Below are 495,989 nucleotides of genomic sequence, written 5' to 3'. Positions count from 1 at the left end.
ATCACCCAGGGTATCTGACTGTCTTCCCACTGATAGTTGTCACCAGAGGCCTGGTTGCCAAGGTAACAGCCCTCTGTCACCTCCTGTTCTCATCCGCTTGCTGCAGCTCTCCACTCTCTGACATGCTCCTTGTCTTTTTCTCTTTCAAAGGGCAAGTGCTCGCCAACTTCTGGAGCATGCGTGTATCTCCATGTCTAAGTCTGTGTGTGTGTGTGTGTGTGTGTGTGTGTGTGTGTGTGTGCATGTTTGTGTTATCGGTCACGCAGAGTGGCCACTGTCTCCCCTAGTGATGGACCGTGATGCCAATCTGTGGCACCAGCTCACTACAGTACTGTACTCTGTCAGTACTGAGCTGGAAACAGACACACGGAGAGAAAGAGTTGTTCATAATTCACCGTTCCTTTTCTCCATCTTCCTCACCCTTGCTGTCGTTCCTCATTTTTCGTACACATCCTTTTTTCTTCATTTACCCATTCCTCGAGACTCTCCATATCTCTCCAGTGCCTTAATTATTTTGCTTGTCTGACGCTCTCTTCTCTCCACTAACCTTGTCATCCCTCCATGTGTTTGTCCATACGTTTTGTTCCTGCTTTCTTCATCCTTGGCTTCCTGTTTGATGTGGTTTCCTTTCTTGCTTCAATGAGTCCAACATGGCTTTATGTCCTTATTCTTCCATATTTCTCATGTCTACAGTTTTTTCTTCATTTTTCTCTCACTCACTTTTCTTTTCAGAAAATTGATGTAGGGAGTAGCAGGAGTATAAAATGAATGAACAAAAATTGTATATAAAAATTGAAATACGACTGAGGCGTACCATAGCTGGAGAAAGAACGAATGATAATTGAATAACAGTATCCATGCAGTGGAAAAGAGTAAGATGGCTGAAAGGAAATGGGGTTTTAAGCTATTTTGGAAAAAAGGAAGACACTAACCATGATCGGCGTGGGAGTTAGAGGCTGCAGTTGTTGTTTCTTTTTGTTTACTTATAGCAACATGTTCTAATCATTGTACCTTAAAATCAATAAGTGCTGCAGCGCAAATGAAAACAAAGATATGTGAACCATGGGCAGACAGATATCGGACCCGTATATCTGCAAATGAGAATGAGATTGCCTTTGGGAGAGTGAGACGGGCTTTGATGAATTTCTACCTCACAAGAGATGGAGAATAGAGATACAGAAAGAGTCATGGTTTCTGGTCAGAATCACACATTTTTCTGAAGCTCCGGGACATTAAGTGATTGTCCCTGAGCTTCAGAGACAACCCCCTCCATCTGTGTGCGCCTGACTGCCAGATGGATGCTGAGCTTTGCCTGGCCCGTATCAGAGCAAGACGGACCTCAAGTCGCATCTGCCCACCTGGAACTGTGGACCTCGCAAACATGTTTTCCTTCCCTCTGTTTTTTTTTAAATTGTCATTCTTGCATTCTCACTTTATTTCTTTCGATTATTACCAAATACTTGGAATGCTTGCAATATGTGCAAATGTGATTAGAAACGAGAATAAAGGAAAAGTGATTTTGAATTTGAGTTGTGAAGTACAGTATTTGCCCTATTTACAGTACTTAGCCACGGGGACACCGAATGCCTGCCAATGTGTTTGCCTTTCATTGCCACCCTGTATTGTTCTCCTGTTCTCGATGTCCATGTGCTGGTTCTCGTCTCAGCAGAATGGTAAGAGTTTATGGAGGACAGGCAGGACGAACAGTCCTCTGTCTGAGTCTCATTAAACACAGCCTTCTCCTTCTACGCATCCCTCCTTCTTCTTCTCCTCCCTCTCACGTCCCTGTGATGCACACTGGGCTTATTAATTACTCTGGGGTTTCCAGATCAGCATGCTCTGTCTCAATGTCATCCTGTATGAGGACAAGCACGCATGTAACTGTAAAGCACTGACGCTCTGTTTGCATTATTAGTAATGAAAGGCTACGGACTGGGCTGTTTTTAATAATGGAGCCAGGTGGTTCTCTCTTGCATTTTCCCACATGAGCATGACTGTGTGCTTTTGATGTGAACTGTGCATCACAAAGGTGCAGTCACTATTGTCTGTTCTCTGAAATCCAGAAGTAAGTCGTCGTCGTTAGACGATAGCCGGTTGGTCAATATTTGGCCTTTTTTGCCCTCAGCATGGACTGTTTAACAACAATTTAAAAAAGCAGAACACCTCCGATACCAAAATCTTGTACCATTGCCTGTTTATAGAGAACATTATCTCCAAGACAGTAAGAGGGAGATAAAAAAAAGAAAAAGATTCACTAGAAAATCTTGAAGGCTGAGTGATAGTTTCAGATGTTGCACAGAAATACAAACCAAAAACGTGAGGAAATCCTTACTGGAAACAGGTAAAATAACCTCTGAATTTAGTGAAACTTTATCAAGACAAAGTCCACCAATAGGGTAGACAACAATAACTTCAACATAGTTCAACTAGTTAACACCATTTCACATTGTATTCAGAGTGGATTCGGGCTACCCAGGACAGACCAGGTGCGTGTTTCAGTGAAGTCTCACAGTCCCTACAATATGTTGCTTGTTTAACGTTATGTCTGCAGTCTGTAGATGATGATGAATAAAATCCATTACACCAGCTCGTGGAGCTCATACCACACAACAACCATTTGTAGTCAGCAGTTACCAACTAAGTATCTAATTCCAGAGCAAAACTGCCAGCCAGCCAAACACAAAATAACAGCTGACTGAAACGTGATGGTCCCAAATGTTATATGTGTGTCTGATATTGTAATCCAAGATTCTTCCAGGCATGTAAATAGGGAATACATTGATATATTAACTGCATCAGACACACTCTGCAAGTTGTTTCACATTCAAAAGATGCAACCAATGTCAAGCCTCTTAAAAGGGTGGTACTACAATTTGCTTGAATGAACTTCCTGTGAGGGTTTCTGCTCTTTGGTTATAATCATACAGCATGGGGTGTGACAGCTTACATGAAAGATATATTATGATTCCGATATCTGCTTAGAATTTATACAATCGTTGAACAAATCTCCCAATGAGACATCACCACTGAAGAGAAACTGAAATTGATATTAATGCTTCAAAAACAAAGCAGATGGTTATAGCACGTGCAAAGAAAAAAAAAGAAAAAAGGAAGGCTCGTGGGGAGTTTAAATGTCGGGATTGAGCGGGGGACTTCTCCGAGGACATTTGTTTTCTTCTTTTGCCGGAGGTAAAGTTATCGCAAAAGTCCTGCTGAGCCGAGGTGGTAATATCAGAGCCCAGGGTTGTTTTCACATTATATTTTAGACTCCTCCTGCACCTTTTCAGTGATAAAAACAATCACACTGCCACTTTAGCATGGCAGTCATTATTTAGTTTTGGGTAATATGAGAATTAAAACTGAAATAGTTACTCTTAACTTGCCAAAATATAGAAAAAGTCAAGAGATTAGCAGCACCAGCACAGCATATGTAATTAATGACTATAACAACCTAACCAACATACTGTACATGCTTTGAAAATGGCAATGTAGCAAATCAATTTATGCACTGGCCACTAGACATGGAAGGGGGATAAAGAAAAGTTGAAAGCATGTGTCAAAGTAAGTCCCCAGAAATGGAAAGGTGAGGGAGAGAGAAAGACAAACGTGTCTGAGTGCCTGAGGGAGAGGTAGAGGGGAGAGAGGGATCAGAGAATGACATGGAGGGGATCAAAACCATGGATAAGGCAGGTGATGGAGAGGAACTGTGGGCAAAATACAGATGTTTTTTCGGAGAAAATGTGTGTCCTGGCTGTTGTGGTTGAGTCAAGTTTAACCAAGTAGAGGGAGAGAGATTGTGTGTGTGTGTGTGTGTGTGTGTGTGTGTGTGTGTGTGTGTGTGTGTGTGTGTGTGTGTGGATACAGTATATGCGTGTTTGTGTGATGTGTAGGATAAGCAATTATCCTTGGAGCAGACGGTTGTCCTCAGATTGGTCACACGTTTTGATGGCATTTGTGATCACATTTCAGGAGCAGGAAATCAAATCTGTGCTCGCAATGCACCTCGATTGCAGGTGCCAATTAATAAAATAATACCACCAGGCAACCACAAAATGAGAATAGTTTAAGGCTACGATCTGGAGCCATGAGAGCAGGTGGTGGCGGGCCCGGTGGTGATATGAAAAGAAAGCTGTTTTTAGCCAGCAGTTACAGTCAGACAGTGAAAGACAGAAGCGACAGAGAATGAACACTACATTTCTAGAGTAGTTCAAGGAAAGTCCAGTAAAAGCAGACATACACTGCAAACACAGAGTATGGATTACATGTTTTCTAGAAAATCGTTAAAAATGATGTTTGAGGTTCTGCTCACGGGACCAGTGAGCTCTGCAGAGCCGGGTGTGGCCGCCGAGAGCAGCCTGATCTCGACAGGGCTTTTTAAATGCTCCGCTCTGATGTCTCCGGTTAAACATGAGATATAATAATTGGGTTTTGGAGGAACTAACGAGCACTACGAGTTTATTATTTATTCACAGGTAACGTTAAATCAGTTTGACTGAGGGATAAGATTCATAACTTAATATTTTAATTAAACTTTAACGTTGAACTATAGCTGTCTTTTTACTTTTTACCGAATTGTTTTCAATTTCATGTGTAATATAACTATATATATTTATATATATATATATACAAATATGTATGTATATATATAACATATATTTATTACACATATTTATATATACAGGACTGTCTCAGAAAATTAGAACATTGTGATGAAGTTCTTTATTTTCTGTAATGCAATTAAAAAAACAAAAATGTCATGCATTCTGGATTCATTACAAATCAACTGAAATATTGCAAGCCTTTTATTCTTTTAATATTGCTGATTATGGCTTACAGCTTAAGAAAACTCTAAAATCCTATCTCATAAAATTTTAATATTTCCTCAGACCAAGTAAAAAAAAAGATTTATAACAGCTGAGTGTTTGTCAAGGCTCAGGAAACCCTTGCAGGTGTTTCGAGTTAATTAGACAATTCAAGTGATTTGTTTAATACCCTACTAGTATACTTTTTCATGATATTCTAATATTTAGAGATAGGATATTTGAGTTTTCTTAAGCTGTAAGCCATAATCAGCAATATTAAAAGAATAAAAGGCTTGCAATATTTCAGTTGATTTGTAATGAATCCAGAATGCATGACATTTTTGTTTTTTTAATTGCATTGCAGAAAATAAAGAACTTCATCACAATATTCTAATTTTCTGAGACAGTCCTGTATATACAGTATATATTCAGTATATCTACCCACAGACACAATTCAAAATAAAATAATTATATTTAAAGGATAATGACAGAAGCAGGGTTGTCCTATTTAGTTTGACTGTAAAAATACGTTACAGTGAATAATTAGAGTAAACTCATGAGAAAGAACAGCTGATGTGGTGACATCATCAAGTCAGCTGCTGTTCCAATCGCAGAAAGACCGTCCTTCGTCCTCCTGTCCTTTGGAGTCTGGACTCCCAAGACCAAACTCCAAAGTCCAAACTCCCAAAGAATACAAGTCTGTACTCAGCGTACTTGGAATTGATAAACGGCTGTTCGTATTTTAGATTACTGGGAGAGTGAAGATAAATTGGTGACAAGTGAAAGGTGTGAAATGGATTTGATACACTCTTCAAGCATAGAATCCTATATTATGGTAAATCCCAAAACATTGTCTTGCTAACATCAGGAATGTAACTTCACAGCTGAATACATTGGTTAATGGTGAACAGTTAGACATGGTAATAAAAGGAAGAGTAACATTCGGCTTTTAGCTGGTGATTTTAGGTGGGGATGATGAGGGAAACGTAGATATCAAAAGTAAAATAAGTTTTTCTCTTGGTGATTTTATTTTTTAAACAAATGCAAGAATGCACAATGCTAGTTAATAGCTGTAATGTGTCTGGATTTCAGTTGTATTTCAGTTTTATAACACTACATTGTGTGGAATAATTACCAGTGAGTCCTGTTTTGTTTTTTAAATTCACTTTAGGTATTGTGATGAAAGAATGAAGCCAATTTCAGTCAAGCATTAGGGATATCTGTGTAAGCTCAAGCAATTATAATAATGCTATTAAGTGTTTTTTAATTAATGCATTTTCTTGTTTGTCATGCAAAATGCATTTTATGTCCTGCTTTACACAAAACAATGTGCTCCTTTTTCGAGAGACTGGATAAATAGCTAAAAAGTGGCTGAATACCAGCATAATGTAATCAATAACTATTTAACCTGTGAACAGCAAAGCCCTGCCTTTGGATGCAAATAGTGTATCTGGAACATGCACAAAGGAATAATAAGTCAATGGGAAACAATTAAATGTATTTTGATTAGGTTTCATGCATCCCCAGGTTTCAAAATGAGCTCTAATTAATCAATGTATACCTTTTTAATTACAATCAAACATTGAAACATTGAACCTGTTAAACCCTTTAAAGAGATTCATTGACCAGTATTACCATCCTCACAAAAGCTTTCATCTTTCATTATTAGGAATACTCAGGATAAGCGAGGGGAAATTATCAGCATCTGTAGCAGCCGTGCTGCAGCGCACATCAGTAGAGCCGCCGGAGAGCGGCTGCGACAGTGGGAGGAGATGGAGACAGATTGCATCTTTCCATCTCCCAGCTCCTTATCACAACAGGCACACTTATCTACTCCCAGTTGAATGATGTTATTAGAAGACCGAGTGAGCAGCAGGGAGAGAGACAAACGACGGAAAAAAGCAGAGCAGGAAAATACGAGAGCTGGGTGAAAGTTGAAAGCCAACGTCATGAATCAGGAATTAAGTGCTGATGGTGGGAGAATATACAGTAAACCAGTGTGAGTTTAATGAAGCAGGTGCTCTGTATTTATTGTTAAATAGGTCAACCATAGAGACAAAAATGAGATCCCATCAGCATTACTACTGTCATAGAAATAACCTTTGCTAAGCTCCGCCCCCTGCTGCTCCTCCATCAAGCAGTCAGGGCTGCGATGGAGCCCACACTGTCACTACCTGCACTCCCTGACTAGAGTTAAATGAACGCATGAATTGATTACAGAGAGAAGCAGACAGACGGCTCTGCAGAATGCATTAAAATGATATATCCAGGATGTCAAAATGATTCATCAGTGAAAACCGGTTAAAAAGAAACTGAGCCTACGGATCACAGTTTTTAAGTGAACCACCAAACATCTCTTTATTCCTGCTGATGCAGAAGGCTCGTCAGTTCTAAGTCAACGGTACACAACGAAGAAGTACGTTTGTGTTTCTATCTGACAATGGAGGTCTCATCAATCCAACAAAGGCAACACCCCCTTTACAATATCTAATTCATGCACACAAAACACGGCCACACAAAGGACACAATTCAGTGTCCTGAGGGGATTGTTTGTCTTTCTATTCCTGTAGAGGTCAAGAGCTGCATATACTCACAGCTGTTCACAATACACTCAATTGCTTTTGTTGTCCCTTGAAGCCATAGACGAGAATTAGTTAAATTGATACTGGTGTGTGTGTGTGTGTGTCTGTGTGTGTGTGTGTGTGTTGCTACGTGACGGTGAAAATGGTTGTCATAATTTATCATGAGGTCTTCATAGGATCCGATCGCTGTTCAATCAGCTCTGACTTACATCCCAAGAGGAGTTTATGAGCTCTTGAATATGATGATGACTGCGTGTTTGCCGATGTGCATGCATACGCTCATACTGCAGTGTTTCCCCGTGTGAAAAGCAAGTGGTGCTCAGAGGAGCTCGCCTGCTCCGGGTTCAAGTGCAGAAACGAGCCAAAGTGCTGAAGAGAATTGGTCACGGTTGATGGAAGAAAAGACATCCAAATACACATCAGGGCAAACAGACGTATCCAAGGCCACTCCACTTGAGGACAGGTCGACACTGGTTGAGGGCAAGAGATTATTAATCTTGCCTCTAATAGTTAGAATCTTTTCGTTGAAGAAGTTCATGTAGTCATTACTTCTGAGGTCTATAGGAATACACGGCTCCACAGAGCTGTGACTGTCAGCCTGGCTACAGTGCTAAAGAGAAACCTGGGGTTGTTGTTATTTTTCTCTTATAAGAGTCCTCCGTCACATTGAGACGTGGTATTGAATCAAATGCAGAAGGAATCGCTTCTTTCAATTTAGCTACAGCACTGTCAGTTAGACATCTGGCGTAGAAACTTTTGACTCTCCGGTAGTATAAACTCAAAAGTTATGAAGTTGTGGTCTGACAGAAGAGGATTCTGTGGGAAGACCTTCAAATGCTCAATGTCAACGCCATATGAAAGAACAAGATCAAGCGTGTGGCCAAAGCTGTGAGTGGGTTTCTGTACTCTCTGACAGAAGCCAATCGAGTCCAACAATGAGATTAATGCAGCACTAAGGCAATCATTATCAACATCCACATGAATATTAAAATCTCCTACAATAATAACTTTATCAGTTTTAAGGACTAAACTTGATAGAAACTCTGAAAATTCAGATTCGAACTCTGAATATGGACCTGGTGGCCGGTACAGAATCACAAATATAATTGGCTGTAGTGTTTTCCAGGTTGGATGTGAAAGACTAAGAACAAGGCTTTCAAATGAGGTGTAGTGTAATTTAGGTTTAGGATTTATTAATAGGCTCGAGTTAAAGATGGCTGCTACTCCACCTCCTCGACCGGTGCCTCGAGGAATGTGAGTATTAATATGACTTGGAGGAGTCGATTCATTTAGGCAGACATATTCTTCATGGCTCAGCCAGGTTTCAGTTAGACAACATAAATCAATGTGATTATCTGATATTAAATCATGTACGAACACAGCTTTAGATGACAGAGATCTAATATTTAGGAGTCCACATTTAATTCTGCTGTTTTGCTAACCATATTAACTGGTGACTCAGCAGAATGTGTTGTAGTGGCGTCAGCTGTTGAAAACACCAACCGAATGTCTGGGTCTCCTCGTAAACGTCTACAATTTGACTTTAATCAATTTTAAATATACATACGTATATCTCTGTGTATTGTGTATTATCTACGCTAACCTTTTACTTCAAGCAACCAGACACATTTTCCAGTTTACATTAGCAGATGCTGAGTCACTCTGACTTGCCACCGCATTGGCGGCGGCGGCGCTAAATAACAGAACACACAAAGTGGTCGACAAGTTGTCTGAATGAATGCCTTTTGTTCTCGCACTTCCTTAACCATTCTTGGTTTTGTGTGTTAATCTATTATTTTTACCCCGAATAAATGTAAAGCAATATTTTTGTCGCAATTAAGAAAACTCACGGTTATGCACAAACTACTCCAGCGACACATTGCCAGCAACTGCCAACTCACCTGTGGGAATTATAAACAAAATAAAGATCAACAAATATTTTTGAGGACAAAAGATAAACAAAGAAAGACGGGGAGAAGGCAGGTGACATTGCATCATCATCATAATCTCCATATCTGCCGCTCTCCTTGAAGGCCAGAACCAGATAAATTAAGTTTGCAGGTAAATAAGCACACGTGCAAACATATAAATATATTTTTAATTATTAAGAATAAGCACTTGCAATTACTTAGTCATTGAAAATAAAGTTTAGTAAAGTTTAATGACCGACTACGAGCCTGGACAAACGCAGGCTGTACATTCATCTTCATTAGAGCTGTGCCTGGTCAAAGAGACCTGATGTCTTTCACTCTCTTTAAATCTATGTGTAGGCCGGTGAAATTTGATCATAAACCAGACGCAACACTAGAGTTTGGGATCTTTATTTCTCGAGTTCTCTTTATGTTTAAGAGAAGTGTTAAAGTAATTTGTAATCAATTTAGGTGTCTGAACTCAATTCTATCTATCTAATACATAAATAAACCGCAGTGGTAACTCTTCTGCTAACACAGAAACAAAAGACAACAAATCACACATACAGTTACCTCTGAAATCCACAACATTAAACATTTGGTCCATCAATATACAAATGACGCAAGACATTACAACATACTCACACACTCACAGCTCGTATCACGGTGCTAGCTCAAATGCTTTTGGTGTTCACAGACACCCACATCATAGAGCACTAAAGTAACAAATACAAACATCATCTCTGTAACAATGGACAGACAACAAATGATATAAAACATGGATCACAACGGAACGTATCCCGACAGGACGGTTATTAAAGCGACACGCATTAGTAACTCCGCAATCGTCTCACAACGCGCAGCGCATGGTGACAAAATCAGTCAACATCATACCTCCTGACATCACCATCGGCACATTTAACGACATACAATACATTTATAAACTTCTATGTGCTCATATTATTGAACATCTTTTGGTAGGTTGACATAGAAACACATTTATAACATATTTACTACACATTTACTTACACGAGATAAATCACCAACGCCACCAGTCAGCCACGTGACGCACTCGTTCGGTCCGACTGACTTTCCCCAAAATAGAGCGCCCTCTCGTGGCTTTACTGTGTACCACCTCTTTCCCACTGGGTTACATACTCCCCTGCTAAAAAGTCCACGTCCTCGGGGACTTAACTCATAGTTCTAACTTCTTTCACTGCTTCCCTGAAGAATGCCGCACCCATGCTGGTCAGCAACTGGGACAACACATCAGGGCTGAGTGAAATGGTATTACATGTTGATTTTGGGACATGGTGCGGATTTGAGTGTACTCCTGCATTTGCTCTCAGCGTCTTCCGAGGTGCTGGAACAGGAGCAGCCGTCCCTACATCCCTGCTCGAACAGCTTCCGGTAGTGCAAACAGGTGTTTGTACCTCAGTTTCACTATCAGAAGATTTCACGTTCACTGGTTCAATGCCAGTTCCAGACTCTGTGTTCCCTTGATCATCATCACCAGGGACATCAACGCTCGCTACCCCTGAACCCAGGTTTGGACAAGGAACTTCCTCCAGCACTACATACTCAGGATCTACGTAAGCTGGGTCAGACTCAAAAGGGGCATGAACAGGTGTCAAGGTAGGGGCACTTGCTCTCTCTCTCCTGGGAGCAGGAACAGGGCCTACACAAGGTCTAAGATTTGTTCTATGGACCCTTTTTACTGGACCACCCTCCACCGGCTCTACAGCATGAGTGGTACCTTCTACCTCTACAACCCTATGAACAGTAGGCCCCCACGCATCTTGGATCTTATTTCTGCCCTGAGGCCGGTGGCGAAGATACACCAACTGACCCACATCCACTGGTGGACAGTAAACTTTGCGTTTGTCAAACTCAACTCTTTCCGCTGCTTTCTGCTCAGCATATTCTTTAGCTCTAGCATGGGCTTCCTTAAGACGCTCCTGATGCACTATCAGCCAATCATGTTTCTTGTCTTGCACTTGCTCCTGCCCCAGCAGAGCATCCACAGGGAGGTGTGGGTGCACCCCGAAAAGTAGGTAGTACGGTGTGTAACCAGTAGTAGCATGAGGTGTCACATTGTAGGCATGGACTAGCTCTGCTAAGTGTTCAGGCCAACGCCGCTTCTTCTCAGGTGGAAGGGTACGCAAGAGATCATGGAGTGTCCTATTGAATCTCTCACATTGTGCATTTCCCTGGGGATGATGAGGCGTAGTTCGGGTTTTCTTAACACCATATAGTTTGCATAACTCTGCAACTATTTCGCTTTCAAAGTTTCGGCCCTGGTCTGAATGTAGCCTCTCAGGCACACCATACTTCATAAACCACTCCTGGAGGAGAATCTTTGCAGTAGTGTTCGCTTTTTGATCCCGGGTCGGGAAAGCTTGTGTGAACTTTGTAAACACATCTGTTACAACCAAAACACTCTCTCTGCCATCTGAAGCAGGCTCTAAAATGGTAAAGTCGACTGCAACCACCTCCAGTGGTCGTGTGGCCAAAAATGCCTTCATCGGAGCATGTATCTTGGGCTGGGGCATTTTGGTTAAGACACATCTCTGACATTTTTTAACCCATTGTTCGACGTCATCATACATGCCCACCCAGAAACACCTCTGTTTCAGAAGGTTTTGCGTTCTTTCAATCCCCTGATGCCCCATCTGATCATGCACACTCTCTAGGACTGGTTCTCTCAAACAGGTGGGTAACAGAAGTTGGTGACATTCACCCACATGAACATCATCAAACACACGATAGAGTAAATCATCTATCTCCTTGATTCGGCCCCACTGCCTAAATAAGGAGATCACCGGCTTGGCTAACTTTGTCCTCTCCTTAAAGGTGGGTTTTTGTTTCTTTTCCCAAAACTGCCTGAATGCACTGAGTATGGGGTCTGTGTTTTGAAATGTGCGAAGCTCTTCCTTAGAGTAACCCGGCAAGGTGGGGGTGTTACCCTGCCAGTCACTCTCGTCAGTACCCTGCACGGCCTCTGAGGCCCGTACCTGTCTCACTCTACAGCACTTGATCCCTGCCGATCCTAGTTCTGGCCCTAAAGCTGTTCCCTTCCTCGCATTGCAGATGGCTATACATCCATCAAAATCGAGGTCATCTGGGTACGGTTGGGGCTCCCCTGCTAACGGCTGTCTAGAGAGGGCGTCTGCCGCAGTGTTACAGCGACCTGGCCTATACTTGATCTCAAAGTCAAACACTGCCAGCTGAGCTACCCAGCACTGTTCGATGGCGCCCAACCTGGCTGTATTAAGGTGGCACAAAGGGTTGTTATCAGTGATGGCAGTGAATTTAGAGCCTAGGAGGTAAGCTCTAAATTTCTCTGAAACCGCCCACTTAAGGGCCAGCAGTTCAAGTTTCATACTGCTGTAGTTACGATCATTTCTCTCTGCATTACGCAGCCTCCGACTGGCATAAGCAATCACTCTTTTCCTCTTACCCTGCTGCTGATACAGGATAGCACCTAATCCCAAACTACTGGCATCTGTCTCAACAGTGAAGGGAAGAGAGAAATCAGCATAACCTAACAAAGGAACACTTGTGAGTTTCTCCTTCAACAGCTCAAAAGCTTCCTGACACTCTGCAGTCCATAAACTTCCAAACAGCTGTTTAGACCTGGATGGACTGTTGTTTTGGATGCACGTATTAACCACATCATGTAGCGAGCTTGCCAGCTGAGAGAACCCCTCTATGAACTTCCTGTAATAGCTACAGAAACCTAAAAATGATCTTAAGTCCTTGACAGTACTTGGGGTTTTCCACTCCTGCACTGCAGCTATCTTATCCGGGTCGGTCCCAATGCCTTCAGCTGATATCTGGTGGCCAAGGAAACGTACCTCTGACTGCAGAAAATGACACTTTTCTATCTTGACTTTGAGGCCTGTCTCCTTCAGCCTCTGCAGAACCTTCTCTAGCCTCACTAGGTGATCTTCAAAAGACTGTGAGTACACCAAAATATCATCCAGATATACAAGCATGATTTGCAACACCAAGTCACTCATTGTTGCCTGCATCAGTCGCTGAAAAGTTGCTGGTCCATTACACACTCCGAAAGGTAACCGAGAATACTCGTACAACCCAAATGGTGTTGTAAAGGCCGTTTTCTGCCTGTCATCCTCATGGACTGCAACCTGATGGTACCCGCTAGCAAGGTCAATGATCGAAAAGAACTTTGCACCATGCAGGGCGTCAAAACACTCATCAATGCGAGGCAAAGGAAAAGCGTCTCGTCTGGTTTTTGAGTTTAATTTCCTGTAGTCTCGACAGCCGTAAACTACCGTCTGATTTTCTGACTAGGACCACCGGTGAAGCATATGCGCTCGTGCTTTCATGGATAACACCCTTCTTTAGAAGCTGAGTGATGTGCTCCCTGACTTCGCTATACTGTGTGGGGGGTATGCGGCGGTAGGGCTGAGCAACGGTATGTCATCCACCAGATGGATCTCATGTTTAACCCGGTCTGTGTAACCTAGGTCTTCATCCTGAGAAGCAAACACATCTGCATACTGAGATAGAAGCACAGCGAGCTTAGCTTGCTCCTCCTCCGTACCACCTATGTGCAGCCGGTCCAGTATCAACTGAAAATCATTGTCTGCTTTTGGTTTCTCTTTCTGCTCAACAGTCACCTCTTCCTGTTCAGCGGAGATACGCTGGAAGCGCACCTCTGTCTGGTCATTTTCAACACACTCTGCCCGAGACACTGTGCCCAACCTGGTCCTGGGCTGCAACCATATATCCTCCTGTGAGAAATTCACTACCTGGACTGGGAACACCCGCCTAGTAGCCTCTACCAAAGTGGGCACTACCACAAGACCACCTGGCAATGGTGCCTTTGCTGGTTCCAACACCATGTAGGTGTTATCATCACATTCTGTTTGCAGTCCTTTTGCATAGACCGTGGCAACCGAACAGGCTGGTATGCGTACTGAATCTCTGCCTGCTATCCTAGCTGCAGATAATTTTTCTGTTACCTCACACGTCTGTACGCGCTGAAATACTTCTCTCCAGTCTGGATCCAGCTCTCCCTTAAGGGTCGTGTCAAACTCTGCCGTAACCAACTGCTTGCATCTCTTAATTATGTTCATACCAATGAGACCTGGCACTGAATCCTGAAAACTGTTCTTCTGTGGTTGTTTCAACTCTTTGTCCTCAGTAACTGACTCTTCTGAGACTGGATCTTTGACAACTAGAAAACCACACTCTGGTATGTTTAACCCCATAGCTCTCACATCCAGTTCAACATAACCCATGTAAGGAATCGGCAAAGAGTTTGCTGCAGTTAACCTGAGCCACTTTGCGGCAGGGAACACGTCTTCTTCTTTCCCTAGTAAGTGCTGCCTGAAGAACGACTCAGAAATAGTGCTGACCTGACTCCCTGTATCCAACAGGCACTTCACTGGAACACCACTAATCTGAACTGCAACTTCCCGACACTCACCAACCGCACGCTCAAGGAATTGTTCACGGCTAAGAGTCTTGGAGCCTTTAGTCTTACCTCGGATCGCCTGGCTCTTGGCTTCCGAGGTCGCTAGTTTTCCGGAATAGAAGCATTGTTGGTCGCTGGATGGTTTTCTGGTCTGCGTCGCGTACACTCCCTTGCGATGTGTCCCTCCCCTTTACATTTGAAGCCAATGGGCTTCCCATCTTCTGTAAACTGGGGCCTTAGCCTGGGCTTCCCACCCTGATCTTTGTTATAATTCTCCTTGAAAGCAAGACCCTCTTTTAATGCAATTATCAGCTCTCCTACAGCCCTGCTCTGTTCTGAGACCACCTTAACAATGTCCTCTAGAGTTGTATTCTTCTCTTGCGAATTACCAAAGCCCTGACCCTCTCCCCTGATACTGTCACACACTACCTGTCTGCTCTTAGCAACCTTGGTGTCACAGGATTTGTCTTCAAATGACCAGGCAATGGCCTCTTCACGTACCTCGAACAGAGATGACCGGGGCTTTCCTCTAACCATTTTACGTAGCTCTCTTCTAAGAGAGGGATCTCGCACACCTTCAATGAATTGGTCTCTGACAGCTATCTTAGCATCGGACACAGCATCTGGTCTCTGTTTCAGGGCTAACCGTAAAATTTGGGAGAGTGCATGTGAGTACTCCTGAAAATCTTCACCCTCCTTTTGTTGGCGACCAAAAAAGGTGTGTAACAGCTGGGCTACACTACGTTTCTCTGAGTAAGCCTCCCGTAGCAAAGTGAACAACTCACGGGGCCCTTTTGTTTCCCCCTCTGTGCAAAGTCTGACCTCCTCTAATGCAGAGCCTCTTAAAAGAGATAGAATGAAATCAACCCCGTCTTCAGGACTCTGACCTCTGGCCTTGATTATACGATCTACCTCCTCAATAAACTCATCAATAGAGCGACCATCTTTGACTGCATCGCCACTAAAGGGCTGGATCTGGCGCTCTCTTGGAACATATGACCTATTTGCACCCTTATTCAATGCATCGATAGCTTCCATTGCTTTGTCATGTCTCTCGCTCAGTTCGACAAACTGTGCCTGTAATTGTTCCAAAGCATCAGTCCCTTCTTCGAAGTTCTGCTCTTCCTCAAGGTCTCTCTCCGACATGGTGACTGTCTCTGTGCCAACTTAGCTCCACTCCAGTCACTTGAAAGCCTGCAGGTTGAGGTAGAACTGATGAATGCTTCTTCTTCTCCGGGAGCGACCTTCTCCCTCTCCGTCCTCGGTGAACTTCGGATCTCAGCCACCTGGTCACTGGTCCTCAACAGCAACTCCAGGCAGGACTCCTCGTCGCGTTGCACCGGGACTGCACGTTACCACTACGGTTATTTATGTACTTTACACCTAGTTAACTCTCCAAATTTGAGACCCCACTCCTGGTACCAAAATGTGTAGGCCGGTGAAATTGAATAATAAACCAGACGCAACACTAGAGTTCGGGATCTTTATTTCTCGAGTTCTCTTTATGTTTAAGAGAAGTGTTAAAGTAATTTGTAATCAATTTAGGTGTCTGAACTCAATTCTATCTTTCTAATACATAAATAAACCGCAGTGGTAACTCTTCTGCTAACACAGAAACAAAAGACAACAAATCACACATACAGTTACCTCTGAAATCCACAACATTAAACATTTGGTCCATCAATATACAAATGACGCAAGACATTACAACATACTCACACACTCACAGCTCGTATCACGGTGCTAGCTCAAATGCTTTTGGTGTTCACAGACACCCACACCATAGAGCACTAAAGTAACAAAAACAAACATCATCTCTGTAACAATGGACAGACAACAAATGATATAAAACATGGATCACAACGGAACGTATCCCGACCGGACGGTTATTAAAGCGACGCGCATTAGTAACTCCGCAATCGTCTCACAACGCGCAGCGCATGGTGACAAAATCAGTCAACATCATACCTCCTGACATCACCATCGGCACATTTAACGACATACAATACATTTATAAACTTCTATGTGCTCATATTATTGAACATCTTTTGGTAGGTTGACATAGAAACACATTTATAACATATTTACTACACATTTACTTACACGAGATAAATCACCAACGCCACCAGTCAGCCACGTGACGCACTCGTTCGGTCCGACTGACTTTCCCCAAAATAGAGCGCCCTCTCGTGGCTTTACTGTGTACCACCTCTTTCCCACTGGGTTACATATAGAACTATATTCCTTGTGTCTCATATCTAAGTAATAGTTAAATAACATTAAACTCAGCTGCACTTAGACCAGACAGCTCTGAGCTAATATATTTTCTATATCTTGCTTTATGTTTTTTTCCTGGTTTTGATATCTTGCAGACAGATAAAGATGATGTCCCTTAAGGCGAATGTTACTGGATTAGTCGAGGTCTATGATGCATTGGTACCATTTTGGACTGATTACTGTGGGCAACATCACATAAGCAGCCTTTCTGCAGCATGAGCTGACAAAACACAGAATTCAATATCTGAGAGTGTAGTTCTAATCATGGTTTGGTTATTCTCGTTTCTCTCAATGGATGCCGGGGGCCTCAGAGGAAATACATGTTTGACTCGCATGGTACCCATGGAGATCTGGGCAGCATATTTATTTTGATGCAGACATGTGTTTTCATGATCTGGCAAGCATGTTTATCCCCCCATATAAACACACACACACACAAATGCATAAACACAAAGAAACACAGAGTAACTATGACCACCAGTTTTATTGTTTTTTTAATTAATCCCTCTCTTTCTCTCGGGCTGCCTTGCCATCTATAAACATATTTTCAATATAAGCAAACTGTGGCTTTGTTTGTACAACGCTTCCCAATTTCCCATTCATATTTGATCTCTCTTCATGTTAGAATGATAAAAGGTCATTGTGGCTGCCAGCCATCTTTGGCTCTGGCTCAGCAGCACAACTGGAGTTGCCTGCATTAAACTCTCCTCTACCAGTCAGGAATATGATATAAACACACATTCTACTATTGGGGCTGTAGCAGCTTTGCTGTGGGGATTGCACTATCATATTATTTTTTATTGAAACTTAAATGTTTAGGGTATAATACCAGAACATGTATTTCATACACGTTCACCTCTCTTACGGTTGTAGTTCAGGGCCAGCGGAGCTGTAGGTTCCTCTATGCTGCTAACTGGTTTTAAAAAGAGCAGCATGCCATGAGGATGTTACCATCGCCATATATTTACCAACATTCATGTACCCATATGCTAAATGTGTATGTGGTTGGACAGGGCAGAGTACATCATTAATTGGTGCACTGATACATCCTACTTTTGACATTAGTCAATGCATTTTATTATTGTATTATATATGATGAATGAACTTTATGTTTGATTTGAAATGTTTTTTTTCTTCAAATACAGTCCCACATTCTAAAAAACTGAAGCTTATTGATAATCATTTAGTCAAATATGTTATGTAATATCCACCAGTTGCAAGTACGCCTCAACTCAGTCAGTTTAGTGAAGAGGTACCAAGATGTTCAAATATTGATGCATGTTTTTCTAACACCGTTTCACTTTGATGGACTACATTAAAAAAAAAGGAGATCAAGGATAGTCCCCATAAAATGTAATTTTCTCATTACAAGTTGAGAAATTGTCTTTAGGAAACTGAAGCAAATAATCAGTCAATACTCCAAATATCTGTTTGATCCAAGTCTTACTCTAATTGGCTCGGTGCTTTTCAAAATCAATATTTCCTAGAACTTTGTGGTTAGATCATATACTTTCTGATGCTTTACTCTGTGCTTCATTTTGAACCCCTTCCCTTCATTTAGCTCATCGATATAAGGGCCACCACAACGTTTCTCCAGGAGCCCAGAACAGACCCACCACACACTGGCTCTAGAGAGAGTCTTTCCTGTTTCGACGTTACCCGAAGGCCAACCTATTTCTTTGACTTTGCTTGTGAAACCGCAATAACGTGAACAGTAGAGACGTTTTGATCCCATAGTTTTGTGCGGTTTCAATGTATTTGCTATTAAATACACAATTTGTGGCAGCAGGGGACCAAGAGTGGTCGTTTAATTCCAGAAGTGTCCGAAATAGAAACATGGGATGGTTTTCAACGAGAAGGTGCCCGAGCGTTATCACTCTGTTATTGCACTGGTTAGAGTTGCCATGTATCCCAGTGGAAGGCTGTGATTGGGTTCTATGTCTCCTGTCTCACCATTTACAGCCATGATGCTTTCCAGGATAAACTTTTCTCTTGTCCATTGTCATGTTTTATGTTCTTGAACACAAGCTATAAACTGGCACGTCTCTTTCTAAAGGTGTTTACTGTCCAATAGGAGCATTGTACTTGTTTTTACTTGTTCATTTAATTCAGCTGGAGTTTGTAAAAGGAGAGATGGAAGAAGAGTGCCGGGTATGTGTGATTGGTGATGATGAGACAAAGGAGTGCATTTGAGTTGAAAGGGAAAAGGAAACTGTGAGCTGCTGTGAATCACAAGTCTGTGATGAGTGCTTATGAGAAATAATTCCAGACCAGACACTGCAAGCGACCGTCATATCCTCTGCCTCCTTTGTCATTCCTCCCTCGTTCTCCTCTCGTCGTCTCTCTTCCTCCCAATATTATGAAGTCTCCTCCATGTCTGCGGCTTTCTTGGAAGGCCAGAACCAGATTACGGGAAATGTAGCGGCAAGCAAGAAATGAGGGTTTCCTAAAACCCCTAAATGTGCCATTATATTTAATGGATCATTTAATTAGCTGTGAGGAAAGAACCCTTTTCACTCATTAGAATAACTACCTAGAACAGATTTTTTTTCTCTTTGCAAAGAGCAGCAACGCTCCACATTCTCCTATGAAGTAGTTTTAAATCATCTCTGTGCCTCTCAATGGAATATCCACATTGTTGCATGTGGGAATAAGTATTCACTCTGAACGAGAAAGTACTATATACCATTTTCTTTTCCACTTTAAGTGCAAGAATGGAGGGGTGGGATGGTGTTTAGTGGTAAGGGACTTTGTTATCTCCACATTAAAATGACGGAACGTATTTAGTAGTCACTTGTATGTTTTTGGGCGTGGTTTGGTTATGATTCCCTAAGTCATGTGACGTAAGATTTGAATTGCCTCACATCTTTAAAAGTGTATTGAACATTTGTCTTGTTGTAACGGACGACCTATACATACGTTATCACAAGAGCATACTTCCAAAATGTGGCCACATGATGACAAAGCCTGCAGATGAAGGGAAAAGCTAGAGTGGACCGTCAAAATGTAGGCCAAACAGATTTGTTTAAATTTGTCTACAATAAGCTGTATTTTTGTCCTTGCACATTCCTGCTGAGCATTGCCACTTTCATTTCACTGCACACCCTGTGTGTGTATGTGACAAATAAAACATCTTGAATCTTGAATCTTTTGCAAAAGGGAACTTGTTTGCCTTTTTCCCCTGAGAATACAATCACAAGAAAACATGATAACGTTTTAATTATAATCAAGAATCAAATAATACTTTTTGCAATATTAGTAAAGTTAATCAGCCACTGATTAAACACTTTTAAAACATACAATCCCTGCACAACATTTCAAACACGAGCTGACGCATGTCCCTGTCCTGCTTTATTGCAGGAGAGGTCGGGTTGTTAAGTGTTCAAGTAAATAGACATAAGAGATGATTCATCATTTTGAATGTACACTTATTCTTGTTCACCCGGTGCTCTCATTTACATCGTGCGTCCAATTGAGAACAGAACCAATAAGTGAAGAGTACTTTCCACTCTTCCGTCTAACCCTAAGTCATAAAGATAATGGATATCTTTTAGTCCTTCTGCCAGGGCTCTTTATAAGTCCCATGGCTTTTTATGTAACGCTAAAACACAGTTAATTAATTTTATTCACTATTGTATTCACTCGTTGTCTCGTCCCTCTGTTGGACACGGCTGGAACACTGAGCAATATAACATATGAACTTGACGAAGAAGATAAACGAGGAAGTGGTAAAGAGTTTAATTTCCAGCTCGGCAGGAGGAGCCCAAGTTAATTAAACTTTGCGTCTTGTTTAACACAGTTTAAATAATTCATTAAGCCTATTAGAGAAAGAGGAGGAGGGGTGGCAGAAAGACAGTCCTGTCCTTTTATCTCCCTGGGAGTCATTCGTTTTATTGTGCATGCCGACAATCAAGAGCAAAACCTGACATGTAACGAGGAACAAGTGAGTGATCCTCTGAACTCACAGCCAGTTTCATATCTTGCTTTAGGGTGGCGTGGATCAATCTGTGTGGCTCTTTGGAGGTGAACAGATATTAGCAAATCCACTCGTATAGTTTGAGGCTTTGTACGGTATTTCATATGCAAACATACAGTACCTTTGTCTGGATACCAAGTGAGGTGTTACACGGATTTCAATATCTAAATGAAAAGTAATTGGTCTCAATTATTTTTTGCATAATTTGAGCAACTTTGAATGTTGACATCACATTTGTATGAACGGTTTTCTGATTTGTTTATGGATGCAATGTGTTCCTGATAAACAGTGTAGTTCAGATGATTACATGATCTCTCAGAACAGACAGCCTGCACGCCTAAATGTTCTTTCATCAGAGGACTAAGCTTTTCTCACCCTAGAGCTCCAACCTCGAGTCATGATTACTTGGCGACTGCCTTCTCTTTCAATAAATGCAACCTTTTGAAAATGTGACAACGTGTGCATCTGAGTGGTTGTCAGGAAATATTTGCATATTTAGATGCCAAATTCATGTCGCCCTCCTTAAGTCCTCTCACCTCTTGTCTCCCTCTGACAGGGTGCTGACTGTCTAATGAGAGGTCAAACATTTAATGTGTGTGTGTGTGTGTGTGTGTGTGTGTGTAGGCCTATGACAACTCCAGGTTTAATGTCACTGTGCCAATGATTAGTTTTAGCAATAACTGTTTAAAGTCGTGCATCCTCCCATACATAGATGCAGCTATACACAGCAAACTCGTTTCTTCCTTCCAGTTCAATTTGCAGATGAAGTGACGTGTCGATGAAAGATAAGAGTCCGTATGACGCATAAAGTAGAAGACACTGTGGCGATAAGTGACTGCTTTGCACCATGGTAGATAAGCCAGGCAATGTTCAAGAGATTCAAGAAGATTCAAGATGTTTTATTTGTCACATACACACACAGGGTGTGCAGTGAAATGAAAGTGGCAATGCTCAGCAGGAATGTGCAAGGGCAACAAGTACACACTATTTACAATAAAAAACAACACAATATTTACAGTAAGTGTGTGTGTGTGTGTGTGTGTGTGTGCCTAAAAGGGGCAGTTGTGTGGGTCTATGTGGGGGTCCTGGTGAGGTCGGAGTTCACAGTCCTGATGGCCTGAGGAAAGAAACTCCGTCTCAGTCTCTCTGTTCTTGCAGCGTGACTACGGAGGCGCCTGCCTGACCGCAGCAGCTGAAACAGTCTGTTGTTGGGGTGGTGAGGATCCTTCATGATCCTGCCGGCTCTGGTTCTGCACCTCCTGGTGTACAAGTCCTGCAGGGTGGGAGTGTAGTTCCAATAGTGCGCTCAGCCGAACGCACTACTCTCTGCAGAGCCTTCCTGTCCTGAGCGGAGCAGTTGCCAAACCAGGCTGTGATGCTTCCTGTCAGGACGCTCTCTACAGCTCCAGAGTAGAAGGACTGAAGGATCCTCTGGGAAACTTTAAATTTCCTCAGCTGCCTGAGGTGGTAGCCGCGCTGCCTTGCCTTTCTCACCAGAGTGTCTGTGTTCGTTGACCATGTCAGATCCTCGGTGATGTGGACTCCCAGGTATTTATACCCGCTCACCCTCTCCACAGTAGTCCCGTTAATCCCCAGTGGTGAGTACGTCCTCTGTTGTTGTACCCTCCTAAAGTCCACAATCAGCTCCTTAGTTTTGGTGACATTCATGAGGAGGCTGTTGTCCTGGCACCAGAGTGACAGATCAGCAACTTCCTCCAGGTAGGCCTTCTCGTCGTTGTCGGAGATCAGGCCCACCACCACTGTGTCATCCGCAAACTTGATGATGGTGTTGGAGCTGAACCTGGCCACACAGTCATGTGTGTACAGGGAGTACAGTAGGGGCTGAGGACGCAACCCTGGGGGGATCCTGTGTTCAGGGTGAGGGTGCTGGAGGTGTGTCTGCCCACCCTGACCACCTGTGGCCTGGCGGTCAGGAAGTCCAGGATCCAAGCACACAGGGGGGTGTTCAGTCCCAGCTCAATCAGCTTGCCGGCCAGTCTGGAGGGACTATGGTGTTGAAAGCTGAATTATAATCAATGAACAGCAGTCTCACATAGCCCCCCCTCTGGCTGTCCAGATGAGAGAGTGTGGTGTGCAGTACCTGGGAGACAGCATCATCCGTGGATCTGTTTGGGCGATAAGCAAACTGCAGCGGGTCCATGGAGGAAGGGAGGAAGGCGCAGATGTAGTCCTTTATCAGCCTCTCAAAGCATTTCATGACCACCGAGGTGAGGGCCACCGGTCGGTAGTCATTCATACATGCTGGAGAAGCATTCTTGGGCACAGGGACAATAGTGGATCTCTTGAAGCAGGTGGGGACCACGGACTCAGCCAGGGAGAGGTTGAATATTGTGGTGAACACTGGAGCTAGCTGGTTAGCACAGGTCTTCAGTACTCGCCCAGATATGCCATCTGGACCTGCAGCTTTCCTGGTGTTCACCCTCAACAGAGCCCTCCTCACACTGTGCTCGGTCACAGAGTGTGTGTTCATCCCCAGCGGTAGAACCCAACTCGGCTACCCTATCGGTGTTGTTGTTAGCCGGCGAGCTAGCGCTGTTGTTGCTAGCCTCAAACCGTGCATAAAATGAGTTCAGGTCGTCCGCTAGGGATGCGTCGGCACTCACCATTGCGGGGTCTGCTCCGGTAGTCTGTGATAGTCCGTAGCCCCTGCCATAGGCGCCTGGTGTCGCGCTGCTCCATCTGTGATTCCACTCTGTCTCGGTACCTCCTCTTGGCCTCCTTCACCGCCCTCCTCAGTCCATAGACCGCTGCCTTGTACTCGTCCATGTTGCGGATACAAGACCGGAGTTATAGGCAGCAATGCAGGCGTTCACAGCTTCACGGATGGATCTATCAACCCACGGCTTTTGGTTAGGAAAGACCCTACCTTTTACCGTGGGGACGATGGTGTCCGCTAACGTTGCTATGAGGCTCATTGCTACTTCCGCAAACTCGCTGACGTCACTGGAACTGGATTGGATCATGTCCCAGTCGACGACACGCAGAGCGTCCTGTAGCTCAGCCTCTGATTGGTCAGACCACCGCTTCGTCCTCGTCACTACCGCTTCCCGCGCGATCTTTTGTCGGTATTCGGTAGCAGGAAAATGGCGGCATGGTCTGATTTGCGAACGGAGGAGAGAGACAGCCTTGTAGCCTCACTTGAATGGCGTAGCAGTGGTCCAACGTTCTTTCCGCTCTGGTAGCACACGTAATGTGCTGGTGAAAGTTCGGCATGACTTTTTAGGTTTGCCCTATTAAAGTCCCCAGCCACCACCACAGCGCGGCGGGATACTTGTTCCGATGCCGACATAACACATCATGTAGGTCCGATAGTGCTACGTCGCTGTCCGCTTGTGGTGGTATGTAGCGGCTGTGGTGATGACCGAGCTGAACTCCGGGAAGGTAGAATGGACGGCATGAGATCTTCAGATGTTCCAGGTTCGTTGAGCAGGAACGAGAAAGAGTCTTAATGTTCTTGGGGTTGCACCACTTGTTGTTAGTCATGAAGCAAACCCCTCCACCCTTAGATTTACCAGACTCTTCCGTTCTGTCTGCACGGAAAACAGAGAAGGACTCGGTTGGGCATATGACTCGATCCGGCACCAGCGGGGTCAGCCATGTTTCCGTCAGACAAAAGATGTTACAGTCCCTCATGTCCCGTTGGAATCTGATCCTTGCCCTAACATCATCCATCTTATTTTCCAGAGACTGGACGTTAGCAAGAAGGATGCTGGGCAGAGGTGGACGGTGGGCTTGAACTCTCAGTCTGTTCGAATTCGCTCCGTTTCCCTCGATGTTTTCGTCGTCTCCCGTAGTAGCGGCTCCACTGTTGTTGTTGTGGTTCGCTCGTACGATCTCTGCCGGCCACGCTGGATCGATGGAAAAAGTGGACAAAAACCCTTGTTTTGCGCAAAAGTTTATGTCCAAAAGTGTGCTGCGGTCGTATGCTGTTAGTGCCGATGTGTTTGTGGCAAAGAAAATATTAAAAATAAACACAAAAACTAAAAGAGCGCACAATCTCCGCGGAGCTACCTCGACGGCGTCTGGACACAGCCGCGCCAAGCAGCTCCTCATATCTCCTCTTATCCTTGATTGTGAGGACACAATCTTCTTTTAAAATCCTCAAATTCGGCACAGATGTCCAGTTGTACTCGAGACAAAACTGATACGATTTCGGTGGTCAAAGGTCACTGTAATCTGACAAATGAGGTTTTACAGAACATAGTTCAGAAAGGGAGACCACGCCCCTCACTCAGCCAATCATTCGAGCCATCGGTACTTAAACACGTCGCACCTATTCACGCCCTCTTCGTCTCAGCGGCGACATCCCTCCCTCCCGACCCCGTTCTTGTCTTCCCATTTCTCTACTACAGGACTACGGGAACAACGGGGGACTCTGCACCGCCAGAGCTTCAGAAGAGACAACCCCCACCCACGAGTCTCCACCCCCGCCGTTCCCTCTAACCGCCAGACGCCAGCAGTCTCCAATCGCACCCCTCCAACCCGCTCTTCACCACCCTTCTCGTTCCAGACATAATCATCCCTTCATTCATTTATTTCACAATAAACCAACTGTAAACCTGCATCACTGCTGGCGTGGTTTTCATTAGTGAAAACATGTTTAATTCAACAGTCGATTGCAACTGCGACTGAATGCGGAGGCATACAACCACGAGGCGGTTTTAGTTTTCTTTCTTCCCGTACTACTGCTCTCTCAGCTGAGACTCCTGCAGATCACAGAATGTGTTGTTTCATATTTTAAGGTTGTTATTTTCTCCCTCCCAGCCTGCCTCCTCTCTTGGGTCAGAGCACATCTAACCCTTCACATCTCATCCATATTTTACACAACACCCTGCTTTTGTCCACCACTGTCTTTTTTTACTCTCCAAACTCTCCCCTTTCTGTCTGGGGGCGCATTGAGGAGAAGGAGAGGAGAAAGGACAGCCTTGTGAATGATGGCCAGAGGAGGCTTAAGGGGAAGCACAATGGAAGCTGAGAAAGATGCAGCAGGATTGAGAAACTGGGCAAAACCAGCAGAGTTGACAAGCATAGAAAAAAAATCCAAAGTCTGTGTGTTTGTGTACATTTGTCTTCACTTTGTGTGTGCTTGTGAGTGGGAAAAAAGTCCTGCACTATGGATGAACACCACCAGCCCAATTGTGTGCACAAGCCACCATTTCCTGTCTGCCTGTGGTGGGAAACACACATACACCTCTTTTTCTTTCTGAGTCAAAAGAGTAGCTTAAGAATCACCATATCATAAAAACCGTGGTCACTTAATTTTTCCCACATTTGAACAAATGTTTCTTCAACTTTATTAATCTTTAGTCTGAACTGATCCAAATAGGTTCTCTCTTAATTCCTCGACTGTAGAATAACATGAATAGAGAATCACTAGAATACATTTGGTGTCGGATAACGTGAGGGGAGGAAATTCTGTGGCACTAAAAACAAAGTCTTGGCACTAAAAATGAAGTCTGCAGCTCCTGTGACTGAATTAATGCCACTGATGATGAGTTTAGTAATACATTTGACAAATAATCTTTACTTAATATGGATCAGTCAATACCTGATGCGCTCAATAAGGTTGCTTTCCATAAGTCACATGATCCTTTAATAATAAGCACTTTTTTTAAGTTTTAAGAAACTAAGTTACAGGGTTTTTATCTGACTGACACTTTTTTAGTTGACATCAGTGCCTATATTTTGCTTGATTGGTAGACCTACAGTGCAGAAACACACACACACACACACAGACACAAACAAAACACAATGTGTCCTGTTTAACGAGCAAGACCCTCGACCGAGCAGACAGTTGGCAGGATAAACAATGCTTCCTGTGAGTCATGTCATAAAATAAGACAGAACGAGCTGGTATTCACATCTCCAGGTCTACCCTGTTTCTCCTCGTCTTTTGTCACTCACATCGTAGATGCCTTTCAAATCCATTGCAGTCGTACATCGCAGCCGCCCTCCAAACTAAACTGTCTACAGTCAGAGGAATGCAGCGGTTTCTTCCGTATATTCTTCCTAAATCCTTCCATCCAGATATGTTTCAACATCATTCTATTTATCATGCTGTGGCAGCGGGGGCTGTTTAGGCTAGGCTGCAGAGTGGGTGGAGCGGGGGTGTGGTTCAGGGAACGGTATCTGATTGTCATCAGCTGGACTGATTGGTAATCAGATTGGTAATCAGTCCAGCTGATGACGATCTGTGTTTGTGTATCTGAGTCTGTCTCCATAAAGGAGCTGGGCAGAAGGAAGATCGGGAGCTATGAGCAGAGACACAGTCGGCGGTCAGAGCGCTCAAATAAAGCTGTTTACCAAAGTTCCCTCTGGTTGCGCATTCCTTGGTGCTTAGGGGGGGGAAACCTACTGGTGACGGCCACAATCCTGTCACACATGCATCTAACAGTATCTATATTTTAACATAAGGTACTTGGTATACGTCTAGGTACTTGGTATACAGGTAGAGCCCTAGTGGTGCTCAAGCACCTGCCCTTTTGCCCTGGATGAGAAAAGTGCCCTTTCTGTATTCATGTCAAATACACATTATTGTGGTCGTCATGCTCCGTTTATTTTTTTATTTTTTAGATGTGAGTTAGCTTCATGCTGTTAGCTAGATAACTGCGTCAAGATTCGTGCTTTACACTTGTCTGCAGCTCTTTAGATCCCTCACCCCGTTGTAGTCCAGAGAGTTTCAGTCCCAGGACTTTGGAACAACAGACAGGGGAAACTAAACAGCGCATTACTCACTGAGCCTCCAGCTAACAGCTCCGTTAGCAACCTGCTCTGTAGCTCCGTGGAGCTCTCTGGGCTGAGGGAACGATACCGGTCTCTGATTTGCCGAATAGTCCAGTCACGTGAAATAAGAAACAATGTCATTGGCCAGGGCGCACATGTTTGCGCCCCACGATTAACGTTTCATCCGGCAATGAGAAGCCGTCCTTGCCGAAACGACCGTGAAATGTTTGCTCGCTGCCGCACACACACGTTGGGCCGGCGCCCCGAAAATGGGGAGGGGCTTCTCTCCGTGAGGATGAGTGGCGATATATTATTTATGTCACATTTAACTTAAGTGGTTGTTGACAGGGGCTTACGGTCTCCCACACACATTTAGCGCATCAACACGGTATATTTGCTATTTAAATGATTTGGTATATAATGTTTTTTGACAGGATTTTTTTTTTTCATCTCAACATTTTAAGAGGGGCGGCGCCCTAGCGCCCTCTATGGACGCACCGCCACTGCTCACGACACAATGTGTTTCAGGTGTTTCGTAACAACCAATTACTTGCTCACTTCAAGTTAGTGATCAATAGAAAAATCATTTTGCCAATGGGTGCCCTTTTTTTTGGTTTGAGCACCTGCCCCCCGAAATGTCTGTGCACGTGCCTGTTGGTATACATCTATGACATCTCATAGGGTCTGATGGATCCTATGAGACGTCATAGATCCTATCTGCCTGATGAGTCATCGAGGTCTGGATCGTGGAATACTACCTACCAACTATGCCATGGCCCTGCTGAGACTCCGCCCACTCCTCCTCACTACCTCCATCTGCCTGATGGATCATCGAGGTCTGGATTGTGGAATATGCCTAATACCAACTATTCATACACTCTGTCATATTCATTGAATGTGTTGTTACGGTGTTTTAATTTGTGTATAATGATTCCTTCTTTACACATGGCATCTATTGCTTCTGTCCATCCTGGAGAGGGATCCTCCTCTGTTGCTCTCCTGAAGGTGTCTTCCCTTTTTTCCCCGTGAAGGGTTGTTTGGGAGTTTTTCCTGATGCGATGTGAGGTTTTGGGACAGGGATGTCTATGTGTACAGATTGTAAAGCACTCTGAGACAAATTTGAAATTTGTGAAAATGGGCTATACAAATAAACTAAATTGAATTGAATTAATATAGTTTTAGAACATATAACTCCAACACTGGAGTTGCAAAACATAACTACTTGACATAGTGTAGCTGCAGTACTGCTCTGCCCTGTAAATAAGGAGCATTGCATTGAGGCAGAGCTGTGAAGTCCCGCTTGCATCAGCTGATTCTCATCAGCTGTCTCCATGTGCTTCACCTTCAGTGACTCTTACATACATCAGCATGTATTCATCAGATTGGTTTGAGAGCACATTCAAAGAGCAGCAGCCTTTTCTGTCAATTCTAATTTAATGAAAACATATTGAGTTTCTATCTTTGCACTGTTCATTTGGTTCTCGGTGTTGCTGCTGTGACATCAGGATTTCCCCCAGAGATAAATAAAGCATCCATCCATCCTACAGATAGTTGCTTCTAAAAGCACCATGTTTTTGACTGACAGCAACTTGTTTAGTATACTATACTAAACAAGTTGCTTAAAATATGAATGAAATCATAAATTATAGCATCAAAAGAACATTAAAACTGGACATACAGTTTAATTCATACAGTCATGTACAGATGATTAGTTATGAGGCGAGTCTGATCTTAAGAAAAGCTCCCTCAAGAATCTAAGAAGCCTATTCTTCTGGGAGCGCTCCCCATCGTATTTGCCTATAGTTACCATTTAAATCCATGAAATACAGGATTCAGAGATATTCATGCTATGATTAGACAAGCCAGACAAGTGCACACGTGTTTGAACGTAATACCAGGAGAGGAGTTTGACGATGGATAGAGCTGCAGCTGTCACACTGCTGTTTGCAGAAAGATGAGAGGATGTAAGCAACAGCCACACCAGAATAGTTCAAGTGAACCTTTGAGACCTGCAGCTTCTGTACATACTGTGGATTTGAATGCTTTTGGATGTTCACGATCAGCTATGCCAGATGCTGACGTGTCACACGAGCGATAACAGTACGCTGAAGAGCTGTCAGCTAACGCAGAATGTCAGAGTATTGCTTGTTATGCTGTAAAAGGTGTTCGGGGTGTTAAGTGCTTAAACATTGAATCGGGTCAAATTGACCCGAAGGCAACACAAGGGTTAAATGGCAGTTGTGAATGAAATGGAGGGAGAAGCACTAACCCCCTCTTCTTCTCCCCAGAGTCCCCTGTGGGGATTTCAAAATGTCTCCCTGTTGTGCATGGGATGTCTTGTTTATTCTGGATCATGTGAGCAAGACATGAAGAGTTAAAGCTAAACCTGCAGCACACATATCGTAATATATGCTGACCACATGGTCTCAGTGATTGCATTTTCCATTTCATTTTCAAGCCTAGCGCTCCACTCTCTTTCCTTTAAATGCCTCAGGCTACATGATCATGAGCTGACACTGTCAGACAATAGTTTCACTCCTGGGAAAAACAACTCATTTGAATCTCAGCAGTCACTGAAAGTGAGTTTCTCGCTCTGCCAGCTGGGCAGTGGAGCGCAGGCTGACGCAGCCACTAGATGTGTATATGTGAAACTGGGATTGAAGTTTGGCATAAATAATGGAGCCTTCACCTGGGAATGTTGGCCGAGCAGAGTAATGCATTAAATATGTAATCTGATTAAATGTGTATCTATATGAATTTTGTGTTCAAGCCTCTTTTAAGAATGAAAACGTTTTGGTTGATTTGATTGTGTGTGAATTTCCGGTCGATGCCTTGAGCGGCTGAGAATTAGTGATAGGATGGATCTGCTTTATATGTTTCAACATATTAGGATTAAAGGTGAATGCAGAGGAAGCATTCTAAGATACATGTTTATTGAAGTTTGACATACAGAATTAACATATAGCATATACACATATAGTAAACCATACAGCATTAGAGTTGAGGATGGAAAAAACGTTTTAGTTAGTACAAATATTTCTACTGATTTAATCAAGCCAGTTTCAAGATCAACGTTTTTGATTTTAAATGGAACCTATCTAATTGTGTTGACAGATAGCTTCTCATAAAATCCCATTTTGCTGATGATATTATTCCACTCAACTAGCGAGGGAGCTAAAAACTATTAGAAATGAATCTTGGGAGCAGTTTCCTAAACTATGTGCAGTCTGGTGAAGCCCTTTCAGGGGCCGACTAGAATATGTACATAAATATCAACGAGCAGAGAGCAGTTACTTGAGGCTTGAGATTGATTTTCCTCTTGGTGTCAAGAACCAGCAACTACCTTTCTGTGTGTTTTATTTATTTTTTATTTCAGAGCAAGTCAAGCTGTCATTTTTTGTGATAAAAATAAAACTAAAACATTTCTGCAAAAAATGCTGTTAAGATGCATAACATGTACATCTGAACATTTATCAAACATTATCACTCCTTGTCTTCGCCCAGTTTGAATACATACCCACACATATTTTAACCTCACATGACCACGCTTACTAAGCTTAAAGCTTAAAAAAACAAATTTACGCGAGGCTCATTGAGAGGCAGGGAGCAGGACATAGCACTCCGTTGTTGAACGCCATGCGCTAAAATGACTATAATCAATCAAGTGTTGTCACTTGATTAATTTTTATATGGCTGAAAAAGATCCTCAGGAGCCACAGAAAGCATTACATATACAACGGTTTTCACTGAGTGGTACTAACCATGACTAGTAAACTGCTATTAATGTGTCAAATCAACCAGTCTTCTTTTAAAAGATAATGCTGGCATTATTTTATTGTTTTTTAATCTATAAACTAGCTATTTTTACTTGACAACACCATTATCATTATATTATTATACACTTTGAGATCCTTCGTTGGATGTAAAGTGCGTTATAAATTAAATTTATTATTATTATTATTATCTGTCATGGGAAAGCAATCACTCCTCTAGCCTTGTGTCACTTTCACTTTTTTCTTTAGTGCAGTCAAATTGTCAATTTAACACTTAAAGAGAACATTTTAACACTCATCCAGTGAACATATGGTCCCTTATCTTTAGAGTGTTAAAGTAAAACTAAACATAGTATTAACATTTCAGAGCTAACGCAACTCTGGTAAGAGTTATTATTTTACTCTACACTACACTGAGAAGTGTTCATTTTGATTAACACTAGTCCGAGTGTCACATATAAATAACACTTGTTATTCTACACTTCTCAGAGTAGAATAATAACTCTTACCAGATTTGTGTTAATTCTGAGATCTTATTAATATGTTCACTGTTATTTTTTATTACATTTCACTGACACTTTAATCCAAAGCAATTTACAATCATGTTACAATCATGCACACACACAGCGACAGGGAGCAATTCAGGGTGAAGTGCCTTGCTTAAGGGTCGGCTCGGGTAGGGATTGAACCACCAACCCCCTGACAAACCTACTGACCCACAGTGGCTCTCTGACACCCTGTACATAGGGATCATATGTTTACTGGCTTCGTGTTGATGTACTCTTTAATTTGACTGTGTAGCTTTTGTCACTTAGCCATCTGCAATTCAATATTTCAAGAGACAAAAACAGCTCGAGTGTAAGTTGAACTCAGGATAGAGTTATTTTTAAATGTTGCTTCTGCTGAAATATCAACATTTGATATAAAAAAGGGATTTCGAGAAATTCTTTCTAGAATTAAAACACGCATGATGAAACTCAATTTGAAAGGAGAAGGAGGAGGCGGAATTTACTAATTTTACTGTGTGTGAAAAGGGAAATCCTTGTCAGCCCCTTAATTCTCTCAGGAAGGTTTTCCATTTACAGCTTGGATTTCCCATGACCTTCAAGGCTGGGTGAGACTGAGATGACGGGTTTAAACTAGTAGTGTAACAAGACGGTTGCACGGCTTGTGTGAGTTCACCACGAGAGCCAGATGTTTCTTGGAGTGATTATATATTGTGGGGAGACCCGAACTGTAATGTCGTCTGTTAAAGATACTCCACCTTAAATACATCCTGCAAGGATCAATATCTTCTGTAACTACGGTTTGGAAGGTGGCTGTACAAATTTGAATGCTATTATGGTGATAATTCAGAGAAAGGGTTGCTTCACATAACACTATTAATATGCCATGCCAGCACTGAAACAATCTTAGATTTAAGTGATGGAAAAAACAGTGTCTCATTTGATTCATTGCATCAATAACACACCATTAGCTCATGATTCAGCACAAAGGGTATGCTAGTTATAATGACAATCATAGTGTTTGCTTTGATACTAGACACCACCTAGTGTTCCGCCTACTGAAATGTGTGAGTGGCACTTAACCCTCCTGTTACCTTTCGGGTCAATTTGACCCCATTCAATGTTTAACGTCGGTGTTCTTTGGGGTCAATTTGACCCCAGTCTGTTTTTCACTGTGTCAAACATATAAGAAATATCAACTTTTTTATATATTTAAAGGGCTATTTAGGTAGTCAACAAACAAACATAAAGTACCTCACACTTAAACTTGGGAAGCAATATTAATTCTACTAATTTTCTGGAGGTTTTAATTGCTGGGGTCAAATTGACCCCGAGGGTAAAATATGTTAGTAAATGTGAAGGTAACAGGAGGGTTAATGGTGATTGTGCTAATTGATATACCAATGTGAAAAGAAGAAGCTTGTGTTGTTGGGAAAGTCCTTCAATGATTTTCCCACAGACGTTTAGTCTTGCTGTGCAATCAATGATAGTTTGTAAATTAGATTTTCATTTAACTTCACCCCATGGCACTTTGTTTACTTTGTAACCCGATGTCTCTGGGACTTTAATGTGTCTTTTCGCCCATATACATCAGAGCTCCAGCTGTTTAGCTGAGGGAGCAGCCTCAGTGCCCAGGCTCATCCTCTCCGCATAAGCCACTCGAGAGGATAATTGATGGCAGGTTTACTCCAATGATCTGCCCTGCACGGAGTGAAACCCCATTTCCCCCTTCACACAGACTACTACTCTCACCGCCAGAGCACAAAACTCAGCTGCACTCTTTAATTAAAATGAATAAAAGTGATATGCCAATGTGAATTTACTGAAGAAAAACTGATTGTTTCAAACTCAGTCTCTCAACTGTCAACATTACATCTTGCAGAGCACATCTGAGCACATTTTGATTTATTTAGTTTAATCAGGTAGTCAGGCAATCAGACATAATACAAGTTTTAAACACCAGTAGCTCTTTCGTCACTCTGCACCAATAAAATATGCATAGAGTGTGTACTGACTCAAATATCTGCCCACTATTTCAGTCAGAGCTGTAAAGGATCTAATTGTTTGGAGAAGGCTATAATGAGGTAAACATACAGGTTAATCTAAAGAACAAATATCTAGGGAAACATCCCCGTCATCTGCTGTCCTCAGGGGACCAAAGATCAAGTTACCTAAAGAATTATCATGAGGTCGATGGAAGGTCTGAGTGATTGGCTTTTGTGCCCTTCCTCCCCGTACACACATCACCACTGTCCAAGTCAATAGGACAGGAAGCCAGGTTGCTCTGTGACCATGGTTCCCCGTCCGTGACAGACCACTGCATCACTGAGGTCTGATAAGACTGCACAAATCAATTTCCCCCCCCAAAAATTCTCATGAATCATCAAACAGCTAAATATTTGTCTAACATTTCGGTTAAGATGTTGAAGCCAACATTGATGGACCAGCTGACTGGATGATATGTGTGTTGGGTCCGTGACAGGACATAAAAATGTCTTGTATTATTTTATTCCAGAATAAGTGATGTCTAAATCACTGGATTGGCATTTTCTGGCTTTAGATAATCCTAAATGAAAACCCTCTATTATGTGATGTTTTTAATGTTATACTTATACCGTGATACCTTATGGAATAGTGATAAAAGCTGTAGAGACAGAATGAGGAGTTGCATAACATTTGACAGCAAATACATTAATATAGGACAGGGTGTGACACATAGTGAGACAGATGCAGTAATGAAAACAATGACAAGACACTTAAATTAAATGATTGATTTTTTCAAAAATGTTCTACCATCTGTCATTTTCTCTCTGCCATGTGAACTCTGTGACCCTGTCTCTTAACCATTTTTTTCTCCAATGTACATGATAGCTGGCATCACCACACGAGCACATCTGCTGGAAACCTTCCAATGGCGTGTCCAACAGACTAGACTGACTTAGCTGCTGCTGGGATTTACCAGAGGTGCGGATTTTTCTACCAGAAGCTACACGATGTCCTCCCCCATCTGTGATGCCTCACAGCGAGTCCCCTCTACGGATGGAAACAGCAGGGCTTGTAAAGAGGAAGACAGTTTGCTGTCACACCATTTATAAGCCATGGCCCATTTGAATGGGTAGAGGATGTGTGCAATGTATAATCAGATGTTACGGTCTAGAGATTTTTCGGTTTGTCCTCTCGTCTGGTCCGCAGGGAGAAGTCACAGCCAATCAGAGATGGTATCTGATCTCTGTGCACAGGGAGGAAATAGTACTTTAATGTTTGGGTTTGGGCTGCTAGAACGGATTGAAATGGTGTTTTAAAATGATCCTATACCTGATGTTTGTTCTGGTGAACTGTAATATCAATTTCACATTGTATCACACAGGACAGCGGTGTGCTGCTGCACTGCTCTCTTTTGATTGAAACTTTAAAGAATCTACTTTTTATTTATAGCTCAATCAGGGATTTCCCAACAGGGGATCTGCCTGCGACAGATTTTTAGAAAACTCCAGCTGTGACACGTGTGACTTGGGTCAGAGCAGACAATTTCAACCCATAGAGAATAATTATTCAATACATTATTCAATACAAATTTGCCCTTTGTGTGATTTGTTCTGCAATCTGCCGTGGCTTATGAGTCTGAAGCAGCAAGACAAAGTGTGCCTTGGATGACTAGAGTTCTACGTAATTGTTACACTTACTCTTACCCCAGGACATAGAATGTCTTGAATATTAATTCTTACAATGGCACATTTAATCTTACCATGTGGGGAAGCGCTGTGCCAAGCGCATTTTATTGTCTTTTCCTCTCTTTTCTTTTTCTTTTCTTTCACGTTTGTCTGGACACTGGACCATAACTACTTTTTCGATACTTCTACTGTGGCTTTTGTTCACTTTGTCGTGAGTATCGGTGAGCCGCAGCAAAACAATGACTGGGACCGTCGTGCTCGCGTGCTCAGCTGATCGCTGTGCAGGCCAAGCTTCTGCCTGGAGACAGACCTGTGATCCCGCTGGAGCTACGGAGAAGGGCTCGCGGTTGCAGATCGGGTGTCCGGATGAGCTCGGCGCTGGTAATGACCGAGAGGTCTTCCGTGAGAGCAGTCTCTTGTGTTTCACTGAGACGGCTGCACGCGGACTATCATCGCTGTTTATGTGAATGAACGGTGGTGCCATCCGGACCATGTGTGCGTGAAGGCGCGCTAGCCCGAACATTGAACTGTTGGCCATTGTGGTTGTCGTACGTGCCGCCATCAGCTGACGCTGAGGAAGCTGTGGACACCATCCACTCCACTGTGTCTGCTCTGCTGAATCATCAGCCTGGAGCATTCATGGCTATCACTGGTGACTTTAACCACACCACATTGGAAAAACCTTCCATCAATACATAGACTGCCCAACAAGGAACAATAAAACTCTGGACTTGCTGTATGCTAATACTAAGGCGCATATACGCCACGCCCCCCCCCCTCGGCAGGTCTGATCATGACCTGGTCCGCTGACACCCAGGTATGTTCCTCTGGTGAAGAGGCTGCGGTGACCACCAGGACTGTGAGGAGGTGGTCTCCTACAGGACTGCTCGGACTGGGATGTGTTGTGTGGACCGCACGGGGAGGACATCAACAGTATGACCGACTGCATCACGGAATACATCAAGTTCTGTGAACACACCACCATCCCATCACGGACTGTGCGCTGCTTCCCCAACAACAAGCCCTGGATCACCAGGGACCTGAAGAAAGCTGCTTTCAGGTCTGGAGACAGGGAGGAGCTGAGGAGAGCCCAGCGCAACCTGAAGGTGAAGCTCAGGGAGGCAAGGACTCCTACAGGAGGAAGCTGGAGGCCAAACTCCAGCTGAACAACACAAGGGAGGTGTGGTCTGGCATGAAGCAGATAACTGGCTTCAAGGTGGGGGAGAGACCAGGGGGGGCCTGGAGAGGGCCAACGAGCTGAACTGTTTTTCAATAGGTTCAGTTCACAGCCCTCCCCGTCTCCTCCACATCACACCTCCCAAACACCTCCTCCCCTCTGTCCCCCTGCTGAGCTGCACATCCACCCAGGTGAGAAGACAGCTGGAGAAAGCTGAAGGTCCTGATGGCATCAGCCCCAGGGTCCGCCACCCAGCTGTCTGGTGTCCTGCAGCGCCTCTTCAACCTCAGCCTGAGGCTGGGCCTGGTCCCTGTCCCAAAGAAGTCAGCACCATCTGGCCTCAACGACCTCGCCCTGGTCGCCCTCACCTCCCATGTGATGAAGGTGCTGGAGAGGCTGGTCTTGGCCCACCTCCGGCCGCAGGTGAAATCATCGCTGGACCCTCTGCAATTTGCTTACCAGCCATCATCTACCTGCTGCGAGCTCAGTCGCACCTGGATGGAACCGATGTCTCTGTGAGAGTCACTTTGACTTCTCCAGTGCATTTAACACCATCCAGCCACTGCTGCTGAGTGAGAAGCTGCGGGTGTGTGTGACGCGTCCACCATCTCCTGGATCACTGACTACCTCACAGGCAGACCACAGTTTGTCAGAATGGGCGTGTGCTGTCTGGAACGGTGGTCAGTGATGTTGAGCCCCACAGGGATCTGTTCTGTCACTCTGCCTCTTCACCCTGTACACCAGTGACTATGGACAGGAGGAGGAGTACAGGGCAGTGGTGATGAGAACCACCTGGCTGAACGTGGCCAAGACCAGAGAGATGGTGGTGGACTACACCTCTGAGTGTCCTGGACATGGTGGAGGTACAGTACCTGGGCGTCTCCGCCATTGTCTGCTGGGAGCAGCATCGAGCCGGTGACACCAGCCGTCTTAACAAACTGTTGAAGAAACTGGTGTCCATATTGGACAACACCACCTCGGAGAGATACAGGAGAACATTCCTGCCGACGGCTATGAGGCTCTACAACAGTTCACCTCTTGCCAGATCACCCTAACCCTTCTTATATTTTGTGTTTTGTTTTTTTTATTCTTGTGTGTTGCTGCTACTGACTCGACAAATTTCCCCTTGGGGATTAATAAAGTATATATCTATCTATCTATCTAATGCAGCATATGCTTGGCATGCTGTCAAAACAAATCTTTTTTTTAAGTATCTTATTGCAGCTTTGAAACCGCACACCGACACTTGCAACAACCCTTTTGTACTTCAGAAGCCCAAAGCAATATAACGAGAGTACAATGGCAGACACACACGCACAGACACACACACACACAGGGAGTTAAAAGCCACCTGTGTGTTGTGACTTTCACTCAGGACGTTGTGTAAAGCGTAGACAGTTTGTCTCAATTTCCCCTAATCTCTGTGTTACGGTGAAGTCAGACTTCAGATGGATTCAGGAGCAACTTCAGAAACAATAGAACTCTGCAACCTTCGATGTTCTTCCGCACGCTTATACCAGTTCTATAATTAAAGAGTAACTATACGTCAAAGTCCACCCACCGCAGAATTTAGAAAAAAATGCAAAACCATGCCCGCTTACGTTATGACAAAAGTCTCGACGCAGTGTCAACAAATACAGCTGACAGCAAATAGCGATATAGGGCTCTGCATTGGATGTCCCTGTTGCTGGGAGCCTATACTTCTCCAGGAGGAGAGCAGGCGCCAGCTTTGGAGAAGGACCGCCGCAGCTCGAATTCAACCAGCACAAAAATACCGGCCAGAACGGGCATCTGCTCTCGCCCAGATATTAACACCAGCATTGATGCATTTCAAACAATCAGTCATATAATTTAGTCTATAGCTTAAAGAACGTGTGCTGTTACATTTTCGTACAGGTAATTATTCCTGTATGACTGGTTTTACTATTTTTAAATCACTCAAAGGATAGGAAGACTTGAACATCTGACATTTAAATGTCATATTTTAAATAAAATATGTTATATCTAAAATATTAATTGAATATTTAATTTAATTCTTTGGTTTCCTTATTCCCTAGGAAAAAATCTGAAAACATTTATAAGACTTTGTCATGATTTTGAGCTAAAATTAAGTGGAGAAACCCTGAAGCTTATACAGATATTATAACACCTTCGTGTTGTATTGCACCTGCAGTTATCTGAGATAATCTACAATACGGACCTCACTCTAGACAGATTTGGGGACTATTTTCTACCCAAATGCAAACAGTAAAAACAGTTTGGCATGTGTGGTGTGTTAATTAGATTTGATCAGATCTCTGTTTATGTGCACGAACACAAGGTTAGATCAAAGCACTATAGGACTGGTTATTGTCCATGTGGGCTTGCAGGAAGTCTCTGCCTTTAATTACAGGACTACACACGCACACACACTCACACTATTACACACACACACGCACACTATTACATACACACACACGCACACAATTATTTTTTTTCTTCATATATGTTCAGGTTTGTCTCAACCTATAAAATCAAGCAAGCATCCAAATATAAACCTACAACTGAGGTTAGATGTGGGCTACTTTAAGTATTAATTACTTGTTCTCTGAAGCAATAACAAGATTATGTCTGTACAAGTAATTGGCATACAACAGGTGGCCATGTTAACCCCTTCCATCCCCCCAACCAACCATCAACTCTTTTAATGGATCCTCTCTCCCTCCTTTCCATATTTGAAACATAAGTTCAAAACATTGGGTTGTGTCACACTGCACGCTCTCTTGCAAAGTGAGGGTATATTGTTGCATCAGAATAAGGTGTCTTGCTATGCTCATCATGTTTGTAGAGTGCCTGTATTCACAACGCTCTTGGTGTGAACGCATATATTAGAACACATATGTCTAAAAAATATTTTCATGAATTAAAAAAAATCAGCCATGTTTTCATATTTGTAGTGATGCACTTCCAGCTGATTGAAGTTCAATTTGAAATCACTTCATTTAGAGATTATACAATGTTCACTGGACAGTAAGGGTACAAAGTAGCCTGTACTTCAGTACATATATTAAGTTAAACTCAACCATTGGTCGTCAATAACAATAACACTGAGGTGGCCTCATGTTTTCATTAGCTCGCTAGAACAGCGCAGTAAAACCTGGGTTTAAAAGATACAACGGCTTTCGAGTTATTCAGGCTGACCATGTCTCCTCTCGGTAGTAACTCCAAGGACCGGGTAGTATGTTTCTGTAGTAGACCAATGCAATGTGTAATAGGCTGGCTCGCTGCGCGCGCACTCTCGGTGCGCTCTAATTAGTTCGCGCACTCTCGTGGAAAAGGTGGAGACTCCGCTCGTCGCTGCTGCGCCGCTCAGAATAAACTTGAGCTTTTGAAACTTTGACGAACATCGTTCGATGTCTGCCACATAACCAGACACATTCAGAGTGTCTGCTGCTCAAGAACTCTCGCAATGTTTGACGAAGGAGACGAAGCCGACAGCGGCGAGAGAGCCCACGAGTCTCCCTCACCGCCTGCGCCTGTCCGTCCATCCTCGCCGCGGCCCCTGGACCTCTTCTCCTCCGCCTCTCCGCTGTTGGGGGACACAGAGCCGCCTTACCTCGCCGCCCCGGAGTGTCTTTACCCGTCTCCAGAAAACCAGGAGCCCGGGGACTCCCCACACTTCACACCGCCAAAGTTATGCCAGAGCATCGGGGACCGCGGCTCTCCGTTTCCTTCGCGGCAGGATGCGCGGACGGACGCGCTGTTCGACCGTTGCGATGACTTGTTCCCCAAGTGGAGGGGACGCGGCGCGGCGAACAATGACGGCGTTAAGCACCGCGGTCAGAGACTCCACCGGACACTGGAGCGCTCGGACCACGGGAACCACTCTGTTGAGCACGGGGACGCCGACAGCAGGCCAGCGTGAGTCAGCGTCTTAAAATCACCCACAACTTGTGTTCATCCACCCGAAGGCACCAGTGTCGAGGCCTTGTGTGGAGTCCTTGAGCTTATTGATGAACTCTGCAATGTGCAGTTATGCCAAGCAGCTGATCGATAGTTTAGAAAGGGCAAAGCTGTTCTGGGTTTAGATCATTTAATCAATAGTGACTAATCCACCTGGGATGTCAACAATAGAGGTCAGTGTGAGAGAGGAGAGTGTAGCAGGTGATTTCCCCTGAGCCATGCTGCATTCACTTGTCTGTGCAGCTTTGTTTTAAAGGTCCTTTATTCAATAAATCAATCGTGCTGGACTTTGATATACAAGTGATCAGTCTTACTCGAGGGTCATCACATACGTTTCTGTCATTCACTTTGAAATGCAAACTGATGTTCCTTCTTAAATGGAACATTTGCAGAAGATGTGTTACACTGTGTTCATTAAGTCTGAAGCGAAACTAACTTTACTGTTAATTTAGCTGAGCTGTTGTTTTTGAAGGGTGTTTGAGTTTGTTTTCCACTATATTTCGTCCTTGTGTTTAGAGAGAGAGCATCTTCAATGGATCCGGTGCATAAATACAGAAGAATTAGTCAAGTGTGTGTGTGTGTGTGTGTGTGTCTGAGTGATCGAGAGACAACAGGCATGAGACACTGAGCAGAGTACACACATATGCTTGCACAGTACACCCCCCTCAAAGTCACACACACAAGAATTTGCACAGAAACACTCATAAAACCCTGATTGGGAACTTCTGTCATTTTGAAAGTTGCTACTGTGTCTTATATACAGTTAATTATCTAGTTCTCCTCATTATGTTTAAAGCAACATTATTAAATAAATAGTATTTCTGTGATTTAGTACCCCTCATGGACAGTTGTACACTTACATTTGTTTACAAGCCAGCGAATATTACTTACTGGTCAGGCAGCACTCCAAACTAACTTTTACTTACTGATTGATGCAACTTTCTATTAAACTACATTTGAGAAGGAAATGTTGTAGCTTTTATTTACTACATTTATGTATAATAAGTACATTAGAGCCATGGCATTGTTGTACAGTAGGGGGGGCTGGGGGGGGATTTGTTCTTGCTGTGTGAAATGAGAAGTCAACATTGATTTCCCTACGTATTTTCCCCACGTAAATGCAAATTTGTGATTTTGGGCTTCACAAAATGAATTTAATTGAATACAAATCAATGATGATAAGTACACACATATCTCCACTCTGGTAGGAGCACCAAGGATCGTAATCATTAGGCACTGGCATGAATGTGACCATGTGAAATGTGTAGTCACACAGACAAAAAATGCCCACATATGCGACCACTTTGATCGCAGACTGGAGAATTGCAACAGTGAGAAAGTCAGCTTCGGCCCCTGACTTTTTTAAAGCTCTCGCCAACGGCTAAATGTATAATCTTCCGTGTCTTCGCCTCTGCCATCATGTCCGTATACTGAGAATACCGAGCTAGCTCCATCTCATATATGTAGTGTGACGTTGTGCCGTAAAGCTGCACACAATTTTCCGGGAGATCGTACCCACTCATCGGAAATACATAGTAAAAAACAGACGAATGAAAGAGAGCCATTCTCCTATATGACAAGTCAGTGTGCCTTCAGAATTACATTGAATCTAAGCTATTTATACTTTAAATACTTCACTGTAGTGCATTGCATCCATGCAGGAACAATCCACAGGCACAGCTGGGACATTAATGGTGACTCCTAATGGTTATTCAAGTAGCACAGCCAGCTTAGTTATCCCTATATTGAAAATGGCAGGCCTCAGAGTTGGCTCTTTGATCTTTCCTGGGCTTCTCCTTTGATACTGTGTTTAACTTAAAAGACCTCGCATGGAAAAGAAGCATGCACGCTCTCCTGGATGTCTGACTTGGCTAAATGTTGGACGCCTTTGTGTCTGTGTGAAAGAGAAGATGAACATGCCTGTTTCTCATTACCAGTGAAATATGGTGAACAACTCGCCTTTGATCTTACAAATTGACAATGTACTGAGAGAGAGAGAGATATTCTGCTCATGTCTGCACTGATAACGTAGGAACTCATTAGTACGTTCTGTAAATATTCCTGCTGAGTCTAAACTTCTTTTTCACTCATTATCCTCAAAATGTCATATCAAACCTGATTTGTGTTCTGATCTTCCTTTCTTTTTCTCCAGTTCACCGGTAAATGACCGAACATATTTGATGGCTTGAACTGAACATGATTAACTTGGTGTCCCAACATTAGAGTTTAGCTCCAGTCAAAAGGTTTTACAGAGTTCAGGACAGAAGAGTTCCTAGTTTGTGACATATATTTGGGGATATGTGTCACTGGATGCACTGTATGCAACGCCCCGTTCCGTTTCTCCTCTGTGTCTCCTCCGTCTTGATTGGTTAATTCCCTTCACCTGCCCTCAGCCACTCTCGCCTCGTTACTGTCTTATGCCGTACACCTGTTCCCCCCCTATATATTGTGCCAGTCTTTCCCTTGTCTCCTGCTGTATTGTTGTCTTTAGTTCTGTCTTCCTTGTCCCCTATGTATTCCTGACCTGCCTGTTCTGACCCTTTTTGGACTTTGTTGCTTATTGGAACCTTTTGCCTCAGTAAAGAGTGTTTTTTGTTATTCACATTGAGTCCAGTCCTGTTTCTCTGCACCTGAGCCTCACCCAGTGACAAACCCGTGACACTAAGTGTTTTGTTAACATTTCCCTTACATTTTTTTCTCTCATCCCCAAAATTTATTTAAAAGCACTTTCTACATGCTCAAATCCATTAGTTTGAATAAAACTGTCTAAAATAACATATGATTTTGCATTTTAAAACCCCTTTTTACACATACTGTACATCACTCACAGACAACCATGTTTTTCTAGATGGGTTGATTTGATTTCTGCAATGCTGAGTTGGAATATAGTGAGAATCCCCAGTTGCAGTGGTACGAGATAGTTTCTCTCTTTTCTGACCGTTTTGTGGTTCATAGGAGAGGGTCTCTGACTGACCTGCAGCACGGAGATCGGAGTCGTGTTTACGCGACACGTAGAGACAGAATGACACGCTGCTGGTTAGAGACGACCAACAACAGACGGATTGGAAGCTCATTCTGCGCATGCGTTAAATGCGTTAAAAAACCAAAACTAATTAATCCTGTAATTTAATTAACTGAGTTAACGCGTTATTTTTCACAGCACTAGAAGAAACCTTCAGGAGAGCAACATAGGAGGATCCCTCTCCAGGATGGACAGAAGCAATAAATGTCATGTGTACAGAAGGAATCAGTACAGAGTTACAACACATTCAATACATATGACAGTGTATGAATAGTTGGTGGTAGTCATTAACATGAACCTTATTTTCTTAAGTGGTTTTGAACCAAACAGGCCTTTTGCTCAGCAGGCAGAAAGAAAGACGTCTAGTAGTACGGGTTGGCATACAATAGAGGCGTAGTTTGTATTAGACGGTGTATCGTGTATCCCTGTAGCCTGACATTATGTTCGTCTATAGAGGGAATAGCGTCCGGTTGTTTTGGTTGCATCAATGCTAATGTGTCAAGTCCTTTGGTCTAAAACACAATATGATGTACAAATACAATCACAATAGGCAAATGGATCAGGAAGAAAGATGACCTGAATGAACGAGGGATTGTATACTTATGTCTGCTTTACCCCCCCTCCACACACACACACACACCACACACACACACGTTATATCCATTCATATCCATCACGTCGACCTCCTCCTGTCTTTGTGACTGTAATTCTGCACAAAATTGATGCAACTAAATTCTATTTTAGATCAGAATCAAAAACAGTCAGAGATTGATGGAGAGGGGATAGAGAGGGATGGAAAATGGCTATTCATGACCTGACTACAAGGTTATCTCAATGGGCCGGCAGCCAGACTGTCCCCTCGTGTCTAAGAAATGTTCCCAATGCATACAAATATATCTGTTGAGGTGTGTGTGGTTGGGCATATATTGGGTACAACCTACAGCATTGTAATAAATCAACACAAACAATGGCCTTAACAAACAAAAACCTTTCAAACATGTAAAGCTGCATAAAGGCAGTATTCACTGCATGCTTTTTGGATTAGTTTGAATCACAATTTACAGATGATGCATATTGTGTCCACTTATTGTATGAATTCTGATGGTGTCACACACATGTGTTTGACCATGGATGCCCCTTATGTGTATTTATGTGTGATAGTCTACAAATGTGTGTGTTTGCGAGTGAAAAAGAGAGGGTGGGAGCCTGGGGCATTAACGGCTGATTGCGTAAATCGAAAATCAAGACCGTATATATATATATATATATATATATATCTGGCCTGGGTGAGCGCTCTTCATCTTCTCAGCTCCACATCCTTTAACGCCAACCGTGGAATGTTTCCACCTTTTTCTTCAATGTCCAGCCTTCTGTGACACACAAAAAGTGAGGGGCACTACACTACATTACACTGTGTTATACTACACTCGTATTCCCATTCCAACTTTTCATTTCGAAGCTCACCCATATCCAGTATCTCCTCCTCCGCTCCCTCACTGTCTCTCACTCTTTCTCTTTCTTATTTCTCCAGCTTTGTGATACATCAAGGATTTTTTTCTCCACTATTTGTGTGAGAGTGCCGGGCCATGCAGCAGATGTCATTGTGGCATATCGGTGTCTCTAAAATACATACGGAGGAGTACAGTAGTCCAAGTGAAATGTGTTTCTCAGTTCAAAGCGTGATACCAGTGGTTCTGTCTGTGCAAGGTACATCTATTCCCTTTTGATAAAGAAGAGTATACGTGTTCATGCATGTGGGCAACATAATGACAGGCTCTCCACTGGCCAAAGAATCTCTTTGGACAATCACTCACTCATTGATTGTCGAGTGAGTTTGTCGTGCCAGAGTCAATTTATGGTTTCATCTCTCTTGCCAATAAGAGCCGTTGCCCTGAGATGGCCCCGCAGGAAGCTTTGACCCTGGAAGCGGTTCATTGATTTGATCGGAGACAGATATATTACGGATGGATTGGTTGACTTTCTCTGGGGTCAGGGGAGAAGTCTGTGTTAAGCACTGCTGATCGTGCTTGACCAGTTCCTGTCCACGGACGATATCCACATGGGGAGACAGTAATGAGTTTGTTTGCCTTGTTTCACCATGGCCACTTTGATGAGACTAAAGTAATGAGCCTGTCGTTCCTCTTGCCTCCGTTATTTTCTCTCTTGCTCTCCACTTTTCTTCGCTTTGTCATCACGTCATCACTCTTTGTCTCCTAACTCAATTTTCACCATTGTCATCCTTGTTCTTTCGCTTCTCCTCACCGTTTGCTCTCCTCTCAATTGTCCCCACCAGGGTGGACGCCATGCATCGGCGGCACACCACGCTGAGAGAGAAGGGGCGCCGCCAGGCAGTGCGGGGCCCAGCCTACATGTTCAACGAACGTGGCTCGGCCCTCACTGCGGAGGAGGAGCAGTTTCTGGACGCGGCTGAATACGGAAACATTCCTGTGGTCCGCAAAATGCTGGAAGAGTCCAGAACCCTTAACTTCAACTCTGTGGACTACATGGGCCAGAATGCTTTGCAGCTGGCAGTGGGCAACGAGCACCTCGAAGTGACAGAGCTGCTTCTAAAAAAGGACGGTTTGGCGAGGATCGGCGATGGCCTGCTTTTGGCTATCTCCAAAGGTTACGTCCGAATCGTCGAAGCCATTCTCGCCCACCCTGCCTTTGGGGGAGGTCTCCGACTTGCTTTGAGCCCTCTGGAGCAGGAGATGCATGACGATGACTTTTACGCGTACGACGAGGACGGAACACGTTTTTCACATGATGTCACGCCCGTCATCCTGGCCGCTCACTGCCTGGAGTATGAGATCGTCCACATCCTGTTGACGAAGGGGGCGCGCATTGAAAGGCCACATGACTACTTCTGTAATTGTCCAGAATGTGTGGAGAAACAGAAGCAAGACGCGTTCAGTCACTCCCGGTCCCGGATGAATGCGTACCAAGGCCTGGCCAGTGCGGCCTACCTGTCACTCAGCAGCGAAGACCCCGTGCTGACCGCCCTCGAGCTCAGCAATGAACTGGAAAGACTGGCCAACATCGAGACGGAGTTCAAGGTGAGGTGGTTTCTGATTTCTTAACATCTTTGCCTATCTTTTTTGTTTTTGTTTGCCAGTATTTTACTTGATCTATCCCCGCGCTTTTTTAAATGCCCACAACCTCACCAACATAAAAAGCTCACGAGTTATCAACACTGTGCAATTCTAACTTAACAGTCACCTGAGCTGGGATAACCTCACTAAATTCTCCAATATGTGTCTAGTTTTTAAAGTTCTTAATGATATGGCTCTTCCCACTTGGTGAATTTATCAAACAAAACATGCAGAGTAGCAGACAAACTAAATCTGTGGAGAGAGGTGACTACCATCCCATTTAGGAAGAGTTCCTTCAGTCAGTCTGCATTCTCAGTGAAAGCAGGACACCTGGAATGCCTCTTCATAAACGCACTAGCAGAACATATCACTCTGTTAAACACGGCCTGAAGAACTGGCTTATTACTAATCAGTGACTCGTGACACCCTCCTCAGTGATTGTGTATACGTTTATTGCTTTTTATGATGTCTTTTTAGGATTTTATGATGAGGCCTATATTTGATCGTAACCTGTATGTTTATTGCTTTTTATGATGTTTTTGTGATAACCATTTTCTCCATTAGTGAAGGCTTGTAATTAGGGCTGCAACTAACGATTATTTTGATAATCGATTAATCGGTTGATTATTTTATCGATTAATCGATTAATCGGATACAAAAAAAAACAACTTACATTTTAAACCCTTTATTCAAAACAGGGTCCGTACGGTCATGGAAAACCTGGAAAAGTCATGGAATTTTTAAATGGCTTTTAGCAGGCCTAGAAAAGTAATTGAAAAAAATAAAATCCCAAAATATTTGGAAAAGTAATGAAAATTTGTTTTATTCAAATGTTAATTTACACGGAATATATACAGTATGCTTTGGAATTCTCATTGTTAGTTTAAATACTACATCTTCTCACTTTGTCACGTATAGACAGAGTTTTCACAAAATGTTTAATCATGGAAATTTGGTTTAAAGTCATGGAAAGGTCCTGGAGATCCACTGGTCACCATGGTGATGAACCTGTTCACTGGTCAGCATGTGGATGACAGCTTTCCTCTCCTGAGCAGTGGTCCCCATGTGGACCGGCCCCCTAAACAATATCAGAGACGCGTTCCCATTTATTATTTTTTTTTAACGATGTGATTTAGCATATTTTTAGGATCGATACTTCATTAAAAGAGCGATCAGAGCTCACTAAATGTTGTCTGCCGCCCTAGTAGCGTGGCTTGTGGAAAAATATTTTCCGCTATCCGCCATGGAATAAATAACCACGTTTTCTATGTTAAACTCTTGTGGAAATGCCACACACGTCGTGACATGTAGCGCCCTGGTGTCTGGGTTCATAACGTCAGCTCCGTGAATGTCTCCGACTACGTGAAGGACTTCCGCATCCAGCGCCACGTGAGCAGCAGCAGCCAATTAGATTCATCAACAGAGGAGCAGCTCAGCACTGATTGGCTCTCACAACGCAGCGTTCCGTCTCTCCCTCCACTCTGGTTTCTCCTGCGCCGCTCTGCGCTCAAATCAACTTTGTTTATACTCCGTGACTTATTGAGCACAACGAATCGATAATGAAATTCGTTGCCAACTATTTTAATAATCGATTTTTATCGATTTTATCGATTCGTTGTTGCAGCCCTACTTGTAATATCTGGCCACAGGGACTGCGGTTGATATTTAACCTTAACTAAGACTGACACATTTACCCCTGGGTTGATTGATTTGCACGGTCCCTGTTCAAATAAATAAATACATGAAATAATGAAATGAAATACTGTTTCATATGGGGGCCGAGAGTTGACCAAAGATTTGGCAGAGTGGCGTCGGAGAGGAAGGTGAAAAGGAGATTTCTTCTTTTGGAGACACACACACACACACATCACACAATACATCGAGTGCTTTGCTCAAACAAGATTAAGGAGCTCGGCTGCTCGTGTCAGACAATTATATTTGAAAGTCAAGCTATAGCGACAGTAGGAACCTTTTTATTTTTTTTAAAGAACACTCAGACCATATTTCATGGGGCTGCACGGTGGTGTAGTGCACTGTCGCCTCACAGCAAGAGGGCCACGGGTTCAATTCCCGGTCGGGGCGGTCCTTCTGTGTGGAGTTTGCACGTTCTCCCCGTGGCAGCGTGGGTTCCCTCCGGGTTCTCCGGCTTCCTCCCACAGTCCAAAGACAGGCAGTCAGGTTAATTGAACTCTAAATTGCCCGTCGGTGTGAATGTGAGCATGAATGGTTGTATGTCTCTATGTGTGCCCTGGATGGACTGGTGACCTGTCCAGGGTGTCCCCTGCCTTCGCCCAATGTCAGCTGGGATCGGCTCCAGCGCCGGTGACCCTAATGAGGATAAGTGGTTTGGATAATGTACTCAGACCATATTTTATGATTATAATTTCCTACAACATCAATGGAACATACATTTGGTGTCCAATAGCAAAAGCAAGCTTATAAAAATAGTTACACAGTTTACACAGAAGCCCCAGAGGCGGCTGGTGGAGCTGTATATGACGCAACGCAGGAGGAAAGCAACAGTTATAGTTTGGGGCCCTTTACATCCTTAGTTTGAAGAATTTGAGAAGATGATACAGGTAACCACAGCAATGAAAACCCCTTTTTTAGGGATCTTTTATTCTATCCTCTGATGTCTAGCAAATTAACATATATATATATTTACATATTGTGGTCCAACAACTCAGTGACAATATTAAAGGATTTTGTGATCTCTCCCTCTTGTTGCTCAAAATCAATTTAAATCAAATTGTGTTTTAAGGAATGTTATTGTTACCACTACCAGCAACTAGACATTCTCGTTCTTTGTATATAGTTCCTTAACACTTATTATAAAACATAGTGGCTGATGAGGGGTTGTCTATATACATCATATTAAAGGTCATTTTGCGGTGTAAAGCTAGTCGTGATGGCACTTCATTTCCATTTCAGTTGTCAAATCAATTTGTTTGCATTACATCTCTCACGTATACGAGCAGCTCACTACCCCTAAATACATTTCAGTCAACATTGTAAAGGAAGCTAGCGTTGACGATTTAGTCAACCATGTCTCTGAAAGACACCGGAACAGCCCTGGACTGTGTCTATTGTTGTCTATGTGAGTCTAGTGATGCCTGAATGAGGTTTTGGTGGCAAATGAGTTTCCCCACTGTAAGTTAATAACATTTTATAATCTAGGAAATCCAAAATTTAAGTCAAACTGTTTTTTATGTTGTTAAATTTTGGATTTTATGCTTTGAATGTCCAAGGTTTTGTCCCGGAGCAATCGAACCTCCCTGTGGACCAATCTTATCTTGATTGGAAAGTGTCTCAGCTGGAAGCTGTGGACCGAGTGCAGAGACGGGCCCCGGGAAGAAGGAGGGTTGTCAACGGCTACGCGAGCAGCCTTTAATCGGCAGTAGATTAAAAGAACAGATTGTCCTCATATGTTGGCCAATGTTTGGCTGGTGCTACCGATGAGATCATGGCTTTTCTTAGCCCATCTCGAGGATGGGGATGAAGGCAAGGATGAAATATGCTTCAGTGTGTCTGCTCCTTAAGGGCCACCAGCCGCTGTGGAGACAAACACAGCTTTTCAAATGTTACATTACTTGTCAGCCTCCTGTCATTTTGGTTGTGGCTCTACTGAATCTTAAGCTTGGTGTTCTTTATTACTGTTTTGTAAAAAGGATGTACCGGGAACAATTATGTGTTATCTAGTTAACCCTTTATTTATACATGCCATAAAAGCTCAAATTGTCAAGTTCTAGTGACGGGGTGAGGCTCAGGCGCAGAGAGACAGGCTGGACGCAATATGAATAACAAAAAAAGCACTCTTTAATGAGGCAAAACAGTTTACAAAAAAACAAGGTCCAAAAGGGGCAGGCAGAGAATCCAGGTTCAGGGCAGGCAGAACCAGGAACACGGACAGGAACACGGACAGGACGACGGGAAAAGGACACGGAACCAGAGACGACAATCCAACAGGAGACAAGGGAAAGACTGACACAATATATAGGGGGGGAACAGGTGTACGACATCAGACAGTAACGAGACAAGAGTGGCTGAGGGCAGGTGCAGGGAATTAAACAATTAAGACAGAGAGGAGACACGGAACACAGGAGAAACAGAACCGGGTGTTACACAAATATAATGAAATAATCTATCGGATTTATGAAACATGCTTCACAAGGAACAAAATGAAATAGAAATTGGAAATCTATTCCTATTGTATGTTATTAATTACAAGCTGAAAATCTTCTTCTTTGTTTATCAAACTTCACTAAACAAAACATAGGCCGACAGTCAAAAGACATTGTTGAGATATTTAACAAAAAGAGTTAAGTAAGCAGGAAAAACCAACGTGAAAGATTGTTGTCAGACATCTTTGCTAGCGACAGTCTCATGTGATCTCAAGTTTCTACTTCACCAGCTCCAGGCCACATGTGTACTGATAAGTTAGTCATGTGTGGTTTGTTGCCTGAAGCTTCTGCTGTGTTTTCTTTCTTTGTAATTTTGTTGTGACATAAACTGTACAGTGCACAGTGTATAGACTCCATATGACTCCATGGAACAGAACATTAAGGAGTGTTTCCCTTTGGAGTGGCGGACTTTGCTCCCATTGATTACATACTGAATTATATTTATTATCAAGATCATTAATGATCATTAGTGATCATGTATCATCTAATTGAACCGATCAGATAACAGTGGCATAATGATCCCACCCCCCCTTTCTGCTCGTCATTCTGTTCCCTGTCTCCAGACAAACTAATGAAGGGCTCACCTGAGGGACCAGAGGTGTGTGTGTGCTCATCTGTCTCATTAACATCTCATTATCACCCTGTCTTCTCTCTTTGTCTCCCTGCTCTTCTTCACATCTTCTTCTCGTAATGTAACAACATCAGTTATTAAAGAGAGTGTAACAATAGTCTGAGATCATCCTGTTACACAAGAAGGAATCAAACACGCTAGGACATAGAGCATCAGACCCAGAAAACAAAACACAATTGTTGTCATAATTGAGAACATGTGATCTGACTGTATAGATTGTGAATGACACATTATCTCCTCACATTCAGAGGCTCTCAACACATAATTCGGAGCATATCTATTACCTTCACACGGCTCTCAATGGGAAGCAGGCTGGAAGCTATAACAGTGAGAGATCTAACGGTGTTTACCGGAGTGAGCGCTACGTTTCTGCAATGACGCCGCTGGTCGGGCGATGTCATCAGCTGTTACTGCCGTATGAGAGGTAGCCACGAGCCAGCGAATGGGGCTCACACACAGGCACAGGCGGCCGGCCATTACAACTCACACAGCGGAGGATTGACTTCATTCTCCGTTCAGGGACGCGTTACTTATTATACATCGACATCGGAATGTGTTGTTTGCTTCTATTTTGATGCTCCAAATCCAGAATATGTTAGAAGTTCAAAGGTTTTACAAGCACATGAATGCATGATACAAGGTCAGCCACACATACCATATGGTCTTTTGTTTTTATTGATTTAAAGTTTTTTTCTGTGGGTTTTGCCTCCAGATATAAGAATCAGAGGAGAATATGAAGTACTTACCCCAGGCCCGGCTCTAAGAATCACACTGGTCAATACTTTGGACAGATTGCCATTATATTTGGTCCATAATTCACTGCCCCTTCAAATAATCAATAACCTCTGCCTCCACTGTATTTTGAGATTAATACAATAACGCATGCTAACATCGTAAAGGTTGTATGCTTATTTTTACAATGTGACATTCTAAATGTATGTAAGGCATCAGGATGCCGTATGGGACAGAGCTTTTGTTTCCACTTTGAGAGAAATACATGTTTACTCTCAGTCGAGTGCACGCAAACACTCACATGACCTTCTCACGCACCAGAGACGAGTCGTACTGGTGCTGATGTGGGGACTGCTGAAGGCTTATCAGGACCTCCCTAAAATGTATCTTCAAACAACCTAGTTTTCGAGACAGCCCATCAATTTCTCATGAGAGCCTGTGGACACACACACACACACACACATACAGACACCCTTGGGAGAAAAGGAGAGAGGCAGAGTAGGGTGTCATTTCATTTTTTTAATGACTCACTCTGTACTTGCGTCGTACCAATTTTAGTTTAAACTACAACAGACGGCCACAGTGAAAGTGAACAGCAGCTAAACTGGTTGTGAATGTCCTCTGATGTGCAGTAATACTAACGATGTATATCACACTCTCCTCATCCCTCCATCTTACCCCCCTCTCTCTCTCGCTCCATGTTTGTGTCACTCATCTGTAACCACTCACTCTGCTTCACACTGTTCAGGCTCCATTTTCAATCTCACAATCATGCCCCCTCCTTTATCTCAGCCCCCCGCGGCACAAAGCACACACCCTGAATCCTGATTGTATTTTTACATAATGCTGCATGGTTGTAGCGTCGGTGCGTGTGTGTGTGTGTGTGTTCTTGATGTGTGTCTTATGATTAAGAACACATTCTTGTTCATGCACTACCCTGAAGCTCTCCTTTCCCTGAAAGTAAACAGTCATGTGATTGTTATTGATATATTTCACTTGTCAGTCTAAAGGTGACATACACGCCTCCTTCTCCTTCATGTCCCCAAAAGGGCTAATTGAGGCCTGCCCCGAATTAACTTTTTAAGTTGCAGATAGTGATGATCCTTTTCACCAACCTTATCTAACATGCAGGTTTTGATAAAGCAAAGCCTGAAGGGCCAGACTTTAAAATGTTTGACACGTATTGCAGCCGTTTGGTATTTAAGATTACAAACACACTGTTGACTTCACTAAACCGAGTACACCATAAATACAACACAGATACTGTAATACAGATAAAGTCATACAAGAATAAAACTCCTAATATAAAAACACAGAAGGAATGCACATGATGCCCAAGGTCAATAAGTGCACTGACATGCAGTACATATTCTGTTACTGTCTAAAATGAAATCTAAATGATTGTAATATGTTACAATATTCTTATAGAACTATATAATATTAGTTATAAGCACTCTTAAATATCCATGCACACTTAGAATAACACAGTATTATAATGCATTATACAATTATGTATTACAACTATGTTAATTATAATACACTATGATCCTTGCAACAACAAAAAAGAAATGTTACTAAGTGACCATTGAAGATTTATTATACTTGATAAGTACTCATTAGGTAGGTAACATATGTAGTTTCTCTCTTTCATGATAGGCAGATAAAGGAAACACTGACATCACAGAAAGTGTTGCCCATAATTTGCGTACATACTGTATCACACCTCCTCACAGCAAAAGTATGCCCAAAAAGAAAGTGAGAGGAGAACTGGTCATTTCCTCCCTTGTTTAATTGATTGCTGAGTTGATGACTGATGGACTTTATAGAAGCTCCAATCTGCTGCCTGCTTATCTACTCAGACAAATACTGAAGAACAGAACAAGCTAGGAGGCGAGGGGAGGTAGTGTAAGAAAGAAGGATGAGAAGTGAAGACTGAGGAGCAAAGGGTTGAAGCTGGAACAATTTGTGAGGGATTAGAAGGAGAGAGAAGAAGGAAAGGCCTGAATCGTGAATTGTAGTAAAGTGGACAGTGTAAATCGGCACTTGGAGCAATTCCCTAAATTTGGATGAAGAAGTATACAAAGTCACGAAAGATAATATTCTGTCTCTGATGCCATCACGTTATTATCTTGTGTGCACAAGGGGGGCTTCAAACGATTGAGGTGCTTCATCACTTGTGACGTAGGCCATCAGTATTCACTCCAGTCCACCAAAAAGTCAACAAAAATCGAAAATAGTAATGTTTCCATTCAACTGATAAAAAACACAAACCTAATTGCTGATTTGCAAGCATTGCAAGCATTTATTTATTAGCCCAGGACCCAGCATCCCACATAAAGGAGAATGGAAACACACACTCTTGTAACTCTCATACATTTGTTTTCAGCATTATCAAGGGTCCAGTTTTTAATATCATTGTGAGAATGTTGGCAAAATGAAATGCAAATCATTGTTTCTGTTGACGACTATTATGTAGTATACTTCAGACCACACAGCTCTTCTGGTGCTCTGCTAAACCCGCGGCTACTTTGCTGCTTCCTTCCCATGAAGACAATTATGTTCATTAAGTGAATGAACGACTATGTGGTCACACTCTTTTCCTTCTTCCTCTAATCTTTGTGTTTTATTTTCAGGTGGAGTGGTTACCTTGCATTATTTATAATTATAATTAAAATTGATCCATTTCCATTCCTTCTTTATATGCTAATTCAAACTGTGCATAGAATCCGGTGGATGGCAAAGCATTTGAAGAGAGCATGTCCAATGATCAGACGTGGATCCCTTATTCAGCGTTTGTGAGGTTCAAGTGCATTCTGTCGAACATATGACTTGTTTTTCCTGATATTGTATGAAATGTGATGATGAGATTTCTGTGAAATGTTTACATTTTTTGTCAAGCTAACATTGAAGTCGTTGGCGAAGATAAATCTAGTCAAGTCGACTCGTCGCCTCCATCTCTGCTTTAGACATTCGGTCAAATAAACCAAACTAATTAACATGAAACAAATCGCATTATCAGCCGTTCTGTGTTTTTTTTTACAATCAAGCCATATTATAATTGCAAATGAGAATGAATATCTCTATGAGGTTGGCCTATCTCAAGTCACTTACCAAAATAAAGGTGTCCAAGCTCCTGGGTGAGGACTCCCGGACAGCTCGACCAGCTGGAGTAATGGTTTGAAGCCTGAAGAGGCAATGCTCCAGAGATTTCTACATTTGAAGACAGCTGTGTTGTCTGTGACTTTTCGTTGAAATGATTCACCTGTTTAAATTCTGTTTTAAGGCAAGCTTCTCTTCCCTCCTGTCCTTTATTCCATCTTTCCTCTGTCCCTGTCAGAATGAATACCGTAAGCTGTCCATGCAGTGTAAGGACTTTGTGGTGGGTGTGTTGGACCTATGTCGGAACACAGAGGAAGTGGAGGCCATACTGAATGGCGACGTGGACCAGTGCCCTCCCAGCGCCTACAACCGGCCCTGCCTCAGCCGTGTCATACTGGCCATTAAGTACGAGGTCAAGAAGGTAAGATGACCACCGATCACCGGACGGATCAACCGAACCAAACTAGTGGTCATTTAAGTTGCAGTTCACATTTGTTCACGTCATCAAACTGCACAACATGCAAGGCCTGAAATCTGCTTCCTCGAATTTATGAACACACACGCCCCCCCCCCCCCCCCAATAAAATTTAAACTAAAATAGCAAACAAGCAAAGTCCAATCAAAGCATACAAAGTGACAGGATGATGGACATATACAAACTGCAGTGATGGTTGTTCAAAGCATCCAAGAATAATGTAAATGATTCAATATTTACGATAGTTAAAGACGTTCTACATTGTGGTAAAGAACATACGGCTGAACAAGATGAACCGACACAATCTAAATACAAGTATATGAGTACTGCACACAAATGTTATATAGAAATGACACTTAAATGAATGACTTGAGGGGCTTTCTAATTGATTATGAAGCTGAATTCCACAGATGTGCTGGGACAGCCGGCTGAAAGCAGTTTTGCAGAGTGGGCGAGTGCGGTCCTCCCTGGCTGCACCTCTAGTAGCTCTGCTAGATTTGAATTTGATGAAATCAGACAGAGGAGGAGGAGCTAAATTATGCATGATCTGATAAACTAGGCCGACATTTTTGTTTGTGATGAGGTTGTACCAGCTAAGGAGATTATATGTGTTTATACTCCTGTCTTCAAGCTCAGGCAAGCTAAGATAACCCGGATGACATCACTATGATATAATGGGTTATTTTTTTAGACTGGCAACCTCCTCCAAGGCCACAAACGCACCATGCAACTCTTTTCACAAGTACTGCTCATGACAATGAAAGTTGATGTGTACATTCTTCTGATCTGCATTTTCTCATGGGTTTGGAAATGCATTGACAAACTAACTATTTTGTTGATTTGATATGAGGACTAGAGGGCAGAACTACATATGCAACCAGCCAAGAGTCCTTGAGCAAGGCACTGTATCCATTGCAGCGACAGTAGCTGACTGTTCTGATAAAGACGAACCAACGACCTCATACCGACCTGTCGGTGGACGAAAGAAGAATCACATCAATCTTTATTTTAAAGATTATCGGGTATGTTTTGTGTGTTTCATTTCACATGTAAGCTGTGTGTGTTGTGTGTTTTACTGCCATGTTCAGCTAGTGTCTGAGCCTTTTTATGCACAAACAGCAAGTGTGTGTCTTTCTGAACTTGTAGCCTCAGAGGGCCTCAAGTAAACAACAAACTGGCCTCTAATTCAAGGAGATAATCCCTGCTGAGCAGAGGTAGTTTTATTTAATTGTCAAACCAAAGGCCTTTTCCCCATTCTCCCAACCATACTTGCTCTCTCTTTCTCACACACAGCCTGTTTGCCCTTCATGTGCTGCATGTTTTCTCTAATCAGGTAAATCCCTATTTTACACTGTGTTACAGTGCATGGATGTGACAATAATACTGAGAGCTCAAAGCCCTCAAGTAGACGGTTTAAAGACTCATTAAACACAATTCACTATTTAGGAAGCTTGGATTCACCTCAGTTACAAAAGTTATATTTCTAATGTTTTACAATGAAAACAAGACTGTCATAAGTCACGGATGTCGCAGAGAGAGGACGCAAATGCCGACATATTCTGCAAAAAACAATATTTAATCTCAAACTACTAACAGGCCGACAAACACGCGGACCAAACAGTTCGAAGCCACACCGGGAATGAGACGAACAGGGTTTACATACACAGGCAGGCGGAGGTGATTGGACAACGGGGAACGAGACACAGGTGAACACAATGAGGGCGGGGCCAGCAATCACACAGAAGGAAACAATCAGGACCAAGGCAGACAATCACAGGGAGACAGATGACACAAAGACTTCAAAACAAGACACAAAATGAGACACAAACTCCAGATCATGACAAAGACTCCAAACACTGCTACTGCACACTGTCTTCCACTTCTGTCAATCCATCCAATAGTTGACGAGATATTTCACTCTGGACCGAAGTGCTGGACAGACAGACAACATGACTAATATAACTAGAAATATACGAAGTTCTGACTTAAAGCACTTTATAATCAGCATTTGATTGTATGGCTTTGAGGCCCTTTACTAAATTGTCTGAATACTCCATCAAGTACATTATAATCTGTGATGTGACACACACACACCTACACACACACACACACACACACACATACACAAACAAGCATGAACACACACAGGCTATGAGCTGAAATCTGCTCATTAACCTGGATAATCCTTTATCTCGTTGTGTGTGCGTGTGTGTGTGTGTGTGTGTGGCATTACACAGCCTGTTCAAGCTGTGTTTTTCATCCCGTACGGGAGAGCGTGACCAATACTCAGGGAGCTAATTACGCGGAGATAGGTAGGGATAGATTGCCATGGCAACCAGGTGAAGCCCAACTGTGTGTAGTGCATGTAGCTAAACGCAGGGAGGGTTCATGTCATGGGTCATTGGATCGACGGAGAGGTCACTGGAAACCAGTGGGAAAATATGTTAACTACGATTTAGTGTACAGCGGGAGTTTAATGTGTGTGTGTTCCCTCTGAATGAAGAAGTGATTGAACACATCGTGTGTGTGTGTGTGCGTATCCATCGTCGGATGGGAGCCAGTCGTCAGCTCAGATAAATGTTCCCTGAATGGGATGGCCGAGTCTGATTGTTGAAGAAGTGGGAAGGATTGATGGAGGGAGAAAACAAGAGAGGCTAATGACAATCAAGGGAGAGCAGGTGTGACCGGACGCCGTCCATTACTCAGGTCTGACACAGTCCACACGAGTGTTTGATTGTTACACCAGTCAACCTCCCACTGATCATCGATTGCTCTGTTGTCCACATCCTTGCTCCAGCTGGAACAAAAACATCCATCCCCTCCTTCCTCAATAGACCAGTGGAGGCTTTCATTATTTCCTTCTTTCTTGCAGTTAAGTCGGCAACAGAGGCTGAAATGTCTTATCTAATAAAGCAAACACGCTTCAGTAATCAGAATAAACATTCAGCGCCTCTTATTTGCTGCCTGCTTTCCTTTTGCATCGTGTATAGTCAATTCATTATTACACAACCTGCTTGTTGACATTTCCATGTTAAATGAAGCCAAGTGGCACCCGTGAATACACACATGTAGTGAGTCATATATTTGGATGGTCATGGATACACAATGTGCCCCTAAGTGAAAAGCAGCACGCATGCTCAGCTAATTGAAATTACTTGACCACCAGAAGCCCTCCTCATGAATAAACTATATTTTTCAACCTTATTCATTTAGTAACGCCTGCCAATTAAACTACATTCATCCTTTTTGTGACTATTGGGCCATATCAGTGGAGCGTAGGACTAGCATGGTGCTTGCTCAGCGTGCTGGCCCTGACCCCTGAAGTGATCCGTTAAACAATCTGTAAAAGATTCCAAATGTTTTATGAGATGAGAAAAGCAAATAAGTAATGCTTCTTTTAAAATGGATGTTCACTAATTGCTCTCCTGTATCTCTCTTTACTCCCCGCTGATTTAAATGTCTTGTCTCCGTCTCCTCCGTCAGTTCGTCGCCCATCCCAACTGTCAGCAGCAGCTGCTGACGATCTGGTACGAGAACCTGCCCGGCCTGAGGCAGCAGTCCATGGGGGTGAAGTGCTGGACAGTGCTGGGCGTCGCCGCGGGTCTGCCCTTCCTGGCGGTTGCCTACTGGGTAATGCCGTGTAGCAAGGTACGAACACGGTTGATCTTGAGCAGAGCAGACACACCAAAAGTATATTTGTGACATTTTATAATTTTTTGACAAGCACCTATTTTACACTCTGTGTTACAGTGCATGGATGTGACAATAATACTGAGAGCTCAAAGCCCTCAAGCAGACGGTTTAAAGACTCATTAAACACAATTCACAATTTAGGAAGCTTGGATTCACCTCAGTTACTAAAGTTATATTTCCAATGTTTTACAATGAAAAGATGCAAGACTCCAAACACTGCTACTGCACACTGTCTTTTACTTCTGTCAATCCATCCAATAGTTGACGAGATATTTCACTCTGGACCGAAGTGACTCATATAACTAGAAATATACGGAGTTCTGACTTAAAAAGCACTTTATAATCAGCATTTGATTGTATGGCTTTGAGGCCCTTTACTTAATTGTGTTAATACTCCATCAAGTACATTATAATCTGTGATGTGACACACATACACCAACACACATACACAAACAAGCACGAACACACACAGGCTATGAGCTGAAATCTGCTCATTAACCTGGATAATCCTTTATCTCGTCAAGTGTGTGTGTGTGTGTGTGTGTGTGTGTGTGTGGTAGATGTTGAGAACCTTTTGAATGTTTCTTGTGGAGTAAGATTCATGAATTAGTCATTTTGAGCTCATGTCGAGCGTGAAGGAGGATGGAGAGCGAGACATGGATCCATCCTGAGACACTAGCTGCTCCCAATCACTGTGTCACCAAAACACCCGTCTGTGTTATTGTGTGAGTACATTTGATTTTGTGATGCAGCACAGAGGGCAGGAAGAAGGTGAATGCGTTGCTCAAATAACAAATAAATATATGGTGCATTCACCTTGTAACTTTATAGGACTGTTATTATTTGTGGTAGAAGTAATAGTTTAAATACATTATTTCAAAGTCCAGCTAAATGTTGAGAAACGGATATCTGATAATTATCGACGGTGCGGTAATAGAAAAACAATTAAATTAAATGAATAACTGAGATCATAATGTGACAGGCTAGCAGCTAAACAGAGATACACAGATATATGAAATGATTGTGATCATGACGGGTTGCAGAAAGAAGGCTTTGATGTGTTTTGGTATATTATGTGTAGCGTGCCCTCACTCATGTCATTTTGCTCTGCTCCTCGCAGCAAGTGATGATGTCTTGCAGCTCCACATGTTCTCTATTTGTACGGCATCACAACACCATTAGCCCAAACCATATTACATTTCATAATATCAGTGGGGAGAGATGAAGAAGATATTCATATGTTTGTTGTTCATAAATCTCAATCGTCAATCGTCATTGTCTTAATCATCTAAGTTAGACACAGAAGACACAAATGAAATTGCTTTACAAATCTCGTTTGAAGAGAAGCATATGAGATATGCTTTGGAGGTGATGGAAAACAGATTCGTATTTCGATACTGAATGTTTCTTTTTGATTGAAAAATGGTGGAAAATGGGGAAAGCATGCCGAGCATGATGGGACAGGTATTAAAAGATGCCCACGAGAACACTTCAGCCCCTGGTGAGTGACAGAAAAGAGATGAAACTGAATAAGTTTGAAAACAAGCGGCGGCTGTCAGACTTCCTCCTCCTCGAACAAGCGTCATGCGTTTGTCAGTTTTCTCCATTTCAAGATTCAAGATTCAAGATTCAAGATGTTTTATTTGTCACATACACACACAGGGTGTGCAGTGAAATGAAAGTGGCAATGCTCAGCAGGAATGTGCAAGGGCAACAAGTACACACTATTTACAAATAAAAAACAACACAATATTTACAGTAAGTGTGTGTGTGTGTGTGTGTGTGTGTGTGTGTGTGTGTGTGTGTGTGTGTGTAAGAGGGGCAGTTGTGTGGGTCTATGTGGGGTCCTGGTGAGGTCGGAGTTCACAATCCTGATGGCCTGAGGAAAGAAACTCCGTCTCAGTCTCTCTGTTCTTGCAGCGTGACTACGGAGGCGCCTGCCTGACCGCAGCAGCTGAAACAGTCTGTTGTTGGGGTGGTGAGGATCCTTCATGATCCTGCCGGCTCTGGTTCTGCACCTCCTGGTGTACAAGTCCTGCAGGGTGGGAGTGTAGTTCCAATAGTGCGCTCAGCCGAACGCACTACTCTCTGCAGAGCCTTCCTGTCCTGAGCGGAGCAGTTGCCAAACCAGGCTGTGATGCTTCCTGTCAGGACGCCTCTACAGCTCCAGAGTAGAAGGACTGAAGGATCCTCTGGGAAACTTTAAATTTCCTCAGCTGCCTGAGGTGGTAGAGGCGCTGCCTTGCCTTTCTCACCAGAGTGTCTGTGTTTGTTGACCATGTCAGATCCTCGGTGATGTGGACTCCCAGGCTCACCCTCTCCACAGTAGTCCCGTTAATCCCCAGTGGTGAGTACGTCCTCTGTTGTTGTACCCTCCTAAAGTCCACAATCAGCTCCTTAGTTTTGGTGACATTCATGATGAGGCTGTTGTCCTGGCACCAGAGTGACAGATCAGCAACTTCCTCCAGGTAGGCCTTCACATCAGGCCCACCACCACTGTGTCATCCGCAAACTTGATGATGGTGTTGAGCTGAACCTGGCCACACAGTCATGTGTACAGGGAGTACAGTAGGGGCTGAGGACGCAACCCTTGGGGGATCCTGTGTTCAGGGTGAGGGATTTGGAGGTGTGTCTGCCCACCCTGACCACCTGTGGCCTGGCGGTCAGGAAGTCCAGGATCCAAGCACACACGGGGGTGTTCAGTCCCAGCTCAATCAGCTTGCCGGCCAGTCTGGAGGGACTATGGTGTTGAAAGCTGAACTATAATCAATGAACAGCAGTCTCACATAGCCCCCTCTGGCTGTCCAGATGAGAGAGTGTGGTGTGCAGTACCTGGGAGACAGCATCATCCGTGGATCTGTTTGGGCGATAAGCAAACTGCAGCGGGTCCATGGAGGAAGGGAGGAAGGCGCAGATGTAGTCCTTTATCAGCCTCTCAACGCATTTCATGACCACCGAGGAGAGGGCCACGGTCGGTAGTCATTCATACATGCTGGAGAAGCATTCTTGGGCACAGGGACAATAGTGGATCTCTTGAAGCAGGCGGGACCACGGACTCAGCCAGGAGAGGTTGAATATTGTGGTGAACACTGGAGCTAGCTGGTTAGCACAGGTCTTCAGTACAGATATGCCATCTGGACCTGCAGCTTTCCTGGTGTTCACCCTCAACAGAGCCCTCCTCACACTGTGCTCGGTCACAGAGAGTGTGTGTTCATCCCTGTTGTTGCTAGCCTCAAACCGTGCATAAAATGAGTTCAGGTCGTCCGCTAGGGATGGCACTCACCATTGCGCGGGTCTGCTCTGGTAGTTTGTGATAGTCCGTGCTCCATCTGTGATTCCACTCTGTCTCGGTACCTTCTTTTGGCGTCCTTCACCGCCCTCCTCAGTCCACTGCTTCCCCTGAAGAGTCCACTTGTATCATTGTTTTATTGATAAGTCAATGCTGGTAATGTACTATATAATGTATTTACCTAAATACTGTAGTGCAAGTTTGAGATACTTTGCTGATGAAATGCCCTGTCCACCCACACAGGTATTGTTGATGACTCTGGCTGAGTCGACCTCTGGTCTGGTCGAAACTGGGTGAAGCTGTGAAATAGGTGATCAGAATCAGAATCAGAATCAGAATCAGAATCAGAATCAGAAACAGTTTTATTGCCAGGAATGTTTTCACAAACAAACGAGGAATTTTTTTTGGTGGAAGGTGCAACATTTGGACATGACAAAACAAACAACAATCAACACGACAGAAAGACAACAAATAATGTGAAGTGTTTGGGTGTGTGCTTCAAGTGGTGTGTTTTAGTTAAAGTGCATGTTAAAGTGACGTGTGTGGAGGAGGGAAGAAGAAGGAGGAGGGAGGAGGAGTGAGGAGGAGGAAGAGGAAGGAGCGGGAAGAAGGAGGAAGAAGAGGTGGTAGTCCTGGGGGTGACAGTCAGTCAGTCCGGGTTCCATTGATGAGCCCGACTGCCGACGGGAAAAAACTTTGGTGTGGCGGGTGGTCTTTGTCCTGATGGATCCCGAGGAGGGACTCGAACAGGAGTGTCCAGGGTGGGAGGGTCAGCGACAATCTTTCTGGCCCCAGTGACCTGGAAGTGAACAGGACCTGGAGGAAGGCAGATTGCAACCGATAACCCTCTCGGCCGAGCGGATGATGCTCTGCAGCCTGCGCTTGTCTTTGGCTGTGGCTGCAGGGTGCCAGACGGTGATGGAGGAGCAGATGATGGACTCAACGATGGCCGTAGAATTGTACCATCATTCTCCTGGCAGGTTGAATTTCCTCAGCTGCCTCAGGAAGAACATCCTCTGCTGGGCCTTCTTGGTGATGGAGCGGATGTTCAGCTCCCACTTGAGGTCCTGGGAGATGATGGAGCCCAGGAAGCGGTAGGACTCGGGAGTCACACAGGATGAGAGGCTGCATTCCTCCTGAAATCCACAACCATCTCCACTGTCTTTAGAGCGTTGAGCTCCAGGTTGTTCTGGCTGCACCAGGTCACCAGGTGGTCAGTCTCCCACCTGTAGGCGGTCTCGTCCCCACCAGAGATGAGTCCAATGAGGGTGGTGTTTCAAGATTCAAGATTCAAGATTCAAGATGTTTTATTTGTCACATACACACACAGGGTGTGCAGTGAAATGAAAGTGGCAATGCTCAGCAGGAATGTGCAAGGGCAACAAGTACACACTATTTACAAATAAAAAACAACACAATATTTACAGTAAGTGTGTGTGTGTGTGTGTGTGTGTGTGTGTGCCTAAGAGCGCGAGTTGTGTGGGTCTATGTGGCGGTCCTGGTGAGGTCGGAGTTCACAATCCTGATGGCCTGAGGAAAGAAACTCCGTCTCAGTCTCTCTGTTCTTGCAGCGTGACTACGGAGGCGCCTGCCTGACCGCAGCAGCTGAAACAGTCTGTTGTTGGGGTGGTGAGGATCCTTCATGATCCTGCCGGCTCTGGTTCTGCACCTCCTGGTGTACAAGTCCTGCAGGGTGGGAGACTACTCTCTGCAGAGCCTTCCTGTCCTGAGCGGAGCAGTTGCCAAACCAGGCTGTGATGCTTCCTGTCGGAACCAAATCTACAGCTCCAGAGTAGAAGGACTGAAGGATCCTCTGGGAAACTTTAAATTTCCTCAGCTGCCTGAGGTGGTAGAGGCGCTGCCTTGCCTTTCTCACCAGAGTGTCTGTGTTTGTTGACCATGTCAGATCCTCGGTGATGTGGACTCCCAGCACCCTCTCCACAGTAGTCCCGTTAATCCCCAGTGGTGAGTACGTCCTCTGTTGTTGTACCTTCCTAAAGTCCACAATCAGCTCCTTAGTTTTGGTGACATTCATGATGAGGCTGTTGTCCTGGCACCAGAGTGACAGATCAGCAACTTCCTCCAGGTAGGCCTTTTCGGAGATCAGGCCCACCACCACTGTGTCATCCGCAAACTTGATGATGGTGTTGAGCTGAACCTGGCCACACAGTCATGTGTGTACAGGGAGTACAGTAGGGGCTGAGGACGCAACCCTGGGGGATCCTGTGTTCAGGGTGAGGGATTTGAGGTGTGTCTGCCCACCCTGACCACCTGTGGCCTGGCGGTCAGGAAGTCCAGGATCCAAGCACATGTTCAGTCCCAGCTCAATCAGCTTGCCGGCCAGTCTGGAGGGACTATGGTGTTGAAAGCTGAACTATAATCAATGAACAGTAGTCTCACATAGCCCCCTCTGGCTGTCCAGATGAGAGCAGTACCTGGGAGACAGCATCATCCGTGGATCTGTTTGGGCGATAAGCAAACTGCAGCGGGTCCATGGAGGAAGGGAGGAAGGCGCAGATGTAGTCCTTTATCAGCCTCTCAAAGCATTTCATGACCACCGAGGTGAGGCCACCGGTCGGTAGTCATTCATACATGCTGGAGAAGCATTCTTGGGCACAGGGACAATAGTGGATCTCTTGAAGCAGGCGGGGACCACGGACTCAGCCAGAGAGGTTGAATATTGTGGTGAACACTGGAGCTAGCTGGTTAGCACAGGTCTTTAGTACTCGCCCAGATATGCCATCTGGACCTGCAGCTTTCCTGGTGTTCACCCTCAACAGAGCCCTCCTCACACTGTGCTCGGTCACAGAGAGTGTGTGTTCATCTGTTGTTGTTGTTGTTGCTAGCCTCAAACCGTGCATAAAATGAGTTCAGGTCGTCCGCTAGGGATGCGCCGGCACTCACCATTTCTGCTCTGGTAGTTTGTGATAGTCCGTAGCCCTGCCATAGGCGCCTGGTGTCGCGCTGCTCCATCTGTGATTCCACTCTGTCTCGCACCGCCCTCCTCAGTCCATAGACCGCTGCCTTGTACTCGTCCATGTTGCCGGATACAAGACCGGAGTTATAGGCAGCAGTACGGGCGTTCACAGCTTCACGGATGGATCTATCAACCCACGGCTTTTGATTAGGAAAGACCCTAACTTTTACCGTGGGACGATGGTGTCCTCACTGGAACTGGATTGGATCATGTCCCAGTCAACGATACTCAGAGCGTCCTGTAGCTCAGCCTCTGATTGGTCAGACCACGTCACTACCGCTTATCCTTTGTTTATACTCCGGAAGCAGAAAAATGGCGGCATGGTCTGATTTCTAACGGAGGAGAGAGACAGCCTTGTAGCCTCTCTTGAATGGCGATAGCAGTGGTCCAACGTTCTTTCCTCTGGTAAATGTGCTGGTGAAAGTTCGGCATGACTTTTTAGGTTTGCCTTGTTAAAGTCCCCAGCCACCACCACAGCTGATGCCGACATAACACATCATGTAGGTCCTGTCCGCTTGTGGTGGAATGCGGCTGTGGTGATGACCGAGCTGAACTCCCGGGAAGGTAGAATGGACGGCATGAGATCGTCAGATGTTCCAGGTTCGGAGCAGGAACGAGAAAGAGTCTTAATGTTCTTGGGGTCGCACCACATGTTGTTTGTCATGAAGCAGACCTCCACCCTTAGATTTACCAGACTCTTCCGTTCTGTCTGCACGGAAAACAGAGAAGGACTCGGTTGGACATATGACTCGATCCGCACCAGCGGGTCAGCCAAGTTTCCGCCAGACAAAAGATGTTACAATCCCGCATGTCCCGTTGGAATCTGATCTAAAATCATCCATCTTATTTTCCAGAGACTGGACGTTAGCAAGAAGGATGCTGGGCAAAGGTGGACGGTGGGCTTGAACTCTCAGTCTGTTCTCGATGTTTGTAGTAGCGGCTCCACTGCTGTTGTTGTGGTTATCTCTGCCGCCACGCTGGATCGATGGAAAAGTGGACAAAACCCTTGTTTGTTTATGTCCAAAAGATGTTGTTAGTGCCGATGTGTTTGTGGCAAAGAAAATATTAAAATAAACACAAAAACTAAAACGGCGACTGGACACGGCCGCGCCATCTCATCCGCGAACTTTAGGAGCTTGACGGACTGGTGACTGGAGGTGCAGCTGTTGGTGTACAGGGAGAACAGCAGAGGGGAGAGAACACACCAACAGTAATCAAGTATGACAAGAATGATGATTAGAAAGTTGCTCTGCCCTAACAGGTCAATGTCTCCTCATCCAAAAGGTTCTGTTGATGATTACAGTTCATTCGTTTTGGTCAGTGAAGTTACGACATGAGAACAGCCTGAACAGAGGAGTGACGGAGAGGGCAACCAGCACAGCACTGATCAGGCAACATAACAGAAGAAGAAGAAACTGTGTGGTTGTGTGGGTTTACTTACAAGTCATGAAACCTATGTTATTATTTAGAATACCTAACACTTTGCGATTGATTATCTGCTCCATCTTTTCCAGCTGCAACATTATAACGCTAGCAGTAACAAACAATAACATATCATAAAATAACACTTACAGACGAGACTGGGCTTGATGAGTACTTTTAGTTTTGATAGCACATGTTTCCAATATTAAGTAAAAAATTGTGGGAGATTCTTTTGAACCTTAACATAATCTATATATATATATTCTTCTACCACGGGATTCAGTATTTAATTAATCCACAGACCCACATTCATCATTTGTAAACTGGGGGATCCTTCGAGGCGATAGCGGTGTCCATAAGTGATGCACATGGTCTGAAAGCTGGCAAGATTAGGTTAAGGGGTGCAGTAAAGCAGTACATCAAGTTGTTTACATGAATCTGAAATCAAAAGTGATTAAGTAATTGATATAAATTGTAAAAATGCTTTGAACATTTTTGGGGAAATATATGATAATCATTCCAATGCTCATGTATGTCTTATAAGATGTTGCAGCAATTTTGGGGTTGATAGCATTTTTTATTTAGATTTGGTCCTAAACTAAAAACAAATGTAACATTCGAGAATTGATAACATTTATAAAAATACCACATTGGGACACAAAGACCTTGAAAGACTGTAGAAAAGGCATGTTGTGATTCAGTATCAAAAACCTTTGACATTTGGAGATTTCTGTAAGAATTGCATTTTTCAGCGATTGAATGGCGAGCGCCGCTATTATGAAAACTGCGCTGAAATATTTTCATTTTAATACATCAAGGAAATCCATACATCCTCTGAAAGCCCACGGTATTTAGTTTGTGGTTGTTTCAGTGAAATGCAATTAACAGGTCATTTCATGCAGTGACGTCAAGTCTTTTCCAGTCTGACATATACAACGGCTGCTATGGCGACACGCATCATCACACATTACTACAGTTGGGCTCATCGGATCCACTCAGCTTTTCAGTCATGCCCATCCATCCATCCATCCATTATCCATAATCTAATCACTTATCCTTTTCAGGGTTTTAAGGGGCTGGAGCCGAGCCCAGCTGACATTAGGCAAAGACTGTTTCGGTACCACAGTTTGCAGAAATTTTCAAAACCACTATTTTTAGAATAGGTAAAAATGACATACTCTTCGAAAAAACCTCATAGTTTATGCAACAATTTTTATTGTGATAATCATGAAGTGGGAATGTCTGTAAAGGGCTATCCACAGATCCATTTTTATTCGCATATTTTGAGATTAGAAGTCAGGGGATTTCTTCGAAAAACTGCATCCAAGTATTCCCTCACTAAAATGTGGCCTTCCTTCAGAGCGTTACTTAGCCCCCTTGGACAAGGTTGGTACCAATGAGTTCATTGGGTTGTCTAGTTTTATATATCAGTATCTTTACTAACTTTAATACTGAGCCGGCAAAGCTTCTCAAAAAAAAGTAATTTCTTAGAGATTGAACTCACTGATGACGTTAAACATCCGAGACCACCTGTACGTTACTGAATATTGTAGTTCTCATAACAGCTATCGTACTTCCATTATTTCACGATTGAACATGTGAGGTTAAGGTCAAAAGCATCCATGTGTGATTCACATCATTCTAGCTGTTTATTCTTCTATACAGATACAGAATGAGATATTGCAGGCAACTTTTCTAAAGACTAAACATGTACGTTAATGCATAAATCATAGGGAATGTTCTAATTTCAAGACACACCAGTCAGTTATGATAATTACACCAGCCATTGTAATCAATTTAACAATGATATGCTGTCATTTAAGAATGATATAAATTGCTCTGACAATACAATATTAGGGAATCATTAAAACATTTTCTAACTTTTTTATTATGTCCACACTGCAAGAACTAGAAACCATCGAGGTTCAAGGGACTTTTTACATCAGTTTTTGCCCAATGTCAGACTTTTTTGTTTTTCCCATAACAGAGTAAAAGTACTTTCCCAGCACAAGAGGAACCATGAGATACAAAAGTGTATGATTGGTGATATGTACAGTAGGACAGAAAGTCCTTGCTCCTGTTCAGAGTGGATGCCTCTCTGACATTCTTTTAGGCTGTGTGCGCCTGCTGCTAGTGGCCACCATTTCTTTGGAAGAGGGAAGATCAGCTCTCATCATCATCACAAAAAAGAAACCCAGGAGGTTTGCAGTCCTCACAGAGCAGTCGGGAGGCGTGGAGGAGCTTTGGCCGGGTTAAGATTCACCAGACCACCTCACATGGTTTAATAGTGTGTGTGTGCCACAGGGATCAAATGTGATATGTCACTGGTCACTGTGCATGCAGAGCATAGCGACAGCCTGTGGGTAGCTAATATTGAACACAGCAGGTTAAGAGAGTGGCAAATGTTGCCATCTCAATGTGTGTGTGTGTGTTTGTTTCTTCACAGTCTCTGCTGATTGTTTGGCTGTTACACTGGTATTATATTCCACACTCATGAATCACAACAGCTGCCGTTTGCTGCTGATATGGAAGTTTAATGCTGTTCAGATCTTGATCTCTGGGGTCCAAAATCTGAGTAACTCGATTTTCATGAAGCATGAACACTGATTATCTCAGTAAATCAAAACAGATGTTTTGTTTGGCTGCTGCAATTTTACACTTTTTTAACTGTTACAAAGTGTACAAAAACAAATTTAGCAAGTTGTTGTATTGGCAAACACAAATGTTATATATACAGTATATATATATTTATATATATATATATATAAATACACAAACATGACGAGTGAAAACAGTAATATGTTGTCGTTGTACTTTGCAGTGACATGAAAGGGCTTTGACATCACCTTAAATATACTATGTGTAGTTCTCCTTGTCGTGCTTTGCAGTTTAATTTTTATTTTGATAAGTGGCTCCCCGTGCATTCCAACGGTTCCACATTGTTCCACTGATCTACAGGAGGAGGTGTTAATGCCCAGGACGAACAGCCATGAGGTAGCAATGGCAAGAGAGAACAACACGAGCCAGGAAGACATGGATGTTATGTTTACGAGGGTGGATACAATTTTTTTTGTTTACAATTGGTCTATGAAAGAAGTAATGCATTCAACACATTTGATAGAGTTCAATTATTCACACAATGTGATAAAAAAAACTTGTGTGTCCAGAAAACAGACCGACAAAGTGAGTAATTACCCGGTTGCCATGGTGGAGTTTTGTATTAGGAGTTGGCTGAGACCAAAAGCTGGTTTCTAATTGGTGTTGAAACAAACATCACTAATCTCTAACCTTCATTCATCATTTGGTCCTTCGTAGTATTTAGAAACTACAGATGCACAATGAAATCTATTTCTCTTAACATTATCAATCTTCTCCCTCCCAGCTTGGTCAGGTCCTGCGAAGCCCCTTCATGAAGTTCGTGGCTCACGCCGTCTCCTTCACCATCTTCTTGGGTCTGCTGGTTGTCAACGGCTCTGACCGCTTTGATGGCGTCAAGAACCTGCCCAATGAGACCATCACAGACCACCCGCGGCAGGTGTTCAGGGTCAAGACCACACAGTTCTCCTGGACTGAGATGCTGATCATGAAATGGGTGTTGGGTGAGTCTTCTTCTCACACTCTAATTAAGTACACACTATGGAAGTGTTTGAAAATCTGCAGTATATTTTCAAAAAGATAAGTCCCTGTCGAGGCAGATTCTCCATCTTGATAAGAAATATGATGCAGCCGATAAAAGGGTCAAGGCAAAATGTTTCTGGATGTATTTCCCGAGAATATATAGCATTCATTGAGATGGATGTAATGTCTCAAATGACAATGGAACAATTCATTCTCTCTTTTATATTCCAAAGATCAAATAGAGGTTTCCTGGTTGAATGTGCCACAGACTTGTTAAAGCTGTGGCCATGTTGAGTCCCAACGACATGCTTAAGGGGAATTTGGAGGTTGACCTGAGAGGCGGTGCTGAGGAAATAGTAGCTGGAGGGATGGAGACCAAAACAAAGAAAAATGATGGGAACATGGGGGCATGAAGAATAAGATGGACAGCTGTGAGACAAAGACATACGCAACAGATAAATAGCCCATGGCCATATCTGTCAGGCCTCAGCTGCTTCCCATCTGCTCGTGTGCTTCCTTTAATCTATAAACACACACATTTAATAACATTATGCAAGTGGTCTGTATATCGGCGCACATATGCTCCTGTTTTTGTTTGTTTACGTGTAGTGGCACCAATCTTTGCCCATCTGCTGTCATTTTTGGCAGCAGGTGCGTGTGTGTGTGCGTGTGTGTGTGTGCGTGTGTGTGTGCGTGTGTGTGTGTGCCATAGTGTGCATATGTTTGTGTGTGTGCAATGTGTGGTGGCTTAGGAAGAGCAGCGTATTTCTAATTCCAGCAGCATGCTTTGAAGGCCCGGTAATTGTTACAGAGATGAAACTGATCAGGGCGCTTTTTCAGTAGGCAATTTTCTCCTTGTTGCTTTGTGTGCGTGTGTGTGTGTGTGTGTGTGTGTGTGTGTGTGTGTGTGTGTGTATGTATGTGTGTACGCGCACAAGTGTGTGCATTTACGCACTTGAGCTATAAGTGGGGGTGTCTGAATGGTTGAGTATAAATAATACGCTTTTTTTTCGACATCTGTGTGTGAATGTTTCTCTTTGAGCGTGACATTTGTACGAGTGCCTGTGAGAGACTCCTTGTTTATTTGTATCTTTGCACGATGTATCCGTGCACAGCAAAAACTGAAATTTAAGTAAGATGGAATGTCTCAAATCAAGGCAGATTATGCGGGGGGGGGGGGGGGTTAAGGGAGCAGATTTTATATTAGAGCATTTCACTTCTTTACCCTTTAATATCTTAATACACTATTTTAACTCATTATGGAGATTTCATTAATAGTTCTGAGTATAAATACCAGAGTTATAAAACTGTTTGATCAACCTTGACGATCTTCTTATCGTACACATCTTATATTTTTCATTTCCTAACATATTGAGATTCAATTTTGACCACATTTTATTTTATTGTTATCTTTCCCCACAGAGCAGCAATCATGTATTAATAGAGATAAACTATAGTAGAGAACAAAGACAGTACACTTTTGATTCCCGTGGCTCTGACTATGAGCCATGTGAGCTGGACGATGCCGTCCCATCATCCGTCACATGGACTGCAACCCGCCATCGACACAAAACCCACAGAGATCTTAAAATTAGTTAAAAAGTGAAGATTTTAAAAACAATTGCTCAATATGTAAAACAATTTTTAAGATTTAACAGATGCTAGAACCATCATCTTGAAGTAAGGCTTTATGTTTAGGAATTACATCTTAAAAACAGTACAGCGAAGCAGGGTATCGTGACAAAAAAAGATCAAACACATTTTCAAACATTTTGAGAATAGTTTTAAGGATATATTTGTTTTGTATGTAGCTGTACTGTTTAACCCGTAGGTTCTTTGAGACGAGATCCGTTTTATGTATCAGTATCAGCTTTTACAAAATCGTGGCTCATAAAATGGTCCTGTTCTATCGGCAGATCATTTTCCTTATTTAAAAAAATGATGTGCCTTTTATTCCTGTTTTTTGAGAGCTGACATTTTGCAGTATGATCCATGTGTATGTCCTCTTTCTTCAGGTATGATTTGGTCCGAATGTAAGGAGATCTGGACCGACGGGCCCAGAGAGTACATCATGCACCTGTGGAACATTCTGGACTTTGGCATGTTGTCCATCTTCGTGGCGTCCTTCACGGCCCGCTTCATGGCGTTCCTCAAGGCGTCCAAAGCCCAGCAGTATGTGGACATGCACGTACCAGACGCAGACATCAGCAACGCCTTGCTGCCCGCCGAAGTCGCCTACTTCACTTACGGTACAAAGTCACTGCAAACATATGATGAAAGGCTTGGAGGATGTCGAGGAGTATGATTTCTCTGGTGTGTTTAAGAGTCAGCGTTCCTGTGTGTGCCGCTCTTTTCTTAGTTTTCTTTGCCATTGTGACAACCACTATTCATGAGAGCGAAACATCTCCATTCATGTATAATCCCCCAAAATATGTATACTGTATATATTTTGCTTCGGATCCACAAAATGTCAAACTGCTTCGCTTCTTATCTATCAAAAATATTTTTGGAAAAGGAAAAGCCATTTATTGACACAATAAGATCCCATGTAAAAGCTTTCATGAGGGGCTATGATGGGCAAATCAGATACATATGTGTATAATAATGTCGTGAATAACTAAAAACATGTTCTGGGACACGATAAAATGAGGGTGTTTTTGTCATTTAGATTAAAAAATTCTTATTCTATACTTAACATATGCGTGCTCATTTTCTTCTGTCCTCTCCTTGGCTCGACTGCAGCGCACCACATTTAATTAGAGAAATGGATGTAAGTGCAGATATATAAAACACGCAGGCTGACAGGAGCTCTGCAGACGAGCCGCACAGTGAACAGTCCCCAGATAATTATTAATTACTACCATTTTTATTCTGTCTTAATTTGATATATACACCTGCACTTTGGTCTAAATATCCGCCTGATAGATTTCAGAGTATAAAACTAATCAGAACAACTTCAAGTTAATTTCCAGAACCAAAACCGGCTGCAGGCTGCTGGGCTGTCCACTCTTTAGTGGGCTGCTGAGGTAACCTTCATCAGTGCTGTCCCCTGGTGGTCTGACTCTGTCATGACATATCCGTAAATAGATGGAAATGGAAATGACTGGTATGTCAGTTATTGTCATGAGCCGTTCTCCATATGTCAAATAAGTGCACACATGGTGTTGGTTGTATTCACTTCTTGTTTTACAGAAACATTGTTTTCCTCTCTTTTACTTTTTTGTGTTGTTGTCTTCACTTAACTCATCTCTTTTGTATCTTTCCATCTAGCCACATGTCTGACTGTGCCTGCACCTCCCTGTTGTTCTCTCTCTCTCTCTCTCTTTCTACGTACTTCTCCTTGGACACACTATCCCTTCTCTTTGCTGCCTCATGCTCCTTTCCTCCCCCCCTCCATCCTCCCTATCCATCATCACTGAATACAGTTTCTTACTGTATCTTTGTCATAATTATATTCTTTATGAACGTCTCTTCCAAACCAATTGAGTGCAGCTGCAATCTTTTTAAAGCCAAAGGAATGCAGGATTTTCACAATAGGATGTAATGCACAGTAGAAAATAAATACTGTGATAGTAAACCACACTCACACCCATTGTTTCAATTGGATGTCAGAAATTGTTTGACATTTTAAATCCACAAATGCAGCTGTGGATGATTATTAAAAATTAGATTTCAACATTAGTTTTGGAGCTATACTTAAATGCCTAATACATCAGGATTTATGTAGAGTGTTAAAATTGGTCAAGTCTGAAGTAGGGTCCTATTTTATTGTTCAAATTGGGAAACCAGTTTCTCTCGAAGTCAGACCATTACAGAATGATCTCTGGTTGGACTGCCGAAGCTCAATCAGATATTAATAGCTTACCCAGCTGCTCGTCTTTTTCTTTCTTCTCCTCCAGCCAGGAACAAGTGGCGCCCCTCAGACCCCCAGATCATTTCGGAAGGCCTGTACGCCATCGCTGTGGTGCTGAGCTTCTCCCGCATCGCCTACATCCTGCCAGCAAACGAGAGCTTCGGCCCGTTGCAGATCTCACTGGGGCGCACGATCAAAGATATCTTCAAGTTCATGGTCATATTCATCATGGTTTTTGTGGCCTTCATGATTGGCATGTTCAACCTGTACTCGTACTATCTGGGGGCCAAGTACAATCCTGCCTTCACCACGTGAGTAATGCATGGCGGAGATAGCGACTGTGATGCGATGGTGGTTCTGTTTACATATAATCATTTACATATGATTCACACATCAGCTGATGCTTTCACAACACAGTGTAGCGATATGGAAGCCCGACTATGATTGTCATCTATCAGAATTAATAGAAAATAAATCTAATCTGCTGTAACTCTCACAGAAACACATCCATTCTTGACTGGAAGAATTAAAGTAAAATTGAGATGGCAAGCATTAGTGAGGTGTGTCAATTGCATATTCTGTCTGATCTGTGGGAAAATGATGATAACAAATGTCATATTTATGCGTCATTATGTCAATGATGAGGCAAAGCACTGTGGCCTATTGCGTTGTTTAGGTCAATATGGATATGATAGTAAAAAAGAGAGCAAGAGGAGCTGTTGGGCAGTGTCTCAAAAGTGTTTGATTCCAGTCCAAATTATTTGGAGAAGTTTCTTTGAGGCACAATCACTTTTTCCCATTGTTCAATAACAAGCCAGGGTTCGGGCAGTGCATTTTATAGACCAACTCTGATCTGTGAGGCAGGATTTACCACAGCACCAAAGTGGTTGACAGTGATATGATGGAGCCCGTTGCACCACATGACAACAGTCTGTGGCTCACTCGGGACTTTTGGAACATTGGCGCTTGCCACGGCGAACATTAAGCTCTGTGTAAACATGCCTCAGGCTCGGGCGCACGTCATTTAAAGAAGTCCTGTGTGGGGAAGTGCTAAAATGCATTCTATAAAGCATCATCAGCATATTATTCACATGCAGACTTCATTCAGCATTTACATGAACCATTCAACAATAGTTTAGCATTTCGTCCAAGTCTATCTTTATACAATAACCACTTTCCATATTTATATATATATATATATATATATATATATTATGTGTACACAAAAGTAGCACTTTAGTAGCACTTCAATGGCACTTACTTCTAGCTCTTTGTAGTTTGGCTTTCTTGAAGATATTATACCATCTTGATTCTTGTTGTACTCTCATGGTTGAATGCACAGATTTTAAGTCACTTTGGATAAAAGTGTTTAGCTCAATTAAATGTGATTTAATGTTGATTATCTTCCTCTCCTTGATGGTTGTGAAGTAATCTCTTCAGCACAACTACTCTATTACGGCGGGGGCAGAGTCTGAAGTTCTTGTTCTGCCTTCAGCAGTCTGAGTTCGTTGAATGGGACATAGCATTATTGTATTTGATGATAGAAAATCCTCCAACCAAGGTAGGAATGATAACCGTTAGTACTCTAAGGGCGCTTAACCTGCTAAAGTGCTGCATTTAACTTCGTTATAAGGGAGCATCCATTCAAATAGCCAACTGCACACTTTAACCGAGGAGTCAATTTACACTTAAAAGGCTGAATTGCATAACACCAGCCTTACATGGCCTTGAATCTGTTCTTTCACATTAACATCAGCAACAATAAATTAAAAGTTTATTCTATCTACTTTACTGTGGAATTTCTACTGACAAGTTATATATCAACCTGCTTGTAAAACAACTAACGGGTCCCATACGTCCCGCAACACATCAATCTGAATATCAATGCTTCTGCCACCTTCCTTCTCTTGAGCATATCTGCTGGTCTGCATGCTCCTTCTTTCACATCAGCTGCAAGACTGATATTGTCTTATATTTGTAGAAAGCTATCCAGAAAGTCTGTTTATCATCATTAATCTCCAAATGAAAACACTCTCTGTAATTACATTGTAATTGACCGTTCTCTTCTTTGCAGCGGTTATGACCATCGTATAAAAGAAATCCAATGGGTTGATAATCAATTAATGAGTCTCAATATCTCCGAATTATGATCCGAGTCCATGAATCTTTCGTTCGAGCTTTGAGAGAATTTGAAAAAGACTTGGCACTCAATGTGTAATTCATTTCTGATCAAATCAAAGGAAGTAATAAATGGATTAACACATGAAGAAGGATACCAATGAATGAATACACTTAGGTTCAAATTGCAAATGGTAATGATTTGGGAGAGTGAAGGAAGGATGTGATTTCCAATAAGATACCAAACTAAACTCTAAATGTTAATATGAATCATTCAGAGTGCTATCCGACACCAACTCCTGATCATATAAGAAGATGTAAGTTTCCTACTTTGTGCCCCGTAGTCTCAGGCGGTTGGCTCTGCTCCCGTTGGAGTCGACTAGGAGTCAGAAAACTGGTCCTCAGCTGGCCTCAGATGCCCTCACAGTGGGACTGGCACATATCTTTGAAGTTGAGACACTGCTGTTGCAAAGTGGTTATGGGAAGAGGGCACGTGATCTTGCTTAACTTCAGGTTCTTGATCCTTGGCAGATGATTCAATGAGCCGGGGGTTAGATACCGTTCTAAATACTAAGACTACTCGTTGAGATAGACACTACTCACGAGGTTCACGGACGGACGAACTGAAACAAATAAGGCTTAGAAGGGATTCAAATATGATACTTAAGGCGCGTAAGAAGTTAGAAACTCGAAGAGTATCTGGAAAGTTTGAATCAGGAAAAACGGGAGCGTGCATGAAGCTTCGGAAAAGAAACCGGACGTACAACTAACACGAAAAGAAGAGCGAGGTTGAAGAAAGTGGAAGAGTTCTAGCTACTATCTTAAAGAGGCACTATCTTATGACCAATGAGTTATAAAACTCTCAGCTATGAAATAAATGTACTTACGTCACATACTTCCCCCGCTGTGGACCATGATCAAGACCTTTAGAATATGGAGACTTTGACCCCGATGGTCGCAAGATGGCAACGTGGTCGCTCCGTGAGCCTGGCCTCACTGAGGTTTACACAGGTTGTCTATGTGTCATCTCACAGACTAAGGAAACAGATCCACTCCTTTGGAATCATCTGTTGGGAAACTTTATTGGGGTTACTGAATAATTTGAAAACTTGTACGGTGTAATTCAGTCCTACTGAAAATAATTGTACACCTCCTGTTTTACGTTTTATTATTTGATCTGGTAAGGGTCTTCTTGACATTTGTTGAAACGAGAAAGAGGGGGAAAGAGAGAGAGGTGATGTGTGTGTGTGTGTGTTGGAAAGAAAGACCTCAGTTAATCATTAGGTGTCTTCACATCCTGTTGTTAACTTTGTTATCTTGTGTTGAGATCTTTCTCTGAGGGCTGTGGACCGTCAAAATTGTCACCTTTACTGACTGAAGTGACGGAGCGCCATCTGGTCTCTGAGAAGGTTGATTCACAATCAAGGTTCAAGGTTCAAGGTTTTTTATTTGCCATCTGTGCCTAGACCAGCAGTCCAGACACATCGGAATTATTTTTGCAGGGTTCTCCGAGTCAACAGAGGTACAAAACAAACACACTATAATAATAATAATAATAATAGTAACCGTAATAATAATAGAAATATGAAACATATTTTAAAAAACACTGTACAAAAAACACACTGTAAAGTGTGTGGTAAAGTGTATGCAATATTTACAGTTTTAACAGTAATAAGTAGGTAAGTAGGCTAGTGCTGTACCTAGCTTGTAAAAGGAAAGAAAGAGGGGGAGGGGACAGTGATATGGGGATATTGCACATGTTCAGATGTTGGGGGAAGGTTGTGTGGGGCTATTGCACTGATTGTAGTGTTGCACATTTTTCACAGTTTCAGGAGTGCCTCTTTCTCAGTAGCTGTGTTGTGCCATCAGTCTGACTGTGGCAGGGAAGAAGCTGTTGAAGAAGCGTGTCCTGTGGGTGACGATGCTGTCCGCTCTGCTGTGTCTCAGGTTGTATGTGCAGTGTTTGTGTCGGAGCAGAGAGTGAGCTGGATGAAGTGAGTCTCCAATGATTCCCTCTGCTCGTCTCCGACAGCGCTGCACATACATAGAGTCCATGGACGGAAGTTGTGTCCCTGTGATCCTCTCCGCGGTCCTTATGACTCTTTGCAAAGCCTTCCTCTCTGCCTGGGTGGTGTTTCCATACCACACAGTGATGCCTGCGGTGAGGATGCTCTCGATCAGTCCTCTATAGGCCTGGGTGAGAGGGCGACGGTTCAGACCAGCTTTCCTGAGCATCCTGATGAAATAAAGCCTTTTCTGGGCCTTTTTCACTGTGGCTGTGGTGTGAAGAGTCCAGCTCAGGTCAGATGTCACCTGCATTCCCAGGAATATGTACCCGTCAGCCCTCTCCACCTCAGTCCCTTTGATGATGAGAGGCTGTAGAGGGGGAGGGTTCTTCCTGAAGTCCAGGATTATTTCCTTGGTCTTGTTTGTGTTGAGGATGAGGTGGTTCTCCTCTCCGTAGACCAGGATGTTGTTCACCAGGGTCCTGTAGCCCGACTCATCCCCGCTCCCCTTGATGAGCCCCAGGATGTTGGTGTCATCGGCGTATTTGATGAGGATGGTGTTGTCCTGGGTGGAGGTGCAGTCATGGGTGTACAGGGTGAATAGTTTGGGGCTAAGGCAGCAGCCCTGTGGGGAGGGGGGGGGGGGGTGCTAGTGAGAGTCGCGCGCGAGCGGAGAAGGATTGTTGACGGGGGAGGGGGGGGGGTGCTAGTGAGAGTCGCACGCGAGCCGAGAAGGATTGTTGACGGGGGAGGGGGGGGGGGGAGTGAAACTCGATGGCTCTGGGTTAGATGTCTCAATGTATAAAAGAGGCGTGTCCGTCAGTTTTATTTTTTCTTACCAAGCTATAGTGATTTGCAGGCAGTCTTGCGGGCCAGAGTTAAACTCAAACGGGCCGCATGCGGCCCGCGGGCCACTAGTTGAATAGGCCTGCTGTAGAGCTATTGCTACCGCGTCATCCACTGATCGGTTGGGGCGGTAGGCAAACTGGAGGGGGTCGACATTGTCCGGGACCGTGTGGTTGATGTGGGTGAGGACCAGTTTTTCTAGGCATCTCCCCTTTGAGGGCTGAGAGGCGGGTTAAAGGGTTTTGTAAAGTAGTTTTGAAACTGGGCACTTCGCAAATGATGGAAAACAGGCTTCCGGACGCGCGTGAATTAAGTTATCAACATTTAATGGCAGGAAGTGTAAAACAAACATTCAAGGCCTCACGAACGTGCTCTTCATCGGCTCCTCCGCCCTCCTTCCGGCATCGAGAATACCTGTGGAAGAGACCCGATTTCTCTAATCCACGGAGTTTTATACTCAATGTCCCTGGCCCCGGTCAAAACGTCAATTCCGGTCAAGTCGCTAAACAAGTATTTTCACAATAAGAGTCCCGTCTTCTTATTGTCCGCATTAAAGTCACTTTCACAATAAAAGTCCCTTGTTATTGTAAGTCACTTCACGGAATTCAACCGGCCTCGTCAATCTATAATACTAACATAGTCACTCTCATGCAATATACATTAATTCCTGCCATATACATTTGCATAGAGTAAACATTACCCCTATGCTTCATAATACATTAATAACAGAACCAATATTCTCCCTAATATTTTCTATTATAATATCTTTCTATATGTATTAATTTAAAACATAAGACCTCTGCAGATGTTATCAAAATAAACTATTACAACCTAAAAGTTATATCCAGCCAGCTTGGTCCAATTTGACCAATCAGAGTGGAAGACTCTTTGTCATTGCAGTTGATCATCTGGTATGTTAAGGTTCACACTTCCACTTTGCAACAAAGCTCGGACTCAAGAAGTCACACATAGCTTCGTCTTTGTGCAAGCTGGGTAAGGAGTCATCCTCCCAGGTTAGAGAAACAGACGGGTTCAAAAGCGATCTGTTCATTCAGTAGAGCATGGTGCTTATGCTGTTCTGCCTAATTTACCCTTTTCATATCAGTGAAGAATACATGGTGCGACTTGAATTCTTGCCCACGGTTAATGTTTCACTAACAGGCTTTCCAACCATGACAGACTGCTTCCAGGTGTCAACATCTGTCTCCTCATTGATCGTAAACCTTGTGCTGTTTGCTTGTTTGTTGTTGCTGGTTTGGAGTACTTCCAGTAGTTTGATGCACCATCGTTTGCTCGCATGAGGACAGAAACCTGCCTTTCCTGATTTGTGGGTCCAGTTATTTTGTCTTAGATCCAAGTTCTCCTCCCACAATAGAACCAGGATAAAGTAAGATCAAGTCAAAGTGACCTGGGTGCATTGCCACCACTTAGTTGATGGTGATTCAGTGTTTTTGGCACAATTCACCATAAAGACGGCTTGCCTATCCGTCTGTCTGTTCCTCTTATCTGGTTATACACCTGTCTGTCCACCTGCATGTGCTCGTGTGTGCACTTGTGTCATTTATCTATGTGTGTAACTAACCTTTGTATACACACTGAACATTTACACACATTTGATTTGCATCATCAGGTCAGCAAGCTTAGCAATTGACAACCAGACAGTGTCGTACAGTTCACACCTACAGCTCATATGCAACATAAAAGTAGTTGGAGTCGGATACCTGGTGCAATAATACCACCCACCCTTCTCTCTCCTCTCTGCTGAGCATGTACAGTACAGCTCCGGCTCAGCCGGCGCACAGAGTTCTGCTTGACTGCCCACATGGAGCCAAAGAACCAGGCAACGGGATCGACAGACAGAACGGAAAAGATAGAGAGACGGGTAGAAACGGAGACTAATGGAGTCAAATGGACAGTTAAAAAGATTTAGGTCACTGCCTGGGAGTCAGACATAATGAAGACTTCTCAAAAAGCAACAATTACAGAAAAGACCCCGCGCCCTGCAGATAGAAGTCTCTCATCACCATTACACATTTCCATCAGGAAAAATCTGCATTAATACACCTGTGGTGCTAATAATAGAAATAACTTCTCCTCATCTTAAAACTTCTGCCTACATTTCTTGTCAGATGAGGCTTTTTTGGCAAGAAAATGTCCCCGCCCTTTCAGTTTCCTACTCTGTCAACGGGAGGAGTATTGAGATAGCGTGACAGAAACCCCTTAAGTTATGCTGTTGTTGTTGTTTTTGTTGTTGTTGTTTTTGTCAGTCTTGCCACTAGGGGTCAGTCAAGGTTCAACCAGCCTGGACTGAAATGTGCAAAGTGTTTGTTGCTTGAATCTAAGCATCCCTTTTCAACAATGCTTTGTCTCCACGTGTTTTAAAGAACTTGCAGTCCCTGCACTGAGATACATATTTGCGTCTGTTGTATCTGAGCAGGTTTTTATTTCTGTCCTACTCGATTCAATAACAAAGTATGACATATGCAATATGTTTGGTATGATAATAATAGTCTTGTCCGCAAATTGAGAATTCACAGAAGAAACAAGGTCCCGTCTCTTTTCTCTGAGGACATGAGCCAGGGTGGATGTGTGTGCTCGTGCTCAGCTCTGTGTGTGTTGGAGCACTGAGACTTCAGCTGTCTGACTGGGCCTGTTTGATGGAGGGCAGAAGAAAGGGCTGGTCTGAGACAGGAAGAAGAGGAGGGAGCCAGGTGTAGGTAGCAATGATACCCCGGGAGGGGCCACTCATGCTGTGGGACAGAGGGAGGGATGTGAGGCGAAGGAGGGGGGAGGATATCACTCTCTCTCACACACATAGACTCACTCACACACATACACAGATACATGCACAGTTGGATAGGGCTTAAAGTAGACTGAGCAGTAACGGCCACACACATACCCAATCCCTGTGGGCGTGAATTTAAAACACAAAAATAAAAACACAAATGCCTTTTGTTGCCCATTAATGTGCAAATATACTCTATCAGTGATACCCTATAGAGGGGCACGCTCAGACACACACATCCACAGTGTTTGTTTTTGCATATGCTAGAACAGATGCTGAGGTAGGAATACACAAATATATGCAGAGATCAAATCACACGCGCACTTATCAGGATTCTGATTTGGACAGCAGCGGTGGAGCAGTGGACCTGTTTCTGTGTTCTAGTCAAGCATCACAACACTGCACACACTCAAAAAAACGATTCAAGCCCTTCTTAGAGGTGACACATTTAAATATTGTTTGATACATTTAAATAAATCAATTACAAAACGAAGATATTTATTTTGAATGGGTGTAACACAAAGTGTATGAATACTTTCATGTATTAGATTTATTTAGGTTACACTCACAAAAACGATTCAAGCCCTTCTTCGAGGTGACACATTTAAATATTGTTTGATACATTTAAATAAATCAATTACAAAAATAGATATTCATATTTAATGGGTGGAACACAAAATGTATGAATTCTTTCATTTATTAGATTTATTTAGGTTAGATGGTGTGCATATCAACTCAAAATAAATGTGTTTCATTGAGGACTACCCTTTGCGCATGCGCCAGCTGAACATCAGTTGTTTACAAGGTGAAGACACTTTCAGGGCTGTACGGTGGTGTAGTGGCTAGCACCGTCGCCTCAAAGCCAAAGGTCTGTGGGTTCAATTCCCAGTCGGGGCGTTCCTTCTGTGTGGAGTTTGCATATTTAGTTAGTTAGTTTATATTTTGAGTTGGACAAACACAAATTAATTTAATTTAATGAATATCGTTATTTTATTTGAGATGTATTTGATACAAATGAGTTGGACTAACTTAATTACATTTTATTGCATTGATGTGCTAAATTTGAGTTGGAGTTGCATATAATTATTGGATGGAAAACCTGCCAACAATTTAATTGAGTTCATCCAATGAGTCATTTCTTTGAGTGCAGGCAGAGACCGAGAGAGGACAGGGGGGGTGCAGGGGTGAAGGGGAGATGAGTGAAATAGGTGAAGGCAGTCCAGAGAATTAGAACAGACATAACGGGGTGTAAAGGTCAATGAAAACATTCTGAATACTGATTATATTGATGCTGTGGACATCATATAGAATACATGCAGTACAATGTAAGCTAAAGCTAACAGTACTGGAACACAGTATAATGATAAAGTCTTTAAGGGATGAAAAGAGAACCATAAGTATATATATATATATATATATTATATTATATTATATATATATATATATGCAGAGGATGGTGATTTGAGCTTGGCTGTTTGTTCAGGCGTAATGTGGGAGAGCAGCCAGGACGCATGGACAAAAGAGGAACATGAGGCAGAGGATGAGAGAAGGTCAGAGAGACAAAAGCTCAGCCACACAGGCTCATGCTACCAGTGACCCTTTGAATCGGTGGGATGAAATATTAGAATAACTCGTATCGTATGTACATGTGTACATTTTTTAAGTTTCTGTTTTTTTCCCCAGCAATTAAATATTACTACTTTTCACATTCCTGCACTTTTTTTTATATTGGTTATGTTTTTCTGACAACACAAGCCTTCATTTTTATTTTTATTTTTATACTGGCAAGACAGGAGGCACATCTTACAGCCGAGAACAAAACAAACGCAATGCAATGTAAATGCAGAGGGACAGGGAGAGAGGGAAGATGGTGAGAATGTATGAATGTATTGGCTCTGACGGCGAGGCGGAGGTGCCGTGTTCAGCCTTTCCAGTCGAGCACATCTGAATGTCAAAATGAGGAGAGGAGACACGTTTACCATTAAGGCGAGACACTTAAACAATACATGTAGTGTGACCCATATGGGCTCTTAAATGTCATCGCTCAAACCAGTAGCTCTAAAGTTTGTGACCACATTTATATTTTTCAACACATTTTTCCACTAATATGACAAATGATTTCATACATTCAATTCCCCTCTTATATTAGAGGGACATAATCCCTCTGAAATAGCACTGAGACCATCATTGAGTTGAATTGAATTCCTTTAGTTGAGAGCAGGGCATCTTCAATAATGATCATCAGATGATTACATGAAGATGTAATGGACGATAAAGACACTGGTGACTCATAGTCACTCAAACAGCTTTCTAACTGACTGGTAACCAATTTTAACTTCACAAGAGTTTATTTGTAAAACCTGTCCCTGGCTAAATCTTCAATGTGTCCTATTAACTCCTCATAAAATGAGTCTTAAATGTTCACGTACATGATTATATAAAATAATTAATGTCCAAGACAAAAAGTCAGCCTTCTCACCAGCCGAGAAACCATGTAAAATACATGAAAATAAAGTATTAATTACAATTGATGTGTTTCAGTGTTGAGGGTAAATGTCCCAGCATTATGGAAACAATTTAGGATTAGATTATTCATTTCTAAATTAACGATAGACATATGTAAAATGTATACATCATCAGTAACAGGTGTGGCTGTGCTTGCTGTTATGTAAACGTCCCCAAAAATCATTTTCTTCTTGGTTTTGTCAAGGCTAATAAAGACGCCACGGTACAAAGGAGGGCTGTTAACCTCAGTATTAATATTTTAATGATCTTTTCCTCTTTTTTAAGGCGGTGCTTTGTGCCCTGCAGTTGTATTCTATGCCTTGCCCCGTGTTATCTTTCCCTGGATGTGCCTCTCGTAAAGACTCCCAGAGTATCGCCTTACTGTAGCACACTGCTTCGGACAAAGTTGATGTGGATAAGCTATAACTCGACGTTCACTGTTCTATAGAGGGATGATGTCACATGTAATCGTCGCCGAAATCCAGATTAGCCCACACAATGGTTTGTGCTGCTTTTTCTCTTTCACACATTAATGGAGACAGAAAAACAGACCGCAAGGGAGCAAGCAAATTTAAAAAAAGTTGATGTTGTGTTTGATACCGTATCAAAAGACTCTCTAATAGCTCTTCTGGTGACGTTGTCCTCTCCGCTTAATAACAATTATCGCACAAGTTGCCTAAAGACAGACACTAAAACAGCATCCTTTTATTACTTCTCATTTTGTATCACACTACTTGTCATAAAAATATGCATACACTCATAAACAGACAAACTCAAAACACGCATGCAAGCTTACCAGCATCTCTCGGGGGCAACATTCATTCATTCATTCATTACAACATTCAATGAAGTGGGCAAGCCCCTGCTGTCGCCATGGTGACAGCCATATTGTTGCGACAGAAAGAAAGTTAAACTCAATTTAATATTTAAAGATGTGTTTCCCTCTAGTTGTCTGTCTGACTGACATAGTGTCTGTCTGCAGGAGAGAAGTAGAGAAAGAAAGTAAGAAATTGTGAAGGAGAACATTAATATCTTGCTTTATCAATTATGAAAACAAAAGTACAAACCATACAAATAGGTTGAGTAACAGAAATGACTAAAAGCTGTTGGGATGAAAGATGGAAAGGGAGGGGTGGGGGGTGGGGGGTGAAGCTTCGCAAGATATATAAAAACAATGATAAAGAGAATCTAATGACAACATGGGTGAGAGATTGAGAAAACAAATGAAGGGCAGCGATGATCGCGAGAGAGAGAATAACTTAGACTAACTTGAGGCGTAAAGCAAGAGAGCCGGTCGCTGGAGGGAAGATGTGGGCCCGTCTGTGATTGGGTTTGGACGGCTCCTGCAGAGCCGAGGTGACTCACCATCCCCGTGAGTGTGAGTGTGTGCGTGGTAGAGAGAGAATGGGTGGAGTAAGTTCTTTACTCTGTGTCCTGGGGAGTGTGTGTGTGTGTGTGTGTGCATATTAAGCCGTCATGCTGTTTGGGACCTGTCACTCTTAATAACAGATAATAGCTCTCTGTCCATCTCTGTCCCAGATGCCCACGGCTCCTGCTGATTCTCGGCCTGTTGGACAATCATCTTGTAACGCACTCAAGTTTGAAATCAAATAATCCAGTCCTCTATTCATTGAGAGAAAAAAACTCCCTTTAGTCTCATATATCTCAGTCACAGGTTGCATAATACACACATGACCAGTGTCAAGACACGCTTTCATGTATCAATGATGTGGATCTCCAAAAATACATCTGAGATTTTTTCATAATTTCTTTTCCTCTCGGAGAGTCATGGCCGATTTCAGTAAATCAAATAAGGAGAAAACGAACAAACCAAAATGACTTGACGGCTGCATGTGCGTCGGCTTTATCCAGCAGGGAAGCCCCTCCTCCCTCATTTATACATGATTCATTTGTATAAAACATACCTCGTTTTTTATTTTATTTCCCTAAATGAGAAGGTGTGATGGAGTCATGCATACGGTGTTATAGACGGGGGACTTGTATGCTGCTGTAAGGGTTCTCTCCCAGTTACACAGAAGAGACCAGACAGAGTTTAAGGACTTTAAATGTCGCCACCAGTGTGCGAACAGATGAACAGTGTCTATAAATAGCAACTTTAGTGGGTGTGTGCGTTTGGTCCAGTGTGTGGTTTAATGGCACATTCATGTTCTCTGGAACAAAGCCCGTCATCATTATCGACACTCACAATTTTTGGGGGGAATATAAAAATGTAAATCCAGTGAGCTTTCCACACGAGTGGGAAGGAGAGCTGGGAAGCAAAACAATTTGATTAAAAAGATAATTTGGATATAACGTGACAGAGACCCGATAATTGTCCCTTTTTCAAAGCCACAGTAAAACGCACGTTATCTTGTAATAGAGTCTCCAGATAAGTGAGACATTAATTAAAGAAAGAAGGCTCAAAAAAACAAGCAAGGTGACCCAAATCGCCTTCCTCAGCCCTCCTGATGGACACGATATGCCGGTGGACGTATGTGATGTGAATAGTAAGCGAGAAGATGGTATTGCTGAAATCATCCTATTCGGTCGCTGACCGTCTCGCAGCACTGGTCAGTCTAATGTCGTCCATCACAGCATCACAGAGGAGGTGTGTGTGAGTGTGTGAAGCCTACCTGAGCAATTTTAATTGCGCATCAGCCGCCATCCCCTCTACGCCGTGTCAACCTGAGCTCAAAGAGCAGCTGCGCGGTCACCGTCCCTTTATTGCTAGAGCGCTGTGCTGGATGTCTTCAACAACACAACGCTGGTTTCATTGTTCATCGTAGCTCCTTCATTTATTAGCCTTAGTGGAAGTATATTCTAGGAGCGAGAGCTGGTAGGTGTAGCGTTATCAGATATCAACTTTCAAAGTAAAACACTGAGTGAGAAAATATTCTGGCAAAGCCTTTGAGTCTATGAGGGTTGAGTCTGTTGTGGCTTTGAAGTATAGTAACTCATTGATTTATGGTTTCAAGTATGTTTTTGCATGTCCAATGTTCAACATCTCACAAATTATCGAAAGACAGCTCAGCAGTGCTTATAGGCATGATCTCATTAAGACGTGTTCGGAATCAGAATGTCAATTTACGTAAACGTGGAGAAATCAATGAAAATTAAATTATATTGTTCATCAAAAGAAATCATGCTATAATTAAAGGATGAAAGGCTATATACATTTGTAACAGCCATTAATCATGCCATTCTGCATTCAATAGTGGCCGTACGCAGACACTTCATAGCCATTCTGGTCCAGGGAGTCATGACGGGAAGTGTTTTTAATGAGCAGCAACAACAACACGGTTGGAATTGGTGTCAATTGCCTATTTCTACCTGGTGGAAGCATCATTGTGTTCATAATATATACATAAAGGCACATTACAATATTATATGATTTACAGCTGAGTTAGAGTGAGATAACACACACCGATCAGGTCTTGAAGGTTGAAGTGTGTTTTTGCTTTCGGCTTATAAGCTGAAGTGTGTGTGTGTGTGTGTGTGTGTGTGTGTCACGTACACACAAATGGGGATGAATACGCTCTGCTTCGATGTCACATCACCTCTCTATCTGTGTCTCTCTGTGCCTTTACTTATCTTGCTTACCAATAAAAATGAAGCTCCCCCCCCCTCCTCCTCTTTCATCTCAGTCCCATTCTTACCACCCATGGAATATTTAACGACAGACATGAAGCTGAATGTCAATGGGAATAGGATTTGTAGCTCTATGTTGTTTTAGCAGAGATATGGCCGTGGACCCTTTAGGCAATGTAACAAGTGTCAAAAAAACACATTAAATCACCATGAAAAATGTCTTATGAACGAATTTAATAAATGTAATTCAATCTTTTTTAACTTATCTTTTCAACCACAGTCTTGAAAATACAGACCATATCCACATATAAGTATAACCTTTATTGTTTCCCCATTAACTGCAATGATATTTCAGTATCTCTTTTCAGTAAAGGTCAACACAAGACACGGCTACAGGATGAATGATTTCTATAAACCAAATGATAGCTCAAATGCCCAATTCCCTTTTCCCATTTCCTGCTTTTTGGGTTTTGCTGAAGTCAGACATGTTTGTATGTATCTGCAGTGTATGTCTGTGTGTGTGTGTGTGTGTGTGTGTGTGTGAGTAGGATAATGGGATAATGTGTTCAAATTGGATATGACTCATCAGTTATTTCATCTGTGCCACCTCATAAACCCCCACGGTATCAAAACACATTGTGTGTTTGTCTGTGCGTGTTTGAGTGAGGCAGCCATGAGCTGCTAACACGGTGCACTTCATGTGTGCGCTCGCTGTCATGTACTTTTCTCTGCCTGCCACCTCTTCTCTCTCTGCCCTCACAGGGTGGAGGAGAGTTTTAAGACTCTTTTCTGGTCGATCTTCGGGCTGTCTGAAGTGATCTCCGTGGTGCTGAAGTACGACCATAAGTTCATCGAGAACATCGGCTACGTGCTGTACGGAGTCTATAACGTCACCATGGTGGTCGTCCTTCTCAACATGCTCATTGCTATGATCAACAGCTCGTACCAGGAGATAGAGGTAGATAAATAAGATGGACAGTCAATATTGAAGCCAAGGTTATAGTACTGTCAATAATTCAATAGGGATCATTGTCTGAGCACATCTGAGTCTGCAGGAGAGCTCGACGTGAGTTGAAAATACCATAAGACGTAAAAATCTATAGAATGGAAGAAAGGTTCACTGAGCAGATCTCCGCCAGTTGTGTCTGCGATGGCCACTTCTGTAATGTTTGATAGAGTAAACGCAACACAAAATTATAGCTCGCACCTGAGGTCCACTCGCACGCAACAGACACGTTCTCATTTGAATCTATGCAGCTGTCTGGACTCGGTTCATGTGAGTCGTTAAAGGTTTTGAAGTATGCGAGTGCTGCCAGGAGATTATATATCCGTGGACAGACGGGCACGTATGCACAGACGCACACACTCAAGCAAACCACGGATACACAATTTCCTAGTGGAGATATCAGAAATACACACAGAAGTATGTAAAGAAGTCACTAGTTTTCTTTCAACCCTCCGTCTCCGTCTCCGCAGGAGGACGCCGACGTAGAGTGGAAGTTTGCCCGAGCCAAGTTGTGGATCTCCTACTTTGACGAGGGCCGCACGCTGCCCGCCCCCTTCAACATGGTTCCCAGCCCAAAGTCCTTCTACTACCTGGTCCTCCACATCAAGTCCTGTCTGATACGCCTCTGCAAAGCCAACAGCCATCGCCATAACAACGAGCTGGAGCTGGGCATGCTCAACTCGCAGGCCACGGTCAGGAGCCCTTTGGTCACTTAGCTCGACACGAACAAAATACTATGTTGTTGTTTTACTCTCTGAGAGGGAACAACAAAAGGGCTGACATTATTTTTGAGTCGATTATTTTTTTAATTTTCAAAACCAAGTTGCACTAAATATTAGACGTTTTCTCTTTATCTCAGTATTATTATCCTTTCTAAGTGCTTTATTCAACTATTCGCACAGTTTACAGACACTGGTGGGAACCTATAATTACAAGTTAATTGCTGACAATATATATGTATATACAGGACTGTCTCAGAAAATTAGAATATTGTGATAAAGTTCTTTATTTTCTGTAATGCAATTAAAAAAACAAAAATGTCATGCATTCTGGATTCATTACAAATCAACTGAAATATTGCAAGCCTTTTATTCTTTTAATATTGCTGATTATGGCTTACAGCTTAAGAAAACTCTAAAATCCTATCTCATAAAATGTTAATATTTCCTCAGACCAAGTAAAAAAAAAGATTTATAACAGCTGAGTGTTTGTCAAGGCTCAGGAAACCCTTGCAGGTGTTTCGAGTTAATTAGACAATTCAAGTGATTTGTTTAATACCCTACTAGTATACTTTTTCATGATATTCTAATATTTAGAGATAGGATATTTGAGTTTTCTTAAGCTGTAAACCATAATCAGCAATAAATCAGAATAAAAGGCTTGCAATATTTCAGTTGATTTGTAATGAATCCAGAATGCATGACATTTTTGTTTTTTTAATTGCATTACAGAAAATAAAGAACTTCATCACAATATTCTAATTTTCTGAGACAGTCCTGTATATATATACATATGTGTATATGTGTACATATATATACACATATATATACATGTGTGTGTATATATATATATATTAGGGCTGTCAATCGATTAAAAAAAAGTAACACATTTTGAAATTCATTAATCGCGATTAAGTTTTTTTTTCTTCTAAAGACAATCTTCTAAATGAACGAGTAATCACTTCAGACGGCGTGTATTTTAGACACTTGTTTAATTGTATTCTTTTTAAAGACAAAACTTCACACAGAGCTGTTTTTTCAAAGAGGCTCCTATACATATAAAGTGCCAGCGAGGTATTTAATATCGTGGATGATAAATTGTTTCTTCAGTGAAACATCCAGATTAGTAAGAAAAGGTGTATTTGAGACCCCATTGGTCCTGTCATCTTTAACACTGAACAGCAGAACCAGTGGCCTTGGTAAACTGACTGACATTCAAATATGTCACGTTAACCCTCTGGAGTCTGGGCTCATTTTCTCGATTTTACAAAAACATGTAAATTCACCTTTTAAAGTCTTTTGCATGTGACATATCCCAGTTTTTCCCCCACCATTCTATCAGGGTGAGGCCCCGCCCCCCTGTAATGTTCACTATCGCGCCAGATTACAGCAGAAGTAATGTAAGGTTCTTTCCTTAAAGACGTCTTTGTTATTTTATTTAACTAAACGTTTGTTGTTGATCGTCTCTACAGCAGCATGTCATTCTGTCTCGACATGTCATTCACACTTCTCGGCTCTCCGTCTCGCGCGCCGCAGAGCTCCATGCCGGCGTGTCTGCGCGCGCATCGGGCGGAGCACACAAAAAAAAGTCCCCTGCACCTTCCGCCCCGCGTCACCGACACGTCGCCCTCTGCTTCTCTGTGAATATCGAGGAGCAGACGGGAGGAAGGAGGCGGACTGCCGCGGCTTGACACTCAGAGGAGTGCAAAAACTTCAACGCACACCGGGCAGCACGGTGGCTCAGTGGTTAGCACTGTCGCCTCACAGCAAGAAGGCCCTGGGTTCGAATCCCGGTCGTCCCGGTCGCTCCAGGTCCTTTCTGTGTGGAGTTTGCATGTTCTCCTCGTTTCCTCCGGGTACTCCGGTTTCCCCCACCATCATAAAGACATGCACCGCAGCCTCACCCCGGTTCGTATGGATGTGCATGAATGTTGGTGGTGGTCGGAGGGGCCGGAGGCGCTGATTGGCTGCCACGCTTCTGTCAATCTGCCCCAGGGCAGCTGTGGCTACTGATGTAGTTTACCACCACCGGGATGACTGTGTGTGTGTGTTTGACTAATGGACTCTGGACTTCGGGTATTTAGAGAAGCGCTATATAAAATTGAAGGATATTATTATTAAATTGCGTTAATTGCGTTAAAATATTTTAGTGCGTTAATCGCGGCCAAATTAATCGCATAGATTAACGCGCTAACGCTGACAGCCCTAATATATAATATATATTATATATATATACAGGACTGTCTCAGAAAATTAGAATATTGTGATGAAGTTCTTTATTTTCTGTAATGCAATTAAAAAAACAAAAATGTCATGCATTCTGGATTCATTACAAATCAACTGAAATATTGCAAGCCTTTTATTCTGATTTATTGCTGATTATGGCTTACAGCTTAAGAAAACTCAAATATCCTATCTCTAAATATTAGAATATCATGAAAAAGTATACTAGTAGGGTATTAAACAAATCACTTGAATTGTCTAATTAACTCGAAACACCTGCAAGGGTTTCCTGAGCCTTGACAAACACTCAGCTGTTATAAATCTTTTTTTTTACTTGGTCTGAGGAAATATTAACATTTTATGAGATAGGATTTTAGAGTTTTCTTAAGCTGTAAGCCATAATCAGCAATATTAAAAGAATAAAAGGCTTGCAATATTTCAGTTGATTTGTAATGAATCCAGAATGCATGACATTTTTGTTTTTTTAATTGCATTACAGAAAATAAAGAACTTTATCACAATATTCTAATTTTCTGAGACAGTCCTGTATTATGCGTCTACTGAGCTAAGATGGCCTTGTGGTTGAGACCCAGGAAATACATTATATTTCCACTGCATGCCTGCAATGTAACTTTAACTCCTTTCATTTTTAAATGTTCTCCCTCTAAATGATTATCCAATCGAAATAAAATTAGTGTAAACTACTGCGTGTGAAAAAAGCCATGGGCCATTTAACACAGAATCAACCTGAGCGCCGGCCTTGTCTGCAGCCATTTCCTCCGTCTGATTCCTGGTCTCAAACGGCTCAGATAAGCTATTCGTCAGCCCGCCGCTTCTCCGATGCCTGAGCGGGTTTCGGATGGAGACGAGATGGGTTACACCCCGCTGCCTCTGTGAGCTCCTGAAGTTCTCTGCAGCTCTGACAGTTTAACTCCGGAGCCAAGCAGGTTCAGCAAGCGCTCAATAATTAAGCTCACACTCGACCACAGTGCAGCGTCGAGAATGTCAAGAAGGATTTGGAGAAGACGGCGTGATCTTTCTGAATCTTCAATTCATTCCTCTGTCTTTTGGTCCATGTTTCTCATGTTAGATATTGTTTGAGAAAGGTTATGCTCTAAATTAAAGCCAAGTGTGTGGGTTTGAAAGCAGCATATGTTCAGGAGATAACCACGTTGTTGTGAATATTGACTTCATATGTTGATGGTTGTTGGGACGATTAATAACTTGCCAAAAGCAAAGACATTTCATTTCAGTTAACTTGAGGCAGCAGAGATCATAGAAGCATGTTATTGATAGGTTATTGAGAGGGACTAGATCACAGAATACAAAACAAAGAGATTTGAGCTTGGTCTATTGGGCTTAGGTAAAACTCTCTATAAAAGTGTTCTTCACGTTCACATGAAGCTGAAGCTGAAGCAGTACTCCCCGTCTGGCTGTGTGGTTCAATGAAGCAGTGAGTAGATCAAATGAATTAATTTGCCTCTACTGCAAAAATAGTGTTTGTTGTAAGTGTTCTGAGTTCTACAAAGTAATAACAAATGAAATGTCATTTCAGTGAGCACAAGAGGAGTTTCTCTGAAATACAAAATAAAGTCAGTGAGAATGAAAGGTCTCTACTGTAGGTGATTATTGATTATCTGTTGGTTGGTTGAGGTGTTGTATCGTGAACTTCAGTCATGTTTTTTTCTGATGGGACTGACTTCTTTTACTTTTGAGCTTTGGTAATTATATATTTTTTTAGAAAAGCTCAAATGTCCATCCATCTATCCTTTCTCTTCTACGTGTCCTTGTCCGGGTCTCTGGGGCATCCATGACATCCCTCCTACCACCAACATTGTCCATCTCTTCCTGGGGGAGCCCAAAGCATCCCCATGCCAGATGAGATTTATTATCACTCCAGTGTTTTGGGTCTCCCCTGGGTTCTCTTCCCTCCAAGAGGGAGGCGTCCAGGAGGATCCTGATCAGATCCAACGTGAAGGAGCAGAAGCTCTAATTGAAGCTCTTTCTGGATGTCTGAGCTCCTCCACCTGCCTCGAGTCCAGACACCCGATGACGGGAGGGCACATGTAGAACGTCCATGTTATTTGTTATTATTATTAAACTTTTGAATCATCAGGCTATGAAGTTGAGAAAGTTCAATGCCTCCATAGCTTTAGTGAATTTACAGCAGCAGCTAGTTGTGTATGTCCACACTGAGGTTAGAACTCATCGTCACTGCAGCGCCAAAATGACACACAAGCCACACAACAACGTGGTGGTGGAGGAGGATATGTAGACGTTAGTTGATGGAGATTCACTCTGATCAATTGATGATGATGTTGATTCTCTTTCACTTGTCTTTGAAGACTTCTGTGAGCACCAGATACCTTCCTCTCATCGTGGGGTTGGTTTGCTAGCGTCGCCTCCTCCAACGCCCTCCAATGCTTTCTTTGGCGTGAACAGTGTCTGTGTCTCATTGTTCCAACAGGAGGAACGCCTCAGGACTTATCCACGCCCGGGAGAAGAGTTCATCCTCAAAAGATCTAGAAAACACCCGACCAGATACGAGGTAAGACGGGGAGCAAAGGATACTCAAAGATTGAGAGGAAGGGACAATAAATAAATGCAAAGGAGAAATTAAGGAACAAAACAAAAGTGTGAGTGGCTGGAATGTGATACAGGATGACAGGAAGAGGGATGGAGAAAGAAACATTTGAGGGTTTGAGGCAAAGTGACTGCTCTGAAAGAGTGAGGGGAGGAAGAGCGGGGTAGGGAGATGAGCTGGAGACAACAGGGAGGAAAGGCGTTTCCAAGAGATCGGATGAAAGGGCATCGACTGAAAAGAAGGCAGGTTTGAAGAAGTTATTGCCAGTGAAAGAGGGAGAAGAGCAGCGGCAAAAAGAAGAGCGACGCTGAGCAGAGGCTGAACATGCCTCTAATGAGCTGCTCGGGGGAGGGGGAAGTAAATGAGCTCATGGCGTCACGCTGAGGAAGGGAAGAGACTCCTGAGTCTGCCCTTCACCTTTTCCCTGAGGGAAGTCTAACTTCCTTCACAGGTCGATTGTGCTTTTCTCCCAACCCTCGCCGATGGTGTGGAGATGCCACGTAATAAGACGTGTGTGCGTGGTGACGGGTGTAGACTCGTTCAGAGTGGCTACATGCAGAGACCGACTGCAGGACATCTCTGTTGGCTCCAGATCAATCCTCAATATCTCACACATAGTCTCCGAGACACAGTGCTGCTCTCTACCAGTGTGTGTCTGTCTGTGTGTGTGTGTGGGGGGGGGGGGGGGGGATGATCATGCTATGCTTCTATGTCATATGACCTCATCACCTTCTCTCTATTGAATCTCCTTTCCTCTCCTCTGCTTAGAATATCATGAAGCGCCTCACGAAGAGGTTTGTGCTCAAGGCCCAAGTGGACAGAGAGAGCGATGAAGTCAATGAAGGTAAACGTTCCCTCTTCATCACGACCACTCTCACTGTGTCTTTCTTTGCTCGCTGCATGTGAGATGACGAGCAGGAGAGGAGGTGTTTCTGTCCATCACAGCGTGGCGTGTGCTGTGCGGCTGCATGGACTCGCGCGTGTCAAACCACAGCACCGTTTTGGGGCTCATGTCCGTGTGTGACTTTGCTGCAGGTGAGCTGAAGGAGATCAAGCAAGACATCTCCAGCCTCCGTTACGAGCTCCTGGAGGAGAAGGCCGATGCGGCCGGAGAGCTGGCTCTGCTCATCCAACAACTCGGCGACAAGTTTGGCAAGAACACCATGAGGACCTGACAGGACTCACGGGAGGAGAGAGAGGGTAGGAGGGAGGGCGATGTGAAAAGAGGGTGAAATCCGGAGGGAGGGGGAGGCAGAGAACAGGGCCAAGGAAGGTATTTTTAAGACCTTTATGGTGGAAGCAGGATGTTTATGTTCATGAGACAGACAGGAGTGAAATTGGAGCAAAAGCGTGAGAGAAGCCGACTGGGCACCGAGTGCTAATTTGATATCCTCATGCAAATGACATTGGTTCTGTATTATGCAATGACCAATGAAGGAGGAATGTGAAAAGGACATAGCTGCGACTGCACGAGAGCATGAGGTCAGAGGGTCAGAGGTGAAGTAAACTATGTTGAAGGGGCCTTGTGTTGACAGTTGAAAAGGCAACGGCTTCCGGTAGTCGGAGGAATATAAGAATAAAAGAAGCCACTGTTCTTTACACCTGAGAGGCGGCTTTGCTTCTCCGCCTCCACGTTGACGCCTGTCGAGATGCTGAACCCTCCTTCATACAGCGGGCTATCTAATTAATACATTTCCATCCACAATGCACAGCTTGATCAGGAGTCTGATGATTCAGGAAAAAGCGATGAGACAGTGTAGGATTTATACACAAATGTGAAAGTCAGCAACTCTCTCTCCAAACATGCAGTCACACACACTTATTTAATTACGATGTACTAAATAAGCACATGCTGCCAGAAAGCAAGAAAGTATGGGTAACTCATGATACCTCTCCCACTTTGTTTAAAGTCGAGATCTCGCGCTTATTTGACCACTTTAAGACGAAAGAAATGTTGCATAGGACCAATAAAGTGCGGTGGCTCTTCTCCTTTTCATTGTGCCTATGCAGTACAAAGTGTTTTCTAAAATAGTAGCCAAAAAGCGTCATGACCTCGAGAAGTTGTGTTTCCAGTTTTAAAATGCAGGAGATCAGCGCTTATTACCGGCACACGGAGGCAACCAGACGTCTGACATGGGAACCGGTTGGAGGTGTAGAGATGTGGGAATCTGGATACATTTGGTAGTAACACATTGTGCTTGTGCAGCAGAGGCTGTGTGGAGTCATTTTACGGTCTTGTTTTTCTTTTGGAGACTTAAAGGACGGACGGACTGGCTAACCGGCTGCGTGCGCCTTCACCGGACCTGGAGGGAAGTAGGGAATAGCTGAACTGTCGTGTTAACTAATGTTAGAGGTAGAGAAAATGTGATCCAGTAATAATGCAGTTTATTAAACTGCTAATTCTGCCCATGAGAATTAAGATGTAATTTATTGTGAAGTTTAGAATTTTATCAACAAACAACGATAAACGGATGTAGATACAAATAGGGGGCTAAAGATTATGTTGATCAGTTATAGTATCAGTCCATCATGTATAAGCAGCCTATTTTGGATTTTGACAACACGAAAATAGCCACTGGCCCGTTATTCAAACCTGAACACCATCAGGATCCAGCAACTTGAAAGAGATTATTATGTTTCTAGAATAGAGAATGCTTCCGTAATTTCTAAAATGTAGTTTCTTGCTCGATGGCATGACATTCTTTTCTTCCCACTGCATCATGGAAAAGGTAAACATCCAGCATTTACACAACACAAGGCCGCATATGTTGTTGTTGTTGTTGTTTTAAAACTTCATGAATGAGACAGTTTTGGTATTTTACATGTGATCAGATTGGATGATTTTGATAAATCAATCCCTTTCATCCCTTTAAAACCCATTGGATAATAAAGAACAGCACATCTTATCAAGCTAAAACACCACGCTTGTGTTATTCCTTTGTTGTGTCGATGCTAACAACAACACGCTGCGCTCCGTAGGTAAGGATGAGCATACAGCTCATATGATCACTTAGAGAGCTGCCATTGCATCGGTCCATTTGTGTGGTTGGGAAAAAACAATCTGACCCTTTTCAATTTAAAATCATTAACCAGTACAACAACAAAAAGAGTTATTGCCATAATACATTTATCCATATTTAAATGCTTACAGGTTGTTTGTAAAGCTTCTACCATTAAAAGCCTGAGTTCCCTCGTAGGAATAACATCCAGAACATTTTGTAGGGTTTAATTTAGCGACCATTTTTAATCAGAAGACTTTAAACACAATTGAAAGAGTTGACTTATGAGCGATATCAGGGACCGTGTTTTGGTTCAGGTCCATTAATGTTGTTCAGTCAAGTTTTAATTTGAGTAAGTAGTGTGACTTGTGTCTTTCTTCATTTTTACTGTCAGAGTCAACGAGCAGCAAACTATTTTCTGTGTGCAGAACCGAGCTAGGAATGAACTCCCAGAAAAGGTTTTATGATTCCTACTGCTTTAAACACAAAATTAACTACAACACTGTATTTTTCACTTCTACGCAAGAACTATTGATTAATGCAAAATATTGTTCTGTATATTGTCATATTTTTGATCCTTGAATTAAAGTGAGTACACTCTAAACTGTTTAATCCTTGAATCATTCGGTATGTTTGATGATATTTAATGAGTCTGAATATTCTGTGTTTGTCCCGATCAGTAACCCTCAGCTACTCCAGCGACGATATCCACACACACACACACACACACACATATCAGAGACATGCACAAAGCTACACCCAATGTACACTGAACACGTCTGAGTTTATACATGTTGTCTATGGTTAATTTCATGATACACAACTCTGTTACAATTCTTTCAGTTTTCTGCCACATCAACTGGATGTCAGTTACTGCAACCACAGCACAACCAGTAAGGGGGGGGGGGGCTCTTTCCTCCCTGTTTCTCACACAGGATATTTAATTCTGATAAAATGTTGAGATGATGCATTTATTTATTATGCATACAGGTACACACGCTTATTACTAAACTGTTCTGTCATGATAACAATGTCTGTTGTGTAATTTTTGTATTCCTCTTGTCTTTAATTGATCTGGTTTCATTCAGTGATTTATTGTAACTGTTTGGTACACAGCACACATTTCAAATACGGAAGAATTCGAGGGACAATGAAAGTCATTTGTATTATTTCGGTAAAATAAAATATCCAAGATCGTGGTTTTGCTGTTCCTGTCATAAAACCGTCCCTCCTTTCTCGAGAAGACGAAGCAAGAAGGCGTCAGCTCTCCCCGCTCACTTCTTCTCACTCTTGCTCTCTGGACTTTGACACTGAAGGGTTTCCGTTTTCTAAAATACTATAAATATGATTAATAACTGAGTCCTGCACGCCAAAGCTTCTCCTCGTGGCTCTGCTGGTTCTGTCTCCCGTGTAACCACAACTAGGTGTGTGGACTTGAATGATATCATAGGAATCTTTTAATGTTTGGGCTTTTCCTCTATTGAGGTCCAGTGAGTCCTGCTCTCTGGTGCTGCGCTCAGTCATCACACGAGAAATGCTGCTGTTCTAAACAAGATTTAGGTTTTGCACGATAGAAGCCGAGCTCTTCATTGGTCTCTAAACTCTTCCTTTGTGTTCTCACGTAACGACTTGGGTTGTAAAGTATATTTTAGGGCTGTCAGCGTTAACGCGTTAATCTATGCCATTAATTTGGCCGCGTTAACGCACTAAAATATTTTAACGCAAATTTTTTTTTTTTTTTTTTTTAAACCGCGGCAGTACGGTTTGACACTGTTTCCGTTTTTAAAACAATCATTTCTCCGCGAAAATAAGGAGCAGAAATCAGTTTAACTCGTGGATGAATCAGTCGGGTTTCCTCCTGCTCCTCCTTCCTCCCGTCTCCCCCTCTGATACACAGAGGAACGGAGGGCGACGTGTCGGGGGACGCGGCGCGGAAAGAACGCGACACACGAAACCTTCACCGTGATTGGTCAATCCGTTTGTCTGTCAACATTTCGGGGGGAAAAAAACCAATGAACACTCAGTAAATCACAAAGGACCTCCCACCTCACAGGTAAGGCTCATTTAGCAGCCTGTCAGTCAGAGAACCAGAGGACACGGCGCGAGGACAATGAGGCTCATTTCAGAGCTGAGATTGTTCTGGAATGTTTAAACACGGTCTCAAAAGAAGGAAGACCTAATTCAACCCATGAAATGCTGGAGAGCAAGTAAACAGCAGCCAAGACCCTTTCTGGACCATCTCCAGAGCAACAAAGACCGTTTGAGGGAGATGTGCTTTTGGAATCACGGCTTTGTGTGTGTGTGTGTGTGTGTGTGTGTGTGTGTCACAAGTTTTAATCACAAGATAACATGTTATGGAAGTGTATCTGTTTATTCTCGTTTGTGTATGATATGTAAGGAGACATGGGCCTGTGTGTGTGTGTGTGTGTGTGTGCGTATGTTTGTGTCATACTTGGACCAACACGGTCTAACTGACATCCCTTCTGTGGTTTAATTTGTCCCAGAGGCCCAAGGCAAGGAAGTTTCAAGCCCTCCCTCACACTCTCCACCTCCTCTCCTCTTCATCCTCCCTCTTTCCTCTTCATCCTACCTCTTCTCTCTCCACCTCTTCTCCTCTCCATCCCTCACTTCTCCTCCATCTGTCTTTCTCTGTTTCTCCAGGCGGAGCAGCGAGCGATGTGACCTCCTGCCGCTGAAGGACGGGGATTCCAGGGGTCTGGAGGGCTTAGACCACATCTCCAATGCGTTTCCCACCGACTGCCTGGAGGCCCCTCCCCCGGCCCTGGGAGAAGAACTTACTTACACTAATAAAAATATGCTTTGGTGCTTCTATAAACACAAACATGGATACCTGCTTACTCTTCCTTCTATGTTATTAGAAGCGTGAACATGTAGGCTCTAACACGCTCTCTGCCAGAAACCTGCACACATCACTGAGGCGTGAATACTCACATATGCACACACACACGCACACACACACACACTCACACACCAGACTGCCTGTCAGAAACACTCACATCTAAACCATGAATGCTGACTTGTTCAACACAACACACACGTTAACACAAAGGCAGGCTTCAACTCATTCTGTGGCTCTTAACTCTTGCAGAAGAGGATGTGTCACAGGTCACTATTGCACACACAGACACAACACTGGCACAACACACTGACACAACTCCTATCCAAGGCATCGATCCCGCCCTGATCCGTCTCTCTGGAGAGGAACGGATCAGGACAAACCTCTGAAACAAACTAAAGGACAAATGCATAAAGCTGTCACGAGCTTCAGATCATAGCCATTCATCACTGATCATTATCCCCCTTTATTACAGTCATAACAATATCATCTAACCTGCTCCGAACCATCTTTTAGCTCTCCGACATAACGGCCTGGAAAGAAATCACGTCTCCTCAGAGCTGAGACATTCCTGAGTCCCTCTCATTGGTGAAACGCCGATGTCTCATTTATCGAGCAGTCGGAGCTGATGGAGTAGAGAGCAGAGGGGCTATCAGGTGGGCTTTCAGAAGAAAGACTCGTGGAGTGTTTATTAATTTGTCAAAGCCATAGCACACTGGTTCAAGATGGATGGAGAGAGTGATGTGACAGCTCTCTGACTTGCCCTCCGGGTTGCTCAACCGGACCTCGAGGCAGCGCTGAGGAGTGAGAGAGGACCGCCATGAGGGAACTCATAATTGAAAGTGGAGCGAATGAAACCTGGCGTACAAACAAGATAAATGTGTCAGGTGTGCATCTGTCTCACCTGGGACGGTTTTAACCCTCCTGTTACCTTTCGGGTCAATTTGACCCCATTCAATGTTTAATGTCGGTGTTCTTTCGGGTCAATTTGACCCCAAGCTGTTTTTCACTGTCAAACATATAAGAAATATCAACTTTTTTATATATTTAAAGGGCTATTTAGGTAGTCAACAAACAAACATAAAGTACCTCACACTTAAACTTGGAAAACAATATTAATTCTAACAATTTTCTGGAGGTTATAATTGCTGGGGTCAAATTGACCCCAAGGGTAAAATATGTCAGTAAATATAAAGGTAACAGGAGGGTTAAACATTGAATGGGGTCAAATTGACCCTAAGGTAACAGGAGGGTTAAGAAACAACATTGTCATCATCACTTTCGTCACACTGAAAAAACAAGATCCACCATTTTATGTTATTTTCTCCCAGTTAGAGTCCCAGAACACTAAATGTTGTGCATCCTTGTCCTCTCACTACTGGGGTTCCTCAAGGCTCCGTCCTGGGTCCCCTCCTCTTCTCTCTGTACACAAATTCTCTCGGCTCTGTCATTCGTTCGCATGGCTTCTCCTACCATAGCTATGCCGATGACACCCAACTGATCTTCTCGTTCACACCGTCCGAAACACAGGTGGCGGCGCGAATCTCTGCCTGTCTGACCGACATCTCTCAGTGGATGTCTGCTCACCACCTGAAAATCAACCCTGACAAGACCGAGCTACTATTCCTTCCAGGGAAATGCTCCCCCACCCATGACCTGACTACCACCTTCAACAGCTCTGTGTTGGCCCCGCCCCCGACTGCCAGGAACCTCGGGGTGACACTAGACAGTCAACTCTCCCTGACGGCCAACATCGCTGCGACGACGCGTTCCTGTAGGTACATGCTGCACAACATCAGGAGAATACGGCCTCTTCTTACTCAGAAGGCGGCGCAGGTTCTGATCCAGGCTCTGGTCATTTCACGCCTTGACAACTGCAACTCCCTCCTGGCTGGTCTACCCGCTAAGGCCATCCGACCCCTGCAGCTCATCCAGAATGCAGCAGCTCGACTGGTCTTCAGCCTCCCGAATATCACCCACACCACTCCGCTCCTCCGCTCTCTCCACTGGTTACCGGTGGCTGCTCGCATCCGCTTCAAAACACTGGTTCTGGCGTACCGTGCTCTGAACGGATCGGGCCCTGTCTACATCCGGGATATGGTCACACCGTACACCCCGGCACGTTCGCTCCGCTCGGCAACAGCCAACCGACTTGTGACTCCTCCCCCTCGAGCTAATCACTCGAAATCCAGACTGTTTGCTGTCCTGGCTCCTCAGTGGTGGAACGAGCTCCCCACTGACATCAGGACAGCAGAAAGTCTCTACATCTTCCGCCGGAGACTGAAAACACAACTTTTCCGACTATATCTGGATTAAAACACAGATTTGCACTTCAGTGGCACTTAAATAGTTCTTACTTATGGTACTTTTGTAGTTCGACTATGTTGAGGAAATGTTACTTCCTGTATTCTTGTTGTTCTTAGTTTGTACTCTAGGTCGAAATGCACTTATTGTAAGTCGCTTTGGATAAAAGCGTCTGCTAAATGACATGTAATGTAATGTAATGTAATTTATGTGTGTGGAGTGTTTTGTAGAGCAATTCATATAGCCTGATTATTATTATGATTATGGTGGTACAAGGTAACTTAATCAAACATACAGTCTTTAACCTGCTGTTTAACCTTAACTAAAGGCATTTATTCCAATTCCTTTGTGAATACACCTCTCTGATTGGGCTACATGAGAGTGAGAGGATGCATTTACTTACTGGCATTCAGTTTGATTCTGCTTCTTAATTCTCCTCCAGAGTACACACCTCTTAAGATGCACTCTTTCCCATTTTTCCAAATTTACCACAACTGAGTTAGTCAATATAATGCATGCGTCCGACACAAAATAAATATCCAGATCAGTCTATTTTTAAAGTTTATCTTGAAGAAAATGAAGAATCACAGCTCAGCAAAAGAGCAGTTTCTGTGCGGATCGGTCAAAAACAACTCAACAGATTAATTAACTCCAACTAAGAATCGATCTGGACATCACCAGGAGGGCAAAGCAGCGTCTCAACACCCTGACACAATGAATTTCACATCAGGGTACCACTTTTCAAAATGTAAACATCCCAGCTTTATCATGTGAAAACACAGAGGATGCACGGATCAGTTAATTTCACAATGGAATTCAGTTGGATGAAAAAAAATCTCCTCCAAAATCCATCTCAAGTGGTTACATTTCAGATAATCTGACAGCAGGAATATATTTCAGGGCATGACTCACTATATCATCATCCTATTGTGCACCTTAACTGCTTTATGTCTCAGTATTCATCTTCTTCGTCATCATATTTTGGCTCATTGCGATACATCATCATTGTCATCCTCAGTGTTCCTATCACTTCCGCATTGGAATTTGTTATCTCAGTATCACTGACAGCAATGAATGATGTGTGTGTACAGGAACCGATACGACATCTACTGGATCGCAGACGCTCTCCCATTCACTCTGTACGCGCCGCGTGTGAGCGTGACAGGAGCATGAGTGAGACATAGAGAGGAAGTTATGTTTATAACAGCCCCAGCGCTGCAGCTCGTCATATGCAGCAACATTTCCCCTCAGTGTATTTACGTACCTACAACATAGTTTCCCTTTTATGGGCTAAACATCGCCATTGCACCACAATTCATCTTCTGACTCACTTTGTCTTTTTTGACTTTGTTCTGCTCGTCGTTCTGTTTGCTTTCCCTTCACCCTTTCTCGCCCTCTCTCCCTTTTAATTTGTTTCTGTCCGTCTCAGCATCTATTTTCTGCCCTGTCACTTTCTGTTTTTTCTCTGTCCTGTCGCTGTTTCTGTCCATTTGAATTTTTTACATTCCTCGTGTCTGTTTGGCTCTTCTTCCTCCTCTCCCTGGTTTCGCTGGACTCACAGGTAGCCATGACCTTGGTGACCTTGGAGACCAGATGCTGCTGGGTAATGATCTTCTTTCTGTCACTTTCCCTCCCCCTCCTCTCCTCATCCAGGCTCAAACGACGAGCAGCAGAATTTCACTCTGTCTTACAGGGAACACTGCTTCTGTAATTTCCCACTTGATCTTTTTAGCGTCCCTCCTTACTCCCCTCCCCCACTCTTCCACTACACACCTCCTGCTGTCCTCTTGGGGCATCTGGGCTGAGTCTCTGCTCTGTGGCTACTGGACCAGAGACCCTCCCCACACTCAAACAAGCACCAATTTACTTCCCCCCACACCCATCCCTTCCCAACCAAGACCTCCTTCAACGATCTAGAACACAAAATCCCTGAAATGATTCACATTTAAAATGCAGAAGGAAAAGAAGGAGAGAGAAGCTTCTCTGCTCTTCGTTTGTGGTTTGTTTACTGTCTTGAAGATCCCACTCTGAAAGACGCAGGTGGCCTGTACTGAGTCTGCTTTGTTTGCTATCGAGCTGATAGTAAAATAGACTACAATAAATTAGAGTATAGATAAGAATATAAATGAGCAAACTATTTTATTTGAACTATATACTCATTTTACTGTCGACTTTGGAGGAAAATAGTTTATTTCATTTTATTTGTGATAACATACTCACGCAAACATGATTTAAATGAATGTAATGTACATATTTACCATGTATGTATAATATAAAAGGTGGAAGTTCTCTATATATGTGTGTGTGTGTGTGTGTGTGTGTGTGTGTGTGTGTGTGTGTGTGTGTGTGTGTGTTTCAGTGGTGGCACGAGCTCCTGCTCATTTTGAGTATCCATTTGTAATTTTGACTTGGAGAGGAGGCGAATGCCTCTCCCTGAGATGATGAGCAGCGTTTGGTGTTCTGGCGAGATAATCAACTGACTAATTGTAGAGTGTCTGATTTTCGCCAAAGGGGCGTTTGATACGCTGGCAGGGAGAAATCCTATTTTGCCGCCTGATTTTTCCAAGGAGGTTAAAGAGGAGAGGGTTCAAAAAAATGAAGACAATTACAGAAAAAGAGAGGGAGACATTTGCGTGGAACATTTTGTTGAAGATTCAAGTTAGAAATCGTTGAGACAGAAAATGGAATTGTATTGACAAAAGAGATAAAGGAATCCCAGCTGCTTGTGTAGCCATTAGTGATCATATTGTCTGTGTTGTGTGTGATCTATGTGTGTGTGTGTGTGTGTGTGTGTGTGTGTGTGTTTTAATTGATTGGGGCATGTGTTAGCTTGTGTAGGAGTGTAGTGCATTTAAGTGTGACTCCATCTGCATGTGTCTCTGCTTATGTACGTGTTTGTGTGTCTGTGAGATGGCTTGTGGTTTGTGCATGTCAAATGCCTCGTGCATTATTGTGTGCGCACAAGCAGGAGTTTGCACCCCAGCGGTCTCGTAATCTGCCTCTCGCTGGCTTTTGTGTGTTTTTGTCTGGCGAGTGTCCGTATCACTGTTATCAGATGCTACTGAATGTGTACGTCTGTGTCTTTTTGCATTCATCGGTCATTGTAAGCAAGAGGCGATGGTTTTATTATTTAGAAATATTCTTCATTAATATTTGTTGAGCTTTGTTTTTATGAGCCAGTATGCCAGTGGGAAGCAGAGAGATGGATAACTGTAGTATGTCTGGGTGGCTGTTGGACTCCTGCCAGTGCAGTGAAGGACTCCAGTGCACGGTGGAGCTCACGCTGAGCAAAGCCACACAAACAATATTACTCTTTCATGAAGAAAAACATCAAATAAACTTGGTTTGGAGTCAAGAAATGTTGTCTCAAAGGGATTAGCAACAATGGCTGAGGGGCGCACTGCTGTGAGTGCAGAGTGCCTCAGCTTGTGTTTGTGCTCTTTACTTTCACCTCACTTGACTCGGCATGATTGGATGGAACTAAAACGTAAAGCTGTTGAACTGCATGTTAAGGCATTGATCCTTTTACCTCCGGGAAATAATGGAGAATAAACAAAAGAGTAATGAATTAACAACCCCTAAGCAGACCCGAGTCTCCAGTCAGCTGACAGTAGAGAGGGGTGTATGTCATTGTGTGTTTAATCAGTGTGTGCGTGGAAATGAGAGACAAAAAGTGGTGGGCGTGTGTAGGCGACACACACATGATCCGTGTTGACTCGCAGGCCTTCCATTTGCTTTGGTTACGTCTTTTCGGCAGAAACATTAAGCCTCTTTTAAGCTCTTCGCCATCTCTCTTTTTTTTTTCATCCTGTAAAATTAACATTATCAAGCTCAGAAAAACACATCCCACAACTTTTAGCTTACTTGTTTATCTACATTTTAAGCTTACAGTGCTTCATGGATGAGTCTTATTTTTTCTCTCCTTTTTGTATGGATTAAAAGGATTAAGAAACAGCAAGAGAAGAAAGAGGGGTGGAGAAAGAGAGAGATAGACGGACCACACAGCAGAGACATGAGGGAATTAGAGAGGGAAAGATAGCCGGTGGTGTGCAGAGTCTGTTGTGTTCCCATCGGAGTGCAGCTACACAGACGCTGCGCAGCTGACAGGTGGTGGTTCAGTCTGACATGATGTCTGACAGTGGGGAGGAGGACCCTTATTCACGTATATAGTGGTAGATAATTAGAAATCACCATTTCTAATCAAAATCCTTTTGTCACAGGGAACGCTAATGAGCAACGATGATGACTCCAATTAGTCACAGAGCAAGGCATCAATCGACATATACGTCACGGCATACCACAACCTTCTCTCTCCCTTTCATCATTAACCAAATCACATGATGCTGTCGGTGAGTTATAGGTCTGTCGGCAACATCGCAGTGGACTTTGGACCAATCAAGCGCACTACTCGAAGCGTGCCTGTGTGTGTATGTGTGTGTGTGTGTGTGTGTGGATGAGGATAGCAGCAAGCTCGTATAGCAAAGCAACAAATGAGTGCAACTTCCACAAAGCAATAAGAAGCCATGATCTCCTCAGCCGTCACAGAGCTGCTGTTCCTCCACATGTGTAAACAAGGATCATGGCTGTATTTAGAGTCCCCGTGTGACGTGTACATTCCACCGAAGTCTGGGCCACTGTTATCCTCTTTCTTGTTGAATCGAGCTCATGTGGGACACCAGGACCCCGGCAGCTTGTTGTCTGTTATTTGTAGAAGCGTTCCTCAAACTTTGTATTGTCTGTCTTTTTTGTTGATGTGATCTTTATTTAAAAGGGACCATGTACCGTTAAAACATAAATGGCACCATATGAGTTTCCAAGTTGGGGATGGTTTCGATATGTTTTGATGCTGTGTGTGTGTGTGTGTGTGTGTGTGTGTGTTTGTGTATCTGTCCCTATGTACTTGCTCTCTGCCTGCCAGCTATTCTATTGTGACAGAGCAGGTGCAGATGAATATGAAACAGGTCGGCAGAGCTTTTAAGGTCTGGCTCTTTGTATGCATGATCATGTCCAAAGCATCGCATGCGAGCAAACTGGCTTCCCATCTCCACCCCGAGCACCTTCTTATAAGTGTTCATGTCTAATCAGTTTCACAGAGAGCACACACACACACACACACACACACACACACACACACACACACACACACACACACACACACACACACACACACACACACACACACACACACACACACACACACACACACACACACACACACACACACACACACACACACACTGGGTTCTAAACAAACACACAAGGTCAGGTGAGATGTAAAGCAGTTGTCATGCCCTTTAAATCTGGTATACAAAGACTCAGACAAAAGACCTCCTGGTAGATCTTTTCTAAAATGTAATCACCCCCCCCCGATGAATTTTTACACACACTCACCAATCTCACACCCTTTTCCTCTCACCCCAGTGTGAGACATTCCCCACACTAACCGAGAAACGGACAGTCTCAATTTTCTCTCATCGCTTTGAAAATAAATAGATAGATAGATAGATAGAGATAGGTAGATAGATAGATAGATAGATAGATAGATAGATAGATATATGGGACTTGTGTTGAGTGACTCTCTCTTTACAGTAGCACACCCCTGTCTGGTGACGTGCCTCCTTTCCCCCTCTCTGGCTTTGTCCTATACTGTCATAGAATACGCAGGAAGATGGGAAGCTGTTCACGACCCAGTGTGCTGCTGCGTGTCGTCCTTCATTAATCCCTCCTTTCGTCAAATGTTAGTCATACTGGATCGATAATCCCGTCTGGGCATTCCGTCGGTAGCATCTGTCCGACACGTGTCGACGCTGATCCGGATAAAAGAACGGACGACGGGTTGGAGACGCGTGTCCGTTCTCTGCGCCCTGTGCGCACAAGCAAAGGAGATCCTGTTTATCTGCGCACCAAGAAGCGCAAGATGCGCACCGGAGATCGCCGTTGTACTTCACCACCTCTGGCAGACCCGATCCTCAGAACATCTGTCCGGTAGCCTCTCGCAGTTGGTGCTCAACCACGCGCGTGGCAGGACTGTTTGGATATATACGCCAAGCAGTGGAACTGGTGATTGTGCTCTTTCAACAGGACCCTGATCCGCGCCGGCATGTGGTTTGATTAGCTGTGATTAATGTGAGGGGAGACGCTCTGTGCACTCAGCGACACATGATCTGAAGCTGAACACCTACCGCTCCTTCACGGCGCTGGAGTGGAACGAGACGGGATTTTGTTTTTTCCAACTCACCTGCGGAACTCTTCGCAGCGCAAACCAAAGTAAGTTGTTCCCCACGCTATTTAGTGAGGTGTTGTTTGTATGCTATATTCTGAACTACTTTATGGTGTTTTCAAGATCACTTATGTGACCTGATTTGTGCGGATTGTGTTATCAGTGTCACTGTAAGTTCATCGGTGACCTTGTCAGACATTTAGGTATTCTGAGTGCAATGATGACTGGGTTTCTTTATCACACAGGAATTGCTACTGATTCTTCTTGGTCGGTGCAGCAGAGGACAAACACAGACCGAACAGACGCGGGGTCAGTAGCCTATCACCTGCTTGTCTTTTCATCCTCTAGTCGACCGACGCAGCCGGTGAGCACGCGGGGCGCCATGCTGAGGCAGCTCCTCCTCAACTCCACCGACACCCCAGACTTCGACCTGGTGCTCATGGCCCAGTCCTCCACGCACGCCCCCTCCTCCCTGAACGCCTCACACGGCGGGTCGGTGAGCGTCGGCGCTCTTCTGAGACCCACCACGGGGCGAGGGGGGGGAGGGCTCCGGGATGGCGAGCTCCACAAACCGGACCTGACCACCTACATAGTCATGTGCCTTCTGCTCTTCCTGTTGGTGCTGCTCATTGTGTTCTTCATCAACTGCCAGCTCCGGAACTCTTTCTTCGCGTCCATGCCATATGATAGGTCACTGAGAGAGGCCCGGACCTCCTACAAGTAAGACCCCCACCAGGACACATCTCTGTGACTGCATGGGTCTGTAGTGAGACTCCTGTGGGGGTTTAAGGACTGACTGGTCACCCCTGCTGCTGCACGTATACTGGACTCATACAGTTGCTGCCTTTTATAATTTGACTTGGACACATCGGAAGGCTTAAATAAATCTAAACTATTATTGTCAGGGCCTTGTTAGAGTAAATGTTGCCCATATGTTCCACTTCAAGGCCCACAGCACTATGCCAAAAGGATAGCTCTTCGGACCATGGGGAGATGCAGGTGGAAAAATAGCAGTATAACTCAGTCAAATTAGGGACTCATATAGCCTGAAGATTAATAAATAAAATGTGAATCAATCCATCATCCCCTTCAACCAACTCCTGGTCCCGTATTGCACTTTATAAATACATGATGTACTCCTTTATACTCCCAAGCTTGTGTTGATTCATCTGCTTACACATGTGACGTATAGCGCCTGCAATTGGGGTCCAAAGTCATAATATCTCTCACCGGCCCAAATAAGATTTATCTTTTTTTTCTGATGGAAACGTGACGTACGGTAACAGTAAGGGGATGAAGTTGGTTGTAAATAAAATATTTTGTATGACTGTAACTTAACTGTCTTGTCTCGTGAAATGAAACAATCAATACACAAGTCCACCCCTTTGTCTTTGTACAACGCTGATTCAATTATAGACTGATTCTATATCCTCACATAAAGATATACAAATGCACTTTGAGTGGCTGTCTCTTCATCTCTCCACCTGCTTATTAATGGCGATGCTGAAGATGATGCTGCAGCTGCTGATGTGAAGGTCCAACCGTTAAGCATGTAATATGTCCGTAGAGGCGTTCACGAGTGCCATAGGGCTGCTAACCTTACGGTGCACTTTCACTTTTAATTAACCTCTCCCCCACAATTCATAGCGCCAACACACCAGAGAATGAAGACCTGAGGCCGAAGATGAGACCATTGCGAAACTATTGTTGGTTTAATTGCCACTGTTGATGCTCAAATCCTCTCCAATCTCGATGTTGGAAACATCTCTCCCATCCAGAGACAGATAGATGAGCCTATCTTTGTAGTCCTGTGCTAGGCCCAGCTTTGAGTACATCTGAGAGGTAAGAGACACATTACATTTCAGGTGTTGGACATATAAACACAATGCTTATTGTTGTCTGTGAAAATCTGAGAAAATATTGTAAGCGGGGAACATGAGACTTCATCTGCCCAGAGTTTTTAATTCCTTTTCACCGACCAACAACTAAAACGGAAGACATTATGCTTACAATTGGGTTGATTTATCAGCATATTCATAATAACATGTGCCCTCTTGATGAAATCCGCCGCCTTGTCTTCTTCCCCCACAAGTCTGACCGCGACCCAGTGCAAATATGTGAATGCAAATTAATCATTTTAGAGAACAAAAGCATCACAATTGCTAGTGGTACATTCTCTTTGCTGGACATGCGGTATTGACTCAACTGAGACTCCACCGCCATGCCACCGCTTGGTGGCGCCCAAAGTCGGATCATTTGTTTGGACAGTGTGATTACCTTCGCATTCTGAGAATGCGGAAGGTTATCGCCGTGTATTTATTTATTTATTTGTATGCGTGTTACTCGCATAACTCAAAAAGTATTTAACCTAATCGCATGAAATTTGGTGGGATGATTGGTTATTATCCGGGGACCATTTGATTAGATGTTGGGATCGATTGGGTCAAAGGCCAAGGTCATGAAAAGGTCAACATTTTCTTTTTACCATAGCGCAGTCAATTTTTATCCAATTGGCATGCAACTAATGCCAAAATGTTCATAATTCAATGCCCAATCGTGTGACATGCGATGTATGCGCTCTACCGAGTGCCCGTTCTAGTTTGTTTATGTTGCAGCTGCGAACAAACAGTGTGAACACAAACTGTGTTTGTCTCATTTTTGGAGAGGTGATTAGTGAATTTGTAGAGGTTATTAGTGAATGTAGGAAGCATTAAACACCATTTGCTGAAACAGTGACAATGAAAATATTATGGCCGTCCATGTTTATGCCATAAAAGTATCAGGACTGCAGGGAATCGAACCCCATCCCAGGAAACCAGGAGTACCATTACCAGTGCCTTTTTTCTTTTTGAGGCTTGTGGGTCATAATCATTTCTTGCATGTTAAACTGTTAAATTCGTTTCTAATTATTCTCATGTCATATACATGCATACATCAATAAGACTAGTCTGGATGCATCTGGAGGTCCTTCCTGCTCGGGTCAAGTCCAAGAGGTGAAACTCGTTTGTTTTAACTGTCCTTGAACGCATCGGTGTTCTTTGGGGTCAATTTGACCCCAGGATGTTTTTCACTGTGTAAAACATCAAAGAAATATCAACTTTTTTATTTATTTAAAGGGCTGTTTAGGTAGTCAACAAACAAACAAACATACCTCACACTTAAACGTGGTGTAACGTCTCCGACGTTATGGACTGATGACAAACAATATAAATTCTAATCATTTTCTGGAGGTTTTAATTGCTGGGCGCAAATTGGCCCCACGGGTAAAATATGTTAGTAAATTTGAAGCTAACAGGAGGATTAAAGTTAAACGAGTGCCAGCCTCATCTTCACCGGGCCTCACGGTCACTATGGACGCGCATGTCCGCGCATGTCCACACACACACACACGCACACACACACACTGCAGTACCGGGGACCTGCGCGCGCTGCAGCGGCTCGTGGTCGTCTTCGTCCACCTGTCACATTAGACCCCCGACTAAACGAGCTCCAACACGGGTCGGATGTCCTTCTGAACCCAAAGTCCGCTTTCAGCAAAATGTAGTGAAACATACACTCGCTAACTGTTATTAACGTGACAACAGTGCGCCGCTGTCGCGGGTGTATGCCGTGTCGCTTTTTGATGACGTAGGGAATCTTCAAAGTAATTTAGAGCGCGTTGCTGCCCCCTGCTGGGGCGGAGCCTATAGCGCAGTTGGCTTTAATGTGTGCATTCAATATGTGGCTATGTAAGACGACGTCACGAGTCCTGTCTACAAATAGGAGACAACGATCGCCCCTCAAAGAGAAGCAAGCAGAGCTGAAGTTAGCAAAGATTACAATCGAGCTAATAAATTCGGAGCGAGCAGGGCTGAAGTTAGCAAACATTACGATCAAGTTGATAAATACGGAGCACCATTTCATGTCTCAACAAAAAGAAACCACTGGAGATATGCAGATGTCTGAGACTTTCGCGCAGAACACCTGCATCAGCCAGGAGGCTCACAGGATCCTAGTAGGAAAGAATGAAAAACTCAAGAAAGACCTTTGGAAGTCAAAGGCGAAGGTCAGGGCTCTGACTGAGGCGATGGATAAGATGAAGTTGATAAATATGGAAGATACCGTTAATCAACAAAAACAAATTATTGGAGATATGCAGCTGCCGGTGGCCATCCCGGAGAACACCTGCACAATCAATGAAGATAAAGTTAACATCACCGAGGACTCTCAGAAAATCGAAATTGAGCAACTCAAGAAAGACCTTTGGACATCAAGGGCGACGATCAGGGCTCTGACCGAGGCGATGGATCGCGACATGATCCAGCCTGGTAACGACCTGAACCTGGAACTGTTGGCGAAAAATAATCTTCTCACTTTTGAGAATGAGGGACTGAAATTAAACCTGAAGATGTATCCCAGCGACCAGAAGATGCTCAGCATTTACTCAGATAAAACCGATAAGCTCAAGACAGACCTTTGGAAATGGAAGACGAAAGCCAGGACTCTGGATCTGATAAATGCTTGCAACCAAACCAAGCTCAACACAGCCCAGGTCAACCACAAAGACCAGCTGGAGACCATCGCTTCTCTGAATGAGACAATTAATCGGATGTCGCTCGACCTAAAGGTAGCGGACAACACCAAGCTGGACCTGGAAAATACCTTCCTCCAAAATGAGCTGCACACAGCTCAGGTACAGAACAGAGACCAGCTGGAGACGACCGATAAGCTCAAGAAAGACAGTTATGAGTTGAAGCAGCAAGTCGAGACTCTGACTGAGTTAATTGATGAAAACAAGATCGCGTATGAAAACGACCTGGAACTCAAGCAGTCGGAAAATAATCGCCTCCAAACAGAGCTCCAAATAGCCCAGCTTCATAACACAAAGCAGCTGGAGACCATGGCTGGTCTGGCTCAGACGGTGAGAAAGACGCTCCAGGAGCTCGAGGGAGCTCGCCTGGACCTGGACAAGAAGACATGTACCATCGAGAAGCAGAACATCGAGTTGGAAAATATCACAAGAGAGAAGGAGGCCGAGGAAAAGAACAAGCTTCAGTTGGAGCAGGAAAAGACCTCCCTCCTTCAGGCCATAGAGAGCCTCCAGCAGCCCGAGATCTCCGAACGCCCGCGGAGAAAGAAATGGTACCAACGTCTCTTCCCAGGCTGCGGACGACAGACAACGACAGACTAGAGACAACGAGAGACACAAGCGACAATAACAGACTGTAAGAGACGGAATAAGGTTCAAAGCAACAACAAAAAACAAGCGACAATGTGTTTCCTTGGTGCAGGTCACCATAAAAAATGGGACTCACATTGTCAATTGTTTTTTGTGTTGCTGCCTTTCTTGGCCAGGTCGCCCTAAAAAAAAGGGAGTTACCTGGTTAAAAACATTTTAAAAAAGAAGAGTCAATGTGTTTTTTGTGTTGCTGTCTGTCTTGTTCAGGTCACCCTCAGAAAAAGGGACTTACCTGGTTAAGAAGGTTTAAAGCAACCATAAAAAAAAGCGACAATGTGTTTTCTTGGTGCAGGTCACCATAAAAAATGGGACTCACATTGTCAAATTTTTTTTATGTTGCTGCCTTTCTTGGCCAGGTTGCCCTAAAAAAAAGGGACTTACCTGGTTAAAAACGTTTCAAAAAACAAGTCAATTTGTTTTTTGTGTTGCTGTCTGTCTTGTTCAGGTCGCCCTCAGAAAAAGGGACTTACCTGGTTAAGAAGGTTTAAAGCAACAATTTAAAAAAAGCGACAATGTGTTTCCTTGGTGCAGGTCACCATAAAAAATGGGACTCACATTGTCAAATTGTTTTTATGTTGCTGCCTTTCTTGGCCAGGTTGCCCTCAAAAAAAGGGACTTACCTGGTTAATTCAAGGTTTCAAAAAACAAGAGTCAATTTGTTTTTTGTGTTGCTGTCTGTCTTGTTCAGGTCGCCCTAAAAAAAGGGACTTACCTGGTTAAGTAGGTTTAAAGCAACAATTTTTAAAAAGCGACGATGTGTTTCCTTGGTGCAGGTCACCATAAAAAATGGCTCACATTGTCAATTTTTTTAAATGTTGCTACCTTCCTTGGCCAGGTTGCCCTAAAAAAAAAAAAAGGGACTTACCTGGTTAATTCAAGGTTTCAAAAAACAAGAGTCAATTTGTTTTTTGTGTTGCTGTCTGTCTTGTTCAGGTCGCCCTAAAAAAAGGGACTTACCTGGTTAAGTAGGTTTAAAGCAACAATTTTTAAAAAGCGACGATGTGTTTCCTTGGTGCAGGTCACCATAAAAAATGGGACTCACATTGTCAATTTTTTTTAATGTTGCTACCTTCCTTTGCCAGGTTGCCCTAAAAAAAAAAAAAGGGACTTACCTGGTTAATTCAAGGTTTCAAAAGTGTTCTCCGGCTGCCGTGGTGGTTTAAGGTGACGGATCAACGGGAATACAAATCACTCGCCGCAGAAGGGAGATCAAAGCGGGAGAATCAAAGGAAATATAATGTTCCTGAAGGACGATGGTTCGTCTATGGTGGAGTTTGTTGAAAAGTTAACACTAGTTGGCACTTTGACTTTTGCAAAGTCACAAAAAAAAGATGGCGAAGCTAATGCTAACTTTCAACCAGACGACACATCAAGTTTAATGAAAGTTCTGGAAGAAATACGGGACTTTCCCAAAGACCCCCAAAAAAAAAAAAAAAAGGTGACAACGGCGTGGATGGGGGTGGAGGTGACTTGTGTCGCCACACCACATCCACGCTGTTTGATGACACCTCAAAACAAACTTTCAGCTGGACAACACAGCAAGTTTAATGAAAGTTATGGAAGAAATACGGGACTTTCCCAAAGACCGAAAAAAAAAAAAAGGTGACAACGGCGTGGATGGGGGGGGGGGTGGAGGTGACTTTTTTGTCGCCACACCACATCCACGCTGTTTGATGACACCTCAAAACAAACTTTCAGCTGGACAACACAGCAAGTTTAATGAAAGTTATGGAAGAAATACGGGACTTTCCCAAAGACCCAAAAAAAAAAAAAAGTGACAACGGCGTGGATGGGGGGTGGAGGTGACTTTTGTCACCACATCCACGCTGTTTGATGACACCTCAAAACAAACTTTCAGCTGGACAACACAGCAAGTTTAATGAAAGTTATGGAAGAAATACGGGACTTTCCCAAAGACCGAAAAAAAAAAAGAGGTGACAACGGCGTGGATGGGGGGGTGGAGGTGACTTTTGTCACCACATCCACGCTGTTTGATGACACCTCAAAACAAACTTTCAGCTGGACAACACAGCAAGTTTAATGAAAGTTATGGAAGAAATACGGGACTTTCCCAAAGACCCAAAAAAAAAAAAAAGTGACAACGGCGTGGATGGGGGTGGGGGGTGGAGGTGACTTTTTTGTCGCCACACCACATCCACGTTGTTTGATGACACCTCAAAACAAACTTTCAGCTGGACAACACAGCAAGTTTAATGAAAGTTATGGAAGAAATACGGGACTTTCCCAAAGACGAAAAAAAAAAAAAAGGTGACAATGGCGTGGATGGGGGGGGGGGGGGGGTGGAGGTGACTTTTGTCACCACATCCACGCTGTTTGATGACACCTCAAAACAAACTTTCAGCTGGACAACACAGCAAGTTTAATGAAAGTTATGGAAGAAATACGGGACTTTCCCAAAGACCGAAAAAAAAAAAAAAGGTGACAATGGCGTGGATGGGGGGTGGAGGTGACTTTTGTCACCACATCCACGCTGTTTGATGACACCTCAAAACAAACTTTCAGCTGGACAACACAGCAAGTTTAATGAAAGTTATGGAAGAAATACGGGACTTTCCCAAAGACCCAAAAAAAAAAAAAAAGTGACAACGGCGTGGATGGGGGGGGGGTGGAGGTGACTTTTTTGTCGCCACACCACATCCACGTTGTTTGATGACACCTCAAAACAAACTTTCAGCTGGACAACACAGCAAGTTTAATGAAAGTTATGGAAGAAATACGGGACTTTCCCAAAGACCCAAAAAAAAAAAAAAGTGACAACGGCGTGGATGGGGGTGGAGGTGACTTTTGTCACCACATCCACGCTGTTTGATGACACCTCAAAACAAACTTTCAGCTGGACAACACAGCAAGTTTAATGAAAGTTATGGAAGAAATACGGGACTTTCCCAAAGACCGAAAAAAAAAAAAAAGGTGACAACGGCGTGGATGGGGGTGGAGGTGACTTTTGTCACCACATCCACGCTGTTTGATGACACCTCAAAACAAACTTTCAGCTGGACTACACAGCAAGTTTAATGAAAGTTATGGAAGAAATACGGGACTTTCCCAAAGACCCAAAAAAAAAAAAAAGTGACAACGCCGTGGATGGGGGGGGGGGGGGGGGTGGAGGTGACTTTTTTGTCGCCACACCACATCCACGTTGTTTGAAGACACCCCAAAACTAACTTTCAGCCGGACAAGAGTTCGTCTATGGTGGAGTTTGTTGAAAAGTTAACACTAGTTGGCACTTTGACTTTTGCAAAGTCACAAAAACAAGATGGCGAAGGAACAAGGGGGACTGGAACTGGCGAAGGAACACGGGGACTGGAACTGGCGAAGGAACACGGGGAACTGGAGCCGGCGAAGGAACACGGGGAACTGGAACTGGCGAAGGAACACGGGGAACTGGAACTGGCGAAGGAACACGGGGAACTGGAACTGGCGAAGGAACACAGGGACTGGAACTGGCGAAGGAAAAAAAGGTGAAAACGGCGGGGATGGGGGGGTGTGGAGGTGACTTTTTTTGTCGCCACACCACATCCACGTTGTTTGATGACACCTCAAAGCTTTTAGAAGTTTGGTCATTTGCAATGCTTGCAGAGTGTCCACGTGAAGTATAGTCATGTAGCTCAGCGAAAATTCAGACAGGAAGACATTGGGTACTGTTGAATTAGACAATTTACTAAAGCAGTATGTAAATTAGGATTTACTAATATACCATAACTTCATACATGTTGTTATAGAATGTGTGTTATTGTTTAATAATTTACAATATTGCTTGGTAAGTGTCTGTGTATTATTGTTTAATGCATTGCTGTAACACACTGGTAAAGATGAATCTCTTTGTGTGCCGAGAAACAGATAAATTGCAGCAAGGGATCCCTTCCCCCGAAGTTCACACCTGGCTCGGAGAGACTGAGTAGCAGACGGAGAGGCATGCTGAGGACCCCTGTGATGCCATTCAGAGCAGGAGACAAAACGACTCAGAGGAAGAGGGACGGATGACTTCAAGTGTCAAGGGGCGTGGACACGCTTTCAACACCGACGGACCGACGGCTCGGCCAATGAGCGAATTGGGGAAAGGTGTTACCAAGACAATGTATCCAATGAGAAGTGGATATTTCCCCTGGGGCGGGACGCCCGGGAAATACAAAATGAACTTTCGGATGCTGCCGAGACACTTTTTTAGGTGGAGCGAGAGACAGTTAACTACAATTGGTTTAGCCAGGAGTGGTCTGTGGATTGTGAAGCCTTAGAAGTCCTCGGCCGAGAATTTATACTCTGTATCTGAACAGTTATTAGTTATTATCAACGATTGATAATACTTTTTATTAAATACATTTTATTATAACTTTTCGACTCCGGACATTTTCTTCGGTTCAGCACCGGGGGATTTCTGAATACCGTATTTTTTGCACTATAGGGCGCACTAGATTATAAGGCGCACTGTCAATGAATGGTCTATTTTCGATCTTTTTTCATATATAAAGCGCACCGGACTATAAGGCGCATTAAGCAGAAAAAAACAACTTTTCTTCGTAATCTTTTGACAGTTGCTGCGAGACGGTAGTTTGTGTGGTGGATAGAGAGATTACGTCTTTTCATAAAACGAAAGCACCAAGAAGGACCGCCTCGAAAGTCATTGATATTCATGTCCGGTGCTAACGCTGTTGCCTTCAGTCGAATAGAGACTGTATTACTCCGCGACGCTCCTGGCTACGGTAGCCGTAATGCTGCAAGCGGTGCGGCTTTGTAGTTTACCAAAGTCGTACTAAAACATTTTGACTTAGCGCCGTGAGCGCCTTGTACCACACAAAATCGCTTAGAGGTCAGTAAGCAAAACCAGAATTAATCCATATATACGGCGCTTCGGATTATAAGGCGCACTGTCGTTTTTTGAGAAAATTAAAGGCTTTTAAGTGCGCCCTATAGTGAAAAAAATACGGTACTTAACAGTACAGCTGGTTCATTCACAAGTCTTGCAGCGATTACTCCATTAGCTGATTGGGGGCGGGCCCGATGAATGAACCAACCATTTAGAGCCAGCCCAGTTGGATAAGCCAATCACAGAGTAGTTGGTAACACTTTAAAGTTGTGTTCTCTGCTGCTGTCAGTTGTCGTTTCAGCTCGCGTCAGTTCGTATGGGGAGATTGGTCCTGGTCCTCTGCTGATTGCATCTAGTTATTGGGAGCTGAAACATGTCAGATTCCGATTGTGGTTATCTCGTGGAGAGGTGTGTTCAGTGGCAGCCGGCGGGCTGCCCTGCTCAGGTATAGGGCGTATTCACGTGACGTCAGAATCTCAATCGCGCCATTTTGGGGTCCCACTTATTAAATGTCAGAAGAAGTTGACCTGGCTATCGTGTCCGCTGTTTGATTATGCGAGAGCCCAGCAACCTCATGTCCTTCTGCATTACCAAAGAAAGATTTCAGCAGTTGGAATTGAATATTTGCAATGCTTTTTTACCTGATTTTACTCGCTCAACACTTTGTGGTTAATTCGCTAGTTACCAGCACATAGCCCGGTCACATTCCTGTAAAACAGTTTTCATTTCCGCTATCGACCATGGGACATTAACAACTATTTCTGCGTTATACTTGTTGTGGAAATACCACAAATGTTGGAACATCAAGCGCCCCGTGTCTGGGTTCATATATGATCCGTAGTCGCACAGCTCCGCCTCCAGGACGAGTGTCTGATGAAGCCGCTTCCAGCGCTCCTTCAGGACCAGCAGTGACTGTTTGGTGGCCGTGCTGAGTGCTGTTCCCATGGAGCCAGTGTTTTATTTTACCTTGAAATGAATCACAGAGTAAAGGCAGACATCGCTCGACGGAGTTGCCATGTTCATGGCTTCCTCCCAAGTTTCCATCCACAGTTCCTTTTGCGCAAGTGAAAGACATTGATTTTCGCTCGGCGAAAAAGCAAAAGAGATTATTGACGAGGTGTGTCAATGGAAACGTGCCCACAACCCGATGTATCAACAGAAACACATGAGAACAGTCCTAACGCTCATACGCCGAGTGAAGCCGAAGTAGATGCATGACAAGTTGAAGTAATAGCCTCTTGTTGAGCTGATAAACCCATATTCTGAATCATTAGTCCCACATCCAACAATGAGGCACAGTATAATCACAAGGCACACCGCTTTGAACTGAAATCGTGTCTCTTTCAGGATATAATAGTCATTTCTCAGGGAAGAGTGGCATACAAGCAAGCAAAACAATGCCGTGGTGGGACCCCAAGATGGCCCCCAGAGTTTGTTGTGGTCACGTGAGTGAATACACTCTATACTCACCCAGTGCGGTGTTTCAAGCAGCGAGCCTCCTCTCCTGCTTCACTAGCAAGTAAGGCTAGTTAGTTGGCTGTTATCAGCTGCTCCCTCTACGGCGACGGGACCGGAAGAGCGGGTGTATGCCGAGGCTGCAGGCGAAGAGGTAGCACGGCGCTTCTGGTAGTTGGTACGCCAGGAATTCGTCTCCTCTGCGATTGACAACGGCGTCATCTCCGCCCTGCAGTCACGGTGTAGCTTCATGCACACCATCGATGCTCTCTTCAAATCCCGGTAACCGCTGTGTCTTTATTACGTTGTTTCGGCGGTGCCAACTGGGCTCCGTGAGGTGAACCGGTACACTAAACAAGTGCACTCTGAGTTCAGACTGCCCAAGCTCAGGACCGTCTTTTCGATTCAAGCAGTACGAACCAGTCCTTCCAGTCACGGAAGGGGAGCGTGTTCAAAAGTGATGTCGCTTGAGAAATGACATAACGGGGCAGCAGTTCATACAAACTTTAATGTCGCTGTAGGACGGCGCCAGGCATGCACGCATCAGGAGAAGTATCGCAGCCGGCGATTACTCTGGTAGTCCCGCTATGGTCGCGGCTTGGTCGTGACATCGCATTGTCGAACGTGTATTCTGTTTTGACATAGCCTGATCGTTGTATCAACGGATACGTAGTGTAAATAAATGTTTCTAATTTAGGTGAACTTAAGGATGCAGTTGCAACTAAATAATACGTAATGTAGTTGACTGCCGCGGTAAGTACATTTAGTGGGAGGATGTCGGTGAGAATAAAATATAAATATATTTATATATTGTATACAAATGAAAATAAATATTGTATATATTAGTTTATATTTGTAAAGAAGGTCGAAGTCATTGAGTCTGTAAAGTCAATAGAGCCTATGTAGTCCGGAGCAAGTTTCAGCCTTTACAAGTCAGCTGGGACTAACGCCAGCCCTTAAGGCTGACTAGAGCAAACATTAAGCCTGTAAGGCTGGCGCGAGCATTGAGCCTCGGAAGACTGGAGCAAGCGGTGGGCCTGTAAGACTGGCTGGAGCGAGCCATGGGTCTGGAAGGCAGGCTGGCACGAGCATTGGGGCCTGTAAGACTGGCTGGAGCTAGCATTGACCCTGTAAAAGCTGGCCAGAGCGAGCATTGAGCCTCTAATGGCAGGCAGGAGCAAGCATTGAGCCGCTAAATTGGGGAATGGGAGTCGATCTGTTGGAAACTTGAGACTTTCAAATATTTACTTTCTTTCTGCCTACCTGTTCGTGGTAAAGGTGGCGTTGCTTGGTCACATATTTGTAGTTGGGTAGCAGAATAAGGTAAAAGCCAGTGGGCTTGTTAGGATACAACATTTAGAAGTATAATAGAGGTAGCATATATTTAGTAGGCGTGGGCTTTTGGGTTTTTCTTTAATAGTCATTAAACGTTTATTCAACAGCTCGTCTTTAAATGTGGTATTAAGTTTACAGAAGTAACAGGATGATAACGTTGGCTGGTTGTAAGTATACCTGACAGATGGCAAAAGGAAGAGTTTTCCATCAGTCCATGCTCCTTGTCTAATGTTAAATCTGAGGAGAAATGTGGTTGAACTAATGCTCATTAATCAGGATATCGTGATCACGATCTCAATCTATTTCAACTTCAGTGTGGCAATTCATATTCACCTTTAGCTGTGGGCTTGACACCTGAGAAGTAATTCAGCGGGCAATCTGATTGGCAGGTTAGTACTGTTGCATGTGGAATGACTAGAGAGGTAAGAAGGTAGAATAGAGAGTATCTATCAGGGGTAGGTCCAGCGTAAGGACGATATCGGCTGGGTCTTGACCCTTGCATAAAGGACTGCATAAACGCTTTGCTGTGAACGCGGCAGTATGGTCGTGTGCGTCTGCGGAGGCTTGGTCTAGGACGCAAGAACAAGTAAAAGAGTTTACTCTTACTCACTCTCCTGGCCATTGGTACATTCGTCAGAGGTGTCATACCTGAGGAATGCGCGTTTATTGCCTGCTCTCTGGACATGGCATCGGCCTATCTCAAATTTGCCCGATATTATCTATCTTGACGGGCCGGTATGACCTGCGGGGCAGGTTGTTGGACAATTTCTGTATGGAGTAGCGTTTGCTGCAAAGGCTGATGGTGCATTTCCTGATGCAGTCAAGGGCTACACGGATGCAGGCCATCCGTGGTTTTGGGGGGTTACTGGCCTCCCTCTGTGACACGGTTGCAGTCCGTCAATGGTGATCGTTAAGCAACTTCATTAGCTCAGGAGACGCTCATCTTCCTAAGACCTCAGGCCATTTTCGGATCCTGGATGGTCTTCCGGCAATACTCAAGTACCTAGGCAGCTTTATGCGGAGGGCCTCTTTCTTCGATCAACGAAGCATTATGTAGGTCAAAGGGGTAGCACAGAGGCTGCTACTTTGGCTAACCCCTAGGCATCGCAGTTGCACTGATGCCGGGAATGGGACAGCTGTAGACCTTTACCTTGACCTCAACCTAATGCTGGCAAATCAGAAATCATTGAAGTCCGGCACTATATGGTAAGTCATTCATATAATTGTTTGTGGTGTCCGTTTCAAGTATTGGTTTGCAGTGACTTGTCAGTCATCTTATGTACAGCCGTATCTCACCAGAGCTAAGGTTCCAGATCCGCTCGCTAAAACGGACTTGTGGAACCATTCTGGTGCGACGTGATCAGTTTTCTTGTGATTTTTCTCAGTTTCCTGCTTCTACGTTGCCTCACCTAAACGTGTTCTTCTAGCATTCTCTAGTTTCACGTTGCCCTTAACTAACGTGAAGCATGCTTGAGTACCTCTTGGTTCGGCCTAAGACTGGCTCCTCTGCTCCTCTCTTCCTTACCCCGGGGAAGGTGGCCATATCTCAGACTTGGTTCCGGGGTCATGTGAAGGTCATCCTCCCAAATAGCAACTTAGCCCAGCCAAACTACTCGGGGCATTCTTTCCGGATAGGGGCTGCTACTTCGGCTGCCTGCCAAGGCATCTCCGCCTCAACTCTCCAGAGAATGGGGAGGTGGTCCTCCTCTGCCGTTGGCTCCTACATCCGGCTGGACCTCGACACCATATGATCAAATCAAAGGTCCCTAAAACCTTAAATTGGTAAGGTATTCATATAACTGGTGGTGGTGTTCATTTCGCGGCTATGCTGGCCTTAAATCTATTGTGGTTTGGGAACCATAGCTTATTACTGGTAATTTCATTCCGGAGCTAGAATTCCCAGTCATTTCTGGGTTTACATTTGTTCTGCCTTGTTGTGATCTGTTCTCTATTTCCTGCTTTTACGTTGCCTCGCCTAAACGTGTTCTTCTAGCATTCTCTGGTTTCACGTTGCCCGTAACTAACGTGAAGTTTCTACTTCCCTGGTTGACGTTGCCTATTTTAACGTAATAGTTAGTGGTTTACGTTGCCCGGCTTAACGTGATCTTTTCTAATTTTCCTGGGTAAACGCTGCCTGGCGAAACGGTATCTTTCTTATTTTCCTAGGTCTCCGTTACCTGGCAAAGCGGATTATCTTCCAATTTCCAGCAAAAAAATCAGGCAAAAGATGGTATGAAAACCCGCTCTCGTTTACAGGTCCAGTGGAGGGCCGTCACAAGATGACATAAAATTCCTGTTTCCGGGTATTTCTTGTTTCTGGGTCTGCGACGAACCCGTCCAACGAGGACACAGTCTCTTTCCCGGACGTACTTCCCCGGATGCCTGGGAACGCCCAGGCCAGAGTCCGACAGGGGTCTAACGAGAAGCGACCAACCGTTAAAATCCGACTCGAACTGTCCTGCGGTCTTGAAAGTGACCCCTACTATCCTGTTCTGCGGTCTACACAGGACCCCAACCTGTTGTCTGCGGTCTACCCATGACCCCAATCTATTCTTGTCTGCGGTCTAACTTGACCCAACCTATCCGGTCCTTGGGAGCGACCAAGCATGTCGAGACCCCCCGCTATCCATTCGGGGATCTTAAAATCCCCTTCTCCTTTGAAGTGGTAGTTCCTATCCACACTGTCCAGTTCTGCGGTCTACTCTCGACCCCCTCCTGTCCTTGTCTGCGGTGCGTCTTCACCCCTAATCTGCCTTTCTGCGTCATTTCCGACCCCACTATCATTTTCGGGATCCGGTTGGATCCTGCTGTCTTAGTGCTGTATATCTAGATCGGCACTATTAGCTTCTGCGGTCGATAGAGACCCCTGTATCCTTCTCTGCAGTCCTTCGGGGCCTTCCCCTCTTGCTTTTTAGCTAGACCTTCTTAACTCTGTGATGTTTACTATTACGGCAAGCCTTAACCCCTTCGAACCATAACTAGTGGTTTCATGAATTGGTTCTAGGGGTGCCTAGGAAACTTCTGCGGCTGTAGGTAAGGTTGAATTTATTTTATACATATAAAATAATTGTCTTTGGGTGGACCAAGTTGACCAAGTTGATCACCGGACTTAATCCATGACAACCCAGGGTTCAGATCAGGAACCGGGAGCAGAGTTGTAGTTTAACACCCTTCTCTGCTCTTCCATTCGAGCAGTTACCCACCCATGACTTTAGAGTAGAGACTGTGTCTGTCCCACGGCCACTTCAATTAAATAAATCAAAAGTAAGCAGAAGAGGAGTCGTACACAATAACCTTATACAAGTTAACACCATTATTTCAGCAGTGCAACAAAACAGGACTATTAAATGTGGTCTCCTAAATATTCGATCTCTGTCATCTAAAGCTGTGTTACTAAATGATTTAATATCAGATAATCACATTGACTTATGTTGCCTAACTGAAACCTGGCTGAGCCATGAAGAATATGTCTGCCTGAATGAATCGACTCCTCCAAGTCATATTAATACTCACATTCCCATCTTTGAATCGAGCCTATTAATTAATCCTCAACCAAAATTACACTACACCTCATTTGAAAGCCTTGTTCTTAGTCTTTCACATCCAACCTGGAAAACACTACAGCCAATTCGATTTGTGATTCTGTACCGGCCACCAGGTCCATATTCAGAGTTTATATCTGAATTCTCAGAATTTATATCAAGTTTGGTTCTTAAAACCGATAAAGTTATTATTGTTGGAGATTTTAATATCCATGTGGATGTTGATAATGATTGCCTTAGTGCTGCATTCATCTCCTTGTTGGACTCGATTGGCTTCTGTCAGAGAGTACAGAAACCCACTCACAGCTTTGGCCACACGCTTGATCTTGTTCTTACTTATGGCGTTGACATTGAGCATTTGAACGTCTTCCCACAGAATCCTCTTCTGTCAGACCACAACCTCATAACTTTTGAATTTATACGTCAAAAGTTTCTACACCAGATGTCTAACTGACAGTGCTTTAGCTAAATTTAAAGAAGCGATTCCTTCTGCATTTGATTTCAATATAACAGAGGACTCCTGGTCTAACTTTAGTCCGTCCCAGATTGATCATCTTGTTGACAGTGCCATAGGCTCTCTGAGAATGACACTGTCTGAAGAAGAAGACAGTGAGGAAGAGGAGGTTTGCTCCTGGTATAACCCTCAGACCCGCAAACTGAAGCAAGCTTGAGCATATGGCGTTCAACTAATCTCGAAGAATCCCGCTTAGTTTGGCGAGATAGTCTTAAAACATATAAGAAGGCCCTCCGTAATGCCAGAGCAGCCTATTACTCATCAGTAATAGAGACAAATAAGAACAACCCCAGGTTTCTCTTCAGCACTGTAGCCAGGCTGACAGAGAGTCACAGCTCTGTGGAGCCGAGCATTCCTATAAACCTCAGTGGTAATGACTTTATGAACTTCTTTAATGAAAAGATTTTAACTATTAGGGACAAGATTAATATTCTCTTGCCCATAACCTGTGCCAATCTGTCCTCAAGTGGAATGGCCTTGGAAACCGCTGTATGCCCTGGTGTATATTTGGAGGGCTTTTCTCCCATCAACCGTGACCAATTATCTTCAACGGTTTCTACTTCGAACACGTCTACCTGTCTCCTGGACCCCATCCCGACGAGGCTGCTTAAAGACGTTTTGCCTTTAATTGGCGGCTCTCTATTAGATATTATCAATGTGTCTCTGCTAACAGGCCACGTACCACACTCCTTCAAAGTGGCTGTTATTAAACCTCTCCTGAAGAAGCCCACCTTGGATCCAGAGGTGTTGGCTAACTACAGACCGATCTCTAACCTCCCTTCCTCTCCAAGATCCTTGAGAAAGTGGAAATCAGTTGTGCGACTTTCTACATCATAATATTTTATTTGAGAAATTTCAATCAGGATTTAGAAAACACCACAGCACCGAGACGGCACTGGTGAAAATTACAAATGACCTCTTAATGGCAGCAGATAAAGGACTCCTCTCTGTCCTGGTCTTGTTAGACCTTAGTGCTGCATTCGACACCATTGACCATGACATCCTGTTACAGAGACTGGAGCAGTCGATTGGCATTTCAGGCACGGCACTAAGTTGGTTTAAATCCTATTTATCAGATCGATCTCAGTTTGTATTTGTAACCACTAACGTTAATCACGGAGTTCCACAAGGTTCTGTGCTTGGACCAATTTTATTTACCTTATACATGCTTCCTTTGGGCAATATTATCAGGAAACACTCTATAAACTTTCATTGTTATGCAGATGATACTCAACTATATTTATCGATAAAACCAGAGGAGAGCAACCAACTCGGTAAAATTCAAGCATGTCTTAAAGACATAAAAACATGGATGACCTGCAACTTCTTGATGTTAAACTCAGACGAAGTAATTTTAATCGGCCCTGAGCACCTCAGAGATCAATTATCTGGTGATGTGGATTCCATTGCCCTGGCATCCAACACCACTGTAAAGAATCTTGGCGTTATCTTTGATCGGGACTTGTCCTTTAACTCCCACGTAAAGCAAATCTCAAGGACTGCATTCTTTCATCTACGTAATATTTCAAAAATCAGGCACATCTTGTCTCAAAAGATGCAGAAAAATTACTGCAACTCCTTATTATCAGGCTGGTTATCAAGCTCCTCTTTTATGGAACCAGCTTCCAATTTCAGTCCGGGAGGCAGACACAGTCACCTCGTTTAAGAGTAGACTTAAGACCTTCCTCTTTGACAGAGCTTATAGTTAGGGCTGAATCAGGTTCACCTGGTCCAGCCCCTTGATATGCTGCTATAGGCTTATAGCTGCCGGGGGACGTTTAGGATGCACTGAGTACCTATCTCCTCTTTTTTTTTCTCTCCTTAAGGATGAATTTTCATCTCTCAATCACACGTTACTAACTCTGCTTTCTCCCCGGAGTCCTTTTGACTTCACGTCTCATGGGGTCATCGGACCCTATGAGATCTGCCTGATGGATCATTGAGGTCTGGGTCGTGGAATTCCTGCTCCTGACTACGCCACTGTCCTGTTGAGACTCCGCCCACTGTTGAGACTCCGCCCCCACCGCCATCTGCCTGATGGATCGTGGAGGTCTCCATCGTGGAATATGCCTACTATGAACTATTCATACACTCTGTCATATTCATTGAATGTATTTTAACTCTAAATCTGTCCTTCTGTACACATTACATCTATTGCATCTGTCCATCCTGGAGAGGGATCCTCCTCTGTTGCTCTCCTGAAGGTTTCTTCCTTTTTCCCCTGAAGGGTTATTTGGGAGTTTTTCCTGGTCCGATGTGAGGTTTTGGGGCAGGGATGTCTATGTGTACAGATTGTAAAGCACTCCGAGACAAATTTGTAATTTGTGAAATTGGGCTATACAAATAAACTGAATTGAATTGAATTGAATTCTGCCTGCGCAGATATCAGCATCTCTACCCCTAGTTTATCCTATTTCAGGATGGAGTCCAATCGCCAAAAAGACTTTGCACTATTGCAATATTCTATTGTAATAAATGATTGTTAAACTCTAAATACCCGTCTCTCCTGATTGAAATGTAGCTCAGCAAAAATTCAGACAGGAAGACATTGGGTACAGCTGGTTCATTCACAAGTCTTGTAGCGATTACTCCATTAGCTGATTGGGGGCGGGCCCGATGAATGAACCAACCATTTAGAGCCAGCCCAGTTGGATAAGCCTATCACAGAGTCGTTGGTAACACTTTAAAGTTGTGTTCTCTGCTGCTGTCAGTTGTCGTTTCAGCTCGCGTCAGTTCGTCCCCAGGCTCCTCCAATTGGCGTTGCGGCAACGCATCTTCGACACCACCACCAGTGTCTGGACTCCATGGGGGGATTCTGCCTGTGCAGATATCAGCATCTCTACCCCTGGTTTATCCTACTTCAGGATGGAGTCCAATCGCCAAAAAGACTTTGCACTATTGCAATATTCTATTGTAATAAATGATTGTTAAACTCTAAATACCCGTCTCTCCTGATATTGAAATCAAGTTAAATGTAAAAAGAAGTGATGCAAGAAATGATAATGACCCACAAGCCTCAAAAATAAAAAAGGCACTGGTAATGGTACTCCTGGTTTACTGGGATGGGGTTCGATTCCCTGCAGTGTCCTGATACTTTTTTGGCATAAACATGGAGGGCCATAATATTTTCAATATTTTGTATTTATGTATTTATTTATACATTTATTAAAGCATTCATTTATTTATTCATCCATTCTCATCCGCTTATTCCGGGGTCGGGTCGCGGGGGCAGCAGACCCAGCAGTTTGACCCAGACTTCCCTCTCGCCCGCAACACTTTCCAGCTCATTCTGGGGGATCCCGAGGCGTTCCCAGGCCAGCCGGGAGATGTAATCTCTCCAGCGTGTCCTGGGTCTTCCCCGGGGTCTCCTCCCATTTATTCATGCATTTATTTATTTATACTTAAGTCATTTTAAGTCCTCCATAAGGAAGGAGCTTGCAATTCTCGGCATGTAATAAAATACCTCTACAAAATAAATCAAACATTGATAACTCAAAATATTCATAAGATATATACTTTCTATTAATTATAATCACTGAGGAGCCACACAAATATCGTATTTTTAATCCGTACTTCGAATGAATCATTCAAACTTCTGATATTCATATCAGAAGTTAATATATATTTAATAATTTACTAAAATATATTTATCTTTGAAGTTTCGTTTTACCCTGTGCGCATGTGCGCTCTCGCGAGGTGGACGTCGCTTCTGGCTTGCGCGCGCAACTCCGCGTAGGCTGACCAATCGCGTGGCTTCGTGGGAAGAGAAACATAAACAGTTGAGAGCTACCGGCTAATTTACAGCTAGCTGCTTTACTCCGAAGCACAAATACTATCAACGTGGACGCGGACGTGAGCATGTCGGGAACAGTCGTGTTAGCCTAGCGTGCTCGCGCAACGCTCGTTAATTAACGAGCTTGTTGCTCCGGTCTAATACGCGTTAGCTCGCGCGCACGAGTTTTATTTTGAAAGTCCGTAACGCTCGTCCCGCAGTTCGGATGCGCTGCACGCGATAATGGAGATGGCTGTTAAGGGTAAGTGCTTAAGCTAGGGAGCTAACTGCTAACTCACTAAAACAAACTCCATGCATGTTCACACTTTCCTTTAGTTCGTTAGCGAAACGTCGACTCACTCGTGTTAGTTTTGACAATTGTCATCGCCATAAAAGGACACACTCGGTGCATTCCTTTATAACTTTTTAGGGTGAAAAGGTATTTGGTATTATATATTAAAACACGACTTATAATGTTCACTCTTAGCTGCTAGGGTTGTTGTGGATTTTACTTTCTTAAAGGGGAAATAAATTCAAAAGAAGAGCGCCGATGCTAATGTACAGGACGGAACTGGCCTGTTGGGCTTTCCGTAGCACTTCAAAAATTGAGCAATGAGCATTAACTGTCGGATAGGAACACTGAAGAATGGCCTCGTTGCATAAGGACGGTCCTAATCCAGCGGCCTGTGTCGTGCTGACGTCACTGAGTGTTGTTTGCTGTTGTCATTTCCTAGGAAAAGCCAAAAGGAGACACCTGACCGCGGGGGAGTGTGAGGAACTGGGGCAAAGCGCCCAGGGCACTAATACCCTCACCCGACCCCACACCCGACCGGTCACTGGCAACCCCACCCGGGGGCTTCACCCCAGGACACCCACCAAGCGGCGGAAGTGTGGTAATCTGCTCTATACCGTCTGCTCCGAGTGTTTTGACTAAAGTGCACTTGAAGTAACATTAAAAATACTTGTACTCTCACAAAAAACTGTCATAAAGTTGTCACACATGAACTATTTGTTCCGTCTCTCTCACATGTCAGCATCTGCCTCAGGAAGTGTCGCCGGGCAACAGAAGGGCATCGACAACTTCTTCTCCGTGACGGGAGTCCTCAGTTCCAGTCCGCACAAATCCCCCCAGCCCGGCTCGTCCACACGGACTCAACGGGAGGCTTTTCTCTGATGAAGTGCCGGGGGTTAGGAAAGAGGAAGAGGAGGATGACGATGATGATGTCAGCCTGTTGGCAGCACACCCTGAAGAAGAGGAGGAGGTTGGCGATGAAAGCCTTTTAGCTGCAGAGTTGTTGCGAAAGGAGGAGGACGTGGATCACCTGGAGGGAATCACAGCGGAGATGTTCGGAGACGATGATGACTTCGACCGATGTGACGGTGATCTTCGCGACGCGGAGGGCGAAGCGGAGGCCCTGCCTGACTCCCACTACGGGCTCCTGGGGAGCAGGAAGGTCTTGCGTGGATGACCTTCCAGAGGAGGTGCTGAGGCAAGTTCTGTGCCTGGTCCCGGCCAAGGACCTCTACCGCAGCGTCAGCCGCACGTACCACCGCTGGAGGAACATCGTCCAGGACGCAAAGGTGAAGCCACACAACTACACGAAGTCACACGAGTCTCAACGTTTTATTAAGAATAGACGCCACACTCACGGCCAACACGCCGAACGGAAGCTCCAGAGCTGGAGCTCCATTCGGCTGGGTCGCTTGACCCACTCTCCCCATGGAAAGCACTCGAAAGTCGGATATAGTATCTATATGTATATATATATATATTGTAGTGGCACTCCGTATAGTTCTGGGTCTTCTGTACCACAATTTTGAGTTCAGTCTTAGAAGCTATTGATTGACACGCGAGTGAGACGAGTAGTTCTTCCATAAAAAATGTTTACTAGAAAACGTAGTTGCATGTTCACACGGTCAAAAAACGATGTCGCTTCCAACATCTGAGCTCAAACACGACTGACGGTCCAAAACGCAGGTGTTATACTGACGTGACGTCATCTGATTGGAAGCTTATATTCTGACAAGTTATTCAGCTTTTAAATACAATACTAAATTATATATGTTGACCTAAACATTCTTTCAAATCATAATGAAAAAGATTTATCTTCAGTTACCTTTTTTAATCTTTTTAAACTAAATTATTATAACAAATGGCTCTTACATTACATATATACATATATATGTATATATATATTAGTGCTGTGAAAAATAACGCGTTAACTCAGTTAATTAAATTACAGGTTTAACTCGTTATTTATTTTTAACGCATGCGCAGAATGAGCTTCCAATCCGTCTGTTGTTGGTCGTCTCGAACCAGCAGCACACATCGGGACGGAAAAAAGTCACTAGCACCCCCCCCCCTCCCCCCCCGTCAACAACTCTTCTCGGAGCTCTTGCCTGTCTTGAGAGCCCTGTAAATGTATATATGTGATTAATCATGATTAATCCACAGAAACCTGTGATTAACCTGATTAAAAATTGTAATCGTTTCACAGCCCTAATATATATATATAGTAATAGTTTATCCGCCTCTTGTGGTTGGACATTGCCGTGATGGTGTCTTTTAAAGCTCACGACGTGAACACTGTTGTGCTGGACGTTGTGCGTTTGTTTGTGTTCCCTCGTGCAGTTCGTTCCCTTCAAGAAAAAATACTTCCGCTACATGATGACGGAGACGGTGCGCGAGGTCTGCTCTGCCCTGAGGGACAGCGGCATCACCGATCCAGCGGCATCGCTGCTCAGCATACGGTCCCTCGTGATGTGAGTCTGCGTTTACTGCGGGACACGTGCGTCATTCTGCGTAGACCGAATGACCCGTTCTAGAATTCAACTGAACTTAACGCTCGTCTAATTACTTATATTTTATTGTATAATAATTTTATTTTATGTTAATTCTCTTTTATTTTGTATTAATTCTCTTTTATTTATATTAATTATCTTTTATTTTATATTAATTATCTTTTATTTTATATTGATTATCTTTATTTTATATTAATTATCTTTTATCTATATTAATTATCTTTTATTTTATATTAATTATCTTTATTTTATATTAATTATCTTTTATTTATATTAATGATCTTTTATTTTATGTTAATTATCTTTACTAACATCTACTTAAGTTGTGACCTGAAGTCTGTCCACTGCTGTAGCTGCCATGCAATCTATCCACCGGTGCATCTCTGGCTTGGACTTTGACTGGGAAGACAAATATTGATCTTGTCACATTAAATTCTAGAACTCTAACTGAGGTAATTATTTATAGCAACAACGCTTCCTGAAATCTAAAACCTAATTTCTGATCTTGGTGTCTTTGTGGATCAGAGCTTCATCGATGCAACTAAATCCGATTTATACTAAATCAGCCAATTATGTAATAATATTTCCTAAGCAGCATCATTTTTGATGAATGATACTTTTTAGACATTTTTTCATGTCACTATCTAGTTTCAGCTATAAACTATAATCGGATGATTTAAACGTGACACTGACAAACTTCTCAAATTACACATTTGAGGAAAAAGTATTCAGAATTCTGAAATACTTAATTTAAACTGTCGGCTGAACTGAATTCTGTTGACTTTATTTATCTGTCGAGAAGGACACCCGGCATAATTTTTTTTAACTGTCTCTGTCTTTGTTTGGGTCAGTTTAATGTCCCAGCATGCGGTCAGAGAGCGGGCGAGGCCCGAGGACGTCCTGGAGCGCGTCAAGAAACAACGGCTCTTCCCTCAGGCCGAGGCCTCCATCAGATTACGTATTCCTGATATTCAGAAGTCGTACAACCTCGGAAACGAGGTATGATTCACAAATACACAAATACGGTCCTCTGGTGAATTGCATGTAGACATTTTCATTTCATTTCATTTATTTGAACACAACCCAAAGAAAGAAAGAAAAAACATAATAAAAAGCAATAAACATACAGGTTACGATCAAATATAGGTTTCATTATAAAATCATTAAAAATATATAAATAAAATAAAAAACATCATAAAAAGCAATAAACATACAGGTTATGATCAAATATAGGTTTCATTATAAAATCATTAAAAAGAAAATTTAAATATAATAAAAAGCAATAAAAATACAGGTTACGATCAAATATAGGTATCATCAAAAAATCATTAAAAAAATAACATTTAAATAAAATAAAAAACATAAAAAGCAATAAACATACTGGTTACGATCAAATATAGGTCTCATTCAAAAAAATGTTTTAAATAAAATTAAAAACATAAAAAGCAATAAACATACAGGTTACGATCAAATATAGAACTCATCAAAAAAAATTGAAATAAAATAGAAAACATTATAAAAAGCAATAGACATACTGGTTATGATCAAATATAGGTCTCATCATTAAAAAGATAAATTACAAAATTACAAAAAACATCATGAAAAGCAATAAACATACACCCAATCACTGAGGAGGGTGTCACGATTCATGCTCACATCTGATTGGTGATTTTAAAAGAGTGATATGTTCTATGATATATGTATATGAAGAGGCATTCCAGAGGTGTCCTGCTTTCACTGAGGAAGCAGACTGGCTAAAGGAACATGTATGTTCACGTCACTCGTGTCCCGTCTCCAGGGCCCCAACCCGTACGCGGCCATGGCGGTCATATGGCCGGCTGCCTGTCGAGCACCGCCATCACGGAGTACCTCGGCCTCATGGCCACCATGTTCCTCACCTTGAAGAGGAGCAACATCAAGACTAGTAGCCGGTAAGAGCTGCAGGAGTCGCCGGCTTTTAGTTCCTCTGCTCGTCTTCCCCGTGATTTTATTATTATTATAATAATAAAATGTTCTTGTCTGTCCCAGGTTGCATTACAACATCTACTACGTACTTCACCTGATGGAGAACGGCCCCTTCTCGGTGCACTCCGGGCAGAGCCAGTGAGTAGCAACATGTGCATGAGGACTATGCCAGCAGGAAGTGGACAGGAGGAGCACCAGGTACTGTTCTGTCTTTTGACTGCCGAGATACACACACATGCACACACACACACTCACACACATACACACACACACGTACAGTTTTTCCACCCCCTTTGTTTTTTCATTCGCCAGAGTCTGGGAAACGGTGAAATGGACAACGAGGAAAACCAACACAGAAGCAGACGGTGAGCATGTGTGTGTGAGAGTGTGTGAGAGTGTGTGTGTGTTCTCTAGGCCTCCTACGGTAGGCTGTAACTCTTTTCCACCCTTATCGAGTGAGTACGTATACCGTCTTTACCTTCTCTCGCTACCTATTTCCTTCACTCACATGTCAGACACACAGTGATCACACTTGTTGAGGAAGAAGCTTAGACTGCACTAAACAAATAGTGTTTAGTTCCAGCTCCTGAATGTTAAGGTTTATTTTTCTAAATCACCTTCAACCGTCTGAATTCAGTGAAGCGGTTACAGTGTCGCACGCAAACAGTCCGAAGTGTTCAGGCGTCTCTTAAATAAGCTTCACCCTCTGACTAGCGGAGGTGTGTTGCTTTATACGTTAATATCTGATGGATCTGAGTAATGTCCATCTCCGTATTCCATTTTTCTTATAATGTATTTACTCCAAAAAAAAAAAAATGTGTTGACACTGCCTCCCGTGTGCTGGTAAAAAAAAACATCGGCCACCCAGGTGCATCCTGGTCCTGAAGCTCCTCACACCTACATATACCCAGTGTTACCTAATCAGGGAACCTAAAACTAAATATATTTAAACAACAATCACAACGTATGAAACTAAACTAAAACTATCATAAAAAAGCCAATGTTTTTTTAATCAAAATATAACCTAAATAAGCAAAGATTAAACAATATTACTTTACAATAAAACTAAATACAAATGTTAAAATAAATAGCTCCAATACCGATCATACAGGAAGGAGTATACAACATATAGTAACATAGAGCGTCTATGCAGGTTATAAATAAGCGAGTTTGCTCATATCTTCAGGGATTTGTATATATTTTGTATATTTGATGTTATACCTGTTCAATCGAGCTCGCAGTGAGTCTCCCGGTCTGTAACTCGTTCCTCCTGCAGGCGTTGGGATCATCGCCCTGCTGAAGCACACGCTGCACAAGGACTGCGTGGTGATGGTGAAGCAGTTCCGTCCTCCAATGGGATGCCACACGCTGGAGTTTCCTGCAGGTCGGAACCGACTCAAAGAGATACGCATCGTTTCCTGTTTCTCAGTCTCTGAGACGTCTGGTTCTTTTGTGCTCTTTTGATTCTTCTTCTTCTTTTTTTTTGTGTGGCTCTGCTGTGCTCAGGGTTGATCGACGAGGGGGAAAGTGCCGAGACGGCTGCTTTGAGGGAGCTAAAAGAAGAAACCGGCTTCAAAGGGGAAGTAGTGGGAATCACTCCAGGTATTCAATTCAGTTTATTTTGTATAGCCCAGAATCACAAATGACAAACTCCACTCAGAGGGCTTTACAATCTACACATACGACATCTCTGACCTTTGACCTCACTTCGGATCAGGAACAACTCCCAAGAAAACTCTTTTTAAACTATGACGGTGTTTTATCAGCTGTGTGTGTGGGGGACATTGTGAAGAAGTTCCATGATCTTTTAAAAATAATGATATTAATTTATGGCCCAAACAATGTCATAACATGTTTGTCTGGATCCCAGTGACCTGCCTGGACCCCGGTCTGTCTAACTGCACCTCCCAGTTGGTCATGGTCAACATCAACGGAGACGAGGGGGAGAACATCAACCCGACGCAGCAGCTCGGTGAGAAGACTGTCGGGACTCATTCACGTGTCTCCTGTCTCCTGTCCCCTGTCTCCTTTTCCCTGTCTCCTTATTACTTTCGCTCTGACCCCAAACCTCACATGCATGATGAAAGGAAACGCGTTTAATCATTTTGTTCTCTTCCGCTCTTCCTTACAGCCGATGGAGGTGAGTTATGTCTCTTTTTTTAAATATTGTATCAGAAATGCAGATTTCTCTTTAACAGAGCGAACCGAGCATTGTTTCCTCTCCTTTCAGAATTTGTGGAAGTCATTCTCCTCCCGCTTGATGAATTCCAAGTGAAAATAGATGGTGAGGTTTCAGGTCGTATTTGATATTTTTTCCCGGAGCGATGACTTTATTACGAGAGCGAGGCATATTTATTTTATTTATTTTATTTATTTTATTTATTTTATTTATTTATTTTATTTATTTTACTTATTTTATTTCTTTTTATTTCTTTTTATTTTTTATTTTTTATTTCGGTTGTAAATGATAGATGAAGTCAGTTTTTCCATTGAAATATATTCTGACATAACATTTTTCCAGTGTGTTATTCTAAGCTTTTTTCTATTGGGAACAACACAAACTTGCTGACTTTCTCTCTTTCTCTCTTTCTTTCTCTCTTTCTCTCTTTTTAATCCGGCAGATCTGCTAAAGAAAGAGAAAACCATTGTGGACGCCAAAGTGTACATCTTCGCCATGGGGATGGTTCAGGCCTTCTTCAAGCCGAGGGAGCTGCCCGTCCTGAAGCAGTGAAGGGAGGAAAGGAAGGAAAGAACAACAAGAGAAAGCCTTCCCAAATTGTAATAAGAAATGATGTGAAGAGTTGCCGGTCGTGGTTTTTAGATGCTTCGTAACTTTGCGTTTTAACATCGTCTCTGACGTATTTACGGACGTTCATAGAGCCAAATGATGGGAGACGCCGTCACGACTGTGTTAAACATAAACGACAACAAAAGAAGACAATTAATTATGAAATGGAAATCTGAAAAGAATGCTTTGCATTCGGGAAGCGAAGCGATGGCGGCGCTCGCTTCACGTGGACCGGCCTACTTCTTTGGTTGTCAGGGACCAAACACGGCGAAGCTTTCTCCGGTGGGACCAACTGTTCCGCCGTTTGCACACTTAACGCGGAACACGTTCCAGCCTTCAGTCCCTAATGACTAATAACTTTATTTTTTATATACATGTAGCTCGATGTGTCGAGTAATCTCGAAAAACATTCCTAAGGTGCCGTTTTGTCGCCTTAATGGGAGGAGCCAATTCTACTCCCGATTCTTTCCCCATTTAGAAAAAAAAGACGCTTTATTTGCCGAAATTCGATACAAATTCTCGCTCCATTTAGTTTAGTTCGTTCATTTCTTTTGTTCTCGTGGATACCCGTGAAGCACGACGCGTACCTCTTCGGGATGTCTTTTGTCCAAATGCATCCTGGCAACTGAAGAAACAGTCACTTTAGAAGGAGTAGTCGATGCTTTAGTTGTAAAATAACCCGTGCGTTGTGATGATGGTGACATGTAGCAACTGTTTGATGCACTAACACATTTGGGGGGGGGGGGTTCTTGTGTGACTAAAGCTGTCGCGATCAGGGCAGGGACTGATTAGTAGGAAATCATTTGTGCTGTAGCTCCAACCTCGCGGTGCAATTAACAAAACATTGACGCTATACTAGAAACTAGAAATTACAGACCAATGAATAAAAGATATTACCGTTGCCTTCCGCCGTCGTCGTCTGTGTCTCGCACCAACTGAGGAGGTGATGGAGGAAGTACTTCCTGAGCTGATGTCAGGTCCTATAAATAACTTTAATAAGCGCCAGTGGTCCGTGGTGAATTATGACTTCTCCCACAAGGAGGCCTGGAAGTATGTTTTGATGAATGCACCCGTCTCTTTAATTTAACGGTAAATCCTGACGTATTAAACATTTAACTGTTGATTTTGTTGGTATAGTTTGAGCACTTCTTACTGTTTCCTGTCCCCCATTTTAGTGAGAAGTTATGGGGTAACTGTGTTTGGCAGAACAGTAATGTGTCCCTCTTTTATTTCAGTTTAGGCTACAAGTTACTATGATGTGTAAGGAAAATATCTGCTGATGACCTCATCCATTCATAGATCTCTATAAACAGAGTTCCTCTCAGTGGCGGGCCTTCTAAGCCTTCTCTGAAGGCCTAAACATAATCACAAAGTTGAAGCTATTTTATCATTTAAAAAATAAATAAAATCTTTATTTTCTGAATTTTTATTTTCTTATTGCACTATTGTCTTCCTCTGTTGCTGCGCTTCCAGTCTAATTTATTGTAACGGGAGCTTTTATCCAATCAGATGTCAGCTCCACAGTCGCTATGGAAGTAGAGCAGCTCATCTCAGGCCGAGTACTATGGAGGACTTAAAATGACTTAAGTATAAATAAATGAATGAATAAATACAGAAAGAAATAAATGCTATACTATATATATATGTATGTAATGTAAGAGCCAAATGCATGATTACCTTCGCATTCTGAGAATGCGGAAGGTTATGTTTTGATCGCCGTGTATTTATTTATTTATTTGTATGCGTGTTACTCGCATAACTCAAAAAGTATTTAACCGAATCGCATGAAATTTGGTGGGATGATTGTTTGTTATCCGGGGACCATTTGATTAGATTTTGGGATCGATCGGGTCAAAGGTCAAGGTCATGAAAAGGTCAACATTTTCTTTTTACCATAGCGCGGTCAATTTTTATCCAATTGGCATCCAAACTGTTCATAATTCAATGCCCAATCTTGTGACATGCGATGTATGTGCTCTACCGAGTGCCCGTTCTAGTTTGTTTATGTTGCAGCTGCGAACAAACAGTGTGAACACAAACTGTGTTTGTCTCATTTTTGTAGAGGTGATTTGTGAATTTGTAGAGGTTATTAGTGAATGTAGGAAGCATTAAACACTATTTGCTGAAACAGTGACAATGAAAATATTATGGCCGTCCATGTTTATGCCATAAAAGTATCAGGACTGCAGGGAATCGAACCCCATCCCAGGAAACCAGGAGTACCATTACCAGTGCCTTTTTTCTTTTTGAGGCTTGTGTGTCATAATCATTTCTTGCATGTTAAACTGTTAAATTCGTTTCTAATTATTCTCATTTCATATACATGCATACATCAATAAGACTAGTCTGGATGCATCTGGAGGTCCTTCCTGCTCGGGTCAAGTCCAAGAGGTGAAACTCGTTTGTTACCTTCGCATTGAAAATGCGGAAGGTAATGTTTTGATCGCCGTGTATTTATTTATTTATTTGTATGCGTGTTACTCGCATAACTAAAAAAGTGTTAAACCGAATCGCATGAAATTTGGTGGGATGATTGGTTATTATCCGGGGACCATTTGATTAGATTTTGGGATCGATCGGGTCAAAGGTCAAAATCTTCTTTTTACCATAGCGTGGTCAATTTTTATCCAATTGGCAACTAATGCCAACATGTTCATAATTCAATGCCCAATCTTGTGATATGCGAAGGTATGCGCTCTACCGAGTGCCCGTTCTAGTTACATTATGCAATGAGAAAGTGCCCACGTTACACATGTTGAAATGTCATATTTCCATTATATATATAACTAGCATTATATACATATATGCTAGTATATATATATATAAACTGGAAAGAGGAAGTAACCAATATAAGTTCCACAAGGAAAGGGGGTTACTGATAACCTAGATAATAATCATTGTCACACTTGCACAAGTACGATATTTATCAGCTACATCAGTAGACTCCCTTTCCAGCTATGTGAGATAGGATTAATTGCCTGTGTACTATCTGAGTGTGCAGCCTTATATGTCTGAATGGAGGTTTTAGATCTAAACTTAGGAGTCAAGGACAGAGACGTGAGTGTCACAGAGATAGGGCGTTTGTAATGTTATAAAGTTACGTCAGAAACAGTAACACTGGCTGAGGAGAGAACACAGTGGTAATTATGCAATACACATGCAGATACGGTACATGAATAGAATAACATAAACACAAGTATGTTCTTCAAACTGCAGTCTGCCTTGAAGTGATTTAGTGCTACAAATAATTGGCCATTTACAGAATAAACTATTGGTTAAACTTCAGTGTATGATATAAATTGTTAACTCGATAAATCCACAGTAAAGTTGTACTTGCTGTATCAATATTCAGATAAACTGGCCTTTGCTGGCTCCTAGTGGTGGGTTGTTGTACTACACTGCTCGATTCCAGATTATGATACATAAACAATTAATAGGGAAATATTTTACAGCGACAATAGACTTCAAAATCAGTCCCCATTTATAGAGCAGCGCATACTTGGCATCACAAGTTTGAGATCACTCAGAGAGAGAGAGAGAGATGTTATGAAAATAGCATTACAAAAAATGTTGTCTTATTTTGTACCTATGGCTAACAATAAGGACAACAAAGGTAAACAAAGCATAACAGACACACTTATACACACGTATACATACATACATACAGTAAAACAAATGTTTTATTCATTTATTTAAAATGGGCAAATTGTGCAGTCTCAACAGAGGGGTTTTCAGTTGGCATTGTAGAGTTTTCTCTGTCCTGATTGGGCCGTGACAGCAAGCCTCGTCCGCCTTACACCGGGATCCCCGCTCGTTAACTCTTTCACGGAGCTCTGACGGTCCCCGGCCCACGGCTCAGTGCCGCCTCTGACCCGCCGCTCGCCCGCTCAGGTGTCGCTCTGCACGGCGCAGGCTCCGCCCCCAACCGGCTCTGACCGACTGTCAGAAGAACAGGAAGACTCCTCTCCAGCTGAAGACGCAGTCGCTTCACTGTTGTCACCCAAGGGGTTAAAAAGTTAACTAAACAGTCATGGAAACTAATTTAGGAGACGCAGTCGGGCAAAGTCATCCGTAATACCAACCCGCCGGCCGTGTCACAGTCGCCAAAACAACTCGTGGAAGTGGGAAGAGTTTTTCTTTTTTTCTTCTTTCCGCGGAGACTTTACCTACTGTAGCCTAAGCTAACGGCTAGCTTACTTAGTGCCGCCTATTTTCGGGACTTATAATTGTGTAAACATTGTTTAAGCCACCGGGTTGTGTTCCACGTGGATAACGTTACTGGTAGAATAAATCCTCATTTGTATTATAAACACGCAACATATTGTTTTTGTACTTTACGTCCCGACGACGTGGGGCTGTGCTTTGAATTTCCCTCCCTCAGGGATCCAGCCCGGCGGCGTAGCGAGGGCTCGCTCCGCTGGCTCCGCCGGCTCCGCTGGCTCTCGACCAAATCATTAGCAGCTCTGAGCTAATTGTGGCTCAGGGTACGAGCTTAGGCCCGAGGGGAATTAACGGGTGGCTTCTTCGAAAAGTTCAGAGGCATCGTGGGAGGAAGAGGAAGTTGTTTCTTCATTCAACATTTAAATCGAGGGACATTACCGCCACACGGGCTAATCTAACAACCCCAATTCAAAGAAACGGATTAAGTTCTAAATATGGATCCACACACGGGGAACTCGGCCTCGGCTGCTGGTCCCAAGAAGGACAAGAAAGCCAAGAAGAACTACGAGGATGGAGATGGGAAAAAGAAGTTTGTGAGTATCCCACAGGTTCAACTTGTTGCACCTTTCATGATCTGTTTGGGTACGTGGGCTCAAAGGTGTCGTCCCCCACTTCACATATGGTCTCATTTGCTCCCCAAAATGTTTCAAGTGAAGCTACAAAGCAAGAAACTGCCACCGTACCTGTTATTACTTTCACCCCGTAAAGCTGCCCAGCAGCTGTCAACATAGCCTGAAGTGGCGTGGATGCGTGTTTTAGGTCAAAGTAAGTGACAACATATGAGGAAGTAGCTGCCTTCCAACTTTTGAAGACTTGCAACACCTCAACGATAGGTTTATTTGAAAAAAAATTTACATTTGAGAAATATAGACATCCATTCCTACACTCGTATATTCACATGTATTGCTATATTTGTTGTATAACAAAAAAAGCTGCACGTCTTATATCACAACAGACATGAACACATTTCAATAGAATTGTGTCAAATTATTCAAATGACCTTACTTTCAATGCTAAGGTGGGGCGTTTTCTACATTTCATTTTCTCAAGGTGACATCATTATGATGACCTCATATTGTCTCAGTTTACTGTGCCAGCATGTGTGATTAAGTCTGGTCTCCTGATGGGAGCAGAGCAGTACGAGTCATCAGTAGGTGTGCCTGTCATCAGCCAGCGCACACTGTTGTGAAACAAGACCCCTTGGTCATGTCGAGCAACAGGGGGAAACTGATATTGCACCCACTGACACATGGTAACCGTAGTGGATGCGCAGAAGACACATCTGAGTAAACAATTCACACACACACACACACACACACACACACTCTCTCTCTCTCTCTCATGCACACTTACTTTCAGAGAGTTTTCAAGCCTCTTTCAAGAGTCCCACTCAGAAGCCCGTTCATTTTACAAGTTTTATGTCCCAATGCCAGGAATGAACAGAAATGGTTTCTGAAGACACGTTTATATTGATATAAAGAACACTTTGTTCAGGCTTTTATGCCAAGCAGTATTATTAGGATGTTGTGCAGTTAATGCTCTTTGTTTGATGAATGGCATATTATTACAGTAGTGCTATTGCACACACAGGTTTAGCTCGGGTTCTAAGTAAATATGAGCCAGAGACAGAAATCAATTATGCAATGTGTCCTGAGGTAACGCTGCATCTGTGCGTCTTTTTGAGTGTCATTCTACCTGATAGTGTGAGTGCGTGTTTGCCAACGAGGAATGAGCTTCGACCTTGACTTCAGTCCACAACTAACTTGGAAATGTTTTGCCATTCTGGCAGATTTATAACACGACAGTCAGCGTTCAGAAAAAGGCTAAGCAGTGTGGAATTATGCACGGTGTGTACTTGATCCACACTTTTCTGTGGCATGAAGTGATTCATGAGTTCATCGCTCTCCACTTTCGCTGCTTGTCAGACGTCCCAGTGACAACAACATGATGAGATATGTACCACTGAATGACGTGTGTATTATCTCCAGGCCCACTTGGTATTTGGGATACCCCAAATCATCTGTGCGAGTGTTTCTATTGTGCCGTCTGGGGCTGAATGAAGCAGCATGGTTGTGTTCCAGTCATTTCTTTTTTTCTAGACACGGTCACAGATTACCGTAAAACAGGATTGCTGAATACAAATGTGTTATTGGAGTAATGTCACTAACATCAACTAGGTTTAGAATTTAAACATCTATCAGCATGACACATTTGCGACGCATGGACATTCTTGTCCTTTTGTATTAAATCACCAAAATAATGAACTATATGTTCTGCCCAATCACCATTCAGTGTATTACATGTTGGCTAACCCCAACATTAACTCCTGTAATGTTGACTGCAGTTCAACACCACACAAACATGTAAACTATGTTGGTGTAATGCAGCGGTCGGGAACCTATGGCTCTTCCGGTGACGGCATATGGCTCCCAGACAATTTTGAGTTGAAAAATAAAAAATCTCCTCCCGCCACCCTGTACTTTTCTCTATCGCGCCAGATTACAGCAGAAGTAATGTCAGGTCCTTTTCTTAAAGACGTCTTTGTTCTTCTATTAAACTAAACGTCTGTTATTGATCGTCTCTACACAACAGCATGTCACTTCTGTCTCTACGTGTCGCGTTAACACTTCTCGGTTCTCTGTTTCGCGCGCAGAGCAAAGAAAAAGTCCCCCCCCGTAGCATCATGCAGCACCAGAAGTCGCATTAAAAGCAAGACATATTTAATTTATTATACGTTAAAAATACTATATGGCTCTCAATGAAATATATTTGGCTTTTATGGCTCTCCCAGTCAAAAAGGCTCCTGACCCCTGGTGTAATGCGTCCCTGCGGTATGTTAGCATGCCTGTCAGCCTGCGCATGTTTATCTCTCAGTTCACACGCTGGGCGTTTTTTCTTTTCTGACATATTTAACTTTCACAGGAATGCTTCACAGGATTGGCTGTGCTGACATGTAGCTTTGTAACTGAACATGATCCATATATTTAGTTTGAAGCCCAAAACAGGTCATTGTTGCTGTGTATTCCTCCCTGTCGCGCTCTCTGTGATCTTCTGACCAAAGAGAAAGGATCAGAGACTTTAGATGTTGGTGACATCAACAGGCTGGCTCAAGCCTTCAGGCCGGCGGAGTGTGGATTAGCCAGGGATCACTGGCTTGGACAGATGTTTGGGATACAAGGTCAATTTTAGAGCACAGATTCTCTCTCTGGGACAGCTTGTTGATTTTGGCATGTTTTGTAGGTAAAAAGGTTGGCTGAAAAGGGGATTTTCTTCCCCCCGGCCTCGATAAGGGACATTTGTTAACAAGGAGACCAATAACTAATATCTGGAGTGAGTTTTAGAACTTGAGCACGTTCTCCTCGGGCTTCTGTGACGTATAATTGAGAGCTTAATAGTTATTTACTTGTTATTGGCATTTCGTATTAGCATTGCAATCGATCTGTGTCAGAAGAGGCTCGCATTTGCAATTGGAAAGAATATTGCTCATTCTGTCCATAGAAATATGATAATTATCTTCACAGTTTTTAATCTGACTGTCAAACTTTGTTTAAACAGCACACGTTTTTTCTCTCCAGTTAAATATTAACAGAGTTGGAAAATATGTTGGCTTGCTCAAGCACGCAACCTCCCTCAACCTACCAGTTGGATTCCTGTCGTTTTTCCAAATGATAAAGGAGGTGATTTGATCTGACTTCTCCAGAGCAGCAATGAGGATGTTCTGAATGTGGACTAACAATTAGGAACATATTTTGAAATAAAACATTTCAATGAATCCCCTGCATTTCACACAAGTTTCAGAGTGATATAGAACATATCCCAATATTATTGCCTCCCGCCCCTTCAACTGAAGTAATGCATATGTGTTTAAGCCTCAGAGGAGAACCACACTATAATTAAACATTATCAGTCACAACAAGAGCACCAAAACTAATTAAATGATGGGGCAGTTGTTTTCCTCTGTTTATCTCAAATGTCTGCAGAGTTGTATTTTGGGACGCTGCCCTCGTTGAAGCTAACGGGAACATATGTTAGCCTTAAATGCAAGTTAACATGTTGGTGTATATCAGGATTTACAGCAAATGTAAGTGCACCGTCTTTAAAATATGAAAACGTGTGCCTGCATGTGCCTCTGTGCAGCAGTGACTTCCTAAAACTACGAATGAAGCCGGTCAGGTCACAACTCTTTAGTTGCAGACACTGACTCAAGTAAAAGTCAAGTGGAGTCGTTAAACATTAGCTGTGTTGCGCAGTGGGTCTCTTTCTTGTTATGTATGACTGTTTTAGACACACACACACACACACACACACACACACACACACACACACACACACACACACACACACACACACACACACACATTCCTGTACTGGGAAGAAGAGCATACTGTGAGCTGAAGAATGGGATGTCTGGGTGCCAGCGTGAAACTGGAGTTGTTAATGGACTGCTTGTGGCAGAGGCCTCTTGACTCGGAGTGAACGGGAATATTTTAGAGAGCGAGGCTCAACAAGGGCAAGCAAGTGAGCCGTCGGAGAGCAGGGACAGGAGCGGTCAGAGAGAATCTGTGAGAAGAGTGAGTGACAGAAAGCAAAAGTGTGTGGGAAAGAAGCTCGAAGAAAACAGATGAGAAATGCAGATACGGAGAATAAGGAAGGTAGAGAATGTGCAGTCAACGATAAATATAAATTACAGGTTTACGGTGAACTCTCCATGGTTGAAACGTTCAAGCATGTTGGTCGTGTTATTTATTGGTTGTCAATGATACAGTTCCTGGTGTGTTGCATACGAATTGATGATGTGGATCGAAGTGCAACATGAATACACAAGGAGCAGGTCTCCCATTGTTATTCCTTGTGGTTCTATACATTGTTAATTTAAGGAGACATATGGTGGATTAACAGACCGTATTATTTGATACTTTGGAATTGATTTCTTGTATCAATTCTTGGATACCTAGCTCGAGGCTGTTGTCAATCACTCTCAAACTAGACTATTGCCCTGTCCAGAGATCAGTGATGCAATGGAATAAAGACACTCTTTGGAATAATCTGACATGGATGAGCACACTGTTTAACATAGTGGACAATGTTAATTCAGTCCTAACTGTACTTTACAGATTAAAAAGCCAAGGACTGAGTTTTGATCTGTAGCCGTCTGACTGGATCTGAGGGCTGAGTTGTGTTATGCAAGTGCTGCTATGTGCACACTAGGGTTGTCACTAGAGATGCACCGATCAGGTTTTTTGGTGCCGATCACTGAAATCGGTATCTGCCGATCCGATAATACCGATCACCGATCACGGTGTCGATTGAAGCATTCTATTTATTGTGTAGCATTATTGCCTCGGACTATGAGGAAATACATATATAAAGCACCTCAAACATTAAAGAAATTACAGATTTCTTTAAACATTTAGGACTTTTACTTTGAAAAATGTCCTAATTTATACATTAAAATTGTTTGATTGCTATTGTAGGGGATTTCAGATATGTATGGAACACATCTGCATCATTCATTTCCTGGAACTCTTGGGGAAATCTATTTACAGGACTTTTTTTAACACCTGATTGGTGCATCTCTAATTACAATACTTCAAGTGGCTGTGTAGTTGTAAGACCGCTCACAGATGGGTAGTGACTACATCCATTTAATGATGGAGTTCCTAGCATGTTGCTTTAAGCTACAAAGTCTCCACACTTCGAGTGAGTAATCCGTCCACCACTACAAACACAAGCAGGGAATTCCCTAGTAACAAGGCTGACAAAACACCTTGATGGACTGACTCGGACAGCTGCTGCTGCTGTCACACTAACGTTGCTGAATGTTTAATTCATTTGTATTGTGAATTTTGCCACTACTTTCTTCCAGTGATCTGACACTATGTAGCTCATGTCTTGTGGTCACTGTGAAAAGGAGCTTTATTGAGACAAAGAACCCCTCTATCTAAACATACAAATGCTGTCAGGTATTCCCTTCTGCTAAAAAGAGGCATTCCCACGTTTCTTTGTATTTTATTTGTTTTATCTCCAAATATTGTTTAATGGAAATTCCAGAGAAATATTCAAATGTATATCGTTATCACAATGTGAAGTTTAGGACTAAGCTGAAAGTCCAAAATAATCATCAGTTGGCCTATTGCCCATCCAGACTAACCAACAGACTGTCTAAAGGAGCAGCCACGCAGCCACTTTGCTGTTTCATGTTGCCATGACCAGTTCTCAGGAGGCAGAGCTGGTGTTGCTGTCTACTGTGACGTCAGCAATATTCTGCATGCTTAAGAGAGAAGTGTTTTCAACAACTGCTGCGGTCTTTCTGCCACTTAATTAGCTAACTGATCAGAAATGTTTATTTTAGGTCCTACAGTAGCAACGCATGACATCAAATTGACAGGAATGAGAAATGATTGTTGAAGAACGGGTAAAGAGAAGAAAAACTCCCCCTAAGAAATATAATATTGCCCCTGAAGAGGGGCAAAAAATGCCTCCATAATTTCGATAATTTAATGGTGTTTTGTTTTAGTTCTTTGTTGTGTGTGTCCTATCTGTATTGCCTGTACTAGTTAGGTACACAAACAAATATCAATAAATATAATTTTTAATTCTAAACAAAACCTAAATAAGTTAAAATTGTTAATAGTTGTTAAAAAAATTCATAACAATAAATAACCACAACAAATTAAAATACAATTGAATTTGATTGTCAGTTTTCTGTTTGTTTTTTGTTAAAAAAAACCAAACACTTTGAATCTGTAGACTACTGCCTAATAGTCTTATTATTGAAATTCTTATGACAATTGCTCAAATACTGTAAGCCGAAATAAGTATATTTAATATCTATGGCCAACGGTTAAATGTTATTTTACAAGTTTCAAAATCTGCCCCCAATTTCTTTTTCAATGCCACTGGATTTCAGTCAGTAGGGGCAAAAATTGCCCCCTAAAAAATATGTAAATTTCCTCCCCTGATTGGGGTACAGACAGGATGTTTCTGAACATCGTTCTGTTTCTCTGCCTGCCATTCTTTGTCATGCTTATTTCCCCTTAGGCTTGGGCCTACTCGGAAAAAGAACTTTGAACTCATGCTTGAGTGCATCTGTAGCCTGGAGCTATTGCTCAGATGTTTCTCAGGCTTACTCAAGGTATAGAGTCATCTTAGTTAATATACCGTACATAAACAGGCTAGTCCAGATACGTCTGTCTTTTTGTTTGTTTTTTGTATCTTTTACTTCATAAACTGCCACTTCTTTGCACCTATTTGCAGAGTTAGATAAATGTGGCTCCTTCTTCAGCAGTGGTTGTCTGTTCTTCAGTGGAAAGAGATGAAGCTCAAACTACTCTGACCTCCTGGGGGTTCGGCTAATGTTTACACACTAATTTTGTCAGCTGTTCAATCTAAGTTATCCATCTTACTTTTTGTAGTTGCCTTTGTGTACATGCCTACACACACATACACACGCAGGCAGATAAGACAGCGCCCCCACCCCTTTTTTATTTTTTCTACAATTCTGTGGGTTGTAACAGGAAGTTGTGCAAAAATAACGAACAGCATGCTTCCTTATTCGTCCCCATTATTGCTTACCCTTATCTCTTTCCTTCCCTCCTTTCCATCCATTGTGCAAGATGGTACCAGTGGCCTACTAAATCTGTTTTCACACAGCCCGCTCTCCAACCTTTTGGAGGCCTGGATGACGTTAAACATAGAGCACAGTTTTTATCGTAGGAGCCTAATGGACTGGGGTGAAACATTCCTGACTGGAGATATATAACTCAGAGTAACTGTGTTATCGTTCTTGTTTCTGCTGTTTTTAAAAGTATCTCTGTATTTTAGAGGAGTTGAGGCATACATCTCAGATGGAAGAGGTTGCAGTGGCGTGAAAATGTAACGTTCATTATTATCTAGTGTATTCTATGTATTGTCCATCTACCAAAATCCAATAAAGCACATTGTATATAACTTAAGGAATATGACAAAAAATCGGAAAATCCTCGAATTGGATTGACAAGGTAATATTTTTATTTTTTTCTTGACAAATGTTGCATTAGTAGCTGAATGGCTCCAGTGCATACGGCATAACCGGAATGTCGACAGTTGGATGCCAGCTATTGTTGTCATACCATCCGTCACTACACTGTCAAGTGTTCAATGAAAGGCAAACATGCCAGAAAGTTACAGGCTAATCGTCAAGTCTAAACATTCCTTTATCAACACATTTGAAAGCAAATAACTGGACACACTATTTTTAATTCCACTTATATAATGATATGATATAATTAGAGATGCACCGATCAGGTTTTTTGGTGCCGATCACTGAAATCAGTATCTACCGATCCGATAATACCGATCACGGTGTCGATTGAAGCATTCTATTTATTGTGTAGCATTATTGCCTAGCAGGCACGTGCACAGACATTTTGGGGGGCAGGTGCTCAAACCCCAAAAAAGGGCACCCAATGCCAAAAAAAAATTCTGAAAGAGTTGAAGCATAAGCAGTAGAGATGCACCGATCAAGTTTTTGGTGCCGATCACCGATCACTGAAATCAGTATCTGCCGATCCGATAATAGCGATCACGGTGTCGATTGAAGCATTCTATTTATTGTGTAGCATTTATTGTGTAGCATTATTGCCTAGGACATTAAAGAAATTACCGATTTCTTTAAACATTTAGGACTTTTACTTTGAAAAATGTCCTAATTGATACATTAAAATTGTTTGATTGCTATTGTAGGGGATTTCAGATATGTATGGAACACATCTGCATTATTCATTTCCTGGAACTCTTGGGGAAATCTATTTACAGGACCTTTTTTAACATACAAAAGTCTGATTTATTTTTATAAACTCTTCCTTGGTACAGTACTTTTTTTTTCATGTCAGCATAATTTAAGCTAAATCTCAGAAACGATCTATAAAGATACAAAATCAGTTAATTGTTTACTTTTATATGTTCGTGTATGATTTGTCGACATCTTATTTTGATAAACGGATGTTGTTTCACGTGGTTCTTTCCGCTAACTTTGCAAAACCGGATGTTGTCACTTAAATCCTTCCGCTAACTTTATCAAAACCCTCGCGCGCTCCCGATCTAATGCGTTTACCGTCAACATCAGTCTATAGGGGCTCAGCCATGTGAGAGTCAGCTGAGTTGACCCAGAGATTCAACTCGGGGAACGGGGACGCCGCTCGGTGCGTGAGGATCCCCTCTTGGACCTCTCACTCTGCGGCCCTCGCCGGGCGCATCGTCTCCGTTGCGGTGCGCCGCGATTGAAACGTCTCTGATAGTTCTCACAGATGTTACGTCATCTGATCGGCCGTTTTGAGAACGCCGATCAAAACCGATAATGGGAATATCGGCCGATATGGATCGGCGCCGATCAGATCGGTGCATCCCTAATAAGCAGCATTAAACCGATGATGCTGTCCTCAACCTGCGTCTCCTCTGGCAGCATCAGACCACTAGCTTACATTATCTTTATGAATAAAGATGAATTATTATATAGCAACAACAGTATAAGCGTTCTGATTGGCTAATGGTCGTCATGCCAGCCACGTATTGCCCTCCTCGCTGGTCTGATACGGATCCGTATTGCCCTCTTACGTCCTTTTCAAAATGAGCGATATTTATAGACATCAACAGCCAAGAGCAGTGGTCCTCAAACCTTCACATTTGGCCCGGCCCTCTGAACAAGAGAGGCCATATGGTTTGTTTTTTTCAGTCTGGCCACGCAAATCCTAGACTAGCCCCTGTTAAATAGAATGGAATAAGAATTATCTCTCTCTCTTCTCTCTCTTCTCCTCTCTCTCTCGCTTCTCTCTCTCCCTCTCTCTATTCTCTAAACATAACAAACGTCAGTAAACAGCTGGACAAGACTGAGCGTCGCGGAGCATGTCGGGGCGAAATTCTCACAAGAACTCAAATAAATGCCCCGTCGGATATTAAAACACATTTGGGGGGACTTGATGACAGAGAGTCATTTTTATTCTTAAATACTGATGAATGAAAAAAGTGGTCTCTAGCAAAAAGGGCACTTTACTCATCCAGGGCAAAGGGGCTGGTGCTTGAGCACCACTAGGGCTCTATCTGTGCACGTGCCTGTTGCCTCGGACTATGAGGAAATACATATATAAAGCACCTCAAACATTAAAGAAATTACCGATTTCTTAAAATATTTAGGACTTTTACTTTGAAAAATTTCCTAATTGATACATTAAAATTGTTTGATTGCTATTGTAGGGGATTTCAGATATGTATGGAACACATCTGCATCATTCATTTCCTGGAACTCTTGGGGAAATCCATTTACAGGACTTTTTTTAACATACAAAAGTCTGACTTATTTTTATAAACTCTTCCTTGGTACAGTAAAAATGTTTTAATGTTAGCATAATTTAAGCTAAATCTCAGAAACGATCTATAAAGATACAAAATCAGTTCATTGTTCACATGTATTATATGTTCGTGTATGATTTGTCGACATCTTATTTTGATAAACGGATGTTGTTTCACGTGGTTCTTTCCGCTAACTTTGCAAAACCGGATGTTGTCACTTAAATCCTTCCGCTAACTTTATCAAAACCCTCGCGCTCCCGATCGAATGTGTTTACCGTGAACATCAGTCTATAGTGGCTCAGAGCCTCAGACATGTGAGAGTCGGCTGTGTTGACCCAGAGGTTCAACTCTGGGGACGGGGACGCCGCTCGGTGGTGAGGATCCCCTCGTGGACCTCTCACTCTGCGGCCCTCGCCGGGCGCATCGTCTCCGTTGCGGTGCGCGGCGATTGAAACGTCTGATAGTTTTTCTCGCAGATTTTATGTCATCTGATCGGCCAAGTTTGATCGGCCGTTTTCAGAACGGCGATCAAAACCGATAATGGGAAAATCGGCCGATATGGATCGGCGCCGATCAGATCGGTGCATCCTGAGATATAATAATTCTATAATGGTGAAGCCTGCAACATAACTTGCTTTGTGCTTTCGAACTGCAGCATCTGTGATTAGCTTTCTACTCTGGCGCTTATTAAAGACAGAACTGCAGAAGCAGCATATCGTTGGACTTTCAAGTTTTTATTCAACAGGTATGACATCATCATTAGCGTTTGGAGGAAAAGGTTCTAAGATTCATTGTGGTTCTCTCTTGAATGATTATAACTCGATGAAATACATTTAATAATTGGAAATATATCAACTAAATTCTCCACGTTATGATCACTTGTAACAATTCTGTGACACCGGGCAGTCCGTTACTCAAGGCTGCCCCTGAACGCATCAGCCGTAATACACACTCGGCTAAATACGAGCTGCGGTTTGAAGCAGACGAATATGAATACAATCTGAACGGCACCCCATGGCTTAACCTAGCGCATGGAAGCATGTCGCTTCCTCCCAACTCAGAAAGGGTCAAGTGAAGCACAAAATACATCGCGCTGTTTTAACGGACACGCCGATATTCTACTACGAAACCTAAACAAGCTGAAGTCGTGTGTTCATTGAGGAAACAGAGCAGGATGGCAGATGCACGCGACATCCGTTGCCACAGAATGTCGAGTCACCATAAACGTGCACTTTATCACTGACAGTTGTCTCCTCCATGTGTCTGGTGATCTTTTACTCGAGTAAACTCGTACCGGCTGTAATTGTGTCTTTGTCAGGTCCGGGCGGCGATTTGAAGGGAGTGTCCCAGTTGATATGCACGAGTCATCTCTGCCACTAGTAAGCAGCGATGTGGATAGACCTCTAGACTGAGATATGAATCCTCTTGACTGCTACCTATATTGTATATCGGGGCTTTCTTAGGATGACAGTGTCAATCCTCCTCTGCATCTCTCTCCAGTCTCCCCCTGACAGATGACAACTAATCTCCGACTGCTCTGGCTGTAAACAGCATGGGCTTTGTGCTGCTCTCACAGCCGAGTGTCTTGAGGACAGCAGTTTGTTTCTGTTTGGAGGAAGACGGAAGGACTTTCAAGGCTGTGGAGGAAATTAAGCTGCTGGACACACGTGCATGGTCAGCGGTGTCTTGGCAAGGAGTGTAGGAAACCAAGTTTAACCTGTAAATCTGTCATTACTGCACATTTAAATCACTTTGTGAGCTGATGTATAGCAGAGGCGTTAGTGCCTATAGTCCTCCAATGAGTAGATGCAACTGTCTCCGATCTCAGCCAATAGCAATAATGTTAAACATGGATACATCCCAAGTAAAGCTTAGCAGTGTTTGAGGTTATCTCTCAACATAACTCGGCTGTTTGTCATGTACATCTTCAAAATCTACTGACAGCATCCAATGGTAAATGTCCAAATTATATTTAAATAAGAGTCGAAACTAGAAAGCTAAACAAACTAATGCTGATTTGTGAGTATATTTGCTTGAAATACAGACATGTGAAAAGTAAATGCGTTTCCAATGACAGATCCACTGTGTCCATGTGTCCTGTTTAGACATTTGTCTAGTCAAAGAAAATCCACTGGACACATGAAGCAACAGATTAGTGTAAAAAATGGAAACTTCGAAATGAAAAAGTAATATTGTGATATGCGCAAATGTAATTGAGGTACATATAGTTATTGTTGTTGCCTCCCTTTTTGTAACTAGGGTGTTCTTTTTCTTTTTTGGTTGTTGCCTTGTTTATATAATAATAATTCACAGTATTCTCACATCTTATTCAGCCACGCTCACAAGCCTGCGATTTATTGGGCTCAGCCTCTGCCTGAGTTCATATCGTGGCAGAACACACACAATAGACACATTAAGTGAGACAGACGACCTTCCTGCACTCTCCCTGCTTAGCTAAAAAGGGAGAGTGCACTAATTATTTGCATTTTTCTTTTTTTAAAGTTCTAAGTGTGTAATGAGCTCGTCGTTGTTTAGCCTCTTAGCAACAAAAGGAACAAACCCCGTCTCTGTTGACTCAGAAGGTTGTAGTCGTAGGAGCAGTGATGCGAGCGCATCAGCCGAGTCTCTGTGCGCCGTCACAGTGGCCGGAGTATGTTTGGGTACGAGGGAGGTAGAGAGTATTTGTGTGTGGGGGAGACACTTGGCTGTTCCTGTGGTAATCTGGAGATTTGTATACATATGGGAAGTTGTTTATGTGAGAGATGCCTCTGAGAAGACACTGATGGAGGCTCCACTCTGCTTGGGAGCAGACGATGTCTGGAGGTGGACGGGCTGCAATGTGTTGTGGCGGCCTCATCGCCACTACAACTCTAGGCATTAGCTGTTCTTTAAATTGCTTTCAAGGCCTAACACCTCATCATTGTGTTGCACGGTAAACCAATACTGTTACAAGTTTGGCATTTCAGTACTCCTACTTACCTCTGGAAGGAGTAACATGTCGTAAGCAGCAGTGTGACGGGAAGGTGTGGAGATGTGAGGGTGGAGCGGATCTTGGTTACGATTTGACCTGTTTGGATAATAACATCTATGAACACACTGGTACAATAGTTACCTCCTGTGGTACGTCTTTTGTCAAAATATGTTCTTTGTTAAAAATGTTTCTAAGTTTGAATGTTCTCATTTCTTATTCTATTATTTTTCCTGATGTTTTTGGGCAGGTATTGTATCAGTCATAATGTTGGTATTGTGACAACACCACCAGTCATGACTGTTATGAAATGCAAAGCAGAATGAAGTCTGTTAAGTCACGTGGTCTTAAAACAAAACAGTCAACAAAGGTGTCGATGGTTTAAAGATGTTGTAGCATCACGCTTGGCGACACCGTTGTTCGTGAACGGCGGTGCTACCTTCCTACTCATGAACACATCTTTGCATCATAAGGTCCGCCTCCACCGGATGTCGGTGCAGTTTGTTTAGTCCGGCGTCAGTGCTCTGCTGGAGGGATACCACCGCTCATACCTCCTCCAAGCTTTGTTGTGTGTGATGATGACATCACGAACATGATCTGGTTGTTGCTATTGCAACGAGATGGGGATGTGTGTGGAAGTTGTGGGTTGTCCGTGTACTTTTAGTGCTCCTGTTCCTGACCCATGTGAACATAGACTCTCTCTCTCTCTCTCTCACTCACTCACTCACTCACTCACATGGCTTCTGTAATCATAATTGAATTGTGTGGTAATAGCATAGCTGATTCAGATCTGCTTCCTTTAAATATCTCTCCTCTGTTAAACCCATTTGTAAAATCCTGCCTCTCTCCAAATTATAGCTTTAGCATTTCCCTTGTGTTGGTAAATCTCCCTCCCACTTTTATTTCCTAAACACTGCTGTGTACGCTTGTTGGTGCATGACGATTTATCTTTGTTGTTGTTGGTTTTGTTCCGCTGTCTCCTTGGTTTTGCTCTCCCTCAAGCACTCCTTCAAAGGGTCATTGGTGTTACCTAAAAGTCATATTTTAAGTGTATTATTATAATATACAGTATATCTAAATATTCCCCCCCCTCATAATTTTAGCAGGATTTGATTGAAATACCGCGCATTGATAACTAAATAAACAAACAGGTTGAATCCATAATTTAGTATGTGCTGCAGTATATGCGCAAAACGGGTAACTGAGGTCCGAGAGAGTGTGTGCAGTTTATGTTTTAGGGAAATACATTCTACAACTAACCACACGTGCCACAGCACCCATGCATGAAAGGCACTAATCCTGTCATTTAACAGAACAAAATAATTAATGATTGTTTCTACTTATTGGGTTGTATTTATATGAACCAAATAGGTCATTGTATTACTCTGTACATTTGAAGTAAGATTCGTATTTATTTTCCATATGGTTGCTTTCTCCCTGAAAGCACTAACATGAATGGCTTTATAACTCTTTATTGTTGGGTGATTTAATTCATTTTTAAGTTATTTAATAATTATTGATTTTATTGACAATAAATGAATTGAACAGGACTTTAGGAATTCAACCATTTGCCATATTCCCCTAAATCTGTTTATAGGGCACAATATAAATGCATTTAATTGCATCATGCAACACCAAACCATGGATATTGCACGTCGTAAAGCACAGATGAAAAAAGAGTATAGGGTAGAGAACTGCTGTCACAGATAATTAGTCTGAACCAGTTTAGTCAGTTGTTTCTAAATTGCTTTTTAATTGTTGACACATCAACCAATTTGTGACAGATGTACCTTACTGTGATTCATTTGTGAAATGTCTTATTTAAAACTTAGTCAGTTTTAGGGGACATCCAAAGAGGGATGCAAAACGAGAGACATGACAACCGTGGCCTTTCTTGTTTTCAGTGGAAGTGGGTGTGGGGTGGTTGGGTTGTGTTTCCATGAACAACAGTAAACCAAGGATGAGGAGCAGTCATGCAGCAGACATGCCCCACTTGCACAGACATACAATCATACACAAAGACAATCAGTGCACTTGTATGCACCTTGAGTCACTCGGTCAGTGAGGCGAGGAGTCGGAAGATCAACAAGTGCAGCAACAGATTAGATGTGAAAGAATTGGATGATGTCAAATTCAGTGTACTCCTAAAATACTGCAGGCTGCTTTGAAGTGGAAAGTTACCTGGCATGTGTCAATAGGCAGGGTTTCTGTGAATAAGCAACTCCAACGTCATCATAGCCTGCTCCTTTAGTACAATGCTCAAATGAGCATGTGCGTTAGATCAACAATGTCCGTCTCGCTTTATCTTTAGGGCAAAGTAAAGTCTAAAAAGTGGGAGGGAAGTTTTTTTTTACCAAAGAAGCCTCTTAACCAAACACTGTTGTGTGTGTGAAATACTTCAGGGTTGTTGGTAATTTCCTGCCGAGGCATTATTCATAAGAAACCTTTCAGCCTCATCTGGGTGTGCTACTTCCCCCTTTGTGATATCTCACTCTGTATGTCGCCGTGGCAACATCGTGAGCATTACAATGACACACACACACTTGCTCTGTAACTCCACAACTCCTCATGTTTAATGGTCAGAAGTTCTCATACAATCAAGATATTACATCATCTGTCCTCCAAACATTAGCAGCAGGAGTTTCCCACTGCTCCACTCCATCCACTCATGGCCTCATCTGTCACCCTCATCACGCCCCTCACCTTCACCTTCGACCCAACTCTGTCGATCAGACCTGGTCACACAGTATTAATACCCAGGAATGTTACAACTCCAATACCACGCTGCCCGGCATTACAAATTGAAATATGAGTGCAATAACCCCACATCCATCTTAACAGACAGGCCATGTGTTGTATCTCTCTGTGAAGTCATTAGACCAAAGGGGCTTTCTGTTGGATTTATTTTTCACACTTTTAATCGTTTGATAGGCGGAGTCAAACAGGTTTATGTTTTATTGGACCCCGTATCTAAAGCTGTGTAAAGCAGCTTTAGATTTGCCTTGTTATTGCAGTTCTGTCATTTTGTAATTGATTTTCTTTGTTGGCATTTTGCTCCATAACAAAGGTCCCTGGCCAATCCGCGACTGCTCCACATGATTTCTTTCTTTAGTACTGGACAATGAATGTTTGTGTTGCATAGTCGAATCAAATTGGGACCAAGTGAAAATGGGGGCAAGACCAACACAGAATCAAAACCATTAAAATGTGATACTCTAATAGGCAGGGTGTGACATAAATTCTCGACTTGAGATTACTGATAAGTGACTCGGGCTGACAAAACAAAAAAGTAAATCCACCTTAACTTTGACTTTAGACTTCCAGTCCATTCATTTGAACACAGTTGATTGCAAAGGCCTTCTCCCAGTGCTTCTCTATATCAGTATAATGTACTATCCAGCGGCTATAATCCTACTTTGATAAGCAAATGTGAATGCTCTCACTTCACGAGTACCTCAAATACTTTTGACTTTTAATAGGTCAGCCTCCTGGCTGATCTCAGTTATATCTGTAGTTTGATTATCCTATTTATGTCTAGGCCTAAATGGTCAAAGTTACTTCAAAGAGTAAAAAAAAAAAACTCTACATCGCCATGTGTCTGCCCTCCATGGTTCTTTGGGTCACTTTCCATCCATCAGATGAAATGATGCAGGTCCCCCAGAAACTCCGTCAGCTCGGCCTTGTGATTATGCCTTTTGAGATATAAAAGTATCTGTGGACACAGCGCTGTTAGTGTTTTTCAGGAATGTAAAGACTAGCATTTAAGGTTGACATATGACAATAATGATGGGATGTTGTTCATTTAATTAGCAACTCTAGCCCTGCGGTATCTGTCAAAAAATCATATGTTTCCCAATTGTGTACCCTCACCTGGTCTGCATCAATCAAATGATCCTCTGACAGAAGTGTCTGGGCTGCACCTGTATGCCTGACTTTACCTGGTCTTCAATCTTGCTCTAATTGATATAATCTCTCTCACCGCTCTCGGGACCGGTGGCGAATATGTATGCACAGCCAGTTGTGGGTACGCACACACAGAGACATGTGTATCATGATGTCGCCGTCACAAGCTCAATGCTTCGGCTGATACACGTTCTCTTCAGCGCTCCGGTCCCATTTCTTATTCTCCTTCTTTTTGCTTTGTCCTTCTGTGTAATCTCCCTTTTGGAACGCCTGCGTGTTGTGTGGCCGTGGTCTGTAAGGGGGTCAGTCCTTCACGGAAAATGTCTAAATGACAATCAGTGCACCACTCTTTTACTTTTGTAAAAGTTAGGATTTTTGTTTACAACTCATCGAGATGACATTTTTGTAGGTACACTTATCTTTGACCTAGCCCCTGTTGAAGCTCTCATCCATATCATAACTTAATCAACTTCATTTTGGGGAAACTATAGTGATAAACAGTTTATTGCACATAACAACAATTAGATAATTGCATGCTTTATTTTGCAGTCACTGACTTATCGTTCTTTACTGTTTATCTGAAAAATAACATGACTGATATAATGGCTAATTTATTATTTGTTTGCCTACTTTTATGAAGACTTGCAATCAACGTTCCGGTACTAATCTGAGTTCAGGCTGCTCTTGTTATCATCGGTCTCCATGTTTCCAGGGGGACCGATGACGGCCTCCCCATCGCGCCCAGCCTGACCGCTGATGTGCTCGGCACGGGCTCACGCGGTCAAACGCGGCGCACGGCTCCTTTCAAAGTTAAATATGAGAGGCTATCGTAACCTGCTGACTGGGCGGAGTCACCTGAGAAGTTCAAAATAATATTTTTTTTCAATTTCAATCGGCTCAGGCACCGAAAGGAAGCACCGAAATGTGGGTTGTGTTTCGGTCCGGGTGACACCGGTTGAATACCACATTGGCACTGGTTTTCGGTACCCAGCCCTACTGATATTGCTGTTCAATTCAATGATATTAACTAGTAATAAACAAGTAGTGCTTGGATCCTCACTGGCGTTTGGCATGGTTACTTGGATCTGGGATCAAAAACTGTCGTTAGATCTGTACATGAAAGTTATTTTCTCAACTGTACTTGTGGGCTGAAAAGCGGAACTTTACACTTTCAGTTCGTTGAATTCACAAATGTTTTTTTTCCTCTTCCTCCCCAAACGTCTTCCTGACGCATCGTACTCGGCTTCCTGTGCGATCGCTCACACTCCAGTGTGCCTCCTGCACCACCACGTTTGAGCTGTTCTGCTCCAGTCCGTGTGCACGATAAGGGGCCGTGATGAACAGCAGCTGTGTACGCGGAAACGTCCGTCTCTTCACTGCTCGGCGCTCGCGCCATAACCGGAGCACCCTTTGTGTCACTTCTTCTCTCTTCCTACTCTTTAACTTCTCTTGCCACAGAAGAAAAGACAACATTAACATTGTTTGTGTGTTTTGACACTTTCTTTGGTGAATGTATTGCACTCAGTGGAGAGAGGTGGAATAGCTGTTTGTACCTAGAACTGACTGCACACAAGTTTGATTTAAGAGGCGCTGGAACATTTACACACTACGTAATATGTATGTGTATTATAACATGATATTTGATATGCATATTTAATTTTTTGAATTACCATCATTACCAGTATATCGCGACGCCCCTAGAAACGACAAACCACATTCACCTCACGTACCCCTGATTTAATGCCATGTCAGTCGTAGGGGAGTCCAGGGTGAAACCAAATGGACCAGGATTGTAACAAAAGCTTCCAAGCAGCCGGTCTCACTGCAGCCTCGGTTCTCATTTCATTTCTCTGCGTTAATTTGATCCGAGCGATATGGATGTGAAGGTGGACTTCTTTAAGGCATTGTGTAGGTGTCGTCTTTATGGCATTGTGTATCATACGTTTCATTTGAAAGTATTAGGTAAAATATTCGAGTGCAAAACCTTGCAAACGTCTTAACGTTGTCCTGTCGGACTTCGTAAGGACATGGGAAACATGTCAGATCCTGTTTGGGCTGTTTTTTGTCCTTCATGTGATCCTTTACTATTCTAATATGAATTATAATACGAAAGATTTTTAAATGCAGTATGAGCTTTATGTGGAATGTTTGGGGCATGTGTGACATTTTTTTAAGAACAGTTGAAAAAGTCTCTGCTGTGTTTCCTAAAGCGACAATATTGTGAATAGCCTGACACCTGGCAGGCAAGACATGCATTCACATCAGAGCAGGCAACAAGAGACGAAGCAAACATAGCTCAGTGTATAGCAATGGACTTATAATGTCATTTATTATTTTATGTTTTACTTGAACCATGAATCTCACTTTTGGAGCAAAATGGCAACATGGGTTGTTCAAAGATAATTGGAAAAGAAAATGGATTTCACTAGAATAACAAATAACAGTCAAGGTACAGCGGATGTACTGTGGTCAGCAGATATCTTGATGAGAAGATGGCGTCACTTTATGCTGTTAAGAAACAGAGCTTGGTCCATACACATTACCAGTAATATGAACCTCAAATAAGAGCAACTCTTTTGTTCAGAGAAGATTATTCCCAGCACTTGTTGTTGTGGCCAAGATGAGATGAAGAAGCAGCAATGCAAGAAAAAAGTCTTCCTGATTTTTACTCCGCACCACCATTACTAACATTCGTGTAGATTTAGTCTAGCAGCTGAGCCAAAACAGAAAGAGGCCAATGAATGTACTTTTCTGCACATGCTTTAGCTGATTGGAAAAGTTAAACATCTGTCCATAGCAGTGCATTTAGTATGTGTGTGTGTGTGTGTGTGTGTGTGTGTGTGTGTGTGTGTGTGTGTGTGTGTGTGTGTGTGTGTGTGTGTGTGTTCTTAGATGAGAGCCCTGCAAGACATGTTTACAGCTGTCTTGGTTGTTGATCTGGTCTTGTCTATCACTTGGATGTTCTATATAGCTTTGGTTTTCCTCTTTCAGAAAACAAGGGAAACGGCTTCCCTTTTGAATTTGAATACCCGGAACATCATTTTCAAGCAAGAGCAACATGTTTACAGACTTACTTCACCTTTTGAGAGGATTATTGAAAGCAGTATTTTTCACATTGTAATTCCATTTGTTCTGATTATTCTAAAAAGAGACATTTGGCTGTCATTGACCTGCAAGGAGAATTGGTCAGGGCATGTATATTCTATTCTATGTGCTTGACCGGAGACATTTATGGACATAGCCTGACACCTAGTGGCCAGAACATGGACGTGTATTTATTTCCTCTCGTTGCGCCTTTCCCCTCTTTTTGAACAATGCATTGATGTCTCTCAGTCTTCCTCTCTGACTGCTGATCTCTTCGGCCTCATGTAATTACTAGCTACCAGGTGTCTTGATTATTTTGACGTAGATTCTAATTTGCATGTGTTAGTTCTCTAGAGACGTTTTTAAATGACAAACTCATTGAATTATAACTAATTTATTGACAATGTTTCCCTCCCCCTGCTGCAAATCACTTATGAGGTCTGTAAACAGTTTCCTGGATCCATTTCCTGTCATAAAATATCAATGTCTAATTAATTCTTCCTCTTTCTCTCCCTCCATCTGCCTTCCCCACTTGTCACTGCTTTTCCCGTCGTCTGTTTGATTTTTCCTCCCCTTCCAATCCTTTCTTCTCCCTTTCATCCCTTCCTTCTTCTGTTTCCAGAAGCTCAAACACCTGATTCCTGATGAGGTAGGTTTGTAAATGCTTTCAACCACCACCTGTGTGCTTAACTTGTCCAGCTGTCATCTTTGATAAAACGACTCACCATTATTCATTTAATGTCATGTCACACAAACCTAATCCAACAGAACACACTGAACACACTGTGTGGTGTTTTGAAGAAGACGCATACCGACGGCATGAAATGCTTGGCACTTAGACTTGTGATGCCCTCATGATATTGAGAGATTATTATTCATGAATCTTTATGGATGGGTCACTATGTCAACATGTGCCAAGATTATATGTTTTTCATTTGGCGGTAAAAGATAAACCCATGTTTTGGCAGTAAACCACACCGAGTCATTAAAACCAGAGGCAAGGAAATCCCACATTGTTTGTTTGTTAAGATTGAGTCTCGTGTTCTGTGCCGGCCAGCGTTGACGACACGTTAACAACTTTGTGCGGCAATGTTTGTTGGCGAAAGCCTTTTGACGTCCCTAATCACAGTCTCATTGTTGAAAGGTTTCTACTGTTAAAACATGATGTCCCCAAACTAAAGGACATTGGTAATAAGAGAGTCGGCCTTTCTTCAAACTGAGTTGATTATGGATTGCTACCTTGTTGTGTGGCCTATCAGTTGTGTTAACACTTTGCGGTTTTCCTGTTTTTCTTTCTCTGACCTCTTTCCTCTAACATGCGTTGTGCTGTGTGCTAATCCAGTTGGAACGTTTCACCAGCATGAGGATGAAAAAGGACAAGGAGAAGCCCAGCCTAGTGCCAGGTCAGCGACACTCTTCAGCTGCCAGCTATGAGACCAACGCTCCGAGTGCTGTGCTGCACGACCATTCTGATGAATACGTGCTGGAACTCTTCGAACAGATGCTGGTGAGAGGGACGGGAACAGTTTGTGTGTTAAAGATTCATCTGTTGGAGAATCACTTTTTATCATCGTCCCTGAACAGCCATGAAAACTTGTACGTTACATATTCCACTCACACAAGTGTAATCACTCCCTGATGAAATACACTTCATGTAGAATGTATGAATAGTGAAAAAAATATATAATTGTGAAAGAGTTAACTCTTTCTGTTTGCTCTAAATGTGAATGTAAAGGACTGCCTTGGAGCACAACGCATACATCTCCTGAGACTGCTCTGTGCAATTCATAATTTAAAGTGTTTCCAAGTAATGAAGGAATCAATTCTGCTCGTGTTTTTTAATCAAAACAATCCCTGCTTAAACTGAGCATCTGATGCATCTCTCTGGTGGCTGTGTGCGCCGTGCTTCCAGTCCCATAGAGACTAGTTGAAATACATTGATTTAGTTCCTAACGTCGACTGATACTATATGACTTACATTTCCATATTTTCTGTTATTCATTTCTTGAGTCTACAGATTTGTCGTCATGCTATCTGCTAGTCTTACAATATGTGTATCCCTTCTTACTATCTCTTTCTTGTTTTCCTTCCATCCATCCTCCTTTCTTTCTTCAGGTGGATATGAACCTGAATGGAGAGAAGCAGCAGCCTCTCAGGGAAAAAGACATTACGATCAAACGGGAGATGGTCTCCCAGTACCTCCACACGTCCAAAGCTGTCAGTACCAACATAATAATTGCTACTAGCGTGCAGCAAGAAATTTGCCAACCGCCTCGTGAAAGTTACATCGTGTTTGGTCCATGTTGGAAACACAAAGTGCTTTACACGGTGTTTAAAAAAAAAAAATCATCTTCATTTTTTAAATTATATTAAAAAAGTAATCAGGTCATAGAATGACACCATAAGGCCTTTCCTTGACTGTTTGTGTTTAAGGATCTCCTTTCGTTATGAAGTCGGGGTGTTTCCAGACATTATACAAATGGATTCAATGGTGATTTGTAGATTAAATTAAATATCACAACCGACATTTGAAGGGTCAGCTACTCTTCCAGTAGTAGGTACATATAAGCAATGGGTGTGATCTGCATAACAAGCACTGATGGTTGCTAACACTGTTCATGTAACTGTGAAATAACCCAATGGGGAGGAAATCCCACACGCAGTGCCCTTTTTAATCCTGCACATTAATCAACAACATCAATATTAACCTGTAAATGAAGAAAATCAATGCAAAACAAAAAGTGGTTTGGTCTTTGTTGATTAGGGTCAAAACCAGAAGGAGAGCGCCAAGTCAGCCATGATGTACATCCAGGAGTTGAAGTCAGACTACCGAGACACACAGCTGCTGAGCTGTCTGGAATCTCTGCGAGTCTCCCTCAGTAACAACCCTGTCAGGTAATACACACACATGCACACATGCAGATACACACAGTGCATCCTGTTGTGCAGTGCTGATCTCAAACCAATCGAGCCTTGACTGATATTTTATGATCCCCATGTTACTAGACAGAGCTTAAGTCATTTTGCAAAGAAACATCTAAACAAACTGTCTTCATGCATGAGTTATGCATATGTATTCACATATGCTTTAATGGCTTCTAAATACGCTTTTAATGAAGATTGACTTAATACAGTACAATAAAAAAAAAAAGAAGCCCAGTGTGTTACTCATACGGTCTTGTCACTTGCAGTTGGCTGCAGAACTTCGGAGACGAGGGGCTCGCCTTGCTGCTCAATCGGCTGAGAAGACTCCAGGAGGACAAAGACGAGTACCCGTAAGACACTTAAACCACAGAATAGGCAATCTTACTTCATGTGTCTATAATGTCTGACTGCATCTGTCTCCTCTGTCATCCCCCAACTAGTATGATGGGAGTGAAATGTCAACACGAGATCATACGCTGTTTGAAAGCCTTTATGAACAACAAGGTAAGACTGTTTCTTCAGTTACACCAACATACTTAATCATGTCTTTGCTCGATTGGACATAGTTGTTGCCTAATTCTTCCTCTAGAGGGCAGTATTAAATCAATGTGACCAACTTTGGTTACTTCATTCAAATGAATGCAGTACCTGATAGTCTTATGCGTGTTTTTCTTTTGGTGTGGTGAAGGGTCTAACATTAGATAATTAGTGTAATGCCCATCTAAATCATTCACATTTACTAATTGCACACTGGTAGTTTAGTATCAATGATGTAGCATACCCGTTATGAGTTGAACCACAAAAGCCTCGTCTTTCTGCCGAAAATGAATGTGAAAGGACTTTTTCCTCATTCCGCTTTTTTCATCCTACTTCCTTTCCCGTTAGTACGGTCTGAAATCCATGCTGGAGTCACAAGAGGGGATTCCGCTGCTGGTCAGAGCCATCAACCCTCGCGTGCCTCATATGATGGTGGATGTTGTCAAGCTGCTTTCTGCCATCTCAATATTGGAGCATCCTGAGAACCTGTAAGCATTCGTGAAATGTTGAGACCATGTTTTTGAATGTGTTGAACAGAAATAATGGACCTGAACAACCAATTCTTCCACATAGTTAAAGTCTGGAGCACAAGTCTTAATATGCTCTTATCTGAAGTCACAGCATTAAACTGCTCTATTGGCAATGACCAGCAACTTAGCATTGACATGCAACATTGAAAATCATATTGTGTTACTCTCCGTCACTTGTGTGTCAGGTTCCAATAAAAGCTGTCTTAGGCAATAATTTTTTTTAAAATAAATTCTCCTTGCATGTTTTTCATGGTAAATTTTATTATGATGTAACAAGGTGTAGCGGAGTTTTATATATGATGTATCACTCTGTTTTGTGCAGTCATGAGCGTGTTCTGGAGGCCATTACTGAGGAGGCAGAGAGACTGGACATTGAGAGGTTCCAGCCGCTCCTTGCTGGCATGAAAAATCACAATATTGCTCTTAAGGTGCACATGAAGACATACTTCAACAACTATTTTTCCCCATGTGTGCTTTTGTTGACAAATGATACCAACCCAGTTGCCTTTGATAGCCAGCACAACTCAGTGTAAAAGACTTACTCAGCTGACCAATATTGCAATTTGTTATCATCATTATCTGGTTACCGGTACTCTAAATTGTCTGTCTTATGTGTTTTTGCAGGGTGGCTGCATGCAGCTAATCAATGCCTTGATAAGCCGGGGAGAAGAGTTGGACTTCAGGATCCATATTCGCTCTGAACTGCAAAGATTGGGACTCAGAGACCTGCTGACGGTACAGAAAACATTCCCTTTTTATATTCTCTCAAAGCGACTAACGCACATTTGCAAATTCTTACTCTTCATGTTGTTCTCATTCTTGAAGCCTCTGTCCTGCTGAAACGCACTCGTATGCGGCGTGTAATGTCTCTCAACTGTCCAAACTTAATGTTTGTCACACTCTCCCTGTTATTTCCCCCCTATGCCTTCTCATCCCATCACCTACTTCCCATCTCTCTCCCTGCAGGAGGTGCGGATGATAGAAAATGAAGAGCTGAGGGTGCAACTCACAGTGTTTGATGAGCAGGCTGAAGATGACTCTGAGGACCTCAAAGCACGTCTTGATGACATCCGCATTGAGATGGAATATCCTTCCACTGGGCAAAACTGTCTCTGTAGAAATTGTCAGGGTCCACTTCTGACCTTGAAAATCTATCTACCTGGTTACAACATACCTTTGCTCCGATTGCTCCTTTCTTTACAGTTATCAGCCTTACCACTTACCTTCTTCGAAGACAGATTCAAAATGTATATTTTCATACTTGATGAGATCGTTCAGGCTCTAGTGACATTATATCCCTGTGAGGATTTTTTAAAACTTTCTTTTTTTTTAACAGACATTTACTACTCTACTTTAATAGCTTTAGTCTATGCAAATATGGTATATACATATACAACCTGAATTGATATTAAATGATTTTGTCCTGATTTGATAAATATACATATTCACAGGGAAAAATATGCAAGATATGCCGTTTTATCTTTTACCCACATGGCTGTTTGACTGTGGCATTCAGGATGGACTGGATTTTGATAAAAATTAAGTCGCCCTTACCGTGTACTTTTTAGAAATGGCAAACAAATGAGTTTTGCCAACTGCTGCAATGCTCATTGCTGCTTCTGACATGCAGTTATCATGTTCACCACCAGGTGTCTCCCATGGGTAACAATACAGTTTAAACTGCTCAATGAACAATGAGGATCTGATCAAACACATTTGTCTGATAGAATGGATTGTGTTAGTTGCACAGGACATGTTGAAATGTCAACACATGTTCCCTTTACAACAACAAATCTTAGATTGTCTCCAAGTTTTGTCTCTATTTCACTTTTAATTAACTGTCTTTGTGTGTGTTCACTTGTCTTTCTCTAAGTCTTGTATGAGTAATATATGCAGCAAAAGTGTCTGCGAGACTTTTCAGAGTTGTCACTGATTGTTAAAGATGTCCGGCGTCATTTGTGTTGAACTCTCTCTTATTGTTAATGTTCGTTCAGCCTTAACTGCTTTTGCTTCACTGATGTGAGGGAAGTGTTCGATATCCTAGTCAACACTGTGAAGGACTCCAAGGGCGAAACCCACTTCCTGTCCCTGATGCAACACCTGCTGCTCATTCGCAATGACTATTTGGCCAGGTAGCACATGAACACATACAAACTCATACATGTCAATCCTCTCACACATTTGCTTATTAGAGCTGATATGTTGATGTTTTGGGACAAAAGACTACCTACCCACCTTGTCCACCATTATATGAATGATTGGGCGCACAGTGAAAACCTGCATGTAGCAGCTTTATATATATATATATTTAAATGTTTTAAATCTAATGTCAAAATAACAAGACAAAGTGAAACTTGAGATGTAGTTTCTTCCTCTAGAGTCCCACTCTTCATCCTCCTCTCTCCTCAGCCCTGTCCTCCATTTGCTTTTTGTTTTATGGAGCACCGTTCAACGGCAGATAAATTAATACATGCAAATAAGTCCAATTCCATTTGAATAGAAATGAACACCATCACCTCTTATCACCAGAAATATGCTAATAGTTCTCCCTGTGTTTCCCAAAGCCCTTGGGGGTTGAGCTAAGGAAACAGAGGAGAAAAGAAAGAGTGAATAATTGAATGAAAAGACCAGGGTTAGAATAATAACAAGTCAAGAGTTGCATGGTATAGTCAGTGTATGCACACATACACATGCGTGTTCTCTTTTGCACTCAGCGACACAAAAGGGAGGAGCAATGCTTTCCCTCATTCAATGTCAGAAATCATTCAAAATGCACAACAACATTAGGAGGCATGCACACATTTTAGTTGTGTTGTTGGTGAGGTGTTGCTTTTTTTATCATTTCATCTTTTTATTCGATTAGACATTAACGTAAAACAGATACAAAAATGTCCGACATAAAGATAACAACAAAAATACTAATGTATATATATATATATATATATATACACATGTTGCCTTGATGGTATTAAACAGGCAGGGATTTGTGTGTTATGTTTAACACAGTTTAGGTAATACACTGAGAATGGAAAAGGTAGGTTGGGCCACACAAATGGTCCCAGCTGAGGTAATTCTTTGTTCCACTCTCTCCCATTATATCCCGCTTTCCAATCTGGCGGTCTCCATCCAGGTGATCCAGTGGAACACAATAGAAGTGGTCTGTGATGGTCATCATATTGAGAGACCGCAGGTGTGGGAGGAAGGAGAGCTATAGAGTGGCAGAAAATACAGCTTGATAATTACAGCGGTGAAGAGAGAAAAGAGGTGGGAAAATAATGAGAAAGAAATTGAGAGTTGAGGTAAATTGCTAGGTAGATGTAGAGAGAATGAGGAGGGAGGCACAGGGAAATGAAGGGTGAGCGTTTGTGTGGGAATGAATGAAAGACTACCTGCTGCTCGGCTCTCTGTACAGTCTCAGTCGTGCTGTGTTTCAATCTCAAATGCAGATGAAGCCCTGAGGAATTTATTTAAAGACACAAGTGCACTTATATGAAACTTAATAGATGTAGTTTAAAAGTGCAATGACTTCTGTATATTTGCTAGACGATTAAGCGAAATGTATATAGCCATAGGCCTACAAGCCACCCTTTTCTTAATCTACCTAATGTTAGAATTGAATTCAGGCTTGTGAAGAACGCCAGTCAGGATCGAGCAAACGCAAATCGATTTACCTTTGACTCAGTTTTCCTGAATGACACTAGATGTCTCTCTCGCTCCACGGATAAATCCGAGCTTCAAGAGAAAAAAACACCTTTGAAGTATAATGAAGGAGTGGAATAAGTGTTCGACAAAGGCAGAGTGACCAAGAGAGACGGGGGAGGGAGGGAGACAGAATAAATAAAGTCTGGAGTTGGTGACTCTGGCAGCATCTAATGGGGTCAGGGAATAAGACACCTCCAAAATTGAGTGTCTGTGAAGCTGGCTTGATCAGAGATGGACACACACCAACACACTCAGGAACACAGTTGCACACGATCAATCTTAGTGACAAGAAACTCAAACTGTCATGCTCACACAGACAGACAATCTCAGTTTCAGAGTAAGACAAAGTGATAAAGCGTGTGTGTGTTCACACACGTCTGAACAAATGATCCGACTTGCTCTTTGTCGGTCCCTTCCTCTGCTCACTTTCTTCTTAATGCAGACTGAACTGGTATTGTACAATACACACATTTGCTATATTAATTGCATATCATTTTGGACACAATATGCACAGTTTATTGTAGAGAGTGACTCATTCTCTTTTTTTTACTCTGCCCACATATTAACTCTCCTTCTCCGTTGTTCCCCTCCTCGTCTTCTCTTCCCCCGGTCTCTCGCCACTTCTTTCTCTCGGGCTACTAATCCACCCATCTGTAAATCCGTCGCTCCCTCCTTCCTGCAGGCCTCAGTACTACAAGTTGATAGACGAGTGTGTTGCTCAGGTCGTGCTTCACAGGAATGGAGCGGATCCGGACTTCAAGTGCCGTAACCTCAGTCTCAACATTGAGGGCTTGATAGGTAAGTTGTTGGACCAGAACACACACGTGATCACGTATTTCATTTCCCCCCTCCAAGTGTACCCGAGAGCCTTCTTGCTCATCAACCAACACCCTCAGGTTTTTTCATTTTCAAAAGCATTAAAGACCAAATCATCACAAAATGCACATAGACCAAACAGAGAAATCAAACGTTGTGTCACGGTGCTGTGGGTCGAAACTTTCAACCATATTTTACTTTGGCCAACCTTATTCCAATCACGGACACACTAGCTGTGTTGCTGTTATTATACTGGCCCTGAATTTGCTCGTAATACAACGTATAATACAATTTGTAACTGTGGTTCAATTCGTAGTGGCTCCAGAATACCACAAGGTGGAGCCACTGAGGGGCTGAGTTATGCTACACGTTTCACAGTCATAGGTCGGGGGTATAAAAGTATCAAGAGGATAAAAGCTTTATCTCAAACCAAGCAAGTTAATTTGCACAATACTCCATGATAGATCGGTGAGATGGTGTTGTATGTATTGGTGTAATAAAAGAGCCCAGGCACATCTGGCAGCAAGCGTCTCCTCTGTTTGAATGATAGCGTCAAAATTGTCCAAGTTTGTCTTAAAAACAATATTCGCTGGCCATTTGATCATACAAACTGTTTTTGCTTGCTGTGATCATTCCTGTCTTTCACAGCGTCAATTTAAAAATCTGCTTTTGATGTGCTTCCAAATTCGCTCTGTTCCAAAATGTTTATCTGAAGCTAATGTGAGCCGTAAGCAGTTTGAGTTAATGAAATCAAGCACCTTCCAAAGTTAGTCTTTTCAAAGTCCCCTCCCTGTGTGACTCTGCTGCAGCTCAGCACAACAACAATTCCAAATAGACTTTGACATTCGGAGATACTCAATTCAGTTGATTAACTCGGACTGCTAAAGCCTCAGGTTAACTTTGGGATACATTTTTGCACAGATCGAGGAATGAGGGTGTCTTTTAAATGAGTGTATAAAAAGAGGAGTGATTACAGCAAGTTAAAACTGTTTTGACTTGCATATGGGCACCTGACTAGTTTAAAGGAAGACTTTTGAGAAAGATTATGAGCCTGTCATCTTCGTACCCATTAGCAAGTCGCAGAATTCCTCCCAGCTTACTGCGGTAAGACAGACTGTTCCACAGGATCAGGAAAATATTGTGATGGTTACTGATCATGTCATTTCCTGTCATTCTCTCTCATACACACACACACACACACGTGAAATGCTGACTTTTGGTGAAAAGTGGTGCATGCTGGTAATTGAGCACCTGCACTTGAGTGACTAATTGTTGACTAGGAAACACCTGCTAACTAAACCAGAGCATAATGGAGGTGCAGGCCATGTCTCAAGAGTTCAATACTCCTTTATGGCAGGTCTCCGTTGCTCACCGCAGGAGGCTCTAATTGCACTGCTTCTAAATGCGTCCTGACACACGCACACACACCCACACACACAGGCTGGCTGGCTGGCCTCCTTTAAGGCTGCCAGAGTTATTATCGGTGGAAAGCAGCCCAATTCTGCCCTGCATGCATTATTTAGTGTTTTTCTTTTAACTCTGAAATTCAGCACAGTTTTTCCCTACATTCTGGCTCCCTTAGTGCTCTCTATTCGAAGTTTGTCCCATTTAGCCAAGCCACCATGACAGAATAACACCTCCACCCCCACCCTCCATCTCCATTACACATCCAATAACCATGTAAACGCATACACAAATGCACACTCTGAAATTGTACGTGGGTTGGAATATTAATGTGAAGTTCTTTCATCTGGCAACATCTTCTCTTTCAAAAAATAGATTTCTCATTTTCTCTGCCTTTCCTTCTAGTTTATCTCTATATAAGTATCCTGCATAGTTTTAACTTCTTTTTCAACAAGCAACATTTTTAATACAACTGAAGACTCCTATTCGCTTCACAATATGTAATATTTTCTATTTTCGCTTCTCTTCTATCCCTCTGTTTGATCCCTCCTGGGCATCGTGATTAGCTGTCTTTGATCTAGTGACTTTGTGGCATTCATCTTCATGCTAATTGGTTATTTTACTGCACATGCTTGCCAAGCCCCAGGGCACTGAACCACCTGTAGGCCCTGCAATTATGATGTAAAAGTACCCTGTTGGTCAGCCTGTGTCCTTCTCACCTCGTCCTCTGCCAAGCACAACCTCAGACAATGGATGACTTCCAGACTGTTATATGGTCTTTTCTTTTTTAATTTAATAGATATTGGTGTGAGATATATTTCGCATAGAGTTAAATAAGTGTGCTCCCACCTCTCTGGCACATCCACACCGTCAGACAAACTGTCCTGTAGTGTAAGCTTAAAAGGTAATGATGTGTGGAAGCAGCGTGCAACAGATGGCATCCTGTTGTAATGGGATGCCGTCACAATCTTCTCACGGATCTTGAGTTTGAGTGATGTGGAAAAAGATTGCGAGACGATCGGATGCTTGCTCTGTATGCATCTGTTTGTGGAGGTATGTGGGTGCACAGCATGTGCCAGACTGAAGGGTGCGATGTCTGAAACCCTTATCTTACCCACCTCCTTTTTTGCCTTTTCCGATTCCCTTTCTTCTGTCCTCCTTGTGTCCACAGACAACATGGTGGACCAGACCAAGGTAGAAACCAGCGAGGCCAAGGCGGCCGAGATGGAAAAGAAGGTGAAATACACACATTCATTCTGAAATGCACACGCATAACAACAGCATGACATATCCACAGACATATTTACATTTCATCCCAGAAGCACACGAGCTATTACAATCCTTTGGACACAAAAGAAAATCATACATAGTAAAAGCTAACATTACCCCCTCACACACAGACACATAGGGATTGTAAATCATCTCTGTCAGCAGTGTTTGTCTGACACGGCATGACAAATGAGAAAAGGGGAGGGGCAGAGTGAGAGTGCATACACATGTCTGACAGAAAGATACTCTTCCAGAATAGCAACCAAAGAAGCAACACACTCACACAAGGGGGGTGTAAATGCCTCGATGGTGTTGTGCTGCCCCCCCGATGTTTCTGGCCCAGTGACAGGGACATTTCCAAAAGGGAGTACAGACTAGCGTTCATCAGGGCACACACTCACACGGGATCATAACCATTGAACACACGTACAGCCACACAAGCACACAGTAGATGCACACACTTGGATTAATCTCCATTGACCACGCATGCACACCAAAGTGCTCGTGGTCTATGACGAGGTCATTGCAGGAATTAGAGATGAGGCTTACAGGACGCTGACGGTGAGAGTAACGGATCTGCTGTCAGCAAGTTAAACAACCATGTGTGTGTCTGTGTGATCATGTGGTCATCTGCTGGAATACTCGCATCCTGTTTGCCAAGTGTCCTCGAAGGAAAATCCTTGAAAATGTATGAAAGCGAACAAATTAAAGTTAGAAGAGAAACATTTGTTCCCCTGTTTTTTATGCATGAAGGCTTTAAAATGCGAAGCGAGCTCGTACATGTGCACTGAAGCATCCTAACTCAATAATTGACAGTAATTTTCAGTGTAAATTATACAGTGAAACTGAAAGCACTAGACTCCAGGAAATTGCTTCTACAGATCTTTGAGATATCATGGAAACTGCTGCAGTTTCAAGAGGGAGACTAAAAGCTTGTGCATACAAACACACTTTGTTACCATAATTCATTGCAGTACCTTTTGGCAGCTTTAGGTTTTATATTTGTGTAGAGGATTTATTTTTGTACTGTTCTTCAATCATCCTTTAAATTAAAGTCTTTGAACACTGCTCGCTCAACTATAACCCTGAATTGCAACAACACTGATCCATTCTTTGTTTTACCCCTCCTTTATTTATAACGAGTATCTTTGCAGTCTTGGTTGCCAATGGGACCTTTTTTTAGTGCCTCAGCGAAGATTGTTCACAGATTGTTCACAGCCCTCAAGATGATGCTTCTAAAAGTTGACCACAACACAAAAGTTGTCAAGCCACCAACAACTGTCTCCCTCTACGGGCCTTTCACATGTGTTCTAGCTGGATGCCGAGTTGACGGCACGCCACGAGTTGCAGGTGGAGCTGAAGAAACTGGAGGGAGACTATGAGCAGAAGCTGCAGGTCTTGAGCCAAGAGAAGGAACAACTGGCCACTTCGAAGCTGGAGCGAGAAAAAGAGAGCCAGGGACTACAGCAACAGCTCACCACTCTGCAACAGCAGGTACACACACACACACACACACACACACACACACACACACACACACACACACACACACACACACATCCACATGGGGCTCACTACCTTTTCAATTCAACTCACTCGAAATCTAAATAGAAGCTTTTTGCATTTTTGTTCTGGGCTATTTAGTCAATAAGCTAAATGCGACGACTTCACTCAAGTTACAAGTTTATTTAAGGGAATTAATCCTGAATGGATAGTTTATCTATTTTAAAGTCGGCGGCGGCAGCAGCAGCACACCCCTAGTTTGGGGAAGCAGTACAGGAGAAAGCAATGTAATGCTGTGGATGGGGGCGGCGCCAACATTTATTTTAGCCACCAAAAATAAATATCCATCTAATTAAATTCTCCAGACTGGGGGGTGTGTCGACTGCCATCTACTGTAGTATGTATCGGTAATACACGGTATGGATAAGTACCTCATCCCCCATGAAATAAACTGAACTCGGTACGACACTTCCAGGAAGATAATCGACCAGATGCAACAGATTTTATACAGAACCTTCATCATTGCTTGATGCCAATATCAATATAGATTAACCAGAACATTAGGAGAGCATCAATAAAGCTTGAGTCAGATCATTTAATCTTGTTTCATGTCCCAAAAACACATCCAGAGAAAAAAACAGAAACTTCTGCTCAAGCTGCAAAAGAGTACAATATGTTGATGCTTAGAGAAATACAATGTTGCAGAAGTCTAAGCACCAAAAAGTTGTCGGACATCCACACAAACAAACACAGAAGCCCCATGGCCTAATATGATTTAGCCAACTGCTTGAAAAAAGTGTGTGTCTTATGCTTGTGTTTGTACACTCATACAGTCGGGGGGCAAAGATGAAGATTGTTTAGCTGTCAGTGTCCTGCTGCCACACCAGCTGGACTTTGCCTCAGTGACACCCAAACTCACAAACACACCAAGTGACCCAGAACAGTCTGCCTCTGCATGTGTGCTCATAACCACATGGAGATGTTCCTGTGTGTGTGTGTCTGTCAGTGAGAGAACATACAGCTTCCAAAATGAGCTTCATCCAAAGTGGCTGATGCCAGCAGTCATACTCCCTACACACAAAAGCCCAAACACACCCGTAACACTTCAACAGCATCACCATCCAGGCATCAGACGAGCTTCCAGACTAATATGGCTCCCTTTCTGTGTTGGAGGCACTGCCCATCGAAGATTTCTTCACATGTAGAGATCTCTCACTGTTCCTCCGTGTGATGTCGTGCCCAACTCTTCATCTGCGGCCTCAATTAGAAAGCTTGCCTCAGAGGCCCTTTATGTTTGTTACTGTCTTCTTTTCAAAATCCGAGAAAACGACACAAACAATTTGCTACGCTGTCACGTGCTCACCGTTTAGACTTTACACACCGAAGAAGAACACGGACACTAAATCCATTTGTAAAGGTTTCATATCTCATAGAGTACATTCCCATTCACAGCCCAGTCCTCTCTCATAGACCAGCATTAGCAGGCTGACATAAATGACTTGGCGCCACACTGATGTAAATACTGAGATTAGTATTTCAGTGTTGAATAATAAATAGATTTCCCCCTCACGTCAAATTTAGAAGTTTGTCCTCTTTAAAAGTTTTCCCATGAATTCCTCTGTGGACTTAATTCCCGCCTGTTATGTTTTTCTCTCCAGGCCTTGTCCTCTATTCTCTCCCAGAGCTTTAATCCATTTCTATGTTGCTATTTTCCCTCTTTTGTTCTGCTTTTTTATCCCCTCAAATCTAATCACTCATTGTGTGTGGCTATTCATTGGAAATGGTGTAAATTGCCAAAGCTCTGGAAAATGAACGTCAATTCGAGGAACAAACGCCAAACAATACACAGTCAAGCTAATATGATAAGTTACCATATGCGCTGTGAAGATTTACAGTCGTAGTCCAGGAGTGTTTGAATCAATATTCATTCTAACGTACTGTATCCTTACAGATTGAAACGCTCTCTAAAGATCTGGAAGAGGCCAAGACGAGAGTTGTTACTGTTCCTCTGCCACCACCTGCCCCTCCTCTCCCTGGACACAATGCAGGTATACCCCCTCCACCTCCTCCCCCACCTATGCCCGGTTATTCAGGCATACCTGCTCCTCCACCCCCTCCTCCTTTACCGGGTCAAGTCGGTATTCCTCCTCCACCTCCCCCGCCTCCTTTACCAGGCATGCCAGGACCTCCACCACCCCCGCCCCTCCCTGGCATGTCAGGACCTCCACCACCCCCGCCCCTCCCTGGCATGTCAGGACCGCCACCCCCTCCACCCTTACCTGGGATGGGACCTCCACCACCACCACCACCTCCTGGGTTTCCCGGTATCCCTCCCCCACCACCGGGCGGCCCAGGTATGCCGCCACCTCCACCATTTGGCATGGGGGGCTGGGGGGTCCCTGCAGCAGTCTCACTGCCTTACGGGCTCCAGCCTAAGAAGGAATACAAGCCTGAAGTCCAGCTGAAGAGAGCCAACTGGAGCAAGGTCGGTCCTAAGATAGATGGTTCAATGTATATTCAGTTTCCAATCACTTATCTGGACATACAAAACAAACTAAAAGTGCAATTTGCTTTCCTAATTCACATTTATAATCTTTGATTCAAACGCACCAGCGTTGACGAGGCACTTGTACTGTAAAATATCATGCTATATTTCTGCTCTTCATAAGAGGGAGGGATTTTATCGTAAATAAATCTAATGCAAGTTCTAGTTTATGGATTTCACTGTGCTAAATATAAAATAGCTCTGGGTGTTCTTTACTGTGTGCAACAGTGTGAGAGCATCGGGGCTTTAGAGTGAGATTCTGACCGAATGAGACTCTCGTGCATCCGTGTCTCTCATGACTATGTGCTTCATGTTCTTCTCCACCCTCTCATCTGTGATGGTTAAAACATCAAAACAGCCCTCTTTCTTTCTTTAGCCTAAAGCTACTGTTTAATGGCTTCAGCAGACTTCATCAGCATTTAGCCTCTCTCTCTCTCTCTCTCTCGGGCTGGTGAAACTGTTTGACGAGGATGTCACAGAAATTGCTTTTTAATAAGCCTTCTTCTTTTAACAGCGCCTCTGAAAGATAATTAAATTGCTGCTAGAAAGGACAGTATTCTTTTGTAATTTAAATTAACTTTTTTTTCCTGGCTTGGTCTCCTCCTTTTTTTGCATTCTCTCTTGCTTTTCTTTCTTGCTCCTTCAGCTCATCCCCATATCACATTTCCTTTCCCGACTCCCGTCTTTTCCGTCTTACGCCCCATCCCTGAGGCTTTGTCCTTAATGAAAGAACTGATACCCGTAAATGTATTACTACTTCTTTCTCTCTCGCTCTCTGTGTTTCGCTTTCTCCCTTTCTCTTTCTCTTTAATGAGAGCACTCAGAAAGGGAAGGAAAATCATGAAACGTTCATTTTGACTTGTGACCAAAAGAGAGCGCGAACAACATCAGGACTAAGGGGGGAAACCAGAGAGCCCCGAGAAAGGCTGAAGATAGAATGGGGCTAGAAAGGAGCTGAATCCTCTGTCGTTCTTTGCATTCCTGTGTGAAGCTCTGGATGCTTTATGTAGAGACAGTGTGCAAAGATTCGAAAATAACAACCGGTTTCCTTCTCTTTCTCTCCTCTGTGTGCCAGCCATCTTTTGTTCACCCTTCTCGACCCCTCATACTTCTGCCTCTCCCCTTTACAGCCTGGCTGTTTCGTTTGTTCTGCCGACTTCTTTATCTGCTCATTTCATTGTTCGCCAGGTGCACGGATGACCATTTTGGGAAAATTGAGTCAATTTGATGAAATGGTTATTTAACGGATACAATTCATCCATCTCTTCTTCATTTAATCTCCCCATCTCTCCCCCTCTCTGTACATACTGCCGGTTCTCTCCCTTAGATCGGACCTGAAGACCTCTCTGAGAAGAGTTTCTGGACCAAGGCAAAGGAGGGGAAATTTGAAAACGATGAGCTCTTTGCCAAACTCACGTTGGCCTTCTCCTCACAGACAAAGAGTGAGTGTGCTGTATGTTTTTACTCCTGCTGTCACCATGTTGTGTTTCACAGTAATGAGCGATGTCTTTCTTTGTGTCTCCCCTCTCCCACGTCCCTCCCCCCTCTCTCCCCAATTCCATGTCTATTTGAATCCTCCTGCTTCCATCAGCCACTAAAGGTAAGAGTATCACGCACCCACTTTCATTGAGTTGTTCTTTCACAAAGCCTCTCCCGCCTTCCTCAACCTTCCCTTCCTCGACTTGGAGGACACGCTGCACATTTACATTATTCAGGAACACTTTGTCAAAAAAGCTTCTCACACACGTTCATGAATAAACCACCCACACCTGTGTTTGTGTATGTGCTCATCTTCTCAACGCGCCCAGGACTTGTTGTGCGAGACAGAGTGCCGGGTGAGATGAATTAGGACTTAGGCACAGAGCAAGAGATGGTAAAGAGAGAGGGAGGGATAAGGAGAAGGTCACTGATGTCCTTTGACTAGCCACCTGCTGTCCTGGCACAAAGTGCTGACACAAGGGCGTACGCTCGCACACGCACACCTGTCCACTCCTATCACCTTGTCCCAGTGTCACTGAGCCTTCTGCTCCAACTCCTCCATATTCATAACCAGGACACCAGGAAATAACAGACAGTGTGTGTGTGTATATAATTCTATCTGACCTTCAGATTGAGTCTCGGTACACATAGACACACCCACTCGTGCTCATGTCATATACACAGAAGTGCACCTGCACACATGGCTGACACTAGCTGTTGATGTCAGTTAAATGTCAGTGTGGCAGCTGTCCCATTTACATTCACCTGTATGGCAAGTCCTAACGTCCGCCTGTCACTCCTTGATTTCGCCCTCGGCCCGTGCGCCCACGGCTCCATTTTTTATTGGCTGAGACAGCCGCTCGTTCGGGTTGACGTCTAATAACCTTTTCAGAGAGCCGACTATAAAGACACCGTGGCCTTTTCATAGCCCCGTGTGCGTGTGTGTGAGAGAGAGAGACCTGGTCCAGTGGGGTTGTTGATGGTTTCTTAAATCTGTTGACGTTTGGTTGAAAAACACCTTCTTCAAAACAGAATTAGGTTTTCATTGAGTTGTTGTGTAAGCATCTTATTTTTCCGTGAGTGTGCATGTGAGGTTTAATCCTCACTGTGGTCATGTTGTGTGTCGATGTGTGTGTCTGTGGCTGTGCATGTATACATGTCCAATAAACAACCAGCTTTGGTTCTACAGATTGACCCTTCACTTCTTGTCCTTCCGTTTCCTGCTGAAACACACCGCGAAAGGCGGAATACATTCCTCCTGACCTCCCCATCTTTCTCCTAATCCCTCATTTGTGGAAGCCCTGCTTCACTCTTCCTCATCTTCCATGTTCCTCTTCCTCCTCCTGCGCCTCACATTCGTTGTTACCCAGCAAACAGACATTCAACACAACGAGCCATCGCTGACCCGTCCTGACCTTTTATTTCCATTTTCAGTGTGTATCACTCTCGCTATGTATTTCAATCTGTTGAAGTTCAGTATTCAAGCTCAGGCCACTTATCCTTGATTCTCCTTTCACCTGCTGAGAATATCCGATTTTAACCTAATTAAAACCGTTATGATTTGTATTAGTTGAAGTAACGGCTGGAAAATATCTAAATATTAACATTGAGACTTGATATCTTATTTGGGATATTGTAATAATGTAACATGGCATAAGTGTTTTCTTTTCCATGGTTTTTAAAAGCTGCATTACTGTAACGTGATGTGATGACTATTTTTGCTTTTCTGTAATTTGCCTTTACCCACATAGTCATTATATACCCATTACAGATAATTATTTATCAAAAATCTACATTCTTTTTGAAACGCCCTTTTACTATCATCGCAATATCAATATTTTATTCCCTATTTCTCGCCCTAGTTAATCATTTTACTTTTTAATGTTAAGATGGATTTTGCCTCAACGAGCAGCTTGTGTGGTTCGCCACTGAAGCCGTTATCAGACGCATCACTTTCCTTCTGTATGTGAAAATAACCTATGAGCATCTACAGCTAATATATTAGAGGTTTTTCTAAATGTTTGCTACAGTTTGCAGTGTTGGGTTGGTTGTCTTCATCACCTCGATTGGCATGAAAAAATAAGCAGTCCACATATGAAATGAGAAGAATGTATTATACAGGCAGTAAATACATTTAGTGCAAACTGCACCACCTCTGGGAGCGGTTTGGGCAGCTTCGCACTACATCTGTATCGTTTGATGACGATGATACAGCTTGGTGTTCACAGTAATGTATTTAGACATAACTAGCTAAATTCCACTGCAATATGTGTACTGGAGAAAGCTTAGCATACTGCCATCTTCTTGGAAAAGACTTATTTACTATTGTTGGGCTTTGCGAGTGTAAGGGCTTATAATCAGAGACATGGTATGACTATTTGCATTTCCAAACAGCCAAGTTGTTTAGATGAGCAAGTACGTGTGGCTGTAAAGCGGTTTGTGTAGTATGTATGGTTTCAGACGGCAGGCTTCTCCCCACATTCTCCCCTAAGCCACCGGTTCTCCTCACTTTGAAGTGCTTGTGTCTGTTTTCTAGTTTTTAGTAATCGTTTTATTTTAATAATAGTAACAGTAGTAACTAGAATGGGCACTCGGTAGAGCGCATACCTTCGCATATCACAAGATTGGGCATTGAATTATGAACATTTTGGCATTAGTTGCATGCCAATTGGATAAAAATTGACCGTGCTATGGTAAAAAGAAGATGTTGACCTTTCCATGACCTTGACCCCAAAATATAATCAAATGGTCCCCGGATAATAACCAATCATCCCACCAAATTTCATGCGATTAAAGAAGATTTTGACCTTTTCATGACTTTGACCCGATCGATCCCAACATCTAATCAAATGGTCCCTGGATAATAACCAATCATCCCACCAAATTTCATGCGATTCGGTTTAAAACTTTTTGTGTTATGTAAGGAACACACATACAAATAAATAAATACACGGCGATCAAAACATAACCTTCCGCATTTTCAATGCGAAGGTAATAATAACGGGTGAACAGAATCCAAACACAAATCGTTGTTATGCCGAGACCCGTCGTTTTGTAACGTGTAGGACGTCAGCGAGGCTAGAATTCACACTGTTCTTCTCATATGTGCCGATATCCTCAACTGTCCCCTTCCCACTCTTTCAGACTGGGTTTGATAGCAGGTGCCTTTTGAAGTCGGCACCTCAGATAGCCCAATTAGCGAAAGAATGAGAGCGCAGGAGGAGGAAGTGGGTGAAAAAAGAGTGAGCAGAGGGAAAGGGTGGGCTAGGGGGAACGTTGGTGATTAATTTGATTTGGGAGAGAAAGGAAGAGAAAAGGGCCAGAAGCATACGTGATTATTAATCCTCATAATGTGAGGATCATTTTCATATCTCAATTCTCCAGCCTTTACACCATTCCCTCTGCTGTGTATCGGTCTCTATGGCGATACCTCTGCGGTCTGTTGCAGTACGACAACCGTATTATTTTTTTCCAGTGGAGAACCCCTCACCATCCACCCCCACCTAAAAGAGTCACCTTGGGATGTCATCAATGTACATCGCTGCATAACATACCTACACATGCAACAGCCTCTTCCTGGAGCGCATTCGCTTTCTATGTAAAACAGTTTTCTTTATGGATGAATGCATGTTTGTCAGTGCAATGCTGCCTGTACGCCTGTGAGTGGGGAGTGGGTGGGTGGGGGTGTGTGAGCGAGCGCAACCACATTTACAAACCAATTATAAAAAGCCTTTTGATCTGCCTATGTTCTGAAGAAATCTATGTAGGTGTGTGTGTGTTTCCTCTTAGGTCTGCGCTAATCAGTTTTCACCTTGGTGTGTGTGTGTGTGTGTGTGTGTGGGCTCTCAGGTTGTAGTCAAAGGGATGAGATATGTCGTATATTAGCAATAAAAGAGGCAGGGAGAAATGTGGTGCAGTGTTGTTGATGAGGTCATCTTCTGCGAAACAAAGTTCACTTGGCGACTCGCTTTTATTACAGAACACTGGCTGAAGGTCATTGTCAGCCGAAAGAACATTTCCATGCTAATGAAATAATTTATGTAAACGCGTATCTGCTGGCACTGTTTTATTTCACAGCCGACTGATTGCAAGGCTGTTGCAAAAGTATCTGCTGTGTAATCAATTGATTTACCCTTTTGTCATCTATAAGGCATGATTTATAAAAAAAACTGTGGAAATAATAATCATGCATCTAGTTACCTTCGCATTGAAAATGCGGAAGGTTATGTTTTGATCGCCGTGTATTTATTTATTTATTTATTTGTATGCGTGTTATTCGCTAAACAAAAAAAGTTTTTAACCGAATCGCATGACATTTGGTGGGATGATTGGTTATTATCCGGGGACCATTTGATTAGATTTTGGGATCGACCGGGTCAAAGGTCAAGGTCATGAAAAGGTCAACATCTTCTTGGATCGCATGAAATTTGGTGGGATGATTGGTTATTATCCGGGGACGATTAGATTTTGGGATCAATCGGGTCAAAGGTCAAGGTCATGAAAAGGTCAACATCTTCTTTTTACCATAGCGCGGTCAATTTTGATCCAATTGGCATGCAACTAATGCCAAAATGTTCATAATTCAATGCCCAATCTTGTGATATGCGAAGGTATGCGCTCTACCGAGTGCCAGTTCTAGTTTCTCTTCTGATTCTATACCTGATAGTCACTGCTCCACATTTGACAGGCCGGATAAATTACTGGCATCTTTTTGATGGAAATGACCACAGGTGAGAACGGGGGAGACGCTCCTGTTTACTTCCTCGGGCTCCTTTCTTTCCCCCCTCCTCCTCCTCCTCCTCCTCCTCCTCGCCATCTCCATCATCCCAGGTTCATAATCCCCACACAGCCCACTTCCAGAAGTGTTTGTGTGTACATATATATATGTGCGTATTATTAGGGAGAGTTTTAGATCAGAGTTTATTGAATGTGTAGACTCAGAGCTGCAGTCTCCTGAGACTGTTTACAATGTCTTCTAATAAAGCACTTAGATGACTAAATAATGAATGGGCACACTTTATTAAGCCACAAGAGTGTTTGTGCCTGCTTGTGTGATTGTGCTAAATTAGTATTGGCTTTGAAAAGCTTGTGTGTAATGTGTTTTAAGTTTGCTGTGTGAGTCTGTGTGTGTGTACTTGTGTAGCGCTCAGAAGCAGGCCGTGTTGATAGATCATGCAGTGTTCAGACTGTAGAAAGAGAAGCAGGTTAATGCAAGGGTCACTAATGCTGTATAAAGAGCTGGGGAAATACCATCGTATTCTTCCTCTTATTCTCTTATTCATTCCATTTATGGATGCAGCCATTTCTACTCTTACCTATGTTTACCCTTTCCCAAAACACACACAGACACACACACACACACACCTTTTTGCCGACAACAAATAATCAGACGATTGGATGAATGCGGATCTCTGCTCAGTCGTCTCTGTGAGAGACTTAAATGGAAACGGCACCTATAGCCCATATATAGACTAGCTTTTCAATATGCAGGTATAACATAGATGTTATGTTTTCAGGTTGTGTTGTGTGCACGTTTATGTGCACCCAGTGCTTACGTTTAGATCCTAACTCTACCTCTTAAGCCCTTAACACGAGCGTTGCATTCGGTTGGCTCTGCTCGCTCTGTAAGCCTCGCCGTGTGTTCCCAGTGCGGCAATAGCGGCGCTCCCTCATTCAGCGTCTCTTTATGGTTGAGGAACAGCTGCATACCGCTGCTCATTCATCAGGCCTTATCGGGTTCAAACACATCTGTGTGTGCTCCAGTTGGCTCTCATCGCCAAATGCAACAGCTCTCTCAAATGCAGAAACATGTAGACACACACACACACACACACACACACACACTCATACATGCTTTTGTCCCACTCATTCTCTTCATTCCATCCCTCACTCTATCCCTCCCTCGTTATATCTCTCTCCTCTGTTTTACATGCAAATGAGCCAAGTGTACTCATACCGGAGCGTTGCCGCTGTGTGTGCCTAATCTCCTTGCTGCCTTTTTTCCTTCCTGGAGATTATCCTGTTTTTAAACGGAATAGGCTTTCCTCGCTTCACTCGGCTCCTCTCCCAACCAGCCAGTCGGTCGATCAGCCAGCGTTCCAATGTCTCATCCTAACACCATTCCAATGTTCCCAGTGATATGACAGCTGTGCAGTGACTGTGAGAGTGTGTGTGTGTATTTGTGTGTGTATTTAATTGAGGGATTGGCTGATAAACTCAAAAGCTTGTTACAGATGCTAAGTGTCCCCGGTGTTTGTGAGTCTGTCTCTTTTCACAGAGGCCAAGAGGGAAAAAACACATCAACAGAGATGGAAGGTTGTGGGGATGAAGGCATACATGAATGCACACCTACACTCTTCCACCCACTCTTCCTTCCTGTATTGCTCCTTTTGGTAACAGCAGCATCCTTATATTTCCTCCCCCACACCGTCGTGTGTGTGTGTGGGGAGATGTGTGTGTGTGTGTGTGTGCAGACTTACATGTGTGCAAGCCTGCATCTCTGGGTGTCACAGTGTTTGTTAAAGTAGAGGTGCTTTAATTTTCATATTGACTGCATCTATGATTAGAAATCCTGTTAATCTGAGAAACGGGAAGAGATAAAGAGATGAGAAGAAAAAGTTAAAGTGCAGTGCAGCTAAAAGTTCATATTGACTGTGGATGTCTGATTCCCCACCTCAGCGACTCCTCTGTTTATTTTTTATATTAGCTACCTATCCCTGAGGGCAGTGACACACGCAAGAGGCTTAGCCCACTTTGATGTCACTTATATCATCCATTAAAACATGGAGCGGTAAAGAGCAACAGCTTCAAAGATGGAGTTGACAAGATAGGAGCGTTATCCCCCTTCTCTTCCTCTTCTCTCTCCTGATTTCCTCATCTCTCTTCTCTCTGCCTGATAAAGGGGTTCCTATGAAAAGAGATGGATGGAACCAGAAAAATGACAGAAAACTGGTGGTGGGGGAGGCGGGGTGATGATGAAGCTGTACAATGATAAAAGGCAAGATAGATGGCAGCAACATAGGCGTTTGAAAGTGTCCTTTAGAGTCCAAAGCCCCGATCTCAGTAGAATTGTTAAACAGTAGCCTTGAGCTGCTACTGATGTCGTGTTAGCTAGCTGGTGAGTTATTAGGGCGCTATTAGACAATCGGCCCCATTATGCTGATGGCTCAGACCATGTCTTCAGGGTTCTCACACATATTAAAACTATCAATTTCACCCTAACTTTGAACTGTGTGTGTGTGTGGGTGTGGGTGTGTGTGTCCTAGGTTTACAGCTTCAGGGGGGTGCGACTAGTGCCACTGCTCGCCATGTTGGTGCCCTAAGCTTAACTCCTCCACGATGCCCCCCCCCCTGAGATAGGAAAGGGACCCACGGCGAGCGGTGTCGACGGGGGGGGGGGGGGGGTGCTAGTGAGAGTGTGCGGATGTGTCGGCGCACATCACAGCAGAGTGATGTTCTGTGAGACGCAACTTCTCCTTCGCCCTGCAGGCACCTTAATTTTTCACCATGTTGTGTGCTGCGCTGCATGAAAGTGTACATGTCACCACACTCACACTCACACTCGCCTAATCAAAGCAAGGAGCTCTCTAGATTAGCACTTGAGAAAACTCCCTCAAGACATTCCTTCATTTTGACCATTTTCAGGTACTCTCTTTCTCCCCGCACCTCCTTCCTCACAGCTTTGAATTTTTAACCTCCCCACTGAATAAGAGATGTGGCGAGCCTCGTGGGGGAAGGAAAGTTGGAGGGAGGGCAGGAAGCGAAGGAAGGGAGAAGGCTGGGGAGGCAGAAGGGATAAGGTTGTTCCTAAACATGCTTTCACATTAATCCCCTAAAAACTCTACTCTGTATGCTCAATAATGCATGGCCATCGCTCACGCCCCATCCCCTTCCCCATACTCTCATTCCCCTCTTTCTTGATCTCCTTCATCTTTGCCTTGTTGGTTCCCCAAGCGCTCATCAGTCCACCCAGCAGATTAACTGCAGGGTGAAACTGAGACTGGCAAAGCGGGGCGATGGTAGCAGGGCATCAGGGACTAACAGTAAAAGAAAGAGAAGGAGAAAGCAGATGAGTAATTTGTCGTGGTGTGAATGGAGTAACTACTTTAATTATTGATCTGAGTGGGTGGGCTTTGAAGTTGTACCATCTCAGATGGGCCATGGAGCTTGACTGGCCCTGACAATTGGAGTGAGACTTCTCCTAAATCCCTTCTATAATGAGCTACAGTACACTAGATATATGGCACCTAAAACTAATGTGGGTCACAGCTTTTGTTCATGTACTGTCTGTCTTTTGTCTTTCATGTGTTGCTTTTTCTGTTCGAGCCGTGACACTGTAGCTGCGCAGCGATCAGAATGAACCTTTCAGGACTTGTTGTGCATGCACATGGCATCAGCAGCAACTCCTGTCTGTTTGGGTGGATGCAGTGCTACCCCAGAGACTTCTAAAGATCACTCCAGGAATGTTTTTTTCACTCTGTTCTGGAAAGTTTTTGAAGAAGCCAGAGTTTTTTTTTTCCACTTTCAAAGTTTCATGTTGATTTTGGCTTTCGGCTTTCAAGCTTTACCGTCTCACTGGTTTCTTTGTTTCTCGCCTCAAAGGACACAGCACCAGGAGCAGCAGACCAAAACAGCATAGCAAACTAGAATGGGCACTCGGTAGAGCGCATACCTTCACATATCACAAGATTGGGCATTGACTTATGAACATTTTGGCATTAGTTGCATGCCAATTGGATAAAAATTGACCGTGCTATGGTAAAAAGAAGATTTTGACCTTTTCATGACCTTGACCTTTGACCCGATTGATCCCAAAATCTAATCAAATGGTCCCCGGATAATAACCAATCATCCCACCAAATTTCATGCGATTCAAGAGGATGTTGACCTTTTCATGACCTTGATCGTGACCTTTGACCCGATCGATCCCAAAATCTAATCAAATGGTCCCCGGATAATAACCAATCATCCCACCAAATTTCATGCGATTCGGTTTAAAACTTTCTTTGTTATGCGAATAACACGCATACAAATAAATAAATACACGGCGATCAAAACATAACCTTCCGCATTTTCAATGCAAAGGTAATGATAGCACTAATAATTAGGGCTGTCAATCGATTAAAAAAAATTAACTAATTAATCGCACATTTTGAAATTGCGATTAATCGCGCTTAAAAGTGTTTTCCTTCTTTTTAAAGACAAAACTTCACACAGAGCTGTGTTTTCAAAGAGGCTCCTACATATACAGTGCCAGCGAGGTATTTAATATCGTGGATGATAAATTGTTTCTTCAGTGAAACATCAGATTAGTAAAAAAATATATATATTGAGACCCCATTGGTCCTGTCATCTTTAACATTGAACAGCAGCAGAACCAGTGGCCTTGGTAACTGACTGACATTCAAATAGGAGGCTGGGGGCATTTTATACATTTTACAAAATAAATTAAATTCACCGTTTAAAGTCTTTTGCATGTGACACATACCCACGTGTTATACATCAAACATTCCAGAACAATCTCAGCTCTGAAATTAGGCTCATTGTCCTCGCGCCGTCTTCTCTCGTTCTCTGACTGACAGGCTGCTAAATGAGCCTAACCTGTGTGGTGGGAGGTCCTTTGTGATTTACTGAGTGTTCATTGGTTGTTGTTTTTACCGAAATGTTGACAGACAAACGGATTGACCAATCACGGTGAAGGTTTCGTGTGTCGCGTTCTTTCCGCGCCGCGTCCCCCGACACGTCGCCCCTCCGTTCCTCTGTGTATCAGAGGGGGAGACGGGAGGAAGGAGGAGCAGGAGGAAACCCGACTGATTCATCCACGAGTTAAACTGATTTCTGCTCCTTATTTTCGCGGAGAAATAATTGTTTTAAAAACGGAAACAGTGTCAAAGCGTACTGCCGCGTTAATTGCGTTAAAATATTTTAGTGCGTTAACGCGGCCAAATTAATCGCATAGATTAACGCGTTAACTCTGACAGCCCTACTAATAATACAATATACATAATTCAAGCATGATAAGATCTTGAAAACAAATCACTGAAGACTTTTTCGAGCTAATTTCACTTGAATGAAAATCTAAAATTACACGTGGTTATTTAGTGAATTTCAGAGCTGTAAGCTGTCTGCATAGAACTACAAACGGGCTGCTTTTCCTTTCTTCCAGACCAAAAAAAAACTGGGTAGCATTTACATGAGAAAGTTACAAAAAGTGTTGTTGGTTGGTTCACGAGGTAGTTGGCTAACCCAAGAAAGATAAAAGCGTGCCGCCACTATGAGAGCGTGCACATTTCTGGGAGCTGGGTTGATGAAAACAAGTATGCTGCTTGATTGAAGCCAGTTGAAGGAAACAAACATGAAGGCCACTGCATTGTTTGCCAAAAGAAAAGAAAAAAAGTAGCATCCAGTGGAGGTATAAACTTGTGCATAGTGTGGGAGCAGGTATAAATTAACTTTCTGAGACTTGAGACTGAATATTATAGATCAGTATACATTGTGTCAAAGGTTGCTACGGCAGCTGTTTCTTTTGTTTATTTCTTACTTGGTCTTTAGTTCATGCTACATAGCCTTAAAATGGCATTGCTTTGACTTCAGAAACCTGCAAGTATGATAAAGAAAAAAAGTAGGATAGATTACTGTCAGAGATGCAGATGGATGGAGACTTATCTTGGTTCAGTAGATTAGAAGACGGATGGTGTTATTGAGGGTAGAGTGAAGGAGAGGTGCAGAATAAATGAGGCTAGGAGAAGGACGAATGGCGGCAGGAGTGATCTGTGCACCACCGAAGAGAGCACTGAGGGGGGGGGGGGGGATGACAAATGATCAAAAAGGTGGAGAGACATGAAGAGAGTGATTGAGGAGATGGATGTTGAGGTGAGGTGAAATGTGGAAACCGAGTTAGGTTGGCTGTGTGGGTGAGAAACGGGTGAAATGAGGTCTTGGTGGCTGCACTGCGTTGCTGCTGGCAGGAGACCACTCGGCTGCTCGTAACAAGAGGTGGCTTGATGAGCGACCTGCAAGCCTTTTGTTCCCAGTATGCACTCTGGGAGAACAGATGGACAGAGACCGTTCTCTTTTCCTCTCAGGAGTGGAACAGCATTTGAATGCCTCGCTCCTTGGACTTGTTTGGCTCTCCACTGAATCCTTCCTCTTCCCTTTCCTCTTTCTGTTCTCCAAATAGGTTATTTAGGGCTCCGTACTTAACTGTACACAGTTAGCGGTCAGTCGGCACACACCACGCACATACCACTGGGTTTCCTGAAGATTGTCTGCTTAACCCTTGTGTTGCCTTAGGGTCATTTTGACCCGAACCAATATTACACCCTCCCCCCGCCTTAGGATTAATTTGATCCCATTCAATGTTTAATGTCGGTGTTCTTTCGGTAGTCAACAAACAAACATAAAGTGCCTCACACTTAAACTTGGAAAACAATATTAATTCTAATAATTTTCTGGAGGTTTTAATTGCTGGCGTCAAATTGAACCCAAAGGGTAAAATATGTTAGTAAATATAAAGGTAACAGGAGGGTGAAACATTGAATCGGGTCAAAATGACCCAAAGGCGGGGGGAGGGTGTAATATTGATTCGGGTCAAAATGACCCTAAGGCAACACAAGGGTTAATACTTCATAGCACTTCGAGGCTTCAACAAGTCCCATGGCATCCACTGAGGTGTAGAACGCAGGAAAGCATGCTAATCCCCCCCAACTCACTCCATCTATCCCTTTGTGACCCCCCCCCCCCCCCCCTCCATATATCCACAACACTACTTCCCTTTTCTGCCCCCCAATCGTTTCCGCAGCCAGCATGGTTTAATGAGCACGGAGAACACAAAGCTGTACACGCACTACAATATGTTACACATGATTAATTCATACTGTGAGCCAAATGTAGCGAGTTTTACATGAGACTTTTAGCCAAAATCCACTTGCACTCTCCAGAGGCTTTTATGTGCATCTACTGTTCTCAAGTTCCATTTTCAAGTTTTCTTTGCATGATTTTATCAGTGACCACATGCAGATTCATGTAGTTACCTGTGGGTGCAAATGATCTTCCACTTGAATAGAAAACAAGTAGAGGCTTCATTGTGTGCATTTTACAGCTGTCAATCCTCTTATGTGAACATCAGAGAGAGAGAGAGATAATATGTATTCATAAACGAGCACTAAATTTTTGGAAGCACCCACAATCAAATTCTCAAGACGCCCTCCGATGCCAAGCGCTGAACCCAGAAAAGAGTCTCGTGAGTTGATTGGTGTTGAGACTATAGCTGCTCCTACACACCAAAAACCCTGACCAGTGTCACACAAACGCTGCTTACCAAATACCAATTGGAGAAAACGCAATTATAAAGCAAATCAAAGAAACATATTTGGAACATCGGAAAAAAGAAACTGAAAGTGAAAGTAGAAGAATGTTCGGGGTAAGTAGCAGAGACGGATCCTGAAGTGCAGGCTCAGTGACCACCAATTGGCAATCGAAAAAGGCAGAGAAACATAAAGTGGTCGTTGTTCGACAGGTGAGGTTGAGACAGAGGTGCACTTCCTCCTAAAATGTGATAAATCTACTGAAACCAGACAAAGGTTCTTGGACCGGCTCTGCTCCCAGGTGTCTGGCTCCAGAGACACTAAGAAACCTCCTCGGAGAAGGAAACACAGCCCACCTTGTTGCACCCTATGTCCTATCATGCTACAACCTGAGGGACAGTGAGTGACCAACACACACACACACACACACTTAGCTCAAGAAACACAATTGTGCTTTCTTGCACTGCAGTTATTTCTCTGTCTTATTATTATTATCCATATGAATTGTATATTTTTTTGTGTTGCTATGTCTTGGTGCTTTGGTAATATTGTTGTTGCAACATCCTTGCAGACACACACACACACACACACACACACACACACACACACACACACAGAGACTTTGGCATCTGTAAGGCCCTCTGGTTTTATTTCCGACTGCGTACTCATGCAGAATACAACACATGGGACAGTTTGTGTGGCAGTTTTCAAAAGAGGACAAGTGTGCGTGTCAGGGGACCTGTGTCTATGTGAGTCAGCACGTACCCCCCTTGAGTCCTCCCTTAAAATGTGTAAAGTTATGCCACAAGTTCTTGCCACTCACCACAATAATTCATAAGTGTTCTTAAGACCTATAGTCTAGGGACTCCTTGCGTGTTTGTGTATGTGTGTACACTAGTGCGTATCTATGAGAGGCATTTTGTGTGTGTGTGTGAGAGACTAAGTGAATGAGTGTGTGTGTTTGTGTCCTCAGGGACCACAGCCACTGTCAGCTTCATTTCCCAACATCATGTAACTGAGGACAAGCTGGGCTTATGAGACCGCAAACTGAAAAACAGAAAAGTGACATTATGCACACACACACACACACACACACACACACACACACACACACACGTACATACATCAGGGCGAAGGGTGGAATCCTGGGCTTGTCATGCTCTGCGCCATAATCCAGTTTAGAAGGATTAATTAGGAATTAAGGAGTGTAATGTTATCGGTGCGTGATCCGCTCACATGCCCCACGCCCGTGCACATTCACATATCTCACGCTGTTCGAGTATATAGGGCAGGGATCATTCAGAACTAAGAAAGAAAAGTAAAGTATTTTTCTCTTACTGCCTTACTTACTATCCTCTTTTTCTTTTTGCCATCTTCTACTCGACTTCCGTCCTCACCCATCCTCCCCATCTTCTAGCAAGATCCATAAAATGACTATGTCTTCTTCGCGGCCTTGTTTTCTGCTTCTGCTTTCTGTGCCACCATTATCTCGTCCCTTCAGGTCCTGAGTAGGCTTTCACTCATTGCTTTCATCCTTCCAGGCTTGCTTTGTCAGAGAAAACGACTGAAAGATAGATTTCTATAGCGCTGCTACTCTTTCAGGAAGGCTACGGCATTCAGGTGTTCCTCTCTGAATGTCCATTTTGTGTCTAGCTCCCCCTTTTTCTTTATTTTGGTTTATGAATAGTGCGACTGGGGAGCTGTGCTGCTTACAATTGCTTGACTCAAAGTCTCAGCCCCTTTTCCGTATGAAGCAGCCCCGCTTTCAGACGAGAGCTGAGTGGCTTACCTTTGTCCTTGAGACGGTGCTTTTAGTCTCCATGCTTTTTCGCTTCCCCACCCATCGAGATGCTCATTTGTGTACGCGCGTGCTCTTCTCTGCCCAGACACTGTTTGTGCTTTATCTTTCACAATGATTGTAAAGATAGATTGAAATATGGAGGGCAATAAAAATGCAATAAAAAAGCGGGAGGATGAATAGGAGGGGAATGGAGACAGAGTGAGAACAGGAAAAACACTGAGTGATGAGGTTGTTTATGTCTGCATGTTTCCCTGGACTGCAATTTTGTGCCTTTGCCTGCCTGCCAGATTCAGTGTGTGTGTGTGTGTTGGTACTTCCTCAGGCAGACAGTAATGATATTGTTTTTATTAATGCCTGATTAAAGTTTTAGCGTGCGGCTGCTGGAGCTCTGTGTTTTATAGCACTGTGCCTCCTATCAGTCGTCCGTTCTCTTAACACCCAAATAAAAAAATGCTGCTTAACAGTTTTTCTCATCGTCAACAGCAAGTATTCAACTCAAAACAAGCCATACTCATCCTCTGACCACTGTGTTTACCATTATCCATCCATCCCGCTTTCCATACCTCTGCTTTATACTCTCTCTCTCTCTCTTTGACTCCCTCCCTCTTTTCCTTCTCACTGTCTGCCGGCCTCTGTCTCTCTTGTTCCCTCCGGCACTATTGGCAGCGTTCTGTCTCTGTCAGGTGTGTGTGAGATAGCCTTCACGCCATTGACTTGGAGCAGATAGGCTTCTGGATGCCTCAGCCTCTAGTGGACTTGTTCCTTAACTCTTCACTTAACAATCGATAAGAAGAAATCTCTCGCTCTTGTCATTCTCTGTAGATCGATTGTTATTAGACATGAAATATATCCTACTGGGTACCCGGTATGTTTTAGCCCACTGCAAACCATGTACAATAAATTGCCACCATCCATTTTTCCAACGTTTATTTAGTATTTTTGATTGCTTTTTTTCTTTCCCTCGAGGCATCCACTTGTTTCTGCTTATTTCAGCATGGCATATAAATCAGCTTGTAAAGATTTTAAGTACATTTCTTGAGCTTTTTTAAAAAGTTGATGGTTTGAGGGAGGGTTGCCCCACAGCAATATATTCATGAGGTTGTCATCCAACCGAAATAGGACGAGCATAATGTCGGGGCTGTTGGATAGCTTCTCTCCAGGTCAGAAACACATTGCACTTGGTCTCACGGCAGCTTCACCGATGACAAGAACGTCACTTTGTGAAACGGGGAAACAAGCAGGCGTAGAGTTCGCTGTGATGGATTATGTACCTGAAGCAAGTGTAAAGAGCGCTCAAAGTAAATGTGTATACTTTAGTAAGTTAATGTTCCTACTAAGCTGTTTACATGGCAAATTAAAGAGTATTCTGCTAGTATTGACCTCTACATGCAGCTGAGCAAACTTCAATGATGTCCGACGTCCCAATGACGCACGTGTATTATATATATATATATATATATATGTATATTCAACGATACCTGAGGGTTGGATACTGAGTTCAGACTATCCAAATGTTTAGCCAGTGCTAGAAAGTATTTTACAATATAGATGTCGCATGGTTTAATATTAATGTCGAGAATTTCTTCCAATGGAGCTTCGACCGACTAAAACATGTTGACTCAAAGTGCAGTTAGCAGTTAAACAAGTGGATATTCATTGCAAAGCGTTTTCATTTGTTAACCGTATCGTTATGATCTGAGGTTTGATGTTGACAATGCTCTTCCTGTTACGGTGGCCGTAGCCGTGTTACATTTAAGATTGAGGTTTGTTTGTTTGTGTGAAAGAGAAAACGAGAGAGAGAGAGAAAGTAACAAGGCCAGTTCTGCCTCCGGGCTGTTTGGCCCCAAACTCTCATCAGCCTGCTGGTGCTGAAAAGGAGAACCTTCTGCCCCTTGCCACTGTCACACACACACACACACACACACACACACACACACACACACACACACACACAGACGCATTCGCGCATCATACGGTTCTAGAAGCACATGCACACACAAAGGAACCCTCATGCATTCATAATACACACGATAAAAGTTTGTGACTAAATCATCTTCCCCATCTCTCGCCGTCATCCTTGTTTTATCGGCGCATCCCATCTTCTCTTCTCCACCTCCCTAATCTGTCTGCCTCTATCAGACACTTTCTATTCCCATATCTTGCCTCTGAGACGAGCTCTTTGCTTACTCCACTCCCTTCATCCTTATCTTGTTTCCTCGCACCCACATGCATCCACCAGCTTTAGATTACTTTGACAATGTTTCCTGTCCCCTCTCTCCTCTTTTCCATTTCTCTCTCTCACTCTCTCTGTGTCTCCATCCCTCCTTACTCATCTCTCTCCTCTCCATGTCTCCCTCTCTTCTCAGCGGTGGTTTTAATGCATTATGAAAATGGACTGGGGCTATGAAAGCGAAACAGGACAAGTTTGGCTGTTTTAATGTGACTCCTTTCAGTCCTCATCTGCCTCATTGGCACCCCCCGCGTGTGTGCGTGCAGCTGTGTGAAGTTGTGCTTTTTGTGTGTGCATATTGGTACACACACACACACACACACACACACACACGCCGTTAACACTGGAAGGCTCAATGTGACCCACACATCAGCTGGTCTTCAGACATGTGGTGACACGTTCCTGCTCTTTAATGTCCAGCACTCTAACGCACACGTGTGCACACACTTTGGGCGAGCAGTAAGCTGCATGAATAATGGAATAGACGGGCAGACCGCGTGGAACACATGTTTCTCTGAGACGCGTTAACGGGAAAGAGCGTTGCGGCATTAAGAGGAGGATGACGGAAGGCGGGTGCTGATGAGGCGGTGGATACGTTGTCCCCGACAGGGTGGTGTGACCTGGATGCACGTCCGCCCATCTCCACCTCTCTCGCTCCATCTCTGTGCCATTTGTAGCAGCCTCTACTTCAATCCCTTCACTATTCCGGTGAGAGGGAGGCCATCTTGGGAAGAGATGGAGCCTGATGAACTGATGGCAGATGAGATGCCGAGTGGGAGGACGACAACTGATAAAAGAGACGGGGAGAAGTGATGTGAGAGGCCAGCCGGTGACGAAACAGCCACTGTTGGTTAGTTGGTGTGCTGGATTTGACTGAGAGCCGTGGGGGTCGTTCAGAGGTCACTGCCCCGCTTCGTACCTTCACGTTAACTTCCAGTATTCTAGCTGATTGTGTTTCGGATGACAAGTTAAATGAACTTTTACTGCGCTACCTGGGAGACCCGCAGCATGGATTCAAAATAGCCTCGGTCTTTTCTTGTCATTTCTTTTCTTTTCATTTCCAGGCTCCCTCTTTCTGCCTCCCTGCCTCTCTTGCTCTTTCTCTCTGATGTTGCAGAGCGAGTGTGTATGTGTGGCTGGCGATGGATATTCTGAGCGCGGGCGGCGTCTGCGTGTGCATCAGGGTTTAATTGCGGTGTGCATAGAAACGAGTGTAATTAGCCGGCGCTCGCTTCCCTGCCGCCCGGCTAACAACCAGCATCCCCTCTGTGCTTGCTCTTTCTCTCGCTGCCTTTCTTCTTTGTCTCCCTCCCTCTCTCTCTCGTCTCATGCCTGTTGCCACAACGACAAGCCCCACTCCGCCATTGTTCCCCGCTGTTCTCCAAGAACAAAGGAGGAGGCTATTAGCTCCCTGAGAGAGGAGTGGTGGAAATGGAGGAGAGCGATAGAGAAAGGACTGCTGTAAGGGTGATGAGATGAGAGTGCGAGAGCGTATTTGGGGAATCAGTGAGTGAAGGAGAGATGGATGACGTGAACAACGAGACAAAGAGAAGGAGATGGAGAAGGAGAGTTTGGGAGATCTGAGGAGTAGAAAGAGGGGAAGGAAAAGCTGGAGGGAGAACATGTGAACAATACTTTTGGAGAATTAGAGGACAGACAGACTGACGGACAGATTAGAGAAGGAGAACGGCTTGTGGGGCAACAGCAGAGAGAGTTCTGGGTTTCCTCCTTCGGGAGCGAAAAGTGAGCTTGAGCAAATTGTTTAATTTAATTCAGTGAAACATTCTTGGCTTCTCAACACAGTTTCATCCCATCTACCCATTCTCTCTATATTCCCTCTCTTTCTCTTTCCCCCTTTTGCCCTTTCTCAGTCCGGTACAATCAGAATCTGTGTTGCCGTGTGCACATGCAAGTATACACGTTGGACTTTGTATCCACTCGTAGCTCGTGTGTCCTTGCTGTCCGTGCTCGTGAGTACGCATGTACTCTGTGTGAGGGCGGTGAGCGGCCAGTGGAGGCGGGGAATGCGCCGACTGCAACGCCGGCCCTCTGAATGTTAACAGATTGTAACGCAGGACAGAAAGTGAATTTGGTTTCCCAAGGAAAATGGAGCAAATTACACTTTTATAGCTCTCTGCCACTATCCTTTGCTCCCGCCATTACTCACCGAGTGTAGCCAGAGAGAAATGAGGGGAGGGAGGGAGGAGGGGAACAAGTGATTGGGAAGATGTCCTTACTGAGGAGGACGGTTTAGGTGTGATGGTGAAACCGTGGTTTATGGGGAATAGCAGGGACAGCTTTTTAAGTAGTTGATAACCTCCATCTCTTTTTGACCTTCTCATACAGGAGACACGGCTCAGGGATGAACGCCTGCTTTTATCCCCGGGGAAGTTTAGATAATTGTCAAGATTACCACCCTTAGTTGAAATTTGCAATACCCACACGCATGTAATCCTTCAAATATAATTTAGAGGTGAACCTCGACTGTACAGCTATTATATTTGGATTCAGATATGTTGGTTTTCCTCATATTTACAGTTCTTAATATAAAATATATTGAATATCAGTGCAGTTGTTCTTCTAGCTATAGTTAACTTGATTAACTAATATTTTATTTCCTGATTCTCCAACAGTTTTTGAAGTATTTATCATTATCTGTGTCATTACAAATTGTTTGGGCTGCACGGTGGTGTAGTGCACTGTCGCCTCACAGCAAGAGAGCCGTGGGTTCAATTCCCGGTCGGGGCGGTCCCTCTGTGTGGAGTTTGCATGTTCTCCCCGTGGCAGCGTGGGTTCCCTCCGGGTTCTCCGGGTTCCTCCCACAGTCCAAAGACAGGCAGTCAGGTTAATTGAACTCTAAATTGCCCGTAAGTGTGAATGTGAGCATGCGATTGCACATTTTTGGTTTCTCTATTCAACGTGTGAAATGCTCCACATTCGGTTTATTTATTGATAGCAACAAAATCTAACATTAAATAATGATACATTACTGTGTTTATTTGGTCTACTGTAATATATTTAGTGTTATGAAGATAATCTGATGGATCCAGTTTTCAGGTTTTTTTCATTTCAAAAAGGTAAACACTGCAGAAGATAACAAGTGAAAAGGTCATAATCAAGCCAGTATAAGCCGGTTGTATAATTAAACTTGACTTCACAGGGGAAATGTCGTGACATTCAAAGGTTTATTTGCGACAGCTACATATGTTCTCCCTGATGGTGACACATTACGGGTAAATCATTGCTAACAATGACCGACAGCCAGTAAAACATATTTACTTCATATGTGACAGGACTCGCTGCTTCACTGCTCTGAATCCTGCTGATTTAATATGCTTCACTTTAACTGCCACCTGTCGCTAATGTGCACCTGCCTGTAACCTTAATAGCTGCTATCCACCGAACTAAAAATGACCTGTCTATAAAAGAAGTTGCCACGAGAAATTGATAATACTTTGCAAGTTCTGCTTTCTGGGACTGACGACGACATGCGGCACATCTGTGACCGAGGAGACTGCTTTGCTAACGCTTCATCACGTGAAACATCTGTATTAGTTCCTCTGACGTGGAGTCTGTGGGTTTTTCTTTTGGATAACCCTGGATCTACTCCATTGACCTTTGGGTCAACTTGAACTGCTTTACTCATTAACATGTGGTATCCTTTTAGGATTCACGTTGCTCTAGCTCACCAAACAGAACGCATATAGTATCTCGTTCACAGCTGACCTTTGCTGGGCTTTTTGACACTGTTGAGTGTTTACATGTTAAAAACTGGCCAAAGTTCAATACGCTAATAATATTTATCGCACTGTAGATTAGACATATTAAATTCCAGTTTTATTTTAATGCTTAGTTAATATCCTGGTTATTTAAAATTCTTCAATATATGAATAACCTTTCCATTGCCTACTGGCATTAACTGTTATTACTGACATCTATAATTGGTATTCTTTTTTTGGGGGGGGTCAGATTTATCAAACTGTCTGATTTTGAGATATTTGGGACATCAATGGGTTTTCTCTCTGAGAAAAGGAGTGACAAAGGAGGAAAGCTACGACAGCATTGTGGAAGACGGTCCGGATCCCGCCTCTCACAGCGAGTCCTCATCAACGTGGCACGGAGAGAAAGACGGCGTTTGATTTGGGAATTAAAGCAAAGCTGAGCCCGCGTGGAACGGCAGTCAAGGTCGGCTCAAGGGCGGCTCTTCGCAGTGAATGTGTTTGTGTACACGCACGCACACACACACACACACACACACACACACAATACAGACACACACACACACGTATGTACCATCCTATGAGGGTTCAGCAGCCTGACCTGGCGGCTCTGTTTCCCTCCAGAGGGAGATGAGGAATATCTTCACTGGCGATGTGTTGCTTAGCGTCAGAAAGATTGTATTCCTCCGTCCTGGAGGGAGCAATGATGGAGAAGTGTCTCCATCACTCCAACCCCACCTGTCTGCTCCTGAATGTTTCGCCCCCCCCTGCTTTTGTCTGTCTCTCTCTCTCCCCCCCCCCTCCATCTGCTACCCTCCCTGAGCTGACATTTGCTGTCAGGCAGCCTTATTATTTTGTTCTCCAGGTTTCTGATTAGGATTCTCTTGTTCCCTCTGTTTCGTCTCGGTCCCTCTCCCTCTTGTCTTCTCTTTTCTTCCTCTGTCCCTCCTTAAGAAAAACAACTTAGTCCAATAATGTTTCCTTTACTGTTCGTTCTCTCGCTTTTTTCTCTCTTTCTTTGCCGCATTCAATTTGGCATAATCTTATTCAGTCCATCTCCCACTCTTCCATCTTCTAATACACCTCTCTCATCTCTCTCCATCTCTGTGTGTTTAAAGGTCAGTTTTCCTTTTCTTTTCGGTTTGGCCCTCCCTCTTTTTTTCCCTTCTCGCCGTAAAGTTCTTGCTGCAGTCGCTCCCAAGGACTCGGTGTCTCTGGCTTTTAATGACACTCTGTGGGCCCTCCACCCCGTCCCTGTAGAAACATGCACACATGCAGGTTTATGAACCCTCCCACGTGCAGCAGACGTGCGCAGTAAACAAAGCGTGCGCAGCCGTGATTGTCCAGCTGTTGATGATGTTCCTTCACACACACCTAGTTCATATTTATTTTAAAAAGTATGTCTGAGCTGATTATTTAATCACAGGTTGATTATCTGACGGCGAGAATGAGTGGACATTTTGTCCGTGAAAGTAGCAGGACATCATGAAACGAGACGATAAAGGAGACAGGAGAGGGTTGTCATGGTGATGAGGATCCCTTGAGGGTATATTTCCCCCCCTTTGTTTTCTGCATCCTGTCCTCTCACTGTATTTTTCTTTTCCCCTCTTGCTTTCTCTCATTTAATCTTTCTGTCTTTGTCTTACTATCCCTCGTCTTTCTCTGCCCGTCACCCGCTGCTGTCTGTTCTTTGTATTCACGTCTCGCTCTCTCTTTTTTTCCTCTTTCTCTTTCTCCTCTTAATGTCTTCTTTTGTTCCCATCTTTCTTCTCGTTTCTCTTTTCCTCTCCTTTCTTCTGTCCCTGTGGTTCTCACCTCTTGTCCAGCAGAGGAGGGAAAGGAATGCTAATTTTATTACTAGAGCGACGGAGTGCAGAAGAAGAGATGGCAAAGGAGTTGTGTGTGTGTGTGTGTAAGAAAAGATCAGGATGACAGTCTGAGTGACATTTTGTGTATTAATTTTCTCCGCTTTGCCTTGCTCTCCTGCTCCGTACATTATATTTATATAGAGGTATGTGCAAATGATAATGTATGGACCTGTGTGTCAATATGTGTGTTTTAGTTTTTTTATATCTCCATCCAGTGTAAGAAGTTTTCTACCTCTTTGTTTTTTCAAGTCAATCATCTGTCTCTCACTCTTTCTTCATCCCACTGCTCTCTCTCTCTCTCTCTCTCTCTTCACCCCCCACTCATGTCGGCAATGTAATCACGTTCGGGGGTGCGGCGAGGGAAAGAGAGGGATCATTGTGGGAGGGGGGGGAGGGGAGGAGGAGAAAGGAGACTTTGAGGTGAACGTGGGGAAGAGAAAGAAAAAGGCATTTGTATGTGTACCCAATTACCACTCCAGCCAGCCCAAAGTCACCTTTGCAGAGAACCGACGCACACACTCTCAAAATAGCTGCTTCCATCCCGCCTCCCCCCTCTCTCTGTGTGTGTGTGTGTGTGTGTGTGTCAGTGGTGATGAGGTGGACTGAATAATGTAATGGCCTTCTTGTCCGTCAGCTTGGGGCTTATTACGTGTGTGTGTGTGTCGTCGCTGTGTGTAGCTGTGTGTGTGTGTCCTGTGTCTGATTGAGTCCTTGTCCTGCAGATGTCAACACAGGTCCTCAACCTCTGATTTGTGTGTGTCCAGAGAAGTCTTTAGCGTGGGTCCTTCCAAGTGACACGATGCACGCTGTCCGTGTGTGTCTGCTTGTTAACTGGCCTCGTTCTGCCTTGCTTCTTAATTATAAGACCGGAGGCCTCCCGGCACTGCCTGCAACCCCACACTCCACTGGGGCAGAAAGGCACAGGAGGAGAACGAGAGAGGAGCACAGAAACTGAAGATGGAGACAAGACAGAAAAATGAAAAAAGCAATGTGTCAAAAAAATATTGAAGACAAAGACTGATTAGATTTTGAAAGGAGAGGAAGACTCAAATGATTGCCTGTGACGGAGCGACAAAGTAATGGAAAGAGTTTGGAAGTGTGGATTAAGAGCGAAGTGAGAGGGATAGTGGAGGCTGATTGGACGCAAGGCCAACACGCATTCTCAATTTCCCAGGCTGAATTGATGTCACTCATTTCCACGGCCGTTTATGCATCCGATGTGTGTGGTTTTCAAGCGGTAATCTCTTCCATCTTATTCTTTACTTTCCATCTGTATAGGATCTTTCGCTCCGTCGCTCCCAATCTCTTGCGATCACATCTCACACACGTTCCTTGGTGTGTGTGTGTGTGTGTGTGTGTGTGTGTGTGTGTGTGTGTGTGTGTGTGTGTGTGTGTGTGTGTGTGTGTGTGTGTGTGTGTGTGTGTGTGTGTGTGTGTGTGTGTGTGTGTGTGTGTGTGTGTGTGTGTGTGTGTGTGTGTGTGTGTGTGTGTGTGTGTGTGTGTGTGTGTGTGTAAATGGGTGGTTAGATACATGCCTGTGTATCCTCGTATGCCTGCCTGGCTATCTCTGCCATTCTCTCCCCCTCGCTTGTCAGTGTGTGGTGAGTGGTGAGATAGTGGGTTAAATTTTAATGGTGCTGCCACCTCTCAGTAGCTTCTGAAAGAGGACCAACGCAGTCCGACATGCTCGCTGAGCCGTGAGGAAAGACGAGACGGAGCGGAGCAATAGCTAGACACACACACACACACACACACACACGCATGCTAGTTAACAAGTCAGCAGCACGAACAACAGGTAGAATCAAGGAGATGCAACATCGTGTGGTTCTCCAATATTTTTGCAGAAGCATTGCTGTCGAAGCTTCAACGCACGGCTGCTCGACAGTCCTCTTGTTCAGAGGTTTCCTCTGTTTGATGTTCAGACGATTGAAATGGAAATCAACAACAATTTGCATTGTGAAGATGAAGCGACTGAAGTCTCAATCCGCCCGTGAGGTCTTCTGTGCTTAGTTGACATCGCCGAGCCGGCGCCGCGTGCCTTTCGGAGCGCGTGGCTAACGCCGGGCCGCAATGCGCTTATTCTGCGGTTACAGGCGATAATGGACTAATAAAGGAAGATCTTATCGTCTAATGCTGTTCTGTCAGACGCATAGTCACAGACACTTAGTGCCCTTGCTTGGTTTACCCTCTGGTGAACACTGTGAGCTCTGTCATCACGAACGGCTGTTAGCGCCGTGAGCTGCGAGCCGCCGGCTCTGCTGCACCCGCGGCGAGAGCCGTGTGGAGCCACTATACATGCTCCAAAGTGTCATATTGAGAACCTTTTTAAATATTAAAATGAAAAACAAATTGCATCCAGATCAGCCTGCAAGTTGAAGGAGCTTTCCAGTGCAAAGATCATCCTTCCCACACACTTTAGTCCAAAGAGGTGGACAGCAGCAGGACAGCCGGAATAGTCCACCCTCAGTTTTAGTTCCAGAATATCCAGAAGATATCCTCACAAATAGTCCCTCTAGGAATGCACTGGCTGAGCCCAGCGGCTGGTCTCTGGTTGGCATTATGTGTGTTTGAATCTGTGAACTCAGTCACACCAACATTCACACACACACACACACACAACACGTGCCAGTCTCTCAGCCACATTGTGTGTTGTTTTTTGATTGTCTTCCTTCGCCCAGCCTCACATAGCAGTCTGATTGGCAACACGTCCCTTGATGGCTCACTAAGCACGTGGTGGGATTAGGTGTGTACTTGTTTGTGTGCATGCATGTCTTTTTGTCGAGCTTCAAATACAGCCAATTCCTGGGAGAGGCTAACAGACAGATGTTCGCGTAAAGGATTTGCACGTCTGTCTCTGTGTTTAAATATCTGTTTTTCTAGTTTGTTTTATTTTTTTCTCTTTTGGGGATGGGATGAAACTGATTTCACAAACTGGAAACCCTGCTGCACCCCAATGGATCTTTTGATGAGAGGCTTTACCCAGGTTCCCACGCAGAGTCGGAGGTTGCCAGATCGTGGTTGTCATCCCCCTCCAGCTACTTGGTTTGATCCAGCGTTATTGATGCATTTCAAACACCTGCGGTAGTTTCCCCAAAGCTTTGCATCGAAGAGAAAAGTTCACTCATACAAATGCAAAGGAGCGCTCGCCATGTCTTCAGCAGTTAGGATGGCATGATCGTACACTTTCCAATGATTCAACATGAAACCCACAACATGTTGGTCCACAGGGGGATTTGTGTTTGCATGTGTATGGAGCCATCTCGTGTTTTAATCATCATAACGAGGCTATCTCTCTGAAAATGGGCTTTCATGCCTTGTTTCTTCTTACTTTGTTGACCCAATCACAATGTCGTACTCCAAATGATGTTCTCTCATCCTTTTTGCTCCATGGCCTCTACCTCACAAGACTGCCTCCCTTTGCAAGTTCTCTACTTTACTATTCATTCCTTTCTTCTCTCAAGCATTGCTCTCCACATGTCTTCCCCCCCCCCCCTCTCCTCTAGTCACTAGCTTCCTTGGCTTGCTCATATTAACATGTTGGCTGAAAGACACCATCGTGAAAAGCACCAGATGACAGCCCAATCTTTTTGCCTCCAGTCAGATTCACTTTCTCAAGTGTGTGTGTGTGTGTGTGTGTGTGTGTGTGTGTCCCGTGAGCGATGGCTGACATTAGAAAAGGCAAAACTCCCTCCCCAGCCCCCTTATTGTCTCTGGGCATTGCTCAAGGGGTAATTGGAACTCGCAAAACTGGCCCTTGGCCTCCTCTTTGACAAGTGTGTGTGTGTGTGTGTGTGTGTGTTCACGCTCCTGTGTGTTTTTGCATGTGTGCCAATCTTTCCACCATGCGGTCAAGTCACAATTGCTAATCAGGCCTGCGAGCCTTGCCTGAAGACACCAAGAGAAGGAGAAAGTAGGGGGGGGGGGAGAGAACTGGGGAGGGATGGAGCAAACGAGTGAGTGCTTTCCTTTGTCCTCAGCACTGAAGCAGAGATAAAGACGAGTGACGGGATGGATGGCTGGAGACGAGAGGACAGTAACTGAGGGATTAACAGGATGAGTGTGTGCTCCAGTTCTACAACGGGCTTTTAACCGTCCTCCGTGGCATGACACCGTGTAGACCTCCATTTTTTTCCTGTCCTCCCTTCATCTAGTTTGCTTGTATTCATAAAGTGCCCCTCTATCACTTACTCATGCTCTTTTACTCACTCTCCATGTTTCTAGCTCCTGCTATCTTCCCATAAGGTAATAATGAATATTTGAGGGCTGATGGGAGCGCAGCACCTAATCCTTTTTGCCCAGGGCAAAATGGGCCTCATGGGGTGCATGTGTGTTACAGTTCATCTAACTTTTTAATTGAGATAGAAAACCAATTTCTAAGTTTTCATTTCCACCTCTGTGCTCATGTAAATGAGACTTTCTGCGTGGTTGTGCAGATGCCATCGAAGCGGTCAGGATGGACGGTACACTTGGCAAGCAGCTGGCACTGACTGGATGTGGTGTACATGAGCAAGAGCTCGTGACTCATGTTTCCTTAATAGAAATGATGAAGTATCCCGTTATTAGCCATTTTTAATTGCTCCTCTTCGAGGCTACATTCAAAACTGAGATATTGTCGGACACATTCCCGTCTGTCAGAGCACTAATCTCATCAGTCAATCTCCACACGCGTGAGTAACGTGTATAAGTGTCTGTGAATGTCACCACATGCCATCCATGGCGCGAGGAACGAGGAGCAGGCTGATTGATAGCGGTGTGTGTGCGCCTGCTTCCTGATGTAGTTCACTCTCCTCCCCGTAGAGGGAGTGCTGTGCTGTGAAGGCCAGTGCAGCGTCAAGGACATTCACACTGAGAATAACAAACGCCAAAGCGCCACGGAGACTTCCAGAGTATCACGGAAAGACTGCGTACATACTCAGTGAGTCACTCGGGTATGCAGCCAGGCACACACAGCTGGTTTGTGACTTTGAAGTCTGAACATTGAACCCTTTGTATCTTGTTGTTGTTTCCATGTAACCTATTCAAGGCTCAGGTGTTGTGGCTGGCCAAGGTCACATCCTCTTTGTCTGTGTCCTTGAAACCAACTTCTCTCTACCTCTCTCCCCTTTATTTGCTCTCTCAGTTCTCACACTTTTATTTGCTCTCGCTGCTTTTGATTTGATTTCCTTCTCTCCTTTGCACTCTGTAGCTCTCCCTCACTCCCTCTTTCTCTCCTCCTTGTAATTAGCCGGTGTAATTGCTATAGTAAATCTTTTCTGCCGTCCCAAGGAGACTGGCTGATATAGGACTGATTTAATAAGCACACCAGCAGCACACCTCTCCGTGTGTGTGTGTGTGTGAGGGGGGTATATGTCTGTGTCCTCTGTTATTTGCTATGGGGATTTATGGGCTGTTTGTGTGGTTTCAGCAAGTGTGAATTCAAGTTCAAGGTAGTGCTGTGTCGGTATGTCGACTGTAATGCACTTTATCAGCAATGCAGGCAGCATACTGTGTGTGTTTGTGTGTGTTTGTGTGTGTCATCAGTGAAGCCGCTACGTGCCGAGTGTGCGTCATTGCTAAAGACCTTCATGGCCTGAAGAGCATAGAGAGGTCAGAATGGCCCTGAGAGAATAACACACACACACACACACACACACACACACACACACACACACACAACGTTTCCGAACATCTGCCCCGTCTCCCACTTCAACACACTCCTTCCACCTCTGTCTCCATTTCTACTCCCTAAGCATCACATATATGCACATCTTGTCTTCACTCTGTTTATCACATTCACTCACACACACACACACACACACATACACACACATACACACGCGCACACACACACAAACACATCTCAGATGGTGAGTTTGAAGAGTGTGAATGTAATAAACAGAGTATCCAGGTGTATGGGTTTGCCATTGAGCAGCAGTACACAATCTCTCCAGTGGAGGGCACTGTTGCTCCACACATAAACTGGACCCTCACTGAAGGACCCACACATTGTGCCTCCTGGAGTCAATACATATAGATTTAAAAGATGACTTGCTACTCTGTAACACTACAGAACAAAAATACGAGTTAATAATTTGCAAAATAAATATCTCAATGGTTTTTAGTTCAAGGCTAAAATACAACATGTGTTCTTTGTGTTGTAGATTCTTTTAACTGTACAGTTCTTCCAGTTTTAAGTTGTGTTTCATTCAAATGTTAACAACATAAACAAAATTCTGAATATGACAGCAACCTGCTGTCGTTCATGCAATTTTTGTTAAGCCACTTAATATATTGACTATTTGAATATATTTAACCTAAAGAACATCTATAATTTATTTAACATTACTCATTGGAACTTAAACGAGTGATGCAAGATTTAATGTTGCAATTCAAGATAATAGACCAAGAGCTATTTAATTTTTAAAAAAAATTTAATCAAATATAATACAGGACTGTCTCAGAAAATTAGAATATTGTGATGAAGTTCTTTATTTTCTGTAATGCAATTCAAAAAACAAAAATGTCAAGCATTCTGGATTCATTACAAATCAACTGAAATATTGCAAGCCTTTTATTCTTTTAATATTGCTGATTATGGCTTACAGCTTAAGAAAACTCAAATATCCTATCTCTAAATATTAGAATATCATGAAAAAGTATACTAGTAGGGTATTAAACAAATCACTTGAATTGTCTAATTAACTCGAAACACCTGCAAGGGTTTCCTGAGCCTTGACAAACACTCAGCTGTTATAAATCTTTTTTTTTACTTGGTCTGAGGAAATATTAAAATTTTATGAGATAGGATTTTAGAGTTTTCTTAAGCTGTAAGCCATAATCAGCAATATTAAAAGAATAAAAGGCTTGCAATATTTCAGTTGATTTGTAATGAATCCAGAATGCATGACATTTTTGTTTTTTTAATTGCATTACAGTAAATAAAGAACTTTATCACAATATTCTAATTTTCTGAGACAGTCCTGTATATGTACAGGTTGTTATTCTTGTAAGTGTACATTATGTATTACTATTAAATAAGCACATTTTGTTTTATGAATTGTTACAAACTTTTGTATACAGGCTGGAGCATGGAGACTTTTTTTATTACACAAAGTGAATTGAAGTGTTCAGTCTTGGTTGAACGTGTGTTGGAGGCGGCAGGCCAAGTCTAATAAGCTGATGGTAAAGCACAACTAACTTCTAGATTCTTTAGATTTTTTTAGCTTTAAATATTGCCTTTTTTCATGTTTCAAACTCAAATGTAGTGAAATAATATCCAACTTAGTTCAGTGCAGAAAATGTAACCTGCAGCTACACTGTTCATGCACCAGGGGTGCGCAAGTGAGCACAGTGTTAGCCACTCCCACAAGCCCTCCCCTTGCATCCTGGCCCTCCCACATCCTGTCCCCGTCCCCCCTCCTTGCTGCCCCACCCTGCCATCTGGTTCTTTTCACACAAGCACACACACACACATAGGGATTTTTTTTCCTCCTCATTTCCTTTCACAGGGAAAAACAGGATGAAGGGGCTCTTTCAGACCCAGGTTACTGTGGAAACCCCCTTATTCTTCTGTCAAACTTGCTTACATTGTAACACACACGGACGAACACACACACACACACACACGGATAAAGAGTGACATAATGTTGGACATTTAAAGTTTAAAGGGACCAAGGCTACAGCTGTCCTTCCGTCTGCCGGAGTTGTGGCCTTCTGTTCGGTTCAGACAAAGAACTTTATGCCCCCCTCCCTTTTTATTTTTTCTTTGTCTAAGACTCAAGCATTCTTCAAGTAAATCTTCTAAAAAACTAAACTTGTTCTTGTTAAGTTTCCCTGAAATGTGTTAGTTCTTTGTTGATGTTTAAAGTTGGCAAAAGATGTGTTTGTGTCTCTGTGGTTCTTTCGATTGGGCAACCTCAGCTACTTTTTCCAAAGAACTGCTCGACCCGGGATATTGATGTTGTAACTAAAACCCTCTTCTCGGATCCAGTTCAGACAATCACCAGCCCTGGAATGCCGAATGGAAAAAAAGTTAACTTGAAGTTATATAAAGTTAATGTTGTGCATTCATTCTACTTTGCCACCAGGGGGCACATACAAAACATATTTATATACAATAGAGCACATCATCTGAAAGCTTTTAGTGGGTTAAAAATAAACTGCTGTGCTTTGAAAGCAGGGAGTGGTGATGAGAGGATGAATAGACCGCATGGAAAAACCAGACAAGAGATTGAAAGATTGAAAAGAGAGGGGACTATGCTTTCTGGGAGAGGACTCAAACTATTCTCGGAGTTGAGGCTAAAGTTCAAAGAATGGCCAGGGATGAACGTGTACCATACATGTGTTATTCTTGTGTTTCTCTGTCTTTCTCCTTTTGTTTCCATCCGACCATTTGCCTTTTTCTTTTTTTCTTCTTCTTTCTCCAACCCTGGCTACCCATAACCTTCTCCACCACACATTTTCTCCTTTTAAGGAGTGAGGGAATGAGAGAGGATGGGAATAAGAGGGAGGGGGTTGAAGGACACACTCAGCCCTGCTGACGGATAAACAGACTCCCCTTTGTGCAGAGAGACAGACAGACACGCACACACTTTATGATTATATATTGACATGAGACCTCTACATGACTTGGCTCCTCGTGATTATGTGCATCCCTCCTTCATCTCTTCTCCATACTTCTCTCTCGCCCCTTAATTAAAAACAGAAGTCAAAATGGAAGGATTTTCTTTTTCTTTGCCACACACACACACACACACACACACACACACACACACACACACAGACACACTCTTTCCTGGAACACTTCCCCCTCGTCTCCCCAACAGCTGCTTGGCACAGAGATGATGGAGGGGGGCCGGGGGATGTGTGTGGGTGTGTGTGTTTTTTTAAATTTTTCACACAAAAAGTGGTATTCTTCGTAAGACGGTATAATAAAAAGGCAGCTGGGACAATAAAACATGTGGATGTAAACATGTCGCCAGTCGAGTGTGTGTTTCCCTGTGCATGTTGTTCTGTGCGTCTGTCTCGCCACACGTGTGTTCTGCCTTTAACTCCTCTCCTCCCCCACAGTGACTCAGAGTAACATGGTGCAGTGCTTCATAGCCAACACCAGAGGTGCCATTGGATCATAAATGAAATGAAGACATGGCATGTGGAAACCACAGAGCATCCATTTTACAATCTGCACACCAGACCCCATTTTATGAATCAGCCGTGATGTCAACATCGCTGCGCCTGATTTCATTGGCTAGAGCGCAGCTGGCACTGTAGCTATGATTGCAGCGATACACACACACACTCACACATGCTGCCTCACCGGCTCTCCATCTCTCTGAGACACGCACACACTGACCTCGTGACAGGATGCCCCCACGAGGTCACTCGTCTTGTCCCAGAATAATTGCCAGTCCTTGAGATTACAGACTATCGAGATTAGTTCCATCTGCGCTGTAGTATCTGCTCTTGTCTGTCTTTGTACAAGTCGGCATGTGCATGTGTACACGTGTGCATGCAGTGTCATCAGCTGTATTTTACTCATACTTTGATGTCTTTATCTTTTCCCTCTGACTTTTTATATTCTACCTTCCTGAAGAAGTGGATTATTTTAGGTCTCCCTGTTTGTGTCCCGATCCCTGAGATGTTTATTTGTAGATGCTTGTCCCTTCCTTTGAGTCTCTTCATAACCGTTCAGCTGTGACTTGCTCTGTTTATGTGTTTGTGCAACGATATGATGTCGTTTCCTCTCAGATGTCCCGATAGTTGTTCCTACCCTGTGTGTGTAATGGTTGACTTCCTGCTGTGGCTTCCTGCTCTCAGCAGAGACTGTGACTGGAGTGTTGGACACGCAATATAATTATCGATGCGTGGCTGTGATGCACACAGCTGATTGTATCACACGAGTGATATCCAAACGGTAGAAGAACAGAGATCAGATCGCCAGAGTCAAACTTTAGTTACAAGTGCTGGTTGAGTCTGAGAGAGGAGGGTCACACAACTGAAGCTGAATGAAACAATAGGACTTATTGAGGCCACTGACTGACTCACTGTTGTGTGTGTCAGTGTATGTTCTCAATGAAGAGATGAGGAGCTCGTTAAGAGGCCCCGCCTTGTTAACAGACGGTCCGACCGATTGGCCTCTCACGTCGAGACAAAGCTCTGTTTGACTGGACATATGGAAGGATGGACCGATGGATGCATGTGTTGTGGTGCTGTCGTCTGTGTGGAGAATACCGACTGGGTTGTTGTTTGAATGACGCTACGTTTCACCAGCAAACTAGAGTTGAATCTGGACAGCTTATGGGACAAGATGGAGGAAGTGAAGAAAAAAGGCCACGCCGACATCCAGTACATTACAATGGATCAAGTGTCAGTAACGGTGGTCATGAAGCAGCTGCAAGCAGGTCCGTCTCGACAGCCTGTAGTCGTTGTGTACAGTGCCCACAGTGGTGGAAGCCTGTGAAAAACTTCATTTAGCTTTGAGTGTCAATACATGAGGTCATCTCCAGGAAGTGGGAACTCCGCACACAGTGGCAGATTTAGATTTGTATTGTTTGTCAGTGTGATTCAGAAAGCGACCGCGTACTGGACACGCTGTACCCACTCTCTTGCTGACTGTCTTCCAGACTGTGATTCTTGTTTCCTGTTCCGGTCTTTACAAAGATAAGACATGAGGACATCCAGAGACAAAACCTAAAGAAAGACTGAAAGAATGTGGGTGGTATTGATCCTCCACTGTTTATCAAAGTATTGGCCATACAGAAAGTACAACGGGAGAGGAAACGATTGAGGTCATTGTTTCTTTTAGTATTTTATTCATTCTGGATAATTGGGAATAGTTGTGGGGAAACTATTTTATTATGAATTAATATTCAGATTGTGTATAAAATGTTCAAAACATGTCAAGTGCCCATTTGAAGTTACCTCAGCGAAAAAAAAGTCTGAAATTCATCCCCAGAGTGAAGACATTTCCCTTTAATAATAGAGATACAAGAAGCTTGTTATCTTGTTAATGTTAACCTTGTAAATTACATTTGTTTTGTCATTGACTGTTCTTTTTGTTGATTGAATAATCATCGACTACAGTATTTATACTGCATCTTCACAAGGCTGGATCATTTTGGCAGAAACAAGTGAACACCGGTGCCTTCCAGTCCTCCGGTCTGACGTGACTGGTTACAATGGGCTGTCCCGTGGTCAGGCCCATGTGCTTGTTCATCCTTCACTCCTCATTATCATCCCGTGCACATTAACCACCCTGACACATCCGTACGGTCACAATCCTGACCTTGTCCGAACAAGTTAACGACAAGCGTTTCTGGCGTGTGTGGTTGTGTGTGTAAAGTAATGTACTGTTTTGTGCGTGTGTGGTTGTGTGCGATGTACTGTATATGCGTTTGTGTCGAGTGATTGCAATTTTGAATGCCTTACAGCTGACAAACGTCCGACCGTATTTACCAGACACACACACACACACACCCGGGATGTCTTTCCCCCAGCGTTACAGCCCTTGCATAGCATTCCCATCATAACCCAAGGACACTGATACATAATCCTAACGCCTCCATGACACCATACAGTTGGTCGGGAATGATAAAAGTGAAGGCCGTGCCAAGTCTGTCCGTTTTCATAGCGTCACATACGCCCTCTGTCCATCCCTCTTATCCACTTCTCTCTCTTTTACGGAACCCACTGAATTCACCGCGATGCGTCTTTCCAACGTTATTTCCATTCATATCCAGCTGTACTCGTCCTCACACATTTAAACAAGTCACCAAGAAATCCGATGTTGAACAAAGTCTTCTCTTTCTTCTGCCCGTCTCTGAATGTTACCAACACCCCATTTCTTTATCCACTTTTCCAGCCAAAAAGGAGCAGGATGGCGGAGACGACAAGAAGCTGCTACAGAAGAAGAAGGTTAAGGAGCTGAAGATTCTTGACTCCAAGTGCGCACAGAACCTTTGTAAGTCCACGGATACCCGTCTGTTTGAACACAGTATACCTCCACACCCATGGCATTGCTCATTGAAAGTATTCAACAGAGTGTGTTCAACTGAAGTGATGTTCACTGTGTCTGCTCATACAGCCATTTTCCTGGGATCGTTCCGTATCCCTTACGAGGAGATCAAGGACGCCGTCCTGGAGGTCAATGAGAAGGTCCTCACCGAGTCCATAGTTCAGGTACATAGCTCAAATCGGGACATGCAACCAGTCATGTATGTTCTTATAGTGTTGGCTATCATAAGTGTGTTTTTTGGGGTATTATTCTCTAGGTTGCTTTGAATTAGTGAATAAACGAAGGTTTTATTGAGCTCAAAGTATCCCCAGTGAAAGCCAGCCTCTCCTTGTTGATGTGTCCTTCATTAGGACATTTCTCATTTTAAGTTATTCGACCTCTACTGATGAGAACTCCTTTGAGATACATTATCTCTCTTTCAAGAGCACTGGCAGCGTAAGATGGGCATCATGCATAGTTGCATAACAACGCATGACCTCAAGATTCTTCTCACATTGAATCCTCAAGGCTAATGCACATGAGCTGAACCCGCGCAATGATTGTCCCTCACAGTAAAATAACCTACCCAAGAAATTGTATGTCGAAGGTCAATCAACGATGTCTTTTTGTTTTGTATGGACCTGTGTCTTACTAAAGGAATAATGTGGGACACATCCAGATCCTAATGGTCATGTCCAATATGTTTTGCTCTCATTGTCTTATAGAGTCTCATCAAACTACTTCCAGTGCAAGAGCAGCTGAGTGTCCTGGGAGAGATGAAGGATGACTATAATGACCTGGCAGAGTCCGAGCAGTTTGGAGTAGTGGTGAGAAAGATTACACACACAAATGGAAAATACGTGCAACACGGACTATTTAGTTTTTATACAATCTTTATTGTTTCAATTATCAGCTGACTTGTACGTGATCAACCACACACAGCAAGGGAATCAGTGTCACGTAAATTAAATTAGGCATAGAACATTTTTAAATACTGAGATTGAGTCATACCGTTGTTAATATATTAGACACAGAAAATTCTCGTGCTGTTAAACACAGACTGCTTTGTTCGACTCTGAAGGAAGTGAGTAATGAAGGAAACCCCCTTCTCTCACAGATAACAAGTCACACACACACACACACACACATATGTGGCAACAAACATACCAGCAATGGCTCCCTCTTTTCTCTCTAGATGTCCAGTGTGAAGCGGCTGATGCTGCGACTTCAGGCCACCCTGTTCAAGCTGCAGTTTGAGGAGCAGCTGAGCAACATCAAGCCCGATGTGGTGTCTGTGACAGCCGCCTGCGAGGAGCTCAGTAAAAGCCAGACCTTCAGCAAGCTACTAGAGATCACCCTCCTTGTCGGGAACTATCTGAATGCTGGCTCCCGCAATGGGAAGGCATTCGGCTTCTCCATATCATACCTGTGCAAGGTACAATGAGGTGTAGACACAGTATAAACTGAATGAATGGACTGTAAACTTTGACCTTTTGTGTGTAAATGCTGACGTAAAGTAAATGACATGAAACTGGGTCCAATATAAGTCAAACCTATACCCTGACTCAACCAAATCAAAAGTAGAAACCGTAAAAGCACATAGACAACAACATGCAAGGATTGTCCTCTATACTTTTCCAATACCAGCTTTAGGCATGTAGTAACACAGATTTAAATATGCAAATGGTCCTTTAACTCCTCGGTAAATTACTGTTGTTGTAAATCTATCTTTTAACATCAATGCGAGTGCACAAGTGGAAAACCTTAATCTTACTTGCACGGCCATTAACACATAACTTTTAACAGAAAGGTGCAGTGACGGCACATGCATGCATTACTCTCTTTCGATTAAAGGCCTTTTCAGAGTCTCATTTTGTAATCAGCCCTTCTTCCCAATCAGCTGCGTGACACCAAATCGGCTGATCTGAAGCAGACGCTGCTCCATTTCCTAGCTGACGTGTGCCAGGAGCAATATCCTGAGGTCATGAGCTTTGTCGACGAGCTGATCCATGTGGAGAAGGCCAGCAGAGGTACATGGGTCATCTTATTGATTGTTTATAAATCTCCATCCCTACATAATAGCATTTCATAAGCTATGTATGTAAGTGCTCTGCATCATTAATGTTTCTTCTGCAGTTTCTGCAGAGACCCTTCAGAAGAACCTTGACATGATGGGCCGACAGATCAAGAACCTAGAAAAAGATCTGGAAACCTTCCCCCCTCCACAGAATGACAAAGACCAGTTTGTGGAGAAGATGTCTATATCCTTTTTATTTAGTCAATCAGTCGGTCTTATGATCATCCATTATGATATGTCCAACAGAAACAGAGAGATATGTTCTATGTTCCTTAACAGCATGTTTCCACAGTTTTGTGGGTACCGCCCATGAGCAGTATGAGAAGCTGGACCTGCTGCATAAGAATATGGAGAAGCATTATAGCGACCTGGGAGTGTACTTTGTCTTCGACCCGAGAAAAATCTCCGTGGAGGAATTCTTTGGAGACATCAACACCTTTAAAAACATGTTCCAGGTGTGTTCTCAAGCATGTGAATGAATTGATAGTCTGATCTGCAGGTGTACAGTACAAAGACACACAAGGGGAGTCAAAAGCTCAGGCAGCACACCTGTCTGTATTGATATAATAATGAATGAGAGCGGCTCCATTATATTATCAGTTCATACATCAACTGTAAATGTGCAGTTTGGGAGATAACTCGTTTTACAAGTTACTGTGGATCACTGCCATCGACTGGTTTTAAAGTTTTGTATTCATACACAGACGTCCATCACATCAATCATACATTTGTCGTCGTGAATTTTGTTCTAACAATCACTTTTTCGACTTTTTACATTAAACTTTGGACACAAACTTATTGTGCATATTTACATTGTCTGATATCCTTCTTTCTTTGTTCCCCAACCAGCAAGCAGTAAAGGAGAATCAGAAAAGGAAGGAGACTGAAGAGAAGATCAAGAGGGCCAAGCTGGCTAGGGAAAAGGCCGAGAAGGAGAAAGAGGAGAAACTCAAGAAGAACCAGCTCCTTGACATCAACGCAGGTCACTGTTGTTGGATCCGATCGATTTCCCTACGTGTGACTGAAAGTGTGACTGAAAGACAGAGAAACGCTCCACGTCTCTCAGTTTGCATTTCCCTAAGTTTCCAGTTGGGGGCAGTCAAAGTCCATGCTTTGGTGGATTGTCTGTGTGTGTGTGTCTTTGTGTTTGTGTGTGTGAAAGAACAACCCATCAGTATTTATAGACCAGAGTTAATCTGATGATGATGACCTAGGTTTTCAAGTACGCAAGTAACAATAATATCTATAGAAAGTGAGGACGGGGTTATACGAAACCGCCTGACTTCTTTTCACTCTTTTGGTGAACGGGAGATTTGCTTCCATAAAGGAAAACTGAAAGAAAGCCTAAATCTCTTTATCACCAACAGCATATGTCCACTCTTCTTTGAGATGCTCTTATACCTTGTAACGCACACACACACAGTCTCGCTCATCCTCGCATACACGCAGTTAACTCTAAAATCCTGCCTTGCACACACATTTATACACGGGCACTTTTTTCCCTTCTCTCTCTCTGTGACCTCGTTTCAGAACATTCCTCCTCTTTCTGGCTCCGGTCGAGTTTTCCTGGGACTCCACAGTCAAAATCTGCTACGGCCGAAGAGCGCCCCGTGTATTCGCGCGGGTCACAAATCTACTGTTAATTTCTTCTTGCGATTGTTTCTGTTTTGCTCTCCCTATGTGGGAGAAGTGCCTCTGCACTGTGTGTGTTTTTAGAATGTGTAGTGTGTGTGTGTGTGTGTGTGAGCTTTGTAAACCTCTTTTACAAAAAGTCTTTCTGGCTTTTCTCCTAGTTCTCCATGTTCCAGCTGGCTTCTCCTCTCTTTCTTGCTTTTGTTCCAGCATTCCCTTTTCTTTTTTCCCTTTCCCTCCCCAGCGTTCATTTAAAGGGCCCTGAAAGGCAGAGCAACACCGAGGTTCACTTTGAATATTGTGTGCCTTTGTTTAAAGTATGGAGAAAAGCTTCTGTGGTAGAAAGTAAGGTAGTCAAATGTCATGTTTAGCCTCTCGAGGCATGCGTGAAAGGAACATAATGGTGCTTCAAAGGTGTGTGTGTGTGTGTGTGTGGATTATTTACATACAGGTGGCATATTTGACTGCCTCTGTAGCCCAGAGTCATTCACACTATTTATCAACCACACACAGCTCCGACACACACACACACCTGGTCTTTGTTCTTGTATTTGTTTATGACCATGATTCAGGATGGCTATTACACAAAGGTCGTTTTCAGCAGCTATATTTTGGCATGCTCACATCTTCCTTGTTCCCTTTTTGTTCCCCACCCTTCAACTCGCTCTCACTCTACTATCTACTCACTATCTCGTGAACTCTCTGCATGTTCCTCTTTCTCACATTCTGTCCCTTTTGTGGACATAATATACCAGTTGTCGGTTGAACTCCGGAAGGTCAGTGCGTGTTTGCACTTTGTGGCCTTGTCATTCCTTTGCAAGTCAGACAGACGCTCATTCACTGCAGCTTCACTTTGCACATGTGCTCAGCATGTGATGGTAGTTATTGTGAATAACGGATCCCTTAGAGATTATGACTTATTTAACATTTTCATCATTAACTCATGAATTGCTTTATTTGGCTCATGAAACATAGAACCTCAGACTTTCACACCCAAAAGTAAAAATGCACAAATGTATGCTTTAGGTGTGACCTTTGCTCTAATTTAATTTGATACATACTATCTACTACTGGTAAAAGATGCATCCCTGGCTGTTATACTTGTATTTGGAAATATGCCAGACTCCTTAGTAACCTTTTCTCGTTCCCACAGCTAGATGTCAGCACTGTCGGTAAAAGTGTGAGGCTGTGTGCGTTGATGTACTGGCAAAGACTCCACGCCCACAAAGATGCTGGTCTGGGAACTGCCACTTGGAGTGCCCGTGCTCCACACAGGCAGCATGTGAGAGCGTGGTGTGGGGGAGGGAAGGAATGTAGTAGGGCAGCAGATGCTCTCTTGAGGATTAGACTTGTTGTCTTTATAGAAAAGGAGGTAAGGAGTGGAGGAGACAAGCACATGGTGACAGGAGATGGGATACGCCTGGGTAGCCTGCCTCACTACAGGCCATTGAGAGACGGCCACGATGATGGCACATTAGGAAAATCCCAATTCTGTCTCCAACTCATTTGAACACTTATTTTCCTCCCCATACTCTTTTCCCTTTTCTCTCTTTTTCTTTCTGCTTTTGTAACTCCTCTCTTCTCTGTAAATGTTTCCACTCACGTCCTTGTCTGTCATTGTGTGAACGTCCATTAGGGGGTGCTACTGCTCCACCCTAGACGCTGGCCTTCTTCTTTGTGCGTGTGTGATATGTGTGTGCAATGTGTGTGAAGCATGCAATGTAGATCAGGTCCCAAGAATCATTTAAGAGCTCATGATCTAATTGCATTACACTAATTAATCCGTCTTATGTTCTTACTTGGCTCGGGTAATACTTTGCTGTTTGTATCATACAGTGTGTGCGTGTCTATGTGCGTGTGTGTGTCTCTGACCACAGTTTTTTTTAAGGCCATTTTTAGTTTGATCTTTGTATTGATTCTCCAAAAACACCATTAACCGGATAGTTGTTCCACAAAGAAATCATGTGAATACAAGAGCACATGGTTATCAACAAGTGATTGAACCCAATACGTGTGTTTCCCCCATTATTGGCCCTATCTATAATCACTAACAAACCAATCATTGGCAAGCTTCCCTGTGAAAATGAAGACTTTATGAAATAGTGTTTCCAAAGGCCACACTCAAGATAAAACACGAAAGAGCTGTATGTCTAATGCGATGCATGGCACTGGCCATAGGGCATTCTGGTGTTAGTGGGGAATTCACTCGGCCTGTTTGGTACACAGCCAGCTCATTGTGCGGTCCCGCTATCGCCTCCGGTACAGTCACAAATAGGTTTGGATGTCTTTGTGCTTCCACACGATTTTAAGTCAACCATGTGATGGTTAAAGTGAGTGGAAAGGGGCAAGATGTGTTTCCCCGGAAGGAGAAAAACATGGTGTACATCATTCTGAACTGTGTAGTTCCAGGACATGGACATTGAGGGGCGTATGTGAGCTGTAGAAGTCCTGTGGAGGAGTGAGGGAGACCACAGGCCATCTGCTTCATGGCTTACTGCAGGATTAGATATGTTGTGTGTGTGTGTGTGTGTGTTTGTGCTTGGGGGTTGGGGAGGTGACGACATAAACCTTTAACCCCACCTCACGGGCCCCTTTTTCGAGCCCTCTATCTCGTTTCAGGTTCAAAAAGAAATAATTAAAACCATCTGCCTGAGTGCTGAGCCACTGAGTCCTGCCCACAAAACAAGCATGGCATACTCACACACGGGTACACACGGCAACATTGCCATGGAGTTCGCGCCCCATATGTGGCCCCTCTCTTCTGATTTAGAGCACCAGATGAACAACATGCATGTAAACAAACAACAACAACAAAACATACAAACTGTGCCTGCACACAGACACAAGGTTCATTTCCAGTCAGCACCTTTTTAACTATAACCCCCAATTACACTTGTATGTAGTATTTTAAAGTTGATGACAAAGCTTGGTCTCAGTGGGCGTGTCTTTTCCTGTGTATTTGTAGAGGTTACCACCCAGTGCAGCGTGTAGCCCCCAGTAGAGACGTGGCCACGTGGCTAAATGACCTCCCTGCCCACCTGTGTGTTGGCGTGTCTCTGAGAAAACAGCGATAGGTAGAGGGTTTAGAAAAACCACCAATCACTCCCCTGTTGTTGGTGAAGAAGATTAGCATGCATGTCGGGGTGTTATTGATTTAACACATGGTGGTCATGATAGAGTCCCGTGTGTCTGACATGAATAGAAGTTCAAATGTGTCGCCACATCGTGGTTTATTCCAGCGTTTTGTTGATGCGTTGCTGATGTTGTTGATGCTGTGTTTACAGAGGGTGATGAAACTGGTATCATGGATGGCCTGTTGGAGGCGCTGCAGTCCGGCGCTGCTTTCAGGAGAAAGAGAGGACCCCGGCAAGCAGGTACTCTACACAAGCAGAGCACTTCATCTTCACAACACATGCAGGCGTTCCAAAGTGTCACGTCTCACCTGCTTTACAGTTTCCTTTCACACATATTTACACATACGATTGTGAAACAAATGAGACTCATGTGTTCCATCTCCCTCTTCTCCTGTGTCTCTCCGTTTCCGTCAACACACAAGAACAGAGTGTTCCATCTGTTGCTTGGCTCGGAGGCTTTGGGCTGTGATGGTATTCTGTGGCCACGGTTTAGGGGCACAAATGCAATTCCACCAATGGCTGGCGCGACAACAAAAGAGGGAGGGTGCCGAGGGGTGGGGTGTGGGCAGGGAGACAGTGAAGAGAGGAGCAACTGGCGAGGGGGTGGCTGTGAGATAGGAAACTATGAGATGAATGTAGAGAAAAGGAGGATGAACCAGAGTGTGGGCTGACAGTGATTTAGCATTCGGCAAAACATATTTGAACAACATGCTAAAGTATAAAGAAAATACAAATAGTTAATCCTCCCCTTCATTTAAAGAGGGTTTTGCACATTGTTACTTTCTTCATGCAGAATGATGCATGTGCTGAGTTTTAATCGCTAGAAATGAATCTGCCGAGTGTCTGTGCGTTAACATGAATGAATTAAAGACGTATACATACTTGATGTAAAAACATCACATGTTTCTTTGTTAGGTGTGAAACCCCAGTACATGTGTTTGAAAATATATCATAAAATCTAAAGTATCTATAGTATCACAATATTTTCTCCACTTTATCTTGGAACAAAATTAATTGGGACTTTGTTTTTGTCATTACTGACTCGGCCAGAGGCCCATGTCGTGTATATGAGGACGAACTTCTAAGCACAAATCCAGACTAGATTGATTATCATTCAGGCCACGTGGGCTGGGGAAGAGTGAGTGAAACCTAATACCTCCCTCGATAGAAGCCAGATGTGAAGCGGCGCTCCAGAGTAGCACAGAGCCAGAGGGGAAACTGTTTTTTTTTAAATCTATCCCTTTCATCTTTATTTCTTTCACTAACTGAATGCATTTGTATAGCCCGTTGGCATTAATGACCACATGAATTAAACCGGGTTGTAACAAGTGGTCCTCAGTGATCCACTAAGTCACACTGAGTATATCGCCAAGTGCACAAAACTTTCTTTAATCCCAAACTGCTCGGGGTCGTCACCACTTCACAGACTGAGAAACAGTTAAAAGAGGAAATGGTGGGAGAAGCGGGAGCTGGGGAAAGGAGCACTGTATGAGAGAACATGGGGTCACCCATAATACTGTTTGGCCACCTCGCACTCCTAACAGGAAATACCTTCACGTGTGTTTGAGAGCGAGTAAGTGAGAGAGAACCTTCCTCCCTCTCTGCTTATCTGTGGTAGAAAAGAGTAGGAAAATATAAGTGGCTGGATCACAGCTCTGCTCAGTGCCGCCGCCCCGTTTCCCTTTTTTTCCCTCGGTCTTTTTGTTTTCTTTTGCCAAAGTTCAGGGTTTTCTGTGGCTGATGTGGAGGGTGTGAAGCGCTGCTGTGGGGGATTTGGGGCAATCTCAGCTTTATAAGAATTTTATATTTTTTTGCCCTGTTTAAAGGCCGCTCCTTTCCAGTTACCCACGTTGCTTCTTACACCCCGGAAGTCCTTCACCCACACAATAAGAGTGTGTATGTAACAGTCTAGTTGAGTCAGAGGTCTTAATTTAATGGAGCTGAAGTAGGAGGAGTCACATCGTGACTCTGGCGCCAGGAAACTATCCTCTATCCGGCTCAGGTATGCATGGGCAGTATTTTAGTGTTTACTCTATAATGTGTAATACATCTATACAATTTTCTGCATACGCAGCAGAAAAGATATTTAGATATGACTTACAATCTGACTCCTGGGCCTGTCATGTAGTAACCACACACAATGTTAGAAAGAGCCACAGCTTGGTACGAAATGTGACCTGATGATGAAAAGGTTGCTGTTTTGTTTAAATAGACCTCGATACATTTATAAGAAGTTATAAATGTGGCATCATTTCTGGTGAGCTGTGTCCTAATCTCTTCCCCCCTTCACTGACCGTGAGACATAATATGTCACTAACCCTGAGGGCCGTTGAACCAGTTGCTCATCTAATCTCACTGTAATTACTTTTCCATGCATGTAACATACAATTGATTTGTACTCTTGTGTTCGTGGCATTAATGACAAGTCCTCAGTGCGCAAACACAAAGCAACGGTTCATCCGCTTGAATGATCTATAAATAAGCAGAGCAGGGGGGTCATGGTTTCTCTTTGCAAGGAGATACAGCGCCACAATGAAGCCACACATTGAACGGGTTTCAGTCGCCTGACATCCCAACATAATCACCGTGGTACATTAACAGGTGCTGAGGCTCATTAGCTCTGCGTTTAACGTAACTGTAGTATCGATGTTAGTGTCAAGATGCCTGTTTTTACAAAGACGTGATAATACATCAATATATTACTTCACATTACATAAGAGATCCCCAAATGTGAAAGAATGTATTGTTATCATATTAGCCAATAACACCAGTGAAACTTGACGATATATCGGCTTGTATTTCCTAAGGAGTTATCTTTCTTCTTTTTGTCTAACACAACTTGAGTGGCTACATGAATATTCTTATTATTTCCAGCATTGTACAAATTTGAATGAACTCATTTAAATCATATCCAAATGCCAATTTATCACACACACTATCTGGCCTATTTTTGATAGGGTTCAATAATCTTGCTGCCTTAAATTGCTGCTTTTTAATTCCTAATTCTGGCTGCAAACACAGAATAAAAAAGCGATATTAGTAATGAGCCTGATGGTGTAATGGCAATGTGAGGTATAGCTTGTTCAGGGACATTACTTTAGCTTGTTCCATAAGATGCATTAACTTCTCATCCGGATCATGCCCTTCGTGCAGCCGGATGCTTGTTCCTCGGGGGGCGTCTCACATTACCGTCTGGACCAACACATGTTATGGCTTAAGAGTTCAAACTCAGCGTCATCAATTGATGTTTCTTGAGGAAATTATCAAACATGTTTAACAATCTGCATCGTCGAGATGACGTCGGGGAGCAAAAGAGGGCAATCGAAAGCCACAACAACCCTCTCACTGCACTCAGGGCCTTATTACAAAGTGTCTTTGTTTTTCCTCATTAAAATAAAGGATAAGTCTAAATCTAAAGCTGACAAGAGGCAGGGAAAACGTAAACTGCACATTAGGTTCCATACAAATAGTTTTTCCATGGCTTTCAAAGGCAGCAACTTTGTAAGGGGGCCTCATGTGTCAACAATCTATATGTATACACAATAAAACTCAAATAATGGTTTTATGAACATCTACAACTTTGTCTATTAGTGTGTTTTTCTGAATTTCTGTTTTGTAGTTTTTGGTTTAAAAGTTTACTCTTGGTGCGTAGCTTTAAAATAACATTCTAATCAAAGCATGTACGTGACTGAGAATACTCTCAGCCCCAGACATGTGATCTGTTGCCTACTGGTCACGTGACAGCAAACTGTTGATAGTCTTGCGGCAAATTTGGGCCTCAATGCCATACACACACACCTGTAACCGGACTATTGTACATCAGTGAATACAACTTGAAGATTTTAAACAAATGGTCAGTAGTCTGGGGATGACCAGTGTAACTGCTACCAGCTTCATATGACCGCCTTATTTACACTACTAATGTAATGTTGCTCTTTTTCACACTCTGCCCAGCTCAAATGAACACTTAGAAAGTTACACATAACTTAAATATATCATAAATAATGTTATTTTATTGATTTAGTGGTGTGTTGTGATGGTCTTCATTACTTGTGTCCTATCCTTTTTCCTTCGTCTCCTTACAGCTGTGGCAACCGTAAACGTGATCAACGTTGTGTTAAAGGGCCGATTGAGTGTGTCGTCATGCTTATTGTGTCACCGCTTTGACTGAATGGAAGGCCACGGGTCTGGAGGTTATATACCTCCTCACCTTTGACCTGTGCCTCAGCTCACTGTGTGTGTATCATTGTGCCGAGTGGTGAATGAGAAGACTGCATGGGGTATCCTCGGCTGTCTAGCCCCTCCCTTTAAACACATGCAGACAAAAGGCACACACCAGATGCTTGCGTACCAATACAAAGACGTATGGATGTTTGCGTACCGATACATGCGCACACACACACACACACACACACACACACACACACACACACACACACACACACACACACGTTCCAGAGGACAGACAGCCTTGCCCAGTTTTTCAAACGCTATCACACCGTGGCTTTCTGCTTGAGTTGTAAGTTCTGGTCTGTCCGTCCTTGTGCGTGTATGCAGACTGGTCAGCTTGGCAACATCAGCCTAATGTGTGTGAATGTGTTTAAAGCAACGTAAGGGCACTCGTGTGTAGAGGAATGATGTGTCCGAACACTAGAGACCCATCTGCTGGGTCACGACCCCTTCCAGAACAACCAATCACAGGAGCAACTAGTTGACAAAGCACCAATCACAACAGAGACACCGAGATGAAGGGAGGGCAACAAAAGAGGCACACGCTGGCACCACAGAGGGTCTGATCCAACAACAAAAGAAGAAGAAGCCCCCTCTGGAGATCTGTGCTGCACAGATGTTCACACACACAGGAGGAGATAATTCAGACTAATAGGAGAGAGCTCATCAATTAACCCTTGTGTTGCCTTAGGGTCATTTTGACCCGAATCAATATTACACCCTCCACCCGCCTTAGGATTAATTTGACCCCATTCAATGTTTAATGTCGGTGTTCTTTCGGTAGTCAACAAACAAACATAAAGTGCCTCACACTTAAACTTGGAAAAATATTAAATTAATAATTTTCTGGAGGTTTTAATTGCTGGCGTCAAATTGAACCCAAAGGGTAAAATATGTTAGTAAATATAAAGGTAACAGGAGGGTGAAACATTGAATCGGGTCAAAATGACCCAAAGGCGGGGGGAGGGTGTAATATTGATTCGGGTCAAAATGACCCTAAGGCAACACAAGGGTTAATTGATGAGCTCTCTCCTATTAGTCTGAATTATCTCCTCCTGTGTGTGTGAACATCTGTGCAGCACAGATCTCCACTGAAGCAGTGGTGAGGTCACATGCAAATGTCCACTGAGACGATACACACACATGCACCAGGTGAGCCCATTGGGTGACGTGTTATTGATGCGCAAGCATGCCTTTCATAAGTCACAAGCCAGCGGCCCTTCTGGATGACGTCACTATTTCCCACAATCCTCTAGTGCATGGCACCTGTGTGTTACACAGCATGGCCTGAGGAGGGCGATGTGAGCCCCTGCTTGGCTGGAGACACATGAAGGTATCTGCAAATACACACTCATGCTAGTCGTGGTGCTGTTACCATGGTGACGTGTGTCCAGGGCTTTGCTGCAGCTGCTGCTCCTGACCACAAGCTAAGAGAACAACGATGGCTGCTTCCTTATCAACGTTTGGCATCAGAATGTATTTTCAATAAGTTGAGGTGTAGTTTTTGGCTTGGCTTAGAGTCTAACTGTGTACTTTGTATACCTTAACAAAGGCTCTAACTAGTTCCTATGAGCGTGTCATCTCACTTGCAGGTTCTCTCCTCGCCCGTCTCCCTGTTCCTGTCTGTTCCCCTCTTGCGGTCAGCGCACTCGCATGCTGTACAACAAAGAGCTCTTTCCCTCGTCAGCCAGTCATTAGTCCCCCGGAGTGTAATGAGTTACAGATGATCTTTTCACTTCACTCTTGATGCCGCCGATCGGCCCTCAATGTGCAAACTCATGAATTCACCAGTGAACCGTCTGTGTTGTGAGTCCCGACGTCTCATTTCCTGAAGCCGCACACAACACAGATCGTGTAGTGAACGTCACGGCTAGTTTCTGGATGCACATGCTGAGTATTTCCTATGTTTGTAGTGCCACGTGTTGCAGGGCACTTTCACAAGGTTGAGGGCTGGCAAGAGATGGATTAAAAACAGAAAGGAGGTGGAACTGGAAGCGGTATGATTCATCAGGGTCGTTTCCTCCGGCTCCTTCCTAAGCCACAAGAGTCTTTTAACAACTAAGTTCAAGGTGGCTGGTCACGACAAGAGAGGACTACTGAGTTAGTCTCATCTGAAAGCTGCAATGATATTTAATTGTCCATGAATGGTAACTTTGACATTTACAGGCTCTCATCTCCTCCAAAGCAGTTCTCGAGATATTTTCTATTTTTGTTATTGGTCCCCAACAAAGCCCCGTTATCACCTCTTTGAGTGACCTTCACTAAACACTAAGTGCCCAGCTGTTTATGAAAACTAGTTGGCTTTTCTTTATTCTTATAAAAAATATATAGTATATATTCAGTGGCGTGCCGTTGGCCTGGGGCCTAGGCCTTCAGTGAGGTCCTACACAGTCCCACCCGAATTAATCCACCTCTCATTACATCATTATGACGTCATGGCTCTAGACACGATACAGTTAGACAGAGACGCAGTATAACCAGGCGTTACGTCACCTTGAAATTGACATTTCTCTTCAGAGAATTGCAGGGGAAGAGTACAATACAGTACAGTTCAACTAATAGGCAAGAACATAGTCGAGTGCAACAGAGTTATATTAATATTCTTCTTCTATCCATTTCTGGTCCACAAACTTTAAACTTTAAGTCCAACTTTTTTTTACAGTGTGTTCACTAAACAGCGCATTGTCACCCAAAGCAGTTTTACCATGATGATGAAGATGAAAGTTCCTGTTTACCCAAACACATGACACAATAATGAGTCTTTTCAATATGTCCTTCTTGTTCTTCACCTTTTCATTGTACCGATCGGTTGCCCTGCGCGCTTGTTCGTTGATCTGTAGATCCGCTCCGTGTCCCCAAAAGTTTTCAAAGCACCGATGCTTGTCAGTGCCGAGCCGTACTTTGGTGTCTCGTTGCTGTCTTGGTTAGACAACTCAAGTTTGCAAAGCCAGTGTGGCTCCCAACACCAAATCGATCACTTGCAAATAACAGGCATTCCCAGCAGTCCGGTGTGCAGAGCTTCTCGGAGCCTGTGAGCCGTTGGTAGCGCTCGTAGTTGGAACTTTGAAAGTTTGAAACTTTTAAACCCTTCCCCTCCTGTGACGGGGTTTGTAGCGTCGGCGTCTGTCTTAAAGTCGGTCTTGAGAATGGCGTTATAATTATATCCTCGACCAAATCGATATCTTCTCCTCCTTCCGCCATTGTGGGTTGAAAAAACAGCTTAGTAGTACGCGAATTAATTCGTTTATCAAATTCAGTTTCCTAGTTCTGAGGTTCTGCATATACCTGCCCATAGGCCCCGCCTCTCAATATTGGTCATCCAATCAAAAGACGTGCACGCACTACGTCTGCTCACTGCTCCTGTGCCGGTTCCGGGGCCAGCTAGAAGGCCTAGAGGAGCCAACTCTAAAGCTGATTGGTTGACACTACATTTTCATTCCCATTCACTTGAAGCTACCAGCGCCCGCAATGTTGATTCTGAAGGCCTAAGGGCAGATTTTAGCCCCCTGGCAACACACGATGGCTGAATATGATTGGATAAAAGATCTAACATAAAGACCAGCCCTCCAAATCTCAAACTGGGGCTGGAAGCAGTGCAACCAAGAGGAAAGCTATAAAATAAAGAGTATAACTCTTATTCTGGGGAATAATTGAATACATATTTGTGGGAACATTTATTTAAAACAAAAATTATATTCTGATGATGTTTAGGCCAGCAGAGAAGGCCTTGCTGGCCCTGACGGCCCAACACTGTATATATATTATATTTTTCGATCTGTTCTATATGTCATGTACTTTATTAGCTCAGTGAAACCTGTCAGTCACGCGATGCCTCTGAGTTCATGTGTTTAACTTTATTTAAATACGGAAGAGTTGCACATCTTCACAGTAAATGTTCCTGCTTTAATCTGCAGGTTTGCGTCGACATTAATCTTTCACCCATGCTGCATCCAATGCATCAACCCTCTGATCCGACTCTTATCCTCCTCCCTGTCTTCACTCTCCAGAGGGAGTGGAGGAAGAGGAGGAGAGAGGAGAGGAGATGGCTTGAAGAGCTTTCCTCTGCGGGTTTGATGTTTTTAGGACAAGCTTCGCACATCACACCCATAATAACACCCACACTGACGCTCGCTCTCTTTCTCCGCCTTTTGGGTCATTTGCATAATTTCTAATTAGCACGTTGATGAGTAAGGGAGCAGAAGTTTGGAAAGGGACAGGAATAGATACGGAGGACATATTTTAGAGTTGACTGAGCGAGAGAGAATCTCCAAGGAAACTGTGTGAAATGTTCATGTGACATTCCAGCTGTCGCTGCTCATCAGTCCAGCTGAGTTTCACATACAAAGAAGACAAGTAAACTGTGAACTTGACACTAAGTCTCCAAATCCTCCTTCTCCCCTTTCTCCCCAGACTCAACTGTGTCTTTGTCACAGCTGGTTCTGGAGACCTTTTCGGTAACTTTGGTTTTTGTGTTTTTTTTTCCTGCGTCAGAACCACGTGTCAAATAATGGTTTGTTGTTTGTGCTCCATGCTTCGTTTGCATGTGTATTGCTTTTGTTTTGCATCGTGACCTCGTTGGATTGATCTTTTTTCCCGTCGCCGGTAGCAACAGGACCACGTGACATCAATGTGTGTTCTCATAACAACGTGTCCTGTGCTGATGTTAACCCTTTATTCACGGCCTCTGTCTGAGTTCTGAACATACACCAGACCACAACAGACACTGACCTACATCATTTGAAATGGCCGCTGCTGCACAGCACTCCTCCCCCGTGTGTGTGTGTGTGTGTGTGTGTGTGTGTGTGTGTGTGTGTGTGTGTGTGTGTGTGTGTGTGTGTGTGTGTGTGTGTGTGTGTGTGTGTGTGTGTGTGTGTGTGTGTGTGTGTGTGTGTGTGTGGTAGGAAATAACAGCGTACGCCAGTAGAAGAATAAAAATGTCCGCATCCTCGGGGCACAATCAATCCGTCACTCCGTGTTTCTCTTATCTTCCTCTGATGCATCCACTCTCTTCCTGTGATCTATTCTACTTCCTTCCGTCATTCCTTACATTCCAAGTCTCCCTTTCCTCGATCTCTGCATCCATGTTCCACTGTTTCATTCATCCCAACCTGTGCAATCTTCCCACAGGATGACTCATTCTGCTCTTCATGGTGTCTCACCCTTCGTCCTACCCCTTAAATATTCCATCAGTGCCACTTCCTCTAAATCTAAAAGTCTCTCATGTCTCAATTGTCTTTTCTCTTCTCCTCATTTTTTCACACTTCGTTCCGATCAAGTTGAGGCTAAGCGGACATGAGCAGTGGGTTTGCTCCAGATGTCACATTAACCCCCCCCCACACACACACACACACACACACAGCTGTACCGTTAAGCTGTTTGTTTGTCACAGTAATGCATGTTTCTATATGTGTGACTGAAAGGGTTAAGCACCTGTCAGCGTATGTAGTGTTTGGCTAACTGAACCTTTTTTGCACAAACATCTGACATGTCTCTTCATAGCATGCGCTGACATACCTGTATGGACTTGATATATTATAAACATATCATCTTGATGTCATTATTATTATCCCTCTCACTGCGTATTTCTCGTTCTCAGCCAACCAGCGACGAGCTGGCCACGCATTGACCAACATCCTGGCCAAAGAGCTGATGCAGGACGACACGCCCCCATCCAGCAAACAGCCCGCGAAGAAGTTAAAGTTAGAGGAGAAGGAGGAGCCTAAACAAGAAGGAGCCGAGTCATTGGAGGAGTTGCTGGACGGTACTCGCTCTCGGTCCAATTAAGCTCACAGAACGTTGTTTACTCGCTGCCTGTGATGTCAAACACGGATGTATTTCGTAGCCATTCCAGGGGCCAATACCAATCTGAGATGAGTGTTTCTCAGAGTTCCACCCTTAACGTCTGAACGGGACCATCTTTGGTTGCATTGGCAGCGTCTTCAGGGAGTGGCGGAGGATGAGGGCAGCGCTCACGCCTCATCTTTTGGATCCTTGCCACTGTCATAAAGAATGAATTGCTTCCTTCACATATCTGTTCATGTGTTTTTTGTCTGTTTATTATTCACTTTATCCACCTGTCGTTCAACAAAAGCCAACTTCAGCGAGTCCAACGAGCTACTCAGGAGGAATCCACCCTTCTTTGTGGTTGTTCCCAAATCCCATATTTAGACTGGGAGTGTCTGGAATCTGGCATATCCTGCAGGTTCTTCATGAAGTGTTCTCTGGATGTCCCGGAACCAGACCACTAGACCACATTATGCTTTTTTTTCCCCTTTTTTAAATATTTCTTTGTATTGTCTGAGTTACTGTTTGTAAATGTTGATCACTTTTGCTGTGTTATTGAAAAAAGTGCCAACGAATAGGATCCAGTCTAGTCTCTTCCCTCCCCGGTGTTGTGCGCTCACAGTTCACTGAGCTGCTGTGGGACAGGCGGCAGCAGTCATCACCGGTGTTTCATGTTTTGATTTTTTCCTGAGAAGGACTTTTGTTCACTGCATGCTTAAGAAATATGTCACATAACAATTTAGATATTTACACAAACTTGCTTTAGCTACCACATATGCCCACAATATACAACACAACGTTACATGAAGAAAACGTGCTGACACCATTCACATACACCCCAGAGGGAAGTATAAATAGATTGGAGAAGAAAGTTATTCCACAGTCGGTTAAACCAAAAATGTTTTTCTTTTCACGGCGCGTTTCCATTTAATATGCTCGGCTTTAAATGCCTGTGTCCTTCTTTTCCCCTTAGATTGCGTGTGTGAAATATGCCACCTATATTTAGTCTTTTGTGCACACTCGACTTCCTGTGTGCTTTTGGGTTTGAGTGTGTGTGTGTGTTGCCATCTGTAATTACTGTACGGTACGGACCATGCTGTCATAAATCCTAGGTTTCATAAACAGCCTTGTGGTCTTTCTGCTGAAGATACAGCGCACGGGAGAACCGCCCAAACTGCTGAGACAAGAAGATGTGTTGGTGTTGTTCACGCCCCTCCCCCTCCCAGTAGCTGCTGAATGTCTGGCTCTCGTTTGTATTCGGTAGCCATCAGCAGACATGTTGCCGTGATGTTGTGCTGTAATATCTGACAAGAAGCCGGAGAGGATGTCAGCTGCTCCGTGCAATATTTATACCTATGCAAATGCAATACTCTACCAGGTGCACACAGCCTGATATACAAACTACTGGGTTTGTTATCAAGCTGCTGATTCAAGATCAGTGCTTCATTGTGTCTGTGATGGAGGAACATCTTTATAAAACAATTGGCAAACGACATAATAAAATACGGTTATTTAAGTACAGTACAGATCCTTGACCTGATAAGTGCTGGTGCTACATTTTAATCCAGTAACACATAATAATTCCCTCTCAACCACCACGTATGTCGTAGCGTTAGTTAAACAGGAGACACGTCTGCTGTTGTATTGCCCGCCCGTCTCCAGGTGGGCAACGCCAGGTGAATGTGTGTAACAGAAACTGGAAGTTGGCTGTTTCCAACATTAAGGAGATCATTATTTTAAAGAAGGACAAACATTATCAGAACATCACTGGAATGTTTTTGTTTTCTAATTCGAGTCCTTCCTTTTATTCATTAATTTTTAAAGAGATTGTTTTGTGTCATTTTTTTAACAATTATTTTATTGTATTCGTATGGAGACGATTATTTTCTTTTGGCTCTATGTATACAGAATAATGCACATAGTCATTCTGTTTGCTACACGGAACTATTAAACAATCCTTCTGTAATTTAAAGATCCGACTGGCTCATTCCGAGTGTGTGCGTCATTGTTGATTTGCTGATGTGTTGATGTGATCAAGTCAGCATTTGACATTTCCAGTAAATTCTCCTCCTCAGCTTTGTTCTGTAAGGTGAGTTGATTCTTTTCTTTAAACATATTTCCTCCCCACATCTCGTCCATCTTTCTGATTTGGTCCCTCGCTGCAACTTCAGACAGAAACCTTTTGCTACTGCTGCTGTGTGTGTGTGTGTGTGGGGGGGGTCTGCTGGTCTGAACAAAGAAAGGGGGCGGTATAATTAGTTTCAGCATTGCCAGACGACACAATGACACAGCCATTGATAGCGGAATGAGTTCCTGGGAGCAGCGGGCCAATGGCAAAGCAGGAGTCTGTTTTTCACAGCTTCTGATTGGCTGGCTGAGGGAGGCTGTCGGTCTCCAGGTAGCAAAGTGAACCTCGGCGCATATCTGCCTCCCGGAGGAGGGAGGGAGTGTTAGATGTGGATGGGATGTGACCTCTGGAGAAAAGAAAACAATTGATTTATAACAACACTATATTATGGTTTGTATGTTGTATGATTCCCTTAAACTCCTATTTCCTTGTCCCTTCTACATCAAACTGTCTTTCTTTTCTTTTCCTCGGACCCGGACGTGCTCTGTGTGTGCATTCCTCTGGCTGCCATGAGCACCCGCCAGGCCTCTGAGATAAATGTGTTTCATTTGTGTCTAACTTGGCTGTTCACGCCACAGCTTATCCCAGTCTCCATGTCTGAGAACTGTAGATTAAAGTCTCACTTTATTTCTTTAGATTGGCCATTTCTCAACCTCCCTGCTGCTTCAGGCGAGAACTACACACCACTGTGGCATTTGAACTCCAGAGAAACCGGGTTGAGTGACTCCTGAAGAATGCAACAAAAACCCAGCTGTCTTTAAAAGTTAGTACTTGTACCACTGCATATATATTTGAATATGTGCTGAATATTCCTGGGCATTTGTGTGGTGATTTGCATCATTTTGAATGTGCCTGCGAGGAAGGGCATGAAATCACATGCCTGCGTGAATGTGTCCATCACTCCATCATATCTTAATAATATCCCTTTGATCGAATTACTCGCTCGCTTGTATAACACTCTTCATGTGACACACAGTTAGCAGACAATTAACATGGGCCAGCGAGTCAACCGATTGGCTGTGGCATCACGCCGCTGAGTGACATCTCCATCATCCCGGCGCTGCCAGCAGCACCCGGAGATAAAGACACTGTCTGCTGGGCTCAGGTGGAGATCTGTGTCAGTCTGTCTGGATCTCCGTGGGCGTAAACATTCCTGTCTGTTGAGTTGCTTCAATATATGATTCTGTTTCTCCGTATATGTCCATGCTTCCTCTATGCTCTCTTCTTTCTGGCTTCCTCATCCCCTTGTTCTTAATTATTTCCCCATGTATGACTTCAGCTTGTGTTGTTTGTTTATCTGGAGGTGAAGCATGAACTGATGTGACTGGGCATCATCTTATGTAAATTACTTTGATGTGTGTGTGTGTGTGAGCTTGTTGTGTGAGCAAGATTTGAGAACACCCAACATAGAGAGACAACCTAAGCATTAAATCCCATTAAAGGACAGATGGGGCTGTTGCCAAGAGAGCTGAGCATTATCTGAAACAGCCCTCCGTGGACATCTTATCGGACATTTTTAAAAGTTTGACAACTTCCTGTAATACCAGCAAAGAAGGAAGAATTCTACCTCAACCTCCTCCCCCCTTCCTTTCCTCCCTCTGCTCCCTCACTTGTCTCTACTCATAACTTCAAACTAGCTTTGTCGACTTGCTGAGATGAAACTGTGAGAAACATCAGATCCAACATGTATTTAAGCACCAGACTCGTTTATGGCAACACTTTTTGCAAATCTCCTATTTTAAGGCCCAGATTCACCATAAACCCTGTAATCCCTACACGACGACAACTCTACTGATTCCTTCTGTACACATGACATCTATTGTTTCTGTCCATCCTGGAGATGGATCCTCCTCTGTTGCTCTCCTGAAGGTTTCTTCCCTTTTTTTCCCCTGTGAATGTTTTTTTTCTATTTCTTGGGAGTTTTTCCTGATCCGGTGTGAGGTCCTGGGACAGGGATGTCGTATGTGTACAGATTGTAAAGCCCTCTAAGGAAAATGTGTAAATTGTGATAATGGGCTGTACAAAATAATCTCAATTCAATTGACATTGAGCACACATGAATCCTGCCTGTACCACTTTTAAATTTTTTAAATAGTCTTTCCCACTTTCCCGTTTAATTGTCTAAACCACAATGTAATGGCTCATCCCAGCAGATCATCGTCTCTCCTGGGGGAAGGATGTCTCTCCTAAATATGAGCCGTGTAGTGAGAGGAGGGGTCTGACTGCTCTGCAGGCTGAAGGCTGATGCCAACAGAATATCAATAAGCACTGAGGGGTCACACAGACACATTCATGACCACAGGGCGCTCTCTCACGACCACCAAGCAGTCAGGAATAACAGAGTCCTCCCTTGTGTAGTGAATAAATCCCATGGTGAAGGAAGAAGTACCTTGTTTGTGGCTGAAAGAGACGAAGGCGCTTGTGGAGGTGTTGAAATCCGTCGCAGTCCATACTGTTAAGTGTGGTCATCTACACAAGTGTGGTGCTGCGTCGGCCATGGTTACTGATGCTGTTGCTGGTGGTGACAAAGTGTGAACGTGACCAGAGCTGACTGCCATGGGGAGTCTCCGGGATGAGTACATCACGTGAATATAAATGTGCAAGATTAAAAGTCAGCATATGCAATCACATCGTTCAGTCTACGTTCATGTGTCTGGGGTGGTTTGTGCTGGATCGGCGTGACGACGGAGACGTTCTGTGGCTCAGACGGAGTGTTTGTGGTGCAGAAAAGACTTTCTTAGATGGAAATATATATAGTCGTTATTGATGAGACAAAAATGGCCACCCACTGTGTTGGTGCACGAGACGGGGACAGACTGGTCCCACTGACGTGGAGACGGTGAAGAGGCTGATGTCCGCGTGGAACCCTTCAGGCTGTTGTGTCTGTTCTCACTCGGGCTCTAATCACAAGAGTCTGAGCCCCTGACCCATCAGGAGGGAGCATCCTGTTTGTTTACTGGAGGGTTGTGTCCACACACACACACACATGATTAAGTTCAGTGGTTATATTTTCTTGACGTTATCGAAGGAGGGCTCAAAGGAGTCTCTTTTGTCTTGGGGTGTCTTTAAGTGTGTGTGTGTGTGGGGGGGGGGGGGGGGTTGTCTTCCCTCCTGCCCCCTATCTGTCCATACTCGTTGATGGAGGTACTCAATTGACCTACATTAGCTGAGCCTGCAGCAGTCTGATTTCCTCTGGGGGCAGCACATCTCTGGATGCGGTCTACATGTGTGTGTGTGTGTGTTTGTCCTAAATAACGTACACCCCCATCTGAAGGGGGTGAATGTGGGGTGGAGATAACCTGCCTCCACCCACAGTGACATGTCGAGGTTACATGGAGCAGATTTGAACAGATACAGAAATTTAACACAAAGATGTTCATGTTCACCTTGATCTGTATGAAACGAGTGCATGGACACACATATCTACTCCTTTGTAGTTTCGTAGTTTATTAATCCAAACAAAATAATTACAACATTTTTAATAATAGTTTATTGAAATATTTCTTGAAAAGAACATTTTGAATTGCGATCATAAACTGCTGAGGGTGAAGAACCAGTTTCTACTGCCGACCCAGCAAAATACCCCCACTATGCAAAGCTCTTCTTAGAGGTAATGACATCACTCCTTAGCCTGGTTACCATGGTTACACTTACCTCCTGCTGGTAAAAATCATCGCCCAAATCCGACATACCTTGTTTTGTCTTTTACTCCCTGCCTGTCTCGCTTGCTTTATCTCTCTTTGCTTCCTCTCTCATTTCTCTCTCTCTTCTCTCATCTTTTCCATTTCATATTTATTTTCTTTTTCAACGACACTCTTCGATGCATTTCCTTCTCTTTAATGTATTCCCTATCTATTCCCCACTGCTTCCTTGTTCGGTCTCACAACACGTTGAGCTTAATATATTTTGCTTTGATGGTTTTACCTTAAAATGTAGGCTGAGGTGGCATAACTAGAGAAAAGATTGGTATTAAAACAAATCACAGGTAGAAATAATGTAAATAGACAAAGGACATGCTGATGTGAGCTCACCAGCTGCAGCTGAAAAGGCAGCACATCCTCAACAGAGGACAACACAATGGATGTTACCCAATCAGGCATAACATAGGAAATGCATCAGAGGTCATGAGAAGAAAAGTTCAGGCCTGTAAACGTCAACGAACGGAGACGGGTGGACAGTTCCAGCTGAGCCACGCAGGCTGTAGAGTCATCGCTCGATTGATAACGTAAAGCACAGGCGGATCACGTGCAGCATTACAATGTATTTCAGAGCCATCGTCCTGTTGAAAGGAAGGATGGCATGCTGCAACCTCCCGTTCAGGAAAACCACATCACCACTGTAAAGAGGAACACGGGGATAGGGGGCAGTGCACTGCATTACAATCCATGTTGCAGACACACTGAGTGTGTGTGTGTGTGTGTGTGTGTCTGTGTGTGGGGGTGTGTGTGTGTGTGTGTGTGGGTGGTAGTAAGAGAGGAGTATTAAGAGGCATTATGAAGCTGTATTATAGTAAGCAGCTTACAGTCCCTGTGCCGGCCTGCTTCTTTATGGGGGGGGGGGGGGGGGGGGGGGGGGCAGAGAAAGGGGCGACTATGGGTCAGTGGGTAGCAGGTCCGTCTTTCAATCAGGGGGTTTGAGGTTCAATCCCCGCCCTAGTCGATGTGTCCTTGGGCAAGACATTTAACCCTGTATTGCTCCCTGTAGCTGTGTCTACGGTGTATGACGAACAGGATTGTAAGTCGATTTGGATATAAGCGTCAGCTAAATGACATGTAATGTAAAGAAAGGACAAAGAGGCAGAGGAGGAGACCAGGAGAGACGGGTGGACCCGTCTTGGTACCCGCCCTGTTCAGAGAGGTTTTTTTCTTTTCTTCTTTTTTTCATTGTAAAATCACCAAATCGTTTCTCCCTGACCAACATACCTTATTTGTAGTTTTTCATGTCATTCTCTCTCACATCCTGGTGATCTACTTGATGCTAACATGTTTCCCCCTGTTGCTACATGTTACCAGAGAGGTAATCACTCTCCCCCCCCCCCCATCCCTCCACCACCCAACTGAGTCAGAGAGCGGAGGAGAGGTGGGGATGTGGAGGTTGCCATGGAAACTGGGAGTCTGTTGCCGCCGACATCATCTGTTGTTACTCGGTGCGGAGCGGGCACATGAATATTTGAGCTTTATAGACACGGACAGACAAAGACCCAAAACTGCTCCAGGACCTCCACCAGCACCTCAGATGGAAAATACAGGGAGGTCACTAAAGGGGGAGAGGAAAGAAGGGATGGATGGAGGAAAGGCGGGGTCACAAATGGAGACTGACAGACCTCCATTTTATCTAGGGCAGAGAGTGTCTGGCTGTCTGTGGTTTACATGAGAGGTGAGACGGATGCATGTCGGGACAATGGTCGACATAAATTGAAGAAATTAAAGGATTTTGACCACTTGAATCTAAATGTGACAACAGAAATGCAGAGTAGATAATGGGAGGAGAAGAACAAAGAGAAAGATGGAGGGGTGGGGGGGGGGGGGGTGACGTGCGATGAGAGCACTAAATTGGGGCACTGGAGCTTTCTTTTCCTCTCCCCTCCTCCTATTCTCATTTCTCAGAGCGTCCTGCAGTATTTTATTTCGGGTTGTTTCCTATCTGCTGTTGATACACACACACACACACACACACACACACACACTCATGCAAACAAGCTATAATTATTAATGCATCTTACCAAATTAAATTGATTTGGCAAGTCTGATTTTGCACAATCCGACTGCACTGCATCAAAAAGCCTAGAGACCAGAACATAAATGGCTTCTGTGTTTGTATCCTCAGCAGCTTACAGCTCCGTCATGATGCTCACATGGATTGGATTGCTGTCGTCTTAAAATAAATGTGTTTTATATAACACATGCTTGAATGGGTCTCATGCAGTAGGAACGCCTTCCTTTAGCATATGTACGTGTAATGATGATCAGTTTAAACCCCTGGTATGGCTCATATTTGAATATTTCCCATGATCCAAAAATACATCCCCGGCTTGGTGAGTGTCCTCCATTGCTGATGTGCACATGTCCCAGAGGTCCTGGCTCATGGTCGACCAACATGCTGACATGCAGACCGCTGCAGCATCTGAGACGCGGCTCTTAAAGACTCCCATGGTGCCCTTTCTGATTTCAGATGTGGTTAGTTCCAGTTTGTTATTCCCTGTTCTCTACAGATATTCATACGTAATCTCCACTTGTTCTGCCCCGATCCGTTATTACAAAAAAAAGTTGCATCATGGATTTTGAAATCATTCATTTTTTGGATTAGACTATTATCTATTAAGAAATGTGTGGATATATAACTCAGCGGGAAAATATACATTTTAAAATACCCTTATTTTCTTCTTGCTGACAGTTGGATGATAGGATTGATACCACTTCAATGTGTATGCATAAAGTAGCCTAAACAGCTGCATCCAGAAGGGTTTTCATTGGAAACGACAGGCGCTTTCAAAATATTCTTAGCGCGAGATTGAATTATCCATCTGTCAATCAAACTTTTGCCAAAGTCAGTCAGTCGGAAAACAAAAACATCTTTTCCATTGTGAAAAGCCTTCAGTGCTGTTCTTTGCTTTTCTCTCATTGAAGACATAACAGATGATATTACAACATCTACGCATATCCTCTTTAGTATCCGTCATTGTTATTTATAAATAAGCCGTCTCATACACCTAAACTGTAGCTGCTATAGTCGTGTCTCGCAAGAAGCTGATTGGTCCATGCACTGGCTCGAGGGACACAAGCGCATTACTTGAAGCCTGACTCGATCTTTATGTGACATGTGATCCGATGATCGTCATGTAATCTTGTGACATCGCGAGAATCCAGCTGCTGTGCACGGTAATTGGTCAGCTTGGCATGAAGCCAGGAGGCCGAGGGAAACCGCTGGCCCGCTCCGTCCAGATGAAGAAATCTGCCCACCAGCTCCTCTAAAACTCATGTCATCCATTGCATCGCATCATTTAATCTGGACAAAGACTTTTCTCAGGGTGTTTTCAAGAGTTCATAAATAGTTTTTTGGTGAGCCGTGACTTCCCTTTGTCACGATGTTACCAGGCAACAGCACAGTTACAGCACACAACACAACAACTTGTGGTTTGTACAGATGAATTAAACCTGGAACCTGCAGCCTCTTTCTGTGTGCTAGCTACTAAACTAGGCTAATTGCCTCCTGGCGCCAGCGCCATAGTTTTGAAGGCATTATGGGATTATTACATTTCTCATAAGTGTATTTCTTTAAAAGATGAAACCAAGTTTTAGGGTGATTAGAAACACAGGTTTGTATTTTTGGAAAATCAGGACATAGGTTTGGCATTTATTGTTTAAGTTAAGTTTGAATTAAAGTAAACAGTTTTGTTAGGTTGTAATAGTTTAACCTAACAGTTTCTAAAAACATTTTTTAAATATATTTTTGGGTGGACATTGTCACTATCTCCACCTCTGCATCTGGTTCATTTTCATCAGTCAGTCCACTCAGTGTGCTCAGCATGGACTCCCTTCAGGGTTTGCATTCCAGCCTCCTGTATCAGGCAGGGGGGTGTTGTTCAGGGAGGAGACAGGGGAGGAAGAGATGGGAGGAGGGGAGGGGGGAGAGGAGAGGAGAGGGGGTAGAGGAGTGGAGCTTGATGGTCCACGCTTATTAGCCTGAAATATCCATACAGCAGCTGCACCATTTCCGCGGCAACACCTGTCTCCATGGCGCTGAGCTGTCGACATGCCTCTGTGTTCGAGTCTGCATGTCTGAGCTGCTCCACATTCAGAAGAGTCCGGCTCTGGGAACGCTAGCCCGCAGAGACACACACACACACGTTTCACGCACACAACTATTGCCTTGGCATGTGCAACATATCTTACTTGCAGCACATCATCCTCATAGGCATTGGTGCCAACATGTAGCCCCCCCCCCCCCCCCCCACACACACACACACACCTTTATAATGGCAATGTTGAGGAAACGGATGTGAAGGCAGGACATTTTAGCTTTGCCACTTTGTTGCATCCTCCTGTATCCAATTCTCTGCTCGTCCCCCCCCCGCCCTTCTGTGTCGCTCCCTCCTCTCGTTATTCCTTCTCTCTCATTCGGATGGGGAATTTTGCGTTTCTATGACAACCGCAGTGGTGGATGAAATGGATTAGATACTCTGCACCGTCTGTGGTGTGGTTAATGCCGGTGTGTATGTGGGTGCTGAATAGGGGGGAAGGGGTACTTGTAAAGAGGGATTGGGGTTATGTTGGTTGTAGTTTATATACGGTATGCATGTGTGTGTGTGTGTGTGTGTGTGTGTGTGTGTGTGTGTGTGTGTGTGCGCGCTGGACCCAGTGGAGAGGCTGTGGGGGCAGGAGATGCCCTCCAACCATATTTTCCCAGATGGAAGTTTATACAATCCCCTCAAAACACACACATTGTTCTATCTTGGTGAGTGAATAGAAACCACATTTGCGTCCATCGGATTGGACTGTTTCTGCACATTACCTGTGAATAGATGACATGCTTTATTTAACACACTTTACCCTCGACGTGTAACCTTTATATGACACCTGGTGCAATCATGAGAGGACTCGTCTCTCACTCATCTTCCCCCCCAACTGTACTGCAGGAACATTATAATGGGACAATTAACCCTGCTTCTCCATCCCTCAGTGTGTCCCTCCCCCTTCATCGCTGTCTCCCCCTGGCTGATTTCCATCCTTGCAGCTGAGAAAACGGGCGCGAGAGCTCTTGGCAGCGATGGAGGGAGAGAGAAAGAGAGCAGAGAGAGAGGGGGCTTTTCAGATGAAGAGAGGAAAAGGGTTTTCTGCTTTGAAAGGGAGCATTGTGTTGTTCCTCCACTTCGCTACAGCTCCATCGGAGTGATTTAGCCGAGCCAGCACATTACTGTGTCTCTTTAAATCAGGGCGCTGCTAGCCTTAGCAACGTTCAGGCTCCAGCGCTCCATTGCTCCTCCTCGATGGCCTTTCCCTCTTTTTCCAGACAGAGACCAGTGAACTCCCCGTTAGGTCTGCCTGCACGTCCCTCTCAGCTGAGATAAAGGAAAACCAGACATTTGGAAATGATGTAATACATGTGTTAATTACCACTAGTGTGTATAGAGAGTATCCATGCAATGTAAGACAATGCATCTTTAGAATGTGTTTTCCTACTTCATATCAATCAGTGGATATTACTTGATAGTTGCTGTCATAAGGGGCAGTGTGTGTGTTTTGGGAACGGGCTGAGTGTCCCGACAGAGAAAGAGCCCATTGCTGTCTCTCCCTGTTAATTCTATAGGAACATCTCTCCAGTCTCTTTCTGTGCACTGCATGAGAAGAAATCACAGGAACCCACTGCTGTCTGTTCCTGAAAGTGGTATCTGTAATCTCTCCTCAGTGTGTCATTTGGATTTAGCCCATGCTTAGTTTGACTGTGGCGGTGTCCATATATACATTTCATCAGTTATTCCCTGGCAAAGTCCAGATTAAGCTGGTCTTGATCCCTGCTCTGTGTTCTGCATATCCACAGAGCTGTTCTCTGTCCTTCAACATGTGGGGACCCAACAGCTGCAGGATGGAAGAAAAGAGGGGGGGAAGGGAAGGAAGAAGAGAGGAAGTCAGATAAGGGGCGGGGGGCGGGGGGGGGGGGGGTCTCCCTTTTGCTGAACTACTGAGAGAGTGGAAAAAAAGAGCCAAAAGGGCGCGGAAACTCAGTCCCTGTCCCGCCACGAGCAGCCGCTCCGTCACATCCTGCTCCTTCCTGCTCCTTCCTGACATGAATCAGATGATCCTCATCGCTCTGCAATGAGATCCGGGCTTCCTCTCGCTCGTCCAGCTCACAGGAAGGCGTGAGGGAGGAAATGCAGCTCTGCTCTACTTTCTGCTCCAATATTCTAATGAGAATGTAGACAAAGTTCATTTGATTATGAGACTAGTCAAGACATTTGCTTTTCCGCACTTTTGTTTCTTCTTCACTCACTTCAATTCATTTTATTTTATACAGCCCAATATCTCAAATCACTCCACACGGTGTATGTGAGTGTTCACGTGTGACATTCAGGATGTGGCGATCCCTGTTATTCTCTCTTATGTCCAGACTGACTGGCTAATGTTGTTATCGCTCACAGGCAGTCCATTGTCAAGGTCCAGTCGGCTGTGCTGGCCATATTTGGTCAACCCTGCTCTACATCACTGGCTTGAATTCGTTCTTTTCGCCCCCTGTGTGTCACTGTATTGGCTATATCTCTGTGTGTGTATAATTAGTAGGAATGTGCTTCGCAAGATATGGTGGGCGGCGTGAAGGGGGCCAATAAAAGAACAATCTTACCATCCGGCTGGGTCTCCCCTCCAGGAAATGGATGACGCATGGGGACAGTGAGGACAGCAGGAGTCTCTGAGTCTCTGAGTCACGGGATGATGAACATCAGCTGACAAATTATAACTTTATAACTCTTTAATATACATAATTCCCATGTGAACCGTTTCCTTGATTGTTACCATCTCAAATGAAAGCTCTTGCAGATCTTCAGAGGATCCACAACCCTCCAGTGCGTTATTACCTCTGACTCATCAACTTGTGTGTGTGTGTGTGTGGGATGTCCTCCGCCCGGCTCTGCCATGCTTCCTGCATATGTCTCTCTCCAAGTTGCCAGGTTTGACTAAAGGCTGAATATGTTTGTCTTCCTGCAGGTCATTCAGCTCAGCCAGGCCCCGAGTGAAGCCAATAATGGCCAAGGCATAGATCTGTAATGAAGGTGTGGAGAACATCCAGCAGCTGGGGCTGACAGTTGCCGTGGCAACCGCATAACACAATGAGAGAAGGGTGAGAGACGACGACCATCTTGAGTATGCGAGTCTGCAGTGAAATGATCTTGTGTGAATTAACTGGATTGTCGCGTTGAAATTATTTTTCTTTAATCTAAAAGAGGATTTGTTGAATACACAATTTTTATTTGTGTTTTTAAACCGGTGGTTCGGATGTTTTTAATGAACATAAATATTTTTTTTCAGGTATTCTCTCAGCTTTTGGTCGTGTGCTCTTCAGGCAGTGGCTTTAATTTTGAGAAAATTCACCAGCTAGACTTTGAATGGACAGCAGGTCTGACTCACAAACACTCGCTCCGTCTCCATCCCTCCAGCCCTTCAGTCCCTCCTTCCATCCCCCAACATCTGCAGCGGTGCAGTTAAAGCCTGCTCCTTTTGTTTTGCTTCGTGACGTCCCATGGGCTATTTATAGGGACGGTGTTATTGTGTAAGAGTTGTGAGAGGCACAAAGCAGGCGGCCATGTTCCCTGTAGTGGCCCCAGGATCTGAGAGGAAAGCTAAAGAACATGTGGCTCTAGTCAGGTGAGCTGGAGGAGGAGGAGGCAGTGAGTTGGAAGATGGAATGAGCCGTAATAATGTTTCTAAATTTGATCATTTCCTCAATATTTTGGTACCATCAATCTATTCTCAATATTTAGACAATAGCCAACATCATACAATTTACGTTCAGGTGTCATGTTATTTCATCTAAAGAGAACAGTGAGGGTAGCGTATTTCAGGTTTTTATCGTCTTGTTGAAACATGATATACTATATAGAGTAGGTAAAAAGCCTGATGTAATTTAATGGTAAATAAGACTTTGTGGTATCATTTATTCTCCTTTTTTACTCTTTTTAAAAATCTTTCAGTCACAAATAACACCAGAAAAGGACAAGAGATAGAGAAAAGCTGTGGTTTGTTTGGTTTAGCGTCAACGTTAGACTCAAACTCCGGTGTGGACCGAACCACCCGATTCTCCCTTGACAGGGTGCTCTCGGGCTACTGTCAAACAAACTCTTGAGCAGTTAAGTTTTAGTTTGACCACCATTCAAACCAATCTCAGGCACCTTTATGTGTTATTTCATTGTTTAGAAAACGTTTGCTTTCCTGTGTTGGTGACTGGCCAACTCATCTAGTCTAGGTGCGTGTTTGTTGACACTGAATTTGATGAATTGGATATACAGAATATAAATAAGACATTAATTAGCTTGTTAGCTAGCTAAATCCTCGCATTGGTTTAATTCAAGAAAGCTTTTCGTGTGAAGCCACGCTTATGGCATTTCATGTGTGTCACAGGCGAGTGAAGGACGAGGTGGTCGTTCTGCATGCCTGTTCTGAGCGGGCCTCTTGCCCGTGTCCTGGGCTGTGTAGAATGTGTCCCAACAGAGAGGCCTGATTGCTCGGCTCACGCTGCATGGAAGTGAAGAGGAGATAAGTTGTCATGTCAGTATTCATACGTGCACATTTGGATTGGGCCTCTTGCTGTTTCCAGCTTTGTATTTTGGGCGTGGCCGTCTGTTGTGCGCGGCCATTTGTTGTGCATGACGACTGCTTGGCTTCCACTAGCGTTGGTATCTTTAGCATTCGGCAGCAAAAGTGAACTGCTGTCAATGAGCTGCGTCTGAAGAGCCTTGAACTCTGTTGCTATGCAGAGCACTGTTTGTTTTTCTACTCCAAGTATTTTAATGTTGAACACGATATCCAAATTAAACCAAATTTGGGTTCAACGCGGTTTCCAGCAACACACACACCAAGTGTGAATTAGATCGGATGAACGGTTCTCGGGATATGCTGAGGACAGACACACAGACTGAGATTACTTGCTTTTCGTTGTATTATCAGTGTAAATGAAGCACATTAAGTCACTCAATGTAGCCTGTATGATGGTTACTGTACACATATAAGCATTAAAAAACCAACCCACACATGATCTTTTTAATGATTTCAGAATCTTTTTATTTGAAATGTCAGTGTTCAAGAGAAAATAAAACAGCAATATAAATATTAGCATAAAAATAAGAGTAACACAGGGGTATAGTGTGGGGGCTAAGCATTTGATAAGAAAGATAATACAGCAGGATAGAGTAGTATTAATTCAGCAGCGGACGGACTTACACATATATAATATTTATAATCATTTGTTCATATGGACAGAAAGAGAATGAAAGGCATTCTTTCACAAATGCACAAGATAAAATCACCGCAAAAGAACATTAAGAGGTTCCAGAAGGATAGAAACATTTCCATATTTTTTGTTTTTTGTTTTGTTTCTTTAAAGGGTGACAAAAGATAGCAGAGAGAAACTGAACACAAAAATATGCGCAACACATACCACAAGTTAACTAGTCTACGTGTGTCACTTTGTTTACTTCTAAAGTTGTCTTTAATTCATTTATTTACACTGAAGTGTTAGTTGGCTTCCATGGTGCTTAGTTACTACATTGCAACACAAACTGTTGAAGAACATCTCAGATTTTTTCTCATTATTGATTATTTTTTTTTTTTTACTGTAGTTTTCTTATTTTTCCTGAAAAACAAAATGCAACACATTCCAGTAGTAAGCCACGCCTTGTTGGAGGGACTTTTATTTTGAAACTGTTGGACTTAATCCCTACTATACAAACAACTGGCTCATACCATCGACAGGACTGTGTGTTTATTTACAGTGGAGAAGAGCCTCAAAAGGACCAGGGAGCGGAGAGGTGAGTGGAAGAGAGGCTAAGGCTTCTCATGATGGCAACAGAGGAGGGACAATTCAAAGAGCTCTTGAGTGGTATCTCATCACCAACAGGGACAGCTGTGCTTGGCTCTGTTGACCTCTACCGGGGTCAGTGCATTAGAGAAAGTTTACGGAGTGGACAGATCAACAGTGGTTCCTCTGTACATTCAGTGGGTAGAGCCAATGGTGTTTATCACCCCTCTGGTTGATGTTATGGTGCCACCTCAGTCTGTGAACCCCTCACCCCTTCCACTCCCCCTGACCCAGCCTGCCAGCTGCTTTTTCTCATGCAGTTGTATCTGGCCGGAGGCCTGAAGGACAGATGGACGGCATAGTAAAGACTTCATATCTTATACAAACAATTCTTCTATGCTATTGAGTCACTATCTCCCAAAGAAAAAAAAACATGTTACTGTGTCACATCAAGAAGTTATTCAACACTTCAGAATAGTGAGGGGTAATACTCAGTCGAGGCCCTAAAGGCATGTAAAGTGTCTAGATGGTCCTAAGCACTTAAGTTTCTATGCGTTTCCCCAAACACCGAAGCGATTACTACCCCTTCATTATCTGATCTTCAAAATACGAACAGTCCATTTCTCTTTGTTTGGCTCTCGACTTGGGGTAGTGAGTGAGGAGAGGACACAAGCTGGGTGTGAGGAGGAGGGGAGGGTTGAGGGTGCAGCAGGAAATGTCTGTGCCCATCTGCAGGTGTTACACAAGTCTCTGCTGCTACAGCATGGACAGCATGGCGTGGGACTCAATGACACAGAACCATGTCACCCGCCCTCTGCCGGAACCTTCCTTAGGATGCATGCTCAGATCTTAAAAATCTCAGGAGATTAGTTATTTTATTTTTTTACTATGCTTGAAAAAGTCATTTTAATTTTGTGTCAAGTCAATGCTACATGTGCATCATGTTGACCTGCAATCGGATGGAGGATAACGGAGTCAGATTGTCCTCTTTGCTTTTGCAATGCATAGTTTGCAACTATAAACTAGTATATGTGATTTGAACCTTAAAGAGCATGCAGAAGAGTTTGTAATACCTGTCAAACAACAGCCTTATATCCACAGGACTTATGGTTTAAGACCCTGCAAGGCCGACCCTATATAGGAATCTTATGGATGGCAATTAGCGAACTTTACAATAGCTGACTTTCCATCTCAGGGAAAGCACAATAAATCCAACGTGAAAAACATTAACATTTCATCTCTGAATACATCACTTCGTACTGCCTTGTCATCCCAGCAAGGTTCCTTACACTGAATCTCTTTGTCCAAGTTCAATTGATTTTGTCAAAAGAAAAACAAAGAATCACAATAACCCCCCATACCCGGCCAAAATAATCTACCAACAAACATTATGTGAGCAAAAAATGTTTTAGCACAGCACGGGTTATCAACACCAACAACCGCCTTCAGCACATTCAAGACACTTTCAAACAACCATCAACATCTATCCAACGTCCATGTCGTCAAAAGTGATTTGCTGTAATTATTTAAACCGTGGCTAACATGATTGACAGCGGAGCATTAGATACCTTATGGGGGGGGGGGGGCATGAGGGGTTGCATTTCTCATCAGATCAAGCCGGGTCCCTCATTCCTCCACCTCTCTTCGTCCAACTCTACTTCTTCTCCTTCTTGGTGGACTTCTTCTTGGAGGCAGGGGTCTGGGCGGCCTTTGGAGGCTCGGGCTGGACCAAGACCTGGGCCGGAGGCAGCGCCTGCTGGGCCGCCTGCTGCTGGGCCGCCTGCTGCTGGGCCGCCTGCTGCTGGGCCGCCTGCTGGGCCGCCTGCTGGGCCGCCTGCTGGGCCGTGGCCTGCTGCTGCTGGGGGTTGGAGGTTAGAGTGGCCGTGCTCCCGGGGATGTAGACGTTCTGGCGATAGTCGGGCACGTGCTGCAGGGTGAACTGGGGGCTGTAGCGGGTGCTCAGGCCCATGGTGCCGGGTCCCAGTGTGGCCGTAGCCTCGCCTACTTTTCGGGGGAAGAGTGATAGAGAGGGGGAATGGACGGGGGGGGGGGTGAAATTTGTTAGAGAACTAGAATTTTGTGTGACAGCGTTATATTAAAGGTGTGAAATAAAAATAGGTCATAAGAGAAGATCAAACCAAGAAATAAGGTACTTAATTGAAGTTAGATTCTGTGTGAATATTACATTTATTTTAAACATGTCCCAGTGCTCAGGCAAAGCAAGAGGATGCAGTGAACTAACAAGGGCAGGAGTAGAACAATAACAACAAAAAAGGCAAAAGAGGTGTTCCAGGATGGTTGATTGTGCATCGCTTTCTTCTGAACAGAGATGATGATACTGTCTTCCCATCATACTCCTCAGTGTTTCTGGTTTTCTATCACGCATTCCCTGAGTGTGTGTGTGTGCATGACGTAGCTGCTCAGCTCATAATTCTCCCACAGCCCCTGCATTGCAGAACCAAACGCTCCCTCCCCCATCCCGGAGCTCCTCTCAGCCTGTATAAACACGTATGCACACGACCACTGTAATGCTGCCAACTGGCTCCCAAAGCGTCTGATGCAGTATCTGCACTTACACGGGGCTTTGGTAACCGATTGCGGTGTGCTGATCAACCAAAGATGTTCAATAATTAACACCGGGAACTATTATGTTCTTTCTTTCTGATGGAACTGTTAATTCTGTCTGACGTTGTGCTCTCATGCAGGTTACCACTGAGCCCAAGACAAGTCTTTTCTCTCTCTGTTCACTCCGATGGAAAAAATTCCACACGTTTGTCAAATGGTTTTTAAAAAACAGTGGAAACAATGAATTTGACTGTCGATTTGTGAATAAATCATGTCAAGACCTTTTCTGCATGTTTGTGTATTTTTTCATGTTATTATTATTACGGCTTTCGCAGTAAAAGCCCACAGATGAATCACTGCGTGTGTCCCTCTGCAGTGCCTAGTTCAGCAGTCACTGCAGGAACAGAGAACTAGGGCAGTAGAAGAGGGACGTGTTACATATGAGCCTGAAGGTGCATATTATATAACTATTCCATGTAGCTCCTTAGCTTCTGCTTATGGTAAAACACTGTGCATGTGATGAGTGTTTAAAGTAGAAACATGCTTCTGTCGTGTAGTTCAACAAATCCACTGTGCCGTTTATCTGAGGGAATGCAGGTAGTCGTCTGAATATTCTCCGGATAATGGAAGAAAATCAATGTGGACAGAGAGAGGTTTTATCAATGAGCGAGTCTCGCTAGTCGCCCTCCAACCAAACAGGAACCCAAATAAACAACCTCTGCCCGAGCACCCTCTCCAAGGTTATGAAGAGCAAAATAAATTGATTTGGAAAAGAGAAGATGAATCGATAGAAGGAAGGAACCAGATGACGAGGTATAGGACTCACCGTTGGCTGCAGCCATCAGGGCCTGAAGCTGCTCGGCCTCAGTGGGGGGTTGGGGCCAAGGGCCAGTTCCCATGGCAACCTCAGGTCCTCCAGTTGCACTGTGGCGGAAACAAGGAAAGAACAACTGTAAATAACTGGCGCTTCGTCCTCTCCAATGCGTGTTCAGCTCACTGGTTTGACAGTTGGTGGTTCATGATGTTAAGGCAAAGCAACTGATGGCCAAATACAGAGCCTGAGGAGAACTCAGCAAGGAAAACAAGGATGTATAGTTTACAGACAGGGTGCGTCTCAATCAAATACGCACTCGTAAAGCACACTCTTGTATTTCTGCACACTTACACAAGGAAGCAAGCGTGTTTGCGCATTCACAGGTCAACATGTTACGGTATTCACACTCTCCGGTATGACCATGAGCACTCCACCGTCTAGTACATCTTCATAAATATTTAATGATCCCCCCTTTTAAAGGAAATAGCTGTCTGCATAGTCACACCTGCAGCGCTCAGTGGGCACTAAGCATTTCCATCTGGGCAAATCTCACCTTCAAAGGCTTGTTTATTTAAAGTCTGCAATTTGCATGTGGGGGCAACAAAGGAGAACGCAGCCCTGCCATCTATTATGCTCACCTACTTATTTCCACTCAACTCTTGTGACACACCAGCACAAACTTTACAACTAGATCGAGGTCACAATACTTGGCTCTGCTCCTTTTACCATTGTGCCAATACACCTCAATGTGTGGATTTTTAGATCGCACTTTGGTTCGACCATGAAACTGCAGTATGTTTTCGTCACACTTCTGGTACACTGTCAGAAAAATAATAAATAAATGTCCCTATACTTCAGTGAAAGACCAGCAGAAGTCACAACAAATCCTATGACACCATTATGTAGTGCAAAAATAGTGTTGAACTAATTTCTCATCCTCCTAAATGTTAAAGAGGTCAGTACACATTGAAGTCTGAGAACTCACTTTCTGACAAATACAGGCAGCAGCAATAAATGAGAAATATAGGACTATATGCATATAGCTAGTGTGTTAAATAGATGGGAGATAAAGAGGGAATCTTTCCTTTTTAGAAGCAACTAAAACAAGTCTTGGACAAATCGGTCTCCTTCAGGGTATCACGGAAAAGTAAAGGACACAAAAAGGAATTCTCGCATAAAAACAGGAATTTGTGCAAGTTGCCATGCTTCTCTGCCAAAACTCTGAAGTGTTTCTCAGTTTGGCGCCAGACAGCGACTGAGGGAGAGAAACATGGTTGGTCTGTAGCAGACAGCCAATGAGAAAATAAGCTGCGCAAGAGCATGGTGAGTAAAGCCAGGGCAGCCATTTTGAGCCTCTTCACATCCCCCGAGATAAAAGGGCATGCTTAATTTGAGCTAAATTAGCATCTCCCTGTACTGTCATTTGCTATAATTTCCGGTGGTTGTGTTAAGCGCTTCCTGTGGTCAGGATTATCACTTCCTGTGGGAACGATTGTCAACTGTGGTCCAGGCGGTTGTCCTTGGTTGGCCAGACAAGGATATTATGTTCCTCTGCAACCTCACATGCCCTGTTTTATCTCTAAGGTTCGGTCTCCTTGCTTTACAGAGAACCTTGTAGACATGGAGCTATTTAATGTGAAGCCTTTCATCTAGTCCCATGATGTACATGCTGACCTCAGGAGTTGTATATGGAGTGCTTTACTTTATTTATATTTTAACCTCTCGCGGGTGTTTTAAAGAAGTTAATCATGAAACAGCTGTCTGTATTGTCTCTTTGCTGTTGACAAATCACATGTGGTGATGTTGAGCTACAACCATCACAGACACGCATCAAAGGCAACACTTTATGGTAAGCCAGTCTCCTAGAAGTAGAGAAAACAAGAGTTCTCAGGGTATAACGACTATATGTAGAGCACACATACAAGGCATAACAAATCTACAAAACACTGCACGCAAACTCAAACGTGTCACAATCCTTTCTACGCCACATCAGGCATTGTGGCCGAAGCACATCGATCAACAAACCCCAACAAGCTTTTAGGGAGACTAACAGCAGCTCTGGGTTAGGTACATCTACACACAGTGCAGCACTCAACTGCAGTGCACTACCTGCAATATGTTAGACTCTCTGCCCTTCTCCGCTGATTTGTGATCAGGTCCCTCGTTCACCGCACGGTGACCTGAGAAACCTGAACGCTGATCAGCCTCTCAGGACAGAAAGTGACCGTTTAGTGTCTACGTCTAAATTAGTACCTTGTCCCACTCTTCGGCGTCCATCGTATGTGTGTACCGTATGGCATGTGGGGACTAAAAACACAACATGTTATACAGTCTGCAAGAACCATTTATTTGAATGAAGGCTGGAGTTAGTGTTAGTTTTCCCAGTGGTATTGTATAACGACAGTGGTGTTTGTGTCCGTGTGTGTCGAACATTTTCCTGACTTAAGAGCATTTTGCCCCAGCTGGTATATTTCAGGGAGAATACGTGACTCAGAGAATGTGTTCTGCAATCATTGTTGTGAAAACTGTTCCTGCAGGCGCTCTGTTTAGCCCACACAAGATGGGCGAAGGAGCAATCGTTCACCATTAATAAAGACAATAATTCTATTGTTTAAGCAAGTCAGTAGGACCTCGCAGGTGTGGCAGAAAGGGAAAAGAGTGCAAGAAGGATAAATACACGATCCAATCCCCCCCACCAGCTCTGGTCCCCGGCCCTCATCAGTAGTACTGACTGATGGCGCACAGGCTCCGAGAGCGCAGAGAGGAGAGGAACAGGAGGCGGGGGGGAGTGGAAGCTGCGGCAGCCATTTTATAAAGCAGCCGGGAACCCGGCAGAGACGCTCATTCAAGAGTGTAAATCATAAATTGGAATTCACTGCGAGTGAAATCATCACCACAGTGTAATTCCAAGTCTGATTCAGATGGGTGCATTGTGGCGTTGAAGCCATCCGCTCTTTACAAGCAGCGCCTTCTGATGGTCACAGCACGCGCTACCATCCCCCTCTGTGTGTTCCTCATCCTTCCTCACTCCCTCTGTCTTCATGATAAGCTTGCCTCGTGCAGACCAACAACATGTCCTTGACATTACTCAGCATGTTATTCTATATATATATATGTATACTGTATGTATCATATATATATGTATGTATGCGTGTGTCTCACTTTACTCACCCACTAGGTCCAGGTCTCGGTCCCTGTGTGACGCGCCAGTCATTGTTGGGAGGCTTTTGCTGTAAAGAGAAGAGAAGTCGCAACATGAGTTGAGCGTTTCAGCAAGACCGGTCGCAGACGTAACTTTGGCACATCTGTGTGTGATGGTGTACGTCTGTGTGTCTGTGAGGCTCAACAAAGGGTGCGTCTGGAAATATTTATATGTGTATGCTCAGGCATCCATGTTGTTCCAAAAGCTGTGGAGCATAAAATGCATCAAGGAAACTCACACACACAAACCAAGATGAAATGGGACTCACACCAAAAACAAAAGGCAGATTGTATCAAAAAGAGAACTCCCGGATCACATGACTGCTATAGATCAGCTATAGAAGGCCTGCAAATGCACATTCACCGCAAGATGAATCAAGGTCAAGAATCATTGGGGAAGAAATGCAGGCAAAACATTCAACAAGACCTTTTGGGGGACAGATTGGTGAGCTTTCCTGCCAATTGAGTAACTACATGGCTCTCATAGGAATCTATTGAATAGACGCAGAGGTCAGAAAGAGTCCTTGGAAGGTAACTCTGTGTTATTTTGATACCAACTCCATACATCATGGAGATAAGGCAACAAAGGTGGCAGAGCAGTGATAAAAGCCTCTCTTCTTTTTGTGTCCCTGCTTCTCTCTATAAATGTCTTCAAGCCCATAAATGTCTTGTCCATTTCCACCCCGCTGGCCATACCACCATGTCTTTTCCATCTCTCTCGCTCTTTCCCTCGCTCTCAGGCTCTCTTGTTGTGCAGTGTTGCGGTGAATAGACCTTGGCTTGCCTCCAGATTCTGCCGCCTAATCGACACAAGAGCTCCCAGGAGAGAGATGCCAGCAGGATGATGTGCTGCATTATTAAAAGAGATGTTCTACCCGGGGGAATGATGGAAAGAAGGAGGAGAGAAGACCGAAATACCTACCCGAAAGGAACAGTTGAGACTGGAGCATCTCTTAGCAGATAGGTAAACAAGGAACGAGTGAATGTTGACTTATTGAATGCACACAAAGAACAGACAAATGAACACAGGTCGTAAAAAAAAAAAGGTGAAATAGAGAATAGTGTTCGGTATCAGACTGCCGCGCCACGACAAGAGAACTACAGAGAACTCAACAGCTACCTAAATAGGGGAGAGAAAGAAGCAACTCTGGTATGTTGTCTGGTCTACTAAGGCCTGCGAAGGACACTACAAATAGTGAGGGGGAGTGTGAAGGATAATGTGGTAAGCACATGTGGTCCATTTCCTCTCAATGTCATCTACAAAAGGGTCCGTTTCACTTTGGTGGCAACTCTGAAACACTCAATAAAAGTGTGCTTGGATATATCTTCATAACACGAGCTGCCATTATTGTACCATAAAACCATAGTGGACGAGGATGAGAAGAAGGGGGCATATTTAAACTCTTTTCCTCCCTTCAGAGCAGAACCCGCTTTTTGAGTTTTGAGTTTAAAAGTGGACTAAAAAATTAGTCTGTGTTTCTGTCTGAGCTTTGGTATAGAGAGAAAAATCAGAGAGGCCCAGCATTCCAGCTGTGTGACTCGCTCTCACCGCACAAAACACTCACAGACTCGCTTCTCATTTCAAGGTCTAATCCCATACAAGCATGTGGAATAAAGGGGAACAGTGGAATACGTGGTAAACAGTACTGTATCATGCATGCTTCAGTGTGGTCAACTTGGCTGCACATACATATCACAAGCAGACAGGTCATATCCATAATAATGGAAATCTGCTCAAGAAGAAAGTTAAACTTCCTGTTTTCACTCAGCCGGACCAAAAACTGCAAAGAGTTGCTGTGTCCTTCGGTTGTTTAGACAACAACAGTTGCCAGTGAAAACTAAACAAATCTCCAGCCAGGTTCAATGACATCAGGGATACAAAATAATTGACTTTATGTTTCCAGTTATCTGAGCACCTTAAGATCTGCTTGTTGTTGTTTCATAGTCTGTGAAGCGAGTTGATTACTTAAAATAAAATGAAGACATACACAAAATGTTTAAGACCTTTTTTTTTTACTTCTAGAGTGCAGGTTCAATTTAAAAGGCAGGAGATAGAGAGAGGATGTAGAATACTAGTTATAGAGACTCGGTCAATGGAGAGAGATAAAGGCATTACTGCTATAATATATAAATATTTTCACACCAGCCTGGAAGCTGTATACACCGTCAGTATGCTTCCCTTTCATCTATAAATTTAACCAAAGAGCTTTGAGGGTTCTCCAGGTGCTTAGAAACCTGAAAGAGTCCCTTAGCTACAACAACACAATCGACAACAGTTGAACAACTATCATTTGAAGAGATGAGATGGATATTCAAGATGTGTGATTATGTGAGCACCGGATTAAACCGGACTGATCAGCTCATGGGCACATCTGGACTTCATCCAGCATGTTTGAGTCAACATGAGCTGAAACATCTGGTGTACTGCTGAACCACTTCTCTATTACGATACACAAAGGTTTTTCAGGTGTGCAAAACGATCCAGTTTCTGACCACATGCACACATTATATTGATGTTAAGAGAACTGTGGCTGAACAGAGGATATCAGGTCTGTGGCTCTGATCACTTTCAACATGCTTGGACACACACACCACACCTATAACATGACCTTCAGCACAAAGGCAATTATGCCAGTAAAAAGCTAAATAAATATAGAATGTGTTACCACTAAAATGCTGGATTTATTATACTGGTAATTCATTACAAGGGAAAGACCGAGACAAGATAAAAGCACACTGCTTGATTTAAATATTGCTCTCCTTTAAACAAACATCGTGACTCAACTCACAAAGCCCCTGAGGACAGTTGTTTCTGAACCGCATGAGCCAGTTTGTCGCATGTGCAGTTACGTCAACCATATAAAAGTATATTTACAAAACACTCGTCCGAACTCGGTGCACGTGCCAACTTCTGTACACTCCCACAAACTGAACCAACATGGCCGTGGGACTATTCACATCCTGCTTTCAGTGTATAGAGAACTACAAAGACTGAAGTGAGGAGGCAAGTAAGTGAAGCTCATCCCATCAGGATTACATGGCACCACTGAGTCAGTTAATCATGGAAATATGTTACAGGTCAAGTGGGAGGAAATAAACTTTTTAATTTATTTAATAATGTTTCTAAGATTATTATACATATCCCCCAAACGTTCTATTTGCACGAGGATAATTAGGATATACCAAAACAGCACCCTGCTGATGAATAGAGCATCCAGAGACGGAAAGTGACTGACAATTGGGTAATAAGGCCCCAGGGTCCTGCTAAAGTAACACTGGAGGCTCCTCGTCATGACTTTTTCACAATCTTACACGCAAGCATACAAACACCCCCAGTGACGGCTGCAGCTCTAAGGCCATTATAGCCTGCACCATCCTTCTATTATTTTTCTCCAGCCCTCTCTCTCTTTTCCTCTGTTGTCCGCATCGACACGTGTCACTAGAGCAAGGAGACAGATGGTATCCTGCTGACCTCAGGGACAACCTAATTCAGCACAGAGAGTGTCTCCTGTAATAAAGCCTCATGAGAAACAGGAGAAGCTCATGGATATTAAACAGAGACGATGGTAAAGATCCTGTTGTTGTGTTGAAAAGAAATAGCTGTCACCAAAACACCACAGCAATAATACTAATCTTAAATCTAACTCTACATTTCATATGGCATGGTAAAGGAGGAACTCTGAGGATGAATGGATTAACAATCATGAAGAATCATGGAATCTCGTGAAGTGACTCATCTTGGTGACAACACCAGCCATCTTCCACCCCTGACTGCTTCTTTTACGTCAAAACTCTAAATGGGTTGTCTGTGTCTTATGCATGTGATGAGTATCTGGTTAGCGTTGCTTCACACACCACTTTGAACACATGGACACAAGTAATTTCTGGTCAAGGATCTAAGAATAAAAAAATAGAAATGTCTGTGCAGAACTTACACAGTGAAAACATCCTCATGTGAAGCAGAGTCCTGGAACCAATCACCCAAAGTTCAGAGGACAACAGGAAGTCAGGGGTCAGGCTCCTGACCCCATGAATTCCTGTTTTTCAGCTACTGCTTTATTCTTTGACTCCCCCCCCCCCCCAACACTCTGACCATTTTCTCCCCCTCCCCCTCTTCCCCCTGTCATCCTGTTCCCTATTCTGTCTCCCATCCATTACACTGAGACAACACTGCAGGGTATTTTCATCTGTCTGTCTCCTCCTCTCCATCTGTTAGGAGAACTTGTGTTTCCACCTCCGTTGACATTTCCTCTCCAACTACTGTCTTTCTGCCTGACATTATCTTTAACTTTCCGCCCATAAAGAACCATTCCTCTCTGTTGTTTAGTTACTAGAAGTCGGGGATAGTAACAGCCCGTTTCATAGCCTCAGGTTAGATTACATATTAAGATGTTCTTCACTCTTCCCAAACCGGTGTAGTAGGACAACAAAGAGCTGTTTCACCATGTGGACAGAGATCCTCCTGATAACACAAGTGAGGTTTCAAAGTACTGCAGAGCTATGTGACATAGGTTAAATGGTATAAATATACCATTACAAAATCAACATGTTTTTTTAAAATACTGAAGGCATTTCCTGAACACATCTATATATACACTGTTACACTTGTAATGGTCTCATCCCACAGTGGCACATCCCACCAATGCCATGCTTGCTCTAATCCCTCACCTCACTGGCTGAGTTCATAAGGTGCTTCCTGCTGAGTGTCATGTTGAGCGTGTTGTTGTGACTCATCATGGGTGTCTTCATAAATACAAAGTCACTCCGGCTGGATATGGTGGAGTAACAGGGCCTGTAGGTGCGTGTGTTGGGGTCCTGGGAACCACCCACAACCTCCATGTATCGTATGGGCCCATCAGTATTGAGCTGCAGGTGCAGGTCCTTGCCTGGCCTCTGATGGTAGCGGCTGGAACTGTTATGACCGTAGCAGCTGCAGCAGTCAGAGTCTCCGAGCAGTGGGTCGCGGTGCCTTAGGCAACGTACCATGAGGATGACAAACGTGATAAAGGACACCGCTGACACACTGGCTAGAGCGATGATGAGGTACAAAGTGATGTCCGACATCCCAGTGCGATGGTAGAAAGGTGTGTGGCGTGGGCGTGCCGGAGCATCATGAATTGTGCCTTTCTCATCGACAGTTACTGTGATGTTCACGGAACTGGACTTCGGCGGGTCACCGTTGTCCTGAATGATGACCACAATGTCATACGTCGAGCCCCCTTCCTCCTCGTCCCATTTGCGGGCTGTACGGAGCTCACCAGTGTGGGCCCCGATACGGAACATGCCAGCATTTGGTCCGGGGACGATGGAGTAGAACAACCATGCATTGTGCCCACTGTCTGCATCCACGCCTACAAGTTTATTTACGAGATGTCCTGGGCCCACAGATGGTGGCAAAGTTAAATGTAATCCTTTGTCTTTTAGGTAGGAGGGGTAAACAATCACTGGCACATTGTCATTCACGTCCACCACAAATACGTGCACCGTGACGTTGGCTGACCTTTGCGGCACTCCAGCATCTCGGGCCTGCACCTCAATACGGAAAGCTTTAAGTTGTTCGTGATCCAGAGAGCGCATGCTGTAGATCTGGCCACTCTCTGGGTTAATGTAGACATAAGAAGAGATGGGTGAGCCCTGGACCATGCTGGGGAAGATAGAGTAGGAGATGTGAGCGTTGTCCCCGAGGTCCGGATCAGTGGCTGAAACCGCAGCAATGGAGGCACTGGGAGCATTGTTCTCTGGGATGTCCACAGAGTATGAAGGCTGGGAGAAGGTGGGAGCGTTGTCATTTACATCGGAGAGCTTCACCACAAAGGTGGTTTGTGACGAAAGGGGAGGGGACCCGGCATCAGTGGCCTTGATGACCACTGTGTACTCTGAGACAGTCTCACGGTCCAGGTGTCCAGCAGTGGTGAGGCTGTAGTGCGTGCCAAAAGCTGAATTTAGTTTAAATGGTAAACCTGGTTGGACAGTTAATGTAACCTTGCCATTTACAGAAGAGTCCAGGTCCCGTGCACTGATGAGCGCTATCACAGTCTCTGGGGCCGAGTCCTCTCTGATCGGACTGGTTAGTTTAGTCAGTGTGACCTCTGGTGCGTTGTCATTCACATCAATGATGTCCACTATGACGTTACAAGAGCCCTCCATCGCGGGGGACCCCCCATCTCTGGCCTGAACTGTGATGTGGTATGCAGTGGCTTTCTCGTAATCCACATCCCCCTTCACACGGATCTCCCCGCTTTTAGAATCCACACTGAAAAGGCTGAACACGCGTTCCGGGGTGTACTTACTAAAGAGGAAAGATATTTCTCCGTTGTTACCCGAATCCGCGTCAGTCGCGTTCAATTTTGTCACTAAAGTGCCCCGTGCAACATTTTCTAAAAGCCTAACTTTCTTTACCGGCTCGTCAAAGACGGGAGCATTGTCATTTACATCCAGAATTTTAATGAGCATAAGTGTTGTGCCAGATCTCACCGGCTGGCCCCCATCTAACGCAGTGAGCAAAAGGCGAAACGAGGCCTGCGTCTCCCTGTCCAAAGGTTTATCCACCAGTAGCTCTGGAAACTTACTGCCGTCACTTTTAGTTTCCACGTTCAAAATAAAAAAGTCATTGGCTGCGAGATGGTAAGTCCGTAACGAGTTGGTACCCACGTCCGGGTCGTGCGCGCTCTCCAAGAGGAACGTTGTGCCAGGAGCCGCCGCCTCGGATATCTCCAGAGAAATGTTGCTGGTTGAAAACTGCGGCGCGTTGTCATTCACATCCAGAATGTCCACCACGACGCGGTGGATTTCTAAAGGTTCCTCCAGAAGTAGTTGGAGATGTAGTGAACATGCTGCACTCAGTTCGCACATTTGTTCCCTGTCAATTTTGTGCTTGATGACCAGATCGCCGGTCGCCAGCTTCACCTCAAAATACTGCGTTGTGGATTCCGAGACCACCCGCAGCCTCCTCTGAGCGATCCTTTGAGCAGTGAGACTCAAATCTTTCGCGATGTTCCCAACGACCGAGCCCGGGCTGAGTTCCTCCGATACGGAGTAGCTGAGCTGAGCCGAGCCACAGGAAAGGCCGGCTAGATACAAGCAGAGCCTCCACAGCCTCACTCCTCCTCCTCCTCCGGAGCGCTTCCTCTGTCTCGAGTCCATTGTGCTGCGCTCCCGAGGATCGGAGAAAAGTTTTTTAACTTCTTCTTTCACCGTAACGTATCCATAGTAATGTTAAAACGAGGCGGTCGGGCTTGATGACAGACATGTTCTTTTTAAAAATAGAGCGATGGGAAGTTTCGATGTGATCATTTCGCTCGTCTTTTTAAGAAAAAAACGAGGACGAAAATCAGACGTATTTTCTGCCTCCGCTGAAACTCCCTGCTCTCTCTCTGCCTCACTCTGCACATGGGCGGGGAGAGGCCACGGAGCCCCCCCCCCCCCCCCCCTCGGAGGGCAGGGCTGGACCAGCTCTGTCACACAGCTCACACAGAGAGAAAACTTTCCAGTGACTCCACTTCCACTGGCGGGCGAGTGTCAACTTAGTTCTCATTGTAAACGTGTGAGAAGACCCACTAGACCACGGAGGAGGATGTCAGGACTGGAAAATACACTTTTTCTTAAACCGAGATAAATCTATGGAGAATAGATGTCATCTTAATAATATATCGTTTTATAATGCTGAAGGAGCTCCACATTAGCAAAACATAGCGGAGTGTCAAGCAGCTGTTATTTATAGTAATGCCATGTGTATCCGCGCGGCGGCGTAGTTTCTAAAAAGCCTTTCCGGTAACACGTAAGTCTAACCATGGGAAGTTAAAACTAGGCTTCATTAAGAAATACAATGACAAAATAAATACAAAATAAGCTATAAAAGCCCCGAAGACAACACATTTAAGATACAGGCTATGCAGACTAAATCAACGGGCGATGATTTGTTAGGGAAGCAACAACAATATGAAAGTATTATTTTTGCAAACTATACAACCAAGTTTATAAAAATGGACCGCAGAAAGTTAGAGCGAAAGATATAGATGACAAATAAACTAGTTAAACCTGAACATTTGAATTGAATATTAAAACAATGTTATAAGGGAATGCAATATTGATATGCTGTTTTAGGTTCTTCAGAATCATTCATTGAAATAAGATCAAATTATCTTACTAAAAATGATTTTTCTTTAGAAGTTACTTTTGGTAAAACATATAATATATACACGAAACTATTTTAAGCTACATAGCCTTAATATAAAAAATAATCTCCGTGCTTTCTTTACAGTTAGTCTTACACAACTTTATGATATAATTGTTGTTTTACTCTCTGCTCACCTGCTGGCTCTCAAAGGTCCAGGTGCTGTCGGGTAGAGACGCGTCCAGAACACTGATCACCTCGTTAAAGTCAGTGGTGTTGCTGGGTTTAATCAAAGTGAAATCGCTGTACTCTGACATCGGAGACATACAGGACCTGAAGGACTGACTCTGAGACATCATGTCTCCTCCCAGGACCTCCACGTACTTTATCGGCCCATCAGTGTTGAGCTGAAGCTGCAGGTTTCTGTTGGGGTTCTTGTAAGTATCACAGTCGCTCCGTGTCATGCAGCAACTGTCGCTGCTTCTGCTGCTCCTCATGCATTTAACCGCTAAGATGAGAAACGTCACCAGCGAGAGCACGGACACCGAGGCCAGAGAGAGAATCAAACACAGAGTGATTCTCCCAGTTTTCTTACTGGGCTCGGACACTTTCTGTCGGAGGTCTAAGATGGGCTCCTGGAGGCCGTCCTCCAGCAGGATGGACACCGTGACGGTGGCGGACTGGACCGGTTCCCCGTCGTCCTTGATCTCTATGAGCAGCCTCTGAGAGGACTCGTCCTGCTCCGACGCAGCGCGCTTAGTCCTCACCTCCCCTGTGTACAGATTGACCGTGAACAGAGAGGCGTCGGTGGCCTCCGTTAGTTTGTAGGAGATCCAGGCGTTATGGCCCGAGTCAGCGTCCACGGCCGTCAGCTTAGTGACCAGGTGTCCCGCTTTAGCGGAGCGGGGCATCCTCTGATGGGAGCCCAGGGCAGCGGAGGAGGGGTAAATAACAGCGGGGGCGTTGTCGTTCTGGTCCAGGATGAAAACATGGACAGTGGCGTTGCTGCTGATGGACGGAGAGCCCTGATCCTTTGCCTGGACCTGAATCTGAAACACCTTCAGTTTCTCATAGTCAAACGAGTGCATGCTGTAGATGCTGCCGTTATCTGAGTTAATGTAAACATACGAGGAAACAGACACGTCCTGCACTTTAGAGTCCAGGATGGAATAAGAGATTTTTGCGTTTTCACCAAAGTCCAGGTCCGATGCTGAAACTGAGTACAGTATAGAGCCTGGTACCCCGTTCTCTTTTAAATACACATTATAGGAGGGCTGAGTGAATACAGGGGGGTTGTCATTCACATCAGTGATGCTGACAGGTATCGTTTTCTTACTCGACAGAGGAGGAGAGCCTGAATCAGTGGCTGTTATCTCAATATTATACTCTGAGAAACTCTCTCGGTCTAAAGGACCACTGGTAACCAGCGCATAGTTATTAGAAAAAGAGGGTTTCAGGTTAAAAGGAGAGCCTTTCGTGAGTTGCAACGTCACTTTGCCGTTATGATTGGCATCAAGGTCTCGCGCACTGATCAAAGCAACCACAGTGCCACTTGGTGCGTCTTCGCGTACTGGCTTCGGCTCGGAAGTAAAAACTATTTCTGGAACATTATCATTGTAATCCGTTATATCAATTTGCACACGACAGTGACCTTCCATTTCAGGGCTGCCTTTATCTTTTGCAGTTACATCAATGTCATAGGACGTGGTGGTTTCGTAGTCTAATTTCCCTGTAAGAGTAATTTCACCTGTTAAAGGGTTAATATCGAAGATTGACATTAAAACATCTGGTGTCCGAGAGCCGAATGAGAATTGTATTTCACCATTTAAACCTTCATCTGCATCTGTCGCTTTGGGCTTTATAACGATAGCCCCCTTTACACTTGTTTCAGCCAGGGTTACTTTGTACATGTTGTGTTCAAACACCGGGAAGTTATCATTTATGTCTAGCACGTTAATGGTTATTTGTGAGGTTCCGGATCTTGGTGGATTCCCACCGTCTAGTGCTGTCAGTAATATTTTGTGAACAGCTTTTTTCTCTCGATCTAGAGGCTTTTCTAACACAAGTTCCGGAACAGTTTTACCACCCTCAATTTCTTTTATTTTGAGGGAACAACACTCATTTTTACTGAGAGTATATGATTTTAAGGAATTGCTTCCGACGTCGGTGTCCGTTGCGGGCTCCAAAGGAAAGCGCGTGCCAACTGCTGCGGATTCGGCTAATTTTAATGACAATTCATTTGAAAGGAAACTCGGAGAATTGTCATTAATATCTCGTAATTCTACTTCAATTCTGTGTAACTGTAACGGGTCCTCTATAACCACTTGCAGAGGTAAAACACAGCTGGCGCTTTGTCCACATAGAGTCTCTCTGTCTAGTCTGTCGTTCACCACCAGCTCGCCCTTCCCCGCGTCCACAGTGAAATACTGCTTCTCAGCCTCAGAGGCGACACGCAGTTTACGGTCAAAAACATCCGATAGTCCCAAACCCAGATCCTTTGCTAGATTTCCTACCACAGAGCCCTGTTTCAGTTCCTCCGGGATGCTGTAACGAGTCTGTCCGTTTATTGTACTCCACAAGAGGAAGAAATGATGCCACCAGAGCGCGAGCCATCTCCAGTCTCGGTATCCCATTGTCTTTGTCATCCCCGGTTCAGTTTACTGCATTATTTCCAATCCCCCAAAACGGTGAACATGAAGTTAAAATCCGTATTCCGAAAGCGTGACATATTGCATTAAAATAATGATTATTCATCATGGTCAAATATTAAATTACTATAGAACCATAAACTCAGAGGTGGCCATATGAACGATTTGCCTATACTCTCCTCCATCCCCGAGCATTGTGATTTGGTGAAGCTGCATGGGGGAGGGAGTAGATCTCTTTGTACTTCAGAATGCTATTGGTGCACAGCATCAATCTCTCACATCCAATGAGAGAGAGGGAAACTGAGCAGCATCGTTAAAGGCACAACAACCCCACATACAACCAGGACATGCCATTCAAATTTAAAAGTTGTATATAAATAAAAAACGTCAACGGTTTTACATTTGATTTGATGAGACTACATTTAAGTATTTGGCTTTTAAATACAACTATACTCATTGTTGTGAGTAAATAAGTTACGGTCATGTTTTTAATAAAAACAGTTAGGTTTGTTAGTTAAACGGTGAAGCATGTTCCTAGTTTGAAGCCATCAAGAACAGTTTTACTTATTATTTGCCCTCCGTGCGCCTCATGCGTTAGAGTCGCTGTCCAACACTGTGGTGCTGAAACGCTCAGCTCCAAAAGCTATTCAACATCCAACTCACTCTTCAGGTCGAATGACCGCAGCTGCGGTGCCACACATGCTGTCGAAGTTAATTACGCGGTTTATTTTGCATTTCAACTTGTTATTTACATTATAAATACATCAACCAAAAAGGTAACACATATCCCACATTTTGGGGATGAATTAAAAAAAACTTGTTTTAATGACTTTAGAGCAAAAGCAGAATCCGTGCTTTCTTTACAGTTACATGCAGCGTATAGTCTAACACAACTTTATGATATAATTCTTTTTTTTACTCTCTGCTCACCTGCTGGCTCTCAAAGGTCCAGGTGCTGTCGGGTAGAGACGCGTCCAGAACACTGATCACCTCGTTAAAGTCAGTGGTGCTGCTGGGTTTAATCAAAGTGAAATCGCTGTACTCTGACATCGGAGACATACAGGACCTGAAGGACTGACTCTGAGACATCATGTCTCCTCCCAGGACCTCCACGTACTTTATCGGCCCATCAGTGTTGAGCTGAAGCTGCAGGTTTCTGTTGGGGTTCTTGTAAGTATCACAGTCGCTCCGTGTCATGCAGCAACTGTCGCTGCTTCTGCTGCTCCTCGTGCATTTAACCGCTAAGATGAGAAACGTCACCAGCGAGAGCACGGACACCGAGGCCAGAGAGAGAATCAAACACAGAGTGATTCTCCCAGTTTTCCTGCTGGGCTCGGACACTTTCTGTCGGAGGTCTAAGATGGGCTCCTGGAGGCCGTCCTCCAGCAGGATGGACACCGTGACGGTGGCGGACTGGACCGGTTCCCCGTCGTCCTTGATCTCTATGAGCAGCCTCTGAGAGGACTCGTCCTGCTCGGACGCAGCGCGCTTAGTCCTCACCTCCCCTGTGTACAGATTGACCGTGAACAGAGAGGCGTCGGTGGCCTCCGCTAGTTTGTAGGAGATCCAGGCGTTATGGCCGAGTCAGCGTCCACGGCCGTCAGCTTAGTGACCAGGTGTCCCGCTTTAGCGGAGCGGGCATCCTCTGATGGGAGAGGAGCCCAGGGCAGCGGAGGAGGGGTAAATAACAGCGGGGGCGTTGTCGTTCTGGTCCAGGATGAAAACATGGACAGTGGCGTTGCTGCTTAGGGACGGAGAGCCCTGATCCTTTGCCTGGACCTGAATCTGAAACACCTTCAGTTTCTCATAGTCAAACGAGTGCATGCTGTAGATGCTGCCGTTATCTGAGTTAATGTAAACATACGAGGAGACAGACACGTCCTGCACTTTAGAGTCCAGGATGGAGTAAGAGATTTTGGCGTTTTCACCAAAGTCCAGGTCCGATGCTGAAACTGAGTACAGTATAGAGCCTGGTACCCCGTTCTCTTTTAAATACACATTATAGGAGGGCTGAGTGAATACAGGGGGGTTGTCATTCACATCAGTGATGCTGACAGTTATCGTTTTCTTACTCGACAGAGGAGGAGAGCCTGAATCAGTGGCTGTTATCACAATATTATACTCTGAGAAACTCTCTCGGTCTAGTACGCCACTGGTTACGAGTGCATAATTATTAGAAAATGATGGTTTCAAACTGAAAGGAGAACCTTTGGGGAGTTTTAAAGCCACTTTTGCGTTATCACCGGAGTCAAGGTCTCGTGCTCTGATTAAAGCCACCACTGTGCCTCTTGGTGCGTCCTCGCGTAATGTGTTTGGCTTTGACGTGAGAATTATTTCCGGAGCATTATCATTCATGTCTATTACTATTACTTGTACACGACAGTGGCCCTCCATCGCAGGGAGGCCTTTGTCTTTTGCAGTTATATCTATTTCATGCATTGGACTGCTCTCATAATCTAATGGCCGTACTAAGGAAATGTCACCTGTACCTGAATCCAACTGAAAGATAGAAAACAGTGATTGGGGCGCGTGCTCCGCAAATACGTATTCAATCTCCCCGTTAACACCTTCGTCCGCGTCCGTTGCTTCCACTTTTACAAGTAACGAACCAGCGACATTATTTTCATGCACAGTCACATTATACAACGATCTTTTGAAAACAGGGACATTGTCGTTGTTGTCGAGGACAGTCACTATGATTTTTGTGCTTCCGGTTTTCAAAGGATTGCCTCCGTCTAAAGCTGTCAGTAATAACTGATGGACACTTTGTTTCTCTCTATCAAGCGATTTTACTATGACTAGTTCCGGAACTTTTCGATTCCCAGACAACTCTTTAATCCTTAAACCAAAGCAATCATCTCTGCTTAGCATGTACGATTTTACTGAATTACTACCGACGTCTAGATCCTGTGCGGCTTCTAAAGGGAAGCGTGTGCCCGTGGCAGTAGATTCTGCTATCTTTAAAGATCGCTCCTCTGTTGAAAAAATGGGAGAATTGTCATTTATGTCTCTTATTTCCACTTCGATGCGGTGTAGCTGTAGCGGATTCTCTGTTACGACCTGTAAAGGCAGCACACAGCTGGCGCTTTGTGCGCATAGAGTCTCTCTGTCTATTCTGTCGTTCACCACCAGCTCGCCCTTCCCCGGGTCCACGCTGAAATACTGCTTACCAGCCTCAGAGTCGACACGCAGTTTACGGTCAAAAATGTCCGATAGTCCCAAACCCAGATCCTTTGCTAGATTTCCTACCACAGAGCCCTGTTTCAGTTCCTCCGGGATGCTGTAACGAGTCTGTCCGTTTATTGTACTCCACAAGAGAAAAAAATGATGCCACCAAAGCAGAAGCCATCTCCAGCCTCGGGATCCCATTGTCTTTGTCATACCCGGTCCGTTAGAATACGATATCTCCCATGGAGATATCCTTCAACACAACAGATTATTCAAATCCATCGCCTGAATGGACACTCAAATATAACGAAATCCATGAATAATTGGTATTAAAAGATATATTTGAGACGCCTTCGATGAGCGCATCTCCTGCAGCTCACTGTGAGGTTTCCGTGGTGTGACTGAATGGGGGATGGAGTAGATCTCTTTATACAGTCCTGTGTGCTATTGGCTCACGGCATTCATCCCTGCTCTCGAATCACAAAGACCTTACCTCTGTAACGCTACTGCACCCCCTCAAGGCAGCAGAGCATTTGACAAATATAACATTACAGTGTATACAATTCAACCAATAATTTGCTTTATAGAAAATGAAAATAAAAACTCTGGGGATAAAAAAATCACGGATTTAATTCTAAACCCCCTAATCCACTGTACAACATACATTTGCAAACGATTGAGAACTAATCATGATTAAAATATCAATCAGTAAAAAACCTGAACATGTGAATCTCATAAATTTCAATTCACAAGTGACTAAAAAAACATTTGAAAAGGTGGAACTAACGCCTGATTATTAATTAATAATAATAATAGAAAAATAATAATAATTAATTAAGAATTAATTATTATTAGAAAATGTTCGGATATAATTAAATATGTATATAATAAATTGTATTATTGAAGTATTTGATTCGCTTCAAAACTGTCACTTTAAAAAAACGAATTAATAAATATGAATACAAACTTCTTTTTTAATTCATAGTGGAATTTACAGATATAACAAAACGTGCTAAACCTGTCCAAATAATGATCAACGGTCATGAGGCAAATAATGACTGCGCACCTATAAGATGGTCTACTGTTTTCTGCTCACCTGCTGGCTCTCAAAGGTCCAGGTGCTGTCGGGTAGGGACGCGTCCAGAACACTGATCACCTCGTTAAAGTCAGTCGTGCTGCTTGGTTTAATCAAAGTGAAATCGCTGTACTCTGACATCGGAGACATACAGGACCTGAAGGACTGACTCTGAGACATCATGTCTCCTCCCGGGACCTCCACGTACTTTATCGGCCCATCAGTGTTGAGCTGAAGCTGCAGGTTTCTGTTGGGGTTCTTGTAAGTATCACAGTCGCTCCGTGTCATGCAGCAACTGTCGCTGCTTCTGCTGCTCCTCATACATTTAACCGCTAAGATGAGAAACGTCACCAGCGAGAGCACGGACACCGAGGCCAGAGAGAGAATCAAACACAGAGTGATTCTCCCAGTTTTCTTACTGGGCTCGGACACTTTCTGTCGGAGGTCTAAGATGGGCTCCTGGAGGCCGTCCTCCAGCAGGATGGACACCGTGACGGTGGCGGACTGGACCGGTTCCCCGTCGTCCTTGATCTCTATGAGCAGCCTCTGAGAGGACTCGTCCTGCTCGGACGCAGCGCGCTTAGTCCTCACCTCCCCTGTGTACAGATTGACCGTGAACAGAGAGGCGTCGGTGGCCTCCGTTAGTTTGTAGGAGATCCAGGCGTTATGGCCCGAGTCAGCGTCCACGGCCGTCAGCTTAGTGACCAGGTGTCCCGCTTTAGCGGAGCGGGGCATCCTCTGATGGGAGAGGGAGCCCAGGGCAGCGGAGGAGGGGTAAATAACAGCGGGGGCGTTGTCGTTCTGGTCCAGGATGAAAACATGGACAGTGGCGTTGCTGCTGAGGGACGGAGAGCCCTGATCCTTTGCCTGGACCTGAATCTGAAACACCTTCAGTTTCTCATAGTCAAACGAGTGCATGCTGTAGATGCTGCCGTTATCTGAGTTAATGTAAACATACGAGGAGACAGACACGTCCTGCACTTTAGAGTCCAGGATGGAGTAAGAGATTTTGGCGTTTTCACCAAAGTCCAGGTCCGATGCTGAAACTGAGTACAGTATAGAGCCTGGTACCCCGTTCTCTTTTAAATACACATTATAGGAGGGCTGAGTGAATACAGGGGGGTTGTCATTCACATCAGTGATGCTGACAGTTATCGTTTTCTTACTCGACAGAGGAGGAGAGCCTGAATCAGTGGCTGTTATCTCAATATTATACTCTGAGAAACTCTCTCGGTCTAGTACGCCACTGGTTACGAGTGCATAATTATTAGAAAATGATGGTTTCAAACTGAAAGGAGAACCTTTGGGGAGTTTTAACGTCACTTTTGCGTTATCACCGGAGTCAAGGTCTCGTGCTCTGATTAAAGCCACCACTGTGCCTCTTGGTGCGTCCTCGCGTAATGTGTTTGGCTTTGACGTGAGAATTATTTCCGGAGCATTATCATTCATGTCTATTACTATTACTTGTACACGACAGTGGCCCTCCATCGCAGGGAGGCCTTTGTCTTTTGCAGTTATATCTATTTCATGCATTGGACTGCTCTCATAATCTAACTGACCTACCAAGGAAATGTCACCTGTACCTGAATCCAACTGAAAGATAGAAAACAGTGATTGGGGCGTGTGCTCTGCAAATACGTATTCAATCTCCCCGTTAACACCCTCGTCCGCGTCCGTTGCTTCCACTTTTACAAGTAACGAACCAGCGACATTATTTTCATGCACAGTCACATTATACAACGATCTTTTGAAAACAGGGACATTGTCGTTGTTGTCGAGGACAGTCACTATGATTTTTGTGCTTCCGGTTTTCAAAGGATTGCCTCCGTCTAAAGCTGTCAGTAATAACTGATGGACACTTTGTTTCTCTCTATCAAGCGATTTTACTATGACTAGTTCCGGAACTTTTCGATTCCCAGACAACTCTTTAATCCTTAAACCAAAGCAATCATCTCTGCTTAGCATGTACGATTTTACTGAATTACTACCGACGTCTAGATCCTGTGCGGCTTCTAAAGGGAAGCGTGTGCCCGTGGCAGTAGATTCTGCTATCTTTAAAGATCGCTCCTCTGTTGAAAAAATGGGAGAATTGTCATTTATGTCTCTTATCTCCACTTCGATGCGGTGTAGCTGTAGCGGATTCTCTGTTACGACCTGTAAAGGCAGCACACAGCTGGCGCTTTGTGCGCATAGAGTCTCTCTGTCTATTCTGTCGTTCACCACCAGCTCGCCCTTCCCCGCGTCCACGCTGAAGTACTGCTTACCAGCCTCAGAGTCGACACGCAGTTTACGGTCAAAAATGTCCGATAGTCCCAAACCCAGATCCTTTGCTAGATTTCCTACCACAGAGCCCTGTTTCAGTTCCTCCGGGATGCTGTAACGAGTCTGTCCGTTTATTGTACTCCACAAGAGAAAAAAATGATGCCACCAAAGCAGAAGCCATCTCCAGCCTCGGGATCCCATTGTCTTTGTCATACCCGGTCCGTTAGAATACGATATTTCCCATGGAGATATCCTTCAACACAACAGATTATTCAAATCCATCGCCTGAATGGACACTCAAATATAACGAAATCCATGAATAATTGGTATTAAAAGATATATTTGAGACGCCTTCGATGAGCGCATCTCCTGCAGCTCACTGTGAGGTTTCCGTGGTGTGACTGAATGGGGGATGGAGTAGATCTCTTTATACAGTCCTGTGTGCTATTGGCTCACGGCATTCATCCCTGCTCTCGAATCACAAAGACCTTACCTCTGTAACGCTACTGCACCCCCTCAAGGCAGCAGAGCATTTGACAAATATAACATTACAGTGTATACAATTCAACCAATAATTTGCTTTATAGAAAATGAAAATAAAAACTCTGGGGATAAAAAAATCACGGATTTAATTCTAAACCCCCTAATCCACTGTACAACATACATTTGCAAACGATTGAGAACTAATCATGATTAAAATATCAATCAGTAAAAAACCTGAACATGTGAATCTCATAAATTTCAATTCACAAGTGACTAAAAAAACATTTGAAAAGGTGGAACTAACGCCTGATTATTAATTAATAATAATAATAGAAAAATAATAATAATTAATTAAGAATTAATTATTATTAGAAAATGTTCGGATATAATTAAATATGTATATAATAAATTGTATTATTGAAGTATTTGATTCGCTTCAAAACTGTCACTTTAAAAAAACGAATTAATAAATATGAATACAAACTTCTTTTTTAATTCATAGTGGAATTTACAGATATAACAAAACGTGCTAAACCTGTCCAAATAATGATCAACGGTCATGAGGCAAATAATGACTGCGCACCTATAAGATGGTCTACTGTTTTCTGCTCACCTGCTGGCTCTCAAAGGTCCAGGTGCTGTCGGGTAGGGACGCGTCCAGAACACTGATCACCTCGTTAAAGTCAGTCGTGCTGCTTGGTTTAATCAAAGTGAAATCGCTGTACTCTGACATCGGAGACATACAGGACCTGAAGGACTGACTCTGAGACATCATGTCTCCTCCCGGGACCTCCACGTACTTTATCAGCCCATCAGTGTTGAGCTGAAGCTGCAGGTTTCTGTTGGGGTTCTTGTAAGTATCACAGTCGCTCCGTGTCATGCAGCAACTGTCGCTGCTTCTGCTGCTCCTCATGCATTTAACCGCTAAGATGAGAAACGTCACCAGCGAGAGCACGGACACCGAGGCCAGAGAGAGAATCAAACACAGAGTGATTCTCCCAGTTTTCCTGCTGGGCTCGGACACTTTCTGTCGGAGGTCTAAGATGGGCTCCTGGAGTCCGTCCTCCAGCAGGATGGACACCGTGACGGTGGCGGACTGGACCGGTTCCCCGTCGTCCTTGATCTCAATGAGCAGCCTCTGAGAGGACTCGTCCTGCTCCGACGCAGCGCGCTTAGTCCTCACCTCCCCTGTGTACAGATTGACCGTGAACAGAGAGGCGTCGGTGGCCTCCGTTAGTTTGTAGGAGATCCAGGCGTTATGGCCCGAGTCAGCGTCCACGGCCGTCAGCTTAGTGACCAGGTGTCCCGCTTTAGCGGAGCGGGGCATCCTCTGATGGGAGAGGGAGCCCAGGGCAGCGGAGGAGGGGTAAATAACAGCGGGGGCGTTGTCGTTCTGGTCCAGGATGAAAACATGGACAGTGGCGTTGCTGCTGATGGACGGAGAGCCCTGATCCTTTGCCTGGACCTGAATCTGAAACACCTTCAGTTTCTCATAGTCAAACGAGTGCATGCTGTAGATGCTGCCGTTATCTGAGTTAATGTAAACATACGAGGAGACAGACACGTCCTGCACTTTAGAGTCCAGGATGGAATAAGAGATTTTTGCGTTTTCACCAAAGTCCAGGTCCGATGCTGAAACTGAGTACAGTATAGAGCCTGGTACCCCGTTCTCTTTTAAATACACATTATAGGAGGGCTGAGTGAATACAGGGGGGTTGTCATTCACATCAGTGATGCTGATAGGTATCGTTTTCTTACTCGACAGCGGAGGAGAGCCTGAATCAGTGGCTGTTATCTCTATATTATACTCTGAGAAACTCTCTCGGTCTAAAGGACCACTGGTAACCAGCGCATAGTTATTAGAAAAAGAGGGTTTAAGAGTAAAAGGAGACTTTTTTGGAAGTGTTAATGTAACTTTACCGTTATCACCGGAGTCAAAGTCACGGACGCCGAGTAAAGCCACGACAGTCCCACTGCGAGAGTCCTCGGGCACAGAAGTAGGTTTTGAAGTCAGGACAATTTCTGGATGGTTATCGTTTACATCTAAGACATCCACCTGTACACTGCAGTGACCCTCCATTTTAGGCGAGCCTTTGTCTTTTGCACTAATATCTATTCGAAATGAGGGTTGAGTTTCGTGGTCCAGCTGGTTTCTCAAAAATATATCTCCCGTTACAGCGTCAATATGAAATAATGACAACACCGCTGGAGGTGTGTGTATACCAAGTGAGTACTCAATCTCTCCATTTGGACCCTCATCTATGTCTGTTGCTTTTGTTGTAATTACAAAGGAGCCATTTGCACTGTTTTCTTGAACAGCAACTTTATAGACAGTATTCTCAAATAACGGGACATTGTCATTATTATCAAGCACATTAACAGTTATTTTTGAAGTTCCCGTTTTAACCGGATTTCCTCCATCCATAGCAGTAAGAAATAAATTGTGAATAGCTTTTTTCTCTCGATCCAATGATCTATTCAAAACTAATTCAGGTATTTTACGCCCATTTTCAATTTCTTTAACTTTTAAAAGGAAGCATTCATCTTTGCTTATTGTGTACGTCTTTAATCCGTTACTCCCAACATCGGGATCCTCTGCACTCTCTAAAGGAAAACGCACACCAACTACGGTGGATTCAGCAATTTCTATAATGTGATCGCTTTTGAGAAAACTAGGAGCATTGTCATTTACGTCTTTTATTTCCACTTCTATTCGGTGTAGCTGTAGCGGGTTCTCTATTACAACCTGCAGAGGTACCACACAGCTGGCGCTGTGTCCACATAGAGTCTCTCTGTCTATTCTGTCGTTCACCACCAGCTCGCCCTTCCCCGCATCAACGCTGAAATACTGCTTACCAGCCTCAGAGGCGACACGCAGTTTACGGTCAAAAATGTCCGATAGTCCCAAACCCAGATCTTTGGCTAAATTTCCGACCACAGAGCCCTGTTCCAACTCTTCCGGGATGCTGTAACGAGTCTGTGCGTCTATTGTACTCCACAAGAGGAATAAATGATGCCACCAGAGCGCCCACCATCTCCAGTCTCGGCATCCCATTGTCTTTGTCATACCCGGTCCGTTACAATACGACGTGATTTCCCATCCAAATATAGTTCAGAATATAGAGGTCAATTTTAAAATCCATCAACGATAAACTTGCTGTAATCCAGAAATATCCATTTATATATGCAGTTTGAGAAGCTGATACAAATTATATTATTTAGTCTGAGTGTTTAAACGCATCCTCCTCTCATCTCGGGCTCGAAGCTCTACTGACAGTGGTGAGAATGGATGGGGGAGGGAGTAGATCTCTTTGTACAACTGCCAATGCTATTGGTGCACAGCATCTACCCAGCATCCAATTAGATCGAAACAGCAAAGTATTCCAGGAGCAGCACTATGATTCAAAACTGCATGAAATTGCACAATTACGTGCTAATGCCGATATACAATTTAAATATAGAATATTGTCTCTTTATTTTGATTGTTATAATTTTTATATTTCCTATAAATGCATTCATATTGCAATGTATGTTGTAACATTCACCTCAATCTAGCCAGATATCCAAAATGAAATCCACACTCAAAAATGTAATTTTAAGGAACACAAGACTTCTAGCACAATCATTTTGAGAAACTTTCAATGAGTAAATTGTTAACTATATATTAAAATACTATCAATATTTTAATATATAACAATTTGCTCATTTTAATATTCTCGAACTGATTGTACTTGCTTTTTTTCCGTTGCTGTTTGAGTTAATCATCAAGCCACAACTCAGACACTCATGAGTCATGACCTGCAGTAACAGTCTATTTAAATCTGAAAACCTGGATTGAGCTGAAACAGCATTAATATGCTTTCATTTAGTTTATTTCATTTTTATTTCGATGGACAGGTATTGGAATATGACGTCACAAATCCCAGAAGGACTAGCAATATCATTGTTATAAAAGAACACGTGGAAGCCTCGCTAACATTTTAGAAAATAAAAACCAGCGTCATGCTTTAAACATGAGTAGTAAATAAAACCTGCCCTCAATTACGTCCTCCCCCAAAAAAGAAAACTGAGAAAAAAATAATAATTTTGTGAGGATATAGAAGAACACTTTACTCTCTGCTCACCTGCTGGCTCTCAAAGGTCCAGGTGCTGTCGGGTAGAGACGCGTCCAGAACACTGATCACCTCGTTAAAGTCAGTGGTGCTGCTGGGTTTAATCAAAGTGAAATCGCTGTACTCTGACATCGGAGACATACAGGACCTGAAGGACTGACTCTGAGACATCATGTCTCCTCCCAGGACCTCCACGTACTTTATCGGCCCATCAGTGTTGAGCTGAAGCTGCAGGTTTCTGTTGGGGTTCTTGTAAGTATCACAGTCGCTCCGTGTCATGCAGCAACTGTCGCTGCTTCTGCTGCTCCTCATACATTTAACCGCTAAGATGAGAAACGTCACTAGCGAGAGCACGGACACCGAGGCCAGAGAGAGAATCAAACACAGAGTGATTCTCCCAGTTTTCCTGCTGGGCTCGGACACTTTCTGTCGGAGGTCTAAGATGGGCTCCTGGAGGCCGTCCTCCAGCAGGATGGACACCGTGACGGTGGCGGACTGGACCGGTTCCCCGTCGTCCTTGATCTCTATGAGCAGCCTCTGAGAGGACTCGTCCTGCTCGGACGCAGCGCGCTTAGTCCTCACCTCCCCTGTGTACAGATTGACCGTGAACAGAGAGGCGTCGGTGGCCTCCGTTAGTTTGTAGGAGATCCAGGCGTTATGGCCCGAGTCAGCGTCCACGGCCGTCAGCTTAGTGACCAGGTGTCCCGCTTTAGCGGAGCGGGGCATCCTCTGATGGGAGAGGAGCCCAGGGCAGCGGAAGAGGGGTAAATAACAGCGGGGGCGTTGTCGTTCTGGTCCAGGATGAAAACATGGACAGTGGCGTTGCTGCTGAGGGACGGAGAGCCCTGATCCTTTGCCTGGACCTGAATCTGAAACACCTTCAGTTTCTCATAGTCAAACGAGTGCATGCTGTAGATGCTGCCGTTATCTGAGTTAATGTAAACATACGAGGAGACAGACACGTCCTGCACTTTAGAGTCCAGGATGGAATAAGAGATTTTTGCGTTTTCACCAAAGTCCAGGTCCGATGCTGAAACTGAGTACAGTATAGAGCCTGGTACCCCGTTCTCTTTTAAATACACATTATAGGAGGGCTGAGTGAATACAGGGGGGTTGTCATTCACATCAGTGATGCTGACAGGTATCGTTCTCTTACTCCACAGAGGAGGAGAGCCTGAATCAGTGGCTGTTATCTCTATATTATACTCTGAGAAACTCTCTCGGTCTAAAGAACCACTGGTAACCAGTTCGTAATTGTTAGAGAAGGATGGTCTTAGAGTGAAAGGAGACCGTTTCGGAAGCCAAAGCGTCACTTTACCATTTTCACCGGAGTCAAGGTCTCGTGCACTGATCAAAGCTACGACTGTGCCACTTGGTGCGTCCTCGCGTACAGGACTGGGTTTTGAAGTTAACACAATCTCCGGAGCATTATCATTGATGTCCTCTACGTCCAGTTGTACACGACAGTCACCCTCCATTTCGGGAATGCCTTTGTCTTGAGCAGTTATGTCAATAAGGTATGATTTAGAAATCTCATAATCTAGTGGTCCCTTTAATACGATTTGTCCCGTTATATCATTTATTTCAAATGTTGATAACACAGAATCTGGAGTACGAGACCCAAACGAATATTTAACTTCACCATTAAGACCATCATCGTTATCTGTAGCGGAAAGTTTGATTACAAACGTTCCTTTGGTGCTGTTCTCCTTTAACGACACTTTGTATTCATTTTCGTTGAATACTGGAAAATTGTCGTTGATATCAAGTACGTTAATGATAATTTTACAGGTTCCCGATGTGACCGGGCTTCCTCCATCTAATGCGGTCAAAAGCAGTTGATGGAGAGAATTCTTTTCACGGTCTAATGGCTTCTCTAACACCAATTCTGGGACAGTTTTACCATTCTTTGTGTCTTTAAATTGTAAAGAAAAATATTCATTTTTGCTAAGTGAGTACGTTTTCAAAGAATTGCTTCCAACGTCCGGGTCCTGCGCGCTCTCCAAAGGAAAACGTTTGCCGAGTGCAACTGATTCCGGTATTTTAAGGTTAATCTCCTGTGTAAGGAAACTAGGAGAATTATCATTTATGTCTCTTATTTCCACCTCAACTCGGTGCAACTGTAACGGTTTATCGATGACGACTTGCAGAGGCAGCACACAGCTGGCGCTTTGTCCACATAGAGTCTCTCTGTCTAGTCTGTCGTTCACCACCAGCTCGCCCTTCCCCGCGTCCACAGTGAAATACTGCTTTTCAGCCTCAGAGGCGACACGCAGTTTACGGTCAAAAACATCCGATAGTCCCAAACCCAGATCCTTTGCTAGATTTCCTACCACCGTGCCCTGTTTCAGTTCCTCCGGGATGCTGTATCGAGTCTGTCCGTTTATTGTACTCCACAAGAGAAAAAAATGATGCCACCAAAGCGCGAGCCATCTCCAGTCTCGGTATCCTATTGTCTTTGTCATCCTTGGTCGGCTATAACCAATTAATTCCAATCAAAATGTTGTTTATAGCCATGTAGGAATCCATAATAATATGATATACTCCAAAGTAAAAAATGCCACAGGGTTGGAGCATGTTTTCAAGCTAAAATAAATTATTATATCTTAGAAAATAAGACTTCAATGCCGTCTCTCCTCGAGCTCTTTGCATTCTAATGTGACAGCGCTGAAGCTGCATGGGGGCAGGGACTAGATTGCTTTGTACAGTTCTGAATCCTATTGGTGCACACCATCCTCTTCCACCATCCAATGAGAGGAGAACTGATCGACACTCTTAAAGTGACAGCATTTTTTCTAGTTGTGAGCTTTCATCTGAAGGGATTATGAAAAATCATTGAATATCAAATTATTTGAGACAACCTTGTCAGTAATGAAAGATGAAAACCTCCTTGGAATTAGTATCTCGAACAAATGTAAAACATTTAATTATATTTTTCGTGACAGAAAAACAGTTAAAAAAAACACAAATTTAATAGTTTAACTTTATAATTATAGGGTAAATCATAGAACTTGGTTCTGACGTTGAAGGATAGAAGTAAGATTTCACATTCGCTGTCCGCCATCGTGGTGCTGAAATGTTCAACACTAACATGATATATGCCTTAACTATTTCAACCGTATCTGAATACATGTATTTCACATTACTTTGATTTGCACGTTGGAGGATCATTTTACACTTGACACGTCAAATGAAAACACCATATCGTGAGGTTAACAGACAGGAAGAAGGCAGACCAACCGACACAGAGCCTTTTCTGGAAAGACCAGCCGACAGAAAGATTGATACATGATAACTTTTTCCTCAGTTGAATTAAATAACCAATGCTATGATTGATAATTTTCTGGACTAATTATGAATGAAAATACGTCTTTTTTTTCATGATTAAAATCAATAGTTGTTTTCTGCTCACCTGCTGGCTCTCAAAGGTCCAGGTGCTGTCGGGTAGAGACGCGTCCAGAACACTGATCACCTCGTTAAAGTCAGTGGTGCTGCTGGGTTTAATCAAAGTGAAATCGCTGTACTCTGACATCGGAGACATACAGGACCTGAAGGACTGACTCTGAGACATCATGTCTCCTCCCAGGACCTCCACGTACTTTATCGGCCCATCAGTGTTGAGCTGAAGCTGCAGGTTTCTGTTGGGGTTCTTGTAAGTATCACAGTCGCTCCGTGTCATGCAGCAACTGTCGCTGCTTCTGCTGCTCCTCATGCATTTAACCGCTAAGATGAGAAACGTCACCAGCGAGAGCACGGACACCGAGGCCAGAGAGAGAATCAAACACAGAGTGATTCTCCCAGTTTTCCTGCTGGGCTCGGACACTTTCTGTCGGAGGTCTAAGATGGGCTCCTGGAGGCCGTCCTCCAGCAGGATGGACACCGTGACGGTGGTGGACTGGACCGGTTCCCCGTCGTCCTTGATCTCTATGAGCAGCCTCTGAGAGGACTCGTCCTGCTCGGACGCAGCGCGCTTAGTCCTCACCTCCCCTGTGTACAGATTGACCGTGAACAGAGAGGCGTCGGTGGCCTCCGTTAGTTTGTAGGAGATCCAGGCGTTATGGCCCGAGTCAGCGTCCACGGCCGTCAGCTTAGTGACCAGGTGTCCCGCTTTAGCGGGCGGGCATCCTCTGATGGGAGGGAGCCCAGGGCAGCGGAGGAGGGGTAAATAACAGCGGGGGCGTTGTCGTTCTGGTCCAGGATGAAAACATGGACAGTGGCGTTGCTGCTGAGGGACGGAGAGCCCTGATCCTTTGCCTGGACCTGAATCTGAAACACCTTCAGTTTCTCATAGTCAAACGAGTGCATGCTGTAGATGCTGCCGTTATCTGAGTTAATGTAAACATACGAGGAGACAGAAACGTCCTGCACTTTTGAGTCCAGGATGGAATAAGAGATTTTGGCGTTTTCACCAAAGTCCAGATCAGATGCTGAAACTGAGTACAGTATAGAGCCTGGTACCCCGTTCTCTTTTAAATACACATTATAGGAGGGCTGAGTGAATACAGGGGGGTTGTCATTCACATCAGTGATGCTAACAGGTATCATTATCTTACTGGTCAGTGGAGGAGAGCCTGAATCAGTTGCTGTTATCTCAATATTATATACCGAAACATTTTCTCTATCTAAAACACCATTGGTAACCAGTGCATAATTGTGAGAAAACGATGGTTTTAGGGCAAATGGGCATTTATTGGGGAGCTGTAAGATTACTTTACCATTAACACCGGAATCAAGGTCTCTGGCACTGAGCAGGGCTACTACGGTGCCATTAGGCGAGTTTTCACGCACTGGTTTCGGATGAGAGGTGAGTATTATTTCTGGGGCATTATCGTTAACATCTAAAACTTCAATATGCACAGTACAATGCCCCTCCATTCTTGGACTGCCTTTATCTTTTGCACTGATGTCTAACTCATAATTTGGAGTGATTTCGAAATTTGTTTTTCCTTGCAGAAATATTGTCCCCGTCATATGATCAATACTAAAAACTGAGAGAACCGTATCTAAAGTGTGCGCTCCAAAAGAATATTCTATCTCTCCGTTTTGACCATCGTCCATATCTGTCGCTTTTGTTTGTACTATTAATGCACCTTCCGCCGCATTTTCACTGATGGATACTTTATACAAGGTTTTCTCAAACGTTGGAACGTTATCGTTGATGTCGAGGACTCGTATAGAAAGCTGAGCGGTCCCTGATCTCACCGGGTTGCCTCCATCTACAGCTGTCAACAAAAGCGTATGAACCGCCTTTTTCTCTCTATCTACATTTTTCGCTAAAATCAATTCAGGGACTTTCCTTCCACCGGCAAGTTCTTTCACTCTAATATTAAAACATTCATCTTTGCTGAGAGTGTACGACTTTAAGGAATTACTGCCAACGTCTGGGTCTATGGCGCTTTCTAAAGGAAAACGAACCCCTAATCCCGTCGATTCTGCAACCTCCAATGTGATATCATTTGATGGAAATATAGGCGCATTATCATTAATGTCTCGTATTTCTACCTCAACTCGAAACAATTGTAACGGGTCTTCAATTACAAGCTGCAGAGGTAGAACGCAGCTGGCGCTTTGTCCACACAAAGTCTCTCTGTCTATTCTGTCGTTCACCACCAGCTCGCCCTTCCCCGCATCAACACTGAAATACTGCTTACCAGCCTCAGAGGAGACCCGCAGTTTACGGTCAAAAATCTCAGAGAGTCCCAAACCCAGATCCTTTGCAAGGTTTCCTACCACCGTGGCTTGTTTGAGTTCCTCGGGGATGCTGTAACGAGTCTGTCCGTGTATTGTACTCCACAAGAGAAAAAAATAATGCCACCAAAGCGCGAGCCATCGCCAGTCTCGGTATCCCATTGTCTTTTTCATCCTTGGTTCGTTATAACACATTAATTCCACTCGTCATGTTGTATTCAATAACGCTGAAATCCATCATCGAATGTGTTGTTCCAATATACGATATCCCACACTTACTGAGCATGGCCGTAAGGTGAATTATAAAAATAATACATCATAAAATACAGGCTCATGGTTGTCTCTGTCCTCTAGCTCGTTGCATTGAAAGCGTTACGGCGCTGAAGCTGCATGGGGGCAGGGACTAGATTGCTTTGTACAGTTCTGAATCCTATTGGTGCACATCATCCTCTTACACCATCCAATGAGAGGAGCACTGATCGACACTCTTAAAGTGGCAGCATCTATTCTCGTTGTGCCCCTTCACTTTAACCAACATGAGATTTATGGAACGCCAACAAAGGTATCATGTGGTTACAATATAATTATTAAAGTACGGATTTTGACAAGAAAGAAAAAACAACAATAAATTAGCCTTATACAACTTCAGTTGTAAACAATTATATGATCCACAGGTCCAGAGTTATTAAACCAATCACAATGAAAAAGTTGATAACAAGTCATTATTCATTGTTTTTTGAAAGATGATCAGCAACAGCAGCAAGACACGCACGTTGTGCTTCATCCCTGCATCAATAAGAGTCGCTTTCAACCTTCGTGTTGTTGAACTATTCAGAAAGGCTCTGACAATATGTGAGTGGGATATATTGAAAGATGCATTGAACGCAATTTCAAACAGTTTCCGAAGACACTCTGGCCGACTATGACTTTTCAAATATTTTAACCAAAGGTATGTATTTCTGTAAATAGAGAGATAGCTGGACGGATATATTTAAATATGCTTTTGATTTTTATTGAGAGAATGTGCATTTTGAAAGAATGAATTTTTTTTGCTCACCTGCTGGCTCTCAAAGGTCCAGGTGCTGTCGGGTAGAGATGCGTCCAGAACACTGATCACCTCGTTAAAGTCAGTCGTGCTGCTGGGTTTAATCAAAGTGAAATCGCTGTATTCTGACATCGGAGACATACAGGACCTGAAGGACTGACTCTGAGACATCATGTCTCCTCCCAGGACCTCCACGTACTTTATCGGCCCATCAGTGTTGAGCTGAAGCTGCAGGTTTCTGTTGGGGTTCTTGTAAGTATCACAGTCGCTCCGTGTCATGCAGCAACTGTCGCTGCTTCTGCTGCTCCTCATGCATTTAACCGCTAAGATGAGAAACGTCACCAGCGAGAGCACGGACACCGAGGCCAGAGAGAATCAAACACAGAGTGATTCTCCCAGTTTTCCTGCTGGGCTCGGACACTTTCTGTCGGAGGTCTAAGATGGGCTCCTGGAGTCCGTCCTCCAGCAGGATGGACACCGTGACGGTGGCGGACTGGACCGGTTCCCCGTCGTCCTTGATCTCAATGAGCAGCCTCTGAGAGGACTCGTCCTGCTCGGACGCAGCGCGCTTAGTCCTCACCTCCCCTGTGTACAGATTGACCGTGAACAGAGAGGCGTCGGTGGCCTCCGTTAGTTTGTAGGAGATCCAGGCGTTATGGCCCGAGTCAGCGTCCACGGCCGTCAGCTTAGTGACCAGGTGTCCCGCTTTAGCGGAGCGGGGCATCCTCTGATGGGAGAGGGAGCCCAGGGCAGCGGAAGAAGGGTAAATAACAGCGGGGGCGTTGTCGTTCTGGTCCAGGATGAAAACATGGACAGTGGCGTTGCTGCTGAGGGACGGAGAGCCCTGATCCTTTGCCTGGACCTGAATCTGAAACACCTTCAGTTTCTCATAGTCAAACGAGTGCATGCTGTAGATGCTGCCGTTATCTGAGTTAATGTAAACATACGAGGAGACAGACACGTCCTGCACTTTAGAGTCCAGGATGGAGTAAGAGATTTTTGCGTTGTCCCCTGAATCCGGATCAGATGCTGACACTGAGCACACAATTTCCACCGGAGCATGATTCTCTTTTACATAAACTACATAAGATGGCTGGGAGAACACTGGTGGGTTGTCATTTACATCTAACAATTCAACAAGTATAAGTTTCTCGCTCGATAATGGCGGCTTCCCAAAATCAGTAGCACTTATCTTGACACTATACTGGCCAGTTTGTTCACGGTCAAGTGGCCCCTTCGTCACTAATGAGTAATGGTTGGACCCCGAAGGACTTAACTTGAAGGGGGATTTAGAAGACACGCTTAACGTAATCTTACCATTGTCACCAGAATCTGGATCTTTTGCACTTATCAGTGCAATAACTGTTCCGATTGCAGAGTCTTCCGGAACAGGTGTTGTTAAAGACGTCACAATTATTTCAGGAATATTGTCGTTAATGTCAACTATTTTTATTTCGACGCCACAATGCCCATCCATTTTAGGGTTTCCTTTGTCTTTTGCAGTTATGTCAAATCTATGAAAATGGTTTATTTCATGATCTAAACTTCCTTTTACAACAATAGTTCCAGAAGAAGGTTCAATGTTAAATAATGATAAAATCAAATCCGTAGTTTGTTCTGCGAAATAGTATTCGATTTCTCCATTTAGTCCTTCGTCTGCATCTGTAGCTTTAACATGCAATATTTCAATTCCAAGTCTGGCATTTTCGCTGATATTAGTCTCATATACCTGCTTTTCAAATTGTGGCGCATTATCGTTGTTGTCAAGAACTATAACTTTAATTTCAGATGTACCTGAACGCACCGGATCTCCACCATCTACAGCTGTGAGGATCAGATTGTGTACAGGCAGCTTTTCTCGATCAAGAGGTTTTTCGAGCACCAGTTCAGGGATTTTTCTTCCGTCCTTGTGGGTTTTAACAGTCAATTTAAAATTATCATTTTTGCTTATGAGATAAGAGCGTACAGAATTGGAGCCCACGTCGGGATCGTGCGCGCTTTCTAAAGGAAACCGCGCGCCCGGATTGACCAGTTCCGCAATTTGCAATACTTTCTCTTTGGTAACAAAACTGGGGGAATTATCGTTTGTATCCTGAATTTCAATGTCGATTCTATGCAGCTGTAGGGGGTTATCAATGACGAGTTCCAAAGGCAACACACAGGACGGTCTTTGTCCGCACAGCTCTTCCCTGTCTATCCTATTAATAACCACCAGTTCTCCCTTCCCCAAGTCAACACTAAAATACTGCTTACCAGCTTCGGAAGTTATCCGCAATTTACGTCGGTACAGTTCAGATACAACCAAACCCAAATCTTTTGCTAGATGTCCTACCACAGAGCCCTGTTTCAGCTCCTCCGGGATGCTGTAGCCAGTCTGTCCGTCTGTTATAGTCCACAAGAGAATGAAATGATGCCACCACAAAAACACCTGCCATGCAGTCAATTTGTTCCACATTATTCTTCGTTCCAAAAATCCCATATCTTCTCACTCCGATCCCAACTTCTCAGCTGATTAAATGCAAAAGGTCTTTGCTCCACTGTAGATGCGTCCACAGAGACGGTCATGCTTTGTGTCTGCATATGCATCCCTCCTCTCCTGTACAGAACATTGTAATGGCCACGACGCTGAAGCTATACTCGGTGAGACGGAGTAGATCTCTTTGTACAGCCCTGCATTTCATTGGTGGATGCAGTATAGCTATTTCCACCAATGGTGGCATCAGTAAGCTTACACAGAACAGTGACGTACACATGTGAGTCATAGGAAGATAATCGTGGTTATACGACTCTATCATATCAAACATAATTTCACAATACTCATTAAACAGTCTCAACAATTAACTTCAACTGTGTTTATGAAGACTATAAATATATATATGAAAACGATATTATTCATTTATTAATAAATAAAACGTTGTGAATAATAGATGAGTATACATAATGTTATTTAAATAACTGCCTTTAATGATCATACTGTTCTGTGTTAAACCATACTCTGCATGCACTCAAAAAAGTGGGACTGAGCTCAATTAATATTTACTCAATAAATACTAGTAACCTTTACATAAAAAATATGTGTTTGTGGAGTTTGGCATATTATTATGTAGATTTAATACAATTTGAATTATTTATCAATTGCATTTTACTCATTTTTGTTTGAATAATATCAGCTCAAAATCATTGAGTAGAATTTAATCATATTTTATGAGTAAAGTCAACAATGTCGAAAAATTAATAAATTCTACTCAATGGAAACTCTTCAGTTTTAAACGCCGTACACTTCCGCCCAAGGAATTTGCGCCACACCTTACTTTCCGGTACATAAAGCTGGATTTATTCTTAGCAAACTAGGTTACCGGTAACTTACTCTGAACGGCAAACCTGCTCCGGTTCAGGGTAGCTTTCAGGATTGATTAAATAAAATTATATTCAAAACTCGGTGAAATTACAGACATTATCTGTAAATTAACAACCCAACTGTTAATTTAAGTATTATGCTAATAATACAAAATAATAAATGTTGCCCATTTTGTAAAGAAAATGACTATTATTAATACAGTCATTTTACAGTTTTCTTAAATGACATACAAATTCACTTTTTCATTACAATAAACATATTGCAGTTTTTTAAGAGTACAAAGTAGAAGAAATAATGATAAGTTTTGATACTTGTTCTTTAGAGGAGCATTATAGGGCGACCGTGAGTATTTGCTGTTGTGTCCAGTGTCCAATATTTGTAATCAGAACTGATAATGAATGAATTAAAATAAATTCTGAAACACTAACATCTTTTTAAACACACACATGCACACACACACACACACACACACACACACAAACACACTACTCTGCCAACTGACCCTTAACCTCCTATTTGTCTTACATATTATATTTACCTAAATATAATACATTGAGGTCATGGGGTGAAATCGCCTCCAAAATCTTGATGAGGAAAATCCTTAAAACCAGTCTTTTAGTTAATTTTTCCACCAACTCAGATATGTGGATCATCTTCAGATTTAAAGAGGGACATCTGAATATGAATACGCTAAAGTTTGGGACTGATAGCTGCAAGTTAAGGGCCGCCAAAAAGGTCCAAAGGGTCAAATTGGGCCTTATTCTCTTATAATCGCATATTTTTTGACAAGTGCAAAATTGTCATAATCTCCTTAATATTAGTCCTGGATATCCAAGATTGAACACAAACACTCAAGACAGGGCCTACAATGAGGTGATGGGGTGAAATTTCCCCCAAAACACCCACAATAGTTAATTGGCTGTCTGAAATCCAGGACTTGAAGAGGGTGTGTGGCTTTGTAAATCTGAGACCCTGTTAAGAGTTTGGGCTGATTTTAGCTTCTTTTTCTCAACATGTCAGAGCTTAGCTTTCTTTTCCAGGTTGTAACTACTCCCAAATGGGGCCCAACCGGCTGGCAATATCTAGCACTTAGTATCCCTGCTTGGTGGTGGTTTAAAACCGAGAAGACAAAATGCACTCCTTCAAAGGTTCACAAGTCCTCAAATGTTTGTAATATATGACAAATCTCAGTTATGATGTTCTACCAGTCTGTTGGACCAGTGCTCTGGACTTCTCCGTACTCTGCTGGGGAGCAGCATTGTAACTGGAGAAAACCAACCGACTCACTAAACTGGTGTGGAAGGCCGGCTCCATCATTGGCAAAGAGGACTACCCGGAACAGGTGGAGAGGAGGACATGAAGAAATGTTTGTCCATATTGGAGAACCGGACCACCCTCTCCACCACCTACTGCAGGGACAGCGGAGCACGTTCTCCAACAGACTGCTTTAGCTCTGCTTCACAAGGACAAACAGGAGAACATTCCTGATACAGGAGAACATTCTTGATAGAGGAGAAACTTCCAGATACAGGAGAACCTTCCTGGCAACTATTAGACTTTACAATAAATCACCTCTGGCCAGATCCTCCTCAAATTGAACAACATCAATGAACATTGCACCACTTTCACTTTATATACACTTAGATACACTGTATTTACTTTCATTTTTTAATTATTTTTTATTTCCTTTATTATTTAACTTCTTAAATGTAATATATCCTGTCCTACTATTTTATTGTATTATTCTAAGAATCTAGTTACCAGAGAAGAAAACAGCACAGACAGAGACAGACAGACAGCCCGTCCAACAGAGAGAGAGAGAGAGAGAGTTCAAAGGAGAGGCCAGGTGGCAGTGATCAGACTGATCACAGCAATCAACACAAAAAAAGCAGATTGAACTGTTGAACCCGGTTTCGCGCCACTTCTCCGCAGTTTGGCGCTGCTCTCCGGCTTCAGTGACTCAGGAAACACCACAGAGGGAACGACAGCCTCCTGACATGACTGCTCTTCTTGAGGTAAGAATGCCAACTTAATTTAATTTCAGAGAGTAACGTTGTATTGAACGGGCAACGTTAGTGACACTGAGGTTTCTACTCGGCTCTCTGGTGAGGAGTTGAGCTAGCCTCGTGTGAGCTAGCGGGTAGCTACTTTTGAATTCGAGGCATGGTGTTCTGCATTTCTGTGTCGCCTTGGGCGTCAAGAGTAAGTTAACTTAGCTGTCTGATGGTTAAGTGTCTTCACGTTTCTTTAACATCGTCGATGTAACGTAGGTTGTCGGTTTCTGTGTTGAACGAGCTAACATTAGCTTACTTTACATATGTTAGCTGAGGTAATGTTTAGCTAACGCTCGTGTTATAGGTTCATTAGTGGCAGGTGGGTTAAGACACCTGAGGGGTCACGTGCGACACACTTCATCTAATAACCACGATTTTATTGAAGTGCTTTGAAACTGGTTCCACGCAGACATGTATAGACAAGCTCACAAATACCGGAGCGGTCAGTCCGGACAGTCACGTGACCAGAGTCCAGTGGCGTCCCTAGGCTAAAAACCGGCCAAAGCCCAAATGTTTCAACCAACAAAAAAAAAAGATTTGGTACACAAGTGGTTAACACCTCCAGGTCGCACGTGACGTCATTCACCCAAAACAGCGGAGTCAGACTGGCAGCAGGCGCACGTAACAGCAAGCTGCTGTCTGAGAGTGTTTCTATGTCTACACATTTCGCTGCTTCACTCTTCTGGGCTAAGCCCAGCGCCGCCGCTCCCATAACGCGCATCGCTCTGCCGTGATAGGCGCCGACATCCATCCGCACACAGGTGAGCACCTCTCACCCCAACGCTCGCACTGGCTAAGCCCGGATATATCCAAATCTAGAGACGCGCCTGGACCAGACACGTTATTGTACAGGTCTGTTGACGGGTCGGTGGTCTCTGTCGACGTGACTCTTGTGACTGCATTGAACTGCTGTGCTATGCTGTATGCTGTCGGCTGTGTGGACTCTGTTCTGTTGACGTTTGTGATGTATGCGCGTATGGCGCATGACAGACAGCTCACAGCTCCTCAGCTCCTCCCTCCTCCGTGTCCCTGTGAGGTGGATGTGGTTTTCATGATCAAATCTTCATTTACTGTCCACATTATCAGATGAGGACGTCCAGTCAGTCATTTGAGTCAATGTTTACATTTATGTAGATATAATTAGAACAATTAGTTAATTGTAAAAATTAATTATTTTCTCCTGCCACACCTCAGACATTATATCCCCAACTTGATGGAAAAAAAAAACGTGAATGACACCCAGCAACACAACACGAGATTATTATAATATTTAAAATGCCAGAAGCAAATTATTTGTTTTTTAAGATGTTTTTTCTTTATTTGTGTTAGAGCTAGAGACACAAGCACCACAGGGAGGATCTGCAGCAAAGGGACCACCGAAATCAAACCTGGCCGCCATGATGACGACATGTGGCATGAGTGTGAATCTAGCCTTTTCATTTTTTACAACATTAGCATTGAAAAGAGCAAAAGTTGATGCTTGAGATGATTTTGTTTTACTGAAGAGGATGTATGTCCTCCCTTTGTCCTTTATCCCCTTACTCTTTCTTTTTAGGTGTGATTACGACTACCAGCATGAACCTCAACACCTTCTTTGCTGTTCCACTAGTGTGACCCATGATTGTACAAGTTGTCAAGGATAAACGGGAGTAAGTTGTTTTAAGTTCAGTGTCTTAATTTAACAACAGAATACATTTTTATTGTTCGAACCACCTAGTCATGTTGTAAATGCTATTTAAAGTTATATTATTGTTAATCTTTTCTGTTTTGTCTTTTTTCTGGCTGTAGAGAGAATCATGTCAGCCCACAGACAACCGGTTGACCTGTTATCCTTCAAGCAGTAATGATGACTACTCCTGCCTTAAGTTCAAGTTTCCTAAACATCATGTCGGCATGAGATTCTGTCCCCACCTGTCTTCAGTCTGGACCCAATGAGTTTTTTTTTTTTACAGTGCGTTTACAGTCACATGGTTTTTTTCGAGGCTTTGTCTGAGTTTCAGTGCTGCAGTTATTTACCATTCAGGGTTGTTCAGAAACATCCAATTTGTCATTCTCATTTGAAGGGCTTGCTGCTGTGATTCTTTTGTGTACACCAGGATTTCTTTGTATTTTGGCATTTTACACAAATGTTTATGAAAGATGGTCAACAAAGTTGCACAAATAAATGTTTAACTGCTGTTGTCCTAAATGTGGTAATTTGTTAACTGTTCCTCAATACATTCTTGCAAAAAGAAGGCATGATATTAAGTAGATTCTACATTTAAAAAAAATATGTGAACAAAGTGACAATCAATAACATTACATAGATTTTAAGTCATGTGGTACCAATTATAAGTTGATTTGCAAAATGTATTTATGTAAAGATAAATAACAATTTCAGTTTAAATGTGTTGAATTAAGTAACATTCTTCCAAGTTGAGTTGTTGTAACTTATTTTATTTATTGAATCCAAATCAGTATTATCCAGATATTTAGTAAATGGAAATCAATTTCATCCACATAATTAGTAAATCTAAATTACTTTTTCACAGCTATTTGGTATATCTAAATTACTTTCTTTTGAATACCTAGTAAATATTAATCATTTCCCCTGTATAATTGATTTGGATTTACTCAACATTTGCCATATTATTAGTAAATCCAACATATTTGTATTTAATATTTTGTTTAAATTTGCTTAATTAAATCAATAGTTTTTAATCAAAGATGAAGTATTACATTCTATTCAATTATATTAATTGTCACTTTGTTGCCTTAATTTTATTGAGTAGACAATGGTCAAACTTTTCTGAGTGTGCATGCACATGCCTTTGTGGCTGACAAGGCTCTTCGTTGCCTTCCTGTGGCCAGAGAAAGCAAATGCAGCCTGCATACGTCAGTACGTGTTCACAGCTCTCCACAAGCCCCGGAGAAATTATTCTGTCAGCGACCAACGTAACATACCCGTATGTAGGACTGGAGAGCAAATGAAAAGGGAGGGGGAGTGCAGATGGTGCCTCTCTTTCTCTTTCTCTTTCCCTCTCTCTCCGTTTTCTGGGCGTATATGTTTCACTTACGTCCTTTATAGATGTTTGGTCACCATGGGCAGTACAATAATTCAGAAAACCATGAACCATAATGATGCAATATCGCTTTGTTATGTAGAAGAGCAAAAACGCTCAAAACGCGTACATTCAATTGTGCTAAGGGAAACATAATCTGTAACACCATGGCTAAATTAATATGAACAATACACCCACATAAATAAATTGTTGAGATACTCATCTGCTCTAAATGGAGGTGGGCGAAAGAGGGAAATGTAGTGAGAGAGAAAGCAAGAGGGAGGGGGAGAGCGCCTGAGCTGATTTCAGCACCACGCGTGTGGACAGCGCCACACAGGCGGCCAACTGCTGCTGCTGCATGCTGCTGCTGAGAGGCAGACAGCCTCACGCCCCTCATTGAAGACAGCAGCAGCCAAGAAACAACATATTAACTTCCGTACTATTTTTCTTACAGCATACAGGAATACATACAGGAGGTGATAGACCAGAAGGCTGACACACCTAATTCGATGTTACTGCTGCAAACACAGGACACGAAAATAACTATGAATACAAAAGAAGAAAAGAAAGCTCAAGAATGTATACATTGTCTCATTAAAAAAAATAAAGTTGGCGTAGTTACTAATACGTTATTGTGCTTGCTAAATTTATACTTGTATAATACCAGTGAGGAAAAGCAAAATATACAGTAACTGTATTCTAAATAAATATTTTATGAATAACTTTACGTCAATAAACCAGACCTTCTCCAATAAAGACTTGGACACACGGAAAGTGTCATTCTAATGTGAACATTTGGAAGCACCCGTTCAGCCTCACATTATGTGTTCACTGTCAGGTGTACAAGACAACTTGCTGAGGTTTTGTGGACTAAAATGATTAAATCCATCTATCCATATATTTATTTCCCATACCCACTTATCCTGTTCCGGCTGGAGCTTATCCCAACATTCCCAGGACAGGAGGCAGGTTACACACTGAACAGGTCATCCGGCTTTCACATTGCCAGCACACATCAACAATAGCACCCTCACAGAAAGAGGCAAACTCCACAATAAAGGACCAAGCAAGCCAGGGGATGTTAACTTGTTGTGAGGTGACAGTGATAATTCTACATTCTAAACTTTGTATGTGAAATCAGTTTTATAGTTTTCTATTTCAATTACATAATCACTCATTTCGAGTTGGTTTCAGAGATGTATTGAAGGTCATTTTGGAGGCTGCAGCCTGTGATGCTGTTGAATTGTATTGTGTTATACTGGTTTGCTTTGTTTTATGAACGGGGATATGATATTTAACAGAAAAACCTCTTGCTCCGTAATGATAAAAAAGTTTGAAGCAAAACAGTTTCAACACAAATTATAACCTTTGTTAAATTATTCATTTATGACTGTATTGGGCTGAATTATTTGTAACTTATTTGACAGTTGTTATGACCATGACAACTGACAAATAAGTGTGTAAAGAACACCTTACAATATAATGAAATCCAGTACAACAACACCACAAATTACATCCTCAAAAATAAACAAAGGTTTATATCAACACTTCAGTTTAAGTCAATTTCCACTGATACTGCAAGTTGGCTTATGACGTCATAATATTGGTATGTTTGCATTACATGGTTTGCATTTCTTTTGTATGTATGCTGTATTTTTTTTACCCACTGTTTATTAATAGTTTATGTATTGCCTGTAATGCCTTTTTTATGATTGATTGACATGGATGGCGGTGCTGGGCAGTATAATCACTGAAACTTCCAATCCCGCACGGGTAACTTCACCGTCTGGTTTCCTCTGCTAATGCTTCCCTTAAAACCTTTTAGTAAGAACAGCTGTTCAACTTCTTGTTCAAATGTGAAGTGTTTTGGCACCTTGAAAAGGAGTGTGTACAAATAAGCTAACTTTTATATTCAAAACAGATTACAGTCTAAACTAAAGGTTTACTATAGCATTCAATACCCAGAGACAAGTATGACATTGCATTTTCCACGATCCAGTATAGCCTGTAATGATGGGATAATGGTATCCCAGTCAGATACAACACATCATATTGTAGAATAAAGCCACTTACACTGTCACACTCACTTGTCAACAATTGGTAAGTCCATCAACTCCTGATTAAAGCAATAATCAGTGACGGTAGATGGTTTCCGAGGTCTGTGAACAGATCTGTTGCTTGAGGAAAACCTGATGAACCTTAATCTTACTCAGTGCCAACGTGTTATGTTTGGACACTGTAAAGCATCCAATATGCTGCTCATCTGTGTTTTAATTGTGTTACTGCAGAGTGATCTGGTGTATGATGTTGAGTAGCCAGTACATGGATTGTCAGTGCGATAGAATCATGAACGTTTGGATGACTCTTTGTGTTTGATGGCTGTGAACAACAAAGATGAAAACTATTTCTTACCTTATTTGGTGAGTCAGGATATAACAGGAGTTAGGGAGGAGACAGGAACAGCACCGGGCAACAAGAGGGACACATGGAAGAGAAGAAAACAAAGACAAAGGATGTCATTTAGACGGGTGGTCAGCAGATCGACTCTGGCTTTGGGAAGCAACAAACATACTTACCATGTGGCTCGGTCATATCGTAATTCATATAGTCTTGATTTATAATAAATATACTCTCAGAATTGAATTTCTCACAGAAACAGTCCACTGTGTGTGCACATGAACTATTAAAGTTGAATAAATATCTATATAACAATGATGTGTTGTTTGATTTGTATCTTTGTCTGCCTTCAGTCAGTATAATTATGATACAATTGAGCATCAGCACATACTGTCATACTATATTGGGGCAACAGATAGTATTTAAATAAAAAAGTATGATACATTGATTTAACATATTATGTTAAAACTGTAACAATTTGAGTTGTTTGTTTTAACAATACTAAACAGGGAAACAAATAACCTTTATTGATGAAACAATTAATCAAGCTGGGTGTAAAGCATCAATCTCACACACAAATGTAAGGAAAACATTACCATGTGAACATGTGTGTGTGTGTGTGTGTGTGTGAATTAGAGAGTGAGAGAGACAGAGAGAGAGAGAGGATGATCTTCAAATAAACTTTGGTTTAGCATTGCTTTCCATGTATGTGGGATGATAATCATTATGAAACAAAAATAAATAATATCGTTGAGAAAGACACGGCAGTCGCTCTACCTCAGTGGATAGAGACTGACATAAAGTCCAGAGTTACAGGTCACGTTACCTTATCAACATATATATATATATATATATATATATATATATATATTTATATATAGTCATTGCTTTGTAAATCATTTTTCAACAGCATTCACTTAATAGTTGGTTATGTTAGATAATGCTAAAACATATAAAGTGGGTACAACTAGTAACTTGCCCTTCAAAAAAGAACACACAGTCATTGCTGAGGTAAATGATGACTTTGGAAACCCTGCTTAAACCACAAATGTATGAATCACAACCAAAAATACTGCACTGCTGCACAAAGCCACTACCCTAAAAGCAACAGCAGGGGGCCTCAAGGCGATGCCCTGACAAAAATACATGCCTTATTAATGAGATTATTTGCTCTGTGACCTGTTTTTGTCACAGCGAATGTGTATGAGTGTCTTTTTGAACACAAATATAAGCTTCTTAAACAAAGAAAAGCAGCTATTGTTTTTCTTGTATACCCTGTCGTATACCTTTTTTTTGTGCACAACAGAACCTGTTAAGTAATAATACAATGTTGGTCCAAAAAAACATATCTATCAGCACAAGCAAAAGATGGACACCAAAATGTTGTTGTTCTTTTCAACAGAATCAAAGAATGGAGCAAGGAATTGGTTATTTTAAGCCCGTATGTTAGTCAATATACAAATCATGGATGTGGGGGGAAGGCAAAACAAACAGGGGAGCATCCATCAGGACAAATATCAAGAGCAGCCATGTTCACCCTCTCCCCTCCCTTTTCTTCATCACCCCAAGTCTAAGGATGCTGCACTTCCTTGCTCAAAGCAGGGGTGTTTCCTGTCCTCCAACTGTCAACAAATGCATGGAGCCATCGAAGCTTAAAGGCTGTATCTGCTGCTGACCCCCTGTGGCTCAATGGAAAATGGTACAACCCTGCCAGTGAGTCAGCTTGTTTCTATGGTAACACATCCCACCTCCCTTCCTTGCATCCCACCCTGCTTCCTATGAGATGGTGGCAGAAAAAAAGCTAGAAAAACAACATGGACAATAAATGAGACAGAGGACGAAAGAGACTTGATGAACACACACCTTTGTACTTTGATTATATGTTTAACCAAAGATCATGTTTATGGACTGATGTGTTATAAAGCATCTCTTGATAAATGGCTAAAAAGTGATACGTAGAAGATATATTTATTTTCGTCATGAACATGGCGACCTACACAAGGATGAAATGACACCATATGGTGTATAATTTCTTTTTATAGACAGCACAAATTGTCCTTCACTGAGCAATCTTCCTCTCCCTTTCTCTCTGTCTCGTTCTGTCTCTCTGCAGCAGAGTGGTGCAGCTGGAGAGGGGGAGGGGAGGGATGCAGAAAATGAGATCAGGAGGAAAAAGGGAGGCTGTTGGAAACCAGGACTGACTGCTGAACAGTGGCTAACCAGTTTTAGCTGCACATTGACACAATGTTATATAGTGACTGAATAAGTGGCAGTTAGAAAAGCAAATAGTGTGTTAAGTTATTTTAAATGGTCAGTTAGGCTGCGATATAATAAGGAACATAATCTAGAATGCATGTAGAAGTCATATTATGTAACTAAAATAGCATAATAATGATTCTTTTTTTACTTCATATGTATTCCCATACAAGGCAAGATGATGTCTTTCTCTCAAATCCAAATACTACTTGTGTGTGTATTTGATTAAACAGAGAGACGCAATATTGCACTACAATGATGTCACAATTTGACCTTTAAAAATATATTTTGTGTGGTTATGGAGTATTTCAGTGCTTTACACAACTTTGCCATTGCCCCATATTACACAGTTCTAGGTAATCCCTTCCAGAGAATCAGTCGGTATACAGAACTCCACACTTCAACCTCTGGGACAACAACACACATGCAAACGCAATATCTTATGTGTGTTCTCAAGCAGATGCATATACGGTTTACACACCTTCCTGTAAAGAAAGGTACACCTAATTAAAGTATGCTTTGACATAATTGTATTGTCTTCAGTTTCCTTGTAAATAAACCCTGTGCACAGATCAGTGTGTGTCCTCCCATGATGCACCTGAGGAACACAGTCAAATTGATTCTTGCACCACATCAGCATTGACCATTTGTACATATATGAACATGCAATGTATTAACAACGGCCACATGCAACATATGTTCTCCACTATTTATGCCTGTGTATAGGCTTATTCTAATATCCTTAAAAGAAAATGTTCTCTTCTTCCAAATGTATATTTTAGAATACTGTGATGTCCCAAAGCAGCATGGATGTTACTGAAGGGGAGCATAGGCTTCACTTTAGGGATGTTCTCCAACTGCATGGCCCAATCCTGCACCAGCTTGAATGGGCCCTTTTGTGTGAAGCAGCAGAGCAACAGTCCCAGAGGGACAGACAGCAACATTCATCACATGGAGAGAGAGTGATGCGCAGGAGCTGTGTACATTTGTTCTTCTATTGATATCATCAACTGATAATAAGATCAGTGTATTAACGTGTGGCATGTCTGCTCTGTGGGAATTAGGTCCCACCCTAAATTCCCTGCTATCTGTGAAATCTTGTAAACAAACAAACAAACAATAAAGGATTGAAGTACAAACATTAACCACATCCCGAAACACACACAGAGTTCACGGTGCGTGGACAAGTGCCAACGGCATACACATGGGCACACAGCTGCTCACCAGACAGCTCGGATAGGAAGGCGGGAACCTAAAGCGCCTGGGCCTGTGGGGCCAGGAGCTTCTGCACTTGATTATTGTTTAGCGGTCAGTAACAAGGTAAACAACAAAATGAATGATCACAGCTCCAAGGTAGTTTTTTCTCTCTCAAACAAACACCAAAACACTTGTAAAACTTGCTGAAGGGGTATAAGATAAAAACAGAGGTTGAACTGTTGCTTGAAAATATGTTTCTGTGAGCTTTGAGTCCAATGGAGACACTAATGTACGGCACGATTATATTAACAACCCTGACAAAATTAGACATACGGGTTCAAACACAGTTGATTAAGACAATGAACCTGCGTATCTGCCTTGTAGTTTGTCATCTTACAGTCACTTGCACACCCAGAACATCTTGCAGACTCTACAATTAAAGCACATACAGCACACAGAGCCACCAGGCCAGGCATGTGATGTTTCCTCCTGCACTGGACAGAACTGAGCAAACATAACTGAGACGACGATCCTCTTTCTCATCACACATGCATTTAGTCATCTCTCTATGTCCCTTTTATCCAATCTTATTTTCACTCAATTTGAAATATGACAGATATCATACATACGTTCCTTCATTTACCTCATCACAGGCACCATTATTACAACAGCGCTATGTGTGCCTCGGTCCACCACACACATGCTGTTAACACGCATCACATAGCTTTCATATTCAGCATATAATGTAAACCCAATTTGGAGACTCAAAAGTATTTTACTGACTTTTTGGGCAGCTACATTTGAATATATTCAAAGTCAGTTTGTATTCGTCATGCAACGTTTCCATTTGAACACATTCAGCATCTCTTATCATTGTTGACATCCCCGTGTTATTTGTTACATAACTAATGATCTCTAGATATTTCTCTCTCTCCCTCTCTCCCTCCCCTTCCTCTCTCTCTCTCTCTCTCTCTCTGTCTCCCTGACTCTCTGTTTATATTCCTTTACATTTCGTTAAGAAACATCTCAGACTGTCTGTGTCCTTGACAGGCAGTCCGTAACTATTTCACACACATACGACTTCCCCGAATCCTCTATTTCAACAAACAAAGAGGGCTGAAGATCAAAATGGCTGCCGTGCATCACTAACACAAATGCTGCACAGGGATGTTGGAGACTGTGCTGGTTACCACGTGCCTCAACCCCTCCCCCGCTGCCTCTCCCTGCCTCTCCATCACACTGCTTTTCTCATTTGTTTTCAATCTTTCAAGCGTCAGTAGTGACCATTCCCTTTCCCCTCATACCACATTTTAAACATCTTAATCTATATCATTGTGTCAATGTTTGCATTTCCTATTGTCTGCAATATCTCCCTTTCTTCATGGCCATGAATCAATCCCTGCTCCTTTTCTGTGTGTGTAGCCCGATGCCCATGCCTTCACAATGTTATTAAAGGAACTAGGTCACAGAAAAAGTAGTGCACTGTGTGGCTGTGTTTCTATGCAGAACATATCTGGAGCAATGCTTTTGCTAGTCAGTCTGTTACAGTTGAAATGGATCTGAATATATAGGTAGCTTAACTGTTTTATACTTGGTTTGTGAGCATATAGCATTTCAATGTTGCAGTTAATTACTAATATATGATGAACTAATCAAAATAAATATCAGAGAATGTTAAACTGCAACAAAATGCATCCTTGAGGAGATAGTATCATAAAGCAAAAGGTACAAGTGCAAATAAGATGAAACTACATAAGTAGACACACGTGTTTAAAGCATGCCAGAAAATCATCAACTGTGTTAGAGTATATGCAGTAAAGATTTGGAACATTGTTGGGCACCTTGAAGAGCAAAGCTAGTAGATATTAAGACATACCGTTTAAGTGATATTCACATTTTTAAAGCACCTTGAATATTCAAAAAGTTTTGGGGGCAAACGTTGGTCAGTAGTTACGGGGCATGAAAGTGGGAAAAATAATGCTGAAGCAGAGACAGAAAATATGATATTCTTTAAATAATCAAATGTACATTCATCCACTATTCCTAACACCATTTTTCATTATACTCATGTACTGTTTCTAATGTTTAATCCACCCCCATCATGAATTGTGAAATAAAAAAAGACTATTTAGTTGGCACAATGTTAGGAAAAAAGAAATATTAGTCTAAAACTGAGTAGACTTTTGAGTATACTTACACAGTACTAATAGTGAGTGAACTGAATTGCCAAATCAAACCTATAACATATGAATACTAAATAAAAAAGGGAGCAACGATTTAAAAGAAATAGAGAAGTGGTTGATCTCACCTCTGAGAGCAAAATCTCTGACTCTGTTCTATGCCTTGGCACTGTGGCACAGTGGTCAACACTCAGAGTGCTCTGACTGAAGGGTCGGGAGACCTTGACATCACTCCTCCGGGAGTCAGTCGTTCCATACACCTCGTAACTGAATGCCTGCTTCAACGTACCGGTACCCCCTACGTCTGGATAAAGGGGTGGGTAATACGGAATAACAGGAAGATTTCCACTGGATTTGTAAAACACACGCTCGTGTCTCCACCTGTAGATCTTCACTGATATAATCACCACTAAACAGGTGATGAAGAGGAAGGAAACTACAGCCAAAGCCAGCACTAAGTAGAAAGTCAGGTTGTCGTTGTATTCCTTGTCTTGTGTAAAGTCAGTGAACTCAGACAGCACTTCAGGGAAGCTGTCCGCCACCGCCACGTTAACAATGACTGTAGCTGAACGAGAGGGCTGCCCGTTGTCCTCCACGATAACAGTCAGTCTTTGTTTCACGGCATCTTTATCAGTGACTTGGCGGATAGTTCTTATTTCTCCATTCTGTAAGCCCACTTCAAACAGCGCCCTGTCTGTGGCTTTCTGCAGTTTATAGGAGAGCCAGGCATTCTGTCCAGAGTCCACATCCACAGCCACCACTTTAGTGACCAGATAGCCCACATCTGCTGAGCGAGGCACCAGTTCAGCCACCAGAGAGCCGCCAGTCTGGACTGGGTACAGCACCTGAGGAGGGTTGTCGTTCTGGTCCTGGATCAGTACTTTCACAGTCACGTTGCTACTGAGTGAAGGGGAGCCTCCATCCTGCGCTTTGACGCGGATATGGAACTCTTTTGTTTGCTCGTAGTCGAAGGAGCGCACAGCAAGTATCTCTCCACTCTCTGCATTCACTGAAAAATAAGTAGAGGCTGACATTCCATTCAGTTGGCTATCCTCGAGGAAATAGGAAATGCGTGCATTGTTGCCATAGTCTTTGTCACTGGCTTTGACAGAGAGGAGTGCCATACCAGGTACATTATTTTCATTGATGAAAGCTGTGCTTAATGATTGAGGGAACATTGGGGCGTGGTCGTTTACATCTGATATTCGTAAATTAATAGTCTTGTTTGTGGAATAAGGCGGGGAACCCTCATCCATTGCAGTTATAGTTATGTTATATTCTGGCACTGTTTCACGATCCAAAACATCATCAGACATCAGGCTATAAAAATTAGTCGATGATGACTTGATTTTGAAAGGCAAATCCTTGCTAATAAAACACCTAACTTGGCCATTTTTATCTGAGTCCATATCTTTGATATTGAGCATTGCAATAACAGTATCGAGAGCCGCATTTTCTGGTATGGGATTGGAGAAGGAAATTATGCTTATGACCGGGGCATTGTCATTTAGGTCAGTCACCTCAATTAGCACCTTGCTGGTGTCGGTCAGCCCACCTTTGTCTGTAGCTTCAATGTCAATTTCATAATGTTTAGCTTTTTCATAATCTAACATACCAACAACGATCATTTCCCCAGTGTGGGGATCCATATTAAACAGGGATAATGCACTATAGGTATGTTGGGAAAACGAATACACTACCTCTTCGTTTGCTCCTTTATCATTATCAGTGGCACTGACTCTTAAAATAGCAGTGCCCCGAGAAGCATTTTCAGGAACACTTACTCTGTAAACAGACTGACTGAATACTGGTGCATTGTCATTTGCATCCAAAACGATCACATTTATTTTGACAGAACTCGATTTCTGAGGATTACCACCGTCAAATGCTGTCAGAGTTAATTTATGTTCTCCTTGTTTTTCTCGGTCAAGTGGCGTGTGAAGTACCATTTCAATATATTTGGTGCCATCAGGCCGTGAGACAACATTCAATTTGAAATGATCTGTCGGGTTGAGTTTGTATGTTTGAAGCGTGTTATGTGCTACATCGGGATCTTTAGCACTCTCGAGCGAATAACGAGCCCCTGGCGAGGCGGATTCAATAACCTGGAAGCTGTATTCTTTCTTCGAGAAAAACGGAGCATTATCATTAATATCTGCAATCTCTACGTCTTTTCGATGCAACTCCATTGGATTTTCTAGAATTATTTGAAAATGAAGAGAGCAGGGAGACACTTGCTTGCACAATTCTTCTCTGTCTATTCGTTTAGCCACAACCAAAGTTCCCTTTTCTGCATTAAGACCAATGTACTCACTGCCGTCCTCGGTAAATATCCTAGCCCGCCCGGATTTCATCCGTTTAACATCCAAGCCGAGGTCCTGGATTATATTTCCGACAACCGACCCCATTGTCATCTCCTCGGGTACAGAATACCGGACCTGCCCGAGAGCCATGTCTGCGAGACAAATCCAGAGAAGCAGGGGCCGCCATGAAAAGGTTTTTTTTCCGGTCACGCAACAAAGAACACCGATCATGATCAAAGCATTCCTGAATTCAAAGTAAAATTACAAAACAACCAAATCAAAATCCGACCAAATGATCATGAGCGCATTGACCGTCTTCGTCAGTCTAGTTCCGATTATAGTGAAGCCCGAAAAATGCATCAGACAGATGAGCGAAGACTTCACTTCAGACACGTCACGTTCCTCAAACCAACAGCGGCACTTAGGGACTTGAACAGAAACTGCAGAAATATCTTTAAAAATACGGATTGAGATCATTTTACTTGTACACACTTCATATATATATATATATATATATATATATATATATATATTTACAGTATGTGTGTGTGTAGGTGTGTGTGTGTGTATGTGCCTGCCATGGACAGATATAAATGTATCTCTGTCCATGGTACTGGGAAAAAAGATGACCATAGTTTATTTCTTCAATAATTTCTAACCTCTAGAGGAGAGTCTGGTTCATCCAGGATGTTCTTCTCACTCTGTATCCGCTGCATCGTCCCTGTAGAACTGGGGTCCATTATCAGCACGTTCTGACTACCGGCTCCGCCCATCTTACAGTCACTCTTTCTGGAGTCAGTGGTCCTGCACACCTCGTAGTTGTACACGTGTTGGAGAGTCCCTGTCCCCAGAGTGTCTGAGTAACGTGGTGGATAATACGGAATCACAGGGAGGTTGGAGTGATACATGACGCGAGTCTGTCTCCACCTGTATATCTTCACTGATATAATCACCACTAAACACGTGATGAAGAGGAAGGAAACTACAGCCAAAGCCAGCACTAAGTAGAAAGTCAGGTTGTCGTTGTACTCCTTGTCTTGTGTAAAGTCAGTGAATTCAGACAGCACTTCAGGGAAGCTGTCCGCCACCGCCACGTTAACAATGACTGTAGCTGAACGAGAGGGCTGCCCGTTGTCCTCCACGATAACAGTCAGTCTTTGTTTCACAGCATCTTTATCAGTGACTTGGCGGATAGTTCTTATTTCTCCATTCTGTAAGCCCACTTCAAACAGCGCCCTGTCTGTGGCTTTCTGCAGTTTATAGGAGAGCCAGGCATTCTGTCCAGAGTCCACATCCACAGCCACCACTTTAGTGACCAGATAGCCCACATCTGCTGAGCGAGGCACCAGTTCAGCCACCAGAGAGCCACCAGTCTGGACTGGGTACAGCACCTGAGGAGGGTTGTCGTTCCTGTCCTGGATCAGTACTTTCACAGTCACGTTGCTACTGAGTGGAGGGGAGCCTCCGTCCTGCGCTTTGACCCGGAAGTGGAAGTCTTTGATCTGCTCGTAGTCAAAAGAGCGCACTGCGTGGATGACTCCACTATCAGCACTAACGGACACATATGAGGAGACTGGCACTCCGTTAACAGAGGAGTCCTCCAGGACGTAAGAAACACGGGCGTTCTGGTTCCAGTCCGCGTCTCTGGCTTTCACTGTGAATATAGAGACCTGGCGTGTTGTTTTCTACAATGTAGGCCTCATATGAGCTCCTCTCAAACACAGGCGCGTTATCATTCACATCGGACATCTGTAAGGTGAGCGTGACGCTGCTGGAGAGGGAGGGGACTCCCTCATCAGAGCAGGTCACCGTTATATTATACTGAGAAGAGATCTCTCGGTCTAAATCATGATGGCTTACAAAAGATATTTCATTAACAGAACTCATTTCACCGACGCCATATTACTGACAACAGGAGCTCCGATACTGTTGATCATGTCGTTCATTATTAAGACTTTTACAGAGCCCAAACTCACAGTCATCTTTCATTTCAATCTCATATCAATACATTAATCATTAATACTTCTGCAGATGATTAACTGTAATAAATTCTATGAACAAAGAAATTACATATCTACAAAGCCTCTGTCTTTCTTATAAATTCTTATCTGTTCTCTTACAGTAAGAATCAACTCAGTTTTACTAATCCTCTATTACAACAAACCATTCCTGGAAGATGTCTGACGGGTTAAATAAAAATCTAATCTTTTCTTAAAATCATGAAAAACAATGAAACTTTAAAGCTGATCAAATAATATTGTCAAACAACTCATACGAATTTATACTGTTATAACGAAACATGCATTTCTGTTAACATGATAAATGTTGTATCGACTCACAACAGCAACGGGCTCTTCAATTTAAAATCAGTAAAGACATATCAAATGATAAATTGCATGTCAGTTAAATAAAGCGTAATATAAACATAAATTAATTTAAAAGTCTTTCAAATTTGTAAATAACATTTATTCATTCAATTAAAAATTATGATTAATATAACTTGACAAGTTTTTTCAATCGTTTACTGAACTTTTTCAGATTCTTTGTATTACTTATATACACTGTCTCGATCAGTTTCCGTTTTACTTTCAATTTGAATTTAAAAAGCGTCCTTTTTTTTAATATATGTTCGTCAATGAAAAGTTATCAGAATTGGCGAAGATATGCTGGTTTCCTTATCTGTTATTAATAATTCTAACCTTAACAGATATCCATGAACAAATTACTGTAACATTGTTTCTATTTCTTTTAATAAAAAGGTTCCTACTTAAAATAATCATTCTAGAGTTAAAGTAATTATTAAAACAATATAAAGCTCTCAAATAAGAGGAACAGCAAACTCAAAAAATACTCATGTATTTCGTAATATAAAAACTTAAATAAAAATTTAATAATAAAACATGTTTATAATTATATGCTGAAAAACTAAACACACAACAAACACCAACACAAACACAGAATCAGACCTCAACCGATCCACTAACTACACGTCGACACGCTCACCTCTACACACTTTATTGCCCACCACATACACGGGCCTCCACAGGTGAAGGAAACAACAAAAGATAGACACAAAGCTCCACTGACACAGAACACACTAAACACGATGACAGAAACTCACCACACAATAAACAGCGCCCCTGCATCAGTACAACATCAGAACTCCACACGCAATACAAAACACCCACTCACTAACACTTGTTTACCCTATTGTCTTGAATTCTTTATTAATCATTCAAAAGGCTTTGGTCTAATTCAAAGATCCAAGATTCGATCAATACACACCGCTTTAGTACTGACACTCAATAACAGACACTTCAATTCTGAAGGCACAATAGATACACAGTTCCGATAGACTAAACACAAAACAGTAGACCTATCTCATAATTTTGACATCGCATAACCAATGCTAATCAACACAGACACAGACAGACACAATGAGTGATTGAATCCTCAACAAAGTCTTCCACCGGATGTAAAAACGACTGTTGTTTGGCTTACTTCTCAAACAGACTACTTTTTGAGTTGCATGTAAACTATTAAATACACCTTAATTAACAAGCATTCCTTCCTATACAATCTAAATTTTGATATAACAATTAATTGTTTCCATATGTCACCTGAAAGGTTGAATTCATTGACTTTGGCCGTTTGTTAAGTATTAAAGGGTATTTATTCAGATCAAATCTGAAAAGAATCCAGATTTGATTAATTAAATTAATGAAAGTTTTAAATCAAATAGTAACAATTCTGTTTTGTCGATCAGTTTTTTGTAAATATAATATTTTTACATGTTTATCGGGACAGGAGGTCAGCTTGTGCGATTTGCTTTTTTCTTTGTGTTACTTGTTAGATGTGATTGATGTTCTTGTGGTCTTTGCTGTTCTTGATGTGTTTTTTCTTGGGTTCTGTAAATTCAGTATTTGTTTTGATTGTTTCTGTTGTTGATACTTTAGTTTTCATGTTTTTTGTATTATTGCACTAGTATTAATAAATTTTTATTAAACAATTTTTCATTTCATGTCTTTTGATAACACATGTAAATCTGAGTTTTGTGTTTTTGCTGTTTTCTTGATTTTGATGTTGCCTTTTATTTGTATTTTGATAGATACACCCAATCTGTTTTGAAAGGTAAAAGAAGCGATTTATAAAGGATTTATTGATTAGATGCGATTTTATAACAATTAATAGTTGATTGGTCTATTTAATATAAATTTAATTTGTTAAAAAAAAATAAAGAAACCAGAATCTACGCATATACGTAACTATTGTGTAATTACACAAATACAAAATAATGGTTTACAATAAAATTGAAAAACAAGAAAGATAGAAGCTTTTATTAAAACTATAAAGTAAGGAAAACTTAAAAATTAAAATGTTATCAATTAATAAAATATTTATAATATATAAGGGTTGTCATAACAACAAATAAGAATTTAACATACAAATAATTTAATACTGCTACCTTGAATTCACCAGGAGTTCTACATGTATCATCGCTAACGGGTCTTATACTTCTAACCGGTCGTCTATACTTTCTGTCACTCTGCACACCTCTTTGTAATTGGTCCCTCCAAAGTCTGATACGGATAATCACGGAGTTGGGTTAAACGTCTCCACCTGTAGATCTTCCACTGGATATAATCCTGCCACTAAACACGTGATGAAGAGGAAGAAACTACAGCCAAAGCCAAAGCACTAAGTAGAACGTCAAGGTTGTCGTTGTGCTCCTTGTCTTGTGTAAGTCAGTGAACTCAGACAGCACTTCAGGAGGCTGTCCGCCACCATACATTAACAATGAGCTGTAGCTGAGCGAGAGGGCTGCCCGTTGTCCTCCACGAGATAACAGTCAGTCTGTTTCACCAGCATCTTTATCAGTGACTTGGCGGATAGTTCTTATTTCTCCATTCTATAAGCCCATGTCAAAGAGCGCCCTGTCTGTGGCTTTCTGCAGTTTATAGGAGAGCTGACATTCTGTCCAGTATCCACATCCACAGCCACCACTTTAGTGACCCAGATAGCCCACATCCAAGCTGGGCGAGGCACCAGTTCAGCCACCAGAGAGCCGCCAGTCTGGACTGGGTACAGCACCTGAGGAGGGTTGTCGTTCCTGTCCTGGATCAGTACTTTCACAGTCACGTTGCTACTGAGTGGAGGGGAGCCTCCGAATCCATGCGCTTTGACCCGGAAGTGGAAGTCTTTGATCTGCTGCTGTAGTCAAAAGGCGCGCTGCGTGGATGACTCCACTATCAGCACTAAATGGACACATGTGACCGACTGCACCGTTAACAGAGGAGTCCTCCAGGATGTAAGACCGCAGGCGTTCTGGTTCCAGTCCGCTGCTCTGGCTTTCAATGTGAATATAGAGAGACCTGGCGTGTTGTTTTTCTATAATGTGGGCCTCATATGAGGTCCTCTCAAACACAGGCGCTGCTATCATTCACATGTGGAGATCTATGGTGGGCGTGACGCTGCTGGAGAGGAGGACTCCTCATCAGAGCAGGTCACCGTTATATTATACTGAGAGGCTGTCTCTCGGTCTAACTCACTGTCTGTCACGATGCTATAAAAAATACTTGATGTCGGTTTGATTGTAAAAGGGATATGTTTATTAATTACACATCGGACCTTTCCGTTTTCTTCAGAATCAGGATCATTTACACTCATCGCAGCTATCACTGTGTTGGGACGCGAATCTTCGCCTATTGAATTTGACGATGAAATAATATTAATAACAGGACTATTATCATTTATGTCTCCGACATCAATTATTACTTTACAGGAATCAGATAAACCACCTCGGTCAACTGCCTCTATATCAATCTCATACTTTTTGGCTTTTTCATAATCAATGGGCCCATTTAATATAAGATGCCCTTCTTCGGTAACGTGGAATAGTTTTGAAATGCTCCTCATACTATTTCCAATTACGTAGCTCACCTCTCCATTTGAGGCTTTGTCTACATCGGAAGCACTCACTTTTGTAATGAGTGTGCCCGTGAGAGAGTTTTCTTTTACACCGGCTTTGTAAATGCTTTGCGTAAAAACGGGAGCGTTATCATTAACATCTAATACTGTAATATAAATCTGCATCGTCCCAGACCTCTGCGGTTCTCCTCCATCTACAGCCGTTAACAATAATGATGAAAACTCCTGTTTCTCCCTATCCAAAGGTTTCTGTAAAACCATCTCTACCTTTTTACCGCCACTCGACTGACTATGCAATTTAAGCATAAAATGATCATTGGGCTTCAGTGTATAGCTCTGCAGACCATTCAGCCCGATATCAGGGTCTAATGCTTTCTCCAGCATGAATTTAGACCCGATAACGGCAGACTCGCTAATTTCAAACCTCCTCTCCCCCTTTTCGAAAACGGGAGCATTGTCATTAATATCTGTAATTTCGACAGTAATGGGGAATATTTCGATTGGGTTTTCTAAGGCAATCTGAAAATGCAAAGCGCAAGGCGTTGTCTGACCGCACAGAGCTTCCCGATCTATTTTCTCTTTGATCGTGAGAAGTCCCTTTTCCTTGTTAAGCTGGATGCATTCTGCACTGTCCCCCGTGTGGATGCGCGCTTTACCCGCCAGCAGTCGTTTAACATCCAGCCCTAAATCCTGAGCTATGTTACCGACCAAGGACCCCTTTGCCATCTCCTCGGGAACGGAGTAGCTAACCTGTCCGAGCACTGCGCTGAGGCACAGGATCGAGAAAAACAACAGTACTTGCCGTCTCATTTTTCCGCCAGACTCACCCGTCGAATAAAACTAACGTGTTCTCCCTTTTGTAACCAGCGTGCTCGATGCAAATAATATTGCAGAAGGGTCTGTTTAATCAACAAAGGAAGATAATATTATTCCAATTTGATAATCCGTTGTGTTTAATCCACTGACGAGCGTGCGTTATGCTTCAGAGTCATTCACTTGTGAGAGTGGAGTAGATGTCGTATACAAATATAAATGTAAACGCCAAGACGCTGGTCAACAGCGGCCCACTCAGTTCAGAAGACGAAATTACATGAGTTAACAAAAGAATACACTTGTTTTAGTGGTTAACGATAGCAGCAGAACAATCCAACATTAACAAATACAATGTGTCGCCTATACGGCATTATTGGCAAATTGATGCACAGCAGCACATACTTTTCCCTGAATAAATAACAGGAACACAAAACATCCCAAACGATAAGCAGTATCAACGAGGAAGACAAAACACTTTAAGATTGAGGAGAAATACGGAGAGAGCGGAGAGAAAAAAAGGAGACGCTATTCTGTCGCTGTCCTTGGTACTGAAACGGGATAGGCTGGACAAGACACCACTGAAAACTACACTTGTATACGTCTGATTATCATAATTGTAACGTTCTAACCAGAGGATAGTCTGGTAGCAGTCTTAAGTGTCGTTGTCCATGGTGCTGAATATAAAAATGGTTTCAATACCTAAACTTCTAAGGTATATTCAGATTACAGAAAGCATGCAGTTGTCTTAAATACAATGACAATAACTTCCATTTGCATTCAAATGACAATAACACTTTTAAAGTTTTCTAACCTCTAGAGGAGAGTCTGGTTCATCCAGGATGTTCTTCTCATTCTGTATCCGCTGCATCGTTCCTGTAGAACTGGGGTCCATTATCAGCACGTTCTGACTACCGGCTCCTCCCATCTTACAGTCACTCTTTCTGGAGTCAGTCGTCCTGCACACCTCGTAGTTGTACACGTGTTGGAGAGTCCCTGTCCCCAAAGTGTCTGAGTAACGTGGTGGATAATACGGAATCACGGGGAGGTTGGAGTGATACATGACGCGAGACTGTCTCCACCTGTAGATCTTCACTGATATAATCACCACTAAACAGATGATGAAGAGGAAGGAAACTACAGCCAAAGCCAGCACTAAGTAGAAAGTCAGGTTGTCGTTGTACTCCTTGTCTTGTGTAAAGTCAGTGAACTCAGACAGCACTTCAGGGAAGCTGTCCGCCACCGCCACGTTAACAATGACTAGCTGAACGAGAGGGCTGCCCGCTGTCCTCCACGACAACAGTCAGTCTTTGTTTCACAGCATCTTTATCAGTGACTTGACGGATAGTTCTTATTTCTCCATTCTGTAAGCCCACTTCAAAGAGCGCCCTGTCTGTGGCTTTCTGCAGTTTATAGGAGAGCCAGGCATTCTGTCCAGAGTCCACATCCACAGCCACCACTTTAGAGACCAGATAGCCCACATCTGCTGAGCGAGGCACCAGTTCAGCCACCAGAGAGCCACCAGTCTGGACTGGGTACAGCACCTGAGGAGGGTTGTCGTTCCTGTCCTGGATCAGTACTTTCACAGTCACGTTGCTACTGAGTGGAGGGGAGCCTCCGTCCTGCGCTTTGACGCGGAAGTGGAAGTGTTTGATCTGCTCGTAGTCAAAAGAGCGCACTGCGTGGATGACTCCACTGTCAGCACTAACGGACACATATGAGGAGACTGGCACTCCGTTAACAGAGGAGTCCTCCAGGATGTAAGAAACACGGGCGTTCTGGTTCCAGTCCGCGTCTCTGGCTTTCACTGTGAATATAGAGAGACCTGGCGTGTTGTTTTCTACAATGTAGGCCTCATATGAGCTCCTCTCAAACACAGGCGCGTTATCATTTACATCGGAGATCTGTAAGGTGAGCGTGACGCTGCTGGAGAGGGAGGGGACTCCCTCATCAGAGCAGGTCACCGTTATATTATACTCAGAGGCTGTCTCTCGGTCTAACTCACTGTCTGTCACTAAACTGTAAAAATTACTTGATGCCGACATTATAGTCAAAGGGGTATTTTCGTTGATAAAACAATCAACTTTACCGTTTTCATTTGAATCTGGGTCTTGCACGTTCATCATTGCTACAACAGTGCTCGGTTTGGAATGCTCAGATATCATGTTTGATTTTGACATTATGTTAATCGTTGGTTTATTGTCATTTATATCCACAACTTCAACTATGACTTTACATGAATCTGTAAGTCCACCATCATCACTTGCACGTATGTTTATATGGTAATTTCGCGCATTTTCATAATCGATATTTCCAATTAATATAATTTCCCCACTGTCTTCATTTATCTGAAACAGTGCATGTGCTTGATCTAAACTGTTTGTAATTGAATACTTGATCCTGCAATTCGTTCCATAATCTGCGTCTGACGCAGTAACGCCGCTGATAATCGTCCCTTCTGGAGCATTTTCAAAAACGGAGGCTGTGTAGGTTGACTGTGTGAAAACAGGAGCGTTATCATTGGCATCCAATACTGTGATGGAAATCCGAATTGTTCCTGACATTTGCGGGTCTCCTCCGTCAAAAGCTGTCAGAACTAAAGAAATCATGTCTTCCCTCTCTCTGTCGAGGTGTTTCTTTAAAACCATTTCCACTTTTTCTGTTCCGTCCCCCTGACTGTCTCGTTTTAGTACAAAATTATCAGTAGGTTTGAGCTCGTAGCTTTGAAGACCATTTTTGCCGACATCAAGATCTATTGCTCTATCTAATACGAATTTTGCGCCAATTACAGCAGATTCGCTAATTTTAAAACTGACTTCATTTTTTTCAAATGTGGGAGGATTGTCATTTATATCTGTAATTTCCATTGAGATACTGTAGAACTCCATCGGATTCTCCAAAATGATCTGGAAATGTAAAGCACAAGGCGTAGTCTGTCTGCATATCGCTTCTCTGTCTACTCGGTCTTTCATAAGGAGGACTCCTCGTTCTTTATTCAGCACCATGAATCCCGCACTGTCTCCTGTATAGACGCGAGCTTTACCCGATTTCAGTCGTTTTATATCTAAACCTAAATCTTGAGCTATATTACCGACTAAAGAGCCACTCGGCATTTCCTCGGGGATAGAGTAGCTGACTTGGCCGAGCACTGCACTGAGGTGCAGGACCACAGAAAACAACAGTACTTGCCGTCCCATTGTTCTGCTCGACATTTTCCTCGCGAAATTTAATGGTGCAAAATATATTCCACGCTGCACGGATATCTATGGTCCATAGTATTTTAAGAAAAGCGCGTCAATCCATAATCGTCCACATGGGTAAAAAAAGAAAGAAAAAAAGGGCTTCTGCGCTGTCTTTGTTTAAACGGCGGCGACTTTGTAACCCGTGAATGTCTTTCCTTCTCTGATATAATCATTATGAGGGAGGTTTCTTCTTCCAACATCAACCATCAACACACTAGCCGACAGCGGCCCTACGAGTACACGGCATAGAACTACAGAACACGCCAAGAGAAAGAAAAAAAAGTACTAATATTTGAATGTTCAAGGATACAAATGCAAATAAATTGTTCAACCAAAAGCAAAACTGTATGATAAGGGTGTTTAATTGACATTTTGGTTGCAAACGATATTACTTCATAAACGGTGAGCAAACATTCTTATTTATTGATGAAAAATTACATTGAAGAGTACCACCTAATTGTACAACCCTGTATCACAAAAATTACGTTCCCCCAGACCTAAAATACAATTTGCAGTTACGTTTGACTGTAACGTATTTCTCTGCAAATTACGTTTAAGTGAAACGTATTTCTCTCCAGATTACGTTTGCATTTGACGTATAATTACAAATACGTCTCTGATCAACGTATCTTTGCCGTTTGTTCTCTCTCTTTTCTACAATGCTGTTATGAATTGTAAAAGCGTCCTCTAGCCTTATTTATTATTATGTTATATATGTTGTTTCGCGTATTCTGACAACAATGCGTTGTAACGGATCATATGAATTGGCGGAAGACTTACTGCTGGTGACTCTCCTTTATTTTCTTTTTAGGTGACAACATTAATTAAAACTCAACTATCACCACCTCATCACCACCGTAACAGAGTTAGTCCCATACGGGTCAAATCAACTATTAAACTTGTTATAAAATGCGCATCTGTCCGTAATCTATACCATAAAGTTCGCATTTTAACCTAAAAAAAAGTGCGTTTCCTTTTAACCTTTCAAAATAAACGTCCGATTTATCTGTTAAGCGGAAGTAGTATAAAACGTCTATAATTATTCAAACAATACAATATAAAAGGCATACATACATCAAAATCAATAAGGAAAATGCCAAACAGTCAAACAACGCAAAACAATAAACCCTTCATGGTGTTATTTATATGATTTACTTTTCATCAAACAAAAAGAGCAGGTACCGAAAAATGGGAAATAATTGGGAATTGTTAATAAAACATGATTTACCTTCAACCCACTGATATGCATGCAAACTATACATCGTTTCACACACACACACACACACACACACACACACACACACACACACACACACACACACACACACACACACACACACACACACACACACACACTGACAGAAACACATAGACACTCATATACATACACACACACAGGCAGAGACACACACATACCACACACACAGACACACACTCATACATACACACTCAACACACACACTCTACACGCACACACACACAGACAGACACACTCACACACACACACACACACACACACACACAGAATGACAGACACACACTCAGACACACATACAGACACTACATACACACACACAGGCAGAGACACACTCACACACACCACACACACACATTTACACACACGCATACTCTGCAGACTGACCCTTGACCTCCCAATTGTCTCTCAGATATAACCCTCCTACTTTATATTTAATATATTATATTTACCTAAATATAAGACTTTGAGGTCATGAGGGGAATCCCCTCCAAAAGATTCACAAGAGAAAATTGTCACCGTGCCAATAACCCTTGTACGATCCTTAAAACGAGTCTTTTAGTACATTTTTTATACTTTCAATCAACTTAAAGATCTGGATTCTTTTCAGATTCAAAGAGGGGCCTCTGAATATGAATACCCTAACGTTTTGGACCGATAGCTCTGAGTTAAGGGCCCCAAAAACAGGTCCAAAGGGTCAAATTAAAACATGTCAGAGCTTAGCTTTTTTTCTTTTCAGGTTGTAGCCACTCCCAAATGGGGTAGAATACAATTGAAATTGTTCATATAGTACAAACATTTAAGGAGTTGTTAACCTTTGAAGGAAGGAATTTTGTTTTTCCGGGTTTTTAAACCCTTCCCAAGCAGGGATGGTAAGTGCTATATGTGGCCAGCCTACATGGTTGGGACCCATTTGGGAGTGGCTACAACCTGCAAAAGAAAGCTAAGCTCTGACATGTTTAGAAGAAGAAAAAAGCTAAAATCAGCCCAAACTCACAACAGGGTCTCAGATTTGTTAAATCACACACCCTCTTCAAGTCCTGGATTTCAGACAGCCAATTAACTCTTGTGGGTGTTTCAGAGGAAATTTCACCCCATCACCTCATTGTAGGCCCTGTCCTGAGTGTCTGTGTTCAATTTGGGATTTCCAGGATGAATATTTAGGAGATTATGGCCATTTTTGCACTTGTCAAAAAATATGCAAATTTAAGAGAATAAGGCCAAATTTGACCCTTTGGACCTGTTTTTGGGGCCCTTAACTCAGAGCTATCGGTCCAAACCTGTAGGGTATTCATATTCAGATGCCCTTCTTTGAATTTGAAAAGAATCCAGATCTTTAAGTTGATTGAAAGTCTGAAAAATTAACTAAAAGACTGGTTTTAAGGATCGTATAAGGGTTATTGTGAAAGTTTTGGAGGGGATTCCCCCCACGACCTCAAAGTCTTATATTTAGGTAGATATAATATATTTAATATAAAGCAGTAGGGTTATATCTGAGAGACAATTGGGAGGTCAAGGGTCAGTCTGCAGAGAATGCGTGTGTGCATGTGTATTTGTGTGTGTGGTGTGTGTGGTGTGATTCTGCCTGTGTTTGTATGTATGTGTGTCTGAGTGTGTCTGTGTGAGAGTGTGTGTCTGTGTGTGTGTGTCATTCTGTGTGTGTGTGTGTGTGGAGTGTGTGTCTGTCTGTGTGTGTGTAAGAGTGTGTGCATATGAGAGTGTGTGTCTGTGCCTGTGTGTGTGTACGTATATGAGTGTCTATGTGTTTCTGTCAGTGTGTGTGTGTGTGTGTGTGTGTGTGTGTGTGTGTGAAATGATGTCTTAGTTTGCATGCATATCAGTGGAAGTTGAAGGGTAAATCATGTTTTATTAACAATTCCCAAATTATTTCCCAGATTTTTCCGGTCCCTGCTCTTTTGTTTGATGAGTATAAAAACGCCTGTAAATAACGCCATGAAGGGTTTATTGTTTTGAGTTGTTTGACTGTTTAGCATTTTCCTTATTGATTTTGATGTGTATGCCTTTTATATTGTATTGTTTGAATAAATATAGACGTTGTATACTACTTCCGCTGAACAGATAAATTGGACTTTTATTTTGAAAGGTTAAAAGGAAGCGCACTTTTTTTTAGGTTAAAATGCGAATTTTATGGTATAGATTACGGACAGATGCGCATTTTATAACAAGTTTAATAGTTGATTTTACCCAGGGACTAACTCTGTTAAGGTGGTGATGAGGTGGTGATAGTGTACGAGTTTTAATTAATGTATTGTCACCTAAAAAAAGAAAATAAAGGAGAGTCACCAGCAGTAAGTCTTCACGCCAATTCATATGATCCGTTACAACGTTTATTGCTGTCAGAATACGCAGGCGAAACAACAGATACAATAATAATAAATAAGACGAGATGACGCTTTTTACAATTCATAACAGCATTGTAGAAAAGAGAGATAGGCCTAACAAACGGCAAAGATACGTTGATCAGAGAGATTTATTTGTATTTAATACGTCGTCAAATGCAAACGTAATCTGGAGAGAAATACGTTTCAGTCAACCGTAATTTGGAGAGAAATACGTTTCAGTCAAACGTAACTGCAAATTGCATTTTAGGTCTGGGGGAACGTAATTTTAGTGATACAGGGTTGAATTGTAATAGTCAAACACTGGAAAAGAGTATGTAAATATTGTCATGTTAGACAGACAGATAGACAGACAGAGTTAGAGAGATAGAAAGATGGAGAAAGATAGATGGATAGATACACAGATAGATATATAGATAGATAGATAAATAGATAGATAGATAAATAGATAGATAGATAGAGAGATAGAAATTAAGGATTTAAGTGCAATGGACAAATATACATGCTTACTAACGAACACACTCGTCATTGCTGCAGTTATAAGTGGCGGTTGTCTATAGGGAAGTGCTTAGTGTGCCGCCCTCTTAAATTTGGAGATAAAAAAAGAAGAAGAAGAAAAAAAAAACTTGTCAAAAACATTATATGCCAAATCATTAAATAGTAAATATACCGTTAACGCGCTAAATGTGTGGAGACCGTAGTCTTCGTCATCAACCACGGTTAATGTGAAAATATAATATGTCGCTACCTGTCTCTGGACCCATCCCACGCAGGTTGCTTAAAGACGTTTTGTTTTAATTACGGCTCTCATTAGATATTATCAATGTGTCTTCAAGCAGGCCACGACCACCCTTCAAGGTGGCTGTTATTAAACCCTCCGAAGAAGCCCACCTGGATCCAGAGGTACACAATTCACAGACCGATTCAACCTCCCTCCTCTCCAAGATCCTTGAGAAAGTGGTTTAAATCAGTTGTAGACTTTCACATCATAATAGTTTATTTGGAAATTTCAATCAGGATTTAGAAAACACCACAGCACCGAGATCAATTGGTAAAATTACAATGACCCTTAATGGCAGCAGATAAAGGACTCTCTGTCCTGTCTTGTTAGACCTTAGTGCTGTATCTCGACACCATTGACCATGACATCCTGTTACAGACTGGAGCAGTTTATCAAGCATTTCAGGCACGTGCACTAATTTGGTTTAAACTTATTTATCAGATCGATTCCAGTTTGTATTTGTAAACGATGACTGATAAACTCACTAACTAATCACGGAGTTCCACAAGGTTCTGTGCTTGACCAATTTATTTACCCATACATGCTTCCTTTGGGCAATATCAGAAACACTCCATAAATCCTCATTGTTATGCAGATGACACTCAACTATATTTATCGATAAAACCAGAGGAGAGCAAATAACTCGTAAAATTCAAGCATGTCTTAAAAGACATAAAAACATGGATGACCTGCAACTTCTTGATGTTAAACTCAGACAACCAAGTACCTTAATCGGCCCTGAGCACCTCAGATCAATTATCTGGTGATGTGGATTCTGCAGACGGCATTGCCTGGCATCCAACACCACTGAAGAATCTTTATGCTATCTTTGATCGACTTGTCCTTTAACTCCCACGTAAAGCAAATCTCAAGGACTGCATTCTTTCATCTACTTAATATTTCAAAATCAGGCACATCTTTATCTCAAAAGATGCAGAAAAATTGGTTCACGCGTTTCGTTACTTTGGAGACTGGATTACTGCAACCCTATTAGCAGGCATGTTTAATAAATCTCTTAGGTCCCTCCAGTTGATCCAGAATGCTGCAGCTCGTGTTCTCACTTCAAACTAAGAAAAAGAGATCACATCACTCCTGCACTAGCTGCTCTGCACTGGCTCCTCAGCAAAACTTAAGAATCACTTTTTTAAATTCTTCAACCTACAAAAGCCTTGATTGCGATGCTCCATCATATCTATGAGCTTGTCGCAATAATAAGTTCCCACTCAGAGAGCCACGCCACTAAATGCGGACTACTTGTAGTTCCTAGAGTCTTAAAGTAGAATGAGCCAGAGCCTTTAGTTATCAAGCCTTCTTTATGGAACCAGCCCACCCCCAGTCCGGGGAGGCAGACACAGTCACCTCGCTTAAGAGTAGACTTAAGACCTTCCTCTTTGACAGAGTTTATAGTTAGGCTGAACTAGGTTTGCCCTGGTCCAGCCCTGATATGCTGCTATAGGCTTATAGCTGCCGGGGACGTTTGACGCACTGAGTACCCATTCTCTCTTTTTTTCTCTCCTTAAGGATGAATTCATCTCTCAATCACACGTTACTAACTCTGCTTTCTCCCCGAAGTCCTTTGACTTTACGCCTCATGGGGGGTCATCGACCCATGAGACGGCATAGATCCCATCTGCCTGATGGACTGCCTGGGTCGTGGAATTTCGCTCATGACTACGCCATCAACTCTGTTGAGACCGCCTACCTCCTCTCACCGCCATCTGCCTGATGGATCGTGGGGAGGTCTCATCAGGAATATGCCACCATGAACTATTCATACACTCTGTCATATCTACGAATGTATTTTAGAATCCTAAACTGTCCTTCTGTACATTACATCTATTGCATCTGTCCATCCCAGAGAGGACCTCTCTCGTTGCTCTCCAGGTTTCTTCCTTTTTCCCTGAAGGGTTATTTGGAGCCTGGTCCGGCGTGGAGGTTTTAAAGGCGGGATGTTCATAGTACAGATTGTAAAGCACTCCGAGACAAATTTGTAATTTGTGAAATTGGGCTATACAAATAAACTGAATTGAATTGAATTGAATTATCACGGAGAGAAGCCCCTCCCCTTTTTCGAGGCGCTGCTCTAACGTGTGTGTACGGCAACGAGAAAACATTTCAGTCGTTTTGGCAATGACCGCTTCACATTACATGGATGAAACTGAATTTGAAAAGCATAAACAAGATTTTATTGGATTATTCGGGCAGACTAGAGACCCGGGAGTGTTCCTCAGTAGTGTTGCTAAGCAGGTCAAGGGTTTTCCAAGGAACTGACCACTTTGAAGTGTTATGCCGGGTTGAATTTTGTTGTCCTTGGTTCGTAGACCTATTTTGCATGCAAATTATGAATATCTTTAAATAAAATCCATATTTTTAAATGAAATAATTTATTCATACCCAAATCCTACCAAACTGACTCCAGATCAGTACAATAATACTATTTATGAATATACTGTATCAATTACACAAGGCCATTTTAGGACCCAGGTGAACAACTTGAGGAAACTGCTTTAATGCTGGCAACTAAACATATGTTGTTACTGGTAGATATTACACACATTTGGCAATGATAGCAATGCTGTTGACCTTAAAAAGCAGAGTATATGGTTTGGCACGGCATATTATTTTTTTTTTGTTTGCCAACTTGAAAGAGTGGGCGGCCAACTTTTACAAGTAGGAAGCAATGTAGCCATAAATGTGATGCATCTTTTCTGAATCATTTCGTTTGTTTCGTTGTTGTGACAGTAAAGGAGTAATCGTGTTCTTGAAATAAAGCTTTGTTACAATATTCACTCAAACCTCTCTTATCTTCATTGTGAGTTATTTAAATCATACTACCTAATCATACTAAAAAAATTCACCAGCCGCCACTGGTTATAAGCAACTAAAACGAATAACGTAACAAGTCCAGGGCAACAACAGTGTCTCTGTCCATCGTGCTGATTGCAAAATATTGGAAATGGGGCCTGTTAGGAATTCACCAGTCACAGGGAACATGCAAACTAACTAAAATTACACGAAATGACAAACCTCTAGAGGAGAGTCTGGTTCATCCAGGATGTTCTTCTCACTCTGTATCCGCTGCATCGTCCCTGTAGAACTAGGGTCCATTATCAGCATCGCCTGACCACCGGCTCTCCATCTTACAGTCACTTCTGAGTCAGTATCCTGCACACTGTGGAAGGTACACGTGTTGGAGAGTCCCGTCCCCAGAGTGTCTGAGTAACGTGGTGGATACACGAATCACAGGGAGGTTGGAGGATACATGATGACTGTCTCCACCCAGATTCATCGATATAATCACCACTAAACACGTGATGGAAGAGGAAGGAAACTACAGCCAAAGCCAGCACTCAAGTAGAAAGTCAGGTTGTTTGTACTCCTTGTCTTGTGTAAAGTCAGTGAACCCAGACAGCACTTCAGGAAGCTATGTCCGCCACCGCCACGTTAACAATGACTGTAGCTGAACGAGAGGGCTGCCCGTTGTCCTCCACGATAACAGTCAGTCTTGTTTCACAGCATCTTTATCAGTGACTTGGCGGATAGTTCTTATTTCTCCATTCTGTAAGCCCACTTCAAACAGCGCCCTGTCTGTGGCTTTCTGCAGTTTATAGGAGAGCCAGGCATTCTGTCCAGAGTCCACATCCACAGCCACCACTTTAGTCACCAGATAGCCCACATCTGCTGAGCGAGGCACCAGTTCAGCCACCAGAGAGCCACCAGTCTGGACTGGGTACAGCACCTGAGGAGGGTTGTCGTTCCTGTCCTGGATCAGTACTTTCACACTCACGTTGCTACTGAGTGGAGGGAGCCCGTCCTGCGCTTTGACCGGAAGTGGAAGTCTTTGATCTGCTCGTAGTCAAAAGAGCGCACTGCGTGGATGACTCCACTATCAGCACTAACGGACACATATGAGGAGACTGGCACTCCGTTAACAGAGGAGTCCTCCAGGATGTAAGAAACACGGGCGTTCTGGTTCCAGTCCGCGTCTCTGGCTTTCACTGTGAATATAGAGAGACCTGGCGTGTTGTTTTCTACAATGTAGGCCTCATATGAGCTCCTCTCAAACACAGGCGCGTTATCATTCACATCCGAGATCTGTAAGGTGAGCGTGACGCTGCTGGAGAGGGAAGGGACTCCCTCATCAGAGCAGGTCACTGTTATATTATACTGAGAAGAGATCTCTCGGTCTAAATCGACCTCTGTAATTAAAGTATAAAATCCATTTGATGTAGTTTGTATTTTGAAAGGAATGTCACCGTCTATGTTACATTCTACATCTCCATTATTCTCTGAGTCTGGATCATTCACACTTAACATAGCAATAACAGTATTTAGAGGTGAGTCCTCTAATATGGACTCAGATTTAGACACAATGTTTATTTCAGGATTATTGTCATTTATATCTACAACATCAACTATTACTTTTGTAGAATCAGAGAGTCCACCACTGTCTGCAACTTCAATGTCGATTTCATAATTTTTTGCCTTTTCATAATCTATTTCACCGATTAGAATAATTTCACCTGTTTTTGAGTTGATATTAAAGAGTTCAGATAAAATACGTTCCGTGGTAGATATATGATATGATACTTCTCCGTTAACGCCGATGTCTTTATCAGATGCACTTACAGTCGTTACGCTGGTGCCTTTGGGAGAGTGTTCCTGTATTTTTGCTCTATACAGCGGTTTAACGAATACTGGTGCGTTGTCATTCACATCTAATACATTTATAAATATTCTCATTGTCCCCGACATCTGCGGCTCTCCTCCATCTAAAGCAGTTAATAACAGCGAAATGCGTTCCTGCTTTTCTCGATCAAGAGGCTTCTGTAAAACCATCTCGACTTTTTTACTTCCGCCAGCCTGCTTTCCAGATTTTAATACAAAGTTATCAGTGGGAGAGAGTGAGTATTGTTGTAAACCATTCAGCCCGATGTCGGAATCAATTGCTTTCTGTAAAATGAATTTCGATCCGATCACAGCGGACTCGCTGATTTCAAAGCGTTGTTCTGCATTTGTGAACGTGGGGATATTATCGTTGGTGTCGGTGATCTCTACTGTTACACGAAACAGTTCCATTGGATTTTCCAGAATCAACTGGAAATGTAAAGCACACGGCGTCGTCTCTCCACATAAAGCCTCTCTGTCTACCCTCTCCTGGATAAAGAGGACGCCCCTTTCTTTATTCAGCCCGATGTATTCCGCGCTGCCTCCCGTATAGATGCGAGCTTTACCTGATTTCAGCCTTTTAAGATCTAAACCTAAATCACGCGCTATGTTACCGACCACGGAGCCTTTCGCCATTTCTTCGGGAACGGAATAGCTGACCTGCCCGAGCACGCAGCTGAGCCCGAGCACCGAGACACACAGCAGTACTTGCCGTCGCATTGTTCTCTCCGTAGTGGTTTCCTGCACCATGAATTAAATCCAGAGCATTACCAAAGCAGTCGATGTGAAGGTAGAAAGCAAAAAATGGTCCACAATCCAACTGTATTAAGCAAAAATAAATATCCAGTGATACAATTCCTTGCAGCGTTTCGTATGAGAGCGAACTGTGTATTCTGCCTTTCTCCGATTATGACCGCTGTATATACACGAAGGGGCAGGACACAGACAGGAACTAAATAGAATATATTTAATGCGCAACCTGCTTGCCAACAGCGACCCTCTCAGTTGAAAATACAGATTACAATACGGAGAACTGGTGGAGTGGAAAATAAACGGGGAAATAAACGGTGAACAAGAGGAATAACAATCACATGAAGATGTGGGATTTATATGTCACGTTCTATATTTGCTGTTATTTTGTTCCAAAAATTAAGTAAAATAGTTGAATGCTGTGAATACGAAAAGGTTTGTTGTTATACATATGAATAGGTAAGCCAAAACGGAAAATATATAAAAACAAGGCATGTGTTGGTTCACTTTTGGTATCAGTGTTAAGTGTCGTTGTCCATGGTGCTGAATATAAAAATGGTTTCAATACCTAAACGTCTCAGGTATTTATATTCAGAGTACTCAGAAAGCAGTTGCCTTGACTAAGATGAGAAAAACGTCAATTTGCATTAAAATCAAAATATAACGATTTAAGTTTTCATTAAAGGTATAATAGAATGACTTTAAAACATTAATCTAAAACAGAGCGCAGTCCATCTGAAAACCACATGAACTGAACTGCAAAGAAATATAACACCCAGGTAACTGACCAAACATTGTTACATGACACAACATAAAGAGATAGAAAGGAAGAGAGAGAGAGAGAGAGAGAGAGAGAGAAAGAGAGAGAGAGAGGGAGAAAAGGAGAGGGAGAAATATAAAGCGCTGGAGGTTTACGTTGTAATGCCTCTGTCCAAGGTGCTGTAATTCTGCTGTCAGCAAACAGACACATATCTCAACATGCAGCTTTGAAAAAAACAAAGGAGGGTCATTCTAACCTCCAGAGGAGAATCTGGTTCATCCAGGATGTTCTTCTCACTCTGTATCCGCTGCATCGTGCCTGTAGAACTGGGGTCCATTATCAGCACGTTCTGACTACCGGCTCCTCCCATCTTACAGTCACTCTTTCTGGAGTCAGTCGTCCTGCACACCTCGTAGTTGTACACGTGTTGGAGAGTCCCTGTCCCCAAAGTGTCTGAGTAACGTGGTGGATAATACGGAATCACAGGGAGGTTGGAGTGATACATGATGCAAGACTGTCTCCACCTGTAGATCTTCACTGATATAATCACCACTAAACACGTGATGAAGAGGAAGGAAACTACAGCCAAAGCCAGCACTAAGTAGAACGTCAGGTTGTCATTGTACTCCTTGTCTTGTGTAAAGTCAGTGAACTCAGACAGCACTTCAGGGAAGCTGTCCGCCACCGCCACGTTAACAATGACTGTAGCTGAACGAGAGGGCTGCCCGTTGTCCTTCACGATAACAGTCAGTCTTTGTTTCACAGCATCTTTATCAGTGACTTGGCGGATAGTTCTTATTTCTCCATTCTGTAAGCCCACTTCAAACAGCGCCCTGTCTGTGGCTTTCTGCAGTTTATAGGAGAGCCAGGCATTCTGTCCAGAGTCCACATCCACAGCCACCACTTTAGAGACCAGATAGCCCACATCTGCTGAGCGAGGCACCAGTTCAGCCACCAGAGAGCCACCAGTCTGGACTGGGTACAGCACCTGAGGAGGGTTGTCGTTCCTGTCCTGGATCAGTACTTTCACAGTCACGTTGCTACTGAGTGAGGGGAGCCTCCTGTGCTTTGACCCGGAAGTGGAAGTCTTTGATCTGCTCGTAGTCAAAGAGCGCACCGCGTGGATGACTCCACTATCAGCACTAACGGACACATATGAGGAGACTGGCACTATAACAGAGGAGTCCTCCAGGATGTAAGAAACACGGGCGTTCTGGTTCCAGTCCGCCTCTGGCTTTCACTGTGAATATAGAGACCTGGCGTGTTGTTTTCACAATGTAGGCCTCATATGAGCTCCTCTCAAACACAGGCGCGCTATCATTCACATCGGAGATCTGTAGGTGAGCGTGACGCTGCTGGAGGGAGGGACCTCATCAGAGCAGGTCACCGTTATATTATACTGAGAAGCTGTCTCTCGGTCTAATTCACTGTCACTAGGCTGAAGAATTTTTTCGACGTTGTTTTCATCAGGAAAGGCATGTTTTCTTCGATGTTACACGCAACTTTCCCATTGTCTCCAGAGTCAGGATCTTCAACGTTAAATATTGTTACAACAGTTCCTTGCCTAGAGTTCTCTGATATTGAATTAGTTTTAGACATGATATTAATAGATGGATGATTATCGTTCGTATCAGTCACTTCAACAATAATCGTACACGAATCAGTGAGTCCTCCATCATCACTAGCTTGGACGTGTATTTCATAGTGGTGTGCCTTTTCATAATCCAGGTTCCCAGACAAAGCTACCACGCCATTTTCTTCGTCAATTTTAAATATAGCAGGGACATCATCCAATGTGTTGGTTATTGAATATGATATCTTTCCATTTGAACCTTGATCTGCATCTACAGCACTAACGGTACTCAGAATTGTGCTCTTCAGAGCAGTTTCTATTATAGTAACCTTATATACTTCCTGCGTAAATACTGGGGCATTGTCATTAACGTCCAGCACGGAAATGTCTACACGCATTGTTCCCGACAGCTGAGGATCTCCACCATCCGTAGCTGTGAGAGTTAAAGAAAGGTGGTCTTGAGCCTCTCTGTCTAGATGTTTTTGCAAAACCATCTCTACTTTTTTACTCCCGTCTTGCTGATTTTGGAGCTTCAGGTGAAAATTGTCTGTCGGTTTTAGCGAATAACCCTGCAATCCGTTCACACCAACATCCAGATCCATGGCCCTTTCTAGCACAAATTTAGCTCCAATCACAGCCGACTCACTAATCCTAAATTTCATCTCATCTTTTTTGAAACTGGGTGCATTATCATTAATGTCATTAATTTCGACCGTAACGGAAAAGAATTCAATCGGGTCCTCCAGCGTGATTTGAAGATGTAAAGCGCAAGGTGTTGTCTGCGCACAGAGCGCCTCTCGGTCGATTATCTCTTTCACGAGCAGGACTCCTCTCTCTTTATTCAGCTCGATGAATTCGGCATTGACCCCGTAAATGCGAGCTTTACCTGCCTTCAATCTTTTCACCTCCAACCCTAAATCCTGCGCTATGTCACCAACGAGAGAGCCTCTTGACATTTCCTCGGGTATGTTGTAGGTGACCTGCCCGAACACTGAGCACAGCGACGCCAGCGAGATAAACAACAGGACTTGCCGTCTCATTGTTCTGTCCGACGTTTTAAACTCGATCAAATACAGTAGACGTAAACAAATGTATTCCAAAGGGTTAAGGTCCCTCTATTACAAATGGATCCGAAAGAAGATAAATGATCTTCTTGTTTCTTGATTTAAAAAAAATACATGAACCGCAGCGCAGATATCTCCCGTTGTCCGCATCCGAGCTTGTGTGCAGTATGGTGTCTCTTTTTCTGTTTTATTGGAACAAATGATGAGGCCAGGTTCTACATTGTCCGACAGCGGCCCAGAGAGTCCAAACACGTGCATTACAGAGAACTACACTGTGGGTTAAATATGAAGAAATATACGACTTTCAGTAAATACAAATAAAATCAAGCCATGCCTGAAAATAAACTGAACTACTCAATTATTTTAATTTATGTCGATACATAGGGAGCTCAGTTGTTACATTCTTCAATACAGAGTGTAATAATTTTAGAACAAATAATATAATTGTGTTAAGTTGATCAGAAACAGTTACATTATTATCTGCCAAATAGAGGCTCACTTACTATTATTTAATGGTCGATTTTAAATTGAGAACACATATTATTGTTTACGTCATTATTGTTTTACAAATACTTTTGAGAAAGGGTGTCTTATCAAACCGTATACAACTATTTATATTATATTTAATTGGCCTGTTTTGCTGTTCGGATAATACACTGACTACGAAGAAACAGGATTGGCTATCCTCAGCAGCATAAAACTTATTTTTCAGCTGGAGCTTTCTCTCAGTCTAGTCAGGTATGACCAGGACCAAGCTGATAAATTATACAACAAAACAATTTTGAATTAATTTGTAATGCAGTACAAGGTCATTAGTCACCATATATGCACCGGACCATGTAATACTGTTTTAATTTTCAGTTGATGTATATCCACTAATGGGATACACTTTAAATATAAACTGACACTCAGTAACACTTGACTGGCTATTTTTTATTTACTCTATGTCAACATTCAACATTACTTATTAGTCGACATTCTGAATATGTCTTTACATCTCATTAAAGAACATGTTGTGATCAAGTTGGAGCAGGAACTCAGCAGGAGTGACTTATTTTGTGAGACTGAGACATGTACATATACAGTAGCAGGACAGCTGTGGACTAACAACAGATCAGATCACACAAGAGGTGGAAAATGATGACAAAAATGCACTTAAAAGATGTTGGTGGATGTCTTGTATATGATTTTTTCCTCAACAAGTACAGCAGTTCTATCTCATGGGAGTCAATGTTTCTTGTAAAATGTCATTGCAGACAACTTTAGTAACTAAAAATCAGAGATCTTTCAATGTTTGCAATTGGTAATTGTAACACCTGCACGTCAATATTTCCCTCACTATTTAAAAGAGTGCTTGTTGACTATTTAACAAACACAAGAGAAGTGGTCAAAGAACAGAAATCAAGTACAAGGCAATGGAACTATGGAGTTGTAAAGTAGGAAACAACCAAGCTGACTGCTTTGACGTCACTGCTTTGAGTAATATGACTCTTATGCAATCCCACATCAGTTAACAGACTATATGTCTTTTCACCTACCCAATCTGTACCAACAATAATACATGGGATCTAAGGAAATATAAAGAACATACAGTAATTTAAAGAAACAATAAAAATGTACATTCACAGATGTTCTCGATCAATCTTCAGGGGAAATGCAAATATGTGTTTTGGAGTATGCAGAATGTTTTGTCTGTTAAACGGGTGTGTCCATATAGTCCCTAGTGCGGTCTGATCATGACACTGGTGTTTATATTAACATATAGGTTGAATCCATTCATAAATAACCCCTTAAAAGGTTTATTGTTTTGTGTTGATTGCCTTATTTTGTATCTGCTTTATTGGTTTTGATGTATGCCTTTTTATATTGTATTGTTTTCATGATTTTGTATATGTTTTAATCTACTTCCGCTTTGAGCTAAATATGACCTTTATTTTGAAATGTTAAAAGGAAGCGCACCTTTATTTTGTGTTAATATACAAACTTGACGGTACGGCTAAATGTTACGGACGGATGCACATTTTATTTAAAGTTTGATAGTTTTAATGGACCCGTATGAGGCTAACGCTCTTACGGTGGTGACAAGGAGGTTCTAATTCAAGAGTTTTGGTTCATCATTATACAACGGAAGAAAAGAAATAAAGAAGTTCACCAGCAGTAAAGTCTCACGCCGATTGATATACGGGGATCCGTTATACATTGTTTTGACAAATGATTTGATAATAGTTGTAAAGAAGGCAAAATAAAGATTGTTTAACATCCAGACCAGTAAAAACACACCATGTATTCCCATATCAAATATTCTTTTAAAATAAACAAGGGCAGGACAAGTTAATCAAGAAGTACACAATTAAAAACTGCTTAGAATAATTATTGTCTGAACACAGCACTTCCCGTTCTCAATCAATAAATACACCCATTTGGAGAGCTATAAAAGGTTATAACTTGCTGCTGAAAAAGTCAGGATTCAAATCAAAACCAACTTTCAAATTGTTGGCTCAATAAAATCCATTCACTGATAAAACCTTTGTGGACATTATGTGCAGTACATAGTCGCTAATCTTGTAAACTTGAGTTACACTTGAAAATAAAATATTAACTGCAGACTTGAAATAGGCATTGTCTTAAATTTGAAATTTAAGGGGATATTGAAATAAGTCGGTAGAAAAAATGTAAGTGAATGCACATTGATTATCAGGTGTGTGAACAGGTCACACACTGTATATGCACTCTAATACCATTTTCAACCAACTACTCAAATTATCAAAATGATACATTTTGCCAACAAAAACACTTGTATCTGCAAATTATAAATGCTGTTTGTAAGATATCCTATATGTTAACCAGAGCTAGCAAGTCCCTAATTATAGCTGATGTGTAAAATGTTGCAACAATCTGGATTAAATACACCTGGAATACATTTTATTCTTAGCTTGAATATATACTCTTTTACTATATTCCAAGGTGATCCTGGAGTTTCAACACATGATTAACTACTTAAATGGTTAAAGTTAAAAAGAGCCAACACATGAATGTTGCTGCATGTTGCTCCAAAAACAATTACTTACAGATGTAAAAGACAATAAAATACTTAAGTTACAGATTTCTTTATGCAACAATGAAAGAAAATAGGCTGTTAGGATGAAACATTGCCAAATGTAGAAAGCACAAATTCATTGTTTATGATTCTGCAGCTTTCCAAGAGGTCCAAGTTGAGCAACATATTGAAATAATTAAAGGTGCTATATCATTAAAAATGCTGGAAACAGTTGCTCTGGAGCATGATTATTCGTATATTGTAAAAACTTTTTTTCAGAAATTTATGAATACACAAATAAAGAAAGGCAAAACTACTGGATGAATGTGTATAAATATGACACTCAAGGTCAACTTTGCTGATCAATATATTTTACTAAAAAAACATAACTACATGATATGCACAAGTACACAAACACGAATGGTGTGTACATCCAAGAATAACCGACACACAATAGAAATACAGGATAACTGAGCTCAAGATAACAGCATTTTATGAAGATGTGCCAAACTCTGTGGTGCTGAAAATAATTACTGAACAGTTTTCTTTGCTCCTAAAATAGTATGTTATTGCTATGGAGAAGGCCTCACCTCTAGAGGAGAGTCTGGTTCATCCAGGATGTTGTTCTCACTCTGTATCCGCTGCATCGTGCCTGTAGAACTGGGGTCCATTATCAGCACGTTCTGACTACCGGCTCCGCCCATCTTACAGTCACTCTTTCTGGAGTCAGTCGTCCTGCACACCTCGTAGTTGTACACGTGTTGGAGAGTCCCTGTCCCCAGAGTGTCTGAGTAACGTGGTGGATAATACGGAATCACAGGGAGGTTGGAGTGATACATGACGCGAGACTGTCTCCACCTGTAGATCTTCACTGATATAATCACCACTAGACACGTGATGAAGAGGAAGGAAACAGCCAAAGCCAGCACTAAGTAGAAAGTCAGGTTGTCGTTGTACTCCTTGTCTTGTGTAAAGTCAGTGAACTCAGACAGCACTTCAGGGAAGCTGTCTGCCACCGCCACGTTAACAATGACTGTAGCTGAACGAGAGGGCTGCCCGTTGTCCTCCACGATAACAGTCAGTCTTTGTTTCACAGCATCTTTATCAGTGACTTGGCGGATAGTTCTTATTTCTCCATTCTGTAAGCCCACTTCAAACAGCGCCCTGTCTGTGGCTTTCTGCAGTTTATAGGAGAGCCAGGCATTCTGTCCAGAGTCCACATCCACAGCCACCACTTTAGTGACCAGATAGCCCACATCTGCTGAGCGAGGCACCAGTTCAGCCACCAGAGAGCCGCCAGTCTGGACTGGGTACAGCACCTGAGGAGGGTTGTCGTTCCTGTCCTGGATCAGTACTTTCACAGTCACGTTGCTACTGAGTGGAGGGGAGCCTCCATCCTGCGCTTTGACCCGGAAGTGGAAGTATTTGATCTGCTCGTAGTCAAAAGAGCGCACTGCGTGGATGACTCCACTATCAGCACTAACGGACACATATGAGGAGACTGGCACTCCGTTAACAGAGGAGTCCTCCAGGATGTAAGAAACACGGGCGTTCTGGTTCCAGTCCGCGTCTCTGGCTTTCACTGTGAATATAGAGAGACCTGGCGTGTTGTTTTCTACAATGTAGGCCTCATATGAGCTCCTCTCAAACACAGGCGCGTTATCATTCACATCGGAGATCTGTAAGGTGAGCGTGACGCTGCTGGAGAGGGAGGGGACTCCCTTATCAGAGCAGGTCACTGTTATATTATACTGAGAAGAGATCTCTCGGTCTAAATCGACCTCTGTAATTAAAATATAAAATCCATTTGATGTAGTTTGTATTTTAAAAGGAATCTCACCGTCTATGTTACATTCTACATCTCCATTATTCTCTGAGTCTGGATCATTTACACTTAACATAGCAATAACAGTATTTGGAGGTGAGTCCTCTAATATGGACTCAGATTTAGAAACTATATTTATATCAGGATTATTGTCATTTACATCAACAACATCAACTATTACTTTTGTAGAATCAGAGAGTCCACCACTGTCTGCAACTTCAATGTCAATTTGATACATTTTTGCCTTTTCATAATCTATTTCACCGACGAGGATAATTTCACCAGTTTTTGAATTGATATTAAACAGTTCAGATAAAAGACGTTTGCTGGTAGATATTAGATAAGATACTTCTCCGTTAACGCCGATGTCTTTATCAGATGCACTTACAGTCGTTACGCTGGTGCCTTTGGGAGAGTTTTCTTGTATTTTTGCTCTATACAGCGGTTTAGCGAATGCAGGTGCGTTGTCATTCACATCTAATACAGTAATAAATATTCGTAATGTCCCCGACATCTGCGGCTCTCCTCCATCTAAAGCAGTTAATAACAGCGAAATGCGTTCCTGCTTTTCTCGATCAAGAGGCTTCTGTAAAACCATCTCGACTTTTTTACTGCCATCTGCCTGATTTTCGAGTTTTAATACAAAGTTATCAGAAGGTACAAGTGAGTATTGTTGTAAACCATTCAGCCCGATGTCGGAATCAATCGCTTTCTCTAATACAAATTTTGATCCGATCACAGCGGACTCGCTGATTTCAAAGCGTTGTTCTGCATTTGTGAACGTGGGGATATTATCGTTGGTGTCGGTGATCTCTACTGTTACACGAAACAGTTCCATTGGATTTTCCAGAATCAACTGGAAATGTAAAGCACACGGCGTCGTCTCTCCACATAAAGCCTCTCTGTCTACCCTCTCCTGGATAAAGAGGACGCCCCTTTCTTTATTCAGCCCGATGTATTCCGCGCTGCCTCCCGTATAGATGCGAGCTTTACCTGATTTCAGCCTTTTAAGATCTAAACCTAAATCACGCGCTATGTTACCGACCACGGAGCCTTTCGCCATTTCTTCGGGAACGGAATAGCTGACCTGCCCGAGCACGCAGCTGAGCCCGAGCACCGAGACACACAGCAGTACTTGCCGTCGCATTGTTCTCTCCGTAGTGGTTTCCTGCACCATGAATTAAATCCAGAGCATTACCAAAGCAGTCGATGTGAAGGTAGAAAGCAAAAAATGGTCCACAATCCAACTGTATTAAGCAAAAATAAATATCCAGTGATACAATTCCTTGCAGCGTTTCGTATGAGAGCGAACTGTGTATTCTGCCTTTCTCCGATTATGACCGCTGTATATACACGAAGGGGCAGGACACAGACAGGAACTAAATAGAATATATTTAATGCGCAACCTGCTTGCCAACAGCGACCCTCTCAGTTGAAAATACAGATTACAATACGGAGAACTGGTGGAGTGCAAAATAAACGGGGAAATAAACGGTGAACAAGAGGAATAACAATCACATGAAGATGTGGGATTTTTATGTCACGTTCTATATTTGCTGTTATTTTGTTCCAAAAATTAAGTAAAATATTTGAATGCTGTGAATACGAAAAGGTTTGTTGTTATACATATGAATAGGTAAAGCCAAAACGGAAAATATATAAAAACAAGGCATGTGTTGGTTCACTTTTGGTATCAGTGTTAAGTGTCGTTGTCCATGGTGCTGAATATAAAAATGGTTTCAATACCTAAACGTCTCAGGTATTTATATTCAGAGTACTCAGAAAGCAGTTGCCTTGACTAAGATGAGAAAAACGTCAATTTGCATTAAAATCAAAATATAACGATTTAAGTTTTCATTAAAGGTATAATAGAATGACTTTAAAACATTAATCTAAAACAGAGCGCAGTCCATCTGAAAACCACATGAACTGAACTGCAAAGAACTATAACACCCATGGTAACTGACCAAACATTATTACATGACACAACATAAAGAGATAGAAAGGAAGAGAAAGAGAGAGAGAGAGAGAGAGAGAGAGAGAAAGAGAGAGAGAGAGAGAGAGGGAGAGAGTGGGAGAAAAGGAGAGGGAGAAATATAAAGCGCTGTATGTTTACGTTGTAATGCCTCTGTCCAAGGTGCTGTAATTCTGCTGTCAGCAAACAGACACATATCTCAACATGCAGCTTTGGAAAAAAAACAAAGGAGGGTCATTCTAACCTCTAGAGGAGAATCTGGTTCATCCAGGATGTTCTTCTCACTCTGTATCCGCTGCATCGTGCCTGTAGAACTGGGGTCCATTATCAGCACGTTCTGACTACCGGCTCCTCCCATCTTACAGTCACTCTTTCTGGAGTCAGTCGTCCTGCACACCTCGTAGTTGTACACGTGTTGGAGAGTCCCTGTCCCCAAAGTGTCTGAGTAACGTGGTGGATAATACGGAATCACAGGGAGGTTGGAGTGATACATGACGTGAGACTGTCTCCACCTGTAGATCTTCACTGATATAATCACCACTAAACACGTGATGAAGAGGAAGGAAACTACAGCCAAAGCCAGCACTAAGTAGAAAGTCAGGTTGTCGTTGTACTCCTTGTCTTGTGTAAAGTCAGTGAACTCAGACAGCACTTCAGGGAAGCTGTCCGCCACCGCCACGTTAACAATGACTGTAGCTGAACGAGAGGGCTGCCCGTTGTCCTCCACGATAACAGTCAGTCTTTGTTTCACAGCATCTTTATCAGTGACTTGGCGGATAGTTCTTATTTCTCCATTCTGTAAGCCCACTTCAAACAGCGCCCTGTCTGTGGCTTTCTGCAGTTTATAGGAGAGCCAGGCATTCTGTCCAGAGTCCACATCCACAGCCACCACTTTAGTGACCAGATAGCTCACATCTGCTGAGCGAGGCACCAGTTCAGCCACCAGAGAGCCACCAGTCTGGACTGGGTACAGCACCTGAGGAGGGTTGTCGTTCCTGTCCTGGATCAGTACTTTCACAGTCACGTTGCTACTGAGTGGAGGGGAGCCTCCGTCCTGCGCTTTGACCCGGAAGTGGAAGTCTTTGATCTGCTCGTAGTCAAAAGAGCGCACTGCGTGGATGACTCCACTATCAGCACTAACGGACACATATGAGGAGACTGGCACTCCGTTAACAGAGGAGTCCTCCAGGATGTAAGAAACACGGGCGTTCTGGTTCCAGTCCGCGTCTCTGGCTTTCACTGTGAATATAGAGAGACCTGGCGTGTTGTTTTCTACAATATAGGCCTCATATGAGCTCCTCTCAAACACAGGCGCGTTATCATTCACATCAGAGATCTGTAAGGTGACGCTGCTGGAGAGGGAGGGGACTCCCTCATCAGAGCAGGTCACCGTTATATTATACTGAGAAGCTGTCTCTCGGTCTAATTCACTGTCGCTTACTAGGCTGAAGAATTTTTTCGACGTTGTTTTCATCAGGAAAGGCATGTTTTCTTCGATGTTACACGCAACTTTCCCATTGTCTCCAGAGTCAGGATCTTCAACGTTAAATATTGTTACAACAGTTCCTTGCCTAGAGTTCTCTGATATTGAATTAGTTTTAGACATAATATTAATAGATGGATGATTATCGTTCGTATCAGTCACTTCAACAATAATCTTACACGAATCAGTGAGTCCTCCATCATCACTAGCTTGGACGTGTATTTCATAGTGGTGTGCCTTTTCATAATCCAGGTTCCCAGACAAAGCTACCACGCCATTTTCTTCGTCAATTTTAAATATAGCAGGGACATCATCCAATGTGTTGGTTATTGAATATGATATCTTTCCATTTGAACCTTGATCTGCATCTACAGCACTAACGGTACTCAGAATTGTGCTCTTCAGAGCAGTTTCTATTATAGTAACCTTATATACTTCCTGCGTAAATACTGGGGCATTGTCATTAACGTCCAGCACGGAAATGTCTACACGCATTGTTCCCGACAGCTGAGGATCTCCACCATCCGTAGCTGTGAGAGTTAAAGAAAGGTGGTCTTGAGCCTCTCTGTCTAGATGTTTTTGCAAAACCATCTCTACTTTTTTACTCCCGTCTTGCTGATTTTGGAGCTTCAGGTGAAAATTGTCTGTCGGTTTTAGCGAATAACCCTGCAATCCGTTCACACCAACATCCAGATCCATGGCCCTTTCTAGCACAAATTTAGCTCCAATCACAGCCGACTCACTAATCCTAAATTTCATCTCATCTTTTTTGAAACTGGGTGCATTATCATTAATGTCATTAATTTCGACCGTAACGGAAAAGAATTCAATCGGGTCCTCCAGCGTGATTTGAAGATGTAAAGCGCAAGGTGTTGTCTGCGCACAGAGCGCCTCTCGGTCGATTCTCTCTTTCACGAGCAGGACTCCTCTCTCTTTATTCAGCTCGATGAATTCGGCATTGACCCCGTAAATGCGAGCTTTACCTGCCTTCAATCTTTTCACCTCCAACCCTAAATCCTGCGCTATGTTACCAACGAGAGAGCCTCTTGACATTTCCTCGGGTATGTTGTAGGTGACCTGCCCGAACACTGAGCACAGCGACGCCAGCGAGATAAACAACAGGACTTGCCGTCTCATTGTTCTGTCCGACGTTTTAAACTCGATCAAATACAGTAGACGTAAACAAATGTATTCCAAAGGGTTAAGGTCCCTCTATTACAAATGGATCCGAAAGAAGATAAATGATCTTCTTGTTTCTTGATTTAAAAAAAATACATGAACCGCAGCGCAGATATCTCCCGTTGTCCGCATCCGAGCTTGTGTGCAGTATGGTGTCTCTTTTTCTGTTTTATTGGAACAAATGATGAGGCCAAGTTCTACATTGTCCGACAGCGGCCCAGAGAGTCCAAACACGTGCATTACAGAAAACTACACTGTGGGTTAAATATGAAGAAATATACGACTTTCAGGAAATACAAATAAAATCAAGCCATGCCTGAAAATAAACTGAACTACTCAATTATTTTAATTTATGTCGATACATAGGGAGCTCAGTTGTTACATTCTTCAATACAGAGTGTAATAATTTTAGAACAAATAATATAATTGTGTTAAGTTGATCAGAAACAGTTACATTATTATCTGCCAAATAGAGGCTCACTTACTATTATTTAATAGTCGATTTTAAATTGAGAACACATATTATTGTTTACGTCATTATTGTTTTACAAATACATTTGAGAAAGGGTGTCTTATCAAACCGTATAAAACTATTTATATTATATTTAATTGGCCTGTTTTGCTGTTCGGATAATACACTGACTACGAAGAAACAGGATTGGCTATCCTCAGCAGCATAAAACTTATTTTTCAGCTGGAGCTTTCTCTCAGTCTAGTCAGGTATGACCAGGACCAAGCTGATAAATTATACAACAAAACAATTTTGAATTAATTTGTAATGCAGTACAAGGTCATTAGTCACCATATATGCACTGGACCATATAATACTGTTTTATTTTTCAGTTGATGTATATCCACCAATGGGATACACTTTAAATATAAACTGACACTCAGTAACACTTGACTGACTATTTTTTATTAGTCGATGTCAACATTCAAAATTACTTATTAGTCGACATTCTGAAGATGTCTTTACATCTCATTAAAGAACATGTTGTGATAAAGTTGGAGCAGGAACTCAGCAGGAGTGACTTATTTTGTTAGACTGAGACATGTACATATACAGTAGCAGGACAGCTGTGGACTAACAACAGATCAGATCACACAAGAGGTGGAAAATGATGACAAAAATGCACTAAAAAGATGTTGGTGGATGTCTTGTATATGATTTTTTCCTCAACAAGTACAGCAGTTCTATCTCATGGGAGTCAATGTTTCTAGTAAAATGTCATTGCAGACAACTTTAGTAACTAAAAATCAGAGATCTTTCAATGTTTGCAATTGGTCATTTTAAAACTAGCGCGTCAATATTTCCCTCACTATTTAAAAGAGTGCTTGTTGACTATACAAACACAAGCGAAGTGGTCAAAGAACAGAAATCAAGTACAAGGCAATGGAACTATGGAGTTGTAACGTAGGAAACAACCAAGCTGACTGCTTTGACGTCACTGCTTTGAGTAATATGACTCTTGTGCAATCCCACATCAGTTAACAGACTATATGTCTTTTCACCTACCCAATCTGTACCAACATGGGATCTAAGGAAGTATAAAGAGCATAGAGTAATTTAAAGAAACAATAAAAATGTACATTCACAGATGTTCTGGATCAATCTTCAGGGAAAATGCAAATATGTGTTTTGGAGTATGCAGAATGTTTTGTCTGTTAAACGGGTGTGTCCATATAGTCCCTAGTGCGGTCTGGTCATGACACTGGTGTTTATATTAACATATAGGTTGAATCCATTGTTTTGATAAATGATTTGATAATAGTTGTAAAGAAGGCAAAATAAAGATTGATTCAACATCCAGACCAGTAAAAACACACCATGTATTCCCATATCAAATATTCTTTTAAAATAAACAAGGGCAGGACAAGTTAATCAAGAAGTACACGATTAAAAACTGCTTAGAATAATTATTGTCTGAACACAGCACTTCCCGTTCTTAATCAATAAATACACCCCTTTGGAGAGCTATAAAAGGTTATAACTTGCTGCTGAAAAAGTCAGAATTCAAATCAAAACCAACTTTCAAATTGTTGGCTCAATAAAATCCATTCACTGATAAAAACCTATGTGCACATTATGTGCAGTACTTAGTCGCTAATCTTGTAAACTTGAGTTACACTTGAAAATAAAATATTAACTGCAGACTTGAAATAGGCATTGTCTTAAATATGAAATTTAAGGGATATTGAAATAAGTCGGTAGAAAAAATGTAAGTGAATGCACACTGATTATCAGGTGTGTGAACAGGTCACACACTTTATGCACTCTAATACCATTTTCAACCAACTACTCAAATTATCAAAATGATACGTTTTGCCAACAAAAACACTTGTATCTGCACATTATAAATGCTGTATATGTTAACCAGAGATAGCAAGTCCCTAATTATAGCTGATATGTAAAATGTTGCAACAATCTGGATTAAATACACCTGGAATACATTTTATTTTTAGCTTGAATATATACTCTTTTACTATATTCCAAGGTGATCCTGGAGTTTCAACACATGATTAACTACTTAAATGGTTAAAGTTAAAAAGTGCAAACACATGAATGTTGCTGCATGTTGCTCCAAAAACAAATACTTACAGATGTAAAAAGACAATGAAATACTTAAATTACAGATTTCTTTATGAAACTATGAATAAAAATAGGCTGTTAGGATGAAACATTGCCAAATGTAGAAAGCACAAATTCATTGTTTATGATTCTGCAGCTTTCCAAGAGGTCCAAGTTGAGCAACATATTGAAATAAGTAAAAGTGCTATATCATTAAAAATGCTGGAAACAGTTGTTCTGGAGCATGATTATTCGTATATTGTAAAAACTTGTTTTCACTAAATTATAAATACACAAATAAAAGCAAAACTACTGGATATATGTGTATATAAATATGACACTCAAGGTCAAGTTTGCTGATCATTATGTTTTACTCAAAAAACATGACATGACTACATGCACAAGTACACAAACATGAATGTACACCCAAGAATAACAGAAACACTATAGAAATACAGGCTAACTGAGCTCCAGATAACAGCATTATAGTGTGAAGATGTATCAAACTCTGTGGTGCTGAAAATAACTATCTGAATCGATTAATGAACAGTTTTCTTTGCTCCTAAAATAGTATGTTATTGCTATGGAGAAGGCCTCACCTCTAGAGGAGAGTCTGGTTCATCCAGGATGTTCTTCTCACTCTGTATCCGCTGCATCGTGCCTGTAGAACTGGGGTCCATTATCAGCACGTTCTGACTACCGGCTCCTCCCATCTTACAGTCACTCTTTCTGGAGTCAGTCGTCCTGCACACCTCGTAGTTGTACACGTGTTGGAGAGTCCCTGTCCCCAGAGTGTCTGAGTAACGTGGTGGATAATACGGAATCACAGGGAGGTTGGAGTGATACATGACGCGAGACTGTCTCCACCTGTAGATCTTCACTGATATAATCACCACTAGACACGTGATGAAGAGGAAGGAAACTACAGCCAAAGCCAGCACTAAGTAGAAAGTCAGGTTGTCGTTGTACTCCTTGTCTTGTGTAAAGTCAGTGAACTCAGACAGCACTTCAGGGAAGCTGTCCGCCACCGCCACGTTAACAATGACTGTAGCTGAACGAGAGGGCTGCCCGTTGTCCTCCACGATAACAGTCAGTCTTTGTTTCACAGCATCTTTATCAGTGACTTGGCGGATAGTTCTTATTTCTCCATTCTGTAAACCAACTTCAAACAGCGCCCTGTCTGTGGCTTTCTGCAGTTTATAGGAGAGCCAGGCATTCTGTCCAGAGTCCACATCCACAGCCACCACTTTAGTCACCAGATAGCCCACATCTGCTGAGCGAGGCACCAGTTCAGCCACCAGAGAGCCACCAGTCTGGACTGGGTACAGCACCTGAGGAGGGTTGTCGTTCCTGTCCTGGATCAGTACTTTCACAGTCACGTTGCTACTGAGTGGAGGGGAGCCTCCGTCCTGCGCTTTCACGCGGAAGTGGAAGTGTTTGATCTGCTCGTAGTCAAAAGAGCGCACTGCGTGGATGACTCCGCTATCAGCACTAACGGACACATATGAGGAGACTGGCACTCCGTTTACAGAGGAGTCCTCCAGGATGTAAGAAACACGGGCGTTCTGTTTCCAGTCCGCATCTCTGGCTTTCACTGTGAATATAGAGAGACCTGGCGTGTTGTTTTCTATAATGTAGGCCTCATATGAGCTCCTCTCAAACACAGGCGCGTTATCATTCACATCGGAGATCTGTAAGGTGAGCGTGACGCTGCTGGAGAGGGAGGGGACTCCCTCATCAGAGCAGGCCACCGTTATATTATACTGAGAAGCTGTCTCTCGGTCTAATTCACTGTCTGTCACTAAACTGTAGAAATCATTCGAAGAAGTAATCGTTAATGGTATGTTGTCATTTATTCTGCAATTTACTTGACCATTGTTACTTGAATCTGCGTCAAGGACACTGAACATAACTATAATTGTATTTTGGGAAGAGTCTTCTGGGATTGAATCCGATTTGGAAAGTATCCGGATTACAGGCGTATTATCATTAATATCAATAACATCAACAATAATCTTACTGGAGTCAGAAAGACCACCACTGTCTTGAGCTTCGATATCAATTCGGTAATACTTAGCTTTTTCAAAGTCAACTTCACCAACTAATATTACCTCACCGTGTTCATTTATTGTAAATATATCAGATACGCTGTCCATAGTGGTCGACACGGAATAAGAAACGTCCCCGTTTGTGCCTTTATCCGCATCAGAAGCACTCACTGTTATTAATGTCGTTCCCTTCGGAGAATTTTCGGACATGGCTGCCTTGTAAAGCGACTGCATGAACACAGGAGCATTGTCGTTTACATCGAGCACGGTAACAAAAATCTTCACTGTACCGGACATCTGAGATTCTCCTCCATCTACAGCTGTCAACAACAATGATATGTGTTCTCCTTTCTCTCGATCTAACGGCTTGTGCAAGACCATTTCGACCTTTTTAATGCCATCTGAATGACTTTGTATGTTCAATAAAAAATTATCAGTAGGTTTCAAGCTGTAATTTTTCAGTCCATTTAAGCCAATGTCTGCATCAACCGCTCTTTCCAAGACGAATTTAGATCCTGTAACTGCGGATTCGCTAATTTCAAAACGTTTCTCGTCATTTTTAAAACTGGGACTATTATCGTTGATATCGGTTATCTCTACTGTTATTCGAAAAAGCTCCATGGGGTTTTCTAGAATAACCTGCAAATGCAAAGCACAAGGCGTAGTCTGTCTGCAGAGCGACTCTCTGTCGATTCGCTCCTTCACGAGGAGGACTCCTTTTTCCCTACTCAGCTCGATGTATTCCGCACTGTCGCCCGTAAATATGCGGGCTTTACCGGACTGGATTCTTTTCAAATTCAAACCTAAATCCCGTGCGATGTTGCCCACTACAGAACCCTTCGCCATTTCCTCCGGAATAGAGTAGCTGACCTGACCGAGGACTGAGCCGAGCGAGAAGATCAGGATGAAAAACAGCACTTGCCGTCCCATTGTTCTATCCGTGCGTTCGCTGCACAAAAAGGAAGCACTCGGTTTCACGAAACAAATATATCCATGTGAAAATGAATTGATGAAATAATATCCAGCACATTCACGAATTAAGCAGGAGAGTATCCACTCTGCGTGTCCATGTAAAGGCAATGCTCGTTGTGAGTCCGTTCTCCCTTTTTTCCCTTTAAAATAATGACATAACGTGGGAGGATCTGTTTTAAATCCTGTCCAGAGCTCCAACACGTGAACCAACAGCGGCCCATGGAGTTCAGCACGTGATATTGCAAGAGCATCAACGAATACCAGTTGAAATAGTTTCAGAATACGTATTAAATGCATTAAAGTTACAATACGGTGACTTTAAAACATTCATCTAAAATGGAGCGTCGTCCATCTAAAAACTACATGAACCGAACTGCAAATAACTATAATACCCAGATAACGAAAAAAATATATATGACACAAAATAAAGAAAGAGAGAGAGAAAAAAAGGGAGGGAGATAGAGAAAGAGAGAGAGGCAGAGAGAAGGAGAGAGAGAGAAATATAAAGCGCAAGTGGGATACGTTGTAATGCCTCTGTCCAAGGTGCTGTAATTCTGCTGTCAGCAAACAGAAACATATCTCAACATACAGCTTTTTAAAAAACAAAGGAGGGTCATTCTAACCTCGAGAGGAGAGTCTGGTTCATCCAGGATGTTCTTCTCACTCTGTATCCGCTGCATCGTCCCTGTCGAACTGGGGTCCATTATCAGCACGTTCTGACTACCGGCTCCTCCCATCTTACAGTCACTCTTTCTGGAGTCAGTCGTTCTGCACACCTCGTAGTTGTACACGTGTTGGAGAGTCCCTGTCCCCAGAGTGTCTGAGTAACGTGGTGGATAATACGGAATCACGGGGAGATTGGAGTGATACATGACGCGAGACTGTCTCCACCTGTAGATCTTCACTGATATAATCACCACTAAACACGTGATGAAGAGGAAGGAAACTACAGCCAAAGCCAGCACTAAGTAGAAAGTCAGGTTGTCGTTGTACTCCTTGTCTTGTGTAAAGTCAGTGAACTCAGACAGCACTTCAGGGAAGCTGTCCGCCACCGCCACGTTAACAATGACTGTAGCTGAACGAGAGGGCTGCCCGTTGTCCTCCACGATAACAGTCAGTCTTTGTTTCACAGCATCTTTATCAGTGACTTGGCGGATAGTTCTTATTTCTCCATTCTGTAAGCCCACTTCAAACAGCGCCCTGTCTGTGGCTTTCTGCAGTTTATAGGAGAGCCAGGCATTCTGTCCAGAGTCCACATCCACAGCCACCACTTTAGTGACCAGATAGCCCACATCTGCTGAGCGAGGCACCAGTTCAGCCACCAGAGAGCCACCAGTCTGGACTGGGTACAGCACCTGAGGAGGGTTGTCGTTCCTGTCCTGGATCAGTACTTTCACAGTCACGTTGCTACTGAGTGGAGAGCCTCCGTCCTGCGCTTGACCCGGAAGTGGAAGTGTTTGATCTGCTCGTAGTCAAAAGAGCGCACTGCGTGGATGACTCCACTGTCAGCACTAACGGACACATATGAGGAGACTGGCACTCCGTTAACAGAGGAGTCCTCCAGGATGTAAGAAACACGGGCGTTCTGGTTCCAGTCCGCGTCTCTGGCTTTCACTGTGAATATAGAGAGACCTGGCGTGTTGTTTTCTACAATGTAGGCCTCATATGAGCTCCTCTCAAACACAGGCGCGTTATCATTCACATCGGAGATCTGTAAGGTGAGCGTGACGCTGCTGGAGAGGGAGGGGACTCCCTCATCAGAGCAGGTCACCGTTATATTATACTCAGAAGAGATCTCTCGGTCTAAATCACTGTTTGTTCGTATGCTATAGAAACCAGTCGAAGTATTTTCAATTATAAAAGTAAAACTGTCACTCAAAAAACATTTAACTTCTCCGTTATTATCCGAGTCCGCATCATGCACATTCATAACGGCAACAACTGTTTGAAATGTGGAATCTTCCGGAACAGATTGTGTTGTTGACATTACATCTATTATTGGAATATTGTCATTCTCATCAATAATGTCAAATAGTATTTTGCACGAGTCAGTGAGCCCCCCTTGATCTCTTGCTTTAACATCTAACTGATAATGTTTTGATATTTCATAATCTATTTTGCCAATCAAACGTACTTCACCACTTGTCCCTTGTATTTCAAATAAATCCAAAATTCCCTCAGTGTTACTGGTAATGGAGTACGTTACGAAACCATTCGTGCCTTGATCTATATCAGTGGCTGTTACAGTCATCAATGAAGTTCCCATCCGGGAGTTTTCCATTAAATTCACTTTATAAGTTGACTGCGTAAACACCGGAGAATTGTCATTCGCATCTAACACAGTAACATGAATTTGCACTGTCCCTGACAGCTGGGGATCTCCCCCGTCGACGGCTGTTAGTGTTAAAATCAGTTGCTCTTTTTTCTCGCGATCGAGAGGTTTTTCCATGATCATCTCTACCTCCTTTTCTCCACCGGCATTATCATTGAGCTTTAAAACGAAATTATCTGTTGGATTAAGGGAATAGCTCTTGAGCCCGTTTATACCGACGTCGTAATCTAATGCTTTCTCTAATACAAATTTGGACCCCCTGACAGCCGATTCGCTAATCTCAAATAGCATGTTATTCATTTTAAATATTGGGGCGTTGTCGTTTATGTCTGTTATTTCTACCGTCACGCGAAAGAATTCGATGGGGTTTTCCAAAATGATTTGAAAATGTAAAGCACAAGGAGTCGTTTGCTTGCATAATGCCTCTCTGTCCATTCTCTCTTTGATGAGAAGGAGACCCTTTTCTTTATTCAACTCGATGTACTCAGCGCCATTTCCAACATGCAAGCGAGCTTTTCCTGTTTTCAAACGTTTTAAATCTAAACCTAAATCTTGTGCTATGTTGCCAATTAACGAGCCTTTTGACATTTCCTCGGGAATAGAATAGCTGACCTGCCCAAGCACGGGACATAAAAGCCGCATGATGAAAAACAATAGTACTCGCCGTCTCATTGTTTCGTTCAACGATTAAAGGATCACAACAATCAGAAAAAATAAATCCGTTGTCGTATTCCAATCACTGGATGATTAAGAAGAAAGAACCATCAACACAAATGTCGATCGATATATTTCCAATTTCTTTGCGTGTATGCCGTGTTCGCGGTAGCTCGCGCTGTGCATTGTGTCGGCTTTGCTCTCACAAATATAAATGATCTGGGAGGTGCGTTTGCAATCTGCAGTGAAACTACCAAACACAAGCCAACAGCGTCCCTAAGAGTACAGAAAATGAAACTGCACAAGACTGACACACACACACATGGGCACACATCATTATATATAATTCAATGTGCTGGAAACAGTTACTTTCTGTATGATTCTACAGAAACTCGTGTAAAAACAATTATAAATATAAAAATAATTAAACGGCACATAACTATATATTAACTTGTCTAAATTAGATATCTATATGTATACAAAACAGTCGGACACGCCCAAAGACACACAAGCACATACATGATTGGTTGTTACTTCAAAATTGAAAGGTTATCTGAGCTCAGATAACGTTCAACTACGATATTCTCCAAGCTCTGTCTGTGGTGCTGCATTTATTCTATAAACACAGTGAATTATTTCAATCGACTAATAAATAGTTTTCTTCGGTCGGAAAAGCGTATGTTATTGCTATATTGCCTCACCTCTAGAGGAGAGTCTGGTTCATCCAGGATGTTCTTCTCACTCTGTATCCGCTGCATCGTCCCTGTAGAACTGGGGTCCATTATCAGCACGTTCTGACTACCGGCTCCTCCCATCTTACAGTCACTCTTTCTGGAGTCAGTGGTCCTGCACACCTCGTAGTTGTACACGTGTTGGAGAGTCCCTGTCCCCAGAGTGTCTGAGTAACGTGGTGGATAATACGGAATCACGGGGAGGTTGGAGTGATACATGACGCGAGACTGTCTCCACCTGTAGATCTTCACTGAGATAATCACCACTAGACACGTGATGAAGAGGAAGGAAACTACAGCCAAAGCCAGCACTAAGTAGAAAGTCAGGTTGTCGTTGTACTCCTTGTCTTGTGTAAAGTCAGTGAACTCAGACAGCACTTCAGGGAAGCTGTCCGCCACCGCCACGTTAACAATGACTGTAGCTGAACGAGAGGGCTGCCCGTTGTCCTCCACGATAACAGTCAGTCTTTGTTTCACAGCATCTTTATCAGTGACTTGGCGGATAGTTCTTATTTCTCCATTCTGTAAGCCCACTTCAAACAGCGCCCTGTCTGTGGCTTTCTGCAGTTTATAGGAGAGCCAGGCATTCTGTCCAGAGTCCACATCCACAGCCACCACTTTAGTGACCAGATAGCCCACATCTGCTGAGCGAGGCACCAGTTCAGCCACCAGAGAGCCACCAGTCTGGACTGGGTACAGCACCTGAGGAGGGTTGTCGTTCCTGTCCTGGATCAGTACTTTCACAGTCACGTTGCTACTGAGTGGAGGGGCGCCTCCGTCCTGCGCTTTGACACGGAAGTGGGAGTCTTTGATCTGCTCGTAGTCAAAAGAGCGCACTGCGTGTATGACTCCACTATCAGCACTAACGGACACATATGAGGAGACTGGCACTCCGTTAACAGAGGAGTCCTCCAGGATGTAAGAAACACGGGCGTTCTGGTTCCAGTCCGCGTCTCTGGCTTTCACTGTGAATATGGAGAGACCTGGCGTGTTGTTTTCTACAATGTAGGCCTCATATGAGCTCCTCTCAAACACAGGCGCGTTATCATTCACATTAAGTTGGTGAGCCAGCTGCCCCAAAATCATCAAAGTATTATTTAACTCGATAAATTTGCTTTAACATGTGGTTCCCCCTATTGAAAATTAAATTGACTTGTTAATTTAAGGAATTTTGGATTCCCCTGCACCCCCGTTTTTTTGTTTTGTCCTCAAAATCATAAAAATTGGTTTTCATCCCCTTCCCGAAAATAAAAATTTTTTAACTTAACAATTTTTATTTTTAATTTTCGGGCCCCGTTGTCATTAAAATCAACCTTTTAATTTCAGAATTGGGGAGTCCTCCTTAAAAATCTTTTCAAATTTAAAAAATTAAAAAATTTTTTCCTTTCCTCCTCATTTAATTCCAAAATTTTTGTTTTTTGGGGTAACCCTCCCAAATTTTTCCTTAATTTTCATTTCGAAAAAATCAAAATTTGTTTTATTTTTAAAATTTTTTCGTTTCCACGCAAAAAAGGGCCCCCTAACCCAATTATTTTAATTTTAAATTTTCCCTTTTAAAGGTTTTTTATTATCTTTAAAACCGGAGCCAAATTAAAATTGATTTTAAAAATAATTAAAATGCTTTTTCCTTTTCTTTTGCCGGCTCTCCTTTATTTTCCCTTTAAAAGGGGGGATTCTTTTTTTTTTGTTTCTCTCCCGTTAAACGGCTTTTCCCAAATTTAAAAGTTTTTTTCCTTCAAGGTTATTCCCAAAATTTCATTAAAATTTCCCCGGTTTGTTGTATTTTTACCTTAACCAAAAGCCCCAAACGAAAGGGGATAACCAGGCCTTTTCCCCTTATTTTTATTTGTTTTTCCCCTTTAAAGGGGGTTTAAAAAAACCATTAAACCAAAACTCAAATGTAAAAATTTTATTTTATTCTCCAAAATAAAAAAACCCAAAGGCGTTGTCGGTTTTTTTCCCAAAGGCCCCTTTTTTCGTTTTCTCTTTACCAAGGCTCCCCTTTCGGGCAACCCCTTCCGCGGCCCTTGTTTAAAAAATTAAAAACCAAAGAAAATTAAACGTTTTTGAAACCTTAAATCGGGTTAAAAAACCGAAAAAACCTTTTTTTTTTTCCCCCTTGGTTTTGTGATGTCCAACAAAAAAAAAGGGGGCCAACAAAAAATGAAAAAGGTTGGTTTTCATTTTCTATCCTAAAAAATTTTTTGGGGGGTCACGTCCGGTTAAAAATCCATGAAAAAATTTAAAAAATGCCCCCAAAAAAAATTTTTTAGTTAAAAAACCACCAATTTTAAAATATAACTATCCTTTTAAAAATGCTTCTTGCTTTTTTCATTTTAAAAGGTAAAAATTTACTTCTGCTAAAAAAAATTTATATAAAAAAACGGCATTTAACACGGCCCCTTAAAAATTTTTAGAAACTCCCAAATTTAAAATTAAAAAAAGAAAAAAAAGATTTACTAGAAAAATTTTTAAAAATAAAGCAATATTTTAAAACCTTGAAATGAATAAAGGTTTTAAATTTTTCACTTTTCTGAATTTTTAAAAAACAATTTTTTTAAGTAAAATTAATAAATAAAAAAAATTTTTTCAAAAACCCCAAAAAATGTAAAAAAGGAAATTGGGAAAAAAAAAAATTAAATTTCATTTAGAAAACATTTCTGAGAAAATTCCCCCGGAGAAAGGGCTTGTCACTGCCAAGGCCGAAAAGATGACAAAAATTATTAGGATCCAAATCCTTTTTACAAAATTTAAAATAAGATTAAATTTTTTAAAGGGGGGGAATTTTTTTTAAAAATTTCAAATTTGGAAAAAAAGGTTAAAATTTGTTTTAATTGGGGAAAAAATAATGTGGGGGAAACCTTTTGCTTTTAAAAAATTCTAATTAAAAGAAAAAAGAAATTTGAACCCCCTTCTTTAAATTTTCTTAATTAATTTTCTCTAATCCAGGATAATTTTATCAAACAACCCTTTTAAATTTTTTTGGACAAATAAAATGGTTTTATAATTGAAATCTTTTTTAAAACCCCCGAAGGTGGAGGATTGTCTTTAATGTGGACCTTTTTAACCCCCTAAAACTATTATTACCTCAAAACAATTTAAACAAATTTTTAAATAAAAGTTTAAATTAAATTAAAAAACCCGTTTTAAATTTTTTAAACCCCTTAAAAATTTTTAAAAAAGATATAATGAACATAAACAAACAATAAAATTAAACATTGGATTCCCCAAAAAGGGGATTTTTCCGGGAAAATTTACCTTTGGGGTATTTTCCCTTCTAAAACCACCCAAAACCCCAACCGGGCAACTTTATTTTTTGGGGGAAGTCCCAAAATTTTTTTCCCTCTTTAAAATGTTTTTATTTGGTTTATTTTAAGGTTTGGTGGGGTTTTAAGGTTAGCAAAAACGTGGAAGGGAAAAGGGGCCCCCAGCCCCGCTTCAACATTCGCATAGTTTCACTGATTGGGAAATAGGTCTGACTTCGGTGGAGAACCTTCTGCTTTTTAACAGTTAAGCTAGCTTCCAAAGCAGAGGACCTAAGGTGGAGAATATTCTGCTTGCCAAGCTGCTGCAGCTCGGGCTGCGTGTGTCAACAGTTAGCTTAACTTCCACTATCTGGCTAGTCCCACGTGTTCACTAGCACTTGCTATCTGGCTTAGCACTAGCCAGCAACGCAGTTTTACATGCTGACTCTCTTGACCGCGTGAAAGGTACCGACACTGGTTGTAGTTCACGTCGAGACCCGCGTCCGTTACGAGGCTTCGTCTCGCTGAAGCCCAGAGGCGGAGCGCCTGCCGAAAGCCAGCATATGTCTTAGCTAACTGCTGGCACCTGCTGCTCGCGCTAAGCCCGAGCTAAAATGCGTCACTTGCTGGCTCTTTACACTGCGGGGCAACAAGCTGAACTAGGTTCAAACTGCGGTGGCTTAAATATATAAATACAATGTTAACTTAAGATCAGAATCCTGTTCATTGCCAATTCATGTTAGGGTGTTCACATGCAAGGAATAGGATTTTATAACAAAAGACAAATACATATATAGAATCATATGCAATACAATAAAATAAAAAAAGTACAATGCAGTTGAGAGCTCTCTCACTCACACACACACACACACACCTCTACAGTTGGCTTATTCTCATCCTGGTTGAAAATTTACCTTGGAATATTTTCCATTACTTTCAGGTACACCATTCAAGCCAAATCCACAAAGCATTTTACATCCTGTGGCAACCTCTCATTTTAGGTGAGTAATGTAACATGATGATATTGATAAGTTACATCTTAATAAGCCATAGTTTTCTGCATAAACGTTGGCTCTATCTTGACAGTGTTTTCTTTTTTTGCTCTTTTAGGTGGAGTATGTCAAATACACAGCCAACATAACTAAGGTCGTCAGCAACAGAGGAGGAGCTGCTGGAAGGAAGATCCGACTCCTCATGGCTCCAACAGCTAAGGCAAGTGCATTGACTGGTTACGTTGTTCAGCAGTCAAATCTTGTGATAAAATCCATTTTAACACTGGTTTTAACAGAGTTCCCGCATCCTTGAAAACATAGAATTGTGTTTATGCAGTCTGTACAATTGCTCTGGAGTGGGGTTTAGAAACCTTGACCTAAGAGTGGAAATATTCTAGATTCTAAGTTACTAGTTGGAAACATGTTTTGGCCCGGGATAAGTGTAAAGTCTCAAGGACTTTTGACTGGCTTATAATAGGTAATACACATCAGACAAGTGGGCAATATGTCTTCTCTTTCTCAAGGCTTGGGTCTTGAGGAGTAGTAGCATTTATTTACTGGCAAATAAACTATACACACTACACTGTTATGTTCACTGCTATAACTTTGAGAGAGGGCGAGTGCAATCACTGGCACCGACAACTCAGTGGCAAGTCTGTGGCAAGTGCCACAGACTTGCCACAGACTTGCATAGATAATGTATTTTTTTAGACTTACTTACAATACGATATTGCTGTACTATATTGAATATTGTTTTGCTACTACTACGTTTCACTTTGTAATATATCACACTTATATACCATGATATGTATAATGTACCCGCCTTTCTTTAATAATAATAAAAATATATAATTAATTTTTTTACCATGTCATACTGTTATACCTCCATGAAATTCTACTTTGAGGAGATGCCACTGTTAGTCTAAAGTTTAAGCACTGGCACTCAGTAGCACTTGCCAGCACTTGCCAACAGATGCCGCAGCTAGTCAAAAAGTGCCACTACTAGTTAAAAGGTGCCACAGCTAGTCAAAAAGAACATTTCAGATATCCACTGACATTCTTCCTAGGAAGAATTACCTCGCTTTTGCCATTCATGTGTTATGGGCTTTTTATTTTTAGATATCCATAATTGCATTTTTTTTGATAGTCTTACGAGGGGAAAAACTCACATTTCACTCGACGACGGGAAAACGGTATTCGAAGCAACATCGACCTTGGCTCAGGAGTACGTTGCGCACAGTCCAGTCTGACACTAGTGGCTTTGTTAGTCTGGTTATAAACAAACAGAATATTATTTTAATCTTGTTGTCATTGCTTATTACTAATGAAATACAAGTTGGATTTAGCGCTGTGACGCTGACAAAGGCAAGTGTAGGATACTTTTTAATTTGCCAGAACATGTCATAAGGACAAATGCCTTCTTTCAAGTGTCATAGTAATCCCTTGGGTGATAATAAAAGGGTTATGAGCAATGTCCTGGAAAATATCTTAAAGTGGATACTCAAAATTGTATTGTGCCTTCTTTTGCAGAGTGAGGACATTGACCTCAAGAGGGAGTGTGTCCTTAGAAGTCTGTGTGTCTACCTCAATGAGGACAGCAACACTCTCATCAAGGAGTACTTGGTGAGTAATAGCATTTTACAGTGAGCTTTCAGTGTTAAACTTGCAATGTTTTCTTTCAAAATGGTCACTTTGTGTTTCACCATCAGAACGTCAACAGTGAGGAAGCTGAGCGAGAGATCGCGCAGACCACCATGGGCCTTTACAGGATTATCAAAGAAGGTGCTGATAAAGAGGACGAGCCAAAGGACGTTGGAGTGGTGATCGAAGGTGTGGAGCTGCTATGCAATCTGAGAGGCGTTGCCTTTGGATGTGCCATGCTCTTTGGCCTAATTTACACTCAACTTGAGCTATCCCCGAGAACTCAAATTCACTTTTGAGTTCATCCAGAAAGTGTTGATGAACTTGGATGGAAAGAAGTTGTCCCCAAAGGTCCAAACGCTTAAAATCAAGATGCTTCAATGAGCTCACATGGTCAGCACTGGAGAGTTGAGCTAGCCACATTTTGGCGTGTTGGACATTGATATATTGACCTGGTAAGACTAAAGAAGCTAGTGACTTACTAGTTTGTGGTACTGTTGTCAGATTCACTGGAAAAGCTGTTATGTGTTCTAATTGTTGCATTACCCAGGTTTATCAATACTGGTATCCGTTTTATTAATGATTAATCCATTTTGTATTTTATTATTCATCATAATCACAACTCTAATTTTTAAGTTGTCATAATGCATGGCTAGACTGGATATAGTGTATACCTGTTTAACACTTAATGGTTAAAATGTTCTAATTGTTGCATTACCAGGTTTATCAATACTGGTATCAGTTTCATTCATGATTAATCATAATCACAACTCTAAATTCTATTCAATTTATTCAGACTGACTCAATGGGATAGAAAAGCATAATGTTTAATTAGATGCTTTACGTTGAACTTATGTAATAACATTTACATGTAATTGAAATACTTAAAGTCAACGTTTTTTGGATAATTATTTTTTTTGAGTGTAGTTTGCGGCTAATATCCAATAAATGTATGTTGTTAAATGCCAGGTGAAATCAGTTCAACCTTTAAAGGAGGTATCGGTTTGTTTTAATACAATGCAACTATGTCCAAGTAACATATGCCTGAAGAATAAAATAAAGCCTCACAATAACAGATTACTGCAATGGAGTGCTCTCCATGGTCCTGGAAATGCAGAACTAGTGTGCAACAGTTGAATATTTCTATAATTACAATGGAAGACAAATGATGGCACAGAAACAAAGCTGCATTGTTAAACTAACCTCTAGAGGAGAGTCTGGGTCATCCAGGATGTTCTTCTCACTCTGTATCCGCTGCATCGTCCCTGTAGAACTGGGGTCCATTATCAGCACGTTCTGACTACCGGCTCCGCCCATCTTACAGTCACTCTTTCTGGAGTCAGTGGTCCTGCACACCTCGTAGTTGTACACGTGTTGGAGAGTCCCTGTCCCCAGAGTGTCTGAGTAACGTGGTGGATAATACGGAATCACAGGGAGGTTGGAGTGATACATGACGCGAGACTGTCTCCACCTGTAGATCTTCACTGATATAATCACCACTAAACACGTGATGAAGAGGAAGGAAACTACAGCCAAAGCCAGCACTAAGTAGAACGTCAGGTTGTCGTTGTACTCCTTGTCTTGTGTAAAGTCAGTGAACTCAGACAGCACTTCAGGGAAGCTGTCCGCCACCGCCACGTTAACAATGACTGTAGCTGAACGAGAGGGCTGCCCGTTGTCCTCCACGATAACAGTCAGTCTTTGTTTCACAGCATCTTTATCAGTGACTTGGCGGATAGTTCTTATTTCTCCATTCTGTAAGCCCACTTCAAACAGCGCCCTGTCTGTGGCTTTCTGCAGTTTATAGGAGAGCCAGGCATTCTGTCCAGAGTCCACATCCACAGCCACCACTTTAGTGACCAGATAGCCCACATCTGCTGAGCGAGGCACCAGTTCAGCCACCAGAGAGCCACCAGTCTGGACTGGGTACAGCACCTGAGGAGGGTTGTCGTTCCGGTCCTGGATCAGTACTTTCACAGTCACGTTGCTACTGAGTGGAGGGGAGCCTCCGTCCTGCGCTTTGACCCGGAAGTGGAAGTCTTTGATCTGCTCGTAGTCAAAAGAGCGCACTGCGTGGATGACTCCACTATCAGCACTAACGGACACATATGAGGAGACTGGCACTCCGTTAACAGAGGAGTCCTCCAGGATGTAAGAAACACGGGCGTTCTGGTTCCAGTCCGCGTCTCTGGCTTTCACTGTGAATATAGAGAGACCTGGCGTGTTGTTTTCTACAATGTAGGCCTCATATGAGCTCCTCTCAAACACAGGCGCGTTATCATTCACATCGGAGATCTGTAAGGTGAGCGTGACGCTGCTGGAGAGGGAGGGGACTCCCTCATCAGAGCAGGTCACCGTTATATTATACTGAGAGGCTGTCTCTCGGTCTAACTCACTGTCTGTCACTAAACTATAAAAATTATTTGTTGATGTTTTTAAAATGAATGGTACATTTTCGAAGATGAAACATTTAACGTTGCCGTTTTCTGCTGAATCTAGGTCTTCAATATTTATCATCGTAACGACTGTATTGAGTTTTGCATCCTCTGATATAACATTTGACTTAGACATGATATTAATCTCAGGCTTGTTGTCATTAATGTCCTGCACATCAACAATTAATTTACACGAATCTGTAAGTCCTCCGTCGTCACTAGCAAGTACATTTATTTGAAAGTGTCTTGACTTTTCGAAGTCAATGTCACCAATCAATGAAACTTCGCCGTTTCCTTTATTTACCTCAAATACTTTCCTTACATTATCTAACGTATTTGTGATTGAATATTTTATTTTGCCGTTAGAACCGTGATCTGCATCTGAGGCTGAAACAGTGGCAACAATTGTTCCCTTAGGTGAATTCTCAGTAACTATAGCCTTGTATGTCGGCTGCGTAAAAACTGGAGCATTATCATTGATGTCTAAAACTGTAATAACAATCAGCATTGTTCCTGACATCTGCGGCTCTCCTCCATCTACAGCCGTTAACACGAGGGATATCTGCTCTTGTTTCTCTCTGTCTAGCGGCTGCTGGAGCACCATCTCAACGTGTGTATTCCCATCTGCGTTATTATGGAGTTTTAAAGCAAAATGATCCGTTGGTTTTAATTCATAGTTTTTCAGATCATTAATTCCAACATCAAGATCCACGGCCCTTTCCAGCACAAATTTCGCTCCGGTGATTGCCGACTCGCTAATTTTGAATTTCATCTCTCTTTTTTCAAAGGTTGGCACGTTATCATTAATATCTGTAATCTGGACTGTAACAGTATAAAATTCCATCGGATTCTCCAAAATAATCTGAAGATGTAACGCGCAAAGTGCCGTCGCGGCGCACAGCGCCTCTCTGTCGATTCTCTCTCTGACGAGGAGGACTCCCTTTTCTCTATTCAGCTCCACATACTCGTCGCTGTTCCTCGTATAGATCCTCGCTTTTCCGGACATCAAACGTTTTATTTCTAAACCCAAATCATGCGCAATATTGCCCACTAACGAGCCTTTCGACATTTCCTCCGGAATAGAGTAGCTGACCTGCCCGAACACCGAGTAAAGGGAAAGGAGAGAAATAAACAACAGCACTTGCCGATTCATTGTTCTTTCCGATTTTCCACAGTCTGAAGATTCGGGAAAAAAAACAGATTCCTTCTTTAGATTCCGATGTCAAATCTCAAATGAAACGCTGCATAGTCCACTCATTGTAAGCCAATGTCTTGCACAGCGAAGTGTTTCCTCTTTTCTTATAAGAAATGTGACACAACCGCTTTAGTCCGTGCATGCTCGTCGTGTTCTCTCGGTACTGTGTCGATGTTACATGGGAGGTGCTGCTACAGCCCTGCTCTCATTCAACCACACTCTGGTCAACAGCGGCCCTACGAGTCTATCCTATAATACTGCAGAACGCCGAATAAAATTCAACTCGTGAGTATATTGAGTGTGAACAATCTGAGGATGTTGGAAAACAATCGATCTCAGTAACATCTTGGACTTTACGAACGACAACACAAAAACATTATCGAACACCACCAGGTTTACGGTTTATGTTATCATAATATTGCATTTGAATATAATAAAAACACATTTAATGACACTGTTATACAAATGTGTCATATGTTAAAGCTTTAGGATATCAAATCCAAATGAAGTCTAGAAAGGGAAACATATTGGAAAATAAAAGTTTTCGCGATATTGTAATAATCATTACAAAAAATAATGAGGCGAAAACACAGCTATTTAAGGTGTGAAAAAGGTCGCAGAATGACAATATAAACGGCGTTGTACTATGGATGGGAAATGTATTGAACCCATATGTACATTATTTATACAGCCTCCATTACCCTGATGCAACTAATACAAATATAGAATGATATTATTATTATTAATAATAATAACACTAATAATAATAATCATAATTCTACACAAGAACACATCGTGTCTGTAAAAAAAGAAAGGTTAAAAGAAAAATATATTTTAAACCTGGGGGAACTCACACTTAACACAAAACGACACAAATGCAAGTGGTGCTCCTCTTATAGTAACTCAAAGAACGAAGTGGCATGTCAACATTGTATAATATGCAGAATGCACAGAAACAATATCAAAAAAGTCTAACCTCTAGAGGAGAGTCTGGTTCATCCAGGATGTTCTTCTCACTCTGTATCCGCTGCATCGTCCCTGTAGAACTGGGGTCCATTATCAGCACGTTCTGACTACCGGATCCGCCCATCTTACAGTCACTCTTTCTGGAGTCAGTCGTCCTGCACACCTCGTAGTTGTACACGTGTTGGAGAGTCCCTGTCCCCAGAGTGTCTGAGTAACGTGGTGGATAATACGGAATCACAGGGAGGTTGGAGTGATACATGACGCGAGACTGTCTCCACCTGTAGATCTTCACTGATATAATCACCACTAAACACGTGATGAAGAGGAAGGAAACTACAGCCAAAGCCAGCACTAAGTAGAACGTCAGGTTGTCGTTGTACTCCTTGTCTTGTGTAAAGTCAGTGAACTCAGACAGCACTTCAGGGAAGCTGTCTGCCACCGCCACGTTAACAATGACTGTAGCTGAACGAGAGGGCTGCCCGTTGTCCTCCACGATAACAGTCAGTCTTTGTTTCACAGCATCTTTATCAGTGACTTGGCGGATAGTTCTTATTTCTCCATTCTGTAAGCCCACTTCAAACAGCGCCCTGTCTGTGGCTTTCTGCAGTTTATAGGAGAGCCAGGCATTCTGTCCAGAGTCCACATCCACAGCCACCACTTTAGTGACCAGATAGCCCACATCTGCTGAGCGAGGCACCAGTTCAGCCACCAGAGAGCCACCAGTCTGGACTGGGTACAGCACCTGAGGAGGGTTGTCGTTCCTGTCCTGGATCAGTACTTTCACAGTCACGTTGCTACTGAGTGGAGGGGAGCCTCCGTCCTGCGCTTTGACCCGGAAGTGGAAGTCTTTGATCTGCTCGTAGTCAAAAGAGCGCACTGCGTGGATGACTCCACTATCAGCACTAACGGACACATATGAGGAGACTGGCACTCCGTTAACAGAGGAGTCATCCAGGATGTAAGAAACACGGGCGTTCTGGTTCCAGTCCGCGTCTCTGGCTTTCACTGTGAATATAGAGAGACCTGGCGTGTTGTTTTCTACAATGTAGGCCTCATATGAGCTCCTCTCAAACACAGGCGCGTTATCATTCACATCGGAGATCTGTAAGATGAGCGTGACGCTGCTGGAGAGGGAGGGGACTCCCTCATCAGAGCACGTCACCGTTATATTATACCCAGAGTTTGTCTCTCTGTCTAAATCACTGTCGGTTATAACGGTAAAGAAATTATTTTTTGTTGATTTAATGTCAAAAGGAATATTTTCGTTTAAAACACACACTACTTTCCCGTTATCATTTGAGTCCGCATCTTGTATATTAAGCATGGTCACAACCGTTCCCGGTTTTGTGTTCTCAGAAACTGTGTTTGAGTTAGACATGATGTTAATGGTGGGCGGATTATCATTTATATCAGTCACGTCCACTATGACCTTACATGTGTCCGATAATCCTCCCTGATCGGCCACGTTAACATCTAGCTCATAACGTCTCATTTTTTCATAATCTACATTTCCAGTTAGAGTCAATACTCCAGTATTAGCATTGATTTTAAAGAGACCTGCTGCTCCAGATTTTGAAATCATGTATGTTACTATTCCGTTATTGCCTTTATCTATGTCTGTAGCCCTTACAGTGGTTATTACGGTGCTAACAGGAGCATTCTCTGTAACGCTTGCTTTGTATTCCGGTTGAGAACAAACGGGCAGGTTGTCATTCGCGTCCATCACAGTTATGATAATCTGCATCGTCCCCGAAAGCTGTGGTTCACCACTGTCCAGAGCTGTCAGTATTAATGATATATGCTCATGTTGTTCTCGGTCTAGTGGTTTCTGTAAAACCATCTCAACATGTTTAGTCCCATCTCCTCGGCTGATGATTTTCAGACCGAAATTATCGCTTGGTTTCAGTGCGTAGCTGTCCAGGCCGTTCACACCAACATCATCGTCTATTGCTTTCTCTAAGACAAATCGAGCTCCAGAAGGGGTTAATTCGCTAATGTCATATTTCACCTCATTTCTTTCAAACGTCGGAGGGTTGTCGTTTATATCGGTGATTTCGACAGTAACCGTAAAAAACTCCATTGGATTTTCCAGGATCATTTGAAAATGGAGTGCGCATGGCATTGTTTGACCGCATAGCGCTTCTCTGTCAATTCTGCTTTTAATAAGGAGGACTCCTCTTTCTCTTTTCAGCTCAATATACTCCTCAGTGTTACCAGTATAAATACGAGCTTTACCGGACTTCAGTCTTTCCATACCTAAACCCAAATCCTGGGCTATATTGCCTATTAAAGCCCCCGTTGCCATTTCCTCCGGAATGGAGTAGCTGACTTGCCCGTGCACAACACCGAGAGAGAGCAGCGAGAGAAACAACAGCACTTGCCGTCCCATCGTTCCGGTCAGCACGCCAGTGAAGAAAATTAGAAAATCCTCAGTTTCTTCGCCCCAGGTTCACAAGTGTGAATTGTAGATACAGGACGATGGTCTTTAAAACAGCACTTATCCTAAATTGTGGAACAAAGAAATCCCAGTGTGCCGTCCAGTCGTATGCCGTGGCTCTCCCGACTGTTAACTGCCTCTATGTAATATGTTGAGGTACTACAACTAAACGCTTCCTGAGCAACTCGATGGCCAACAGCGTCCCTCTCTGTTCAAATGACAAAACTACATGACGTCTTTAAAGACATTACAAAAAAGTATTAAAAAAAGAATGTCAAAAATATACTTGGATGAATTTAAACATCACATACATACTTAAATATCCACCTGTCTACATTACTGATCAATTACAAAAAAAACAAGACAAACAACAAATAACGTGAATACGATTATGAAGGAGTGGGAAAGAGAGAGAGAGAGAGAGAGAGAGAGAGAGATATGAGAGAGAGAGAGACAGAGAGAGACAGAGAGCGCGCGTTTAAAGGGTGAACTGTTACGTGCGCTGTCCGCGGTGCTGAATCTGACTAACCGAAAAATGAAGTCCACAGCCATTTCATACAAGCCAAACTACATTCAGTAAATACACATACAAAAAAAGCATAATTCACTGTGGCACAAGGAGGCGTATACAACTGTGGCTTAAGATGTGTCTTTTTGAAAACTAGCCTCTTTTAATTTTTTATACCACAAGTTAAATATTATTAAGAGTCCCAAAAAGTCACGCAAAATGTAACAGTGCATTTAAAAGCTAGCAGGATATTATTCCAGGTTAACACTAAATGCAATTCGATCCAAATAGTGCATGTGTAAAAAAAGAGAGCACAATTTCTCTAACTGCAATCGTTAGAATATAAGATCAATATGAATACATGGACTTATCAAGTGCTTAAGGTAGAATGTTGTCCATGCTTAATAAGACAGTGTAGTGGTGACACTTCACAATCAATGTCAGAAAGAGACATAACAACACATAGCCAGTTACATTATTAAACTAACCTCTAGAGGAGAGTCTGGTTCATCCAGGATGTTCTTCTCACTCTGTATCCGCTGCATCGTCCCTGTAGAACTGGGGTCCATTATCAGCACGTTCTGACTACCGGCTCCTCCCATCTTACAGTCACTCTTTCTGGAGTCAGTGGTCCTGCACACCTCGTAGTTGTACACGTGTTGGAGAGTCCCTGTCCCCAGAGTGTCTGAGTAACGTGGTGGATAATACGGAATCACAGGGAGGTTGGAGTGATACATGACGCGAGACTGTCTCCACCTGTAGATCTTCACTGATATAATCACCACTAAACACGTGATGAAGAGGAAGGAAACTACAGCCAAAGCCAGCACTAAGTAGAACGTCAGGTTGTCGTTGTACTCCTTGTCTTGTGTAAAGTCAGTGAACTCAGACAGCACTTCAGGGAAGCTGTCCGCCACCGCCACGTTAACAATGACTGTAGCTGAGCGAGAGGGCTGCCCGTTGTCCTCCACGATAACAGTCAGTCTTTGTTTCACAGCATCTTTATCAGTGACTTGGCGGATAGTTCTTATTTCTCCATTCTGTAAGCCCACTTCAAACAGCGCCCTGTCTGTGGCTTTCTGCAGTTTATAGGAGAGCCAGGCATTCTGTCCAGAGTCCACATCCACAGCCACCACTTTAGTGACCAGATAGCCCACATCTGCTGAGCGAGGCACCAGTTCAGCCACCAGAGAGCCACCAGTCTGGACTGGGTACAGCACCTGAGGAGGGTTGTCGTTCTGGTCCTGGATCAGTACTTTCACAGTCACGTTGCTACTGAGTGGAGGGGAGCCTCCATCCTGCGCTTTGACCCGAAGTGGAAGTCTTTGATCTGCTCGTAGTCAAAGAGCGCACTGCGTGGATGACTCCACTATCAGCACTAACGGACACATATGAGGAGACTGGCACTCCGTTAACAGAGGAGTCCTCCAGGATGTAAGAAACACGGGCGTTCTGGTTCCAGTCCGCGTCTCTGGCTTTCACTGTGAATATAGAGAGACCTGGCGTGTTGTTTTCTATAATGTAGGCCTCATATGAGCTCCTCTCAAACACAGGCGCGTTATCATTCACATCAGAGATCTGTAAGGTGAGCGTGACGCTGCTGGAGAGGGAGGGGACTCCCTCATCAGAGCACGTCACCGTTATATTATACTCAGAGGCTGTCTCTCTGTCTAACTCACTGTCTGTCACTAGATTAAAGAAAGTATTTGATGTTGGCTTCAATGTAAAAGGAATATGATCATTTATTGCACAGTGGACTTTGCCATTATCTCCGGAGTCTAAGTCTTGAACATTTACCATGGTCACAACTGTTGCTGGTTTAGAGTCCTCTAGAATAGCATTAGTTTGTGACATTATATTAATAACTGGTTTATTATCATTAATGTCTATCACTTCCACCGTAATCTTACAAGTATCAGTCAGCCCGCCTTCATCACTGGCTTGAACATGTATTTGATAGTGACGTGCCTTTTCATAATCTACGTTACTTTTTGAGATCAAATCTCCATTTAATTCATTCATTTCAAACATGTCTCGTCCACCTGCCACTGTGTTGGATATGGAATACATAATTTTGGAATTTAATCCTTTATCAGCATCTGAAGCACTGACCCTGGTTATCACTGTACCTTTCGGGGCATTCTCAGATATGGTAGCTTTATAAACTGTCTTTGTAAAAACCGGTGCATTGTCATTGATATCCAGCACTGTCACATGTATCTGTGCTGTGCCCGATAGGTTTGGCTCCCCTCCGTCCACCGCAGTTAACACTAGAAAAATATCCTCTTGTCTTTCTCTGTCAAGTGATTTTTGTAAAACCATCTCAACTATCTTTTCTCCGTCGGGCTGATCTTTTAATTTCAGAACAAAATGTTCTGTTTTTGTCAGAAAGTAACTCTGTAAACTATTTATGCCAACATCGGGATCTATTGCCCTCTCCAAAAAGAATTTTGAACCTATTACAGCAGATTCACTTATTTTAAATGTCATGTCGGATCTTTCAAATATTGGGGTGTTGTCATTTATATCTGTTATTTCGACGGCAACGGTGAATAATTCCATAGGATTTTCTAAAATAACCTGAAAATGCAAAGCACAGGGCGTCGTGTGGCCACAGAGCGCCTCTCTGTCTATTTTCTCCTTGATGAGGAGGACTCCTCGCTCTCGGTTTAGCTCGATGAACTCTGCGCTGTCTCCTGTAAAAATACGAGCTTTGCCTGATGTTAGTCTTTTTCTGTCTAAACCTAAATCTTGAGCAATGTTACCAATCACTGACCCTTTCGCCATTTCCTCTGGAATGGAGTAGCTGACCTGCCCGATCACCGACGTGAAATACAGGATTGAAATCAACAACAGCACTTGCAGCCTCATTGTTCTGTCCGGTATTTCCATGCAACACGAGTTCCGTTAAAATCCTTTTTCCGTTGAAGATAAATCCGTTAATGTACTTCCTCGTTTGATAAAACAATTCAAAGTAATGAATGCTTTAGATAGCTGTCCGCGTCGACGATCGTTCCTCTCTTTTACTCTATTCGCACTGCGAGTCCGTTTCCCTCAGATGTATGAAAAGAAAAAGAAGAAGAAAGGGAGGTACTGCGGAACCCTGTCCTACATTTATCACATGCTGGCCAACAGCGGCCCTAAGAGATCAATCTAATGTACTACATATCAAATGAAAATATATTGAAGCGTGTTAGCTGGTAGGGAGACCATGTGACAATTAACCTTTAGAGCTGCGCCTTGAAATCAAGGTTGAGAGAATAAACACAACTGTAAATCCCTGAATGAGGTCTGATTATTTTAAGCCTCTATAAAGTTGGTAAGAATTATTATTAAGTGTAGAAAGCATAAATTCATTGTTTATGATCTGAGCTTTCCAAGAGGTCCAAGTTCAGTGAGCGACATATTTAAATAATTAAAAGTGGTGAATATTTGGTCGAATTTCATGAGACTAAAACACAAACAAAGCAACCCCGTATCACGAAAATGACGTTCCCCGAGGAATAAAACATAATTGCAATTACGTCTGACTGAAATGTATTTCTCTCCATATTACGTTTGTATTTTACTTATTATAAATACGTCTCTAATCAACGTATCTTTGCCGTTTGTTGTCTCGATTTTATACAATGATGTTATTAATTGGAAAAAGCGTCGTCTTATTTATTATTATTTGATATGTTGTATTACCTGCGTATTATGACAGCAATATGCGTATACTTATCATAAAACAAAAAAGCAGGTATCCTGTAAAATAGCAAAGATCGGAGAAATAATTTTGGAATTGTGAATAAAACATGATTTAAAACATGATTTAAAAAGAAATAATGCAGCTATGAACTTGTTTTTTCTGTGCATGTGTTCCTGTGACATGCGAGCCTTGTCCGGGGAAGGCACAGTCTCCCTGCAATGGTAATATCTACCCGAAAATATGTTAACTTCTATCAATAACGTCAGGTGAAAATCACCCGATGACGTCTCACATGTCCCAGGAACGAATTCTCCGAAAAAGAAGTTCATAGCTCCATTATTTCCCAAATTATTTTCCCGATTTTTCGCCTTTTTAAAGGATACCTGCTTTTTTGTTTTATGAGAAGTAACACGCCTATTGCTGTCATAATACGCAGCAGATACAACATATTAAATAATAATAAAAACGGCTAGAGTACGTTTTTTCCAATTAATAACTGCATTAAGCGAGACAACAAACGGCAAAGATACGTTATAAAGAGACGTAATCAGTCAAATACACACGTAATCAGGGAGAAAACATTTCAGTCAAACGTAATTTAAAATTACGTTTTAGTTATCAAATATAAAAATATGTTTGAGTGTGAACTCAACATGATTAAAAAAAGATTAATTTAGAAGTAATTAATCTTCAAAACCAGATGAGACTCAAATATACACCCATGCCAAAAAACTGCAACAATATCAACGATGATGAAGCACAAATTGTCCGCGCAAAAACGCATGCCACATGCATATCGATATGCAAGTTATCTTTGCATTAAATTAAATATCTGAAGGAGTAAACACGTTGAGTATTGTTCCTCACCTCTAGAGGAGAGTCTGGTTCATCCAGGATGTTCTTCTCACTCTGTATCCGCTGCATAGTCCCTGTAGAACTGGGGTCCATTATCAGCACGTTCTGACTACCGGCTCCTCCCATCCTACAGTCACTCTTTCTGGAGTCAGTCGTCCTGCAAACCTCGTAGTTGTACACGTGTTGGAGAGTCCCTGTCCCCAGAGTGTCTGAGTAACGTGGTGGATAATACGGAATCACGGGGAGGTTGGAGTGATACATGACGCGAGACTGTCTCCACCTGTAGATCTTCACTGATATAATCACCACTAAACACGTGATGAAGAGGAAGGAAACTACAGCCAAAGCCAGCACTAAGTAGAAAGTCAGGTTGTCGTTGTACTTCTTGTCTTGTGTAAAGTCAGTGAACTCAGACAGCACTTCAGGGAAGCTGTCTGCCACCGCCACGTTAACAATGACTGTAGCTGAACGAGAGGGCTGCCCGTTGTCCTCCACGATAACAGTCAGTCTTTGTTTCACGGCATCTTTATCAGTGACTTGGCGGATAGTTCTTATTTCTCCATTCTGTAAGCCCACTTCAAACAGCGCCCTGTCTGTGGCTTTCTGCAGTTTATAGGAGAGCCAGGCATTCTGTCCAGAGTCCACATCCACAGCCACCACTTTATTGACCAGATAGCCCACATCTGCTGAGCGAGGCACCAGTTCAGCCACCAGAGAGCCACCAGTCTGGACTGGGTACAGCACCTGAGGAGGGTTGTCGTTCCGGTCCTGGATCAGTACTTTCACAGTCACGTTGCTACTGAGTGGAGGAGCCTCCGTCCTGCGCTTTGACCCGGAAGTGGAAGTCTTTGATCTGCTCGTAGTCAAAAGAGCGCACTGCGTGGATGACTCCACTATCAGCACTAACGGACACATATGAGGAGACTGGCACTCCGTTAACAGAGGAGTCCTCCAGGATGTAAGAAACACGGGCGTTCTGGTTCCAGTCTGCGTCTCTGGCTTTCACTGTGAATATAGAGAGACCTGGCGTGTTGTTTTCTATAATGTAGGCCTCATATGAGCTCCTCTCAAACACAGGCGCGTTATCATTCACATCGGAGATCTGTAAGGTGAGCGTGACGCTGCTGGAGAGGGAGGGGACTCCCTCATCAGAGCACGTCACTGTTATATTATACTGCGAGGCTGTCTCTCGGTCTAAATCACCTTCTGTTACTAAAGTAAAGAAACTATTGGACGTTGATATAATAGTAAAATGAGAATTTTCATTTAAAACGCAGTGGACTTTTCCATTTTCATCTGAATCTGGGTCCTGGACGTTCATCATTGTCAGAACCGTGCCTGGCTTAACATCCTCCGATATACTGGATGACGTTGACATAATATTAATAGCTGGTGGATTATCGTTTGTGTCCAACACCTCAATTATAACTTTACACACGTCCGAGTTACCTCCGTTATCTGATGCTTGGACGTCTATCTCATAATGCCGAAATTTCTCATAATCAAGCTGACCCATTAACGTAATTACGCCATTTTCTTTATCAACATAAAAAAGATCAAGTGCACCCTCTGGAACATTATAAATCGAATATTGCACGTGCCCATGCGGACCCTCATCTGCATCAGATGCGCTGACGGTGGTTAAAACAGCTCCTTTTAACGCGTTTTCTTTCACGTTAGTTTTGTACTCTGCTTGAATACAAGCAGGTGCGTTGTCATTAGCGTCTAACACAGTAATGACAATGTGCATTGTTCCAGAGAGCTGCAGGTCGCCACCATCTATAGCAGTCAATATTAAAGATAACCGCTCCTGTTTCTCTCGGTCGAGATGCTTCTTTACAACCATCTCAATATTTCTACTGCTGCCAATTCTGTACGGGTTTAAAGTGAATGTGTCGCTTGAACTGAGTGAATAGCCCTGGAGTCCATTGACACCCACATCGACGTCAACAGCTTTGTCTAAGAGAAATTTAGATCCGATGTGGACCGTTTCACTGATCTCAAATTTCATTTCTTTGTTCTTAAAACCGGGAGAGTTGTCATTAATATCAGTGATCTCGACAGTGATGCTGTAAAATTGCATAGGATTCTCTAAAATGATTTGAAAATCAAGAACACAGGGCGTCGACTGACCACAGAGCGCCTCTCTGTCTATCTCCTCTTTAATTACGAGGACTCCCCTTTCTTTATTCAGCTCGATGTATGCCGTACCTTCTCCGGTATATATACGAGCTTTCCCTGATTTCAGCCGCTTCACATCTAAACCTAAATCTTGTGCTATGTTACCGACCAATGATCCTTTCGCCATTTCTTCAGGGATAGAGTAGCTAACCTGCCCGACAACCGAGCTGAGAGCAAAAACAGAAATACACAGCAGTAGTCCGACTTCCCGTGTCATTGTTCTGTCCAACATTTTCCAGTCCGCAAAATAAGTACGGTGTCCAGAGAAAGGAGTTAAGACACAAATGTCAATAGAATAATCCAGAATCAATAATCCCAACAATGCTGATAAAATGCCTGCTATCTCCGTATTCGATCATCTCCTTCTTGGTGCCCTTTAATTATTTTGTGTCTCTCTTTTTCTGTCTCATTTCGTGATGATGGGGGAGGTATTGCTGCAAGGAGCTCTGCAATCTGAGCAGCCTGGTCGACAGCGTCCCCGTGAGTTGGAAGCACTGATTACACAGCAAGACAATCAGAATATATTTTTCAAATATCTGAATACTGTTTACACGTTAATTACTAACAAAAGTGTAAATGCACATCAGCTAAATATCGCGCACAGATGCACGCGTGCACGCACGCACGCACGCACACACTCACACGCACTGAGCCAGCTATACACGTACCAGACACACACACACACACACCAATAAAACATGTTGAAAGTGGAATACAACAAATCCCAAGCGTATACTGAATGTTGCTCTGTCCATGGTGCTGACCGACACTGAAAAGGACGGCAGCAACAGGAAGACGTTTCACTCTTAGAGTTTAAATCAATGTATGTGAAGTTATTTCTGACTGTGAATGTCAAATATTTGTTAAATTTAGACCAGGACCAGCATTTTACACCTGCACTTAATGTCAATAAAGACAAGACAATATTTTTTTAAGCCACTTGTTTCAATTAGTAGAATATTCTTTGAATAGTTATGGTTACTGTGTTTGTATTACAAACAAGTATACAAGTAACACATCATATATATTACCAGGAAGGTCGTATTATGTTTTTAAGTTATTATTATGAAAACAAATGCAAGAAATTTACAAATAGGTGCTAATAAAAAATTATGATTACCTGTCTTGTTCTATTTCAGATTGCTTATATAATATATTCTTTTGACTCTCCAACTGTTTTAATTGCAGTTAATTATCCTTTATTGTGTTTCTTTTGCACTTTTTCTCGATGATTTTGACTTGCTTTGTTGATGAAATGACATATGAATTAACATGCTTTGTCTTGCAACAGTTCACTAGCAATATAACTAAAAACAGATGGAAAACGAGTGAAACAGAGACAAGGCTATCAAACTAACCTCTAGAGGAGAGTCTGGTTCATCCAGGATGTTCTTCTCACTCTGTATCCGCTGCATCGTCCCTGTAGAACTGGGGTCCATTATCAGCACGTTCTGACTACCGGCTCCGCCCATCTTACAGTCACTCTTTCTGGAGTCAGTGGTCCTGCACACCTCGTAGTTGTACACGTGTTGGAGAGTCCCTGTCCCCAGAGTGTCTGAGTAACGTGGTGGATAATACGGAATCACAGGGAGGTTGGAGTGATACATGACGCGAGACTGTCTCCACCTGTAGATCTTCACTGATATAATCACCACTAAACACGTGATGAAGAGGAAGGAAACTACAGCCAAAGCCAGCACTAAGTAGAAAGTCAGGTTGTCGTTGTACTCCTTGTCTTGTGTAAAGTCAGTGAACTCAGACAGCACTTCAGGGAAGCTGTCCGCCACCGCCACGTTAACAATGACTGTAGCTGAACGAGAGGGCTGCCCGTTGTCCTCCACGATAACAGTCAGTCTTTGTTTCACAGCATCTTTATCAGTGACTTGGCGGATAGTTCTTATTTCTCCATTCTGTAAGCCCACTTCAAACAACGCCCTGTCTGTGGCTTTCTGCAGTTTATAGGAGAGCCAGGCATTCTGTCCAGAGTCCACATCCACAGCCACCACTTTAGTGACCAGATAGCCCACATCTGCTGAGCGAGGCACCAGTTCAGCCACCAGAGAGCCACCAGTCTGGACTGGGTACAGCACCTGAGGAGGGTTGTCGTTCTGGTCCTGGATCAGTACTTTCACAGTCACGTTGCTACTGAGTGGAGGGGAGCCTCCATCCTGCGCTTTGACAGTGAATACCACCTGCTTGATCTGCTCAAAATCAAATGATCGCACTGCGTGAAGAACCCCAGTTTCAGAATTTATGGACACATAAGAAGAAACGGGGCTGCCACTGACCTGTGTGTCCTCTAGAAAGTAAGATATTCTCGCGTTTTGATTCCAGTCAGAATCGTGTGCGCTCACACCGAAGATTGACATACCAGGGACATTATTTTCAAAGATAATGGCAGAGTAATTTGGTTTAGTAAAAAGCGGAGCATTATCGTTCACATCAGAAATCTTAAGGTGGAGTGTTGTTTTTGTAGAAAGAGGAGGTGACCCTGAATCGGTTGCAGTTAATGTTATGTTGTATTCTGGTTTCGTTTCACGATCAAAAGGTGCATTTGCAAGCAAATTGTAATAATTAGTCAAAGAAGACTGGATTTTAAATGGAAGATAAGAATCTATTGAGCATGTTATCTGACCGTTTCTTTCAGAGTCTGCATCTTTAACATTAAAAACAGCTATAGTTGTGCCTGGGGGTACATCCTCTGAGATCAAATTAGAGTATGACATTATATTTATAACTGGAGCATTATCATTGATGTCAGTGACGTGAATCACTACTCTGGTTGTGTCACTTAAGCCACCCTGATCTTTGGCGATCACTCGTATTTCATATTTTCTGTCTTTTTCGAAATCAATATTGTCAGCAACAGTTATTTTTCCAGATAAACTGTCGAGTGCAAATGTATCGCCAGAGTTTCCTTTTACATGAGAAAAAGTATATGTGACCAAGCCATTAGATCCACTGTCGACATCTGAGGCGTTCACAGTCGTAATATATGTGCCTATTGGGGCATTTTCAGTCACAGCAGCAGTGTATACAGATTGATTAAATACAGGAGGATTATCATTGGCATCAAGAACAGTGATCTCTACATTTACTGTACCAGATCGCTGTGGAGTTCCTCCATCTACTGCAATCATCTTTAGAGAGAGGTGTGGATATAACTCTCTGTCCAGCCGCTTCTGTAAAATCATTACAGCGAACCTGACTCCATCTGCGTTGGAGTGTTCCTTCAAAACGAAATTGTCATTAGGGGATAAAACATATTTCTGTAAACTGTGAATCCCTGCATCGGGGTCATAGGCGCTTTCTAAGTCAAAATGAGATCCCACTGTTGCAGATTCACTGATTTCTAGATTAACTACATTATTTTTGAAAGTCGGCGCATGGTCATTGACGTCTAATATTTCGACTGTCACCCTGTGCAGTTCGATTGGATTTTCCAAAATAATCTCGAAGCTGAAGCTGCACGGCGAAACGTCGCCACAGAGCTCTTCTCGGTCAATTATCTCATTCACGACTAGAATCCCTTTGTCTGTTTTTAGCTCGGTGTACTGATTGCTTTCCCCTGTCACAATACGGGCTCGACCGGACCGAAGCCTTTTCAGATCCAAACCAAGGTCTTGTGCTACATTACCGATAAGAGAGCCTTTCCTTAACTCCTCCGGTATCGAATAACGGATTTGACCGTTGATGGTGGAAATCATGAAGAGAAAAATGAACAGGGTCCTTGTCCAACACAACAGCCATTTTCCGCATCGCTGCTGGTGTATTCCCATGTCGTTGAGATTAAAATCCTGAACGTAAAATAAATGTAAAAACCACCGCCACTCCCGAATGAAATCCACAATTCAGTGCAAACGTGCTGAATTTCTTTGGAGCAAAATTGTTCGATTAAAATAAATGAACAAAATCCGTGTTAAAGCGACTGCATTTCCGTCGAACGCCTCCTGGAATGAAAGTCAGCGTTTCACCCTCTCCTCTTCCTCTCCTCCTCTCTCCCCACCGTCTGAATAACATTACACTCTGTTTTACTGATCAACAGCGTCCCTCAGAGTTCAAAAAGAGCAAAAGAACTCAGATACAAATACATATATTCAATCTAACGTGGGAACCGAAGGGAATACAAAACAAAAGTAAACGCCGCAACGAAAAACATATTAGATGGAATATGGAAACCGGAGTGACATGTTGAAACACTTAACACATAATCCAACCACAAAAAGGAAACCATAGAATAAGAATACTCTTACACAACCGCATTGTGAAGAACTGTCAACGTGTATCAGATGTTGTAAAGCCCCTCGAGTCATTTTTAGGAATTGTTTGTGATCCTGGCAAGAACGGAGTGGGGCCATCTTTCCGCCCGGCAATTGCAGACCCGAGATCGGCACACTTTTTCCATGGTATTGGAAATTGGATAAATTAAGCAACAGTTCAGCTCTTACTATCTAGTCGTGTTTTGTTTTACTAATACCATGGTTCAACAAATAATGTAAAGGTTAAATAATAATCCAGTTAAAATAAGAAGTTAACAAATATATTCCACTATTCCACAAGGACAGGTTGATCAATTAACAAAAGCAGAAATAAATAAATACTTATTTTCAGATTTCACGTCTGTGAAGCATTTGCTCAACTCGTGTAATATGTAAATAAAGTTCATCAATACTATTTGTGTATTATGATAGTCTCAATATTATTTATAAAAGCATTTGTTGTTGTCAAAATATGTCGGTGTTGCCTTGAGAACAAGCATCGCTGAACATGTTTGGAAGAGTTCAAATCCGCCCAAACTGATCCTCTCAACCACACTGTTCCCTGAACACATATAAGAGATGTGACGTAATGGATAAATATCTAAATTACTTTCTGAAAACTAATTACAGGTGGCGTAGCGCATAGGCTCCACGTCTCTGGTGCAGTTTAAAATTGCGCAAAAGAGATCGAACACATGCCAGTGCGATTTATTAATATATATTTGTTCTAAAATGTATTTCTTAATACGTGGCTGTGATGCATTGCTCACTTATACAATTGTAATCGCCGCTATGGATATGAACTGTGGCTTGGAGATCTCCAGCAATATATTTGTGAATGTGTGAGGACTCTGGTGACCGAGACAGGCCCTGCAGCTGTTAAGTGAACATTACGCACGCATGCGTAAGGCACATCATCAGCATCCTCCTCCTCCAATGCCTTTCTACTTTTAAACCCATCCTCCCTGAGGCGTATCATTGCAGTAGGGCCGGCCCAAATATCAGTAGCCTATCTGAAAAAACTTTTTGGAAAAGACCGGCTCCGGACTGAACCAACTCTATTTGAGAGGGAGGGGAGAACTTCCTCGTATGGTACAACCCATGCAGTGGCTGCGGTATCAGAATGTGGAAGGTGTGTAGCCTACTTTAAGAGACAAACGGACAAACATGACAAATGTCAACAATAAAATTCTCGACCGGTCCAGAAGTGAAGTGACCCACCGGGAACTCCTAAATCTCCCGATTACCCACCCCGGCCTGGATACATGGGCTATTTAAACAAAAGATGCTAACCGCATAAAATAGTGGATCAAAACATACATGTTTATGAATGTTATGATAAATGAAATAATTATATATATTACCAGGAAGGTCGTATTATGTTTTTAAAGTTATTAATATAAAACAAATAGGTGCTGTCCATGGTGCTGAAATTAAATGATAGGCTCTCATCAAAAATGATGATTATGACTTTCTACACAGCAAAATCGAAAGTGTTGGATGTTCAGTGTTAGGGTTGAGTGTTAAAATATAGAGTTATTTCAACTCAGGTTTAGTGTTAATCAACTCCAAGAGAGTTATTGTTCAAAATGAGTTGGTGTTAAAACAGGGAGTCAAATGGCATAATCTGCAAACAACTCTACAGTGTTGATTTTACACTACAGCTAGTGTTACCCATCCCCCAGAAGGCTGCATGTTTGAAAGAGGCGGGAGATTGTTTGACGCAGCCAGACAAACACTCAGACTCTTTTCTGTGGACTGGACATGTTCAGAGTACATCATTCCAACTGTGACTAGGATGATACGTGTGTAAGTATGTCTCCGCATATGTCTCTTCATTAAATGTTCTACCCTAGTGTGTATTTCTACAGGTAACATTAACGTTGGAAAAGGTATATCCTTGATGGTTAGCTAACATTAGCTAGCTATCCAGCTCAGAATGTTTAGCTAACCGAATAGCATAAAAAAGAATGTTTAGCTAGCCAAAGACTGTGATGTTAGCCAAGTAGGATGAATAGTGATATTATTTCTCATTAAGAAATTAGAATAATCAACACACGTTGCAATCACGTTATATTATGAACCGTAATTGTAATTTTTTTAAAGAATTCTGTAATGGTAGAGCACAGACATTTATTTTGAAGGCAGGTTAACAAATTATCCTATGTTGTCCACTATTTTCTTTTCTTTTCGTTTATTACTGCCATTTTACCCACATGTGTTTATTAAATTATTTAAACAAGTCTATTGGGCTTCATATTAAGGTTAGACACTTTTAAATAAAGAGAAATGTGTGGGGTTGTCGTGAAATGTCGAGAGCATTTTATTTTGACTGCATTTATCTCACTGTTCCGTTAGCTTTACTTCCTCTTAGTGTCGGGACTTTTCGGGGTAAGCCACGTTTCCACTCTGCTCTTTGCACTTTCTTAGTTTTGGTTCAAATTTAAACTGAAGTTATTTGAAATACATGGAAAGTCAATGTATTATCATGTGGACATTATCTACTTGCAATTTAAGTTATTTTGTATGTCCGTGTGTCGATGTCTGTGGGTAGGGCTGCCATGTGGCTAATGTTCTAAGCTGGCCTGTAGGCTACAGTCAAGAACTTGTGCTAGCATTTGTGTGTGTCGATATAATGCGGGACCGGAAAAATGCAAATGTCAGAAGGAGTAAAGTAATTAAAACATGCTTTGGACAAACATGTCTGCACAATGGAGACGTAAAGAGATGTGCAAGCTTGCTGTTCTGGCCGACACATAGTTAGCTAAACAGAAGGTCAGGCTCAGGCTCTTTTAAGCCCCTTTCATACTCCAAAAATGTCCTGACCTGGAGAATGCGCGACCCGCTTTCGTCGGGTTCAGCGATTTATGGACCCGCTTAAGGAAAACGTCCTCCAGTCGAATTAAAGATTATCCGTGGCTCCATGATTCGGCATGGTTTGCCCAAGTCTGGGGTCCGAATTGCGATCACTTTGGGCGGGTTGAAAATCTAAAAAATGTCCTCCATAACGGGCGGGTAACCTGGCGATTTCGCGGCCGACCTCGGGACACGTTCGTCGGGTAAAGCGCTTAACAGAGCCGCTATTGAAAACTTTGGGAGAGTGGCAGCGCCTTGACTTCTGCGACTGCATGGAGCGCCCAGCTCTCCCATCGCTCACTTAAGTGACTTAAAATTGTTAGTCACACAAGTATGATGCACATTAATTTGATTTAGTTGTACACTGTCGACGCCAGGTGGCATAGAAAAGGCAAGGGGAAAACAAAACATGAGTTTTAGACTTTTCATGCATGTTTTTTTCTTTTCTTTGTAGGACAATATGCTGGTCAAGTTGAGATTTGGTTCAAGTCAGAAGTATGTTAAGGTGGCAGAAACCGAAGCAGGCTATGAAGACTACAATACATTTATTGAGAGGTTGGTATTACTTGTTTATTACACAGCTGTATCTGTTTGGAGTAAACTAATTATTTGCTTGAATGTCAGTTCATGTTATAGTGTCTTTTTATATTAATTCATGTAATGTTTGGTTGCCTCGCCTATCAATTGTTTTTTTATTATGTTGACCAATTGTTATGTCTTGTGAGCAAGTCAAAATGGACAATTGGTGTATGATGGGGAATTTATATCGCATATTCTGCACACTGCTCAGACATTATAATAATAAAAATGTCAATAGAAGTTTACAAAGGACCATTTTTCTAAATCTGATATTCTCTCAGTAATAGGAAAGTTAGGTCTTCCTCTACAGACAGACTTGCACTTGACGGATCAATCAGGGACAGAGGTGGATGCAGATGTGTTTGAGGAACTTTTACAAGCAGGGGACCTTACCGTCAATGTGTCCACAGAAAAGTCTGGAGGTAAGATTTTGCTTTGTAAGGGAAAAATGAGGATCATGAACTGTAATGTACTGTGAGCTGTTTTTCTGACTAGTATTGTAGAGTTGTGATGGTATAACCAATTTTTTGTGTGTATTTCTTTGAACTGTCTTGCAGTTGTGCTTCAACCAGAGCTAGCAGAAATTTCCTTTGAGTCGAATGTGTCAGACACCGTATCCTCTGTGCCTTCTGATTCATCTGATGCAACAATAACTCTTGAGAACGATGGTGGGAGGAAAAGGACCCACGACGATCGGGAATCAGCTGAAGCGGTATATCGCACATTACATTTGTTAATAAAACTGAAACCCAAAGACATTGTCCAAACGAGCAGTGCTCTTGTTGCCGTAAAGGTTAACATGATAACTTATTGTCTGATTTTTTTTATTTTTAGATGGTGAGAGATGTTCTTCAGTCCAAGCCAGGGGGAGTAAAAGTGTTGCATGAATATGACAAAACGAAGACATTGACGGATGGTACCCTGCGACATGATAAGCCTACTGGTGGCTGACATGATTGAAGTTCATGGGGAAGCATTTTATGTTCACTGGTGCCCACCTTAAATCTATTTTTTCTTCATAGCATAAGATGCAGTTGTTACAGAACCCTGTCACATTATTAAATGATATATATAAAATATAATCTCATTTCTGGAGCAAAAATATTAAAGCAATTAAGTTATACAAATTAATTAGCCAATGGGAAAACCGGGCGAATGTATGATCAGTGCAAAAGAAACCACGGGAATTGTAAATAAAAAGACTAATAGTTATCATGATAACACAAATCATTTGTTTGCATTAATATAGTTTACTTTAGAGATGTCTGTCTTTTTTGCTTTCTTCTTGATAATAATACTTATTTTAGTTTAACATTTTACAATTTTAAAGTTTGAAAAATAATATGTTTTTCTACTTTTTAAAGGAGGATCCCACCAACCTATGTGCGAACAAAATACGCTCTTGGCACTACCACTCTATTTCCTTACCTGGGGGATCTTTAATCAACAAATGGATATGTAAGTTTGTAAATGAATGGCTTATACTACAATGTATGCAGGGAGGTTATTCTGAATTTGCCTTGTTTGGCTGTGACCCATCAGTTATGTTTAGTTTTGTTCTTTCTTCTCGAATTTTATAGGAGCACTTCTATGATGCTGACAGTGGATCTGGTTATTTGGCCTGAAGGATAAAGACAGTCCAGCGACACTGCAGTTCTATCTCGGAGATGCTCAACCACCTGTACCTATCAAGCTGGACCAAAGAGCAAGAGACATTTTTGTTGTCTGGGCATCTCTCCTCAGATGCGTCTGGTAAGCATCGCTCATTATCTTTTTAAAACATTAATTTACTTGCCTGATTCAGAAATCTTGTCTGAGCATAATGTGGATATATTTATTTTCACATGTAAGTCTTTGTTAAATCTTCTACTTTCTTCTGGTTTCCCCCTAGGCTGGGACAGTGACCTGTCAAGCATCCTACTGCTGGTTCACCTACTTCCCCCTACTGCAAAAGGACCCAAGAAGAGTCCTAAAATTAGCTCGCATCAAGCAATCAATCTTGTTGTGAGATATTTGAGGGTATGCAATGTTTTAATATGCTTCTTTATTTAGTTATTCAATGCCTCTTTTTGTGAAGAGGCACATATGTTTTTAGTAATGTAGTGGGCCATTAAAATTGTTCCTCATGCTTCTGTTTTTTCCAGATTGGCGCCAGTGTTGAGACCTTCCTTGAGAGTTTGGAACCAGGACAACCCATCCTCCTGTGTGTCGGTGAAGAGAAGAACAACATCCAAAGATTCTATGTCATCGTTGACCACAAGGACGTCCCTGGCAGCTTTCGATGAACTCTTTAAGGCCCACTTCATCTTCAGTGTTCACTGCCACGAATCCCTGAACAGCTTCTACACATTCATCCAAACAACTGTGTTCAACCTTGATGTGGGAAGTACCAAGGAAAGTCCTCGTGTGAAGGAGCTCAGAGCAAGACTGCTGAACACAAGTATCTGAGGTGACGCACATCCTTGGATGCAAATATGTTGATTTGTTTTATCTGCAAGTTACACCACAGAAGTTCTATGTTGCTTTGTAAGCATTTGAGATTTTACCATGGTTTATATCCAGGAAAGACATTACGTTTGAAATGTGGACAGCCGGAATGTTCTATATTATTTTGCACTTATTCAGGGTTCAAGAAACAACTTATTCGTTTGCACCGGGACACTGTTTCAACAAATACTGTCACTGTCACTTAAGTGCTTATTGTATCAAGGAGAGGGATGATTCATTTTATGTTGTTTCTATTGATGAGTTGATTTATTTTAGACCCTATGATAAACAGTTATCTAATGAGATGGATGAAAAAATATACATTGTGCCATGTTGTGTGACCCGTGCTATTGAGGCTGCCATTTAAGAAATGTTATTGTAATGCAAATGCTATGTTTGTGATGGGCTTGAAAATACAATTTTATTTGAACAAACTTTTGTATTGATTTTCTTCTTTGTAATTAAATACTAGGAGTATACTGAATTCCAAAGTAAAATTGTACCATATATAGCATTGAGGATTATAACTCCCGACAGTGTTAAAATATATATATAAATCAACTCTACAAGAGTAAAATACAGAGTTTAATTTTAAATCCCCTATAGTGTTACATAGCTCAGCAACTCTAGTCGGTGTTAAAGCAATACGCAGATAGTGTTAAATTCTGACACTGCACACTAGTGTTGTGTAAATTCAACACTGGCCTGTGTTGACTGGTGTTAAATGTCAACTATTGAGAGTTGCTTCAACTCTATCACAGTGTTGATCTTTTAAAAGTGTAGTTTTAACTCAAAATAGGGTGGACCAATATAGACACTTTCAAAGTGTTGAATTTAACTCTATTGGTGTTGAATTGACACTCCGGATTTTGCTGTGTATATATTAACTTGCTTTTATATTATCTTCTGTTGGCTCTCCGTTTCAATTGCATTTAAATATAATTTGTGTGTTTATTTTGCACTTTTTCTCGATGATTTTGACTTGCCTTGTTAATCAATTGACGTGTATGAATGAACATGCTTTTTCATGCAACAGTTCACTAGCAATATAACTAAAAATTAGGGCTGTGAAACGATTAAAATTTTAATCGGATTAATCACAGGTTTCTGTGGATTAATCATGATTAATCACATATTTCCGATATTCTCGGTATATTTTGTGAGAACATAGAGATTTATGACAAAAGACGGATATATACATTTATACATTCTTCTATACAATGGTGCTGCAACTCAGCAGTTATTTAGCAGTTTTCTTCCATATGGAACATTAATACATCTTCATCCTAAACAGAATGTTTAACCCTCCTGTTACCTTTCGGGTCCATTTGACCCCATTCAATGTTTAATGTCGGTGTTCTTTGGGGTCAATTTGACCCTAGGCTGTTTTTCACTGTGTCAAACATATAAGAAATATCAACTTTTTTATTTATTTAAAGGGCTATTTAGGTAGTCAACAAACAAACATAAAGTACCTCACACTTAAACTTGGGAAGCAATATTAATTCTAATAATTTTCTGGAGGTTTTAATTGCTGGGGTCAAATTGACCCCGAGGGTAAATTATGTTAGTAAATGTAAAGGTAACAGGAGGGTTAAACAGAAAATTTTTCTCTTGTTTGTCAACCATTAACTCCACCATGATACAATCTAAAGGCCTCTAGTCTTCCTCTAGCAGCTGCTGAGGCAAACTGACTGTGTGGGTTTTCTTCATGAACTGGGGTCATGATGAAAGGGACGGCGGGGACACCGCTGCAAAGCTGAAACCTCACCGGCCCGGACACGGGGACAGATTGACAAGTGACTTTTTTTTTGCTCGGTCCCGATGCGCGCGCACGTTGCTCTGTGGCGAGCGAGACGGAGATCGATAAGTGTTAACGCAACGCGAAATAAAAGAACAAAGACGTGCTATAGAGAACATGTCAGGGGGCGGGCCAATCTCTTTAATGTCATGCGATCTACCAAAACTACGCCGCGATCGACTGGCAGGTCGCGATCGACGTGTTGAGACCCTGATCTACAGGAAGTAAAAGTCGTAACAAGGTTTCCGGAGGTGAACCTGCGGAAGGATCATTACCGATGAACAGACCGTCTGCATGAGAGCGGACATAGTTCAGGTTGAAGAGGTGTATTGGAAGCTCATTTTGCAAGTGACTTTTTTTTCGTCCCGATGTGCGCGCACACGCCGGCATCCGAGCTCTGGGGTGCGCGAGACAGAGATCGGAGTCATGTTAACGCGACACTAGAGACAGAATGACATGCTGCTGGAGAGACGACCAACAACAGACGGATTGGAAGCTCATTCTGCGCATGCGTTAAATGCGTTAAAAAAAATAACGAAGTTAAACCTGTAATTGAATTAACTGAGTTAACGCGTTATTTTTCACAGCACTACTAAAAATAGATGGAAAACCTAAACCTGTCCATTGAATATTATTTTATATATTAGTATTATCATTTTTATTATTATTACTACTATTGTCTATATTGTTTTTTAAATGTATTGTTTTATAATAACATTAATAACAATCATCAGTTTTTAATAAACATTTAAATATTATTAATGGTAGTAGTAGTATAGTTTCATTACGTTTGATTATTTCTGATTAAAATCATGAGGGAAGTGAAAATGTGTCAAATGAACAAGCACATTCATAAAAAATGAGCTGTCCAGACTGTGGTCCTGAAAGTAACCTTGTGTTCAATGTTTCAGGACTGTAACACGCGTTTTGCAATTTCACTTAAACTAAGAGAAGCAATACATTAGGAGCAGTGGCGGCTGGTGACATTTGGGGGGGGGGGGGCAGTTGGGCGACGCGGTTTAAATAGCACTCAACAATGAGAAGAAAAGAGGTTTTGAGTAGAATATAGTAGAACACAAAGCTTTATTTCAAGAACACACCGTGCTCAACACTGTCCAACAACAACTATCAACACACTGTAACTTTGGGCATGAGAGGCCAGCTTTAAGGAACATTGGGTTGGGTTTCAGAGGTTTACAAAATAAAAGAGGTTCACCCTCACATGAAAGAGGTTCAGAGCAGAATAGAGTCAGAAAGAGATGCAGCACATGTTACATTGGGTGTTTGACAGAGTAGACCCACTACGTGTAAAGAAAAGTAGCCTCCTCTCTTTAAAGTTGGCAAACTTCTCAATAACTCTCTGCAAGTCAATCATGTCTGTAACCAGCCTGTTTCATTATTCTTGAGGGAATGTGTCTGTTTTTCAGAACTTCTTCGTTGTGTTTTCGATGCCAGTTCGGTCTCCTTCTGCTCTGCTCTGCAAACAGGGTTAGCTTCATGCTGTTAGCGAGTTAGCTTCATGCTCTTAGCTAGATAACTGCGGCAAGATTCGTGCTTTACACTTGTCTGCAGCTCTTTAGATCCCTCGCCCCGTTGTAGTCCAGAGAGTTTCAGTCCCAGGACTTTGGAACAACAGACAGGGGAAACTAAACAGCGCATTACTCACTGAGCCTCCAGCTAACAGCTCCGTTAGCAACCTGCTCTGTAGCTCCGTGGAGCTCTCTGGGCTGAGGGAACGATACCGGTCTCTGATTTGCCGAATAGTCCAGTCACGTGAAATAAGAAACAATGTCATTGGCCAGGGTGCACATTTTTGTGCCCCAAGATTCACGTTTCATCCGCCAATGAGAAGCCGTCCTTGCCAAAACGACCGTGAAATGTTTGCTCGATGCCGTACACACACGTTGGGCCAGCGCCCCGAAAATGGGGAGGGGGTTCTCTCAGTGATGATGAGTGGCGATATATTATTTATGTCACATTTAACTTAAGTGGTTGTTGACAGGCTGACGGTCTCCCACACACAGTTAGCGCGTCAACACGGTTTATTTGCTATTTAAATGATTTGGTATATAATGTTTTTTGACAGGATATATAATCATTTTTTTTCATCTCAACATTTTAAGAGGGGCGGCGCCCTAGCGCCCTCTCTGGACGCACCGCCACTGATTAGGAGTCAACTTATTGTGTTTTCTTCCTCACCTCTAGAGGAGAGTCTGTGTAGTATCTTGACTTCCGGTTCAAGGAAGTGTCGCTTGTAAATGATGTCATCCAGGTCAGGGTTCAGATCACGGAGAATAAAGATGGACGCATACTGCGCCGTATACGAACACACGAGTACCGAGTGTTTTACTTCCATCGAACCTGACGACGGAAGATGGAGAACGCAGGCGTCCCCACGCCACGGATGGATTGGGAGTCATCTAACCTGCCCGACGCATGGAGAAAGTTTCGCAAACATGTGGAGCTCATGTTCACCGGCCCGCTAAGCGCTAAAGAGGAGGAAGAAAAGTGCAGTTATCTACTCCTGTGGATCGGTGAGAAAGGCAGAGATGTATATAACACATGGACCCTCACGGCAGATGAGAGAAAGGTACTCCAAACGTTCCATGGGAAGTTTGAAGGATATGTAACGCCCAAAGCTAACCCCATTTTCGCGCGATATAAATTCCATGAAAAGATACAACGGATTGTGAAAGTTTCGACCAGTTTGTGACTGAGCTAAAGCTGCTAGTAAAGGACTGCAACTACCCTAACACTGATGAGATGATTAGAGACCGGATTGTTTTCGCTACAAACTCTCCAAGAGTCCGGGAGAAATTACTCTGTCATGGTCCGGATCTAACGCTCGAGAAAGCGATAGACATTGCGCGCTCACACGAGCTATCACAGCAGCAGCTAAAGACAATGGGTTTCCCCGCTGCTAACACAGCCAGCCAGTCTGTCCATGCAGTTAGCAGAAGGCCGTTCAGTTCCGAACAAAGATACGGACGAAAGTTTACTGGCGGCAACGACAGCAACAGTGTCACGCACGGCAAGGAGTGTGGAGCATGCGGAAGAGAACACGGTCGCACGGAGGAGTGTCCCGCGAAAGGACGTCAGTGTAACAAGTGCAAGAAGCCCAACCACTTTGCTAATATGTGTAGGATGAAAACACAGTGTCAGCCAACAAAGTACAAGCCCAAGAAAGTGCATACTGTTACAGAAAGCACGGAACAGGTACCAGTTGATCTGTACATTGACATTATTATAAAGAAAAACGAAACTACAGCAAGGGAACAGGCATTTGCAGAGGTGGAAATAGGGAAGGCAAGGCACAAGCTAAAGCTCAAGATAGATACAGGTGCCCAGGCTAATGTGATACCAGTAAACATATTTCACAAAATATTAGGAAGTATTACATTAGGTCCATCAGACAGCAATATCTCAGGATATGGTGGACAGAGACTTGAAGTGAAAGGAACTTGCAAGTTAGAATGCAGATACAGGCAGAAAACAGCCATGTTAGATTTTGACATAGTGTATGCAGAAAATGCCCCACCTGTATTGGGCCTAAGTGCATGTTTAGATTTAAACATGATCAAGCTAGTGCACATGGTTGACGCACAACCAAAAACACACGCCAGCATCACAGAAGAGTTTGCTGACGTATTTGAAGGCATTGGACTATTCCCTGGAGAATGCACCTTTCACCTTAAACCCTCAGCAACACCGGTGGTTTGCCCACCACGCCGCATCCCATATGCCCTGCGCAACAGACTCAAAGATGAGCTTGATGATATGGAAAAAAAGGACATAATCCAAAAGGTCACAGAGCCGACTGAGTGGGTAAATGCACTAGTGGCAGTGGAAAAACCTAAAACAGGAAAGCTTAGGGTGTGTTTAGATCCCCGCGCCCTAAACAAAGCTATCCAGAGACCCCACTATCCACTTCCCACTCTAGATGATGTCACACCAAGACTAGCTGGAGCACAGTACTTCAGTGTACTAGACGCTAGATCTGGATACTGGACAATAAAACTCAGCCAGGAATCATCCATGCTGACCACGTTCAACACCATCTACGGCAGATATCGGTTCAACAGGCTCCCGTTTGGAATAATTTCTGCACAGGATGAGTTCCAGAGGAGAGTTGACGAGGCCTACGAGGGGCTTCAAGGTGTCGCAGCCATAGTGGATGACATTCTGGTGTATGGCCGCACTAAAGAGGAGCACGATGCCAACCTGCGCGCCATGCTGGAGAGAGCCAGAGAGAAAGGAATAAAGCTCAACAAAGACAAAAGCATCATCTGCGTAACTGAGGTGAGCTATTTTGGACATAAACTGACAAGAGAAGGCATCAAGCCCGACCCCAACAAAGTCAAAGCAATTAAAGAAATGAGCCCCCCACGCAGCAAAGCAGAGCTGGAGACCATACTGGGCATGGTCACCTACCTCTCCAAGTTTGCACCCAGACTTTCAGAGACAGTCGCCCCGCTCAGACAACTGCTGAAAGAGAACAGTGAGTTCATGTGGGACTCAAACCAAGACGTTGCATTCCAGCAAATGAAAGACTTACTAACACAGGAGCCCGGCCCAGTGCTCACATACTTCGACCACACAAAAGAGGTGAAACTACAGGTCGATGCTTCAAAATGTGGCTTAGGAGCAGTTTTGCTTCAGGGAGAGAAACCAGTCGCATATGCATCCAAGACACTGAATGAGACCGAAGAAAATTACGCTCAAATTGAAAAAGAGCTGTACGCAGTGCTCTTTGGATGCAAACGCTTTCATCAATATCTGTACGGACGACAGGTGACTGTCGAGTCAGACCACAAACCGTTGGAGTCAATCATGCGGAAACCCTTGGCAGCAGCACCGCCATGCCTACAGCGCATGATACTGCAACTACAAAGGTATAACATTACCATTACACACAAGCCTGGAAAACAAATCCCGGTCGCGGACACGCTATCCAGATAGCCGATTGAGTGTAATGATAACTCTTTAAGTGAAGGCATGGATTTACAAATCCATACGGTGATCAGCAGTGCACCGGTGAGTGATCGCAAAATGGCAGAAATCAAAGCCGCTACAGCACAAGATGAGCAACTCTCAATGTTGAGACAAGTTATCCAAGTAGGATGGCCTGAGTCAAACAAACGATGTCCGTCTGCTATCGCTGAGTATTCGAATCATCGGGACGAGATATCAGAGACTAATGGGATCCTGCTCAAAGGTGAAAAAAATCATCGTGCCTCACTCACTCAGAGCTGAAATGCTTTCACGCATACACACAGGACACTTAGGGATGGAAAAGTGTAAGCAGCGAGCAAGAGACGTTCTGTTTTGGCCAGGAATGTGCAAACAGATAGAGGCACTAGTCGGATCTTGCAGCATCTGCCTTGAGCGACGCAGCTCTAATGCAAAGGAACCGATGCTCTCACATCCTATCCCTGAACGACCTTGGCAAACAGTAGCCACAGACTTGTTCACATGGAACAGTACTGACTATATAGTTCTTGTTGACTATTATAGCAGGTACTTTGAGGTAGAGAAAATCACCAACCTCACATCTACAACTGTCATAAAAAAGCTGAAATCCATGTTCGCCAGATTTGGAATACCACAGACAGTAGTCAGTGACAATGGACCTTGCTACAGTTCACAAGAGTTCAGAGGTTTTGCTCACGCATGGGACTTTGAGCAAACCACAAGCAGCCCGCTGGACCCGCAGAGTAATGGTTTGGCTGAAAAGACTGTTCAGACTGTCAAAGCCCTCATGGACAAAACACATGCATAGCGGATAGACCCGTACCTCAGTTTACTGGAATACAGAAACACACCAGTTGCTGGACTGAAGTCACCAGCGCAGCTGCTAATGAGCAGGCGTTTGTGCTCAATTCTACCAAGCACAGAGAAACAACTGCAACCTGAACTGGTCTGTCGCAGCGTAGTTCACAGCAGAAGGCAACTGTGCCAGCAGAGACAAAAACAATATTACGACAGGAATGCTAGGACACTACCGGCACTACCAGAAGGAGCTATGGTCCGCTTCCAGCTTCCAACAGGGACATGGGAACCCGCAACAGTCGTCGAGCCAGCAGGTACCCAGAGATCCTACAATATTCGCACTGATGGAGGTCACACGCTCAGGCGTAACCGGCGTCACCTCTTGCAGACGTGTGAAAGTGGAGCAGACCCGGTACTTCCACCAAACAACCACCAGATGGAGTTTGAGGACACTGAGTCTCAAGCAGTACAGCAGGACCCTGCAGGTCATACAGGTTCCAAAGAGCCACCAGACTGTATTACCAAGAGATCAGGCCGCATCGTGAAGCCACCAGACAGATTGAACTTGTGATACCCAGCATTAGAAAAACTGAGGGATATGTTCATGAAAATGTTACATTAATCATAGTTGAAATGCCATTTAGTAACAGCTGTTCATATCTGATAACTGATAATTTGTGTATCCTTTAGTAATCCAATGTTCTTGCAGATTTGGCATACATAACTGCCCATATTCAGTTTGTTCGGAAATGTTTAAATAAGTGATGTTTACTATTTAATTTGGCAGCTATAGTCATGTTTATTTCAAAAGAAAGGGGATGTATCTTGACTTCCGGTTCAAGGAAGTGTCGCTTGTAAATGATGTCATCCAGGTCAAGGTTCAGATCACGGAGAATAAAGATGGACGCATACTGCGCCGTATACGAACACACGAGTACCGAGTGTTTTACTTAAACAATTAAATGTCAGTACACACACGTAAATATTACAGTCTGGTTCATCCAGGATGTTCTTCTCACTCTGTATCCGCTGCATCGTCCCTGTAGAACTGGGGTCCATTATCAGCACGTTCTGACTACCGGCTCCGCCCAATTTACAGTCACTCTTTCTGGAGTCAGTGGTCCTGCACACCTCGTAGTTGTACACGTGTTGGAGAGTCCCTGTCCCCAGAGTGTCTGAGTAACGTGGTGGATAATACGGAATCACAGGGAGGTTGGAGTGATACATGACGCGAGACTGTCTCCACCTGTAGATCTTAACTGATATAATCACCACTAAACAGGGCCGGAGTGGGGCCACTTTTCAGCCCGGGAATTTCAGGCTCAAGACCAGCCCACTTTTTTCATGGTAGTGGAAATTGGATAAATGAAGCAACAGTTCAGCTCTTACTATCCTGTAGTTCTTTTATTAATACCATGGTACAACAAATAATGTAACGGTTAAATACAACAATAATAATCCACTTAAAATGAGAAGTTAACAAAAAATATGCACAACATAAAAAAAGGCAGAAGGGCGTAGCAGGGGTGTCAGACTCAGATTAGGCAGTAGGCCAGATTTGTTGGAGTGAGACCTCATGGGGGCCGTCATTGGCATGGTCATCATTTTTCTGCATGAGTATTATATAGTGGTTTACTCCTTTACTACACCCACTTCTGAGCAAACAATGCATATTGGTTCATCAAGTACTGTCATATACTGCTCTTTCTTAGAATAGATAACTTTAAATCATATAGTTTCCTCTGTTATCCTCTCTACCTGTCTCTGTCGTCATGGCCTCCTCATTGCAAATGTCGGGCTCATCATTTTCAGCAGGAGACTGTCTTATCTGCTGCTCCGAAGCTACAAAGAAAAATTAAGTCATATTACTGCATACTTCAATATCAATAGTATATATCAATATTTGCATAATATTTGCAAAGTCTATGGATCGCCATATTTTGGGTGATATAAAAAGGCTAATATTTTAATTCAATTTAATATTTTGCTTGGGAATAGGTTGACAACGCTACAATGATATTAATCAAGGCTACAACGTTAGCCGAATGGTTATGTTGCTAATCATTCGGCCTTTGTCTCTCTTTACCAGTTGCCACCATGGACGGATTAAGAAACCACGGGCCCCTGGGCCTGGACGTGTCAAGGCCCCCCCCCCCCCCCACACGAAAAAGAAAAGAAAAAAACAATTTTAAATATACTTTTTTTAATTTAACATCGCTAACAAAACAGTCCGTATGGAACAACGATACCGGAGCTGAGCAGACAACATAACGCGAATTATATGACCATGACATGAATGACTTAAGCCTAGCATATACCGGCTATGGCGCATCGTGTCATATCATCATATCAATACAAAGTTAATAACAGCTACTTCACGCAGAGGCTCTGGCTTAGGGGCCCCCTGAGCTCAGGGGCCCCTGGTGCCGGTAGGCTCGTTCGGTAATCCATCCCTCAGTAGGACTATTGGGGCCTTGTTACTGACATGAATGACTTAAGCCTAGCATATACCGGCTACGGCGCATCGTGTCATATCATCATATTCATATCAATACAATGTTAATCACAGCGACGTCACGCGCGGAGGCTCAGGCCCAGGGGCCCCTGAGCTCATGGGCCCCTGGGCCTGGGCCCGGTAGGCCCGTTGGTTAATCCATCCCTGGTTGCCACTTGTGTTTATCCTCTTGAAAATAAATCTGTAAACTTGGCACATTTGGCAGCATCCTCCTCCAATGCCTTTATTTTTTTCAACCTGGCTTTTTCAGCCCCTCCTGCCCTCTTCCTCCCTGACGCGTATCGCTGCGGTCGGGCCGCCCAGCTATCCGTAGCTGAGAGAACTTTTGGAAAAGACGGCTAAGGACCGAACCAACTCTATTATTTGGGAGGGGTGAACTTCCTCGCACGGTAACCCGTGCAGAGGCTGCGGTGTCAGAATGCGGAACATGTGTAGCCCACTTTAAGAGAAGATGGACTAACGTGACAAATGTCAACAAATAAAATTCTCGACCGGCCCAGAAGTGAAGCGGCCCACCGGGAACTCTCCCGATTCTCCCGATTACCCACCCCGGGCCTGCCACTAAACACGTGATGAAGAGGAAGGAAACTACAGCCAAAGCCAGCACTAAGTAGAACGTCAGGTTGTCGTTGTACTCCTTGTCTTGTGTAAAGTCAGTGAACTCAGACAGCACTTCAGGGAAGCTGTCCGCCACCGCCACGTTAACAATGACTGTAGCTGAACGAGAGGGCTGCCCGTTGTCCTCCACGATAACAGTCAGTCTTTGTTTCACAGCATCTTTATCAGTGACTTGGCGGATAGTTCTTATTTCTCCATTCTGTAAGCCCACTTCAAACAGCGCCCTGTCTGTGGCTTTCTGCAGTTCATAGGAGAGCCAGGCATTCTGTCCAGAGTCCACATCCACAGCCACCACTTTAGTGACCAGATAGCCCACATCTGCTGAGCGAGGCACCAGTTCAGCCACCAGAGAGCCACCAGTCTGGACTGGGTACAGCACCTGAGGAGGGTTGTTGTTCTGGTCCTGAATATTTATTTTAACTGTGGTATTGCTGCTTAATGGCGGGGAGCCTCCATCCTGTCCTTTCACGAAAATACTTATTGTTTTAATTTGCTCATAATCAAATGATCGAACTGCCTGAATAACTCCACTTTCTGAGTTCACAGATATGTAAGTAGATCTTGGGTTACCGTTTATCTGAGAATCAATAAGCAGGTAAGACACTCGTGCATTTTGCCCGGAGTCAGAGTCGTGCGCTTTAACGGAAAACGCAGATAATCCCGGGGCGTTATTCTCCATGACACTAGCTTCATCATGACTCTGTTCAAACATGGGTGCGTTATCATTCACATCAGACACCCGAAGTGTTATTGTCTTGTTCGTTGACAGTGGTGTGTTACCTTCATCCATAGCCGTGAAAGTGATATTGTAAATAGGATTACGCTCTCTGTCAAGGACACCGTTTGTCACGAGAGTATAATAATTCTTTAGAGACGAGTGGATTGAAAACGGGATATTGCCGTTAACTGAGCAGTCTACTTTTCCATTTTTGCCTGAATCCAAATCTTTGATGTTTATAATAGCTACAGTAGTTCCACGTGGAGAATCCTCTGCGATAGCGCTAGAGAATGACGTCACTGTTATTACGGGTGCATTGTCGTTTACGTCCGTCACCTCAATTATAACATTTGTCGATGTGCTTTGTCCACCTTGGTCTTTTGCTTGCACACCAATCTCGTATATTTTATTTTCCTCGTAATAAATAATACCGTTTACAGTTAAATCGCCGCTGTTCTCATCCAAATGAAAAAGTTCAGCAACATTACTTGACATGCGATTAAAGTGGAATGTGATGTAGCCATTCATCCCTTCATCTGCATCGGTTGCACTCACGCTCACCACTAAGGTTCCTTTCGGTACATTTTCTTTTACAGATGCCTTGAAAATTGATTGAGTAAAAACCGGAGCGTTGTCATTTGTGTCTCAGACATTTACGTGGATTTTAAGTGTCCCTGATCTTTGTGGTTCCCCGCCGTCCACAGCAGTTAGCGTGAGAAGCATGTGCTGCTCTTTCTCGCGGTCTAAGGCAGTAGACAGATACAACTGTGCATATTCATGACCATTTGGGCTGGACAGGACCTTAATATTAAAATGCGTTGTTGGGTGTAACGCATAACTGTAAAGCGTTGATGCCGACATCCGGGTCGGTGGCACTCTCTTGTAATATTTCGGTGCCTGGGAGAGCAGATTCAACTATTTCTATATGCACTTCTTTCTCATGAAACAGAGGTGCATTATCATTTACATCTAAGACTTCTCCGACGACGCTATGAAGTTGCTGCTCTTTCTCGCGGTCTAAGGCAGTAGACAGATACAACTGTGCATATTCATGACCATTTGGGCTGGACAGGACCTTAATATTAAAATGCGTTGTTGGGTGTAACGCATAACTGTAAAGCGTTGATGCCGACATCCGGGTCGGTGGCACTCTCTTGTAATATTTCGGTGCCTGGGAGAGCAGATTCAACTATTTCTATATGCACTTCTTTCTCATGAAACAGAGGTGCATTATCATTTACATCTAAGACTTCTCCGACGACGCTATGAAGTTGCATTGGATTCATCATAATCATTTCAAAATTCAAGCTGCAGGGCGCTGACTGCCGCAGAGCTGCTCTCTATCTATTCTTTCTCCCATGACAAGAATCCCTTTGTCTACATCCAGCCGAATAAACTCGCTGCTGTCGCCGCTAACAATTCGAGCACCGCCTGTCATCAGTTGTTTAGCGTCGATGCCTAAATCCTCGGCCACATTTCCCACAAAGGAGCCTTTTCTCATTACCTCCGGTACGGAGTAATGGATCTGACTGACGGTCGAATCAAAGAGAAAAACAAGGATGAAGGCCCGTACCTGCCATGCAATCGTGGCTTCACTGTTGATAAAATACATATTGAAGAAGCGATCCAACAAACTGCATGAAACTAGAATGCAAAAAGGCAACCTATTACGTCCATCTGTTGGTGTGTTTATAATCCACAGTGTGACAACGAATCCATGAGAAGCCTGTAACAATCCTTCGTGAAAAAGAAGACCGAATGGCCCGCTCTCTGGTACACTAAGATAAGTACAAGAGGTGTAGCTGCATTTCAAAAGCTTCACATGCGATTCAAAGACCAACAGCGGCCCTTAGAGTCGGATATGAAGATAACAAGTGATGTCAGTGAAGACAGAGAAAAACATATTTGCAGATGAGTGTTAGCGAGCTAAAGTTTTATGTTTTAAGAAGTTATATTTGATTAGATTATATGTGTGCATTTATAAGATGAAAATAACATCACAAAATGTAGCTTACATGTTTTTTTAGGTTAAGGGAAGAGAAACATGGGAGAGCAGAATGCATGCAGCAACCAAAGAGAAACACTTCCGAAATTGTGTTAGATGTGCGGTCTAACTCAACGAAAAATAAACGCAGAACAAATACTTAGATATAATAAAAATACAACCACCAAAACACTCAATGCAGTAAAAAAACTTTAGAGATTGATGACATGGAACGAGCTTTTAAATGTGTGCATTTCTCGAACTGACTTCAGGGCCTCAACTCTAAGAGGAGCTGTCCATTACTACTGGTGCTGAAAATGCCCTCTAAAAAGACAGTTAGAAAAGTCATGTAGAGGTTTAGCGTGCCAATGTCTGTGAATATATATTTTTTTTAAGTAGCTGTCCACACTTTAATACAAGAAGCAATTGCAATTTCAACCAGATTGCTACCCAGAGAAGAATTATCTCAAGGAGTAAATATGTTGTGTATTCTTCCTCACCTCTAGAGGAGAGTCTGGTTCATCCAGGATGTTCTTCTCACTCTGTATCCGCTGCATCGTCCCTGTAGAACTGGGGTCCATTATCAGCACGTTCTGACTACCGGCTCCTCCCATCTTACAGTCACTCTTTCTGGAGTCAGTCGTTCTGCACACCTCGTAGTTGTACACGTGTTGGAGAGTCCCTGTCCCCAAAGTGTCTGAGTAACGTGGTGGATAATACGGAATCACAGGGAGGTTGGAGTGATATATGACCCGAGACTGTCTCCACCTGTAGATCTTCACTGATATAATCACCACTAAACACGTGATGAAGAGGAAGGAAACTACAGCCAAAGCCAGCACTAAGTAGAAAGTCAGGTTGTCGTTGTACTCCTTGTCTTGTGTAAAGTCAGTTAACTCAGACAGCACTTCAGGGAAGCTGTCCGCCACCGCCACGTTAACAATGACTGTAGCTGAACGAGAGGGCTGACCGTTGTCCTCCACGATAACAGTCAGTCTTTGTTTCACAGCATCTTTATCAGTGACTTGGCGGATAGTTCTTATTTCTCCATTCTGTAAGCCCACTTCAAACAACGCCCTGTCTGTGGCTTTCTGCAGTTTATAGGAGAGCCAGGCATTCTGTCCAGAGTCCACATCCACAGCCACCACTTTAGTGACCAGATAGCCCACATCTGCTGAGCGAGGCACCAGTTCAGCCACCAGAGAGCCACCAGTCTGGACTGGGTACAGCACCTGAGGAGGGTTGTCGTTCTGGTCCTGGACTACTATTTTAACTAATGAGACTGAACTCAGAGGAGGGGATCCAGCATCACGAGCAGTTACGTTAAATTCAAACCACTTGAGTTGCTCGTAATCAAACGACCTCACTGCGTGAATGACACCACTTTCTGAATTCACAGACACTAACGAAGACACAGCTGCCCCATTAATCTTTTTTTCCTCCAAGAAATAAGAAACATGAGCGTTTTGGCCCCAGTCTGCATCACTTGCACTGAGAGTGAACACAGAAAACCCGGGAGAGTTATTCTCTGGTACCGCCTTGCTATATTCTGATTGGTCAAATGTGGGAGGGTTGTCATTTACGTCAGACACTTTGACATGAATCTGTTTCCTGCTAGTCAGAGACGGGGAGCCTTGGTCAGAGACCGTTATGGTGATGTTATACTCTGGAGTACTTTCTCTGTCTAATAAGTTATCGGTTACAATAGTATAATATCCTGTTAATGAAGACTCGATTTTGAATGGCATGTCAGCGTTAATGGAGCACTTGACAACACCGTTACCATCAGAGTCTTCGTCATCCACGTTAATAACAGCGATAGTTGTACCTGGAGGAGAATCCTCGGATATCGAGTTTGAAAATGACATCATCTGTATTGTCGGGATGTTGTCATTCTCATCAATTATTTGAATTATAACGTTGCATGTATCAGAATATCCTCCCTGATCACTAGCCTTAACGTTTAATTGGTACGATTTAGATTTTTCAAAATCTAGTTTACCTGAAACTTTAATTTCTCCAGTTTTAACATTTACTTCAAAAAGCTCCTTCGCTTCTCTGGCGACATGCGCTAAGGAATACGTAACTTCACCATAGTTTCCCTTGTCTGCGTCATTTGCACTCACGGTGGTTACTACTGTTCCTTCTGCAGAGTTCTCCTTGACTTCTGCTTTATAAACAGACTGACTACACACTGGCGCATTATCGTTCGCATCGAGCACAGTGATATGAATACGCACTGTCCCGGATCGGCGTGGTTCCCCTCCATCTGAAGCAATGAGCACGAGCGTGTGCGTCTCCTCTTTCTCTCGGTCTAACGGGTTTTGTAAAACCATTTCGATCAGTGTTCCTCCATGAGTCCGACTCTGTACTTCCAATTTGAAATGATCTACTGGTTTGAGAATGTATTTTTGAATGTCCTTAATTCCAACATCGGGGTCATCTGCGCTTTCGAGTGAAAAGCGAGTCCCTGCTCCAGCATTTTCTACAATATTCAAACTTATTTCATCCTTTGGGAAGGACGGGCTGTTATCATTTATGTCTATAACCTCCACGGTTACCCGATAAAGCTGGATTGGATTTTCTAATATTACCTCGAAACTGAAGCTACAGGGCGTCGTCTTTCCACACAGCTGTTCTCGGTCGATTCGCTCTTTAATAACAAGGGTGCCTTTGTCTCGGTTTAAATCAACGTACTGTCGGCTTCCTTTTGTAATGATACGAGCTTTACCTGAAACGAGCCTCGCCACATCCAAACCTAAATCTCTAGCGATGTTTCCAACAAAAGACCCCTCTGCCTGCTCCTCCGGTACGGAGTAGCGAGCCTGACCAGTCACGGAGCGCAGCGTAAAAAGACAAAGAATGACAAACAGGGCTTGTCCTCGGCCTCTGAGATCGGTTATCCACATACGAGCCATCATGAATCCAAACGCACAAACACACAGTAATCCCTTTCAATGAAAAGCGGGTGTTCTTAAATCCTCAATTTAAAAAAAGGTAACGGTGTCTTCATGAGAGAAAGTCCTCGAGAAAATGCGACATTTTAATCCAGCAGCAGCCAGACCGTCTTCTCACTAAGCAGTGAAGCACTGAACGGAATGAAAGGGGTGGACGGGTGGACTGCGTTGACTGAAAGTCAGTGATGTATCAACAGCGTCCCTCAGAGCCAATCCACGGTAATGTACAATGTACAATATTTGTCAAACTTCAAATGTTGCAATATTTAAAAAATTACATATCAAGTTTGATGTCTGTAATATGAAAGGACATGCTAAATATATAACTTCAATTAATATATTATAATAGTACCGTATTTGCAAATATTGAAAAACCTGTTCATTAAATATGATTTTATTATTATTATTATAGATACCACATCTGCTGAGCGAGGCACCAGTTCAGCCACCAGAGAGCCACCAGTCTGGACTGGGTACAGCACCTGAGGAGGGCTGTCGTTCTGGTCCTGGACTACTATTTTAACTAATGAGACTGAACTCAGAGGAGGAGATCCAGCATCACGAGCAGTTACGTTAAATTCAAACCACTTGAGTTGCTCGTAATCAAACGACCTCACTGCGTGAATGACACCACTTTCTGAATTCACAGACATGTAACGAAGACACAGCTGCCCCATTAATCTTTTTTTCCTCCAAGAAATAAGAAACACGAGCGTTTTGGCCCCAGTCTGCATCACTTGCACTGAGAGTGAACACAGAAAACCCGGGAGAGTTATTTTCTGGTACCGCCTTGCTATATTCTGATTGGTCAAATGTGGGAGGGTTGTCATTTACGTCAGACACTTTGACATGAATCTGTTTCCTGCTAGTCAGAGACGGGGAGCCTTGGTCAGAGACCGTTATGGTGATGTTATACTCTGGAGTACTTTCTCTGTCTAATAAGTTATCGGTTACAATAGATATCCTGTTAAAGAAGACTCGATTTTAAAAGGCATGTCAGCGTTAATGGAGCACTTGACAACACCGTTACCACCAGAGTCTTCGTCATCCACGTTAATAACAGCGATAGTTGTACCTGGAGGAGAATCCTCGGATATCGTGTCAGAAAATGACATCATCTGTATTGTCGGGATGTTGTCATTCTCATCAATTAGTTGAATTATACCGTTGCATGTCACAGAATATCCTCCGTGATCACTGGCCTGGACATTTAATTGATATGTTTTAGATTTTTCCAAATCTAATTTACCTGAAACTTTAATCTCTCCAGTTTTAACATTTATTTCGAAAAGCTAGCCAGACCGTCTTCTCACTAAGAAAAAAACATGGGGAATAAAAAGGCGGGACTTTAAAAAAAAGGAGTTCAACGGGTCCTAAAGAATGGGTTTTAAATTTTCAATGAAACAATTTTTCCCAAATTTAAAATGGAAAATTTTAAAAATTAAATGTTTTTCTTTAATTAAAGGAAGCTTTATAATTTCTTTAATTTATTTTTCCCCCCTTAAATTTATTTGAAAATTTAAAGGGGGCCCCCATTTAATATTTTTGGGTATTTAATTATTTAAATTTATTGCCCCAATTCAAAATTATTTTGGAATGGGGGGTTTTTTTATAAAAACTTTAAACTTCCCCATTAATTTTATTAATAAAAAACATTTTTGGGGGGGTTACGGGGAAAAAATGGGTGGGTTTTTTTAACTTTGTTCAAAATATAAATTAAAATTCGGGGGAAGTGGAAAAGAAAAAGACTTTGGGAAAAAAGGGCTGCCCTTTTGGTCCTAAAGAAAACCCTCGTTTTTTTCAAAGTTTTCAGGACGGGGAAGTTTTTTTTTTCCCCAATTTTTAAACCCCAAACTTAAGGGCCCTGTTGGGGTTTTTCCCTCATTTAAGGAGAGCCGGTTCTTCCGGGACCCCCTTCCCACCCCTTTATCCGTCCCCAATCGTCCCCTTTTAGCCCCCGGGGCCCCATTATTCAGCACCTGAAGGGGTCCCGCCCATTTTTACAGTCCCCTTTTCTAGTAGGGCCTCCACCTCGTTTGAAAAAAACGTTTTTGGAAAAGGGGCCCCTGTCCCCAGATTTTGAGTAACGTTGGGGATAAAAAGGAAAATTGGGAAAAGGGTTTTGGGTTTCATGGGCCCCCCTGTTCCCCGAGTTTTCCTGAAATAAACCATTTAAACACTTTTGAAAAAGGGAAAAACTTACGCCAAAGAGATTTTAAATAAAATTTCTTTTGGGGACTTCCTTTGTTTTGCGAAAACAGTGAAACTCAAAAACAGCACTTCGGGAAGTTCCCGCCAAAGTTAAAATTTTCTTTTTTAATTTTGAAAAGACTCCCCTTTTTTGCCCTTTTCCCCCTAAATCGGTCTTTTTTTTAAACCCAATTTTACCAGGGGATTTTTGGCCGGATAGTTCTTAATTTCTTTCCATTCTTAACCCCAACTTAAACCCCAGCGGCCCTTTGGTCTGTGGCTTTTCCCATTTAAAAACCCCAAAGGAAACCTGCCCAGAGAAATACAGACCATTTTTTACCAAAATAGCCCAATCTCCCGGGCAGGAAAAGTTAAAAAACCCAGGACCCCCATCTGGGGGGTCGGGCACCAGGAGGTTGTCCTTTCCGGCATTTTCCATTACTTCCCCTATAGGGGACCAAAAAAAATTGGGTTTAAAAAGGGCAGTGTTTTAATTTCTAAAACCAAAGGGCGCCCCGCCATGTACCCCAATTTTTGGCATTTAAAAGGATAGGGGTTTCCAAAAAATTTTTAACCCCCGTTTTAAAAAGTTTTTTCCCAAAAAAAAATTTGGGCTTTGGTTTTAATCCGGGCCCCCTTGCCCCAAAAGGTTTTGGGGGAAAGCCCTGGAGTTATTCTCTGAAATAAGCACTGTGTTACTTTCACGAAAATAGTGGACATTCTCGTTCTCAGTCTTCAAATAAAGGTTCTTTTAGTTGAGAGAGGAGACATTCTGAATCTGTCGCAACAACAGTGTTGTATGAAACAGTTTCACCGGTCTAAGACAGTATCTGTTACCAAAGTGTAGTAATTTCTTAAATTAGATTTAATCTTGAAAGTGCATTTATTATTCTGTTATGTTTGTCCATTATCTGCCTGAATCAGTGCACCGTTTATAATGCCAATGGTTGTACCAGGAGAGAGTCTTCTGAAACAGGACTATTGAATGACATCCATTAATAACAGGTGGGTTATCGTTCACATCAATCACCTCAACTATAACTTTACTCGAGTCTGTTAAAGCTCCTTGGTCTGTGGCTTGAATGCCTAGCTGTATTTCTTTGCTTTCATAGTCAACCTGCCTGAGAGAAATATCAGACCAGTTGTTTTTATTCATTTTGAATATGCGGTCAATACCTTTCATTTTGACGAATAATAATCAACCAATGGATCCACTATCTGCGTCAGTTGCATTCACAGTGATGATATAAGTACCTATTCCATTTTCCATTACATTGGCCCTATATACTGACTGATTAAAAATAGGAGAATTATCATTAGCATCAAGGACAGTGATATCTATATTTACTATACCAGATTTCTGTGGCGTCCCACCGTCCACTGCTATCAGCTTTAGGGACATACTTGGATATCGTTCTCTATCCAGTGGTTTCTCAAGTATCATTTCCGCATATTTTCTTCCGTCAGAATTTAAATGTGTTTTCAAAATAAAATTGTCATTTGGAGATAAATTATACTCCTGGAGCCCGTTGACTCCGACATCAGGATCATTGGCTGTTGGCAAAACAAAACGTGCTCCTGGTGCAGATGATTCTCCAATCGTTAATTGCATGCCTTGCTGATGAAAAGAAGGTGAATTGTCATTAATGTCCAACACTTCGACCGTAACGTGTAACTCCATCGTGGATTTTCTAAATAAATCAAGCTGAAGCTGCACGGGTCACGTCTCCACAAATCTGCCTCTCGTCTATTTTTCATTCACGACCAGCGTCCCTTTGTCCGTCTTCAGCTCAGGTTGTACTGGATACTTTCTCTCCGTCACGACAGGCCCGACCAGAACAAACCTCTGCATCAATTCAAAAGATGCAACATTTCAAAAGGATCCTTCTTCATCTCCTCTAGGATAGAATAACATATTTGACCATGAAGCAACAATATGGCTGAGAAAAAGGCCAAACAGAATAATTTGCGACGTCAGTCTGTAGAACAAACGCCATCTTAGAGGCCGATCATATTTTCCGCAATCCATGTTGTCGAAAAAACTATATGAAATGATCCTGTTCAAACACTTATCTTATAAAACCGAAGCAATAACAGTAACGCAATTCACGTGTATTATATAAAGAAAGATTTGTATTCCAAGCGTCCTTTCTCTCGTGGTGAAAAATATGAAACCGAGCAGTCTGTGTGCGCCCACCTCAATGCCGTTCACTGTTTAAAGCTCTCCGCAGAGCGCAAAGGCACCGCCTAAAACACTTGTTCAGATTCGTTGTTACTTGACCAACAGCGTCCCTTAGAGTCCAGGCTATGAAGGACAATTATTCAAATTCAATATCCAAAACGATATCGACAATTCCCCTTACAGAGATGAGTAATACTACAATAGAGCTTGAAAAAACATGACAACAGTGCATAGGGGTCATGATCATTTATGATGCCATGAGTATCTGCAAAAGATTAAAAGCTTGACAGACGCACTAAAGCACAGAAATATGGGAAACACAACCGTAGAAAAGTAAATTGCCAAAGGACAGCACACTTCTTTACCATAAGTTCAACTCAAGCTAAAACCTGAAAACAAATACGAATGATTTCCTTGTAAAGTAAACAAATTACTTGTTTTAAAACAACTCTCTCGTTTGAAGATGTAAATATGTTGAAGCCTTAACAATTACTCTCGATTAGATCATATGAAATAGATTTAGGAGGAGGATTAATAATATGAGAAGTGCAAATACAGAGGACGTATTGAATTGAACATAGATTCAAAACAATCCTATCTTATTGTGGAAATAAAAAATCAACGCAAATAAATAATATTTCCATAGCATGACATTTGAAAGCATGCACGGCTAAATCTGAAAATACGTTTGCAGGAGCAGCATTCTTGAATGAGCCAAGATAACTGGGATGCTGTGGTGCTGAAAGTTAAAGTAGTGCGTTCTTTATCCATATGAAGGAAAAGAAAGAGACACGCACTTTTCAAAATGTATTAGGTCATTAAATCTAATTTAACTATGTGTTAATACAGCACACTCGGTTTTACAGAAAAGAAAGAAAAATAGAAAGAAAACGTTAAACCCGTACCACCAAATTAATGAGTCCCTACAAGGAATGCCCAGTTTGTTTTTTATCAAGACTAACCAGGAAAAAGCACTGTCCTCTACATGCTTAACTATATTGTTCATAATATAATATGTATTATTATTATATTATATACAATAGGAAAATGTTTAACGGCAATATCAACGGTAAGAAAACCATACCAAAAGAGAGATTGTCACTTCAATAGCGTGAAAAAACAACAACATATGTCAATCAATTTACTGAGCCTATTCTTCAACTTTTCCTGTTGCTTTTATGTCTGAAATTAACCATAAGGACACCATCATTCCTTGCGAAAAAGGAAATGTTTTATATAGAACACAATCAGAACTTTGGCAGATAACAATGGACACTTGACGTGTGAACATAATTAGTAGAGTATGACTTTCCCTAAAACGTTTTAAGGCAGTATAGTAACACAAAAATAGTCAGTATGGCTTTCAAAAAGAAGTCAATGCTTCCTAAAAGTGATTCGATGACAACTTTGAAAAAAAGCAGCATACAAGACACTGACCAAGATGCTGTCCATGGTGCTGACGTTGACTGCTTGGCGGGTAAGGATTTTTTGCATGGAAAGAATGCAAAGAGGAAGAAGGGAAAACCCACAGAATTAATATTTAACTCACCTCTAGAGGAGAGTCTGGTTCATCCAGGATGTTCTTCTCACTCTGTATCCGCTGCATCGTCCCTGTAGAACTGGGGTCCATTATCAGCACATTCTGACTACCGGCTCCTCCCATCTTACAGTCACTCTTTCTGGAGTCAGTGGTCCTGCACACCTCGTAGTTGTACACGTGTTGGAGAGTCCCTGTCCCCAGAGTGTCTGAGTAACGTGGTGGATAATACGGAATCACAGGGAGGTTGGAGTGATACATGACACGAGACTGTCTCCACCTGTAGATCTTCACTGATATAATCACCACTAAACACGTGATGAAGAGGAAGGAAACTACAGCCAAAGCCAGCACTAAGTAGAAAGTCAGGTTGTCGTTGTACTCCTTGTCTTGTGTAAAGTCAGTGAACTCAGACAGCACTTCAGGGAAGTTGTCCGCCACCGCCACGTTAACAATGACTGTAGCTGAACGAGAGGGCTGCCCGTTGTCCTCCACGATAACAGTCAGTCTTTGTTTCACAGCATCTTTATCAGTGACTTGGCGGATAGTTCTTATTTCTCCATTCTGTAAGCCCACTTCAAACAGCGCCCTGTCTGTGGCTTTCTGCAGTTTATAGGAGAGCCAGGCATTCTGTCCAGAGTCCACATCCACAGCCACCACTTTAGTGACCAGATAGCCCACATCTGCTGAGCGAGGCACCAGTTCAGCCACCAGAGAGCCGCCAGTCTGGACTGGGTACAGCACCTGAGGAGGGTTGTCGTTCTGGTCCTGGATCAGTACTTTCACAGTCACGTTGCTACTCAGTGGAGGCGAGCCTCCGTCCTGCGCTTTGACAACCAGCTGAAGCTGTTTAATTTGTTCATAATCAAAAGAACGAACCGCGCTAAGAACCCCAGTTTCTGAGTTTAAAGACACATAATTAGAGATTGGACTCCCACTGACTTGTGTGTCCTCTAAAAGATACGATACTCGTGCGTTCTGATTCCAATCAGAGTCTCGCGCGCTGACAGCAAATATGGAAGTTCCAGGGGAATTATTCTCTGTGATGTGAGCAGAATAACTGTTTTTATTGAATATAGGTGCGTTGTCGTTTACGTCAGAGATTTTAAGGTGTAACTTTGTTGAGCTAAAAAGTGGAGGAGACCCCAAATCAGTGGCTGTTATTGTTATATTATATTCAGAGACGGATTCTCTATCAAAATGTTGATCTGTGATTAAATTGTAATAGTTTGTTAAAGATGATTCGATCCTAAAAGGAAGTTTACGATCAATAGAACATATTATTTGTCCATTTTTTTCAGAATCCGAATCTTTTATATTTAAAACAGCAACAGTTGTACCAGGACGTGCATCCTCAGATACAGGGCTAGAAAATGACATAATGTTTATAATTGGCGCATTGTCGTTGACATCAACAATATCTAAAGTAATTTTACTCGATCCGGTTAGGCCACCTTGGTCCTTTGCCTCGACTCTGACCTCAAATTTTCTGTCTTTTTCATAATCTATCTGACTAGAAACAGAAATTGTGCCCGTGTTTTCGTCAATACTGAATATATTCACTGCATTTCCTTTCGTCTTAGACAAACTGTACGTGATGACGCCATATGAACCACTGTCAGCGTCCGTGGCATTTACAGTTATAACACTTGTGCCTTTCGTTGTGTTTTCCATCACAGATGCTTTATACACCGATTGGTTAAACACGGGAGCATTATCGTTGGCATCTAACACGGTGACGTCTATATTTACTGTCCCCGATCTCTGTGGCGTTCCTCCGTCAACTGCGATCAGTTTTAAAGACAGATGGGGATGTCGCTCTCTGTCTAAAGGCTTCTGGAGAACCATTTCAACATATTTATTTCCGTCTGGATTTGCATGTTGCTTCAATATAAAATGTTCGTTTAGCGACAAAACATAATCTTGCAACGCGTTTTGCCCGACATCTAGATCCTCTGCGCTCTGCAGTGGAAACTGGACTCCAACTGCAGCTGATTCACTGATTTCAAGGCGGATCGGCGTATCTTTATTTGGGAAGACGGGCGCGTGATCATTTATATCTAAAACCTCAACAGTTATTCTGTGCAGTTCGATAGGGTTTTCCAAAATCACCTCAAAGCTGAAGCTACACGGGGTGACGTCACCACAAAGCTGCTCTCGGTCTATTCTCTCATTCACGACTAGAATCCCTTTGTCCGTCTTCAGCTCGGTGTAGTGAATGTTTTCTCCGGTCACGATACGGGCCCGCCCCGAACGGAGCCTCTTCAGATCTAAACCAAGATCTTGCGCTACATTCCCGATAACAGAGCCTTTCTTCATCTCCTCTGGTATAGAATAACGGATCTGACCACCTACCATGTTCACCGCGTGAAACAGAAACACAAGCAGTCCAATTTGACATCGTAATCCATAAAACAATCGCCATCTTGCGCATCTGAAAGATCCCACAGTTGCCATCGTGCCCAGGCAGAATAAAAAGAAAAGAACTGTATCCGATTGATATGATGGCGAAGCTGGTTCTGATATGTCCGTGACAACTAAACACGTCTCCAATCTTTACAGGCACGTCTGTGAGACCATGTTCTCTCGCACTAAACCTCGACTAAAACACAGAGCGCCGGCTGCACGGAGTCAGTTGGAGGATAAACTGAATATACAATAATAATATACTGATCAACAGCGTCCCTTAGAGTCTAAAAGCTGAACATCAAATAAAGCCACACACCCCTGAGCTCTGAAGCAGACGGACTGAACAAATATAGTATCGTGGAAATCAATCTGGATTGTTTTTAAATATAGTATTTGTAAATTTAAAAAAATTCAGCTCATCATAATGTAGTATGTGATATTTAGTTTGAAATGAAAACACAAAGCACTTTTCAAAACGAAAACAATAGAACAAATATAACTTTCTTTACAGGAAACCCGTAAAACCAAATTAATGAGTCCATAAGGATTCAAAAGATTGTCTCGTTTCATCAAGACTGGTCCCAAAATTAATTACTGTCCTCAAAAATACACAGATGCCAAAAAAATCCTGTATTCGGAGATGTATAGCCGCAATATCACCGTTAAGAAAAAAAACATGCAGCAAGAGGGATCATTACTGAAATGTGAAGGGAAAAAAAGAAAATATATATAAATAAATTTACTGAGTATATATTTGTTTTCTTTTTTTGTCGCCCTTATGGCAGACAGTAACCATATTGACATCATCATTTCTTGTCAAAACGAAATGTTGTATACAACGCAATCAGAAATGTGGAAGGTAAACAGACACCGGACCTGTGAAAATAATAAATGTAGTATGACTTTTACTAAAATGCTTTAAGGCAGTATAACATATACAATACAAAATATCTGTCTTTCAACATAAGTCAATGCTTTGCAAACGAGCAGTCATTAAAACTTTGAAAAATCAGCATTATAACAATACACTGACCAAGATGCTGTCCATGGTGCTGAAGTTGACTTGGCGTGTCTTGCTTTTTAAATGGAAATAAATACAAAAATAAGAAAAAAAGAGCAAACTAGCGAAGCTAAATGCGTAACTCACCTCTAGAGGAGAGTCTGGTTCATCCAGGATGTTCTTCTCACTCTGTATCCGCTGCATCGTCCCTGTAGAACTGGGGTCCATTATCAGCACGTTCTGACTACCGGCTCCTCCCATCTTACAGTCACTCTTTCTGGAGTCAGTCGTCCTGCACACCTCGTAGTTGTACACGTGTTGGAGAGTCCCTGTCCCCAAAGTGTCTGAGTAACGTGGTGGATAATACGGAATTACAGGGAGGTTGGAGTGATACATGACGCGAGACTGTCTCCACCTGTAGATCTTCACTGATATAATCACCACTAGACACGTGATGAAGAGGAAGGAAACTACAGCCAAAGCCAGCACTAAGTAGAACGTCAGGTTGTCGTTGTACTCCTTGTCTTGTGTAAAGTCAGTGAACTCAAACAGCACTTCAGGGAAGCTGTCCGCCACCGCCACGTTAACAATGACTGTAGCTGAACGAGAGGGCTGCCCGTTGTCCTCCACGATAACAGTCAGTCTTTGTTTCACAGCATCTTTATCAGTGACTTGGCGGATAGTTCTTATTTCTCCATTCTGTAAGCCCACTTCAAACATCGCCCTGTCTGTGGCTTTCTGCAGTTTATAGGAGAGCCAGGCATTCTGTCCAGAGTCCACATCCACAGCCACCACTTTAGTGACCAGATAGCCCACATCTGCTGAGCGAGGCACCAGTTCAGCCACCAGAGAGCCACCAGTCTGGACTGGGTACAGCACCTGAGGAGGGTTGTCGTTCTGGTCCTGGACTACTATTTTAACTAATGAGACTGAACTCAGAGGAGGGGATCCAGCATCACGAGCAGTTACGTTAAATTCAAACCACTTGAGTTGCTCGTAATCAAACGACCTCATAAGTGAATGACACCACTTTCTGAATTCACAGACACTAACGAAGACACAGCTGCCCCATTAATCTTTTTTTCCTCCAAGAAATAAGAAACACGAGCGTTTTGGCCCCAGTCTGGATCACTTGCACTGAGAGTGAACACAGAAAACCCGGGAGAGTTATTTTCTGGTACCGCCTTGCTATATTCTGATTGGTCAAATGTGGGAGGGTTGTCATTTACGTCAGACACTTTGACATGAATCTGTTTCCTGCTCGTCAGAGATGGGGAGCCTTGGTCAGAGACCGTTATGGTGATGTTATACTCTGGAGTACTTTCTCTGTCTAATAAGTTATCGGTTACAATGGTATAATATCCTGTTAAAGAAGACTCGATTTTAAAAGGCATGTCAGCGTTAATGGAGCACTTGACAACACCGTTACCATCAGAGTCTTCGTCATCCACGTTAATAACAGCGATAGTTGTACCTGGAGGAGAATCCTCGGATATCGTGTTAGAAAATGACATCATCTGTATTGTCGGGATGTTGTCATTCTCATCAATTAGTTGAATTATAACGTTGCATGTAACAGAATATCCTCCGTGATCACTGGCCTGGACATTTAATTGATATGTTTTAGATTTTTCAAAATCTAATTTACCTGAAACTTTAATCTCTCCAGTTTTAACATTTATTTCGAAAAGCTGCTTCGCTTCTCTGGCGACATACGGTATGGAATAAGTAATTTCACCATAGTTTCCCTTATCTGCGTCATGTGCACTCACAGTGGTTACTACTGTTCCTTCTGGAGAGTTCTCCATGACTTCTGCTTTATAATCAGGCTGACTACACACTGGCGCATTATCGTTCGCATCGAGCACAGTGATATGAATACGCACTGTCTCGGATCGGCGTGGTTCACCTCCATCTGAAGCGATCAGCACGAGCGTGTGAGTCTCCTCTTTCTCTCGGTCTAACGGGTTTTGTAAAACCATTTCGATCAGTGTTCCTCCATGAGTCCGACTCTGTACTTCCAATTTAAAATGATCTACTGGTTTTAGTATGTATTTTTGAACGTCGTTAATTCCAACATCGGGGTCGTCTGCACTCACCAGAGAGAAGCGAGTCCCTGATGCAACACTTTCAACAATTTTCAAACTGATTTCATCCTTTGGGAAGGACGGACTGTTATCATTTATGTCTATAACCTCCACGGTTACCCGATAAAGCTGGATTGGATTTTCTAATATTACCTCGAAACTGAAACTACAGGGCGTCGTCTTTCCACACAGCTGTTCTCGGTCGATTCGCTCTTTAATAACAAGGGTGCCTTTGTCTCGGTTTAAATCAACGTACTGTCGGCTTCCTTTTGTAATGATACGAGCTTTACCTGAAACGAGCCTCGCCACATCCAAACCTAAATCTCTAGCGATGTTTCCAACAAAAGACCCCTCTGCCTGCTCCTCCGGTACGGAGTAGCGAGCCTGTCCAGTCACGGAGCGCAGCGTAAAAAGACAAAGAATGACAAACAGGGCTTGTCCTCGGCCTCTGAGATCGGTTATCCACATACGAGCCATCATGAATCCAAACGCACAAACACACAGTAATCCCTTTCAATGAAAAGCTGGTGTTCTTAAATCCTCAATTTAAAAAAAGGTAACGGTGTCTTCATGAGAGAAAGTCCTCGAGAAAATGCTACATTTTAATCCAGCAGCAGCCAGACCGTCTTTTCTCTCAGCAGTGAAGCACTGAACGGAATGAAAGGGGTGGACGGGTGGACTGCGTTGACTGAAAGTCAGTGATGTATCAACAGCGTCCCTCGGAGCCTTTCCACGGTAATGTACAATGTACAATATTAGCCAAACTTCAAATGTTGCAATATTAAAAAAATTACATATCAAGTTTGATGTCTGTAATATGAAAGGACATGCTAAATATATAATTTCATTTAATATATTATAATACTAAATTATATTTGCAAATATTGAAAAACCTGTCCATTAAATATGTTTGTATTATATTATTCCTATTATTGTCAATATCGTTATTTTTTTATATTGTTGTTTTATAATAACATTAATACTAATCATCATAATTGTTATTAATATTGTTAACATTATTAATGTTACAGTAGTAGTTTCATAACGTTTGATTCTATATGATTAAAATCATGGGGGAAGTGAAAACGTGTCAAAAGAAAAGGCACTTTCAGGAAAAAAAAGAGCTGTCCACACTGTGGTCCTGAAAGTAACCTCGTGTTCAAAGTTGCAGGACTGTAACAAGTTTTGCAATTTCAACTAAGAGAAGCAATACATTAAGAGTAAACATAGTGTTTTCTTCCTCACCTCTAGAGGAGAGTCTGGTTCATCCAGGATGTTCTTCTCACTCTGTATCCGCTGCATCGTGCCTGTAGAACTGGGGTCCATTATCAGCACGTTCTGACTACCGGCTCCGCCCATCTTACAGTCACTCTTTCTGGAGTCAGTGGTCCTGCACACCTCGTAGTTGTACACGTGTTGGAGAGTCCCTGTCCCCAGAGTGTCTGAGTAACGTGGTGGATAATACGGAATCACGGGGAGGTTGGAGTGATACATGACGCGAGACTGTCTCCACCTGTAGATCTTCACTGATATAATCACCACTAAACACGTGATGAAGAGGAAGGAAACTACAGCCAAAGCCAGCACTAAGTAGAACGTCAGGTTGTCGTTGTATTCCTTGTCTTGTGTAAAGTCAGTGAACTCAGACAGCACTTCAGGGAAGCTGTCCGCCACCGCCACGTTAACAATGACTGTAGCTGAACGAGAGGGCTGCCCGTTGTCCTCCACGATAACAGTCAGTCTTTGTTTCACAGCATCTTTATCAGTGACTTGGCGGATAGTTCTTATTTCTCCATTCTGTAAGCCCACTTCAAACAGCGCCCTGTCTGTGGCTTTCTGCAGTTTATAGGAGAGCCAGGCATTCTGTCCAGAGTCCATATCCACAGCCACCACTTTAGTGACCAGATAGCCCACATCTGCTGAGCGAGGCACCAGTTCAGCCACCAGAGAGCCACCAATCTGGACTGGGTACAGCACCTGAGGAGTGTTGTCATTCCTGTCCTGGATCAGTAATTTCACAGTCACGTTGCTACTGAGTGGAGGGGAGCCTCCATCCTGCGCTCTGACAACGAAAAGCAGCTGTTTGATTTGCTCATAATCAAACGAGCGCACTGCATGAATCACTCCACTTTCTGCATTTATAGAGATATATTCAGAAATTCGAGACCCACCGATATAAGTGTCTTCCAAAATATAGGATACACGGGCATTTTGGTTTTCATCCGGGTCTTTAGCCCTCACAGTATGAAGGGAAAGTCCTGGAGAGTTATTCTCTAAAATAAACGCATTGTAAACACTTTCTGAAAATAGTGGAGCATTATCGTTCACATCAGAGATCTTTAAATAAAAGGTTTGTTTGGTTGAGAGAGGAGACATTCCTGAATCTGTCGCTACAACAGTGATGTTGTACTCTGAAACAGTTTCACGGTCTAAGACAGTATCTGTTACCAAAGTGTAGTAATTTCTTAAATTAGATTTAATCTTGAAAGGTGCATTTTGTTCTATTCTGCAATGTATTTGTCCATTATCACCTGAATCAAGGTCTTTTACGTTTATAATGCCAATAGTTGTACCAGGAGGAGAGTCTTCTGACACAGGACTAGTGAATGACATCACACTTATCGTAGGGGAGTTGTCATTTACATCAGTTACTTCAATTATGACTTTGCTTGAATCTGTTAAACCTCCCTGATCTTTTGCCTCGATTCTAAGTTCGTATTTTTTGTCTTTTTCATAATCAATTAAACCTGTGATTAAAATTACACCCGTTTTTTCATCGACTGTAAATACATTGTTTATACCACTGTTGAGATCTGAAAAATAATATGTAACGATACTATTTGAGCCAAAATCTGCATCACTCGCATTAACAGTGGTGACGTAAGTATCCCTAGGAGAGTTTTCAATGACCGCAGCTTTGTACACAGATTGATTAAATAGAGGTGCATTATCATTGGCATCAAGTACAGTAATATCTATATTGACTGTACCAGATCTCTGCGGACTTCCACCATCTACAGCAATTAGCTTTAGAGACAGATGTGGGTTTGTCTCTCTGTCTAATGGCTTCTGAAGCACCATCTCTGCATATTTCTTTCCATCTGCATTAGAGTTTTGTTTCAATATAAAGTTATCATTCTCAGTTAGAACATATTCTCTGAGTCCATTGATGCCCACATCTCGGTCTTCTGCACTTGTTAAAGGAAAACGACCGCCAGTATTTGCTGATTCACTTATTTCAAAATTAATTGTGTCTCTTTTGAACGTGGGGGAATGATCATTTATGTCTGTTATTTCAACTGTAATTTGATGTAACTCCATCGGGTTTTCCAAAATCACCTCAAAGCTGAAACTACACGGCGTTACGTCTCCGCAAAGCTGCTCGCGGTCTATTCTCTCCTTCACTATTAAAATCCCTTTGTCTGTCTTCAGCTCGGTGTACTGGATGCTCTCTCCGGTCACGATACGGGCCCGACCAGAACGGAGCCTTTTCGGATCCAAACCAAGGTCCTGAGCTACATTACCGATGAGGGAGCCTTTCTTCATCTCCTCCGGGAGTGAATATCGGATATGTCCGCTCACCAAATGGTTGAGATAAAAAAAGAACAACAGAAGCTTCCAATTCCGTTCGCAGCCAAAGCGCCATTTTACGCACACGGAGGAGTGCGGTATTCCACATGCCATTGCAAAACAAAAATATTAATATCGTCGTTAATGATCCCAGCACGAGACGTGTTGTGAGAAAAAAACAACGAAAAAGACTCAACATACATCCAAAGAAAAACGATGTCGACTTTTCAATGTATTAGATGTCTGAGATATTAATATGCAAGTCTGCTTTCCTCGAATGTCCGCCCGCATAAAGGACACGGTCTCTTTTTCTCTCAGATAATGTGGTAAGGGCGGAGACTGTGTGTTAATGTTGTAGATATTATGTTGGCCTGACCAACAGCGTCGCTTAGAGTCCCATATCAGTAACACTGCATTTCTGGAACTATTAAATGGTTGAGTGCAGCTGATTAGCGGGAATAAAATTAATCTAAACTGATTACTACACGGTACTCAGAAAAATAATAATTAAAAAACAAAGTGTTATCACTGTGTATATTAGCATTCTTTTGTATTCGAGAATTTCCAATAAAAAATAAAAAATATTTGAATAGAAATACCATTGCAACACACAAATTAAGAACAGCAAATCGGACTATATTTCTATCATGATAAAGGGAAGCATTGGGAACAATAATACGAAGGAGCTTGCTAGATGATGTTTAGTGAAAGCATTTAAGGGACCGTTTTTGATTGTCCTTCCAATTTATCAGTGGTGTATAGTAACGAAGTAGAAATACATCGTTACCTTACTTAAGTCGTTTTTTGGGATATCTGTACTTTATTTTACTACTTATATTTCTGTTTACTTTTACTTCACTATATTTTACAATAAAAACTTGTACTTTTACTCCGATACATTTCCCCTGAAACAGTATCGTTACTCGTAACTATACGGAAAAAAATAATCATTTGACAAACATCGGGGACTGTGGTGGAACACACCGCAGGGCACCTGAACGCAGCACGAACACCAGGTTGGGATCAGTGGTCCTTGCTGCGTGTTTTCTATTCCCAGTGATGCCCAGGATGCGAGCGAGCGAGCGGCTACAGATATGACTCATTTCATGTGGAGCAGCAATGGAAGCTACTCGAACAACCACCGTGACCAAGATCAACGTCCGTGGCCATATTTGGGCGAACTCTTTTCTTTTGTCGGAGTGAAAGTTTCTTCCTACCGGATGAAGTGCCTCTTATGCCTACCGAAAGCTACTGAGATATGGCCTTCAACAACTCACAATCCAACCTCAGGAAACACATTGAGGTAAATTAAGATTAATCCCATGAGCCGCAACGTTAATGTTTAGTAATCAGAATAATCATAAACCTGTTAAGATATCGAGCAGTGTTGCCCACAGGATTGGAGTAAGTTATATCTTTGGCAGGAGAGGGGGAGACAGGTGTCTGATTGTCCTACGCATGTTGTATGTTAGGCTACCGTTCGCTATCTATCGTCAATTAAATGAGACAATTAGCGTTAGTGCAGCAGACAGATCGCTAGCGAGTTAATGAGCTGAAGAAGTGTTGACAGTTGTGATAATTTGTTGATTTGAGTCGTCTTGGCTATAATATAATGCTAATCATTACAGCATTATTATTATTATTATTATTATTTGTATTAATATTATAAGAGTGACGGTCCAGTAATGGCGACGATATTGATTTGGGACTGTTGTGTTTAACTACAGAGATACAAGTGCATATTCACAAATCAACACGGACAGCGCATTAAACTAAATGTATGAACCTCACATTAAAACAAACTATTTTGTATAAAACTTTAGGTTGGGGTCATGACATGTTAGGAAGTGTTATTAATTCTAGCATTTATATAATACTCTCACTTTATTTCAGGAATGGATTACATCAAGCAGCACATGGAAGAACCCTCCCTGCAGCTTAGGTGATGCCACCAGGTCCAGTTCATCTGATGAAGAGGACTTCTTCTTCGTCATCTCCAGCGCGTGACAGCAGCAAACAGCTGGATGGAGACGTGACCTGTTCAGCAGATCACATTGACTTGCTGAAATGCTTCCCAACTGTGTACACTGTCTGTGAAGCTAAACACACCTCTGCCTGCATCAGGGCCTGTGAACGGCTCTTCAGCATCGCAAGACTCGTCTTCAGCCCCAGAAGAGCGAGACTGAAATCTGTCCATTTTGAAAATCAACTTCTTTTGAAGATGAACAAGACATTTTTCAGTTTAAAGTGATGATTTTGGTTGTTACTTTTGGTGCTGCTTTTTTCTGTTTTAATCGTGTTTTTATATTTGAGTAATTTCATAGTATTCATATTTTGCTAAGTTCATCCAGCACATACTCCTTGTTCATGGCGGCCACAGCACCCAAACAAATAAACTTCATAATTCTCAAAATTCTGACCCTTTGTTTTTTTTATTAACAGCATTTACTTTTACTTTTACTTTCAATACTTAAGTACATTTAATATCAGAAAATTACTTTTGATACTTAAGTACAATAAATATCAGATACTTTAATAATTTTACTCAAGTGTGACTTTTACTTTTACTTGAGTAATTTTCCAGTCAAGTATCTTTACTTTTACTCAAGTATGGCTTTTGGGTATACTTTACCACTGCAATTTATAAGAAACCTTATTTAATTTTTTTACCACATGTTAAATATTATTAAGAGTCCCAAAAAGTCACACAAAATGTAACAGTGCGTCACAGCAAATTGAAAAGAGTTAATTTGTTGGTGTTGGTGAAATGTGAGCAGATGTAGAGTTAATTTGACCCTGTATAGAGTCAAATCTCGTATATGTAACTCTCAGTTGACAAATAGTCAGTGTTAAAACCGAGTGTCTAAACAAAAAGTATGGTAATTAAATCTGTAGGTGTCACTTCAGTTACGTTAACACCGAATCTTTAAGTCTGAACTCCGAACCTGACTTGTGACACTGTAGGTGTTAATTCACCCCTCCCCCTCATGTACGTCACACACCGACTGAATCAAGCCAGTGAGTCTCCGAGTTCAACAAGAAGGCAGACACTTCGTCCATGACCGTGGTGTTATAGCATAACATTTTCGGTAAGTACTTTTCTGTTAACTAAGTTATATGTTTTGATATTGATATTTCTCTTCTGGCACGGTGAGCCACCGTTAGTCTTGTGTTATAACGGTAGCGTTACTGTGTGCCATCACTACACTTAACATTAGCGCTAGCTTAGCATTAAGCTAACCTAGCTGATTCACTCCCAATAATGCTGAAGACAGTGGCGGGCCATGGGTTTAGACCAGGGGTGGGCAAACTACGATACGTTTTAATCCGGCCCGCCGAGTATTATAATTATTATAACATTTTTCTTTAAATTGTGAAAAAAATGTTTTAGTTATAGTAAAGTTCTCCGTTCCCGACTTGAGTTTCCCGAAGCACGATGAGGGCAAAGGCTGTTTGTGTGTGTGTTACGCACGGCGCGTACAGACCGCTGTAAAGCCTTCTGCAGGGTTTTTCCTGCATAGAGAACATTTGGCGTTTTCCCGAGCGCCTATGACAAATCCCGAGCGCCTAAGGCAAAAAAAAGTCCGCGATGGAAAAAATATATAAAAGATACAACCGGTATTACCCGGACCGAAACGCAACGCACATTTCGGTGCTTTCCGGTGCCTGAGCCGATTGAAATTGAAAAAAACCTATTGTTGTGAACTTCTCAGGTGACTCCGCCCTGTCAGCAGGTTACGAGCCTCTCACATTTAACTTTGACAGCGGAGGCTGCGCCGTGTGTGACTAGTGAGCCCGTGTGGAGCACACCAGCGTCAGGCTGGGTGCGACGGGGAGATTGTCACGGTCCCCTGAACACGGGAGACCGATGATGACGAGCAGCCGGAACTCAGATTAGTACCGGAACGTTGATTGCAAGTCTTGCATTCATAAAAGTAGCCCAAGAAATAATAAATTAGCCATTATAACCTTGTTTGTTAGCTCAGAGTAGCTAGCGCTGAAGCTACGAGCTGCGTGACAGTCTGCTCGCAGATGTGTTGATGTACAGCGATCCCGGCTGTATACCCGGTGTTACCGGGAATATAATGACGGAGGAATGAAGACCGTGGGGCGTCACTTTGTTTCAGTGTAACTCGCTGTCAGAAGCAAAACTTTATTTGTCACGTGTCATCTTCAGTCCCTCTGATTGGTTGTTCTCTTTGCCCATCAAAACAGTGACAGGATTAACCCTATAAAGTCTGCACATGACAATACATATCACATCATATAATGGAGAACATATATTGTGTATGTTAACAGTCTGATATCCGTTGTTTGTCGGTGCTCCCTGATAAGGGCTTCTACAGGGAATCTGGCCAAAGAGGTTTTTAATGTCCTCAATGTGCGTTTAAAAAAGAAGAAGTAGCGGTTCAGGCACCGTTTAGGCACCGGTATCGTTTTAAAAGTACCGGTTTAGCACCGGTATCGGAAAAAACCCAAACGATACCCATCCCTAGTTATAATGGTAGGGGAAACACTGGAGTTGATAAGCGTGTCCTCTTGTCTGATCAATACGCAACTGTGAGGTGCGCGAATGGAACGAGCGACCAGCTGCTGATCACCCACTCAACAGTCTGACGTGCATGAATAGACATTTTTTTTTGGGAGCACCGAAGACCCATTTTGACCCAGGAAAAACCCTGTTCTGCTGCGCACACAAACAGCCTCAAAGAGCGCTGAGCAATGAATAAGCATAAAGAAACGTCAATGCTGGTCTGTAGCTGTCATTATGCTTCGGGAAACTCAAGTTGGGAACGGAGAAGCGTTACAGCAGTCTTGCTTTTTTTAATGTACACATTTGTGCACTGGGAATTGTGACCATTTCCCCTTATCTACAAGATCCATATTCCAAAAATGGATACGTAAGTTTTAATTTAAAATCCAGTCTGTGTTGTCAAATTGTCAATGGACTGCTTAATGTTTTTAATAATTCAATTAATTTGTACTTCTATATGTGTGTGTTTGTTTGTGCATTGTTATATGTACATGTTTTTTCATGCGTGAGCAGGAACAATTCTATGCTGAGGCCAACACTGGCTATCTAGCTTGGAGACTCAAAACAGTCCAACGCACCACCTATGACAGCTTTCGTCAGCGTTCCAGGAACGATTTCCAGGACAGCCCAACAACCCAACGAGAGACTCTGTTAATTGGTGGACAGCTCTTTGGTGAGGAGTGCAGAGAGGCTCTCTCAACAATTCAACACTCAACTGATCAATCTGTGGTTATAACATCTTCCGTCTTGGATGTTTTTCAGCGCTTTCTTGACACACCCGGATTGGTAAGGATATTGATTATTTCATCTTATTTGAAATATTTCAAAACTGAATCCTTCTAAATGCAAAGCATACTTCATTAACCTGTATATGGCCATTGTGTTTCTGTTTAAACAGGATTTCTCAATGATGTTTGGGGCTGAAGTATCTGGGCAGTTTCCTGCAAAGTGGCCTTCATATTTCAAGGACAAAGTCATCTCAGAATGCCAGTCTTCCCCAAAGTCTCCATGTCGAGGAGTTGCGGGCTTTTGACACAGGCTGAGAATGACTGGTAAATATGGACCGTTTTTCTGTGTAAAAAATACCCAAATTGCCAAGTCCAGTAAAACTAAATTGAAATAAAGAGTTATTAAGTAGCTGTTGAAGGCTAAAATAATGTTTTCTTTTCCATTGCTTTATTTTCTTCTTTATGAAATATCTTAGATGTCTTCAAGGCTGGGATAGTGATATGTCAGCTCTTCTGTTGCATCTCCTGCCTCCTACATCAAGAGGCCACAAAAAACAGCCAAAGGAAGCTCAGCCCAGGCAGCCAACCATCCTGTAAGGTGTATTAAGGTATGTACCATCAGCCTTTTGTATGAGCAACATTTTAATTTTTGAGTGCTGCATTTATTTATAAGAAGTGTGAGTTGCAGGTTGATATAATATATCCATCTAACTGCTTATTATGCTAAATATATGAATCTATCTCATTCAAACAACAGGAAGGAGCCAGCATCACTACATTCCTGGAGAAAGTTGGTGCTAGACAGCCCTTCCTCCTCTGCATCGGTGAGCAAAAGAAGAACATTGAAAGATTCTTCATCATTGTGGACCAGAAAGATGTCCCCTTCAACGCTCGGACATCGGCGGCTGCTGTTGGTGTGTTATTCAAAGCTCACTATGTCTTCAGCATCTCCTACAACGAAGCTCTTTCCAGTTTCTACACCCTCATTCAAACCACGGTGTACAACATCGATGTACTTTGATGACCATTTCCATGCATATTGTGTAGAGGAGCAAAGCAGCGAACGTGTTCTGATTGGTCTTGACGAACTGCCATATGTTAGACCTTTTGATAAACTACTCTAATGAGAGTGACAGAGCATACATTGTTCCATATTGTTGTATGTTTTGAAAAGCATTGTAAAATGTGTATGTGATGCACTGGTTTTAAAATAAATATGTTTTAAAACTATCATGTCCCTTTCCCTTTAACAAACATTAATTTTCAAGTATTTCTAGTAAAAAAACACATTGACACCTTATAGAGTTAAAATGGGAGTGACACTTGTGTAGTTAACAAACCATCCCTTGAGAGAGTTAATTATTAACACTACATACAAGTGTTACGAAGAGTTAAATTTAAACTCCCAAAAGAGTCAATAATAACACTATATTGGTGTTAAAGTACTAACTCCAAAAAGAGTGAAATTAACACTTTGTGGTGTGGACCCTTATACAGTCTTCTAAAGTGTTAAAGGGTACCTGTAGTGCAAAACAACAACGTGCTACATCCATTCGGCGCATCAAATAAATCATATTTACCCCGCCGCTATTGTCAACAAGTCACGCATAGCCCGAGGATTTACATTTCTTTGTCAACATTCCGAGTCCGTGAACGCTTCAGGGCGCAGCCATTTTGCCAGTTATTTACTCATGTCAAAGCTAACTATGACGTTGAGTCGTTGAAAGGAATTCAGCCAATCCGGAGCCACTTTGTGACAAAACAGCGGATAGCCTATAACAAACAAACTGAGCTATAAAGGTGTACCAAATATAATGTCTTTCCTCTATCGTGAAACATTCGTAGCGAAGAATTACACAATCTATATGGTCAAAATCAATGGAGATACTGCGAATGCCACGATACACGGGCAGCGGACGACCTTATTCGATATACCGACCTCCATGGTGCGGCCCCACTGAGACCGCTATATAAAGTATGGGCTTCTTAGTCTATGCTAAAGGATCATCATAATCATGGGCGATAGTATGCAGGCAAATGTTAGGCCTCTCGCTTATGGGAGAATAAAGGTGAATATATTCAGAATATTAGTAATAATCACACCAACTCTGGTGATCGCAAATTAGCCTACATGAAACAACTGGCAAACTTACCGATTTGACAGTTCTCCTCGGTGCCGGCCCCCGAACATGTCGGCCGATCATTGCATCAATGAAAGACATCTCCAGCGCTGGCTTATGCGCGATGTAGCTATCAAGCTCACTCTTTTGTGTGAAGCAGATGAGGTCTAATGACACTATATCATCGGACATAAGTTCGTGCTCTTTACAACAAATGCACTCTATGTCTGTTTTCTGTGGCACATTTTCCCCACAACTGCACCAAACGTCCGCCGACTTGCGCACGGTCCGCAGGTGAAGCATCTGGACGGCGGGCCTTCGGCATCAACTTCATCAGAATCATCGCTATCATCGCTGTCACAATTCACTAAATGGGGATAGTCTGCTTTTAAAGGTTCAAACAAGTATCCAGTTGCTGAATCAGACAATCTTTCATCGTCCATATTATCAATCTCTCAGCATTTGTTTGCGAGCGCTCAACGTTGTTTATATTGGTATCTGAACACATCCGCTGTGGCTGGCTGTCGATCTCTCAACGATTTGACGTCACACCACCCGCGACATATTCAAGCTCCAGTGCAATGTCGCATGTCGGAGTTGAGGACTTTGAACAGCCTAAACTACGTATTGTTATTGAATACTGGACCGTCAGTGCATGAATAACCTTTAGAAACACATTATCTTTTGATCTGGCTACATATTCGCTTTCACTACAGGTACCCTTTAAAATCAAATCTGAGAGTGTTAATTTGGCTCTGCTGATAGTACCCTGCTAGCTTTTGAAGGCATGCCTTCAAAAGCTAGCAGGGTACTAGTCCAGCTTAACACTAAATACAATGCGGTCAAAATAGTGCATGTGTAATAAATAAAAAAAGCACAATTCTTCCAACTGCAATTGTTGCGTATAGTATAAGTTGAAAATGAGTACATGGAGTATTCTTATTAAGTACTGCAAAAGGTAAAATGTTGTCCATATTGCTTACAAGGACATTGTAGTGGTGACACTTCACAATCAGAAAGGGACATAACAGCACATAGACACATTACATTATTAAACTAACCTCTAGAGGAGACTCTGGTTCATCCAGGATGTTCTTCTCACTCTGTATCCGCTGCATCGTCCCTGTAGAACTGGGGTCCATTATCAGCACGTTCTGACTACCGGCTCCTCCGATCTTACAGTCACTCTTTCTGGAGTCAGTCGTTCTGCACACCTCGTAGTTGTACACGTGTTGGAGAGTCCCTGTCCCCAGAGTGTCTGAGTAACGTGGTGGATAATACGGAATCACGGGGAGGTTGGAGTGATACATGACGCGAGACTGTCTCCACCTGTAGATCTTCACTGATATAATCACCACTAAACACGTGATGAAGAGGAAGGAAACTACAGCCAAAGCCAGCACTAAGTAGAAAGTCAGGTTGTCGTTGTACTCCTTGTCTTGTGTAAAGTCAGTGAACTCAGACAGCACTTCAGGGAAGCTGTCCGCCACCGCCACGTTCACAATGACTGTAGCTGAACGAGAGGGCTGCCCGTTGTCCTCCACGATAACAGTCAGTCTTTGTTTCACAGCATCTTTATCAGTGACTTGGCGGATAGTTCTTATTTCTCCATTCTGTAAGCCCACTTCAAACAGCGCCCTGTCTGTGGCTTTCTGCAGTTTATAGGAGAGCCAGGCATTCTGTCCAGAGTCCACATCCACAGCCACCACTTTAGTGACCAGATAGCCCACATCTGCTGAGCGAGGCACCAGTTCAGCCACCAGAGAGCCACCAGTCTGGACTGGGTACAGCACCTGAGGAGGGTTGTCGTTCCTGTCCTGGATCAGTAATTTCACAGTCACGTTGCTACTGAGTGGAGGGGAGCCTCCATCCTGCGCTCTGACAACGAAAAGCAGCTGTTTGATTTGCTCATAATCAAACGAGCGCACTGCATGAATCACTCCACTTTCTGCATTTATAGAGATATATTCAGAAATTCGAGACCCACCGATATAAGTGTCTTCCAAAATATAGGATACACGGGCGTTTTGGTTTTCATCCGGGTCTTTAGCCCTCACAGTATGAAGGGAAAGTCCTGGAGAGTTATTCTCTAAAATAAACGCATTGTAAACACTTTCTGAAAATAGTGGAGCATTATCGTTCACATCAGAGATCTTTAAATAAAAGGTTTGTTTGGTTGAGAGAGGAGACATTCCTGAATCTGTCGCAACAACAGTGATGTTGTACTCTGAAACAGTTTCACGGTCTAAGACAGTATCTGTTACCAAAGTGTAGTAATTTCTTAAATTAGATTTAATCTTGAAAGGTGCATTTTGTTCTATTCTGCAATGTATTTGTCCATTATCACCTGAATCGAGGTCTTTTACGTTTATAATGCCAATAGTTGTACCAGGAGGAGAGTCTTCTGACACAGGACTAGTGAATGACATCACATTAATAACAGGTGGGTTATCGTTCACATCAATCACCTCAACTATAACTTTACTCGAGTCTGTTAAAGCTCCTTGGTCTGTGGCTTGAATGCCTATTTCATATTTCTTTGCTTTTTCATAGTCAACCTGCCCTGAGAGAAATATCAGACCAGTTGTTTTATTCATTTTGAATATGCGGTCAATACTGCCCTGCATTTTGGAAATAGAATAATAAATCAACCCATTGGATCCACTATCTGCGTCCGTTGCATTCACAGTGATGATATAAGTACCTATTCCGGCATTTTCCATTACATTGGCCCTATATACTGACTGATTAAAAATAGGAGAATTATCGTTAGCATCAAGGACAGTGATATCTATATTTACTATACCAGATTTCTGTGGCGTCCCACCGTCCACTGCTATCAGCTTTAGGGACATACTTGGATATCGCTCTCTATCCAGTGGTTTCTCAAGTATCATTTCCGCATATTTTCTTCCGTCAGAATTTAAATGTGTTTTCAAAATAAAATTGTCATTTGGAGATAAATTATACTCCTGGAGCCCGTTGACTCCGACATCAGGATCATTGGCTGTTGGCAAAACAAAACGTGCTCCAGGTGCGGACAATTCTCCAATCGTTAATTGCATGCCTTGCTGATGAAAAGAAGGTGAATTGTCATTAATGTCCAACACTTCGACCGTAACGTGGTGTAACTCCATCGGATTTTCTAAAATCAAATCAAAGCTGAAGCTGCACGGAGTCACGTCTCCGCAAAGCTGCTCTCGGTCTATTTTCTCATTCACGACCAGCGTCCCTTTGTCCGTCTTCAGCTCGGTGTACTGGATGCTTTCTCCCGTCACGATACGGGCCCGACCAGAACGAAGCCTCTGCACATCAATTCCAAGGTCCAATGCAACATTTCCAATAAGGGATCCCTTCTTCATCTCCTCTGGGATAGAATAACGTATTTGACCACTGACAATATGGCTGAGAAAAAGGCCAAACAGAATAATTTGCGACGTCAGTCTGTAGAACAAACGCCATCTTCGAGGCCGACAGTCATATTTTCCGCAATCCATGTTGTCGAAAAAACTATATGAAATGATACTGTTCAATCTTATAAAACCGAAGCAATAACAGTAACGCAATTCACGTGTATTATATAATAGACAGATTTGTATTCCAAGCGTCCTTTCTCTCGTGGTGAAAAATATGAAACCGAGCAGTCTGTGTGCACCCACCTCAATGCCGTTCACTGTTTAAAGCTCTCCGCAGAGCGCAAAGGCACCGCCTAAAACACTTGTTCAGATTCGTTGTTACTTGACCAACAGCGTCCCTTAGAGTCCAGGCTATGAAGGACAATTATTCAAATTCAATATCCAAAACGATATCGACAATTCCCCTTACAGAGATGAGTAATACGACAATAGAGCTTGAAAAAACATGACAACAGTGCATAGGGGTCATGATCATTTATGATGCCATGAGTATCTGCAAAAGATTAAAAGCTTGACTATGCTGTAAAATCAATACGCACTCAAGCACAGAAATATGGGAAACACAACCGTAGAACAGTAAATTGCCAAAGGACAGCACACTTCTTCACCGTAAATTCAACTCAAGCTAAAACCTGAAAACAAATACGAATGATTTCCTTGTAAAGTAAACAAATTACTTGTTTTAAAACAACTCTCTCGTTTGAAGATAGTTATAAATATGTTGAAGCCTTAACAATTACTCTCGATTAGATCATATGAAATAGATTTAGGAGGAGGATTAATAATATGAGAAGTGCAAATACAGAGGACGTATTGAATTGAACATAGATTCAAAACAATCCTATCTTATTGTGGAAATAAAAAATCAACGCAAATAAATAATATTTCCATAGCATGACATTTGAAAGCATGCACGGCTAAATCTGAAAATATGTTTGCAGGAGCAGCATTCTTGAATGAGCCAAGGTAACTGGGATGCTGTGGTGCTGAAAGTTAAAGTAGTGCATTCTTTATCCATATGAAGGAAAAGAAAGAGACACATAAAGCACTTTTCAAAATGTATTAGGTCATTAAATCTAATTTAACTACAGGACTGTCTCAGAAAATTAGAATATTGTGATGAAGTTCTTTATTTTCTGTAATGCAATTAAAAAAACAAAAATGTCATGCATTCTGGATTCATTACAAATCAACTGAAATATTGCAAGCCTTTTATTCTTTTAATATTGCTGATTATGGCTTACAGCTTAAGAAAACTCTAAAATCCTATCTCATAAAATTTTAATATTTCCTCAGACCAAGTAAAAAAAAAGATTTATAACAGCTGAGTGTTTGTCAAGGCTCAGGAAACCCTTGCAGGTGTTTCGAGTTAATTAGACAATTCAAGTGATTTGTTTAATACCCTACTAGTATACTTTTTCATGATATTCTAATATTTAGAGATAGGATATTTGAGTTTTCTTAAGCTGTAAATCATAATCAGCAATAAATCAGAATAAAAGGCTTGCAATATTTCAGTTGATTTGTAATGAATCCAGAATGCATGACATTTTTGTTTTTTTAATTGCATTACAGAAAATAAAGAACTTCATCACAATATTCTAATTTTCTGAGACAGTCCTGTATGTGTTAATACAGCACACTCGGTTTTACAGAAAAGAAAGAAAAATAGACCGAAATTAATTACTGTCCTCAAAAATACACAGATGCCAAAAAATCCTGTATTAGGAGATGTTTAACCGCAATATCACCGTTAAGAAGAAAAACATGCAGCAAGAGGGATCATTACTGAAATGTGAAGGGGAAAAAAGAAAATATATATAAATACATTTTCTGAGTATATATTTGTTTTCTTTTTGTGTTGCCCTTATGTCAGACAGTAACCATATTGACATCATCATTTCTTGTCAAAACGAAATGTTGTACAAACGCAATCAGAAATGTGGAAGGTAATCAGACACCGGACGTGTGAAAATAATTAATGTAGTATGACTTTTACTAAAATGCTTTAAGGCAGTATAACATATAGTTACAATACAAAATATCTGGCTTTCAACATAAGTCAATGCTTTGCAAACGAGCAGTCATTAAAACTGAAGAAAACAGCAATATAATGAGACACTGACCAAGATGCTGTCCATGGTGCTGAAGTTGACTGCTTGGCGTGTTATGCTTTTTAAATGGAAAGAAATACAAAAAGAAGAAAAAAAGAGCAAACTAGTGAAGCTAAATGCTTAACTCACCTCTAGAGGAGAGTCTGGTTCATCCAGGATGTTCTTCTCACTCTGTATCCGCTGCATCGTCCCTGTAGAACTGGGGTCCATTATCAGCACGTTCTGACCACCGGCTCCGCCCATCTTACAGTCACTCTTTCTGGAGTCAGTGGTCCTGCACACCTCGTAGTTGTACACGTGTTGGAGAGTCCCTGTCCCCAGAGTGTCTGAGTAACGTGGTGGATAATACGGAATTACAGGGAGGTTGGAGTGATACATGACGCGAGACTGTCTCCACCTGTAGATCTTCACTGATATAATCACCACTAAACACGTGATGAAGAGGAAGGAAACTACAGCCAAAGCCAGCACTAAGTAGAAAGTCAGGTTGTCGTTGTACTCCTTGTCTTGTGTAAAGTCAGTGAACTCAGACAGCACTTCAGGGAAGTTGTCCGCCACCGCCACGTTAACAATGACTGTAGCTGAACGAGAGGGCTGCCCGTTGTCCTCCACGATAACAGTCAGTCTTTGTTTCACAGCATCTTTATCAGTGACTTGGCGGATAGTTCTTATTTCCCCATTCTGTAAGCCCACTTCAAACAACGCCCTGTCTGTGGCTTTCTGCAGTTTATAGGAGAGCCAGGCATTCTGTCCAGAGTCCACATCCACAGCCACCACTTTAGTGACCAGATAGCCCACATCTGCTGAGCGAGGCACCAGTTCAGCTACCAGAGAGCCACCAGTCTGGACTGGGTACAGCACCTGAGGAGGGTTGTCGTTCTGGTCCTGGATCAGTACTTTCACAGTCACGTTGCTACTGAGTGGAGGGGAGCCTCCGTCCTGCGCTTTGACAACCAGCTGAAGCTGTTTAATTTGTTCATAATCAAAAGAACGAACCGCGCTAAGAACCCCAGTTTCTGAGTTTAAAGACACATAATTAGAGATTGGACTCCCACTGACTTGTGTGTCCTCTAAAAGATACGATACTCGCGCGTTCTGATTCCAATCAGAGTCTCGTGCGCTGACAGCAAATATGGAAGTTCCAGGGGAATTATTCTCTGTGATGTGAGCAGAATAACTGTTTTTATTGAATATAGGTGCGTTGTCGTTTACGTCAGAGATTTTGAGGTGTAACTTTGTTGAGCCAAAAAGTGGAGGAGACCCCAAATCAGTGGTTGTTATTGTTATATTATATTCTGAGACGGATTCTCTATCAAAATGTTGATCTGTGATTAAATTGTAATAGTTTGTTAAAGATGATTCGATCCTAAAAGGAAGTTTACGATCAATAGAACATATTATTTGTCCATTTTTTTCAGAATCTGCATCTTTAATATTCAATATAGCAACAGTTGTACCAGGACGTGCATCCTCAGATACAGGGCTAGAAAATGACATAATGTTTATAATTGGCGCATTGTCATTGACATCAACAATATCTAATGTAATTTTACTCGACCCGGTTAGGCCACCTTGATCCTTTGCCTCGACTCTGACCTCGAATTTTCTGTCTTTTTCATAATCAATCTGACCAGAAACAGAAACTGTGCCCGTGTTTTCGTCAATACTGAATATATTCACTGCATTTCCTTTCGTCTTAGACAAACTGTACATGATGACGCCATTTAAACCACTGTCAGCGTCCGTGGCATTAACTGTTATAACACTTGTGCCTTTCGTTGTGTTTTCCATCACAGATGCTTTATACACCGATTGGTTAAACACGGGAGCATTATCATTGGCATCTAACACGGTGACGTCTATATTTACTGTTCCCGATCTCTGTGGCGTTCCTCCGTCAACTGCGATCACTTTTAAAGACAGATGGGGATGTCGCTCTCTGTCTAAAGGCTTCTGCAGAACCATTTCAACATATTTACTTCCATCTGGATTTGCATGTTGCTTCAATATAAAATGTTCGTTTGTCGACAAAACATAATCTTGCAACGCGTTTTGCCCGACATCTAGATCCTCTGCGCTCTGCAGTGGAAACTGGACTCCAACTGCAGCTGATTCACTGATTTCAAGGCGGATCGGCGTATCTTTATTTGGGAAGACGGGCGCGTGATCATTTATATCTAAAACCTCAACAGTTATTCTGTGCAGTTCCATCGGGTTTTCCAAAATCACCTCAAAGCTGAAGCTACACGGAGTGACGTCACCACAAAGCTGCTCACGGTCTATTCTCTCATTCACGACTAGAATCCCTTTGTCCGTCTTCAGCTCGGTGTAGTGAATGTTTTCTCCGGTCACGATACGGGCCCGCCCCGAACGGAGCCTCTTCAGATCTAAACCAAGATCTTGGGCTACATTCCCGATAACAGAGCCTTTCTTCATCTCCTCTGGTATAGAATAACGGATCTGACCACCTACCATGTTCACCGCATGAAACAGAAACACAAGCAGTCCAATTTGACATCGTAATCCATCAAACAAACGCCATTTTGCGCATCTGAAAGATCCCACAGTTGCCATCGTGGCCACGAAGAATAAAAAGAAAAAACTGTATCCGATTGATATGATGGCGAAGCTGGTTCTGATATGTCCGTGACAACTAAACACGTCTCCAATCTTTACAGGCACGTCTGTGAGACCATGTTCTCTCGCACTAAACCTCGACTAAAACACAGAGCGCCGGCTGCACGGAGTCAGTTGGAGGATAAACTGAATATACAATAATAATATACTGATCAACAGCGTCCCTTAGAGTCTAAAAGCTGAAGATCAAATAAAGCCACACACCCCTGAGCTCTGAAGCAGACGGACTGAACAAATATGTATCGTGGAAATCAATCTGGATTGTTTTTAAATATAGTGTTTGTAAATTAAAAATAATTCAACTCATCATAATGTAGCATGTAATATTTAGTTTGAAATGAAAACACAAAGACTTTTCAAAACGAAAACAATAGAACAAATATAACTTTCTTTACAGGAAACCCGTAAAACCAAATTAATGAGTCCATAAGGATTCAAAAGATTGTTTCGTTTCATCAAGACTGGTCCCGAAATTAATTACTGTCCTCAAAAATACACTGATGCCAAACAATCCTGTATTAGGAGATGTTTAACCGCAATATCACCGTTGAGAAGAAAGAAATGCAGGAAAGGGGATCATTACTAAAATAATCGTGAAAAAAAGAAGAAATATATATAAATAAATGTACTGAGACTATATTTGTTTTCTTTTTGTGTTGCCCTTATGTCAGACAGTAACGATATTGACACCATCATTTCTTGTCAAAACGAAATGTTGTATACAACGCAATCAGAAATGTGGAAGGTAATCAGACACCGGACGTGTGAAAATAATTAATGGAGTATGACTTTTACTAAAATGCTTTAAGGCAGTATAACATAGTTACAATACAAAATATCTGTCTTTCAACATAAGTCAATGCTTTGCAAACGAGCAGTCATTAAAACTTTGAAAAACTCAGCATTATAATGAAACACTGACCAAGATGCTAAGATGCCGTCCATGGTGCTGAAGTTGACTGCTTGGCGTGTCATGCTTTTTAAATGGAAATAAATACAAAAACAAGAAAAAAAGAGCAAACTAGCGAAGCTAAATGCTTAACTCACCTCTAGAGGAGAGTCTGGTTCATCCAGGATGTTCTTCTCACTCTGTATCCGCTGCATCGTCCCTGTAGAACTGGGGTCCATTATCAGCACGTTCTGACTACCGGCTCCTCCCAACTGACAGTCACTCTTTCTGGAGTCAGTGGTCCTGCACACCTCGTAGTTGTACACGTGTTGGAGAGTCCCTGTCCCCAGAGTGTCTGAGTAACGTGGTGGATAATACGGAATTACAGGGAGGTTGGAGTGATACATGACGCGAGACTGTCTCCACCTGTAGATCTTCACTGATATAATCACCACTAAACACGTGATGAAGAGGAAGGAAACTACAGCCAAAGCCAGCACTAAGTAGAAAGTCAGGTTGTCGTTGTACTCCTTGTCTTGTGTAAAGTCAGTGAAGTCAGACAGCACTTCAGGGAAGCTGTCCGCCACCGCCACGTTAACAATGACTGTAGCTGAACGAGAGGGCTGCCCGTTGTCCTCCACGATAACAGTCAGTCTTTGTTTCACAGCATCTTTATCAGTGACTTGGCGGATAGTTCTTATTTCTCCATTCTGGAAGCCCACTTCAAACAGCGCCCTGTCTGTGGCTTTCTGCAGTTTATAGGAGAGCCAGGCATTCTGTCCAGAGTCCACATCCACAGCCACCACTTTAGTGACCAGATAGCCCACATCTGCTGAGCGAGGCACCAGTTCAGCCACCAGAGAGCCACCAGTCTGGACTGGGTACAGCACCTGAGGAGGGTTGTCGTTCTGGTCCTGGATCAGTACTTTCACAGTCACGTTGCTACTGAGTGGAGGCGAGCCTCCGTCCTGCGCTTTGACAACCAGCTGAAGCTGTTTAATTTGTTCATAATCAAAAGAACGAACCGCGCTAATAACCCCAGTTTCTGAGTTTACAGACACATAATTAGAGATTGGACTCCCACTGACTTGTGTGTCCTCTAAAAGATATGATACTCGTGCGTTCTGATTCCAATCAGAGTCTTGTGCGCTGACAGCAAATATGGGAGTTCCAGGGGAATTATTCTCTGTGATGTGAGCAGAATAACTGTTTTTATTGAATATAGGTGCGTTGTCGTTTACGTCAGAGATTTGAAGGCGTAACTTTGTTGAGCTAAAAAGTGGAGGAGAGCCCAAATCAGTGGCTGTTATTGTTATATTATATTCTGAGACGGATTCTCTATCAAAATGTTGATCTGTGATTAAATTGTAATAGTTTGTTAAAGATGATTCGATCCTAAATGGAAGTTTACGATCAATAGAACATGTTATTTGTCCATTTTTTTCAGAATCCGAATCTTTTATATTTAAAACAGCAACAGTTGTACCAGGACGTGCATCCTCAGATACAGGGCTAGAAAATGACATAATGTTTATAATTGGCGCATTGTCGTTGACATCAACAATATCTAAAGTAATTTTACTCGACCTGGTTAGGCCACCTTGATCCTTTGCCTCGACTCTGACCTCAAATTTTCTGTCTTTTTCATAATCAATCTGACCAGAAACAGAAACTCTGCCCGTGTTTTCGTCAATACTGAATATATTCACTGCATTTCCTTTCGTCTTAGACAAACTGTACGTGATGACACCATATGAACCACTGTCAGCGTCCGTGGCATTAACTGTTATAACAATTGTGCCTTTCGCTGTGTTTTCCATCACAGATGCTTTATACACCGATTGGTTAAACACGGGAGCATTATCGTTGGCATCTAACACGGTGACGTCTATATTTACTGTGCCCGATCTCTGTGGCGTTCCTCCGTCAACTGCGATCAGTTTTAAAGACAGACGGGGATGTCGCTCTCTGTCTAAAGGCTTATGAAGAACGATTTCACCATATTTACTTCCATCTGGATTTGCATGTTGCTTCAATATAAAATGTTCGTTTGGCGACAAAACATAATCTTGCAACGCGTTTTGCCCGACATCTAGATCCTCTGCGCTCTGCAGTGGAAACTGGACTCCAACTGCAGCTGATTCACTGATTTCAAGGCGGATCGGCGTATCTTTATTTGGGAAGACGGGCGCGTGATCATTTATATCTAAAACCTCAACAGTTATTCTGTGCAGTTCGATAGGGTTTTCCAAAATCACCTCAAAAGCTAAAGCACACGGGGGCTTTTTAAAAATTTTTTTGGGCAACCCCCTTTCCACAAGAACCTTTTTCCTTTCAGCCCCCAAAATTTTTTGGCCATAATTCGGGGTCTTTTAAACAAACCGTTTTACTTCCTCAAACCTTTCCACCCCTGGGATTGAATGGTTTGAATAAAGTTAGAAAAAGAAAAAAGGGGTCCTTTTTGAAAGAAAAATAAAAATAAAATTTGGATTAAAGTGTTGCCAACCCGTGGAAAAAGAAAAATGTATTTTTTTGGGGGTGGGTTTTTAAAAAGTGTGCAAATAAAAATTTAAATTTACGGATAAACCCTGTTTTGCACTTTTTAAATCGAAATTTTTTTAAAAACCCCTTCAAAAAGTTGTTGGGCTTTCAAAAATTTATAGATAAAAGGGCCCCGATTTTAAAAAAAACATAAATAAAACCCATATCGAACAAATAACAAAAAAATTTCTGGGAAACCAACCCGGGTTTTTTTAAAAAAAGATTTAAATTTTTCGCTTTTCATAATAATTAAGGGAAAAGAAACACCAAAAATTTTTCAAAACGAAAAATAAACAAAAATTTTCCCTTTGGGTTTTTAAAAAAATTAATGAGCCATTTAAAACTGTTTTACGCCGGGGAAAATTAAACTGTTAAAAACACTTTTGTTTTGGGTGTTTTCCCAAAACAATGGAAAAAGAATTTGGAAAAGGGGGCATTTAAACGTGGGAAAAATTTTAAAAAATTTTACGGTATATTTTTTTTTTTTTGTTTTCCCCCAATCCCCTTATTAACCATCTTTTTTAAAAGAAAGTTTTTTCCCCTCAAAAAAGGTTCAGAACCATTTAAATATTTATTTCCAAAACTTTGGATTTCATTTGTTCAATAAAAATTTGTCCAAAAATAATCTTTAAAAAATTTTACATTAAAACCTTTCTCGCTTTAAAAAAAAACTGACCAAGAGCTGTTCCCCTTTTAATTTTCGGGTCATTTTTTTGGGAAAAAAAAAAAGGGCCTTACAATTTTTAAAACTAAAACCTCAAAGATTTTGGGTTTCCAGGGGTTTTCCAAAATCCCTCAAAGCCTTTAAACGGGGGGAACCCCAAAAACTGCTCCGGCTTTCCCTCTTCAATAAAAATTTTGGGGCCGTCCCCCACCCCGGGGTTGTAATGTTTTCCCGTCCCCAAAAAGGCCCCCTTTTAAAGGGTTTCGGAAACAAAAAAGGGGGGTTTTAATTGATAAAAGAGCCTTTTTTCCCCTGGTTTAGAATAAATCACCACCCAAAAAAGTTATGAAAAAGGAAAACACCAAAACCCGCCAATTTTTAAAATCGGGGTTTTTTTAAAAAATCCCTTTTTTGGAAAACTGAAAGACACATTGGAACTGCCCAGGCCCCGTTTAAAAAAGAAATGTAGTTTAAGAGGGGCTGGCCCCCTTGTCCTACAAAAAACACGTTTCCAATCTTTACATGCTTGGGGAAAACCATTTCTCCACTTTAAAAACCACTTAAACAGGCCCGGCTTGGGTTTTTAGGATAAACCGGAAAATTCTTAATTAAAATCCAAAAGCCCCCTTTTGGCCAAAAGCCCAAAATCCTTAAAGGCCCCCACCCCCCGGGGCCAACCCGCGGACTGGGGAACAAATAATTGGTCAATTCCCGGATTGTTTTTCAAGTATTTTTAAAAAAAAAAGCCCCCTCCTTTGAAGTGAATTTTAATTTGAAATAAAACCCCAAAGCCCTTTTAAAACCAAAAAAATGGAATATTTTCCCCCAAAGGAAACCCGGTTAAACCCAAAAATTTGGTCCAAAAAAGGAATTAAAAATTTCTTATTCAAACTGGTTTTCCTTAAAACGGGGCCTTAAAATTACACAGAGAAATAAACCTTTTATTGGAGGGGAAACCCCAAAAATCGTTAAGAAAAAACAGAAAGGATTTTTCTAAAAAAAAAAAAGGAAATTTATTAAAAAATTTTTAAAATTTTTTTTCTTTTTTATTTAAAGAACATATTAAATTAATTTTTTTTCAAAACGAAATTTTTTATTTTAAAAAAGCAACAGTTTTAAGGGTAAACCCCGAACGGGCCCGGGAAAAAAATAAAAGATAATTTCTTTTACTAAAATTCTTTAAATTTAACCTATTGTTACCCAAACCCAAAAATTTTTTCTTTTCCCTAATCAATCTTTTCCAAAAAAGAAAGCGTTTAAATTAAAACTTTTTTTTTAAAATTCCAGCCCTTTAAAAAAAAATGACCGTGGGTTCCTGTTTAAATTGTGGGCCTTTGTTTTTTTAAAAAAATCAAAAAAGAAAAAAAAAAAAAGCATTTTGTTAACCCCCTCTAAAGGAATTTTTGGTTTTCCCGGGGTTTTTTCTCCTCCGATCCCCCATTTCCCCTTTAAAAAAGGGGGATTTCGCCTTCTGCTAAAGGCTTCCCATTTTTTTAATTTTATCTTTTGGAGTTTTTAAAAATTTGTTTGCAAAACCCCAATTGAAAACCCTTTGGAAAGTCCCTGCCCCGAGTTCTGATAACCCCGGGGGGGGTTAATTTTTAAAAACACAGGGAAAAGGGGGTGATCAAATTCTAAAACCCCAACTTACTGTTTCACCAAAACACCTAAAAGAAGAAAGGGGAAACCCCCCCCCCAAAGCCGCCTTGGTTTTTAGGTTGTCCTTTTTCTCCCTTGTCGGGGTAAAGGGCAGTAACCCCGAAAAGCCTTTTAGGAAAAAAATTTTTGCCCCCCCACGTTTAAAAATTACCCCCGGTTTGTAACGGACTGCCCCCCTTTTTCCCCAAAAAGAAAACAAACAGTCCTTTGTTTCCAAAAAAAGCCCTCTTTTAAAACCGTTTACTTTGGGGGAAAAAAACTTATTTTTCCCCCTTTGTAAGATTTAAAAACGCCCTTTTCCGTGGCCCTTTTTCCAATTTTTTAAAGGAGGGGCCAGGTTTCTTTTCCAAATCCACATCCAAGCCCCAACTTTAGGTAAAAAGAAAAACCCAAAAAAATTCTGACCAAAAGGCCCAAATTAAAACCACCAAAAAGCCACCAAATCTGGAACGGGACAACAAATTAAAAGGGTTGGTTGTTTTTAAAAAAGTATTTTAAAAAACACTTCTAATGAGTGGAAGGGAAATGCCGCCTTTTCAAAACGAAACTGTTTAATTTTTTAACAAAAAAAACCCAAAAAACCCCCCTTTTGAGTTTAAAGGGCAAAAATTGGATTGGGCTTTCCCAAAAAAATTTTGTCCTCTAAAGATAAAAAAATCCCGTTTGATTAACAGAATTCCTTGAAAAAAAGCAAAAATTTTGGAAAGTTAAAAAAAAAAAATTTTTTTTATTTAAAATAATTTTTTTTTTTTTGTTTTTAGGTCCAAATTTTCCCAAATTTTTTAAAAAAAATTTGTTAACTAAAAGGAAAGGAAAAACCCCAAAAAAATTGGTGTTATTTTATAAAATTTTTCAGAAACAAAATTTACAAAAAATTTTTCTGTTTTAAATTGTAAATTTGAAAGAGATTTAAATTAAAATTTTAAAAGTTTAAAAATCAAAAAAATTTATTTGTAATTTTTTTTCAAATGGAAAAAATTTTTTAAAAAAAAAGCAAAAAGTTTACCCGGAAATCACCTCAGAAAGGGGGGGTTCATAATGTTTTTAATTGGCGCATTGTCCCCCTTGAAAATTTCCCTTTTCAAGTTTTTACTACCGGTTCCCCCCTTAATCCTTTTCCCCGGGGTCTGCCTCAAATTTTTGTTTTTCATTTAATCCCCGCCCCCGAAACAGAAAATGGGGGCCCCGGTTTTACAATTATGAAAAAGCATTTCCCCTTAGACCAAAATGTATAAAACCCATTTTAAACCCCTGTAAAAAAGGGAAAAAAAAACACTTGTGGTTTGGGTTTTGTTTTCCTCCGTCTTTTAAAGTTGGGGAAACCCCGGAAACATTTCGGAACTTTTCCCCCCCGGGACGTTCAAAATTTACTGCCCGGGGGCCCGGCCCCTTTCCTCCCGTAACGCGTCCTTTTTTAAAACAGGGTTTGGGGATGTTTTTTTTCTAAATTCTGGAAAAACCCCCTTTTAAAAATTTTTTTCCATTTTGGAAGGCCCGGTTCTTCCCAATAAAAAAGCCCCCCTTTGGACCCAAAACATTCTGGGGAACCGTTTTGCCCCGGGGCCCCCAGTCCCCTGGGCGCCCCGAGGAAATTTTCCCCTGCCTGGGTTTATATTTCAAGGACGGCACTTTAATTTGGGAAACCGGGCGTTTTATTTTATAAACAAAAACCACCAAACCCCGTTTTATTTCCCCTTTTAGTTTCCCATTTTGGGGTTTTCCAAAAATAATTTAAAAGGCTGGAAGGTCCGGGTGACGAAAAAAGCCGGGTTATTCTCTTTAACGAAAAGATTTTGGGGCCTTTCACTCGGTTGGGGAATTTTTGGCCGTAGGGCCCTCCGGCGGATTTTAATTAAACCCAAAATTTTTTCCAAAATTTGAAAAAAAAGTTTTTTATTTCCTTGGGTTTTTAGAAAAATTTGCCACCAAAAATTTCAAATGAAAAGGAAAAACCAAAAGTCCCAAGACACGAAAAACCCTAAAAAATTGGGGCCCTCTTGCCCCCTCTGAAAGACCACCATTTTTCCCATCTGCCCCAAATAAAAAAAGAAAAAATTCCCCTTTATAAAATGAACTTTCTGATTTTTTCCTTTAAAATAAAATCCAAATTTTAAAAAGGCAGGGCTGTGGCCCTTTCTGATAAACCTTTTGATTTTACACAGAGCCGGGTTAAAAAGGAGCAGTTGGGGGAATTTAAACTGAAAACTAAAAATTTACTGTCCCCGTCCTTGAGTTTTTAAAAATGGAAAACACAAAGACAATGGGGGCCCCTGAAAGGCGGAGAACCCCAAATATTTACTTCCAAACTGGGTTTTTTTTAAAAAAAAGTTTTTAAAAAAAAAATTTCCCCCCTCCAATTTTAAAATGAAAAAAAATGATATTTAGTTTAAACAAAACTTTTTTTAAAAAGGGAAAAAAATTTTTAAATTTAAAATAACTTTTCGGAAACCCGGTTTAAAAAATTAAATGAAACCTAAGGGGTTAAAAAGGTTGGGCTTTTGTTTCCAAGAACCTTTTTGGGCCCAAATTTAATTTTTCCTCAAAAAATCCAGATCCAAAAAATCCTTTTATTGGGGGTTTAACAATTTTTTCCCCGGTTTTAAAAAAAAAATTTCCCCCAAAAAAATTTATTATGAAAAGGGAAAAAAAAGAAAACTAAAATAAAAAATTTCGATTTAAAGTTTCCCTTTTTTTCGCCCAGGCAGAAAAAAAAAAAATATTGAAAATAATTTCTTTGTCCAAACAAAAGTTTTTTACAAGGGAATCAGAAATGTTGGAAAGGTAAAAAAAGACCCGGCCTGGAAAATTAATAAATGTAAATAATTTTATAAAAAGCTTTAAGGAGTTAAAATTGAAAAATCAAAAAAAAGCCAACATAAATCAAGCTTTGCAAATAGGTATTAAAACTTTGAAAATAGTATTTTTAAAAAAAATAACAATACTTTGATGAAAATTTTTTTAAATGAAACAAAACACCAAAAGGAAAAAAAAACCAAAAATAAATTTTTTTTCCAAAATAAAAAATTTAGCCAAGAAAAAAGCTTTTATGCGGCCTGAAAAAATTTTTTCCCAAAAAATTATCCAAAAATTGTTTCCAAAAATATCCCTTTAAAAAAACATAAAAGAGGGGGTTTAACCTGTTTTGTGGAAAAAAAAGAAAAATAATAAATCATTTCTAGACTAACCTTTTGGTTTCCCCATAACCAAAATTTTTGTAAATTTTTTCCCAAAAATTTTAACCCAAACCCCCAAGAAAAGTGGGGAATGCCCCTAAAAAATTTTTGGGAAGGGTTTCAAAAAGTTTTCCCAAAACAACAAAATACCTTTAAAAAAATCTGTTTGCAAAAAGGTATTTAAAAATTTGGGAAAAACAATTTTTAAATTTGCCAAAATTTTTTTAAGAAGAATGGGGAAAGGGAAAAGGACCAAAATTTGGAAAATTTTAAAAAACTGGGGGCCCTTTTTTTAAAAAAATTACAACCCAAAAAACTGAGTTTTATTTTCCGCCTTACAAAAGGTTTCCAAACTTGAAAAACCAAAGGCCTTTTAAAATGACCCAAAGGGAGGCAATGTTGCAATGATAAACCTAGAAGAATCATTAAAGCCCTTTTTAAAGGGAAACCAAATTTTTTCCTCCAACCAAATTTTTAGTCAAAAACCAAAACACAAAATAAAAGTGGTAAGACTCCTTGTTTTAGCAATTCAATGTTTTCCATTCCAACACCCCCTTTAAAATTAAAGGGTTGTTTTGGGGAAAGGATAAACTGGGTGGAAAACCTTAAATGACCCTTTTCTTATAAAGAGGAAGGAGAAAAAGGAAATCCCTTTTCCCAATGCCTTTCAGGTGTAAAAAGGGTTTTTTCAACCTTCTGGCAAAAGGGAAAAACCTTTGGAAACCTGGGGGTTTTGTGAACCCGAAAGGCTTCAAAATCAGCCCATCCAAACCAAGAATAGTCTGCCTGAAGGGTTTTAAAGGTTTTGGGCCCTGAAGTTTCAAAAATGGCAGCAAAATATTTATGCCAGGTTTGGGCTTTTTGCAGAAACACCGGTTTTTCAAAGCCCTTCCCCAAAGAGGATTGCTTTTGGCTGAACTGAGGCCTTTCCCGGCCCTGCATTTGGAAAAGGAAAAAAACCTTTCCCAGCCAAGGGGGTTTTCCCTTTTGAAAAAGAAAGGATTTTATTTGTGGCCAAGGGCCTTTTAAACCCGACTATCCAAAAATAGAAAACCGAAAACTTTAAAATTTTTGGATGAAGGGAAATGCAAAAGGAAGAGCAAATGTTAAATTTGGGTTTCCCGAAAAAGGCCTTCCCCCTTGCAGCTTTTAGGTGCGGCCCAAAAGAACTGCAATGAACTTTCAAACATTTTAGATGTCTCAGAAAACTAAATAGATCTAACCTCCTCAATAACATGATACATTCTGTTTATTAAACATTCTTCATATTAAATCATTTTCTGTCTTTTTCCATGTTATTTACTAGATGTCACCAAAAGACCCTCAATCATTAAGATCTTTTACATTATTGATGTTCCCAGGGCAAATAATAGAGGATTTAATGGTAAAAATATGTCCCATGGGTACAATTCTGTGGCAGAATATGTCTGTCAAGCAGCAAAATTGGCAGCCATCTTGGAAAATGGCGGCCACTTTTGAAATTTAAGTGGCTAACGTTCTTTATTTAATTAATTACCCCAGAGGGATACATATACCAAATTTGGTGCTTGTATCCACTTTTGAACGATTGTTACAGTTATCTGCCCCACTAAATACACTGACCAAGATGCTGTCCATGGTGCTGAAGTTGACAGCTTGGCGTGTCTTGCTTTTTAAATGGAAATAAATTCGAAAAAAAGAGCAAACTAGCGAAGCTAAATGCTTAACTCACCTCTAGAGGAGAGTCTGGTTCATCCAGGATGTTCTTCTCACTCTGTATCCGCTGCATCGTCCCTGTAGAACTGGGGTCCATTATCAGCACGTTCTGACTACCGGCTCCTCCCATCTTACAGTCACTCTTTCTGGAGTCAGTCGTCCTGCACACCTCGTAATTGTACACGTGTTGGAGAGTCCCTGTCCCCAGAGTGTCTGAGTAACGTGGTGGATAATACGGAATCACAGGGAGGTTGGAGTGATACATGACGCGAGACTGTCTCCACCTGTAGATCATCACTGATATAATCACCACTAAACATGTGATGAAGAGGAAGGAAACTACAGCCAAAGCCAGCACTAAGTAGAAAGTCAGGTTGTCGTTGTACTCCTTGTCTTGTGTAAAGTCAGTGAACTCAGACAGCACTTCAGGGAAGCTGTCCGCCACCGCCACGCTAACAATGACTGTAGCTGAACGAGAGGGCTGCCCGTTGTCCTCCACGATAACAGTCAGTCTTTGTTTCACAGCATCTTTATCAGTGACTTGGCGGATAGTTCTTATTTCTCCATTCTGTAAGCCCACTTCAAACAGCGCCCTGTCTGTGGCTTTCTGCAGTTTATAGGAGAGCCAGGCATTCTGTCCAGAGTCCACATCCACAGCCACCACTTTAGTGACCAGATAGCCCACATCTGCTGAGCGAGGCACCAGTTCAGCCACCAGAGAGCCACCAGTCTGGACTGGGTACAGCACCTGAGGAGGGTTGTCGTTCCTGTCCTGGATCAGTACTTTCACAGTCACGTTGCTACTGAGTGGAGGGGAGCCTCCGTCCTGCGCTTTGACAGTGAATACAAGCTGCTTGATCTGTTCATAATCAAATGAACGCACTGCGTGTATTACTCCGCTTTCTGCATTAATAGAAATATACTCAGAAACTTGAGTTCCGCCTATTTCACACGCTTCTAAAATATAGGAAACACGGGCGTTCTGGTTTTCATCCAGATCTTTAGCATTAACCCTTAGAATAGATACACCTGGAGAGTTATTCTCTGTGATGGACGCACTGTAGGGGCCTCGTGGGAATACTGGGGCATTATCATTGACATCCGAGACCTTAAGATAAAATGTTCTTTTCGTTAAGAGGGGAGGCGATCCTGCGTCTGAGGCAATAACAGTGATGTTACATTCCGACAGATTTTCACGATCTAATTGAGCATCAGTCATCAATACATAATAATTTCTAACATTTGATTTAATTTTAAAAGGAACATTGCCCTCAATCGTGCATCTTACTTGTCCATTTGTACCAGAATCAAGATCTTTAACATTAATTATGCCAATCGTTGTACCAGCAGGGGAGTCTTCGGACACAGGACTGGTGAATGACATCACGGTAATGACCGGCGCATTATCATTTACATCGATTACCTCAATATCAACTTTGCTAGAATCTGTGAGTCCACCTTGATCTTTGGCTTCAACCCTAAACTCAATTTTGTTGTCTTTTTCAAAATCTATTTCCTTAGCCACATATATTATTCCAGTAGCTTCATCTATATCGAACAAGTCAGTAATCCCTGCTTTAGATTTTGAAAATGAATACACTATCTTTCCGTTTGAACCGCTATCTATGTCGCTTGCGTTCACAGTAACAATACGAGTGCCTTTTGGTGCATTTTCAACCACCATTCCCTTATACAGTGACTGGTTGAACACAGGAGCATTATCATTAGCATCTATAATGAGGACATCTATATTTACTGTACCCGATCTCTGTGGATTTCCGCCGTCCACAGCCGACAGTTTTAGAGACAGGCGTGGCTGTTCTTCTCTGTCTAAGGGTTTCTGGAGCACCATTTCAGCATATTTACTCCCGTCCGGATTGATGTTTTGTTTTAAAACAAAATTGTCGTTCACAGTTAAAATGTAGTTCTGCAGACCGTTTTCCCCAACATCAGCGTCGTCCGCAATCTCCAAAATGAAACGAGAACCAAGCACAGCGGATTCGCTAATTTCAAATTTCAGATTACTGTTTTGGAAAGTGGGAGCATTGTCGTTTGTGTCCAACACTTCTATGGTCACAGGGTGCAACTCCATTGGTTTTTCCAACAAAATCTCAAAGGTAAAGCTACACGGCGTTACGTCACCACAAAGCTGCTCCCGGTCGATTCTCTCATTCACGACTAGAATCCCTTTGTCCGTCTTCAGCTCGGCGTACTGGATGTTTTCTCCGGTAACGATGCGGGCCCCGCCAGTACGCAGCCTTTTCAGATCCAAACCTAGGTCTTGTGCAATATTACCAACAAGGGACCCTTTCTTCATCTCCTCTGGGATTGAATACCGGATCTGTGCCTCCATTTGATGGAAAAAAATAAATTGAAAAATGAACAGATACACTGCTCCTCGCAATTGTCCAAACAATCGCCATGTTCGTCCTCCGTCCCGAGGATGTTCTTTAAATGCCATGTGAAAACAGAGTCCTCAAAGCAAACGGAACAATGAATTAAATAGTTCAACGCAATCGGGAAAACGCACACATTCCAGGTAAATTTAGATCGCGTTAAAAATGTCAACTGTTTCTCCGATGCGTCTGAACTCGTATGAAACGGATATCATAACGCAGTGACAGAGCAGGGGAAAGCCAAGCCCTGCCTCACACAGTTGAATTCATGCACCAGGCAACAGCGTCACTTGGAGGCTAAAACAAGAAACTTGTAGAACCGAAAATCCAACCTCACGAGTGAGGTGTTCTGGATGATAATATATATGAAGGTAGATTTGTGTCTTTATTATGCGAACACAATTGAAAACCTTTTCTGTCAAAATAAAAAAATGCTCTCAAAATAATAAAATGTACTCTCAAAATAAAAACATTTGCTCACAAAAAAACCTTCGCTCTCGATAAATAACCTGTGCTCTCGAAACGAAAATCTACGAGTCAAGTTTGCACGTAGTGGGCGGGGCTTACAGTGCTGAAGTGAGGAGTTTCTATTGGTGGGTTTGACTTGCTCTTGGCTCGCTGCGCTAACGGGAGGTTATGGTGAGGAGGACATGGAGATACATTGGCATCATATTGCATATTACATGCATTAAAATAAGTGCTCAACCTGATGCATGTAACGTGGGCTAACATGCATGTCAACACAGCAGCCCTCCATGTCGTTCTTTAAAGAGACTCCACGGCACTAACAACATGAAAACAAGTAATGTGCTGCTACATTTAAAACAGAGCAATATGATCATACTGCTCTGTTTTGTCAAATGTATTTGTATGTTACTTGATTATTCATGATATTATAATAATTAGTATATCAGTATTATTATGCTTAGTCATGAACTTGTGACATTATATCGAGGATTTCAAAGTAAAGCCAGATGCAACGTCTTCAAATGAAAAATGTTTCTCAGTGCAATAGATTATTTCAGGACCATGGAGAGCAAAATGACTGCAAAACAGACAGTCCATTGGTAAACACATCCCAAATCATGTTTTATATACATCTATTCTCACTACAAATATTAATATCAGTAAAATCACATGCACGTTAACCTTCTATCAACACTATACAATAAGAGCAGTTTATGTAACTTGCGTAAAGTCCCACGGAACAACTTACCAGAGTAGACGTATAAGAAACTGTGGATGGCTCTCTATCCTGCAGATTTTCAGTTCCAGCGTCATCCACACTAAACATACTTTGACTCATGGGTTGCACATACTATATATAAGTCACTCTTTCTAGAGTCAGTCGTCCTGCACGCCTCATAAGGAGAGAGGCCTTGTATCTCGATTACAAAATGAACTGCCACTCTATTACCTCAAATCCACACAATGACAACATATATACCAGAACCGTACGGGATATGCACACAACCTCGAAGACCAGCAGGGACAGCTTAGGCAACAGCACCAACAAAAGTGATGAAGAGAAACAACATCATCATCATCATCATCATCATCATCATCATAATCATCATCATCATCATGTGTGGACCAATGATGCAACTGTATCACTAGTGTGCTCAAGAGTCCTTCCTGCCTCATTTGTAATGACGGGGATGTACAACATTCCAATAAAATTGGAAAAACAAAAGAACTTAAAATAATGTCTAAAATGCCAGACTATGTGTTTTCTTATAGTTTTAGATTGAACAGATAACTGGCCGTTGTCACCATTAAAAAGACATTAGTTGACGAAAAATACAAGTTGGTTAAACTGGGAATATGTATTGTGTTGGGAAGTGATAGATAGATAGACAGACAGACAGACAGTTAGATAGATAGATAGATATTTAGATAGATAGATAGATAGATGGATAGATGGATAGATCATTGTTTCTGCCCTGATGCAATCGGACTGTGACCTACATTTGAGCAATGCATGTCCCTCTAGTATGAAACTGCTCAACCACGAGCATGAGCGAATACTGACACATATCACAGCAGTATATTTCTTCTCCGTGTAGCTACATCATAATATTCACACAATAATGTCTATTTATTTTTAGTAGGTCACAATAATGCCTGTTCAAATACAATATTATAATACTGTCACAGAAAATAACATTCTGCACGTCATGATATTGCATTATTTAGGCAAGGACTGAACATCAGGATGATTAATATGCATGTAGTTTAAAACCTCGAGTAGAATCACACAACACACAAAAATAAGAGCAACGGAGCTGCCTGCTCCAAAACTTCAGCATAAAATCTTAGTCTTGACTGAATACAGCTAAATACAGTCTGTGTGTACTGAAAATAGATGCATTGGAAGAGAGCAAGAGTTAAAAAAAAAATGAATCTCATTATTGGAAAGATGTGATTGACTGAGTTTGTTGATCTTTAAGATTTTTTTTTTTAAAGGGAAAGGAACATTTTCTTACCTGCTGGATGGAATTTGATGTGTTATTCAAGGAGGGCACCCAAAAAGAAAAGAGAAAAAGGTAACAGTTAGTATGAGTCCTATAAAATAAATCTGATCTTGTCATGATTGTTTTTACATTATTAGGCATTGTACACACATCAACAGTGCATTATTGATTCATACAACAGTTTGATCTGGTGTTACATCAAAGTTCAGCACAAAGCTGTCTCATTCTTGACTTACTTACTTCTTCTTGGTAAATAATAATAATGTATTGTCAACCAAGATAAGAGCTTCAACCGGGTCAGTTCTGTTCTGCTCACTTCAAGAATACTGACAGCAAACCAAAATTAGAGCCCTGTTCTTCCTTCTTTAATTGATTCTTCAGAAGGCAGCTTTGAGTGACAACTGGCAGAAGGTTTATGTGACAAAATGATACCAAAAGTAGAATGCAATACTTAAGTGACAAGTTGACAAGAAATAAGAGAGATATATATCAAAATACACCAATATAGATGAATGCAGCAGGATTTCCTAGAATTACATATAAAATGTCTCAGCAGTTTTCCAACATTTCATCCCATATTCCGCACAATATTTCTCCTTATGAAATTACAGAATTAATTAATAATTACAACTATATGCTTAGACTTACATACTTTTCTATCATTCTCTATTTTGTTCAACCAATGCTTAAAACAGTGATAAGGTAACCCAGATTAGAAGATACACAAATGAAGCATTGCTTGTTTTTCCACCTCTTTCCATGACGGAAATTAGGAGCACAAAGGAGCCTGCAGCTGTAACACGATTCAGCAACTGGCATGAATTCACATGGGAATTATTATGATGAAAAAACCTCTCTGCTTCATAAACATGAAAAAGTCAGTAGCAGGCAGGTCCACACACACACACACACACACACTCACACACACAAACCGAGAATCACCATTATGTTGTGTAAGACTCAAATCTATGCGTGCTGATCCACACTACAATACCTTTCAAGATCCATATAAAAAGCATTTTGTTTGACAGTGCTTTTGACTTTAAGTGCTTTGTTTTAGCAGTACTATTTTATCTTTAGTTTCTTACTATTTGATAACTGAAACATGTATGTGGCTTAATACAAAGAGGCTTTGGAAATGTCTAATTGACACGTAATGTAAAAGAACAACATAAACAACATAACGATTGTTTGTATTGTTATTATTAGCAGTATGGCAGTTATGTATTGGAGATGTAAGAGCATGTTTTACGATAAAGACATGCATTGAGTCTTTGTGTGAACGTTTTATTTTCTTGTGAAGAGTTGCTTTGGATTGTTGTTGTGATGGCCATTCATTTTGGTTTGGACTATGTTTATGTCCTTTTCATGTTCTTTGCAAAAGGTCATGGGCAAATGGTGAAGTAAGACACAATCTTCTCTTCAAGTTTAATTTTTCATTAGTATACACTCATGGTCAGTTGACATATTGTTCAATTCATAGCATAGTGCAAAGGTGTTATTATGTCTCAGTCACACAAATAAATCAAGTAATTTAAAATACAAACATAACATGGCATTATCAACTTGGCTGCAGTTAACTGGACAATGAATAAAGGTGTGAAGAATGTTTTACACAACAAACATTAACAGCGACAAAGAGAAATATACCAGGGACAAAGCAATACTACTAATAGCTATAACTACAGTTCTTCAACTGTGTTGTTCTCATAAAATCAGAAGATAAAGTGATAAATAGAGTAGTATAATAATAATAAATAATACAAGTATAGTAATACCATGCATTTAACACAAACAAGATAAAGAGAGAGAATACTAACAGATTAGAGTAGACTAATTAGAAAAAGGCAGGTAAACAAACCACAACAAATAGTCCGCTGAACACTTTTTTTCAATCCTAGATAGAAAATACAATACAAAATCTCAAAACACCAGATTTAAATAGTATAACTAATTTATTTGTTCTAATATGCTTCTATTTTCGAGAATATTTTATAATATAGCATATATATATCCGTAGTCAGGTGTTTCGGGATGAGGTTGAGTTTATAAGCAAAACTCTAAGAGCATTACAAAACATATCCAACCAGGCATCGACTGCATATTCACGCACAAATGCAATGCTAACATATTTGGGACGAATCATAATTCAGCGCATTGGAAGTATTTTACAACATCCTTAACATTAGTTTGTTATGGCCAACTCTCATTTGATAACGTAACAAGGATGCGGTGCACCTGCCCTCACCTTCAGACTATAGCCTGCCTCAGTGTGTTTTTTTGATAGGCTGCGCTTCTTTGCTTCAGTGTGTCAGTGTCAGTGCTGGAACCGAAACGAAAGTCACCTCTCCACGACCCCGTGGTCAAGAAGGAATCATACCGCTCATCTTTTAGCAGGGTCCCACAACGGCTTACATCCGTGAAAGGGGGGAGGTAGATTGTGGGGAAAACGGGGAGACTATCCATAGTGGACCGATAGACATAACTACGCCTGCAAAGCTTACAATAAAACACACCACTGATTAAGATTATTAAAAGAGAGGAAACGGTTGTAAGAGCGATAATTAAATATAATGTCAAATTGTCGTTGTGCTGTGACTCATCTGCAAACTCAAAGAGTTCGTTTAAAACAGGCAGCCCATCGCCAATCATTACGTGGACGGTAGCGGTGGACAACAACGGCTTGAAAAGAACGAGTGTTTCTGGTTACGGTCGGTGAAATGCTTCTGAAGCTGCGTTATGTGTCGGAAGACTTTCCAGCGGTGGAATCTCACGTGCAGAGCAAGAAGCACAGAGACTAGCGAAGGCCGCCAGCAGCCCGCGGGGCTAGCTCCTGCTGCGCCGCTAGCTCCTGCTCCGCCGCTAGCAACAACGTCAACGCTACAACGCTGGAGGTCACCGGAGGAAATCCAGCGCCGTGTAACAAAGAGCTCTGAACCAGACCACCGCGAGCAGACAACTGGACTTCATGTGCGCTATTGGTTACAGTTTTTCTCAATTTCTTAAACACATTTTTTGAAAGCATGCCTCGTTTTCTCAAAACTCTAAACACAAATCCCAAAACCACTCACACAAAATGCAAAACCCTTTATATCTCCTGCAAAATGCAACTTTGCTTTCAAATGACAAACACAGCCCATTATATGAGTAGACATTCTAAGCATCGATTGAACACTGATGTGCTCAATGGAAAACACTACGATGAAATGGGAAAACACCAGTATGAAGGCCTTATCAGGAGCATTATGCCTTTTCATGTCCAGTGGTACTGTACGCTTTCTCCTGTTGTAAAATATTGTAAATGTATAGTGTTTTAACTCAAAATATAAAACAACACACAAATATACAACAAAAATGTTTCTTTCTTTTTTATAATTGTTTCACAGAATAAACAATAGAAAATAGACAACAACAGTCAACAAAAAAAGAAAGAAAAGTGTAAATAAAAAAGGACGAAAAAAATGTGTCTTCGTCCTGTCGTCGGTTCCTGTCTGGCCACAGGACCTCATCAACATCCTCCTCCTCTTCCACCTCTTCCTCCTCCTCGTCCTCATCCTCGTCCTCTTACCCTTACTCCTCTGCCTCTCTTGTCTCCTCTACCTTCCATGTTTTCATCCATTCTTCTTCAAATCAGGAGGTCACCTGTGGCCCTTATATTGCTAAAGCCTTGATTCCAAATTGCACAACAGCCATGGAAATGGAAGTTTTGCCAATTGAATAGCAGTGTGTTCTGTCTAAACACAAGGAGGTTTTGGCATTGATGAAGTGTGCAAAGTAGAGAGGATGGTGTTTAGTGTTTTGAAGAAAGTGTGGCTAACAATTGAAATCTGTGTTTAAAGCAGATACTTGTGTGTTGTATTTTGAAGAAAGTGTGGCTAACAATTGAAATCTGTGTCTAAAGCAGATACTTGTGCTTATAGTTTAGCAGAATTGGTTTAAGGAGTTGGCACATGAGTTACAGGTTGTGGTCATTGTGTTATAAGTTCCAGTTTTTGTGTGTAATCAATCGAGAAAAACTGTAAATGACCATGTCCAGTCAGGATTCTGGAGCATAGCTCATGGGCCATGACACTGGCCAGGACCTACTTCAGCATCTCAAAGTAAGTCTGCCATAAATATACAGTATGTATTAACTATTCTCTTGTATATGAGTATGTGTATCATATAGTTAAGCTTTACTCATGTGTCAAGTTAATAACAGCTATGGATAGGCGCACTACACATTAATTAGACTAATTAAAAATAGATTTAGAATGGTAGTAAGTAGAGTGGTGTTTACCTGTCAATATGTCTGTTCACAGGCTCAATGGATGGCTCGCATTGCTTAATTTGTAAAAATAGTATTCATTCATATTTATCCAGTCTCTGTCTGACATTAATCTGAAGTGGTGGTGTCATGAAGAGATGTGTTGACTGTTGTATGGCTAATGTCTGCCTTTTTTTTTTTTTTTTTCCAAGAGATTGGACCAAATGTCAACTGGAAGTTTTTTTATTCATACAGTTTGAAAAGGATTGTTTTCCTAGTATATTCACAAAAGCTCAGGAATAGACGTATGAACCTGTGCATGAAATCCATCACATAGAGACATGAGAACTCTCACTCACTCACACACTCACTCACACACACATACATTCTATTATGTAAATTCATTTGCATTTTAAAAGCAGCTGGAATTGTTATTTATGTTATTTTATAGATTTTTTTGTTAAAAAGGAACTATGTTGCCCGTATTTAAAAAAATATATTTACTTGATGTTATAAGCATTTGTTCATGTGACCTAAATGTTCTGAAAATGTTGTATTAATAAATATAATTTACAACAGCAATGATATTTTTGTGTTATCCTTTCGCATTACACCATACCATACTGTTCATTTTGAACAAACATCAATGTGTTTCGATGAATGTATATTTCCACTTTTGATTTGTATTTCCATCACAAGTTAGGTCTTAAATTTTATTTAGACGTGGTCTTAAAAAGTCTTTAAAAGTCTTAAATTTCACTTGTTTATTCCAGTAGACACAATTCCCAAATTATTTCCCTGATTTTTCCGGGTACCTGCTCTTTTTGTTTGATGAGAAGTAAATACGCCTGTAAATAACCCCATGAAGGGTTTATTGTTTTGAGTTGTTTGACTGTTTAGCATTTTCCTTATTGATTTTGATGTATGCCTTTTATATTGTATTGTTTGAATAAATATAGACGTTTTATACTACTTCCGCTGAACAGATACATTGGACTTTTATTTTGAAAGGTTAAAAGGAAGCGCACTTTTTTTTAGGTTAAAATGCGAACGCTATGGTATAGATTACGGACAGATGCACATTTTATAAAAAGTTGAACAGTTGATTGGACCCGTATGAGGCTAACTCTGTTAAGGTGGTGATGAGGTGGTGATAGTTTACGTGTTTTAATTAATGTATTGTCATCTAAAGAAAGAAAATAAGGGAGTGTCACCATAGCAGTAAATCTTCACGCAGGGATCCGTTACAACGCTTAATGCTGTCATAATACGCAGGCGAGACAACGTATAAATAAGACTAGATGACGCTTTTTCCAATTCATAACAGCATTGTAGAAAAGAGAGACAACAAACGGCAAAGATACGTTGATTAGAGACGTATTTGTAATTGTAATAAGTCAAATACAAACGTAATCTGGAGAGAAATACGTTTCAGTAAAACGTAATTTGGAGAGAAATACGTTTCAGTCAAACGCTACTGCAAATTGCAATTTATGTCTGGGGGAACGTACTTTTTGTGATACAGGGTTGGTGTGTGTGTGTGTATGTCTGACTGTGTGAGAAAGAGAGAGCGAGAGAGAGAGAGAGAGAGAGAGAGAGAAAGAAAGAGGTGTATTTGGCATTTGTTTCAGAAAGAAAGGCTATGACTCTTACAAACCACCAGTATACGTCTAAAAACGTGCATAACACTAGGTGAATCAAGGCGATTGAAATACACAACACCTTCTTGGACCAACTGTTGCTCTTTTCTGAAAAATAAAAATGAATGAACCTCTCTTGCAATTACAGCACCAAAAAGATATAAGTTGCATTAGATGAACACTTTCGATAGAAAATAATAAATGTTAAAACAACCATTGGAACATAGCAAAGACAACATGCAAGACCAATCACTTTAATAAATCCCCCAAAAAACAGGCAGCTGTTACTAAAATGTACTTGACAGAAACTAGATGGATAACATTTGATGAAAAGTCCCTCATTCTGTCAACATGAACTTTCTAGACTGACTTCATGAAACTCACTCTGTATTTTAGTGAAGAACATAAGTTGAGAAAAACGACACAAAACCAAGCCTCAATCCCAATAGCACAAAAGCCACACAGGAGACACATGTGATTCATGTTATGAATAGAATAAAGGTCATTCAGAGCATCTTATGAAGTATAAAGAAATTTAGCCAAACTATTTTTTTTAAGATTATTAAATTGCAAAACAGCACCAATGACAGAGAGAAGCTGTGAGAATAAAATTCTGGTTGAAACCAGTATATGCAACTGAGAGAACTTGCATGAACAAAGAGACAAGTTGGCTGCTTTCATACCTCAGGAGAATCATCACAGTCTCCAAACGTATCAGCGAAGTCTGATGGACTTTTCCTCAGGGTCTGGTCAGCAGGCAGGGTATTGTCATTGTAAGAACTCACGAACTTAAAGTCACTGGTTCGAGAACCTGTTGTCAGGTACGCGTCATAATTGTAGGTGCTGCGTAAAGTTCCTGTGCCGTCAACGTCGGCGTAATTAGGAGGGAGATACGCGCTGGGGATGGCAACGGCTCCATCAAACAACAGTCTGGGCTTTCTCCTGCGACAGAACCTCACACCCAGGATGATGATGATGAAGGTCAGAAAAAAGGTGGACACGGACACCAGCGCGATGATCAGATAAGAGGTCAGTTTGGAGTTCTTCTCGTCATAAGAAATATCCTTCAGTTCTGGCACCTCAGCCAAGTTATCAGAAATAAGTAAATACATGGAGCAGGTGGCAGAGAGAGAGGGCTGTCCGTTATCCTTCACCGACACAATGAGGTTCTGTTTCATGCTGTCAGACTCAGAAATGTCCCGCTGGGTCCTGATCTCTCCGGTGTGGAGACCGATAGTGAAGAGACCCGGATCAGTGGATTTGACTATATGATAGGACAGCCAGGCGTTCTGCCCGGAGTCCGCGTCCACCGCGATCACTTTGGACACCAGAGAGCCTCCGTGAGCAGCTTTGGGGACCAGCTCGGTCATGAAGGAGTTGCCCTCCGGGGCGGGGTACAGTATCTGAGGAGAGTTGTCATTCACATCCGATACGAACACACTGACGGTCACGTTGCTGCTGAGCGGAGGAGAACCGTTGTCTCTGGCCATCAGGTGCACTTTAAAACTCCTGAACTGTTCATAATCAAACGACCTCACAGCGTGCATCACCCCCGTGTCTCCGTTAACAGAGAGATAGGAGGACACCGGGGCGCCGTTCACCTCACCAGGTAACAGAGAATAAACCACGGTACCGTTTTGTCTCCAGTCGGGGTCTCGAGCGGTAACGGAACATAAAGTGGAGCCAGGTTTGTTATTTTCAGTCACATAAGCGCTGTAGGACTGTTCCTCAAACACAGGTGGGTTGTCGTTGATGTCTGCTACAGACAGCTGGACAGTTTTAGAGGAGGACAGAGGTGGAGAGCCCTCGTCAGTGGCAGTGATTGTAATGTTGTAATCAGACTCTAGTTCACGGTCCAGTTGTCCTGTGGTCACCAGAGAATAATAGTTTTTAATAGAAGGAACCAACTTAAAAGGGACGTGTTGCTGAATGGAGCAGCGGACCTGTCTGTTAGCCTCAGAGTCTCTATCCTGCACATTGATGATGCCCACCTCTGTACCAGGTGGGGTGTCCTCTGCTATTGGATTTGTTAGGGATTTTAAATTGACTACAGGTGCGTTGTCATTTGCATCAGTGATAGCAATTATTATTTTAGCATATGATGAAAGCCCTAACCCATCTTTTGCTTTAATACGTATTTCAAATGATGTCGTAGTTTCATAGTCAACAATGCCAATTACTCGTATCTCACCGACTTTACGGTCAAAACTAAATATCTTCTTCACTTCATCAGTAACATGTCCAAAGTCATAAGTGACGTCACCATTGACACCCTCGTCTGCATCAGTAGCGCTCACTGTGACCACTACAGTACCAACAGGGGAGTTTTCAGTCAGACGTGCTTTATAAATGGCCTGGCTAAACACTGGGGCGTTATCATTAGCATCCAGTACAGTGACGTGTATGACGACAGTACCTGATCTCCGAGGAGAACCTCCATCTAAAGCTGTGAGGAGTAAACTGATCTCTTTTTGTTTTTCACGATCAAGCTCTTTTTCAAGAACAAGCTCTATTGTGTTTCCATCAGCAGAAAAAATGAAATTATCATTATTTTTTAGGCTGTACTGTTGAACTGAATTCTGTCCGACATCCGCATCGTGCGCCTCTTCAATCACAAAACGAGCTCCACGGACAGCCGACTCTCGAATTTCTATCTTGATCGATTCTTCATTAAATTGTGGGGAGTTATCATTAATATCTTGAATGTGTAGATTAATCCGATGGAGCTCGAGAGGATTCTCCAGCACAAGCTCGTGCTTTAGGATGCACGAAGCCTTTTCTCCACAAAGCCCCTCTCGGTCAATCCTGTCCGCGACGACCAACTCTCCGTTATGCAGGTTTATGTCACAGTAACGTGTATCAGTCCCATCGGTGTCAATGCGCGCTCTTCTGTTGGAGAACGCGGCCCTGTCGAGCCCCAAATCCTTGGCGACATTTCCAATAACTGATCCACGTTTCGTCTCCTCTGGAAAAGAATAGCTCATGTCTCCAGATGCGACGTGCAGAAAAAACAGGAGGAAATAGAAGCCGCGCGCTGGACGCCAGATTGTTTTCGAGTCCAACATCGTAGATTGGATCCGAGCAAGTTGAGGAATGAAACGAACAATACCGTTCAACCACAAAACGCACAAAGCAACAGCGAGTCCCGAGTGATTGTTCCTATTCTGACACACGAGCACAACGCTGTTCGTGCACACTAAAGGATAGAAGAGTTCAAACATCTTAAGGCTGGTAAAGAGCGCCACCGTGAGTCAAGGCAATCCAAAACACTCAAGATCCTAAATAAAAGGGAACACTTCAAATGCCCTGTATCCTGCGTTATATTTAAGTTCATACATGAATGAAACAAATTCTGAACAACTATGAATAATAAGCACTCTTTGAAACTTCAGTTATCTCTAAGATTTAAAGCAGGAAATAATAGAGAAACAAGCAACTTCAAAAAATAAGTATTTATGCATGAAATGCAGCCTGGTATTACGGTCGAGGCTATGAATGAATATACTAATGTTAGCATGTATAATAAAATAACTGATATATACTTTTCAAATGGGAGTTTTGTTCCAGTATCCAATATCTGTGTTTCCTCCCCCATGATGCAATGATAACCTGCATTAGTGTTCAGGATATAATGACCCTAACATGTTTAGCCTCACTGATTGCAAGACGAGGTCAGAATCATGGATTGTTCATCTTTCATTTAATTGTTTCTACTGTTGCTTTATTCATATTATTTGACTGTATCCTATACGGCCAAACACTGTTGTGAATGAAGTCCAGATATGTTTGCTTACGATAGTTATCTGAAGCTGGATAATTAATGGTGAATCTAAATTCACTACAATCCATACAACATGTTTTACACATCTACCGAATTATGAAAGTTAAAAAAAGTTGTTCTAACTAATATTTGTTGTTACAATGAGGAAACCTTTACAAAATTAACACAGGTATACGCTCCATTTAAATTATTAAACATATACATGCATTTAACGGTGTTATCATCATGTTGATCAAAATGTAGACTTTTTAAAGTTCAATTGGTTATTTACATCACATAACAGACAGAGTAGTGGAATCAAATAGTTGAAAGTGTGGAAAAAAATGAACAAAAAGTTCCTGAAATGCATGTCAGAATATGTTCAGCACCAAGGACAGAGACATGAGTTGAAAACAGTGAAGCTTTCACAACACAGAGACACGGTGTGTGTGTGTGTGTGTGTGTGTGTGTGTGTGTGTGTGTGTGTGTGTGTGTGTGTGTGTGTGTGTGTGTGTGTGTGAGAGAGAGAGAGAGAGAACGAGGGAGTGTATGTATGTCTGTATGTGGGTGTCTGACTGAGTGTGTGAGAAAAAGAGAGAGAGAGAGAGAAAGAGAGAGAGAAAGAGGTGAATTTAACATTTGTTTCAGAAATAAAGGCCATGACTCTTACAAACCACCAGTATATGTCTAAAAACGTGCATAACACTGCATATAGGTGAATCAAGGCAATTGAAATACACAACACCTTCTTGAACCAACTGTTGCTCTTTTCTAAACAAATTAATTGAATAAACCTCTCTTGCAATTACAGAAGATATAAGTTTCATTAAATAGAACACTTTCTATAGAAAATAATGAATGTTAAAACAACCATGGCAACATAGCAAAGACAACATGCAAGACCAATCACTTTAATAAATCCCCAAAAAAACATCAGACAGCTATTACTAAAATGTTCTTGACAAAAACTAGCTGCATAACATGTGATGAAAAGTCCCTCATTCTGTCAACAAGACCTTTCTATAGACTGACTTCAAGAAACTCACTCTGTATTTTAGTGAAGAACATAAGTTGAGAAAAACGACATGCAAAAAACAAAACCTCAATCCTAATAGCACAAAAGACACACGAGACACATGTGATTCATGTTATAAATAGAATGAAGCTCATTCAGAGCGTCTCATGAAGTATAAAAAATGTTGCCAAAATCATTTTTTTAAGATTATTAAATTGCAAAACAGCAACAACGACAGAGAGAAGCTGTGAGAATAAAATTCTGGTTGAAACCAGTATAGGCAACTGAGAGAACTTGCATGAACAAAGAGACAAGTTGGCTGCTTTCATACCTCAGGAGAATCATCACAGTCTCCAAACGCATCAGCGAAGTCTGATGGATTTTTCCTCAGGGTCTGGTCAGCAGGCAGTGTGTTGTCATTGTAAGAACTCACGAACTTAAAGTCACTGGTTCGAGAACCTGTTGTTAGGTACGCGTCATAATTGTAGGCGCTGCGTAAAGTTCCTGTGCCGTCAACGTCTGCGTAATTAGGAGGGAGATACGCGCTGGGGATGGCAACTGCTCCATCAAACAACAGTCTGGGCTTACTCCTGCGACAGAACCTCACACCCAGGATGATGATGATGAAGGTCAGAAAAAAGGTGGACACGGACACCAGCGCGATGATCAGATAAGAGGTCAGTTTGGAGTTCTTCTCGTCATAAGAAATATCCTTCAGTTCTGGCACCTCAGCCAAGTTATCAGAAATAAGTAAATTCATGGAGCAGGTGGCAGAGAGAGAGGGCTGTCCGTTATCCTTCACCGACACAATGAGGTTCTGTTTCATGCTGTCAGACTCAGAAATGTCCCGCTGGGTCCTGATCTCTCCGGTGTGGAGACCGATAGTGAAGAGACCCGGATCAGTGGATTTGACTATATGATAGGACAGCCAGGCGTTCTGCCCGGAGTCCGCGTCCACCGCGATCACTTTGGACACCAGAGAGCCTCCGTGTGCAGCTTTGGGGACCAGCTCGGTCATGAAGGAGTTGCCCTCCGGGGCGGGGTACAGTATCTGAGGAGAGTTGTCATTCACATCCGATACGAACACACTGACGGTCACGTTGCTGCTGAGCGGAGGAGACCCGTTGTCTCTGGCCATCACGTGCACTTTAAAACTCCTGAACTGTTCATAATCAAACGACCTCACAGCGTGCATCACCCCCGTGTCTCCGTTAACAGAGAGATAGGAGGACACCGGGGCGCCGTTCACCTCACCAGGTAACAGAGAATAAACCACGGTACCGTTTTGTCTCCAGTCGGGGTCTCGAGCGGTAACGGAACATAAAGTGGAGCCAGGTTTGTTATTTTCAGTCACATAAGCGCTGTAGGACTGTTCCTCAAACACAGGTGGGTTGTCGTTGATGTCTGCTAAAGACAGCTGGACAGTTTTAGAGGAGGACAGAGGTGGAGAGCCCTCGTCAGTGGCAGTGATTGTAATGTTGTAATCAGACTCTAGTTCACGATCCAGTTGTCCTGTGGTCACCAGAGAATAATAGTTTTTAATAGAAGGAACCAACTTAAAAGGGACGTGTTGCTGAATGGAGCAGCGGACCTGTCTGTTAGCCTCAGAGTCTCTATCCTGCACGTTGATGATGCCCACCTCGGTACCAGGTGACACGTTCTCAGGTATCGGGCTAGTCAGTGACTTCAAAGTGATAGCAGGAGCGTTATCATTGACATCAGTTATATCTAATATCACTGTACAATACGAGGTAAGACCTGGTCCATCTTTTGCTCTTATTCGCAATTCAATGGAGGTCTCAGTCTCATAATCGATAGAGCCGACTACTCGTATATCTCCTGTCTTATGATCAAGTGAGAACAACGAAACATGGTCATCAGAAACATGATCAAAATTGTACGTAATATCACCATTGGGTCCCGCGTCTGCGTCGGATGCACTCACTGTAATGATGGCGGTGCCTGACGGTGCGTTTTCAGGAAGACTTGCTTCATAAACAGCCTCACTAAACACTGGGGCGTTATCATTAGCATCTAGTACAGTCACGTGAATAATCACAGTACCTGATCTCTGAGGAGAACCGCCATCTATAGCTGTCATAATTATTTTTAGTTCATTCTCTTGCTCTCGGTCTAATTCTTTTACCAAAACTAATTCTGGGTGCTTCCTTCCACTACCCCCCGTTTCTACATTAATTGTGAAATGTTCATTATTGTGTAACTCGTAGCGCTGTACAGTATTTGTACCAATATCTGCATCATGAGCTTCAGTGAGTGAGAATTTAGCTCCCCTGGCTGCTGATTCGCTTATTTCAAATGAAATCAAGTCCTCACTAAACTGCGGGGCGTTGTCGTTTATATCCTGTACATGAATATTGATGCGATGAAGCTCTAAAGGGTTTTCCAAAACAAGCTCTTCTTTTAAAACGCACGTCGCTTTCTTGCCACAAAGACCTTCCCGGTCGACCCGGTCAGTAATAATCAAATCCCCGGTGCTCGGAGTAATATCACAATACCGCTTATCATTCCTGTCTGTGTCAATGCGAGCTTTACGCACGGAGAGTGTGGCAATCTCGAGACCGACGTCTTTGGCGATATTTCCAATCAGAGCGCCGCGTTTCATCTCCTCTGCAATGGAGTAGCTCACATCTCCATATGCGAAACGCAAGCTGATGAAAAGGAAAACACAAAAGCGCTTCATAGAAAATCCTCTGTGCACCGTATATTCCATGATCGACGCGTTCATCCTTTCCTGGACAATTATTTCAAAGTGATCAATGACGGTTGTATTCCTCGTTGTAATTAGTGGTCTGAATATAGTCCACAGAGTCCTTTTGTGTTGCCGTTAACCGACAGACACACCGCACCACGATAAGGCTTTGCAATGGAGGAAACGAATGGATGAAGCTGCGGACATGTTCGGCCTTTGTTGGTGCACAGTGACACCACGAGTTTAAATCCGTTATAGCACTACTAAATTAATAAACAAGTTGACAACTTCGTTTGCCCTATCAAGTCAAAACATAATGCTATTCACTCATGTTCGGTTTATCATAACCACACGTTCGTTCATGTTACTACCATAAATGACCGGGCTGTTGTGATTCACTTGTCAATTGTATACTTGACATATCTGTATAGTTCCTGTGACATCTATCGAAATGTTTTCTGCGTTGTGTGCTTCATAAGCTAAAGCAAATTCACTCTTCGTAATAGTGTAAAATGCACTCAACAGTAACAATTGCTGCATAAGATTAAATAACCAGTCACAATTTAATTAAAAGATGGTAAATAGTGTTCACATACATTCTGATGAACTGAATAAAAAATTGAAGCAGAAAACTGCACTGTAAACCCAAACTAAATACAGTAATGGTATAACTACACACACAGTACTCAGCAATCATCTCTTTGGCATATTTTGAGATTAGAAACTAGCATGACTCAATTTAACATCGAGACGTAGAAATTAAAGGTGTGGGTGAATGAATTGCACTGTACTGTAAAACTGATGAATGGGGACTTGTATATTGATTTGTTCCTCTTACATTTAATTTTTAGAATTGTATGAGAACGGATGTCCTGCATGAAATGGAATTCATATTTATTTTTCTTCACATCTCCATTTTACTGAATAAAGATGGATCAAGTAACAGTGATTCATCAAAGTTATTTGATCCGTCTTAATTCAGTATGTGTTTACACTCTTCTTAACCCTTGTGTTGCCTTAGGGTCATTTTGACCCGAATCAATATTACACCCTCCCCCCGCCTTTGGGTCATTTTGACCCGATTCAATGTTTCACCCTCCTGTTACCTTTATATTTACTAACATATTTTACCCTTTGGGTTCAATTTGACGCCAGCAATTAAAACATCCAGAAAATTATTAGAATTAATATTGTTTTCCAAGTTTAAGTGTGAGGCACTTTATGTTTGTTTGTTGACTGCCGAAAGAACACCGACATTAAACATTGAATGGGGTCATATTAATCCTAAAGCGGGGGGAGGGTGTAATATTGATTCGGGTCAAAATGACCCGAAGGCAACACAAGGGTTAACTATATTGCTCACATTGAAAGAACTATCTTCACTTTGGAAGTATGCAGATTAAACCAATGTGGAAATGTACTACTGAGTTTGGACTGAAGAAGTTGGGCTTACTACCATTATTTGATTGTAAAACTGCAAACTGAACTGTGTTTTTTATCACGTAAAGTGTTATGCTGTATGTTAATACATTTTATTCAATGAATACTCATACTAACATATGTGAACATTTACATGACTGTGAGCAAAGATAAAATAGCTTAAAAAGATGTTTGCATAACATACTTTAACTTCAATATGCAACACAGCATATGCTCTCACACATAAACATCAGGAACAGGGGAGACATGTTTGGATAGAGGTTTAAACATGGTGTTGTGTTCTTCCGGTTTTTTGATCGATTTTTATATTTTAAAAAAGGGGAAAACATCAAACTAAAACGTTAGCTATGATCAAAAGTTGTTACAAATGGAGATAAATTGTGCTTGAATTCCATTTCCTAATGTATAAGAGTAAATGCACCAAATACAAGACTATGCAACTTCCAGTTAAAAACTATTTTGTCGGTGAGCTGCCCAGTAAATATCTGATTGCGTTGTCTGCATTCATTTCGTTTTCAAGAACGTTTGTAACAGTATTTAGTACTGAAAACTATTAAGTATAACATATATCTAACGAGGAAAAAGCACCATTAATTGTACCAAGCAAAACTGAAGAGACACAGAAACTCCTTATAATGTATTAATATTGTTCTAATATGCCTTAACATCCGTGAATACTGGTAAACCTGCATGTAACGCATATAAATCAAGAACATTTGATGAAACTGCAGTTTAGAGCAAAACCTGAAGGCATAAAAAAAGAAAAGATACATTACTTGGGTAAAGTTTGTAATAAAAAAAAGCAAATATACTAAAACACAATTCACCAAATGGATTATTACAATAACTTTTATTTTAAAAAAGCAAAACTTGATACAAAATGTATCCAAAGATCGAACAGAAATCAGCACCGAGGAGAGATAAACTATATTTAAGACGGCTTCCCCAATGAAACATGAAATACAGCAATCATGCAAACACATAAACAGAGGTAAACAAATGCAGGCTAGTGTCACGCATTGAGCGTGACAGTCACTCATTTCGGTCTTTAGTCACGCACTCCCGCCATACATCGTATTTCTCACGCTGAAAAAAAACTCTGGGCTATTTAATGTGCCGCGGCGCGCAAACATGACCTGGCGGCGCTGCCCTCACCATGGAGGAATCAAGCACGTCTCCCCGAATCCCCTGGAGTTCTGCTGTGAGGTGCCACTTATCAGCCAATCAAAAAATAGAAATGGGCTAGAGTCTAGCCGCTAGACAATAGCCAATCAGAAAAAACCGTATATATTGTATCTGGGTATGATTTAATCCTGCAAATGTGCAAACAATATTCCAGAGCACAAGAGTTAACACAACTATATAGTGTATAGTGGACATATGTGTGTCTGTATGAGTGTGCAGGAGGGGGTGAGCGGTTGGGAGATTGTTGTGTTGTTGGTACACTCTTTCAAAGTTGTTTTAAGAGCTGTTCGGATTCAGCATGAGGATATTGATACAGTGTTTCGAGAGTAATTAATTTCAGATATTTCAGTAGAAGATGTTCCTACCTCAGAAGAATCATCACAATCCCCAAACGCATCAGCGAAGTCTGATGGACTTTTCCTCAGGGTCTGGTCAGCAGGCAGTGTGTTGTCATTGTAAGAACTCACGAACTTAAAGTCACTGGTTCGAGAACCTGTTGTCAGGTACGCGTCATAATTGTAGGCGCTGCGTAAAGTTCCTGTGCCGTCAACGTCTGCGTAATTAGGAGGGAGATACGCGCTGGGGATGGCAACTGCTCCATCAAACAACAGTCTGGGCTTACTCCTGCGACAGAACCTCACACCCAGGATGATGATGATGAAGGTCAGGAAAAAGGTGGACACGGACACCAGCGCGATGATCAGATAAGAGGTCAGTTTGGAGTTCTTCTCGTCATAAGAAATATCCTTCAGTTCTGGCACCTCAGCCAAGTTATCAGAAATAAGTAAATACATGGAGCAGGTGGCAGAGAGAGAGGGCTGTCCGTTATCCTTCACCGACACAATGAGGTTCTGTTTCATGCTGTCAGACTCAGAAATGTCACGCTGGGTCCTGATCTCTCCGCTGTGGAGACCGATCGTGAAAAGACCCGGATCAGTGGATTTGACTATATGATAGGACAGCCAGGCGTTCTGCCCGGAGTCCGCGTCCACCGCGATCACTTTGGACACCAGAGAGCCTCCGTGTGCAGCTTTGGGGACCAGCTCGGTCATGAAGGAGTTGCCCTCCGGGGCGGCATACACTATCTGAGGAGAGTTGTCATTCATCCGATACGAACACACTGACGGTCACGTTGCTGCTGAGCGGAGGAGAACCGTTGTCTCTGGCCATCACGTGCACTTTAAAACTCCTGAACTGTTCATAATCAAACGACCTCACAGCGTGCATCACCCCCGTGTCTCCGTTAACGGAGAGATAGGAGGACACCGGGGCGCCGTTCACCTCCCCAGGTAACAGAGAATAAACCACGGTACCGTTTTGTCTCCAGTCGGGGTCTCGAGCGGTAACGGAACATAAAGTGGAGCCAGGTTTGTTATTTTCAGTCACATAAGCGCTGTAGGACTGTTCCTCAAACACAGGTGGGTTGTCGTTGATGTCTGCTACAGACAGCTGGACAGTTTTAGAGGAGGACAGAGGTGGAGAGCCCTCGTCAGTGGCAGTGATTGTAATGTTGTAATCAGACTCTAGTTCACGGTCCAGTTGTCCTGTAGTCACCAGAGAATAATAGTTTTTAATAGAAGGAACCAACTTAAAAGGGACGTGTTGCTGAATGGAGCAGCGGACCTGTCTGTTCGCCTCAGAGTCTCTATCCTGCACGTTGATGATGCCCACCTCTGTACCAGGTGACACGTTCTCAGGTATCGGGCTCGTCAGTGATTTCAGATATATCATCGGGGCATTGTCATTTACATCAGTAATCTCAATAATCACTTTTGCCTCTGAAGATAGTCCATAACCATCTTTAGCTTCAACAAACACGTCATATTTCGATCCCTCTTCATAATCAATGTCACCTGTCACACTGATTTCTCCAGTTTTTTCATTTATTGAAAACATATTTCGTGATTTATCAGATTGTCGGCTGAATTCATAAGTAACATCTCCGTTGACACCTTCGTCTGCATCTGACGCACTGACAGTGATAACTGGCGTATTAATAGCAGAGTTCTCCGGTAACGTGGCTTGATAAACGGCCTCAGTAAAAACTGGGGCGTTATCATTTGCATCAAGTACAATGACGTGTATGACGACAATACCGGATCTCTGAGGAGAGCCTCCGTCTACAGCGGTGAGTAATAATTTCATTTCCTGCTGCTCCTCTCGGTCCAACTCTTTATCTAAAACCAACTCACCATATTTTCTACCAGCATTTGTCGTCTGACTACTGAAAAGAAAATGAGGGTTTTGTTGCAAAATGTAGCTTTCAACGGAGTTCTTGTTTATATCGGCATCGTGTGCTGCATTTATACGATACCGAGCTCCTTTGACAGCTGACTCTCTGATTTCAAATTTAATAATATCCTTCGGGAAAAATGGTGCATTGTCGTTTATGTCCTGCACCTGCAGGGACAACCGGTGTAACTCCAGTGGGTTTTCTAATAGCAAGTCGAATTTAAGAACGCACGAAGGCTTTTCTCCACAATGCTCCTCTCGGTCGATTCTTTCCGCAACAATTAAATCTCCGTTTCGAAGGTTAATCCCGCAATACTGTCTGTCGTTTCCTTCCATGTCAACACGAGCTTTGCGAGCAGACAGCCTTCCCACGTCCAGGCCGAGATCCTTGGCGATATTTCCAATAACAGATCCGGGCTTGAGTTCCTCCTGGACAGAATAGCTCAGGTCTCCGTGTGCAGACTGCACCACAACAAAGAAAAAGACAAAGCCATAGCTTTGAACAACGCGCTTCCGAGTCATCATCCTCAGGCAGAACTACACACGTTAGAAGACGTTAATATCGAGCATTTAAAAGACCACTATTCGATCAATAGATGTGCCTTCCCAGCATTAGTCGTCGGTGTTGAATGAAATATAGAACACAAGGCTGGTCCATCCAAATAATGGGTGGTGTGCAAAGCCGCCTGAACACTTGACTGCTAGCTGGTCTATAGTGACACCGTGAGTACAACGGAAATATAGCAATATATTCTAAAATACATGATCCCAAACTCTTATGTTTCATGTATCAATAAAAATGCACTCGAATAAGGTACCAAGCAGTGTCACACGGAAGTATTGTGCAATTTACTTTTTTTAATACAATGTGTTGCTGGTTCTTCGTGTGATATCATACTTTCAAAAAATCATCTTTAATTGCTCTGCTTTAAGGACTATATTGGATCATAATAAGATAACATTTCTCAACGATTTATGTCAAACAATGTCTGACCACTGATTGGTTCTGAATGGTTCGTCACTCAATTATATATCAATTAAAATCTAACATTTGTATAACAAATTTTAAAAAACACCTATTCTATCGTTCATGTCCCTGGTTTTGTAGATTTCTTTCTGCGGTTAAGTTCGAGGTAAGCGCTCAAGAGAGAGAGAGAGTCAGTCTGTCCTGGAGTCATGAAACATAATATGTTCAAGAGATGTTGGCATTAGAGTCAACTGCAATAATTGCTTAAGCCTCACACATGAAGAAGCTAATTATTCTTCTTCATCTTGTTTTTCAGATGGCATCTCTGCCACGAGCTAAATGGTTTTGAGTGTATAATATTTGTTTAAGTTATACTATCGTATGTAGATCTATTGTACAAAGACTGAACATTACATTTTACAAATATGCAGTCAATGATACGTATTTGTAATAATAATAATATAAACAATAAATACAAATAAATGAATGTAGACAATAGTATCAAACGGAAAAAATGGTCCAGCAGTTTGAATGGAAAATCCTTTATGCAGTCATCCACCATGCGGAAGAATTATTTATTTTCTTTATATTAAAACGTTACCATACTTGTTTCACTGTCACTGAACGTTAGATTGTGAACAAATGGAGAAAACTTTGTAATGGATTTTACTTATGCTATTGAAAAACAATCAAATACATAACACTTTACTGATTGGGGATATAATTCATATATCACATGAATTATTTTTCTTTATTGAAGACCAGAGGTTTAACGTTATTTACAAAGTGAAGAATGTCCGATTAGAAAGAAAACTACAGTATACGACATCATTGTTGTCTAATGCAAAAACAAAGAAAAAACAGATGTATGTTGTCCTCAATGCATAGAGCAAAAGCGCTGCTCAGCATCAGGGACAGAGGCACGAAGAAATACAGCTCCATAAAATGACACAGACAGCACACTGCTTGATTGATAAGTAAATATAATCAGATAAAGAGAAAAATAATCTGATCACAGTGTTATCTTTGACTTAATAAAAGAGTTGAACCATGCGTAAACACCATAACCGAAAAGAGCAGTGCGGGATGAGGAGAAGTAGATGGAAAATCCTCGATGTTTCAATGAAAATAGTAAGTGTTCTCCAATATGAAATGTAAATGATGTGTACTACAGTCAAATAACATATGCTTGTTGAATCTTTTTTTTTTTTTTTATAGTCTGAAGTTGGGAAATAATTCCCCTGAAATCAAAAACAGATCACATACTCTGAAACTAAAGAGACAACCAACTGCAATAATTAAAATGCTAAAACACCCACAGGAGGTAGGCATATACAATAGATATACAAAACACATTAAAATAGCAGCACCATGTAGCTACCCATAACTTTTGACTTGAACTGAATTCTCCAAAGAGAATTGCAGGACATAGTGGAGTCAACCAACAGTATGAATAAGTGAGACAAATAGGCCAAAAGAGATGTGACACATGTTCCTACCTCAGAAGAATCATCACAGTCCCCAAACGCATCAGCGAAGTCTGATGGACTTTTCTTCAGGGTCTGGTCAGCAGGCAGTGTGTTGTCATTGTAAGAACTCACAAACTTAAAGTCACTGGTTCGAGAACCTGTTGTCAGGTACGCGTCATAATTGTAGGCGCTGCGTAAAGTTCCTGTGCCGTCAACGTCTGCGTAATTAGGAGGGAGATACGCGCTGGGGATGGCAACTGCCCCATCAAACAACAGTCTGGGCTTTCTCCTGCGACAGAACCTCACACCCAGGATGATGATGATGAAGGTCAGAAAAAGGGTGGACACGGACACCAGCGCGATGATCAGATAAGAGGTCAGTTTGGAGTTCTTCTCGTCATAAGAAATATCCTTCAGTTCTGGCACCTCAGCCAAGTTATCAGAAATAAGTAAATACATGGAGCAGGTGGCAGAGAGAGAGGGCTGTCCGTTATCCTTCACCGACACAATGAGGTTCTGTTTCATGCTGTCAGACTCAGAAATGTCCCGCTGGGTCCGGATCTCTCCGCTGTGGAGACCGATAGTGAAAAGACCCGGATCAGTGGATTTGACTATATGATAGGACAGCCAGGCGTTCTGCCCGGAGTCCGCGTCCACCGCGATCACTTTGGACACCAGAGAGCCTCCGTGTGCAGCTTTGGGGACCAGCTCGGTCATGAAGGAGTTGCCCTCCCCGGGGCGGGGTACAGTATCTGAGGAGAGTTGTCATTCACATCCGATACGAACACACTGACGGTCACGTTGCTGCTGAGCGGAGGAGAACCGTTGTCTCTGGCCATCACATGCACTTTAAAACTCCTGAACTGTTCATAATCAAACGACCTCACAGCGTGCATCACCCCTGTGTCTCCGTTAACAGAGAGATAGGAGGACACCGGGGCGCCGTTCACCTCCCCAGGTAACAGAGAATAAACCACGGTACCGTTTTGTCTCCAGTCGGGGTCTCGAGCGGTAACGGAACATAAAGTGGAGCCAGGTTTGTTATTTTCAGTCACATAAGCGCTGTAGGACTGTTTCTCAAACACAGGTGGGTTGTCGTTGATGTCTGCTACAGACAGCTGGACAGTTTTAGAGGAGGACAGAGGTGGAGAGCCCTCGTCAGTGGCAGTGATTGTAATGTTGTAATCAGACTCTAGTTCACGGTCCAGTTGTCCTGTGGTCACGAGAGAATAATAGTTTTTAATAGAAGGAACCAACTTAAAAGGGACGTGTTGCTGAATGGAGCAGCGGACCTGTCTGTTAGCCTCAGAGTCTCTATCCTGCACGTTGATGATGCCCACCTCTGTACCAGGTGGGGTGTCCTCTGCTATTGGATTTGTTAGGGATTTTAAATTGACTACAGGTGCGTTGTCATTTGCATCAGTGATAGCAATTATTATTTTAGCATATGATGAAAGCCCTAACCCATCTTTTGCTTTAATACGTATTTCAAATGATGTCGTAGTTTCATAGTCAACAATACCAATTACTCGTATCTCACCGACTTTACGGTCAATACTAAATGTATTCTTCACTTCGTCAGTAACATGTCCAAATTCATAAGTGACGTCACCATTGACACCCTCGTCTGCATCAGTAGCGCTCACTGTGACCACTACAGTACCTACAGGGGAGTTTTCAGGCAGACTGGCTTTATAAATGGCCTGGCTAAACACTGGGGCGTTATCATTAGCATCCAGTACAGTGACGTGTATGACGACAGTACCTGATTTCTGAGGAGAACCTCCATCAAAAGCTGTAAGGAGTAGATTGATCTTTTGTTGTTTTTCACGATCAAGCTCTTTTTCAAGAACAAGCTCTATTGTGTTTCCATCAGCAGACAAAATGAAATTATCATTATTTTTTAGGCTGTACTGTTGAACTGAATTCTGTCCGACATCCGCATCGTGCGCCTCTTCAATTGCAAAACGAGCTCCCCGGTCGGCCGACTCTCGAATTTCTATATTGATCGATTCTTCCTTAAATTGTGGGGAGTTATCATTAATATCTTGAATGTGTAAATTAATCCGATGGAGCTCGAGAGGATTCTCCAGCACAAGCTCGTGCTTTAGGATGCACGAAGCCTTTTCTCCACAAAGCCCCTCTCGGTCAATCCTGTCCGCGACGACAAAGTCTCCGTTCTTCAGGTTTATGTCACAGTAACGTGTATCAGTCCCATCGGTGTCAATGCGCGCTCTTCTGTTGGAGAACGCGGCCCTGTCGAGCCCCAAATCCTTGGCGACATTTCCAATAACGGATCCACGTTTCGTCTCCTCTGGAAAAGAATAGCTCATGTCTCCAGATGCGAGGTGCAGAAAAAACAGGAGGAAATAGAAGCCGCGCGCTGGACGCCAGATTGTTTTCGAGTCCAACATCGTCGATTGGTTCCTCACAAGTTGAGGAATGAAACGAACAATACCGTTTAACCACAAAACGCACAAAGCAACAGCGAGTCCCGAGTGATTGTTCCTATTTTGACACACGAGCACGCTGTTCGTGCACACTAAAGGATATAAGAGTTCAAACATCTTAAGGCTGGTAAAGAGCGCCACCGTGAGTCAAGGCAATCCAAAACACTCAAGAAAGATCATAAATAAAAGGGAACACTTCAAATGCCCTGTATCCTGCGTTATATTTAAGTTCATACATGAATGAAACAAATTCTGAACAACTATGAATAATAAGCACTCTTTGAAACTTCAGTTATCTCGAAATTTAAACCAGGAAACAATAGAGAAATAAGCAACTTCAACAAATAAGTCTTCCAGTATATGCATGAAATGCAGCCTGTTATTACGGTCGAGGCTATGAATGAATATACTAATGTTAGCATGTATAATAAAATAACTGATATATACTTTTCAAATTGGGGTTTTGTTACAGTATCCAATATCTGTGTTTCCTCCCCCATGATGCAATGATAACCTGCATTAGTGTTCAGGATATAATGACCCTAACATGTATAGCCTCACTGATTGCAAGACAAGGTCAGAATCATGGATTGTTCATCTTTCATTTAATTGTTTCTACTGTTGCTTTATTGATATTCTTTGACTGTATCCTTTACGGCCAAACACTGTTGTGAATGAAGTCCATATATGTTTGCTTACTATAGTTATCTGAAGCTGGATAATTAATGGTGAATCTAAATTCACCACAATCCATACAACATGTTTTACACATCTACCGAGTTATAAAAGTAAAAAAAGTTCTTCTAACTAATTTTTGTTGTTACAATGAGGAAACCTTTACAGAATTAACACAGGTATACATGTATACGCTCCACTTAAATTATTAAACATATACATGCATTTAACTATGTGGTGTTATCATCATGTTGATCAAAATGTGGACTTTTTAAAGTTCAATTGGTTATTTACATCACATAACAGGCAGAGTAGTGGAATCAAATAGTTGAAAGTGTGGAAAAAAGTGAACAAAAAGTTCCTGAAATGCATGTCAGAATATGTTCAGCACCAAGGACAGAGACATGAGTTGAAAACAGTGAAGCACTCCCAACACAGAGACACGGTGTGTGTGTGTGTGTGTGTGTGTGTGTGTGTGTGTGTGTGTGTGTGTGTGTGTGTGTGTGTGTGTGTGTGTGTGTGTGTGTGTGTGTGTGTGTGTGTGTGTGTGTGTGTGTGTGTGTGTGTATGAGAGAGAGAGAGAGAGAGAGAGGAGAGGGAGGGAGTGTATGTATGTCTGTATGTGGGTGTCTGACTGAGTGTGAGAGAAAAAGAGAGAGAGAGAGAGAGAGAGACAGTGAAAAAGAGAGAGAAAGAGGTGTATTTAACATTTGTTTTAGAAATAAAGGCCATGACTCTTACAAACCACCAGTATACGTCTAAAAACGTGCATAACACTGCATAGGTGAATCAAGGCGATTGAAAACAACACATTCTTGAACCAACTGTTGCTCTTTTCTAAAAAAATTAATTGAATAAACCTCTCTTGCAATTACAGCACCAACAATATATAAGTTTCATTTGATAGAACACTTTCTATAGAAAATAATAAATGTTAAAACAACTATGGCAACATAGCAAAGACAACATTCAAGACCAATCACTATAATAAATCCCCAAAAAAACATCAGACAGCTATTACTAAAATGTTCTTGACAAAAACTAGCTGCATAACATGTGAGGAAAAGTCCCTCATTCTGTCAACAAGACCTTTCTAGACTGACTTCAAGAAACTCACTCTGTATTTTAGTGAAGAACATAAGTTGAGAAAAACGACATGCAAAAAACAAAACCTCAATCCTAATAGCACAAAAGACACACAGGAGACACATGTGATTCATGTTATAAATAGAATGAAGCTCATTCAGAGCGTCTCATGAAGTATAAAGAAATGTTGCCAAAATCTTTTTTTAAAGATTATTAAATTGCAAAACAGCAACAATGACAGAGAGAAGCTGTGAGAATAAAATTCTGGTTGAAACCAGTATAGGCAACTGAGAGAACTTGCATGAAAAAACAGAGAAAAGTTGGCTGCTTTCATACCTCAGGAGAATCATCACAGTCTCCAAACGTATCAGCGAAGTCTGATGGACTTTTCCTCAGGGTCTGGTCAGCAGGCAGTGTGTTGTCATTGTAAGAACTCACAAACTTAAAGTCACTGGTTCGAGAACCTGTTGTCAGGTACGCGTCATAATTGTAGGCGCTGCGTAAAGTTCCTGTGCCGTCAACGTCTGCGTAATTAGGAGGGAGATACGCGCTGGGGATGGCAACTGCTCCATCAAACAACAGCCTGGGCTTACTCCTGCGACAGAACCTCACACCCAGGATGATGATGATGAAGGTCAGGAAAAATGTGGAGACGGACACCAGCGCGATGATCAGATAAGAGGTCAGTTTGGAGTTCTTCTCGTCATAAGAAATATCCTTCAGTTCTGGCACCTCAGCCAAGTTATCAGAAATAAGTAAATACATGGAGCAGGTGGCAGAGAGAGAGGGCTGTCCGTTATCCTTCACCGACACCATGAGGTTCTGTTTCATGCTGTCAGACTCAGAAATGTCCCGCTTGGTCCTGATCTCTCCGCTGTGGAGACCGATAGTGAAAATACCCGGATCAGTGGATTTGACTATATGATAGGACAGCCAGGCGTTCTGCCCGGAGTCCGCGTCCACCGCGATCACTTTGGACACCAGAGAGCCTCCGTGTGCAGCTTTGGGGACCAGCTCGGTCATGAAGGAGTTGCCCTCCGGGGCGGGGTACAGTATCTGAGGAGAGTTGTCATTCACATCCGATACGAACACACTGACGGTCACGTTGCTGCTGAGCGGAGGAGAACCGTTGTCTCTGGCCATCACGTGCACTTTAAAACTCCTGAACTGTTCATAATCAAACGACCTCACAGCGTGCATCACCCCCGTGTCTCCGTTAACGGAGAGATAGGAGGACACCGGGGCGCCGTTCACCTCCCCAGGTAACAGAGAATAAACCACGGTACCGTTTTGTCTCCAGTCGGGGTCTCGAGCGGTAACGGAACATAAAGTGGAGCCAGGTTTGTTATTTTCAGTCACATAAGCGCTGTAGGACTGTTCCTCAAACACAGGTGGGTTGTCGTTGATGTCTGCTACAGACAGCTGGACAGTTTTAGAGGAGGACAGAGGTGGAGAGCCCTCATCAGTGGCAGTGATTGTAATGTTGTAATCAGACTCTAGTTCACGGTCCAGTTGTCCTGTGGTCACCAGAGAATAATAGTTTTTAATGGAAGGAACCAACTTAAAAGGGACGTGTTGCTGAATGGAGCAGCGGACCTGTCTGTTAGCCTCAGAGTCTCTATCCTGCACGTTGATGATGCCCACCTCTGTACCAGGTGGGGTGTCCTCTGCTATTGGATTTGTTAGGGATTTTAAATTGACTACAGGTGCGTTGTCATTTGCATCAGTGATAGCAATTATTATTTTAGCATATGATGAAAGCCCTAACCCATCTTTTGCTTTAATACGTATTTCAAATGATGTCGTAGTTTCATAGTCAACAATGCCAATTACTCGTATCTCACCGACTTTACGGTCAATACTAAATATCTTCTTCACTTCATCAGTAACATGTCCAAATTCATAAGTGACGTCACCATTGACACCCTCGTCTGCATCAGTAGCGCTCACTGTGACCACTACAGTACCTACAGGGGAGTTTTCAGGCAGACTGGCTTTATAAATGGCCTGGCTAAACACGGGGGCGTTATCATTAGCATCCAGTACAGTGACGTGTATGACGACAGTACCTGATTTCTGAGGAGAGCCTCCATCTAAAGCTGTGAGGAGTAAATTGATCTCTTGTTGTTTTTCACGATCAAGCTCTTTTTCAAGAACAAACTCTATTGTGTTTCCATCAGCAGACAAAATGAAATTATCATTATTTTTTAGGCTGTACTGTTGAACTGAATTCTGTCCGACATCCGCATCGTGCGCCTCTTCAATCACAAAACGAGCTCCCCGGTCGGCCGACTCTCGAATTTCTATATTGATCGATTCTTCATTAAATTGTGGGGAGTTATCATTAATATCTTGAATGTGTAGATTAATCCGATGGAGCTCGAGAGGATTCTCCAGCACAAGCTCTTGCTTTAGGATGCACGAAGCCTTTTCTCCACAAAGCCCCTCTCGGTCAATCCTGTCCGCGACGACCAACTCTCCGTTATGCAGGTTTATGTCACAGTAACGTGTATCAGTCCCATCGGTGTCAATGCGCGCTCTTCTGTTGGAGAACGCGGCCCTGTCGAGCCCCAAATCCTTGGCAACATTTCCAATAACTGATCCACGTTTCGTCTCCTCTGGAAAAGAATAGCTCATGTCTCCAGATGCGACGTGCAGAAAAAACAGGAGGAAATAGAAGCCGCGCGCTGGACGCCAGATTGTTTTCGAGTCCAACATCGTCGATTGTTTCCTCACAAGTTGAGGAATGAAACGAAACGAACAATACCGTTCAACCACAAAACGCACAAAGCAACAGCGAGTCCCGAGTGATTGTTCCTATTTTGACACACGAGCACAACGCTGTTCGTGCACACTAAAGAATAGACGAGTTCAAACATCTTAAGGCTGGTAAAGAGCGCCACCGTGAGTCAAGGCAATCCAAAACACTCAAGATCATAAATAAAAGGGAACACTTCAAATGCCCTGTATCCTGCGTCATATTTAAGTTCATACATGAATTAAACAAATTCTGAACAACTATGAATAATAAGCACTCTTTGAAACTTCAGTTATCTCTAAGATTTAAAGCAGGAAATAATAGAGAAACAAGCAACTTCAAAAAATAAGTATTTATGCATGAAATGCAGCCTGGTATTACGGTCGAGGCTATGAATGAATATACTAATGTTAGCATGTATAATAAAATAACTGATATATACTTTTCAAATTGGAGTTTTGTTACAGTATCCAATATCTGTGTTTCCTCCCCCATGATGCAATGATAACCTGCATTAATGTTCAGGATATAATGACCCTAACATGTTTAGCCTCACTGATTGCAAGACAAGGTCAGAATCATGGATTGTTCATCTTTCATTTAATTGTTTCTACTGTTGTTTTATTCATATTCTTTGACTGTATCCTTTACGGCCAAACATTGATGTGAATGAAGTCCAGATACGTTTGCTGACTATACTTATCTGAAGCTGGATAATTAATGGTGAATCTAAATTCACCACAATCCATACAACATGTTTTACACATCTACCGAGTTCTAAAAGTAAAAAAAAGTTTTTCTCACTAATATTTGTTGTTACAATGAGGAAACCTTTACAGAATTAACACAGGTATACATGTATACGCTCCACTTAAATTATTAAGCATATACATGCATTTAACTATGTGGTGTTATCATCATGTTGATCAAAATGTGGACTTTTTAAAGTGCAATTGGTCATTTACATCACATATCAGGCAGAGTAGTGGAATCAAATAGTTGAAAGTGTGGAAAAAAGTGAACAAAAAGTTCCTGAAATGCATGTCAGAATATGTGCAGCACCAAGGACAGAGACATGAGTTGAAAACAGTGAAGCACTCCCAACACAGAGACACGGTGTGTGTGTGTGTGAGTGTGTGTGTGTGTGTGAGAGAGAGAGAGAGAGAGAGAGAGGAAAGAGAGAGAGAGAAAGAGCGGCAGAGGGAGGGAGTGTATGTATGTCTGTGGGTGTCTGACTGAGTGTGTGAGAAAAAGAGAGAGAGAGGGAGAGAGAGAGAAAAAAAAGAGAGAGAAAGAGGTGTATTTAGCATTTGTTTCAGAAAGACAGGCCATGACTCTTACAAACCACCAGTATAGGTCTAAAAACGTGCATGACACTGCATATAGGTGAATGAAGGCAATTGAAATACACAACACCTACTTGAACCAACTGTTGCTCTTTTCTAAAAATTAAAATTGAATAAACCTCTCTTGCAATTACAGCACCAACAAGATATAAGTTGCATTAGATAGAATACTTTCTATAGAAAATAATAAATGTTAAAACAACCATGGCAACTATAGCAAAGACAACATTCAAGACAATCACTTTAATAAATCCCCAAAAAAACATCAGACAGCTATTACTAAAATGTTCTTGACAAAAACTAGCTGCATAACATGTGAGGAAAAGTCCCTCATTCTGTCAACAAGACCTTTCTATATTGACTTCAAGAAACTCACTCTGTATTTTAGTGAAGAACATAAATTGAGAAAAACGACACAAAACAAAACCTCAATCCCAATAGCACAAAAGACACACAGGAGACACATGTGATGCATGTTATAAATAGAATAAAGCTCATTCAGAGCGTCTCATGACAACCCTGTGTCACAAAAATTAAGTTCCCCCAGACCTAAAATGCAATTTGCAGTTACGTTTGACTCAAACGTATTTCTCTCCAAATTACGTTTGACTGAAACGTATTTCTCTTCAGATTACGTTTGTATTTTACGTAATATAATTACAAATACGTCTCTGATCAACGTATCTTTGCCGTTTGTTATCTCTCTTTTCTACAATGCTGTTATGAATTGTAAAAAGCGTCCTCTAGTCTTATTTATTATTATGTTATATATGTTGTTTCGCCTGCGTATTATGACAGCAATACGCGTTGTAACGGATCATATGAATTGGCGTGAAGACTTACTGCTGGTGACTCTCCATTATTTCTTTCTTTAGGTGACAATACATTAATTAAAACTCGTAAACTATCACCACCTTAACAGAGTTAGCCCCATACCGGTCGAATCAACGATTAAACTTGTTATAAAATGCGCATCTGTCCGTAATCTAAACCATAAAGTTCACATTTTAACCTACAAAAAAGTGCGCTTCCTTTTAACCTTACAAAATAAAAGTCCGATTTATCTGTTAAGCGGAAGTAGTATAAAACGTCTATATTTATTCAAACAATACAATATAAAAGGCATACATCAAAATCAATAAGGAAAATGCTAAACAGTCAAACAACTCAAAACAATAAACCCTTCATGGCGTTATTTACAGGCGTTTTTACTTCTCATCAAACAAAAAGAGCAGGTACCCGGAAAAATCTGGGAAATAATTTGGGAATTGTTAATAAAACATGATTTACCATTCAACTTCCACTGATATGCATGCAAACTAATACATCGCTTCACACACACACACACACTGACAGAAACACATAGACACTCACATACATACACACACACACAGGCAGAGACACACACATACTCACACACAGACACACTCTCACGCACACTCTTACACACGCACACACTCTTACACACACACACAGACAGACACACACTCACACACACACAGAATGACAGACACACACACTCAGACACACACAGATACTCACATACACACACAGGCAGAGACACACTCACACACACACCCACACACACAAATACAGATGCACACACGCATACTCTGCAGACTGACCCTTGACCTCCCAATTGTCTCTCAGATATAACCCTGCTGCTTTATATTTAATTTATTATATTTACCTAAATATAAGACTTTGAGGTCGTGGGGGGAATCCCCTCCAAAACTTTCATAAGAGAAAATTGTCACCGTGCCAATAACCCTTGTACGATCCTTAAAACCAGTCTTTTAGTTAATTTTTCATACTTTCAAATCAACTTAAAGATCTGGATTCTTTTCAGATTCAAAGAGGGGCATCTGAATATGAATACCCTACAGTTTTGGACCGATAGCACTGAGCTAAGGGCCCCAAAAACAGGTCCAAAGGGTAAAATTGGGCCTTATTCTCTTAAATGTGCATATTTTTTGACAAGTGCAAAAATGGCCATAATCTCCTAAATATTTGTCCTAGAAATCCCAAATTGAACACAGACACTCAGGACAGAGCCTACAATGAGGTGATGGGGTGAAATTTCCTCCGAAACACCCACAAGAGTTAATTGGCTGTCTGAAATCCAGGACTTGAAGAGGGTGTGTGGTTTAACCAATCTGAGACCCTGTTGTGAGCTTGGGCTGATTTTAGCTTTTTTTTCTTCTAAACATGTCAGAGCTTAGCTTTATTTTGCAGGTTGTAGCCCCTCCCAAATGGTGCCCAACCATGTAGGCCGGCAACATATAGCAATTAGCATCCCTGCTTGGGAAGGGTTTAAAAACCCGGAAAAAACTAAATTCCTTCCTTCAAAGGTTAACCCTCCTGTTATGTTTGTTTCTTACATACAGCCGTGATGTTCCCGGGTCAATTTGACCCGGTTAATGTTGAATCATCCAAAAGTGGTCAGAAACCAAAAAATTCTAAAAACTATAGTTTGTACATCATCACCAACAACATTACTAACAATTAAATCAGTTTTTAGTGGAATTGAGTTATTTACCCCTCCATAGATCAGAGTTCAATCAGGAGCATTCACTCGTTTTAATGAAAAATACATGTTCAAACAATTTTTTAGGAACATTGAAAGAACCTAAATCTAAATTGCATTAGTCTACCATAACATGTATTTTCTCCTAAATTTTATTTGCATTTTGTAATTTTCTTTTTTTCATGGGGTGATGTAGATAAATAGAGATGAGACACCTGTGCTGTTCAGGGTCATAATGACCCGCCCACTAAAAATCAAGCCAAATGAGTCATAAAGGTTTTGTATTGAAAGTAAACTTTAGTTATGTTTATTTGTAGTGTTAAGATGCATAAAATATATGATAAAAGATACCAAAGGCACAGTCATCCTCTTGGTGCAGTCGTATGTATCTGCAGAGTGTAATGTTGTAGGACTGCTCAGCAACCATTTTGTATGTTTGGCCCTCCCCTGCTAAGGCGTGCGTGGAGTTTTCCCGCAGGGAAAAATAAAGGTTCCTGTCAAAATAGTTTCTGTATTTCTCGCACAGATGGGGTCGTTAGAAAGAGATGTGTGTGGGTCTGAGATTGGGATGAGACAGGGTGTGTGTCTCTCCCAGTCAGACAGACAGTATATTAGAAGTACTATACTACATATGTATTAGTTGAGACATGAAAGAAACCCTCACATTAGTGTCCCATGTCCAATAAAGGTGTATTTAGGGGGAAAGTTAGAAGATGATAAACATTGTTTGTTCTGTAAAGTGTGCTTCTCATGTCGGGTGATGGGCACACAGCAGGATAGAGATGGTTCCCATAACAACCACCTGATTCTTTTGTTTGAAGTTTGAAATGTGTACAACTTTATATATGGGGTTGTGAACGGGGTGTGTGTGTTGGTGTCTGTGCGTGTGTTAGTGTGTGTGTGTGTGTTGGTGTGTGTGTGTGTTGAAACTTGGTGGGAGGGAGTAAGAAAGACTGTCCTACATTTACAAAGAAAGAAATAGTCTAAACGTGACTCTTCTGATGACTTTTAGCCTTCACTTTCACAGCCGGGTCAAATTGACCCGGGAACATCATCTCTGTTATATAAACTTGCAGGGAGGGGGTTGCAAATACATGATATTTTTTTACTATTTTTTTAAACGTTGATTACACTAAATAAGGTAAGCAGAAGAAGTTTTATACAGAAAGAGTACTTAGAAGTATTTTTCCTAGATTTTCAAACTTTGAAACGGGTCAATTTGACCCGCAACATAACAGGAGGGTTAACAACTCCTCAAATGTTTGTACTGAACAATTTCAATTGTATTCTACCCCATTTGGGAGTGGCTACAACCTGGAAAAGAAAGCTAAGCTTTGACATGTTTACCCAATTTGACCCTTTGGACCTGTTTTTGGGGCCCTTAGCTCAGAGCTATCGGTCCAAAACTGTAGGGTATTCATATTCAGATGCCCCTCTTTGAATCTGAAAAGAATCCAGATCTTTAAGTTGATTTGAAAGTATGAAAAATTAACTAAAAGACTGGTTTTAAGGATCGTACAAGGGTTATTGGCACGGTGACAATTTCCTCTTGTGAAAGTTTTGGAAGGTATTCCCCCCACGGCCTCAAAGTCTTATATTTAGGTAGATATAATATTTTTAATATAAAGCAGTAGGGTTATATCTGAGAGACAATTGGGAGGTCAAGGGTCAGTCTGCAGAGTATGCGTGTGTATGTGTATATGTGTGTGTGTGTGTGAGTGTGTGTCTCTGCCTGTGTGTATGTGTGTGTGTCTGAGTGTGTGTCTGTGTGTGTGTGTGTGTGTGTGTAAGAGTGTGTGTGTGCGTGTGTAAGAGTGTGTGCGTATGAGAGTGTGTGTGAGTATGTGTGTGTCTCTGCCTGTGTGTGTGTGTATGAATGTGAGTGTCTATGTGTTTCTGTCAGTGTGTGTGTGTGTGTGTGTGTGTGTGTGTGTGTGTGTGTGTGTGTGTGTGTGTGTGTGTGTGTGTGTGTGTGTGTGTGTGTGTGTGTGTGTGTGTGTGTGTGTGTGTGTGTGTGTGTGTGTGTGTGTGTGTGTGTGAAGCGATGTGTTAGTTTGCATGCATATCAGTGGAAGTTGAATGGTAAATCATGTTTTATTAACAATTCCCAAATTATTTCCCAGATTTTTCCGGGTACCTGCTCTTTTTGTTTGATGAGTAAAACGCCTGTAAATAACGCCATGAAGGGTTTATTGTTTTGAGTTGTTTGACTGTTTAGCATTTTTATTGATTTTGATGTATGCCTTTATATTGTATTGTTTGAATAAATATAGACGGTTTATACTTCTTCCGCTTAACAGATAAATCGGACTTTTATTTTGTAAGGTTAAAAGGAAGCGCACTTTTTTTTAGGTTAAAATGCGAACTTTATGGTTTAGATTACGGACAGATGCGCATTTTATAACAAGTTTAATCGTTGATTCGACCGGTATGGGGCTAACTCTGTTAAGGTGGTGATAGTTTACGAGTTTTAATTAATGTATTGTCACCTAAAGAAATAAATAATGGAGAGTCACCAGCAGTAAGTCTTCACGCCAATTCATATGATCCGTTACAACGCGTATTGCTGTCATAATACGCAGGCGAAACAACATATATAACATAATAATAAATAAGACTAGAGGACGCTTTTTACAATTCATAACAGCATTGTAGAAAAGAGAGATAACAAACGGCAAAGATACGTTGATCAGAGACGTATTTGTAATTATAATACGTCAAATACAAACGTAATCTGGAGAGAAATACGTTTCAGTCAAACGTAATTTGGAGAGAAATACGTTTGAGTCAAACGTAACTGCAAATTGCATTTTAGGTCTGGGGGAACGTAATTTTTGTGATACAGGGTTGCTCATGAAATAGAAAGAAATGTTGCCAAAATCTTTTTTTTAAGATTATTAAATTGCAAAACAGCAACAATGACAGAGAGAAGCTGTGAGAATAAAATTCTGGTTGAAACCATGGGCAACTGAGAGAACTTGCATGAAAAAACAGAGAAAAGTTGGCTGCTTTCATACCTCCGTAGAATCATCACAGTCTCCAAACGTATCAGCGAAGTCTGGTGGACTTTTCTTCAGGGTCTGGTCAGCAGGCAGTGTGTTGTCATTGTAAGAACTCACAAACTTAAAGTCACTGGTTCGAGAACCTGTTGTCAGGTACGCGTCATAATTGTAGGCGCTGCGTAAAGTTCCTGCGCCATCAACGTCTGCGTAATTAGGAGGGAGATACGCGCTGGGGATGGCAACTGCTCCATCAAACAACAGTCTGGGCTTTCTCCTGCGACAGAACCTCACACACAGGATGATGATGATGAAGGTCAGAAAAAAAGTGCACGCGGACACCAGCGCGATGATCAGATAAGAGGTCAGTTTGGAGTTCTTCTCGTCATAAGAAATATCCTTCAGTTCTGGCACCTCAGCCAAGTTATCAGAAATAAGTAAATACATGGAGCAGGTGGCAGAGAGAGAGGGCTGTCCGTTATCCTTCACCGACACAATGAGGTTCTGTTTCATGCTGTCAGACTCAGAAATGTCCCGCTGGGTCCTGATCTCTCCACTGTGGAGACCAATAGTGAAAAGACCCGGATCAGTGGATTTGACTATATGATAGGACAGCCAGGCGTTCTGCCCGGAGTCCGCGTCCACCGCGATCACCTTGGACACCAGAGAGCCTCCGTGTGCAGCTTTGGGGACCAGCTCGGTCATGAAGGAGTTGCCCTCCGGGGCGGGGTACAGTATCTGAGGAGAGTTGTCATTCACATCCGATACGAACACACTGACGGTCACGTTGCTGCTGAGCGGAGGAGAACCGTTGTCTCTGGCCATCACGTGCACTTTAAAACTCCTGAACTGTTCATAATCAAACGACCTCACAGCGTGCATCACCCCCGTGTCTCCGTTAACAGAGAGATAGGAGGACACCGGGGCGCCGTTCACCTCCCCAGGTAACAGAGAATAAACTACGGTACCGTTTTGTCTCCAGTCGGGGTCTCGAGCCGTAACGGAACATAAAGTGGAGCCCGGTTTGTTATTTTCAGTCACATAAGCGCTATAGGACTGTTCCTCAAACACAGGTGGGTTGTCGTTGATGTCTGCTACAGACAGCTGGACAGTTTTAGAGGAGGACAGAGGTGGAGAGCCCTCGTCAGTGGCAGTGATTGTAATGTTGTAATCAGACTCTAGTTCACGGTCCAGTTGTCCTGTGGTCACCAGAGAATAATAGTTTTTAATAGAAGGAACCAACTTAAAAGGGACGTGTTGCTGAATGGAGCAGCGGACCTGTCTGTTAGCCTCAGAGTCTCTATCCTGCACGTTGATGATGCCCACCTCTGTACCAGGTGACACGTTCTCAGGTATCGGGCTAGTCAGTGACTTCAGATAAATAACAGGGGCGTTGTCATTCACATCAGTAACATCTATGATGACTTTGGCATATGAGGTTAACCCCAAACCATCTTTTGCTGTGACGCGCAGTTCAAACGATGATGCGGTTTCAAAATCAACTGTTGTCGTCAATTTTAAATCACCTGTCTTATGATCTATGGCAAACATTGACTTAATATCTTCTGTAATGTGTCCAAAATCAAATATAACATCTCCATTTAATCCCTCGTCTGCATCAGCTGCCCTCACGGTCATTAGCACCGTACCTGGAGGAGAATCTTCAGGCAGACGTGCTTTATAAACGGCCTGGCTAAACACTGGGGCGTTATCATTAGCATCCAGTACAGTGACGTGTATGACGACAGTACCGGATTTCTGAGGAGAGCCTCCATCCAGAGCTGTAAGAACGAGATTGATTTCTTTTAAAGTCTCGCGGTCTAGCTCTTTGTTAAGGACTAATTCCACAGAATTACTTCCAACGCCCAGAATGAAATTGTCGTTGCTTTCGAGGTTGTACGTCTGAACTGAATATTTGCCAATATCCGCATCATGTGCTTCTTCTATTGCAAAATGAGCACCCTTTGCCGCTAATTCCGATATATCTATGTGAATTAAATCTTTATTAAATTGAGGAGAGTTATCATTTATATCCTGGACATGGAGACTAATTCGATGCAATTCTAATGGATTCTCTAACATGAGTTCTTGTTTTAAAACGCATGACGCTTTGTCTCCACAGAGGCTCTCTCTGTCAATCCGTTGAACAGTCATCAGATCCCCGTTACTGAGGTTTAAGTCACAATAACGTTTGTCGTTCCCATCGGTATCAATGCGGGCTTTTCGAGCAGATAGACTGCTTGTTTCAAGACTCAAATCTTTGGCGATATTACCGATCACGGATCCGCGTCTCATCTCCTCCGGAAAGGAGTAGCTTACATCTCCATTTGCAAAATATGAAGAAAAGAGCAGGAACGCGAAGACAGAGCTTTGCAATGCGAGTCCAGTGGTCGTCTTCATGACGACGGAACAAAACATGTTTCCTAGTCAGTGTCCCGGGACGTAGACAAAAAAGAAGAATGAAACCAAAAACCACTCAATCCAAGACCATGGTCTCTTCCTCAGTCGAGGATCAACTGCAGCACATTGAGTCACATTGTGCGTTGACGACTGTTGGGTGATATCGACACAATTAAAACACCTGGTAGATAGCGACATCGTGAGTCTCCTCTATAAATGACATCATATAATTCGCTGCGAGTGTACAATTATGAAAACCGCATTTAAAAAGCAAATTCAAATTCAAGAAAAATCATATGTTGAAATGCCACATGTTAAGAGGAGTAAGAGCACGTCTGAGATAACAGCATGTACCTCATGCTTAGCATTGCTTCTTGGGTGTGTAACAATAAACTGATCATATCCTTTTTTGTCTTTAAGTAAAATGTAACGTTTGCTTTCAGTAAATTGACAAAATACCCTTAAACTAAAACCGCTGTACACGGAAGAGATACACAACGAAGGAAAATGTATCTTACAAAAAGAACAACCCTGAATCTAACTTATTCTTATTTGCTTGGTTCAAAAACAATATACTCTTGCAAAGGCAACAACGTATTTACAACAGCCAACAACTTTGCAGAGAGAGATTAACTGAACTGCAAAATACAAAATATGTTGGATTTAGAAAATACAAATATAAAAAACGCTTATTAATTAGAGTAATATGAATATAGGAAAGTAAATATGATGATGCCTTCAAAACATAATCGAGTCTGCTGATGTGTTACAGTGAGTGACTCATATATATATATATATGAGTCACTGACTGGAACACATCATATATATATATATATATATATATATATATATATATATATGCATAGAGAAGGAATGAAGAAGATACACAACATGTGGAAAATGCCATTAATGCCATGATATGATTTGTAAGGTATATCGCTTATGAAAAGAAAGAGTGAATCTGATCAAATACCTCCAACAATAACCAATCAAAGCAAGACCAACTTAGAAACCAAAAGAGAAGAAATACCAGCAAATCAGTGTTCAATTGTGAAGTCATATTATAGTCTCTGATTTCTGTAGTGTGGCAATAACTAAACATTTGAGAAATATTAAGTACGTGCCAAATTAATTAATGTGGCAAGATAATAATAGCAAACACAAACATATGTTTTGAAGTACAACAATTGCTCCTAATACAATTCCAAAGAAAAACTAATATACAGTAAGCACAACATGCTTAATAAAAATATCACTTTTTAAAATTGGTAATGTGGGAAATAATCCAGCGTAACTTTTAACGAAACCCTGAGATGGACCTAATTGAAACTTGACAACTCATCCCCTACATTTTCTGAGATTTGATCTTTCCTAAATGAAATTCCAGAGATTATCCTGCATGCCTTCGAACCACTATAACTGCTTTTTTTTTTAAAGTGATGATATCAATATTACCACTTGTCACAAGACAGACGATTTGAGAATATTGTTTTCAAATATAATAATAGATTTTGCATGGTTTGTTGCTCTTACCTCAGGAGAATCATCACAGTCTCCAAACGCATCAGCGAAGTCTGATGGACTTTTCCTCAGGGTCTGGTCAGCAGGCAGTGTGTTGTCATTGTAAGAACTCACGAACTTAAAGTCACTGGTGCGAGAACCTGTTGTCAGGTACGCGTCATAATGGTAGGCGCTGCGTAAAGTTCCTGTGCCGTCAACGTCTGCGTAATTAGGAGGGAGATACGCGCTGGGGATGGCAACTGCTCCATCAAACAACAGTCTGGGCTTTCTCCTGCGACAGAACCTCACACCCAGGATGATGATGATGAAGGTCAGAAAAAAGGTGGACACGGACACCAGCGCGATGATCAGATAAGAGGTCAGTTTGGAGTTCTTCTCGTCATAAGAAATATCCTTCAGTTCTGGCACCTCAGCCAAGTTATCAGAAATAAGTAAATACATGGAGCAGGTGGCAGAGAGAGAGGGCTGTCCGTTATCCTTCACCGACACAATGAGGTTCTGTTTCATGCTGTCAGACTCAGAAATGTCCCGCTGGGTCCTGATCTCTCCGCTGTGGAGACCGATAGTGAAAAGACCCGGATCAGTGGATTTGACTATATGATAGGACAGCCAGGCGTTCTGCCCGGAGTCCGCGTCCACCGCGATCACTTTGGACACCAGAGAGCCTCCGTGTGCAGCTTTGGGGACCAGCTCGGTCATGAAGGAGTTGCCCTCCGGGCGGGGTACAGTATCTGAGGAGAGTTGTCATTCACATCCGATACGAACACACTGACGGTCACGTTGCTGCTGAGCGGAGGAGAACCGTTGTCTCTGGCCATCACGTGCACTTTAAAACTCCTGAACTGTTCATAATCAAACGACCTCACAGCGTGCATCACCCCCGTGTCTCCGTTAACAGAGAGATAGGAGGACACCGGGGCGCCGTTCACCTCCCCAGGTAACAGAGAATAAACCACAGTACCGTTTTGTCTCCAGTCGGGGTCTCGAGCGGTAACGGAACATAAAGTGGAGCCAGGTTTGTTATTTTCAGTCACATAAGCGCTGTAGGACTGTTCCTCAAACACAGGTGGGTTGTCGTTGATGTCTGCTACAGACAGCTGGACAGTTTTAGAGGAGGACAGAGGTGGAGAGCCCTCGTCAGTGGCAGTGATTGTAATGTTGTAATCAGACTCTAGTTCACGGTCCAGTTGTCCTGTGGTCACCAGAGAATAATAGTTTTTAATAGAAGGAACTAACTTAAAGGGGACGTGTTGCTGAATGGAGCAGCGGACCTGTCTGTTAGCCTCAGAGTCTCTATCCTGCACGTTGATGATGCCCACCTCTGTACCAGGTGATACGTTCTCAGGTATCGGGCTAGTCAGTGACTTCAGATATATAACAGGAGCGTTATCATTTATATCAGTAACATCTATTATAACTTGTGCGTAAGAGGTTAGTCCTAAACCATCTTTAGCTTGCACTCTCATTTCAAAAGAACTCCTTTCTTCAAAGTCAATCACACCAGTTACTTTAATTTCTCCAGTTTTAGAATCAATGGAAAATACATTTATTTCGTCATCAGAAACGTGACCAAAGTGATATGTAACGTCTCCATTTACTCCTTCATCTGCGTCATTCGCACTAACATTAATCACGATGGTACCTGCAGGAGAGTTTTCAGGCAGACGTGCTTTATAAACGGCCTGGCTAAACACTGGGGCGTTATCATTAGCATCCAGTACAGTGACGTGTATGACGACAGTACCGGATCTCTGAGGAGAGCCTCCATCGAAAGCTGTGAGAAGCAAATTAATCTCTTTTTGTTTCTCTCGATCAAGCTTGTTCTCCAGTACGAGTTCAACCTTGTTGCTGTCAACAGCGAGAATAAAGTTATTGTTCTTTTGCAGGTTGTATCTTTGAACAGCATTTTGACCAATATCTGCGTCATGGGCCTCCTCGATAGAGAAACGATTTCCCTTTTCAGCGGACTCCCGTATTTCCATTTCAATCAAATGTTCTCTAAATGTTGGCGAGTTGTCGTTTACATCTTGAATATGAAGACTTACACGATGAAGCTCCAGAGGATTTTCTAACACCAGATCTACTTTCACGACACAAGAAGGTTTCTTTACACAAAGACTTTCTCGGTCCGTTCTCTCCGATGTGATCAAATCTCCGGTGCTCAGATTAATATCACAGTGCCGTTTACGAGTCCCCTCGAAATCAAAACGGGCCTTTCGGGAAGATAAAGTCCTCAGATCGAGACCGAGATCTTTGGCTATATTTCCAATAACAGACTCGCGTTTCATCTCTTCTGGAATAGAATAACTCAGGTCTCCATTAACGAGGTGCAGCGCTACAATGAAGGAAGCGATGCGGAGAACCAGGCGAAGCCACGAATATCCTTTGTCTCCCATCTTGATGAAATAGGGCGCATTCGGCTTCTTTGCCCGAGTGAAATGATTAATAAATCCCAAAAGAGTCAATAATCCAAAACTCCGCACCAGTGTTCACAAAAATATGTCCACGATTGAACAAATTCTCTCGGAAAATACAACTGAGATCTACTCCGTCCTAGTGGGTGGAGTGGTGTGTGTTTATATAGTATGTAAGCCAACAGCGACACCGTGAGTCACGTGTTATCTTCACAGTTTTATTGTTGAATATGGCCGTTTCATTATGCCCTTAATATCTTACTCTGACAACATTTTAAAAGGCACTATAACAGTCCAACGTCAATCATTTCAGCCACAGTAAAAAAGAGAGGCAAGGTTCAGCACCATGGACAGTGGTGGAAGAAATACTCTGATCCTTTACGAGAAAGACAAACGTAATATGAAAAACTAAATATACTCCATAAGGGGCGCATCACACCAGACGACTCTCAAAATCGCGTCGCTCGCAAAACCATTGTTTTCCTATTTACGCCTTTCATGCGCACCTTTTAAATACCGCGCGGCGCTTTTTTCTAGTGTTTTTTAAGCGTGCATAAAAGTTACAATATTCTCAACTTTAAGCGCGAGGTGCGGAGTCGCACATCTCATCAATGTCACACTCGGCCAAGGCAGCCAATCAGATCAAGTAAGAGGCGGGCTTTCCTTCCTGTTTTCGTGTGGTATGAACAGCGGGAAATTCAAAAGAAAATGGAAAACTCTGAGGAGACAATAATATTAGCGGTATTTAATTACGAAGAGCTTTATAATTCTAAATCGAAACACTACTCCAACTGACTTCTGCTCTGCCGAAGGTACAACTGAAAGCGCTCGTCATCGAGACACAATTCGCGGAATAGATGGTGATATTCGCCGTACTCTTTCCTTCTTTTTTATATCGTGAACCCAAAACCTCTGCTTTTGGGGGGCTTTTTCTTCCTCCTCATCCCACAGCACAGCAAGAGCGTGACGTCTGCTTGAATCCATTTTTTAAATGAAGTTGTATCGCCCGTTTGCGCACACAGGCGCTCCACAGGCGCACCGGATGTTTTGAGCCGCAGGTTTTTTACAAGGTGTTTTTGAAGCGGCTGTGCTTTTACAAGTCGCTATTGGTGAGATCGAGCCCTAATAAGTTCTTTAAATTCCTGCATATTACATTTGTTCGTAGCAAAAGTGCCGAACTATATTCATTAAAAATATATTTGAAGTATCACAAGCCGTGTTTCAGAAAAAGTCCAGTGTTATATCATTATATGAAAAATATGAAACTATTGATAGCGATGCATCAATATTCAAGCAGCAGTTCACTTTTGAAGCTAAAGATGTAAAATAAAATTATTTAATTCATACGCAATATGTCCAACGGATCCCAGCATATTGGTTGGTCTCAGAAGTGTCATTGGAATCTTAATCTATATATATGTTATAAATTAATTGTAGCGAGTTAATGTCATACAAGAAACTTTACACAACAAGTGTGTCGATGTTGTAAACTCAAACACACCATCCATTCATTGTAACTTCCTCATGTTTGGAGGTGTGTGATACAACTGATCTCAAGGACATATCAAAGTAGTATTTACAAGGACATTACAATGTAAATAATGTACCTGTGTGGCTTTAATTCAGTCAAAGTGCCTTAATGTGTTGGCTATCCATGAATATATCCTGCTGAATTTAATACAAAAAAGCCGACATGCCGTTGAGCATCACACTGAAACGTAATATTCTAGCCATAGAATTACTCCTATTGACTTCATTAAAAAACGATAAGTTCATAAAACCAATTATAATAATTAAATAAGGAATGACATTCAAAGTGTATCTTTCTGACACAAGACCTGAAAATAATTCACACCAAAGGTATACAAGATATAATATGAATAGATTATGTCCATGAAATGCCAAGAGATGAGTCTGTTTTTGAAGGACAAAAGAAAACCTGTAATACATTTCCGGTATAAATCATGAAGTGAAAGGCAATGCAATAAAAACTTTAGCGTCAGCAATCACAAAACAATTGTGGAGGGAAAAACACACTGCAGACGGACAAACACTTTTTAAGAGGACTCAATGAACAAGTCAAACAATAGTGACAAGTAAATTAGTTAGAACGCTTCATACCTCTACAGACGGCTCTATATCATCAAACGGGTCAGCGAAGTCTGATGGACTTTTCCTCAGGGTCTGGTCAGCAGGCAGTGTGTTGTCATTGTAAGAACTCACGAACTTAAAGTCACTGGTTCGAGAACCTGTTGTCAGGTACGCGTCATAATTGTAGGCGCTGCGTAAAGTTCCTGCGCCGTCAACGTCTGCGTAATTAGGAGGGAGATACGCGCTGGGGATGGCAACTGCTCCATCAAACAACAGTCTGGGCTTTCTCCTGCGACAGAACCTCACACCCAGGATGATGATGATGAAGGTCAGAAAAAAGGTGGACACGGACACCAGCGCGATGATCAGATAAGAGGTCAGTTTGGAGTTCTTCTCGTCATAAGAAATATCCTTCAGTTCTGGCACCTCAGCCAAGTTATCAGAAATAAGTAGATACATGGAGCAGGAGGCAGAGAGAGAGGGCTGTCCGTTATCCTTCACCGACACAATGAGGTTCTGTTTCATGCTGTCAGACTCAGAAATGTCCCGCTGGGTCCTGATCTCTCCGCTGTGGAGACCGATAGTGAAAAGACCCGGATCAGTGGATTTGACTATATGATAGGACAGCCAGGCGTTCTGCCCGGAGTCCGCGTCCACCGCGATCACTTTGGACACCAGAGAGCCTCCGTGAGCAGCTTTGGGGACCAACTCGGTCATGAAGGAGTTGCCCTCGGGGGCGGGGTACAGTATCTGAGGAGAGTTGTCATTCACATCCGATACGAACACACTGACGGTCACGTTGCTGCTGAGCGGAGGAAAACCGTTGTCTCTGGCCATCACGTGCACTTTAAAACTCCTGAACTGTTCATAATCAAACGACCTCACAGCGTGCATCACCCCCGTGTCTCCGTTAACAGAGAGATAGGAGGACACCGGGGCGCCGTTCACCTCCCCAGGTAACAGAGAATAAACCACGGTACCGTTTTGTCTCCAGTCGGGGTCTCGAGCGGTAACGGAACATAAAGTGGAGCCAGGTTTGTTATTTTCAGTCACATAAGCGCTGTAGGACTGTTCCTCAAACACAGGTGGGTTGTCGTTGATGTCTGCTACAGACAGCTGGACAGTTTTAGAGGAGGACAGAGGTGGCGAGCCCTCGTCAGTGGCAGTGATTGTAATGTTGTAATCAGACTCTAGTTCACGGTCCAGTTGTCCTGTGGTCACCAGAGAATAATAGTTTTTAATAGAAGGAACCAACTTAAAAGGGACGTGTTGCTGAATGGAGCAGCGGACCTGTCTGTTAGCCTCAGAGTCTCTATCCTGCACGTTGATGATGCCCACCTCTGTACCAGGTGACACGTTCTCAGGTATCGGGCTAGTCAGTGATTTCAGATATATAACAGGAGCGTTATCATTTATATCAGTAACATCTATTATAACTTGTGCGTAAGAGGTGAGTCCTAAACCATCTTTAGCTTTCACTCTCATTTCAAAAGAACTACTTTCTTCAAAGTCAATCACACCAGTTACTTTAATTTCTCCAGTTTTAGGATCAATTGTAAAAACATTTACATCGTCATCAGACACATGGCTTAAATCATATGTAACGTCTCCATTTACTCCTTCATCTGCGTCATTCGCACTAACATTAATCACGATGGTACCAGCAGGAGAGTTTTCAGGCAGACGTGCTTTATAAGCGGCCTGGCTAAACACTGGGGCGTTATCATTAGCATCCAGTACAGTGACGTGTATGACGACAGTACCGGATCTCTGAGGAGAGCCTCCATCGAAAGCTGTGAGAAGCAAATTAATCTCTTTTTGTTTCTCTCGATCAAGCTTGTTCTCCAGTACGAGTTCAGCCTTGTTGCTGTCAACAGCGAGAATAAAGTTATTGTTCTTTTGCAGGTTGTATCTTTGAACAGCATTTTGACCAATATCTGCGTCGCGGGCCTCTTCGATAGAGAAACGGGTTCCCTTGTCAGCGGACTCGCCTATTTCCATTTTGATCACATTATCTTTGAACTGCGGGGAATTGTCGTTTACATCTTGAATATGAAGACTTACACGATGAAGCTCCAGAGGATTTTCTAACACCAGATCTACTTTCACGACACAAGAAGGTTTCTTTCCACAAAGACTTTCTCGGTCCGTTCTCTCCGATGTGATCAAATCTCCGGTGCTCAGATTAATATCACAGTGCCGCTTACGAGTCCCCTCAAAATCAACACGGGCCTTTCGGGAAGATAAAGTCCTCAGATCGAGACCGAGATCTTTGGCTATATTTCCAATAACAGACTCGCGTTTCATCTCTTCTGGAATAGAATAACTCAGGTCTCCATTAACGAGGTGCAGCGCTACAATGAAGGAAGCGATGCGGAGAACCAGGCGAAGCCACGAATATCCTTTGTCTCCCATCTTGATGAAATAAGGCGCATGTAGCTTCTTTGCCGGAGTGAAATGATTAATAAATCCCAAAAGAGTCAATAATCCAAAACTCCGCACCAGTGTTCACAAAAATATGTCCACGATTGAACACATTCTCTCGGAAAATCCAACTGAGATCTACTCCGTCCTAGTGGGTGGAGTGGTGTACATGTGTTTATATAGTATGTAAGCCAACAGCGACACCGTGAGTCACGTGTTATCTTCACAGTTTTATTGTTGAATATGGCCGTTTCATTATGCCCTTAATATCTTACTCTGACAACATTTTAAAAGGGACTATAACAGTCCAACGTCAATCATTTCAGCCACAGTAAAAAAGAGAGGCAAGGTTCAGCACCATGGACAGTGGTGGAAGAAATACTCTGATCCTATTACGAGAAAGATAAACGTAATATGAAAAACTAAATATACTCATAAGGGGCGCATCACACATGACGACTCTCAAAAACGCGTCGCTAGCAAAACCATTGTTTTCCTATTTACGCCTTTCATCCGCACCTTTTAAATACCGCGCGGCGATTTTTTTTCTAGTGTTTTTTAAGCGTGCATAAAAGTTTCAACATTCTCAACTTTAAGCCCAAGGTGCGGAGTCGCACATCTCATGAATGTCACACTCGGCAAGGCAGCCAATCAGATCAAGTAAGAGGCGGGCTTTCCTTCCTGTTTTCGTGTGGTATGAACAGCGGGAAATTGAAAAGAAAAAGGAAAACTCCGAGGAGACAATAATATTTGCGGTATTTAATTACGAAGAGCTTTATAATTCTAAATCGAAACACTACTCCAACTGACTTCTGCTCTGCCGAAAGTACAACTGAAAGCGCTCGTCATCGAGACACAATTCGCGGAATAGATGGTGATATTCGTCGTACTCTTTCCTTCTTTTTTATATCGTGAACCCAAAACCTCTGCTTTTGGGGAGGCTTTTTCTTCCTCCTCATCCCACAGCACAGCAAGAGCGTGACGTCTGCTTGAATCCATTTTGTAAATGAAGTTGTTTCGCCCGTTTGCGCACACAGGCGCTCCACAGGCGCACCGGATGTTTTGCCCCGCAGGGTTTTTTTACAAGGTGTTTTTGAAGCGGCTGCGCTTTTACAAGTCGCCTTTGGTGTGATCGAGCCGTAATAAGTTGTTTAAACTCCTGCATATTACATTTGTTCGTAGCAAAAGTGCCGAACTATATTCATTAAAAATATATTTGAAGTATCACAAGTTAAAGCAGCCGTGTTTCAGAAAAAGTCCACAGTGATATATCATTATATGAAAAATATTAAACTGTTGATAGCGATGCATCAATATTCAAGCAGCAGTTCACTTATGAAGCTGAAGATGTAAAATAAAATTATTTAATTCATACGCAATATGTCCAACGGATCCCAGCATATTGGTTGGTCTCAGAAGTGTCATTTGAATCTTAATCTATAGATTATATATATATATATACAGTGGTGTATAGTAACGAAGTAGAAGTACTTCGTTACTCTACTTAAGTAGTTTTTTTGGGTATCTGTACTTTATTTTACTACTTATATTTCTGTTTACTTTTACTTTTACTTCACTACATTTTGCAATGAAAACTTGTACTTTTACTCCGATACATTTCCCCTGAAACAGTATCGTTACTCGTTACTACGGAAAAAAATAATCATGAGAAACATCGTAGACTGTTGTGGAACACACCACAGCGCACCTGAACGCAGCACGAACACCAGGTTGGGGGTCAGTGGTCCTTGCCGCGTGTTTTCTATTCCCACTCCCAGTGATGCCCAGGATGTTAGCGAGCGAGCGGCTACAGAGACGACTCATTTCATGTGGAAGCAGCAATGGAAGCTATTCGAAAAACCACGGGGACCAAGATCAACGTCCGTGGCCATATTTGGGCGAACTCTTTTCTTTTGTCGGAGTGAAAGTTTCTTCCTACCGGATGAAGTGCCTCTCATGCCGACCGAAAGCTACGGAGATATGGCCTTCAACAACTCACCAACCTCAGGAAACACATTGAGGTAAATTAAGATTAATCCCATGAGCCGCAACGTTAATGTTTAGTCATCATAAACCTGTTAAGATATCTAGCAGTGTTGTCCTCAGGATTGGAGTACGATATATCTTTGGCAGAAGAGGGGGGGAAACAGGTGTCTGATTGTCCTACGCATGTTGTATGTTAGGCTAACGTTCGCTAGCTATCGTCAATTAAATGAGACAATTAGCGTGAGTGGAGTAGACAGATCTCTAGCGAGTTAATGAGCTGAAGAAGTGTTGACAGTTGTGAGAATTTGTTGATTTGAGTCGTCTTAGCTATAATATAATGCTAATCATTACAGCATTATTATAATTATTTGTATTAATATTATAAGAGTGACGGTCCAGTAATGGTGACGATATTGATTTGGGACTGTTGTTGTGTTTAACTACAGAGATACAAGTACATATTCACAAATCAACTCTGGATGCACGGACAGTGCATGAAACTAAATGTATAAACCTCAAATTAAAACAAACTATTTTGTACAAAACTTTAGGTTGGGGTCATGACATGTTAGGAAGTGTTATTAATTCTATCATGTCTATAATACTCTCACTTTATTTCAGGAATGGACTACATCAAGCAGCACATGGACGAACTCTCCCTGCAGCTATAGGTGATGCCACCAGGTCCAGTTCATCTGATGAAGAGGACTTCTTCTTCGTCATCTCAAGCGCATGACAGCAGCAAACAGCTGGATGGAGAAGTGGATCACGTTGACTTGCTGAAATGCTTCCCAACTGTGTGCTGCTGTCTGTGAAGCTAGACACATGTACTCTACCTGCATCAGGGCCTGTGAAGCTAGACACACTCTACCTGCATCAGGGCCTGTGAAGCTAGACACACTCTACCTGCACCAGGGCCTGTGAAGCTAGACACACTCTACCTGCATCAGGGCCTGTGAAGCTAGACACACTCTACCTGCACCATCAGGGCCTGTGAAGCTAGACACACTCTACCTGCACCATCAGGGCCTGTGAAGCTAGACACACTCCTGCACCATCAGGGCCTGTGAAGCTAGACACACTCTACCTGCACCATCAGGGCCTGTGAAGCTAGACACACTCTACCTGCACCAGGGCCTGTGAACGTCTCTTCAGCATCGCAGGACTCGTCTTCAGCCCCAGAAGGCGACACTGAAATCTGTCCATTTGAAAATCAACAAGATGAACAATACATTTTCACTTTAAAGTGATGATTTTGGTTGTTACTTTGGTTCTGCTTTTTTTTTCTGTGTTAATCGTTTTTTATATTTTGTAATTTCATAGTATTCATATATTGCTAAGTTCATCCTAGCTCATACTCCTTGTTCATGGCGGCCACAGCACCCAAAAAAAAAAAATTCATAATTCTCAAAATTCTTACCTTGTTTTTTATTAACAGCATTTTTTTACTTTTACTTTCAATACTTAAGTACATTTAATATCAGAAAATTACTTTCTTAAGTACAAAAAAAATCAGATACTTTAATACTTTACTCAAGTAGTATTCTCAGAGGTGACTTTTACTTTTACTTGAGTAATTTTACAGTCAAGTATCTTTACTTTTACTCAAGTATGACTTTTGGGTACTTTATACACCACTGTATATATATATATATATATATATATATATATATGTTATAAATTAATTGTATCTGACAAATAAATGTAGCGAGTTAATGTCATACAAGAAACTTTACACAACAAGTGTGTCGATGTTGTAAACTCAAACACACCATCCATTCATTGTAATTTCCTCATGTTTGGAGGTGTGTGATACAACTGAGCTCAAAGACATATCAAAGTAGTGTTTACAAGGACATTACAATGTAAATAATTTACCTGTGTGGCTTTAATTCAGTCAAAGTGCCTTAATGTGTTGGCTAGCTATATGAACATATACTGCTGAATTTAAGACAAAGAAGCCGACATGCCGTTGAGCATCACACTGAAACGTAATATTCTACCCATAGAATTACTCCTATTGACTTAATTTAAAAACGCTAAATTCATAAAACCAATACAAATTAAATAAGGAATGACATTCAAAGTGTATCTTTCTGAGACAAGACCTGAAAATAATTCACATCAAAGGTATAAAAGATATAATGATTATGTCCATGAAATGCCAAGAGATGAGTCTGTTTTTGAAGGACAAAAGAAAACCTGTAATACATTTCCGGTATAAATCATGAAGTGAAAGGCAATGCAATAAAAACTTTAGCGTCAGCAATCACAAAACAATTGTGGAGGGAAAAACACACTGCAGACGGACAAACACTTTTTAAGAGGACTCAATGAACAAGTCAAACAATAGTGACAAGTAAATTACTTAGAAAGCTTCCTACCTCTACAGACGGCTCTATATCATCAAACGGGTCAGCGAAGTCTGATGGACTTTTCCTCAGGGTCTGGTCAGCAGGCAGTGTGTTGTCATTGTAAGAACTCACGAACTTAAAGTCACTGGTTCGAGAACCTGTTGTCAGGTACGCGTCATAATTGTAGGCGCTGCGTAAAGTTCCTGTGCCGTCAACGTCTGCGTAATTAGGAGGGGGATACGCGCTGGGGATGGCAACTGCTCCATCAAACAACAGTCTGGGCTTTCTCCTGCGACAGAACCTCACACCCAGGATGATGATGATGAAGGTCAGAAAAAAGGTGGACACAGACACCAGCGCGATGATCAGATAAGAGGTCAGCTTGGAGTTCTTCTCGTCATAAGAAATATCCTTCAGTTCTGGCACCTCAGCCAAGTTATCAGAAATAAGTAAATACATGGAGCAGGTGGCAGAGAGAGAGGGCTGTCCGTTATCCTTCACCGACACAATGAGGTTCTGTTTCATGCTGTCAGACTCAGAAATGTCCCTGGGTCTGATTCCTGATCTCCGCTGTGGAGACCGATAGTGAAAAGACCCGGATCAGTGGATTTGACTATATGATAGGACAGCCAGGCGTTCTGCCCGGAGTCCGCGTCCACCGCGATCACTTTGGACACCAGAGAGCCTCCGTGTGCAGCTTTGGGGACCAGCTCGGTCATGAAGGAGTTGCCCTCCGGGGCGGGGTACAGTATCTGAGGAGAGTTGTCATTCACATCCGATACGAACACACTGACGGTCACGTTGCTGCTGAGCGGAGGAGAACCGTTGTCTCTGGCCATCACGTGCACTTTAAAACTCCTGAACTGTTCATAATCAAATGACCGCACAGCGTGCATCACCCCCGTGTCTCCGTTAACAGAGAGATAGGAGGACACCGGGGCGCCGTTCACCTCCCCAGGTAACAGAGAATAAACCACGGTACCGTTTTGTCTCCAGTCGGGGTCTCGAGCGGTAACGGAACATAACGTGGAGCCAGGTTTGTTATTTTCAGTCACATAAGCACTGTAGGACTGTTCCTCAAACACAGGTGGGTTGTCGTTGATGTCTGCTACAGACAGCTGGACAGTTTTAGAGGAGGACAGAGGTGGAGAGCCCTCGTCAGTGGCAGTGATTGTAATGTTGTAATCAGACTCTAGTTCACGGTCCAGTTGTCCTGTGGTCACCAGAGTATAATAGTTTTTAATAGAAGGAACCAATTTAAAAGGGACGTGTTGCTGAATGGAGCAGCGGACCTGTCTGTTAGCCGCAGAGTCTCTATCCTGCACGTTGATGATGCCCACCTCTGTACCAGGTGACACGTTCTCAGGTATCGGGCTAGTCAGTGACTTCAGATATATAACAGGAGCGTTATCATTTAAATCTGTAATTTCTATTATCACCGTTGAATATGACGCCAATCCCAGACCATCTTTTGCGCTGATCTGGATTTCATATGACGATTCTTTTTCATAATCAATAGATTCAGCCACTTTAACTTCTCCGGTTTTAGGGTTCAGTGAAAAAACTTGATTTTCATCTGAAACGTGATTAAATCCATAAGTAACTTCACCATACATCCCTTCATCTGCATCAGCAGCACTCACTGTGATCACCAATGTATCCAGAGGAGAGTTTTCAGGCAGACTGGCTTTATAAACGGCCTGGCTAAACACTGGTACATTATCATTAGCATCCAGTACAGTGACGTGTATGACTACTGTACCTGATCTCTGAGGAGAGCCTCCATCAAATGCGGTGAGCAATAACATTATCTCTTTTTTTTCTTCTCTGTCTAATTCTTTGTATAAAACTAATTCACCACTTTTCCGTCCAACACCATTTGTCTTCACATTGAGTTTAAAGTGGTCATTCAGCTGAAGTGAGTAGCCCTGTACAGCATTTTCTCCGATGTCTCCGTCGTGCGCCTCGTCCAAGAGAAAACCTGCACCCTTGACCGCAGATTCTCGAATTTCTATTTTAAGTGACTCCTCTTTGAATCGAGGTGAATTGTCGTTGATATCTTGAACGCGGATACTAATACGGTGCAGTTCTAGAGGGTTTTCCAAAACGAGTTCCTGTTTCAGAACACATGATGCCTTTTTCGCACAAAGCCCTTCTCTGTCGATCCTTTCTTGTACAATCAAGTCTCCGGTGTTGAGATTTATACCGCAGTATTTAACACTGTTATCTTCAGTATCGATACGGGCCTTGCGAGCAGACAGTCTCCCCACATCAAGTCCCAGATCCTTAGCGATATTTCCAATGATAGATCCACGTTTCATCTCCTCCGTTAAAGAGTAGCTCAGGTCTCCATAGACAGGGTGGAGGGAAATAAATATAAAAGCAAGGCCGGAAAGAAGCGCAAATCTGCTCCACTCCATTGTCACCTCAAGAAGGACCTGTTTGCCACAAAGTAGGTCCAGATATACAAAAAAAAGTGTAGCCGTGACTTTCTCCAATATAAGAAAAATTCCCAGTGTAGTATCACGAAGCGATACCGTCAACTGCAGTATTACCAGAATCCGGTTTTATGTTCGATGAGACAAAAGGGTGGAGAAATACCCTGCCCTCTTGTTCACTGGTACACACTGACACCATGAGTATGTGTCGGGGTACAACAAGACGATGGCGGATGTTTGAAATGTTGAAATATGGACCTTTTCAGATAACCGTGTTGTTCAAAACAACAACAACAACAACAACAATACTACTAATTATAATAATAGTTTTGCATTTTATGAAAAACTTATACAAGGACAACTTTTCCCTCTTGTGATGTAAAACATCGAACAATAAAAAACAATAAGTGGGGAACAACAAACAATTATTTAAACTGTGTCGCAAAAAGCAAAAAAACATCCAATGCATTCAGAGAATCGTTGGCATGACAAGAAATTTACAGAAGAAATAAAGTTAGAGGGGGGAAACACTTTAATTTTACTTCAAATGAAGGAGAATGTTATTTAAATCTCTTCTAATATTATTCATGCTCACTTACTTTTTATCTTTTAATTGTTCAAATTGAAAATATAATAGGGAAACAATTTATGAATGATAAAATGAGATTAAACCTCCTGAGCAAATAATCAAAGTGACTGTATATATTGAAGTGTTTTTTGTCTACAAAAGTCTCCAGTTGTACTTTATGGGGAACCAGATCTATATTGCCATGATTTTAATGAAATATTTGACAATTTGATGCACACAAACATAAGTCATTTATTTATCTCAAAATAGAGTATTTGTATAGGAATTGTTATAGCCTGATGAGCAAGAAAAGTAGTTTTTCATATTTCTAAACAAAAATATTCTAGACAAAAATATAATAATATGATTATAGCGGGTAAAATAATACATTAAAAAATCATGCAAAGGCAGGGCAAGAGTGTGCAATATTATTAGAGTACAGTATCGTTCAGAAGAGAGGACACATGTTTGGCATTGCACATGGGAAGCCCGACCCAAGCAGATATAGGAAAGAGAAAATCCCGTATATATCTATAGGCTAATATAATATCCGAAAACCGTTAACAATAAATAACATCTGAGTTTCAATTGGAAAGAAGAAAAATTCATCAGAATGAACAAAAGTTGTAAGTTAGCCATAAATATAGTTCAACCCAATAGAGCGTGGAGAGAGCACAAGGGGAAATATTTAAACGCATATCCTTGAAAGCAAAGTCATGTCAACAAATACACGTTGCTTAATTCTGAAGGCAGCATCATTAGATTTGAAGAAAAGTATTAACACTTATATTCAATCAAAACCAGAGAAAGGAGAACTGCAAGAAAAGAAAGCGATAAACAAAAGAGCAGCTTTTTCAGGACGATTACTTAATTAATATAGAAGCTGTTCCTACCTCAGAAGAATCATCACAATCTCCGAACGCATCAGCGAAGTCTGATGGACTTTTCCTCAGGGTCTGGTCAGCAGGCAGTGTGTTGTCATTGTAAGAACTCACGAACTTAAAGTCACTGGTTCGAGAACCTGTTGTCAGGTACGCGTCATAATTGTAGGCGCTGCGTAAAGTTCCTGTGCCGTCAACGTCTGCGTAATTAGGAGGGAGATACGCGCTGGGGATGGCAACTGCTCCATCAAACAACAGTCTGGGCTTACTCCTGCGACAGAACCTCACACCCAGGATGATGATGATGAAGGTCAGAAAAAAGGTGGACACGGACACCAGCGCGATGATCAGATAAGAGGTCAGTTTGGAGTTCTTCTCGTCATAAGAAATATCCTTCAGTTCTGGCACCTCAGCCAAGTTATCAGAAATAAGTAAATACATGGAGCAGGTGGCAGAGAGAGAGGGCTGTCCGTGATCCTTCACCGACACCATGAGGTTCTGTTTCATGCTGTCAGACTCAGAAATGTCCCGCTGGGTCCGGATCTCTCCGCTGTGGAGACCGATAGTGAAAAGACCCGGATCAGTGGATTTGACTATATGATAGGACAGCCAGGCGTTCTGCCCGGAGTCCGCGTCCACCGCGATCACTTTGGACACCAGAGAGCCTCCGTGTGCAGCTTTGGGGACCAGCTCGGTCATGAAGGAGTTGCCCTCCGGGGCGGGGTACAGTATCTGAGGAGAGTTGTCATTCACATCCGATACGAACACTGACGGTCACGTTGCTGCTGAGCGGAGGAGAACCGTTGTCTCTGGCCATCACGCACTTTAAAACTCCTGAACTGTTCATAATCAAATGACCTCACAGCGTACATCACCCCGTGTCTCCGTTAACGGAGATAGGAGGACACGCGCCGTTCACCACCCCAGGTAACAGAGAATAAACCACGGTACCGTTTTGTCTCCAGTCGGGGTCTCGAGCGGTAACGGAACATAACGTGGAGCCAGGTTTGTTATTTTCAGTCACATAAGCGCTGTAGGACTGTTCCTCAAACACAGGTGGGTTGTCGTTGATGTCTGCTACAGACAGCTGGACAGTTTTAGAGGAGGACAGAGGTGGAGAGCCCTCGTCAGTGGCAGTGATTGTAATGTTGTAATCAGACTCTAGTTCACGGTCCAGTTGTCCTGTGGTCACCAGAGAATAATAGTTTTTAATAGAAGGAACCAACTTAAAAGGGACGTGTTGCTGAATGGAGCAGCGGACCTGTCTGTTAGCCTCAGAGTCTCTATCCTGCACGTTGATGATGCCCACCTCTGTACCAGGTGACACGTTCTCAGGTATCGGGCTAGTCAGTGATTTCAGATATATAACAGGAGCGTTGTCATTTTCATCAGTTATCTCAATGATTAACGTTGCGTAAGAAACTAATCCCAGACCATCTTTCGCACTGATCTGCATTTCGTAGGATGATACTTTCTCGTAATCAATCGCTTCAGCTACTCTAACCTCTCCAGAATTTGAGTTTAAAGAAAACACGTTGCTATTTTCATCTGAAACATGGTCAAATCCGTAAGTAATTTCGCTATTTATTCCTTCGTCTTCATCATCAGCACTCACTGTGATCACCAATATATCCAGAGGAGAGTTTTCAGGCAGACTGGCTTTATAAACGGCCTGGCTAAACGCTGGTACGTTATCATTAGCATCCAGTACAGTGACGTGTATGACAACTGTACCTGATCTCTGAGGAGAGCCTCCATCAAATGCGGTGAGCAATAACATTATCTCCTTTTTGTCCTCTCTGTCTAATTCTTTGTCGAGGACCAATTCGCCATATTTCCTACCGCCAGATTTCGTGTTGACATTTAATTTAAAATGGTCATTCTGCTGAAGTAAGTAGCTCTGAACACCATTTTCTCCAATGTCTCCGTCATGTGCTTCTCCGAGAAGAAAACGCTCACCCTTGTCCGCAGATTCTTGAATTTCGATTTTGAGTGACTCCTCTTTGAATTGAGGTGAATTGTCGTTGATATCTTGAACGCGGATACTAATACGGTGCAGTTCTAGAGGGTTTTCCAAAACGAGTTCCTGTTTCAGGACACATGATGCCTTTTTCGCACAAAGCCCTTCTCTGTCGATCCTTTCTTGTACAATCAAGTCTCCGGTGTTGAGATTTATACCGCAGTATTTAACACTGTTATCTTCAGTATCGATACGGGCCTTGCGAGCAGACAGTCTCCCCACATCAAGTCCCAGATCCTTAGCGATATTTCCAATAATAGATCCACGTTTCATCTCCTCCGTTAAAGAGTAGCTCAGGTCTCCATAGACAGGGTGGAGGGAAATAAATATTAAAGCAAGGCCTGAAAGAAGCGCAAATCTGCTCCACCCCATTGTCACCTCAAGAAGGACCTGTACTGCCACAAAGTAGGTCCAGATATTTAAAAAATGTAGCCGTGACTTTCTCCAATATAAGAAAAATTCCCAGTGTAGTATCACGAAGCGATACCGTCAACTGCAGTATTACCAAAATCCGGTTTTATGTTCGATGAGACAAAAGGGTGGAGAATTACCCTGCCCTCTTGTTCACTGGTACACACTGACACCATGAGTATGTGTTGGGGTACAACAAGACAATGGCGGATGTTTAACATGTTGAAATATGGACCTTTTAGATATGTTCTCAATTATATGATGTATGTATATGTCTATATATATATATATATATATATATATATGCGTATATATGGGGTTACTCCTGAGTCCTGTCACTGTTTTGATGCAGAGAACAACCAATTAGAGGTACTAAAGATGACATGTGACAAATAAAGTGTTGCTTTTTATAGCGAGAATTTCCACTGAAACAAAGTGATGCCCGATGTTTTCTATTCCTCCGTGATTATTTTCCCGTTAAGACTGGGTATACAGCCAGGATTTCTGTACATTCCACACATATGCTAACAAATTTGATGATGAGCATTCATTGATACAAGACCTGCTTTGCACTCTTGCGAAGTAAAACATCGAAAAATAAAACACAATAACTGGGGAATAACAAACAACTATTTAAACTGTGTCGCAAAAAACATCCAATGTATTCAGAGAATCGTTGGCATGTCAAAACATTGACAGAGGAAATTCACTTCGAGGGAGGGTCCCTCCCGGAGGGACACTTTAATTTGAGGTCAAATGAAGTAGAATGTTGTTAAATGTTTTCTAATATTATTTGTGCTCACACACTTCCTCTTTTAATTGTTCAGATTGAAGATATAATAGAGAAAAATATTTATGAATGATAACCAATGAGATTAAACCTCATGAACATATATATTCAAAGTTACTTAAAGTGTGTTTCCATAAATCACAAACAGTGTGGTGACACAGATCTATTGCCATGATTTTCATGAAATAGTTGACAATGTGGATGAACAAATACATTAGTCATTTCTTTATCTCCAAATAAGGTATTCGTATAAATTGTTTCTACCTGATGAGCAAGACAAATTGTATTTACATAATAGTTAATGTTGTTGTCGTAAACATTAGTAAATAATAAATATTGTATAGCTTTACATATGATGATATTTTTCCCTGTTTTATGAATTGTCACACATTTTCAGAGAGGCTGCCATCAACTATTACACAGTCCAGCAAAATAAATTGCAAATAAAATGATAATAATAGAAGAGTATAACCTTTTGAAATCCACCCGATTGTTGAGGTTTTTCTTCGAAATGACATACCCAAACTAAAAAGGGTGTAGATCTGCAACCACAAAGGCTATTTGAATAATGTTGGTGTTATAATAAAGGCAATGTGAGCTTTTGTTCAGATGTGTAAATATTAGTATATATATGTTACTGGTTAAGAGTAAATAAAGATGAAACACAGCAAAAATAGAAGTTTCAGGTGTGCCTCGAGAAAAATAAATCAATTTGAGGATCATCTTTTGGAAGGATGCACATCAAAGGTTTAAACTAACCCAGCTAATAGCACAACTTGTGGAGGGTTTCTCTGTGAAGTTCGACTTTGAAAAAGTGAAGAAGAAAAATATTTAGACAGTTTTTAGTGAGGAGAATTTAGGCGAGGTCTATAAAATGTAAATTTGGGCACATTTGAGCACCATTTGTGCCATTTGGCTTTTCTCATGTACCAAACCATATATGTCACTTGTCTATAACTTATGGTGTTCAATACATCCAAATACATCAGTCTTTGGCTTGACAACAATAAACCAAAGATAAAAGAACGATAAAACTAAGTGGTGCTGTGCGCATGCGTCCTCTGCATTTTCCTCCTTGTCACTCCTGAGCTGTTACGCAGGCAGATATCTCCGCCGTGGAAGGGCGGGCTTAAAAAAACGACACGTCTTTGAAATCCTTAGAGCCAATAGAATCGATTGGTACCAAGAAAGTCAAGATTGACAGCACTGTGAGCCAAAGGAAAACAGAAAGGCGTCGCCATTTTTGAAAAGTAAAATCCGATAGGTTGAAATTAAACTTCCTTGCAGCGGTTTTTCCCCACTTCTCCAAATGTGTTTGACATGAAAGATAAACTAGTTTTGCAAGGTTCTTTGTCGAAATGAAATCTCATATTCTTCCATTTCAATGGAGAGATAATTTGAATTAATTTCCCTGTTGCTGCCTTTATTGTTTTTTACATCAATGATTATTAATATTCAATAAGTAGATAAATGAAGTTCATTAAAATATTCCCAAAGATGTGAGACCTGATCTTTGATTTTAAAACGGATTCCTCCAGTAATTATGGTATTTAAAACAAAAAGATAATGATGTTATACAATTAGTTTTCTAGTTGTGCACACATAAAGAAAAACCCGACCAAAGCAAATAAGAGAAGCAAAGAACTAATATCATATCCAAAAACTGTTAACGAGTAATAGCCTAACTACTGAGTTTGAATTGGAAAGAACTTGGAAAGAACTTGGAAGTTGAAAGTTAGTCATTCATGGAGTTCAGCACATGGAGAGAGCACAAGGGAAACATGTAAACGGGTTTCCTTAAAGGAAAGTAATGTCAACAAATACACTTTGATTAATTCTGACGGCAGCATCATTAAGTTTGAAGAAAGCAATTAACACGTATATTCAATCAAAAACACAGAAAGGTGAACTGCAGCAAGGGATAAACAAAAGAGGAGCTTTTTCAGAACGACTACTTATTGAATATAGAAGCTGTTCCTACCTCAGGAGAATCATCACAGTCTCCAAACACATCAGCGAAGTCTGATGGACTTTTCCTCAGGGTCTGGTCAGCAGGCAGTGTGTTGTCATTGTAAGAACTCGCGAACTTAAAGTCACTGGTTCGAGAACCTGTTGTCAGGTACGCGTCATAATTGTAGGCGCTGCGTAAAGTTCCTGTGCCGTCAACGTCTGCGTAATTAGGAGGGAGATACGCTGGGGATGGCAACTGCTCCATCAAACAACAGTCTGGGCTTTCTCCTGCGACAGAACCTCACACCCAGGATGATGATGATGAAGGTCAGGAAAAAGGTGGACACGGACACCAGCGCGATGATCAGATAAGAGGTCAGTTTGGAGTTCTTCTCGTCATAAGAAATATCCTTCAGTTCTGGCACCTCAGCCAAGTTATCAGAAATAAGTAAATACATGGAGCAGGTGGCAGAGAGAGAGGGCTGTCCGTTATCCTTCACCGACACAATGAGGTTCTGTTTCATGCTGTCAGACTCAGAAATGTCCCGCTGGGTCCGGATCTCTCCGCTGTGGAGACCGATAGTGAAAAGACCCGGATCAGTGGATTTGACTATATGATAGGATAGCCAGGCGTTCTGCCCGGAGTCCGCGTCCACCGCGATCACTTTGGACACCAGAGAGCCTCTGTGTGCAGCTTTGGGGACCAGCTCGGTCATGAAGGAGTTGCCCTCCGGGGCGGGGTACAGTATCTGAGGAGAGTTGTCATTCACATCCGATACGAACACACTGACGGTCACGTTGCTGCTGAGCGGAGGAGAACCGTTGTCTCTGGCCATCACGTGCACTTTGAAACTCCTGAACTGTTCATAATCAAACGACCTCACAGCGTGCATCACCCCGTGTCTCCGTTAACAGAGATAGGAGGACACCGGGGCGCCGTTCACCTCCCCAGGTAACAGAGAATAAACCACGGTACCGTTTTGTCTCCAGTCGGGGTCTCGAGCAGTAACGGAACATAACGTGGAGCCAGGTTTGTTATTTTCAGTCACATAAGCGCTGTAGGACTGTTTCTCAAACACAGGTGGGTTGTCGTTGATGTCTGCTACAGACAGTTGGACAGTTTTAGAGGAGGACAGAGGTGGAGAGCCCTCGTCAGTGGCAGTGATTGTAATGTTGTAATCAGACTCTAGTTCACGGTCCAGTTGTCCTGTGGTCACCAGAGAATAATAGTTTTTAATAGAAGGAACCAACTTAAAAGGGACGTGTTGCTGAATGGAGCAGCGGACCTGTCTGTTAGCCTCAGAGTCTCTATCCTGCACGTTGATGATGCCCACCTCGGTACCAGGTGACACGTTCTCAGGTATCGGGCTAGTCAGTGATTTCAGATATATAACAGGAGCGTTATCATTTATATCAGTAACATCTATTATAACTTGTGCGTAAGAGGTGAGTCCTAAACCATCTTTAGATTCTACTCTCATTTCAAAAGAACTGCTTTCTTCAAAGTCAATCACACCAGTTACTTTAATTTCTCCAGTTTTAGGATCAATAGTAAATACATTTACATCGTCATCAGACACAGGGCTTAAATCATATGTAACGTCTCCATTTACTCCTTCATCTGCGTCATTCGCACTAACAATAATCACGATGGTACCTGCAGGAGAGTTTTCAGGCAGACGTGCTTTATAAGCGGCCTGGCTAAACACTGGGGCGTTATCATTAGCATCCAGTACAGTGACGTGTATGACGACAGTACCGGATCTCTGAGGAGAGCCTCCATCGAAAGCTGTGAGAAGCAAATTAATCTCTTTTTGTTTCTCTCGATCAAGCTTGTTCTCCAGTACGAGTTCAACCTTGTTGCTGTCAACAGCGAGAATAAAGTTATTGTTCTTTTGCAGGTTGTATCTTTGAACAGCATTTTGACCAATATCTGCGTCGCGGGCCTCTTCGATAGAGAAACGATTTCCCTTTTCAGCGGACTCCCATATTTCCATTTCAATCAATTGCTTTTTGAATTTTGGCGAGTTGTCGTTTACATCTTGAATATGAAGACTTACACGATGAAGCTCCAGAGGATTTTCTAACACCAGATCTACTTTCACGACACAAGAAGGTTTCTTTCCACAAAGACTTTCTCGGTCCGTTCTCTCCGATGTGATCAAATCTCCGGTGCTCAGATTAATATCACAGTGCCGCTTACGAGTCCCCTCAAAATCAAAACGAGCCTTTCGGGAAGATAAGGTCCTCAGATCGAGACCGAGATCTTTGGCTATATTTCCAATAACAGACTCGCGTTTCATCTCTTCTGGAATAGAATAACTCAGGTCTCCATTAACGAGGTGCAGCGCTACTATGAAGGAAGCGATGCGGAGAACCAGGCGAAGCCACGAATATCCTTTGTCTCCCATCTGGATGAAATAAGGCGCATGTAGCTTCTTTGCCGGAGTGAAATGATTAATAAATCCCAAAAGAGTCAATAATCCAAAACTCCGCACCAGTGTTCACAAAAATATGTCCACGATTGAACAAATTCTCTCGGAAAATCCAACTGAGATCTACTCCGTCCTAGTGGGTGGAGTGGTGTGTGTTTATATAGTATGTAAGCCAACAGCGACACCGTGAGTCACGTGTTATCTTCACAGTTTTATTGTTAAATATGGTCGATTCATTATGCCCTTAATATCTTACTCTGACAACATTTTAAAAGGCACTATAACAGTCCAACGTCAATCATTTCAGCCACAGTAAAAAAGAGAGGCAAGGTTCAGCACCATGGACAGTGGTGGAAGAAATACTCTGATCCTTTTACGAGAAAGATAAACGTAATATGAAAAACTAAATATACTCCATAAGGGGCGCATCACACCAGACGACTCTCAAAAACGCGTCGCTAGCAAAACCATTGTTTTCCTATTTACGCCTTTCATGCGCACCTTTTAAATACCGCGCGGCGCTTTTTTCTAGTGTTTTTTAAGCGTGCATAAAAGTTACAATATTCTCAACTTTAAGCGTGAGGTGCGGAGTCGCACATCTCATCAATGTCACACTCGGCCAAGGCAGCCAATCAGATCAAGTAAGAGGCGGGCTTTCCTTCCTGTTTTCGTGTGGTATGA

At 42.4% G+C, this 495,989-nt stretch overlaps 24 protein-coding genes, 4 long non-coding RNA genes and 14 pseudogenes across 47 annotated transcripts; 9 read left to right on the top strand and 33 right to left on the bottom strand.

Annotated features, from left to right (window-relative positions):
* The first annotated feature begins 40,267 nt into the window (after positions 1-40,267).
* trpc7b (transient receptor potential cation channel, subfamily C, member 7b) lies at positions 40,268-98,881 on the top strand. The gene is made up of 13 exons (XM_056440183.1): positions 40,268-40,764; positions 46,122-46,884; positions 55,802-55,984; positions 59,522-59,686; positions 70,802-71,018; positions 73,053-73,286; positions 74,937-75,201; positions 89,501-89,696; positions 90,215-90,436; positions 95,154-95,234; positions 96,039-96,114; positions 96,306-96,470; positions 97,523-98,881. Exons 1-12 carry the CDS (start codon positions 40,313-40,315, stop codon positions 96,443-96,445), a joined length of 2,994 nt encoding a protein of 997 aa, XP_056296158.1. The 5' UTR covers positions 40,268-40,312; the 3' UTR covers positions 96,446-96,470; positions 97,523-98,881.
* Positions 98,882-109,416: 10,535 nt separating this feature from the next.
* On the top strand, positions 109,417-110,978 carry LOC130209951 (small integral membrane protein 32-like). 2 transcript variants are annotated; one of them, XM_056439896.1, is made up of 2 exons: positions 109,417-109,697; positions 109,999-110,978. In XM_056439896.1, exon 2 carries the CDS (start codon positions 110,033-110,035, stop codon positions 110,372-110,374), a length of 342 nt encoding a protein of 113 aa, XP_056295871.1. In that variant the 5' UTR covers positions 109,417-109,697; positions 109,999-110,032; the 3' UTR covers positions 110,375-110,978. The 2 variants fall into 2 exon arrangements, with proteins under 2 accessions (XP_056295871.1, XP_056295870.1); XM_056439895.1 differs by having other exon boundaries at positions 109,896-110,978.
* A 19,360-nt stretch (positions 110,979-130,338) lies between these two features.
* On the top strand, positions 130,339-135,444 carry LOC130210027 (F-box DNA helicase 1-like; annotated as a pseudogene).
* Positions 135,445-141,348: 5,904 nt separating this feature from the next.
* LOC130209311 (protein diaphanous homolog 1) lies at positions 141,349-179,357 on the top strand. The gene is made up of 18 exons (XM_056438871.1): positions 141,349-142,620; positions 162,991-163,017; positions 163,711-163,875; positions 164,484-164,585; positions 165,133-165,263; positions 165,560-165,643; positions 165,734-165,797; positions 166,179-166,318; positions 166,683-166,788; positions 166,985-167,095; positions 167,327-167,445; positions 168,376-168,492; positions 170,745-170,860; positions 173,454-173,518; positions 174,866-175,045; positions 177,006-177,539; positions 178,927-179,041; positions 179,191-179,357. Exons 1-18 carry the CDS (start codon positions 142,522-142,524, stop codon positions 179,355-179,357), a joined length of 2,442 nt encoding a protein of 813 aa, XP_056294846.1. The 5' UTR covers positions 141,349-142,521.
* Positions 179,358-211,339: 31,982 nt separating this feature from the next.
* LOC130209364 (protein diaphanous homolog 1) lies at positions 211,340-229,767 on the top strand. Its single transcript, XM_056438952.1, has 12 exons — positions 211,340-211,380; positions 212,841-212,939; positions 213,063-213,157; positions 213,698-213,799; positions 214,168-214,407; positions 214,873-215,002; positions 215,109-215,234; positions 215,341-215,504; positions 215,899-216,031; positions 219,966-220,055; positions 228,456-228,499; positions 229,642-229,767. The coding sequence occupies exons 1-12, from the start codon at positions 211,362-211,364 to the stop codon at positions 229,669-229,671; spliced, it is 1,272 nt and encodes a 423-aa protein (XP_056294927.1). The 5' UTR covers positions 211,340-211,361; the 3' UTR covers positions 229,672-229,767.
* Positions 229,768-244,698: 14,931 nt separating this feature from the next.
* Positions 244,699-447,517, bottom strand: LOC130209877 (protocadherin gamma-C5-like). 13 transcript variants are annotated; one of them, XM_056439782.1, is made up of 5 exons: positions 445,113-447,517; positions 252,011-252,069; positions 251,093-251,146; positions 248,852-248,949; positions 244,699-247,464 (listed from the first exon to the last, which is right to left on the bottom strand). In XM_056439782.1, exons 1-5 carry the CDS (start codon positions 447,510-447,512, stop codon positions 247,115-247,117), a joined length of 2,961 nt encoding a protein of 986 aa, XP_056295757.1. In that variant the 5' UTR covers positions 447,513-447,517; the 3' UTR covers positions 244,699-247,114. The 13 variants fall into 13 exon arrangements, with proteins under 13 accessions (XP_056295757.1, XP_056295760.1, XP_056295754.1 ...); XM_056439785.1 differs by lacking the exon at positions 445,113-447,517 and adding an exon at positions 440,690-443,125; XM_056439779.1 differs by lacking the exon at positions 445,113-447,517 and adding an exon at positions 411,524-414,005.
* Positions 263,716-266,182, bottom strand: LOC130209881 (protocadherin gamma-C5-like). Its single transcript, XM_056439798.1, is given in 3 exon segments — positions 263,716-264,384; positions 264,387-264,436; positions 264,438-266,182. Coding segments are annotated over 3 exon segments (2,463 nt in total). The 3' UTR covers position 263,716.
* LOC130210074 (protocadherin gamma-C5-like) lies at positions 270,385-273,078 on the bottom strand. Its single transcript, XM_056440058.1, has one exon. The coding sequence runs from the start codon at positions 272,854-272,856 to the stop codon at positions 270,385-270,387; it is 2,472 nt and encodes an 823-aa protein (XP_056296033.1). The 5' UTR covers positions 272,857-273,078.
* On the bottom strand, positions 273,899-275,379 carry LOC130210073 (protocadherin gamma-C5-like; annotated as a pseudogene).
* On the bottom strand, positions 276,697-280,048 carry LOC130210072 (protocadherin gamma-C5-like; annotated as a pseudogene).
* Positions 280,581-283,202, bottom strand: LOC130210071 (protocadherin gamma-C5-like; annotated as a pseudogene).
* Positions 287,520-288,223, top strand: LOC130209900 (uncharacterized). Its single transcript, XR_008834733.1, has 2 exons — positions 287,520-287,695; positions 287,835-288,223. It is a non-coding gene; the product is annotated as an uncharacterized LOC130209900 (long non-coding RNA).
* On the bottom strand, positions 297,141-299,570 carry LOC130210070 (protocadherin beta-17-like). The gene is made up of 2 exons (XM_056440057.1): positions 299,294-299,570; positions 297,141-298,006 (listed from the first exon to the last, which is right to left on the bottom strand). The coding sequence occupies exons 1-2, from the start codon at positions 299,568-299,570 to the stop codon at positions 297,141-297,143; spliced, it is 1,143 nt and encodes a 380-aa protein (XP_056296032.1).
* On the bottom strand, positions 300,065-306,158 carry LOC130209890 (protocadherin beta-16-like; annotated as a pseudogene).
* Positions 306,958-309,370, bottom strand: LOC130209887 (protocadherin gamma-A2-like). Its single transcript, XM_056439804.1, is given in 2 exon segments — positions 306,958-307,420; positions 307,422-309,370. Coding segments are annotated over 2 exon segments (2,412 nt in total).
* Positions 316,686-319,343, bottom strand: LOC130209895 (protocadherin gamma-B4-like; annotated as a pseudogene).
* LOC130210069 (protocadherin beta-16-like) lies at positions 319,483-322,587 on the bottom strand (annotated as a pseudogene).
* Positions 328,919-332,068, bottom strand: LOC130210068 (protocadherin beta-16-like). The gene is made up of 3 exons (XM_056440056.1): positions 329,693-332,068; positions 329,159-329,194; positions 328,919-328,933 (listed from the first exon to the last, which is right to left on the bottom strand). The coding sequence occupies exons 1-3, from the start codon at positions 332,066-332,068 to the stop codon at positions 328,919-328,921; spliced, it is 2,427 nt and encodes an 808-aa protein (XP_056296031.1).
* On the bottom strand, positions 335,181-337,737 carry LOC130209888 (protocadherin gamma-A4-like). Its single transcript, XM_056439805.1, has one exon. The coding sequence runs from the start codon at positions 337,655-337,657 to the stop codon at positions 335,261-335,263; it is 2,397 nt and encodes a 798-aa protein (XP_056295780.1). The 5' UTR covers positions 337,658-337,737; the 3' UTR covers positions 335,181-335,260.
* LOC130210067 (protocadherin gamma-A2-like) lies at positions 337,662-342,502 on the bottom strand (annotated as a pseudogene).
* On the bottom strand, positions 351,685-354,404 carry LOC130209889 (protocadherin gamma-A2-like). The gene has a single exon (XM_056439806.1). The coding sequence runs from the start codon at positions 354,277-354,279 to the stop codon at positions 351,886-351,888; it is 2,394 nt and encodes a 797-aa protein (XP_056295781.1). The 5' UTR covers positions 354,280-354,404; the 3' UTR covers positions 351,685-351,885.
* LOC130209894 (protocadherin gamma-A11-like) lies at positions 355,306-357,715 on the bottom strand. The gene is given in 3 exon segments (XM_056439810.1): positions 355,306-356,147; positions 356,150-356,182; positions 356,185-357,715. Coding segments are annotated over 3 exon segments (2,397 nt in total). The 5' UTR covers positions 357,707-357,715.
* Positions 359,292-361,858, bottom strand: LOC130209886 (protocadherin gamma-A1-like). The gene is given in 2 exon segments (XM_056439802.1): positions 359,292-360,192; positions 360,194-361,858. Coding segments are annotated over 2 exon segments (2,448 nt in total). The 5' UTR covers positions 361,795-361,858; the 3' UTR covers positions 359,292-359,345.
* LOC130209897 (uncharacterized) lies at positions 367,369-370,176 on the top strand. Of its 2 annotated transcripts, XR_008834724.1 has the most exons (5): positions 367,369-367,630; positions 369,132-369,232; positions 369,538-369,678; positions 369,814-369,968; positions 370,091-370,176. It is a non-coding gene; the product is annotated as an uncharacterized LOC130209897 (long non-coding RNA). The 2 variants fall into 2 exon arrangements; XR_008834725.1 differs by lacking the exons at positions 367,369-367,630; positions 369,538-369,678 and having other exon boundaries at positions 368,773-369,232.
* On the bottom strand, positions 379,552-384,776 carry LOC130210066 (protocadherin gamma-A7-like; annotated as a pseudogene).
* On the bottom strand, positions 385,610-388,249 carry LOC130210065 (protocadherin beta-16-like). Its single transcript, XM_056440054.1, has one exon. It carries the CDS (start codon positions 388,067-388,069, stop codon positions 385,610-385,612), a length of 2,460 nt encoding a protein of 819 aa, XP_056296029.1. The 5' UTR covers positions 388,070-388,249.
* Positions 388,223-391,976, bottom strand: LOC130210063 (protocadherin gamma-A11-like; annotated as a pseudogene).
* LOC130209882 (protocadherin gamma-A2-like) lies at positions 394,018-396,551 on the bottom strand. Its single transcript, XM_056439799.1, has one exon. It carries the CDS (start codon positions 396,469-396,471, stop codon positions 394,018-394,020), a length of 2,454 nt encoding a protein of 817 aa, XP_056295774.1. The 5' UTR covers positions 396,472-396,551.
* LOC130210061 (protocadherin beta-16-like) lies at positions 397,439-400,113 on the bottom strand (annotated as a pseudogene).
* LOC130209880 (protocadherin beta-4-like) lies at positions 400,669-403,194 on the bottom strand. The gene has a single exon (XM_056439797.1). It carries the CDS (start codon positions 403,192-403,194, stop codon positions 400,708-400,710), a length of 2,487 nt encoding a protein of 828 aa, XP_056295772.1. The 3' UTR covers positions 400,669-400,707.
* Positions 406,027-409,572, top strand: LOC130209898 (uncharacterized). Of its 6 annotated transcripts, XR_008834730.1 has the most exons (6): positions 406,027-406,169; positions 407,959-407,981; positions 408,128-408,400; positions 408,513-408,666; positions 408,819-408,950; positions 409,100-409,572. It is a non-coding gene; the product is annotated as an uncharacterized LOC130209898 (long non-coding RNA). The 6 variants fall into 6 exon arrangements; XR_008834729.1 differs by lacking the exon at positions 407,959-407,981; XR_008834731.1 differs by lacking the exon at positions 407,959-407,981 and having other exon boundaries at positions 406,150-406,169; positions 408,125-408,400.
* LOC130209885 (protocadherin gamma-A5-like) lies at positions 416,113-418,566 on the bottom strand. Its single transcript, XM_056439801.1, has one exon. The coding sequence runs from the start codon at positions 418,564-418,566 to the stop codon at positions 416,113-416,115; it is 2,454 nt and encodes an 817-aa protein (XP_056295776.1).
* On the bottom strand, positions 429,258-431,717 carry LOC130209884 (protocadherin gamma-A5-like). The gene has a single exon (XM_056439800.1). It carries the CDS (start codon positions 431,709-431,711, stop codon positions 429,258-429,260), a length of 2,454 nt encoding a protein of 817 aa, XP_056295775.1. The 5' UTR covers positions 431,712-431,717.
* Positions 447,518-450,238: 2,721 nt separating the features above from the next.
* On the bottom strand, positions 450,239-455,501 carry LOC130209310 (protocadherin beta-15-like). The gene is made up of 4 exons (XM_056438870.1): positions 454,815-455,501; positions 451,248-452,810; positions 450,482-451,201; positions 450,239-450,244 (listed from the first exon to the last, which is right to left on the bottom strand). The coding sequence occupies exons 1-4, from the start codon at positions 455,499-455,501 to the stop codon at positions 450,239-450,241; spliced, it is 2,976 nt and encodes a 991-aa protein (XP_056294845.1).
* Positions 455,502-458,636: 3,135 nt separating this feature from the next.
* LOC130209309 (protocadherin gamma-A11-like) lies at positions 458,637-461,713 on the bottom strand. The gene has a single exon (XM_056438868.1). It carries the CDS (start codon positions 461,711-461,713, stop codon positions 459,326-459,328), a length of 2,388 nt encoding a protein of 795 aa, XP_056294843.1. The 3' UTR covers positions 458,637-459,325.
* A 6,924-nt stretch (positions 461,714-468,637) lies between these two features.
* Positions 468,638-471,025, bottom strand: LOC130209891 (protocadherin gamma-A11-like). The gene has a single exon (XM_056439807.1). The coding sequence runs from the start codon at positions 471,023-471,025 to the stop codon at positions 468,638-468,640; it is 2,388 nt and encodes a 795-aa protein (XP_056295782.1).
* Positions 471,026-471,126: 101 nt separating this feature from the next.
* LOC130209308 (protocadherin gamma-A11-like) lies at positions 471,127-474,942 on the bottom strand. The gene is given in 3 exon segments (XM_056438867.1): positions 471,127-471,141; positions 472,559-473,265; positions 473,268-474,942. Coding segments are annotated over 3 exon segments (2,397 nt in total).
* A 2,133-nt stretch (positions 474,943-477,075) lies between these two features.
* On the bottom strand, positions 477,076-479,466 carry LOC130209307 (protocadherin beta-15-like). Its single transcript, XM_056438866.1, has one exon. The coding sequence runs from the start codon at positions 479,464-479,466 to the stop codon at positions 477,076-477,078; it is 2,391 nt and encodes a 796-aa protein (XP_056294841.1).
* A 1,878-nt stretch (positions 479,467-481,344) lies between these two features.
* LOC130209903 (uncharacterized) lies at positions 481,345-482,104 on the top strand. Its single transcript, XR_008834736.1, has 3 exons — positions 481,345-481,496; positions 481,908-481,967; positions 482,083-482,104. It is a non-coding gene; the product is annotated as an uncharacterized LOC130209903 (long non-coding RNA).
* Positions 482,105-483,803: 1,699 nt separating this feature from the next.
* LOC130209306 (protocadherin beta-15-like) lies at positions 483,804-486,235 on the bottom strand (annotated as a pseudogene).
* A 1,449-nt stretch (positions 486,236-487,684) lies between these two features.
* On the bottom strand, positions 487,685-490,094 carry LOC130209305 (protocadherin beta-15-like; annotated as a pseudogene).
* Positions 490,095-492,874: 2,780 nt separating this feature from the next.
* LOC130209304 (protocadherin gamma-A11-like) lies at positions 492,875-495,284 on the bottom strand (annotated as a pseudogene).
* Positions 495,285-495,989: the final 705 nt, after the last annotated feature.

The sequence above is a fragment of the Pseudoliparis swirei genome, chromosome 19 (assembly GCF_029220125.1).
Source record: "Pseudoliparis swirei isolate HS2019 ecotype Mariana Trench chromosome 19, NWPU_hadal_v1, whole genome shotgun sequence".
Classification (NCBI taxonomy): Eukaryota; Metazoa; Chordata; class Actinopteri; order Perciformes; family Liparidae; genus Pseudoliparis; species Pseudoliparis swirei.
The sequence above is the reverse complement of the archived record's forward strand: the minus strand, read 5'-3'. Positions and strand labels throughout refer to the sequence as shown.

Coding starts and splice junctions, on each gene's coding strand:
- trpc7b (XM_056440183.1), top strand. CDS start 40,313: ATGTTTGACGAAGGAGACGAAGCCGACAGCGGCGAGAGAGCCCACGAG. Junction 95,235..96,038: donor AACACCCGACCAGATACGAG/GTAAGACGGGGA, acceptor TCCTCTGCTTAG/AATATCATGAAGCGCCTCAC. Junction 96,115..96,305: donor GAGCGATGAAGTCAATGAAG/GTAAACGTTCCC, acceptor ACTTTGCTGCAG/GTGAGCTGAAGGAGATCAAG.
- LOC130209951 (XM_056439896.1), top strand. CDS start 110,033: ATGCTGAGGCAGCTCCTCCTCAACTCCACCGACACCCCAGACTTCGAC.
- LOC130209311 (XM_056438871.1), top strand. CDS start 142,522: ATGGATCCACACACGGGGAACTCGGCCTCGGCTGCTGGTCCCAAGAAG. Junction 163,876..164,483: donor AACTCTTCGAACAGATGCTG/GTGAGAGGGACG, acceptor TTCTTTCTTCAG/GTGGATATGAACCTGAATGG. Junction 166,319..166,682: donor TTGGAGCATCCTGAGAACCT/GTAAGCATTCGT, acceptor TGTTTTGTGCAG/TCATGAGCGTGTTCTGGAGG.
- LOC130209364 (XM_056438952.1), top strand. Junction 212,940..213,062: donor CAAGTGCGCACAGAACCTTT/GTAAGTCCACGG, acceptor CTGCTCATACAG/CCATTTTCCTGGGATCGTTC. Junction 215,505..215,898: donor CCTTTAAAAACATGTTCCAG/GTGTGTTCTCAA, acceptor TTCCCCAACCAG/CAAGCAGTAAAGGAGAATCA.
- LOC130209877 (XM_056439788.1), bottom strand. CDS start 269,519: ATGACAAAGACAATGGGATCCCGAGGCTGGAGATGGCTTCTGCTTTGG. Junction 251,147..252,010: donor CCGAGACCTGGACCTAGTGG/GTGAGTAAAGTG, acceptor TTGTGTTTTTAG/TCCCCACATGCCATACGGTA. Junction 247,465..248,851: donor CCTGATGGCTGCAGCCAACG/GTGAGTCCTATA, acceptor TCCCCCGAAAAG/TAGGCGAGGCTACGGCCACA.
- LOC130210074 (XM_056440058.1), bottom strand. CDS start 272,856: ATGACAAAGACAATGGGATGCCGAGACTGGAGATGGTGGGCGCTCTGG.
- LOC130210070 (XM_056440057.1), bottom strand. CDS start 299,570: ATGGCTCTCGGGCAGGTCCGGTATTCTGTACCCGAGGAGATGACAATG. Junction 298,007..299,293: donor AAATCCAATGGAGTTGCATC/GAAAAGACGTAG, acceptor GTAGCAACGTGA/CTGTGAAAGTACTGATCCAG.
- LOC130210068 (XM_056440056.1), bottom strand. CDS start 332,068: ATGAGACGGCAAGTCCTGTTGTTTATCTCGCTGGCGTCGCTGTGCTCA. Junction 329,195..329,692: donor AACCAGATTCTCCTCTAGAG/GTTAGAATGACC, acceptor TTTTATATTCAG/CACCATGGACAACGACACTT.
- LOC130209888 (XM_056439805.1), bottom strand. CDS start 337,657: ATGGGACGGCAAGTGCTGTTTTTCATCCTGATCTTCTCGCTCGGCTCA.
- LOC130209889 (XM_056439806.1), bottom strand. CDS start 354,279: ATGGGACGGCAAGTGCTGTTGTTTCTCTCGCTGCTCTCTCTCGGTGTT.
- LOC130210065 (XM_056440054.1), bottom strand. CDS start 388,069: ATGATGGCTCGTATGTGGATAACCGATCTCAGAGGCCGAGGACAAGCC.
- LOC130209882 (XM_056439799.1), bottom strand. CDS start 396,471: ATGGCAACTGTGGGATCTTTCAGATGCGCAAGATGGCGATTGTTTTAT.
- LOC130209880 (XM_056439797.1), bottom strand. CDS start 403,194: ATGGCATGTGGAATACCGCACTCCTCCGTGTGCGTAAAATGGCGCTTT.
- LOC130209885 (XM_056439801.1), bottom strand. CDS start 418,566: ATGGCAACTGTGGGATCTTTCAGATGCGCAAAATGGCGTTTGTTTGAT.
- LOC130209884 (XM_056439800.1), bottom strand. CDS start 431,711: ATGGCATTTAAAGAACATCCTCGGGACGGAGGACGAACATGGCGATTG.
- LOC130209310 (XM_056438870.1), bottom strand. CDS start 455,501: ATGACCGAGCTGGTCCCCAAAGCTGCACACGGAGGCTCTCTGGTGTCC. Junction 452,811..454,814: donor ACTGTGATGATTCTTCTGAG/GTAGGAACATGT, acceptor GTTGTGGTGCAG/TCTGCACACGGAGACCTGAG. Junction 451,202..451,247: donor CTCCTCCGCTCAGCAGCAAC/GTGACCGTCAGT, acceptor AACTCTCCTCAG/ATAGTGTATGCCGCCCCGGA.
- LOC130209309 (XM_056438868.1), bottom strand. CDS start 461,713: ATGTTGGACTCGAAAACAATCTGGCGTCCAGCGCGCGGCTTCTATTTC.
- LOC130209891 (XM_056439807.1), bottom strand. CDS start 471,025: ATGAAGACGACCACTGGACTCGCATTGCAAAGCTCTGTCTTCGCGTTC.
- LOC130209307 (XM_056438866.1), bottom strand. CDS start 479,466: ATGGGAGACAAAGGATATTCGTGGCTTCGCCTGGTTCTCCGCATCGCT.